General features: G+C 41.7%; 2 protein-coding genes and 2 pseudogenes across 3 annotated transcripts; 3 read left to right on the top strand and 1 right to left on the bottom strand.

Annotated features, from left to right (window-relative positions):
- Positions 1-56,479: 56,479 nt before the first annotated feature.
- On the bottom strand, positions 56,480-85,890 carry YIPF6 (Yip1 domain family member 6). 2 transcript variants are annotated; one of them, XM_002720069.5, is made up of 8 exons: positions 85,780-85,890; positions 84,762-84,861; positions 73,334-73,462; positions 71,102-71,180; positions 66,919-66,961; positions 64,501-64,626; positions 62,771-62,928; positions 56,480-60,878 (listed from the first exon to the last, which is right to left on the bottom strand). In XM_002720069.5, exons 1-8 carry the CDS (start codon positions 85,872-85,874, stop codon positions 60,763-60,765), a joined length of 846 nt encoding a protein of 281 aa, XP_002720115.3. In that variant the 5' UTR covers positions 85,875-85,890; the 3' UTR covers positions 56,480-60,762. The 2 variants fall into 2 exon arrangements, with proteins under 2 accessions (XP_002720115.3, XP_069923247.1); XM_070067146.1 differs by lacking the exon at positions 85,780-85,890 and adding an exon at positions 84,997-85,621.
- Positions 85,891-118,322: 32,432 nt separating this feature from the next.
- Positions 118,323-119,342, top strand: LOC100342330 (sperm-associated antigen 7 pseudogene; annotated as a pseudogene).
- Positions 119,343-126,668: 7,326 nt separating this feature from the next.
- On the top strand, positions 126,669-128,418 carry LOC100337762 (AP-3 complex subunit sigma-1-like; annotated as a pseudogene).
- A 20,765-nt stretch (positions 128,419-149,183) lies between these two features.
- On the top strand, positions 149,184-513,040 carry OPHN1 (oligophrenin 1). Its single transcript, XM_051827157.2, has 25 exons — positions 149,184-149,979; positions 150,126-150,283; positions 268,176-268,271; positions 297,724-297,785; positions 306,936-307,007; positions 341,694-341,795; positions 348,194-348,304; positions 351,270-351,374; positions 352,948-353,077; positions 357,308-357,408; positions 362,462-362,553; positions 367,175-367,253; positions 369,952-369,985; positions 370,521-370,583; positions 371,540-371,614; positions 435,588-435,672; positions 442,304-442,362; positions 443,622-443,727; positions 459,683-459,842; positions 487,002-487,149; positions 494,669-494,992; positions 502,754-502,919; positions 504,022-504,072; positions 507,456-507,497; positions 509,100-513,040. Exons 2-24 carry the CDS (start codon positions 150,130-150,132, stop codon positions 507,487-507,489), a joined length of 2,409 nt encoding a protein of 802 aa, XP_051683117.2. The 5' UTR covers positions 149,184-149,979; positions 150,126-150,129; the 3' UTR covers positions 507,490-507,497; positions 509,100-513,040.
- Positions 513,041-576,716: the final 63,676 nt, after the last annotated feature.

Below are 576,716 nucleotides of genomic sequence, written 5' to 3'. Positions count from 1 at the left end.
ACAAAAATCTCTAAAAAAGACACGAGCTGCCCCTCGGAGAAACAGAGACTCTGCCAACTCAGGAATGCGGGGGTCTCTGCCCATTGTCACAGTGGCTCCTGCCAATACGTAGGTCAGCTCCCAGCTTGCATGGCTCCCACCCTAGCCATCGTGGTATGCTGAGAGTTGGAGGCACGCTGGAGGACATAAAATCCTCTAGGATCAAGCTGGGCCCAGCAGCCCAGACCCCAGACCCACCCCACTCCACCTCTTCAGGAGGCCTTGGGCTCCATTCCTAAGTGTGAGGACAGCTCAGGACCACAGCTGACTTGGTGGGGCCTCCTCAGTAGAGCCCTCTTGGCGACAGGTCAGTCCCACTGAGCCTCGCCGGAAGTGAGCCAAATCCCGTGAAGAGGTGATTCTCGGCCGGAGAGTTTGTTCATTATCAGTCCAGCCCCTGAGTGATTTTCTTGAATGAAGTGGGCACTCCGAATGCCCTGGCAGCAAGGCTGCTGTCGTGGCTCCAACAGGTCAACTCGAACCTGGCAGGGCTAGGAGAACAGGGAGGGAGTGCTCTCCAGTGAGGGAGGAGAGAGAAAGAATCAAACTGGCTTGAAGTCTGGACCAAGGACACAGTGAAGACTCTAGGCTTCCTCCTAGCGTCTCTGGACGTGCTGCAGGCATGGCTCATGGTCTAACTAATGCTGGGGATCCCTTTGCCAGGCTTGATGGGTGCTCAGCTTATGGGTGATCGTGAGCACAGTTTGCTCAAGCAAACCTTGGTACCCCAAGGGATGGCAGGACCTGGGCAGCCACTGGGGAACACTGGGGAACTCTGTTACTGGACAGAGGCCGGTGACTAGAGGGACAGGGACAGGCTACAGCACAAGACCTGATGCTGAGGCCAACAGGTAGGCCTTCAGGGCGGGGGGGGAGGAGGAGGGGGAGGAGGAGGAGAGGGAAGGAGGAGGAGGGCAGGGGAAAGGGGGAGGAGGAGGAGGAGGGCAGGGGAAGGGGAGGGGAGGCGGAGAAGGTAAAAATATAATGATGAGTTCTAACAAAAATCGCCACAATCATTGCTCTATGTCAGACACTGCTTTAAACACTTCTCATGGGTCACTTCCTTTAGTCTTCTCAGCAAACCTGGAGAGTATGCAGATACGGGGAAACTGGGCAGATTCAGAGATGTTTACCTGAGGTGGTAAGTGGGAGAGCCAGCTTTCTAACCCTGGTAACCCGCGTGCTCAGCTGTCTTCTGCAAGGAGAAGTAAAAGGACAGTCCCCGAGTTCGTTTAACCCATCAGCAGTCCATAGGAGCATCTTTAAAGTGAGGATGGGTTGCTCGCCAACAACACTCTCACTGGATTCTCCAGACCACTGGGTGGCCTTGGCTGACCAGGCCTAGGGGTTCCACTGGTGGCTAAAGCCCGAGCTTTCATCTGCAGAAGACACAGCCTTCTTGAGACTGCTGTAATCCCAATCAACTTGCTGGTCCCAGGCCCTGATCACCAAGCCCAATGCCCCTTGTCTTCATCTGTTTCCTGTTATTATCGCATAATACCTGCGGCTAATTAACAATGAAAATGCATGTAGGCTGGTATTGTGGTAGAGTTAAGCCTCTTGCCTGCGACGACAGCATCCCATATGGGCACCAGTTCAAGTCCCTGCTACTCCACTTCTTTTTTATTTTCTCTTTTTTTTCTGGAAATTTCTTTTTATTGCATACATTTGAGGTATACTACATGCTACGTTGATATACATAGTGAAGTGACTATTATAGTTAAGCAAATCAATCTACTCATCACCTTTCATAAGAACCTCTTGATCCAGCTCCCTGCTAATGCTCCTGGGAAAGCAGCAGAGGACGGCCCAACTGCTTGAGCCCCTACCACCCATGTGGGAGACTCGGATGCTGGCTACTGGCTTCAGACTGGCCCAGCTCTGGGCATTGTGGTCATTTGGGGAGTGAACCAGCAGATGGAAAGTCTCTGCCTCTCTCTGTCTCTCCCTCTCTCTGCTTTCAAATAAAATAAATAAATCTTTAAGTATAAATCAAATGGAACAAATACCTCTTTAAATATAAACAAAAGAAGAAAATTTGTGTATTTCTTACAGTCCAGAAAGAGAGAGAGAGAGAGGGAGAGAGGTCTTCCATCCACTGATTTACTCCCCAAATGACCACAAGCACACACAAGAGGCACAGCCAAACTGGCTTTTATAACAGATCCACTCTCAAAATAACAAGAGAACCCACTAACCCATTCATTAATCCATGAATGGATTCACTCATTCATGAGGGCAAAGCCCTCATGACCTAATCACCTGTTAAAGGTCCCACTTGCTCCCACTTCTTAGCTGCTCACCATGGGGTTTCAATTCCACCACCAGTTTCCAGGCAGGGGAGGACATTCAAACCGTAGCATCCCTCTTCTAATGACCTGGCTCCCAAATCAACAGTGAGTGGTTTCCAGGTAAGCCTTGACTTCATGGGAGCAGACAGAGTACTGGCCTGGGAGTTGGCAGAAAGAGGGACACAGGGTCCATTCTTATCTGAAGACAGGTGATGAGCCATGGCATAGGGGACCAAGAGCTTCTTCGTGCGTCTTTCCCAGTGGGTGCTTTTAATTTGTTCATTAAACAAATATTTATTGTAGGATGCTAGTGACTGTTCTCATCAGTGATGAGGAAGACAAGCACAGGCCCCACCCTCTCAAAACTCACATTCTAGTGGGGAAGAAAAAACAGTAATGAGAAGGGCCAATATAATATATATATATATATATATATATATATATATATATATATAGGGGCCAGCGCTGTGGCGTAGTAGGTAAAGCTGTCACCTGCAGTGCCAGCATCCCATATGGACACCAGTTCGAGTCCCGGCTGCTCTACTTCTGATCCAGCTCTCTCTTACGGCCTGGGAAAGCAGTAGAAGATGGCCTAAGCCCTTGGGCCCCTGCACTCACGTGGAAGACTGGGAGGAAGCTCCTGGCTCCTGGTTTCGGATCGGCACAGCTCCGGCCATTGTGGCCAATTGAGGAGTGAACCAGCAGAAGGAAGACCTCTCTCTCTCTCTCTCTCTCTCTCTCTCTCTGCCGCTCCTTCTCTCTGTGTAACTCTGCCTTTCAAATAAATAAATAAATCTTTAAATATATATATATATATATATCTCACAGGGAAGCTGATGAAGAACAATGGGCTGGGCAGGGGCACTATTTGAGCTTGGGTACTCAGGAAGCAGAGCTCTGGGACCTAGGCAGGATGGCCCCCAGCTCACAAGGCTGTGGTTGAAGGCATGGAGGACATGGCGAGTGACTGTGAACACTGTAAAACTGCCCAGACTGGAGGACTGAGTCCCGTGCTTATCCTTAGCCCCCGGAGGCTCCACTCTCTGCCTTTTATTTTGTGTCTCAACAGAGACCCCTTTCTCCCCGCTGCCACCTCACAGATCTTTTCCTGTCCCTGCCAGTCTTGTGACGGTTCCTTCCCAGATGCCTCAGAAGTTCTCTTTTATACAAAGGACACTTCCCCAGGAAGAAGGTGGGGCGGATGCCTGGGGCTTGGGGTGTGCTGCCCATGGGCAGGGGAAGTGGCACTTCCGGAGCCCTGTTGCTTCCACCCAGGAAGCCTGGAGAGCTGGGGGTGGGGGAGATAAGCCCAGAAAGCAGTGACGGGTAGGGGGAAAGGGAGGAGCCTCTGTAGATATCCAGTGCTAGTCCTGGGAGGGGAAGCGGAGGGCAACTGGGAAGCAGCCACCAGGTGCTAGTGTGTCCTCTTACTAGTACTGCTGGGAAGATAAGGGGCAAGTTCACTGGCAAGAACCCAGCCCAGCATCTCCTAAACCAAGGGCAAGCAGCAGCATCACCCAGGGAACGGCCCGCAAAGACACAATGCAGGTCCTACTACCTTCTGGGGGATTCTCTGTCTGCAGGTTTGGGAGGAGAGGGAAACCCTTGGGGCTAGTGTGCTTTGAAAGACACCCCTCATGGGAGGTTGGTAAGTTGTTCTGCTTGTGAACCGCTGACACACAGGCAAGTGGAGACCAGAGAGTAAAACGTGTCTATCCCAAGTCCAAGGCAGATCCAAGCACCAGGACTGGCGCAGAGCCCAGGTCTCCCCATACCAGTGTGGGCTTCCTGCCACTGTCGCAGTCCGTCTCCACACCTTGCAGCCCACACTTTAGCACAGGTTCACCAAAAACGCTGCATTCTGGCACATCCCAGCAAGCCCAGGGCTCAGTGCTTGTGGTGGGATGGTTCCTACAGTAGGCCAAGGGAGTCCTCTGGCTAGCTGTTAGTAACACAAGCCTCAAGTTGTCATCTGTCTTCTTTTGCTGACATCTGCTGGCAAGGCCAAAAAATTGGCACACAGGCTGGTTTTCCAAGTTCCCGGAACTCACTGGGGGTGAGCTGCATTGGGCCCCATTCAGAAAGTCCTGCAGTGAGTGAACTTGTTGAATGAGCAGCCAATGCGAGTTTGCCTGAGATGAGCAAAACACAGTCCTGCCCTCAAGAAACTTGCAATCTAGTCTCCGAGACAGAACATTCGTATTGGAAAGGAAGGAGCCCCAGGCTGAGAGGCAACTGGTGGGCTTTCTAGTCCTAGCTCAGCCTCTTAGAGCCGGGGGATCCTGGGCAAGACTCCACATCACTCCATGCCTCAGTTTCCCCTTCTGAAAAATCGCGGTGAAAGTCTTGGCCCTGCCTACACCTAGGGTTATTTCTGAAAATACATGTTAGGAAGGATGTGAAAGTACCCAGCACCCTCTAGAGAGTCGCGCAGATGCAAGTGGGTATTTATCACAGTCTGAACTGATAAGCCGAATGTGGGAGAGGCTAAGACACGAAGAATATTGTGCTTTTCAACTTACTTCCACCTAGGTTAAACATTGAAATTAAATGCAAACTCACACATGTTTTAAAAATAAAAATCAGGCACCTACGTACACTTAAGTGCATCTTCACTGCTCTTCTAGACATGGGGATTAAACAAGATAATGCATAGGAAATGGTTTTGTGCAAAATTGCAAACCACTATGGAAATGTGTTATTACCATCAAATGTAGACTCTGTTACATGGAACCCAACAGGGCCTAGGAGTCTAGAGGGTCAAACCATTTGGCATCAAAGGTGAGCTTATCTTGCCACAGCGTTGGTCTGGAATGGGTTCCTTGGGTGCACCTGTGGTTCACAGAGGATGCCAAGTTGTACTAGGTTCAGCCACTAGTGAGGAGAGAGACTCCCTGCATCCCCCAAAGAGACTTTCAGGAGCAGACGGACTTGGTCTTGCAGCATAAAGAAAATAAGCCATTCAGTCCTCTTCCCCACCCGCTCCTCAGTATTTGGAGTATGGTGAGGACAGAACCTTAGAGACACGGATGGCTCCCTAGCCAAGCCATGGCTTCCTACGTCTGTATGCAGATTTGACTCCAGTGGGAAAAGGACGGAGGAGAAGTGGTAGGAGACAGGACTCAGCATGGATCATCACATTCAATGTTTTACTCAGCAGCTTTCCTCCACTTTAGATAACAGCACACACACACCCTACTTTCTGAGAAATGCCCTTTGCTCCATTTTTTTTTTAAAATGAGTCTGTCATATTCTTAGACCCAGTACTAACTCCCCCCCCCCCTTCCTGGAATATACTGTCTGTTTACCCTGACATCCGTCTAGGACTGGATGGCTGACCTAAGTCTGGATCATTGCGTCTTTACACTTTGCTCTTTCTAACTGGAGCTTGGGGGAAGGATGAGGCACACAGACCATGTCCTCATGGGAAGAGGAGCAGTGTGCAGAAGGAGCTAGTGAAGCTGGCGTGCAGAGTCGCTCCTGAGGCCCACTTGTAGCTGTGCCTCTCCTGGAGTTCTTTGCCTGTCCAACCCTGCAGGAACTTTCGTTGCCCAAGCCAGTTTTGTTTTTGTCCATTTCTACCAAAAAAGAGTCCCGAAAACTTTCTATCCTTGACTTTCCCCCCTCAAATACTTTGTGATCAGAACTGTCGAAGTGCCCTGGGAGAGAACCCATTGCATCTCATATCTTACTCATTTTCTTGTTTGACATCTCTGTTGAATTTGACTGTGGATTACTTTGTCTTCCTGGAAATACTTCTCTCACTTTAAAGATTTATTTATTTGAAAGATAGAGTTACAGAGAGAGGTAGAGACAGAGAGAGAGGTCTTCCATCCTCTGGTTCACTCCCCAGATGGCCGCAACGGCCAGAGCTGTGCTGATTCGAAACCAGGAGCTTCTTCCCGGTCTCCCACGCGGGTGCAGGGGCCCAAGGACTTGGGCCATCTTCTACTGCTTTCCCAGGCCATAGCAGAAAACTGGCTCAGAAGAGGAGCAGCTGGGACTAGAACCGGCGCCCATATTGGATGCCAGAGCCACAGGCCAGGGCTTTAACCCGCTGTGCCACAGCGCTGGCCCCTCTTCTCTCACTTTAACAACTCCTCACTCTCCTTATCCTCCTCTTCTGACTCTGGTTCATCCTTCCTCCAGCTCCTTCAAGGAGATCTCTTTCTCTACCTAGTCCTTAACTACTGCTTTTCTCTAAAGTCCTAGCCTAGGCTGATCCACTCTGCCTTTGATGACCTCCCGCATTTCCAAAACTTCAGCCCAGACCTCTCCTTGAGCCCTAGACCCATACATCCAGTTGTCTACCCATCATCTCTGCATGAATGTCTCAAAGGTGACACATCCAACATTGAACTCACCAATTTGCCCTTGCCTGTATTCTTCATCTTCATCAATAGCACCCCCCATGCACTCAGTAACTTCAGCCAGAAACCTAGGAATCCTCCCTTATTCCAATATCCAAACCCCCAAGTTCCAACAGATCCACCTGCTGAATATGTCTCTTGGTGTATTTTTTTTTAAATTTACTCAGTGTTAATGTAAGGGAAATATTTGTAGCAAATTGCAAATTAGAAATGTTCAAAAAGAGTGCCCCTTTCTTACTGACAGAGTTGAAAAAAATGGTTTGTAATTACCTATTTGAGTTATTGCTATGTCTGACCTAGGAAACATATGACACACATTTAATTCCTGAGTCTTCTCAGACTCTCCATCCCTACTATTGTTGCCCTGAGCTGGACCTCAGCTTCTACCTGGGGACGTTCAAGCCATCCTGAAGAACGTTACATTGCATCAGGTTCTTGCAATGGAGATGGAGAATGTGAAAACCTAGGGCTCTCACTCTCTTCTTCTGCTTTGGCCACAGAAGGATTGATTGATTGACATGCTGGGATCCATGTAAAACTGTAGTAGAAAAAAAATGGTTTCTACTGCCAAGAGAAAGGGAGACAGAAGGAGAAAGATGAGGAGGGGGAAGAGGAGGAATAAGAAGGAAGGAAAGAGAGAAGAAGGGATGGAAAGAAGGAAGGGAGAATGGGAAGGAGGGAGGGCAAGAAGTAGACAGGCAAAGAAGGAAAAGAAAGAGCACTGAAAAACATTGAATTAAATATTGCAACATCCTCCTAACTGTTCTTCCCATTCCCAGTCTCCACCCCTCTAAGCTGCTTTCCAATGTTGCTTATGAATTTCAGGTTATGCAATTGTGGGTTTAAATACTTTTTAAAAACATGACGACTACATGATTGGCTTGTGCAGTAAAGAATCCAAGCCATCAGGAATCCTATAGACCAAAGTTTTTTGGCCTCAATGTTATTGACATTTTGGACAAGATAATTCTTTGTTGTGAGAGCTGTTCCGCATCTTGTAAGGATGTGAAACAACATTCATGACCTCTACCCACTAGGGGCCGTAGCATTCTCCAAGTTGTGACAACAAAAAAACATTTGAAGACATTGGCAAATGTCCTCTGGAGGACAAAAAAAAATTTCTCCTTATTGAGAGCCACTGCTGAAGTGTAAAAAAAAAAAATTCATCCCTCTGAGCTCTGCCAGTCCCACTCTCCTCCTCAGAGATATCATTAGTTATCAATGGACAGCTGTTATTCCAGACCTGTGCTATGTATTTTTCATACGTGTGTGTGTGTGTGTATGTGTGCATAGCAGTGTGATCTTTCCAAAATGTGGATCTGATTGCATTATTCCTCTGATGCAGTTTCTCTCCAATAGCCTGCAGGAGAAAATGCAAAATTCTTACCCTGGCAATGCAAAGGCCTTCAGGACCTTTTCTTTTTTGTTTGTTTGTTTACAGAGTTTTGTTTGTTTCTGATTTTCATGTTATGAATGAATTTTCTTACAAATCCACATAATGGCAGCTGACAGAAATTTAATTAATGTGCCATGTCAAACAGCAGAACCTACTCGTATGGCTAAACAGGCCTGCATTTTTTTTAGAAGAATATACATGGAACTAAAAGACTCTTTTGGGGCTGGTGCTGTGGCACAATATGTTAATCCTCTGCCTGCAGTGCCGTTATCCCATATGGGCGCCAGTTCTAATCCAGCCTGCTCCTCTTCCAATCCAGCTTCCTGCTGTGGCCTGGGAAAGCCGTAGAAGATGACCCAAGTCCTTGGGCCCCTGTACCCACATGGGAGACCAGGAAGACGCACCTGGCGCCTGACTTCGGATCGGCTCAGCTCCAGCCGTTGAAGCCATTTGGGGAGTGAACCAACGGATGGAAGACCTTTCTCTCCCTCTCACTGTCTGTAACTCTACCTCTCAAATAAATAAAATCTTTAAAAATTTTAAAAAAATAAAAGGCTCTTTCATGTCTCATCAACCTAAAGGCCTTTAAAACACTCCCTAAAAGCAGCATGCTTTCTTTCAAGTCAAATCCAGTAAGCTGGATGACAGAGTTAGCTTTTATCCACAAAGCCGGGAAAATGTGAGGGGCAGAGTGCTTTGCAGAAACGTGAATTTCTACAAAACGCAAATAGTAGTGGTGTCCACTGGCAACACTGGACTAACGACTAAGTCATTGACTAGAATAATTTTCAGACAAAAGATACCCCGAATGGCTGCATCAGTTCTTCACTGCTGGAAAACACGAGCATTTTCCACATCAGTACTTTTCCCTCTTTTCTTTCTTAGGCGATCAATTGCCATGAGGACAGATGCTGTGTACTGACATTTGTTGAATTCCAAATACCCCTGAATTAGCTCATAATGAGAAGGTTTTCATGCGACAATGGTGGCCAGGGCTCACGGTCACCGCCATCCAGGGCGTTGAGCATTTTGGCTCAGATTTTTGATTTGAGTGCCCTTCCCGTTATTTTCCCGCAGAATGTCCTTTAACGCAGCCTTCCGCTCAGTGACAGTCACCATTTTTGCAGGCCATAACTGCTTCAGGCCTTTTTCCCGCCACCCTTTCCTTGTGGCAGAGCCTCCCGCTATAAAGGCTAAAAATGTCATAAAGCCAGCTCCCCAGGCTCCTCTGCCTTTAGGGCACAAGCAAGGGGACTCAAAGGGACGTCTGATGGAGAGCTGTGGGAAAAGATGATTTTGCCACCTACTCAAAGGCCTCACATGGAATGAAGTGGGCCTGTTGCTCTGTCCTGTGTGTATCGTGCCTGCGGATGGCACTCACAATCAAGAAGAGGGGGCTTGTTGACAGACCAAGTATAAAAGAGCATAGGGACAAAAAGTCTCCGGGTTCTTGAAGATGTCATTGTGCCACTGACACTGCCTGGAAACCACCTTCCTTTGGACTTGTTGCCCTGTAAGATAGCACACAGGCTCCTGATCCTTCTCGATGGACATCTACTTATTCGCAATGGAAAGCATCCAAACTAATCCACACTGTATTACACTGTCTATTGTTGCCTAGCACACTAGTCTGTGTCTTTCTGTGTGCTGCTGCCTGTGCTGGGAATGCAATTCTGCACTTTATCCACATGACACGTCCCATCTTAGGTATCACTTTCTCCCCAAGAAGCCTTTCTAATCATCCTCCTATGCCCACAAATAGTGACTATCCCTGCTGCATGAATGAATTAATCTTGTTCATAGTTTACAATAACTGAATTGCAAAGTGATGTTATCTGTCTCTTTCATTAGACTGTGAGCCCCTTGATAAATGAGACTTATGTCATTTGTTCTTTTTTTTTTTTTGTAAAGATTTATTTATCTATTCGAAAGGCAAAGTTAAGAGAGGCAGAGAGAGAGAGAGAGAGGTCTTCTTTCAGCTGGCTCACTCCCTAGTTGGCTGCAATGGTTGGAGCTGCACAGATCCAAAGCCAGGAGCCAGGAGCTTCTTCTGGGTCTCCCACACAGGTGCAGGGACCCAAGCACTTGGGCTATCTTCTGCTTTCCCAGACCAGAGCAGAGAGCTGGATTGGAAGAAGAGCAGCCGGGACTTGACAGGAGCTTCCTCCAGGTCTCCCAAGGACCCCTGCACCCACATGGGAGACCCGGAAGAAGTTCCTGGCTCCTGGCTTCACATTGGCACAGCTCCAGCTGTTGCAGCCATTTGGGGAGTGAACGAACCAGAAGACCTTTCTCTCTGTCTCTCCCTCTCACTGTCTGTAACTCTACCTCTCAAATAAATAAATAAAATCTAAAAAAAAAACCTTTGTGAAAAAGGAAATTAAAAGCAAAAGTTTATTTTGGTGCCAAAAAATGGAAATTCATGCACAGAGGGTCTTCAAAATGCTCATACAAGACATGTATTATGAATGAATCATGCATGGATTTCAATTTTTTTGGCACCAAAATAAACTTTTTCTGTAATTTCATTTTCCAGGAACTTTTTGAAGTCTTCTCGCATTTCCCAACTGCTGTGGCTCAAGCTGTGACCCATCAGAATGAGCTCCATCTCAGTGTGTGCCTGCTTGATATTTGTAGGGTATCTGTCGGCTACTTGTAGAGCAGTGAACAGCTCCCTAAGCCTTTTCACTCTCACTTGATCTTTACAGCATCCCACAAGGCATGCTTTGATTCCATGTAAAGTAAGGGTCAGAGAGGTGATGTGACTTGCTTAAAATCACAGCGGCTGGGAGGCAGAGGAGCTAGAATTTGAACTCATCTATCTGCCTCTATTCTACAGTTCCTCCACTATCCCATAATGGCTCCTCCCTTCCTTGCAGGGACATTCCCACATCTGTTCTTCTAGGATATTCCCTGAGCTTCATGATGCCAAATGTGGGGAGCAGGAGGAGACAGGGGGCCAGGAATGTCTCCTCATCTCAACCCCCAACTGGAAGAACTGGAAGTGACCTTCAAGGAAAGGTAGCCCAATGATTCCATTTTGGTTTTGTTGTTGTTGTTGTTATTTTTTTAAGATTTATTTATTTACTTGAAAGTCAAAGTTACACAGAGAGAGAGAGAGACAGACAGAGAGAGAGAGAGAGAGAGAGAGAAAGAGAGAGAGGTCTTCCTTCTGCTGGTTCTCTCCCCAGTTGGCTGCAATGGCCAGAGCTGCGCTGAGGAGCCAGGAGCCAGGAGCTTCCTTCAGGTCTCCCAAGCAGGTGCAGAGATGCATCTTCCACTGCTATCCCAGGCCATAGCAGAGAGCTGGATCGGAAGTGGAGCAGCCGGGACTCGAACCGGAGCCCATGTGCAGGCGGTGGCTTTACCCACTACGCCACAGCACCGGCCCCAATGATTCCATTTTGTAACTAGGAAACTATTCTTTGGAGGAAACAGACAGGCTAAGCATTGCCTGCAGAACCAGAAAGAACTTTAATGATAGTTTGATTTAATACCCCCCATCACTCCCATTTGATAGATAAGATAGGGGTGGCCCAGCAGCGCCTGACCTGGCTGACTGAACAGGTTAATGGCTCAGATCCACACCTCTTTGTGGATTTACGACACGGCTTGTGGCATCATTTTATCCCATTCTGATCTCCCAGATATCACTTTTTCAAAACAAACAGAAGACCCTCTATGCACTATAAGAAGCACCTTTCAAATTATTCTTTGTCATGGTTCATTGTTAATTGGCACAGGGTTTGCGGCGAAGTTGTGGAAGCAAGAGAGAAACAGTTCACAGAGCCTCCCACTTTTGAACCCTTTGGAATTTTGCATCGATGTGAGCCCGTCTCGTTTTTATTCCTCATCTGGAATTTTTCAAAAGGGCATTTCACATGGCGGTAAATTATTCTACACTACGGGCCATCTTGAGTAGCCATCAGACCATTCCATTTTGCTTACTCGTGGAGGAATGCTGACTTTTGGACCGCTTGCAGCTTTCTGCCGTGATTTGTTTCCCATGCCACCTTTTCTATCCTGCTCTCATCCGGACTGCGAGAGGCACAGCGAGGGCTGATCAAAGGAGCAAGACAGGAATGGAGGAGGGGGAGGACAGACCCTCAGCCGCAGACCCAAGCCCTCCCTCCAGTCTGTCTCAGGACATGATTGAATCTAATACAGAGGTAGCAGCAGGGGTTCACGGGCGGCTCCAGCAACCACACAGTGCCCATCTTCCTCTGACCCAGAACCTAGGCTGGCTGCCTTGGGAGTCCTCTACCCACGCTCCCACTGCCATGTAGGCCTTGGAGCTTCAGTTTCCTCATATATAAAATGAGGGTAAAAATACCCATGCAGCTGGCGTGTTGAGACATGGCAATAGTTCATAAAAAACTTAGATTAAAAGGGACGTTTGTTTCAATGCAAAAAAAAAAAAAAAACAATTTGAAATCCACGCAGTTTTCTTTTTAAGATTTATTTATTTATTTGAAGGCAGAGTTTCAGAGAAGCAGAGGCAGGGAAAGAGAGAGAGGTCTTCTATCTGCTGCTTTGCTCCCTGAATGGCCACAATGGCTGGAGCTGCGCTGATCTGAAGTCAGGAGCCAGGAGCTTCTTCCGGGTCTCCCACGTGGGTGCAGGGCCCCAAGGACTTGGACCATCTTCTACTGCTCTCCCAGGCCACAGCAGAGAGCTGGATCAGAAGTGAGGCAGCCGGGACTCCAACAGGTGCCCATACGGGATGCTGGCACTGCAGATTGCAGCTTTACCTGCTATGCCATAGCGCCAGCCTCTCACACATTTTTAAGAATGCACATTTTCCATCAGCTTTTTCAAGATTTCTCATATTCGTGGATCTCAATGGTTGTTTTGTTTTTGCACCAAACTTCCAAGCTTACATTTTTAAAAAGGAATTTATTTATTTGTTTGAAAGGCAGAGACACAAAGAGAGAGAGAGAGAGAGAGGGAGGAAGGGACGGAGGGAGAGAGGAGGAGAGGAAGGGGAAGAGCAGGAGAAATATCTTCCATCTGCTGGTTTGCTCCCCAAATGGCTACAACAGCTGGAGCTGGGCCAGGCTGAAGCCACAAGCCCACATCTCCATCAGGGTATCACACATGGGTGACAGGGGCCCAAGGAATTGGGCTGTTATCACTGCCTTCCCAGGCACATTAGCAGGGAGCTGAGTTGGAATTATAACAGCCAGGATTCGAACCTGCACTCTGATATGGAACACCTGTGTCGCAAGCAGCATTTTGAAACTTGCTGTGTCACAATGGCAACACGCCTCCTTTAAAAATTTTGCCTTTTAATTTCAGTTTCTGTGACATTTTTGCAGTACCTTCGTAGATGAGAAGTATTGCATGTTCAAAAGAGCATGAAGTCCCACTTCTGTGACATGTGCTCCATCTCCTGGTGTACATGTGTGCCTGCTGGCAGGGAGGGAAGGAGGAAACTGGGGCACGGCCCAGTGAATCTTGTCGCCTGTTCCTGGCTGAACATACAAAATGGAACAATCCCCTGAAGCTCCAACTTAGTGGGCACACTGTTGTCTCAAAGGGCCCACTCCCAGTCCTCCAAATCAGCTCTCCAGGGAGTGCATTGTATTTGCAGTGATGAAAGAGGGGAGGGAGAGTTTGGTCAAGAATCCTGGGACCCTCCGGAAGAAAGAAAACAGTCGCAGAGAAGTGGTCAGGGCCTGCGTTTTTCAGTCCTCTCTGCGGGTTTCTTATTCTAGGACTTGCCTACCACTGCTGCCATTTCGCCAAGGAAGGCAGAATGGAAAGAACAGCCCGGCTTGGTTTTCTCAGCACAGATTTGTCGTGGGACTTGGAATGACAAGGGGCTCCAAGACCCTCTGGTCAGACTCTGATTCCGGTAGGAACACTACAGTCCAGAGAGGACAAGACTCTCCCCCAGGTCACACAGCTCCTCGGGTAGGAGTCAGAGTAGCCTGCGCCAGCCTCTGCCCCAGGAGCCACTTTGGGGAAGGGGGCATCAGTCCTGCCCACCCTGGGAGCCTTGCTGGCCCCTGTCCCTGTCCCGCAGGAACTGCCATGCCGGCCCGCCGGCCTGGGAATGGGCATTCTCAGTCTGGGGTTGCCATCCCTCCCCACCCCCAGCCTGGGAGCCCCAGGAAGACTGGGGCCGCAGCTGCTGGGCCAGTGTGCCCCAGCCTCCACCCCTACGCCTTGCCAGGGCCTGGCACGGACAAGGGCTGCGTGCCCAGGTTCTCTGTGTGCAGGGAAGCCCCAGGCCTGGCCGAGGGTGGTGTCAGACTGGTACCTGGGGCAAATGTGCGATGTGCACGTGTGTGGAGGGTACGGGAGGGAGACTGCATGGGGGAGGACCCGCTGGGAGGAGCAGGGGTCGCAGGGCCGAGCAGTGGAGCCCAGATCCCTGTGCAGAGGGGCCCCGGACCCAGCACAATCCGCATTCCCCTGGGGTGGCCTCGTGAGTCCTCTGAGGGCTGCCGTCCAGGGCCAGCGGAGGGAGGGTGTCGGCCAGGAATGAGGCCGGGCGGCCTGACTGGAGAAGGCCAAGCCTGGACGCCCATAGTCAAAGGGCAGGGCTGCACCTGCCGGACAGAGGGCCCCGGACAACTCCTCCCCTCCCCCAGCAGCGCCCCGCTGAGGGCGCCAGGTCTGCTTGGGCCCAGGTGACCAGCTGGTGGCAGAAGGCACAGCCTGCGTGTGTGCAGGAAGACAGAGCTGTCCTCTGCCCTCCTCCAGCTCCTCCTGGGCTCCAGGGCTTTGTCCCGGGAGCCACAGTCCCGCAGGGACCCCGGAAGGACCTCAGGCGAGGGGGCAGGCTGCTGAGGTCCTTACAGGGGCTGGGGGGCCGCGGCACCACTGGGGACAGAGACCAGGACTCAGCCTCTGGGCCGACTCGGCCTCAGCCCCTTCTTCCTGCCTGCCTCTCCCTGCAGCCGCTCACCCTTCCTTTCCCGCCTGGTCCTCTGCTCTTTCCGCGCCGGCCCCAAGAGGACCCTTCCGCCACCTCCAGCCCAGTCCTCTGCACCTGCCCCAGGGATAGGGGGCGTCGGGAGCCCCAGCCCCAGGGGCAGACACGGAGACGCCCTCAGAGGCAGAGAATGTTCTGGAAAGAAGGGACCCGGGGACCCAGGGCCAGCCCTTGCTGTCCCAGATAGGAAAGTGGCCCTGCCAGGGAGGGGCGGTGGAAGGCTGAGGCGTGACCAGGCAGCGGGGAGGGCAGGGGGCTGCAGGGAGGGTCCGGCCTCCGCTGCTTCAGGAGTTGGGGGTGAGGGGTGCAGGGCAAGGCTGGGGGCGGCGTTAGCCGCGGGCTTGCCCTTGCTCATCTGCCCTCCACACACTGTGACCTTCCTGTAAAGGACAGGACAGGGCGGGGCGGCGCGGTGCACATCCTGCTCTGGGGCCCCGTGCAGGGGGACCCCATGGATTGGCCTGGGGGTGCTGGTGTGGGCCTCTGGCCCTTTGAGTGCCTGCAGAGAGCCAGGCCAGGGGCCCCTCCTGAGTGTGGCACGGGGCCCCACGCAGCGTCGTGGCCGTGGGCTCTGCTGCACGCCTGCCGGGGGGTAGGGGGGCTGCTCTCTGCTCAGGCTCACCCCTGCCTACAGTTTGTTGGGGTTTGGAGGGGCCGGCTGTAGGCTCTTGGGTGTGGGAGCGAACCGGGCCTGGGGTGTCTGCCTTCAGCAGCCCAGACCCAGAGCCTGCAGGAGCCAGGAGCTGCCCAGTGCCGGCAGAGGGCTGGAGGGCAGCCCTGGGAGGTGAGGATAACCCTGACAGGCCCTGGCCTGGACCCAGCTGGGCCAGTGCTCCAGCTTCCCCCATTCAGGCGTTCTCTGGGCGGGGATGGGCTGCCCGGGGAGCTGTTGGCCTGGGCTGGGGGCAATGTGTGTGTCCTGCCCGGATAGAGCCCTGTCCCCCACCCCCACTTGCCAATGCACAATGAGGTGCCTCTGTTCCCTCTCCTGTGCTGGCCCTCCCTTTGCAGCCCCCTCTCTACAGCTCCACAGCTCCCCCTGCTGGGCCTGCAGCCTCCTAGTGCAAATCCCATTGCTATGGCCAAGGCAACTTGGGAATCTGTTTTTTGTTTTTGTTTGTTTTTAATGAACTGTGGTGTGGTTAACAGCTCGCTTTCCTGAGGTTGGGCAGGGGACCCCAAGACACCAGAGAGCAAGCCTTTGCCCTCCTTCTCTATGCATATATGTGTGCTTGTTTATTTTCTGGAAGACAATAATGGGCAGTCCTTTGTGAACGCTCCTGCTTCCCAAGGCCTGTCTCTAAGAAATGCAAATAACACCTCTTGGATCCTCCCCCAGTCTGGTCACCTGAGAGGCCTTGGGCCTGGGGGAGCCTCCGCCCTAGGAAGCGTTGACCTTCGACCTAGCTACTGATTCCTGAGCCTGTTTCCCTCCCTGCCAATGGAGGCGCTGCTGCTCAGTGATTGTCAGCATCCAGAAGCCACACGCGTGCTCTTTTACTCACAGCCATATGAGCAAAAGCTGTGTTGAGGAAATATTTTCAACATACAGAAAGAGACTAATATAATACCCAGGTACCCCACACACATCAAAAAATGATTTACTGTATTGACTTAAGCTACCTTTGCATCCTTTCTTTTTTCTCTCCTCCTGCCCCAAGGTGATGGCAAACTTGAAGTTGGTGTACTACATATCACTTTCTTGAATGATTGACTATAAATATACTACATAATACCTGTATCCCTCAAGAAAATGTAGTGTTTTTATTGTATTTTAGATGTTGGCATAAATGTTACCAGACTGTATATATAATTCTTTTTTAAAAAATTATTTATTTGAAAGGCAGAGTTAGAGAGAGAGGTCTTCCATCTGCTGGTTCACTACCCAAATGGCTGCAACGGCCAGAGCTGGGCCAGGCCAAAGCCAGGAGCCAGGAGCTTCTTCTGAGTCTCCCACATGGGTGCAGGGGCCCAAGGACTTGGGCCATCTTCTACTGCTTTCCCAGGCCATAGCAGAGAGCTGGATCAGAAGTGGAAAAGCTGAGATTCGAACCAGCACCCGTATAGGATGCTGGCATCACATGCTGCATGTACAATGCGAGACCCTATACATATACTTCTACAGTTTTCTTTTTCACATTATGATTATTGAAAATAAAATTAGATTAGATTCAAATATTGTACTTTATTGTGTATACAAAAGGACAGTTCACAAGCGAACCAGGTGACTTTGAACCCAAATTGGCAAGAAGCCCTGCTCATAGCAGTTCCAGCACAATATATAAAGCATAAAGGAAGAAGTATTTTTACCTTTTTCCCAATTGACTGTTCTACATTAACATTCTTTTTGGGTAAATAGAGTTTTTTTTAAACTAATTTGTCTGTGGCTTATTGGTTTAATTTCACTGAATCATGCTTACAAGGATATTAAACTTTTCATTTTGATTATAATTAGAGCTAACATTTGGGGGAAATTAGGATGGCAAGTTTTGGTTACATGGCTATGAGAGCTTGGCATTGGGTCTGTCTAAACGGTGGCCTCCATTTTTATTTGTCTTTAACATGTTTTCTTCATTTATCCCTTTTCATGTACACAATTTTGAAATCAAATAGTTCAAAGAGGCTTCTAATGAAAAAAAAGTGTTCTGGCCTGCCTCTCCCAACCCCTAGTCTGGCTTCCCAATTGTATACACTTTGCATTTCTTTCAGCTGTTTCTTCTACCCATTGCTGTTTATATTATTATCCATTTTAAATGGCGTCGGTTTACTCCTGCTGCGAGTGGTGATGATTGCATTTGCCTCCTCCTTGCCCCCACCTCTAATTTCCCCTCAGCCTTTGAGGCCCTGCCTAGCCTCAGGTGCTGTGACTGTTGGCAGCTAGCACAGCTGCCTTTCTTTAGGGAAGCACCCTTGGGTGAATGGGAGCAGCTGAGAGGTGTACGCTGAAACTTCTGCTTTTTCACTCTCCTTCACCTGCCCTCTCCCCTTTCCTCCATTCCTCTTCTCCCAGAAAATCTCATGCATGCAAATCCTTGTCAGAGACTCTGCTTCTAGCATTACCTACCAAGGGCAGAGCAGTGAGAGTGGCCTGCCCCAGGCGCAAGCAAAAGAGTGTCATTGTAAAAAATGTAAAAAATAATATATGGGGGAAAATTCAATGTGTTGTTTACTGCTACTACATGCCAACAGGATTTTAATTTTTTAAAATTTATTCGAAAGGCAGACAGAAAGAGGTCTTTCATCCGCTAGTTCATGCCCAAATTGCCTCAGCAGCAGAGACTGGGCTAGGCTGAAGCCAAGAGCCCAGAACTCCATCAGGGTTTCCCTTATGGGTGGCTGAGATCCAGGCACTTGAGCCATCACCTGCTGCCTCCAAGGATTCATATTAGCAGTGGAGCTGGGACTCAAACTCAGGCACTCCAAATGCCCACCCTGCTATTCATATTTCATTATGAGCCACTAGAAAGTCATTAAAAAAAACCAAAACCAATGGGGATGGGGAACTACTAAAAATTCAATAAAAACAGAAACCAAAAAAAAAAAAACCTACCTATATTTCAAATGAATAATCCAAGTTCGTTGAAGAAGGAAATAAAGAACTAGCCCAAGTAAATTTTTTTTGACAGGCAGAGTTAGACAGTGAGAGAGAGAGACAGAGAGAAAGGTCTTCCTTCCGTTGGTTCACTTCCCACATGGCCGCTATGGCCGGAGATGCGCCGATCCGAAGCCAGGAGCCAGGTGCTTCCTCCTGGTCTCCCATGAGGGTGCAGGGCCCAAGGACTTGGGCCATCCTCCACTGCACTCCCGGGCCACAGCAGAGAGCTGGACTGCAAGAGGAGCAACCGGGACAGAACCGGTGCCCCAACCGGGACTAGAACCCCGAGTGCCAGTGCCACAGGCAGAGGATTAGCCTAGTGAGCCGTGGCGCCGGCCCCAAGTAAATTTTTTTAAGAATTACTTTTATTTATTTGAAAGGTAGAGTGAGAGAAGGTGAAAGAAAGATGGAAAAAGAAAGAGGTCTTCTATCCACTGGTTCACTCTCCAAATGGCCACAATGGCTGGGGTTGGGCCAGGCCAAAGCCAGAGCCTGCAACTCCATTCAGGGTTCCCATATAGGTAGCAGGGGTCCAAGCACTTGGGCCATGTTCATCTGCTTCCATTGGTGGATCAGAAGCAGAGCAGCCAGTTCTCGAGCCACAGCAATTGGTGCCACAAGCCCCAACGTCACTCAGGATAACAAGTAGGGCAAGGGGTAGACACCCCTGTCCCCCTCAGCACCAAGAACAAGGCCCTGGCTATCACATTCCCCAGGGAGACTGACACTGAATTCTGTGGACCAAAGATGCACACCCAAGTAAACCCTTATTCATCTCAAAGCCACACTTCTATCCCTAAGAACTGCAGTGGACTACAACACTGTGTCATAGACACAGCTGACATTGATTAAGACAAAAGAAAATCACTACACTCCTGGGCTCACCTAGAACCAAAGCCAAGTCAACAAGCCAAGAGACCCCCTGAATTCCAGCTAAATCATAAACTCTTTTACAATAAAACCTACCCCGTAATAAGAAGGGGCGAGTACACCAGACAGGCAGGCAGATGTCAACTTAGAGGCACAGGCGATATGAAGAAGCAAGGTAGCATGACACCTCCAAAAGAACAGAATACTTCTCCAAAGTTAGATCATGAACTGAAGGAAATCTATGAAATGACGGATATAGAATTCAAAACTCATTAAGATGCAAGAGAATACAGATAGATTAAAGAAATGAGGAAATCAATGAGTGACATGAATGAAAATATGACTAAGAAGATAGCACTCATTAAGAAGAACCAAATATAAATTTTGGAGATGAAATCTTCAATCAGTGAAATAAAAAATATGATTGAGAGCTTTAACAGCAGAATAGACAAAGTGGAAGAAATAATTTCTGACCTTGAAGACAAGAATTTTGAAATAGCCCAGACCAAAAAAAAAAAAAAGAATTAAAAAAAAGAAGAAAGTCTACACAATATATGGGATACCATTAATCAACCACATCAAAACCACACCAAAAAGATCATACATACAATCAAGTGGGATTTATCCCAGAGTTGCCAGGGTGGTTCAACATTTGCAAATCAATAAACGTCATAAATCACATCAGTAGAATGAAGAACAAAAACCATGTGGTCATCTCAATAGACACAGAGCAAGCATTTGATAAGATTCAACACTCTTTCATGATAATCCTCCACAAATTAGGAATAGAAGGAACATTCCTCAAAATTATAAAGGCTGTATATCACAAACCAACAGCCAGCGTCATACTGAATGGGGAAAAACTGAAAGCATCTGTCCTCAGACCTGGAACAAGACAAGGATGCCTGCTTTCACCACTCTTATCCAATATAGTGCCGGAAGTTTTAGCAAGAGCAATTAGGGAGGCAGAAGAAATAAAGGACATCAAAATTGGAAAAGAGGAAGTCAGATTATCCACATTTGCAGCTGACATGATGTTGTACATGGAAAAACCTAAACACTGTACCAAAAAGCTATTAGAATTGATAAACCAATTCAGTAAAGTTGCAGGTTACAAAATAAACATATAAAAAAGCAGCTGCTCTGTATGCTAATGATAAAGTCACAGAAAGAGAAATCAAGGAAGAAATCCCATTCACAACAGCCACAAAAAAATAAAATATTTAGGAATAGATCTAACCAAAGAAGTGAAAGATCTCTACAATGAAAATTATCACTGATGAAAGAAATCAAGGACACAAAAATGGAGATATTCCTTGCTCATTGGTCAGAAGAATCAATATCATTAAAATGCCAGTACTACCTAAAGCAATCTACAGATTCAATGTAATCCCCATCAAAATTCCAATGACATTCTTCACAGAATTAGAAAAAGCAATCCTAAAATTCATGGGGAATCACAAAAGACCCAGAATAGCTAAATCAACCCTGAACAAGAAAAATCAAGCTGGAGGCATCACAATACCTGACTTCAAAGAACAATACAAAACTATAGTAATGAAAATAGCACTGTACTGACATAAAAATTGATAAATCAATGGAACAGAATAGAGAGGCCAGAAATTAATCCCTATTCATACAGCCAACTGGTTTTTGACAAAAGTGCTCAGACTGTACAGTGGAGTAAGGATAATCTCTTCAACAAATGATGCTGGCAAAACTGGATGTTGGACACACACACACACACACACGTAGAAGAATGAAACTAGACCCATACCTCTCACCATATACAAAAATCAACTCAAGATGGATCAAAGATCTAACTAAATTTAACACCTGAAATTACGAAGTTCCTACAAGAATATTTAGGGAAAACAACCCAAGACATTGGTGTAGGGATGACTTCTTGGACAAGATCCCCAAAGCACAGGCAACAAAAGCAAAATTAAACGAATGGGACTATATCAAACTCAGAAGATTTTGCACAGCAAACCAAACGATCAACAGAGTGAAGAATGCGAAAAATATTTGCAAACCACCTATCTGACAAAGGATTAATATCCAAATACATCAGCAATTTAAAAAACTCAACAACAAAAGAACAACCAGTCCAGTTGAGAAATGGGCAAAGGACATTAGTAGTTCTCAAAAGAAGAAATACAAATGGCCAAGAAATATATGAAAAAATGCTCAACATCACTAGCCATCAGGGAAATGCAAATCAAAACCACAATAAGGAGCTGGCGCTGTGGAATAGCAGGTAAAGCCTCCACCTGCAGTGCCAGCATCCCATATGGGCACCGGTTCAGGTCCCGGCTGCTCCACTTCTGATCCAGCTCTCTGCTATGGCCAGGAAAAGCAGTAGAAGATGGCCCAAGTCCTTGAGCCCTTGCATCCACGTGGGAGACCCGGAAGAAGCTCCTGGCTCCTGGCTTCGGATTGGCCCGGCTCCGGCCGTTGTGGCCATTTGGGGAGTGAACCAGTGAATGGAAGACCTCTCTCTCTCTCTCTCTCTACCTCTCTCTCTCTCTCTCTCTGCCTCTCTGTAACTCTGCCTTTCAAATGAATAAATAAATATTTACAAAAAAAAACCCACAATGAAATATCACCTCACCCCTATCAGAATGCCTAAATCCAAAACACAGGGAGTAGCAAATGCTAGAGAGGATGTGGTCAAAGGGGAACACTTGTACACTGTTGGTGGGAATGTAAATTAGTGCAGCCACTGTGGAAACCAGTGGCTTTTTTTTTTCTTAAAAAAAAAAATTCCTTTGGGTACATTCCAAGGAGTGGGATGGCTGGGTTGAATGGTAGGGTTATATTCAGGTTTCTGAGGAATCTCCAGACTGACTTCCATAGTGGCTTTACCAGTTTGCATTCCCACCAACAGTGGGTTAGTGTCCCTTTTTCCCCACATCCTCGCCAGCATCTATTGTTGGTTGATTTCTGTATGTAAGCCATCAGATGAATGGATAAAGAAAATGTGGCATATATACACAATGGAGTATCATTCAATTATTAAAAAAGAATGAAATGTTACCACTTGCAGAAAAATGGATGTAACTGGAGGACATGATGTTGCATAAAATAAGCCAGATCCAGAAAGACAAATACCACAAGGTCTTCCTTATATGTGGGAGCTAAAATTTAAAAAACAAAAAAGGAAAACAAATGTATGTATGTATCAATATTGCTTCAAATATAGTTTTGTGAAACTTGGTTTCATACCTTTGTGAAACCGATGGTTAAGAATATTACACTAGAGGCCAGCACTGTGGGATAGTAGGTTAAGCCTCTGCCTGGGGCGCAGTTCAAATCCCCGTGGCTCCACTTCTGACCCATCTCTCTGCTATGGCCTGGGAAAGCAGTAGAAGATGGCCCAAGTCCTTGGGCCCCTGCATCCACGTGGGAGACCCGGAAGAAGCTCCTGGCTCCTGGCTTCGGATCGGCTCAGCTCCAGCCATTGTGACTTTTGGGGAGTGGACCTCTCTCTCTCTCTCTCTGTAACTCTACCTTTCAAATAAATAAATAAATCTTAAAAAAAAAAAAAACCCACTCCTTAAAAAAATGTCTAAACAGCATTTTCTGTACCTGCCACAGGCAGTCGGCATTACATACTGCTTTTCCCACCAATCTGATAAAAGTAACAATTTATTTCATCATTACTGGGGTTTATATTTATCTAACGTATTTGGGTACATCTTCATATGTTTGTTGGAAACTAGACCTGCTCTTCCACAAAATGCCCATTTATATGACTTGGCCATTTTTTATTAGGAAGTTTGTCTTCAGCTTGCATTCATGAGAGTTCTTGGTATTTTTTATTATAAATCTGATATCTATCACTTACATTAAAATTATGTTTTCCAAATCTAATAATAATAGTAATAAAATGGCTGTTACTTTTAATAATACTTTTAATAAAATGACTGTTACTGTTACAGTAATAAAATGGCTGGTACTTTCCAAAAATTTCAGGGTTATGTTCAGGAAAAAAAGACTGGGGAACAATCCAGATGTAAGAGGATTGGAATGTATCCTGGAACAGAAAAATAGTCTTTAAAATTTTTCTATAAATATATTACTGAAACGTTAAGAGGCTTTATAGATTATAGTATCATAGTGATGTTACTTTCATTAATTGGATAATTACATTGTGGTTATGCAAGAGAAAGTCTTAATTCTTTTTTTTTTTTTTGACAGGCAGAGTGGACAGTAAGAGAGAGAGAGACAGAGAGAAAGGTCTTCCTTTTGCCGTTGGTTCACCCTCCAATGGCCGCTACGGCCGGCGCACCGCACTGATCCGAAGGCAGGAGCCAGGTGCTTCTCCTGGTCTCCCATGGGGTGCAGGGCCCGAGCACTTAGGCCATCCTCCACTGCACTCCCAGGCCACAGCAGAGAGCTGGCCTGGAAGAGGGGCAACCGGGACAGAATCTGGCGCCCCGACCGGGACTAGAACCCGGTGTGCCGGCGCCGCAGGCGGAGGATTAGCCTAGTGAGCCGCGGCGCCGGCCGAAAGTCTTAATTCTTAGAAAATTGGCACCAAGTTGTTTAGGAGTAAAGGGACATCATGCCTGCAATGTTCTCTCAAATCTTTTTCGATTAATTTGAAAGGAGGGCCTGTTATATATTAATGTTAGCCGTCTCAAAACACACTGGACACCGGAGTAAGGGAAAGGGTTTATTGGGGAACACCCTACAGACCGGAGTGAAAGGGCGGCGAAGGAAAAAGAAAGAGAGTATAAGAGAGAAACAGAGAGGAGAGGAGCTAGTGAGGAGAGAAGAGAGCAGGAGAGGTGAGCTGAGAGAAGAACCGAACAGGCCCTTTTAAAACTTTGCTGGGGGTGGGCAGGGAAGCAGGAGCAGCAAATCCCATTAGGATGGGGGTGGAGCCTGGCTCAGGTAGCTGGGCCATGCGGCCACCTGGCTACAACTGCACCAGTTTCCTAACAGAGTCAGAGAGAGAGAGGGAATCTTCCATTCACTGGTTCACACCATTCCCCAGATGGTTGCAATGGCCGGGGCTGGGCCAGGCTGAAAACAGGAGCCAGGAACTTCACCTGGGTCTCCTGTGTGATTGGCAGAGGCCCAGCACTTGGGCCACCTTCCACTGCTTCCCCAGGAAAATTAACAGGAAGCTGGATCAGAAGCAGAGCAGCCAGAACTAGAACCAGTACTCATATGGGATGCCAGTATTGCAACAACACTGGCCCTGTCTCACATGGTTTTAAAATAATAATAATAATATTTCATGTATAATGATATAGATAGGTAACATTACAGATGATAGGCAGGCAGGATGTGACAAAGAAAATATGATAAAATGTTAACACTTTGGGGAATCTGGATGAATGGTATACAGGAATTATTTTTAAATTTTTGCAACCTTAAAACTCCAATATTTTTAAACAGTACCTAGACACATGTGTATGACAGGAATCCCAATACATATTCAACACTTTATTTTTTTTTATTTATTGAAGAGGTGGGGAGGCAGAAAGAGAACTCCCATCTTTTTTTCACCCCCAAATGCTGAAGCTGGGCCAAGCTGGATCCAGGATCTCAGAACTCAGTCAAGGTCTCCCACATGGGTGGCAAGGACCCATGTACTTGGACCATTCATCACTGCCTCCCAGGGTCTACATTAGCAGGAAGCTGGAGTCAGGGCTGGGGCCAGGTATCAAACTGAGACCCTCCAACGTGGGATGCAAGTGCCTTAACCACTAGGCTGAATGCTTAACCCCGAAGTAATTTTTACTTTTTATTATTATTTTTTTAAGGTTCATTGACTTGAAAGGCAGTGAGCGGGGGGGGGGGGGGTAGGGAGAGAGAGAGAGAGAGAGATCTTCCATCAGCTGGTTCACTCCCCAAGTGGCCCACACCCCTGCCAGAGGCTTTGTAGCAGCAGTATGGCAGAAAGGAAAGAGCTCTGGCTCTGAAATTAGATGCGATGACACATTCAAAATGTCCCTCTGGGGACCAACCCTGTGGCATAGCGGGTAAAGCCACCACCTGCAGTGCCAGCATCCCATATGGGAGCTGGTTCAAGTCCCGGCTGCTCCTCTTCCGATCCAGCTCTCTGCTATGGCCTGGGAAAGCAGTAGAAGATGGCCCAAGTCCTTGGGCCCCTGAACCAGCATGGGAGACCCGGAAGAAGCTCCTGGCTCCTGGCTTCGTCCTGGCCCAGCCAGGCCATTTGGGGAGTGAGCTTGCAGATGGAAGATCTCTACCCTCTGCCCCGGTAACTTTGTTTTTCAAATAAGAAAAATAAATCAAAAGAGTTTTTTAAAATGTGCCTCTGCTACTTATGACATGAATGGCATTGGGCAAGTTACTTCACTTTCCTGGGCTTTTGTGTCTTCAACTACATAGTGAAAATATTATTTATTGAGCATCTACTAAGTAATTAGAATTGTAAACAATAGGGACACCCTCACAGAGCTGACAGTCTAATAGGAAAGCAAATAGTGCTCAAAATACTCACAGCATATGTTAAGTGCTAAGGGAATGCAGAGAGGGAGGACATAACCTAGTTTAGAGGAAAGGATGTAGTAAGCCATCTGGAGTTTATCAGGGAAAAATGGGAGTAAGAAGAGGACATTCCCATTGGGAGGAATTCAGTGTACAAAAGCACAAAAGTAAGAAAGAATATAACACTTTGAAGAAGTTGAAAGAATTTCAGGAGCCAGCATTGTGGCACAGTGGGTTAAGCCGCTACCTGTGCTGCTGGTATCTCATATCAGAGTGCCAGTTCGAATCCCAGCTGCTCCTGTTCCGATCCAGCTCCCTGCTAATGTGCCTGGGAAAGCAGTGGAGGATGGCCCAAGTGCTTGGCCCCTGCACCTGCATGGGAGACCAGGATGGAGTTCCTGGATCCCGCCTTTGACATGGCCCAGCCTCAGCCATTGCAACCATTTGGAGAGTAAACCAGCAGAATGAAAGATCTCGATCTCTCTCTCTCTCTCTCTCTCTGTGTGTGTGTGTGTGTGTGTCTGTCTCTCTCACACGTGTGCACACTCTTGCCCTCACTCTCTATCACTCTGCCTTGAAAATAAATAATAAAAATATTTTTAAAAAAGAAAAGAAAAAAATTTCAGCATTCCTTGAGAAGAGTGCAAAGGGAGGAGAGCACAATAGGGGAGATAGGGGATTATATATGAGTATTTCTGTGGGCGTTGAGGTAAAGTAAATGATTTTCAACCTTTTCCTTAGCACAATGGTAAGAGTTGCAAGCAGGGCCACTGAAATTAAGTAGCATTGAAAATAGCGGAGTTGGGGCGTGGGCCCCTGCACCCATATGGGAGACCTGGAAGAAGCTCCTGGCTTCAACCTGGCCTTGCCCCAGCAGTTGCAGCCATTTGGGAAGTGAACCAGTGGGTGGAAGGCCTCTCTCTCTCTCTCTCCCTCTCTCTTTGTAACTCTGCCTTTCAAATAAATAAACTAAATCTTTAATAATAAATAACAATAAAGTAATGTCCAGGAAGGGGAAACGTTGATTGTCCTGATTTGATCAGCACACATTGTACACATGTATTGAAATGTTACACTGTAACCCATAAGTATGTACAATTATTGCTAATAAAATATTAAAAATAAATAACAAAAAAGAAACTAAAACGGCACACTGGATTGGTTATTATCAAAAAGACAAAAAAACCATACATGTTGGCGAGGACATGCACACTGTTGGTTGGAATGTAAATTAGGGCACCCACTGTGGAAAAGAATGAAGGTTCCTCAAAAAATTAAAACTAGAACTCCCATATGATCCAGCAATCCCACTCCTGGGTATATACCCAAGGGAAGCGAAGTCAGCGTGTTGAAGAGACATCCGCACTCCTTTGTTTATTGCCGCATCATTCACAATAGCTGAGAAAGGTAAGCAGCCTAAGGGTTCACCCACTGATGAATGGGGACAGGAAATGTGCATGCACACTGGAATACCCCTCGGACATAAAATGGTTGGGATATTACATCATTCACAACAACCTGGGTGAACTAGAAGGCCTGATGTTAAGTGAAAGAAGCCAAGAACCAAGAGAGAAGTATCCCATGATTTCCTTCACAGACGGAGTCTGAAAAACCAGGTGAACTCAGAAAACGAAAGGATACTGGTGGGACCAGCACTGTGGCGTAGTGGGTAAAGCTGCCGCCTGCAGCGCCAGCATCCCACATGGGCGCCGGTTTGAGTCCTGGCTGCTCCACTTCCTATCCAGCTCTCTGCTATGGCCTGGAAAGCAGTGGAGGATGGCTTGGGTCCTTGGGCCCCTGCACCCATGTGGGAGATCCAGAAGAAACTCCTGGCTCATGGCTTCAGATTGCTGCAGCTCCAGCCATTGCAGCCAATTGGGGAGTGAAGCAGCAGACTCTCTCTCTCTGTGTCCTTCTCTCGCTCTCTCTCTTTCTCCATCTCTGTGTGTCTCTCTTTCCGCCTTTCAAAGAAGGGAAAAATAAATAAAAATGTAAAAATATTTCTCTTTCTTTCTCCAGAAACCTTTAATGTAAGGAAGACAAACTTCATGCATTTCATAAATACAACTGTAGGAAGATGGCTCAGATGCAATTTCTTGGAAATTGGTAGGTGATCTAAAAGCTCCATTAGATTCTAGCTTGATTTTGTTGTTGTTGGAAATACCTCATTGGGAATGTTGGTCTCTTCAGCTAGAGGCACAGGGGGCCTACTGTCTTGTTTTCTGATTCTATCCATTTGGGACAATGTCTAAACCCACTCATTTATCTTAGGATGGTTATATCCTAATGGCATCACCACTCTTCCAATTCTTAGATGGAATAAAACAAACTTCCCCACATTTACTCTTTGGTCACCCTTTCCCTATTGGGAAAAGCAGGACAAATTCTAAATTTTCCCTTTAATTTCTAGGTTTCAAAAGGATAAGTTGGTTTCATTGCTATGATTTTTTTAAGATTTATTTATTTATTTGAAAGGCAGAGCTAGAGAGAGGCAGACACACACACACAGAGAGAGAGAGAGAGAGAGAAAGGTCTTCCATCTGCTGGTTCACTCCCCAGATGGCTGCAACGGCCGGAGCTGAGCCAGTCTGAAGCCAGGAACCGGGAGCCTCCTCCGGGTCTCCCACGTGGATGCAGGGGCCCAAGGACTTGGGTCATCTTCTACTGCTTTCCCAGGCCATAGCAGAGAGCTGGATCAGAAGTGGAGCAGCCGGGACTCGAACCAGCCCGCATGTGGGATGCCGGCACTGCATCTATGCCACAGCGCCAGCCCCCATTGGTATGTTCCAACTGTGACTCTTTTCATTATGTGGCCTCGTGTATTTAAGCATATTTGTATGTCCCTTACTCGTGCTGCTTCTGCCGCACCTGTGTGTGCTTTCCTTCTCTCTTCCAGGTGTGATGTCAGTGGCTTCCCGCGTTCTGATTGGTCTGGCCTATTCCCTGTGCCGTCAGCGGGCCCAGGTGATCTATTCCTCTCCTCTCACCCTGTCTCTCCCTTTGTCCCTCACCCCTGCCTTGGCTCTCCCCTGTGAACATAACTCACAAGCCAGCAGCGCTTCAAAAGCAAGACGGTGTATGCTGAGGAGCTGCTTTTTGGTTTTTTTTTTCAATGAGAAGGGACAAAAACTCACATGAGTCACTGTCATCAACTTCTTTCTCTCCCTGTTGTTTATTGCCAAGGGAAGTGAGACTACCAAGCTTCTGTCGGGTTTTACTGGAAGCCTCAGGCAGCCATGGAAAAAGACTGAAATGGAGAGATTGAAAGGGTGCCTAAAGCTCAAGAAGAGATGGGAGATAATTTACCAAGCTATTGTTTTACAATCCTGTGTGTGCATTAGCTCATTTACTCCTCAAACTCGCAGAAGTAGAGATCAGCATTCAGGTCTCGCAAAGCGGCAAACTCAAATTTGCAATTTCCTGTAGCTATGTAAAAGCAAATAGCAAAATCAGAGAGCAGTCACCACTGAAGCAAAGACGACCAAGAGGGAGAAGAAGAGAATCATCAGATTGGATTCCATGCTCCCGACAGTAGAGTTTGGGGGCCACCGAGTGCCAGCATGCATCATGAAGTAGAGCTCTGGCTGGGACCCTCACAGCCTGTGGCTTCGAAGTCCTAATCTAGCAATCGGAGCCGACTCTCGACTCTCCTGCCTGCTCCCATCCAACCATATTCTGGTAGCTGTAAGTGAACACCCCCAAGTGTCTGTGATCTGTTTTGCTCCTCTTCTGCAGCCCAAAATAGAATGGCTTCATACATACATCAGGACTCTCTTTCCAGGGCTGGCGCTGTGGCACAGCGGGTAAAGCCACCGCCTGTGGTGCTGGCATCCCATATAGGCACCAGTTTGAATCCCGGTTGCTCCACTTTCCACCCAGCTCCTTGCTTGTGGCCTGGGAAAGCAGCGGAAGATGGCTCACTTGGGTCCCTGCCACCCACACGGGAGACCCGGATGAAGCTCCTGGCTTCATCCTGGTGTTACCGGAGAACAGCAGGGTTCTTGTCTTCGTGCAAGAAAGAATTCAAGCGTGAGACAGAGTAGTAGGAGGTAAAATAGCAAGGTTTATTAGGGAAGGGACATCCGCCAAGAACAGATGGGCACCTCTCCAGACAGGACCTGAGAGAGAGTGCCTTCACTCAGACGGGGGTGGGGGGGTGGGGGGATGGGAAGGAGCAAGGTTACATGTTTGAGTGAAGAGATTACACCTGGCCAGGCAGGCGGGCGGCTCAGCAGAGACAGAGGGCTGAATGCACCGTCTGGTTGAGGCCGAGGGTTTTTAAGGAGCTGAGTCTTGCTTCCCCACCTTGGTTCCTCTTGGAACAAAGAGTTTTTTGGATGTAAATAGAAAAACTTCTATCTGAGTTTTCCCCTGAAGGTACCAGACAGGAGGAAGGCTAGCTGGTGCCGGTCCTGAGTTTAGAGGAAGGGTGAGCAAGACCCCCTGGAGAATGGGGATCTTCAGCAGGGTATTTGAAATGCAGATACTAGGCTGCATCTGGGAGACTGTGGAAGATTTGTCAGGCAGAAGGGGTGGGGACCCCCCACCTGGCAGGTTATCAGGTAGAAGGGGGCAGGGCAGGATGCGAATACAGTCCACCCCTGAAACACCATCACCATCGGGATGACTTTGAGATGCAGGTGTATATGCTGGACATAGTCTTCTCTTTAGGCCTGTTATACACACATAAGCTCATATCTAACTTCCTACCTAACACTGGGACACTCCTGGCTATAGTGGTCATATGGGGAGTGAACCAGAGTGGTGTTCACTTATAACTGCCAGAACAGGGTTGAATGGAAGCTCGCTCTCTCTCTGTCTCTCCCTCTCTCCCTGTAACTGTGACTTTCAAATAAATAAAAATTTTTAAAAAGACTCTCTTCCCTACATACTACAGATTTTTAAAAAAGATTTATTTATTTATTTGAAAGTCAGAGTTACAGAGAGAGGGAGAGGGAGAGAGGGAGAGAGAGAGAGAGAGATGTCTTCCATCTGCTGGTTCACTCCCCAATTGGCTGCAAAGGTCAGAGCTTCGCCGATCCGAAGCCAGGAGCCAGGAGCTTCTTCCGGGTCTCCCACGTGGGGTGCAGGGGCCCAAGGACTTGGGCCATCTTCTGCTTTCCCAGGCCACAGCAGAGCTGGATGGGAAGCTCAAATCCCTTCCGGAATGAGATGGAGTCTAGAGAAAAGCGGAGGCCCCCTTGTATCCTCTCAATTGCTCCACCCTCAGGCTTTTGCTGGGCAGGCTGGGGCTGGAGCTGGGGCTGGAGCTGCTTTGGTCCCCTGGAAATTTGCAAAGCAAATTAAGAGGAGGGTCTCGGGCTGTTATGAGCACCCCTCTGGCCCATACACCTCCTGCTGGCGTCTACCATATGGGACTGACAGTCCAGAGTCCCCTATAACCATATACTTCGGTTTTCAGTTCCTAAGGGAGTGTGTAGATGGATGTTTGAAGGCAGAAACCGCTGGGTTTATAAAGCCATTCAGCAAATACCGAGCACCATCTGTGTGCCAAGCACTATTCCAGGTGTTAGGGAGAGAGTGATTCAGCAAGACGGATGGCGTCTCTGCCTCAGGAGCTGATATGGTATTGAGAAAGCAAGGACAATTCACAAATAGACAAATATAAAAAGTTACATATGTTGAGTCTTTCAATAAAAATAAAACATGGCAAGGGTATCGAGGTGGTATTTGATCAGAGACCTAATTTAAGTGAAGCCATGTGGACGTCTTGGAAAGGATTGTTCCAGTCAGAGGAGACAGCAAGTGCAAAGGCCCTGGGGCAGGAATAAGCTTGGTGTCTCCAAGGAAAGCCAGGGGAAAAGATAATCGAAGGTGGGCGAGCAGACAAAGGGCTAAAGAGGTAGGCAGAGTCCTCATCACATAGAGCCTCGTGTGTCATGGGAGAACTTGGCTTTTATTTTAAGTGCAGTTTGAAGAAGCCACCATACCAAGGGTTTTAACTAGAAGAGTGGCATTAGTAAGCCTCGTACTATTTAACAAGATAATTCTGGCTGCTGCATGCAAAATTATCACAAGGGCCAAGAGTGAAATCAGAAATCCCAATGAAGAAGCAACTGCAGTCATCTCGCTGAGAGATGAAGGTAGCATTTGACAGGGGGAGAGCAGTGGAGACCGTGACAAGTGGTCGGATTCTGGATACGCTGTGAAGCAGGTTTGGAGTTGTGAAGGAGAAAGACAATTCAAGGATTGTCTGATATGACAAACTGTACTAATAGTGGCACCATTGATCACTGGGGTAGGCATGGGGGTAGTTTTAAGGAAGGTGAAATAGGGGCTACTTTTAACATAGTTTGAGGTGCCTACAAGGTATCCAGAGAGAAATATCCAAGTATACATTTAGATATGCAAGTCTAGGGGCCGGCGCTGTGGCGCAGTGGCGCAGTGGGTTAAAGCCCTGGGCTGAAGCGCCGGCATCCCATATGGGCGCCAGTTCGAGTCTCGGCTGCTCCTCTTCCGATCCAGCTCTCTGCTATGGCCCGGGGAGAGCAGTAGAAGATGGCCCAAGTGCTTGGGCCCCTGCACCCACCTGGGAGACCAGGAAGAAGCTCCTGGCTCCTGGCTTTGGATCAGCGCAGCTCCGGCCGTTGTGGCCAACTGGGGAGTGAACCAGCGAATGGAAGACCTCTCTCTCTGCCTCTCCTTCTCACTGTCTGTAACTCTACCTCTCAAATAAAATAAAATAAAATCTTTTAAAAAAAGATATGCAAGTCTGGAGCTGAGTGGGGGGAAATCAAGAGTGCAAATATGAATTTGGAGTCATCAGGATCAGATGTTGTTTAGAGCGGAGGAGACTACACAGGGAGAAAATAAATCCAGAGAGCAGAGGTCTCAGGACTAAGCTGGGGTCACCTAGAACGTTTTGAGATCACGAAGAGAAGTTGGAGCAATAAAAGGAGATGGAGAACAGATGGGAAGTAGGGAGGGAGGGGAGCCAAGCCAAGCCAAAACAACAAAAACAAAAAGCAAGCAAAACGTTTCAATGGGGACAGGGTAAAATGAAGTGTGTCAATGTTCATTAATCTGTCGGCTTTAGCAAGATGGTGGTCTTGAACATCTTAACAAAATCATGGGGGCTGGTGCGGTGGTGTATTGGGTACAGCCGCCGCCTGCAGTGCCAGCATCCCTTATGGGTGCCGGTTTAGTCCCGGCTGCTCCACTTCTGATCCCGCTCTCTGCTATGGCCTGGGAAAGCAGTAGAAGATGGCCCAGGTCCTTGGGCCCCTGCGCTTGTGTGGGAGACCTGGAGGAAGCTCCTGGCTCCTGACTTCAGATCAGCCCAGCTGCAGCCATTATGGTCAACTGAGGAGTAAACCAGCAGATGGAAGACCTTTCTCTCGCTCTCTGCCTCTCCTTTTCTCTGTGTGTAACTCTGCCTTTCAAATAAATATATAAATCTTAAAAAAAAAAAAAACTTGAGAAGAAAGGGTTGAGGGAAAAATGAGACACAAGAAAGTAGATCCCCCTGGGGTTGGCGCTGTGACATAGCAGGTAAGGCTGCCGCCCATGGTGCCTGTATCCCATACAGGTGCTAGTTCGAGTCCCGGCTGCTCCACTTCCCACCCAGCTCTCTGCTGTGGCCTGGAAAAGCAGTAGAAGATGGTCCAGGTCCCTGGGCCCCTGCACCCACATGAGAGACCTGGTTCAGAAGCTCCTGGCTCCTGGCTTCAAACCAGTGCAGCTCTGGCTGTTGTGGCCATCTGGGGAGTGAACTAGTGGATGGAAGACCGACTCTCTCTCTCTCTCTCTCTATCCCCCTCTCTGAAACTCAGCCTTCTGAATAAATAAACCTAAAAAAAGTAAATCCCCTTTTCATTTGTAAAAATTTTTATTAATATGTGATTCTTGTACATTTTTATGGGATACGGTGTGATATTTCAACACATATACACATAGTAAATTGATTAAACCAGGCAACTAGCTTTTCCATTTCCTACTTTTTCTTTAGTACAAAGCCTACCTGCTCCTCTTTTGCAGTTCTTTTTGCAGTAGATCATAGATTGCTGTGAACTATAGTCACCCAACTGTGCTGTGGAATACTAGAACTTGTTACTTCTTCTTCTTCTTCTTCTTCTTTTTTTTTTTTTGTATTTGTTTATTTGAATGACAGAGTTACAAAGAGGTAGAGACAGAGAGAGAGAGGTCTTCCATCTGCTGGTTCACTCCCCAAATGGCCGCAACAGCCCGAGCTGTGCCCATCTGAAGCCAGGAGCCAGGAGCCTCTTCCGGGTCTCCCACGCAAGTGCAGGGGCCCAAGGACTTGGGCCATCTTCTACTGCTTTCCCAGGCCACAGCAGAGAGCGGGATCAGAAGCAGAGCAGCTGGGACCCGAATCAGCATCCATATGGGATGCCGACACTGCAGGCGGTGGCTTTACCCACTACACTACAGCGCCAGCCCCAGAACTTGTTACTTCTATCTGCCTGTGTTTGGGTACCTGTTACCCAACCTCCCCCCATCCTCCCTCCCCTACACTCCCCAGGCTATAACAATCACTGTTCTTAAGTTCAGACTGACTAGTTTTTAAAACTCCCGTATAGGATGGAGACTTGTGATATTTCTAAGTCTGGTTTATTTCACTTAACACAAAGATCTCCAGCGCCAACCATTTGCTGCAAATTTCAGGACTTCTTTCTTTTGTCTGATTGAATAGCGCTTTGGTGGGTATGTATGCTACATTGTCACTATCCATTCATCCACTTATGAACAGCCAGGTTGATTCAGTATTTTGGCTACTATGAATAGTGCCGCAATAAACATGAGAGTGAAGATACCACTATCATATTATGCATTCATTTCCTGGGGATATATGCCAGACGTGGGGTAGTTGGATCACATGGCAGATCTATTTTTAGCTGTTTTGAGGAACCTCCGTACTGTTCACAATATGGCTGTACTAATTTATGTTCCCACCAACATTGTATTAAGGTTCTCTTTTCTTCATGTCATCTCCAGCATTTGCCTTCTTGATAATAGTCATTCTAACTAGAGTGAGATGATGCCTTATTATGGTGTTATTTACACTTCCCTGATGGCTAGTGATGTTGAGCATTTTTTTATGTATTTGGCCATTGTAGTTCTTCTCTAGAGAGACATCTATTCAGGTCCTTTATCTGTTTCTTTACAGAATTGTTTGAGGGTGGTTTTTTTGTTTGTTTGTTTGTTTGTTTTTTGGTTGTTGTTGAGTTATCTCAGTTCTTTATACATTCTGAATATTACGCTTTGTCAGATAAAATGGTTTGCAAACATTTTCTCACATTATGCCCATTGCCTCTTCACTCTGTTGATTTTTTCCTTTGCCCTAAAGAAGCTTCTTAGAAGAGAGAGGGAGAGAGGGAGAAAGTTTTCCATCAACGGCCGGAGCTGCGCTGATCCAAAGCCAGGAGCCAAGGAGCTTCTTCCGGGTCTCCCACAGGGGTACAGGGGCCCAAACACCTGGACCATCCTCCTCTGCTTTCCCAGGCCAGGGAGCTGTATTGGAAGTAGAGCAGTCAGGACTCGAACCAGCGGCCATGTGGGATGCCGACACTGCAGGCAGTGGCTTTACCCGCTAAGCCACAGCATTGGTTCTTAGTTTTGCTTTTATTGCTTGTGCTTTTGAGGTCTTACCCAAATTCACTGCCTATAATGATATCTTTAAGTGTTTCTCCTATGCTATCTTCTAGTAGTTTCGGGTCTTACATCTGCATGTTTGGTTCATTTTGACTTTATTTTTGTCAACTATTTTGACTATGTATTTATTTATAGGGTGAGAGGTGGTAGGGGGAGGGAGAGGAGAGGGGTCTAGTTTCAGTCTTCTGCATATGTATATCCAGTTTTCCTGGCACTATTTATTGAAAAGCTTGCCCTTTCTCCAGGAAGAGGCAGTTCTTCGCAGGGCTTCATCATACAGGGCAACAGAGAAACAGGAAGGAGCTGGCGGTGGACATGGACATAGAGAAGTATATTGGTAGGTTGATGATGGGAGTGATCCAGCAGACAGCAAAATACTCAAGATTGCAAGATGTTTGCTTTAGTTGTGTGTGTCTGTATGTATGTGTATGTGTGTGTGTGTGTGTGTGTTAAGAGTTTCCAAGCCTTTCCACCATAAGTGTGGAAACCTCACTGAACTGGTGACTACTGAATGTGTGCGGGGACTACTCAGTCCACCCCATGACTCAGCCCTATCTGAGTCACATCCACAGCTAATAAACAGTGCACAAGGCTAGAAGGGCTGGGCTTGCCTAACGTCTGATTTTAGACACACATGCCACCAGCACGTACATAGGACAGGCTTTGTCTTAGGTACACTCCTACCCCTGCTGGCAAATTTTTCAGTGTACGGCAAAAAAGGAAATTGTCTGTTTTCAGGCTCATGATTCCTCTGCTCTCTATCCTGATTCACTCCCCATGGCTACTGAGGGTGAGAGGGCTGAGACACGGTGTGCTAGAGCCAGACTGCGCCATGTCACAAGAACCGATGGCGAAATTTTCGGAAATTTTGTTCACCAGTGATTAATCGTAGCCACTATTAAAAAATTGCACTACACAAATTTACTATTCAATAGATTGTCTTAAAACATAGATGATAAATACTCAAAACTAATCCCTTCCTAGTTATCTTACCACTATTTTTGGGTAGTAATGTCCAACTCTGCATTCAGGGACAATGCTGATTTTGATAGCTTGAAATCAGCCATAATGACAGTATGGAAAATCAGCAAATACTACAGATCAAGGATTTTGCCCTCGGCACCTGTGAGCTAGAGGAAAGTCATCTTCTGCCCCATCGCCCATGCCCATGGAGGAAAGCAAAGGATAGCCCCTCAGACACTTGTTGTAGGAAAAACTGGGGGAAAGAGAGGCACAAAGGAGTCACTGGGTCATAAAAAATTCTGAAATCTTCCTGGGGAAGTATTGAAAAGTTCCTTCATTGTGACTCAATGGCTACTGCAGCCTGGGAATAATTTGCCCTGGCTCCAGGCTCTGTGGCCCGGCTCTCAATTCCACCCTCCGGCTCATCTTCCCTTTTCTATGAGGACTACAGTCTACATTTGCAGCTGAACCCTTTTCTGGGCTTTCTTCCTTTCAGCAGTTTTGAGTGTCCAAAGGTCTCTTTTGTCATGTTTATATCATCTGTGTCCCTTTCAGTCTGAGCTGAGCTCAAGGTGTTCCTGCAAATATAATTCCCTTTCAAAGTTTTGGAGGCTTCTGTGAATCTTATTAAGGCTTAACTCCACTACACCAAAGTCTCATCCCCCAAAATATCTTTGAGATAAGCCCTTCCTAACAGCAGGATCTGCTGAGGCTACTGAGGGGCAGAGCTCTTAGGCTTCTCCACAGCCCTAGTGCTTCACTGAACAGCTCTCTAAGGCGTGATCTTGGATCCTTCTGAGGTCTTAACAAAGGATTTTATGGTCGAACCTTCAGATTTATTTTTAAGCCATGTTTTCCTAAGTACTCTGGGTTTGATCTTTGTTCCAAAGCCATTTCTCAATTTCAGCGTTGTTTACCTCTTGGAAGATCTAGAAATCTTCAAAGCCAGCAAACCCAGACTCCTTTGGGTTTCACAGTCCTTTCTTTATCTTATCTCTGCTCTTTCACATTTGACTATAAACAGCAAGAACAAAATAGGCAGCCCCTTTAACACTTTAGATGGATGCTATGTAAGCTCTGTCAGACAGCTCATTGGATTTTTTTTTTGTTTTTAATGTTTATCTATCTTCATCTACTTGAAAGGCAGAGAGAGAAGGAGAGAGAGAGAGCGAGAGCGAATCTTCCATCCACTGTTCATTCCCCAAATGCCCACAACAACCTAGGCTGGGCCCCGCCAAAGCCAAAGCCAGGAACCAGAAATCCCATCCGGGACTCCCACATGGGTGGCAATGGCCTAAGCACTTGAGCCATCACTTGCTGCCTCCCAGGATGCAATAGCAGGAAGCTGGATCGGAGGCGGATTAGCTAGGACTTGAACTGGCACTCCAATATGGGATGCAGGTGTCTCAGATAGCAACTTCACCCACTGTGCTGCAATGCCTGCCTCTGGGCATCATTCCAACTTACCAAATAAGTTCAGGTGATAGCGCTGCTAAACTTTCTGCTGCTGCATCCGGATCTCCCTTTCCTTCATTTTCCAGTAGCACGTTCCTCACTTCTACCGGAACCCTCACTTCTGTTCTCAAAACTTGGACTTGTACTAACAATCTGTTCAAGAAATTTCAGCCTTTCATGAACACTCACTTCTCAGTCCTCCCGACTTTTGCAAAACTGCCTTATTCCCAAGCCAGTCCCTCAGTTCTAGACATTTCTTATGCTAGCACCTCGCTTTCAGCTATACCAAAAATCCGTATTTGTTGTCTATGACTGCCTAAGAAATCACTGCCAAGCTCAGTGTCTTTACACAAGAAACATTGGTTATCTCATGGTTTCCGTCAGCTAGGACTCTGCAAGTAGCTTATTTGGAAATTTCGGCCCAAGGTCTATCACGTGGTTGCATTTAGGAAATAAGCGAGTCTGCTCTCCTGGGAAGCCTTGGATGACGACGCACGATCTGCTTCCAGGATGGCTTACTCACATGGCTGTGGGCAGGAGGCCTCAGCTCCTTGTGACATGGGCCTCTCCTTAGGCCACTTGCACATCCTCATGACCTCTCAAGGAACTTCCTGCTCCATTTCAGCAGTTTCCCTTACGGAGGCTCTCGAAATCGCCCAACCCAGCACATCCAGATTCCTTTTGGTTTAGCAGTCCTGTCTTTAGCTTACCTCTGTTCCTTCGCAGAGTGCTTGGTCCATGAGAGCAAGCTCAGAAGCAGCCACGCTACCTGTCCTGAGCTAACGTCTGAAATTGCACAGTCACTTCCGCTTTACACTATGCATTCAAAGCAAACCCTAAAGGAGGTTTTCTCCCAGCATGTCACTGATTGAGGCAGGCAGGCAGACTTCTCTAATCTAAGCAGGAAAAAAAAGGAAGGCTCGGTGTAGTCACGTGGCTTCATTGATGCCCCCATAATACTATAATACTTCTCATGGATCAGCTGGGCTTCCTTTCTTTTTTTTAATTAAATATTTATTTATTTATTTGAAAGTCAGAGTTACACGGAAAGGAGAATTACAGAGAGAGAGAGAGAGAGAGAGAGAGAGAGAGAGTCTTCCATCCGCTGGTTCACTCCCTAGTTGGCCACAACAGTGGGAGCTGTGCCAATCTGAAGCCAGGAGCCAGGAGCTTCTTCCAGGTCTCCCATGCTGGTGCAGAGGCCCAAGGATTTGGGCCATCCTCTACTGCTTTCCCAGGCCATAGCAGAGAGCTGGAGCGGAAGCAGAGCAGCTGGGACTCGAACCAGTGCCCATATGAGATGCCAGCACCGCAGGCGGCAGCTTTACCCGCTACACCACAGTGCTGTCCCCAAGGATGAATTTCCATCTTGAAGATCCAAAAGAAATTTGAGGAAAGACATACAATCTGTGCTCAGCCTGAATAGTAGCAGTATTATCAGTGTATCCTAAGGAAATATGGTTTCAAAAGAGCAAACTGTACCATTTGTTGAGTGTCTGTTATTTCCTAGATGCTTAACACACAAACGTTTATTTTATCTTCACAGCAGTGCTGTGGGATAAATATATTGAGCCCATTTTATAGATGAGGAAACAGTTTACATTAGAGGAATCAGACAGGTGAAGTGACTTGGCACAGAATGGCACAAATATAGTCATCTGTGTTCCCAAAGCCTGGGTCCATGCCAGTGATCTAATGAGCGTCATGTATCCCTTGGACTTAACGAGGCAGTGGGAGGTGCTCAATCCCACCTGAGACCAAGGCGCTCCTCTTTTATCCAGCTGACATAGTGGACTTCCATACAATATTTCATTTAAATCAAGGATATTCTGGCTTTAAAACAGAAAACTCCAAAGCTATTGTCAAGTTAAGTACAACATAAAGCTTTCTTTTAGTTTTCAGACTTCTGAAAACCATGCATCTATAGATCATCTATTGTCTTCACTTTTTTTAGAAAAATATTTATTTATTTGAAAGGCAAAGTTACAGAGACAGAGGGAAAGACAGAGAGAGAGGTCTTAACATGTTCTGGCTCACTCCCCAAATTGCCGCAATGGCAGGAGCTGAGCTGATCCAAAGCCAGGAGCCAGGAGTCAAGAGCCAGGAGCTTCTTCCGGGTCTCCTACATGGGTGCAGGGGCCCAAGCACTTGGGCCATCATCTTCCACTGTTTTCCCAGGCCACAGCATGGAGTTGGATTGCAAGTGGCACAGCTGGGACTCAAACTGGTGCTTTGCCTGCTAAGCCACAGAGCTGGCCCTTATGGTCTTGATTTCTAACATCATCTCTGGGGCAGCTGTTTGGTGCAATGGTTAAAATGCCACTTGGGATGCCCACATCCTACATTGGAGTGCCTGGGTTTGAGCCCTGGCTCTGCTTCTGATTCCAGTTTCCTGCTAATGTACACCCCGAGAGGCAGCAGATGACGACGACTCAAGTACCAGGACCCAAGTGGGAAACCCAGCTTGAGATCCAGCCAGGCACAGTCCTGAGCCTCTGCTCCCACATGGGAGACCTGGATGGAGCTCCTGGCTCTTGGCTTCGGCCAGACTCAGTCCTGGCTGCTGTGGCCATTTGGGGAGTGAACCAGGAGATGGAAGATTCTCTCTCTCTCTCTCTCTCTCTCTGTGTGTGTGTGTGTGTGTGTATGTGTGTGTGTGTGTCTTTCTCTCTAACTCTTTTCAAATAAATAAAATAAATCTTTAAAAAAGATTCCCGTTCTGGATGAGCACATTTTACACTGACTCTCCTGCTGAGTGTGCTATAAAGCCTGGTTGAATTGAGGACTCTGAGAAGTAAACAGTAGTCAGAGGACTGGGAAAGAAGATTGAAGTTCCAAATATGATTAGCACTCCAAACGAATTTATTGTTTGCTTTCCTCCAACATCTCCCAGTCTGGATTCAGTAAGATCCCATACCCAAATGTGGACACTAGCTCAGAGTTCCAGGAGAAAGCCTCTAGCTCTGGTATAAGGAGATGGAAATAGACCTCCTAATGCCCAGAGATAATGCAAAAAGCCTTCTTTTTTGTCCTTTGTTTCTTTTTCTCCATTCCCTTGTGCTCCAGCCCCCATACAATCCCATGCAATAGTGACAGTGATGCTAATTTCAGCCCGTAGAATGCAAAATGCCGAAGGAGGGGAACAGTCCTCTCCAGTGGGGAAGCAGATTTCCTGAAATCCCACCTTTCTGGCTCTAGGATCAAAAACAAGAGCCCCAGAAAAAGAGAGAGAGAGGCTGGAAGATCATGGAGAGGGAGCAATTCAGAAAGATGATCGTTAAATCTGCTTATAGACTCCTGGGCAGACACCTCAAATTGCACGTACTTGGGTTGGATCCCAAAGAACATTCACAGATTTTGAGAACAGAAGCTAGGAGCAAACCGCTCAAGTCCCAGATTGGCCACTGGGTGGCGGGCACAGGCAAATCAGAATAGCACCGCCAAGGCTTTGAAAACTGAATGGTCACTGAGACCGCGACCCATAATGGCTGGCCTGAATTCAACTAGTCAATTGTCTGCTAAAACAAAAGCTATGACCATTCTCCTAAGGGTTGAAATGGGACCCAGAGTTTTAAAGATCCAGAGTACATCCCCCAAATTACTTGGTATATGAAGAACCAGTAAAAACTCAACATATGAGTACATAGACATGAACACTGAGATGATAAAGGAATATCTGACGCAGAATTTAAATGAACTACTATAAAACTCCTTTATATTAAGCAAATTCTAATACATGGGAAATAATAGAAAGATAAAATTCCATTAAAGAAATAAAGAAAAGTAAAATGGGGGCCAGAGCTGTGGCATAGCAGGTTAAGCTGCCGCCTGCAGTGCTGGCATCCCATATGGGCACTGGTTGGAGTCCTGGCTGCTCCACTTCTGATCCAGCTCTCTGCTAATGGCCTGAAGAAAGCAACGGAAGACAGCCCAAGTGCTTGGGCTCTTGCGCCCACATGGAAGAGCCTAGAAAAAGCTCCTGGCTCCTGAGGGCTTCAGTCTGACCCAGCCTTGGCTGTTACAGCCATCTGAAGAGTGAACCAGCAGAGGGAAGACTCTCTCTCTTTCTCTCTCTCTCTGTAACCCTGCCTTTCAAATAAACAAATGAATCTTTTTTTTTTTTTTACAAAAGGCAAATGGAAATTATTAGAACTGAAAAATAAAATAACCTAAATTTAAAAGTTACTGGATGGACTCAGCAGTAGAATGAATATGATGGAGGAAAGAGCTAGTGAACGTGAAGATAGTGTAAATCAATATAAATTATCCAACAGGACCAGCCAGGAAGACACAGGTAGGTAATCATCTCATAGAAAGAGTTTAAGGGGAGGGATACCCAGAGCACTTAGAAATCAATTTAAGGCTATAATTTTTGAAATCAAAATTAAAGCAACAATTTAATAATGAACAACATACCAAAATTTTTTAATAATGCAGGATTAACTACAGCGGTATGCTGACTCATTTTGGAGTCTGAGATAAAATGTAAAACAAGCAGTGCTTATACAATTTAAAACCACATAGAGGCAAAACTAACAAGGCTCCAGGAAACTGTGGGACAATACCAGAAGTTCTAACATTGATGTCATCAGAATCTCAGAAGGAAAGAGGAGTGAAATATAGAAAACAATTTAGAAAAATAATAGTTGAAAAGTTCCCAAATTTGGTGAAATACTTAAACCTACAACTTCAAGAAGTTCATCAGACTCCGAACAGGAAAGCCACAAAGAAATCCTTGCTCAGGCATATAATCATCAAACTGTTGAACATGAATAACAAAGAAAAAAAAATCTTTACAGCAACCAGAGAAAACCAACGTGCTACTTGCATGGGTGTGATGATTACAGATGACTGAATTCTTATCAGAAACCAGAGAGGCAGGAAGGCAGTAAAATAATATTTTTTGTTTGACAGGCAGAGTTAGACAGTGAGAGAGAGAGACAGAGGAAGGTCTTCCTTCCATTGGTTCATCCCCCAAATGGCCGCTATGGCTGGCGAGCAGCCGGCGAGCTGCCACTGATCCGAAGCCATGAGCCAGGTGCTTCCTCCTGGTCTCCCATGGGGTGCAGGGCCCAAGCACTTGGGCCATCCTCCACTGCACTCCTTGGCCACAGCAGAGAGCTGGACTGGAAGAGGGGCAACCGGGACAGAACCTGGCGCCCCAACCGGGACTAGAACCCAGGGTGCCGGCGCCGCACGTGGAGGATTAGCCTATTGAGCCGCGGCGCCGGCCAGTAAAATAATATTTTCAGAGTGTTGAAAGAAAATAACTGTCATCCCAGAATTCTATGTCTAGTGGAAATATCCTTCAGGAATAAAAGTGATTTAAAAGGAAACTCAGAATTCACTGCCAAGTGAAGTGGTCTAAAACAATTAAGAAAGAAAGCTCTTCACACAAAAGTGAAATTATACTAGACCACCAAAAACGAAGTTAGGGCAACAGAAGAGGCATTTGACTGTTAAAAAAGAAAATCCAAGAAGATAGATTTGTGGATGTTTTCTATTTCTTAACTACAAAAAATGTTAAATGCTTGAAAACATAAATATGTTGACCTTGATTGGATATTACACAATACGCATATGCAAGAAAACATCACATAGTACCCCATAAAAGTTGGGTACATATATTTCAATCACTAGAGTAATCACTGAAAAATGACAGGGCTGGTGTTGTGGGGTAGCAGGTTAAGCCACCTGTGTCGCTGGAATCCCATATGGATGCCAGTTTGAGACCTGGCTGCTCCACTTCTGATCCAACTCCTTGCTAATGTACCTGGGAAAGCATCAGAAGATGGCTCAATTACTTGGGCCCCTGCACCCATGTGGGAGATGCAGAAGAAGCTCCAGACCACTAGCTTCGGCCCTGGCCATTGCGGCCATTTGGGGAGTGAACCAGCAAATAGAAGATTCTCTCTCTCTCTCTCTCTCTCTCTCTCTCTTTTCTCCCTCTGTAACTCTCTGCCTTTCAAATAAAAAAATAAATCTTTTTAAAGAGCGAAAAAAAAGCTTGATATTTCACATGCTTCATTAATTCCAAGTGGTCAACATCATGGCTTCTTTTTTTTTTTTTTTTAAGAAATTTATTTGAAAGGTAGAGTTACAGAGAGAGAGAGAGAAAGAGAGAGCGAGAAAGAGAGAGAGAGTTCTTCTGTCCCCTGGTTTACTTCCCAAATGGCCACAATAGCTGAGGCTGGGCCAGGCCAAAGCCAGAAACCAGGAGCTTCATCTGGATCCTCAATGTGGGTGCAGGGGCCCAAGCACTTGGGTCATCATCTGCTGCTTTCCCAGGTGCATTAGCAGGGAGCTGGATTGGAAGTGGAGCAGCCAGGACTTGAACTGGCACTGATATAGGATGCTGGCCTTGCAGGCAGCAGCTTAACCCACCACACCATAATGCCAGCTGCATAAGTCAGGGTTTCTTGATCCAAGAAATCTTGCCCCTGGGTAAGAATCATTGATCTAAATATAAAACGTATGCAACATTTAGCAGAAAATGTAAAGAACATATCCATAACCTGGAATTATGCAAATAGTTCTCAGACGTGACATTGAAAGTATGATCGCTAAAAAATTGATAATTTAGATCTCATCAAAATTAAAATCCCTTGCCCTGTGAAAGATACTATTAAAAGGATAGAAAGACAGACTACAGATTGGGAGATAAGATTTGAAAATAACAAAACATACAACCAACTTTTGTGAAGAATATATAAAGAACTTTCAAAACTGAACAGAGAAAATACAAACAATTTGATCAGGCCAAAGACATTTGACAGAAGATACATGGAAGGCAAACAAATACGTGAAAAGATGTAATAATGAAAAAAGCATTAGCCTTTAGGGAAATGCAAATCGAAGTAATTATGAGATACCACTATACATTTAATAGAATGGTTGCCTGTGTTTTTAGATTTATTTTAATTTACTTGAAAGGCAGAGTGACAGAGAGGGAAAGAGATCTTCTATCCACTGGTACACTCCCCAAATGGCCACAACTGTCAGGGCTGGGCCAGGCTGAAGCTACAAGGCTGTAACTCCTTCCTGGTCTCCCACGTGAAGGGTGGCAGGGACCCAAGCACTCGGGCCATCTTCTGCTGCCTTCCCAGGTGCTGTTGGCAGGGAGCTATATGGGAAATGGAGCAGCTAAGGCTCGAACCAGAGCTCTTTTGTGGGATGCTGGCATATCAGGTGATGGTTTAGCCTGCTGTACCACAATGCTGGCCCCGAAATGAATATTTAAAAGTACTGACAATATACAACAACTAGAATTTTCCTACGTTGCTGGTTCAAATACAAAATTTTATAGCCATTTTGGAAAAACAGTTTGGTACCTTCTTATACAGTAAACTACATCTACAATACGACTCAGCAATCCCACTCCCACCCTAAAGAAAACATGTTCAAATGAAAACTCACACAATAACATTCACAGCAGTTCTATTTGTGACAGAATAAAACTGGAAAGAGCACAAAATGTCCTTCAACTGGGGAATGCATCAACTGTGTCACATCCATAAAATGAGATGGCACTCAGCAATAAAAGGTCACTCACTACACTCACACAGCACTATGGGTCAATCTCAAAGCCAGTCTCCAAAGGTTACATACAACACGATTCCATTTATATACCATTCCCTAAAGAACAAACCGTCATGGTGGTGGACAGATCAGTGACTGCCAGTGTTTGCGGCATAGACAAAGAGTGTGACTATGAACGGATAGCACTACAGAGGTTTCTTACTTGATGGAAACGATCCATCTTCTGATGACAGAAATTTATTCTTGTTAAATCTCAGCACTGTAATGCTCCTCCCCTTCCCTGCCAAAGTCGATTTTGCCATATGGGAGTTTAGAAAATAAAAGTGCTAACTATCAAATCAAGTATCTGCTCCCATTGTCAAATATGCTGGAGCAAACCCAAAATATTCTGAATTTCTATAGCACCGTATTACAAAGTGCTTTCACATACATATGTCACTTAATCCTCACAAAGAACTGAGAAGTAGGGATACTATGCCCATTTCTCACATGGGGAATAAAGAGACTTAGTGGGGCAGACTCCCCCATAACTGTGTGTGTAAATATATAGGCAGTGGCCAAAGCCAGGTAAAATCTCTGGTCAAAAACACTGCCCACTTTTGAAGCTGTTTCTTCCAAATCACAGACCTTTATCCTTCTAGATCTGTAATCGAAGGTAAAGTCACTTCCCATTTCTGGGCCTTTCTCTGTAAAATGATAACAACAATGCCCACTGGACAAAGATGTAGTGATGTGTCTTATGTTTTTCTTTTGTAAAGATTGATTTGTTTATTTGAGTGGCAGAGTTACAGAGAGAGGGAAAGACACAGAGAGAGATCTTCCATCTACTGGTTCACTCCCCAAATGGCCACAATGGTCACAGCTCCGAAACCAGGAGGCAGGAGCTTCTTCCAGGTCTCCCACGCGGATGCAGAGGACCAGACTCAGGCCCTGTTCCACTGTTTTCCCAGGCTATAGCAGAGAGCTGGATCGGAAGTGGAGCAGCCAGGATTTGAACGGGCACCCATATGAGATGCCGGTACTGGAGGTTTAATCTGCTATGCCACAGCGCTGGCCCCATGTGTATTATGTTTTTCATGCTTCACATCTCTTTCTTTTGGGACCTGCCCTCCTCCACTGTGTGATTTTCATCAGTTAACCTTATCAGCAGAGGCCCACCTCCACCACCACAGACTGGGGCATTTGACCCCGAACAATCAAATATAGTTGCTCCTTTTCACTGGACATAGTTAGTGATCCAAGGGAGTACAAATCTCCCAGGAAGGGTCACCAGAGACCTTTGGGGAAGATTGTTGATGCGAGAGAAAAGGTCCTTGTGCTTGAGAGAGCTTAATCTGAGCTCTAAGGATTATGTACATTGTCAGTAGCTGGGAGCCATATTGCTATCATATGAAGACAATCTGAGGACCTTAAAGGCATGCAAAGTGAAAGAAACCACACACAAAATACCACAGGAAGTTCTACAACAGGAAGAACTAATCTAAAGTGATAGAGGCATGGGTGTTTGCACAGTGGTTAAGACACTGCTTGACACTTGCACCCCATATCCAAGTGTCCGGTTTCCAGTCCTGTGTCTGCTTCCAATTCTAGCATCCTAATGTGCACCTTAGAGGGCAACAGTGATGCCTTAAGTGGTTGGGTCCCTGCCACCCACATGGGAAACCCAAATTGAGTTCCCAACTTTGGCCAAATGAATGAGCAGACGGACTCTCTCTCTCTCTCTCTCTCTCTCTCTCTCCTTCCCTTCCTCCCTCTTCTGCTTTTCAAGTAAATGAAAATACATTTTAAAAAGATTTATTTATTTGACAGGGAGAGTTACAGAGAGAGAGGGAGAGATCACTTCCCATATGGCTGCAATAGCCAGGACTGGGCCAGGCTGAAGCCAGGAACCAAGAGCTCTTCCGGGCCTCCCACGTGGGTGGCAGGAGCCCAAGTATGTGGACCATCTTTTGCTGCTTTTCCCAGGCCATTAGCAGAGAACTGAATCAGAAGTGGGGCAGCAGGGGCAGAAACCAGCACACATATGGGATGCCAGCATCACAGGTAGTAGCTTAACCTGTTCCACCATAAGCCCAGTCCCACAAATACATTTCTAAATGGGCAATAGACCAATCTAAATAGATATTTCTCAAAAGAGGACATGCAAATAAATGGCCAACAGGCACATGAGAAATGACCAGCATCGCTGATCATCAGGAATAATGCAAGTCAAGACCATAATGAGATATCACCTTACTCCAGTTGAATGGCTATTATCAAAATGACAAAAGATAACAAATCTTGGTGAGAATATGGAGAAAAGGGAATCCTGGCACACTGATGGTGAGAATGTAAGTTAGTACAGCTATTATGGAAACAGTATGGAGGATCCTCAAAAAAAGTAAAATAGAACTGCCGGGTCTGGCACTGTGGCACAGCAGGTTAAAGCCCCAGCCTGCAGTGCCAGCATCCCATGTGGGCACCAGTTCGAGTCCTGGCTGTTCCACTTGCCATCCAGCCCCCTGCTGGCTTGCCTGGGAAAGTAGCAAAGGATGGCCCAAGTCCTTGGGCCTTTGCATCTATGTGGGAGACCTGGAAGAAGCTCCTGGCTCCTGCCTTCAGATTGGCTCAGTTCCAGCCATTGCAGCCATTTGGGGAGTGAATCAGCAGATGGAAGACCTCTCTCTCTTCGTCTCTAACTCTCTCTGTAACTCTGTATTTTGAATAAATAAAATATTTAAAAAAATAAATAAAATAGAACTACCATATGATCCAGCAATACCACTACTGGGTATATATCCAAAGATATGAAATCAATATGTTGAGGAGACATCTGTACTCCCATGTTTATAGCACTATTCACAATAGTCAAGAAGTGGAATTAACTTACGTATGCATCAACAGATGAACTGGATAAAGCAAATGTGGTACTGATACACAATGGAATGCTATTCAGTCATAATAAAAGATGAAATCCTGTTATTTGCAATATGGATAGATTGGGAGGAAATTATGTAAAAATAAAATAAAGCACGCACATAAAGACAAATACCATATGATTTCACTCATATGTGGAATTTTAAAAAAAATCATCTCACAGAAGTTGACAGTAGAAGAGTAATTGCCAGAGGCTGGGGAGATTAGGAGAGTTGGGGTGTGGGGAGACGTTGGTTAATGGGTATTAAGTTACAGTTACATAGGAGAGATAAGCTTTATTGCACAGTAGGGTGACTATAGATAACATGCTGTATATCTTTCTTTTTTTTAAAGATTTATTTATTTCTTTGAAAGTCAGAGAGAGAGAGAGAGAGAGAGAGAGAGAGAGAGAAAGGTCTTCCATCTGCTGGTTCACCCCCCAAGATGGCTGCAAGGACCGGAGCTGCGCTGATCCAAAGTCAGGAGCCAGAAGCTTCTTCTGGGTCTCCCACGCAGGTGCAGGGGCCCAAGGACTTGGGCCATCTTCTACTGCTTTCCCAGGCCATAGCAGAGAGCTGGACTGGAAGTGGACTAGAATTAGGGCTCATACAGGATGCCAGTGCTGCAGGTAGTGGCTTTATCCGCTATGCCACAGCGCCAGCCCCTGTGTATTCTTAAAAACAAACAAACAATGCTGGCGCCGCGGCTCACTAGGTTAATCCTCCGCCTTGCGGCGCCGGCACACCGGGTTCTAGTCCCGGTTGGGGCGCCGGATTCTGTCCCGGTTGCCCCTCTTCCAGGCCAGCTCTCTGCTGTGGCCAGGGAGTGCAGTGGAGGATGGCCCAGGTGCTTGGGCCCTGCACCCCATGGGAGACCAGGAAAAGCACCTGGCTCCTGGCTCCTGCCATCGGATCAGGGTGAACCAACGGCAAAGGAAGACCTTTCTCTCTGTCTCCTCTCTCTCACTGTCCACTCTGCCTGTAAAAAAAAAAAAAAAAAAAAAAAAAAAAAAAAAAAAAAAAAAACTTTTAAAATGATTTTGAATGTTTTCACCACAAAGCAATGGTAAACATTTGAAGGAATGTATACCCTGATTTGAGCATTGCACAACGTATACATGGAGGGCAACATCACATGCTACAGTTTTTAGGTGTCAATTAAAACAAAAGAAGCTTTAGCTTTGTTGAGGACAAAGAAGATGGTAAGGCAGCGGAGATGTGAGGAGAGACAGGGTCAAATCTACACCTAACGTAGGTCAGCCTAACAACAGTGTGGCAAATGCATTTGAGCAGAGTTAACATTGAAGCAGGAGACTACTTAGGTGGTTGCTGCTACCGTTCAAACACGAGAAGACGAGGACCTGAGCCAAACTGTGTGGCGGTGGCAGAGAAGAAGAGAAGGAGCCACGACATGTGTGGTGAGTGAAGGGATGCAAGGAAGTGAAGGGGAAGTTAAGGAACTGTCTTAGACTTCTAAGGCTAGTTAGGCATCGGGGATTCTCTAAAATAGGGAACATAGGAGGAGCAGGCTTTGGGGGACCTGACTAGTTCAGTTGAAACCTGAAGACTTTAAAAAGCATATGGGACCTTCACATGACTGCCTAACAGTTGTAGTCATCCCTCAGTTTACATGAGGGCTTGGTTCCAATATACCATGGAGACATCAAAAATCCATGCACGCTAAAGTCCCTTATATAAAATGGCATAGCATTTGCTTATAATCCAAACACAACCTCCCATGTATTTGAATTAATCTCTAAGTTACTTCTATTGCCTAATTCAATCAAAAGTTATATAAATAGTTGTTATACTATATTGCCTAGAGAATAATGACAAGCAAAAAGTGCATATATTCAGTACAGATGCAATTGTTTAGAGATTTATTTATTTGAAAGTCTGAATTACAGAGAGAGAGAGGAAGATACAGAAAGGTCTTCCATAAGTTGGTTCACTCTCCAGATGGCCTCAATAGGAGGGCTGGGTCAGGCTGAAGACAGGAGCTAGGAGCTGCATTTAGGTCTCCCACATGGGTGCCAGGGCCCAAATACTTGGGCCATCATCTGCTTTTCCAAGGCCATTAGCTGAGAGCTAGATCAGAAGTGGCGCAAGCAGGACTTTAACTGGTGCCCATATGCAGTGCCAGCATCGTAGGCAATGACTACCCACTACACCACAATGCCAGCCCCACGGATGCAATTTTTAAAAAATATTTCTGGGGCCCGTGCTGTGGCATAGTAGGTTAAGCCTCCACCTGCAGCATAGTATCTCATATTGGAGTGCTGGTTCAAGTCCTGACTACTCCACTTCTGATCCAGCTCCCTGATAATGCATCTGGGAAAGCAGTAGAAGATGGCCCAAGTGATTGGGCCCCTGCACCCACGTGGGGAACCTGGAAGAAACTCTTGGCTCCTGGCTTTGCATTGGCCCCGCTCTGGCAGTTGTGGCCATTTGGGGAGTGAACCAGTGGATGGAAGATCTCTCTCTCTCTCTCTCTCTCTAATAAATAAATAAATCTTTAAAAAATATTTGATTAGAGGTTGTTTGAATCCATCGTTGTGGAACCCATGGATATGGAGGGCCAACTGTATTCTCTATCATTCTACAAATCTTATGTCAGGGTTCTGGACTGGAGATTTCAGTCCTCAGAATTCCTCAAGCTTATTTTTCTTTTTCTTTTTTATTTTTTTTACACTCAGAGTGGACAGTGAGAGAGACAGAGAGAAAGGTCTTCCTTTGCCGTTGGTTCACCCTCCAATGGCCGCCGTGGCCAGCGCGCTGTGGCCGGCGCACCACACTGATCCGATGGCAGGAGCCAGGTGCTTATCCTGGTCTCCCATGGGGTGCAGGGCCCAAGGACTTGGGCCATCCTCCACTGCACTCCCTGGCCACAGCAGAGAGCTGGACTGGAAGAGGGACAACCGGGACAGAATCCGGTGCCCCGACCGGGACTAGAATCCGGTGTGCCAGCACCGCAGGTGGAGGATTAGCCTAGTGAGCTGCGGCGCCGGCCACCTCAAGCTTATTTATTGGCTCGTCCATCTAGGAACGGAGCTTGCTGCCTCCAAGCACAGCTGTATTCATTGCTCAGCCCTCATAAGTTTGTGTCAGCTTCTCTCTCTGTGACAGACTCATTTTCTTCTGCTGTCTTCTTCCAGGTGATAGAAAAGTCGGCCACTAACCACCCCAACTCTGCCTCTTTACAATCCATAATCCAGAAGGAAAATAGCCTTGCCTATTGGCTCTAGCAGAAAAGATCTAGAGAGGCCTTTGACTGGCCCAACTTGACTCAAGTATTCATCATGGATTATATCAGCTGAGTTCCTGATCTCCATTTTCAATCCCTCTTCCACAAATGACTACCCAACCACTCAACACACAATCATCACTGGCTGTTAGCTTCTCATTATCTGCTTGACTCGATTCCCCCTTCACTTTCAGCATACCACATGGCTGTTACTATGAAAGCTGTATCCTACCATAAGCCAGTACTGATGGCAGAGGCCAGTGTCTTTACCATTTTCGAATCCTCAATATCTAGTGTATGTGAATGTTGACCATGTGAACATTCCACCGTCCACTGTATCTAGCCTTTTATTTCTCCCTTCTATCTCTGCTACCTTCTACTTCTATCCTACCTCTGACTGGGATATGGCCCTTGAACGCAGGCAAGGCTGTGCTCCTCAGTCATAGGTGAATGGCACTACAAGGGTGGAAAATTAAACCTATTATGGTGGGCCTAGTGGGACGGCCTTCGGTCATTAGAGAAATGCCCTTGGAAATTCTTTAAAGATGACTGCTTATAAATATCTGAGAGTTTGGCCCAGCCTCTCTCTCCCTTCCTGGCTCACCATGCCATTGTTCCTCCACACACACTCCACTATTGCCATCCCCTAGCTTCACCTGATGGTTGGACTGTGAACCTTCAAAACCATGGGCCAAAATAAGCTATCCTTAAATAACTTGACTTAGGTATTTCATTGTAGTAACGAACAGCTGACTAATAGGTTTCTCTCTAAAGAGGTTTCTCTCTAAAGTTAAATCTACCAACTACATTCTGAATTCTAGCTCTTTTCAGTTCCTTTAGGGCAGGGTTGGGGAACATCTGGCCCATGGGCTATATAGGCCCAGGAAATCATTTGGTCTAGCCCTGCCAAGGCAACCACAGGTGGGAATCAAAATTCAATACATCTATAGCAGGCTCATTTTTAAATTGATCATTTTATACCAGCCCACAAATGATGTTATAAATACCCAAATGGCCCTTGGCAGAAAAAAAGTTCCCTACCCCGGTTTTTAGGGTGCTTGTCCTTCAATAAACCTTTTCTTTGGAGCATATCACTCTATTTTTGCTGTTATATATGCATGAGAGCACTGAACATTTTTTTCTTTGCATTGTTATGATCCTTTTAGCTACTATGCACTCAAGTAGTATAGCAGTATAGTAGTATACTAGTATAGTATAGAAAGAATGAACATAGCTGGCACTATGGCTCAGATTAAGCCATCACTTGTGATACTGGCCTCTCACATTGGAGTGCAGGTTCTAGTCCCAACCCAGCTGCTTCGTTTCTGGTCCAGTTTCATGCTAATATGCCTGGGAAAGCAGCACAAGATGGCCCAAGAACTTGGGTCTCTGCCATCCATGTAGGGAGACCTGGATAGAGTTCCAGGCTCCTGGATTCGGCCTGGCCCAGCCCTGGCCATTGTGGCAGTTTGGAGTGAACCACGGGATTGATGATCTCTTTATCCTCCCTCCCTCCTCCTTTCACTCTGTTTTTCAAATAAATGAAATGAATCTTTAAAAAAAGAGAAGTGAGGGCCAGGGTTGTGGCATAGTGGTTAAAGCTGCCGCCTGTGATACCTGCATTCCATTTGTGTGCTGGTTTGTGTCCCAGCTGCTTCTCTTCTAATCCATTTCCCTGATAATGGCCTGGGAAAGCAGCAGAGGACAGCCCAGGTGTTTGGGCCCCTGCCATCCATGTAGGAGACCCAGATGAAGCTCCTGGCTCCTGGCTTTGGCCTGGCCCAACCCTGGCCATTGTGGCCGTCTGGGGAGTGAACCAGTGGATGGAATCTCGTGTGTGTATGTGTCTCTCCTTCTCTCTGTAACTCTTTTATATAAATAAATAAATCTTTAACAAAGAGAGCAGTAGATCAGAAATAAAAACAAGGTTTAAATCTGCTTCCTTTCAACATTGGGTAAGTGACTTTCCCTCTCTGAGCCTGTTTTCATTGATAATATGAACAAAGTGAATCAATTATTTCTAAAATTTCTCTATTTTAAAAAAGATTTATTTATTTGAAATTCAGAGTTTTGAGAGAGAGAGAGAGAGAGAAAGACTGACTTCCATCTGCTGGTTCACTCCCCAAATGGCCTCAATAGCTGGGGCTGAGCCAGGCCAAAGTCAGGAACCTGCAAGTCCATTTGAGTCTTCCACAGGCATAGCAGGGCCCCAAGTACTTGGGTCATCCTTGCTGCTTTCCCAGGTGCATTAGCAGGGGATTGGATTAGAAGTGGAGCAGCCAGGAATTGAACCAGTGCTCATATGAGATGTGTTATAGGTGGTGGCTTAACCCACAACCCACTGTGCCACATGCCAGCTCAATAAAATTCCTTTTATTTTTTCCACTTTATTCAAAAGGCAGACAGACACACACACCCACGTGAGAGAGAGGGAGGATCTTCCATCTATTTGTTCACATTCCAAATGTCTAAACAGCTAGGGCTGGACCAGGCTGAAGCCTGGAGCCTGTAACTCCATTCAGATCTACCATGTGGATGGCAAGGACCCTAGTACTTGAGCCATCATCTGCTGCTTCCCAGGGTGTGCATTAGCAGGACCCTGGATTAGAAGTGTAGGGCATGATCCAAGCACTCCAATATGGGATACTGGTGTCCCAAGAAGCATTTTAACTACTAAGCCAAATGCCCACCCCTAAAATCCTTTTAATCTCTTAGATTCTGTGCCTGATAGGAGACTACAAATAAGCAAGCAATATGCACTGTCTCAATCTCCTACCTATCAATACTTTTGGAATCTTGTTTTCACATAAATTAGAGAAAAAGGGCCTCGGTATCCAGTTATCTATTCCTGTAACAATGCTGCCTATGAAAGCACTCAAAATTCAATAGCTTAAAGCTAAACATTGATTTAGTTCTTGAGTCTGTGGTTTAGAAACGTAGGCCGGGTACAGCTGAAGAGTTGTTTTGGACAAGGCAGGCTCATTCCTGTGTCTGGCAGGCATTTGGCTGTGAGCTGATCTAGGATGGCTGTAACTGAGGCAGCTGAACTCTTCCATACGTCTGACAGGCTAACCTGGGCGTGAGAGCATCTCAGAGGTGGCAGGAAAACCAGACAACAGATGAAAACACACACTGCCTCAAGTCTGAGGGTCAGAACTGTCAGTGTCATTACTTCTGCCACATTTCATTAGGCAGACAGCCACAAGGGCAGCTCAGGTGCAAGGGGCTGGGGAGGAGTTTCTGCTGTTTACTGAGAGAAACTGCAAAGTCACGTGGCAAAGGGCATGGATTGAGAGGTACAGTATTGGGACATTAGTACATGTAATAACCTCAGTTCTCTTATTTTTTACCATGCTCTGATACTCAACTTACAAGTAGCTATTACTGCTCACTTTTAACGAATTCAACACATTTCCCGAACATCTACTTTGTGCAGGGCTCAGGATTTTCTGAAACGGTAACACAGCCTAGCATAAAGTACAAAAAAAGCTTTGGCCTTAAGACCAATCTACATTCACATTCCACTTCCACCACTTACAGTGGGCAAGGGACCCAATCCCAACTTCCTCTTCTGAAATATGAAGGTAGTGATCTCATTGGGTTAGTGTTAGATGAAGACAGCACACAAAAATTCATGGCAGGTACGTTTTAGCTTCATTACTTCTTTCTACTCCAGTTTTCTGGTTCCTTTTCCATAATCCTGCCCTCTAGCAACTATGGATGTCATCAAGATCATGTGGAACACCACATTCTCTCAATATTCTTTGTGCTTGTAAGCTCATATGTACAATTTCTAGCTATGAGCTATTTTTAAGATTTACTTTTTTGAAGGGCAGAGAAACAGGGAAAGGGCGGGGGGAGGGAGAGATCGGCTAGTTCACTCTCCAAATGGCCATGACAGCCAGGGCAAGGTAAGACCAAAGTCAGGAGCCAGGAACTCCATCCAGGTCTCCCACATGGGTGGCAGAGACCCAAGTACTTTGGCCATATTCCATTGCTTTCCTAAGCGTAGTAGCCAGGACTTGAACCAGCACTCTGATATAGGATGCTGGCATTCCAAGCAGCAGCTTAACCCACTGCATCACAATGCCAGCCCGTCTAGCTTTCACCTCCCTCTAGACTCCTATTTCCAGTAGTCTTCTATAGTATATCACCACTTTGATATCTTAAGTCTGCATTTCCACAACCCTTCTCAGAACTACTCCATTTTCTCCAGGCGGGCAAACTGTAAGCACATATACTGGCACTCCTTTCTTCCCTCTACCCTCCTCCAATCTAATCTTATGTCCTCATCTATCCCTTCAAAGTCACTTGCATCAAGATATTTCTCTGACAGCACCCTATTTTCCACTCTAGTAGGACCTAACTTCTCAATTCCCTGGCTTTTAATACCTACCTAATAATTTGGTCTCATCTTAGCTAACTAACTTTAGCTCAGTTTCATTCACTTCACTACTTGAGTTCTCATTAGAAACGGATCACATTAACAGGAAGGATAACTTTCCAGTTGCATTTTTGAGATGGTTTTGTAATCCAGCCCATAGTCATTTCTCTGAATCTATTTCCTTGGCTATAAAATAAGCCCATTAACTTCATCTACTTTGCAAAGGGAAAAGCACCCGGCATAGTGTTTACCCAATAAATATGAGTCCCCTTTCTCACTTACTCCCTGTGCAGTCCTTCCCCAGTCAATACTGTCTCATGACAATATATTGTCTTGGAACTCAGTATGCAATGAATGTCTCTGCCTTCAAGCGCAAGGACAGGCACACCAAATTCTCCGTCTATGGTGTTTTTTTATTTGCACATTTAATGTTCACAAATCATTTTACAGATTTCTTTTCACAGGTTTATTATTTATAATAAAGATCAGCATAAAACAGAGTATTGGAGAGGACCAATAAATTACTCTCAGTGATAACACAGAATACAAAGGCTCTGAAAGAACAGAGTGAACAAGAGCAGTTTGTGGCCACTTCCTACCAGGCGGGAACACTGACTTCATTAAGGCCAAGCCTTTACTCCGTTATTTCTTTCTCACACCAAGTGTACCCCAAATAGGAAGGCAATCTGTTCTCGCGTGACTGCTCTCTGAGGTCTTCGGAATATAACTGGTACAAGCGACCAGATGCATCCCTTGACTATAAACACCTGAATCGACAAGTTCAATTTTGATGTATTAACCATCCCTCTGGGAGAACTGAAAAGAAAGAGGCAGAAGTTGTTTGATTCTTAAGACTTTGAGAAAAGAGGGTATGGTGGGTGGTGGTGGTGGTGGAGGGAGAAGCGGAAGGGAAAGAAAAGGGACTCAAGGAGGGATGAGGGCAGCAAACCCAACCCTTTCCATCGTACAACTGCTCTTGTGTTCTTCTCTGATGCTGCTGATCTAGTGTCCCACCACTCAGAAACAAAGGACACTGAGTTATCGACCTCCAGTCCCTGTGGGAGGGGTGGACTCATTTCATGTACATAATAACAATTCAAAAATATGTCCTACCATGCTCTCATCTAATGTTATTCTTATCACAGAATCAGAATAGCTTTTTTTTTTTTTTTTTTTTGCAGAGGATCAGAGGAGTAGCACAAAGTACTGAAGAACAGTGCTTTTTGCCAAATCATTGGGTACAAAAAACAGACGGGTTGTTTGCAGGGGCTGAGGTGGAGGAGGAATGAGAGGAACTGCTTGCTAATGGATACCAGGGCTCTTTGTGGAGTGATGAAAATGTTCTCAAATTAGATAGTGGTGATGGCTGCACAATTTTGTGAGTATACTAAAAGCCACTGAACTGTACACTTTAAAAGGGTGAATTTCATGGTAAAGTGTATCTCAATAAAGCTGTTATAAAAATTCTTAAAAAAATAGAATAGTGCCTGGCACAAAGTGCCCAATAAATGTTAGCTATTATTAGTAGTAATATTATTGTCAACATTTGACCATCCTAAGGCCAAATTAAATCCCTAGAAATTCTCTATTTGTAATAAAATCTCACAGAATCTAGAAAAGTGTTTCTAATTTACATACATAGATTAACATTCATACATTTATTTCTACCCAAATGTTTCCGAAATTAACAGTCTAATTAAGATTCACAACTTTTGTGTTTTACACTGGACTAAAATAGCTGCATGCAATGGATGTTTTGTCAAACCAGGATAAGCTCTAGGTAAGCTGCAATGACTGATGTTACCCAAGAGTTTGAACTGACAAGAGATTTTCATTTTCAGCTCCAGAAATAAAGCAGCAGTCCAAATAGAGTAAGCAGTTAGATTATATAAAGTACATTATTAAATCTCTAAATACAGGCTTGTTAGCCTTCTAATCACATTTTTTGGGGATACTGGTTATAAAAACATGAATATTCAACAGTAAAATGCTTACCAGTCTCATGCCCTATGACTCCACCTTGCCCAAGAACAGAAAAACCCCACCATGAGAAGATCCAATTCAACTCAAGTAATAACCTCTTCAGAGGTCAAAGACTTAATGACTAATGGTTGACTTTTTAAGACTGTACTGCACATTCAAATATGTTGGCATCAATAAAGTATTTCTAATCTAAACAGCAATTGAATCCAGGCTTCACTCTTCCTATTGCTAAAGAATATCACAATGGCATCTTGGTTTTAGAAGTAGGAGCGGCAACTGATCCCCTATGACAGCAGCGATGCACCACATTCTGCAGGGATGCTCACCTGTTTAAAACTTCATCTGAAGCGTGACACTTCCCAATTCCGGCAACAGGGCTTCCTCTGTTGCAGTCCCCTGCCCTTCCAAGTCCTCACTTCTATAATCGGCCATGTGCCTTTGCAGCAAATCAGGAAAAGCTGCACTGAGGGTTACAACTTCCAGACATTCAGGTCTTAACAGCAGTCTATCACAGCAAGTAATGTACTTTTTTTGCATACACTAAGAAAATATACTAATTTCCAGAAAGAGTTAATTAAACCTGCATTTTATTCACCTTCACTAAAATAAAATAAAACCATTTCCTATGTCACCGTCACCCAAAGGTAACAGATTAATACACAGGACAGCTGCCTTAATACCCAATATGCATAACTCATGCCCCATGTGCACACAAACAATTCCCCCAAAGTTGTAGCCTTAGGAATTTCTGATCAAATGTTTCACCTGAGTAAAATTCAATAAAGACTTAATTCCCTTTGAGAAGCACGGTTACTTCTTTAATTTTTAATTATAAACACTGGGACAGATTACATAACAACTTTGGGAGAGAAACATTTTGAGTGCGAAGTTCAAAAATTGCTGACAATGAAAACGGATGACAATTGAGGCTCGATTGCAAAATCAAGATGAGCTTCTAAATATTTTCTTTGCCAATTCAAGACTGAAACATCGAGTTTGTCCTCACAATTGGCTCATTTTATAATTTAAAAGGTAAATTGTAATAAATACAAATATATAACCAATAACTCAGGATAAGGCAGGGATAGAGGGGACCAACTTTGCAGTGCTTTGTAACTGAGTACCATTTCAAGAACCCATTTGGCTTGGTGTTGTGCATGTGGGTAATCTGGCGATGGAGAAACAGGTATTAGAATCATGTGTCCATGTGTAGGTAGTCCTTAAATACAAAATAAATATTTAAATTCTATAATAAAGAAAAAAATGTAGACTAAGAAACTCCTAGCTTTATAAGTAACTGTACATTTACAATGAATGTTTTCTGTCTGACTCCTAATCTTTGTCTACTAGAGTTCTTCAATGTGCAATTTATAGACGGCAACAGCTCGTATTACCTTAAAGGAGCCTTGCTTAGCTCAGAATCAGCTTGCCCCAGACACACTGCTCCCTGAACAGCCTTCACACTTGTGTGCATAAATCGCTGAGAGTACAAGTAGGTGCATATGTGCAAAAAAGGTACTTGTCTAAAGGGGAGGGGTCATTAGCTTTACAAATAAAGTCAAAAACTAAGAAAATAAATTGCTATTTCCCAACCTGAAAAACACATATAATGAGAAAACTGTGAAGCCTACTAGGAAAAGGCAGTAGCTGTAAACCCAACATATCCTGCACCACGCTTTCAACATCCAGCTGTTCTGTTCATCAGCCACTGGAATTCTGAATCCCTCTGTGTTCACATGGTTCAGTGCAGCCTTCTGATTAATCTTTACTTTCCAGTTAGAGGCCAAACTATACAAAATAATGAAGAATTTCTTATAGCTATGATGCATCCGAACTGCCTCAGTCCACTCTCAAGAGAAGTTGCCCACATGATAATATGCATCAGAGATCTCTACTTGAGTATGCTCAAGCAATGGGCCACTGAGAACTTTGGTCCAGGGAAAATGCTATGTTGACTGCTGACACCTCACAATGCACATTGTGAGTGAGGAAGCAAGACTAAACACTAGAGTGCCTACCGAGGTGCTGTTAAGCATGGCAGAAATGTGACTATACAAAAAGACCAGAGAGGCTGATGCTTGATATTTGTTGTTCTTTTTTAAAGCAACAAGTGTAAGACTTCTTCTAATCAAGATCTGAATCTTGGTTAACGCACATTTTCTCTTTTCACATCTATAACCCTGCCCATCTGAACCTCTGTCATTGCCTTTTTAAGCTTCAGAGAGAAAAATAAAAGAAAATGGATATAGGTCATCCATTCTTATTTATGAAAAGAGAGGCATATTCTAATAGTCATAAGGCAATATGTTTAAGAGCTGCACCTGAACTGGTATTCTCAAAACTGAAAATAGTTACCAACTCCATTCAACTCGTAGGATGTGTCCATGTGCTTCCTGAGTCATTGGTTGTCACCCAAATGGACCACAATGACTCCATCATGTCCTATGGAGGCATTATACTATGTGTAGTATGCACATATATTTCAAAGAAATAGTACTAAGAGGGAAAGGACAGCCTTTCAAACATCAGTTCCTTATATAAGTGGTGACAGTGCTACATGGCTCCCTTTTAATCTCCTCTCCTACCCAGTTACCCAATACCTCCAAAATTAGAGAAAAGAGGGCCAGAGGCAAAGTTCCATGGTGAACTGCATCTTTCAGATGCGTTTTCAGTTCACTTATTTACTGAGTTACTATGGAGTGAAGGTGAGAATCATCCAACTGATGACGAAATAGAAGAGGAAAACAGGATAAACAGCAAGGGCTCTCCGGTTGGGTGGCTGGCTGTCAGCAAGAAATGCAGTAGAAGCTAAACAAAAGACAAAACAAAAAAGAATATTTAATAGAATAACATTGTCACAATTACTAACATTTACTAAACTTTGAGTGTGCTTGGCAAAATCTGGAACATAGAACTATGCTAAAAGTTCAGCTATCTGAAGGGACTACCAAAGTTTCTGGAAAACGAAAAGAAAAATTTATTTTTGGTGCAAAGATCTTGAAATCTATGCACAGTTTTTTTTTCTATGAACTTTTCTGAAGCTCCCTCATTTTTGCGATCCTCAGAGAAACAGTTATTCTGTAGCATACTTTTCCAGACAGATGAGGGCTTCTTGTTTCAAGTACTAAAACTTGAAAAGTTTTTGATCATTTTGGATGGAAAGCTCTCTAAGTGGAGTTTCCTACCCTTTTCCAAAAAGTTGTTGGACTATGCTGAATGGGCTTAAAAAGATGTGTAAGGTTTTTGCTCCTATGGTCAATGGCTTTATGCTGCTCTGCTTTTTGAGTTAATTGCTCTTCTTATGCTATCAGCTCATTCAAATGCCATTTATCTTGTCCACCCAAGAAAAAAATCTACTCATCTTTCTACTCAAGTTTCACTCTTCTAGGGAATCTTTCCCTGAACAATAACCTGATATCCTGCCACCCCATGTAGAACTTGTCCACTTCCTTCTCCTGTGTTCCCATGATACCTTGCACAGACCTCCAGCCCCCACCCCGGAACACTATTAAAGTATTTTCATTTTCTGGTTGCTCCACTAAATTGCAAACTCTGAAGACAGAGACCCTGCACAGCACAGTGCCTGACACAGTTTGTGATTAATAAATATTTGCTAAGCTAAAGCCTCTCTCTCTACTTTCTGATCTGCTGTGGGATTGGACAGCAGATAACTAAGCTAGTTAGAACTGCACGTATGGTAGTTATCAGGCTCTGAGGGAATCAGGGACTCTCCCATGAGTTAAAGCACGTAGGCTTACTACACAGTCTTTGGAACATCAATGTTATCTCTCTCAGAACCTTTTTTGGATTACTTCTTAGCTTTAAAATAAACCATGTGCCAGAGCAGTAAGGTGCTACTGCACTTAAAACTATTAGGTAGTCGATCTATATTGTTCAATCAGAAGCTAGTGAACACTGCTAATTTAGGTGGAATGTTAAGAGAATATTAGGAATGTAAAAATAATGAGCATATTGCATTCACTGCCACTGTCATAGGCCCTTCTTAAATCTTTAGCAAAATTTTCCACAGAAGCAGGAAAGTACTGTATAATGATAGTTAAAAACAACACTGAAATGTGATATAGTATAGTATAGTATAGTTCTTACAGGTATATGATCTGCCTGGGTTTGACTCTTCTACTCACTAATTATGTGTCCTGGGGCAAGGTGCTTAACCTCTCTATGACTGTTCCTCACCTATAAAATGGGACTAACATTAGTATTTATTAGGATTGCAGTGAGGGTTAAATGTGACAACAGATGTAACACACCAATGCCTATTCTGTAATAACACACAACAGTGTTTAGCCTATAGTAAGCAATCCATAATTTTTTATGTGGCCAGAATTTTTATTATAATTAATTTGTCAGGAAAAGGTCCAAGTTATTTCACAACTCACTTATGCTTCTTATATACCAAGACTGAACTGAGTCAAGGGAAATCAATTTTTTCCAACATCCATTAGTTAAGAGAAAAAAAAAAAAAGATGTGACTCTCTACCTGTTTTAAGTCCAGAAACCCAACTCAGGTAAGATGAACCCCATCAGTGCCTACTTAGAGTTGGGGGCTCTGTGGATGACACTGGTAGGAATTACATCACTCACACCTGACTTTGGAGTCACACTAATTCTCATCTGGTCTTCATCTTTAACTCCTGTTTTTGTCTGTTCACCTACTGTAGCGCTAAGTACATACTTACCAATTACAGACCAGGCAAACATCACGATGACCACAAAAAGACGAACCATGAAGTTTATGGGGCCCTGTTCAGCCAAAAGTACCAATCGGCAAATCAGCATTGCTACTGTCAATGGAAGTATGCAGTAGCCCAACACACAGAGACTTTGGAAAAAAGATCTAAAAACAACAAAATTCCAGCAGATCAGTATCTTCACACAGCTTATTACAGACATTTCTATATACCACCGATTGCCTCTCCCTCCTGATAATATATCTTAATTTTAATTTCATGACACTCTTCTGTATTAATCAGATGCTTTACTTTTCTCTTCCCATATTCTGCCTCCCCCCTCTTCAGCGCCTAAAGAATCAACCATCTAATACCAGATGATCTACTCTAATTCCCAGAAACCTCCTTCTCTTATTGAACCTCTAAGATGGTAGTTCTTAATCCTTTCTAGTTTATACATCTATTTGAGAATTTGTTTAAAGCCATGGACCATCTATCCCGAGAAATACAAATAATTTTCTAGCAAAAAAATTCTGTCTCTGACTTGAGAGACTGGAGATAACATCTGAAGCTTATCAAAGGAACCTAGGTAATTTAAGATAATTTAAATCAACTAGGTTATCTCTGTTTACTGGTTTTATTTTTGTTTTTTTAAAAGATTTATTTATTCATTTGAAAAGCAAAGTAACAGAGAGAGAAGGAAAGACAGAGATCTTCCAGACACTGGATTTACTTTCCAAATAGCCACAGGGCTGGGGCTAGGCTGGGCCAAAGCCAGAAGCCCAGAATCCCATCTGAGTCTCCCACATAGGTGGCAGCGACCCAAGCACTTGGGCTATCTATTTTCTGTTGCTTTTCCAGGTGCATTAGCAGGGAGCTGGACCAGAAAAAGAGCAGCCAGAACTTGATCCAACATTCCAATATGGGATGTTGGCATTCTAAATGGCAGCTTAACCCACTGTGCCACAATGCTAGCCACTTGTTCACTGGTTTTAAGAGAATTTTTCTGGGGCAGGCACTGTGGCACAGCAGATAAAGCCACTGCCTGCAATGCTGGCATCCCATATGGGTGCCAGTTCAAGTCCTGGCTGATCTACCTCCGATCCAGCTCCTCCTTGCTAATGCACCCAGGAAAGCAGTGGAAGATGGCCCAAGCACCCACATGGGAGACCCGGAAGAAGCTCCTGGATCCTGGCTTTGGATCGACCCAGCTCCAGCTGTTGTGGCCATTTAGGGAGTCAACCAGGGGATGGAAGACCCTCTCTCTGTAACTCTGCCTTTCAAATAAATAAATCTTTGGGGGGTAGGGACTTTTCTTTGGCTCATATTTTTTAAAAATACTGAAAATCTAGGATATAGGGGCTGACACTGTGGTGTAGTAGGTTAATCCTCTGCCTGTGGCGCCAGCCATGCCATATGGGTGCCAGTTCTAGTCCCGGCTGCTCCTCTTCCAATCCAGCTCTCTGCTGTGGCCTGGGAAAGCAGTACAAGATGGCCCAAGTCCTCGGGCTGCTGCACCCACATGGGAGACCAGGAAGAAGCACCTGGCTCCTGGCTTTGGATCAGCACAGCTCCGGTCATTTGGGGAGTGAACCAATGGAAGGAGGACCTTTCTGTCTGTCTCTCCCTCTCACTGTCTGTAATTCTACTTCTCAAATAAATAAATAAAATCTTAATAAAAATCTAGAATATAACTATCTGGAAAAGGGAAAAAAAGAATACCTTTTAATGATACTTACATGTTTCCTCCAAGGAGTTTTGAGTTGAGTGTGATGGTTACTGCACCAAACCAGACGATGACAAAAACTTCGGCAAACTGAGGTCCTCCATCTTTTTCATTATCAGCAGAACCTCTCTGCAGCATTCTGAGACAAGGAAACAACAGGAGAACTGCCTCATCTTTTACTTGGAGCAACAAAGTTAAAACACAGATTCTCAAATGTCCAATCAGATTATTGTGCTATGTCCCGCCTGAAGATCTGTAAGTGCTAAAAGGAAAATGCCAGAAGTATTTGACAAAGGTCTCTTTACATTTCAAATGCCTCAGGACTACAAGGGGTGCCCCATCTAACCTTGTCGGAATACGTAACTGGATTACTGAAGACCTTTGTCGTTTAAACAGAGGTTATAAACTGAAGGGCCAAATGAGGCTCACAGACATGAGGTGCTTTGGGTGCACACCAATACTTTCAAATGGTTTCAAACTTAAATTGACATTATTTTAAAACCAGGTGGTTTCATATAAGAAAACATATTTTCTGGATTTTCCCTGAAGCCTTTTTTTTTTTTGACAGGCAGAGTTAGACAGCGAGAAAGAGAGAGAGAGAGACAGAGAGAAAGGTCTTCCTTCCATTGGTTCACCCCCCAAATGGCCACTACGGCCGGCGCTGGTGCCGATCCGAAGCCAGGAGCCAGGTGCTTCTCCTGGTCTCCCATGTGGGTGCAGGGCCCAAGGACCTGGGCCATCCTCCACTGCACTCCTGGGCCACAGCAGAGAGCTGGACTGGAAGAGGAACAACTGGGACAGAATCCGGCGCCCCAACCGGGGCTAGAACTGGGGTGCCAGCGCTGCAGGCAGAGGATTAGCCTAGTGAGCCGCAGCGCTGGCCAACCCTGAAGCCTTTCTAACACTGGACCTACATTCTAACACAGCAACAGTCAGGGGCAGCTGGCATAGCAGCAAGGGGCATGTAATCACCCAGCCACTACTGAAGGCATTTAAGTAACTTCTCTAGCCTGGATTTGTAATTATTGGGTTTTCAGTTCAGATACTTTAAAATGGAAACAGTCTATAAATCAATTTAGTTGTTGACTTGTTAAAATTAAAAACATATAAAATATTAATAAAGGACTTTGCTTTGAAATTAAATAGTGAACAATCTCAAACATCCTAACAATTTTGCAGGCATAAACTATTTTGATTTTAGACTTAGAATACTTGGACTTGGTATCACTATCAGAGTTTCTGATAGAAACTCTTCCCTCAAGGGATTTGACTGCTTCCCTTGACATGTTTATTGAAGGCATAAGAACTAACCCTGTATATTACCTAAATCGGCATATGCCTAATTTAAATTAAAAAGATAGTGGAGAAGTTAATAAGAAAATTGTTGAATTTAGAACTACAAAGAGTTAGGCCTGAAAAGGAGTCTCAAACATCTCCTTCTACAGATCCGAAAGAGCCCTCGAATGGTGAGTAGGAAGAGATGTGTCCTAGTCAGGGAAGTAGAGAAAAGGCAGTCAGAACACCCAAGAGTGACCTAGGTCTAGTACTCATGATATGATCTTGGTAAGTCTTCAATCTCTTTCATCTCGAGCCTGCTTGTCAAAAAAGCAAAATAATATTGAATTCTTGTTATGAGGATACAATAAAGAAAGATATTTAAAGGTTTTCTGTGAATAGGGAAAAAATTATTATACAAACTTTGGTTGTTAGTAGCCCAAAGTCACACAGCTAGCTGGTAGCAGAGTCAGGATGAGAAGCCAGAACTTTTTCTACCTTATAAAATGGTTAAATTCCCCTCTCCAATGGAACCTTCTCCCCCTTCTGTCCTGCCCCTTTACATATGGAGGAACTTCAAAAAGTTTATGGAAAATGAAATCAATGGTAAGTTTATTTTGGTACAAAAAATTTTTGGAAATCCACACATAGAAGATCTTTAAAATGTTTTGCACCAAAATGAACTTATCTTTTTATTTCATTTTCTATGAACTTTCTATTTCAGAAAGTAGAAAAATGTACTTCCCATTCTTAATGGGAAAGTATAACACTTTGAACTCTACCATTTCTAATTTATTCTCATTCACATTTTTACTAGAATTGAGTAGGAATTGTGTTTGCGAACAAATGTTATTCAAACCTACACATATTTAATTCTCTAAGTTTAATGATGAGAATAAATAAATGTTCAATAAATATGGCTAAACTAAGAAGTCCTCTGTAAAAAAAAAGTGGACATAATTTTCACATCTTTAATTCTACCACTTTTTATTTGATCCAGAAAGCTATTTGACTTTTTAGGCTTTAATACATAGGAGTACAGTATGTCACAGAGGTCCTAAATGAAATATTCAGCCAAAATTCTCCTCCATTTTCAAACTCCACACAGAAGTCTAGTCTAGCTCAATTGACAAATAAAGGAAACACAAGTACTTACAACGCAAGTGCCACACAAAGGATCAAAGGGCCCCACAAGTCCCCTACAAAGCAAAAAAAAAAATCGCAAATAGGTAATATTTTCTATCTTTATTCTAATTATCTACTTCTTTCACTCTTAGATTTAAGATATCAAGATTATTTTTGTCTGCTCAAGCCTTACCACTGCTCCAATTCCTTACTGACACCCTTGCTTCCCAATTCTGAATGTACTTCTTCACATATCTTTTAAGCTTTGTTCACCTCATATTCCACGAGTCACTCTTCTTCCTATCAACTAAGGCACATTCTAGCATGCTATAATTAAAGACCAATGGTGGGGCTGGTGCTGTGGTGTAGCAGGTAAAGCTGCTGCCTATAGTGCCAGCATCCCCTATGGATGCTGGTTCGAGTCCCAGCTGCTCCACTTCCAATCCACTCTCTACTATGGCCTGGGAAAGCAGCAGCAGTTGGCCCAAGTGCTTGGGCCCTTGCACCCGTGTGGGAGACCCAGAAGAAGCTCCTGGCTCCCGGCTTCAGATAGGCCTAACTCTGGCAGTTGCAGCCAATTGGGGAGTGAACCAACAGATGGAAGACCTCTCTCTCTCTCTCTGCCTCTCCTTCTCTCTCTCTGCCTCTCCTTCTCTCTCTGTAACTCTGACTTTCAAATAAATAAATAAATCTTTTTATAAAAAAAGCCAATAGATAAGCAGTCAAAAGACCTAGATGTCCCACCCTGCACACGCAGAAGGACTATAGCCAAGTTATGTCACCAATCTGAAACCATATTAGGTGAGAGAATAATCAGGTTCATTTCACAAATGTGAAAAATGAAGCCAAGAAAGAAGTGACTTGCTCTAGTTTATAGGTGGAGGTGGGAAGGACCAGAACTCAGGTCTTCTGATTCTTTATCCAAAGTTCTTGCCACTCTACCATACCACTTCTCTTTCTTAATTCTAATGTAAAACTGATACGGAATTGCTATCCTTCTAGGTGAGAAAAAAAACAAAACAGCCCAATATTGTAATTTCATAAGGTTCAACATTAACAACATGTTAGAGCTTTCTGAAAACTAAAAAAAAAAAAAAAAAAAAAAAAAAAGGCTCTGTAGGGGGCAGGTTTTGGCCTAGTGGCTAAGACCATGGTTGGGAAATCCACATCCTATATTGAAGTGTTTGGTTCGAGTCCCAGTTCTGCTCCCAATACCAGCATCCTATTATAGACCCTATGAGGTGGTAGGGGAGGGCTCAAGTCGTTGGGCCCCTGCCACCCATGTGGTAGATCTGGACTGAGCTCCTGGCTCCTGGCTTCAGCCCCCTGCCATTGCAGACATTTGGGGAGTGATCCAGAAAACAAGAATGCTCTCTCTGCCTCTCAAATAAGTAAATAAAACTTAAGACTCTGTCAACCTCAGATCTAACAAAAGGCGGTCCTAATCAATAGCTGCTGACAGATTAGTATGCCAACAGTTTGGTTTCACAGCTTAGAGCATAATGTCCTTCTTCAACTAACCCAAAAATATTCATGGCAACTTTAACTTCATATGTATAGAATTTTACCTACAAAAGATATGCATATATACATATAGTGGGGTTTTACCAATTATATAAGTAATTTTTACACAAAGTTTTGTGGTTTGGAAAAGCTGTAAAAAATCATAATCTCCAATAAAATTATTGATGATCTTTTTATCAATTGGAAACCTGCATTCAAGTATAATCACATTAGTATGCTATTTTAATGCACTAAAGATAAAAATATTCATAACAGTATTCTTAGCTATTTTCTTGTTGTTGTAAAACATATAACAGAAAATTTACCACTTTATTTCTTTTTTAAAATGTTATGTATAGATTTTCATTTTATCTGAAAGGCAGAGAGAGAGAGAGAGAGATCGTCCACCTGCTGGTTTACTTGCTCAGTGCCTGCAACAACTGAGGCTGGGCCAAGACAAAGCCAGGAGCCCAGAACTCAGCGTGGGCTTCCCATTGAGGTGGAAGGGACCCAAGTTTGAACCATCATTTGCTGCTCCCAAAGTGTACGTTAGCAGGAAGCATAAAACCTTGGCCCTGTGATATGGGCATCCAACTGGTGTCAACTGCTATACCAAACGCCTACCTTCATTTTATTGTATTTACTATTTACATTTATTGTATTTACTATTTATTGTAAATACTATTGTATTTAGTGCATTGTGCACTAACACTGTTGTACACCTATCACTGCCATCCATCTCCAGAACTTTTTCATCTTCCCAAACTGAAACTCCATACTAATTAAACAAAAAGTTCCAATCTCATCCCTATAAGCTCCTACCACCAACCATTCTACTTTCTGCCTCTATGAATCTGACTACTCCAGCACCTAATGTAAGTGGAATCACGTATATATGTTCTTTCATGCTTGGCTATTTCACTTAGGGTAATGTTTTCAAGCTTCATCCATGTTGAAGTGTGTGTCAGAATTTCATTGTTTCTTAAGGCTGAGTTCTTATGTATAAGGCATATAATGCTATTTTATTTATCCATCCATCAATGAACATTTGGGTTGTTTCTACATTTCAGATATTGTGTATAATGCTACAATATACATGGATATACAAATATCTATTTGAATCCAGGTTTTCAGTTCTTCTGGATATATTCCTAGAAGGAGAATTACCAGATCATATGGTAATTCTATTTTTAATTTTTTGAAAAACCACCATAGAGCTCTCCACAGTGACTGTCCTATTTTATATTCTTACTGGCAATACACAGGTTTCTAAATTTCTCCACATCCTTGCCAACACTTACTATGTTCTGGGTTTTTTTTATAGTAACCCTCCTAATGGGTGTGTTTCTTATATTTGTTTATTCTTAAGGTATGGATTTTTTCCATGCCATTTTGCCATGGGCTATGCTAACAAGGTATGGTAGAAATGCCAACTTCTGACCACAATTTCTTCATTCTTTGTGCCAGCCTATCTTTATTTCCCTACAAGGTTTGGGACAGACCTTAACAGATGCACAGGTAATATGCATAATTAATAAGTAAACTAACACATTGGTTCTGCATTGTGGCTGGAGTGACCTTGCTTTGAACTGAGACATAACACCAGTTGAAAGGGTATCTTCATATCTGGGACAGCGGTGGTAAAGTAGAAAGGACACTGAACTTAAAATTGGGTTCAAATTCTGCCTGTCTGGTTTTGACAAGACAGTTAACTTCTTTGAGACTCATTTTTGTTCTCATCTGTTAAATAGGAATAGCTCCTACTTCACAAAGTTGTTGGGAAGATTAAATAAGATAATGTGACTGGGGAGGAGTCGCTAGAATAGCTACCATTTGTGGAGTGCCTACTAAATGTTGGAGCTGTACTAGGTGATTTACATGCATTATCACCTGTAGTCTTACCAGCAAGGTACAGATGAAGCTTGAGCCCCAGAAAAGTTAACTGTCTTATCCAAGATTACACATTTAGTGACGGAACCACTATTCAAACCCAGATTTGTCCACATTTTTCTGCTGTACCAGCAGTAGCAAATCAGTTTCAAATCATGTGTCAGCTCCAACCCACAATGCACTGTTGAGAAGGAATCTTGTGCTGCATCCCGTCTCCACACAGTTATAGCACATTGGCCACATTTCTGACATCCCTAATTTTTCTGATAAAGACAAAGAAGAAAACCAAGTCTGCTTGAAAAGAAAAATATGACACCTAACAATTTTAAGAGAAAAGCCTAAGTCAGGGTATAATTCATTGCACTGCTTTGACAGAACTCTAAGAAAACAGTCATCAGACTAAAGGATAGTTTTGAACATAGAAATAAGAGTAATATCAATATGTTAATTATTCGTATTTGTTGTTATTCTAGTTTAATATGCAAACATTTGTCCTTCTCTTAGAGATTGTTAATTTTTTGACTGCACAAAGCCCCTATATGTTAGCAGCTTCCAAAAATACTTTTTGAAATGTCTACTGTAGCATTTTCCAGCTGAGAGTATACAGTATATATTTATTGATGAGGAAAATGCAACCACTAAAATGCTCCAACTTCTGAAATTCCATTGTAAATTTTAAATTTCTTCCAAACATTTCATTTACATATTTTTCATCATGTGAAATGATGCCAGTTTGATTACCACAGGGCCTTTGTCTTATGAGTGCTTAGAATCCAAGTACACTGAGATGAAATAAATTTTCAAAAACCACACATACTTACAGTCTCTCAATAGGGTACTGCTTTTCCTGGGATATAAAACATGCATAAACTTTTTCCCAACTGATTTTAGATCACGCATCTGAAAGACACAAGCAACTTGTTATATTATAATGACCAAAATTGCCAAGGAACCCCCTCACTTAATTTGCTGGAACTTCTTTTATTTCAGTCTCCTGGGAGCTCTTCACTGAATTTTAGAACTAATTCCAGTTCAATTCCTTCACTGTACAAAGGAAACCAGAGAAGCAGGCAGGATATGCTTTTTCTACTGACCCCTTAAGCCAATATTTAACTTTTCCATATCCATTAGTTCTGTTTTGATTTTGAGAACTCTATGAAGAATATAGCCTTCCCCATATACTACTTAAAGAAACTAAAATAATAGGACTATGAAAAGCTGGTGGGCAAAACACGGTATGTGGCATTTGGTTTATATATGATGAGGTCCCAAGGGCCAATCAGCCTGCTCCTTAGATACCACGTTTTTGGCATTACATAAGAGAAATTAATTTCCATCATCCCCAATGTAACTGGTAAATGAATCCCAGAAGCCAGATACAAAAACTAAAGACATACAGTGAAGGATTCAGTAATACAAATATAATCTCTTAGAATACATTGGAGGCGGCTGGCACTGTAGCACAGTAGGTTAAAGCCCCAGCTTGCAGCACTGGCGTCCATATGGGATGCCAATTGAGTCCCGGCTGCTCCTCTTTTGATCCAGGTCTCTGCTATGGCCTGGGAAAGCAGCTGAAGATGGCCCAAGTCCTTGGGCCCCTGCACCCCTGTGGGAGATCCGGAAGAAGCTCCTGGCTCCAGATCAGCTCAGCTCTGGCCGTTGTGGTCATTTGGGAAGTGAACCAGTAGATGGAAGACCTTTCTCTCTGGCTCTACCTCTGTCTGTAACTGCCTTTCAAAGAAAAAAAATAAATCTTTAAAAAAAGAAATTTTTAAAGATTTATTTGTTTTATTTCTTTAAAGATTTATTTTATTTATTTATTTGAAAGGCAGAGTTACAGAGAAGCAGTGGTAGAGGCAGAGAGAGAAACCTTTCATCCCCTGGTTCACTTCCCAGTTGACCACAACGGCCGGAGCTGTACCAATCCGAAGCCAGGAGCCAGGAGCCAGGAGCCAGGAGCCAGGAGCCAGGAGCCAGGAGCCAGGAGCTTCCTCTGTGTCTCTTACATGGGTGCAGGAGCCCAAGGACTTGGGCTATCTTCTATTGCTTTCCTGGGCCATAGAAGAGAGCTAGATTGGAAGTGGAGTAGCCGGGACTTGAACCGGTGCCCACATGGGATGCCAGTGCTTCAGGCCAGGGCTTTAACCCGTTGCACCACAGTGCCGGCCCCTAAATAAAATAATTCTTAAAAAAATACAATGGAGACAATTCTGTCCTAGTTTTTTTTTTTTTTTTCACTTTTGCACTTCTCCATTTCATTAAAAACTTTGTAAACATAATGTTTAATGGTTGTTTAGCATTCTATCACATGGATGTGACATAGTTTAGTTAACCAATATCCCATCTGTTGTTCACTGAAGTTGATTTGAAGAGTGCTATAATGAATAACTCCATATATTAGTATTTTTCTGTGTCGAAACTTTTTTATTTTCATTTTTTCCTTATACTATATTCAGTAAAGTAGAACTGTTAATTTGAGAATCCCTGATATTTTAAAATTCTTAATATTTATTATAACCAAACTACTCTTGAAAAAAGGCGGTGTCAAATTATTGTTTAGCCGGCGCCGTGGCTCAATAGGCTAATCCTCCACCTTGCGGCGCCGGCACACCGGGTTCTAGTCCCGGTTGGGGCGCCGGATTCTGTCCCGGTTGCCCCTCTTCCAGGCCAGCTCTCTGCTATGGCCAGGGAGTGCAGTGGAGGATGGCCCAGGTGCTTGGGCCCTGCACCCCATGGGAGACCAGGAAAAGCACCTGGCTCCTGGCTCCTGCCAGGATCAGCGCGGTGCGCCGGCTGCAGCGGCGGCCATTGGAGGGTGAACCAGCGGCAAAGGAAGACCTTTCTCTCTCTGTCTCTCTCTCTCACTGTCCACTCTGCCTGTCAAAAAAAAAAAAAAAAAAAAAAAAAAAAAAATTATTGTTTAATGGAGAATCTTAAACTTCAATAAAATATTGAACATTTGCGAACCAAATGAAAATATTCAAGAATGATATTAGTTATTTAGTTCCATGATACTGAACAGTTCTTCTCTCAACTCAACTAGTCTAACTTACGATGGTGTTCCGAACAGATTCATTCAATGTAGAGTTGTCAAATTCCCGAATGCGAGATCTCACAGGAATGGTGATTTCACCTTCTATAGGGATGTCACGTGAGATGGCTATCTCAGAAAGGCCTGCAAACTGAGAAGAGTTAGAGAAAAAAACTTTTAAACCTATAATAAACTGCAACATTCTTTAAAGAGATCATCAATTCCTACAGCACAGGGACCAAATCTTTTCATGGGGTTTTACACAATAGTTATAGTAGGTGATAAGTCAACAGACTTTAAGCAATGTACTTAACTATAATTTTCAAATGATTATTTCTTTTAAAGGAGAAAAATCTATTTTTTCAATACATATTCTCATATATATTAATATGAAAAATACATAAATACCATACACTTTTCTTCCCTCAAATTTCTGGTTTCTTTCAAGCACAAAATCTCTATATGACACAAGCTAGCATGAGTGAGATCATTGCAGAAGTATTAAAAGTGATCTTTCAGCAAAGACATCATAGGAGGCCACATTTCTGTGGTACTTCAGCTCCTTAGTAGGCTCTAGTGGCCTCTGCTGGCTAAAAAAAAAGAGCATTAAGTGATACAAAAAGGGACTGGGAAGAACAGGGAAAAAAAAATCACAGCAAAAGAACCTTGATCTACATCTTTTAAACAGGTTTCTCAGCAATCACCAACCAGAAAACTTTCAAAGTGGAAAAAGAATCTGAACTTTCAAGCTGTTATGTTTATCTTTCAAATTTGATGACCACAACTGAAATTTAGAATCCACAGATTTCTAAGAAAACAAAAGCAATCCGTTTTGCAGATTTTTTTGTCTAATAGGTATAATTCTTAGTGAGCCACAGTTCTAAGTAAATGAAACATACTGAAATTTTAAGGAAAAATATTGAAATTTCTGGAAGAAATAATGGAATTTTAGGAAGTACACTGATATTTTAGGGAAAATTAGGCTGTTCAAAGATCTTATGAAAAATTAACTTTTCAACCACACTGCCATTTTTAAAATATAATAAATAAGCTGTATGATTTTTTTAAAAGATTCCAATAGAGGAAAATAAGGGAAAGGGAGAAAAGCTAGACCTCTTTTGTGACTCATATATATATATATATATATATATGACTTGAAATCACATAAATAGTTTATATTATTATGAAACAAAATTAAAATTTAGAAGCAGCAATCCTTGAATTAAACACGTACTACACTGAGGGCAACTATTTTAACTGGTCATATAACCCTGTAATTTCTCTTGGGCAGGATGCAGAAAGCTGGAAAGAACAATCCCCCTCACCAGAACAATGAGAAAAAGCTAGGTAAACTATAAAATCACAATTTTCATTGAACCTATCACAGAGTGGAAGTTCTATGGTGACTGGACAGCCTGAATGCAATCTAAGGAAAGATAGGTGCTTCTGAAAGAGACCCAATACCAACACTAGCTCAACTGTAGCAAAGTATAAGGAGGAGATGAAACTGAACACACCACAGATGAGTAGGAAGAATTAAATTGGGGCCAGTCCTGTGGCGTAGCAGGTAAAGCCGCCGCCTCTAGTGCTGGCATCCCATCCGGGTGCCAGTTCAAGTCCTGGCTGCTCCACTTCCGATCCAGCTCTCTGCTATGGCCTGGAAAAGCAGTGGAAGATGGACCAGGTCCTTGGGCCCCTGCACCCACGTGGGAGACCCAGAAGAAGCTCCTGGCTTCAGATTGGCACAGCTCTGGCCACTGCGGCCATTTGGGGAGTGAACCAGCGGATAGAAGACCTCTCTCTCTGCCTTTCCTTCTCTAACTCTGACTTTCAAATAAATCTTTAAAAAAAATAAAGAAAAGAAAGGAAAGGAAAGAAAAGAGAAAAGAAAAGAAAAAAGGTTTTGGGAAGCTTAGGAGGCCAGAGCAAGTGCTTTAAAAAAATGAATTCAGCTAAGATCTTAAATGAAATGCTAAAAGCCAAATACAGAAAATCATGGGAGGGCGGAAGCCCTGGAAGCAACAGAACTGGAGGAGTTCACATCCACTTGCACACTCTTCTCCACAAACTTCCACTGGGTGCTCACCAAAAAAGACTGGAGGGAAGGGCCAGTGCTGTGGTGTAGTGGGTAAAGCTGCTGCCTGCAGTGCCGGCATCCCATAAGGGCACTGGTTCATGTCCCGGCTGTTCCTCTTCCAATCCAGCTTTCTGCTATGGCCTGAGAAGGCAGTGGAAGATGGCCCAATTCCTTGGGCCCCTGCACTCATGTGGGAGACCCAGAAGAAGAACCTGGCTTCAGATAGGCACAGCTCCGGCCGTTGCGGCCATTTGGGGAGTGAACCAGCAGATGGAAGGACCCCCCCCCCATCTCTGTCTCTCCTTCTCTCTCTGTGTAACTCTTTCAAACAAATAAATAAATCTTAAAAAAAAAAAAAAAGACTGGAGGGAAGCCAGTGTTGCAGGCATAGGGGAAGGGAGCAGCTGCCACTCTGCAAAAAATCAAAAAATCAGAGCCCCACCCAGACATTTTCCTCTACAGACAAGGCGCCTTAAAGCTTCTTGGGGGAAGGACAACAAATTCTGTCTCCAGATGGGGAAACAGAAAAGAAAAATCTTTCTACTCCTGGAAGAAGAACTAACAAAGTCCCACCCAGGAGACCCAGAACGCACAGCCTGCCTAAGGTAGAGGCTGGATCATGACAACAAAGAAACTCCTCTCCCTAATCTCTACCACCAGGCTAGCAAGTATGGGCTAAGAAGCAACAACAGCCTGTTGCTAGAGCTTAGAAGAGGGACCTGTTATGAGATACAGGGGCAAAGACAGCTGAATGTAGAACCAGAACAAGGGAAAACAACCTAGCAAAAGATATGTACACTTTCAGTAGTCTACTGCTCTATGCATGAAGTCTAGGGTTCAATAACAAATTACACTCCCCTCACACACATACACACAATCCATGTGACGAGACAAAGTGTCATTAAAACCAGGCATTCCAGTTAGAATGATCAGGGAAAAAATGTAAGATGACTATGGTTAACGTGTTACAAAAGTTCTAGTACATATACATGAATGAAAGTGAATTTCTGCACAGGGATGAAAATTTCAAGTCACATAGCAATGCTAGAAATACAGGAACCCAGTAACATGAAGAATGCCTTTGACAGCCCTATCAATAAACTCAACACAGCCAAAGAAAAAAAAAATCAGTGCTAGGTCAGTAAAAATTACCCAAACTGACACAAAGAGAGAGGAATAAGAAAAGGAAAACAGAAGACAGCATCCAAGAGCTGTGATGAATGCTCGATTTATGTAAATAAGTGGAATCCCAGAAAGAGGAAGATAATGGCTCTGAAAAAAATATTAGTGAAGATCATCACTGAAAAATTTCCAAAAATAATAAAGGGCACCAAATAACAGATCTAAGCCCAGGGAACCCCAACCAAGTGCAATACCAAAAGACAAAACAAAACAAAACAAAACAATCTACAAACCTCGGCACATTCAAACTGCTGAAAACCAACAGAGAAAATCTTGAAAGTAGTCAAAGACCTTGCATGCACAGAAACTAAGAAATGTAAGTTATCTCACCAGAAACTATACAAGCCAGAAGAAAATGGAGGGACAGATATTTTTTTTAGAATGCAAAAGAAAAAAAAATAAAACAAAATTACCAACCCAGAATTCTAAACCTAGCAAAAAAGAGCTATTATAAATTAAGGCAAAATAAAGAGTTTTCAGATAAGCAAAAGCTCAGACACGCACCTCCAGGGAAGAAGGAATCTGACACTAGCAGGAAACTTGGATTCACATAAAGAAATGAAGATCTCTAAAAGTAGTTAAGATACAGTTATATATGGTATTTTTCTTATTTTTAATTATTCTGAAAGATAACTGCTTAAAGCAGGGGTCACCCTTTCTGTAAAGGGCCAAAGAGTAAACACAAAGGAACTTCTACAAGTTCATGAAAGATGGAATTAAAAAATAATTCTGGTACACAAAAATTTTTTAATCCATGCAGTTCTTAAAGAAGATTTATATATTTAAAAGGGACATTGAGGGAGGGAGGGAGGAGGAGGGAGGCAGAGGGAAAGAGAGGAAGGGGGGAGAGGGAGGGAGAGGAAAAGAGAGGGGGAGAGAGGGGGAGAGAGGGGGAGAGAGAGAGAGAGGGAGAGGGGGAGAGGGGGAGGGAGGGAGGGAGGGAGAGAGCGCGCGAGCGAGCAAGGGAGCATGAGAATCTTCCTTCCTCTGGTTCACTCCCCAAATGGCTGCAACAACCAGGGCTGGGCCAGGCCAAAGCCAGGGGCCTGGAACTCCATCTGGGTCTCCCACATGAGTGGTAGGGACCCAAGTACTTGGGCTATCTTCGGCTGCTTTCCCAGGTGCATTAGTGGAAGTGCAGCATCTGGCATCACAGCTGGTGGCTTAACACAGTGCACCACCACGCCAGCCCTCATGCAATTTTTTTAAATATGCATTTTCCATGAACTTTCGGAAGTCCTTGTGCATTACTCACTTTGAAAACAATATGGTTTCTGTTGCAGCTATTTAACTCTGCCATCCTAGAATGGATGCAGTCCAAAACGATACACAAGTAAGTGTAACTGTGCTCCCATAAAGTTTTATTTACCTAAACTGGCAGTGAGCCAGTTTCTAAATTATAAAAATATATTTAGCAGGTGCCAGCGCTGTGGTGTAGTGGGCTAAGCCTCTGCCTGTGGCACCAGAATCCCATATGGGTGCTAGTTCGTGTCCTGGCTGCTCCTCTTCTGATCCCGCTCTCTGCTATGAGCTGGGAAAGCAGTAGAAGATGGCCCAAGTCCTTGGGACCCTGCACCCATGTGGGAGACCCAGAGGAGTCTCCTAGCTCCTAATCAGCCTGACTCCAGCCATTTAGGGAGTGAACCAGTGGATAGAAGACCTCTCTCTGTCTCTCCCTCTTTCTGTCTATAAATCTACCCCTCAAATAAATATTTAAATATATATATATAGCAAATAATTGATATTTGAACACTGACAAAATAGGTGATAATAAGGAACTGTTAATGTTTTTAGTTGTGCTAATTGTTATCCTCGTTACATTCTCTTTAAAAACAGAATCTCCATCTTTTACAGATACATACTAAATATTTACTAATTTAATGATGCCTGGTATTTCCTCCAAAATAATACAGAAAGGAAGTGAGGAGAGTTACAGAAGAAACATGATTGGTTATAAACTGATAAACACTGCAGGCGGGTACATGGGGATCTATTTTACCATTCTACCTTTGCGTGTTTGGAAATGGTTCTTAATGTAAAGTTAGAAAACATTTAAATTGAGGGGCTTTTGGTCTATTCTTGCACCCTCCCTTCAAATTAAATCTGAATGTAATCAAGCCACTAAGAGCTTAGGCTGTGCAGGAAATATGTGGATATAGGAACATTTTACAAAATATTACAAGGATACAATCAGCCAAAGACATGGCATATGACCAACCTTAAGCAAATAAATTACATTAAAAAAGAAAAACAATAACATACCAAAAGGGTCTTAACAAAATCCGATTTGTTGACCTTATTTGGATCCTTATTTGAACAAAATACAAAACACAGCTTCTTTAGAAAACTGGGAGATGAGCAGACAGGGATTAGATGATATTAAGTAATTATTAGTTTTGTTATGTAGGGTAACAAAACAAAGAAAAAGTCCTTACCTGTTAGAGAAACATACTGAAGTATTTACAGGTGAAGTGATAGGTCTGGGATTTGCTTTAAATTACTCAGAAAAGATCATGAAAGACAAAGAAAGGCTGAAGAACCATTATAGATTGGAGGCAACTAAGGAAAAATAACAACTAAATTCAATGTGGGATCCTGGATAAGATCCTGGAACAAAAAAGGACATTAGTGGAAAACCTGGCAAAATTCAAATAACGTCTACTATTATTTAACACTGTTGTGCCAACATGAACTTCCTTGTTTGATAATATGATTACACTATGTACATTGTTAACATCAAAGGAATCTGGGTGAGGGATATTTAGGAACTCTACTATTTTTGCAACTTTTCTTTAATTCTAAAATTCATTCAAAACAAGGTTAAAAAAATACCCCACCAAAAATATGGTGAGGATAGCAGAATGTTGATAGACACCTGAGGTTCGTTATACCTGTCGTCATTTCTGTATGTGAAAATTTCAATAATAAAATGTAAAAGATATCACCTCTTTGTTTCTGCCATTCTCTCAAACTACTCTTTCTCCTCTCCTCTTTCCTGTTCAAACTTCTCTGTACTCTCCCACTCAATCCTGTGGAGTCTGGCATTGGCCTTGTCACACACAAGCTACTCTTGAGTTATTTCACATAATCAAATGCAAAAATCCTTTCTCAGTTTTCATCCCCTTTAAGTACTCCGCAGCATTTCATATATAAACCACTCCTTTTTAAAGACGTACTCATTCTCTTTTTACTGTTATGACACTGTGTTGTCAAGCTCCAGGATTACTGTTTTGAGTTTCTTTGTTGCCTGCTGCTACAAGGGGAGGCAGGGCACTGTGTTCTTAGAGGGAAACGCTGCTGTAAGAATTAACTAACACATTTGCAGGCCCGGATAGCTCAGTCGGTAGAATTAACTAACACCTGCATAGTGATCAGTACATAGTCAGTGCTCGTCGTATAAGGAGAATACTCGTTAAGAGTTCAGGCTACTGGAGCCAGATAGCCTGGGTTCAAATTCTAGTTGCACCACTTATTTATGTAACTTCTTCATCTGCAAAATTGAGGTAAGGAGATCATCATCACAGGGTTGTCGTAAGGAAGAAATCTATTAATATTTGTAAGGAACTTAGTACCAGGTACACAGTGGGGACTAGATAATTGTAAGCTCAAGTTCAGGATTCCCTGTTCATTACTGTTGTACAACAAGAATTTGGTCTTTAAAAAAATACTTTATTTATTTGAAAGGGATAATGACAGAGAACGCCCATCCATTGGTTTACTCTCCAAATGGCCGTATCAGACAGGGCTGGACCAGGTCAAAGTCAGGAGCCTGGAACTCCATCTGGGTCTCCAATGTGGGTGGCAGGGCCCCAAGCACTTGGGCCATCTTCTGCTGCTCTCCCAGGCACATTAACAGGATGCTGGATAGGAAGCTTGAACTGGCACTCTGATATGAGATGCCCAGGTCACAGGCAGCAGTGTCACAGGCAGCAGCTTAACCTGCTGCACTACAATGCAGGCCCCTGGCTAGTCTTTGCTTATTGTTGCCTGGTGGGGGCCTCTAAACTCTTAAAAATTTCATGAGTGACAAAGTAAGTTTTGTTATTCATGGTGGGCTGACAGTTTATGCTAACAGGTGAGTCAAGGCAGACCTCTAGTTTATGCTGAGATGACTCAGGCTGTGGGTTGAAAAGCCAAACACAATTAGGAAGTTGAGGCACTGAGGCCAGCATTGTGGAGCAGCAGGTTTAAGCTGCCAATAGCGAAGACGGCATCCATTATCACAGTGCTGGTTCCAGTGCCAGCTACTCGACTTCTAATCCAGAGTCCTGTTAATGTGCCTGAGAAGGTAAGGAAGATAGCCCCAGTACTTGGATGCCACCCAGGTGGGAAACCAGGATGGAGTTCCAGGCTCCTGGCTTCCTTCTGCTTGGCAGGGACCTGGCTGAACCAATAGATGGAAGAGTGCACATGCTTTCTCTCTCTCTGTCACTTTGCCTTTCAAATAAAAATAAATCTTAAAGAACAAAAAGAAAGTTGGGAGCTTCAGGTCATAAGATATAAGCCCAAATTTGGGGGACAAAGGGGAGTACAGATTGAGTTTATCATGCGGTTAATGATCCAATCAAACATGTCTACATAATGAATCCCCAATAAAAAATCCAGACACATGGGTGAACTTCACTGGTTAGCAATACTCTGCACACTGTCACAGTGACATACCAGGAAGGTAACACATCCTGAATCCACAAGGAGAAAACAAGCTATCTCTGTTTTGGGACCTTCCCAGACCTTGCCCCCTGCCATCCCTCCCTTCTTCTCGTTTGGATTTGCATCCTTTTGCTATGACAAAACTGTTAAGCACAGTGCTATCCTGACTTTTGCCAGTCATCCTAGGGAACTGTGGAACCAGAGGGGATCTTGAGAACCCCTGGATTTGTAGCCAGTTGGTCAGAAGTGAGAGCTGCTCTGGGAACCCCCAAAGTTGCAGCTGATGTCTGGAGAGCAGGCTTGCAGAGGCCTGGGCCCTTAACTTGTGAGGATTGGCCTAACTCCAGGGAGAGCTATCAGAAATCATTGAGGTGCCATGTGATCCCCACCCCAGACCCTGTCTCAACCCTTCCTCAGTATCTCCTCTGAAGACAATCAGCAGCATTGTTCTACCTGCTGAACCTCGATCTAGGGCAGACCCACTCATATAACAGACAAGACTTCCAGCCCCTGGCTAATGAAGCCTGCTCTCTGACTAGCTCTCAATGGGAAAGGAAGCTAAGTTGGACTCCATGCTCCTACTTCTCATGTGCAGGTAGGCTCTTGCACATATACACGCATGTATATGTAACAGCTCTGCTCCTTCCTACCCTCTAAATATAGACATAACCCAAGATTCCATCTTTCAATTCTGTGCAAGTAATTCCTACATTACTATCTCTAGTTCTGACCTCTTTGAACCCCTGAAGTCCAGGTTTTAAGGTCTGCCTGTTGGGTATCTATTGATTGACCTAGAAATATCTCAATCTAAACACGTCTAAAACTGAGTTAATCAATGTTTAAAGCTCTCATCCGGCTAACTAACCCTCCTTGGATATATCTGTTGTTATTCGGGGAACAACTACTGCCTCAGTTGTTTACAGCTTTGCTTTCCAGATTGTGATGCTGGGAGCAGGATCCCCAGGGAGCTTGCTAGAAATGCAGAATCTCAGGATCCAATCCTAGACCTATTAAATCAAAACCTGCAACTTAACAAGATAGCCCAGATGATTGCTATGCATGCAAAAAATGCTTAGAAAACGCTCATCTAAGATAAGTCAACCCTCATGGATTCTTCCTTCACTCTCATGTCTTTGACCATTGCTTTAGTCCAGATCCCCATCAGTTCTTACAGGAACTACAACAACTTCAACGGTCTTCCAGATTCCAAACATTCGCCACTGTGACTCACCTAATAGGCTGTCATCCTTCCTTCCTCAAACATTTCCACTGGTTCCTCACAGCCTGTTAAACCTCCCAACTTAGTAGTCAATAGAATTACTATCATATAGAATGGTTATCATTATCGTATTCAATAAAAATTATTATTGTATGATCATAATGTGCCAGATACTCTATTAAGCACCTTAACCCATTTACTTCACCAAACAACTGCATGAACCAAGCACTGCTGTATTTCCATTTTACAGGTGGGAAAACTAAGGCTTGGAGGGATTTGGTAATTTCCCCCACTATTCCAATTTCTCCGATATCCCACTAGTTAAATCAAAAGTGCTTAGACTCAAACCTAGGCAACTGGACTCTGGAACATACATTGCTAACCACTCTTCCATATTGACTCCTCATGCTTATCTCCTAAGAATTCCCCATGCTTCAGCCAAAGTGATCCATATATTGTTATAATTTTAGCCTATGTTGTTCTACAAACATATCAGCGCATTCCAACTCCTGTGCCTTTGTCTAAAAGAGGCTGTGTAGCATAAACAGAAATGATGTGTGCTTCAGTCAGAACTAGGTTCAAATTTCAGGCCAGGCCTCTGACTAGACATAGACCTTAGGGAAATTATCAAATCCCTCAGCATCTCCTTTGCTCATCTGAAAGGAAAATGCAGTTAGCCACCCAACTGAAATGGTTGTGATGTGGAAAATATGAGTACCTGACACACTGCGGGTACTCAAATATTAGCAGTTCTGGGATTTCCAATCCCACTCCTCCTCTGAGGTCTCCTCACATACAACGTCCACTGTGTAACTTGCTTGGCAACCCCAACTGGATGCAATAGCATCTTCTTTTAAATTTCCTGAATATTTTTGTGTCACCTTCTCTTTTATAGACTGCCCTATTTTAGCACTGTATAATTACTTATCCCTTCCATCAAACCAGCCTGTAAGCACCACAGGCATGGACCCTTTGTATTTCCTGTAGCAACTGGCACAGTGCATTACACATTGTGAGAGTTAATAAACATCTGTTGAGTAGAGGTGGACTGGATACTGAGTAATGAGGGACCAGAACCACTAAAGTTAATTAGAGGAAGAGAAGAGGGGCGGGGCAGTTTAGATAGAAGATAGGAACTAAAAATAGCTAAGCATCTGTAATTATGTCATGGTAGGCACAAGTGTATATTAGCTCATTCAATCCTTTCGCTAATCCTGTGATGAGCTTCTATCATTATTTTCCAACTGAGGAAAGCAGGAGTCAAGGTGATTTTATTCAAGATCACAACTGAGTTCAACTCACTCTCATTCAATATCCCCAGTGCTGGAATATAATGGATGTTCAATATTTGTTGAATGAATGAAAAAAAAGAACAAATAGAGCTACTTAGCAGCAGGGGTAGGACGAGAATCAACTGGATTTCCAGTTTCATTCTCTGCTATGTAAAGTTGCTGATTTAAAACAGGAAAGGGGAGTACCCTTTATTGAGCAACTACTATATACCTAAACACTTTGGAAGGAGGGACATGGGGTAGAATGTTGAGTTAATTGTACTCCTCATTTCATGGCATTGATTGTATTCGACATTTTATGGAAATTATGTCATTTGATCTTCCTAAAATCTCTTTGAGACAGGTATTTTTTAATCTCCATTTTAACGGATGAAGAAACACCCTCCATGAAATGACTTGCCCCAATTCACACAAGTGGCAGAGTGGGTGGATTCCCACCCAGGGAAGTTTAAATCCGCAGCCTGTGTCCACGTTTTGGGCTTGGACTTGGAACAGACGTTCTATCCCCTGCAGCGTCGGGACCAAGAAAGAAAGCGCTGTGAGAAAGATGACACGGAGCTCCAATACAAAGGATGGGGGTTGCACCTAGCCTGCTGAGCTCACTGAGCAAGTCAAGACTCAAGTTAGACGCAATAAAGCTCTGACGTCCCGGGTGAAGCAAGTTCTCACTGCTCCTGGGAAGCTGCTACTCCAACCAGGGCGAGTGACAGAGGGGGCGGTGGAAGGTAAGAAACCCCCTGAAGCTCGGCAGCTCACACAACGTAGGGGATGCGAACGAGTCCTGAGAGTATGGAAAAAGCAAAGATGGGAGTTTTACAAAAAGACGTGGAAGGGACGAGGAGGGCAGGCAGGACAGGGGTTAGCCCAAAGAACAGGTGCGGTGTTGGGACTGGTTCTGGCATCGGGCACAGGAGGGGCCTGCCGGGCGTAAGGGGCTCCGGTTCTCTCAGGCCACAAGCCCGTCCCCCGACTTTCTCAGGGGGCACTCTGCCTCCCCCTCGGTCCCTTTTGTCGCAGATCCCAAGCTCACCAGGGGCTTGGGCGATGTCCCCGGGTCTCCTGGAGACTGCGCCGCTTCCGCCATCTTGGACCTCCTTCTCCGGGGTCGTTCCCACAGATCTTTGCGGAACCTGCGACGTGGAGGGCGCGGCCGGTCAGTGCGTCACAGCGCTGCGGCCACGTCACTGAAAGGCGCCTGGCAAACAGCTGGCTGCCCCGGCCCTGCGCTGTCCCTGGTGGTCGGGATGGGGCGGAGAAAAGCTCACCTTCGCTAGGGTTTCTCCGGGGCCCTGGGGCCGGCTGTGCGCGCCTGCTGTTTAAAACACTCAACTCGGATTCTCAGTTCACTCCGTCGGTCTCCAGACCGCGGCGTCCTTTTCTAACCTCACAGATCCCACGCACGCATTTCCCGCTCTCCACAGTTGGCTCAGAGACCCCCGCACCCCCGCCTGGCACAGCAGTTACTAGAAAAATCCCGTCGCCCCCTTCCCCTGACAGCCAAGCAAATGGCAGTCTCCCCGCTCGGGAACCGAGAGCCCACCCAGGCCGGGCCCGCTGCTCCCTCCGCGCCTGCCCCTACTGCTGCCCTAAGCTTCTCTCCCCCTTACCCAGCCGCTTCCCGGCTCTGACTTTTAAGAAGCCTCCGCACTGTCTCCACACCGACCCCCCCAGGAAGACTTTGCTCCCGCATCCCCTTTCTGGGTGAGGGGCGCTTCTTTACTGGCCAACCTTGTTCACCCTACTCCAACTTCTAAAGTTGCTACCCGACTTGGGGCAAATACTGAAAATATGATCGAAAAGTGAATAGCTGTTGTAAATAGTGAAAGAGAGGGAGAAATAAAAGAGAGAGGGGGGAGTGGGGTGTGGGGAGTGGGAGGGAGGGGAGAGAGAATGAAAGGGGAGGGGAGGGAGAGAGAGTATGAATGGGGAGGGGAGGGGAGGGGAGGGGAGGGGGGGAGGGAGAGAGAGAGAGAGAGAGAGAGAGAGAGAGAGAATATGAATATATTAATGAAAGGGGAGGAGAGGAGAGGAGAGAGTCTCTGCCCTACCTCATCTTCGGCTTTCTCGGTGTTTCTGGCTCCCGTTTGCCCCGGCCCCAGGCTAAGTGAGGTCTGGTAATAACAGCCATTGTTGACGCAACCATTATGCGGGATACCTGCTTACCCTTTGGGATGTGCAACTATACCAGTTTCCCTCATTTAACAGGGTAGAGGATGGGTGTGAAATAAAATGCTTTATATATTTGGATGGTCAATCCAGGAAAGCACCCCAAGTAGGAAACTTAAAATTGGAAGAATATAGTATGTTGAGGGTCACATTTCCCAAACGAATGGAACTTTCTTTTTTTTTTTGGTGACTGTCGTTCTGTTTATAAACACGACTGCTTAATAATTCTCCTTCAGACCAAGCGTATTTCCAGAACTTGTGCAAATACTGATGGAAGTAGAGCTAAAATGTAGGCCAGTAGATACGAAATATTTTAAAATTATTATTAAAGGAGGTTATCATATACAAGCGTCCCAACCCCAGCCTGCTGGGCCTCCCCCCCATCCCTCCCCCCGTTTCCGACAGTTTTATCGGATCAGAAGGTCCCTTCTCACTTCTCCGAGGCTATTGTTAACCTCTTCTATTTCCTTGCCAACATCCAAAATTAGTTCTCTCTCCCTAACCACAGCTCCAACCTCATCGCTTGGGTTCTTTGTCATTCATTTCAAGACAGCCTTAATGCTTGCTGGTTTAAAAGGAATACAGGCGAGGTCCAGCATTATGTTGCAGCCATCTGCATCTCATACGAGCACCATTTCAAGTCGGGGTGTTCCCTTTCCCATTCAGCTTCCAGAAAAATGCCCCTGGGAAGGCACCAGAAGATGGCCCAAGTCACCTGCCACCCATATGGGAGACCAGGATGGAGTTCCTGTCTTCAGCCTGGCCCAACCCTGGCTGTTGCCAACATTTGGGCAGTGAACCAGTTGATGGAACTCTCTTTCTCTCTCTCTCTCTCTGCCTTTTAAATAAATAAATCCTTTTTTAAAAAAATAAATTACATTTCCACTGAGTAAATTGACAACGGGTATGTGGACTTTAGAATTTAAAAAAAAAGAAAAGAGGAAGATAGACCATAAAATCGTTGTTGACACAGTGTTCAGGCTACTTTGGCATTATTTCAGGCTATCAATGCCCATCTTCCTCCATTATTAGGGTCCTGGTTGGAGGTGAGATAGTATTCTTTTTTTAACAATTAGCATAATTGGTTATATAATTTTATTTATTTGAAAGATAGAGTTATAGAGTGAGGTATAGACAGAGAGAGAGGTCTTCCATCCACTGGTTCACTCCCCAGATGGCCACAACAGCAGGAGCTGTGCCGATCTGAAGCCAGGAGCCAGGAGCTTCTTCTGGGTCTCCCACGTGGGTGCAGGGGCCCAAGGACGTGGGTCATCTTCTACTGCTTTCCCAGGCCATAGCAGAGAGCTGGATCAGAAGTGGAGCAGCTGGGACTTGAACCGGTGCCCATATGGGATGCCAGCACTTCAGGCCAGGGCTTTAACCCACTGCACCACAGCGCTGGCCCCAAGATAGTATTCTCTGAAGAAAGAAATCCAGAAAGGAAGATTGTCAAGGAATTGGACGTCATAAGGGCAAGCTCCTAAAATAGGAATTATTTCATGTTTTTTACTTGCAAATGTATCTCACAAAATAGCCAGGACAACTCAGTAATATTTAATAGACAAACACTTGTTATCCTCCAAGACTATGAACATCGACAGCACAGAACTTGGGTGCCTTGCCTAAAGTTGCTTAGGAACTTCATCAGTGGTGCAAGTGTGATCGATATTTAAGCCAATAGCTATGGAGAACTTCGTGGGCTTATTTCAGGACAATATAATGTGTAAGTCTATCAAAATAACTGGAAAATATCAAAGCAATAATTTCCTAGAAAAAATGACCAAACTGGACTCAAAAAAGGAAGCAGGACATTTCCTTAGAATACATTTGGAATAAAAAAATGTTAAATATAAAAGGTAGGATGCAGAACAGTTTGTACCATATGCGACCATCTGGGTGAAAAAGTAATGGGCCTGAATATATATACATGTATTTGACTATGCCTGCACTCTGTCCAGAAGACTACACAGAAGAAGGGGTTCAACTAGTGTTAATTGGTGAGCATATCCAATGGTATCATTGGCCTTAGAGAGAATGCCCAAGGTTGACCCTCACCACAAGAAGAAGGCCATTGATACCATCGGATATGCTCACCAATTAACACTGGTTGAACCCCCTCTCTCCAATACACAAGCAACCCTTCAGCCCTTTTATAAACTCCACAGATTTCCCACTTTCAATATTTGCTTTTCTTAGCACTGGCCTTTCCCAAACTGCTGTACAGCACTTCTCTGTACAAATACTCCACCCTTCCTGGTGCAAACACAATTTCTCTTCTGTTCACCTCAAAGAATAAGTGACAAACCCCTCCCTAACCTCTCTGTTTGCCTCCACCCCTTTCCCTTCTCCATTCCTGTCCTGTCCTAGCCCTTCCCTTACCCCGTTCTCTAGTCTTTTTCCCACTTCCCTGAGGTTTTTAGAACATTTATGTTCACACCAATTTCCATACTCAGTTATCTTCCTAACCCCTCTACCATGCCCCTCATCCCTGGGCTTTCTTCACTGCTTAGACTCAAAATTGCCTTGGCCGGTGCCGCGGCTCACTAGGCTAATCCTCCGCCTAGCGGCGCCGGCACACCGGGTTCTAGTCCCAGTCGGGGCGCCGGATTCTGTCCCGGTTGCCCCTCTTCCAGGCCAGCCCTCTGCTGTGGCCAGGGAGTGCAGTGGAGGATGGCCCAAGTGCTTGGGCTCTGCACCCCATGGGAGACCAGGAAAAAGCACCTGGCTCCTGGCTCCTGCCATCGGATCAGCGCGGTGCGCCGGCTGCAGCGCGCTGGCCGCGGCGGCCATTTGGGGGGTGAACCAACGGAAATGGAAGACCTTTCTGTCTCTCTCTCTCACTGTCCACTCTGCCTGTCAAAAAAAAAAATTGCCTTGTCGTTGCACTGGGGAAGGTCCGTTTATAAAGCAAGTAAATGTCATATGTATTCAGGTTACTTGGGTGCCCCTTCTGGCTACACGTACCTGTTCCCTAGTTGGCAAACAAGGTATGAAATGATAGGTATGAAATGAAGTGGTGTGTTCTTTTTCTATGAATAGGCAAGGCACAAAAACGTCAAAGAACTTCTAAAGGTAAAAGGATGTGAAGGGCATGAATAATCTAACAGAATAGGAATTACTGGGCTTTTTTTTTTTTTCAATTACAAGTATATCCAGCAACATTCGTAATTGTGTATACCTACACTATTCTCTTTCAGGTCATGGACATTTAAGTAGAGCAGTTGACATTTTTTTCTTAAATTTATTTATTTATTTGAAAGTCAGAGTTACTCAGACAGAGGAGAGGCTGCGGGGTGGGGGGAGAGGTCTTCCATCCACTGGTTCACTCTCCAGCTGGCCACATTGGCTGGAGCTGCGCAGATCCGAAGCCAGGAGCTTCTTCCAGGTCTCCCACATGGGTGCAGGTGCCCAAGGACCTAGGCCATCTTCCACTGCTTTTCCAGGCCACAGCACAGAGCTGGATTGGCAGTGGAGCACCCAGGACTCAAACCAGTGCCCATATGGGATGCGAGCACTTCAGGCCAGGGCATTAACCCACTGTGCCACAGCACCAGCCCCGACACTTTTTTTTTTTTTTAATACAGAAATTACATTCACAAACTTAACATGTGCCTAATTCTAATTTTTACTAAGAGGATTCATTTTCTAATTTTTTTCATATGTATGCATTTACTCATATGGTTATTAAATGTCACTAATACTTAACCTGAGATTTTACTATGATAATATTCAAAAGGATAGAAAGGTTGAAAAAATAGTAAAGACCTATATATACAATACCTAAATTTCACAATTCACATTTGGTTATTTCTGCTTTTTTAAAATAGATTTATTTATTTATTTATTTGAAAGTGAGAATTACAGAGACAGAGGAAAAGACACAGAGAGAGATTTCCCACCCACTGATTAACTCCCCAGATGGCCACAACGGCCAGAGCTGGGCCACGCTGAAGCCAGGAGCTGGGAGCTTCTTCCAAGTCTCCCACATGGGTGCAGGGGCCCAGCACTCGGGTCATCTTCTGCTGCTTTCCCAGGCCAATAGCAGGGAGCTGGATCAGAATTGGAGCAGCAGGGACGCGAACTGGAGCCCATATGGGATGCCAGCACTGCAGTCGGAGGCTTGACCTGTTATGTCACAATGCTGGTCCTTGTTTCTGTTTTATCAGGTCTTTATCCATCTATCCATCCATTAATCCATCAATCCACTCTCTAGCCTGTTTCTTATACCTTTTTTAAGAAATTATTTTAATTCTGTTTGAAAAGCAGAGCAACAGAGAGAGGACAGAGAGACATCTTCCATCCTCTGGCCCACCCCTCAAAGTCCGCAAAAACCAGGGTGGGGCAGGTCAAAGTCAAGAGCCCAGAATCCCACCTGGTTCTCCCATATTGAAGACAAGGACCCAGCCATTCGAGCCATCATCCACTGCCTCCCAGGGTGTACACCAGCAGAAAGCCACATTGGGGCTGTGGCAAGTTAAGCCACCTGCAGCGCCGGCATCCCATATGGGCACAGGTTTGAGTCCTGGCTGCTCCACTTCTGATCTAGCTCCCTGCTAATGTACCTGGGAAAGCAGCAGAGGATGGTCCAAGTGCCTGGGCCCTCGCACCCATGTGGGAGACCCAGAAGATGCTCCTGGCTCCTGGCTTCGGATGGGCTCAGCTCCTGCCACTGCGGCCACTTGGGGAGTGAACCAGTGGATGGAAGACCTCTCTCTCTCTCTCTCTCCATCTCTCTGTAACCTTGTCTTTCAAATAAATAAAATGTTAAAAGAAAAAGAAAGCCACATTAGAAGCAGAGCAGCCAGGACTTGAACCAGGCATTATAATATGAGACGAGGGCATCCAAAGCAGCATCTTATCCGCTGTGCCAAACGCTTGTCTGTTTTTATACCTTTCAAAGTAAGTTGCAGACATTAGTACACTTCAGTCTCCATTGTTATTGTCTTGAATTGTTAAGCTAGATCTTAGTATATGAAGTATAATGACATCTATGATATAGCAAAAGAAAAAAAGCAGCTTATAAGAACACTATGCAAATATAAGGATTAATGAACACATAAGAATTTTTTATTTAATAAATGTAAATTTACAAAGTGCAACTTTTGCATTGTTGTGGCTTCCCCCCCAACCTCCCTCCCACCCGCAGCCATCCCATCTCCCACTCCCTCTCCCATCCCACTGTTCATCACGTTTCATTTTCAATTATCTTTATATACAGAAGATCAACTTAGTATATACTAAGCAAAGATTTCAACAGACTGCACCCACACAACCACATAAGATATAGAGTACTGTTCAACTAGTAGTTTTATCGTTAACTCTCATAGTAAAACACATTAAGGACAGAGATCCTGCATGGGGAGCATGTGCACAATGACTCCCATTGTTGGTTTAACAATTGGCACTCTCATTTATGATGTTAGTAATCACCCAAGGCTCTTGCCATGAGCTGTCGAGGCTATGGAAGCCCCTTGAGTTCACCAGCTCTGAACTTGTTTAGTCAAGGCCATATCACAGTGGAGGTTCCTTCCTCCCTTCAGAGAAAGGTGCCTCCTTCTTTGATGGCCTGTTCTTTCTGCTGGGATCTTGTTCACCGAGATCTTTCATTCAGGTTGTTTTTGCCACAGTGTCTTGGCTTTCCATGCCTGTGAGACTCTCATGGGCCTTTTAGCCAGATCCAAATGCCCCAAGGGTTGAATCTGAGGCCGGAGTGCTGTTTAGGGCATTTGCTATTCTATGAGTCTGCTGAACACATAAGAATTTAATTTCTTAACCAATATCTCACTTTCCCCTTATAATAACAGAACTCCACTTTTGTTTAGTATGGCAGCATGGCCAGGTTCAGTCAATGAATCACCATTGATTTAGGTCGATCGTGGCAATCCTGTTCTGCAGTCTCCCAGTTTCCTTTGCCAACAGGGCTGACTCTGTGATGCAGTTGTGGCTAATGAGAACAAAACAGAATGCATGTAGGAGGCTTCTGGAAAAGCTTTTACTTTATAGAGACTGGCTTAGCTTGCATGGCTTCCTCCTTCTCGCAGCCTTCATATCTTGAGTACAGACGTGATGTCTAGTGGGGCAGTAATGCATCAGTCATCTTGCAACCAAGAGAACACTGGTATGAGGACAAAAGCTCATGTGCTAAGGATGGTCTTTTGATGTTCTATGTAATTTTTTTTAAAAAATCATCTCATATGATTATCAAAATGATATTAATATATTCATTTAAAATGGGACATAGTATGAATAGTAACAATTCAAAGCATGTTTTGGAGGCGTACATGAGAAAATATATGAGAAAGTAGTGGAGTGTTAAAAATAAAGTTAAATAGATCTTATTGCAGTGGCCTATTCCCAGATCTCTTCCTGAAAGCAGGACCTGAGGCAGACTTGCATGTATGTGTTAATGTTGGAATGTGAACTTGTGCATGGGGGACTTGGAAGAGTAAAGCAACAAAGGAAGCAAAACCGATAGAACATGTTTTTCATCTGAGCAACAACTGTGGGTCAATCCCACTGAAGAGCCATGCAGAATGCAATTCACAATTGTTCGCTGGAGGAACAGCAGGGAAGATCACTCCTGGTCAGCTCCTATAGTCCAGTGATCAGGGGTTGCTCCTTGGAGTTTTAACTCTCTTAAACCTCCAGGCTTGTGCACACTGTAGAATGGCAGGACCGGTTCACAGGCAAGAGGAAGCCCTACCACAGAAAGGGAAATACAGCACAGACTAGGCAAGTACTGTCAGGTTCAACCTGCCTAAGCAAAGGTGGGCTGGGAAGGACGTGAGGCATGGTGTGAGAGGTGTTTGATGCCTCATCTAAATGCTAGGTGATAGTTATCTGAAACAATAGTCTTGACAGTAGGAGGGTCAAAGAAGTGCTATTGATTTCATTTGTTCATTAATTTTTATATCTGTGTTTACAAGGAGAGAAGCAGTTTAGTGTAGTGAATAAGCACATGAACTCCGGAGTCAGCATGTCTTGGTTGGAAACTCAACTCCATCATTAGTAAATCATGTGAATTTCATCAAGTTATGAAACTTCTCTGCCTCAGTTTCATCATCTGAGCAATGGAGCTAATAACAGCATCTACCTTATAGAGTCATGAGGAATACACAAGTTTAATTTAGCTGTGAATATATGCAATAGAAGGACATGTTTGCTATAAAATTCAGAATACATAAGAATATAAAATACAAAGTCAAGTACTGATCTCTGTCAGAATGTCTTCATGTTCAAGTAAGAGAAAACTCACACTGCCAGTTATGAGTTGGAAAGCTCAAGGCCCATAAATGGGATATTGAGATGGGAAGCCTTTGGGGCTCAGGCAGTTGGAGAGTGAGATAAAGCTGAAGTTAGGAGCCTGGAATTCAATGAATCCAGTCTCTCACGAGGGCGGCAGGGACCAGGTAACTTAACTGCTGTCTCCACTGGAATCAGAAGTGAAGATGTGTCTTGAATTCAAGTACTTGGATGTGCATGTCCCATGTAGCGTCTTAACCACTGCACCCAATTCTTGTCCTGTATGTGGTAGTTTTTAAAGCTTCAAATTTCAACTGTTCATTGCTGATATATTCCAATATTGTTGATTTTTATATGTTGATCTTTTAACCTGAAATCTTGCTAAATTAATTTCTTGGTTTTAGGAGCTAATTTGTAGATTCTTTGAGGTTTTCTGTATGAATAATTATGTTTTCTGTGAATAGGGACAATTTTATTTTCTCCTTTCCAAACTAATGCCTCATATTTCTTTGTCTTTTTGGATATAATAGAATTTCCAGTATGACTTCTCATAGGAGTGGTAAGAGGACACCCTTGCCTTATTCTTAATCAAAGTAAGCATGATATTGTAGGGTGTTTTTTTTATTAGTTTAAGGATATTCTTGCCTATTTTTAGTTGCTGAGAGTCATTTTCAGGAATGGATTTGAATTGTGTCTAATATTTTTTCTGCATCAACTGACATTATCATGTGGTTTTTCTTAGTCTGTTAAAATAGATTCTTTTCTCTTTTTTAAAAGTTCAACATTTATTTATTTACTTAAAGACTTACTTTTCATTTATTTGAAAGGCCAAGTGGCAGGGAGAGATAGACAAAGAAGGAAATCTTCCATATTCTGCTTCACACCACAAATGGCCACAACAGCAGCTGGGGCTGGGCCCGGCCTAAGCCAGGAGCCTGGAAGTCCATCCAGGTATCCCATGTGGGTAGCAGGAGCCCAAGTATTTGGGCCATCTTCTGCTGCTTTCCCAAGTGCATAAGCAGGAAGCTAGACTGGAAGCAGAGCAGCTGGAACTTGGGAACTGGTGCTCCAGGATATAGGATGCCAGAATCACAGATGGAGGCTTAACCCACTGGGCCACAATACTGCCCCATCTTAAGTTATTTTCAAATGTTGAACCAGCCTTGCTATTCTAGAATAAACCCCCACTTGGTCATGATATATTATCATTTTTGTATATTACTAGATGCTATTTGCTGATTTTTTATGTATTCATTTATTTTATTTATTTGAAAGAGAGACGGACAGAAATCTCCCACACTCTCACTCCCTAAATGTCTGCAACAGCCTCGGGTTGGGGCCAAATCCAGGAGCTAGGAACTCAATCTGGGTTTCCCATGTGGGTGGCACAAATCCAGCTAGTTGAGCCACCACCAATTAGGAAGGGAAACTTGGAACTCAAATCCAGGCACTCCAATTTGGGATGAGGTGTACCAAGTGACATCCTAACAACTATGCGAAATGTTCCCCTTGCTAACATTTTGCTGAGGAGTTGTATGTGTATATTCAGAAACGATCTTGATCTGTTGTTCTCTTGTAATGTCTTTGCTTGATTTTGGTGTTAGAATGGTGACCTCTTGGGGCTGGTGCTATGGCACAGTGGGTTAAAACCCTGGCCTGCAGCACTGGCATCCTATATGGGCACCAGTTCAAGTCCTGGCTGCTCCACTTCCAATCCAGCTCCCTGCTAATGTGCCTGGGGAAGCAGTTGAGGATGGCCCAAGTCCCTGGGCCCCTGCACCTGCATGGGAGACCCAGAAGAAGCTCCTGGCTCCTGGCTTCAGATCGGCTCAGCTCCGGCCGTTGCAGCCATTTGGGGAGTGAACCAGTGCATGGAAGAACTCTCTCTGTGTGTCTCTGTTGCTACCTCTCTCTAACTCTTTCAAATAAATAAAATAAATATTTAAAAAAAAAGAATGCTGACCTCATCAAATGAAATAGGAAGTGCATAGTTCCCTTCTATTTTCTGGAAGGAAGCGTATAGAATTAATAATATTTCTTCTTAAATATTTGGTAGAATTCACCAATGAAACTATCTGGGCCTTTTTGGTAGAGGGAATTGATTTTTATTTTTAGAAGGTTTTACTTTAACTGAAAATTCAATTTCTTTAATACACAGAGGACCATTTGGGTTATCTATTTTTTTTCCTTGAGTGCTATTTGGTAGTTGGTGTTTTCTAAGAAATTGGTCCATTTCCTCTCATTTGTTTAATTATATGTGAAGAATTGTTTGTGGGGCAAGCATTGTGACACAGTAAAAGCTAAGCGGCTGACTGCAATGCTGATGCCAACATCCCCTATAGCGCTGGTTCAAGTCCGGCTGCTCTACTTCTGATCCAGCTCCCTGCTAATGTGCCTGGGAAAGCAGTGGAAGGTGGTCCAAGTGCTTGGGCCCCTGCCACCAATTTGGAGACCCCGATGAAACTCTTGGCTCCTGGCTTTGACTTGAACCAGCTCTGGCTGTTGTGGCCATCTGGAGAGTGAGCCAGTAGATGGAAGATCTCTCTCTCTCTGTCCCTCTCTCTGTGTAAAACTAATAAACAAATAAACCTTTACAGAAATAATGTCTTTTTTGCCATTGCTGGGTTCTATAAATATCATTTAGTCAAGTTGGTTGATAGTGTAGTCCACATCATCTATATTCTTAAAGATTTTCTGCTTACTTGTTCTACCAAGTACTAAGAGAGAAATCTTGAAGTTTTATCTATGGATACTTGTGGATTTATCTATTGCTCCTTTCAGATCTATTTGATTTTGACTCATGTTTTGAAGGTGCATAAACATTTAGATTGTTATGTTTTCTTGGAGAACTTACTCTTTTATCATTATGTAATGTCTCTCTCTCTCTCTTTTTTTTTTTTTTTTTTTTGACAGGCAGAGTGGACAGTGAGAGAGAGAGACAGAGAGAAAGATCTTCCTTTGCCCTTGGTTCACCCTCCAATGGCCGCCGCGGCCGGCGCACTGCAGCCAGCGCACCGCACTGATCCGATGGCAGGAGCCAGGTGCTTCACCTGGTCTCCCATGGGGTTCAGGGCCCAAGCACTTGGGCCATCCTCCACTGCACTCCCTGGCCACAGCAGAGAGCTGGCCTGGGAGAGGGGCAACCAGGACAGAATCCGGTGCCCCGACCGGGACTAGAACCCGGTGTGCCGGCGCCGCAAGGCGGAGGATTAGCCTAGTGAGCCGCGGCGCCGGCCATATGTAATGTCTCTTATCCTAATAATACCCCTTTCTCTAAAGTCCACTATTTCCAAAATTACTGTAACTACTCCATCGATTGGGTGTTGTGGCACAGCAGGTTAAGCCGCGGTTTGGGACGTTATTATCCCATGTTAGAGTGCCTGGGATAGAGTCCCATCTCTGTTTCTGAGACAACTTCTTGCTAATGCACACTCTGGGAAGCAGCAGTGGTGGCTCAAGTACTTGGGCTCCTACCATCCATGTGGGAGACCCAGATGGAGATCCTGGCTCCTGGCTTCAGCCTGGCCCAGCCCAAGTTGTTCTGGCCATTTGGGGATTGAACCAGCAGATGCAAGATGTCTCTCATTCTCTCTCTCTCTCTCTCTCTCTCTCTCAAATAAATCAACATTAAAAAATATAGCTACTCCACTTTAGTTAGTGTTTTTGTAATATATCTTTTGCTATCATTTTATTTTTCATATTTACATTTTCACTTTACATTTAAAGTGAGTTTCCTATAGACAGCATGTACTTGGATCTTACTTTAAAAATCCAATCGTTGGCAGGAGGTATGACACAGTGAGTTGAGTCACCATTTGGAAGCCAGTATCACATATCAAAAGTGCCTGATTTGAGTCCCAGTGGGTCTCCTTCCAATCCAGCTTCCTGATAGTGCCCATGGGAGGCAGTAGATGATGGCCAATGTACCTGGGTACCTGCCATCCACATGGTGGACCTGGATGGCTTTCCTGGCTCCTGGCTCCAGCTTGGCCCAGCCCCAGCTGTTGTATTTAGGGAGTGAACCAGCAAATGAAAGATTTCTCTCTCTCTCTCTCTCTCTCTCTCTCCCCTTCTCTCCATCACTCTTCCTTTCAAATAAATAAATAAAATCTTTAAATCCAATCAGACAATCCTTGTATTTTAATGTACATAATTTAGACCATTCACATTTGTTAATTTTTATTATTTTTTTAAAAAAATTTATTACAGAGTCAATGAGAGCGAGAGTGAGCGCAAGAGAGAGACCTCTATTCACTGGTTCAATTTCCAAATGCCTCCACTGGCTGGAACTTCCCAAAGTTCAAGCTAGGAGCTAGGAACTTAATTCAGGTCTCCCTCATGGGTAGCAGAAATCCAATTACTTGAGCTACCTTCCAGGGTCTGCATTATTATGAAGCTGGATTCAGAAGCCAGAGGCTGGTATTGAACCCAGGCACCCTGATATGGCATATGGGTTACTTTTATTTGACAAGTCATTTTATTTTATTTGACAAGTAATTATATATATTTATGGGGTACAATGTTATGTTTCATTACATATATATATATATATTGAGAGAGAGAGAGAGAGAATTGATCAAATCAAATTAATTTTTTTAAAGATTTATTTGTTTTACTTGAAAGTCAGAATTACATCGCGAAGGAGAGGCGGGGGGGGGGGGTGTCTTCCATCCGCTTTTTCACTCCCCAATTGGCTGCAACGGCCGGAGCTGTGCTGATCCGAAGCCAGGAGCCAGGAGCTTCTTCCGGGTCTCCCACGCGGGTGCAGGGGCCCAAGGACTTGGGCCATCTTCTACTGCTTCTCAGGCCATAGCAGAGAGCTGGATTGGAAGTGAAGCAGCCGGGACTAGAATCAGCGCCCATATGCGATGCTGGCACTGCAAGTGGTGGCCTTACCCGCTATGTCCCAGCTGGCCCCTCAAATCAGGTTAATTAACATATCCATCACCACCACAAATATTTATCATTTTATTGTGGTAAAAGCATTTAAAACTCTCTCTTCTAGCTCTTTTGAGATATGTAACATTATTAACTGTCGTCACTATATTGTGCAGATTCCCAGAAGTTATTCTTGTCTAACTGAAACTTTGCCTTTGAACAATGTCTCCCTTTTCCCCATCTACCTGTTGACTTCTGCTAATTACCATTATTCTACACTCTACTTTTATGAATTTTACTTTTTTTAGATTCCACATTTAAGTGAGAACATGCAGTTTTTGTCTTTCTATGCCTAGTTTATTCCATTTAGCATAATCCCACTTATTAAACAAACTAATTATTATCAAAAAATGAAAGATAGCAAGTGTAGGCTGTGGAGGAATGAGAACCCTTGTACACTATTGTTAATCTTGTCAATTAGTACAATCACTTTATGTATTTATTTTCTCTGTGTCCTGTTTTATTGTTTTTTGCAGCAAAATGCACAACATAGAACACATTGCAAATATTCGACTGTACAAAAGAGGTGCTTGTATTAAAATACAAATTGGAGACATGATTTTTTTTAAATAAATAATCTTAAATACAAGTTGGATCCTACAAGCATCTGAGCTCTCTACAGACTTGATCTGGCCAGGACAAACTTTTCATTGAATTTCTCAAAGGATGGGGATGGCGCTGTGGTGCAGCAGGTTAACGCATTGGCCTGAAGCACTGGCATCCCTTATGGGCGCCGGTTCTAGTCCCAGCTGCTCCACTTCCAATCCAGCTCTCTGCTATGGCCTGGGAAAGCAGTGGAAGATGGCCCAAGTCCTTGGGCCCCTGCAACCACATGGGAGACCCAGAAGAAGCTCCTGGCTCCTGGCTTCAGATCCACGAAGCTCCGGTTAAGTGGCAGCTTAACCCGTTGCACAATGCCTGCCCCTCTTTTCTCTTTTTTTGACTTCTATTCTTTTTAACTATTTTTGTACTGTATTTCATATCATTTGTTGGTTTATTTGCTCTAACACTTTGTTCTGTTAGTTTAGTGGTTGCTTTAGGATTTATATTAAACACATTTGATTTATCACAGTCTACCTTCAAGTGATTTTTACTATGTAATTTATAATAGAAGACATGCTCCCATTTCTCTCTTATGAATTTTGTGCCCTTATTGTCATTGACTATCACATATATTATAAGTGCTGGTTATAGTATCATTTTTCTTGAAACAGCTGATTATCTTGTAATGAGTTGTAAATAGTGAGAAAGAAAAGTCTTTTTAAAAAGAGTTATTTATTTTGGGGGGAGAGATACAGAGAGAGGGAGAGAGAGAGAGATCTTCCATCTGCTCGTTTACTCCCCAAATGCCTGCAATGACCAGAGCTAGGCTGAAGCCAGAAGCCTAGAACTCCATCTGTGTCTCCTATGTGGGTTGTAGGGGCCCAAGCATTTGGACCATCTTCTGCTAATTTCCCAGGAGCATTAGAAAGGAGCTACATGAGAAATGGAGCAAGCGGGACTCGAACCGGTGTCCATATGGGATGCCACAGCTGCAGGTGGCGGCTTTACCTGCTACGCCACACACAGACTCCCTAAGAGGAAAGTCTTTATATTCACGCATGGAAACATCTTTTCTGGTGCTGTTCACTCCTTTGTATAGACTCAGATTTCCAGCCAGTATCATTTGTCTGCCACATGAAGGAATTCCTTTAAATATTGTTTTGTAATGTGCTCTACTAGTGATAAACTCTTTTAGTTTATTTCTGAAAATATACTGATCAGAACTTAAGAGATTTTGTAATGTTTTGTTGAAATATAATTCGCATATGATTACCGATTTGAAGAGTACAATTTAATGCTGCTTGGTATATTCGTAGAGACATGCATCTGTTGCCACAGTAAAAATTTATAACATTTTCATCATTCCTAACAGAAACACTGCATCTCATAGCTCCTCATTGCCCAACCTAAGGTAACCACTAATCTGCTTTCTGTCTCTACAGATTTGCCTATTCTGGATACCCCATATACATGGAAATCATGGAACATGTGGGTTTCTTCCACTTAGCATAACGTTTTCACATTTCATCCATGTTGTAGTAAGGATGTAATATTTCATTCCTCTTCATAGAGGAATAATATTCCACTATGCAGACATGCTCCATTTTGCTTATCCATTCACCAGTTCATGGACATGGGAGTTGTTTCCGTTTTTGGCTATTATGAATAATGCTGCTATGACCTCTTGCATACGAGTCTGTACGTGGACATAATTTTTTAAAAATCTCTCGAGTATATACCTGGCAGTGGTATCATTGCATAACATAATGTCTCAAGATTTAACCTTTTAAGGAACCACCAGACCTTTTTCCAAAATGACTGCACCATTTACATTTTTGTATGCAGTATTTTTTTAAAGATTTATATATTTATTATTTGAAGGGCAGAGTTACAGAGAGGCAGAGGCAGAATGAGAGAGAGAGAGAGAGAGAGAGCGCGAGCACTCTTCTCTTCCATCCTCTGGCTCACTCCCCAGATGGCCACAACGGCTGACGCTGTGCTGATCCAAAGCCAGGAGCCCCCTCTGGGTCTCCCATGCGGGTGCAGGGACCCAAGGACTTGGGCCATCTTCCACTGCTTTCCCAAGCCACAGCAGAGAGCTGGATCAGAAGTGGAGCAGGGGCTGGCGCTGTGGTGCAGTGGGTTAACACCCTGGCCTGAAGTGTTGGCATCCTATATGGACGTTGGTTCGAGACCCAGCTGCTCCACTTCTGATCCAGCTCTCTGTTATGGTCTGGGAAAGCAGTGGAAGATGGCCCAAGTCCTTGGGCCCCTGCACCCTCGTGGGAGACCCGGAAGAAGCTCTTGGCTCCTGGCTTCTGATCAACGCAGCTCTGGCCAGTGCGGCCAACTGGGGAGTGAACCATCGGATGGAAGACCTCTCTCTCTCTCTCTCTCTCTCTTTCTCTCGCTCTCTCACTCTCTCTGTGTCTCCTCTCTCTGTGTAACTCTGACTTGCAAATAAATAAATAACTCTTTAAAAAAAAAAGTGGAGCACCCGGGACTTGAACCGGTGCCCATATGGGATGCCAGCATTGCAGGCGGCAGCCTTATCCGCTATGCCACAGCACAAGCCCCTGTATGAAGTATTAATAGATTATTAATTATAGCTATCCTAGTAAATGTGTAGTGATATCTTGTGGATTTGATCTGCATTAAGGAAACAATAATACTATTTATTAATATTAAAATATGTTGTGAAGATAGAAAAAGTGTTCAAATTCATGTACAGATCAGTGTAGATCTGTAGGTCAAATTCAATGCAATCCCTAACAAAACCACAGGCAGCTTATTTTGCAGAAATTATTTGCTGATACTAAAATCCATATGAAAATTCAGGGGGCCCAGAATAGCCAAACAACCATGCAAAAGAAGAACAAAGTTGGAGAACTCACACTTCCTTATTTTAAAACTTACTGCAAAAGTAACAGCATCAAGACTGTGTTGTATTGGCATAAGAACAGAGGTATAAAGGAATGGAATAGAATTGAGAAATCAGAAATGAATGTTAAGTTTTATCTTCAATTAATTCATTTCAACAAGAACTACAAAGTACTTCATGGGATGACAAACTTTTTTCAACAATTTGTGCTGCCTAACTGCATATCCAGCTGCAAAATTTGAATTTGGATCTGTATCTCATACCATACCCAGAAATTAACTCAAAAAAATAATAGATCTCAAAAGTGCTGAAGTTAAAACTTTCTCAAAGGAAAACATAGAAGCAAATCTTCATGCCTTTTGAGTTAGTTATGGTACAAAAAGTACAAGCAACAGGAGATAAATGGTAAATTGAGCTTCATCAAAATTTGAAATTTTCATGCATCAAAGAATACCATCAAGAAAGTGAAAAGAGGGGTAGGCATTTGGCACAATGATTGAGACGCCTTTTGGAATGCACACATCCCACATCAGAGTGCCTGGTTTTGCATCCTGGTCCACTCCTGAGAGCCCAGCTTTCTGCTAATGCACACCATGGGAGGCAGCACGTGATGCCTCAAGTACATGGGTCCCTGACAACCAAGGTAGGAGACCTGGCTCGAGCCAGGCTTCTGTCTGGCCTAGCCCTGGCTGTTGCAGGCATTTGTGGGGTGAAGCAGCAGATAGAAGATCTCTGTCTGTCTGTCTGAATCTCTGTCTCCCAGCCTTTCAAATAAAATGAAAATAGACAAATTTTTTTAAAAAGGAAGTGAAATGACAGCCCACACAAAGGGAGAAAATATTAGCAAAACTTACATTTGGTAAGGTGGCATATATTCATAATATAGAAATAACTCGGGGCTGGTGCTGTGGCTCACTTGGTTAATCCTCCGCCTGAGGCACCGGCATCTCATATGGGCACCGGGTTCTAGTCCCTGTTGCCCCTTTTCCAGGCCAGCTCTCTGCTGTGGCCCTGGAGTGCAGTGGAGGATGGCCCAGGTGCTTGGGCCCCTGTACCCACGTGAGAGACCAGGAAGAATCACCTGGCTCCTGGCTTCGGATCAGCGCAGCGCCGGCTGTAGCGGCCATTTATGGGGTGAACCAACGGAAGGAAGACCTTTCTTTCTTTCTCTCTCATATCTCTACCTGTCAAATAAATAAATAAATAAATAAATATATAAATAACTCAAAGCTGCAACAATAAACAAATAGCTCAATTAAAGAATGGGTAAAGATTTTAAATTGACATTTATCTGAATAAGATCCATAAATGGCCAATAACGAAATGAAAAAAATACTCAACACCATTTAACTGTGATATTTAATCCTTTATTTATTTTTTGATATCTAATCTTAAATGGGATTGTTTCTTCTTTTCACTTTTGGGTTATACATAACATATGTATGGAAATGCATCTCATTTTTTTGTATATTGATTTTGTATTATACAATGTTACTAAACTCTTTTTTTTTTTTAGCTCTAACAGGTTTTTTTGTGTGTGTGTGGATTCCTTAAGATTTTTTTTTATATATACAAGATCTTGTCTTTTGGAAATAGTAACAGTTTGACTTCTTCCATTTATTTCTGAATGCCTTTTTAGGTCTTTTTCAAGCCTGGTTGTCCTTAGTAGGATGATATTAAATATTGACTATTGAATGGAAGGCCTATTCTTGTCCTGATTCTGATTATGAAGAAAAACATTTAGTTTTTTACTTTTAAATACTAGTTAGGGGATTTTCATATATGCTGTTTACTAGATTGAGTTCTTTTTTTCTGAGTTTGTGTTTATTTATATGGCACAATGACAGAGAGAGAGAGAGAGAGAGAGAGAGAGAGAGTCTTCCATCCGCTGGTTCACTTCCCAAATGCCCACAACAACCAGGGCTGGACCAGGCTGAATCCAGGAGCCAGGAACTCCATTCAGGTCTCCCGCGTGGGTGACAACAACCTCAGTACTTGGGCCATCATACACCGTCTTCCAAACTTTAGTAGGAAGCTACATTGAGAGAACAGATTAGCCAAGACTCAAATCAAGCACTTTGGTAAGGGCTGTGGGCATCTCAAGCTGTAGCTTAATCCTCTGGGCCACCACACATGTCAGATTAAATTCTGCCTCTATTGAGATGATTGCGCTTTTTTGGTCCTTTATCAATTTTATGTATTCTGTTGGTTCTTGGGTACTAAGACAATCTTGCATTCCTTGAAGGAATCACACTTGATGATGGTATATAATACCATTTTTATGTTGCTGAATTTGTTTTGCTAGTATTTTGCTGAAGATCGTTGCACCTATGTTCATCAACGATATTGATCTATAATTGTCTTTTATTTTTTTTCCTGGTTTTGGTGTCAGGGCAATACTGTTTTCATAGAATGAATTGTAAAGTGATTCTTCCTATTCTGACTTTTGAAAGTAGGTGTGAAGAAATGGTATTATTTCTTCTTCAAAAATTGGGGCCAGCATTGTGGTAGAGCAGGTAAAGCTGCTGCCTGCAACACATGTATCTCAAACAGGCACTGGTTCGAGTCCCAGCTGCTCTGATTCCTATCCAGCTCCCTGCTAATGTGCCTGGGAGAGCAGCAGAAGATGGCCCAAGTCCTTGGGCCCCTGCACCCACATGGGAGACCCGGAAGAAGCTCCTGGCTCCTGGCTTCAGCCTGGCCCAGCCCTGGAAGTTGCAGCCATTTGAGGAGTGAACGGAAGATTTTCTCTCTGTCTCCCTCCCTCCCTCTCTCTTTATCTCTCCCTCTCTCTCTCTCTCTCTCTCTCTCTCTCTCTCATCTCTGTAACTCTGTCTTACAAATACATAAATAAATATTTTTTAAAAAGGTACAGAGAGTTCCCTCATACCCTACATGCAATTTCCCTATTAGTTATTTTTCAAGATTTGTTTATTTGAAACTCAGAGTTACAGAAAGAGAGGGAGAGACAGAGAGATCTTACATCTGTTGCTTCACTCCCTAGATGGCCACAATGGCCAGGGCTGGGCCAGGCCAAAACCAGGAGCCTGGAGCTTCATCCAGGTCTCCTACATGGTTGGCAGGGGTTAAACACTTTGGGTGTCCTCCACTTTTTTCCCAGGCACATTAGCAGGGAGCTGGATTGGAAGTGGAGCAGCAGGGACTTGAATTGGTTCCCATAGGTAATGCTGGTATTGCAGGCAGTGGCTTTACCTGCTATGCCACAATGCTGGCTCCCTCTGCTCTTTTTTTTTTTTTAAGATTTATTTCAGTTATTTGAAAAGCAGAGTGAAAGAGAGAGTGAGAAGAAGGAATAAGGTGGCAGGGTTGGGAGGGAGAGTACTTCCATCAGCTGGTTCACTCCCCAGATAGTCACAACAACCAGGAGTTGGCCAGACTGAAGTCAGGAGCTAGGAACCCCATCAGGGGCTCGCATGTGAGTGACAGAAACCCAAGTACCTGGGCCATTATCTGCTGCTTCTCAGGTCCATTAGCAGGAAGCTGGATCAGAAGTGCAGAGTATCCAGTTGAACCTGCACTCTGATATAGGATATGAGTGTCCCAAGAAGCCACAATGCCCACCCTTTCCCTATTATTAATATCTTATGTTAGCATGATACATTATTTTTATAATAAATAAAACAATATTGCTTTATTGATGTTAACTAAAGTCCATACTTCATCCAGATTTCCTCCATTTATACATAATGTCCTTTTTTATGTTCCAAATCCCATTCAGAATACCCCATTACATTTAGTCATCACAGCTGTAGGTTTCTCCTGGTGATGAAAGATGATGTCATGTCTTTTTATCTATATGTATTTCAGTATTCATCTCGAAAATCCAAAAACTCTGTAGATAAAGAAAAAAATTCTATCTTTGGCCTTCATAGTTCCTTGTTGGGATAGACCCTTGTGACAAAGATGATTTAACTTGAGAAAAACAGAGATTTGTTAACCTGTACACCTCATGTACACATGGGAGATCCCCAGAGAAATGTGGTAAATCACAGAGTGGTAGTTTTGAGTTCTGGCTCAAAAACCATCTTCCATTGAAACAAAGAAAGAAGGGAATGGGCCAGCTCCGCGGCTCACTAGGCTAATCCTCTGCTTTGCGGCGCCGGCACACCAGGTTCTAGTCCCGGTCGGGGCGCCGGATTCTGTCCCGGTTGCCCCTCTTCCAGGCCAGCTGTCTGCTGTGGCCTGGGAGTGCAGTGGAGGATGACCCAGGTGCTTGGGCACTGCACCCCATGGGAGACCAGGAAAAGCACCTGGCTCCTGCCATCAGGTCAGTGCGGTGTGCAGCGGCCATTGGAGGGTGAACCAACGGCAAAAGGAAGACCTTTCTCTCTCTCTCTCTCTCTCTCTCTCTCACTGTCCACTCTGCCTGTCAAAAAATAAAAAATAAATAAATAAAAAAAGAGCAGAAAGAAGGGAAGCCAGCTAATGGGGATATTCTAAGGAAAAGAAGAGTAAACACAGGTAAGGCTTTTAGGCAGTTAAGTCAGTAGTTTCTCCATTGATAAGAATCTCTACTGATTTTGTCACCTTTCTCTTCCTAGTACACAGATGAAGTTTCCCCTACAAATGGATATTTCCTTTACAGATTTAAATTTTCCATAGATTCTTGTCAGTTTCAAAAATATGAATGGAACGAGAGGTCATTATGACAAGCACAGAAAGACAGCGCCACATGATCTCACTCACACATGGAATCTAAAAACGCTAATCTCAAACAGGTTAAGAGTGTAATGGGGGCAGGTACTGTGGTCTAACAGGTAAAGCCGCTGCCTGCAATGTCGGCATCCCATATGGGTGCTGGTTCGAGTCCCGGCTGCTCCACTTCCAATCCAGCTCTCTGCTATGGCCTGGGAAAGCAGTAGAAGATGGCCCAAGTCCTTGGGCCCCTGCACCCGCGTGGGAGACCTAGAAGAAGCTCCTGGCTCCTGGCTTCGGATCAACGAAGCTCTGGCCGCTGCGGCCAATTAAGGAGTGAGCCAGAGGGTGGAAGACCTCTCTCTCTTTCTCTTTGCCTCTCCTCTCTCTCTGTGTAACTCTAACTTTCAAATAAATAAAGAAATAAATCTTTAAAGAGTATAATGGTTGTCACCAGAGGCTGTAAAAGGGAGATGCAAGGAAGGCATGGGGAAATGTTGGTTAAGGGATATAGGTAACAGTAAGAAGTTTTCGTGTTCTATTTCAGCTTAGGGTGACTATAGATAATGTTATGTACATTTCCTAAAAAAAAAATAAATATTAGGAGCTATTTGGTATGGTAGTTAAGACACCACTTAGGTTGCCCACCTCCCTATACCCATATCCATTATCAACCTATGCTCCATAACAAGGTGCCTGAATTTGAGTTCCTGTTTTGCTTCTGATTCCAGCTTTCTGCTGATGAGCATCCTGGAAGGTCGTAGGTAATGGTTCAAGTACTTGGATCCTTGTCCCCCACAAGGAAGACCCAGATTGAATTTTGGGCTCCTGGCTTCAGCCTAGCCCAGCCCTGGCTGCTGGGAAGTAAACCAGTAGATGGAAGATCTCTGTCTCCATCTCTCTAGCCTTTCAAACAAATAAAAGGTAACTAGTTAATTTTTTTAAAGAATTATTTATTTGGAAGAGTTACACAGAGAGAGAAGGAGAGGCAGAGAGAGAGAGAGGTCTTCCATCCACTGGTTCACTCCCCAGTTGGCCTCAGTAGCCGGAGCTGCGCCAATCCGAAGCCAGGAGCCAGGAGCCTCTTCCAGGTGTCCTACGCAGGTGCAGGGGTCCAAGGACTTGGCCCATCTTCTACTGCTTTTCCAGGCCTTAGTAGAGAGCTGGATCAGAAGAGGAGCAACCAAGACTCGAACCGGTGCCCATATGAGATGCCAGTGCTGCAGGCTGGGGCTTTAGCCTGCTGCACCACAGCGTCAGCCCCAGTAAATTTTTTTAAAAATTAGAAAAAGAGGCCGGCGCGCCACGGCTTACTAGGCTAATCCTCCACCTGCGGCGCCAGCACCCCGGGTTCTAGTCCTGGTTGGGACACCGCTTCTGTCCCGGTTGCTTCTCTTCCAGGCAAGCTCTCTGCTGTGGCCCGGGAAGGCAGTGGAGGATGGCCCAAGTCCTTGGGCCCCTGCACCTGCATGGGAGACCTGGAAGAAACTCCTGGCTTCGGATCGGTCCAGCTCTGGCTGTTGTGACCATTTGGGGAGTGAACCAGATCTCTCTCTCTGCCTCTGTCTCTGTCTAACTCTGTCTTTCAAATAAATAAATGAATCTTTAAAAAAAGGAGAAAGAGTTTTAAATATTTTCAACATAAAGAAATGTTAAATATTAGAGGCAGAGGAAAAGGAAAAGAATATAGCAGCCTCAGAAGCACACCTTGGAAGCAGACCAGCATTGCACACAACAAAGTCCTTCCCATACTTCCCCGCCCATCAACTTCATAGGTGGTCCCAGCATTTCTCACCAAGAAAAACATCCCCAGGAGAATTTTCTGTCTGGAGCGAAGCAAGCTACCCAGTCTGATAACATTGGGTAACAAGACCCTGGGAGCAATTTTACCAATTTCACACCCAAGAAGCTCTTTGGAAGAGAGAGGGGGACGTGAATGAGGGCTGGGCACAGTCTCAGATTTGTCTACAGAGGTGCCCATCTACTCTGACAGATGTACTATTTTATTAAACTTGGTTCCTTTGCTTACCACTACTCTCTCCCTCTCACGTCTGAAATTCTTTTTCTTTCAGGAAGACAAGGATCACTGTTCTAGCCTTCTCTGCTAACATCTTTTTGGTGAGCCAGCCAAGACAGAACAGGAGCAGTGGGGCATTCTGAGCATCCTCACCCTGAGGAATGCCCCATGTCTAGCCTACTTCTGTTCTTTCTCCTGCCTCTCTGTTTTGTTTCAATGGCAAAGTATCCTTTGCGGCACCGATCTAGGAATAAATGTTGCTTGCGCCCTCGCTGCTAGAAGACTCTCTTGTTAGGACAAGCTGGTGTAGAGCAGGGCAGGTTGCAGTAGGTGCTCTGCCAGCCGAAGGAAATGCCAACCTTACAGGCATGCGGTAAAACAACATACTTGCCTCCATGGCCAGTCTTATCAGGAATATTTCGTGGAGACTGAAGAGACCTGTTCCTCTTTTTGTTCTTCCATGTATTTAAATACCCTTAGTAATGGGATCCTACGTTGATGTCATGCGCTAACCCTTTTAATCAAGGCTTTTCTTTGTTTATGTAAATAGCCTTGGAAACAAGGATTTTATGCGTATCAGGGAAAGTTCCTTGTGTTCTCTGTTGTCTTTATTGTTTTGATTGCTTGGGGGAAGTTAAGACTTCTGCCCATTTTAAATGACTGATCACCTTGCAACTGATTAAATTTGTCCCACATCTCGGGTTAAAATTTGGGATTAAATGGATTATTACTTTTACAATGATCTAAGATTCTATTTTGACCAAATGTTGTGAACTGATTTTTTTTTTGATTCAAAGTTCTAAACTTTGAAATACACTGAAGAACATTAAGTATGCTTAAACCCATGAATTAATAATTATATTAAAACAAAACCTTAGGGGCCGCCGCTGTGGTGTATCAGGTGAAGCCGCTGCCTGCCGTGCCAGCATCCCATATGGGCACTGGTTCGAGTCCTGGCAGCTCCACTTCCAATCCAGTTCTTTGCTATGGCATGGGAAAGCAGTAGAAGATGACGCAAGTCCTTGGGGCTCCTGCACCCACTTGGGAGACCTAGAAGAAGTTCCTGGCTCCTGGCTTCAGATTGGCCCAGCTCTGGCTGTTGCGGCCATTTAGGGGGTGAACCAGTGGATGGAAGACCTCTCTCCCTCGCTCTGCCTCTGCCTCTCTGTAACTCTGCCTTTCAAATAAATAAATAAATAAATATTTTAAAAAATAGAGTGGCCTATCTTGGTCTCCTACAGTTAGTTATATTTGAAGGTGACATGTTCGGGTCTCTTACAACTCCTTGTACAAAAGTATAGGAATAAGTTCTTCAAGGTAGGTGTGTGGCACAGTGGTTAAGTCACAGCTTGGGGTGCCTGCATCCCATATCTGGGTGCCTGGTTTGAGTCTCAGCTACTCTGCTTCTGATGCAGTTTCCTGCTAATGAGCACCCTGGGAAGAAACACTCTGCCACACACCTGGTAGACCTGGACTGAATTCTGGGGATTTTGGTTTCAGCCTGGCCCAGCCTGGACTGTTTTGGAAATTTGGGGAGTGAATTAGTGGATAGAAGATTTCTCTCTATCTTTCAAATTAAAATTGAAATCAATCAATCAAACGTAAGCAAATAATATCTTCAATATGCTGAAAGTTAAATTCTTAATATCATCAAATATGCTTTCAGTGCTTACATTTCTCCAGTTGCCCTGAGTTTGTTTTTACAGTTTGTTCAAATCAAGATTTAAAAATGCTCATAAAATATGATTGATTGATTTCTATTAAGTACCTTTTAATCACTAAATTCTTCATCTCTTTTTTCTCCTGCTCTCCATTTTTGTTATTGAAAAAACTGTCATCCAGAGTTTCCCAGCTTGGATTTTGGTAAGAGTGCTTCCATGGTGTTATTTATTTATTTATTTATTTTTAAAGATTTTATTTATTTGAGAGGTAGAGTTACAGACAGTGAGAAGGAGAGACAGAGAGAAAGGTCTTCCTTCTGTTGGTTCACTCCCCAAATAGCCCCAACAGCCACAGCTGCGCTGATCCGAAGCCAGGAGCCAGGAGCTTCTTCCGGGTCTCCCATACGGGTTCAGGGGCCCAAGCACCTGGGCCATCTTCCACTGCTTTCCCAGGCCATAGCAGAGAGCTGGACTAGAACCGGCGCCCATATGGGATGCCGGCGCCGCAGGCAGAGGAATGGTTATTCTACAGCGCCAACCCCTCTATGGTGTTATTTAGCATATTCTTTTTGTCCCTCCACTTTCTTTTTTTTTTTTTTTTTTTTTTTTTTTGACAGGCAGAGTGGACAGTGAGAGAGAGAGACAGAGAGAGAAAGGTCTTCCTTTGCCGCTGGTTCACCCTCCAATGGCCGCCGCTGCAGCCGGCGCACCGCGCTGATCCTGGCAGGAGCCAGGAGCCAGGTGCTTTTCCTGGTCTCCCATGGGGTGCAGGGCCCAAGCACCTGGGCCATCCTCCACTGCACTCCCTGGCCATAGCAGAGAGCTGGCCTGGAAGAGGGGCAACCGGGACAGAATCCGGCGCCCCAACCGGGACTAGAACCCGGTGTGCCGGCGCCGCAAGGTGGAGGATTAGCCTATTGAGCCACGGCGCCGGCTTGTCCCTCCACTTTCTGAAAACTGGAAGCTAATAATAATGTCTTAAGTAGATGTAGATCTGAACACTTCCTTAGTGGTCATGCTATTTCCATCAGGAGACCCATCACATCCTGTTGTTTCTCTTTCTGTGTCATTACTTGTCCGTGATGATCATTGCCTAGAGCCATTATTTTATCAGAGAACTGCAAAATTGTGATGTTAAATTCTATCATTCTTCTGAAAAGCCCATGAGAGTATTTCAGGCATGGAAAGCCAAGACACTCTGGCAAAAAAACAAACAAACAAACAAAAAAACACAACTAAATGAAAGATCTCTGTGAGTGAGATCCCAGTGGAAAGAACAGGTCTTCAAAGAAGGAGGTACCTTTCTCTGAAGGGAGGAGAGAACCTCCACTTTGACTATGACCTTGTCTAAACAAGATAAGAGTCGGAGAACTCAAGGGGCTTCCATAGCCTTGGAAACTCATGACTGGTGCATAGGGAGATTACTGATGCCATAAACAGGAGTGTCAATTTGTAAAGTCAACAACAGGAGTCACTGTGCACTTACTCCTCATGTAGGATCTCTGTCCTTAATGTGCTGTACATTGAGGCTTAATGCTATAACGAGTACTCAAACAGTATATTTCACTTTGTGTTTCCATGGGGGTGCAAACTGTTGAAATCTTTACTTAATGTATACTAATCTGATCTTCTGTTAAAAAAAAAAAGAAGAAATTAGCAATTCCCAACTTGACTCTCACTGGGATTAAACATGACAATAGGTCTGATCTGATTTCATCATCATTTAAAAAAAATCATCTATTATTTTTCACTTTATGTTTCTGTGTGGGAACAAACTGTTGAAATCCTTACTTAAGGTATACTAAGCTGATCTTCTGTATACTAAGATAATCGAAAATGAATCTTGATGTGAATGGAAGGGGAGAGGGAGTGGGAAAGGGGAGGGTGGTGGGTGGGAGGGACGGTATGGGGGGGAAAGCCATTGTAACCCATGAGACGTACTTTGGAAATTTATATTCATTAAATAAAAGATAAAAAAAAATAAAAAAAAATAAAAAAAAAATAGATGAAGCTATTCCAGTAGGAAGGAAAAAAGACAGCCTTCACCACCGTTGTATTTATACACTGGAAAGTTGACAAATGAGAAAGTGCATAAGTAAAAGGCATAAGATGTTACATAGAGAGGAAAGCTAAGGACAACAGGCGCCAAGGGACTGTAGCAGAGTCTTGCTTTTTACGTAGGATGTTATAGAAACCCTTACTGAAAAGAAGCCCTAACTGTGACCTGAGGGAAATGGACAGCTAAGATGATCTTCGGAGAAATACATCTCGGGCAGAAGGAAAAATAGATCAAACAGCCTGAGGTAGAGAGTTACGCTTGGTGAGATTAAAAGGCATTAAAGTGGGGACTGGCATTTCTAAAGGCTACTTGGGACACTGACATCTCATATGAGCACTAGTTCAAGTCCTAGCTGCTCTGCTTCTGACCCAGCTCCTTGCTAATGCTCTCTGGAAGGTAGCAGAAGATGGCCCAACTAGTTGGGCCCCTGCCATCAACTGAGGTGACTTGGATGGCACTCCTAGTTCCTGGAATTGACTTGGCCCAGACCTGGGTATTGAGGACAACTGGGGAGTGACCCAGCAGATGGAATGTGGCATTGTCTGATTAGGATTGATGGAGATAACTTTTACTGGGTTTCAAGAATGGAAGGGAGAACTCAAGAGCAGTGCAGGAGAACAATTAAAATGGTTTTGTAAAATGCAACACAGGGGCTGATTACAGCTGGAAAAGGTGGTAGCATTGGTGATGGAGTAACATGAACTGCACAGAGGTATACAATGGGGATGGACTGGAAGGACTTGCTTTAGGATTAGAATAAGTCTTAATTCCAGTAACTTAGTCTAGTCCGAGTTGCTCCCAGTTGCTCCCCACATTTTAAATTTCTTAGCTGAAATATTTTTCTAAAGAGAAACCTTCCACTCATCAATATTTGACAACCATGTGTTCATATAGTGAAGGCAGAATAGGTGTTTGATTCTTTGCCTTAAATTAACTGCTTTCAAAACAGTGAGGTTGTTCCCTGATAGCCTCTGAAGATGACCTGTAAGGTTTTGTTTTTTAAAGATTTATTTATTTTATTGGAAAAGTCACAGTTACACAGAGAGAGAAGGAGAAGTAAAGAGGGAAAGAGAGAGAGAGAGAGAGAGAGAGAGAGAGAGGTCTTCCATCCTCTGGTTCACTCCCCAGATGGCTGCAATGGCCAGAACTGTGCCAATCCAAAGCCAGGAGACTGGCGGTTCTTTCAGGTCTCCCATGCGGGTGCAGGGGCCCAAGGACTTGAGCCATCTTCTACTGCTTTCCCAGGCCACAGCAGAGAGCTGGATCAGAATCGGAGCAGCCGGGTCTCGAACCAGCACCCATATGGGATGCTGGCACTGGAGGAGATGGCTTCACCCGCTATGCCACAGCGGTGGCCCCTAAGGTTTTGTTTTAAGATAATTATTAATTTGTGGGTTTAAGCATACTTAATGTTCTTCAGTGTGCTTCAGTTATTGCTTTTATTGATGCTTAGATTGTCCCATTTTTAAGAGTGGAAGCTTCTTCAAGTTGGCCTGTAATCAGTTGGCATGACCTCAGAAATCTTTGAGACCTGCCTTGCTTTCTAGTCTGATAAAATGTTCCTGGGTCATTTTGTACATTTCATACTCTAGACATAAAATCACTATGGCTGCTGTTGAGTCATGTTGGGTCGTAGTTTCCAGGACTTTTCAGTAGTCAGATTTCAGAAATCTATGTGTAGATATACAAAGATAGATGCACAGTTGGCCTTCTGTGTCTGCATGCATTCACAGATTCAACCAACTGCAGACAGAATACACTGGGAACAAAACTAGATATTTACTGAACACATATAGATTTTTTTAAAAGCTCATCATTCTTCTCTAAACAATACAAGAGAACAACTATTTATGCAGCATTCACTTCACATTAAACATTATAATTAATCTAAGGATGATCTAAAGTATATAGGAGGTATGCATATGTTATATGCAAATACTATACAATTTTATATAAGGGATTTTTTTTTGACTGGCAGAGTTAGACAGTGAGAGAGAGACACACACAGAGAGAAAGGTCTTCCTTCCGTTGGTTCACTCCCCAAATGGCCGCTACAGCCGGCGCACTTCGCTGATCCGAAGCCAGGAGCCAGGTGCTTCTTCCTGGTCTCCCATGCAGGTGCAGGGCCCAAGCACTTGGGCCATCCTCCACTGCCTTCCCGGGCCACAGCAGAGAGCTGGACTGGAAGAGGAGCAACTGGGACAGAATCCGGCGCTCCAACCAGGACTAGAACCTGGAGTGCTGGCACCTCAGGTGGAGGATTAGCCAAGTGAGCCGCAGTGCTGGCCAGTATATATAAGGGTTTCAAGCATCCTGGATTTTGGTATCTGCAGTGATCCTGGAACCAAACCCCTGTGGTTATTGAGGGGCGACTATAGCTGTAGGTATATATACACAGAGATAAACATAAAGGTAGACATAGACATGGCTATAGATATACAAAGGTACTTCAAAAAGGTCATGTAAAAATAAAATTAAATAAGCTCCTTGTGTTATAGAGCAGTAGGGTGACTATACTTCACAACAACCTATCATGTTTTTTAGGAGTAAATAGAAAAAAAGAAGCTGCAAGTCTCCAATCGTTTTTTTTTTCTTTTTTTTAAGATTATTTATTTATTTGAGAGGTAGAGTTATAGACAGTGAGAGGGAGAGACAGAAAGAAAGGTCTTCCTTCCATTGGGTCACTCCCCAAATGGCTGCAATGGCCAGAGCCATGCCAATCCAAAGTCAGGAGCCAGGAGCTTCTTCCGGGTCTCCCACATGGGTGCAGGGGCCCAAGCACCTGGGCCATCTTCCACTGCTTTCCCAGGCCATAACAGAGAGCTGGATTGGAAGAGCAGCAGCCGGGACTCGAACTGGCGCCCATATGGGATGTCAGCACCACAGGCAGAGGATTAACATAATGCACATGGCGCCAGCCCCGTCTCCAATCTTTTTTTTTTTTTTTTGACAGGCAGAGTGGACAGTGAGAGAGAGAGACAGAGAGAAAGGTCTTTCTTTGCCGTTGGTTCACCCTCCAATGGCCGCCATGGCTGGCGCACTGCGGCCAGCGCATCACGCTGATCCGAAGGCAGGAGCCAGGTGCTTCTCCTGGTCTCCCGTGGGGTGCAGGGCCCAAGCACTTGAGCCATCCTCCACTGCACTCCCTGGCCACAGCAGAGAGCTGGCCTGGAAGAGGGGCAACCGGGACAGAATCCGGCGCCCCGAACGGGACTAGAACCCGGTGTGCCCGCGCCACAGGCGGAGGATTAGCCTAGTGAGCCGCGGTACCGGCCTCCAATCTTAAAGTAGTATCAAGGAACGGGAAATATAGATTGCCCTGATTTGCTCCGTACACATCATATATATGTGTTGAAATGTTGCACTCTCCATAAGTATGTACAATCATTAATTTAAAAAAAATTTTTCAAAATATAACACATATTTTTCATGAACTATTTAAAGATCCCTTATATACACAGATACCTATTTTTAAGAGAAAATACAGTATAAATTAATGCTTATATTTTCAGGTCAAGTAAGTTTTTATTGAATTGTTTGATTTTTTTTTGTGTGTGTTAACAGATAGATTTATTAGTATGTCACTGTAGACATTACATAAATACAGCTTACATACAAGAATATCAAACATTATTCCTGTAAGAAGTTCAAGAATACATTATGGGATATTTTGAGAAATATGAATATTTTGGCTTCCATGATTAGGTCCAGTGAAAGAAAGTGGATTCAAAGAACAGTGTTTATCTCCTGCTATGATTAACAATGAAATCAAGTAGAAAAATAAGAGTATTTTTAAAAAACCTCCTCAAGTGCTTTTTGAAGGACTAGTTCTCTTCATTACCATACATACTCATACAAATTGCTCAGTGAGCAAAAGGGAAGTAGTTCTTCAGAAACTCAGGATCTGCTGATTGAATGAACTGGATTAATGGATATGGATCTACTACATCAATTTGTGTTTTTTTAAAAAATGAATTATTTTTTAAGTAAGAGCAATAGTTAACACACTGAGTCTTATTTTGTCCAGCTCATAAGCCTACAGAACAGTGATTGTCACAAATACTACCCATCATAGCCAGTAATCCAGTTAATGTGCATTCAACCCAGTAAGAAAAGTTCGACCATGTTGCAGAGCTGATTCTAACATAATAATTCTCTAGGCATTTGTCGCTTGTGATACAGTAAAGAAAAGGAAGTTGCGACTTCTAGGTTGAATTATTTGATTTTATAGTTGTATCTCTTTTCTCTTCCACTGTAATCTTCTGAGTTCCCAACATCAGTAAAATAATTCTGTATTTCTTATCCTATTATCACACTATTAGTTTTGATATCATTACTAACAATATAATTACAGACAGCAGTTTAAGATTTGGTTATGGCCATTGTTTTGTTTTAAGGATGATACCTCTAGGAAGGTACAGTTACATTATTGTATTTCAACTTGAAATAATGTGTCTTTGAAGGTTATATTACCAATTTGATGCACAGGTTTATTTGCAATTTACTTTGTGATTTTTAAATTGTTTACAAATAAATGTTTACATGATTCTAAAGTAAAATCTACAAAATGATATATATTTGGAGAAGCGCAACTGCTATTCCTGTCCCCTGCATCCTATTCTGTTTCTTTTCTTTCTTGTATGCTGACTATATCTATTTTGTTTATATTTATATGTACATCTCTAGAGAGTATGTTCCACACCCTAAGGCTGAGGGATGCAGGTTCTTGTCTTGACAGAAGAAAAAATTCAAGGGTGAGATACATATAAAGTTTAGAAAAAAGTACACATTCAAGAGGGAGTGTGGGCATGCTGTAGGTGAGCTGTAACCCATCAGGTTTAGAAGCATCCCTTTATAGGATCTGGAGGCATAGCGGGTGGTGCTTGGGCAGTTTTCCAGGAAAGGATGGAGATTTCCAGGAATTTCACAACTGCCCATTTTCTGGCCCTTTAAGCAGTCTCAGACGTGTCCTCATGTCAGGTGCATGATGGGAGTCAGAGAATCAACCATGGTAATTTTATTATAATGATATTACAATAGGCTATAGGTTATCACAGTGATGTGATCAGCAGCCTTTTTGGATATTTTCTGCCAATGCCAGTTCCAGGCAATGAAGTTGAAAGCCATAGGAGGAGTGGTAAAATATTTACTCCAACTTTTTCTTTTTTTAAAAAACAGCTTTATTTGCTTATTTATTTTAAGGACATATTGACACACAGAGAAGGCAAGGCAGAGAGAGAAAAAGACATCTTCCAGCCTCTGGTACACTCCCCATCTGCCCACAACTGATAGATTGGACCCTGCTGGAGCCAGGATCCAGGAACTCCATTCAGGTTTTCCATGTGGATGGCAGCAACCAAGTACTTGAGCCATCTTCTGTTGGTTTCCCAGGCATATTAGCAAGGAACTGGTTCAAAACCAGAGTAGCTAGGACTTGAACCAGCACATCAATATAGGATGCTGGTGTCATAGGCCTTGATTTAACTTGCTGTGCCATAGCACCAGTCCCCAGCTTTTTGTGATCTCTGATTGACTCCTTAATTTCTGATTGACTCCTTATCTATACTTTCCTATCACCAATAAATTATAGCATACTGAGGCCAATGCTGTGGCTTTAGTGGGTTAAGCCTCCTCCTGCAGCACAGTCATCCCATATGGGTGCTGGTTCGAGTCCTGGCTGTTCTTCTTCCGATCCAGCTCTCTGGTATGGCCTGGGAAAACAGTGGAACATGGCCCAAGTGCTTGGGCCCCTGCACCCACATGGGAGACCCGGAAGAAGCTCCTGGCTCCTGGCTTCGGATCGGCACAGCGCAGGCCATTGCAGCTAATTGGGGAGTGAACCAGCAGATGGAAGACCTCTCTTTCTGTCTCTCCCTCTCACTGTCTATAACTCTACTTCTAATGTAAATAAATAAATAAATCTTTTTTTAAGATTTTTTATTTATTTGACAGAATTACAGACAGTGAAAGAGAGAGAGCCAGAGAGAAAGGTCTTCCTTCCGTTGGTTCACTCCCCAAATGACCTCAACGGATGGAGCTGCGCCAATTCGAAGCCAGGAGCCAGGTGCTTTTTCCTGGTCTCCCACGTGGGTGCAGGGGCCCAAGCACCTGGGCCATCTTCTACTGCTTTCCCAGGCCACAGCAGAGAGCTGGATTAGAAGAGGAGCAACCGGGACTAGAACTGGTGCCCATATTGGATGCCGGCACCGCAGGCAGAGGATTAACCTAGTGCGCCACCGCGTTGGCCCCCAATAAATAAATCTTTAAAAAATTGTAGCATACTATGCACACTTTTTCACATCTTCCTTTTTCTAATTAAAAACGTATCCTACCAAGATGGCAGACCTACTAGGCTCCATCCTGAGGTCCATGAAGAAGCCACTCAGCCTTGAGGAACAGGAAACCCGGTGCAAGGCCAGGGCCTGACACCTCGCAGAGGACATCAGACTTCTTTGAAGCCTGACACCCTCCCCACCCATGCTTCCAGCCCTGGCCTCACGCTGCCGTTTCCCAGCCCCAGAGCAGGCTGCCCACCTAAAGAAACTACAGAGCAAGAGAAACAACAGAAGCAGGAGTTTCATAAAAGGATGGAGAAAGAGCTGTCAGATTTCATCCAAGACAGTGGGCAAAGCAAGAAAAAGTCTCAGACAATGAACAAGATAGAGAGGAGCATACCACAAGATGTGGTGGAAGTGGCTGGCCTGACGTCCTTCTCCTGCAGGGAAGATGATGACAGTTGCGATGCCATGATCTTCGAAAAGGAGTCCGCACCCTCAGATGAAGAGCTGGACTCCGACCGCTGCACGGAGGATTGGGATCTCCAGAAAGTGGAGGATAAACAGAAGCGGAAGGAGCTGGCCCAGTGGGAGGAGGAGGAAGCGGTGGTTCAGTGGGGACCTGTGGTGGTGAACCCTGGCAGTGGCTACAAAGACAAGTACAGCCACCTCATTGGCAAGGGAGCAGCCAAGGACGCGGCCCACATGCTACAGGCCGACAAGAGGGACACACACTGCATTGATGAGATCCCAAGCCAAGAAGCCCCTGGAGCAGAATGAGGAAGAGTTGCTACCTACCTCCTAGGCACCCCCCCAGCTCCCTTAGACCCCTGGGGCAGGATGGGGGACAGAGAGGGATAAGGCTGCTGCAGTTAGAATCCATCCTGGAGCCCTCACCTCTGCACCACTGGCATGGGGGGAGCAGGTGTTTAATTTGTTGCAGTTGAAGCTTGCATATGTCTGTGATGTGGGGTGTGTGTGTGTGTGTGTGAGAGAGAGAGAGAGAGAGAGAGAGAATACACATCTGGGATTTTAATCTGTATTATTTTCTTTCCTTTGGGGCTGAGGTTACTTTACATTCAATAAATGCTGTTGGGAGGGGAGTGTGTGGGAGGGCAGGTGTGGTGGGAAGAATTACTATGTCCTAATGTTGTATTTATGAGATATGTACAAATAAAAAATAAAGTGAAAAAGTAAATAAACACTGTTTGACACCCCCCCCCAAAATATATCCTAAATAATTTTACAGTGGCAAATGAGGATATTCCTCAGTTCATTCAATGGATATATTCATTGGATATAACATAGTTAAACTCAACCTATGCCATATTTTTGGATGTTCATGTTTTTACACTCTATGCCTTATACATATCTTTTCATACTTCTTTAGTGTTTATTTGTGATATGTTCTTGGAACTAGGATTATGGAACAAAATACTAAATATGAAGGTACAAAAAGTTCATGGAAAATAGAATTGAAAGAAATTGTTTGGGTGCAGAAATTTTTTGTATTTTTATTTATTTATTTATTATTTATTTTATTTTTTGACAGGCAGAGTGGACAGTGAGAGAGAGAGAGAGAGACAGAGCGAAAGGTCTTCCTTTGCTGTTGGTTCACCCTCCAATGGCTGCCGCGGCCGGCGTACAGCGCTGATCCGATGGCAGGAGCCAGGTACTTATCCTGGTCTCCCATGGGGTGCAGGGCCCAAGTACTCGGGCCATCCTCCACTGCACTCCCGGGCCACAGCAGAGAGCTGGCCTGGAAGAGGGGCAACCAGGACAAAATCCGGCGCCCCAGCCGGGACTAGAACCCGGTGTGCTGGCGCCACAAGGCAGAGAATTAGCCTATTGAGCCACGGCGCTGGCTCGCAAAAATTTTTTTATAACCCAGTCATACAATGAATCTTTAAAACATTCTTGAGAAATATGTATTGTGAAAAACTTATATGTTCTGCTTTCCCAGGCACATTAGCAGGGAGTTGATTGGAAGTGGAGCAACTGGGACTCGTACCTGTGCTCTTATTGGATGGCCACACTGCAGGTGATGGCTGAACTTGTTACGCAATGGTGCCAGCCCCCCACAAACTTTTTAAATACTTTGTTTATTTTAATCTACTGAGAGAGAGAGAGAGAGACAGACAGACAGAAACTCTCATCCACTGATTCACTCCCCAAATGCCCACAACAGCCAAGATGGGTCCAGGCCAAATCCATGAGCCTAGATCTCCATCCAGGTGGATGGCAGAGCCCAACCACTTGAGCCATCATCTGCTGCCTCCCAGGGTGCATCCAACAGAATCTGGATAGGAAGTTGAATAAGCAGGTCTCAAACTGGCACTCTTATATGATGTAGGTGTCCCAAATGTTGTGGGAAGCGACTGATGGAGGCCGGTGTTACAGGTGATGAAGGAATTCAGCAGTAGTCCGAGAGAGTGTGAGCAGAGTTAAATTTACTAAATGTACCTCAAGGGAGCAACAGGTAGTCAAGAATAGCTTGTGGCTAGCTGGCTGCTGCTGTGTGATGCAAGGGAGTAGCACGGCCAGGCGGACACCTTGAGGTTGGCATCTGCTGTCATAGGCTGCAAGGGAGCAGCCCCGGGTGAGCAGGACAGCTGGCAGGTGACAACCGCAGCAGCGTGGATTATAATCTGGGGGATACAGACCTGAGGCAGACTGCTGCTGGCTCGGAGATTTTCCATTACTGGTGTTTTCCTTATTACTGGGGATTTTCACTAGTGGCTTCCTTATTGCCAGGGGCCATGGGACCTCCACAACCAAGCAGCAGCTTAAACCACTGTTTCACCACTCCTACCCCATTTGAGGTACTCTTGTACACACGTAGTTTTGTTTCAACTTATCAAATTTCTCCCCAACACGGTTGTAGCATCTTATATTGTGACCAGCAATATTTGAGAGTACCTGTTTTCCTACTGCTTCACCAAGTCAGATAGCTAGGAAATTATATTCCAGTGTGGCTTTGATGTGTATTTCTTTTATTCTTGTATTTTGAGTGAGGTAGGGCATCTTTTCATATAGTTAAGGATAATTCACATTTCTTTTTATTTCAATGCTCCTGATTTTGCCTGTTCATTTTCTGTAATGTTGATCTTTCCCTTGTGTGTTTTAGAAGGTCTTTTTTCTTAACATTAATTTTACGGAAGCAGTTTCAAATATACAGTGAAGTTAAAAGTTTACAGTGAGCTTACTTACTCATGTAGATCCTACTATTTACATTTACTGGGGCCGATGCTTCAAAATAAAGGACAAATGAAAAAAAAAAAAGACAAACTGGAGAAACAATTTAAAAACTTAGCTATCTGAGGTCCACACTGTGACTTAGTAGGCTAAGCCTCTGCCTGCAGTGCCGGCATGCCATATGAGCGCAGGTTTGAGCCCTGGCTGCTCCTCTTCCTATCCAGCTCACCGCTTATGGCCTGGGAAAGCAATGGAGGATGGCCTAAGTGTCATCTTCTTATCAATACACTTCCCCTGATAGTTAAGTTTTTTTTTTTTAAGATTTATTTATTTATTTGAAAGGCAGAGTTACACAGAGAAAGGAGAGGCAGAGAGAGAGAGAGAGAGAGAGAGAGAGAGAGGTCTTCCATCCTCTGGCTCACTCCCCAGATGGCCGCAACGGCTGGAGCTGGGCCAGGCCAAAGCCAGGAGCCAGGAGCTTATTCCAGGTCTCCCACGCAGGTGCAGGGGCCCAAGGACTTGGGCCATCTTCCACTGCTTTCCCAGGGCTTAGCAGAGAGCTGGATCGGAAGAGGAGCAGCCGGGACTAGAACCGGCGCCCATATGGGATGCAGGCACTGCAGGCCAGGTCATTTACCCGCTGTGCCACAGCGCCGGCCCCTGTTTTTTGTTTTTAATATTTCTTTATTTATTTGAAAAAGGCACAGTTAGAGGTAGAAAGCGGGAGAGACAGAGAAAGGTCTTCCATCCACTGGTGCACTCCCCAAAAGGCCTCAAAAGCCGGAGCTGGGCTGATCCTAAGCCAGGAGCTAGGAGATTCTTCCCCTGGTCTCCCATGGGCCATTTTCCACTGCTTTCCCAGGCCATAGCAGAGAGCTGGACTAGAACCGGCGCCCATATGGGATGCTGGCATTGCAGGCAGAGGCTTTACCCACTATGCCACAGCGTGGACCCCAGATAATTAAGTTTTTTAACTGTTTCTCCAGTTTGTATTTTTTTTTCATTTGTCCTTTGTTTTGCTTTTTTCTTTCGCCAAACATAATTCTTGTTTCTGCTAGTTAAAATGATCAGTCTTTCCCCTAATTGCTACTGGATTTTGAGGGTACAGTTTGAAAAGTTTTTCCCATTCCCAGGTTATGGAAGAATTTATCTGGTTGTTTCTGTTAGTGGCTATGTAACCTTTTAGTTGCCAGTTTTCTGATAAAAATTCCAAGTCTGGTTTCTATTTCTTTGGAAATTGAGAGCATAGTTGTTTTATGGCCTGTGTTTAATAGTTACAATATCCAGAGGATTTTTTGTGCGGCTCTATCTATGTTGGCTATTGTTGCTGCATGTATGTCTAACATTTTTGTTGTGTGCATGATTATCCGTGATTATGTGGTATATTTGTGGAAATACTTGTAAGTTGAGGTTACGAAAACACAGCATTCTTCCAGAGAGGTATTTTATTTGCTTCTGTCTGGTGCCTGGGGGCACCACCAGTCTGGGATTGCTTCGATTGAATTTCAAGAGTTGGTGATGCTAGGCCAATCAGATGGCATAAAGCAGGCTGTAGACCCAATGGAGGAGTGGGTTTATTTCTCCTTTATGTTTTCCTTGTTAAAATCATGAATCCAGAGGCCGTTAGAGTAAGGCAGCTCCAGGGCCCTTGGGCTCCTATACAAGCAAATGGAAACCCACTCAGGGCACAAAAGTTATCTTCTAGGAGAATGAAAGTTTAATCAATAATCACCAAGCATTTTCTAACTAGGGACTTTTCCCTCGAATGATCCAAATAAGGCTACTGCTTCATGTTAACCAGTCAAGTATTTTCTTTGCCTTCCGTCATTCACCTTAAGAAAGAAACCGTGTTGCTACTTAGGAGGAGCCCTTGAACCACCTCCCTTATTCCTAGTGCATTGCTCAAATAAACTCTCATATTTTAAAGTGCTGAAGTTTATCTTTAAAAAAAGATTTATTTTAATTTTATTTGAAGGGCACAGTGATAGGGGAGGGAGAGACAGAGAGACCTTCCATCCCTGGTTCACTCCCCAGATGGCTGCAATGGCCAGGCCAAAAGCCAGGAGCCTGGGACTCTGTTCAGGTCTCTCATGTGGGTGCAGGGATCCAAGTACTTGGGCCATCCTCCACTGCTTTTCCAGGTGCATAAGCAGGGTGGTGGATCAGAAGTGAGCCAATATGGGATGCTGGTATCTCAAGCGGCAGTTTAACCCTTTGTGCCACAAAGTGTCTCTCTCTCTCTCTCAAGATTTATTTATGGGAAAGGCAGAGTGTTTTTATAGAGAGGCAGAGGCAGAAAGAGAGAGAGAGGTCTTCCATCCATTGGTTCACTCCCCAGATAGCTGTAACGGCCAGAGCTGCGTTGATCCTAAGCCAGGAGCTAGGAGCTTCTTCTGGGTCTCTCACATGGATGCAGGGGTCCAAGGACTTGAGTCATCTTCCACTGCTTTCCCAGGCCATAGCAGAGAGCTGGGTAGGAAGTGGAGCAGCTGGGACTCAAATCAGCACCCATATGGGATGCTGGCACTGCAGGCGGCGGCTTTACCCGCTATGCCACAGCTACTGCCCCAAAGTTTCTCTCTCAACACCCCTGCGGATGAAGTGCTTTGAAGATTAGGAAAGGCTTGTTAGATCTTAGGGGACCCTGGGCTTTGACTTTTGTCTCTTAACTAAACAAGGGTGCTGAGGTTGGCATTTGTTTACATGGAATTAGCCAATGCCCTCAAGGTAAAAGCCCCTTTTCTTTTCTCTTAGATTTTTTTTTTTTTGACAGGCAGAGTGGACAGTGAGAGAGAGAGACAGAGAAAAGGTCTTCCTTTGCCATTGGTTCACCCTCCAATGGCCGCCGCGGCCGGAGCACCGTGCTGATCAGATGGCAGGAGCCAGGTACTTATCCTGGTCTCCCATGCAGGTGCAGGGCCCAAGCACTTGGGCCATCCTCCACTGTACTCCCTGGCCACAGCAGAGAGCTGGCCTGGAAGAGGGGCAACCGGGACAGAATCCAGCGCCCCGACTGGGACTAGAACCCGGTGTGCTGGCGCCGGAAGGCAGAGGATTAGCCTAGTGAGCCACGGCGTTGGCCTTCTCTTAACCTGGTAATTTCTCACCATCTTGTAAGCTCTTTTTCTTTTTTTCTTTTTTTTGACAGGCAGAGTGGACAGTGAGAGAGAGAGAGAGAGAGAGAAAGGTTTTCCATTGGTTCACCCCCAAATGGCCGCTTTGGCCAGCGCGCTGCGCAGATCCGAAGCCAGGAGCCAGCTGCTTCCTCTTGGTCTCCCACGCGGGTGCAGGACCCAAGCACTTGGGCCATCCTCCACTGCACTCCCGGGCCACAGCAGAGAGCTGGCCTGGAAGAGGAGCAACCGGGACAGAATCCGGCGCCCCAACCGGGACTAGAACCCGGTGTGCCGGCGCCTCAGGTGGAGGATTAGCCTAGTGAGCCTCAGCGCCGGCCAAGCTCTTTCTATCTTTAAGAAAATGGATTTTTTTCTCTTACTTTGTTCAGCATTTTTAGCTGTCCTTAGGAAAAGTGTTGGTTTGAATTATTTAGTTTCTCTTAATCGGAGAAGAAATTTTCTCATCGTTAATTCAATTTGTAATTTTCTGATTATTAATAAATTCAAGCATCTCTTCAAATGTTCTTCATCTTCTTTGGATTTACTCTTCTATATACTGCCTGATTATATGTTTTACCCATTTTTAATCAAGATTCCAATTTTTTTCTTATTGATTTGCAACTTCTGGCATATTCTAGAATTACTTCCTTGTTGCTTTTAAACACTGGAAATATCCTCTACTGATTTTTCATAAGCCTATTAACTTTATACATGATTTTGAAATCCTTAACTCTTATGTACTTAAACATATTAGTTGTTTTTGTCATGATGTGGACTAAAAAAAGTCCTTTACCATTTGTGTATCACAAAGTATTCTCATATTTTCTTCTTAAAAACAGATTACTCTTCACATTTATGAATCTAATACATCTGAATTGCATAATTGTATGTGATGTTTGATAATAAAAGCAGCTTTGCTTTCATTTTTAAAAATATTTGTTTACGTGAAAGGCAGAGTGACAGAGCAAGGGAGAGAGAGGAAGAAGGAGAGGGAGAAAGAGAGAGAAAGATCTTCTATCTGCTGAGATGGGGATGCAGGGGGAAGAGAGGGAGGGAGGGGGAGAGAGAGAGAGAGAGAGAGAGAGAGAGAGAGAGAGAATATCTTCCAATGTAGACATTTGGTTCACTCCCCAAATGTCTACAACTGGCATGGCTGGGCCAGGCAGAAGCTAGGAGTCTGGACCTCCATCTGAGTCTCCCGCAGAGGTGGCAGGTGCTCAAATACTTGGAGGATCAGCCACTGCCTTTCAAGGTACATTAGCAAGAAACTGGGGCGGAAGTGACTTAATCCACTGTGCTGCAACACCAGCCCCACTTCTATTGTTATAATGAGCCAGTTTTCCCCAAACTTTCTACTGAAGAATTAATTTTTCCCATTGATTAGTGATGTCACCTTTACAATACGTTGAACTCAAATGTACATGATTTTGTCTCTAAACTATCCAGTAGCATTAGTCTATTTGTATTTCTGGATTTTTTGGTTTGTTTTGTTTGAATGCCAGTACTGCATGCTTAGTTAACTCTCTTTAGTGTATCTGAGCATCTGGTGGGGCAAGCTTCTGTTTATTCTGTTTTGAGGTAAACTTAGCTACTAGTTTACCCTTATTCCTCTATATAAAGTTTACAAATGTATCAGGTTCTTTAAAAGATTGGAATTGTTATTCAGATTATATTGACTTCCTAAATTAATGTGGGGAGAATTGGCATCTTCGTAATTTTAGGTCATCCACTCTAAGTACATTGAATGCTTCTCAATTTATACAGAACATATCCTGTGACAATTATTAATGTTTAAATATCTTTATAGCGGTTGTATTGTTCTTGGAAAAGTTCTTAAACACTTCAGGTTTTGACACTTTGGTAGATGGTATCTTCTTATATTTTATTCAAATTCTTTATTTGTGGACTTGAGGTATACACAGTGGAATTATTCATAATTGGTTCATGAGAGTGTTCATAAATGGTCCATGCATGACATTGTTCTTTTTTTCTTTATATTGGTCAATCAATTATGCTTTAAGAAACTAATAGCCCACTTAGGCCCCACCCCATGGCTCGGGAGCACTCAATCGAATGTGGCAGGGGATGGGTGGCGAGGGGTTGCCAGTGAAATCCCAAAGTGAAGCTTGCATGGCCACCCCGGTCCTGGCCCCCAGCGCCCGCCCTGTGAACCTAGCCTGGCCCAGCCATGAGCAAGGTGATCCTCATCTTTAACAATCACTGGAAGCTGAGACTCTCCAAGTTCTGCAGCCCCACAGTGATGATAGAGAATAGCAAATCCTCGGGGAGACTTTGCATTTGGTATCTAAGGGAGATGAAAATACGAAGGAGAATTATTAATTGCACCATCTGACAACAAAATGATTTCTTTTTAACTTTTATTTAATGAATATAAATTTCCAAAGTACAGCTTAGGATTACAATGGCTTTTTCTCCCCCTATAACTTCCCTCTCACCCGCAACCCTCCCATCTCCAGCTCCCTCTCCCCTTTCATTCACATCAAGATTCATTTTCTTTTCTTCTTCTTTTTTTTTTTTTTTTTGGACAGGCAGAGTGGACAGTGAGAGAGAGACAGAGAGAAAGGTCTTCCTTTGCCGTTGGTTCACCCTCCAATGGCCGCCGCGGCCAGTGTGCTGCGACCAGCGCACCGCGCTGATCCGAAGGCAGGAACCAGGTGCTTCTCCTGGTCTCCCATGGGGTGCAGGGCCCAAGCACTTGGGCCATCCTCCACTGCACTCCCAGGCCACAGCAGAGAGCTGGCCTGGAAGAGGGACAACCGGGACAGAATCCGGCGCCCCAACCGGGACTAGAACCTGGTGTGCCAGTACCACAAGGCGGAAGATTAGCCTATTGAGCCGCAGCACCTGCCAAAGATTCATTTTCAATTCTCTTTATATACAGAAGATCAATTTAGTAGATATTAAGTAAAGATTTCAACAGTTTGCACCCATATAGAAACACAAAGTGAAAATACTGTTTGAGTACTAGTACTAGTTATAGCATTAAATCACAATGTACAGCACATTAAGGACAGAGATCCTACATGGGGAGTAAGTGCACAGTGACTCCTGTTGTTGACTTAACAAATTGACACTCTTGTTTATGGCGTCAGTAATCACCCTAGGCTGTTGTCATGAGTTGCCAAGGCTATGGAAGCCTTTTGAGTTCACCGACTCTGATCTTATTTAGACAAGGTCATAGTCAAAGTGGAAGTCTCTCCTCCCTTCAGAGAAAGGTATCTCCTTCTTTGATGACCTGTTCTTTTCACTGGGATCTCACTCATGGAGATCTTTCATTTAGGTCATTTTATTTTATTTTTTTTTTGCCAGAGTGTCTTGGATTTCCATGCCTGAAATACTCTCATGGGCTTTTCAGCCAGATCCGAATGCCTTAAGGGCTGATTCTGAGGCCAGAGTGCTGTTTAGGACATCTGCCATTCTATGAGTCTGCTGTGTATCCCACTTCCCATGTTGGATCGTTCTCTCCCTTAACAAAATGATTTCTAGACATTACACAACGTTCTAGTGTGTCTTCTCTGTGGAGTATTCAGAAAGTGAACTTAGCATTTTAGATCTAATTCAAGTAGTCGTGGAAACATCAGACAAGTGTTTTGAAAATGTCCATAAACTGGATTTAATTTATTCATAGACAAGGTTCACAATATTCTTGCAGAATTGGTGATGGGAGAAATAGTGTTAAGAGACCAACATGAATGCGATTGTTACACAAATTGATGCACAAAATAAGCTGGAGAAATCAGGCTTAGAGGGAGCCCTAGCCTGTGTTGTATCAACTGTAAAGAATGTGAATCTTCCTGAAATCCCAAGAAATATTAACCATGGTGACATTAGTGTGAAAGTGCTAAATCTGCCCTCTTTTAAATAAAAAAAATTAAAAGACCACTCCCAGGTAAAATCCAGGGGGAAAAGTCATGTAAGTCTACCACGTAGTTGTTTACCAAAGATACAGGAGGAGAGGCTTAAGTTTGGATCTGACTCAAGGTACTTTATAGAGGTGTAAGATCAGTGTGGAAGTTCAGTGTTGCTTTTCTTGCTCAGTGATTTGTAAAGAAACTGAGTAGTTTCAGTGTGATTTTCTCTGTTTTCTGACCTACATTCCTGTGCCCACCTAAGTCATGCCTCTGCATTGGCTACCACAGTATGTCATAAAGTGCTTAAGGTATCTCTTTCTCTTTTTTTGTAAGATTTTATTTATTTATTTGAGTGGTCCATCTTCACTCCTCAAATGGCCACAATGGCTGGAGCTGTGCTGATCTGAAGCCAGGAGCCGGGTGCTTCCTCCTGGTCTCCCATGCCGGTGCAGGGACCCAAGCACTTGGGCCATCCTCCACTGCCTTCCCAGGCCACAGCAGAGAGCTGGACTGGAAGAGGAGCAGCCAGGGCACCAACCAGCTCCCCTATGGGATGCTGGTGCCGCAGGCAGAGGCTTAGCCCACTATGCCACAGCAGCAGCCCTGAAGTATTTCTTTAATGGTGTACCACTTGGGTATTGGTGTTTTGTGTGGGTCACAAGTGCAAAATTCCTCAGATATTTCTGCTTTCTGCAATCATTGTTATGTATGTATTGCATGAGAACATTATGACCTTTTTCTTTTAGAATAAACTCCAAAGTAATTAGACTTCAAACACCTCAAAAAAACTTTTTCAAATATTTTTTAAAGAAAATAGTAACAGGACCGATGCTGTGGCGTAGCGGGTAAAGCTGCCGCCTGCAGTGCTGGCATCCTATGTGAGTGCCGGTTCTAGTCCCGGCTGCTCCACTTCCGATCCAGCTCTCTGCTATGGCCTGGGAACTAAGTGGAAAGTGGCCCAAGTGTTTGGGCCCCCGCACCTACGTGGAAGACCTGGAAGAAACTCCAGGCTCCGGGTTTCGGATTGGCAAACTTTGGCTGTTGCGGCCATTTGGGGAGTGACCAATGGATGGAAAACCTCTCTCTCTCTCTTTCTGCAACTCTGCCTTTCATATAAATAAATAAATCTTAAAAAAAAAAGAAAAGAAAACATAACACCTGACGCAGGAAGGAACCTATTTTTTTTAACTTTTATTTAATAAATATAAATTTCCAAAGTATAGCTTATGGATTACAATGGCTTTTCACCCCCCATAACTTCCCTCTCACCTGCAACCCTCCCATCTCCCGCTCCCTCTCCCATTCCATTCACATCAAGATTCATTTTCAATTATCTTTATATACAGATCAATTTAGTAGATATTAAGTAAAGATTTCAACAGTTTGCACCCACATAGAAACACAAAGTGTAAAATACTGTTTGAGTACTAGTTATAGTGTTAATTCACATTGTACAACACATTAAGGACAAAGATCCTACATGAGGAGTAAGTGCACAGTGACTCCTGTTGTTGACTTAACAAATTGACACTCTTGTTTATGGCGTCAGTAATCACCTTAGGCCCTTGTCATGAGTTGCCAAGGCTATGGAAGCCTTTTGAGTTCACCGACTTCAGTCTTATTTAGATAAGGATATAGTCAAAGTAGAAGTTCTCTCCTCCCTTCAGAGAAAGGTACCTCAGGAAGGAACCTATTAAGGCTGATATCACGAGTTGGGAGGGAATTTACCAGAGCAAACAAAATGAGCTGAGCTAGATTTATTGAACACACTGGAAGGAAGCAGTAGGGAAGCAGGACAGGTAGGGGCTGACAGCTGCTACAACACAGACTGTAACCTGAGGGGTATACTTAGAGTGGTATCCCTTCTTAGGATGAGTGTTACCCGTATGCTTGCAAAGGAGCAGCAGGCAGGACAGCCATTGCAATGTGGACTACAATCCAAGGAGCAAACTTGTAACTGCAAACTTTCCTCAGTTGCAGCGAGTTTTCTATGGTCCAACAGGTTTTCCCAGGTACCTGATTTGCATCTCTAGGCGGAGCTGAGGAGCTTATATTGCCTTTAGGTAAGGGACTCCACCAAATGGGCCCTTGGACAGGAAACAAAACACAGGAAAGAAAAAACACGTGATGTAACTCTCCAGGAGAACTGAGGGAGGGGAGTTGGAAGACTAGGGAAATACATACAACACAATCTTCAGATGTTGTTGCGTCTGCTCAATGGATCTGATTGAGTACTGTGCACACTTCTCTGCAAAGCAGTCTAATGTCAGTTCCCTGATTGGTTTGCATACCATGCCTCATTAGCATATACTTTCAGTTCCCTGATTGGTTATTATCCCTGCCTTCTGATTGGTTGTTAGCCTAGTCTCCTGAGTGGTTGATATCTTTGCCTCCTGACTTGTTATCCTTGCTTTCTGATTTGCTATTTGTTATTCTGCTCCTCCCCTGATTAGTTAAATCTATACTCACTTCTCAGAAAGGGACCAATCAGGGAGAGCCACTTTGTGTATAAAACAGCCAGCACTTGCAAGGTTCTCTGGCAACTCCTCCCTTGAAGTCCCCCACCTGACCACCACTGCAGGAGGTTTATTTTGCTCACTGTCCCTGTCCAAATGGAAATTCTTCAATGCAAGACAGGAACTGCAACATCCATATTCCCTTTGAGTTCATGCCCTCCCCTCAAACTAGAACTATAACATTAATAGCCATTTACATCTAATTTACATATACCTAAGGGCTCCTTTCCTAACACCCCTGTCTCCTCCCTAGAGGCTGCCTGATTTTGTTTGTTGTTCTCGTTTGTTAACAAACTAAGAGAAATATTTTATAAATTCATTTTTATTTCTTTTGTTTTTTATGTGAGGGTGGAAATATAGAGAGCATGTGCTCCCATCCACTGGTTAGCTCCCCACATGACTACAATGAACCTGAGCTGAGGCTGAAGCCGGGAGCCAGGAATTCAATCCAAGTCTCTCACATGGGTGGCAGGAACCCAACTACTTGAGCCTCCACCACTGCCTCACATGGTCCAGTCCCCATTAGCAGGAAGCTGGGTCAGGAGAGAACTTGGTGTAAAACCCGGGCACTAAGATATGGAACACAAACATCTTACCTGGCATCCTAACTTCTAGGCCAAAGGTCCAATCCTGTAACTCTCTCTCTTTTTTTTTAAAGGAACCTTTATTTCATACATATTTATACCGAAATAAAATCTTCTTAGGTTTTATTCAATTTTTAAAATGATTACCATACTCTGTCATGTTTATATGGATTACTTTTATTAAAAAATGAGAGAGAGAGAGAGAGAGAGAGAGAGAGAGTCCCATCTGCTGATTTACTCTTCATGTGCCCTCAAAAGCCAGGGCTGGGCCAGGCTGAAGTCAGGAGTCAGAAACTCAATCCAGGTCTCCCACATGGATGGCAAAATACAAGTACTTGAGACATCACCTGATGCTTCCCCAAGTACATTATCAAGTTGCTGGAATCAGGAAGGAAGCTGGAACTTAAACCCAGGCACTCCTGTATAGGATGTGGGCTCCCCAGGCAGCAGTGTATATACTGTGGCGGATGCCTGCCCCTAGAGCTTACTTTTCTGATTCAAGGGTATATTATTAACATTCATCCTCATGGCTGTGTAGAACTATAATACGTTATTTTTGGGGGTATGATATTTGCGTAAGTAAACTGTAACTTATTAATTCTCCTGTCAATCATTCAGTCTGCAGGGTTCTTTGTTATTATAAATAGTGCTGCTATGAACAATCTTGCATAAATATATGGTAAGATTTTTATTAATATCTAATTAGAAATGGTATGCAAAATTCAGCTTTACACGCAAGGCCAAACTAATTTTTTTTTGACAGGCAGAGTGGACAGTGAGAGAGAGAGAGACAGAGAGAAAGGTCTTTGTTTTCTGTTGGTTCACCCCTTAATGGCCGTTACGCCCGTGCACTGCGATGATCCGAAGCCAGGATCCAGGTGCTTCCTCCTGGTCTCCCGTGCGGGTGCAGGGCCCAAGGACCTGGGCCATCCTCCACTGCACTCCCGGGCCCCAGCAGAGAGCTGGACTGGACTAGAGCTGGACTAGTGAGCCGCGGCACCGGCCGAGATATATTTCATACAGTATATAATTCCTCATTTAAAATATCTAACATGTTTTTAAAGATATGTTCATTTATTTGAAAGAGCAGCAGAGAGAGGGGGAGAGACAGAGAGAGAGGGAGAAAAAACAGAGACAGAGAGACAGAGAGAGAGAATTTCTATCCTCTGGTTCACTCCCCAAATGCCCACAAGAGGCAGAGTTAGGCCAGTCGGAAGCCAGGGGTCAGGAACTCCATCCAGATTTTCCGCAAGAGTGCACAGGGCCAAAGCACTTGAGCCATTATCTGCTATCTTCCCAGGCGTATTAGCATGGAGCTGGATGGGAAGTGAGACAACCAGTACTGGAACCAGCGCTGTGATATGGGATGCGGGCATACTAAGTGGTGGCTTAACCTACTGAACCACAACACCAGAAAGTTTTAGAATATTATAAAGGGGGGGGGGCGGCGCTGTGGTGTAGCGGGTAAAGCCGCCACCTGCAGTGCCAGCAACCCATATGGGCGCTGGTTCGAGTCCTGCTGCTCCACTTCCAAACCAGCACCCTGCTCATGAGCCTGAGAAAGCAGCAGAGGTGGCCCAAATACTTGGGCCCCTGCACCCACATGGGAGACCTGGAAGAAGTTCCTTTGATCCGGCCCAGGTCTGGCCATTGTGGCCATCTGTGGGATGAAACAGCAGATCAAAGATCTCTCTCTCTCTCTCTCTCTCTCTGTCTCTCCCCCCGCCCCCGGAATTGCCTTTCAAAGAAATAAATCTTGTTTTTTAAAAAATATAATTTTATTTTGATGCCAAAATGTAAAACTCTTGTATAATTTTTTCATAACACACATTTGCCACAAACTTTTTGAAGACCCCTCATACAATAATAACTCAATAAAAGGAAAATCATTCAGGAATATATATTCTTTAAATCAAAAATCTATACAAGTATGGGTTTCCTTAAAAATAAAAGGATGCTTCAATATCATGAAGCTAATCTATAAAATTTAACACATTGATAACCTAAATGAGGAAAATCATATTATGCTATCAATACATTTGATACATTTCTGTAGTAATATGTGATCTAAATAATAGCAAGATGGACCTTTGGCCTAGGAGTTAAGATACCCACACCCCAACATCAGAGTACCTGGGTTCCATTCCTGGTTCTGGCTCCTGACTCTAGCTTCCTACTAGTGCAGATCCTGGGAGGCAGCCATGATGGCTCAAGTCACTGGGCTCTTGCCACCCATGCGGGAGACCTGAATTGAGTTCTTAGCTCCCAGCTTTGGCCCCTTGGGTGTTGTGGGTATTTGGGGAGTGAACAAAGGGATGGGAGCTCTGTCTATTTAACTCTGTCTCTCAAATAAATAAATAAAAATTAAAAATAAATGAGCCTTGGGGCTAGCGCTGTGGCGCAGCAGGTTAAAGCCCTGGCCTGCAGTGTCTGCATCCCATATAGCCGCTGGCTCTAGTCCTGGCTGCTCCTCTTGCCATCCAGCTCTCTGCTATGGCCTGGGATAGTAGTAAAAGATGGCCCAGGTCCTTGGGCCCCTGCACCCATGTGGGAGTCCCGGAAGAAGCTCCTGACTTTGGATTGGCACAGCTCCAGCCATTGAGGCCATCTGGGAGTGAACCAGCGGATGGAAGACCTCTCTCTCTGTCTCTACCTCTCTCTCTCTAACTCTGTCTTTCAAATAAATAAATAAAATAAATCTTTTAAAAAAATAAATGAGCCATGGGGCCAACACTGTGGTGGGAACGCCCTGGCCTGAAGCACTGGCATCCCATATGGGTGCCGGTTCAAGACCCAGCTGCTCCACTTCTGATCCAGCTCTCTGTTATGGCCTGGGAAAGCAGTGGAAGATGGCCCAAATCCTTGGGTCCCTGCACCTGCGTGGGAGACCAGGAAGAAGCTCCTGGCTTCGGATTGGGATTGGCGTAGCTCCAACCATTGCAGCCAACTGGGGAGTGAACCAGCAGATGGAAGACCTTTCTCTCTCTCTCTCTCTCTCTCTCTCTCTCTCTCTCTCTCCTCTCTGTGTGTAACTCTGACTTTCAAGTAAATAAATAAATTTTAAAAAATAAAAAAATAAATGAGCCTTAGCAAATAAAGAATGAAAGAGTAAAACACAAAGCCAAAATTTGTTTTTCAAACAAAGTGACAAGGTATACAATTTTCTAACAAAATGAAAAAGAAGACATGAAGAAATAATAAGATGGCTGAGAAAGGGGATTAATAAAAGATTAGCTTGAAAATTCATGTGAAATGGAACATTTTTAAGCATTGTCCTAAAGTAACTTTATCTGCCCTAGAACAATTTTTTTTTAAATTGAAACACAGAGTTAAAATCTTCACACAAAGAAGTACAAAACTCAGATCTTTTAACAGGAAAGGACTTCCAAACTTTAGAGGAAAATATCATTCCACTTTTACACCAAAATCTTCTAGATTCTCCTTTTATGAAGCTAAAATAACTTTGATTATCAGAATTAAAATGGAGCAGTGACTAGGGTGAGGGTTGTGGTGTATCTGCTTAAGCTGCCACTTGAGACATCCACATCCTATACCAGCATGCCTTTTCCAATCCAGGTTCCTGGAAAATAAGATGAAAACTGTCATTTATTGCCGATGATTTGATTGTATGGAAAACCCCCAAAGACTGTGCAGGATAATTTCAAGAAATACAAGGAGAATTTTGCAAGGAGTCTGATTTTAAGCTCAAATCAAATGACAAATTTTCACCACCCAATAAACAATAAATAAAATCCACTGTTTTTTTAAAAATATTTATTTATTTTCTTTGAAAGAGCAACAGGGTGAGCAGGGAGAGTGAGAGAGAGAGAGAGAGAGAGAGAGAGAAATCTTTCATCCATTGATTAACTTCTCTTCTCAAATGCCCACAACAGTCAGGACTAGGCCAGGCCAAAGCCAGGAACCCAGAACTCCATCCTTGTCTACCATGTGTGTAGAAGGGACCCAAGAACTTCAACCATCATCCGCTGTCTCCTAGGTGCACTGTCAGGAAGCTGAATCGGAAGCACTGAGCGGTTGGAACTCAAACAAGGCACTCTGATACAGAATGTGAGCGTCCCAAGCAGAGGCTTCACCCACTGCACCACGACACCCACCCAGAAACCCTTAATTGTAAAAGGTTCATTTTGCAACAGGAAAAAAAGAGATAAGGTTCAGGATGTGAATTTTTGCTGAAGAACACTGACAGATAGCTAGGTAAGTGGAGAAATACTTCCTGTTCCATGATAAGAAGACAATGTCACAAAAGTCTCAGTTCTCTCCAAATTAATCAGAGAATTGAGATGGCAAAACATTAACAATCAAATAATTTTTGTGGATCGTGGCAATTTGATGCTTCAATTATATGAAAAAAGAAAAAAAAAGGAATGCAGAGCCAAGATACTTCTGATATAAAGACTTTAAATAAAAATATAGCAAGCATAACAGTATATTAAGCAAGGACAAAGATAGACAAGTTGATCAATGGAACAAATCATAAGGCCCAGAAGCAGGTCCAATTTTATATAGTAAATAGATAATTGACACATGTTATACAGATCGTTGAGGGAATGTCCAACAAACAGGGCTAAAATAAAACAACTGTAGATGGCATAAGAATTAAAACACCAAAAGCAGAACTCTAAATCTTTAGAGGTAATTACAGTATCTTTCTGCCTCTAGGGTAGGGAAGGATTTTTTTTAAACAAGATCCCAAAAGGATAATGACTAAGAAAAAGTAAATATGGGGAGGAGATTTTGATGCACCAGGTTAAGCTGTTGCTTGAGACACCTAGAGGAGACCCCAGATGATGATTCAAGTTCTTGGAGCCCTGCCACCCACATGGGAAACTCAGATTGAGTTCCTGGCTCCTGGGATTGGCTTCACCCAGCCCTGGGTGTTGCGGACATATGGGAAGTGAGCCAGCGGATGGACGATTCTCTCTCTCTCTCTCTCTCTTTCTCTTTCTCTAACTCTGCCTTTCAAATAAATAAATAAATCTTTTTTAAAAAAGCTTGTTGGGGATCGGGTGTCGTGGCACAGTAAGTTAAGCTGCTGCTTGTGATGCCGGCATCCCATGTCAGAATGCAGGTTTGAGTTCCAGATGCCCTGCTTCTGATGCGGTTTCCTGCTAATGTGCCCAGGAAAGCAACGGAAGGTGGCCCAAGTAATTGGGCCCCTGCCACACACTTGGGAGACTCAGATGGAGTTCCTGGTTCCTGGCTTCAACCTGGCCCAGATCTGGCTGTTGCAGCCATTTGAGAATTGAACCAGTGTGGGGAGCAACTCGGACTAGACTGTTACTGGAATTGAGACTTATTCTATGCATCTGCTCTCCCACAATATGGCGCTGAGAAGGGAGTAACAACTTCTACGCAGCTGCCTCTCGCCAACTTGAGTGATGACCTGCAGGAGCTGATCCTGCTCCTGATTGGAGGAGAGCAGCGTGCTCAGCGTGTGGGTAGCAGAGTTGGGATTGGCGGAAGAGGACTATAAAGGAGGAGAGAGACAACAGCCACCAGGAACATCTATCTGAAGGAACACCTGAGCAGCCCCCGAGAGAGCCGGCCGGCGGTGTGCCGCTCCTCCGCGGAAGTGGGGAAAGTGGCAGGGGGAACCGCCCTTCCACGGAGGTGGAAGGACGGTAGCCAACCCGAGAAGAACCAGCAGCAAACCCGGGGAGGGCCGAGCAGACAAAAGAACAGCGCAGGGTCCTGTGTCGTTCCTCCACGAAGAGGGGGAGCGACATAATGGTGCCGTGACTCGGATATGAAGCCTAGGCAGGGTTTAGTGTCGTTCCTCTGCGAAGAGGGGGAGCGACAAACCAGTGGATGGAAGATCTCTCTCCCTTTTTCAAATAAATAAATAAAAATGAAAGCTTTTTGTACGAAAGGCTTCTTAACTTTTTATTTCAGAATAATCAAACCTAGCTTCTCATATTATTAACATGATAGTATGTTCATCACAATCTATAAATCACACCCAACTTCCCATATTTTAATGACGCTTTTGGAAAATGCATGTTAGGAAAAACCTATGCATAGATTTGAAAATATGTTTGCACCAAAATAAACTTTTAATTCCATTTTCCACAAATTTGGAAAGACTCTCATATGTATATACTCTTGTGTGTATGTGTATGTAAATCATATATGGTCTTTTATATGTACTTTTACATATGTATACTTTTGTAAAAAAAAGTTATTAGTGTCAAGAATAAGTGATGAATCCAAAGAACAGTCATTTCATTGAAGAAACATGAGTCTAATAAGCATATAAATTAATGCTCAACCAAACCAGTAATCAGGAAAACACAAAACAATTCCATAGTGATACACCATTTTACACATATTCAATTTCCAAAAGTTGGGAACTATGACAATACCAAATTTGGGAAAGGTGTGAACCCGTGTGACCCCTTATACATGGCTGCTGAGAGTGTAAATTGATGTCTCAAGTCTGCAAAAATAGGGGCCGGCACTGTGGTGTAGTGGTTAAAGCCTCCGTTTGCAGTGTTGGCATTCCGTATGGGTGCCAGTTCGAGTCCAGGTTGCTCCACTTCTGATCCAGCTCTCTGCTATGGCCTGGGAAAGCAGCGGAAGATGGCCAAAGTGTTTGTGCCCTGTGCCCACGTGGGAGACCTGGAAGAAGCTCCTGGCTCCTGGCTTCAGATCAATACAACTCCGGCCGTTGCGGCCAACTGGGGAGTGAACCAGCGGATGGAAGACCTCTCTCTCTGTGTGCCTCTCCATCTCTTTCCATGTAACTCTGAGTTTCAAATAAATAAATAAAAAAAAAAAATAGTTTGGGCCGGCGCCGCGGCTCAATAGGCTAATCCTCCGCCTGCGGCGCCAGCACACCAGGTTCTAGTCCCGGTCAGGGCGCTGGAGTCTGTCCCGGTTGCTCCTCTTCCAGTCCAGCTCTCTGCTGTGGCCCGGGAAGGCAGTGGAGGATGGCCCAAGTGCTTGGGCCCTGCACCCGCATGGGAGACCAGGAGGAAGCACCTGGCTTTGGATCAGCGCAGAGCGCCAGCCGCAGAGGCCATTTGGGGGGTGAACCAACGGAAAAGGAAGACCTTTCTCTGTCTCTCTCTCTCACTGTCCACTCTGCCTGTCAAAAAAAAAAATATATATCTCAATAAAGTTGTTTCACACACACACACACAATCCTAGTTGCAGCAAAGTATTGGTTAGACATGAGAATAAAAGTTTTCAGTTCTCCTGAAATGGTTATCAGTATGTGAAGAGCTGAAGGATGCATTCTTTCATATTTGTTTAACAGCTTCAATGTACTGTTTATTGAGAAAAACAGGATGAAAACAAAATATTTGTGTTTTCAATATTCTATTGATTTATTTCTGTTTTTTCAAATATAGTTTAACAATGCAGTTTTATAAAAGCTCTTTTCAACAATAAAAACTAAATGGGAATTTTGTTAACCATGCAATGTAAAAGTTTTAATTTGGTTCCTCATTAAATAGTCTAATGCCACTTCATACATTTTTTGGTCTGCCAAACTTTCTCCCAGATATTTTGGCTTGGTGGCTTTTAAAATATGTATCATTGCACGGTATCAAGAAATGCAAAGTTGGTTATGTCAACTGGTAATGGATCGAGAAGAAAATTGGAAACTTATTCAAACAAATGAACCACAGAACAACATTCTTTCAGTTCCGTAGATAATTAGGTCAAACTACGCCCACAATCTATGAGAGCTCCTGTTTTTCCTTGTCAAAACTTTTTGCAACCTTTTAATGATTTTCTACCCTGATGAAAATGGTATCTCAGCACAGAGACAAGCTAGAACAATAGTTGAGAGGTCCTCCAGTCCCAGGCCGCTAAGTTTGCTGTGTGACTGTGGACAAGTTACTTTACCTTTCTAAATCTCAGTTTCTTTTTATGGGGAATGGGAGTGACATAATAGTACCTATTTCAATGGGTCTTTGTGTTGCAAAGATTCAGTGTGTGCCTTGGACATAGTAAATGTAGGTGTTTGTGGGTCTGTTTTGTTTTTAACCTTTCAGTACTCGAGATTGTTAACTTCAAAATCAAAACTGTTATTTAAGAAAAATAGGTAGGGGGCCTGCACCTTGGTGCACTGGGTTAAGCCGCCATCTGTAGTGCCAGCATTCTATGTGAGACCCAGCTGCTCCACTTCTGATCCAGCTCTCTGCTATGGCCTGGGAAAGCAGCAGAAGACGGCCCAAGTCTTTGGGCCCCTGCACCCACCTGGGAGACCCAGATGAAATTTCTGGATTTGGCCTGACTCAGCCCTGGCCTTTGTGGCCATTTGCGGGGTGAACCAGCGAATGGAAGATTCTCTCTCTCTCTCTGTCTCTTTCTCTGTCTCTCTTGCTCCCTCTCTCTCTGTAATTCAGACTTTCAAATAAGTAAATATTTTTTAAAAAAGAAAAAAATAAGTAGATTACTTTATCATGCTTTTTGAAGGTTGAAATGTGAATTCCCCCAGCACTCATTCTTAACAGGTTCTGATATCAGTTTCCTTCTTGTGGTGATGTTGATTTAACAGGGTGAGGGAGAAAGCAGGATCGCCGTACAGTGGGTCCTTGCCGAGAGCTTTCACATCTGATGCCCTTTTCAGACTGTCATCTCTGTGTCCATGGCCTTGTGTGGTGCATCCATTTTTAAAGTTACTAGTCTGAAAATTATAGAAAATTCGTGAAAATATGTTTATATTGCAGCAGAATCCTTTGTGAAAGTGCTGATTTTCAGAACACTTCTTCCATTTTCTGGAATGTAGTGTAGAATTAGAAATAAAGCCAATTAAGATCTTTAAACTAAAAAATGCTTCATTGTGTGTCTTGAAATTTTACTCTAAATATAAATGCACTTCCACTGGCTGTCAGCGACATGTTCTTCTGAGCATTTGGCTCTTTGCTTCTTGTTGTTGAAAAGGAAAGAGAATTGGAAATTAGAAAGAATTGCACGCTTTAGGCTTGGTGTGGTTTTACTTTAAGAGAAAAGAACTTTGCTAGTCTCGGGTTGTCAGAAAAGGCTTCTTCATATCTTCCTAACCCCAGGGCCAGAAACCTGTTGAAAAAAAAAAATCCCTGTTACTTTGTTTTTCTCAAATTCTCATTGTAGTAATTCTGTTAAAAAGTGTGTAATATGCTATGCGATGTGGGCGAAAGTGATCACATTATAAAATGTGATGCAAATACCACAGCTATTTAATCACATTGATTTAATTATTAGCTTCGAGTCTGATGTAAAATGAGCTAGTAGGGAAGCCAGAAAGCATAACTGTTGCCAACATGAGGAATGGAAACTTTCACTCATGTTATTAATCAAAACTATTTTTGTATGAGGATTGTCATGTCTTGACCAGTTTTTAGTAGATAAAACCCTGCATGAATGCTGGAGCCCCTCCCCCAAAGAAACACCTGTGCTATCTGTTAAAATTTTGATTGCCCAAAGCCTTTCCTAGGCCTCCATCCCCATTTTATGATTTTTTTTTGTTATTTTCAGGATTTAGTCCAAAATATCTGGCCTCATCACATAACTCAATCCATCTCGCACCTCTGACAGCATCTCTGGGAGAAGGGGCCAGGGAAATCCACATTTTCTTTTTTCTTCTTCTTCTTTTTTTTAAGGCATTGTGGGAGCCAGGAGGGTATAAGCCAGGGGGAACCGCAGACCAAGGAGAGCCAAAGGAGGTGGCAGCATTCCCAGGGTGTCCCCCACCTATCTTTTCTTTAACTTTTATTTGTCAGAGTTAGACAGTGAGAGAGAGACATAGAGAAAGGTCTTCCTTTTGCCATTGGTTCACCTCCAAAATGGCCACTGTGGCCGGTGCTGCGCCGAAGCCAGAAGCCAGGTACTTTTTCCTGGTCTCCCATGTAGGTGCAGGGCCCAAGCACTTGGGCCATCCTCCACTGCCTTCCCGGGCCACAGCAGAGAGCTGGACTGGAAGAGGAGCAGCAGGGACTAGAACCAGCGCCCATATGGGATGCCGGTGCCACAGGCGGAGGATTAACCAAGTGAGCCACAGCGCCAGCCCCCCACATTTTCTTTTTTTAAAATATTTATTTTATTTATTTGAAAGGCAAAGTTACAGAGAGAGAGGGAGAGACCCATAGAGACAGGGATCTTCCATCTGCTGATTCACTCCCAAGATGGCCACAGGCTGAAGCCAGGAGCCAGGAGCTTTTTCCAGGTCTGCCATATGGGTACAGAGGCCCAAGGACTTGGGCCATCTTCTACTGCTTTTCCAGGAACAAGAGCAGAAGGCTGGGAAATCCACATTGTCAACAAGCATCCTAGGTGGTTCTTTGGTAAAGAGTGCTCCAGAGTCATGACTAAAACATTATAATTTAGGCTCCATTATGGAGCAGGAGCTTCTAGGAACTGTTGGAAAGTTTCTAGCCCCTTGGAGATCCTGCTACCTTCCAGCATGCTGTAAAATGGAATGGCAGCTCAGCAGGCTGTGCTGAGATGCTGGGTATTGATATCCACTGACAGTTAAAAAGCAATACAGCTATGCCATCATTACCCTTAGAAAGCTTCTTAGACTGAGGCAGGGACCTGGCCCAGTGGGATAAGCTGCTGCCTGGGACACCTGCATTCCATATCAGAATCCCTGTGATGGAGTCCCGCCTCTGTTTCTGATTCAGCTTCCTGCTAATGTGCATCCTGGGAGGCAGCGGAGGATGATTCCAAGTACTTGAATCCCTGCTATCCATGTGGGAGACCCGGATGGATTTCCTGGGTCCTAGCTCTGGCCTGGCCCAGTCTGGGCTGTTGCAGGCATTTGGGGAGTGAACTGGCTGATGGACGTTCACGCTCTCTCTCTTCTCTCCCTCTTCTCTCTCTCTCTTTCAAGTATATAAGTACATCTTTAAAAAAAAGATTAAGGAAAGTTTCTTAGACTGGAGACAGACCCTGTTTGGATTTTTTTTTTTTTGAACTGTGCCTTGCTGAGAACCAAAGCAGACACAGAAAATGGTCATAGAGGAAAAAATCTGCAGGTTTTTACCTATAGATAGATAGCTTTGGTATGGCCCTGCTGATGTAACAGTATAATGAAAATGGCGAATCCTTCGAATAAAGAATTTGGGCAGGGCAGGCGCTGTGGCTGGCATGCCATATGGGTGCCAGTTCAAGGCCCAGCTGTTCCACTTCCAATCCAGCTCCCTGCTAAAGTGCCTGGGAAAGCAGAAGATGACCCCAGTGCTTGGGCCCCTACACCCAAATGGGAGATGCGGAAAAGCTCCTGGCTTTGGCTTGGCCCAGCCCTGGCCATTGTGGCCATCTGGGGAATGAACCAAAGAATGAAAGACTCTTTCTCTGTAACTCTGCTTTTCAAATAAATAAGTAAATCTTTAAAAAAAACTCTTAGAAGTCCCACCTCTAAAGCATAATATTTAAAATAAAAAGAATTTTGGTGACTATTTCAGCAAATAGATTAAAATATATTTTAAAGCCATAAATCGGTGGCATTTTTCATCAAGAAACACTATAAAGGGAGACTTGCAGGGGGAGGGTAAGTGGAAAGTCGGATATACAGAGAATTATGGAAGAGGATTTTTCCTTCCTTTCAACCATTTGCCACTTCTAGCTGCTAAAAGTTTCAAAATCTTGGCTTTGCTTAAGGAAAGAAGCGAGGCCAAGTCCAGTCCAAGCTGAGAATGAGCCAGAGTCAAGTCTGGGGCTGGGAATGGTGCCAACCGTAGTAAAAGATTTAGGCCAGGCCAGAAGTAGGGGCAAGGCCTGTCTTGTGGTGGGGCTGGGAGGCAGTTATGCACTTTGTTTTATGTTCCGTGTGGTAGAAGCCTGGAAATTCTGGAGGGTTGAGTACATGTAGCCTGGGAGCCAGTTCTGTCAGCTCTTCAGAGAAGTTCATGATAAAGCCTTTGTTAAGACCCAGCCCGAGATAATTTTGTATCATTTGCTGCAGTTACCAACAAATGACCCTGAACTATTTTTTTCCCATTTTACAGTTCCAAGTACATCTAGTCACATAGGTAGGAGGGCATGGAGATTAGATATTGATGTGAGAGACTGGATGGTATTGTAATGCAGTGGCAAAAATGGCTTCCAATTCAGACCTGAATTTAAATCTCTAGTACTTAATTTGTCTCCGGGTGACCTTGGCCAAATAGCCTGACTTTTCTGAGTTTCAGTTGTCTCATCTGTAAAATGAAGGAGAAAATAGAAATTTCCTCATTGAGTTGTTAGGCAAAAGCAAATGAAATCATTTCCGTGAACGGCCTTGGGATGTGAAAAGTCACTAACACATGCTGCTCTCTCTCTCCATTCTCACCTCTATTTTCTCTCCAGTCTGTCCTTTTATTACTGGTACCAAGCCCGTTAACTTCTATATCTTCTCTACCTTTCTTTGAAGAAAGGGCTGAAGCATTTCAGGACAAACACATTTAGGAGCCTTCGTAGATAACACAGGGGTTATAAAACACCATAGTATAAAAAAACACATTTACAGGTCTGCATCCCTCACCTGAAAATCCAAAGTCCCCAAACTCCAAAATCTGAAATGCTTCTGGTCTCAAGCATTTCAAACAAGAGATACTAAATCCGTAACAAATTGTGGAAGCCTAAAACATGTCATGTCAAAAATTACCTTTTCTTTCCAGCCTCCCAGACTAGTATTACACAGGCTGCTTACATTTTCTCCATATATGGAGAAGAACAAGTGATAAATAAGCACTGTTAGGGAATATTGGACCAAAACTACTCATGGTCTCAGATGGAAGAGATGATGCAGAACCTGGCGTGGGAAGTTAATGTTGGAATAGTTATTTAACTCTCTTAGGCAGGTACATGGCCTTTTGTCAAAATCTATAACACCTGCTTACTTTCTCTATTTCTTTCAAGTTGTAAAAGTGATTTCAAATTTACAGGAGGCTAATTCTGACATTATTGACCCCGTCCATTGTTCTGATTCCAGCATGCAGGATAGACTGGCAGACACAGCAAGCTAATAGTGTCAAGATCTGAGCCAGATGACTCGATCAAACTGGATGACCGGAACTGATCAGAATCACAACTCACAGCTGTTCTGGGGTTCCACCTTACAGAAGTCTGCTAAAGTGATTGACTCTAGGATTTCAGGTTTTGGTTTTGAAACCTCAAATGGTGGTATTGACCACATGTTGTGCTTCAGACCCTATGAACGTTCTGAAAGTTGAGAGAGCATAATACCAAGACCACAAACCAGACTAGAGTTTCTATTTGATTCAAAATGTAAATTCCTTTTGAGCAAAAGCATGCTTTTAAATTTCCTATGAAGATGATGAACAGGGATCAACTTGTGCTGTGATATAAATGGAAATGTTTTTCTAGGAATATCACTGTGGACAATCTGACTCCTTTCTGCATGTGGTACTATCCATCAGAACAAGAACAATAAAGAAGAACTGTTGTCAACCAACACTTCTGGAGGGATTAGTGTATGTCAGCATATCTTTTTTTTTTTTGACAGGCAGAGTTAGACAGTGAGAGAGAGAGAGACAGAGAGAAAGGTCTTCCTTCCATTGGTTCACTCCCCAAATGGCTGCTACCGCCAGCGCGCTGCGCAGATCTGAAGCCAGGAGCCAGGTGCTTCCTCCTGGTCTCCCACGCTGGTGCAGGGCCCAAGCACCTGGGCCATCCTCCACTGCACTCCCAGGCCCCAGCAGAGAGCTGGCCTGGAAGAGGAGCAACTGGGACAGAATCTGGCGCCCCAACCGGGACTAGAACCTGGTGTGAGGGTGCCGCAGGCGGAGGATTAGCCTAGTGAGCCTCAGCGCCGGCCAAGCTCTTTCTATCTTTAAGAAAATGGATTTTTTTTCTCTTACTTTGTTCAGCATTTTTAGCTGTCCTTAGGAAAAGTGTTGGTTTGAATTATTTAGTTTCTCTTAATCGGAGAAGAAATTTTCTCATTGTTAATTCAATTTGTAATTTTCTGATTATTAATAAATTCAAGCATCTCTTCAAATGTTCTTCATCTTCTTTGGATTTACTCTTCTATATACTGCCTGATTATATGTTTTACCCATTTTTAATCAAGATTCCAATTTTTTTCTTATTGATTTGCAACTTCTGGCATATTCTAGAATTACTTCCTTGTTGCTTTTAAACACTGGAAATATCCTCTACTGATTTTTCATAGGCCTATTAACTTTATACATGATTTTGAAATCCTTAACTCTTATGTACTTAAACATATTAGTTTAATAATTATTAGGACTAAAAAAAGTCCTTTACCATTTGTGTATCACAAAGTATTCTCATATTTTCTTCTTAAAAATAGATTACTCTTCACATTTATGAATCTAATACATCTGAATTGCATAATTGTATGTGATGTTTGATAATAAAAGCAGCTTTGCTTTCATTTTTAAAAATATTTGTTTACGTGAAAGGCAGAGTGACAGAGCAAGGGAGAGAGAGGAAGAAGGAGAGGGAGAAAGAGAGAGAGAAAGATCTTCTATCTGCTGAGACGGGGATGCGGGGGAAGAGAGGGAGGGAGGGAGAGAGAGAGAGAGAGAGAGAGAGAGAGAGAGAATATCTTCCAATGTAGACATTTGGTTCACTCCCCAAATGTCTGCAACTGGCATGGCTGGGCTAGAACCTGGTGTGCCGGTGCCGCAGGCGGAGGATTAGCCAAGTGAGCCACAGCGCCGGCCGGTTTGTCAGCATATCTACATATGTTACCTACAATTAATACTTAGACAGATTTGTGAAGCTATTATTCCAAGTGAGAAGAGTTTAGATGACTTGCTCAAGGTCACAGAACTTCTAAGGTGTGGAGTTAGACTAGACTTCACTTCTGTATTATGTGTATTGCTCCAAGCTCACCGTTCTCTCCATAGTGTCACAGCTGAAATAGAGTGATGGCTTAGGACTGCAGGGGTGACTGTGGGGGTGGTGTTACCTTGATGTACAATAAAAACATGGGAAATGGAATTTTACTACCTCAAAATTTTACTATGAAAAATTTCAAACAGCAAAATGAAAAGAATTTACTTCACAAATCTCTTCATCTAATTATCCTTCTTACCCATATATCAATCCATCTTACTTTCTATGCATTTCAGAGTATAGTGCAGGCATTAGTTCTCTTTCTTTAAATACTTCCTCATGCATATTATTAATAGAGTTCCATTTGTGTTCACAGTTTTCCTCTTAAGAGGTGCAATTTACATAGAGTGAAGTGAAACATCTTGTATTTTGACAAATGCTTACATCCCTGTGATACAAGCATGTACTATGGTGTAGAACCTTACCATTACCCCAGATTGTTCAAATGGGATTCCTGTTGCTTGTAAAACGGTGGTAAACCCTGCATATGTGTGCACGTGCACGCGTGTCTATTGTAGTATCACAGATTCCTATTGCGTCTGACTAGCGGGGTTTGTTTAACCCTTACTGGCTGCATGAAAGTGGCAGTTATTGGGGCTCTCTGAGCTTGTTCTTTCTCACACATAAAGTCAGGGTAATGATATTACAGCAGCTGACTTCACACTGCAGCATGCCCAGCCCTGCAGCTATGTTTTAGTCTAGGCACTCGTAAAATAAAAAATATCATATGGAGTCAGGGCTGTGGCGTAGCGGACAAAGCTGCTTGCCTGTGGTGCCAGCATCCCATACGGGCGCTGGTTCAAGCACCGGCTGCTCCACTTCTGATCCAGCTCTCTGCTATGGCCTGGGAAAGCAGTAGAAGATGGCCCACGTCTGGGGAGTGAACCAGCAGATGGAAGACCTCTCTCTCTGCCTCTCCCTCTCTGTAACTCTGCCTTTCAAATAAATAAATCTTTTAAAAAAAGAAAACATGTGTATGGACTCTATAAGTCAAAGCAGGTAACTTTTTTTTCCAAAAATGCTTATTGAATGAGTGAGTGAATGCTGAGGAACCTTGCTATAGTAAGAAGATATATACCCATTTGTTGGACATCTTCTCTTAGTACAGGTATTCCTCAACTCATGGTGTGTTTAAAACCCAATTTGGACGTTATGTCATAAGTTAACTTTAAAGATAAAAAGAGTAGGAAACACAATTCTCTTTTGGGATGTGGTTACTGATTAATTTTGGGAGGGTGTTCACTCATTTGACTGTAAAAGTCTGTGATATAGTGTGATAGATAAGTGCTCTAGAACTAGCCAGGCCAGGCTCAAGTTCAAGGGATGTCACTTAATTAGCTGTGCGCCCTTGAGCAAATCATTTAACTTCTCTTTGACTCAGCTTCCCCATCTTTAAGTGGGTATAATAACATGGATCTTATAGGGTCCTCTTGAAGAGTAATGAGGTGGGTGGTATAGGTGGAGAATAATGCTCACTCTCCCCCACCCTCACCCCCCACAAAAAAATAAAATCCTTAAAATGCCTAATCCCTGGAACGTGTGAATATGCTATCTTATATGGCAAAATGGATTTGCAGGCATGATTAAGGATCACGAGATGGGAGGATTATCCTGTGGACCCAATAATTATAAAGGGCCTTATAAGTGAAAGGAGAAGGCAGGAGAATCAAAGGTGGAGTGAGTGATGCATTGTGAGACAGACTTGGCTGGCCCCTGCTAGCCTGGAAGATGCAAGAAGGGGACCACGAACCAAAGGATGTGAGCAGATTCTAGAAGCTGGAAAAAGAAAATGGGTTCTTCCTTGTGTATCCAGAAAGGAACACAGCTCTTCTGATGTCTTGAGTTTGGCCAGTGAAATCCCTATCTGATTTCTGACTTTCAGAACTGGAAGATGACTTTCTGTTGTTTTAAGCCACCACCCTTGTGGTAATTTGCTACAGAACACTAATGCAGGTGCCTTAGCCACTATCACTCTATTTGCAGCCCCTTCAGTTCTGGCTTTCCTTGGCTTTCTTCACTGGGCAATTGAATGTACACTGAATCTCCTACACTGGACATTGGACAAGAGGCCTCTTAGACAAACTGCAAGCCAAGTGATCACATCTTCTTTTTATTAAGATTTTATTTATTTGAGAGGTAGAGTTACACACACACACACACACACACAGAGAGAGAGAGAGAGAGAGAGAGAGAGAGGGAGAGAAAGAGAGGTAGAGACAGAGAGAGAGAGAGAGAGAGAGAGAGAGAGGTCTTTCTTCCACTGGTTCACTCCCCAGATGGCCGCAATGGCTGGAGCCAAACCGATCCAAAACCAGGAGCCAGAAGCTTCTTCTGGGTCTCCCATGCGGGTGCAGGGGCCCAAGGACTTGGGCCATCTTCTACTGCTTTCCCGGGCCACAGCAGAGAGCTGGACTGGAAGAGGAGCAGCTGGGAGTAGAACCGGCGCCCATATGGGATGCTGGCGCCACAGGTGGAGATTAACCTAGTGAGCCACGGCGCTGGCCCCTCACATGTTCTTTTTACATTTTCCACTTATATATGGAAACCCCTGCAATGATTTGGGTCACAAAAACCATGATCTGAGACCCTACTCAGGTCGAAGACCCCAGGGGCTGAAAGAGCTTGAACCAGGAGCCAGGAGAAAGGAAAGAGGAAAAGACATGGGTAGGTCGGCTGGAAAGAGAGGAAGGAAAAAGAATACACTGTCCAGCCACATAATGGGAAGTGAAAGACAGCCTCCCACTCTGGATCCCTCCTGGGTTCTTGCTCCAGTTTCCGAAGCTTTCCAAGCCGACGCCAGCCAGGGGCACCTGCCCCTCGGAGCTGGGCCCTGTGAGCCAGCCAGCAGCGACCCAGCAGCAAGCGAGCGAGCGTGCAGCAGGCTGGGAATGCCGTCCTGGGAGAGCGGCCGCCCGGGCGGGGTGGTAGGCAGACCGCAGGGAGGAGTCATGGGGCGTTCGAACGGAAAGACTACATCTCCCAGGCCGCCACGCTTTCCAGCTGGAGTCCTAGGGCGCTGACTGCTCCCCAGTTTCCGTAGGGAAGCGCCGGGCTACCGCAGCTATTGTGCGTCGCGCTGTCGCCCTCCTCTTCCCGCTCCGGTGTCTAAGGGGTTGGGGGAGAAGACTACGTTTTCTAGCCGCCCCAGCTTAACCCTTCCGGCGCCTAACCAGACAGCAGGCCGGTTCCTTGGGACTAGGAAGACCTCCCCGCAGTCGGCGGGCTTTGGTAACGCAACCCTAGGGTCCAAGGCAGACAACTGCAAAAGCAGCCCCAGGGTTCGGGCTCGGGAATCGGGCTTCGCTCCGGGCGCGGAGGACGCGCTGGCTTTAAGAAGGGGGAGGGGACAGTGCAATCCCGGTTGCCCGCGGAGTTCGGCAAAGGAAATCTCCTGCTAGCCTGAGAGCCGAGAGCGAGGAAGAGAGGCGGCTCCCTATCCCAGCGCTCACCCCCGCCTACACCCTGGGCGGGCCCAAGTGTCACGTTTGCAACAGCCCAGGAAGGATCCGGGCCGTCTCTGGAGGGAGCGGGGCTGCGGTTTTTTGCTGCCCAGCCGGGAGGCGATGCCTAGGGGGCATGCTGCTAGCTAGGCGTCATTCCGCCGGGATCTCACTGCGTTAGTTAGCTCTCGCCATCACCTGAAGCAGCCGCCCGGCCGCCCGTTCTTCCTCCGCACCCGGCAGCGCTCCCCAGGAGACCCACTGGAACAGGTACCTGTCCTCCAAAGGGAGGGAGGCTGGGAGTTTCCTTTAAGCGGGTCCCGCGTTCAGCCCACCCATCTACTCCCTCTCCTGTGTCACTGATGCTCCGGGTCTTTGTGTCTTTTCCTCTCTCTCCCCTCACCCCGGGCCATCAGAACTATGGGGCATCCTCCGCTGGAGTTCAGCGACTGCTACCTGGACAGCCCCGATTTCCGGGAAAGGCTCAAGTGTTATGAGCAAGAGCTGGAGAGGACCAATAAATTCATCAAAGACGTGATCAAAGACGGCAACGCGCTTATCTGCGCTATGAGAAGTAAGTGGAGGGCTTCCGTGCCGCTGTTTCCTTGAGCCAGTGGCTCTGGCCTTTCAACCTTTGCACACCACAGGGGCAAGTGGAGGGTTCGGGGTGACTCTTAGCCCAGGTCTCTGAGGCAGATGGCTTTCTGACTCTTGAGGAGCTGCGGGTTGGGAGGGGACAGTGGGGGCGGGGGGTGTCAGTAGAAATGGAAACTGCTGGATGCGACTAGAACTTTGGGCCTTTGCTCGTAGTGGCCCTGACCTTAGGAGACATGGTCTGTAGCCATGCCAAGGACCCTCTTGCTCTGCGGTTACTCTTACTGGGCAGATGGTTGCTCATTCTGAAAGGCAGTCTTGTACTGTTGGCCATGTGCAGCACCCTTCTTTGGGGGGCAAGGTGGCATCCGCGCTCGCCAAGGAGCTGCTCCAGCACTTCCTAAAGAATTGGGAATTTAGGCCAGCAGCTTGAATAATGATTCTGTCCTAGCCGCTGGTTGCTACAGATAATTGTGCAGGCAGGAAAAGAATCCCCCGTGGTAAGTTATTTTCTAAAGAAAGCACCTTTGCGCCAGTGATTTTTTTTCTTTTTCTTTTTTACTTTAATATACTGAGCTGTGGCTTAGGTCAAGGTCAGTCTAAGTTTAGGATTATTGAATGGCTTCACGTGCCAGTGAATTCTGCTTAAGCGTGGAACAAAGACCTGCTTACTCCCTGGCAGAAGGAGCCCCACTCTGAGGGAGTCCAGTATACATCCAGGGCTGGGGCTTGCTGTGCTGAAGGAGTCTTCCCCAGGTGGGCTTTTCCAGTGGTTGCAGCTGACTCAGCTGTGGGACCCTCCCTAGCCCTCCCCTCCCCACCCCTTCACCATGTCTGGAGGTTTTATTTCTGCTGCTTGGCAAGAGGCTTGGAGTAAAAGAAAGAATAATAAACATCGCCAATAACAGTGAAAGCAAGCCAACCCTTGTGTGCCAAAGTATATAACCCGAAGAATGGAGGGTGATGATTGGGTGGAGTGATCATTAATTTTTTTCTCTTCTTGGCTGAAAGATGATTGTGAAAAATCAAGTCAGAGTCACTGGCTAATATGTCATGTCTTCTTACAAGTCTATTTTGGGTGGATTTATCTCCTGCATACTGTTTTTGGGTGCAGCGTGGGGGCCTTCGTAAGGCCGATGCAGCCAACCCAGAGCAGGGAGGAAAGCCTTCTAGCTGTAGTGTGGCGGGAACTGCTGCCGGCTGGGTTTGTGTGTAGCTCTTCTGATTTGCCCCTTAGAGTCTGTGCATCCCCGGCACATGTTGTCTGTCCACTTTTGGTCAGTGTCCATGCTTTTGCAGGTCATTTCATTGCGTTTGAGCACTTAATGGTTTGTCCTGCTGTGGCCTCTCCAAGAAAACTCCTGGTAGCCCCTTAAATATGGGGCATTTGGAATGCTCTTCTTTATAGAGACTTACGGGCCACGCTTTGGAGTGTTCTCCACCTAATAGCATACCTTGAGAGGTTAAGGATGTGCATCTTATGGCACAAAGATCAGCAGAAAGCTGAGGGTTCACTGAGAAGGAAAGGGGGAATGTCCCTGCTCGCTGTTGTTGTTTACTTATTGCATCAAGCTGCTCAGTGCAGTATCCACCGTCAAATGAAGTGTAGCATAAGGCCTGGGAAGGGAGTGGCTTTGTCAAGTGGATGATTAGCTGAAAGTGTTTGTGCTAAAAATATGATCAGCTCCAGCCTATCAGAGATATTCCAATTTGTAAGAAGACAAGCAGTTCAGTAAAACATTTGGAGAAAGGGTCAGCATTTTTGTAAGCCAGGGGTTTTTATTCTTTTCTGACATTAAAAATAGTAAGAATCAGCAATTAAACAGGCCTACATTTTGCCACTTGGGCCAAGAGATGTTCTAGGCCCAGGGAGGGGGGGGCGGTTTCCTTGACATGTGTCGTGGTTTTCTGAGTATACAGAGGGAGCCTGAAATAGGACAGGTAGGAAATAAAAGTCAGCAGCTAACCCACACTGCATTTCTTTCCTCTTAAATTGCATGCATTCTAAAACCCCAAGTAGCTAGGGGCGAAGGCGGGATGTTTCCCACTGTCTTGACCACAGTAATGTTTATACTCCCACTCTACTTCCTCATACTGTGCCAGCTGGGCCACTTGCTGAGAATCTGGAGGATGGAAGCCAGACAAAGGTGTGCTCTTGCTTTGTGCACAGGAAAAAGGAGAAAAAAAAAAGAGCCCTGGAATCAGAGTTAGAAGCCCTGTGTTGCAGGGCTTAGCTTTCCCATCTTGGAATCTGGCACAGATTGGTTTATCTGTAACTTGGGGGTAATTGTACCCACCTGGCAGGGTTCTTGGAGGCCCAAAGGAATGAATGGATTATGAAAGTGCTTTGTAAGTGGAAATGGCTAACCAATGTGAGTTGTTGATAATACTCATACACCTTCATATATTACTGATATATCTGTGAAGGTGTGATTTCTAGAAGGTTTTAAGGGAAATACATGAATAGAAGAGAGTTGGAAGCAGAGACTTTTTTTTTCGGCTGCGATCTTATAGGAAACTGTCGTTTCCTACATTGGCATGTCTCAGGAATGAGTTTGTTTTAAAGATTTATTTGAAAGGCAGAGGCACAGAGAGACAGAGAGTGGTCCTCCATCTGCTGGTTCACACCCCAGATGTCCGCAATGGCCGGAGCTGCGCTGATCCGAAGCCAGGCGCCAGGACCTTCTTCCTGGTCTCCCACGTGGGTGCAGGGGCCCAAGGACTTGGGCCATCATCCACTGCTTTCCCAGGCCACAGCAGAGAGCTGGATCGGAAGTGGAACAGCCGGGCACTGGAGGCAGCGGCTTTACCTGCTACACCACAGCGCAGGCCCAGGAATGAGTTTTGTATGCATGTGTGTGAAGCTATGGCATTTGGAACCTGGTAGTGAAAGGCAGCAAGAATGCTGCACACCTTTTTATTTAACTAATTCACATGACTGGCAAATGAGTTAGGTAGTATTTCTAGGAACCATTGAGATTTGGTGCACCAGAGTTGCAAAAAACAGCAGCAGTAGCAGCTTTTCTTAAAGTCATGAACCTCAGTGGAACTTGAATTTACATTGTAGCTTGCTTGTGTCTGAACTTTTTAAAAAAATAATTAATTTAAAAATTATTTATTCGAAAGGCAGGGTGACAGAAAGAGCGGGAATCAGAGAGGGAGAGAGGGAGAGGGGGAGGGGGAAGGGGAGGGAGAGAGGGAGAGAGGGAGAGGGAGATATCTTCTATTGCTTGGTTCACTCCCCAAATGGCCCTGGCAGACTTGAACTGGCGCTCTAATATGGGATGCCTGAGGATGCCAACATTACAAGTGGTAGCTTAACTCATTGCAACACAATGCCAGCCCCTGATTCTTTTCTAAAAGAAGTCATTGACCATTCCAGTCCTTTTAAAATGTTATTATTTCTTTATTTGAGAGAGAGAGAAAGAGAGAGAGAGAGAGAGAGAGAGCGCCAAACAGCAAGAGAAAGCTCCTATCTGCTTTTTTATTCCCCGAATGCCTGTAATGGCCTAGGTTAAAATGGGGAGCTAGGAACTCAGTCCAGGTCTCCTGCGTTGGTGGCAGGCACCCAATTAATTGAGCCTTCACTGACAGCTGTTTCCCAGGGAGTATGTTAGCAAGAAGCTGGAATCAGGAGCCAGAGTGGGGAAATGAACCCAGGTGCTCCAATTTGGGATGTGGAAGTCGTAACCACTAGGCCAAATGCCTGCTGTCTTGTGTCTTATTTTGTATAGAGCTCTAGATAAGGTTTTCATCACAGCTGTGTGTTCTGATTAACTTATGAAAAATTTAGCTCCTGCTTGAATGCTTACACTTACTTAGCTCTGTGTTCATAGGTCATTGATGTTATGAATGCTATCCCACATGTCTACCTTAGGGAAGTTGTTTCTCTCCTCTCATTTAAACATAACCTATTTATAAGTTTTGGAGTGCAAGATGACTTAAACTAATGCAAAATAAAAATGCCACCACTCTGAGATGTGGCTAAATCTCCTGCTTTTCTATTTGTCCTTTGGCTATTTTTTTAAAAAAATGTTATGTTGGCAGCTTTAGTCCCTGATATTGTTTGAATATTTGCTGAACACCAAGGCTAGGCATTATTCACAACAAGTGACGTGGCCCCTGCTTTTATCCCCAGGCAACATGAGACTCCTAATAAGCGATATATATAGTTCAGTGAACACATACCATTCATTCAAAAAATACTTGTGCGCATACTATGTGCAAGCCATTGTTCTTATGGCTGACAGACAGAACATGACACGATTACTGCCCTCAAGAAGTTCTTCAGCTAGTAGGAGAGACAAAACCTGGGTAGAAATTACCGTCTTGGAAGGTAGTAGCTAAGGATCAGAGCCAAAAGAGTGGGACAGGTAGGTGCGATGATATGTGATGTTAGAGGGAGAGCTCATTTCTTTGTGAGAGAAGCAAAGGAGGAAGCAACACTGGAGTTGGGCAGCATGAATAAGAGTCCTTGGCTAGTTGTTCCCATATACCAGGCATTACATCTTGTAACACTTTCGTAAGATAAGAATTATTATTCCCGTCTTGTAGATGAGAAAACTAAAGTTCAGAGGAGTTAAGGAACTTCTTCAACTAATCAAGGCAACAGTGTAAATTCAAACTTAGACTTGACCTTGAAGGCTGTGCTTATTTTACGGGATGATCCTGTATTGGCAACAAGGCCCTTATGTAGTAGGAATGACACATGTCATGGGCAAGCAAGTAATTCAAGTCACTGGGGATAGACGCTGTAGGAAGGGAGATTTGGGGAAAGAAGGTGGAGTGAAAGGTAGAGGCCTGACTGCAAGACCTGTTAAGCATTTCCAGACTTTCCTCTATAGGTAGGTACGGCTGAAAAAGATTTCTGGCAGGAGAATGGCATGATTTGAGCTGTATTTTAGGAGTGTTCTTCTGGGAATGATGTGTATGGTATTAGCAGTCCACACAGAGATTTGTGACTTTTTAGCACTTAATTGGCAGCTCTACATCTTGTTTGCTATAGGTCAGAGGTCAGCAAACCTTTCCTATAAAGGGCCATATAGTAAGTGTTTGGGCTTTAGGGGGCCATGCAGTCTCGGTGGCAACTACTCAGCTCTGTCATTGTAACAAAGAGTGACTATGTTTTAGTAAAACTTTATATATTGACATTGAAATATGGATTTCACGTGTTTTTCATATGTCATGAAATATTCTTCTTTGTATTTTTTAGCCATGCAAAAATATTTTTTAGAAAAAATCTCAGCTTGGCTGGGGAAGGGAGCATCAAAAATAAGCAGATTGAAGACCTCTGGGATAGCGAGTTAACCTAAAAGGCCAGAAATATTTGCACTGGTAGAACATAATGTCAAGCCGGCGCCGTGGCTCAATAGGCTAATCCTCCACCTTGCGGCGCCGGCACACCGGGTTCTAGTCCCGGTTGGGGCGCCGGATTCTGTCCCGGTTGCCCCTCTTCCAGGCCAGCTCTCTGCTATGGCCAGGGAGTGCAGTGGAGGATGGCCCAGGTGCTTGGGCCCTGCACCCCATGGGAGACCAGGAAAAAGCACCTGGCTCCTGGCTCCTGCCAGGATCAGCGCGGTGCGCCGGCTGCAGCGGCGGCCATTGGAGGGTGAACCAGCGGCAAAGGAAGACCTTTCTCTCTCTGACTCTCTCTCTCACTGTCCACTCTGCCTGTCAAAAAAAAAAAAAAAAAAAAAAAAAAAAAAAAAGAACATAATGTCATATCTCACATTTTATGTCAACCCGTTTTATTTTGGTGTGCTATTAGTTATGTCTGCTCTGGGCTCAGAGATCCTAGGCTCAAATGCGGGCAGAGGCAAAGGAGAAAACAGAAAAGCATGAAGTTGCAGAAATACGTTAATAGGGCTGGAGTTCTTAGAGTAAAATATAAGAAAAGTGGAGCCTTACTCAATTTAAAAGAGCTTTACATTGTAATTTAAAAAAAAATTGCTATCTGAGGTTGGTGTTGTGGCATAACAGGTGAAGTTGCAGCCTGCCATGCTGGCATCCCACATGGGCGCCGGTTCATGTCACGCTGCTCTACTTCCAATCTAGCTCCCTGCTAATGTACCTGGGAAAGCAGCAGAAGATGGCCCAAGTGCTTAGGTCCCTGACCCATGTGGGAGACCTGGAAGAAACTCCTGGCTCCTGGTTTCGGCGTGGCTCAGCCCCAGCCATTGTAGCAATCTGGGGAATGAACCAGCAGATAGAAGACCTCTCTCTCTCTGTCTCTCCCTCTGTGTAGCTCAGACTTTCAAAATAAGTAAATAAATCATGGGCTACATTCAATCAGTTTGAAATCCCTGAGCTAGATACTTCAGCTTTACTCATCTGTGAGACTTAGAGTCTAATGAGTTAGGACAATGAAGGACAGAAGTCTTCAGATAGTGGTTTCTCTGGGGCAGCATCACTGGATTCTGCAAATGAGCAGAGGCCAAATGATGGTATAATGGGGAAAACCCTGGACATAGCATCTAAATGCCAGGATATGGTGCTGGTTCTGCTACGCATGGGATCTGTGACTCTGGTAAGTTGCTTCAGTAGAGGCCCAGGGTCTGTGGCTTTACAAAGATGGGACTGAGGTAGGATAAGCTTGCATTTTGCTCTAACGTGCCATAAATTCTGATTTTTTTGCATTACATTTTGTAGTCTAACAATTTTGGAAAAGAAATGACTAGCAATTATATGATCTTATTTTTATGCTTGCATAAATTTTCACATTATGTCAGTGAATGTGACAGCATTTAATTAAACAAAAAATCAAACAAAATAAAATTTTAAAATAGCCTTTCAAAACCAAGGATAACATGCTTTATATGTATGATTGTATATTAAAAAAAGATGTCAGAAAAAATAAGACTTTTAAGCCCACACATTTATATGCACAACTGCACACATGTAGGCTGTCTTGGAATAAAAACTTACATTTTAAAAGAATCCAAAAGATGAATTTTTTTAAAAAAAAGTACAGTTGATAAAGTAGAATGTAATAATTCACATAGCTTTAATAACCTAGTCTCAAATTTTAAAATAAATCACTTTCTTACTTTCTGCACTTTTAAAGGCAAGAGTTTTAGATGTTTATAATAAGGTTACCTTTTTGGGTGCCTTTTCAGTTTTCACTTTGGCAACTGGGACACCTATCTGGTTGAGTGATTACTTTGCTGGAAGGATGAGTTGGTTCCAACTCTGTCACTAGCTCGCTGTATGACCTTGAATAAGGTTTTACTTTTGTGAGCCTTGGTTTTTCCATTTATGAAATTAGGAGTTTGGTCAGTGATATTTGGAGTTCCTTCTGGTTTGATCCTTCTGTTTTCTGGTGACTACCAACTTACTCAAATAGTTAAACAACCTAGATTGATTCTATCATAAACTTGAGAGCCAATTCATTTACATTTTACGAGAATAAACAAAGGGAAAATGTAGCTTATGTGTCCAGTGGGTGTAGATGACTTGAATTATGCTGGCTTTTTCTCTTGCTGAATGCTTCTTGGGAGGTATAAACCTGATGCCCTTTAGTTCTGTCCCATATAACTTTTGTAGTGAGGAAGATCAAAACTATTTTTTAAGATTTATTTATTTGAAAGGCAGAGTTGTAGAGAAAGAGAGAGAGAGGAGAGAGAGAAGAGAGGAGAGAGAGAGAGAGAGGTAGGTGTGTCTTCCATCTGCTGGTTCACTCCCCAGTTGGCTGCAATGGCTGGTGCTGGGCCAGTTGGAAGCCAGGAGCCTGGAGCTTCTTCTGGGTCTCCAACGCGGGTGCAGGGGCCCAAGGACTTGGGCCATCTTCTACTGCTTCCCCAGGCCATAGCAGAGAGCTGGATCGGAAGTGGAGCAGCCAGGACTCAAATGGGTGCCCATATGGGATGCCGGCACTGTGAGCTGCAGCTTTACCCGCCACACCACAGTGCCAGGGCCCGAGATCAAAACTTTTAATACCATTGGGGTGGGCGTAGTACCATGATGTACAGAGAAGAGTTGTTGATATAATACACATTCTCACTTAATAGATATCCTGTCATTATACCAATGATATCTAATCAGTGCTTTGAGCACATGGAATTAATTATCTTAGATTTCAGCTTAATTCAGATCAATGCAATAGGTATGTCATTTGGTATTGCTGTTAGAAGTGAAGTCGTGTCAGAAGGACTTTGATAGAGATATATTGCCATATTCATTAGAGGTCCTCAGAAGACTAGATTCCAAAGTAGTTAAACTGTGGGTGCTGTGGGAACTGGGGTGGAAAAGTGAACCAGACCAGTCTTTAATTGTGACACTTTGTAAGAAGCTGTTTTGCTAGGAATGGGGATGGTGCTGGACCGGGGTAGGGAATATTTTAGCTTGACATGCCATTAACAACAACAACAAAAGTCTTCTCAATCAGGTTTAAGAGTGACGAAGGAGGGCCGGCACCGCGGCTCACTAAGCTAATCCTCTGCCTGTGGCGCCGGCAACCCGGGTTCTAGTCCCGGTTGCTCCTCTTCCAGGCCAGCTCTCTGCTGTGGCCCGGGAGGGCAGTGGAGGATGGCTCAAGTGCTTGGGTCCCTGTACCCACATGGGAGACCAGGAGGAAGTACCCGGCTCCTGGCTTTGGATTGGCGCAGCGCCGGCCGTGGCAGCCATTAGGAGAGTGAATCAATGGAAGGAAGACCTTTCTCTCTGTCTCTCTCTCACTGTCTATAACTCTCTGTCTCTCTCTCTCACTGTCTAACTCTGCCTGGCAAAAAATAATTTAAAAAAAAGGAGTGATGAAGGAAAAGTACTTTTCAGCTTCATTTTTATAGCCTTATTTTTTAAAAGCACAGCCAAAACCTTTTGTTTAATCTGGCGTCTGTTTCTTTAATCAGCTACTACAGAGATTTCCTGAAAGCTCATGAGGATCTGGAAAGATATACACTTTTCCAGGGGAGTACCCTGGAAATCTTGAATGGATTTTTTTTTTCTAGTGTGGTGGAGGGCCCTCGTGATGCTTTACCAGGCTTGCATCAAGTGATAAACCTTGGGCAATATAAAGGCAGTTCAACTTAATTCTATAAGATTTACTTAGCACCTACTCTGTGTCAGACACTGTCCTGGAAATTGGAGATGCAGTGATGAATAAGGCTGTTATAGGCTCTGCCTTCTTGGAATATAACATCAACTATCTACTTAAATAATTTCATTACAATTTTGAGAAGAGCCATAAAGAGGAAATTTAAGGTACAATGTAGGGTACCTGTTAGGAAATAGAGATTTGTGGGGGTAGGGAGGAGCTGGACAACTGTCTTTTGGAAGGCAGAATAAATTAAGGAGGAGTAGTTCCAAAGTTAAACAGACCTCTTTTACCACCTTGTTAGTTAATGATATTGGTGAGGAATAAGATTTTTCGTGTGAATGGGTCGTTTCTTGGAAACAGATAGGATGCAGTATATCTCATGGGATCTTCAGGAAAATCTAAAATACCTCTTGGTTTCTGTTTTTTTTTTTTTAATTATTTATTTGAAAGAGTAACAGAGAGAAGGAGACACACAGATGGGGTAGGAGGGGAGAGAGAGAGAGAGAGAGAGAGAGAGAGAATTTTCCATCCTCTTTCTTCCCAAATGTCTACTTCCCAACTGTCTCCAACTGCTGGACCAAGCCAAAGCCAGGAGCCTAGAACTCAACCTGGGTCTCCAAGTATGTGGAGTCTCATCCTCTGCCTCCCAGGCATGTTACCAAGAATCTGGATCAGAAGCACAAAGTAGTACCTGGGTATAAGTATATTAAAATTTTTTGACAAATAATATTTAATCATAATTGCAGTTTACCACCATAGAGGCAACAACTGCCAATGTTTTGTCTATCCTTTAAAAAGTCTTCTCCCAATATGTTTTTCAACTTCTATTTTCTTAGGAGTCGCTTCCATCATAGGCAAATTCTCAGCCATTTCGGGGCAAGATTTCTTTAAGTTTGTACCTGGCGATTTGGAATGTGGGGTGAAAACTCTGAAAATTTCCTCCTCCATACAAGCAAAAGGACACTTGCAAAAATGGTCAAAGTCAGATTTTTCAGAACTTTAACTTAACATATGATTCCAGTCATCTGAGGAATGTTAATTGATGAAAAGCTGTTGAATCTCTGTAGCAGCAGAGTTTGGCATATTCTTAGCGTATTCTGCTTCCCATTACCTTCTTTCCAGCTTTGGGGTAGCCTTGAAAACCAGCAACTTATAACCACAATAGCTGTGAAAACCAGCAGCCTTGCAGCACCTGGGGGTTGGGGAAGATTGGGTCTGTGACTCCTCAAAAAGTTCCATAGGCAGAACCGTGTCACTATTTAACCTGTCCCACAGCTACCGGGAAAAGCCCCATTCACAGGGCTTCTCATTAGTTTACCTAATGCAGAGCTTCTCAGTGTGAAAAGCCCTAACTCTAGTGTCTTTTCAAAAAATGAGGATTTATTTACTTGAGAGTGAAAGATAGAGATAAAGATAGATAAGGATCTCCCCTCTGCTGGTCCACTATCCAAATGCCTGCAGTGTCTGAAAGTGGGTCAGGTTGAGTTCAGGAACCGGGAAGTCAGTCCAGGTTTGTGACAGGAACTGGATCACTTGAGCCACCACCACTGCCTCCCAGGGTGTATATTACCGGAAGATGGAGTCAGAAGCTGCAACTGGATCTCAAACCTAAGCTTAATCTGCATCTTAATCTGCCAGACGGCTACCCCTGAGGGTGTTTTAACATCACTGTTGCCTGATGCTTCTATACCAGTCAAGGTAAACTAAAACCTGGCCAAAACATGAAAGGTAGCACTGGGGAATGAGATACTCATGGGGGCTTTAAAAAGCTCTCACACATTCCTGGGAATTAAAAGAAGGCCACACACATGCTCAGGACTGTGCCTATACCCCTGTAAAGACCTCAGCTGAAAAGACCCGGAGCTGTAGTTCAACTTAAGGCAGAGTTGTAAACTTCCTGATTTAGTGTTGAAAGTATGCTGCAACAGGCACATACAGTCCCTCAGCAAAAAGTGGAAAATGTTTCCAGCCTCTTTTAAAAAAAAAAAAATTTAATTATTTATTTGAAAGTTACAGAGAGAGAGAGAGACAGGGAGACAGGTCTTCCATCCACTGGTTCACTCCCCAGATGGCCACAAGGGCCAGAGCTGCACTGATCTGAAGCCAGGAGCCAGGAGCTTCTTCTATATCTTTCACAAGGGAGCAGGGGCCCAAGCACTTGGGCCATCTTCTACTGCTTTCCCAGGCCATAGCAGAGAGCTAGATCAGAAGTGGAGAAGCCGAGACTTGAACTGGTACCCATATGGGATCCTGGAACTTCAGGCGGTGGCTCAACCCATGCTGCCTTTTTAGGTGATCTTTGAATGATCATTAGTTGACCACTAAGTTAACCAAGCAGAGACTTCAGCAGCTGTACACTATGAGGAATACACATCTTGCAGAATTAGTCCAAGAAAGTTACTAAGGTACTAAACAAAGAGCAACAGCAACAAAAGCAGTACAACATAGGGATGGTGGTAGCAGGATTTGATATCCAGAACTATTGTCTAGAATGTCCAGTTTTCAATAAAATATGAGGCAAGTAAAGATTTAGGAAAGCATGGTCTGCACACAGCAAAAAAATAGTCAGTAGAAATTGTCCCTGTTGGAGTCTAAATGTTGGAATTTGGGTAAAATTTTTGTTAGTTATTTATTTTAAAAATTTACTTGACAGAGAGAAAGAGAGAGGAGGGAGGGAGGGAGGGAGGGAGGGAAGGAGAGAAAGAGAAGAGAGAGAGGAGAGAGGAGAGATCTCTTCCATCCTCTGGTCAACTCACCAAATGACTACCATAGCCAGGACTAGGCCAAGCTGAAACCAGGAGCTAGGAACTGAATTTAGGTCCCCCCATGTGGGTGACAGGGACACAAGTACTTGAGCCAACATCTGCTGTCTCCCAGACATTAACAGCTCATTAACAGGAAGCTGGGATTGGAAGCAGAGCTAGGACTCGAACTCAAGCAGTCTGGTTTGGGATATGGGCTTTGCCAGGGGCATCATATCTGCTGTGCTACATGCCTGCTCCAGGGAAGTTTTTGAATCTGTCTCAAGATGTAAAGGAAAGTATGGGAAAATACCTCACCAGATAGATAGTATGAATAAGGAGTTAGAAATTGTAAAAGAGAATCAAACGGAAATCTTGGGGTTGAAAAATAAAATAACAAATGAAAAATTCGCCTCAATAGATTTACAGTAGATTTGTAACAGTAGATTTGCAAGATTTGCAGTAGGACTATTCACAGAACTTGAAGGTAGATAAATTGAGATTATATAGTCTCAGGAAAAGATAAATGAAGAAAAATGAACAGAGCCCCAGAGTTAGTGGGATATCAAGTATAACAGCATATGTGTAATGGGATTTACTGAAGAAGAAAGAGAGAAAGGGGCAGAAAGAATACTTGAATAAATAATGACCAAAATTTACAAATTTATGAACAATGTTAATCTTCAAATCTGATAACTCAAAAATGTACAGTAAGAGATACAACAAGGGAATTACAATGGTATATTGGAGAATATTTAAAACAAAAGGAGGCACAATGGAAAAAATAGAGGGAAAACAATATAAGACATATAGAAAATAAATGGCAGGCATAAATCTAATCTTCTAAGTAATTACATTAGGGGCTGGTGCTGTGGCGTAGCAGGTTAAGCTGCTGCCTGCAGTGCTGGCATCCCATATGGGCGCCAGTTCGAGACCCTGCTGCTCCACTTCCAATCCAGCTCTCTGCTATGGCCTGGGAAAGTTGAAGATGGCCCAAGTCCTTGGGCCCCTTCACCCGCATGGGAGACCCAGAAGAGGCTCCTGGCTCCTGGCTTTGGATTGGCACACCTTTGGCCATTGCGGCCAATTGGGGAGTGAACCAGCGGATGGAAGACCTCTCTCTCTCTCTCTCTTTCTGCATCTCTTTCTCTCTCTGTGTAACTCTGACTTTCAAATAAATAAATCTTTAAAAAATAAGTAATTATATTAAATGTTAATAGATTGCACATTGCCGTAGAAAGGCATAAATTAGAAAAATGAATAAAGATATTTTAAAAATGGATAAATTAGTCAAAGTCTATGCTATCTTTAAGAGATATACTTTGGATTCAAAGATACAAACAACTTGAAAGTAAAAGAATGATAAAACATACCAAGCAAACAGTAACCAAAGAGAATTGGAATGATCATAGAAATATTTGACAAAAAGTACTTTAAGACAAAAATTTATGAAATATAAGAAAAAACATTTTATAATGGTAAAATAGTCGATCTCAGGAAGATATAAATGTCTGTACACCTAGAAACAGTACTATAAAAATAGTTGAAGCAAAATAGTCAGGATTCAGGGGAGGAGAGCAAACCAGACAATAGTAGATGAAGACATCAGTATCCCACTTTGATAATGAGTAGAACAACTAGACAGAGATCAACAAGGAAACAGAACTTGAAAACCACCATAAACCAGCTAAATTAATGGGTATCTGTAGGACACTCCATTGATTAATAGCAGAATATATATTCTTCTTAAATGCACAGGGAACATTTTTCTTCATATTTTTCTTTTTCTCAGACTGGATGATCTCAGTTCACTCATTTTATTCAGGCATGTTTTGCTAGGCCACAAAACATGCAGGAATAAATTTGTTTAAGGCAAGTTCTTTAACTACAACGGAATGAAATTGCAAACCAGTAACAAAGATATTCAGGAAATTTGCAGACACATGGAAATTAAATATCACACTTCTAAATAATCAATGGGTCAAAGAAGAAGAAATCACAAGAGAAATTAGAAAATAATTTGAACTGAATAAAATGGAGCAACATCCCAACACTCATGGGGTGCAACAAAAACAACACTTAGTGGGAAATTTATAGCTGTAAACATCTACATTACAATGGAAGAAAGATTGCAATTCAATACATAATCTAAACTTCCACATTAGGAAAACAGAACTTTACTAAAGCAAGTAGAAGCAAAGAAATGTTAATGTATACTAAGCTGATCTTCTGTATATTAAGATAATCGAAAATGAATCTTGATGTGAATGGAAGGGGAGAGGGAGTGGGAAAGGGGAGGGTAGTGGGTGGGAGGGACGGTATGTGGGGGAAGCCATTGTAATCCATAAATCGTACTTTGGAAATTTATATTCATTAAATAAAAGTTAAAAACAAAAACAAAAAAAAAGAAGCAAAGAAATGGAAAATATAGGACTAGAATTAAGTGAAATAAAGGTTAGGAAAATAGAGAGGGAGGGAGGGAGAGAGGTCTTCCATCCAGTGGTTCACTCTCCAATTGGCCGCAATGGCTGTAGCTGTGCCAATCCGAAGCCAGGAGCCAGGAGCTAGGAGCCAGGAACTTCTTCTGGGACTCCCACATAGGTGTAGGGGCCCAAGCACTTGGGCCATCTTCTACTGCTTTCCCAGGCCATAGCAGAGAGCTGGATTGGAAGTGGAGCAGCAGGGACTCAAATCGGCACATGTTTAGGATGGCAGCACTGCAGGCAGTGGCTTTACCAGCTATGCCACAGTGCTGGCCCCACCAGTGTTTTATAACACACCCAATTACAGTAATGAAGATTGGCATAAAGATAGGTGTGGAGATCAGTAGAATAAAATTTAGAATCTAGAAGTGAATTCTCACTTTATGATGTATTGGTTTTTAGCAAGGCTGCCAAAATAATTCAATGGCGGAAAGAATAGACTTTTCAACAAAAGGTGCTGGGTCAGCTAGATAGCCACATGAAACAGAGGCATGGTTTCTTTCTTTCTTTTTTTTTTTGAAAAGATTTATTTATTTATTTGAGAAGTACAGTTACAGAGGGAGAGAGAGATAGGTCTTGTCTTCCATCTGCTGGTTCACTCCCCAAATGACTGCAACAGCTGAAGCTGAGCCTATCTGAAGCCAGGAGCTCCCTCCAGGTCACCCACGTGGGTGCAGTGGCTTAAGCACTTGGCCATCTTCCACTGGTATCCAGGTTGTAAGCAGAGAGCTGGATCAAAGAGGAGCAGCAGGGACATGAACCGGTGCCCACATGGGATGCCATCACCGCAGGCTGGCCCCCAAGGCAGTGATTTCTTACACATGGTACTAAATGCACAAGTGAAAAAAGATAAAATAGATAAATTGAAATTCATCAAAATTGAAGCCTTTTGTGATGGAAAAAACTACTATCTAGAAAGTGAAAAAAAAGACAGGGCCCGACTACCTTGTCTGGAACCCTCTAGTACCTTTCCACAGAATGGGAAACATTTAAAAAATCTATTTCCTATGAGACATATTCAATAAATAAATAAAATATATAATAATGCTTATAATTAGATGAAAAAATAATCCAATTATTTGATTTTGAATAGCCATTTTTCTAAAGAAGATATACAAATGACCAGTAAGGACATGTAAAGCTTTTGACATCATTAGTCTTCTGGGAATTGCAAATCAAAACCACTGTAAGATACTACACCTTACCCACTAGAATGGATATAAAAGAAGACAAACAGTAACAATTGTTGGTGATAATGAGAGGAATTTGGAACCCTCATATATTACCAGTAGAAGTATAATATGGTATAGACACTTTGGAGAGAAGGTTGCCAGTTCTTCAAAATGGCTAAATATAGTTACCTCATGACTTAGTTATATACCAGACAGAGATAAAATATATGAACACAAAAACTTCTATGTGGATGTTCATAGCAGAATTATTTATAATGGCCCCAAAATGGAAATACACTACAAGTCCATCAACTGAAAAATGGATGAAGTATGGTATATCCATTTAATGGAATAGTATGTTCTCATCAAAAGTAATGGGGGTATTGATACATGGTACAACATGGATGAACTTTGAAAGCCTTATGCTAAGTGAAAAAAGGTCAATAATAAAGAACTAGATAGGGGTAAGCGAAGCCTCTGCCTTTGTTGCCGGCATCCCACATGGGCACCAGTTCATGTCCTGGCTGCTCCTCTTCCAATCCAGCTCTCTGCTATGGCCTGGGATGGCACTGGAAGATGACTCAAGTGATTGGGCCTCTGTCTCCACATGGGAGACCTGGAAGAAGCTCCGGACTTCTCATTTTGGATTAGGTCAGCTCTGGCTGTTGTGGCCATTTGGGGAGTGAACCAGCAGATGGAAGACCTGTTTCTCTGTCCCTCCCTCTCTGCAACTCTACCTCTCAAATAAATAAATACAAATCTTTAAAAATGAAAAAGAACTACATATTGTTCATGATTCCTTTCATATGAGATGTCCAGAGAGGCGGAAGTTAGTGGAGATTTAGCCTGTGTTGTGACTGCTAATTGGTAATGGGCTTATTTTTGGGGTCATGATTGTGATGATGGTTGCATAATTCTGTGAGAATACTAAAACTCATTGACTTGTACATTTTCACTAAGACTGGATGTTACATAAATGAGTTATATCTCACAGGCGTTTAGAAAAAAAAAACGACAGCATTGTACTTGGAGGAACAAAAGTGCTTGATTTATATATCTGCATCTTCCTTGGCCCTTCCTTTTTAGATAATCAGACCTGGAAGTTTGTTTTGAAAGTTTTACATATACTTCATTGGGTTTATATCAAGGAGAAAGGATACCGAGCTAGAGAATTAGTCCTGCAGGCACCTAGAGCTAGAGTCTGGATTGGCACTGGAATCAGATTTCCTGTTTTCCCATTCCAAAGCTCTTTCTGCACTATACTCTGAAGCAGTTCCCTTACATTCACACTGTGGGTGTTCTTCCTTGGGGTTGGCGGTGGTTTTATTTGAAATGGCCCAGCTGACAGTGAAATAACCATTAGTGGAAGGTCTCCTTGAATTCTTTGCCCCATCATGACTGGGATCAAGCGGTTTCCCTGGTCAGCATTTTATCCTATTTTAATTAGGGTCAGTTGTATCTTCTTTCTTTTGTCCTAGAGGCATGGCAATACATCTTGGTGGTGTGACACCTGTCTTCTTTGTTTCCTGCCCCAAGAGCCTGCACCAGCTGGTTGGGCAGTTCAGAGGCCTCCCCTCTTTGCTCATCTGTCCACCTCTTAGGGCAAACAGCTGCTTTTCATGTAGTGAGTAGTATATATTGGGAAATGTGTGGCATTACTAAAGGGTGACAAAGTCCTGCCCTCAAATTATTTTTGTCGTAAGGCAGCATGGAATTTCTCACAAGTGGCAAGCTGTAGGCCCAGCACTGGAGTACCATATTAGGAACTTCAAGGCGATTCTTTGCAAAAGGTTTTCATTAAGGACTTCCCAGAAGCAGGAGGGCCACGCTTCGGCTTCCAACTCTCTTTCCAGAGCCAGGCTGTCGTGGAAAAGCCTTTCCCTGTGATTGGAAAAATATGTATTATGCATGTGGCAGTTGACAGCTGGAGGCTAATCCTGAATTCATCCATCCTGAATTCATTAGGCTTGTGGTGTGTGTGTGTGTGTGTGTGTAGCAGGGCAGGGAGGGGAGGAGTGGGTAACAAGCCATGGAGGTGTTTTATAGCTGCCCCTTACAAATTTGTTTAGAACAGGAAAAAGAAAAATCCCTAGAGAGTTATAAAGACAATGTCCCTGCCACTGTCACCTGCAGGCTGCGTTTCTCCTGTTCTGAAATGTGGGAAATACTGATGTCTCTCTCCCTGTTTGGCTGATCTGGAGAGAAGTGTTTTCAAGCATCCTCGCCCAGTGTTTCAGGGATTATGGGGATGACTGTTCTGTAATGGTACTGAATGAGGAAGCAAGGGGTGCCAGTGTGCTAATTGGCTAACGGCTCAGCCTGGATTGTGTGACCACACTAGCAGATTAAAAGGGGAGGGAAATCTGGGGCTTTTTGATATTTCTGTTTGCCTTTCCTTTGTGAAGAACAGATGCTGTTTAACCATTTCCTTTTCTTTTTGAGTACCATTCAATATCTTACCGGAAATGGAGTCAGCGGGTCCAAAGGGCAGTTATGAGAACATTTCACTGAGAGGAGAAAACTGAGGCTTCTAAGGGAACATTCCTTGCTCCAAATGACAGAGCAAGTTCATCACACAATCAATACTCAGCCCACCAGGGATGGGGAACATCCAGCTAATAGTTTGGTCTGTCCCAGCCACGGCAACCACAGGCAGGGCTTGAAATTCAATAAATGTACAGCAGGCTAATTTTTAAGTTGAGAAATTTTATGGCCCATGACTGATGTTAGAAATATCCAGATGTCCCTTGGCAAAAAAAAAAAAAAAAAAAAAGGCTCCCCACCCCTGCATTGGTCCCATTCCCGGACCCTGTGTGATGTTACTGTGTTTCAGGAAAATATTCTTTGCTGCTCTTCACCAAATTCTCTTTCCTGATCCTATATTTTTTTGTGGGGAGATACTGCTTTTAGCTTGAAAAAGAATAGTTGTTATCTCTCTAATACCTCTTGTCTAAAATGTACCTCCAGAGTTGGCCTGAATGTAGCCAAGCATTGAACCGACCTGCACAAATAGAGTGGGGGAAAGTTCAGGGACCCTGACATTACTGCTGTAGCTTTTTTGTAATTAGCCATTGGCTAGTAGGAGCTGATGAAGTAGAAGATCAAGAGACAGACCTGGGGCTGGTGCTGTGGCATAGCGGGTAAAGCTGCTGCCTGCAGTACCAGTATCCCACATGGGCGCCGGTTTGAGACCTGGCTGCTCCACTTCCGATCCAGCTCTCTGCTGTGGCCTGGGAAAGCAGTAGAAGATGGCCCAATTCCTTGGGCCCCTGCACCCGCGTGGGAGACCCAGAAGAAGCTCCTGGCTCCTGGCTTCGGATTGGCCCAGCTCTGCCTGTTGTAGCCATCTTGGGAGTGAACCAGTGGATGGAAGATTCTCTCTCTCTCTCTCTCTCTCTCTCTCTCTCTCTCTCTCTCTCTGTTGTGTGTGTGTGTAATTCTGCCTTTCAGATAAATAAATCTCTAGGGCCCGGTGCTGTGGCATAGTGGGTTAATACCCTGGCCTGAAGCACCGGCATCCCATATAGGCACCAGTTCGAGATCTGGCTGCTCCATTTCCAATCCAGCTCTCTGCTATGGCCTGGGAAAGCAGTAGAAGATGGCCCAAGTCCTTGGGCCCCTGCATCCACGTGGGAGACCCGGAAGAGGCTCCTGGCTCCTGGCTTCGGATTGGCGCAGCCCCAGCCGTTGCGGCCAATTGGGGAGTGAACCAGCGGATGGAGGATCTCTCTCTCTGCCTCTCCTTTCTGTGTAACTCTGACTTTTAAATAAATAAATAAATAAATATTTTTAAAAATATAAATAAATAAATCTCTAAAAAAGAAGAGAGACAGACCTTCTAGAATATGAGGGATATTCAAAGTGTTCATGGAAAATACATACTGTGGCCGGCGCTGCGGCTCACTTGGCTAATCCTCTGCCTGCGGCGCTGGCACCCCGGGTTCTAGTCCGGGTTGGGGTGCCGGATTCCGTCCCGGTTGCTCCTCTTCCAGTCCAGCTCTCTGCTGTGGCCTGGGAAGGCAGTGGAGGATGGCCCAAGTGCTTGGGCCCTGCACCCCATGGGAGACCAGGAGGAAGCACCTGGCTCCTGGCTTCGGATCGGCGTAGTGCGCCAGCTGTGGCAGCCATTTGGGGGTGAACCAATGGAAGGAAGACCTTTCTCTCTGTCTCTCTCTCTCTCTCATTGTCTAACTCTGCCTGTCAAAAAAAAAGAAAAGAAAAGAAAATACGTACTGTGAAAAGAATTATTGAATGTATTTCAAACATTTTTGCAGCAAAATAAGCTTATCTTTCCATGCTAATTTTCACAAACATTTGGTAGTACTCTCATGGAACCTCCCCTTCCTCCCCCCTAAGTCAGATTTGTGGCATTTAGAGAATCCATGTATGATTGAGGAAGAAGCCACTCTAACACAAATCGAGTTGAGTTTCAGGTATGGGAATGTTTGCACTGGGCACCAAGGCTGGAATGTGTGAATGTGATCTCACTCAGGCTGACTAATGTCCTGGAAGTGGGTTATTGATGTAGCTAGGAGCATAAGCTACCGTTTGCAAAGCACTTTATAGCATACAAGACACGTTAACATGCATTTTATAGCTTATTCTGGGAAGGAAAGGGTTATTATCTTCCATTGACGGATGAGGAAACCAAGGCTTAGGGGATTAAAGTACTTCCTCAAGTGATAGAAGTACGACTTAGATTTTTTTGTGTGTTTTCCCCACTGTTGCCCATTGATTTTACCTCCTTTAGTGGTAAAAGAGAATATAAATGCTGCTCCTCAGAGCAGGTGGTTTAGAACGTGGAGGTATGAGGGCCTTCTGTGGAGAAACAGGAGTGGCCACCAGTACAAGTGTCCGTAGGAAGTGGCTGTTAGGAAAGATTTGAAATCTGGAGATCTGCCGTGGAGAAGTGGGTAGCTGCTGGGATTGAGAGGTGTGGAGCTTGTGGTAGAGTTCCTGACATCAGCAGCCAACTATCTTTGATTCTGTGGAAGCTGTGTGTGCGGAGACAGTCCAGACTAAGGTAGAGGTCTTTAAAGGAGAATTCTCTGAAGCCAAGACAGGTGGTTACAAATAATCAGGAAAGCTTTATGTTGGTAATGAGGGCAGGATGTGGTCCTGGGTGTTTTTTGTTGCATCTTCAGGGTAGACAATAATGCTAAAATTTGTAAGCTAGTTATTAAGAAAGAAAAATAGGGTAATATTTTTATGGACCACGTACTTTTCTATTCTAGAGGTTTCATAGATGGAGCAGACATCATTTAGTCTAAATTATTTGGGAACATTGAATTTAGGAGCTAATACACATTTTTCTTAAAACCAGTTTAATCGTTAAGTGGAGTTGGATGTTTATATCAATGCCGCAGATAATAATGCTTCACCAAAACAATGACATTATAACATCCTTATTAGTATTTCTTAGTTCCCCAAACGATTTCACCCCAGCTTGATCTGGCAACTGTCTACGACAATTATTGTTAGGGTATTTCTTTTTTCTTTAAGATTTATTTACTTATATGAAAGGCAGAGTTACAGAGACCCAGGCAGAGAGAGTTAGAAAGGGGGGGGGGGGGCGGGAGGTCTTCCTTCCCAAATGGCTGTGACGGCCAGAACTGGGCTGATCTGAAGCCAGGGGCCAGGAGCTTCTTCTGGGTCTCCCACGTGGGTGCAGGGGCCCAAGGATTTGGGCCATCTTCTACTGCTTTCCCAGGCCATAGCAGAGAGCTGGATCAGAAGCGGAGCAGCCAGGCCTCAAACTGGCACCCATATGGGATGCCGGCACCGCAGGTGGAGGCTTTACCCACTTCGCCACAGTGCCAGCGCCTGTTAGTGTATTTCTTATGCATGTAAAATAACCCAGAGCAGAAAATAGTTCCCTCAGTTTACAGATAAGGAAATTGAAATTTGGAGAAATTGAGTCCTTTGTTCAAAGTTACTCAGCTAGTGTGTAGCAAGTTGCGATCCCGTGCATTTTTTTACTCTACAAGGAGTCTCTAAAAAGTTCATGGCAAATGTATGTTATGAAAAAAACTATCCATACATTTTGAAAAGTCAAAGCTTATCTTTTAATTCCATTTTCCACAAATTTTTGAAGTAACTTCCTATTATGGTTTGTTGTAGAAGGGTCAGCGCTTGCGCCTTGCACAGTAGATTTGGAAGACTGTGCCACTGGGCTGTCTTGTATGGTCCTTTGCCCTTGCAGTTATCTATTTTTCCCTGAGGTCTTCCCTGGTTCTGGGCTGGCTTTGTACTCAGCCCACTCTTGTCCCTTGATCCTGTCCTCCTGACATCATCTCATGCAGCTTACTGTCTGTGAGCTACTATCATGCACCCTTCTCAGGATGCCTATTGTCTATTACTAGCTCCTTTAATTCCCAAGATCTGAGGAAGCCCTCTCAGAGATCCTGATATCTGTGTCTTTTTTTTTTTTAAGATTTATTTGAAAGGCAGAGTTACAGAGAGGCAGAGGCAGATGTGGAGATAGATAGATAGATAGATAGAGGTCTTCCATCCACTGGGTCACTCCCCAAATGGCTGCAGTGGCTGGAGCTGTGCTGATCTGAAGCCAGGAGCTTCTTCTGGGTCTCCCACGCAGGTGCAGGGACCCAAGCACTTGGGCCATCTTCTACTGCTTTCCCAGGCCATAGCAGAGAGCTAGATAGGAAGTGGAGCAGCGGGGACTTGAACTGGCACCCGTATGGGATGCCAGCCGATGCCAGCACTGCAGGTGGCAGCTTTACCTGCTACGTCACAGCACTGGCCCGATTTACTATGCCTTGTATTTACAATTACCATTCTAGCCCACTGTCCTTATGCTGGTGGTTTACCTTCCATACTTACAGTTGTGATTTGATGTTTTTTATATCATCTTATGCCATGTGGTAGGCGGCCACCATTCAGGGGCTCATAAATAGAAGGTATGTCCTGGTGATATTGAAGACAAATCCTTTTGTGTCCCTCTTACCCATGTATGCCTTTAATCAGCTGCTGCTTCCCTGGCAATATGGAGAAAATTGGCATGGTTTTTGAGCAGAGCCCATTATAGAGATTCGCATTGCAAGCAGGCATTTTTGCACGGGCCCATGTCTGGCATTATTACCACAGCTATTGCTGCTGTGTTTTCAGGTCTAACAAGTCCAGCGAGATTTGGCTGACTGAAACATTGAATTGGCCACTGGGTAAAGAAACACTTGCTTGGCAGGTCTTCTTTACAGGGAGAATCCTTTTTTGGGGGCGAGGGGGGTGCAGGGGAATGAGAAGTTAAAGAGTTAGTAGCCCTTTAGGACTGGCTTTCCCAAGACGTAGCCCTTTGGTAGGTTCCAGCTACTCTGAAAGCCGCTTGCCAATTGTGGCTTTCATGTTTCTAATGGGATACTGTGTGAGTTGCTGAACCAGGCAGGAGTTAATCACATGATGTTTAATAACAAACATGTGTCATCCTGTTGGCATACCAGAGAAGGTAACTCTGATCTCTTCATTGAGCCAGCAAAGAGTTTTTATTTTCTAATGGTCGCACATTAAGTAAGTACCTTCTGTTGGTGTGGGTAAGGGGAAACTTCCCAATTTTTCACTTTTGCTTTTTGCTTCTTCCCAAAAATCCTGGGCTGGGGGCAGTTGTTTGGTACAGCAGTTAAGACAATGCTTGGGATACCCACATCCCATAGCAGAGTGTTGGGGTTCGAGTCCCACCTCTAATTCTGAGTCCAGCTTCCCATTAATGTACACCCCGGGAGGCAGCAGGTGATGGCTCAAATACTTGGATCTGTGCTATCCACATGGGAGATCCAAATTGAATTCCTAGCTCCTGGCTTTGACATGTGTCAGCCTTGTCTGTTGTGGGCATTTGGGGGAGTGAATCAGTGGATGGAAGATCTCTGTCTGTCTACCTTTCAAGTTAAGAAAACGTGCTGGAGAGAAGCAGGAGGGGATAGGGATAAGGAATAGTAACTTAATTTCTCAAAGAGTTGCCTTTGTTTCATTTTCACTAAATCAGGGGTCAGCATGCTATGACTCATGGCTAAATCCTGTCTACCATCTATGTTTTTTGTAAATAATGACTGCTTTTATAAATATGAGTGTGCTTCAGAAATTTTGTAGATAATGGAATTAAAAGATTATTTTAGTGCAAAAGCATTTTGAAATCTATGAATAGTTTTCTTCATAGTTCGTATTTTTCATGAACTTTTTGAAGATTCTGTCATATGCATGGGTTTCAACTTTTTTTTTTTTTTTTTGGCAGGCAGAGTGGACAGTGAGAGAGAGAAACAGAGAGAAAGGTCTTCCTTTGCCGTTGGTTCACCCTCCAATGGCCGCTGCGGCCGGCGTGCTGCGGCTGGCACACTGTGCTGATCCGAAGGCAGGAGCCAGGTGCTTATCCTCGTCTCCCATGGGGTGCAGGGCCCAAGCACTTGGGCCATCCTCCACTGCACTCCCTGGCAACAGCAGAGAGCTGGCCTGGAAGAGGGGCAACCAGGACAGAATCCGGCGCCCCGACCGGGACTAGAACCCAGTGTGCCGGAGCCGCAAGGCAGAGGATTAGCCTAGTGAGCCACGGCGCCGGCCTCAACTTTTTTAAAAAAGATTTATTTGGGGCCGGCGCTATGGCTCACTTGGTTAATCCTCCTCCTGCCGCGCCGGCATCCCACATGGGCACCGGATTCTGTCCCGGTTGCCCCTCTTCCAGTCCAGCTCTCTGCTGTGGCCCGGGAGGGCAGTGGAGGATGGCCCAAGTGCTTGGGCCCTGCACCCGCATGGGAGACCAGGAGGAAGCACCTGGCTCCTGGTTTCGGATCAGTGCAGTGTGCCGGCCGTGGCGGCCATTTGGGGGTGAACCAACAGAAGGAAGACCTTTCTCTCTGTCTCTCTCCCACTAACTCTGCCTGTCAAATTAAAAAAAAACTTTAAAAAAAAAAGATTTATTTATTTATTTTGAAAGAGTTACAGAGAGAGAGAGAGAGGGATAAACAGAGATAAAGAAGGATCTTCCACACGCTGCTTCACGCCCTTTGCAAATGACTGCAGTGGCTGGTACTGGTGGCCCAGGCCAAAGCCAGGAACTAGGAGTTTCATTTGGGCCTCCCATGTGGGTGCAGGGGCCCAGACACTTGGGCCATCTTCTGCTGCACTTCCCAGGCCATTGTCAGGGAGCTGGATCAGAAGTGGAGCAGCTGGGACTCGAACTGGTACTCATATGGGATGTTGGCACTCTAGGCAATGGCTTTGCCCGGCCCCTGATTTCAACATTTTTTTACACCAAAATAAACTTACCTTTGAACTAGATCTCCACAAATTTTGAAATACCTTTGTACATTTTATTGGCAGATAGCCACATGCATTTTTTATATATTTCCTCTGGCAGCTTTTGCAATGCAGTGGAGGAGTTGAGTCCTTGCAACAGAAACAATAATATGCAAAGGCTAAAATAGGCTGTGAAGCATTATTTGGCTGTTATTGGATGGGGTAGGGCATTGAACCCTTAACGTGTTCTTGGGACCTTCAACTTTGTGTCCAGCTTCAGCTGGGTTTGTGTAGAGAGGTCTAGAAGGAAGTGGTTTTGGAAATGGCCTACTTCCTCATACATAATGAAGCCTTGGAATCCAGCTGCTGCTGCTAGGTATTTTCCTGTTTGAAGGGGGAAAAGAGTCTGTCATCAGTGATCTATCCCTAGCCCAGGGCGTGATACAATCTCAGTTCTGACTCAAACTATGATCCAGGAGTTTTGCTCTCTCTAGTTCCCAGTCAGAAGCACATTGGTTCTCTAGCACACGAACGGTTCCTCCTTGTTCGTTATCTGTCTTTTGTGTTTGGTTCTGAACCTCTCGTTCTTTAAGGTCTTTGACAAAGACCTTGAATCATTTGTACGGTGGTACTTCAGAAAGTTCATGGAAAATGTAATTAAAAAATTTGATTTTGGTGCTGAAACATTTGGAAACCCATGCATAGTTTTTTGATTTAATAATATACATTTTCATGAACTTTTTGAAGACCCCTCCCATATACATAGATTTCAAATGTTTTGCACCAAAATAAACATACTTTAATTACATTTTCCATGAAATTGTTGAAGTATCCTTGAATGTGGATCTTGATCTTGAACTCTGAACTGGTGTACTAAGCTGTAAAGTATATTGTACAATTAAGTAATATATAAGCAAGTCTATAGCTCTGCTGGCAGAGAAACCTGTGGTTTCTGATATGTTATTTGTCATAAGATAGCAAGGGCCTTTTTCTCTCTTTAACAAATTTGGGAACCTCTGGTTCTTTAAAGGGGCCAGACAGCAGTTCCCTTTATAGTTAACAATGATGTAATATACCGAGTAGTGAAGGCGACAGAACAGGAACCACAGAAATCACCACAGGGCATAGTGCCCAGTCAGGCTTTCTTCAGCTGGCCAGATTAATATTTCAATGAGGTCTAAATCAAAGAAATGTTATGAACAGGAACACCTCTTAGCATTGCTGGTGCTTATTTATGCATCGTCATTGATTGGTATGGTTTTGTTAATTCAGTATGATTATTTTGGTATGAGTTAATAGGGATTTTAAAAAATGTCGCAGTTCCAAGATGCAATCTCATGTTTTTTATGGTACCTTTTCTAAAGTGGAGTGATTGGTCTCTGAAACCTAGCTTTGGAGTGTAACATAGGGTCTCCTATGTAAGTAGGACAAAGAGAATCTGAATTATAGTGTTAGAAGGGGTTCCTTGGAAGTCATTGAACCAACCCTTTTGTTTTCCTGCTACCTAAAGTATTTGAAGACAGATGAGAACTAAATAATGGAATTAGGTTGTTAGCCATATCATTTTTTTTCATTGTTAACTTCTGTCCTGTTTGCAGTACTATAAATTGTTTGTTAGGGTTAAATAAAGACTTTTGAACCCCAAGGCTTCAGTAAATAATTTTCCTATTATTAAAAGATTTTGTTTATTAATTTGAGAGGCAGAGTTACAGAGAGAGAGAGAGAGGGTGAGACAGAGAGAAAGGTCTTCTATCCACTGGTTCACTCCCCAAATGGCCGCAACACCTGAAGTTAGGCCAATCTGAAGTCAAGAGCCAGGAGCTTCCATGCAGGTGCAGGGGCCCAAGCACTCAGGCCATCCTCCACTACCCTCCCAGGCCACAGCAGAGAGCTGGACTGGAAGAGGAGTGACCAGGCTAGAATCCGGCGCCCATATGATGCTGGTGCTGCAGGCGGAGGATTAGCCAAGTGAGCCACGACGCCGGCCCCAAGTAATATGCTCTTAATGTATGTTGTGCTTTAACTGGTTAAGTATATTTAAAAAACATTTACGGTAATGCTGACACCATAAAGAACCTTAAATTATAGTCATTGGTAACTTAGTTTGTGTTTGGATGTGGGCCATTCCTTGAGAATTCGATAATACATTTTCCAAAAGAAGAACAAAAGAATGTTAAGTGCATATTTCTTCCTGTCATACATCCCTGCAGATACTCCAATGACAGTAAAGTATGGCCCAATCAGAAAATCTCCAGGGATAGCATACAAAGGAGGGATCGGTGTGCTTAGTCCTGTTCTTTTCTGTAATGATCATTTGTAGGGCCTTTGAGTATGATGTCATACTTTAGGTCTGGTCAAAGAGCCTGACAGTGCTTGGTCCTCAGAATTCTCTAAGTATTTTATTTTATTTTTTAAAAAGATTTATTTATTTATTTTAAAGTCAGAGTTACACAGAGAGAGGAGAGGCAGAGCGAGAGAGCAAGAGAGCGAGAGCGCGAGAGAAAGGTCTTGCATCCGATGGTTCACTCCCCAAGTGGCCGCAATGGCCGGAGCTGCACCAATCCGAAGCCAGGATCCAGGAGCTTCTTCCGGGTCTCCCACATGGGTGCAGGGGCCCAAGGACTTGGGCCATCTTCTACTGCTTTCCCAGGTCATAGCAGAGAGCTGGATCAGAAGAGGAGCAGCTGGGACTAGAACCAGCACCCGTATGGAATGCTGGCGCTTCAGGCCAGGGTGTCAAGGCACTGTGCCGCAGTGCTGGCCCCTAAGTATTTTATTTGACTACTTACAGCAGATAAATTAATACGCAGAAGAGTTCAGTGGTGAATGCAAGGGTTAACAGTGCTAGCGGCATCATCAATAATGGGATCCAATCTCCCTCTTTGGTTCTTCACACAGATCCTTCTCCTTCTCCATGATCTTCCCTCTTGCTCCAAGAGTATTATGCAGTTTACTGTAAAGAGATTTCCTCCTTCTTACCAACTAATGATTTGCCTCTAACTAAATTAGGAGAGTGAGTTAAAAATGCAACGAGAGTGCCTGGTGGCAATTCAAAGCAGGATGTTTGATCTAGAATTTTTTAGTTGTGGAAATTGCAGCAGATAGGGAGAATGCTTTTTATTCCTCTTTTACCAGAGCTGGTACTGTACAAAGAGACTGGCTGGAGGTGTGAGAAGGTGTAGGTGGTCATGGCATGGCTTTTGTAAGCAGATGGTGTTGACTTGGAAGAAAAGCACAGTAATGTGTGGGTGTGGGTTTAGGGGGTGTGTCTCTTTCCAAAACTTTTGGAAACTTCTGGAACTTTTACTTTCCCTTGCTATTTGACATTGATTAACTTGAAATTGGTTTTCCTGATGGGCAAAGCCGCAGGGCTAACATATGGTAGTGCAGATGTGTGTAGAACTCTTCTCACAGGATAGACACCTCTGTCTCTAGAAAGTGCTCTCTAGATAGTTGGCCTCTTCTTGAACTCCTCACTGTGTCTCAGTTGTGGTAGAAGTAGTTTAGAAACTCCAGGAAAAACACATAAGGAGGGTCTGTTACATACAAGCAGGCACCCATATGGGGTGCTGGCATCGCAAGCAGTGACTTTACCCACTAAACCACAACACTGACTCCTGTGGTATCTTGTTATAGCAGTGCAAACTAAGACATACTCAGATGTGTAAGTGCTGTGTCATATAGTCATTCTCTTTGTAATATTTTTGAGGAACCTGATAAATGATATTGCATTTTTTCAGAACCCATAATACTTGTGTGAAATGACTCAAAAGCATACTTTGATTCAGGCTCTTCATCTGTTCAGCCATGGATTCATTTTGGGCAGTAGCATCAAAAGATGATTTATAGGACTTTTCTCTCCTCACATAGTGATTGGATACTAAAGAAGTCTTAATTTTTCTATGTCTTGATCTCATATTCATTTTTCTAAATCCCTCTTAAACTAATTTGTAATTTCAATCCATATAACATGCAGTAAAGAAGTTCTCTAAGTCTACTTAGTAAAAATATGACATTCTCTAATTTATCCTAAAAATGATTATTTAAAACTGCAAGAGAGGAGGTATAATGTGGTACAATGGGTTAAGCCATTGCTTGCAAAGCCCACATCCAATATTGGGGTACCAGTTTCAATCCTGGCTACTCCACTTCTGATCCAGCTTCCTGCTAATGCGTCCTGAGAGGCAGCAGGTGGTGGCTCAAGTTCTTGGGCCCCTGCCACTTACATAGGAGACCTGGTTGGAATTTCTGCCTTCTGGCTTTGGCCTGGCCCAGCCCTGGTTGTTACGGGCATCTGGGGAGTGAACCAGCAGATGGAATTCTCTCTGTCTTTCTCTTCTTCCCACCCTTCCTCCCATTCAACCAGATGAAAACACATTAAACAAACATTAAAAAAGAGAAGCTCTTGCCACTTTTATTTTAAAAAAAATACAAAATGATAACTCTTCAAGTTCTGGTCTTTTTAGACTTCTACAGAAATATGTCTTCACATTTCTTTACCTTGTGTGATTTTTAAAGATTTTTATTTTCAGTTCATAGCCCTCAATCCTCTTTTCCAACAAAGGAATTGTACTTTTTCTTTTCTTTTCTTTTCTTTTTTTTGACAGGCAGAGTGGACAGTGAGAGAGAGAGACAGAGAGAAAGGTCTTCCTTTGCCATTGGTTCACCCTCCAATGGCCGCTGCGGCTGGCGCGCTGTGGCCAGCACACTGCGCTGATCCGAAGGCAGGAGCCAGGTGCTTCTCCTGGTCTCCCATGAGGTGCAGGGCCCAAGTACTTGGGCCATCCTCCACTGCACTCCCTGGCCACAGCAGAGAGCTGGCCTGGAAGAGGGGCAACCAGGACAGAATCTGGCGCCCCGACCGGGACTAGAACCCAGTGTGCCGGCGCCGCAAGGCAGAGGATTAGCCTATTGAGCCGTGGCGCCGGCCCAGGAATTGTACTTTTTCTAATAGCATCTCATTTTAAAACATGGCTGTGGCTCGGTCAGCTTTCTATCTTCTTTCTGGATCATCTCCAGCTGTCTTATGACATTCTGAACATTGTCCTCAGCATTCGAGGGCATTATTGCAGCCTATAAAAGAAATTTTGGTCTGCAGGTTTTATAATTCCCTGCCTAGAGATGATCACCATTTTGTTGAGCCTGAATTTTTTTTGGAAACAGTCCACACCTCTTCCTTTCCAGGATTGTAGCCAATAAAATGTTCTTCAGAGATATACTCCAGTGTATTCATGAGACTCACTGGCTCAGCAGAAAAGCACTGGCTAAGGACTCAGAGCACTAGGATTCTAGTCCCAGGCCTTTGTAACCATATGATCTTAGGTACAGTTCATCTTTTGCAGCCTCAGTTTCCCTATACGTGAAATGGGATAGAAAACAGCTGCTCTGTTCACTCCATATGGTTATTCTGAGAATCAAGTGACATCATGGAAGTTGAAATTCTTTCTTAAGTGATGTATGCCTGTAGGAAATATTGATTAACTGAGACTTAAAGGCTGTAGGGTGTATCAAATGATTCTGCCTTCCCTCGGGGCCGGTGCTGTGGCGCAGTGGGTTGACGCCTTGGCCTGAAGCACCGGCATTCCATATGGGTGCCGGTTCTAGTCCCAGCTGCTCCTCTTCTGATCCAGCTCTCTGCTGTGGCCTGGGAAAGCTGTAGAAGATGGCCCAAGTCTTTGGGCCCCTGCACCCGCGTGGGAGACCCGAAAGAAGCTCCTGGCTTCGGATTGGCACAGCTCCGGCCATTGTGGCCAGTTGGAGAGTGAACCAGTGGATGGAAGACCTCTTTCTCTCTCTCTGCCTCTGCTCTCTCTGTGTAACTCTGACTTTAAAATAAATAAATAAATATTTAAAAAAATACAAAAAATTATGCCTTCCAGACTTAATTTCTTGTTATTTATAAGCCCATGGACCAGTTGCTAATTAGAATAACTAATTTGACTTGCAGAATTATTAGAATCATGGAGCTACTATCACTGCCTCATTACATTAACACCACTATGGCTGTGAAGGTCAGTTTCCTAATAATCTCAACATTCAGAATCAAATTGGAAGTCTAGAGGTTGGCTCCTGAAATGGTCCTCAAAAGGCCAGATTGCTTTTCACCTGAGAGAGGATGTTGTAGTGAGTCTATTGGATCTTCATTTAAACTCTGGTGTGGTTGGACCCTTAGAAATATAGAAGCAAGGGCAAGTGTTGTGGTGTAGTTTATTAAGTGTCACTTGTGACACCCACATCCCACGCCAGAATGTTGGTTTCAGTCCTGGCTACTCTTCTTTCAATAGAGCTCCCTGCTAATGCTCCTGGGAAGCAACAGATGATGGCTCAAGTACTTGTGTTCCTGTCACCCACGTGGGAAACTTGGATGGAGTTCTTGACTCCTGGTTTCCGCCTTGCCCAGCCCTGGCTGTTGCAGTCATTTGGGGAGTGTATCAATGGATGGAAGATTAATTTCTCTCTCTCTCTCTCTCTGCCTTTCAAATAGATACAATAAATGTGTTTTTTTTTAAAAATTTATAAACACGAACCAGGGGTGTTGAGTTGAAGGGGAGAAGTCTAGAAACAGAATTTTTATATAAAAAATAAATGACAAAATCGAGGGAGACCTGAAAATTTCTGAAAAAGCAGACATAAGGTCTATACAGCATTGTGCTTGGGGCTCATTTTACGTAGGGGTCAGTTGTCCTACATACCTGAGTCTTCTGGGAGTATATGAGGCCTCAGACTGATGGCTGGTTTCACAGTGATGAAAATGAGTCATCCAAAACTATCAAAGAAAGCAGACAATTATTAAATGCAGCTTTCTATTAAAAAGAATACATTATAAAATTTCTGTGTTTAAAAAGATAATCTTATCTGAATTGAATATTAACATTCTTTGTTAGCTCATTATCAGATGATGCTGCATAAGTAGGACATTTACTGTACTGTATTAATATTTTATTGACAGTTATATTACAAAAATATTTCATGGTTGATGCTGTGGCTCACATGGCTAATCCTCTGCCTGTGGCGCCGGCACCCCAGGTTCTAGTCCCGTTGGGGCGCTGGATTCTGTCCCAGTTGCTCCTATTCCAGTCCAGCTCTCTGCTGTGGCCAGGGAGTACAGTGGAGGATGGCCCAAGTGCTTGGGCCCTGCACCCCCATGGGAGACCAGGAGGAAGCGCCTAGCTCCTGGCTTCGGATCGGTGCAGCGCACCGGCCATGGTGGCCATTTGGAGGGTGAACCAATGGAAAAGGAAGGCCTTTCTCTCTGTCTCTCTCTCTTTCACTGTCTAACTCTGCCTATCAAATAAATAAATAAATGAAAACCAAAAAAAACCCCAAATATTTCATTATTTTTCTCCAGTTGGATAGTTTTGTATTATTATACCTGATGGATAGGTAGAGGACATTGACAAGGTACTGTTCTGCCAAATTTGTGGCATCAGTTAGAGCAGAACCCACGATCCTTAGCTCTTCTGCTATGTTATCACTGTAAATTGTACAGGGGTTTCCAATAGTTGTTGGCTCATTTTACCTTCCCAATGATCCATTGAGGTACATATTGTTGCTTTGTTTAACAGATGGGAGTGTTGAGGCTTAAGATGGGATCAATGGTCAGTGTATTCATGTAAGTAGTAAAGTACTGAATTTAAAGTCTATTGCCTTGGAGTAGTGGATTTGAAATCTACTGCCTTAAAGTAGTGGATTTTGGTCTACTACCTTGAAAAGTTGTGTTTTTTTTTTCTTCCACATGGGTGTTATTGTTATGTGTTATGTTTTGGAACAATTTGGAAAGGGCATATAGACATCATTATCACCATTTTACAAATTGAACAGAAAGAGGTCAAGTGACTTGTCCAGGACACAACTAATGGCTAAACCCCAGATCCATTGATTTCTGGCCATTTACTATTTATTTGAAATGAAGAATGATACACACACACACACACACAGAGCGAGAGAAAGAGGTCTTCCATCTGCTGGTTCACTCCCCAGATGGCTGCAATGCCTGGAGCTGGTCCGATCCGAAGCCAGGAGCCAGGAGTGTCTTCCGGGTCTCCCATGCAGGTGCAGGGGTCCAAGGACTTGGGCCATCCTCTACTGCTTTCCCAGGCCTTAGCAGAGAGCTGGATCAGAAGTGAAGCAGCGTCCATATGGGATGCTGGCACTGCCGGTGGTGGCTTTACCGACTACGCCACAGTGGCAATCCCTTATATTATGTTTTCTAAACCGTTTGGGAATAAGTTGCATATATCATAAACTTTTCCCTTAAGTCCTTCAATGTGTTTCCCAAAAACAAGTGTATTTACTGTGTAACAACAGTGGAACACTCAGGAAATGTAACACAGATACAATACTATTATCTAATCTGAAGTCCTCTTTGGATTTCACTAATTGTCCCAATAATGTTGTTTGTAGCTATTTTGTTTCCTGGCCCAGGAAACAATCCAAGATTATAATTGCATTTGGTTATCATTGGACCATTGCTGTTTCTTTTTTATTTATTTATTTACTTTTTGACAGGCAGAGTGGACAGTGAGAGAGAGAGAGAGAAAGGTCTTCCTTTACTGTTGGTTTACCCTCCAATGGCCGCTGCGGCCGGCGCACCGCGGCCGGCGCACCGTGCTGATCTGAAGCCAGGAGCCAGGTGCTTATCCTCGTCTCCCATGGGGTGCAGGGCCCAAGCACTTGGGCCATCCTCCACTGCACTCCCGGGCCACAGCAGAGAGCTGGCCTGGAAGAGGAGCAACTGGGACAGAATCCGGCGCCCCGACCAGGACTAGAACCCGGTGTGCTGGTGCCACAGGCGGAGGATTAACCTAGTGAGCCGCGGCGCCGGCCTGGACCATTGCTGTTTCTATAATATCTCATTGCTTCCCTTAGCCCACCATATCCTACAGGTTTAGGAAAATCCTCTTGGATCAAAGATGTACATAGAATGAATTAAAGGTTATAAAATGTGTGGACGTGCTTTCCTTGAATCCTCTGTGATAACTCATCTACTAGCCAGACCTGGTGAAGAGAGAGAACTTATTCGGTAGCAGCTTCTACTTCCAACAAGGTGAGGATTTGGGGCTCTCCCAGCTCTTCTGACATCAAGGAAATACCAGGTGTGCTCAGGTCTGATGTCAGCTGTAATGCTGGAGTGTGGCTGTGCCTAGATAAAGAAGAAAGAAAATTGTCTCAAAGACTGTAATGAGTGGAATGGGGGGATAGATGATGGATAAACAAGTGCGGTATATTTATGTCAGAGTTGATTATTTCAAAGTAAATACTGTATATCACTTTTATGATTAGGTTGGCATCTTATATCATTTTTTTGAGAAAAAATTTATTTATTTGAAAGAATTACACATAGAGAGAGATCTTCCATCTACTGGCTCATTTCCCAAATGATTACAACAGCGGGGGCTTGGCTAGGCCAAAGACAGGAGCTTCTTCTGGGTCTCCTATGTGGGTGCAGGGGCCCAAGCACTTGGGCCATCTTCTGCTACTTTCGCAGGGACATTAACAGGCCCTCTCATACCATGTTTTAAAAGTTGTAGTAATATGGGTGGATGTGTTGGCACAGTAGCTAAACCACTGCTTGGGATACTGTCATCCTATATCAGGGTGTGGATTTGAGAGCTGGTACCTTTGCTTCCAAACCAGCTTCCTGCTAATGTACCCTGGAATGAAGATGATGATAACTGGAGTTCTTGGGCCCCTGCTACCCATGTGGGAGACCCAGGTGGAGTTCTAGGTTTCGATTGTCCCAACCCTAGCTGTTGTGGCCATTTGGGGAGTGAACCAGCAGATGGAAGATTCTCATTTCTCTCTCTCTCTCTCTCTCTCTCTCTCTCATGTAGATAAATGATTAAATAAAAAATTAAAAAGCATGGTAAAGCACTTAATATGGATTTCACCATTTTAACCATGTTTAAAAGTGTACTTCAGTTGTGTTCAGTATGTTCATGTTGTTGTGCAACAGATCTCCAGAACTCTTTGATCTTGCAACATTGGAACTCTCTATCTAGTAAACACTGATTCTGCCTCCCATTTCCTCCACCCTTGGCAAGCACCAGTTTGTGTTTCTATGATTTTGACTATTTTAGTTACCTTATGGGAGTGGAATTATACAATATTTGTCCCTTTTGTGACTGGCTTATTTTGCTTAGCATAACATCCTCAAGGTTCATTAATGTTGTAGCATGTGTCAACGTTATTCCTTTCTAAGGTTACATAATATTCCATTATATGTGTATATTTTTCTTTATTCATTCCTCTGTCCGTGGATGTTTGTGTTGTTTCCACCTCTTGGCTATTGTGAATAATTCTGAAGCAAACATGAGTGTGCAAATGCTTTTTTGAGATTCTACTTTGTTTTTTTTTTAAAGATTTATTTATTTATTTGCCAATCAGAGTTACACAGAGAGAGAAGGGGAGAGAGAACCATCCACTAGTTCTCTCCCCAATTGGCTGCAATGGCTGGAGCTGCACTAATCCGAAGCCAGGAGCCAGGAGTTTCTTCCGGGTCTCCCACACGGGTGCAGAGGCCCAAGCACTTGGGCCATCTTCTACTGCTTTCTCAGGCCGTAGCAGAGAGCTAGATGGGAATTGGAGCAGCTGGGACTCGAACCAGCACCCATATGAGATGCCAGCACTGCAGGTGGCGGCTTTACCTGCTACACCACAGTGCTGGTCCCTGAAATTCTGTTTTAAATTCCTTTGGATGTGTACCAACAATGGGATTGCTGGATCATAGAGTAATTCTACTTTTAATTTTTTGTGAACTGCCATACTGTTTTCCATATTGGCTGCAACATTTTGGAATCTCATATTAGTTCTTTGAAATGGGTAGGGTTATTACTATAAAGTCTGTTGTAGAGATAAGTAAGCTAAATGAATTGCATACACACAGTTACCCAGTGTTAACACAGACTTGAATCTGCACCTTCTGTCCTTGTCTTCAGTAACTCATTTATCCTGTGTTTTGCTCCTGCTTGAGACATCCCTCCAGAACTCCTCAGATTTGCTTGTGGCACTTCTCTTTTAGCATTTTCCTTGAGGCTAGTTAGAATAGCTGTCTCCTTGGCTCAGCAAATGCCCAGGATAAGCGCTTGCAATACCTGCGTTTCCTATCAGAGTGCCTGAGTTTGAGTCCTGCCTGTGCTCCAGGTTCTAGCTTCCTGCTAACACACCCTGGAGGCAGCAGGTGATGATTCCAGTATGTGGATCCCTGCCACCCATGTGAGAGAACCAGATGGAGTTCCTGGCTCCTGGCTTTGTTGGCCTGGCCAAAGCGGAGTGAACCAGAGGATGAGAGAAATCTCTCTGTCTCCCTTGGCCTTTGAGATAAACAAAGAAACAAACTGTACCAGTTAAGCAGAGAATCTCATGCAGTTTATGACTTCGTTTTTTAAAAAAGATTTATTTTATTTATTTAAAAGGCATAGTTACAGAGAGGCAGAGGCAGAGGCAGAAGAGAGAGAGAGAGAGAGAGAGAGAGAGAGAGAGAGAGAGAGAAAGAGAGAGAGAGAATGAATGAATATCTTCCATCTGCTGGTTCACTTCCCATATGGCCGCAATAGCCTGAGCTGAGCCTATCTGAAGCCAGGAGCCAGGAGCTTCTTCAGGGTCTCCCATGGAGGTGCCAGGGCCCAAGGACTTGGGCCATCTTCCACTGCTTTCCCAGGCCACAGCAGAGAGCTGGATCGAAAGTGGAGCAGCTGGGACTTGAACCGGCGCCCATATGGGATGCCAGCACTGCAGGCGGTGGCTTTACTCACTACATCACAGCACCACCCCCAGTATCTGACTTCTTAAGAGTTCAGAATGCTGCCTCAGTTGAGACTCATCATTACTCCTTTCGCTTGTTTTCTGTTGTTTTGTTTAGAGAAAAGGATTTCACAGAAGGCATGTATGAGGAAGCAGCCAATTGGCACACAATCCTATGAGTCTCTACAGTAGTAAATCTGTGATGGGGAAGTTGACTTTTTAATGTTGAAAGGCACAGATGCCCTTTGATATATTTGCTGAGCACATCCCCTTAGATTTTTGCAGTTTGAAAGCAGAAATCATTTCAATGTTTGCAATGAAAGCACGCCTGCACATGTGTAAAAAATTACTGATGTGTAGGGCAGAGTACCAATTTAAAAAGACATATGATTTTTATATTTCAGTTGTAATCAACACTAACTCTTGTCTCTAGGAATGCTTCTTGCTAGGAGTTGTGTCTCCTTGACTTTTTTTTTTTTTTTGGATTTGGCTTTTCAATTATTTGGAACCTTTTGTCTTTCCCTAAAGATATTTTTAGTGTTCTATTTTGCTGAATCTAAAGGCCTTTGATGGTGGTTCTGTATTTGGGCTCTGAGGCTAGTGGTATGAAAGCTTCCAAGATAAACTCCCGAAACCGTAGATTTCTGAATAAAGAGGATCCGGTTGTAGTCTGTGGACTTGAAACATTTGGCAGCTGTGCTCCTCTTCCTATTGAGTGCACAGGGACATTTGGCAGGCAGTACTGCATCTTAATTCTCTGTCTTCGGCTTGGTTTTCTTCATTGTCTTCCCACCTCACCCACTTGTGATTTAGCACTGGCTTGTTCAAATTCCAGTCTTCTAGGACACTGTCACTCTTTCCAGGCATGCTCTCAAAACATCGAGTCTTTACTTCAGCTGCTCCTGTACAATGATAACTGTATTAGGAGTTCTGTGACACACCCCACTCCCCGCTTTGATATTTTAATGTATATGTGCTTGCATTTGTTTTTCTCAGAGTCAGTAGTGTCCAACAGAGGCTCAAAATTCAAAGAGTCCCGGTCATTTGTGGAACCTATCTTGGCCTTCTTCATTATGAAAATGGGTATGAGCATTTGAAACCATACCTGAGCTGAATGTCTTACAAAGGCCTATTTCTTTGACTTCTAGTTCTTGATTTTACATGATCTGCAATACCTAGCAAGCTATAAGAGAACAGATCATGAGGCCTATCAACACAAGATTGCAACAGGATTTATTTACACCTAGGGTTTGATGATTAGGTTCATATTGACATTTGGTCATATTTCCCTTGTCTGACTTTTTGAGTCAAAACCTAACTAAGTGTTTTCCCTGAATACTACTCACTTCCTTATTTTAGTTCGTCATACCCCTACTCTACCAGTCAGCCAGACTTGAAACCTCAAAGACATCATGCCTGTCCTTCCAGCCTCCCTTCTCCCCTCCTTTTCTCCCATAACCCTCATACCTAATGTATCAGTGGCTTAATAACAAAAGTTTATTTCTTGACCATGATGTATATCCATAGGAGTTTGGCTGCAAAGATTCCTGGGGATTCAACAGTGATGATGGAAGCTTCATTTTCACACATGGTTTAAAGATCACTGGGACAGGGGAAAAAGAGCACGTGGACTTGTTTTATGGTTCTTACAGAGTCTACTGGGAGTAACATGCTTTATTTCTGCTCGTATTACATTGGCCAAAGAAAGGCCCATGACTTTGGCTACCTCTGGAAGAGACAAGGAAGTACAGTCCTACCAGCTACCTTGAAAGAGGAATCAGCAGTGTTTAGTGAACAAACACCAATATCTACCATACATGCTAAAGACTTTCTGAAGAGAATACACAAAAAATTGAATCTTGGATGTTGGGAAAGGGGGAGGGAGAGGGATAAAGAGGTGCTCAGCACAGTCAGAATTAAAATTATGAAGAGGTGCTTATTGGGCACCTTTTATACGCTGTGTACTGGGATAATGTGGTAAATAAGGTCGCCATGGTCTCTGCCTTTGGGGAACTTACATTTTAGAGGCAGCCAGAAAACCATAAGCCGACAAAATGATGGCAAGTTGTGATAAAAATTTTCAGGAAAATAAGCAAAGGCCTAGAGGGTAGCACAGGGGGACTTTGGTGGAGTGGTTAGGGAAGGTCTCTTAGAAGAGGGGACATTTCTGGCGCCGTGGTGCAGTTAATCCTCAGCCTGGGGCGCTGACACCCCATATGGGTGCCGGCTCTAGTCTCGGTTGCTCCTCTTCCAATCCAGCTCTCTGCTGTGGCCTGAGAAGGCAGTGGAGGATGGCCCAAGTGCTTGGGCCCTGCACTCAGGTGGGAGACTGGGAGGAAGCACCTGGCTCCTGGCTTCCAAAGGGTGCAGCTCTGGCCATCGCGGCCATTTGGAGAGTCAACCAAAATATGGAATACCTTTCTCTCTGTCTCTCCCTCTCACTGTCTATAACTCAAACAAATAAATAAAATCTTTTTTTTTAAAAAAAAGAAGAGGGGGACATATAAGAACTGTCTGCTAAGAAGGTACCAGCCACACACCAATATGAGCAAGGGATTGGGAGGACATTCCAGGCAGAGGAACACTGCGTCAAACATCTCTCAGGTTGCAAAAAGCTTGACTTTTTCTCCTTTAAGGAAATAAAAGAAGATCAGTATGGTTGGAAGGTATTGAACAGTTGCCCAATCACACAGAGGCTGGAGGCCATGGTAGGGAGATACAGTATCAATCTATTAGAGGTTGTAAAATGGAAACATTTAAATGATGTGATTTATATTTTGAGAGCTTTCTCTGGCTGCACAGTGAAGAATGAATTATAGATGGGCAGGAATGGGTAAGGGGAGACCAGTTGGGTTGTAGCATATGTGAGAGATGATGATGATGGTCTGGATGAGGGTTGAAATGGAGACAGTTTTATTAAAGAAATATATATATATGTATATATATATAGGGGGTCAATGTTGTGGTGCAGCAGGTTAAGCCACCTCTTGCAATGTCGGCATCCCATATTAGAGGACCTATTCAAACCCCAGCTGCTTCATTTCTGATCCAACTCCCTGTTAATTTGTCTGGGAAAGCAGCATAAGGTGGCTCAAGTACTTGAGCTCCTGCCACTCATTTGGGAGACCAGAATAGAGTTCCAGGTTCCTGGCTTCAGCCTGGTCCAGAATCATCTGTTGTGGCCATCTGGGGAGTGAACCAGCAGATGGAAGGACTCTTTTTCTCTCTGATTTCTCTCTGTCTGCCATGCTGCCTTGCAAATAAAGTAAAATAAATATTTTTTTTTAAAAAATGAGGTATTTAGGAGTTTGCATTGGTGGGGCTAAGTGATGGATTACTTATGGAGGGCAAAGGAAATGGCAAGATCAAGGATGACGTCTTGGTTTCTAGATGGATGGCAGGGCCATTTTCTGTGAGATGGGAAGTCCTAGAGAGGACCAGTTTGTGGAAGAGATTTGGGTGTTAGATTTTATTTATATTGTGAGTCTTCCTGACTCACAGGAAGGCTAGGGCCTTAGCTCTCTGCTACTATGTAAATGTGATTCTCATTCAGGGAAGGCAGGCTAAGGCAAGTAATTTCTTTTTGAGCCTAATTGTCCTGTGTTCCTATGTGGTTTCCTTTTCACCATCAAATGCATCATCACCACAGCAGTGGAACACATAGAAAGGGATTGGAGAATATTTTGTGGGTTTGAAAATTTCAAGGGAAATATGTTGGCTTGAAATCTTTGGAAACTATTCCACGGCGTTATTATAGTTGCAGCTGAGATCAATTAATGGAGCAGAAGATGTAAAACGAAAGCATGCAAGCATTGGAGCCCTGTGGAAGAGGCTGATATTGGGCCTTTCTCTCGCTGAACAGAGCATAGGTTGAGGAAAGTACACACACATGCAGTCGTGAACAAGTATAAAAATGTCTCCCCAGAATACTAGCAAATAAAGAGCTAGTAAATAGAGGTGGAGGGAAAGGCAGGAGACAATGTTGATATTAAAGACAGCTTCAGAGTTTGTTCCTTTTGGACTTTGGTTGTCTGTTAGGTAGCTGAATCCATTTCCACAGATGCTGTGGTCTGGAAGCTCTCATCTCCCCCAAGCTTTTTGTTAGTCTTGGAGGATGGAAGGAGCCTGATCTGAGAAGAAGAAAGAGTAGCAAAAAATAGCAGTGTTAGATCTGCCGGTGATAAAAGGAAGATGGTGGCAATAAAGAAAAAAAGCCTAAGGAATTAAGAGAGGCTTAACTGGTTAACCTAACAGACAACAAAAGTCCAAAAGAAACAAACTCTCAGGATGTGATACTGCCATGGTGTACTGCACATGAGAAATGTAATTGAGTTCACTGGTAAGAGACTGGGGCACTGGGGAGGGCTATTCTGTAAACTCGGGGAATCTTTGGGCAAGCTCCTGTAGTGTCTGGTTTATAGCCACTTAGAAGCAGAACAACACTAATTAAACCTAATGGAAAAGGTTGTTAGCAGCTGGTAATTTGATCTAAATAGAAGGTATATCATGAACTGACAGAAGATGAAGGGAATTGGGGTGAACTGGGCTGGAGGGTGTCCCTACACAGCCCTTGCTAAGCAGTCTTGGTGTTGTTCCCAAGTCAAGAGCTGCTTACAATGAGGAGAAGATTAACCACAGGTCCCAGTTATTTGCAGTTTCCTTGAGGCCCTCCGTCCAGAGAGAGTCACATACCTCTGGGGGCATGCTCCCCTGAAATAGGGGAAGAATGATGGAGAACCTTCTGGTTACTTACTGCTTGTCAAGGGCTCATCCTGTGACAGCAGAGAAGTTATTAGTACTCAGAGTCAGGGCCTCCCTGGACATCCCTCACACAGGTCCCCTTGCCCTGCACACAGGGAGCGGGCATGTGGATGAACCTGCCATCCGCCGATTTGATGCTCACTAGCGGCCACACTGGGGAATCTTGCCTCGCTCTGACTCAAGGAGGAATGGCTGAGGGTCCCACCAGCACCTCACCTGCAGTATTCTATTGATTTGATTCCTAGATATACCTTCAAACAAGGATCTTGGTTTCCTCAGACTTCCTGAAATCAGTTGCCTTTACAGAGATTAGTAACAATCAGAATATGTAATGGAAGGAACGACCCCATTTTAATAGCTGTAGAAAAGAGAAAATACTTAAGAGTATACTTTCACCTGCAAAACTTAGTGCATTTTTATTTATTTAATATAACTTTAATTTATATTGTATGTGTTATACAAGGGTTTATACATTTTTGATTAACATGTAATAATTGTATGTATTTGTACTGATCAAATAATGGTAATTAGCATTTGTTCTCCTTATTTTTCTGTTTGGTACCTTCAAATTCTTCTTTTCTAGCTCTTCATAAAATATATAAGGGGCTGTTATGACCATAGTCCTTGCACTGTGCTGTGGAACAATAGAATACATTCCTTCTAGCCAACTGTTTTGATACCCATTATCCAAATTCCTCTCTTCCACCTACCCCCACCCCTCCTAGCCTATAGTAATCACCATTTTACATTCACATCAAAATTTTTAGCTTCCATATATGAAAGAGAAATGTGTGGTATTGTCTTTTTGTGTCTGGCTTATTTCACTTAATATCCCCCAGTTCTACCAATTTGATTACAGATGACAGACTTCATTCTTTATGGCTGAATAATATTCCAGTATGTAGATACACCAGATTTTCTTCATCCGTTCATCCACTGATGGACGTCTGTAGTGATTCCATGTCTTGGCACTCGTGAATAGTGCAGCAATAAACACGAGAGTGTGAGTGCTGGTGTCTCTTTGATGTACTGATTTCATTTCCTTCAGATATATGCCTACAAATGGGATATTTGGATCATATGGAGGATCTATTTTTAGTTTTTTTGAGGAACGTCTACTGTTATCCATAATGGCTGTATTCATTTGCATTACCACCAACAGTATATAAGAGTTCTCTTTTTTAAAAAAATATTTATTTATTTGAAAGGCAGAAATAGAGAAAAAAAGGTGAAAGAGAGCAAGAGCGAGAGAGAGAGAGAGAGAGAGAAATCTTCCATCTGCTTGTTCACTCCCCAAATAGCTGCAATGTCCAGGGCTGGGCCAGGCCAAAGCCAGAAGCCAGGAGCCTCTTCTGAGTCTGCCATGTGGGTGCAGGGGCCTAAGCACTTGGGCCTCCTCCACTGTTTTCCCAGGTGCATCAGCAGGGAGCTGGATTCAAAGTAGAGTAGCTGAGACTTGACCCAGCACCCATATGGGATGCTGGCACTATGGGCAGAAGCTTAACCTTCTACGCCACAGCGCTGGCCCCCAAAGTTCCCTTTTATCCACTTCTTCATTGACATTTTATTAGTATTTTTATAATAACAGCCATTATAAATGCAGTGAGAGAATATCTCATTTTGATTTTGGTCTGTATTTCTCTGATGGATAGTGATATTGATAAATTTTATGTATTTTTTGTTATTTGTATTTTTTCTTTTGATAAATGTCTATTTAGATTATTTTTCATGTTTTGTCATTAAGGTTTTCTAGTTCATTATATATTCTAGGTATCAGTGCTTAGCCAGATGGACAGTTGCCATATATTTTTCTCATTCTATAGCTTTTCTTTGCATGTTGTTGATCATTTTCTTTGGTTGTACAGAAGCTTCTTAATTTGATATAATCCCATTTGTCTGTTTTTGTTTTTGTTGCATATGCTTCTGGAATCTTAGCTCACAAATATCAGTGCCTAAAGGACTTGAACAGGCATTTTTCAAGAGAGGAAATTTAAATGGCCAGCAAACCCATGAAAAAATGCTCAGGATCACTAGCCATGAGGGAAATGCAAATCAAAACCACAGTGAGGTTTCACCTCACCCCAGTTAGAATGACTTTCATACAGAAATCAACAAACAACAAATGCTGGTGAGGATGCGGGAAAAACGGTACCCTAATCCACTGTTGATGGGAATCTAAACTAGTACAGCCATTGTGAAAGACAGTATGGAGAAATTTCAGAAAGCTGAAAATAGATATACCATATGACCTAGAAATCGCACTCCTGGGAATTTACCCAAACAAAATGAAATCAGCGTATGAAAGTGTTGTCTATACTCACATGTTTATTGCAGCTTAATTCACAATAGCTACCATACAGAATCAACCCAGATGTCCATCAACTTGATGAGCAAGTTCTTTGCTGATTTTGTATTCTTCCACTTTACTGACTTTGGGTATCAGTTGTAATAGTCTTTTGGTGTGGTCTTTGGGTTTATTTATGTACAGCATCATATCATCTGCAACCAGTGATAATTTGACTTTCTCCTTCTTGTTTGTATGCCTTTTATTTCTTTCTCTTGCCTTATTGCTTTAAGTAAAACTTATAGTACTATGTTGAATAAGAATAGTGACATTGGACATACTTGCCTTATTCCCAATCGTAGAAGAAGCACTTTCAACTTTTGTCCATTCACTCTAATGTTGGCTCTGGGTTTGTCATATATTGTCTTTAACTATATTGAGGTCCAGTCCTTCTATACTTAATTTGTTCATTGTTTTTTTTTTTTGATCATGAAGGGATGCTTAATATTATTGAATGCTTCTTCCCCCACATTGCTTGAGATGCTAATATGATTTTTGACCTTCATTCTGTTGATTTACATTTCATCGATTTTGCAAATGTTGAACCATCCTTACATACTGAGATAAATTCCACTTGATCATGTTGAAGGCTCTTTTTGATGTGTTGTTGGGTTCAATTTCATGTTATTTTGTTGAGAATGTTTGCATCAGTGTTTAACATGAGGATTGGTCTATAGTTTTGTTTTGTTTTGTTTTTGTTGTTGTTGTGTCCTTGTCTGCTTTTGGTATTAGGATCATGATGGCCTTGTAGAATTACTTTCTTTTTTTTTTAAGATTTATTTATTCATTTGAATGTCAGAGTTACACTGACAGAGAAGGAGAGGCACACACACACACACACACACACAGAGAGAGAGAGAGAGAGAGAGAGAGAGAGAGAGGTCTTCCATCCGTTGGTTCACTCCCCAACTGGCCACAACGGCTGGAGCTGTGCCAATCTGAAGCCAGGAGCCAGGAGTTTCTTCCAGGTCTCCCATACAGGTGCAGGGGCCCAAGGACTTGGGCCATCTTCTACTGCTTTCCCAGGCCATAGCACAGAGCTGGATCAGAAGTGGAACAGCCAGGGCTTGAACTGGCACCCATATGGGACGCTGGCACCACAGGTGATGGCTTTACCCGCTACGCCACAGAGCCGGCCCCTGTAGAATTACTTCGGAAGAATTCCCTATCTTTCAGTTTTGGAATAGTTTGTTATTTTATTATTATTATTATTATGTTTAAATATTTATTTATTTGAAAGGCAGAGTTACAGAGAGGGAGGGAGGAAGGGAGGGAGAGAAAGAGAGAAAGAGAAAAGCAAGAGAGAGAGAGAGAGAGAGAGAGATAAAGTCTTCCATCCATTGGTTCACTCCCCAAATGGGTGCAATGGCCAGAACTGTGCCAATCTGAAGCCAGGAGCCAGGAACTTCTTCCAGATCTCCCATGCAAGTGCAGGTTCCCAAGGATTTGGGCCATCTTCTACTGCTTTCCCAGGCCACAGCAGAGAGCAGGATCAGAACTGGAGCAGCCAAGATTCAAACTGGCATCCATATATGATGCTGGCACTGCAGGCGGAGGCTTAGCTTACTATGCCACAGCACCAGCCCCTGGAATAGTTTGAGAATGGGTATTAGTTCTTCTTTAAAAGTTTGGTAGAATTCAGTAGTGAAGCCATCCATCTCTTGGCTTTTCTTTGGTGGGAGACTTTTTATTACTGATTCAATCTCATTCCTTATATTGGTCTGTTCACGTTTTATATGTCTTCATGGTTCAATTTTGTAGGTTATATGTGTCCAGAAAATTATCTGCTTTTTCTAGGTGTTTCAATTTGTTGGCATATAGTTTTTCATAGTTCTGAATGATCCTTTGTCTTCCTATGCTATCAGTTTTGTGATGTTTCATTTTTTATCTCCGATTTTATTTATTTGGGTATTCTTTTTGTTAGTGTAGCTAAAGTTTTGTCAACTTTATCTTTTCAAGAAAACAACTCTTCATTTTGTTGGTGTGGAGTATTGTTTCTTTTTAGTCTCTTTCTTTCTTTCTTTTTAAAGATGCCAATGCAGCAGCTTTGCCACTCGGCTCTCCAACATTTTCTTTTTTTATTTTTTAAGATTTATTTTATTTATTTGAAAGACATAGTTACAGAAAGAGGTAGAGACAGAGAGAGTCTTCCATCTGCTGGTTCACTCCCCAGATGGCTGCAACGGCTGGAGCTGTGCCAATCCGAAGCCAGGAGCCAGGAGCTTCTTCCAGGTCTCCCACGTGGGTGCAGGGGCCCAGGGACTTGGGCCATCTTCTATTGCTTTCCCAGGCCATAGCAGAGAGCGGGATGGAAAGAGGAGTAGCCAGGACTCGAACCGGCACCCATATGGGATGCTGGCGCTTTAGGCCGGGGCTTTAACCCACTGTGCCACTGTGCTACAGCGCTGGGCCCCTAGTCTCTTTATTTTTGCTTTAATCTTATCTTTGTTTCTTTCCTTCTCTTAATTTCGGGTTTGGTTTGTTGCTTTTCTAGGTCTTTCAGATGCATCATTAGGTTGCTTGTTTGAACCCTTTTTTTAAAATTTGGGTACTTATTACTATAAAATTCCTCTTTGTACTGTTTTTGCTGTATTCCATGGGTTTGGGTATGATGTTTCCATTTTCACTTATTTAAAAATATTTTGTTTTATTTCTCGAATGAGCCACTGTCCATTTAATAAGAGATTGTTCAGTTTCCATGCATTTGTATAATATCTGAAACTTCTTTGTTGTTGATTTCCAGTTAAATTCCCCTGTGGTCACAGAAAATTCATGATATGGTTTTGCAATTATGAATTTTTGAAACTTGTTTTGCTCAGGGCTAGACCTAATCCCTGGTCTGTTCTTTTTTATTTATTTATTTATTTATTTTTTGACAGGCAGAGTGGACAGTGAGAGAGAGAGACAGAGAGAAAGGTCTTCCTTTTGCCGTTGGTTCACCCTCCAATGGCCGCCGCGGCCGGCACGCTGCGGCCGGCACGCCGCGCTGATCCGATGGCAGGAGCCAGGAGCCAGGTGCTTTTCCTGGTCTCCCATGGGATGCAGGGCCCAAGCACCTGGGCCATCCTCCACTGCACTCCCGGGCCACAGCAGAGAGCTGGCCTGGAAGAGGGGCAACCGGGACAGAATCCGGCGCCCCAACCGGGACTAGAACCCGGTGTGCCGGTGCCGCTAGGCGGAGGATTAGCCTATTGAGCCACGGCGCCGGCCATCCCCTGGTCTGTTCTAAAGAATGTCCGTGTCCTGATAAAAAGAATGTGTGCTCTGCAGATGTTGCATGGAATGTTCTGTAAATGTGTGTTAGGTATATTTGGTCTGCAGTATAGTTTAATTCTGATATTTCTCTGTTGATTTTTTGGTCTGGATGATCAGTCCACTGATGAAAATGAAATATTGACATTAACCACTATTATTGTATTGGAGCTCATATTTCCCTTAGATCTAATAATCTTTGACTTACGCAGTTTGGTGCTCAAGTGTTAGGTGCTTATATGTTGATCGTTTTTATTTACTCATGTCGATTTGGTCCCTTGCTCATTTTTGTCTTACTGTCTATTTTGTTTGATACATCTTGCTTTTTTTTAAGATTTATTTTATTTATTTGAAAGATAGAGTTACAGAGAGAGGTAGAGAAAGAGAGAGGTCTTCCATCCGCTGGCTAACTCCCCAGATGGCCACAATGGCTGGATCTGTGCCTATCCAAAGCCAGGAGCCAGGACCTTCCTCCGGGTCTCCCATGTGGGTGCAGGGGGCCAAGGACTTGAGCCATTTCCACTGCTTTCCCAGGCCATAGCAGAGAGCTGGATCAGAAGAGGAGCAGCCGGGACTAGAACTGGTGCCCATATAGGATGCCGGTGTTTGAGGCTAGGCCTTTAACTCACTGCACTACAGCACCGACCCCGATATGTCTTGCTTTTAGTTTTCATTTGTATGGAACATATTTTCCTATCCTTTCCCTTTCAGTCTATGTAATGTCTTTACTACTTTACTAATGAAGTGAATGTCTAGTAGGAGCATATTGTTGGGTCTTTTTTTTAATCCATTCAGCCGATTTAGTCCATTTACATTAAAGGTTGTTACTGATAAATAAGACTTACCATGGTCACTTGGTTAAATTTCTTATATTTTGAATATCTTTTTTTTTCTATTCTTATTTCTTGCTCCTCTTTGTGTTTTAGTGGTTTACTGTATACATAGATGAACTTTTTTTTAAAGATTTATTTATTTATTTGAAAGTCAGAGTTACACAGAGAAAGAGATGCAGAGAGAGAGAGAGAGAGAAAGAGAGAGAGAGACAGAGGTTTTGCATTTGCCGGTTCACTCCCCAAATGGCTGCAATGGCTAGAGCTGCATCGATCCAAAACCAGGAGTCAGGAACTTCCTCCAGGTCTCCCAGATGGGTGCAGGGGCCCAAGGACTTGGGCCATCTTATGCTTTCCCAGGCCATAGCAGAGAGCTGGATTGAAAGTGGAACAGCCGGGACTCGAACTGGCACCCATATAGGATGCCTGCACTGCAGGTGGTGGCCTTACCCACTATGCCACAGTGCCATCCCCCATTTTTTAAAATTTTAAAAAATATTTATTTTTATTTATTTGAAAGGTGGAAAGAGAGAGAGAGAGAGAGAGAGACCTTCCATCCACTGGTTCACTCCCCAGATGGTCGCCATGGCTGGGGCTGGGCCAGGCTGAAGCCAGGAGCCTGGAACTCCATCTGGATCTCCCACATGGGTGGCAGGGGCCCAAACACTTGGCATCTCTTACGCTGCTTTCCTAGGCATATTAGCAGGGGGTTGCAGATCCAACACTCTTATTTGTTTATTTAAAAGGCAGAGTTACAGAAAGAGAGGGAGAGAGATATAGTGGGGAAACAGAGAGGGAGAGACAGATGGGGAGACACAGAGAGAGAGAGAGATCTTGCATCTGCTGGTTTGCTCCCAGAATGGCTGCAATAGGCAGGGCTGGGCCGGGCTGAGAACAGGAGCCAGAAGCTTCTTCCATGTTTCCCACACAGGATGCAAGGGGCCACGGAGTTGGGCCATTCTCCTTTGATTTCAAGGGTGCATTATCAGGGAGCTGGATTGGAAGTAGAGCAGCTAGGACTTGAACCGGCATACATATGGGATGCTGGCGCTGCAGGCGGCAGCTTAACCTGCTGCATCTCAGTGCTGGCCTGATCCAACACTCTTAACCACTACATTCTATAGCCTACTTAAAGTTGGAACATATCACATATGCTGATTTTGATATTAACATCTCCCCATGTCGCTACAATTTGTTTTATTTTTGAATTAATATAAATATTTTTCACATATTTCATAGATACAATTCTAAGATAATTCCCTCTCTCTCTCCCTCCCTCCTCCTTCCTTTTTTTCTTTTTAATTTTTGGGATAAATTTTTTTAAAAGATTTATTTATTTTACTTGAAAGTCACAGTTACACAGAGGGAAAATGGGGGAGAGAGAGAGAGAGAGAGAGAGAGAGAGAGAGAGTGTCTTCCATCCGCTGGTTCACTCCTCAATTGGCTGCAACTGCTGGAGGTGAGCTGATCTGAAGCCAGGAGCCAGGAGCTTCTTTTGCGTCTCCCACGTGGGTGCAAGGGTCCAAGGACTTGGGCCATCTTCTACTGCTTTCCCAGGCCACAGCAGAGAGCTGGATCCCATATGGAGCAGCCGAGTCTCGAACCGGTTCCCATATGGGATGCTGGCACTATAGGCAATGGCTTTACCTGCTACACCACAGCGCTGGCCCCTGGGTTAAAATATTTTTAATTTACTTTATGATTATAGGCCAGTTTTTGTTATCATTTAAATATGTAGCTTAATTTTTCATTTTCTCTATCTACCAGAATTTATAGGACCAAAGTCATATTACTGTATATATTTTTTTTATTATTTTCATCATAAACTTCAGTAACTGTTTCCATTTTTTAGTTTAGAAAATTTGAGTCTTTATTTCTGGGCTTTTTATTTCATTCCATTGTTCTGTACATCTGTTCTTATACCATTACTATACCGTTTTGCTTACTATTACTTTTTAGTAGGTTTTGAAAACAGGAAGTATGAGTCTTCCAAATTCCTTCTTCTTTTTCATGATTGTGTTGGCTATTTAAGGGTCCCTTGGAATTCCATAAACGTTGGATCCTTTAATTTATTGGTGTCTTCTTTCCTTCAGCAGTGCAGTGTTTTGTAGTTTTCATTGTACAAGTCTTTCACCTCCTTAATTACATTTTCTCCTGAGTATTTCAATTTTTTTGATGCTCTTGTAAGTGGAAATGTTGTCTTAATTTTTCTTGGGGGGGGGGGAATTGTTCATTACTGGTATATACAAATGCAATTGATTTTTGCATATAGATTTTGTACCCCTCAACTTTGCTGAATTTATTTATTTGCCCTAAAATTTTCTTTTATGGAATCTTTAGGATTTTCTGTATAAAAGATTATATCATCTGTGAATAGATTATTTTGCTTCTCTTTTTATTGGATCCTGTTTGTTTCTTTTCATTCACTAATTATCATGGCCAGAACCCCCAATATTGTGTTGATTAGAAGTGTTAATACTGAGCATCCTTGTCTTGTTTCTGATTTCAGGGATAAAGCTTTCAGTCTTTCACCATTGAGTATGATGTTATCTGTATATTTTTCATTTATGGCTTTTATCATGTTGAAAATTTCCTTATATTATAAAAGGATGTTGAGTTGTGTCAAGCGTTTTTTCTGCATTGATTGAGATGATCATGTGTTTCATTTTCTTATTCTATTAATGTGTTTTTTTTCCTAATTAATTTTGTATCTTGAACCATCCTCACATTTAAACACCTTAAAACCTATTTGGTCATGGTATACAATTCCTTTAGTAGGCTATTGGATTCAGTTTTGTAGTATTTTCTTGAGGATTTTTGTATCAATATTCATAAAAGATCTTGACTTATAGTTTTGTTTTCTTGTAGTGTCCTTCATTGGCTTTGGAATCATGGTAATCCTGGCCTCAGAGAAGGAGTTAGAAGTGTTATATACTCTTCTACTTTTTGGAAGAGTTTGAAAATAATTGGTCACTAAGTGTTTTCCAAGCTCCCCAGGTGATTCTAGTATGTAGCCAGAGTGGAAACAGGGCTTGGCAAAATGTGATCCCTCTACCAGCTGCATTGCCATCATGGGAACTTATTAGAAATGTAGAACCTCAGGTCTTACTCACACCTAAACTGCTTTTTAACAAGAGCCCTAGGTGATTTCCATGCATATTAAAGTTTGGTATGCTTTGGAATATATTAATATTCTGATATGTGTTGAAATTCCAACATAAGACCCACCAGAGGTAATTGTTGCCCAGGCCAAGCTAAGATACACTTAATCAGGATATGGAGGAGAGGAGCCTGGTAATCTCTCAAAGACTGAGGAAATTCCTAGTATCAGTGAAATTTTGGGAAAACTGCCTAGGTTACAAAGCTAGCAGTAAAGTAATTCTCAAACTTGAGCGCTTTGGAGCATTGGACTTAGCTGCAGGTGAGGTAGTTGGGGGAATGATATTTGTTGATTCAGGAAAGTGGGGTGGGAAACCAGTGTTTTCAGCTTATACTGTACAGGTTGAACTTTTATTTCCTATGAGCATGTGTGGCTTTCATAGTAAAAACATGATTTTTTAAAAAATTTCCATCCTGAGAGATTTAGATTCAGTAATCATGGGGTGAGGCTAGGAATCCATGGTGTTTGAAAAATATCCCAGGTGAATTGATAGCAGCTTTCTAATTGCTCTGCATCCCTCCATTTTCTTCTCTATTCTAGTGCACTTTTGCTCCTGTTGCCTGGGTTATCTTCCTAAAAACAGCTATGATCAGACACTCATTAAATATTTGTACTTTCTCTCCTTGCTTGAATATGCAGTTGACTCCCACCTGTCTATCAGAATTAATGCCAGACATCCTTTTACAATTAAAAAATGCAGAAGGAAAGAGAGTGCTCCTATCCACTGGTTCACAATCCAGATGTCCATGATGACTGCATCTGGACTGAGGCCAAATCTGGGAGCCAGGAATTCAATCCAGCTCTTCTACATGGGTGGTTGGGAACCCAATCACTTGAGCCATCACTGCTGCCCCCAGGGTCTGAATTAGGAGGAACCTGGAATCAGGAGCTGGAGCCAGAATTCAAACCTAGGTCCTCTGATGTGGAACGCAGGCATTCCAATCGACATCTTATTTTTTTTTAATCTTTTTTTTTTTGACAGGCAGAGTGGACAGTGAGAGAGACAGAAAGAAAGGTCTTCCTTTTCCGTTGGTTCACCGCCCCCCCCAATGGCCGCTGTGGCCGGCGCACCACGCTGATCCGAAGCCAGGAGCCAGGTGTTTCCTCCTGGTCTCCTATGCAGGTGCAGGGCCCAAGCACTTGGGCCATCCTCCACTGCACTCCCAGGCCACAGCAGAGAGCTGGCCTGGAAGAGGAGCAACCGGGACAGAATCTGGCGCCCCAACTGGGACTAGAACCCGGTGTGCCGGCACCACAGGCGGAGGATTAGCCTAGTGAGCCAGCGGCCTTGATTTATGTATTTTTAAAAACATACTTATGGCTTCTTTGAGTTGAATGGATTATATGACTAATAGCCCAAGCATGGAAATCAATTAGGGGCAATTAGAAAAGTGTATTAATCTGAGAAAAAGATAATGGTGGCTTGAACTAAATTGGGGGTGGTGAGAAACGTGTAGAGATTTAGAACATACTTGGAAAGCGTAGCCATCATTATTGCCAATGGATGAGAAAGAGAGAAGAGAGGTGAGTTTTGTTTGGACATAACTTTGAGATGCCTATTTGCAATGAGTAAAATACAGGTCACTTCTGGTGGGCTGGGTTCATTCTCCTTTGTTGATTTTTCTGTTATACTTGAGAGTGGAGGTGAGAGACGGAAGCATTCTGACAGTTAAAAATCAGTTCCCTGTGGCTTTATTATTGCTAGTGCTTAACTAGGTTTTTCTTTTGCTCCACCCTTTGCAAATGTTAGATGGAGAAAAGATGTTGTTTGCCTCTCCCCTTCCTTATTGAATTTACAAAATAAACTGCTCTACACAACTGGCCCTTAACAAAAGCTATGAAGGTTAATAACAGTCGTGCATAGATTGGCAAATGGTGCATTCATCAGGGACCAATACAAATATCAGTTCACCCAGTATGTATGAGAAATTGCTGGTAGGAAAAGATTCTTAGAAGTAAGACAGTGCTAAACAGTAAGGATGATTGTTCCGTGTTGGGTTTGGCCTTATTTTGAAACATTAGACCCTAGAGTTTGGATGCCAGCCCAGTGAGGCCACTGGCAAAAACTACTAGTGCAGATTCAGGATTTTTAAATTTCTGGAACTCGAGGCTATATTCTAGGAGACTGCTGCCAAGGTTGGGCTGGCCACAGAGATCTCCCTTTTCTGCCATCGAAAACAACTGCTTTTTTGAAATGAATCCTTAAAAGGAAATGCTTTATTCGTTGTCATCTCTTACTTGTTTCAGGAAGGGGTTAAATTTGGTTTTGATTATCAAAGGCTTTGGATAGAGATATCACTATTTGTGTCCCGAAATATTGCAGAAAGCTATTTTTTTTTCCTCAGGGCCATCTTCTCAAAACAGGGTGCTGAGGCTTTGATGTTCTCTCTTTGGCTGCTGGTATTATATCAGTAAGTTAATTGCTGGTTCACAGCAGTTGGTGGTTAAAGTCCTTGGACATTGAATTTTTATTCTAACTGATGGACCTTCAGAGTTGACAAGTAGCAGAAACAAAGAATTCATTATTTTAAGTTTATAAGAGAAAGTGGGTAATGTGGATTTGTGGGGAGAATTTCAGAGCAGGAAGTAAAAATAGTAAATTCTACTAATAAGCAAAGCCTCTCCAACTCCACCCTCTTGACTCTTGGGATGAAGTGAATAAACAACCACCCATGTCCTTTTATTGGTCTAAAATACATGGACCCAGCCAAGTGAACATCTTGCAGTTCTGTGAACACTTTCTCAATCTTTTTCTTTTCTTTCTTTCTTTTCCTCCCAGAAATCTTTTATTTAAGGTATACAAACTTCATGCATTTCATAGATGCAAATTTAGGAACACAGTGCTTCTTCCCACGCTACCCGCCCTCCCACCTGCCCTCCCACCCTTCTTCCACTTGCCCCTTAGTCAGACTTACTTGGATTTCAAGAGTGAACAACAGTGCTTAATGGAATTTACCGTTTGTGATTTTTTTTTAAACAAATGGTTGTTAAGGAACATCTGGTTGCAATTAGCAAAGTTCTCTCTCTCTCTCTCTCTCTCTCTCTCTCTCTCTCTGTGTGAGAGAGAGAGATCTTAAGTTGTGAAGTTCATTGCTGATTCAGATCTTATTCTTATCACGCTTAGTTCTAGAAGAGGTTCTATTAATGAGACATTTTAGAAAATGAAATGCAGAGTGATTCTTTTTTTCTTTTCTCTTCATGTACCACTACTCAATAAGACAACCACTGAGTAGCAGTATCCTTACACTGGCTTGCAGCAGAGTTTAGGAACTGACAAAATCTTAGTTATTTTGTTCTTTTTTTTTCTGGTGTTGAACAGGATAGTTCATTGTGTTTGTTCTGGGCATTGCTAGATTTCTAGTATTCCTAGATGTCCCTATCCATTCTGTAATAAATACCAGTATTGCTTGTTCAGTCTTGGTGCTAAGCAAAATAACCTCCACAGGTTGCCAAATGCCACCTGGGAGTAGTTGTGCCCTGAGGTTAAAAACTGATGATGTGACTTCAACTCTTCACATTTCAGAGGGCAAAACTGAGGACCAGAAGGACCTGTTCAAGTTTGTATAACTTTTGACAAACCAAAATGGAAACCCAGCTCTCCTGTCTTAGACTAGTAATGTATTTTGAGGGAGCCCATTTAAATATTTTCATACTGTCTTTTTGTGCCCTTGGAGGCTTTTGATCAGTGAGATGGTCTTCCTAGGCATATGTATTATCACAAGGTAGTAGAATATGGACTTTAATTACAGAATAATGTACTCCAACTTGTTTTCACTCAAGAAATGTTTCATATGTCTGCTATGTGACAGTCTGGGAAAATGGCATTTTTCATAAATGTTTTATTTTTGAAAAAATAAGAGTGAGAGAGAATGGTGATAAGGGGAACATTACTCAAGGATCTAGAGCAGGGTTGGAGTATGTCATGCTCATGGACTGTATAAGGCCCACAAAATTATTTGGCCCAGCCCAGCCCAGCCCAGCCAAGGCAACTGCAAGTGTGACTCATTTTAAGTTGAGAATTTTGTATGGCCAGCGATTGATGTTATAAATATCCACATGGCCCTGGGCAAAATATTTTTTTAAAAAAATATTTATTTACTTGAAAGAATTACACACACACACACATACACACACAGTGAGAGAGAGAGAGAGAGGTCTTCCATCTGCTGGTTCACTCCCCAGTTGGCTGCAATGGCCAGGGCTGGGCCAGACCAAAGCAAGGGACCAGGAACTTCATCCGTGTCTCCCATGTAGGTGCTTGGGGCATCTTCTGCTGCTTTCCCAGGCACATTAGCAGGGAGCTCGATTAGAGCAGCTGGGACGCAAACCAGTGCTCATATGGGATGCCACCATCACAGGCAGTGGCTTAACCTGATTTTGAAATGCAATAAAATGCCTGCAGTCTATTTTCCTTTCACCTGTCCATAACTCTTTCCCATTATTCACTAGGAAAAAAGTATAGTCACCAGATTCTTTATTTTCTTCCAGTCATCCATCTCCTATAAGGGAAATATAATTTTTTTCTCCATTTTCAGTTATTTCATCCAATTCAGAGTATGGACTGATCAGGTGCCTGGCAAAAAATTACCCCTTGGGGGAAATGATGCTGAACTCACTCCCAGGTTAAGCGGTTTCTAGATCTCGACTTTGTCACCATTAACACTGAAACAAAAAGGTAAACACAGAACATTCTTCTCTGCCGTGGGGATTCTCTCTGAGATTACTCAGTGAGAAAAAGAATGAAAAGATCCTCTCCGAGGATCCCTGGGGGCTTGGCCTCTTCTGGATGCTCTGTTGTTTTCCATTTATTTTCCCTTGTTTTCCATGTTGAGCTTTCCTTTGGAGGATTTCCCCCCAGCACTGACAGTTTCGCTCCTTTTTGATCATGCCAGAATGCCTTCTGAGTAAACTTGGGCAGTCTGCATTTGGTCTGAGATGAGAGGTGGTCTGTTCTTCACTCCTTTCATCTCTGATCCCATGCAGTAGCATTTCTCATGTAAGCCCGGTGCTTAGAGTCAAGGATGTTCACGCCTCTTCCAGGGCGGGCCAACTACACGAAGATCTTGCCTGTCACCAAAAATGAAAAGTGAATCTCAGGGGTTTTGGGCAAATACTGTTGATAACTTCCCTTTGGAAAAAGGCTCTTTTCTGTTCTACCCTCTGGTCCAGCTCATGTATAGATCTAAGACCTATCTTTGGGGGTTATTTTTGAAAATAATACAGCTTTATTGGGCTTTGTCACATATCATAAAAACCACCCATGTACACTAGTCAGTGTTTTTAGTATATTCACAAAGAGGTGCAGACATTACCACAATCAATTTCAGAATATTTTTATCATCCCCAAAATAAACCCTGTAGCCATTATGAAGGTTTCCTCTTAAATTCAGGTCAGTTTCAATAGTAACAGCTAATGTTTGATGATAGCTTATTCTGTGTGTTAGATTGAGTGCTTCTGTGTATTATCTCATGTAATGCCTGTGACAACCCTTTGAGTTAGGGACTAATATTATCCCCATTTTACAGATGAGGAAACTGAGGCCTAGAGAAAATTTACAACTTGTTAATAATCAGATACTGGTGTATTCTGAATTCTATGCAAGGCCATTTGACTCCATAGTTCTTAACAAATCTTAACAATGTTACATGTTGGTCATGGTAAGACCTAGTACAGTTTCCCCTTGTTTTCATTTATGTGAACTATGATATGAAATTTTCTATTCTAGACATGTCAGTGAATCAGTATTTATTAATCACTTGCTCTATACCCAATACAGTGACAGAAGCCATGTGGGATGGGGGAACATGGGGGAGGCCAACGTATTCTCCAAAAGTTTGCAGTCAAGTTTGCGGCTGATTGAGCACGCTGGGCCATGTTTAGGGGATGCCCTCCATGTACCACCAGTAGTTCATACCATTAATCTCGGTGGAAGAGAGATTAATGTAGGTGTGCTGATTAGGGGAGGCTCCTTGAAAGAAGTGAGCTGTAGCTGAAGCTAGTTCAACCTAGGTGGGAATAAGATCAAGTACATAGGATGGGAACGACACAAAGTATGTTGGGGAGGACCTTGACACAGATTGGAGATGGCAGGGAAACCCTTTGTACAAGTCAGACTGTGGAGGGCCTTGCATGTCATGTAAAAAGTTAGTTCATGCATTTAAAGGCTATTTAGTAAGCATTCACTAGGTGCCAAAAGCTTTTATAGACACAGGGGTAGAACAAAAGACGAAATTGCTATCCTCAAATAACTTGAATTCTATTTGGAAAAATCGGTAAAACAAGAAAACCCATGTTCAGGAGGTGGAGGCTCTTGAATTAGGGCTTGAGCAGTGTCCTTTAGATAACCACCATAGAGAAACTTTTCATGTTACGTTCTGGTGTAGTGCTTATCCTTGATGAAGTGCTTGAGGAGTGACAAGTGAGTTGTGGGAGGCCCCGAGGCTGGTAGGAAGGTCAAGGGCGACTGAGATCTGGGGTTAGCCTCTCTGAGTCTCAAAGCCATGGTGTAGTGGGAAAAGCCCTAAATTTGGATCCATAGGATTTAGACCTTAGGTCACTTCACTCCTCTCAGCTTTGTTTCTTTTTCTGGATTGTGGAGTTAGTAGTACCTGACCGGAGTTTTTAATCAGTTACTTAAGATGTTGTGAATGAAAACTTTGTTAGCTGACTGCTGCACAAATGTGAAAAAAGTTTCTCTTTCAGAGAATGCTTGTGAAAGCTGCATTTCTGTTCTTCTGAGTCCTTCTAGGATTTTGACAGTAGCACTTTAATTTTTCATGTCGAGTAAGTCATCAGTTAGAATCTTAAATCACAAAGTATGGTTGGAGCAAGGCACCCTAATAAGAGGTCCTGTGCTAGACGCTGCAGTGTAGTAGTGACCGTGGCTGCCTTTAGCCCAAGGCGTTTTCTTTCTGCCTTGTTGCACGTGGCTAGCGCTGAGGAAGGGAAACATGACTGGAATAGGGACTGAACACAGTGCGGGCCACGCTCCTTCTGCAGGAGCACCTTGTACCCTTTATAACAACGTCTTCTTACCACCCTGATCTACATGTGCTCCCCTCATCTTTCTGTCTGTGTCTCTCTCTCCACGTGTCTGTCTCTTATTCATTCCTTTGCACATATAGTACCTTCTTCCTGAAGTGCTCTTCCTTGTCCTATTTTCCTGGCATTTAACTCTGGATCTTCAACTTCTCCCCTCTTCCAGAAAGCCTTCAGTGATATCTTTCCCCTGGTCAGGTCGTCGCACTGAGTTGCAATGGTTCCATTTAAGTCTCAGTCACCAGAATGAGCTCTTGGAGGACAGGAATTGTGCTTTGTCTACCTCTGGATCTTTGTTCTCAAGCATATCTTAGGAAATGTTTGCTGACTTGAAGGAATCCTAATGGTAGACAACTACACAGGTAACTAAGTCTTATTTAGGAAATCTTTTCAGACTACTGTATCTATACATCTTTAATGAACTTAAAAATAAGCCAGGGGTCGATGCTGTGGCATAGCGGGTAAAGCCCCCGCCTGCAGAGCCGGCATCCCATATGGGCGCCAGTTTGAGTCCCTGCTGCTCCACTTCTGATCCAGCTCTCTGCTATGGCCTGGGAAAACAGTGGAAGATGGCCCAAGTCCTTGGGCCCCTGCACCTGCATGGGAGACCCAGAGGAGGCTCTTGGCTTCCGATCGGCGCAGTTCCGGCCGTTGCAGCCAACTGGGGAATGAGCTGGCGGATGGAAGACCTCTCTCTCTCTCTCTCTGCCTCTCCTTCTCTTTCTGTGTAACTCTGACTTTCAATTAAATAAATCTTTAAAAAAAAACAGTGGCCCAACGACTGAAGAATATAATAGAGGCTGTAATATCTAGTAATAAGGCTATATAGCTCAGTGAAGAGAACACAATTCTGCATCCAGACTATAAAAGTCCCTTCACTTCATAACTATGGTATGTAGAAAGAAGTCAGTTAATTTCTATGTGTCTTAAGTTTTCTCATCTGTAAAATAAAGATCATAGCAGGCTCTACTTCGTAGCTTCATAGGGTTGTTTTGCGAATTACACTGTAAGGCCTTAGAAATCAGTTAAGCTCTCGTGACCTCACTTTTCTCCAAAGTTAAGATAATAATAGGATCAATTTGGGTGCTTACAAAGTTGTGGAAAAGGGAAATTTCAAGGTAGGGCTTTTGGTGCAAAAGCTTTTGAAATCCATGACTTTTTTTTCAGCATATGTATTTTCCATTAACTTTTCAAAGTATTCTTACACTTCTTAAGGGTGAAGTGAGGATTGCAGACTCTGTAAATGTCCAGCACACAGCAACTGATAGTAGCCATTATTATTGTTTATTTTATAGCATTTCAAGTGTCGAGGTTTGACTTTATGATTCAGAAAAGTTGATCACATATAATATATTGTCCCCTGGAGACACATATATCAGATACTGGGGGCATGGGCTGGTGCTGAGGTTGTGGCAGATGAATTCTATTGAGATGATAGCCACAACCAGGGATTGTCAGGAAGTCTTGGTTGTGAGGGGAACTGGGGCTAGGGCCAGTTCAATACATGGCAAGAGTGTGTAACCAGAAACACAAAATGAAAAATGAAGTTGGATATTATGGGTCAGATGGGTTCTCTGTACCCTGACTTTTGAGTAGAATGGGGTGTTGAAGTCCTCTGTACCAAGTACTGACGCCTTGGCCTTATTAAAAGCTGTTGGCCTTGGTTTTTCACTTCAGGATGGCCTTCAATTAGCGGCGCAGGGAGTCTCCTGCCCTCTGTTCTCCGGGTAAAATCCAGTGTAAGCCCATGTTTTGCTGTGAGCACTGCTTCTTTGCTGCCACGAGCATGGTGATGTGCCAGGGCCCTTTGGGAAGGCTTTCTAAAACATCCCGCTCGGCAGAGCTGAAAAGGCTAAAGAACCTTCTCCGGAAGCTGATTGTGCCTGTGGTAGGTCTTGGTCTGGGAGCTCTTTCAACAGCTGAAAAATCACAACTACTTTGTCAGTCTTCACCGGGCTCCCTGGGAACCCCATGTCATTTCCTCAAGAAGGAGCTCGTAACTGCAAATGGCTTTTATTGTACTTCCTTTTTCTTCCGTGTTCTGAGAGCTTAGGTAAATAGATGTTTGGGAAAGAGCATGTGTAAGATACACTGAAAGGAAAGGTCAAAGGTCATAACCAGTTTGCCCAGCAATCCTTTTCAGTCTGGTCAAGTGTAATGTTTTACCTGCTTGCAATAGTATCACTTGAAACTGACACTGCACTTGAAATTGTTTCTGAGCTTTTAGGTTTGACAAAATAAGTATGTTTGATTGCATAGTACTAAAGATCAACCTCATGTGGTGTTTATATGTGAGTCTCAATAATGACACCTGACTTCAGCCCTGACCTGGCCTGTTTCCTATTTAATTTGATTCTTAGGACAGTGATGAGTGAGTTGAGTGGGAATTTGTAGTCATGTTTCAGATATGGAAACCTTTATAGAGGGGAAGGAATGCCATACATAGTGATCAAAACTCTGAGGCTGGGCCGGCGCCGCGGCTCACTAGGCTAATCATCCGCCTGCGGCGCCGGCACACCGGGTTCTAGTCCCGGTCGGGGCGCTGGATTCTGTCCCGGTTGCCCCTCTTCCAGGCCAGCTCTCTGCTGTGGCCAGGGAGTGCAGTGGAGGATGGCCCCAGTGCTTGGGTCCTGCACCTGCCTGGGAGACCAGGAGAAGCACCTGGCTCCTGGCTTCGGATCAGTGCGGTGCGCCGGCCACAAACGCGCCGGCCGCGGCGGCCATTGGAGGGTGAACCAACGGCAAAGGAAGACCTTTCTCTCTGTCTCTCTCTCTCACTATCCACTCTGCCTGTCAAAAAAAAAAAAAAAACCAAAAAAAAAAAAACAAAACACACACACACACACAAAAACCAAAAAAACAAAACAAAACAAAAAAACAACTCTGAGGCAGATTGAGTGCTATGTTTTTGAAATTTTCTGTTTTGGTAAAAGACACACACATACACACAAGTATGTATACACACACATGAAACTAATATAAAGTTTGTGGTTTTGACCATTTATAAGTAAACAATTCAGTGACATTAATAATACTGTGCCACCGTAAGTACTGTTACTAAAACTTTTTCATTACCCCAAAGCAAAACTCTGTAACCATTAAATGATAGCTCTCCTCTCCTCTCAGATCACAGTGGCCTCTAATCTACTTAGTGTCTATATGACTTTGCCTATTATATAGCTAGTTTGTGTAAGCAGAATTCTGTAATTTTCCTTTTGTATCTGGTTTATTTCACTTAGCATAATGTTTTCAAGGTTTAGCCATGCTGTAGTATCTATCAATATCTTTATTGCCAAATGATAAATATTCCATTGCATGTGTGAGACTAATTCAAAAAGTTCTTGGAGAGTGGAGTTAAAAGATAATTTAACTTCTGGCGCATCAGTTAAAACACCTCGTGGAATGCTTACATCCCATATTGGAGTGCCTGGGTTCAATTCTTGGCTCTGCTCCCTGATCCAGGTTCTTGCTAATATGTACCATAGTAGGTAGCAGGTGATGGCTCAAATACTTGGGTCCCTGTCATCCATGTAGGAGACCTGGATTAAGTTCCTGGTTCCTGCTTCCTGGGAGGTACGAGGCATTTGGGGAATGAACTAGTGGATGGGAATTCTCTTGTCTGTTAGTATGTCTCTGTCTCTCTGCCTTTCAAATAAATATATGAATAAGCAAGAACAAAAATTCTACAAAAAAGATTTAATTTTTTGATGTAACCAATTTTGAAATCCTTATATAGTTTTTTTCATAATCTACTTTTCCCATGAACTTTATTGAAGACCTCTCATATGTATCACATATTCATTCATATGTTGATTGGCATTTGGGTTATTTGCACATAATGCTGTTATGAATAGTGATGCCACAAACACACATACACAAATATTTGTTTGAGTCTCTGTTTTCAATTCTTTTGGGTATATACTTAGGAGAGGAATTGCTGAGACATATGGTAATTCTATAGTTAGCTTTTTGAGCACCTGTCGAAACTGTTTCCACCGATGGTATATGAGGGTCCCAACTTTCCCATAGCCTTACCAACATTTGTGTGTGTGTGTATTTTAATTACAACCATCCTAGTCTTTGTGAAGTATTGTCTCATTGTAGTTTTGATTTTCATTTTTCTAAAGTCTAATTGATGAGCATCTTTTCATACACATATTGGCCATTTGTGTATCTTTTTTAGAGACATGTCTACTTAACTTTTAGCCCAGTTTTAAGTTGGGTTTGTCTTTTTCATTGTTGGCTCTAACTTCCACATACATTGGGTTACTTTGAAATGTTCTAGTTTTCACAGGCGCCCCCTTCCCCTCCCCCAATTTGGTTTTGCTTTCATGTCTTAAGCATGTATTGTGTGCTTCAAGTGTAATCTTTTGTCCCAGGTGTCTGACATTGCTAGTTTAGCTCTCAGTGTTTCAGTAATTTTCCAGTCTGGGTTCTGTGTGAGGCAGAGCAAAAACAAGCACCTGGCTTCAGTTCTTCAGGTAGCCCTCCACATACCTTGGAACAGAACTAAGCAACAATGTATGCGTAAGGTGTGCTCTGCCCCATCTGCAGACATGCTCAGGGGCCCACACTGGGAACATGGGCTGCCATCATTTTAAGACAGAAACTCCACTGTGTGCCAGTGAGGAAGGATGGGTCAAAAGCAAGGGAAATCGCTACTGAATTATTGCTGTCATTTTGAGGTTACCTTTTTTCTTGATTTAACATTAGCTTGGTTGTTGTAAACTTCTGTTTTCTAAATTTCTGATAAGGTTGGGTCTGATGAACTTGGTTATAAAGTTTCTGCTTGTTTTTGATACTTCTAAGTAGGAGATGGTGAGAACTTGGAGCTGCCTACTTCATTTTGCTGAGATCATTCTGATTATGTTTTTAAATTCAGACTGCTGAAATTTGAATCCTGGCTCCAACACTAACTTTGTAACCTTGGACTAGTTACTTAACCTTTCTGTTTTCTTCAGTACAGAATTGAGTATATTAACAGTACATGCTTTAGAGGATGGCTTAAGAGTTAAATAACATAACCCATGTAAAGCTCTTAGAATATTGTGTGCTATATGTTAAGTGCTAATAAAGACCCTCCTGACAAAGTAAAGCGCAGGACTGGATGGCTTCACTGGTGAATTCTACCAGACTTTTAAAGAACAGCTAATTCCAATTCTTCTCAAATTATTCAAAACAATTGAAAGGGAGGGAAACCTCCCAAACTCATTTTATGAGGCCAGCATTACATTAATTCTAAAACCAGAAAAAGATACAACAAAGAAGGAGGACTATAGACCAATACCCATGATGAACATAGATACAGAAGTCCTCAGCAAAATACTAGCTAATTGAATCCAACAACACATCAGAAAGATCATTCACCCAGACCAAGTGAGATTTATCCTAGGTATGCAAGGATGGTTCAACGTATGCCAGTCAATAAATGTGCTACATCACATGAACAGACTGGAGAACAAAAGCCATATGATTATCTCAATAGATGCATAGAAAGCATTTGATAAAATACAACATCCTTTCAAGATGAAAACCTTAAGCAAATTGGTTATAGAAGAACATTCCTCCACACAGCCAGCATCATATTGAATGGGGGAAAAGTTGGAAGCATTTCCACTAAGATTTGGGACTAGGAAAGGATGCCCACTTTTACTAATGCTATTCAATATAGTTCTGGAAGTTTTATCCAGAGCCATTAGGCAAGAAAAGGAAATCAAAGGGATACAAATTGGAAAGGAGAAAGTCAAATTATCCCTGTTTGCAGATGACATGACTCTATATGTATAGGGGAACCAAAAGACTCCACTAAGAGACTATTGGAACCCATAAGAAAGTTTGGTTAAGTTGCAGGAGATAAAATCAACGCACAAAAATCAGTAGGCTTTGTATACACAGAGAGTGCCATGGTTGGAAAAGAAATTGTAAGATCAGTATAATTCACAATAGCTCCAAAAAGAAATAAATACCTTGGAATCAATTTAACCAAGGGTGTGAAATATCTTTACAATGAACATTACAAAACATGAAAGGAAGAAGTAGAAGAAGACACACAAACAATGGAAAAATATTCCATGTTGAGGGATTGTAAGAATCAGTATCATCAAAATCTCCATACTACCAAAAGTAGTTTATAGATGCAATGTGATCCCAATAAAAATGCCAATGATGTTCTCTCAGATCTGGAAAAATGATGCTAAAATTTATATAGAAACACAAGGGACCAACCCAGAATAGCTAACATAATCTTAAAGAATTAAAACAAAGCCAGAGGCATCACAATACCTGATTTTAAGACATATTACAGGGCATTGATAATCAAAACAGTCTGATACTAGCACAGAAATAGGCATGTAGACCAGTGGAACAGAATAGAAACCCCAGAATTCAATCCACTCATCTACAACCTGTCGCTCCCCGTCTTCGTGGAGGAACGACACAGGACCCTGTGCTGTTCTTTCGTCTGCTCGGCCCTCCCTGGGTTTGCTGCTGGTTCTTCCCGGGTTGGCTACCGACCCTTCCACCTCCGTGGAAGGGCGGTTCCCCCTAGCCACTTTCCCCACTTCCGCGGGGGAGCGGCATACCGCCGGCCGGCTCTCTCGGGGGCTGCACAGGTGTTCCTTCAGATAGATGTTCCTGGTGCATGTTGTCTCTCTCCTCCTTTATAGTCCTCTTCCACCAATCCCAACTCTGCTACCCACACGCCGAGTACGCTGCTCTCCTCCAATCAGGAGCAGGTCCTGCTGTTTATTGGTTGAACTGGAGGCAGCTGCATAGAAGCTATTTCCTCCTCTCCCAGCGCCATATTGTGGGAGAGCAGATGCATAGAATAAGTCTTAATTCCAGTAACTCAGTCCAGTCCGGGTTGCTCCCCACACAACCAGCTAATCTTTGACAAAGGAGATAAAACCAATCCCTGGAGAAACAACAGTCTCTTTAACAAATGGTGTTGGGAAAATTGGATCTCTGTGTGTAGAAATACAAAACATGACCCATACCTTACACCTTATACAAAAATCAACTCAAAATGGAACAAGGATCTAAATCTACTACCTGATACCATCAAATTACTTGAAGAAAACATTGGGGAGAATCTGCCAGGCATTGGCATAGGCAAAGGCATTTTGGAAAAGACTTCAGGAGCCCAGGCAATCAAAGCCAAAATTGACAAATGGGACTATATCAATCTAAGGAGCTTATGCACTGCAAAGGAAACACTCAACAAAGTGAAGAGGCAACTGACAGAATGGGAGAAAATATTTGCAAACTATGAAACTAATAAAGTATTGATATCAGGAATCTATAAAGAGCTCAAGAAACTCAACAACAACAAAACAAACAATCCAGTTTGGAAATGGACAAAGGACTTACTTGAACAGGCATTTTTCAAAAGAAGACATTCAAATGGCCAACAGACACATGAAAAATGCTCAGGATCACTAGCCAGCAGATAAGTGCAAATCAAAACCAGAATGAGATTTCACCTCACCCCAGTTAGAATGGCTATTATACAGAAATCAACAAATAATAAATGCTGACGAGGATGTGGGGAAAAAGGTACCCTAATCCACTGTTGGTGGAAATGTAAACTGGTACAGCCACTGTGGAAGACAGTATGGAGATACCTCAGTAATCTGAAAATAGATCTAACATATGACTTAGAAATCCCACTTCTGGGAATTTATCCAAAGGAAATAAAATCAGCATATGAAAGAGTTATCTGTACCACATGTTTATTGCAGCTCAATTCAAAGGAGCTGAGATATGGAATCTACCCAGGTGTACATCAGTTGATGACTGGATAAAGCAAATGTGGTATATATACACTATGGAATACTACTCAGCCATAAAAAAGAATGAAATCCTGTCTTTCACTACAAAATGGATGCAACTGGAAGCCACTATAGTTAATGAGATAAGCCAGTCCCCATAAGACAAACATCATATGTTTTCCCTGATCTGTAGAAACTAATAGAATATTAAAAAATGTAATGTGTATGAGTGAAATTAAAATTTTGAGGTTTGATTATTATTTACAACCTTTGTCTTGGCTGTTAAGAAACAGTGTTTTTTCTTACTATCTGTAAGAAAATTTTGTAAAAATTTCTTACTGTTTGAACAAAATTTTATTTAAGTTATACAAGTTCCATGTATTATATATATATATGTATTTAGGAACATAGTGATATTTTCCTCCCTCCTGTCCACATGCTGAACCTTTTCCCTCTCCCATTCCCACACTTAATTTTTATAGAGATCTACTTTCAGTTTACTTAATGATTGTAAGATTAACCCTACACTAAGTAAAAGAGTTCAACAGATAGTATGAAGAAAAAAAAAAAAACACTGTTCCTCAACAAAAGAGACAAAGGCTGTAAACAATCATTTAATCTCAGAATGTCCATTTCACTCCAATACATGACATTTTGAGTGCTCTATTAGTTACCACGATCAGGGAAAATATATGGTATCTGTCTTTTTGGGACATTGAGGGTTAAGCTTATGATTATAAAATACACTGAAAATATGCCATTGTAAAAATTAAAAGAAGGAATAAGAAAGGAAGGAGGAAGAAGAGTGGGAGTGTGGGAAGGAGGTTAGGGTAGGAAGTTATCACTATGCCCCTACATTCGTATATATGAAATACTTGAAATTTGTTAGCTTATATAAGTAAAATTGATATAAAAAACAAATCTCAAAGATGGGAATAATTGCTACTCCATAGATCTGTTCAGAGTATAAAATGTCATCACTACAAAATGTAGTGATTGGCTCATAGATGATATCCCCTAAATACTAGTTCTTTTTCTTTTTCTTGGAAAGAAGTCAGTTCACGGATTTTCTCCGTTCTCAGCTCAAGCCTTGTTTATAATTATGAGTGTGTAGAATGAGATCAGCATTATTCTTTTTGGTGAATTTGTTTGTGGCGGAGGGAAAGGTAGCAGCTGGAAGCTGTAATTCTCTAGGGAGACATTCCTAATGCTGAGTGAGGAGGAGAGCACAGCTGTGTATGGAAAATTTACAAAATGATAATTGCCTCAGTGCAGTTGGTACATTCTGAGATGTTTGCTTCCTGTTGATGTTTTCTTCAGTGACTGCCTTATATTAAACATGCCCCTGCCCACTTGCTGCACTGCTGTTGTCCCAGTTTTTCCAACATGCTAGAGAGTGCTTACTGCTCCACCCTTGCTTATGCTGGTTTTCACTGCCTGAAATGTTTTTTTTGCCTTTTCTGTTTCTGGAAAACTATATATCCTGTAATCCTCTGCTCAGATATCAACTTTTTTGTAAGGCCTCATTTGGATAACTCTTTGATGAATAACATTACTCCTATATCTGAAACAACAAATTACCGTTATTTATTACTGAGGTATAATTCACAATTATTATGATTGCCAAGTTATTTATTTATTAAAATGTATTTCTTGTGTATTAGAGTATATGAAGGGACTTCAAAAATTCATGGAAAAATTCAAGTTAGTTTTTGTGTAAAACATATGAAATCCAAGTATAGCTTTTTCATATGATGGGTTTCCATGATTTTTTGAACACCCTGCAATTGATCAGTTGAGGTCAGTGGCAGTGTTTTTTTCTTTGTATTGCCGGAGCCCAGCATGTAAATTGTATATATTATCTCACTAATCCTCACATTCACCCAGTGAAACCGATTTCTCTGTCATTCATCTTTCACAAATGAGGAAAGTGTGGACCAGAGAAGTTAGCTAAATCACTCAAGATTACAGGGCTGAGTGATTGAAGACCACTTAGAGGGAATTTGTAGAGGGAATGGGTTCTGACTGCAAAGCTCTTGTTCTTAGCTTTAGCATAGTACAGTCCGATAGAAATTTCTACAATTATGAAAATGTCCTCTGTTTTCTTTGCAATACAGTAGCCATTAGTCACATAAGGCTATTGAGCACTATTGGCTAGCTAGACTGAGGAATTCACTTCAATTTAATTTTAATGAATTGAAATGTAGTCATATGTAGAAAGCTGGACTCTGATTCTTTAATGTCTATCTAGTGTTTTCTCTTACCTTTGAACCAGTGATTCTCTGAAATGTTTTTATTTGCCTAACTAATCTTGTAAAAGAAAAATTCTGAGCAAATTAAAATTATCAGAGTTCACTTGTGCGTAGAACTATACAGGCCTCATTCAGAACCAGGAGAGATTTCACCCAGCTTTACCTAGTAAGGTGGAGAGGCAGTAATTTATAGACAGAAAAAGGAAGTGATGTTACACAAACAGCTTGATGAGTTACAGGGATAATGAGGCATTTGCCTTATAAGGAGATGGTCTGATCAGTTGCAAGCCTGTGCTTGGATGAAGCTTGGCTGTTGTGATTGGCTGAAATTCAGCTACTTGTTACAAGAACACATTGTTATGTTAGGATGCAGTTTATATGTGTCTATTTACTATTTATTCTGTAAAAATTACTGCCTATTTCTTTTTGTTCATTGGCCTTTGTTTTAAAGATTTATTTATTTTATTTGAAAGAGAGAGAGAGAGAGAAAAGGGAAGAGAAGAAAGAGACTATATGAATCTTTCATCCACTATCCACTGCTTTATTCCCCAAGTGGTTGCAACAGCCAGGACTGCTTCACTTCCCAAATAGCTGCAACAGCTGGGGTGGGGCCATTCCCAAACCAAGAGCCAGGAAGTCTGTCTGCATCTCCCTTGTGGATGGCAGGGGCCCAAGTACTTGGGCCATCATCTGCTGTTTTCCCGGGCTCATTTTCAGGGAGCTGAATCAGAAGTGGAGCAGCTGAGACTTGAACTGACACTATGATATGGATGCTGGTGTTTCAGGCAGTGGCCACACTGCTGTGCCACAATACTGGCCCTGAGCATTTTTTCTTATGATTACTTGCCCTCTGTATATTTTCTCTGATGAAATGTCTGTTCATAACTTTTGTCAAATTAAAAAAAAATATTTATTTGAGGGGCTGGTGCTGTGGTATAGCAGGTAAACCCACCACCTGCAGCACTGGTATTCCATGTGGGCACTGGTTCCAGTCCCAGTTGTTCCACTTCTGATCCAGCTCCCTGCTAATGTGCCTGGGAAAGAAGTAGAAGACGGCCCAACTCCTTGGGCCCCTGCACCCACGTGGGAGACTCAGAGGAGGCTCCTGGCTCCTGGCTTTGGTCTGGCCCAGCCCTGGCCATTGCGGCCATTTGGTGAGTAAACCAGAGAATGAAATATCTCTGTCTCTATCTCTCCCTCTGTGTCTCTGTCTCTGTGTTTTTCTCTCCCTCTCCCTACCTCTCCCACTCTGTAACTCCGTCTTTCAAATATATAAATCAATCTTAATTTATTTATTTAAAAATTAGTGTTACACACAGAGAGAAGGAGAGGGAGAGAGAGAGAGAGAGAGAGATCGATCTTCCATCGACTGGTTCATTCCCCAACTGGCCTCAACTGCTGGAGCTATGCCAATCCGAAGCCAGGAGTCAGGAGCTTCTTCCGGGTCTCCCATGTGGGTGCAGGGGCCCAAGGACTTGGGCCATCTTCTACTGCTTTTCCAGGCCATAGCAGAGAGCTGGATGGGAAGTGGAGCTTCCAGGACTCAAACTGGTGCTCATTATGGGGTGCCGGCACTGTAGGTGATGGCTTTTACCTGCTACACCACAGCGCCGGCCCCAGTAAATCTTTTAAAATTATTTATTTGAAAGGGAGAGGGAGCTTCCATTTACTAGTTCACTTTCTAAATGCCAGCCACAGAGGACTCTGCAACTTGCAGTGCCCACGTTCCTTATGGGTGCTGGTGGTCTCGGCTGCTCTACTTCCCATACAGCTTCTGCTAATCCATCTGGGAAAGCAGTGAAGGTTGGCCCAAGTGTTTAGGCCCCTGCACCCACATAGGAGACCTGGATAAAGCTGGTTTAACCTGCTATACCACAGTGCTGGATCTGTGTCTTGTTTTGTTTTTTTTTTTTTTTTTTTTTAAACTTAATAATCTGTCTCTGGTGTGTTTAGACCATTCATGTCCACTTTGATTACTAACTTAAGATTGACTACTATATCTGTATCTGTTTCTACTTTCTATTCTTTTTTATATTTTATTTTTTTCTTTTCTTGTTTCCAAGTCTTTTTCTACCATCTCTGTTTCTTCTTAGTTTTAATTTTTGTTACTTGATAAATAATAATTATTTGATGTTTTGTTATTTGTATACATGGTAGAATGATTAAATCAAGAAAAATACTGTATTCATTTTTTCATATACATATAATTTTTGGGATGAGAACATTTAAAATTTTCCCTTTTTAAAAAGATTTATTTATGTGAAAGGCAAATTTACAGAGAGAGAGAGAGAGAGAGAAGTAGAGACAGAGAGAGAAATACCTTCCATACTGTGGTTGACTCCCCAAATGGCTGCAACAGCCAGGATTGTGTCAGGCTGAAGCCAGGAGCCAGGAGCTTTACCTGGGTCTCCCATGTGGGTACAGAGGCCAAAGCACTTTGAACATCCCCTGATGAACTAGCAGGGAGCTGGATCGGAAGTGGAGTAGCCGCACTAGAACCGGCACCCACATAAGATACTAGAACTGTAGGCCGTGGCTTTATCTTGCTGAGCCACAGCACTAGTCCCTAAAATTTTCAGGTATATAATATATTGTTGTAAACTATAACGACTCTATTATAGTCTTGAATTTATTTCTTCTAACTGAAATTTTGTATACCTTGATCAGATTTTCCCTAATCCTGCCCCCTATTCTACTCTTTACTTCTTTGAGTTCAACTTTTTTAGATGCCACATATAGGTGAGATCATACATTAGTTTCCTGTATCTAGCTTATTTCATTAGTATGATATCCTACAGGTTCATCCATGTTGTTCCTTAATGTAGGATTTCCACAACACAAGGCACAATCAGTAGAATAAAGAGACAACCTATAGAATGAGATAAAATATTTGCCAACTCTACTCTGTATATAAGGGGTTAGTTTGCACAATATATAAACAAATGCAAAATGTGAATAATTTGATTAAAAATAGGGAAGGAACTGAAAGGCATTTTTCTAAAGAATACATAATAATGGCCAACAGGCATATTGAAAACTGCTCAGCACTGGGGAAATGCAAAGTAAAAATCATGAGATGTTACCTCACACGTATTAGGATGGCTGTTATCGAAAAGGCAAAAGTTTACAAGTGTTGGCCAAGGTGTGGAGAAAAGGGAAGACCTGTATGTTGTTGGCGGGTATGTAAGTCAATGTAGTCATTATGGAAAACAGTATAGAGGTACCTCAGAAAATTAAAAATAGACCTACCATGTCATTCACCAATTCCACTTCTGAGTATATATCCAAAGGAGATGAAATTAGTTGTTGAAGCGTGATCTACATCCTTACGTTGATTTCAGCGTTATACACAATAACCAAGATTTGCAATCAACCTAAGCATCTATCATCAGATCAGTGGGTAAAGAAAGCGTGGCGCGCGCGCACACACACACACACACACACAATGGAATATTGTTCAGTTTGCTCTTGTTTTAATTGAGCATTAATATGATTCCATTTGATCTCTTCTCTAGCATATAAATTATGCTTCTTTTAAAACTTTAGTGGTTGCCCTAAAGTTTACAATATGTATTCATAAATAATCCCAACATCACTTTCAAATAACACTGTAATTCGTTGGTAATACACAGACCTTACAGCAGAGTATTCCCAATTCCTTACTATAAACCCTTAAAACTTTGTTGTTATTCATTTTACTTATCCATATAGCATAATCACTGAATATATTGTTATTATTTTGAGAAAAATCTTATTTGTTATATCAATCAAGAATAAGAAAAATATTTTCTTTTACTATCATTTTTTGCTCTGGTGTTCTTCTTTCTTTGTGTAAATTTGAGTTGCTGACCTGTATCATTTTCCTTCTCACTGAAGAACTTCTTTTAACATTTCTTGTAAGGCATGTCTACTAGCAATGACATGCCTCAATTTTTGTTGGAGAAATTATTTAGTTATTCACTTTTGAATGATAATTATGTATAATACATAATTCTAGATTGGTGTTTTTTTTTCCTCCCTCAATGCTGTAAATATTTCATTTCACTGTGTTCTTGTTTGCATGGTTTCTGAGGAGCAGTTGAATATAATTCTTATCTTTCGTCTTCCATAGGCAAGGTGTTTTTTAAAGATATATTTTATTTATTTGAAAGGCCAAATTACAGAGAGAGGGAGGGAGAGAATGAGGGAAGGAGGGGGGAGGGAAGCAGAGAGAGATAGAGAGAGAGAGAAAGAGAGAGAGAATAAATCTTATCTGTTGCTCCATTCTCCAGATGCCTGCTATGGCTGGGGTTGGGCCAAATCAAAGCCAGGATCCAGGAACTCCATTCAGGTCTCCCATGTGGGTGCAGGGGCCCAAGCATTTGGGCCATCTTCTACTGCATTCCCAGGTGCATTAGCAGGGAGCTGGATCTGATTTGGAGAAGCCGGGACTCAAACTAGCCTTCCCATGTCAGCCTTGTAGGTGGCAGCATAACCCGCTGTGGCACAACACCCTCCCCTTGGTGGTGTTTTTTCCTCTGGCTTCTTTGAATCCTTTTTTTAATGTATGACTTTCTGAAGTTTGAATATATGTACTTAGATGTAATTGTGTGTGTGTGTGTGAGTGTGTGTGCATTTATCTTGCATGGTATTATCTGAGCTTCCTGTATCAGTGTTTGGTATCTGACAGTAATTTGGGGGCAATTATCAGTCATTATTTCTTAAGATATTTGTGTGTGTCTCTTTCTTAGAGGGGAGGGAGCTGAAGAGCAGAGGAGTTAAGGCTACACATCTTTCACCGTTTAGAGCAGGAGTTTAAATTTGGACAGTCTGGCTCTTTAGACTCTTTTAGTTGATTCTTAGCCAGTGAGGAGGCCTTACTGTTTCATGAGGAATGGGGTGGATATGCTGTATCCTGGGCTTGTCTAAAAGTTTTAGAAGATTTACTTATTTATTTGATGGCTGCAATGGCTGGGGCTGGACCAGGCTGAAGCTAGGAGCTAGGAGTTCCTACTGGATCTCCCATATGGGTGCAGGGGTCTAAGTACTTGAGCCATCTTCTGCTGCTTTCCCAGGTGCATTAGTAGGGAGCTGGATCAGAAGTGCTGCAGCCTGTACTTGAAGTGGTATCCATGTCGGATGCTGGCACAGAAGGTAGAGGCTTAACCTTCTACCTCACAGTGCTGGGCCCCACTTGTCTAGAAATTGTTCTGGGAGGCTCATGCACTAGAGAAATTTCCTTTCCAGTATCTCTAATATTTTCCTTTCATGATTTCTTGTGCTTCTTCACAAAATTAGAAAGCCACTCATTTCCTCTTCTAGCCTACCTGCTTCTTAAAAGCAACAGGACCTCTGTGTGAGATCCTTGGAGACTTGCAGTGGTTTTAAAGAATCTCCAAACCTCTGTGTACTTCAGACTTTCTCTGTAGGATAATACTGTGAGTGTTGTTTTTTGTAATATATATGAAAAAATAAACTGACAGTGCACTTGCATTTTCTTGCGTAGTAGGTGTTAAAAGGTCAACTGCAATCATGAGAGGTTTCAGAAGTCTGGGAGGATCAAAATAATTTGTCACACTTAAAGGAGGGGATAACCATTGTTGAAGAGAGAGAGGGTGGCTATGGATGGAGTTTTTAACAAAGCAGATACAGTTAGAAAAAAAAAACCCTTAGGGGCCAGCATTGTGGCCTTGCATGTAAAGCTGCTGCCTATGACACCCGCATCCCATATGTGTGCCAGTTCAAGTCCCGGCTGCTCTACTTTCAATTCAATCCAGCTACCAGCTAACTTACCTATAATGCTGCAGAAGACGGCCCAAGTCCTTGGACCTCTACACTCACGTGAGAGACCCAGAAGAAGCTCCTAGCTTCGGATCTGTCCAGCTCCTGCTGTTGTAGCCATTTGGGGTGTGAACCCCCAGATGGAAGATCAATCAATCTCTCTCTCTCTCTCTCTCTGCCTTTCAGGTAAATAAATCTTATAAAAAGAAAGCAAAACCTTAGTATACAAAGGGAAACTCTGACCATGTTGCATTTTCCAGTTGAGAAAGTTTCTAAATTGTAAACCAGGGTTGCCATTGTAAGAGACTAGAAAAAAAAAGACAGATCTGTATGGGTAAGTCAGAGCACTTAGCACTAGGGGTTTGTAACCTTGCTATTCTTGAATTTTAATTACATTTCACTAATTAATAATTATATGATTTGGGAAAAGTTACTCAATCTCCCAGCCTCAGCTTCCTTATCTGGAAAAATATAATTCTTAACCTATATAATAAACCACAGAATAGGTAAGGAAGCAAACAAGGTGGCTAAGAACTCAGGTTTTGATGTCATGAGTTCATAAATAAGATTATGGACATAAAAGTGTTTAATACAAAATTAGATAATAATGTGAGCCGGTGCCATGGCTCACTAGGCTAATCCTCCACCTGCGGCGCCGGCACCCCGGGCACCCCGGGTTCTAGTCCCGGTTGGGGCACCGGATTCTGTCCCGGTTGCTCCTCTTCCAGTCCAGCTCTCTGCTGTGGCCCGGGAGTGCAGTGAGGGATGGCCCAAGTGCTTGGGCCCTGCACCCGCCTGGGAGACCAAGAGGAAGCACCTGGCTTCTAGCTTCCCATCGGCACAGAGTGCCAGCCGCAACGCGCTGGACGTAGCGACCACTTGGGGGATGAACCAATGGAAAAATGAAGACCTTTCTCTCTGTCTCTGTCTCTCTCTCTCACTGTCTAACTCTGCCTGTCAATAAAAAATTAAAAAAAGATAATAATGTGAGAATCCTATTAGGGCAGTACTAACAGAGCTTAGTATTAGTACTATAATTAACAGTGACTTGGGAGTTACCATTTTGTGTTTGATCTATCTTTTTTCCTCTTTTTTAATTAATTTATTTTTTAAGGAATAGAAATTTCATATGTACAACTTTAGGAATATAGTTATTCTTCCCACCATAACCACCCTCCCACCCCTTCTCCTCCTCCATCTCTCCTTCCCAGTCTCATTCTCCATCAAGATTCATTTTCAGTTAACTTTGTATACAGAAGACCAACTCTATACTAAGTAAAGATTTCAATAATTACACACACACACACACACTCACACACTGAGAACTAGTTTTACAGTTAACTCTCATAATACAATTCCTTGAGGACAGAGCTCCTATATGGGGAGTAAGTGGACAGTGACTCCTGTTGTTAATTTAACAATTAACACTCTTCTTTATGACATAAGTGATCACCCAAGGTGCTTGACATGAGCTGCCTAGGCTATGGAAGCCTTTTGAGTTCACAAATTCTGTTAGTATTTGGACAAGGCCATAAGCAAAATGGAAGTTCTCTCCTTCCTTTAGAGAAAAGTACATCCTTTTTGAATGGCTGCTGCTTTCCATTGAAATCTCACTCACAGAGATCCTTCATGTAAAATATTTTTTTTGCCACAGTGTCTTGGCTTTCCATACCTGAAATGCTCTCATGGGCTTTTCAGCCAAACCAGGAAGCCTTAAGGGCTGATTCTGAGGTCAGAGCATTATTTAAAGTGATTGTCATTCTTTGAGTCTGCTATGTGGACTGCTTCCTAATGTTGGAACATTCTCTCCTTTTTAATTCTATCTACTATAATTACTCCACACTTGATCCTATTTATATGGTCATTTTATCACTTAATCCTATCTGTATGTTCACTTTAACACTTAATATTATCACTTTAACAGCCTTGGGTTTCATTATATAAATTAGAAAGAATTCCATGGCCCTTAAGAGGTTACTTATTTCAATAATGTACATGTAGTCAGGCAAAGTTCAGAATTCACTATTTCTCATTATTATAAGTCCTTTTTTTAAAGCTGTCTATGTAAAGAAGCACAGGATTCTCATGGCAGACAGTCCTTGTGCACAATGACTTCTAAGAAAAATGGACTGTTTCTTAATGTAATTAATGAATGGTTTTGTTGTTTGGGTCCCTTCATGCATTCATAGACTACATGTGTTACATATAATAAATGTATGTATACATATGATACATAGAATACCAACTCTTTTGACCTTCAGCTATATCAATTTCCATTTTAAAAAGTCAAACAAAATCAACAGGCATCTTAACCAATAAAGAAAAACAAAATAGACTTTGCTCTGAAGTGAAGAAATGCTGTAGAGGAGCTAGAAGTAACTGTGAATCTGTGTGTGTATGTGTGTGTGTGTATTTCACATAAATTTCAAACAATTTGCTCATTTTAGTTATACAATTCAGTGGCTTTTACTATATTCAGAGTTGTACAGTCATCACCACAATGAATTTTTAAAAGAAGCCCTGTACTGATTAGTAGTTATTTCCTGTTTGTCCATCCCTGCTAGCACCAGGCAACCACTGTTCGTTCTATGCCTATGGATTTGCCTCTTCTGGATATTTCATATACACATATTATACAATGCATGGTGTTTTGTGACTGGCTTCTTTGACTTAGCATGGCATTGTCTAGGTTCACCCACATTGTGTAGACTATTCTTAAAAAGTTCTGCATTTGGAGAAGAGAACTCATTGTCTTAGGCAGGGTTCTCTAGGGAAACAGGACTAGGAGGGTGTGTATGCGTATAGGAAGAGGTTTATTTTAGGGAATTGGCTGACACAATTGTGGAGACTCTACAAGTCTTAATTCTGGTGTGGGAGGCTGGCAGTCTGGGGGCATGGGAAGGAGTGGCAGTTGCAGTACAAAAGCAGCTTGCTGGAGAACCAGGAAGAGCCAGTGTTGCAGGTGAAATCCCAAGAGCCAATGGCAGTGTGCTAGCGATTTGCCTTTGGCTTAGGGTAAGTTTGCTTTCTGTTCTGGATGAGGCCCACCCATGTTATAGAGGCAATCTGCTTTACTCAGGGTCCACCAAGGTAAATGTAAATCTTATCCAAGACCCTCTCATGGAAACAGAACAATTAATGTCTTACCAAATATCTGGGCACTGTGGATTAGCCAAGGTGACATAAAATTAACTGTTCACTTGGCTATTTTTGTTTGGCAAATAGGCAAACCAAACTAACATCAAGAGTTGTCTTCCTTTGAAACATATATAGTTTTAAATTAGCACTAGCAATTGTGGTAGTTTGGATTGCTTTGTGTCATCAACTTCACTGAAGTGACCCAGAAAGCAGGCTATTGATCTTGCACAGTGGCCTCCAACCTGAGAAAGGACTTGTGGTACATATTCTTTAAAAAGGAGACAATTTCATCTTTCTTTCTTCCTGCCCTGGATAGCCTACATCCAAATATGAGCTGAATATGGGGAGATCAAGCCACATTTATCAGCAAGAAACTCCAGTGCTCAAATGTCAGGCCCACATTCAGGTTGTATTGGTCCATATTCCACAGCAGACATGAATCTTCCATGTTTGGCAGATGTGATGTTGTAAGTACTTATGTATTTTCTCTCTTCATCTGCTCTATGCTATTTCTTTTACTGGTTTCTTCTTGAAATGAATCTGTTTTCTTACAGATTGCAGATGCGATGACCAGGCTTAGGACACAGCCAGAAAGATTAACTAAAATTTGACTTCCAAGAAGAAGAGTGTCTAGTCACAGTCACATAGCATGTAAAACTCTTCAGGGTCTACAAGTAAGGGGCCTCTCTAGAGCTTGAATAAATCCAGGATGGCTAATGTGGGAGCTCTTTTACAAGTTTGTGTAAAAATGGAATTAAAAGATAAATTTATTTTGGGGTACAAAGTTTTGAAATACATATATAATTTTTTCATAGTACCCATTTTCCATGAAATTTTGCATCCTTTGTATGTAAGGGATGCAAATTGTTGCCCCCAAAATAAACTTATTTTTTAATTCCATTGTTATATGAACTTTTGGAAGTCTTCTAATAAGTAGAAACTCTAGCCTGCTCAGATTCTCCAGCCTAATGCTACTGACACAGAGTTCTCCTCTGGACATAATGGGTATGTACACGGAGATAAGATCCGACTATGCATGCCAACCCTAGAATATGTGCTTAGGCAGTCTGTGCTTGGTTGGAGGTATGAAATATTAGGGATAAGAACAGCAGTAAGCTCACAGAGGCAATAAAAGGTATGGTCAGATTTTGAACTACAAGCCCGGTGTCCAGAGAGATCTTGACTGACTAAGTACATTGTAGTGCTGTTTCAGCCAAAACCAGCATCCTGAATTTGTTTAAATAATTGTGAATTCAAAGTGTGTGTCTGTGACTCAGAAACCCCCTTCTTTGTGATAATGTACTCTGCAACTTTTTGGATTGCAATGTTTGTTCTGCTGCATCTTCATCGCTATGCTCTGAGCTGTTACATCTGTTATATAGAAAGATATAACTGCCTATGTTGCTTTAGTGCTAACTTTTTATAAGCTTATATTTTGGGAAGAAAAAAGAATTGCTATATGCCATGGGGTGTTGCTCCACTGAAATCAAGTTAAGATCATTATGGCTGTCACAATGAAGTCATACAGTGAAAATTATTCAAGTAGAATGCAATCTTACAAATGATTTAGTATGAAAAGGAATTATGAAAGTATCATAATTTACTGTTCTGTAAAAGAGTGAAGTTTGTTAAGTAGGAGACAAATACAACATAAATTTACTTTTTACACTTTAAATAAGTGAATTTAATGCTATGTGAAGTGTATCCTAATAAAGGAATTTTAAAAGCCTACACTTAATTCCCTGTTATTCTGATTTTTCTTTATATACCTTTCCAAAGCAGAAACCTTTCTTTTTTTTATTTATTTGAGAGGTAGAGTTACAGACAGTGAGAGGGAGAGACAGAGAGAAAGGTCTTCCTTCCATTGGTTCACCCCCCCAAATGGCTGCTATGGCTGGAGCTGCGCCGATCCTAAGCTAGGAGCCAGGTGCTTCTTCCTGGTCTCCCATGCGGGTGCAGGGCCCAAGCACTTGGGCCATCCTCCACTGCCTTCCCGGGCCACAGCAGAGCTGGACTGGAAGAGGAGCAACTGGGACTAGAACTGGCCACCCGTATGGGATGCTGGCGCCACAGGCGGAAGATTAACCAAGTGAGCCACAGCGCCCGGCCCAGAAACCTTTCTTTTCTATGAACATCCTGCTCTCATCCCAAAGCATTGAGAAGCTCCCCCAGCCCTTTTGGTGCTGCTCTTTTCTATAACTAGTTTTCGCACATGCTTTCTGTAAGCTTGCTTTAAATCCCTGTCTACTGCTAACATTAGGAGGACTTTATGAAAGGCTTTATGCTCTAGTTTCAACAATGTCTACTTCTGAAACCTCAATTGCTTTCGTTTCCAGGTCTGTTAATTATTTTAATAGGTGAAGGGAGAAGTATCTAGGGCCTGTCATCATCTTTCCACCAATAAATATGTTATAACTGCAGTCCCGGTGATATCATTTCTTTTCCTGGAGGTTAAAACTGACAAGCAGCACAGGCATAGCAAGATAGCAGGCTGTGGGACCAGAGTACTGCCAGGATGATAATCTAGTTCCATCATATAGGGATGTGTTTTGGGGGCAGCTTGCTTTTTCCTTTGGTTAATTAATATGCAATAAAGCCCTCTAAACTAGCTACTAAATCTTCTTAACAGGGAACTAGCTACTAAATCTTCTTAACAGGGAAAATGTTTTAGGCATGAGATTAATACTCTTTGGGAAATCTGTCTAAGTTTAAGCCTCTTAGGAGGGTTTTTCTCTCTAGGTAGTCAATTGGATTTAACAGGCATCTTGTTAATGGCTACCAAAAGTTACTGTGCTAGATCCGGGGCATAGATGAAGATGCCACAGTGCAGCCTACAGGTAGCATGCAGCCTAAGGGGAGAGACAGGCCTATTCACAAGTAGTCAAGCTATCATTGTGTTTAGTGAATCAAATTTGGAATATGAAGGAGCTGCAAAAAGTTTGTGAAAAATGGTAATAAAGGATAATGCACATTTTCTGTGAACATTTTAAAGCCCCCCCTTATATGCTCTATTAAGAGCAGTGTATGGTAATAATGAGATGGAATGCTTTAAACATATTTTTTTGAGAAGCAGAAACACACAGACACACGCACCAGACACACGCACACATAGAGGGAAGAAAGGAGCGAGAAGGGGGGGAGAGAAGAGAGAGAGAATTTCTTTGATTCTCTGGTTTACTCCCAAAATGGCCACAAGAGCTTGATCTAGGCCAGGAGCCTGAAACTCCATCCAGGTCTCCCATGTGGGTGCAGGGGCCCAAGCACTTGGGCCGTCTTCCACTGCTTTCCTAAGCACATTAGCAGGGAGCTGGATCAGAAGTGGCGCAGCTGGGACTTAAACTGGTGCTCTGATGTGGGGGGCTAGTGTTGCAGGTGGTGGCTTCACCCGCTGGTGCTACAGTGCTGGCCCCGAGATGGAATAGTTTAAATTGGGGATGTTCCTTATTTTCTGGGACATAAAGATAAATTGAAACTTTGTAATTTTCTTTCAAGAGCACCCCTGAGCTTACAGTCAGTTGTAAGAGGAAACAGTTCTGCTGACTTTCTTGATTCTTTCTTCTGTCTCCTCTGACATTTTCATATGGGTGAAAGCTGGTTGAGGGAACACCAAAATAAACTCTGAAAACTAGTCACTGAAAGACAATATGTGTCCTAAGGGATTTGAACACGTGACAGAAGCAGTCCTAAGCCTTGCCTCACACTTGGCATGTTAGTCTCTTCCTACCATGCAAATATGAGTTGCGTGTTTATCCGTTCATAGATTTTATAGGTTGGAATTAAAACTTCTTTACGTGGTATTCAAGGCTCTTCAGTTTGTCTTCTATTTATATTTCTCCAGTGTTATCTACTGCTCCTCCCCACACCCCCTACTTGCCAACTGAGGCTCTCAGAGTATTTCTAATCTTTCCCCCTATTTTTGTCTATCTATTAGTTATGAAGTTCATGGAAAATGCATGTTATGAAAAAACTGTGCATGACTTCCAGAAATTTTTGTATAAGAAACTTCTTTTAATTCTATTTTTCTGTGAACTTTTTGAAGTCCCCTTGTTATTTCCTCTGCCTAGGACTTCCTCCTCCATTCTGACATCAGTGAGCATTGCCTTATCCTTAAAGTCAAAGCCAAATACCTATCACTCTTTTGTGAAGCTTTTCCAATGCCGTAACAGTTGTTGTCTTGTTTGTCTTTGTAGCCCTAATGCTGATCACAATGTCTGATGCAGAATTCAAAGGCATTTAAAAATTAGTGGAATATGGAATTAAGAGATAAATTTATTTTGGTGCCACATAGCCTTTTTGTAATAGTCGTCTTCTATTAAACTTTTTGAAGACCCTCATAGATGCTGAGTAAATATTTTGGATGAAGTTTATTCTTTTTCCCACTATAATAGTATTATATGCTTCCTAAGCCAATGTGGAAAATACATGAGTATAAATAAGAAACTAATGACCACAGTCATTTACAAGTCAATTACAGTCTAAGTAAAAAACACATTTTTGGAATGTTTTCTTCCAATTTTTTCCCTTATTTTTTGAAAGAATGATGGGGAGGGGGGAGAGAGAGAGAGAGAGAGAGAGAGAGAGAGAGAGAATCTTTCATCAGTAGTTTGTTCCCAAAATGGCTGCAATGGCCTGAGGGTAAGCCAGGCCAAAGTCAGGAGATCAGAACTCTATTCAGGTGTCTGACATGGGTGATAGGGTCCCAAGTACTTGGGTTACCACCACTGCTTTCCCAGATGCATCAGCAGGGGGCTGAATTGGAAGTAGAAAACCAGGATTTGGACGGGCATTCTGAGAGGAGATGCGAGTGTTTCAAGCAGTAGCTTAACTCTTTGCGTCACAATGCCAGTCCTATTCCAGTGTTTTTTCTAAGCATATGATATATTTTGTAGATAGTTGAGATTTTTTTGGTAAAGGCTTAATGAATTGCTTCAAATATTATCATTTTTTCCATCTCATGTTTTATAATTCCCCTAATGGGCTTTTTGCTTTGGCCATGTTCATAAAGTGGCTGTCATCTTTACCCTCCCTTTCCTCCACTTTCACCATGCTTCTAAGCAGAGCTAGGATTAGAATTCATGGCTTTAGACTCCTAGACTTTGAATTTAAACCATGTGGGCCAGCTGATTTCTCTAATGAGAATTCCCAATTTTCTTATATTGAAATAAACCTTTGAATGTAGTGATGTTGAAATTTTGATTGATACCACTGTTAAGTCAGGGTTCTCAGAATCATAAAATTTTAGAATTTGGAGAGACATTTGAAGTCCTCTAGTGCAAATTCCATTTTAGTGATGGAAGAAATGGGTCCCAGAGACAGCCACGGGTCACAGAGAGAGTATGAGAAGGATTTCCTGCCTCCTGCCATTTATCCTATAAAAGAGACTGGGAGAATATGTTAGGGAAGAGCAAGAAGGTTAGGTGAAGGAGTAGGGCTTATAGTATACAACAACGATCATATTTGTAAATGTGAAGCGGTCTACAAGAATCCATCTGCTTCTTACACCCCAAGCCTGCATTGTGTATATGTGTGAGATGTCACAAGGCAGCTAAACAAACTAGGTTGTTTTTCCAGAGCAGTCCTCTGGAGAGAAATTGGGATTGCGTTGCCAACTTTTTATGATGAACACAATTTGGAGTATAATGGTTTGGGGGCTTTAGATTCCTATAGTGAAAGCAGTAGCATCCCTATCACAGCACTTAGGGGAAAGCAGCCCAGTTTGTTGGAAAGAGATCTGGATTGCTATTAAGTTTTGGTTGTGCCAGACTTAATCTATGGACTTTTCTATTTCTTTTTTTTAAAGATTTATTTATTTGAAGAGCAGAGTGACAAAGTAGGGGGTGGGGAGAGCCAAGGAGAGATCTTCAATCTACTGGTTCCTTCCCCAAATGCCCACAACAGCTGAGGCCAGGAACCAAGATCTCCATCTGGGTCACCCACCTGGGTGGCAGGGACCCAACTGCTTGGGCTAACATCTGCCATCTCTCTGGCACATTAGCAGGAAGCTGGATTGGAAGTGGAGGCAGTGCTCCATCCCAGACACTTTGAGCCATGGCTTAACCCCACTGCAGCACAGTGCCCACACACTGCAGCGTTTTAATAAAGTCCTTTCCCTTCTGTTGGCTTCAGTTAGTCTCCCCTTATGTAAACATCAGAGGTTACGTTGGTTCCTCTGACAGGTCTTCCTGCGATGCTATTCTCCTTTCTAAGGGCAGTTTTAGCAGTGTGTGGAAGTAGCCACTCCCGCCACTTGCTGCCTTGCAGAAGCATCCCCTGTTCTCTCGTGTTGTCTAATTAGATTGCTTCATGCTGCAGACTGATGGACATGCTGTGCTCAGCAGTGACGCAGATGCCCTTGTTTTCTCTGGTTTCACAGTTGTTTTACTCGCTCATTTCTTGTTGGATTCTATTATTCTTTGATACAGCCCCCGATTCATAGAGGGTGTCTTCTGCATCATCTCTCTCCTTAGCTCATCAATTCAGCAGTTCTGCGAATTGTGCTTTTCATTCAGTGCTCAAGGATTCCAGTCCTATATTTTCTCACTGGAATGTTTCCAAATATAACAGTATGTGTATGTCAAGGCCATGCAGTTCTTGTCTTTGCTGATGGTAGTCTTTGTGCTTTCTTTTAAAGAGAACAATTATTTACTTATTGTTCAAATATTACTATAACAAATTTCAAAATATTTTACACAGAATAAGCCAGTTCAAAATTTTTTTTCTGGGGCTGGCACTGTGGTGTACTGAGTTAAACCGCTGCCTTCAGTGCCAGCATCCATGGCGCCGGTTCGAGACCCGGCTGCTCCACTTCTGATCCAGTTCTCTGCTATGGCTTGGGAAAGCAGTAGAAGATGGCCCAAGTCCTTGGGCCCCTGCACCCATGTAGGAGACCTGGAAGAAGCTCCTGGCTCCTGGCTTTGGATTGGCACAGTTCCAGCCATTGCAGCCAACTGGGGAGTGAATCAGTGGATGGAAGACCTCTTAATTTTGTCAGTTTGCTTTATGTTTCTGGGGCTCTGATGCACGTATGTTTGTGACTGTTAGATGTCCCTCATGAATTGACTCGTTTATTATTATAAAATATCACTTTTGATTTTCATTAGAATTTTTTGTTTTAAAATTTATTTTGTCTGATGCTAATATGAGTGTACCCATTTTAAACTTTCTTACAAGATTTTATGATTTTAATTTTGACTTTTTTGTTTCTTTGAAGATAACATGTTTCTTAGAGACAGCATGGAGTTTGGTATTCGCTGGCTTTTGATGGGTCGTTTAATCCATTCATTTTTAATCTTATTATTGATATAGTTGGACTTAGATTTCTCATTTGACTTTTTTATATCTCTCATGTCTTTTTTTATTGTACATTTCTCCTTTACCACTTTTCTTTGCATTAAATAACTTGGGTATACTCATTTCATCTGTACATTTACAAATTCAACAATGCATTGTTATAATAATTATCTTAGAAGACACCATAACTTTTCAAGCAGTTGGGAAAAGAAAGGAGACCAAGTGTGCATTTATAGAGTTTCTTGTATTGACCTCTTTGGGTGTCATTTATGGTTCTTTCCATTTATTTTTGTGGATTTGAGTTGCCATTTTGTGTCATTTCCTTCCTCCATTATAGTTTTGCTTTCTCCCATCTCCTTTGTGATTTTATTGCCAAATACATGTTTCCTTTACTATCAGCCTCCAAATACAACTATATACCTATTGTTTAATACAGTTGTTTTTTGTGTCATTTAAGAGAAGCAAGGAGGAGATATGTGCATTGGTATTGTATAAAAGACATGACAGCCTTTCATTTAATTTGAATTACTTCTGAGCCCCCTTTTCCTCTTTTGAAAAGAGAGGAAGAAGAACATTTCTTTATCTTAACTTACGTGGTTCTTACGAGACTTGAAAGTTGCTGTCAAAATCCCTCTATAAACTGTGAGGCATATATGGCCACATAGTGTTATTTTAAGCAAGTAGACAAGTCATTGAACTTGTGTTCTGGGTCAGGAACTTTATGTTTTAGACTGTTTTATTTCATCCTAAACCATTTTACAACTAGTAATAGATTATTTGTAAATCCAATTTAATTTTCCAATTATATTAGTGTCCAGACATTGAACTCCAATTACATTAAAATTCAACCACATTGACCTAACTATATCAAAATCCACATATCTCCAACATTAACTATGTAAAAACATGAGCATATCAAAATCCAGCAGGCGAGCCAGGAGAGGAAGGGTGCGTAGTCAAATACTAAGAGTGTTTCATTGCATTCCCTCACCTTATCAACAAAAGCACAGAATGAAGTCTGGTCATATCAGTAGCTAGAGCATGGTAGCACTTAGCTCTGACATTAAACTAGCTACTTCTGTGACATAGGGGAAGTCATACTTCCTTCCTGGACTTTAATCTTTCCACATTAAACACTTTTGCACATTTTGCAGTTTTACAAAAATAAAAAAAGTCTTCAAAAGAGCCTTCCCAGAGGAAAGGAGGGTGGGATGGAGAGAGGGAGAGAGGGAGGAAGGGAATATCATTATGTTCTTAGAATTGTATTTATAAACCACATTGCATTTGTTAAAAACAATTTAAAAATTAGAATAAAATAAAGTAAAAAATAGCCTTCCCATTTTAGTATGTTATTTTAAGGTATACCAATAAATATTAAATTCAGCGATCATTTAAAATTATAGAAACTGCTCCCCTAGTAAACATTAAGAATTATAAGAGCAACTGTCTTAGGCTGGCGCCACGGCTCACTAGGCTAATCCTCTGCCTGTGGCGCTGGCACCCTGGGTTCTAGTCCCGGTTGGGGTGCTGGGTACTAGTCCTGGTTGTTCCTCTTCCAGTCCAGCTCTCTGCTGTGGCCTGGGAAGGCAGTGGAGGATGGCCCAAGTGCTTGGGCCCTGCACCTGCATGGGAGACCAGGAGGAAGTACCTGGCTCTTGGCTTTGGATTGGTGCCGCGCGCTGGCCATGGTGGCCATTTGGGGGGTGAACCAATGGAAGGAAGACCTTTCTCTCTGTTTCTCTCTCTCTCTCTCTCTCTCTCTCTCTCTCTCTAACTCTGTCAGAAAATAAATAAATAAAAATTTTAAAAAAGAGCAACTGTCTTTCTGGATTGGATTAAGTATATCAATTTCAGATTAGGACTATGTTCATTTGTACTGGAATGGGGTAGAAAGTTAATTTTGGGGCTGCCATCATGGCATGGTGGGTAAAGCTAATGCCTGTGACACTGGCATCCCTTATGGGTGCCAGTGTGTATCCCGGATGTTCCACTTCTGATCCAGCTCCCTCTTTTGGCCTGAGAAAGCAGTGGAAGATGGCCTAAGTGTTTGGGAACCTGCACCCATGTGGGAGACCTGGATGGAGTTTCAGGGTCAAGGCTTCCACCTGGCCCAGCCCTGGCCATTGTGGCCATCTGACAAAGTGAACCAGTATATGAAGGATTGATTTCTCTCTCTCTCTCTCTCTCTCTCTCTCTCTCTAACTCTCTCAAATTAATGAATAGATTCTTTTTTTGAAGTTCATTTCGAATTATAAATAACTTCCCTGTCAATATTGATCCTGAGGAGTATGATTAGGGGATTTCATAGCCCAGGGGGGTGTTCCATTGTGAAATTAATAACACTTTTTTCTGATAGAGGCACTCACTGAGATTTTCAACACTTTGATGTATTTTATCATAGCTGTTTCATATGTGAAGGGGTATGTGTGTGTATGTGCATGTCTGTACACATGTGTGTATGCTTTAAAATATGAATCATATTGGATGCATATTACTGTATTATATCACACTTTCTTGTATTTCTTGGCTACCATTCCTGTATTGTGATTTGACATGAGACTAGGTGAACTTGAAGTTTCAGTGTTTTGGGATTCTCCTCTGTAAGTTTGGATGGATCTATAGGCTAATCAGTAATGGCGTAGTCAGTCTTTGAAGAATATTGTTTTCGTTGGCTAGAGAAACAAGTTTGCTTGCTCTCAAGGGAGTTTTGCTATTGTCCCTGCATCCAGGCAGCAGAATCTGCTCTCCTGAAGATCTGTGTATAGGCAGGCACAGCAGCAGCCTACATTCTTATGGGTTGAAGGTTTTCAGCTCTCTTTTTTTTTTTTTTAATTTATTTCCGCAAATGGCCACTTAGAGGTAAGAGAAGTGGTGGAGAGGTAGAAAGACTTCTGCCTCTGTCCTTTTTGGCCCAATAGTTTCCAATTTTGTTCTCTCAACGGCTGAGTTTTGCAGAGGTTCTGCCAAGAAGAACTGGAGTTTTCCCTTGGGAATCAGAGAAGGGCCCAGTACTCAGAAAATGTGAAAAGACAAGCTTTTCAGATGTTAATAAGTCTAAGCAGGACCCAGGAAGCTTTGTAGCTTGGAGGGCAGATTAAATACCCAGGCAGTATAACTTTTCCCTGGGCTGTAGCCAGGTTCTTACTATTTGTGATAACTTGAAGAAAGGATCACAAAGGTGGAATTCTCCCAGAGGTCATCGCTGTGAACTTGGAATTCAGTACAAGCTCCAAAAGTCAAAGCAAACAAGAAGCATTGGCAACACCAGGCGCCTATTTTGGTGCCAGGTTTTCACTTTTTTTTTTTTTTTTTTGGTTTCTTTCTGTGTCCCTTACTCTAGCTGCCAGTGAGTGCTTAACTGTCAATTGCAGCCACAAATATCATATAGGAAATTTGAAAAAAGAAGTTTTCTGCTTTGGAAAGACCACAGGAAAAATCTAATTATTTACTTTCATTATTCACATTATTGTTGGTGCAAATTTAAAAGTATAGAGAATCATATAAAAATGTCAATGCACCCACCTTCCCAGGATGGACATTTTGTCAGTTTGCTTCAGATTACTCTTCTTTGAATAAAGCATTGCAGAGACGTGAAGCCTGCTCTTACTCTCCCGCCCACCCCCACGTTCTGGTCTCTTGACCCGAGGCAATCACGGTTCTTAATGTGATATGTATCCTTCTTGGCCATGTTCTCTGTTTTCTATTATATCTACCAGCTAACATAACTAGACTAGATATATTTTATATATTCAGTAGGAAACATCACCATGGAAGATATATACCAAGTGTATACGTATATGAGGAATCTTGCAAAAGTTCATAGAAAATGTCTATTAGGGAAAAACTACATATAGATTTCAAAGTGTTTTTGTACCAAAATAAACCTATCATTTAATACTACTTTTCTATAAAGTGTGTATTTAAAATTCATTCACAAGTTGGGCTGGTGTTGTAGCACAGCAGTTTAAGCAGCCACTTGTAACACTGCCATCCCATATCAGAGTGCCAGTTCGAGGCTTGGCTACTTTCCTTCTGATCCAGCTCTCTGCTAAGGTGGCTGGGAAGGCAGCAGATAATGGCTCAAGTTCTTGGGTCCCTGAACCCACGTGGGAGACTATGATGGTGTTCTTGGCTCCTGGCTTTGGCCTGGCACAACTCTGCGTGTCGTGGACATTTGGGGGGTGAACCAGTGGGTAGAAGATTCTCTCTCTCTCTCTCCCTCTCCCCCCTCTCTCTGCCCCTCCCTCCCTCTCTCCCTCCCTCTCTCTCCCTCTCCCCCCTCTCTCTCCCCCTCCCTCCCTCTCTCTCCCCTCCCTCTCTCCCGTCCCTCTCTCCCTCTCTCTCCCTCCCTCCTTCCCTCTCTCCCTCTCTCTCTCCCTCCCTCTCCGTCCTTCTCCCTCTCTCTCCCTCTTTCTTTGTGTCTACATTTCAAATAGATAAATACATCTTTAAAAAACGTATTCACAAGTGGAGTCATACCATATGTTCCTTTGACCTAGCTTCTTTTTTCACTCAGCATTATTCTTTTTAGACAGTGGTGTATATTCTGTATTCACTCTTAAGGCTTAATGGTACACTTCTGTTGTGAATATTGGTATTGTTGGGGAAACTTAAAAATTAAATCTCTTGCTAACCCAGAAAATCCCTTTCACAAATGTAGAAAAGAAAAAAACCATTTTGTACTGAATAAGCAGTAAACCAGCCTGGGACAGAAAGATATCTCACCATCCTTTTACATAGAAAGCAGATACAATTCATTACACACAGAAGGACTTAAAAAATTTATGGAAAATATAAATAGAAGATAAGTTGATTTTGGTGCAAAATGAAATCCATGCATAGTTTTCTATAATATGTATTCTCCATGAACTTTTTAAAGACCCCACATACATGTTCTAAAGAGAAAATATGTACTTAAATTGGAGGACTTAACAGACTTGCTATACATAGTTCATCCACACTTCACCTGGTAGGGGCCGGCATTGTTTTGCAGCAGGTTAAGCCACTCCTTGTGATGTGCATACATATCAGAGCACCAGCTGGAGTGCTAGCTGCTCTGTTTCTGATCTAGATCTCTGCTAAAGGCCTGGGAAAACAGTGGGTGATGGCCCACTCCTCTTTCCCCTCCCTTCCCCTCCCCTCCCCTCCCCTCCCCTCCCCTCCTCTTCTCTCCCCCTCTCCTCTGCCTTTCAAATAAATTAATAAACCTTTAAAAATACATCCGGTAACTGAGGTTGCCCTGTATATGTTGTTTTTATTTCAAGGAAAAAATAACACTATCTCTATGATAAGCAGACAATTGAAGCAAGCATCTAGGCCAAACCCTCAAGGTATCAGTAGATAGGAGCACTCTACTTTGACATTAGTGTTTCAAAGTGATGCTTTCCAAGTCCTTAAGTAAAATGTTCCTACGTTGTCTTATGGACAAGAGGCTTATTTGGCCTTTTAAAGAAAGATTTATTTATTTGAAAGTGACAGAGAGAGAGAGAGGGAGAGACAGAGAAAGAGATCCTCTATCATCTGGTTCACTCCCCAAATGCCCACAACAGTTGGAGTTGGGCCAGGCTGGAGCCAGGAACTCCATCTGGGTGTCCTGTGTGGGTGGCAGGGGCCCAAGTACGTGGACCATCATTTGCTGCCTTCTAAGCACATTAGCAGGGAGCTGGACTATAAGTAGAGCAACCAGGACTCTAACCAGTACTCAGATATGGAATGCAAGCATCACAAGCGGTGTGTTAACCCACTGTAACTCAGCTTTTAAGATTTGCCTATTCATGGAAAGCCAAGACACTCTGGCAAAAAAAAAAAAAAAAAAAAAGGACCTAATGAAAGATATCTGCGAGTGAGATCCCAGTAGAAAGAACAGGTCATCAAAGAAGGAGGTACCTTTCTCTGAAGGGAGGAGAGAACTTCCACTTTGACTATGAACTTATCTAAATAAGACTGAAGTCGGCGAACTCAAAAGGCTTCCATAGCCTTGGCAACTCATGCCAAGAGCCTAGGGAGATTACTGACACCATAAACAAGAGTGTCAATTTGTTAAGTCAACAACAGGAGTCACTGTGCACTTACTCCTCATGTAGGATCTCTGTCCTTAATGTGTTGTTCATTGTGAATTAATGCTGTAACTAGTACTCAAACAGTATTTTACACTTTATGTTCTGTGTGGGTGCAAACTGTTGAAATCTTTACTTAATATATGCTAAACTGATCTATATATAAAGAAAATTGAAAATGAGTCTTGATGTGAATGGAATGGGAGAGGGAGTGGGAGATGGGAGGGTTGCGGGTGGGAGGGAAGTTATGGGGGGGGGGTAAAAAGCCATTGTAATCCATAAGCTGTACTTTGGAAATTTATATTTACTAAATAAAATTTATCAAAGAGGCACAGCTTTATAATTTTTCTCAAATAAATGCTAAGAAAAGGGAGAAGGGAAAAGCTGGTTCCCTGTTGACCACCAAGAACATTCAGCCCTAGTGTATACTATATATTGATTTCCTTATTAGGCTGTTTCTGATTTGTGTTATTACCAATAATATGCCAGTTAACATGTTCATAATATATGCTTTCCTGGGAAGTGTGCAATAATGTCTCAGTTAATGAGCATTGTTCACATTACTAGATATTTCCAAATTGTACCTGTGAGTATTATTTATACTTCCCACAACAAATATAACGTTACCAACATCACCTATTCATCAACATCAATTACTAACACTCAAAATTTTCATACTTTAAAAACTGGTAATCTGATGGTATGAAATATCATCTTATTACTGCTGAATTTTGGTTTTCCTATTAATTGAGCATATTGCAGTATGTTTATTAGCCATTTTTATTTCCTTCTTTGTGAATTGCCTATTTTCATATTATTTACTCATTTTTTCTTTTGAATTTTTAGTCTTTATTATTGATTTATAAGAGTTATTTATTCCAGAATTTAATTCTTTATTTTTAAATATGTTACAAATAATTTCCCAATAATCTCCATTGCCAAAGACAATTACTTTGTAAATTTTAGCCCCTTTTCATTTTATTTATGATGTCTTTTGTCATATAGGAGTTATATTTTTAATTTGAAAGTCAAAGTTACAGAGAAGGAAGGAGGGAGGGAGAGAGGGAAGGAGGGAGAGAGAGAGAGTGAGAATGAGAGAGAGAGAGAGAGAATCTTCCATCTGCTGATTCACTTCCCAAATTTCTATAATGACCAGGGCTGGGTCAAACCAGAGCCAGGAGCCAGGAGCTTCTTCTGGGTCTGCTGTGTGACACACAGCCCAAAGCACTTGGGCCATCTTCTGCTGTTTTCACAGCTATATTATCAGGAAGCTGGATTGGAAGTAGAACAGCCAGACTCGAACCAGCACCCATATGGAATGCAGGCACAGTGCTGCTGTGGTGGTCTTTTCACTTTGTTGAGTGTTTCCTTTGCGGTGCAGAGTCTTTTAGCTTGATGTAATTCCATTTGTCTATTTTTGCTTTTATTGACTGTGCTTCTGGGGTCTTTTCCAAGAAGTCTTTGACTGTGCCAATGTCTTACAGAGTTTCGCTCCAGTAATTTGATGGTATCAGGTCATAGATTTAGGTCCTTGATCCATTTTGAGTTGATTTTTGCATGTGGAGTACATGCGGAGATCCAGTTTTCCCATCACCATTTGTTGAAGAGACTGTCCTTTCTATGGGGATTGATTTTACCTCCTTTGTCAAACATTTGCTGGTTGTAGATGGATAGATTAATTTCTGGGCTTTCTATTCTGTTCCATTGGCCTACATGTCTATTTTTGTGCCAGTATCAGGCTGTTTTGATTATAACTGCCCTGTAGTATGTCTTAAAATCAGGTATTGTGATGCCTCCAGCTTTGTTTTTGTTGTTTAGGATTGTTTTAGCTATTTGGGGTCTGTTGTGCTCCCATATGAATTTTGGCATCGTTTTTTCTAGATCTGAGAATATTGTTGACATTTTTATTGGGATTGCATTGAATCTTTAAATTGCTTTGCATGCTATGGACATTTTGGTGGTATTAGTTCTTCCAATCCATGAACATGGAAAAATTTTCCCTTTTTATGTCTTCTTCTATTTCTTTCTTTAATGTCTTGCCATTTTTGTTGTGAAGACCTTTTACATCCTTGGTTAAATTGATTCCAAGGTGTGTGAGTTTTTTGTAGCTATTTTGAATGGTACTGTTCTTATAAGCTTTGTCTTAACCCTGACATTGTATACAAATGCTTTTAATTTTTTTTAAGTTGAATTGGATTTTTAACTTTTTAAAAAAGATTTATTTATTTATTTGAAAGAGTTGCACAGAGAGAGAAGGAGGGGCAGAGAGAGAGAGAGAGAGAGAGAGAGAGAGAGAGAGGTCTTCCATCCACTGGTTCACTCCCCACTGGGCTACAATGACCAGAGCTACACTGATCTGAAGCCAGGAACCAAGAGCTTCTTATGGGTCTCCCACGAAGGTGCAGGTGCCCAAAGACTTGGGCTATTTTCTACTGTTTTCCCAGGCTACAGCAGAGAGCAAGATCGGAAGTGGAGCAGTGAGGACTCAAACCAGCGCCCATATGGGATGCTGGTACTGCAAGTGGCAGCTTTATCCACTATGCCATAGCGCCAGCCCCAATGCTATTAATTTTTGTGCATTGATTTTATATCCTACAACTTTACCAAACTCTTTTATGTGTTCTAATGGGCTCTTAGTGGAGTATTTTGCTTGCCCTATGTATAGAATTATGTCATCTGCAAACAGAGGTAATTTGACTCCCTCCTTTTCAATTTGTATCCCTTTGGTTTATTTTTTCTTGCCTAATAGCTCTGGCTAAAACTTCCTTCCACAGCTGTATTAAATACCAATGGTGAAAGTGAGCATCCTTGTCTGATTCCATATCTTAGTGAAAATGCTTCCAGCTTTTTCCCATCCAGTATGATGTTAGCTGTGGGTTCGTCATACTTTGCCTTGATTGTGTTGAGGAATGTTCCCCACAATAGCCTGTGCTCGACCAGGAACCTCTTCCAGGTCTTCCACATGGGTAGCAGGGATGTTAGTATATAAGCCATCCTCTCCTGCCTTCAGGATGCATTAGTTGGAAGTTGGATCAGAAGACCGAGGTGGGGCTGGATCCCAGCCATTCTTTTTTTTTTTTTTTGGAATGTTTTTTCTTTTTTCTTTTTTTTTTAACTTTTATTTAATGAATATAAATTTCCAAAGTACAGCTGATAGATTACAATGGCTTACCCCCCATAACGTCCCTCCCACCCGCAACCCTCCCCTTTCCCACTCTATCTCCCCTTCCATTCACATCAAGATTCATTTTCGATTCTCTTTATATACAGAAGATCAGTTTAGCATACATTAAGTAAAGATTTCAACAGTTTGCTCCCACACAGAAACATAAAGTGAAAAATACTGTTTGAGTACTAGTTATAGCATTAAATCTCAATGTACAGCACACTAAGGACAAAGATCCTACATGAGGAGTAAGTGCACAGTGACTGCTGTTGTTGACTTAACAAATTGACACTTTTGTTTATGGCATCAGTAATCACCCTAGGCTCTTGTCATGAGCTGCCAAGGCTATGGAAGCCCCCTGAGTTCACTGACTCTGATCATATTTAGACAAGGCCATGGTCAAAGTGGAAGTTCTCTCCTCCCTTCAGAGAAAGGTACCTCCTTCTTTGATGACCCATTCTTTCCACTGGGATCTCACTTGCGGAGATCTTTCATTTAGGTGTTTTTTTTTTTTTTTTCCCCAGAGTGTCTTGGCTTTCCATGCCTGAAATACTCTCATGGTCTTTTCAGCCGTGGATCCCAGCCATTCTAATATGGGATGCAGGCGTCCCAGGTGGTGACTTAGCATGCTACACCACAGTGTCCACCCCTAAAATTTTATTGTTTAGGTGTTAGTCTGTGATTGATTATGAGTTAATTTTTATATAAGATATGAGGTTTAGGTTTAATTTTGTTTCTCATGTCCAGTGGCTGTAGTACCATTCATCAAAAATTGATTATTTCTCAATTGAACTACTTTTTTCCCTTTGAATAAAAAATTAGTTTGCTAAGAGTTTTTGTAGAGACTCCATCCTGTCCTCACGGAGGTGAAGCATAACTTATGTTACTTCTCCATAAACACGGGGTGCATACAGTCATTTTCTTTCAAAGACACAGTTTGAAAAGAAGAAAAAGAGTAATTTGATGTAACAAATTTTGTTTGTTTATTTTTATTTATTTTAAACACAGAGGCATACAGAGACAGATAACTCCCATCTGCTGGTTAACTCCCCAACTACCTGCAATAGCCATCATGGTTGGGCCAGGTTGAAGCCAGAATTCAGGAACTCAATCCAGGTCTCCCATGTGAGTGGCAGGGGCCCAAGTATTAAAGCTGTCATCTGCTGCCTCCCTGGTGTGTATTAGCAGGAAGCTGGAGTTAGAAGCAGAGCCAGGAGTTGAATCCAGGCACTCTAATGTGGGATGTGGGCATCCCAAGTGGCATCTTAACCACTACACCAAAGGCCCAGCTAGAAAGATTTAATTTAGAGTGAAGAAACCTGATGAGCACTGCCTCACCAGGTGATCAAGGCCAACATGAACAGTAAGAAGTTATCTCAGTAGTAGGTACTTTGATGTGATGAGAATGTCACTTTGCCACTGTGATATTCTATCTCAAAACACATAACCTAGTCTAATCATGGAAAAAATCACACAAGCAATAATTGCAAAAACATTCGACAAAATACATGACTAGTGTTCCCTGAAATTGTCAAGGTCATCAAAACCAAGAAAAGTATGGGAACACAGCTAAGAGGCATCTAAAGAGATATAACTACTTAATGTAACGTGATATCCTAGATAGGATCTTGGGAAAGAAAAAAAGGACACTAGGTAAAACCTAGGAAATCTGAATAGAGAGTGGACTTTAGTAATAATACTGTATCAATATTGGTTCATTAATTAATAAAAGCTGTGTCCTAGTAATATATACTGTTAATAATAGAAGAATTGGTATGGGGTATAGGGTATATGGGGATACTTTGTAATTTTCCTAAAAAATCTAAAATTATTACAGGAAGTTTAATTTAAAAAAATTAATTGGGCATGTTTGTCTGACTCTGTTTCTGGATTCTATGTTATGTGCAATTGATCTGTGTGTCTGTTGGTCTAACAATACCACACATTCTCGATTACTGTTGCCATGTAGTAAGTCTGAAATCAGACTGATTCCTTGCACTTCATTCCTTGCACTTCATTCCTTTTCACAGCTGAGGTATTTTAATTCCTTTGTCTTTCCATGTAAATTTTAGAGTCATTTTGTCTCTCTCGTCATTAGAAATTTTGCTAGGGTTTATAGGAATTGCCTCAAATCTATATATCAGTCTAGGAAGGATTGACATCTTTACTGTATTAAGGCTTCTAATCTGTGAATATCATGGCAGTGTTCTCCATTTACTTAGACTCTCTAATTTCTTTCATAAGCATTTTATTGTTTTCAGTATTCCAATCTTGTATATGTTTTTTAAAAGATTTTTTATTTATTTATTTGAGACAGAGAGAAACGTCTTCTATCCACTGGTTTACTCCCCAAATGACCACAATGGCTGGGGATGGGCTGATCTGAAACCAGGAGCCAGGAGCTTCTTCCGGGTCTCCCATGCAGGTTCAGAGGCCCGAGGACTTGGGCCATCTTCTATTGCTTTCCCAGGCCATAGCAGAGAGCTGAATCGGAAGTGGAGCAGCTGGGACACGAACCGGTGCCCATATGGGATGCTGGCACCGCAGGCACCACAGTGTGGGCCCTTCAATTTTATATAAGTTTTGTTAGATTTACACCTAAATGGTCTTTTTTTTAAACCATTGTTAATGGTGTTGAGTTTTTAATTTCAATTTCCACATGGTCACTGCTAGTATATGGAAACACAATTGACTTTTACATGTTGATGTTGTATCAGGAGACCTTGCTGAATTCACTTATTGGTTCTAGGAATTTTATTGTGGCTTAATTGGTGTTTGTTTAACATAGACCATTAGTTACCTGCAAAGAGGGACAGTTTTGATATGTTGAAATTTCTAATACATTTAGTTCAGTATACTTTTACTTTCCCTTGGACATTTCTCTTTGGCTCATGGATTACAAACAGTTATTAACCAGAATGTTGGCCGGCGCCGCGGCTCACTAGGCTAATCCTCCGCCTTGCGGCGTTGGCACACCGGGTTCTAGTCCCGGTCGGGGTGCTGGATTCTGTCCCGGTTGCCCCCCTTCCAGGCCAGCTCTCTGCTGTGGCCCGGGAGGGCAGTGGAGGATGGCCCAGGTGCTTGGGCCCTGCACCCCATGGGAGACCAGGAGAAGCACCTGGCTCCTGCCATCAGATCAGCACGGTGCACCGGCCACAGCGCGCTGGCCGCAGCGGCCATTGGAGGGTGAACCAACGGCAAAAAGGAAGACCTTTCTCTCTGTCTCTCTCTCTCACTGTCCACTCTGCCTGTCAAAAAATAAAAAAATAAAAAAAGAAGCTAAAATAACCAGAATGCATAAATAATTGAAACAACTCAATAGGAAAAAAATCCAATTAAAAAGTAGACCATAGATCCCAACAGAAATTTTAAAAGGAGTACGTACAAATGGCCAACAGGTTTGTGGAAAAAGTTCAACAAAACTAATCCTTAGGGAATTGTAAATCAAAACCACCATGAGATAATCATCCTACTCCAGTGAGATTCGCTATTGCCCAAAAAACTACCTGTAGCAGAGTGATAATTTGTTTATTGCTGCACTCTTCACAAGTCAAGATATGAAATCAACCAAGGTGTCTATAATCATATGAATGGATACAGAAAATGTGATATGCACACACATACACAGGCACATAAAAATAAAAGCATGCACTGGAATATTACTCAGCCATAAAAAGAATGAAACCTTGTCATATGCAACAACGTGCATGGAAATGGAGATCACTATGCTAAGTGAAATAAGCCAAGCACAGAGAGACAAATATTGAATGATCTCATTCACATTTGCAGTCTTTAATAAAGGCAATCTTTTTTCTTTTAATTTTTTTGTGATCACATACTTTCAATTAAAGGAAGGAGGAGAAGGGAGGGAGGACCGTATCATTGTACTCTTGGAATTTTATCTATGAAATTCATGAAATCTGTTGTATATATATTAATACAATATAATTTTAAAAAGGCAATCTTATAGAAATTAAAATATGATGGCTACCAGAGGCTGGGGAAAGAATGGAGGATTGGAAAAGATGGAATGATGGGTACTAGGTTATAACTACAAGGAAGGCACTTAATCGAATGTATGAATGGTGTGGAATCTTAGCGTGCTTCCTGGTCCCAGATGTGACAGGTGCATCCTGGGAACATGGATGTATCTAGCCAGCAGTTAAAGAGATTAGGAGTACATGAATTCCAGCTCACCTAAATTTAATTACCTAGTTACACCATACCACCTGGGCTCCACAAAGTCCTGGGAGTTCCCTCTATGCCCACCCAAGGCTGGCAGTGACACATGCCAAAATGAGACCAACCCACAAGGGCCCAGTGTCCACTTGATGCTGGATAAATAAAGGCTTTAGTCTGTGAGCACCAGCTCCGTGGTAGAGACCTGTGGGCTTTAATCGAGTGTGAGGTGTCAGCATGCTCAGGCCCAGCTTTGAGCTCCTAGGCATGCTCCTGAGCTCCCTTTTCTGGCCTCTCTGCACAGCTGGAGTTTTGCTTTCTGCTGACATTTGTAGGAGGGGTTGCAGAGGCCTCCTACCTGCAGAAGCTCCAAATCTTCACTCCGTGGTTAAGGGGGCAGGGGCTGGGGCCTCAGCCTGACTCAAGTTTTTCTACAGAGGACCTGGCACCAGGATTCGGCTCTCTCCCCCTCTCCCAAGCAGGAGGCGACTCTATGCTGTGTTCCTTGGAGCTGGGGGAGGGGTGACGGAGGCAACTCTTTCCTTCTTGCTTTTTTCAGTGCGAATTTTTTCTTATAACAAAATGAGGTACTGTGGTCTAACCTGGCTTCTGTAACTCCTGTGAAGGTGCCTTAGTGTGTGGATAACTGTCCACCTTGGTGTCTCTGTGGAGAGGTGGTCGCTGGAGTCCCTTACTCAGTGCCATCTTTATTGTGCCTCTGGTTTTTTTTTTTTTTTGATATGTATATTTCTAGTTGTTTTTCTAAACTCTGTGCTGTACTCTGGGTAATTTCCTTATATCTGTTTTCCAATTTGCTGTGTCTTAGTTGATAGCTTTGTTCTATAAGCATTTTAAAGTAAGTCCTACATTTTTGCTCCACTTTTCATAGTCTTCTTGTGTTTATTTCATATGTAGTGCCCATGGTTTTTAACTGTATGCAGTGAGAATAATAGGAAAAATATGTATACTTTTATCTTTCTAGAAGCAGAATTGCTTCCTTCCTTTTTATTTATTTTTATCTGCTTGAAAGTTGGAGTGACAAACACACACACGCACACACACACACACACACACACAGAATCTTCTGTGTACTAGTACATTCCCTAAATGGCCAAAACAGCCAAGGCTGGGCCAAACTGAATCTAGGAGCCAGGAACTCCATTCAGGTCTTCCATGTGAATATTGGGAACCCGAGTACTTGGACCATCCATTTGCTTCCTCCTGGATCAGAAAACTGGATCAGAAGCTGAGTAGCTAGGACTCCAAGCAGCACTCCGATATGGGATGTGAGCATCCCAAATAGTGGCTTGATCCACTGTGTCACAAGGCTCTCTCTTAGCTCATATTTTCACATAGACTTTCTTGAATGTCCGGAGATGAAACAAGCAAATGGAAAAACTCCAAAGAAACAAAAATGAGAATGCTGTCACCTCTCTCAGTGTTTGCAGATTGTCTCTGTGCTAGGACACTCATCCATCACTTAGCTAGTATTTTTTAATTGTATTTATTTATTTAACTTATTCGAAAGGGAGGGAAAAAGAGTGAGTGTGGGGCTGGGGGAGGGTGTGGGGGAGATAGAGAGAATCTTCTGTCCACTAATTTCCTGGTTCACAGCCTGAACCAGACTGAAACCCGGAGCCAGGCACTCATTCTAGGTTTCCACATTGGTGGCAGGGATACAAGTATTTGAGCCATCACTTTCTGCCCTTCAGGGTACATGTTAGGCAGAAGCTAGAATCAGAAGCAGAGCTGGGACTCAATCCCAGACACTTTGATATGGAATGCAGGTATCCTACGTGGTGTCTTAAGCCCTGTGCCAAGTATTGATCCTACTTCCTTAGGCTTGCTGTGAGCCTGAGATGAAAGTTTAAGGTCTTGTCAGGTCGTTTTTGACTGTGTACCTTTATACCTGGTCATGCATATGACTTGTTAAATCTACCCACCCCCACCACCAATATATGAGTACTCTTTTTAAAATAAGAAGCTTATTTTTATTTACTTGAAGGGTAGAGAGACAGAGATGGTTCATCCTCTGGTTTACTCCCCAAATGCCCACAACAACTGGGGCTGGGCCAGGCAGAAGCCAAGAGTCAGAAACTCCATACAGGTCTCCCAGGTGTGTGGCAGGGAACCAAGTGCTTGAGCCATCTTCTACTGCCTCCCAGAGACCACACGAGCAGGAAGCTTGAATCAGAACTAAAACTGGCACTCCAATCCAGGTACTCCAGTATAGAATCGGGGCATCCTAAGTAGTGTCTTAATACTTAAGTGATACACCTGTCTCCATGGCTGCTCCTAAATGTCATTTCCCAAAGAGTCTCACCTTAGCTTCTCCTCTGGGCCTTAGATGGACTATGGCATGTCTTTCCCTGTAATCTCCTGTCCCAGGCATCTATTGGTGTTATGGCTGGATTATGACCCTACAAAAGTCATACATGGAAGTCCCAATCCCCAGTACTTCAAAATGTGCCTGCATCTAGAGAGAGCATCTTTAAAGAAGTAATTATGGTAAGATAAGGTCATATGAATAGGTCCTAATCCACCGCGACTGATATCCTTCCTTATAAGAAGAAATTAGGGGTCATGTACTTTTCACAGTGACTATTTTCCTAATCTCTATCCACATGCCTAGGTTCCTGCTATCATTCCCCTGGGAAGGCAGACGTGATGACTCAAGTACTTAAGCGTGTGCCACCCATATGGGAGACCTAGATTGAGTTTCAGGCTCCTGGATTTTGCTTGGTGTAGATACAGCTAATGCAGGCATGTTAGGGAGTGAACAAGCAGCTGGAAAATCTGTCTCGCTCTGTCTTTCTGCTTTTCACATAAATAAAAAGAAATAAAATGACAAAAAAATATGAATAGGAGATTAGTACATAGGCACCTACACAATGAACGTAATATGAAGATACTGAGGGCAAGAGACCTTGTGGGGAGCAATCCGGACTGGACTGAGTTACTGGAATTAGGACTTATTCTATGCATCTGCTCTCCCACAATATGGCGCTGGGAGAGAAGTAAACAGCTTCCGCACAGCTGCCTCCAGTTCAACTAATAAACTGTAGGACTTGCTCCTGATTGGAGGAGAGCGGCGTACTCGGCGTGTGGGCAGCCGAGTTGGGATTGGCGGAGGAGGACTATAAAGGAGGAGAGAGACGGCATGCACCGGGAACATCTATGGGGAACATCTAAGGGGAACACCTGTGCAGCCCCCGAGAAGAGCCGGCCGGCGGTGTGCCGCTCCCCTGCGGAAGTGGGGAATGTGGCCAGGGGGAACTGCCCTTCCACGGAGGTGGAAGGGATAGTAGCCAACCCGGGAAGAACCAGCAGCAAACCCGGGGAGGGCCGAGCAGACGAAAGAACAGCGCAGGGTCCTGTGTCGTTCCTCCACGAAGAGGGGGAGCGACAAGACCTTAGGGGAAGAACCTTGTTTTCAGATTCCTAGCCTCTAGAATTGTGAGAAAATAAATTTCTGTTGTTTATGCAACTTAGTCTGTGCTACTTTATTATGGCAGCCATTTAGCAAGTTTGTAGTCTCCTTGTATCTTTTGTGAGCAGTGTCTGCTGCATTTCCTGCCTACTCTCAGTTATGTGAAACCAAGGAGACTGCTGGGATCAATGCTTTAGGCATTATCCAGACAGATTGGAACAGGCATACATAACAATTTGCAAATAAGGTCTGCTGTGGTTCCTCTGGTTCATGGGTAGGGGCACCACTCTGCCAGTTTAAAGGGGAATTTTTTCTTGATTGGATGTTTGCTCGTTTGCAGGAAACATTTGATTATTTTCCTTAAATCCTACAAAACTGATTCAGACAGATTTTGGTTGTTTTATCGATGTTTCTGTAGGGAATGAGAGCCTGGAGCTTCATAACCTGCCATCTATCCCAATGCCTTTCCTTCCCTTTTGGTATTTCTATCTTTGTCTACTTCTCTACTTCTCTACTCCTATCTTTGTTGTCGCTCCCCGTCTTCGTGGAGGAACGACACAGGACCCTGCGCTGTTCTTTCGTCTACTCGGCCCTCCCCGGGTTTGCTGCTGGTTCTTCCTGGGTTGGCTACCGTCCCTTCCACCTCCGTGGAAGGGCGGTTCCCCCTGCCACTTTCCCCACTTCCGCAGGGGTGCGGCACACCGCCGGCCGGCTCTCTCGGGGGCTGCACAGGTGTTCCTCTTAGATGTTCCTCCGTGCATGTTGTCTCTCTTCTCCTTTATAGTCCTCTTCCACCAATCCCAACTCTGCTACCCACACGCCGAGTACGCTGCTCTCCTCCAATCAGGAGCAGGTCCTACAGTTTATTGGTTGAACTGGAGGCAGCTGTGTAGAAGCTGTTTCCTCCTCTCCCAGCGCCATGTTGTGGGAGAGCAGATGCATAGAATAAGTCTTAATTCCAGTAACTTAGTCTAGTCCGAGTTGCTCCCAGTTGCTCCCCACACGTTGTCTCTTTATGGTTCTTTTATATTTTCTTGCTACTTTTCTCTCTAGGCTGTGCTCTGGATGATTTCCTCAAGTTTGCTTTGTAATTCACTACCAGGACATTTATCATGATTTTCTCAGCCTATTGAAACTCACACACCAGTGTTTGGGTACTGTTAGTTGTTGCTGATGAGAATGTGGCTCTCATTTTCATTGCTGTTCTTTTTCTGATGATCTGTTATTGGCATGCAGATTCTATTTCTATCTTCATCTCTATTTCAAATATAACTATTTAAAACTACTTTTTGGATTGCACTGTAATCTTAGTTCTTACAGAAGAGAATACACTGACTTGCCTTGCCTGCTGCCTGGCTCTCTCATGTTGGTTTCCTAGTATGGTCTGTAGTTTGTGACTGTGTGCTGAGTTGGAGAGCTGTCCTTATGGAACAGTTTTGCTTTTTCATTCTTGGACCTTACTGGTGCTGGCTCAGGATTAATTTTAAAGTTAATTTCTTAAAACTTACATGGGCAGCATTAAGTTTAAACTCCAATGAGCAGAAGCTTGGTTTTGGGTTATTTAATTTTAGCACAGAGTAAGACTATCTGTGTTGTTCCCTGCAGCATATTGGGCCAGTGGGCTTCAGGCAGGGACCCTATTCCAAGTTCCCAGCTCCCAAATAACGTCCCCTGTCTGCTGACAGACTCTCAACTCTCATAGGCTGTCAGTTCTTGGTATTTGTGGTAGTTATGTTCTTTTTTTAAAGATTTATTTATTTATTTGAAAGTCAAAGTTACACACAGAGAGAAGGAGAGGCAGAGAGGGAGAGAGGGAGCAAGGGAGAGAGGGAGAGGGAGAGATCTTTCATCCTCTGGTTCATTCCCCAATTGGCCGGAGCTGCACCAATCCGAAGCCAGGAGCCAGGAGCTTCATCTGGGTCTCCCACGTGGGTGCAGGGGCCCAAGGACTTGGGCCATCTTCCAGTGCTTTTCCAGGCCACAGTAGAGCTGGATTGGAAGTGGAGCATCCAGGACTCGAACCAGTGCCCATATGGGATGCTGGCACTGCAGGCGGCGGCTTAACCTGCTATGCCACAGCTCAGGCCCCTGTAGTTATGTTCTATAATGTAAATAAAAACATTCGATTAGTGACTATAGAACCATTACTCCTAGAGGAGATACAGAGTTCGTTTTCTGTGATGTTTCATATTTTCATCTACCAATCAATACATGACCTTTTCTAGTGTATGTTTTTGTTTAAAGACACTTTATTTTTATATCCATATCTATATAAAATCAAACACCCCCCCCATGCACATATACACATACAGAGGCAATAGCACTGTAACTAGGACCTGAAGAAAACTTATCTAACATGCTCATTTCCTCTTTTAGGACACCTCAGCCCTATTGTCATAGGAACACAACCCTCTGAGTTAGATGATGGCATCCTATTTTACCAGTGTAGGAACTGGAGACTAATCACAGTAGCTGGTAGAACATTTTTAAAAATTGCGGCCCATAAAGGTAAGGTACCTTGTCCAAATGTACAAAGCTGATTTGTTCCAGAGCCAAGACTGGTGATATTTCATTGCCAGTCTTGGTGATATTTCCACTGCCTCATTCTGCCTTGGAAAAGTACAAAGCCCTACCAGATGGTAATATGAGTGTTCTTTTAAACTAATAAATATGTGAGTATAAAGGGATGTATGTGCTAGGAGAACAGTGTTTTTTCTTTCCTAACTGAAAACAGCCCAAACCCTCAAGGCTAACAATCCCTTGGACATTCCATTGTGTAATCTCCTTTAGAAGTAGAATAGCATCTATCAAATTGTGAGCCATATTAAAATGTAGATACTTGAGTTTCATCACAATTAAAAGCTGTGTGCAAATGGAGTCACTATACATGATGTAGGTAAATTTTATATATATATATATACACACACATTCACACACACACACATGCTCATATTGGCATTTAGCCATCTATATATATTTTTCTGTTCTTTGTTTTCTCTGTAATTGGATGCTAATTAGGACTTGGGTTTCCTTATTTATTTTTCTTTGTAAAAATTTTTATTGTTTTTCATTTTATTTGAAAGACAGATGGAGGTAATTTGACAGAGAAAGAAAGATCTTCCACCCATTGGTTCACTCCCCAAATGCCCACAACAACCAGGACTGGGCCAGGCTGAATGCACAAGCTCAGAACTCAGTCTGGGTCTCCCTCTTGGGTCCCAGAGAATCAAGTACTTGAACCATCTACTGCTGCCTTTCAGAGTGCACCTTAGCAGGAAGCTGGATTGGAAGTAGAGGAGCTGGGACTTGAACCTGGCACTCTGATATGGGATGTTGGTGTCCCAAGTAGTGACTTACCACTGTGCACATTGCCTGCCCCCATTATTTCTTTTACTTGGCACTCTCTTCTTTTACCCCCGGATTAAATATGTGCTTTTGGCCAGAACAATTTTCCCCCTTTAGGGAGAAATAGATTCCTGGCAGAAGTAACCTGGAGTTTCCTATATCTACTCTCTATAAATTCATAATGGTCTGCAGCTGTAACACTGAAACTTTGAACTTTGCTGAATTTTTGCAGCATTTATCCAATATTATTGGAGCCACTGAGAAGGGAGAAAATTTCTTATGTTTTAAAATGTATTTAGGGGAACAGTTAGATTTAATTTTTCTGATAGCTTGAATTTATTAAACAATTGAGACATTAAGAAATTTAAAAAGAGTTTTTGAAGTCATGTGTTTATTCAACTAGCAAATATTGAGGGCCTACGTTAAATCACACATTATACTAAGCTCTGAGATTAAGAATAAGAAAAGATTCTCTTTGATTTGGAGCAGCTCTCATTTTTTACTCCTCTCTCAACCTTTTGATCACCTTCTTTGTATCTCCTAACTTTGCTTTCCAGTTAGTTACTGGTTTCTGCCAAATATTTTTTATGAAATTTCTTATAACCTAATTCCTGAATCTTTTTTTTTTTTTTTTTTTTTTTTTTTTTTTTTTTTTTTTTTTTTTTTTTTTTTGACAGGCAGAGTGGACAGTGAGAGAGAGAGACAGAGAGAGAAAGGTCTTCCTTTGCCGCTGGTTCACCCTCCAATGGCCGCCGCTGCAGCCGGCGCACCGCGCTGATCCTGGCAGGAGCCAGGAGCCAGGTGCTTTTCCTGGTCTCCCATGGGGTGCAGGGCCCAAGCACCTGGGCCATCCTCCACTGCACTCCCTGGCCATAGCAGAGAGCTGGCCTGGAAGAGGGGCAACCGGGACAGAATCCGGCGCCCCAACCGGGACTAGAACCCGGTGTGCCGGCGCCGCAAGGTGGAGGATTAGCCTATTGAGCCACGGCGCCGGCTCTAATTCCTGAATCTTGTTTTCTAATATTTCCAAGTAGTCAGCTCCAGTATCGAAGATCTCATTTTCTAAGTTCAGTTTCCCCTAACAGCAGAGCTTGACACAGAGGTCTGTGAGTGGGCAGTTTATGTGGGAGCAGGAATGAGGGACAAAGGAGTGGAATGGGAAAGGAGAGAAAGCCAACGTTAGGAGATATTATCTAGTTGGGTGATTCTGGAGCAGTAGGTATGATCATGGTAGAACCTCTGAGGAGCTTTATCAAATATGATTGAAAATTATCCATCTTGGAACTGAAAGATGGAAGCATTTATCCATCAGTTGCATTGTGGCCTCAGGGTGTCACATGCTGTTACCTCCATATATACATATGTGTCATGTCAAGGGGATTCCCACACACAGCATTAGCACAGCCATGAGGCATGAAGTGAGAAGTATATGATGCAGATTCAGGTTAGATTTGGTGTGTTAGGCTGGCTGGAGTCTTTTCAGAACTTGTCACTATAATATTTTTATTTTTTTATTTATTTTTTTATTTTTTTATTTTTTTGACAGGCAGAGTGGACAGTGAGAGAGAGAGAGACAGAGAGAAAGGTCTTCCTTTGCCGTTGGTTCACCCTCTAATGGCCGCCACGGCTGGCGCGCTGCGGCCGGCAAACCGCGCTGATCCGATGGCAGGAGCCAGGAGCCAGGTGCTTTTCCTGGTCTCCCATGGGGTGCAGGGCCCAAGCACCTGGGCCATCCTCCACTGCACTCCCTGGCCACAGCAGAGGGCTGGCCTGGAAGAGGGGCAACCGGGATAGAATCCGGCGCCCCGACCGGGACTAGAACCCCGTGTGCCGGCGCCGCTAGGCGGAGGATTAGCCTAGTGAGCCGCGGCGCCGGCCAGAACTTGTCACTATAATAAAAGGAAGAAGAGAGGCCAAGAGGTTAGCAAGGTTGTAAAAGAGAAGTCTAATACATTCAGTCTTTTTTTCCCAATATAGTCAGTTCAAATTTCAAGGCAACTATAAGTTTGTGTCCCGGCAAATTGTTCTGTCTCTTAGAACCAGAAACAAGGATTATGAATGTTTCAAATTTACATTTAGCCTCTTAGGACTGAATTTATTGCTTGTCTTGGCAATAAAACCACTCCTTCTTGGTTTTCCTCTTACCTCCTGTCTCAGGCTCCTTCGTAAGCTTCTCTTCTCAATAATCCTGGAGTATTGTTCCTGAGTTGTGCCCATGTTTGCTCATTGTAAGTTTCTGGATGAGCAGATCCTTTCCCAGAGTCAGCTGACATCTTTACAGTAAATGACTCCAGAGCCTCTGATTCCTCCAATCCAGGTTCTTTCCTGAGCTCTAGACCCTGAAATTGAATATTACACTGGATAACATCTGAATACCCTACTGGACCTCAAATTTAACTGTTCCTAAAACCTGTTCCTCCCCTCATAGTTTCTGTCTGGGTTACTAGCTAGATCATCTATATACTTGCAAAAAGTTATCTTTAATATGTTTCCCCTTCTCCTCATTCTATACTTTGCTTTTGCCTAAACACTTTGCCTTTCATTGCAATAGCAAAGGTATAGATGTGTTTGACTATATTACCGTAATGTTATTGCTGTTGTCTACTGAGAGTTGCCAGAGTGATTGTATACTATATATATCATATTTTCTCAGTCTTTTTAAAAAGATTTATTTATTTATTTGAGAGGTAGAGTTACAGACAGAGGGAAAGACAAAAATCTTACATCCACTGGTTCACTCCCCAAATGGCCGCAATGGCCAGAGCTGAGCTGATCCAAAGCCAGGAACCAGGAGCTTCTTCTGGGTCTCCCATGTGGATGCAGGGGCCCAAGCACTTGGACCATCTTCCACTGCTTTCCCAGGCCATTAGCAGGGAGCTGGATTGGAAGTAGAGCAGCTGGGACTTGAACAGTGCCCATATGGGATGCCAGTGCCACAGGCAGAGGCTTAACCTGCTACACAACAGCACTGGCCCCTCTCAGTCTTCTGATCGAAAGCTTTTTTGGGCTTATTATCTATATAATGATTACTGAATTCCTTAGTGTATTGTTTTTTTTTTAATTTATTTGACAGAGTTATAAACAGTGAGAGAGACAGAGAGAAAGGTCTTCCTTCCATTGGTTCACTCCCCAAATGGCTGCCACAGCTGCCGCTGCACTGATCTGAAGCCAGGAGCCAGGTGCCTCCTCTTGGTATCCCATGTAGGTGCAGGAGGCCAAGCACCTGGGCCATCCTCCACTGCCCTTCCTGGCCACAGCAGAGAGCTGGACCAGAAGAGGAGCAGCTGGGACTAGAACCCGGCGCCCATATGGGATGCCGGTGCCGCAGGTGGAGGATTAACCAAGTGAGCCATGGTGCCGGCCCCTGAATTCCTTAGTGTTTTTATGCAAGGTCTGTTAAAGCCTGGCTCCAATTTACTTTTCTAGCCTCATTCTTGATCTATTATACTTACCTTTAGCAGCATTGATCCTAAGTACACAGTACCTGTGTGTGTTTGCAAGTGCTATTTTGTGTACTTTACTTCCTTTCCAAATTTAGGAGCTCTTAATCCTTCAGAGTTCACCTTATGTGCCACTACTCTCTGAGGATCTCCCTGAAATCCCTCGTCTGCTGCCTGAGTGAATCATTTATTTTACTATTGCTCTTCTGTCACTTGGCCCTTCCCTGTTTCATATATCATACTACCTTGCAAGGATTGCAGTGTCTCTTTGTCCAAACTGTGAGACCTCTGAGAGCATGACTTTTATCTTATCTCTTCTGCTGCTTCTGCCCAGCACTCAACACAGCACCTGACACAGAATGTGCCTGTAGTGAATCTTTTCATTCATTCCATTTTTTAAAAGATTTATTTATTTATTGGAAAGTAAAGAGTTACACAGAGAGAGGAGAGGAAGAGAGAGAGAGAGGTCTTTCATCCACTGGTTCACTCCCCAGTTGGCTGCAACGGCTGGAGTTGTGCTGATCTGAAGCCAGGAGCCAGGAGCTTCTTGGTCTCCCACGTGGGTGCAGGGGCCCAAGGACTTGGGCCATCTTCTACTGCTTTCCCAGGCCATAGCAGAGAGCTGGATCGGAAGTGGAGCAGCCAGGATACTAACTGGCACTCATATGGGATACCTGCTCCACAGGCAGAGGCTTAGCCTACTATGCCACAGCGTCAGCCCCTGCTCCTTCCTTTTAAAACTGCATATCTGTAATGGGACAAAACTTTCTTTATATCCTTTAACAAAAAGAACAAATAACAGTAGATTAAATGAAGAAGCAGATATGACAATCCAATTAGAAACCACATATTAATGATATTTGCAAAAATGTAAAATAATGACAATTCTCAATGATTTTCAGAAAATATAATTTTAATAAAATATATTATTTATATTAACATATATATAATTTATATATTACTTTCATTTAAAATATACATAGTAGGTATGGTACCATGGTATACATAGTGGGTAAAGCTACCTCCTGAAACGCTGACATCCCATATGGGTACTGGTTCCTGTCCTGGCTGCTCCACTTCCAATTAATTCAATAATTAGCTTCCTGCTGATGCACCTGGGAAGGCAACGGAAGATGGCCCAAGTGCTTGGGCCCCTGGACCCATGTGGGAGACCCGGAAGAAGCTCCTGGTTCCTGGCTTCAGATCAGCCCAGCTCTGGCTGTTGCGGCCATTTGTGAAGTGAACCACTGGATGGAAGACATCTCTCTCTCTCTCTCTCCTTTTCTCTCTCTCCTTTTCTCTCTGTGTAACTCTTTCAAATAAATAAATATTTTTAAAGAGATGATTACAGAAATAGCTTTAGTCACTTAAATGAAATCCTCCTAAATAGCACTTAGTAATACACATTAGAAGGCTTGAATCTCCTAGAAATAGCTTCTGGTCATCTTATCCTAGACAGTGTGCATCTCGGATTGCAGAGCGATTAACAGTCTCGTCCAGGTGGAGCAGTTTGGTTTCTGACAGTCTAGGAAGGAGCAAAACTTCCCTTCTGAGCTCTGGATTTGACAGTAGAAATGTTGGAACCTGCTAAATATGCAGTTCTTATTTATGAAAGGGAGGAAGGAGAACTCGACATTTTGCGTGTTATATAATTCTTATAACAATACTCTGGGGTAAGTATTATCACTAGACTGTTTTTCATAGGAGGACACTAACAGCCAGTTCAAGGATGAGGATGATGCCAGTTTTCATTTATAGGAAGCTTATGAGTCAACTTGGACAAATACGATATTCTAAAGACATTTTAAAGTTTTTAAATTTTAAAATTATTTTAAAGCTGTAGGAGATTTCAAAAATAGTATAGAGAGCCTGTGTGCTTTTCCCTCACTTCCTGCCATATAATACTTACTCAAGAACACTTCAAGCACCTCAGAAACACCCATACCTATTAGCATTCCACTTTCTCTCAGTCCCAGAAACTACTAATTTGTCCTTATATATTCATTTATTCTAGATATTTCACTTAAATGAATCATACAATATGTGTCTGGCTTCTTTCATTTAGGATAATATTTTCTTCTTTATATTTTTAATTGACAAAATTGTATCCATTTATCCTATACAACATGTTATTTGGAACTGTGCATGGATTCAGATTTCATCCATGACATAGCATGTGTCAATACTTATAATCAGCTAGATAATATTTCATTCCATGGACAGGCCATGTCTTATTCATCCTGCATCAGTTGATGGACATTTGAGTTGTACTCACGTTTTGGCTGAAATAAATGCTGTTGTTAAGAACACTTTTGTTCATGTTTTTGCATGGACTTATGTTTTTAGTTTTCTTGGGTTTATATCTAGAAGTTTAATTGGTGAGTCACATGGAAACTCTATGCTTAGCTTTTTGAGGAACTTACAAACTAGTTTCCACAGGTGCTGGCCATTTCACATTCCTGCCCATAGTGTAGCCAGGACATCATGGCAAAGACTTGTGATTGCTCACTTTTGATAGGTACAGTCCTAGTGAGTATGAGGTAGTATCTCGGTGTGGATTTGATTTAATTTCCTTTAAGGACTAATTATATTAAACATGATTTCATTGCTTTATTGGCCATTTGTGTAGATTTATTTTATTTATTTGAAAGGTAGGGAGAGAGCAAGAGCGAGAGCATGCACGAGAGGGAGAGGGAGAGGGGGAGGGGGAGGGGAGGGAGAGGAGGGAGAGGGAGAGGGAGAGGGAGAGGGAGAGGGAGAGGGAGAGGGAGAGGGAGAGGGAGAGGGAGAGGGAGAGGGAGAGGTCTTCTAACCTGTGGCTTAGTCCTCTAATGGCCGCAGCTGCTGGGACTGGGCCAGGTGGGAGCCAACAGCCAGGAACCTCATTCTGGTCTCCCACATGGGTGCAGGGTCCCAAACACTTGGGCCATCCTCCACTGCTTTCCCAGGTTCATCATCAGGGAGCTGGATTAGAAGTGTAGCAGCTGGGATTTGAACCAGTGCTCACACGGGGTGCAGTCTGTACAGGCAGCAGCTTAACCTGCTGCAGTACAACACTGACTCCTTGTGTATCTTCTTTCAATAAATGTCTATTTAGATGTGTTCAACTCAAATGTTCATTGACTTGAACATTTGACTGGCCAAGCCATATAGTGATACTGGTTTTTTTTTATAAGAAAATTTTATTTTCTAGAACTATTTTAGGCTCACAGAAAAAGTGTGTGGAAGGTACAGAGAATTTCCCACATATCCTCCACCTCCAACACGTGCACAGCCTCTCCCACTCTCGTGTCCTGTACCAGAGTGGTACACTTGTGATAACCGATGAACCTATACTGACACATCATTATCACCTAAAGTCCATAGTTTACATTAGGTTTGCTCATTATGCTGCATATTCTATGAATTTGACCAGTTGCATAATGGCATGTATTCACCATTGCAATATCGTACAAGACACTATTCCCTGCCCTATACTGCTCATGCTCCCTCTGTTCTGTTCTTCCTTCACTCTCCATTAGCCGTAGAAAATGATTATCTTTTTTCTGGCTCCATAGTTTTACCTTTTCCAGAATGTCATATAGTTGGAATCAAGTAATGTGTACCTTTTCCAGGTTGACTTCTTCTACTTAGTAATATGCATTTATATTTCCTCCATGTCTTTTTATGACTTAATAGCTCATTTTTTAAAACTAATTATTTATTTATTTTTAAAGATTTATATTATTTTGAAAGCCAGAGTTGCAGAGAGAGAGGGAGAGACAGAGATAGCAAGATCTTCCATCCACTGGTTCACTTGCCAGATGGCTGCAATGGCCAGTGCTGGGTCAGACTGAAGCCAGGAACCAGGAACTTCTTGTGGGTCTCCCATGTGGATAGCAGGGGCCCAAGTACTTGGGCCATCTTCTGCTACTTTTCCTGGGCCATTAGAAGGGAGTTGGGTTAGAAGCAGAGCAGTCTGAACATGCATGAACTGGTGCTCATGTTGCAAGTGGAGGCATTACTGGCTATGCCACAGTGGCAGTCCCTAGATTTGTTTATTTATTTGAATGGCAGGATGTCAGAGAGAGGAAAGTCACAGAGATAGAGACAGAGGGGGGAGAGAGAGAGAGAGAGAGCAAGAGTGAGTACCCAACAGCCATGAACCAAAGCCAGGAGCCAGGAATTCCATCCCAGTCTCCCATAAGGGTGGCAGAAGCATATGGGCCATCCTCTAATGCCTTCCCAGGTGCGTTAACAGGAAGTTGGATTGGAAGCAAAGCAGCCGGGACTTGAACCAACACTATGATATGGAATGGTGGCCTTGTAAGCTGCGACTTAACTGGCTGTGTCACAACACCAGCCCAGCTCCTTTTTTTTTTTTTTTTAGATTTATTTATTTATTTGAAAGTCAGAGTTATGCAGAGAGAGGAGAGGCAGAGAGAAAGAGAGGTCTTCCATCGCTGGCTCACTCCCCAATTGGCCGCAAAGGCCAGAGCTGCACCCATCCAAAGTGAGGAGCCAGGAGCTTCTTGTGGGTTTCCCACATGGGTGCAGGGTCCCAAGGACTTGGGCCATCTTCTACTGCTTTCCCAGGCCACAGCAGAGAGCTGGATCAGAAGTGGAGCAGCTGGGGCTAGAACCGGCGCCCATATGGGATGCTGGCACTTGCAGGCAGCGGCTTTACCCGCTACACCACAGCACTGGCCCCGCTCCTTTCTTTTTAGCACTGGATAATATTCCATTGTCTGCTGTACCTACCACACTTACGAATTCACTCCTCCATTGAAGGGACATCTTGGTTGCTTCCACGTTTTGGCAATTACAAAGCTGACATAAACATCTGTGTACAGATTTTGTATGGAGGTTAAGTTTTTGATTTATCTGGGTAAATACCAAGGAATTTATGTATTGTATGAGTATGTTTAAAAGAAACTGCCAGGATGTCTTCTAAAGTGACTGCAGCATTTTGCATTCCCACCAGCAATGAAAAGTTCCTCATCAGCATATGATGTTGAGTTTCTTTTCATATGCTCAGTTATCACCTGTAGATCTCCTCTGGGGAATGTATACTCAGGTTTTTTTTGGTTTGTTTGTTTGTTTTTCCTGAGCTGTTTGTTCTCTTCTTGTTAAATAATGAATTCTTTGTCTATTTTGGATAACAAATGGTTCTTTTGCAAATACTTTCTCTCAGACTGTGGCTTATTCTTTAATTGTCTTTATATTGTCTTTGGCACATCAGAAGTTTTTAAAAGAAATTACTAAAGTCCAGTTTGTCAGTTATTTCTTTCAAGGATCATACCTTTGTTATTGTATGTAAAAAATCTTTACCAAACCCAATGCCATCTACATTTTCTTCTATGTTCTCTATTATGAGTTTTTTGGGTTTGCATGTAAATTTCTCCTTTGTCATCTCCTTTGTGATCAGAGAACACATATTGTGTGATTTCAACTGTTAAATTTACTGAGGCTTCTTTTTGTGCCTAACATATGGTGTATTCTAGAGAATGTCCTTGTGAACTTGAGAATTATTTATTTTCCCGGTAGAAATATGTAAGACTGTTCTATAGGTATATGTTAGGTCTAGTTGGTTTGTAATGGTGTTAAGTCTCCCATTTGTTTTTGGATTTTATTTCTGCTATTGTTTCCATTAATTGAAAGTACAATATTGAAATCTCTATTTTCTGTTGACTTTTTATGACTTAATTTCTGTGAAGTTTTTCTTCATTTATTTTTTTGTTTCTGTTGTTTGGTGATTGTATATTTATAATTGTTATGCATTTCTGATGATTTGATTCTTTCATTATTATAAAGTTGCGTTTTCCCCCTATGGTCACAAATATTGTTTTAACATATATTTTTAACAGCTATTGCTTTTTGGATTACTGATTGCGTAGTTTATTTCTGTTGATTAAATGTTTCCTTTGTCTTACTCATAACTGGTTTAAAATAATATAATGTTGACAACTCTGGAGATTAGATCCTTCCCTTTTCCTTGGAATTTGTTGTGGTTGGTTTTGTTGTTCACATACTCACTTTTTGGATTAATTCTTTAAGTCTATATTCTTAGTTATCTGAAGCCACTTAAGTCTCTGGTTGGTTAGCTAATGATTAGATGGTAACTTCATTAAACAGTTTCAACCAAAAAGGCTTCTAGTCTTTGCTGAAGTGCTTTGTGTATGAGTTGAGATATGCCTCTCAATGCTCACCCAGGCAGTTTACAGTTTTACCTTACCTTTGTCTTCCTGCTTGTGCAGAACCTCAAAGATACCCAGAGATGAGAGATTAGGAACTTTTCAAGTCCATCATGGCCATCCACACAGCCCAGACATGCATGCATCTCTTTGTATGTACATGTTTTCCTAGATTACCAATAATATATTGTAGCCTTTGAATGCACATAGCGATGTGGGTGAATTTTGCAAACACTGTGTAGACTTAAATAAGCAGACCAATATATTCTGTACGGTTTCATTTTTATGAAGCTCTAGAAGAATAGTGATGAAAAGCACATTGGTATGCACACATCAGTTAATCCTGTTCACATTTTGCCTCATTCCCAGAAAGCTTCAAAGTGCCCTAAAAGCATTATCTAGCTGCATTTTGACATGAGTAAGGAAGAAAGAAAGAAGAAAACATAGAAGATGTATGCATAAATTAGAAGGTGATGGAGAGAGAACTCTCCAATATAGCCTGAAAAATTATGACATGGTGACATGATGAATGACAATAGGGAGGATAGAAGGATGAGTTTACATGGTTTGAAGTGATATGGTAAATTTTAGGATGATAAGGAGATCAGTGTTCCACACACAAATATTACTAGGTTATATGCTGGTTCTTTGGAATCCGGAAGTCACCTGTCTCACTTATTTTTCTAAAGCATATGAGGCTTTCTTGACACTTCTCTTTATTATATAGAGACCAAATATGAGGGTACTTCAAAAAGTCCATGGAAAAGTAGAATTAAAAGATGTTTACTTTGTTGCAAAATTCTGGAAATCCATAGTTTTTTGTATTTCCATGAACTTTATTTATTTACTTTTAAAGATTTGTTGATTTATTTGAAAGTCAGAGCAACTGAGAGAGAAAGGGAAAGGGAAAGAGAGAGAGAGAGAGCGAGCAAGCGAGCGCAAGCTTCCATCTACTGGTTCATCCCCCAAATGCCTGCAACAGCCGGGTCTGGGCCAGGCTGAAACCAGGAACTAGCAACGCCATCTGGGTCTCCCATGTGGGTGGCAGGGACACAAGTATTTGGGCCATCTGCTTCTGCTTTCCCAGGCACATTAGCAGGGAGCAGGATAGGAAGCAGAGCGGCTGGGACTCGAACCTGTGCTTTGATATGGGGTGCCAGGTCTCAAGCGGCAGCCTAATTTGCTACACCACAACACTGTGCCCTATATGAAGCTTTTGAAGACTCCATTTATGTTGTGCATGGATTTCAAAATTATTGTGCCAAAATCTTTCCATTCTTTCTGTGAACATTTTGAAGTTCCTTTGTATGTGGGATCCTCTTTCCTTGAGGACTTAATTTATGCTTGTTCATATTTTTGAATAGGATTTATATACATTGTTTCATTTCTGTTGTTTCATCATGTGCCTATAGAAATATCTACCTTTGTATAGTTGGGAAGAGTAAATGAAAATGTTTGTGGAAAGTCCTTCAAAAACTTTGAAGCCATGTGCATTACAAGGTAGTATTTAGAAGGCCAGAAGTCTGGAAAAGAGATTGGTGCAGATAATGAAAAAGGGGAATGAATGCAACTCCTTCCACACCTTTACTCACAAAGTACTATAAGAGTTGAAATGATCAAATGACTCTGGAAGAAGAATGATTAATAACTCTACCTTGCTTGGCTAAAGTAAATTTTTGGATATCCTGGTATGTGTAGAAGAACAATGTCATGAATACTTTTATTTAATTTCCCTGAGTGAAAAAGAAATCAGATGAGGAATTCTGGGCCTGCCCATTTTTGCTGTTGACTGAGGAGGCCGGGGACATTGATCATTTTCCAGACATGGAACCAGTTTTGTGTTCCCCTTGCTGATGAAATATAGAAGGCTTTGGGAGATACGCATGCCCCTCTCACATTTATGAGGCCCGGGTTTGAAATGGAAAATGTGATTCTAGAGTGGAGAAATTGTGAGAAGCCATGAGTGTGGTCTGAAGTCCCCAGACCTTTGTTGTTGTTGTTTTCAGTGACGTGTTAAAGAGCCAAGAGTCCAAATTCTGAAAATAAGTCCTTTTGGAAATGGGACAGAGACAAAATAGTAATAAAATTTTTGCATGGGTTCCTGTTCCATCCAAATGCCTGAAACTGTTTGTGTCACCATTTACCTTAACCTGAGAGCAAATGCTCAGACTCAAAAGCTTATATACCTTATAGATGTAAAAGGAGAAGGAAGATGAGGAGAATGAAACTAGGGAGTGCAAAAAGAAATAGGAAACAGAAAATAAAAGTAACCAAGAAGCCTGAGCGTTTCTAGAAGATGGTCTAATGGATTATCCTAGTTGGTGAGAGCAGTGTTCCTCAAAATTTATTTTGTAAAATTTTATGTATTTTATTTATTTGAAAGGCAGAGAGAGAGAGAGAGAGAGAGAGAGAGAGAGAGAGAGAAGAGGAGAGGAGAGGAGAGGAGAGGAGAGGAGAGGAGAGGAGAGGAGAGGAGAGGAGAGGAGAGGAGAGGAGAGGAGAGGAGAGGAGAGGAGAGGAGAGGAGAGGAGAGGAGAGGAGAGGAGAGGAGAGGAGAGGAGAGGAGAGGAGAGGAGAGGAGAGGAGAGGAGAGGAGAGGAGAGGAGAGGAGAGGAGAGGAGAGGAGAGGAGAGGAGAGGAGAGGAGAGGAGAGGAGAGGAGAGGAGAGGAGAGGAGAGGAGAGGAGAGGAGAGGAGAGGAGAGGAGAGGAGAGGAGAGGAGAGGAGAGGAGAGGAGAGGAGAGGAGAGGAGAGGAGAGGAGAGGAGAGGAGAGGAGAGGAGAGGAGAGGAGAGGAGAGGAGAGGAGAGGAGAGGAGTCTTAGATTTCCCTTCTGTTGGTACACTGCCTCCCCCACCTTCCAAATGCCTGCAATGGCCAGGACCAGACCAAAGTCAGGAATCTAGAACTTAACTGAGTCTTTCACGAGGGTGTGGTGGCAGGGACCCACCCCCTTGAGCTGTCCCGGGAAGTGCATTGGCAGGAAGCTGGGGCAGAGAGAGGAACCAGGACTTGAGCCCAAATACTACAATATGGGATGTGGGCCTATGAAGTGGAGAGTTAAACCTGCTGTGCCAAATGCCTATGGCACCCTTCCCCCAACTTTAAAGGGCATGTGAATCCCCTAGAGATTTTTATCAAAATTTTATTTCCTAGGTTTAGGGTGAAGCCAGGCTATGGTGCATTTCCTTCAGGCTCTCAGATGGTGATGATGTTGCTGGCCTGAGAACTACATTGGAGTAGCAAGGTCAAGAGTGTGTGGCTGGACGTCTCGCTGAAAGTCAGTCTTAACAATTTCAATAAAGATAGGTTTTCATAAATATAACTAATACTTCTTTTTATACTGTTATTAAATTTCTATATACTACCATTTGAAATCATTAACCAAAAAGAAAGGCATTTGTCTGGCCATGTCACCATGATTTTTTTTTTTTTCACTCATTGCTTGTTTGGTTAGGTCCCTTGGCAAATACTTTGTGAACAAGTTAAATCTGTTCCTCTGCTAGACAGTATCCTAGCCCAGGCTGCCATCTGGTGAATGTGCAGAACATCCAGGTGGTAGGCGTGTAGTCATGGAAAGGGCCCTGGGGAGGCAGAGAGACCACCTGTCTTCTAGTTCTAGCTGTCCCAGCTACTCCAGGATCTTGAGCTGTACAGCTATACAATGGAGCTGTTTTTCGCTTTGTAGAATGATTATAGATGTTTGTTTCATCAGAGATCACAACGCATCTAGACCTTTGCTGATAAAGGGCACTCAGTAAATACTTAAGGAGACCCTCTTAAAAGTATCACTAAATAGTTTCATATCTTCCAGGCTTTGGCCAGAATAAGTTGAAAAGGAAGGGGGGTTGAGGATGGAAAACATCCTTTGTAAAAAGGACTTCACTAATCTGTCCCCTCTCCTTTACCTCTTGTGGCTTTAGTTGCTCAAACTTTGTTCTACTGAAGGTCTAATGGGTTAGCTGTTTAGCTGCATTAAATGCAGGTTGCTTCCCTCAGGGAGCAGGATCCCTTGTTTTATGAGAAAATCGGTCAAAGGACGTTAATGTTGACCATTTCTCCTGTTTGCCCTCCTTTGCAGATTACTCCTCTGCTGTTCAGAAATTTTCCCAGACACTGCAATCATTTCAGTTTGATTTCATCGGAGACACTCTGACTGATGATGAGATTAACATTGGTAAGTCTTCAGCTCCATGTGACCATGTGCCTCTCCAGGGAGGTCTGAGACCGTGCAGCCTCCTTGGTCTGAGGGCACAGAGCACCTGGACATCTTCATTGCCTGTGGCCCAGTGCCAAGCCCCTGGGAAGCTGCTAAGGAAGGATGGATAAGGAAACATTGCCTGCCAGTCCCATTTCTCCCTCCTGCAACAGCAATCCAAAGATATCTGTTAAACCTCCACTGGGGCCTGTGACTCAGTCTGCATGGGAACTTTGCCTTAAAGTATTTAATACATGAAAATAGCTATTTTCATAGAGGATTAACTAGGCCGATTTTTTTCTGCTTATTTTCCAAAGTGATTCCAAATCAGATTCCTTTAAGGGACATATCCTCCTAGAATGTTTACAATTATGTATGTATAACTTTTCAGGCAGCAAGAGTTTTGGCATCTCTTTTGGTAACTGAGTTTAACAAATTGCTGTATTAGCTGTGTGATCTTGGCCTAGCTGTTTCCCCTCCTAGACTCTCAGTCTTGTTTTTCTTGTAGAATGGAGTTACTATATCTCTCTCAAAGATGTTAAAGAGGAGATTGAATGGTGGAAGCTAAAAGAACTTTGTGGTTATATTAGTTGTTATAAAATTAAACCAAGGGTCAACTAACTATGGCCCTTGAGCCAAATCCAACTCTTAAGCTGTTTTTGCAAGTGAAATTTTATTGGAATACAGGCACACCCATTCTTAATATTATCCATGGGTGTTTTTGCAATACAACAGCAGCATTGGGTAGTAGTGACAGAGACTGGGTGACCTGTAAAAGTCTAATATATTTACCTTCTTGCCACTTAACAAAAACTTTATTGACCCTTGATTTAAAGGATTAGTGGAAAGCATTTGCTAGATGAGGAAAATGAGCCACAGAACTGTTATGAATGATGTAATATTACTGGAAAAACAACTCGATGTTAAATTTATAATCTCCAGAATGAAAACCTAAAAATATGTTGATGTTAAAGAATGCCTGTTGTAATAAATTTGAATGATATATACAAGTATAAAATTGCTTATAATGATAAGATATTCCTGTATAGAAGCAATGTATTGGCCATACTGCTATATGATCTCTTAAGTCTTTTCTTGTAAATGTATCTTTTCTTTGTATGCAATTTAGTTGATACTTAATACATTATTTTTATCTTTTCAGCCTAGCATTTTTGTCATAAGAATTTTCCTATGTCATTTAAAATTTTGTGTGCGTCTCATGTGGGGCAAGGACATTATTCTGTTCATTGCTGTTTGCCCAGCACAAAGGGATACCTGCCATAATGTAGATGCTCAATACATGTTTTCTGAATGAATGGATAGTAGATTTTTTTGAGTTTCACTGTTATAGGAAATAGAATATTTTAACAAATCATTGGACATTTAGCATGTTTCCAATTTTTAATATTTTACGTAGTACTGAAATTACTATTTTTATATATGTGATTCAGATTGGTAAGTGACTTGGTTAAATGACTCTGCATAGCTAGTGAGGTAAATATTTTCTAGTTCATTCTGTGTCTGCAAATCTGTCTTGACCCAAGGGTATGACTCATTTAAAAGTTAATATCATGGGTTGTGGAGTTAGACAGCCCAAATTGAACATAAATAACTTATTAGCTGTGTAACCTTGGCGAGCAACTTTACCTCTCTGAATGGTAATTTTTGGCATGTGTAAAATGGTGATGAAGTCATCCAGGCCACGTGTACGTAGTGGTTAAACAAATGTTATCTAGTTCAACATTACTGTCACTGTAAGATTTAATTTCTTTGTATTTCTATCTTAAAATAACTGTTACTTGACTCTTATTTGGTGACTTTGGAGATTGGGGGATACATGGTACATGGAATGCCTCCTTTTTTTTTTTTTTGCTAGAAAGGTCTGACTCTGAACAGGTGCCCATTGGCCCCAAAGACAGCCAACAAAGCTGAGAGACTTTCTCCTGTCATGCTTTATGTTGAACTTTGTGTTTCAACTCCCTCAGCTCTGTGAAGTTCAACAGAAATGTGAACAAGTGCAATGCAGGAAAAACGATGTGTGAGCTTGTACATAGTAACTTATAAAGAAGCATACAAATGACTCGCTGTTGCTGCCAGGTGCCTTGGGTGTCTGTGGCCTTCACGAGGGCTTCTGGTTGTGATGTCTTTGCTTCTTAGTGTATGATTTACAATAACTCTTTAACTCTGTTACCATTTGCCTGCCAACCTCTGAGACTCCTAGTTATCATCTGACTATTGCTCTTAGGGGCACTGACTAAATGAACTCTTATTAAAGGGGACTGGCTGAAGAGAGACTTTGAGATTTCATTGGCCTGCATGGTCATTGTCCTGGTTGAATCTGTCATTTTGAAAGCTGGGACTTGTGGTAGTGAGAAGAAGAGCCAGTGCTCCCAACAGCTGAGGCTGAAGTTCTTTGGAGGCTTTGTGAAGAAATCCATTGTGGGGGCTCTTCTGGGAGTCTATTGTTGGGAAAGAACAGTTGCTTTGGAAGCTAAGATAGCAGAGTATGTGGTGCCTGCCAATTGCCAACTCTATTGGCCCCACTCAGTACATTGTCTCTTTCATTAGAAAAACTGGTGAAAGTACAGTTTAGGATGAAATTTTTGATTGTGCTTTCAGATTTCCCATTACGTGTGCAGGGGGCCTTTCCCCAGCAAGTTTTTCATGAGGACTCCAAGAGGTGACCCAATAGCATTAACCCTGTTGTTGGTACCAGTTATTTAGCAGAGTTGACAGTGATTCCCAGAGTGCATGAGGAAAGCTTGAGACTTCTCTGAAGAATACCTTTCCTGGATGATCATTTCAGGGTGGATGCTGAACACCATGTACATTGGGGACAAGTAAGAGGGGATAAATCACTGCTTTGACCATGAAATTTGTCACTGCTATATATCAAGACAGCTGTGCTTTCAATTGAAATTCACTAGCCTTTTCTGTATGTTTAAGGCTCAGTAACCAAAGAGAATCCCAGTTGTTTTAGGGAGTCATGTGTCTACTTCAGATTTGAGTTTCATCTTTTATCTATGGGATCTTGGCAATGTTCCTTGAGCTTGCTGAGCCTCTGTTTTCCTTATCTGTAAAATGGAGAGTATGATCTATAGGAAAAGGTTGTGAAGAGTAGATAAGACAACATATATGTCAGAAACTATATGTAAACAATTTAGCTTAAGGTCTGGCCTATAGTTGGTGCTCAGTAATTCGCAGTTGTTATTGATTGTACTAGGAAGGTGGTAGAAGCTCATTTGTGGAAGCAATTGTTGACTTGAAACCACAATTTTCTAATTAACTACAAAAGGAAAATGGAGAATCATAAAATGTTAGTGTTGGCAGGTACGTTAGAGAATGTCTATTTCAGTTTTTTCTAATACAATTTTATACCAGAATCACCTTGGGATCTTGTTGATTCAGAGTTTCAGAACCTATCTTACACCAAAAGAACCAGGTCTAAGAACCTGAATCTCCAAGAAAGTGTAGGTCCCCAGCCTTTTTAAGAATATTTTTATGTATTTATTGAGAGGTAGAGTTACAGAAAGTAGGAGGGCAGAGAGAAAGTTCTTCCATCCGCTGGTTCACTCCCCAAATGGCCGCAACAGCCGGAGCTGAGCCAATCTGAAGCCAGTAGCCGGGAGCTTCTTCCATGTCTCCCACGTGGGTCCAGGGGCCCAAGCACCTGGGCCATCTTCCACTGCTTTCCCAGGCCACAATAGAGAGCTGGATCAGAAGAGGAGCATCTGGGAATTGAACAGGCACCCATGTGGGATGCTGGCACCACAGGTGGAAGCTTAGCTCATTACACCACAGCACCCAAGGTCCCCAATTTTTACATGGTCATCAATGAGCATATTGGATCCCTAGGATATATTTTATGCTTTTTCAAACTGTACTGCTTGCATCCTTAATGTCTTCCATCCACCAAAGCTCAAATGAAGCAGCTGTTTGTATTGAGTATCCATGTAAGAATTTGCTTGAAGATTGGAATTTGCAAATTTAAAAAGAGAAACTGATAATTTTAGAGTGCTTACTAAATAATAACTGTTCTGAGCACTTTACATACATGAGAGAGAGATGAGAGAATACACACACACCCCGGTGTCAGGGTCTCAAGCCCAATGCTAGCCCCTGACCAGCAGGGGCAGCGCAAGCACTCCACCAAGGGGAGAGGTAAGGTCGCTGGGTCATGAACACACCACAAGCACCAGTGAGTTCTTTCAAAGCAGGAACTACTTTATTGAGGAAGCCTACAGGCTTATAAAGCTTAGGAAGGAAGGACATGCGCAGTAGGAGAGCCAATCAGTAAAAAGGTCATGCAGGCACAGGTGGACCACGCACAGGGCACCTTAAGTATAGGGATCATGCACTGTCCTCGTGTCCAAACTAAAGGGGACCTATCCCTGCCTAGGCAGCCACAGGCATGCCCCTGGAACATCCACCAGGCACCGTATTGTAATGGAGATTTTAGGCAATGCCCAACATTTCCCCCTTTTTGTTTTATATTAAAGAGAGAAAGAGGAACTGAGCAGAGAGTGTGCCTGTCTTAGGTTGTCCCCTCTGACTGGAATTAGCCCTTTAAGGAGCATGTCTGTCTTAGGTTGTCCCCCTCTGGGGACTTTGACTACTACTCCAGCTGTTAGGGGCTGCCCCAGGGGATCTTACCCATCATTGGCTACCACCTCAGCAACTCAGGGTATGATGTATTACACCTCTACATCTTGGCAGTGGCTGTGGGTGGATGTATAGGGTTCCCAATCTGGCGCTTAAAGAGCGGCATAACCAGGTTCCTGAAGAGTGGCATATTGTTGTCGGACCACCATTAACTGGACCTCAGCGATGCGTTCTTAGACAAATTTGCAAGGACAATGGAGACCAAGGGGCCCACAAGGGGGAGGAGATAAAGAAGCTATCCCTCAAGGCCCGACCACAGGTAACTAGAGCTTCAAGGTCTTCTTGGAGGGGTCTTGATCTTGTCCTGGAGGATGCCGGAGTGATTAGCATAAAAGCAGCACTCCTGCTGTACCTGGTAGCTTTGGGATCCACATGGAAGGAAGGCCTATACTTCCGGGAATGGAGAAGTCCCTACCTGTACTAGCGGGGAAGAAAAGTCCTTGTCAAGGTCCCTGCGGGTGCCTAAAGGTCAACCAATGAGGATCAGACCCACCTCACCCTGTAACCCCCATGCCCTGAATCTATAAAAGGAGCTCTCCCAATCTCTGATGCGCGACTCCCCCCCCCCACCCCGCTCTGTTGGGACCGGGGAACCTCGCCCGGGAGCGGAACCCCAATACAAGCCTGTGAATTAATTGATTCGTCTGCCTGGGAAGATGTGTTACGCGCCGGACACCTTGCAGTACCATGTTGATCCAGTCACAATGAGGCAGAGAGTCCAATATGGTCTTTTTATCCCTGTAAGAGAAAAGAAAAATCACTCCTCAGGAGGGGGTCCTCCTGGGTGACCTTCTTTGGCAGAGGGGGGGTATTTAAGGTTTCTCACAGGTACCCATAGGGGATTGGAATTCCCCTGAGGGTAGACACATCCAAATCCTCTACCAGCGCCTATCAGTGGGTCTGGTCCTCGCCAGCATCCCGTTAGTGGGTCCTTCCATTTTACCCTAACCAAAAGGTAGGGTGCTTGGAGGGACCAATGTTTGTGAAAGGCTGACAAGGGCTCATGTTTTGGAAAATTTAAAATGAGCATGGCCATTTGTAGCTGGTCTTGTGGGGGTTTGATTCCCCCTTTTTGTTTTATAAGTTGGTCTTTTAAAATTTTATTTTGTTTTCTGATGATTGTATGTCCTTGTAGGTTGTGAGGAATTTTAGTAGAGTGTTGAATCATTTTATATCTTGGCAGCACTTTTTTTTTGACAGGCAGAATGGACAGTGAGAGAGAGAGACAGAGAGAAAGATCTTCCTTTGCCGTTGGTTCACCCTCCAATGGCCGCTGCGGCCGGCGCACCACGCTGATCCGATGGCAGGAGCCAGGTGCTTCTCCTGGTCTCCCATGGGGTGCAGGGCCCAAGGACTTGGGCCATCCTCCACTGCACTCCCTGGCCACAGCAGAGAGCTGGCCTGGAAGAGGGGTAACCGGGACAGAATCCGGTGCCCTGACCAGGACTAGAACCCGGTGTGCCGGCGCCGCAAGGCAGAGGCTTAGCCTAGTGAGCTGCGGCACTGGCCGGCAGCACTTTTAATTTAAACATCCTGATTGGTTATTATTTCTGTAAGATGAGATATATATATCTTCTGACATCTCCAGGGGCTCTCTGGAGATACCAAAAGTTTAGAGAATTTAGAACTTTGATTTTTAGAAAGTATGTTAAAGGTGCCGAGAGAACTTAAGAGTATTTGGTTAAAATAGAATTTTTTAACATCCTGAAATGAAAGCCATTTATTTAGTCAGGGCAATTTGACACTTTTAGACCAGATTTAATTATAATGATATTTAACATAGCTTTTTAAGACTTAATGTTTTTTATTAATTTAAACTTACCATAGACAGTAAAGTACACAATAGATTACCATGGCAGAACATGAATTTTATGTCTTTTTATTGTCGAATAAACCAAAAATAAAAAAACCTTGAACATGAGTTAGCACACGAAATTATCACATAACTCAGAACTATTTAATAGAGTCAAAAAAGAGCTTACAGGACCTAACTCTAGAAATGGCAGAGTAACCAATGTTTAACCTGAGCATTTTAACCGATGCTGTGGGCTAGATCTGATTAGATTTAAGGTAATCACTTAAACATTAAAAACAGGCAAATAACGTAAACTTTGCATTGTAGTTTTTTAAATCAAGACTCACTCAGTACTAGTAATAGAAAAACACGAAACCTTCAAGACACGTGCAAACTCTCATCAAATTAGTTAGCTACAGCAGCACAGAAAAGAGCTGATCATCAGTATATGAGCCCATTGCTGAGGTTTCCATTAACTGCAAAGGGAAAGACCCATCAGGTTGGAAAGGGTTAATGGATTAAGATTTTTGCTCCCTTAGGTAAGGCCAGCAGTAGCCAAAGGCATGCCCCCCCTCCTAGTGAGGAGAGGTATTGAATTGGAAATGGGGAGAAAAAAAGCAGCCCTAGGGAGTGCTCTCCCTAGAGATATCTGGCCCACAGGCCGCATTGACTGGAAGAGAATGCAGAGAAAGGCCGTGGTCCCCCATTTACAGGGAAGACTGCGCATGCCAGGGCCTAGCTAGACTGGCCATAGGGTTGGGTAGGTGCGCTGTTTTACAAGATGGCGGCGGGCGATCCAAGGGAGGGGAATATCCATAAAGGGGTGGCCACGTGGGCACCATTAGGTCGGGTGTCCCCTCTGTAATTGGAGGCATGGTGGGTTGAGTTAGCGCTGGGCCTTTAGGGGTTATTGCCACGCCTGAGGGCTCTACCTGAGTTTCAGCTGCCTCTGGGGATTTATGAGTCTCCTGACTGTTCCTCATTAAAGGCCACCCAGCCCATCTGTTTTCTATCAATGGGCTTAGGTGTGTAAGGTTTGTGTGGCTTTAAGCCTTGAGTCTTTAGTATGTATCTCAGCGCCTTAGGCACTGGGTCCTCAAACTCAGCATGAGATTGCCCCATCCTTTCGGGGATACCTTACATCGAGAGAGCCTCGATTAGCCATGTCTGCCAGTACTTTTACTTAGGCTGGAGTCAGTCCTTCTTTAGGGCTTGTTCGAGCTCATCGTGCCCCACATTGGTTGCCACTTGTTGGGGTTTCAAGCCCAATGCTAGCCCCTGACCAGCAGGGGCAGTGCAAGCACTCCCCAACAAGGCGAACGGGAGAGGTCAGGTCGCCCAGTGATGAACACACCACAAGCACCCGTGAGTTCTGTCGAAGCAGGAACTGCTTTATTGAGGAAGCCTACAGGCGTACAAAGCTTAGGAAGGACATGCGCAGTAGGGGAGCCAATCAGTGAAAAGGTCATGCAGGCACGGGTGGACCACGCACAGGGGCACCTTAAGTGTCCACGTGTCCGGAACTAAAGCGGACCTATCCCTGCCAGTGGTCTGATTGCTGCAGCCACAGAAATGCCCCTCAAACATCCACCAGGCGCCATATTGTAATGGAGATTTTAGGCAATGCCCAATACCCTGGTAGTTCATACCCTCTCCCAAATTCAATTAATGAAGAAAATGGGGCCCAGAAGTGAGGAAGTGGTTATTGGAGTTCTCACACAGCTATGTAGTACCAGATTTACAATGTGAACCTGTGTCCTAAAGACTAATTGATTCATGCAATAATTTTTATTGAGCACCTGCAATAAATCCTGTCACTGAGTTTCTGTTCAGGTAGCTATGGGCAAATGACTTCCATTTTCATCTGTTTTCCATTAGTATACTTCAATACCTGGAGATAAAATTGATTTCTTTTTTGATAGGTAGAGTTATGACAGTGAGAGAGAGAGAGAAAGGTCTTCCTTAAACTGGTTCACCACTCAAATGGCCGCTACGGCTGGAGCTGCACCCATCCGAAGCCAGGAGCCAGGTACTTCTTCCTGATCTCCCATGCAGGGGCAGGGCCCAAGCACTCAGGCCATCCTCCACTGCCCTCCCGGGCCACAGCAGAGAGCTGGACTGGTAGAGGAGCAGCCGGGACTCGAACCCGGCGCCCACATGGGATGCCGGCGCCCCAGGTGGAGGATTAACCAAGTGAGCCAGAGTGCTGGCCCCAGATGTAATTGATTAAAGGAAGAGGTTTATCTAGCTCACAGTCTTGGAGTCTGATAGTTTAAACAGCATGGTTTTGGCTCTGGTAAAGACCTCATGCTGGATGGCATCATGATACTGGGAGCAAGAAGGAGAAATTGAATGGTGAGGCAGGATGCCAGAGACTAGGGTCCCATACGAACTTTGTTAATTCCTCACAAGGGCATGCCCCTCAGTTACCTAACCAACTCCCACTAGGCCCCACCTCTTCAAGGTTCTACCACTCATAACATTGCCACACTGGGGACCAGGCCCCCAAGATAGGAACCTTAGTGAACAAACCACATTCAAACCACAGCAACTTTGTATTTATCATAGTACTAGGAGCTACAAAGAAGACCGTTTCCCAGTAGGCTTAAGAGAATCTGCTTGCTGTCTTTTGAGGATCCCTGATATAAGCTTGTTCATTAGTAAATCGGAAGAGAGTGTATGTCTACGAAGTGCCATAGACCAAGGATTTTGAGATAGAGAACACATCTCCCTGACCTCAGAGTTCTCGGAGTCTATTGAAGGAGGCAGACGAGTAAACAGAATTGTAACACAGTTTGCTAAGTACTGTGGTACAGGCAAGGGCGTGGTAGCCCCTAATCCAGATTGGAGTGTGTGTGTGTGTGTGTGTGTGTGTCTTACAGGGATCGAGGGTGTTGGGGAGAAGGGATGTGGGTCAGTTCCAGGGTGAGGGTGACACAAACCAGGCAGCTGGGGCTCAGATTTAAGTATGTATTTAATCTCAGGTTTGTGCAAGTGCAGGTTGGCATTTGAGAGTGATTATGCCTCCTTCAATCTGTAGCCTGGGTGCCTCTGTTGCCTTAGACCCTGTCCTGGTCCTGATCTGAGCTGAGTTTCTGAATAATGGATGCAATTCAGGAATATACAGCTAGATAAATATACAAAGGCATATGTGAGGGAAGTAAGATTATCTTCCTTGAACCTGGAAGTAACAATGTGACTGGAAAGGATGGAGAGGATTCAGACATAGGGCCCAAAGGCATTGAAGGGCCAAATTAGAGTCTCAGCAGGTGATGAAAATAAGGAAAGTAGGCTATATAGAGAATTGATGTGCTGTTTCAATGACTTAGTAATGAGGCTGAGTTTTGTAGCAAAGATGAAAAGGCGTAGTCATCCTCAAATGGACTCTAGTAATTGGTACCCTCTGAAAATGTAGAAACAATTTTGATGGAGTATCTGATATTATACCAGAAAGAAATATCCAGATATTTTATGTATAGTATGACTTTTAAAGTGTTAGCAATTAAGGCAAATTTAAAACAGTGTGCAGACCAAACACACACACACACACACACACTAAAAAACAATGTGTTGACCAAATATAGCCAGTGAGCTTATGATCTCTGGTATGCGTAGTTAAGGATCTGAAATACCTCATGGAAGTTTGGGTTACAGCCTGAAACTTATGGAGAGCAATACACAGATGGGGACAGATTAGCAAGGAGAACCCAGACACATTCTCAATGTGGAATTCCTCTCAGAATGACCCAGAGGATGGGCAGTCTCTCTTTGTCTCTCTACCTTTAAAATAAAGAAATTCAGACAAAAGAAAAAAAAACCCAAGATCTTCCATCTTGTTTTCTGGGAACTTGGGGCCAGGTAACATTCAGCATTGTTATTCTCTCCAACACCCCTCCTCGACTCTTGTTCAACATAGTATTCAACACTGAACAATTCCCTGCAGATCCTAAACCTCTTCAGGTGAAGCAGGGTCTTAAAAAAATAGCTCCCTGGGGACTTTTTTGATATTGCTCTTTGTTGACCAACCTTTTTCATTTAATAAAGTTTTATTTTTCCAAATGCACTGTTTGATCGACCTGTTCATGCACCTTTACCAGGAGCTTAGGCATCTCCATTCTTGGTATTTCTGATGTAAATTATTGAGCTCTGTGCTTTGAAACCACTGTGATGTATCCTCCTTTCAGGAGCTCCTTGGCTAAGGAACTGTGAATCTTCAATCTCTCAGAGACCACAATTGGGTTATATACTTATGGTTGGAAACTTCTTAACAGAGTTTGCCATAATTAGCTTTGTCAAATTTAACTAGGATAGGAAAGTGTTCCAAACTATGCCTTTAGACTACTTCTTCTTTTTAACCTTACTTTCAGATTTGTTTACAGCATTTTTTTTCTGGCCCATGTTCCATTGTCTATTTCCTCCTTGTCATCCTCGGTCAGCAAAGTTCACAGAGTAGCAGTGGCCAACACCCTAGCCTTGCAAGATGTTGAACAAAGTAGAGGTGAACTATCTCCTGAAACATGGTGGTTCAGCTCTGTTGTTTTAGGGTCCTGGAGTATCCTTTAAAGAGGGATGGCTAAAATGAAAAGGAGAAGTATTAATATCAAAGTTTGTATTAAAGAGCCAGAAGATAAATTCTGAAGGTCCAGTGATTTTCGTGAGATCAGTGGGGGAAAATCTTTGGATTATGCATCATCACCCATGAAGTGTTTTGAGACTCTTAAACTGAGAGATGCCAGTATTATTGGTGACATTTTCCATACTCTTCGAGCTCAATACGTGATCTGCTGTGGTGGCAAGCCCTTGGAGGTTTATTATCAAATTAATGACCTAAGTTCACAGAGCTTTTTCAGATCTTGAGGCAGTGTGCCAATTCAAGGCACTCTGGAGTCCTTGCAGAGATTGGGGCAGTCATGTCTTAAGTCTCCGTGACTCCAGATCAGGAAGGAAGGGGAAACGTTGAACTGTTAGTTTGAAGGAATAGTGCCAGGAAATGGGAACAATTGAAAATTTAGTAGGTATATATAATTTGGGCAAAGTAAAGGGATCTAGTCAAGTTTATAGATAGGTACCCAGCTGATTTTTTTGACAGGTAATGGTAGGAAGTCAATTAAATCCCAACTAGGCAAGACAAAATTTGCATGTTCCTCAGATACCCACAATTAGTAAGAGATGAAGAATAGCTCAGTGAAATACAAAACTTCTCTCCTTTGGGTAAGTTAATCTCAAAGAAAACATTCTCATTTCGTTTGGACTGGTTACTTGTGCAGTTGCAGCAAGAGTGGTAGATTACTTACATCTAAGTCTTCCTAGGTATGATTTGCTGGAGATTTTTATGAGGAATCCCAGGTGGAACTTTCACACTCTCTTGAGGCTAGAGAGTCAAGCCAAGAACCCCCCCATGGGTTTTTTCCTGCAGTACCTGTAAACATTGGTAAATTTCACTCTTCTTGAGGTCCCTAAAATTTCCTGAGATTTCTGGATCTTCCAGGAAGATATACTTTTTCTACTCACTTGACGACTAGGAAACCTGAAAGTCGGCTACCAGGCCAGTTTTTCTAAGAGGGCTTTATATGAATTGGGCCATGAAGTCCACCTTAACTCCTTGAAACTGTTTGGCCACATCTGATTTGATGAACATCATTTTCTGATATATCATCCTAGGCAAGGCCTTGGTTCTGGGTAACAAAGAGAATATATTTAGCCTATGCAAATAATTATGTTGTCAAGAGAATAAGAGTATTTAGTAAGAGTTTGTAAACCACAGAGGGGATTTGAAAGAGACAGGATATTTTTGAATGTTGAATTTTAGTTTAGAAAAGCATAATCTATTAAAGAGTTATGAGTTATAGATAGCTTATAGAAAAGAGAAATGACTTTATTAGAATATATCCAAAAATAAAACATCAATATATCAATAATATTCCAAATAAAACCAAGAATCATTCTTCATTAGTTCATTCAGTGTTAAATGATTCATTCTTGTTCTGCTTGTTCATGAGTTAGTAGTTTTATGAACACAACTGACTCTCTAGTATAGTTCTTGATATCTTTACTCAGTTCAATGATGTTGTCTCAAAGTTCTTTACATGATGCTATCAGAAGGGTCTGGCAAGGGCTGGCATTGTGGTGTAGCAGTTAAGACCTCCATGACCTGTGACACCAGCATCCCATATGGGCACTGGTTCAGGTCCCAGCTGCTCAACTTCCAATCTAGCTCCCTACTAATATGCCTGGGAAATCAGGGGAAGATGGCTCAAGTGCTTAGGTCCCTGTACTCACATTGGAGACTTGGGAGAAGCTCCCAGTTCCTGGGTTCAGACTGATCATTGCAGCCAATTGGAGGGTGAACAAGCAGATGGAAGATTTCTGTCATCCCATATGGGTGCCAGTTTGATTCCCAGCTGCTCCACTTCTGATCCAGCTCCCTGCTCCCTTCATTCCCAAATGAAGCCATTGATTTGAAAATGCTAATTTCAAATTAAAAAAGTAAAAGTTACATCAAGTTAACATTGAAAAAATAGCTGAAATTAAAACTGATAACACTATGCCACCATTGCCTGTTATCAAGTGAAGTAGCCCCAGGACTCTGATAACTAGAAACATATAATGAACAGTGAGGGCATTGATGATTCTCGAAGAAGTCCCCGTACAGCATACAGTTTCTGAAATATGTTTCTTAATAACATTTTATCCATTTAATCTAGGGAATGCTAAACATCTCTTCTGATTTGACAATGATTTCTACGCAACTCAGGTTATAAAACCACAAGCACCAAATCTATGCACTGGACAATTAAGGAAGTGACTTGTATTTAGGTTATTGCCATGGAGAGAATTTTCCCTAATGAGGAGTATTTCAAAGAAAAGGAAGGAAACTTGTGATGTTATAGAGGAAGATGAAAGAATCATGTGCAAATCTTTTTAAAAATACTTGTTTTTTATTTATTTGAAAAGCAGGGAGGGTGGAGAGAAGGGGAGGGAGGAGAGAGAAAGAAGAAGTGAGGGAGGGAAGGATGGATGGAGGGAGGGGAGGTGAAACACACACACAAAGAGAGAGAGACAGAGAGAGAGAGAGAAATCTTCTACTGCTATTCATTCCCTATATGCCCATAACAGTCAGGGCTGGGCCATGTAGAAACTAAGAGATAGGAACTCAGTTTGGGTCTTCCATGTAGGTGGTAGGTTCCAAAGTACTTGAGCCATTACTTGTTGCCTCCCAGGATACACCTTAGCAGGAAGTTTGAAATCAGGTGCAGATCTAGGACTGAAAACCAGGTGCTCGGATTTGGGATGCAGGTGTCCCAAGTGGTATCTTAACCAGTGTGCAAAGTGCCTATCTCCCTGTTATACCCCAAACATCTGCAAGTCTTAAGGGAGTCATGAGTAAGGATAGAGGTGTGTATTTATTTAAAGATTTTATTTATTTCTTTGAAAGGCGGGGTTACAGAAAGAGGGAAAGACAGAGAGAGAGAGAGAGAGAGGTCTTCCATCCATTGGTTCACTCCCCAAATAGCCACCACTGTTGGAGCTAGGCCAATCTGAAGCCAGGAGCCAGGAGCTTCTTCCAGGTCTCTCACACAGGTGTAGGGGCCCAAGGACTTGCTCCATCTTCCACTGCTTTCCCAGGCCATTAGGAGGGAGCTAGATCATAAGTGTAGCAGCCGGGACTTGAACCGGCACCCATATGGGATGGCAGCATTGCAGACTGAGGCCCATCCCACTGTGCCACAGCACCAGCCCCTAGAGAGGTGTATTTTATATGAGGGTAAAATGGTTCTTTGTAGTTTAGCCATTTTTCTCAGAATACAGGATGAGGGGTTTCATAACAGTCATTAGAGCCCAGGGCTCAGTTCAACACTCTCAGTGGTCAGGATTCATAACTCTGAGAGCTTTTAAGGAAAATGCCAGCTCCTGGGCCCTGAGATCCCATGGGGAAATCTGACTGAGGAAGATGATATTCATGCTAAGTGAGATGACTGCTAGGCGTGAATCTCACCCTCTATTTCTTGGGTTTTTCATACTCTTCTGCCATGCTTCCCATCTAACTGATATGGAGATGACTAGTTAGGTGCTGCCAGGGACAGCCAAGTGGTACAAAATAACCCCAAGACATTCCTGAGTTCTGATGGTGGGATCTGGCATTCTCCATCCTAAAGATCTCCCTGGTGCTAGGAACCTTTCACTCTGAACTTGCTTCTGTGTCTTGTCCCTGCCTCCACCTTATATCCATGGTAACAACTCTTTGAACTAACATGTTGGCTCCCTTTTCCTCATGGGGTGGTGGTAGAAGTTAGGCTCATGGTATGGATTTGGCTGGACCTGTATTTCATCTCTGGCCTGTCCATTTATTAGCTATAGGATCTTAGGAAATTTTCTTTTGAAAAAAATTAAAAGTGGGTTTGAATGTTACCTTTACCTTATAAGGTAAATGTGTTTTATTGCTTTTTAAAATTTTAAATATTTTTAATTGGTACACAGTAATAGTATATTCTTTATGGGATACAGTGTGCCATTTCTGTATATGTATATAGTGTTCAATAATCAGATTAGGCTAATTGGCTAATCTGTTTCTTCAGACATGTATTAAGGGACTTCAAAGAGTTCATAAATAAATGGAATTAAAAGATAATTTTATTTTGGTGCAAAACCGTTTTGAAATTCATGCATAGGGGCCAGCATTGTGGCATAGCAGCTGCCAGCTGCCATGCCAGCATCCCATATCAGAATGCTACTCTGAGTTCTGGCTACTCTGCTTCCAATCTAACTCTTTGCTCATGCCACTGGGAAGGTGGTAGAAGGTGGCCCAATTATTTGGGCCTCTGCCAGCCATGTGCGAGACCCAGATGGAATTCCTGGCTCCTAGCTTTGGCCTGGCCCAGCCCTAGCCGTTGTGGCCATTTTGGGAGTGAACCAGCAGATGGAAGATCTCTCACTGTCTGTGTCTACCTTTATGTTGCTCTACCTTTCAAGTAAGTAAGTAACCAAGTGACTCTTAAAAAAAAAAGAAATCCATGCATAGTTTCTTCATAGTGTGTATTTTCTATGAACTTTTTGAAGACCTCTCATGCATGTATTTCAAAAATTTCTGCAACAAAATAAACTCATCTTGTAATTACATTTTTCTGCAAGCTCTTTGGAGTGCCTTTGTATATCCAGTACCAAGGTTGCTGGACCATATGATAACACTCTTTTTTAAGGAAATCTCCATGTTGTGTAAAGTTACTCTATTACAAAAATATGTAAAAAGTGAGAAAAGAATATTTTTTTTGACAGGCAGAGTGGCTAGTGAGAGAGAGAGAGACAGAGAGAAAGGTCTTCCTTTGCCGTTGGTTCACCCTCCAATGGCTGCCGTGACTGGCGCACCGCGCTGATCCGATGGCAGGAGCCAGGTGCTTCTCCTGGTCTCCCACGGGGTGCAGGGCCCAAGCACCTGGGCCATCCTCCACTGCCCTCCCTGGCCACAGCAGAGAGCTGGCCTGGAAGAGGGGCAACCGGGACAGAATCCGGCGCCCCGACCAGGACTAGAACCCGGTGTGCCGGGGCCACAAGGCGGAGGATTAGCCTACTGAGCCGCGGCGCCAGCCAAAAAGAATATTAATAGCTGTATTTGCTGAGTACCTACTATGTGAAAATTATTTTGCATATATTATGTAATTCTAACAGCAGTTTGAAGGAGATAGACTGAAGATAAGGCAAGTTAAGAGATCTGTACAGGCGCATATAGTTGATAAATAGGTTCAGTTGGATTTTAGTTCTATAAAGTTTATATACTCTATACTTTCCACAAAGTATCACAATTATTTTGATTTATTTCTTTCCTACCTTTTTTGTTTTCTAATCATAATTTTTAGGCATAGTTGTAATCATATATACAATTTTCCCATATAGATTTTTGTATTCTGCTTCTTTATTTATTTATTTTTTATTTTTTGACAGGCAGAGTTAGACAGTGAGAGAGACAGAGAGAAAGGTCTTCCTTCTGTTGGTTCACCCCCCAAATGGCCGCTATGGCCAGCGCGCTGTGGCCGGCGTGCTGCAGCGATCCGAAGCCAGGAGCCAGGCGCTTCCTCCTGGTATCCCATGCGGGTGCAGGGCCCAAGCACTTGGGCCATCCTCCACTGCCTTCCTGGGCCACAGCAGAAAGCTGGACTGGAAGAGGAGCAACCGGGACAGAATCTGGTGTCCCAACTTGGGCTAGAACCTGGGGTGCCGGCGCCGCAGGCCGAGGATTGGCCTGGTGAGCCGTGGCGCTGGCCTGTATTCTGCTTTTATAATATAATGTGATGTAATAGGCATTTTTCCATTTTCATAATATTTTGTATAATGCTGTTTTATAATAGCTATAAGAATTGTCCGTTAAGTGGATGTACTTAATCATTCCTTGCTCATTGGACATTTTCGTTTCAATTATTTATTATCATTAATACCATTGAATGCCTACCTTTGGACATAAAGATTTATCCCCTGTATTAAGAATTATTTTTATATGATCAGAGTCGGTGAACTCAAAAGGCTTCCATAGCCTTGGCAACTCTTGACAAGAGCCTAGGGTGATTACTGATGCCATAAACAAGAGTGCCAATTTGTTAAGTCAACAACAGGAGTCACTGTGCACTTACTCCTCATGTAGGATCTCTGTCTTTAATGTGCTGTACATTGTGATTTAATGCTATAACTAGTACTCAAATAGTATTTTTCACTTTGTGTTTCTATGTGGGTGCAAACTGTTGAAATCTTTACTTAATGTATGCTAAACTGATCTTCTGTATATAAAGAGAATTGAAAATGAATCTTGATGTGAATGGAATGGGAGAGGGAGCGGGAAAGGGGAGGGTTGCAGGTGGGAGGGAAGTTATGGGGGGGACCATTGTAATCCATAAGCTGTACTTTGGAAATTTATATTCATTAAATAAAAGTTAAAAAAAGAATTATTTTTAGGCATGTATTCCCAAAAGTGAACTCATTAGGTAAGAGAGTATAAACAATTTTAAGCCCTCTGATCTATATTGCTAACTTTCAATGGAAATTAACAATGCTTTTGAAAGATAATGTAAAACGGTGTTAGGAAATTTAGTTGATCTGGCTGAACCTCAGTTTTCCCATCATTAAAGTTATAATGGTGGATGATATAAGACCTGAGAACTATCTAGCTTACTGCTTCTTTTCATTTTTATTAACTTTTTGCTATTTTCCTTTGAAATTTTCTAGGTATAGTTAACTCGCACTAGTATTTTTTTTAAGAAGTAATATTTTGGGGCTGGTGCTGTGGCACTGCAGGTAAAGCTTTCAAATGAGAGGCAGAGTTTCAGAGAGGCAGAGAGAGAGAGAGAGAGCGAGCGAGCTTCCATCTGCTGGTTCACTCCCCAGATGGCCACAATGGCTGGAGCTGTGCTGATCTGAAGCCAGGAGCCAGGAGCTTCTTCCAGGTTTCCCCGCAGGTGCAGGGGCCCAAGGACTTGGTCCATCTTCCACTGCTTTCTCAGGGCACAGCGGAGAGCTGGAGCAGAAGTAAAGCAGCCAGGACATAAACCAGTGGCCATATGGGATGCCGGCATCACAGGTGGCAGTTTAACTTGCTATGCCACAAAGCCAGTCCCTGGTGTTTTCTTTTAATGTTAAGACACTGCTAGACTTCATTGGACAATTTTTCCATTAGTTCTCTTTTTTTTATTTTAAAGGCTTACTTTTATTTATATGAAGGCCAGAGTTACAGAGAGAAAGAGAGAGAGAAAGAGACAGAGCAATCTTCCATCCACTGTTCATTCCCCCAATGGCTATAATGACCAGGGCCAGGCCACACCAAAGCCAGGAGCCAGGAGATCCTTCAGGGTCTCCCATGCTGTGCAATGGCCCAAGGACTTGGGCCATCTTCTGTTGCTTTCCCAGGCACATTAGCAGGGAGCTGGATCGTAAGTAGAGCTGCCAAGACTCGAACCAGTGCCCATATGGGATGCTAGCCTTGCAGGTGGCAGTTTTACCAGCTATGCAACAACACTACCCTCCCCCATTAGTTTTGTTTTTATTTTTTTAATATTTATTTATTTATTTGAAAGAATTACACAGAGAGGAGGAGAGGCAGGGGGAGAGAGAGGTCTTCCATCCGATGGTTCACTCCTAAGTTGGCCGCAACGGCTGGAGCTCTGCCAATCCGAAGCCAGGAGTCAGGAGCTTTCTCCGGGTCTCCCACGCAGGTGCAGGGGCCCAAGGAGTTGGACCATCTTCTACTGCTTTTCCAGGCCCTAGCAGAGGGCTGGATGGGAAGTGGGGCAGCCGGGATGTGAACTGGTGCCAATATGGGATGCTGGCACTGCAGACGTTGGCTTTACCCACTATGCTACAATGCCAGCCCCGATCAGTTTTCTAAGATATGCTTTGTGGTGGTGGTGGTAGAGAGGGGATGTTGATGACAGTGTTGGTTTTGGTGGTCATTGTACAGGCCTATGTTTATCATTTGCTTAGCCAAATGTATTAGTCACTCTTCCTTTTGTCTGAGGAGAGGGCAATAGCTGAACTCTGTTCTCTTTCTTTCAGTAGCTATTCTCTCTCAGAGTACTCTAATGGATACTCCTTACTAAAGCTGTGTTAACTGTGGAGTGTCACTCATGTGGTTAGGCCTCAGAAGGTGCTGTATCATCCATGACCTTTGGTAAAAAATATATAAGCAGAAGGCCTTATATGACTTCATGACTCTAAGTCATGAATAGCTATTATCCAACCCTGCCTTTGTCCTTGAAACATGTCTCAAGTCACTGTAGACATGAGCAAAGAAGAATGAATATGAAAACTTTGGGAGTATAAAGCACCAATTGGGTAGCAATTGGATGGAGAGAGAAAGAATGTGACATAGGTGACATGTTATCTTAAAGCTATAGAAACAGTATTGAGATGGTGTTCCCTTGTGACTATGCAGTATCTGTGTGACCTTATCCAGGTCAGTTCCAAACTCTGGCCTTCAGTTTCCTAATGATGAAAATAAAGTAGTGAGACTAAGGTAGAGGAGCTATAAAAGTCTGAGCTTTTATGTAGTAAGGGAGCAAAATGAAGAAGCTCTCTCTATTTTTAAAGATTTTATTTATTTATTTTAGAGTTAGAGTCACAGACAGTGAGAGGGAGAGGCAGTGAGAAAAGTCCTCCCATTGATTCACTCCCCAAATGGCTGCAACAGCTGGAGCTGCGCCGATCCGAAGCAAGGAGCTTTTTCCTGGTCTCCCATGTGGGTGCAGGGGCCCAAGCACTTGGACCATCTTGTACTGCTTCCCCAGGCCACAGCAGAGAGCTGGACCAGAGAGGAGCAGCTGGGACTAGAACCGGTGCCCATATGGGATGCCAGTGCCACAGGGGAGGATTAACCTACTGGCCACGGTGCCAGCCCAGAAGAAGCTCTCTTGATTTTGCTAAATATTTCTGGCCTGATTTATGCCTCAAAGGGTTTTTGAATTCTTCTGATTGATAAATAAGATGTATTTTAGGGGGCTCTTTAGAGGCTCAATACTGAATAATGAGGTTTATATTGATTCAATCACTTAATTTTAAATTGATTTAACAATTACTGAAGTTCTTGATAATAAAAAGTGAGGATCAAAAGGCTTTGCTCAGGTTACTTCAGTGGGAATAGTGGAGAAATGACCTCCAAAAAGCTGGCTTTCCATAAAAGCAGAAAAAACACTAGGAAAACTCCAAAACTGAACTTTTTATGAACTCTGGAAATTAAGAAAAAGATTGCAATAATATGAAGCATGCTTAGTATAGAAAAATGGCTGAGTGAGAAAATGTTTTAACTTGCTCTGTTCTCACTCCCATTTCTTCAGCTATACAGTAAGTTTGAAAACTAATAGCTGCACAACCATGAACGTGTGAAAACCAACAATATATCAACTACTGGAGAAGGCAGAATGAGTATGCAATTCCCCCGAAAGATGGGAAATAAAACTCACAGGGCTTGTTCTTATTTGAACAGATTCCGGGATTTGTATCTGTCCAAAGACAGACCTGAGACAGCTTTCATATTTTACTTGTGGCTGACCTTCAGGCTTTGTGCCAAACAGGAAGTGAAGAGTAAGGCAATGTTTTAAACTGCCTGGATAAGTGTTGACGACGTAACGCAAAATACAAGCACACACAAAACCCTTCAACAAAGGCTCAATAGTTTGAATTTGTTGGTTCAAACTATTTTAACAAATCTCTGTCCAATTATTTTCTTACCTTAAGCTAACTTACCAGAGATTTAAGTGGCAGCATATGACATACATTACAGATTTTACAGAATTACTCCATAAAGTCACTAAACAAACAGTAATGATAGGAAAACAATTCCTGGGAAAGGAGGAGGATTTTTTAGTTTCAAAATCAGCACATTATGTTTTTAAAATGTTTTTCTTTCAGCAAAAAAATTGAAATATACCAAAAAATAATAAAAAGTATTCCCTGAATAAGGGCAAAAAAGCAATTATAAGCTGTCCCTGAGGAATCCCAGGTGTTACATTTCCTAGATAAAGACGTTCAAATCACTATTCTCAATATACTCAAATAAACAAAAGAAACCATGTCTACATAGCTAACATAAAGAATGAGAACAATATCTCAGAAAAAATATGAATTAAGAAATGGAAATAATTTTTTTAAAAAACGAGCCAACTAAAAATTCTGCATGATAAGTGAAATGAAAAAGTCACTATAGGGTCTCAACATCACATGTGTACAGAAGAAAAGATAATGAAATTTAAAGATAAGTGAATTGATATTCAATCTGAGAAAAAGAAAGAAAATAATTAATAAAATTAAAACCTCAGAGATCATTGGGATACTATCAAGTGTAACAGTACATACATAATGTGACTCTCAAAAGAGTAAGAAAGGGTACTTGAAGACATAATGACCAATCACTTGCTAAATTTGGTAATAAACATGAATTTCCACATCTAAAAAAATCAATAAACTTGAAGAAATACCTAAGTACATCACAAACTGTTGAAAGACAATGACGGGCCGGCACTGTGGTGCAGCGTGTTAAAGCCCCGGCCTAAAACGCCAGCATCCCATATGGGCGCCGGTTCTAGTCCCGGCTGCTCCACTTCCAATCCAGCTCTCTGCTATGGCCTGGGAAAGCAGTAAAAGATGGCCCAAGTCTTTGGAGCCCTGCACCCGTGCAGGAGACCCGGAGGAAGCTCCTGGCTCCTGGCTCCTGGCTCCTGGCTTCAGATCGGTGCAGCTCCGGCCATTGCAGCCAATTGGGGAGTGAACCAGCGGATGGAAGACCTCTCTCTCTCTCTCTCTCTCTGCCTCTGCTCTCTCTGTGTAACTCTTTCAAATAAATAAATAAATCTTTTTTAAAAAAAGACAATGATGAAGCCATTCAAAAAAAAAGATTTATTTGAATGGTAGAGTTAAAGAGAGCAAGTGAACTTCCATCTGCTCGTTTACCCCCGCCCCCAAATGGCCACAATGGCCAGGGCTGTGCCAGGACACTGCCAGGAGCCAGGCACTTCTTCTGGGTCTCCCACATGGGAGCAGGGAACCAGGGAACTTGGGCCATCTTCTGCTGCTCTCCCAGGCACGTTCACAGAGGGCTGGATCAGAAGTGGAAGAGCTAGGACTCATACTGGGCATCCGTATGGATGTCATTGGAAAATGAAGAACAAACTGAACCCAATGTGAACAGAAGGAAGAAATAACAAAGATGAGAGAAGAAATTAATGAAACAGAGAATAGAAAAAATTTGTAATAATAAGGTAATCAATGAAAGCAAACATTTGTTGTTCAAAAAGTTAAAACAAATAGAAAAATCATTAGCTAGACTCACCATGAGAATACTCAAATGACTAAAATCAAGAGTGAAATTGAAGATGTTACTATTAATCTTTCAGAAACAAAACTGATCAGAACGAAATACTACATAAGTTGGCACTTTAAAAAGTTGATAGAAGGGGCCAGTGCTGTGGTATAGTGGGCTAAGCCTCCATCTGTGGATGTGGGCATCCCATATGTGCACCGGTTCAAGTCCCAGCTGCTCCACTTCTGATCCAGCTCTCTGCTATGGCCTGGGAAAGCAGTAGAAGATGGCCCAAGTCCTTGGGCCCCTGCATCCGTGTGGGAGGTCTGGAGGAGGCTCCTGGCTCCTGGTTTTGGATTGGCCCAGCTGCAGTCATTGTGGCCATTTGGGGAGTGAATCAACGGGTAGAAGACCCTACTCTCTATCTCTCCTGCTCTCTGTCTGTTCCTCTGCCTTTCAAGTAAATAAACAAATCCTTAAAAAAATTAATGGAAAACTGAGTTATCAGATAAGTTTACTTTGGTGCAAAATACTTCAAGTCTTTCATACAGGAAGTCAAAAAGTTTATAAAGCATACATATTATAAAAAGTAAAGCAAACATTTTTTTAAAAAATATTGCATCCAAACATATCTTTTAATTGTTTTTCATGAACTTTTGAAGTACTGTCATAGAATTCTATGCCAACAAATTTTATAAACTGGATAAAATGGACAAATGCCCAGAAAGATACAAACTATTTACTAAAACTGACTCAAGAAGAAATAAAAAATGTAAATGTACCATTAACAAGTAAATATATTGAATTTATAATGTTAAAAAATTCCAGGAGAAATTTCCAGGCTTGATTGATTTCTGTGGTGAATTATACCACAAATTCAAGAATTAATGCTATTTATTCACAAATCCTTCCAAAACATCGAAGAGGAGTGAATGTATCTCGACTCATTCTGAGGCCATCATTACCCTAATAACACAACGAAAGACACTCCATGCTCTTGGGTCAGAAAACGTACTGTTGTCAAGTTGGCAGCAGTCCTTAGGTTGGCCTAAAAATTTAACACAGTAGCTGTCAACACTTCAACTGCATCCTCCCACCCCCCAAATTGTGAAAGTGATACAAAAATCCATATGGAAATTAAAGCAAAAAAGAACAGTTTCATTCTTTAGGTTTTAGCAACAAAGTAGATGTAACTGGAGACCATTATGCTTAGTGAAATAAGCCAGTCCCCAAAAGACAAATATCACATGTTTTCTCCATGGTTATGGTAACTAATATACAAAGTAGAAAAAATAGCAATGTATATTTGTAAAATTGACATTTTAAGATTTGATTACTATTTATAGCTCTTGTCTATGCTCTTGAGGAACAGTAGTTTTTCTACTTACTGCTTGTTGAATTCTTTATTTAGTGGAGGGTTAAGCTTAATATTTTTAGGAAAATTGAAAGTATGTCATTGTCTAAATTAAAAGAAAAATAAAAAAGATGGAAGATAGAGTGGGAAATATCATTATGCTCTTAAAACTGAAATACATAAAAATTTTTCCCTTTTTTCAATAAGAAGAACAGTTTTCTATTAAAAAATCATTGTAACAGAACTGTTAATCATAGCTGTGTGGTACTGGCATAAGTGAGATACAGGGATCAATGGACATAGAATTAAGAGCCTATAAATAATCATTTAATTTATGGTTAACTGATATTTGACAATGGTACTAAGACAGTTCAATGGGAGAAAAAAAATATCAACAAATGGTCCTGTGACAACTTGATAGAAATGTGAAAGAATGGGTTTGAACCTCTACATTATACCTTTTAAAAAATATTTTATTTATTTATTTGAGAGACAGAGTTACAGACAGTGAGAAGGAAAGGAGACAGAGAAAGGTCTTCCTTCTGATGGTTATCACTCTCCAAATGGCTGCAATGGCCAGAGCTGCGCCACTCCGAAGCCAGGAGCCAGGAGCCTCTTCCGGGTCTACCATGTGGGTGCAGGGGCCCAAGGGCTTGGGCCATCTTCCACTGCTTTCCCAGGCCATGGCAGAGAGCTGGATTGGAAGAGGTGCAGCTGGGACTAGAACCAGTGCCCATATGGGATGCCAGCACTGCAGGTGAAGGATTAACCTACTGTGCCACAGCACTGGCCCCTACATTATATCTTATAGAAAAATTAACTTCAAATGGATCAAGAAGCTAAAAGATAAAAACATAAATTTCTTAGCATGAAATGGATGGTATGAATTTTCATGATGTTAACTTAGCTGTGGTTTCTTAACATACAACACCTAAAGCACAAGTGACAAAAGAGAAAGGTATAAATTTCAAATCTTTATTCTTTAAATTTTCATTTAAATAAATTTTAAATTTATTCAATTCTTTTCTTTTGAAGACTATAATGCATATCATAATATAACCTACAGAATGGAAGAAAAAAGTTGCAAATTAACAATCCGATATGCAACTTTTGTTCAAAATATGCAAAGCACTGTCACAAGTGAACAGTAAAAGGAACAGTAAAGGTTTTAGTTGTCCCAGGTAAACAGACAAGATAGTTGAGTAGACTTTTGTTCAGTGAAGATCTAGAAATGGCCAACTGGCATATGAAAAAAGCAAAAGATGCTCACCATCAATAGTCATTAAGTAATATAAAACAAAACCACAGTGAGGTACCACTTCAATCCCACTAGGATTTTGAGTGTTGAAAAGATGAGTAATAACAACTATTAATAAGGATGAGGAGAAATTGGAATCCTCATACATTTCTTTTAATAACATAAAATGGTGTGGGTGATTTGGAAATAAATTTGGCCTTTCCTTCAAAGAATTAACCATAGAGTTACTACATGATCCAGCAGTTTCATGCCCAGCGTATATATCCCAGGAACTAAAAACATGTGTCCACACAAAAACTTGTACTCAAATATTTATGGTTGAATTATTCATAATAGGCAACAAATAGAAACAATGCTAATGTCCATCAGTTGATTTCCAGTCAACAAGTGTGATAGCTATACAGTGGTGTTTTTCTTGGCAATACAATGGAATGAAGAGTTAATACTGAGTGCAACATCGATGGACCTTGAAAGCATTATGCTGTATCAAAGAAGCCAGACATAAAGGTCACATATTTTGTTTCCATTAACATTTATATGAAATGTCCAGAGTAGGCAAATCTGTAGATACATGAAGTGCATTAGTGGTTTATCTGGATGTGGGAGACAGTGGAAATGGGGATTGATGCTAATGGGCTTGGGGTTTCTTGTGGTTTGATGAAATTGTTTTGGAACTAGATAATGGTGATAAGTGCAAAACTTTTGAGTACACTGAAATCCACTGAGTTGTATACTTTAAAGTGGTATATTTTATATCTCCATTTAAAAATTTATGTGACCTTTTAGACAAAGGTTACTTTGAGACATCCATAATGTTGTCAAATTTGTGTAATTTCTTTCCTCATGGATGATGATGGCATACTCATTTTAAAAGTCTAGATTTCCCCTATCTGCTATCCACATTGACTTCTTCAGATAGTATATGATGATCTTTTGAGGGAGTATTTAGTAAGCTGATCATTGGTTACCTCTATCTAGAGAGCTATTGGCAGTGTATAGTGGCAAGACCTTAGCTCTGGCAACCAGACAGGTCTGTATTTGAAGCCCAACTCTGCCATTTGCTTCTTAAACCAATCGCTTAGCCTCTCAGAGCTTTGGTTTTCTCCCCCTTCAATTTTTTTTCTCATTTACTTGTTCAGAGTAGGGTATTTACCTTCTCTGTGATATGGTTGTACTTTGAATGAATTGGCAATGTTTGCAAAAGTTACCTCCCTGGGTGTATGTAATAACTTAATCCTCAGAAGAAAGAAATGTCATTGTCTTGTGTCCTGTTTTGACCCTGAAATGAACTTCCTCGAGACTGCATGCTGGACTGTTCAGTTTTCTCCAGAAGGGATCGATATTTGCTTAAGAATATTAGACACATTTGTTTTGCCAGGCTTTCAATGTATTTTAGTTGACATTAGAGTCAAAGGCTTAATGCTCCACTAAACGAAAGACTTCAACAGATAACATGTAAATTCTTTCCTCAGGTACCTTAGGAGAAACAAAACTAGAATGTTGGGAGTTGGATTTAGGGTTAATGTTAAAGAAAGTGTTTTTAATTGATAACATCCTGAAAGCAGGGAATAGTTTGCCTCTGGAGAGAGTACATACTGAGAGAGAGGTCTTCCATCCACTGGTTCACTCCCCAAGTGGCAACAACAGCCAGGGCTGGGCCAGACCGAAGCCAGGAGCCTGGAGCTTCTTCCAAGTCTCCAGTGTGAGTGCAGAGGCCCAGCACTTGGGCCATCCTCTGCTGCTTTCCCAGGCATACTATCAGGGAGCTGTTATCAGAAGTGCAGCAGCTAGGACTCAAACTGGTGCCCATATGGGATGCTAGTGCTGCAGGTGGCAGCTTAACCCACCATGCCACAGCACCGGTGCCAAGGCTTTCAGTTTTAGCACTGGAATCGTCCTGGGTACACCAAGACAAGTTGATTACCAACTTGGGTGACTGCTACTGGGGGATGTTCCCCAGGGCTTGAAGGATACACGAAGGGGTGAATGAGATGATATGATTCACCTCAGTTCCTGTAGAACAAGGTGTGTACCTGTTGTTTCTGTTTGGGGACCTAATGTCCAAATTCTAATAAAGTTGGGCCAGGAATATGATGGGAAGTGGAGCAGCTGGGACTGAACTAGTGCCCATATGGGATGCTGGTCTAGAGGTGGTGGTTTAACCCGCTGAGCCACAGTGGCAGCCTCTAGAGGTTTGGAACTTTTAGCCCCACCCTCCAACTACCAGGGAGGACAGAGGGACTGAAAATCTACTCAGTCATCAGTGTTCAATAATGTAATTGATCATACTTACACAGTGTAGCCCCTGTTAGAAACACTAAGCAGTAGTCTTCAGAGAGCTTCCAGGGTGGTGAACGCATGGAGGTATTCGCAGATTGCCAACCCAAGGAGGGCATGGAAGCTATGCACTGCTTCCTATGTACTTGTCCTATGTATCATTTCCACATGGCTATTCTTGAGTTTTATCCTTCATAATAAACTGGTAATAGCAAGTAAAGTGTTTTCCTGAGTTCTGTGAGCCATTCCAGAAAACTACCAAACTTGAGGATTGGGTCATGGAAGTGCCCAGATTATAGGCTGTTGGTCATAATTATGTTACAACCTAAGATTCCTGACTGGAGTTTTAACTGAAAGGGCAGTGCTATAGTACCTATTCGGGTTGTCACTGTGTAGTTAGTGTCATGTGTCATTATTTTATTTTTAAAATTCATGTAAATAGAACAGATTTCAAGTATTTCACATGTACAATTTTAAAATATAATGATACTTCCCACCCTCCCTCTCTCCCTCCTCCTTCCTTTTTTTTCTTTTAATTTTTACTATAACATACTTTCAATTTACTTTGTAATCATAGGCTTAATCCTCCACTAAATAAATAATTAAACAAGCAGAAAGTAGAAAGACCACTGTTCTGCAAGAATATAGACAAGGGCTACAAACAGTAATCAAATGTCAAGATGTCAATTTCACTCATACATTTTATACTCTGTATATTAGTTACCACAAATTAGAGAAAACATATGATGTTTGTCTTTTTATGTCAGTCTTATTTCACTAAGCACAATGGTCTCCATTTGTATCCATTCTTGTTTGTTTTCGCAAAAGATGATATTTCATTTTTTTTGTGGCTGAATAGTTTTTCATCGTGTGTGTGTATATATATATATATATCACATTTTGTGTATATATATATCACATTTTGTGTGTATATATATCACATGTTGTATATCTATACACATTTTGTGTATATATATCACATTTTGTGTATATATATCACATATATATTATATATATACACACACACACCACATTTTCTTAATGAACGTCTGGGTTGATTGATTACTTAGCTGTTATGAACTGAGCTATAAACATGGAGGTGCAGATAACTCTTTCATATGCTGATTTCATTTCCTTTGGATAAGTTCTCAGGAGTGGGATGGTTGGGTCATATGGTAGATCAATTTTCATATTTCTGAGGAATCTCCATACTCCTTTATAATGGTTTTACTAGTTTACATCCCATCAACAGTGTATTAGGGTATCTTTTCCCCCACATCCTCAGCAAAATTTGTTATTTGTTATTTTGGATGATAGGCATTCTAACTGGTGTGGGGTAGGAAGACCTCATCGTTTCCCTGAAGGCTAATGATTCTGAACCTTTTTTTCCACGTATCGATTTCCCATTTGTATTTCATCCTTAGAAAAATGCTTGTTCATGTCCTTTGCCCATTTCTTAACAGGATTGTTTGTTTTTGAGCTCCTTAGAAATCCCAGAGTTTTATGTGTATATAGAAAGGCAGTTGAATATTTTCCTTTTACAGGTTAATGTGCGTTTAAGTGGTCTGGGGAGGAGTGTGGTGCTGGTATTTTTTTAAAGCTCCCCAAATGGTTCTAATGTGTAGCTAGAATTGAGAATCACTGTCTTATGCTCAACAAGGAATGAAACTAGGATTTCTGAATGATTACCATTTGTATTAGGTACATGTATTACCTTACTTAGCCATTACAGGAACCTGTGAAACAGTAATTGTTTTTAAAAAGTTAAGGAAAGTGGGTCTCAAGTGACTGAGAAACTCGCCTGAGGTCAAATGTGATTTTTTTTCCTAAAAAGAAAATGATATAGCATTTTACAAAACCTGCTGACAGCCCACTGTTTCATTCTCTCTCCATAGCCACTCTGAAATAGCAATTATTAATATTCTCATTTTATGATGAAGGGAATTAAGTCACAGATCAGCTAACTTGAGAGAACTATTTGTCTAGGCTGGTGAACTTTACATAGCAAATCCATTGCCCCGCCTTAATCTTTTTGCTTATCTATAAAATGAGAGAAGTCTTGGTTACTCCTAAGGGTGTCTGTGAAGATTAATTAAAATGTTAGCTATGGAAGAGCTCTTGAGTAGGGTATTGACATAGAGGAAAGAAAAGAAACACTCAGACACTGAATGCATTTTCCTGTGGGCTTAGATTTATTGCCTTCCTCTGGTGACCATGTGGACATGGTACTAGTCCTTACTTATATTGCACTGATCTTTGTCCACTTAGCAATCAAGCACAATGACTAATTTGTTTTATTTTTTGTTCTCTTTCCAGCTGAATCTTTCAAGGAATTTGCTGAATTACTCAATGAAGTAGAAAATGAGAGGATGATGATGGTAGGTCACTAACATTTGGGCCTTGAAGCCAAGACAATGACAATAATAGGGATTTTTCCTTATCTTTTTTGACTGGATTGATACTCTGCTGTTTTAGCTTCTTTCTCATGGCTTCCTCATGCTATAAAAATAGGTAAGGGCTGGTGTTCTGGTGCAGCAGGTTAAGCTACTGCTTGTGATGTTGGCATCCCATATCAAAGCACCAGTTTGAATCCCAACTGCTCTACTTTCTATCCAGTTCCCTGCTGATGTGCCTGAGAAAGCAGTGGAAAATGGCTTATGTGCTTGGACTCTTGCCACCCACATGGGGAACCTGGATGAAATTCCAGGCTTCTGGCTTCAACTTGGCCATTGTAGCCATTTGGGGATGAACCAGTAGATGGAAGATATTCATATTCATTCTCTCTCTCTCTCTCTCTCTCTCTCTCTCCCACCATTCTAAGTCTCCCATTTAAATAAATAAATATATCTTTAAAATTAGTTATGTAATAGGTTTGCTTATTCTGTATCAATCTCTCACCCTGAGAGTTTGGCATTAGGTTAAGAGAAATTAGTATGAAATATCAGCTCTGTTGATTTAAGTGAGAAAAGACTTCAGAGAATATTAAACTGGGCAATTGAACATGGTGGCAAAGTTGTGGTCTTTAGTGTGCTTAAACCAAATTATTTTCATAAATCTGTTTCTCTGCTATCAGAAATAATGATATGAGCTTTATTTATGTTTGACAAGTGATGGTTTAATTGAAATTTAAATGAAAAAAAGTTCTTCTTACTTTTGAAGTCTACTTTTTATGAACTCTAATATTATATTTAAATTGTTTATATATTTTAAGAATCTTATTTACTTATTTTACTAGTTTAAAGGGAGAGAAAGAGAGAGAGAGAATGAATGTCAATATGAATATGAGAACATGGACACTCCCATCTGCTGGTTTACTTTTTAAATGTCTACAACAGCTGGGGCTGGGGTCAGGCTGAAGCTAGGAGCTGAAAAATCAATCCAGGTATTCCATGTGTGTAGCAGGGACCCAAGTATGTGAGACATCACCTGCTCTCACCCAGGGTGCCCAATAACAAGAAGCTGGAATTGGAATGGAGCTGGGACTTTAACCTAGGTACTCCAGTGTGGGATGTGTCTTAAGTATTGGGCCAAACACCTGCCCCAACAGACTTTAATTTGAAAGCAATTTCAGTTTTAAAGAAAAATTGAGTGGAAGGTGCAGAGAGGGCTCATATTCACCCCATTTCTCACACGGCTTTATCTTTTTACATTTTCCACTATGGTCATCTTGTGTTAATGTGGTATGAACAGACTTGAAGAAATTCATGGAAAATGGAATTATAAGATTTTATTTTGGTACAAAACAATTTTGAAATCCATAGGGGATTCTCCACATCCCCCACATTGTGGCAGGGACCCAAGCACTCCATAGTCATCTTATATTTTCCTGGGCATATTAGCAAGGAACTAGATTTTTTTCATACTATGAATCTGCATTTGCTTTTTGAGGATCTCTTATATGCATGGATTTGAGATTTTTTTGTAAAAAACATATTTTTAATGTTTCCCACAAACTTTTTAAAGTACCCTCATATTTGTTACAATATTATGAGCCATTGATTTTTTTTTTTGCTGTGTTTTGTTTGAGTCTTCTAGAATATCATATATGTAGTACAAATCATATGGTAAGGAGCCATCTCAGGCTTCTTTGACTTAGCAATATGTGTTTCAGCTTCCTGTATGTATTTTTATGACCTGATAATGCATTTGTTCTCATCATTAAGTAAATGTTCCATGATTGGATGTATCATGGTTTATCCATTCATCCACTGAAGGGTATCTTGGTGACTTTCAAGTTTTAGAAGTTATGAATTAAGCATTCTTATGTAGGTTTTTATGTGAACCTATGTTTTCAACTTATTTGGGTAAAAATAAAGGCATGCAATTGCTGGGTCATATTGTAAGCATGTGTTTAGTTTGGACCATTTCACAATTCCACCAGCAGTGAATGGGAATTTTAGTAATTTCATATCCTTGTCAGCACTTGATGTTGTCAGTATTCTGGATTTTGACCATTCTGATATATATTTGTAGTGGTATCTCATTATTGTTTTAATTTTCATTTTCCTGATAATATGTGATGTGGAACATCTTTTCATATGTAAAATTGCCATCTCTATATTCTCTGATGATGTGTCTGCAAATATTTTGCCTATTTTTAAATTGGCTGTTTTCTTATTGTTGATTTTTCAGAGTTCTTTGTATATTTATCTGCCAATTCTTTATTAGATATGTGTTTTTTTTTTTTTTTTTGACAGGCAGAGTGGACAGTGAGAGAGAGAGACAGAGAGAAAGGTCTTCCTTTTTGCCGTTAGTTCACCCTCCAATGGCCGACGCGGCCGACGCACCGCACTGATCTGATGGCAGGAGCCAGGTGCTTCTCCTGGTCTCCCATGGGGTGCAGGGCCCAAGCACTTGCGCCATCCTCCACTGCACTCCCTGGCCACAGCAGAGAGCTGGCCTGGAAGAGGGGCAACCGGGATAGAATCCGGCGCCCCAACCGGGACTAGAACCTGGTGTGCTGGCGCCGCAGGCGGAGGATTAGCTTAGTGAGCCGTGGCGCCGGCCATAGATATGTGTTTTTCAAATATTTTCTCCCAATCCTTGATTTGTCATTTCATTTTCTTAACAGTTGCATATGCAGAGAACAAGTTTTTAACTTTGAAGATGTCTATAGACATTTTTTTTTGTGGATTATGCTTTGATGTTTAATCTAAAAAGTCATTGCCAAACTCAAGAACACATAGAGTTTCTCCTGTGTTATCTTCTAGGATTTTTATGGTTTTGTGTTTTACATTTAGATCTATGATCTATTTTGAGATAATTTTTGTGAAGAGTATAAAGTCTGCGTTTAGATTAGTTTATTTTTAATGTGAATTTTCAGTTGTTCTCATACCATTTGTCTTTCTCCATTGAATTATGTTTTCTCTTTTATCAAAAACCAGTTGACTATATTCGTGTGCATCTATATCTGAGTGCTCTATTTGTGTCCTTTTGATACATTTTATCTTCTCTTTCACCAATACCACACTGTCTTGATTACTGTAGGTTGGCAGTAAGTCTTGAAATCAGTTGTAAACTTTATACACTCAGTTTGTCAGTATTCACAAAGTAACTTGCTAGGGTTTTGATTAGGATTATACTAATTGTAGATTAAGTTGGGGGAAAACTGACATCTTTTTAAAAAAGATGTATTTATTTGATAGGTAGAGTTATAGACAGACACAGGGAGAGATTGAGAAAGAGGTATCTTCCATTCACTGGTTCACTCCCCAGATGGCTGGAGCTGGGCCCATCTGAAGCAAAGATCCAGGAACTTCTTTCAAGTCTCCCACATGGGTGCAGGGGCCCAATCACTTGAGCCATCTTCTATTGCTTTCACAGGCCATAAGCAGAGAGCTAGATTGGAAGAGGAGAAGCTGGGATATGAACCGGCATCCATATGGGATGCCAGTGCCACAGGTGGAGACTTAGCCTACTATGCCACAGTGCTAGCCCTGAGAACTGACATCTTAAAAATGCCAGTTCTTCCTATACATGAACATGGTTCATCTCTGTTAATTTAGCTCTTTTTTTATTTCTTTCATCAGAGTTTTATAGTTTCCTCATGTAGACATTTAACACATTTTGTTGGATTTGTACCTAAGTATTTCATTTTTGTGAAGTTTATTTTAGCAATTTGAAACAATCTTTGTGTGTAGTCCCTAGACCAATAGTATTAGTATAATCTGGAAAATTGTTAGGCATTCAGATCCCACCTCAGACCTGTTAGAGTAACTTAAATTTGGAACTATCCAGGGTGAACGTCATTTATTTTTATTAGGGGCCTAGGGGTAAGGTGAGACTATAGAGCTGAGCAAAATGGTCTACCTTCCTGTCATAGTATGACTTTCTATTGACATCTCAGTATTCCAATAGCAGGACTTCTTTTATCTGCAATCCTGCTTCCTTTTCAATAGTATGACAATGGATTTTCAGAACATTGCTTGTGTTTTATTTAGGCTCTTAGAGAAGTAGGATTGGAGGCAGGCTGAAATAGAGGGATTAGAGAGTTAGGTTCTGATTCTGGCTCTGCCACCAACTTATTTATTGAATTCAGACTAATCATTGTATTTTTTTGTGGGGCTCTTATGTGTAAAGCAAGGAAAATAATCTCCAACTCTTGTGGTAATGATAAGTACTCCAAATGATATAACGAATGTGGAAGCGCTTAATAAAAAGATAAAAAAAAAGATTATGTAAGTGTTGTTTTTAGTTATCTTTTGTTATTCACAAGATTCTGCTTGTGGAAATGTGACTTGGGGATTTTCTTAGATTTGCTTCTAAAGATCCTCAGGAGAAACCAATAGTAGTGGGAGCTTGTAGATGGGTCAAGGGCTAATCTACAGAGTACTAAATGTTCTCCTCTGCCTAAAGTGTTTGTGGAATGCTGCCCATGTCATTTTCAAAGGCATTCACCCTCATTTCATTCAGATACCACTAGAAAAAGCTCAGCCATACTTCTATTCAGCCCTATTTTTTCTTGATCACTTTTTTTTGCCCAGTGACAAAGCTCTAAAATATTGAAGTGTAGGATTCATTTTTTGCGATGTTGTTTTTCTCACCCTTCTTGGTGGCTCTTTGCCCCATGACTAATTCATTTTTTTTTCTGTCCAATTATGTCATGTCCTTTTGTCCCCAGAACTCTTAAATCATGTATTGAGTGTTTGCTCTCATTTCCCTCTTAATTCCAGGAATGCTATGAAGGTTAGGCTTAATGAGAGCCTTTCACACCATGCCAGGAATTCATTGCTTGATTGAACCTCTCTTATTTACTGGGGCAATGCGAAAGCACTCCTCTGCCTGAATCTGGATAATTTTGGGGGTGTTACAGTTTCTCATCCTTTCTAAAAGAGCAGTCCAAAGTAAGTTTTAGGAAGTTCACAGAATGTGGCAATTGGCAGTGTCCAGTTGTCTCCATAAGTGAATATAAATTGTGGCAGTTAACTGTGGAGGGACGAAATGAAGATGAGCATTCCAGGTGTCGTGTTCTTAAAAGTACTCTGGGGAAAGTTGTAGTATCTCAAAGAAGTGCCTTTAAAATGCTGGATTTCAGTCTTCCTGTATGATTAGGAAACTTGCCTAGATGCCTTTCTACTGCTGAAGGAGGCCCTGTAGGCAATACACAAGGTCTGTCTGTGAGGACTGCCAAAACTGACCTAAAGAGACATGGAATATTTCAGCCAGTGTATGCTCAATGCAGTCTTTTGATAATTTGTTAACTATCAAAAGATTCCTGAGTAAGTCTACAGTACCAGACTGAATACAATCTCTATTCTGCTAAATATTTTAATAACTATTAATTTGGGTTTTGTTCAATAGGTACATGATTTGATAAGTCCACTAGTGTGTTTAGTATGTTGCTTTTTCTGGTAAGGATTCTACCCTGAGATAAGAGGTAGGAGTTTTTATCCAGAGAGCTCATAAAATGGATGCAGTGATCAGAAAGGAGATTGAATGCCAAGGTTGTTTTTTTTTTTTTTTTTGAGTAGTTGCTTGACTTTTAAGGAGTTTAAGGACAAATTAGAATGAGACAGAAAACAGTCAAGTTTCAATGTTGTGTCTTTACCTACACTGTTAATGCTATGTTATCACTGAAAGTAGTATGTAAAATAGCTAGAGTGTCAAAGCGAGGAACATTTTCAGAGTAAATATTTGTAGCATAAACGACTAGAAGCTGTCTTGCCAATATGACTAAGGAAAAACTATGAACTCCAATTTCTATAAATAATGTCCTACTTTCTTAGACTGAGCTAGAGCCAAACATGTAAAAGAAATTGGCCTTATGCATCATGTATGAGAAGTTGCTGGTATTCCTGCTTATGAAGGACCAGCCCCTTCTGAACATGAAAACTTAGCAACTGTTTTAGTTTGGGGATGCCTGAATATGCAAGGGTCCCGTTGTGTAACCATATGGAGTCTTGGCTCGGTATGTGCCATTCTCTTTAGAAGTGCATGTTCACATCTTATTGAAAGACAGACTTCCTCACTGTTTCAGAGACGGTCACTTTTCATTTGTTACCTTTGTGAAATTAGAAATAGTTTTTCTCTTCATGAATTGCTGTATAACAACTTATTCTAAAACTTGGTAGATTAAACTAACTAATTATATCTCATTAGTTTGTGGGTCAGAAAGCTACTCAAGGGTCAACTGGATGATACTTCTTCTCCCCGTCTTGGTGGTATTCAGCTGGTAGATGGCTTTATATTGAAGGTGCAAAATGGATTTCCTCACTTTTCTGGCTGGGTTAAGCTTGTATGAGACAATGAGCAGAATTACTTCATTTGGCATCTTTGTTTTCTAACTTATAACATGTCATCTCAGGGCTTTCAGAGGGAATGTCCCAGGAGAACAAGGTGGAAGCTTCTGGCCTTGTATTATTTAGCCTCAGAAGTCTTATAGTATCACTTCTACTATAGTCTATTGGTTTAAAACAGTAATAAGCTTAGTCATATTCAAGGTGGAGGGGTCATAGACCTTACCTCTCAATGTAAATTAGGTCAGAGACTTTCCAGCCGTGTTTGAAGACTTCCACAATATTAAAGAAGAAAAATGACTCCCTGTATTGGGTCTGTGACGCCAGTGATTTGTTCCTAATGTAAGTACACGAAGCTGATTGAACAGAATCAGTCATTCCAGGCAGTGTAGAATGTGCTGGAGAAGAGATATGGTTTGATACGTTTATCAGAAGAGTTCTTATTTTCAAGCAAGGAGAGTCACTGATGTCTTTATTTTTGAGACCAGAGCTGTAGTGGAGTTTTGCTTGGATGAGAGATCAAAGTGAGCCTTTATAAAAATCAAGACCTCTTTAGAAAAGTCTACACTGGGGGATATTGCATGTATGAATACCTGGACTTTTCTTTCTTTGGCTAATGAACACACTCAGGGATAAAGGGGATATTAAGCATCATACATGGAGGTAGGTTATAGTGTGATCCAAACTAATTGGGATCTGGAAAAAAGATTTCATAGATCTGTTAGATAAGGAGATGTTTTGAAAATCAGATAGGATCTGGAAGACTTGGTGGGCAAGGTAGCTGTTTTTTTTTTTTTTCAAGAACATGTAAGGGTAGGGAAATATTACATGGTTTTATAAGTGTAGACTTACAGCAAACACAGATTTGGAAAATCAGCCATAGAAACACTGGTGATGACGTGGCATATATATCATGGCTCTTCCCCCAGGGCAAAGCACTTTTCTTCTTGCCTAGTTTTATATTTTCTGCTGAGTATTGGCTGTTCTGAATGGTAGCATTAGGAGCTGTAGTAGATGAGGATGTCAGGGTTACTAGATCTTATGAAGATGAGCAGTGCTTTATTAGGAGTTTGCTCATTTAGTTTAACCTTGAATCATAGACATAAAATAGGAGACCCAAAGTACCTGTAAGATACAGATGAGATAGGTACTAATGTCCCAACTTTCCATGCTTTTTGGTGGTAGGTTAAGAATTGCTACTTTGTCTGGAGAATTAGGAACTGGTCAAAACTGACTTTCTAATACTCCATCTTCTATTTTTGTCAGAAAGGTGTAACCTGTTTTACTGACACTTTGTTTTATCTGACAAGGAAATCAGTCCCCTATTTCTCTGCCTTGTAATTTCATGCAATAGGTCCTAAAAGCAAGCTCTTCAGATGCCTTCTCTGATGTCTTGCATTATACTGAAATATATGTGTGTGTGTGTGTGTGTATACTTGCCAACAAAGCAAGGGGTCCACTTTGGATCTGGTGTTTTTATGTCTCCAGAACCTATCAATGTCACTCTTTACAGAACCTGGACAAGAAAATTCCATCAGCTTCTGAGCTTCCATAGTTAGTGAACTCCTGATCCAGTACTCTTTGTGATACTATGGTATATTCCATGTGCTGAAAGAAATGTTTTGGCTTTAGGATACACTTGAGCAGAACTAGAAATTGCTTACACTAGGATTTTCCCTATTATTATGACTGCTAATTCCCATGAAATGGTTTGCACTTGGGGCAGTTAGCCTTTTCATGTACTCACCATTCCCTTTCTGTCCTCTTTTCCACATGTACTTCAGGTCCCCTGTGTCTGCCACTGTACATGAATCTAGATATTTATTTATTTATTTATTTTTAAAGTTTTATGTATTTGAAAGAGTTACACACAGAGAGAAGGAGAGGCAGAGAGAGAGAGAGAGAGAGAGAGAGAGAGTCTTCCATCTACTGGTTCACTCGCCAGATGGCCACAACGGCCAGAGCTGTGCTGACTCGAAGCCAGGAGCCAGGAGCCTCTTCCAGGTCTCCCACATGGGTGCAGGGACCCAAGGACTTGGGCCATCTTCCACTGCTTTCCCAGGCCATAGCAGAGAGCTGGATCGGAAGTGGAGCAGCCGGACTAGAACCGTTGCGCATATGGGATGCCGGCACTGCTACGCCACAGCGCCGGCCCCTAAATATTTATTGATTAACATCTCAGGTCACGGCCGGCGCCACGGCTCACTAGGCTAATCCTCCGCCTTGTGGCGCCGGCACACCAGGTTCTAGTCCCAGTCGGGGTGCCAGATTCTGTCCCGGTTGCCCCTCTTCCAGGCCAGCTCTCTGCTGTGGCCAGGGAGTGCAGTGGAGGATGGCCCAAGTGCTTGGGCCCTGCACCCCATGGGAGACCAGGATAAGTACCTGGCTCCTGCCTTCGGATCAGTGCGGTGCACCGGCCGCAGTGTGCCGGCCACGGCAGCCATTGGAGGGTGAACCAACGGCAAAGGAAGACCTTTCTCTCTGTCTCTCTCACTGTCCACTCTGCCTGTCAAACAAAACAAAACAAAAACAAAAACAAAAAAAAAAACATCTCAGGTCACACTGCCATCAAAGTTAGGGATATGTCCCTGAAGTTCATTCTCTCATTTCCTCCCAATGCATTTGATTTTCAGAGATAATATGGGGAAAAAAATAGTAACCAAACTAACAACCCGGGAAACTGGTTAGCATTTTGAAGTATGGTATGAGAAAATGTTCTAGTAACCAGAACTTTTGTATTGAATTTTGTTAACCTAAAATTTGTTGTGTGTTTGTGTTTTTCTTTTTCTCTAGGTGCAAAATGCTAGTGATTTGCTGATTAAACCCCTGGAAAATTTCCGAAAGGAGCAAATAGGCTTCACAAAGGTACATTTTCTCTGTATGTAATGTGTAAATGACTTATTGTTGGCACTATCACTCTTCATTCTAAAATGTATGATGCTTTTATATGTCAATTTGAAAGTTAACTGGGTCATATGATCCCTAGATAATTGGTTAAACGTTATTTCTCAGTGTACCTGTGAGATGGTTTTCAGGAGAGGTTAGCCTTTGTATTGGCGGAATGAGTTAAGACCTGTCTGGGTGGGCCTCCTTCAGCATATTAGTGGCCTCAGTAGAACCAAAAGACGGAGAAAGGTTGAGTAACTCTGCCTAAGTGACCTAGAATATCAATCCTTGCTTGCCTTTAGTATTTCTAATTTTTAGGCCTTTGTACCTGGGTTGGATTTCAGGCTCTCCAGACTTCAGAACATATTACTAGCTTTCCAGGAGAACCAGCTTGCAGAGGGCAGATCACAGGATTTCTAGGCCTGTAGAACCACTTAAGCGAATACCTTATAATAAATCTCTTTATATATGTATATTCCCAAAATATTTAAATCCATGTCTAATTTATTTCATACTACACATTTCTCATAAAGTTTATGAAGATGCTTCATATGCATGGGCGACAATTTTTGCACTAAAATGAAATTACCTTTCTTTAAAAAAAAAAGATTTATTTATTTGTTTGAAAGTCAGAGTTACAGAGAGGGAGAAAAAGAGATCTTCCATTCACTGATTCACTCCTCAAATGGCTGTAATGGCCAGGGCTGGGCCACACTGATGTCAGGAGCCAGGAGCTTCATCTGGGTCTCCCAAGTGGATGGCAGGGACCCAACTACTTGGGCCATCTTCTGCTGCTTTCCCAGGTGCCTGAGCAGAGAGCTGGATCAGAAGTGGAGCAACAGGGACTGAAGCTAGTGCTCATATGGGATGCCAGTATCCCAGGGAGTGGCTTAACCTGCTGTGCGATCACACTGGCCCCAATATCAATCCCTCTTGAGGCATTGTCTCATGACCTTATTATCTCACACTGAACTGTACCACCTCTTACAGCTTCAACACCAACACTCTTTGGACCAAGCTTTCAGCACATGGTCCTTTGAGGCACACACACACAACCATATCCAAACCATAGCAGAGAGAAATGAGGAACAAATTATTGAATGTGAGAGAAAAGATAATCCTTGTCATAAAGTAGCCAAGATTTAATTGCATTCATATTCTAGAGTTTTATAGAAGATAGAATTTACATGGAATGAAAACTGCAAGAGAGACATGAATTAAAGAAGGAATTCTTAAGCAAAAAATATACCATAACTTAATTCTCAGCTTATCCACAGAATGAGAAGTCAGGTTCTGAAGAGAGCACTAAGTGTCCATTCGATAAGGTTAGTATGGATGTGAACCAAGAAACTAATCTGTCATCTCTGCAAATTCTAGCATAGGGATGGGACTATGTCAGTAGGAATACCCAAGTGGGAACACTGGCCTCTGAGACTAAAGGAAACCTCAAAGATGACTCATTGTTCCTCGGGTTTCTAATGCTCATCACAGACCCCGGGGGCAGAGATAATTCCTCCTTATCAAAGGGAGGGGCTGCCTTACTAGTATTGAGGGCTCAGATGCCCCTCCCGATAGCACTTCAAGGGATGAGTCACTGTAGAGAATAGTGTGTGCAGTCCCTCTGGCTCCACGCAGACAGTAGCAACAGGGTGGCATACTACCCAGCCAAAGGGGTAGAACCAACCTGCCAAGCTGTAGGAGTGTGGTTCCCACTCTAGAGGGCCTGAAACTTGGGGCATCAAGCCAAAGAGGATTGCTCTCAAGCCTTAAGATCTCGTGGAGTTGACTTGCTAAGTTTTGGATTTACTTGGGGTCTGTCATCCCTTCCTATTTTCCTGTTTCTCCCTTTTGGAGTGAGAACATGTGTTCTGTGCCTACTCTACCACTTTTTATTGGAAGTACATCATGTGTTTGGTTTCACGACTTCATAGCAGAGAGGAATTTTGGAATGTACCTTTAGTCTCACTTTGATTTAGATGATCTTTAGATAAGACTCTATACTTCTGACTTTAGAATTGATGCTGGGATAAGTTTAAGACTTTTGAGATTCTTGGAATGGGGTGAATGTATTTTGCGTGTGAGAAGGACATGAATTTTGGAGGGCTGGGGTAGAGTAGATGTGTATGTCACCCAAAATTCATCTGTTGAAATTCTAATTCACAATGTTATTAGGAAGGAGGTGGGGCCTTTGGGAGGTAACTAGATCATGATTGTGGAGCCTTTGTGAATTACAAAATAAGTTTTTATTATATATTTCCCCTGACCCAGCTCTAGCTGAGGATTTTATATATGTTGTCATCCTTAATTCTCATAGCAAACTTGTGAGGTAGCATTTTTTAAAAATTTTATTTATTTTTATTTTCTTTTATCCCAGAAACCTTTTTAAAGGTAGGATTTTTAATTTCCATTATTCCAAGGAAGAAACTGACTCACTGGGGTTAATTATGTATCAGTATTTCTTCCTACTTCTTTGCCAGAGGGGCCAACTTATATACCTACAAAAAAGACAAACTCAATGTGAACATTATAGCTCCAGTAAACACTCCAGAATTACCCCAGTAGTATAAGTTAGGGTAAAGAAAGATCACTGAACTAGGACCAGAAAATAGCTTCTCTAGTCTCTTCCTGTATGCCTCTCAGTTCCGAATTCATCCCTCAGTAACTGCTACCACCAGGTCAAACTCGCAACCGTTCCTGCTACATGGTGGGTTAAGTTAGATCTTCCCTAGTGAGATCTTAACCCCAACCAAATATGTCTTCCTTGAATACTTTGCCTCAGTGTACTGTATAGAATTTCCTTATATCATATTGTGATTTATTAATTCTTTATAGTGTTTTCTCTCTCCTGATTGCACCTAGCCTGATACACCCAACACTGCTATTAGTTGATTTGTGATGTCAGTTGTAGTGGTAGGGGTTATTCTAAGCCTCTGCATATACAGATGCATGTTGTCATTTGAACTTCATAAGAACCATGTGCAGATTATTGTCCCCATTAAAGTATGGGGGCACTACAGGTTTAGTGAGACATAGCGTCTAAGGTCACTTAAGGGAGTAGCAGAGCTTGAATTTGAATTCAGTTTTCTTGGTTGTAAGTCTAGGACTCATTTTATTTTATAAGAGATACCAATTCTCTCTGAGCCTTAGTATTCTCAAGAAGAATAGAAAATTGCTAATCTAATCTTCTGCTAGTTTGAGATTCTAAGGTTAATTAACTAAATGTATATCTAGTGAATACCAGAAATTGCCTACTCAGACTACTGTGTACTAAATATGCTTTGGATTTTTATGGGATAATGTAAAATATCACATTAACATGATATATATTGATTATATGTTGAAATGATAGTATTTTGGGTACACTGCATTAAGTAAATTACTGAAATTAATTTCACTATTTTTAAATGTGAGTACTAAGTTTTTAATTGGTTAATTGGCTTGCATCATATGTATTTCTGTTAGTTGACACTGAACTAGGCACAGTAATTACCTTTGGAAGAGCACTCCTGCCATGTCATGGGATTTGAGGCTCCAGAAACAATAGAAGGAAGTACTTTAGAAATTAAAATATACATGGTTATCAAATTAATTAAATTAGTTAACATACAAAGTTATTAGAATAGTACCTAGCAATTAATAAATGCTAAATAAGTTTTCTGTCATTATGATCATCATTACTGTTATTGTCAACAAAATAGTTTAAAATGTTCTCCTTCAAACTGTCCAGTTGATGATGGACTTACTTTGATTAAAAACTCAAAAGGATTGAATGAGATAGGAGGAGGGAGGGAGGGCTATTGAATATTTCTCAGGTGACTACTGATATTATATGAAGAAGATTCCGTGTTACTGGGTCTGCATCTCTAGTTTTGTAGGATGTGGGAGATGTCTCCTTGTCATAGAAATGAAGGAAGGGAGGGAAGGAAGAGAAATGGAGGAGCAAAATAATGCAGAGAATCCTGGAAACTAATAGGGAACACATTCTGAAGAAGTTGGTACTGATGCTCCTGCCATTTGAAATAATAAATGTCTCATGTGAAATTTGTGGAAAGATGATGGAGGACAGATGGCAGAGAATGACCTGGGATACCCAAATGATATTCAATAGTGTGTGGAAACATTTGAACCATAAGCCATGGATGGTTTCCTGGCTAAAGGCGAGTCACCCTGTAGAGATCACTTGCAGGTCAACCAAATATGTTGTCAGTTCAACCTGGTTGACTAGGTCCCAGTGGGTGGGCTTTCTCAATGTCCAGAGTCTTCAAAGACTGTTTTAAAACTGAGTCATTTCACAAAGACAACAATTCCCACAAGATTAGCCATTCTCTGATGCTTTGTGCACCAGTTTCTGTTATACAATAACTTTTAAATGGCTGTCAGATGGTTGGCTTCCCAAGCATGCAGTCATGGTATGAGATAACCTCACATGTATCATCTTCATCAAAGGTTTTTATTCAGGGGCAAATTGTTTGAGTGGAACCCCTAACTCTGTGCTAAGCCAGAGCTTTTTAGGCAAAATTTTAAAACAGAACTGTATTGGATAAAATATTTGTAGTATGACTTTTATGCTAAAATTTGAGAGTTTTTTCCTCTTTATTTAAAAATATTTATTTATTTAATTTATTTATTTGAAAATCAGGGTGACAGAGAAAAGGAGAGCCAGAGAGACCTTCTACCCACTGGTTCATGCCCCAAATTGCTGCAATGCAGGGCCAGGCCAAAGCCAGAAGCCTGGAACCCCATCCAGGTCTCCCACGTGGGTGACCTTCTGCTGCTGCTTTCCCAGGCGCTTTAGCAGGGAGCTAGGTTGGAAGTGGAGCAGCCAGGACTGGAACCAGTGTTCAAATGGGATGTTGGCATCGTAAGTGACAGCTTAACCCACTGCATCATAACGCCAGCCAATGATTTTTTTCTAATTAAGAAGGATGTGTCCTTCAATCTCTGTATGGTGGTTTGGATGTTTATGCAATGAGATGGGCATTTGTTTTTTCTGATAATTTCACATTTCTTAGTTTTTCAAAGAAATAGTGTATAGTTTTTTGAAAAAAAATTAGAAACACATTTATTAGAGTTAAAAGTGAGATGAGAAACTTTCATTATATTTTCCCTTGTTTTTACTTGACATAATACTTGTTTATATTAATGGGATATAATATAAAAATGGAAATTATGGGGCCTGACATTGTGGAGTAGCGGGTAAAGCCACTGCCTGCATTGCCTACATTCCATATGGGTGTCTGCTTGAGGCCTGGCTGCTCTACTTCTAATCCACTCCCTGCCAATGGCCTGGAAAAAGCAGCAGAAAAGATGGTCCTAGTGCTTGGTCCCCTGCTGCCCACGTGGGAGACTTGGAGGAAGCTCCTGGCCCCTGGCTTCAAACTAGCCCAGCCTTGGCCATTGTGGCCACCTGAGGAGTGATCAGTGGATGGAAGCCCTCTCTTTCTTTCCCTCCCCGTCTCTCCCTCTCTCTGTGTAACTATGACTTACAAATAAATAAAGAATTTTTTTTAAATTTTTTGACAGGCAGAGTGGACAGTGAGAGAGAGAGACAGAGACAAAGGTCTTCCTTTGCCATTGGTTCACCCTCCAATGGCCGCTGCGGCCGGCGCACCGCGCTGATCCAATGGCAGGAGCCAGGAGCCAGGTGCTTTTCCTGGTCTCCCATGGGGTGCAGGGCCCAAGCACCTGGGCCATCCTCCACTGCACTCCCTGGCCACAGCAGAGAGCTGGCCTGGAAGAGGGGCAACCGGGACAGAATCCGGCGCCCCGACCGGGACTAGAACCTGGTGTGCCGGCGCCGCTAGGCGGAGGATTAGCCTAGTGAGCCGCGGCGCCAGCCAAGAATTTTTATTTAAAAATGGAAATTATATGATATATACATATATACATATAATTAAAACTGAAATAGTACTTCAGAATCTGTAAAGAAAATCAACAGTTTTCCATTCTTTCCTCATTACCTAGAGGCACCTGCTTTTTACCATTTATTATTTTTTATTTTAAAATTTGTTTAACTATACAAGTTTCATGTATTTTATATATACAGATTTAGGAACATAGTGATACTTCCCACCCTACCCTCCCTCCTGCCCATGCTCCAACCCTTCTTCCTCCTCTCTCTCACATTCCCAGTCTTAATTTTTTTTTTTTTTGGACAGGCAGAGTTAGACAGTGAGAGACAGAGACACACACAGAGAGAAAGGTCTTCCTTCCGTTGGTTCACCCCCAAAATGGCCGCCACAGCCGGTGCCGCGCTGATCCGAAGCCAGGAGCCAGGTGCTTCCTCCTGGTCTCCCATGCGGCTGCAGGGCCCAAACACTTGGGCCATCCTCCACTGCCCTCCTGGGCCATAGCAGAGAGCTGGACTGGAAGAAGAGCAACCAGGACAGAATCCGGCGCCCCAACTGGGACTAGAACCCAGGGTGCTGGCGCCGCAGGCGGAGGATTAACCAAGTGAGCCGGCGGTGGCAGCCTCCCAGGCTTAACAGAGACCTACTTTCAGTTTACATAATGATCGTAAAGTTAACCCTACACTAAGTAAAGGAGTTCAATAAATAATATGAAGAAAATAAAACAGTATTCCTCAATAGTAGAGACAAGGGCTATAAACATTCATCATATTTTATTCATCTATTAGTTACTTTCATGTCCTTAAAATATAATTATATCACTATTTTCTGAGTTAGCATTAAACATTATTTACTACTTCATGCTATGAATATAGGAGATTATTGCTCACATTTCACCCTTTCCCTTATCTTCTAGTTTGTGATATAAATCATAACACTTCTATTAGTTACCACTGTTACTTTAAATAATACACTTAAACTTTATTTCTTACGCCATTGACTTTTTAAAAATTTATTTGACATGTAGAGTTATAGACAGTGAGAGAGAGACACACAGAGAAAGGTCTTCCTTCTGTTGGTTCACTCCCCAAATGGCCGCTACAGCTGGTGCTGCGCTGACCCAAAGCCAGGAGCCAGGTGCTTCTTCCTGGTCTCTCATGCGGGTGCAGGGGCCCAAGCACTTGGGCCATGCTCCACTGCACTCCTGGGCCACAGCAGAGAGCTGGACTGGAAGAGGAGCAACCGGGACTAGAACCCAGAGCCCATAGGAGATGCCAGTGCTGTAGGCGGAGGATTAACCAAGTGAGCCACGGCACCAGCACCATTGACTTTTGAGGATTTATTTGTAAGATAAATACGTTGTCATCTCTATCTTCCTCACCCCTCTTTAGCCCTTAACTCCTGTCAGCCAAGCCTTCACTTTTTATTGTTAGGGTTGGTAACATTACTGTTCTAAGTCTGGAGCCTTAACATTACTATTTTGGGGCCTTAATATTACTATTCTAAGTCTGGAGCCTTAGTTATACCTATAGACTTCCTTTTCAGTGGCAAAAGCCAGTGACAAATCAAGAATTTGAACACAAGTTTCTTGCCTGGGATTCCATGAACTTTGACCTACATTATGTTGGATTCATCAAGTGTTAATTTCTGGTGGCTAGCATAGAGCAAGGATGAACCCTTTATCTCTTTCTCCCAAATTTTTATGTAGTAGGTTTACAGTTCTTTGTCTACCTACTTAAAATTCCTGTTTGGTTAGCTCTTTCAATGCCTTCCATCTCTCAAATACACCAACACATGCAAAGTTTGTGAGACCTTCCCCATGTGTACACTTTATCTGTCACTTGATTTACAGAACTCTTCCTACCACTATTCCCCTTCCCACCACCATGCCACTGCCCCGTACCCCCCTGACCCAAGATCAAGGGAGGACAAACAAGGCTTAGTCCAGTTCTGTTCATAATGACTCTTTCATCCTGCAGTGTAGAATGCTGGACTGTCCACTGGAGATGGCAGAATAAAGACTCAGTCATTCCCTCTAGACACATGACAGGGAGAGTATTTGTACCCTTTGATTCATATTTTTTGGGTCTTGTCAGAGTTGCCCACAGTATGATATTTTCAGTTCTTTTTCAAGGATGTCCTTGCCAGAGAGGAACAGCCACTGAATTGAGCCTTTGTGTGGTTTCTCGTGGGATCAGGGCCAAATTGTCTAACTAAGACATCTGAGTGTGCATTTAACTCACTGCTTGGAGAGCTAGAGCTGGTGTGGAAGCTATAGTATAGCGTGTTCTCACCCAACAAATGGCAGGCAAGAGGACACTGATAGCAGGGTATTACTTGTCAGTCTTATTTTAGTTACTTTGCAATGAACAGAGATCCAAGAGCAAATTTTAAGAGAAGAACCTGTCCTGGAGGTAGATGAGACTGTAAAAATATAAAAGGTGGAAGATGGCACAAACCTGACTGTGAAGGTAGAAGAAATCAAAGGTGTTCATTCTTGACTTGCATTCCAAATGCCAGTGCATACCCTCGGAGAGAGGGAAAGGAAGCAGCAGAAAATCCCCTATCAATGGCTTCAAAGAATTTAAATTTCAGATTTCTCCATATGTTTCTGTCCCAATAGTCACCAGAATGCATTAACGGGAGGAGTCAAGTAGTCAAAGGACCTGAGAGCTATGCTGTGTGGCAGTAATTCATAACTTAGTTCCAGTCAATAGCAAATATTTGACATGCCATATAATAATAATTACCATACCCTAGGTACTTGCTGTGCATTATCTCAGTTAAGTATTATTTATCCACATCTCACAGATGAGGAAATCAAGACCCATAATGACCAAATAACTCACCCAAGAACACATACTTATTAACAGAAGCAGGTTTCAACCAGAGTTTTGTTATTCTAGAGACTGCTATTTCTACTACACTGCACTCTGAATCTGGCTTTGTGGAACTACTGTGGAAGCATTAAAAATATGATTAACAGGGCCTATCAGCTATTGAATTGGTACATACATTATAGTGCATTTTCATTACTGTACAGCGATCAGAACAAATGAACTAGAGCTGTGTACACCATCACACAGATGACTCTAACAAATACGCATGGTGGATTAAAAATTTTAAAGTGACACGAAACATATCAGCCCATTTCTATAAAGTTCAAAAACAGGCAAAACTAAGTGGTAATGTAAGAAACCAAGATAATGGTTACAGAGTGGGGATTTTTAGTGAAAATGTGGGGCACATGAGAATCTTCAGGGGTGCTGGTAATATTTTATTTTTAGTTCTGGGTGTTGATTATATGGGTATGTTCAGTTTATGACAATTTGTTGACCTTTGTGCAGAGTTTTTTTTTTTTTTACAGGCAGAGTGGACAGTGAGAGAGAGAGAGACAGAGAGAAAGGTCTTCCTTTGCTGTTGGTTCACCCTCCAATGGCTGCCGTGGCCGGCGCACCGCGCTGATCCGATGGCAGGAGCCAGGTACTTATCCTGGTCTCCCATGGGGTGCAGGGCCCAAGCACTTGGGCCATCCTCCACTGCACTCCCTGGCCACAGCAGAGAGCAGGCCTGGAAGAGGAGCAACCGGGACAGAATCCAGCGCCCTGACTGGGACTAGAACCCCGTGTGCCGGCGCTGCAAGGCGGAGGATTAGCCTAGTAAGCCGCAGAGCTGGCCTGTGTATTTTTGAAAATATGTATTATAATTGCAAAAAATTGAAAAGAACATTTAAGAACATTAATATCTACCTGGGGCTGGCATTGTGACGTAGCGGGTAAAGCCGCCACCTGCAACACTGTCATCCTATATGGATGCCAGCTTGTGTCCTAGTTGCTCCACTTCCAATCTACCTTCCTACTAATAGCCTGGGAAAAGCAGCAGAAGATGGGCCAAGTGTTTGGGCTCCTGCCACCTATGTAGCAGACCCAGATGATGCTCCTGGCTTCTAGCTTTGGCCTGGCCCAGTGCTGGCCGTGGGAGCCATCTGAGGAGTGAACCAGTGGATGGAAGATCTCTTTGTCTCTGTCTCTCTGTCTATGTCTCTCTCTCTCTCTTTATGTAACTCTTTCAAATAAACAAATCTTTAAACAAAAACACATTAATATCTTCTTATAGCTTGCCATCCATCCACCAAAAATCTGGTATGTATGTGGAACTTAAAAAGTTCATGTAAAACGAAATTAAAAGGTAAGTTTATTTTAGTGCAAATTTTTTAATATGTGTTTTCTTGAACTTTTTGAAGACCTCTTGTATGTATGGATCTCAATTTTTTATATCAAAATATACTCATCTTTTAATCACATTGTCTATGAAATTTTTGAGGTTCACACACACACACACACATATATATATATATATATATATATGTATATAGAAGGAGCAATGGCTGAGGGAAATTTTGTGGGCTTATCCTCCTGACTATATTCATATATAGAACTTCTTCCTCCTCTTATGACTTTCTTCCTCTTTCATTTCATATGTGAGTTTCTTTAAGCAACATATCATATTTAACATAGCATAGTGGTTAAAACTGTGGATTCTGGAGCAAGACTACCAGGATTTGTATCTCAGCTCTTGAACTGTACTAGCTATTCAGCAGAGCTTAAGCCAGTCATTTCTCTGGGTCTTAGTTTCCTTATCTATAATATGAAAAAAATCATAGTACCTACTTTATAGAGTTGTATTTAAAAAGTGTTATTATATGTAAGATACTGTATATAATACATAGTAAGCATCATTGTGGGTGTTTGCTATTATTGCTTTTTCATATTTATAACAAGAGAGTAACTACATGTATTCTTTTGTATCTTGATTTTTTCACTTAATGTAGTTTCAACATTCACCTGTATTCATATATTTAACTCAATATTTTTTACTGTTGTATAGTATTCCATTGTGAGACTGTAGCATAATTTCACTAACTTGTTGACTAATGACAGTTGCTTCCATTTTTTATGTTCATGTGAATAACATTCCAATGAAAGTATTTTTAGATGTCTTCTTGTGGACATTTGAAAAATTTTCCTGGATATATCCCCAGAAATAAAATTTGTATGTTATAGGATCTAGGTATCTTTACAAGATATATTTCCAAATTGATGTCCAAAATTGTTATTCCAATTAATGTCATCACCTGTCACCAGCAGTATGAAGTAGTTTTCCTTGCTCCACAATCAAGGAAAATATAATCAGATTCTGAAAGATGCAAGAGAATTTAATTAAGCACATAATTTTTGTGCCTCTACTCTGTATACTGAAGAAATCAGGGACCCATAGTAGACAAATCTATTCTCTAGCAAACATCAAGCAACTGTACTTAATACCAAAACGAGATCACATATGTAAAGTATCTGGTATACAATAGGCTCCTTGGCTCAAGCAATCTCAGAATGTACCCACACCGACTGGTGTGGTAGTATTGTGGATACGATCCTTTTACAATGCAATCTATCCTTGAAAAATAGGAGGTGACCCCATTTAGCCCAAAGAGAGAATGTCATCCTTGATTATCCATGATATAGAATGGACTGTGACTTATCAGATGGTCACATCTGTTTTCCAGCTCCTTTGCCTTCCTTCACTAGGACAGGGAAATGCAAGAGGGAGTTGAATCATAGACTATAGATACCATGAGTTTATTCTCCCTTTCTACAATCAAAATGAACCTGCTGTTTCTCCCTACCCCAGCATCCTTTCTACTTGAATAGTTTGAGGGCATTTTTGTAATACGGCAGTGACCTTGCTCAAGTGAGCTGGCCTAAGTGAACTTGTAAGTCTGTTCCTAATATCAGCTGGCTTAAATATCACCTCTGGAGTGGATAGGACAGATGAGAAACCAGTAGCACATAACCTCTTGAATTGGATGGTAATTTGGAGATTCCCTCCATTTTGAGGAAGTGCCAAGGCTTCTGATTTTGAGTTGTCCACTAGAGTAGCATCTAACCACATGTGCGTACTGCACACTTGAAAAATTTCTAGTGTGACTGAGAAACTGAATTCTACATTTTATTTACTTTTAATTAATTTAAGCTAAATTACTCACTTGCAGTTAGTGGCTATTGTGAAGGTCTAATAAATATTCTAGAATATTTTGAGGGTAGAGGAAAGTACAGTAGCTAACTTGTTCAGTACTTACCGTACATCGGGGCCTATAGTGGCATTTCATTCTCACAATACCCTGTGAAGACATATTATTCCCAAACTTACAGAGAAGGAAACAAGGTTTAGAGAGGATAAGAATGTGCCCAAGATCATATAGGGTAATGTTCACAGCCATGATTTAAACCCAGATCTATTTGGTCTCTCCAAGCCTAGAGCCTATTTCTCTCTATCCTTCTATAGTTTTCTTACTGCTACTTGGCTCCAGTTTTAAACCAGAAAAGCTTAAAATTGAATGCCTTCTAACACAGGTAATTCCAAATTCCTAACTGCCAATTTTCACTAACAAGTGGGTATGTGGAAGCTCCAATATATAAAGATTCCATGGATTTTGATGATTCTCTCCAGTAGGGTGTTCAGGAAGAATATTAAGTGGCTGGAAACAAAATGAGTAAATGAATCAGTTATTTTTTTAAAGATTATTTTTTGAAAGTCAGCGGTGCAACCGGGACTCTAACTGACGCCCACATAGGATGCCAGCACTGAAGGCGGCAGCTTTACCTGCTACGCCACAGCGACAGCCCCAGTTCTTTTTTGTTGTTGTTGTTAATTACAGCCAAATATAACTGTTCTCCAAATAAACAGAACCAACAGGATGTGTATACAGATGTTCTCCAACTTGGGAAGGTTCATCTTAGAATTATTTTGACTTTAAAATGGTGTAAAAGCCGTAATCATTCAGTAGGAACTCGACTTAAAGTTTTGAATTTTAGTGTTTTCCTGGCCGAGCATTATGTGATATTGTCCTCTCTTGGGATGCTGGGCAGGGTCTGCAAACTGCAGTTCCCAGTCAGCCATGTGATCAGGAGGGTCCACATTGCAGACTCTACAATGTACTGAGTTGCTAAGCTGTGATGGTCAATAGGTTAGGTATACTAAATGCATTTTTGACTTACGATATTTTTAACTTATGATGGGATGGGCTTGTCAGGATATAATCCCATCATAAATCAAGGAGTAGGTATCTACATAGAGAATGTTTATTTTAAGGAATTGGCTCATGTGATTGTGGGGACTGACAAGTCCCAAATGCGCATGGCAGGCTGGCAGACTGGAGACCTAGGGAAGAAGAATCTCAAGCCCAGAGGCATTCCCTCTTCCTCAGATGACCTCAGAATTTAAAAGTTTCCTAATTGCTTTGAGTGATTGGGTGAAGCCTCCACAGATTCTAAAGGGTATTTGTTTTACTCAGAGTCTACTGATTCACATCAACAGCTAGTCTAGTGTTTGCCTGAATATTTGAGTACCATGGCCTAGCCAAGTTTATACAGAAAATCAATCATCAAACACCATGAGGGCATTTGAGAGTTCTGGAGGAAGGCCAGTTCCAAGTTCCAGGAACTGGCCTCTAGGTCTTCTCTCTGCACTTCTCTTAGATTTTTCCTCACAATCATAAGGTGAATGTCACAGATCAACATATCACATCTCTACATATTAGCAATCCAAGCAGGAAAGGAGGGAAAGGGCTCTTTTCACATACCCCCCTTTTTTATCTTTTATCCAGAGACAGAAGTGTCTTCCCCAAGCTGTCATCAGTCTTTCCCTTATACCTCCTGGGCAACAGCTGAGTGCAGGCCAGCTCTTAGGTCATTTGTTGGCAAAGAAGGATGGGACTGCAAAGATCCTCTCTTGGCCAGGGAGAGGGATTTGCTTTGCTTGACAACATTGCTTGCCTGATTGATATATGAAGAAACAGGAAGAAGAAGAAGGATGACCGCTAATTTGGCAATGTACAGTGACTGTCAAATGGTCCTTTAAGACTAAAGATATTGGGGGCTGGTGTTGTAGCACAGTGGGTTAAGCTACCGCCTATGATGGTGACATCCCATATGAGAGCTTGTTTGAGTCCCAGCTGCTCCACTTCTGATCCAGTTCTCTGGTCTTGCACCTGGGAAAGCAGCAGAAGATGGCCCAAGTACTTGCCACCCTTGTGGGAGACTCAGACAGAGTCCCATGCTTCTGGCTTTGGCCTGGCCCAGTCCTGACCATAGTGGCCAATCAATCAGTGAGAGAACAAATGCTCTCTCCATCTCTCCATCTGTCTCTGTAATTCTGCCTTTCAAAAGCAGAGTTATGTATAGATATGGAGAGACAGAGAGAGAAAGATTTTTCTATCTGCTGATCCACCCTCCCCCCAGATGTCTGCAGAAGTCAGGGCTGGGCCAGGCAGAAGCCAGGAGCCAGGAGCTTTATCTGGTCTCTCACTTGTATGACAAGGGCCCAAACACTTGGTCCATCTTATACTTTTCCCAGCCCATCAGCAGAGAACTGGATTGGAATTAGAGCACCTGGGACATGAACTGGCGCCCATATGGGATGCCAGTGTCACAGGTGGTGGCTTAACCTGCTATGGCACAATGGTGATCTCTATCACACTTTCTTTCAAAGTTATTCTATAATTGTGATATTCCACACAGAACATGGTGAATTCTGTTTATACTCAAGTTATATATAATCTTATGAGCAGACTTGAATCTTCAAGTAGACCTGAAGTCCTATAGACCCTTATTTAACCCTTTCCTGCTTCAGCCATTTCCCTTTAGAAAAACAGATTTACCTTTCACATCATAGTTTCTTTATCTGAAAAAAAATGGGATGATTGAGCTACATAGTTTATTTTACTTCTAGTGTTCTGTGAATAGCACACATCAAAACCAGAACCTAGATAGATTTCTTGACTGCCATTCAGAAAGTCAAGGGGTATAACTAACTTATTGCTAGTCCAATGTATATCTATTAGAACTTTGTATTTAATTGCCTGCATTGTAATCAAAATAGATATTTAAGAATTGTGTATTCTGGGACCAGTGCTGTGGCATAGAAGTTTAAACCTCTGCCTGCAATGCCGGCATTCTCTATGGGCATCAGTTCGAGTCCTGGTTGCTCCACTGCCCATCCAGCTTCCTGTTAATGAGCCTGGGAATGCAATGGAAGATGGCCCAAATACCTGACCCCCTGCATCCACATGAGAGACCCAGAAAAAGCTCCTGGCTTCTGTCTGGCCCAGCCCTCACCACTGCAACTATTTGGTAAATGAACATGTGGGTGAAAGATCAGAATCTCTCTCTTTCTCTCTCTGTATTTCTGCCTTTCCAATAAATAAATAAACCTTTTATAATAAAAAAAGAATCATATGTTCTAACTGGGCTTTACATTTTATTTATTTATTTATTTTTTGACAGGCAGAGTGGACAGTGAGAGAGACAGAGAGAAAGGTCTTCCTTTACCGTTGGTTCACCCTCCAATGGCCACCGCGGCCGGCGCACTGCACTGATCCGATGGCAGGAGCCAGATGCTTCTCCTGGTCTCCCATGGGGCGCAGGGCCCAAAGACTTGGGCCATCCTCCACTGCACTCCCGGGCCACAGCAGAGAGCTGGCCTGGAAGGGGGGCAACCGGGACAGGATCCGGCGCCCTGACTGGGACTAGAACCCGGTGTGCTGGCGCCACAAGGCAGAGGATTAGCCTATTGAGCCACGGCGCTGGCCTCTAACTGGGCTTTACATTTTAAGTCCTGGAGGAAGTCTAAAAAGCAGATTTCCTTTGAAATCTGGAATAGAATAGAAAATGGAATTAAAAGATGAGTTTATTTGGTGAGAAATATTTTTGAAAACTTTTTGAAATTCATGCATAGTTTTTCATTGACTTGTTGAAGACCCCATGTATGCATGAATTTCAAAAAACAAAAAAAAAAAACATTTTACAGGCTAGCATTGTGGCGTGACAAGTGAAACCATTGCCTGTGATACTGGTGTCCCATTTGGACACTGGTTCCAGTCTTGGCTGCACCTCTTCCAATCCAGCTTCCTGCTAATGTGCCTGGGAAAGCAGCAGAAGATGGCCCAAATCCTTGGGTCCCTGTGCCCATGTGGGAGACCTGGAAGGAGCTCTTGGCTCCTAGCTTTGGCCTGGCCCAGCCCTAGCTGTTGTGGCCCTCTGGGGAGTGAACAGAAGATTCTCTCTCTCTCTCTCTCTCTCTCTGTCTCTGTCTCTCTCTTCTCTCTATAACTCTGACTTTCAAAAAGATAAATAAGTCTTTAAAAATATCTTGTGCCAAAATTAACTTATGCTTCAATTCTGTTTCCCATGAACTTTTTGAAGTGCCCTTCTCTTCTATTCTGGGAAAGAGAATTACAGAGAGGGAAGGAGGGAGGGAGAGAAGGAGCAAGAGAGACAGAGACTGATTTTCCATCTGTTGCTTCATGCCCCAAATGGCTTCAATGGCCAGGGCTAGATCAGGCCAAAGCCAGAAGCCTGGGACTCAACTGGGTCTCTCACGCAGGTGCAGGAACCCAAACACTTGGGCCATCTTCTGCTTTCCCAAGCACATTAGCATGGAGCTGGATTGGAAGGGGAGCAGCTGGGGCTTGAACTAGCACTCACATAGGATGCTGGCAATTGAGGCTCTCACATTGGATGATAGTTGGAAGTTCTTGGTAGGTGAAATTGCATGCAGATATGTATGAAAAATTAATTTGGCCTCCAAATTGTAGTCCCTTAAGACATTTTTCACAGCCACAAAATACTGGGCTCCCCAGAAAACCTTGCTTATTGGTAGGCTATTGAAAGGAGACTAACATGGCAAAGTAACCTAAAACTCAATGGCATGCGTAAAAAGCTTTTATTTGTAGCTCACACATCTATGGGTTGGCTAGGTTAGCTCTGTTTACCTCAATTATATTTGATGGGACTTGACTCAGGCCAGAAGTCCCATTTATGTCTGCTCCATCTGTCTCTGGCTTTCAGGGATTTGAGGGCTACAGCTCCGAGGAATATTCTCATGATGGCAGAAGTACATGGTGGGTGAGGAGATATTTGAGGTCTTTTAAAACTAAGCTCAAAGCTGGCACACTATCACGTCTTCACAAATTCAATTCTTCAAACAAGTCATGTGGCTGATTCCAGCATTAGTGAGGAAGTGAAATAAATCTTGCCCCTAATGGAACTAGAAGGAGTGCAGTGTCACATGGCAAAGTGCATGCATGCAGGAAGTTGGAGAGACTTGGAAGCAATAATTCCATCCAATAGGCCCTGGCTGCAAGTTAGTGGTGATGAGAGTTGGGAGGTGAATGCTATAACAAAAAAATATTTTGACGGAGACTGAGAGGTGTAGTGGAAAGAGTGTTGGGGTCAGGAGATCTTGGTTTGAGTCTTCATTCCACTTATTGTTATGACTTTGAGCAAATCATTTTCTCTTGCAGCATTTTAATACTAAAGGTCTAAGAAGTCTCTTCATCTAGTGCTTTCATCTTCTATATAGCCATGCTGGAGCAAGAGAGATGAAGTGGTTCGTCTGTGTTCAAATCGCTAGGTGGAAGCAGAGTCCAAACCAGAACCTACGGTTCTCTTTCTATTATGTCTTCAATACACAAGATGAGGGAGTATCTTAGGGTGGGATGGTGAGCAGTTTCAGTCCTCCTCCTTTCCTCGTGAAACTTAAACTGTTTTACTGCAATTCCATGTCCCGAATTGCCATGATCATCTGTTTTCCATTTCTTCCAAAGACTGAAAAAAGGGAAACAGGCCAAACTCATAACAGGAAAGGTTGAAGGTCAGGCTGAGGAAGCACTTCCTGCACATACAGTATTTAACTGTTTGGTGGTGGTAGGGAACGCGATAGCATCGCTATCTGCAGAGATCTTTGTGTGAGTCTTTTGTTGCTGTGCGATGTGCTGAAAACAGCACAGTGAGCTGGAGTTGACTTGTCAGCTCTTCTGACTTTATGGTATTAGAACCACATGTGTATATCTGTCACACATCCATCTAGTGCTCATTTTGTGTCAGATATTCCTTTAAGTCCTCTGTAGATATCAATTCAGTTAATCTTCAGTACTCTAGAAGGTAGAGTCTTATTTATTCCTCTCATAGATTAAACAAAAGACACAAGCACAAAACAAGAACAGCAACAGTGAAAACCTAAGACGCAGGGAGACTAAAAAGCTTCCCTGAAGCCATGCACCAGAAAGGAGCAGAACTGATGCTTGAACCAGGGTAGTGAGGTGCCAGAGTTTATGCCCTTATCCATTATTGTGCCATGTGGTCACATGGGCAATATCGTAGCACCTAGGTATCAGAACTCAATAGACTAACTCTGCTACGTAGTGCTTCTGTGACATGGAATGAATTGCCTCACCTCTCTGAGCTTCATTTATCTTTTTTTAAAGACTTGTTTATTTATTTGAATGGCAGAGTTACAGAGAGGCAGAGAGGCAGAGAGAGAGAGAGAGAGAGAGAGAGAGAGAGAAAGAAAGAAATTCTCCATCTGCTGGTTCACTCCCCAAATGGCTGCAAGGGCCAGGGCTGGGCCAGGCCAAAGCCAGGAGCCAGGAGTTTCTTTCAGGTCTCCCATATGGATTCAGGGGCCCAGGGACTTAGGCCATTCTTACGCTGCTTTCTTGGGCCATAGCAGAGAGCTGGATCAGAAGTGGAGCAGTCAGGATTCGAACTATTGCCCATATGGTTTGCCAGCGCTGTAGGCTGTGGCTTAACCTGCTGCACCACAGCATCAGCCCCTTGAGCCTCCTTTTCAACTGTAAAATGTGAATAATTATTATAAGTACCTCACAGGCTGACTGTGAAGATTAAATAAGATATGCATAAAACATAACTCGGCACTGAAACTTCGGTCCTGTTTTTGGTGACTACTTGTATAATTTTTGTAAATGTCTTTTTAAATATCTCCTTTAACCTGTAGGTTGTAAGTTCAACCTTCGTTTTGTTTATCTGTAGGACTTATTTTTTTAGCAGTCTACAAGACCATTTTGTGTCATCATTTCTGTCTGACACAGGAAAAGAGCAATGAGGCAATTTCCCTCAGGGGAGAAATTGCGAGCCAGTGACCCCATGTCTGTTGACTGTCTGTGAGGCTGCTGAACTGTACTATCTGCTTTCTTCTACGTTTGTCCTTATCTTAAAATAGCACTGAGTCTGAATTTTATAGGTAATGTTGAGTTTGAATCTTACATTATGGCTTTGAGTTTTCTGATTTACTATGTCATTTTTTTCTCTTGATCTCCCGTAAGAAGTTAGTGAATCTTTCCAGAGTGCCCTTGTGAAGAAGGACCATAGCATGTTGCTATATGAGGGTACTTCAACAAGTGCATAGATAGTGAAGTTAAAAGATTAGCTTATTTTGTTGTCACAATGTATTGAAATCCATGCATATGAGGAATCTTCAAAAAGTTCATGGAAATGTGTATTATGTAAAACCAAAAACATTTTGCATCAAAATACACTTTCAGTTTCGTTGTCCATGAACTTCTTGAAAGACCCTTGGCTACCAAAATACCATATCCTGCTAAGAGAAGCATCACTTTCCTATACACAAAGAGTGATACACCACTGTTCACACAGAGTTCCCAGCCCTGCCTCTGCTGCATGCTGGGATCCCCAGGGACTGGTGCAAGTGGGTGGAGGAGGTTATATAAGCTCACATCCCCTTCCAAGTGGGAGGAGGAGAGGGACAACAGCTGTCAGCTCCACAGTTGGTCTTGCCAGCCCAAATGATCCCAGCCAGAGAAGAAGCCTCCTCCGTACATGGAAGATTTGGTGTCTTAAATCTTTAGCAATTGATGTTAACTTCGTCCAGCTAGAACAGAAGTTTGTTGACTCTGGCTGCATGGACATGGTGTTCTTTAGGCATTTTGTGTGGTCCTCAAGCAGTCTCTATCCAGATGGTCATCTATTGGAGGCTCTCATGGTGGAATGCTATAAAGGTCATTACACTCTGACTTTTGATTGGACAGTTATTCTTGCCTTCACTTCAATATATTAAGCTAAAAGAAAAAAAAATCCACCAAAGATGGATATCAGCAATAGCCATCTCCATAGACAATTTATTCTTTAAAAAAAAAAGATTTATATATTTGTTTGAAAGGCAGAGTTACAGAGAGGGAGAGATCTTCCATCTGATGGTTCACTCCTCAGATGACTGCAATGGCTGGGACTAAGCCTGGAGCCTGGAACTCCATCCCAGCCCCCTTGTAGGTGGTAGGGTCCCGAGTACTTGCTGCCTTCCCCTGAGCATTAGCAGAGAGTTGGATGGGAAGTGGAGCAGCTGGAACTCAAATTGGCTCTCATATGGGATGTCGGTGTTGCAGGCACAAGAGGCAATTTGTTCCTGATTGACTGCAAGTCTGTCTGTGAAGGACATTGCTAGCCCATTAGTTAATCCAGCATTTCTTTTTTATAACTGAAAGAAATATTGAATTTGGAGGTACATCTCTTATCTTTACTGGACTAAAAGGTTCTTGAAGGCTAGTTCCAATGGTTCCAATGGCCTTTCCTTCTTTGGATTCTCCTCAGAGTTAAGCCCATGGCTGGCACAAGGCTAGTTACTTAGCATAATCTCTTCAAGGTTCATCCCTATTATAGCATGTTTCAGAATTTCTTTCTTTTTCGGCCAAATAATATTCCATTTTATGTCTATACCATATTTTGTTTGTTCATTCATCCCTTGATGGACATTTGGGTTGTTTCTACTTTTGGCTGTTGTAGATAATGTAGTGAACTCTAGGGACCAAATATCTGTTTGAGTCCCCATTATTGGTTCTTTTGGGTATATAGCTAGGAGAGGAATTGCTGGGTCATACGCTGCTCCTATTTTTCAATTTTTGGGTAAATGTCAAAATGTTTACCAAAACAGCTGTGTCATTTTACATTTCCATTAGCAGGGCATAAATGTTCCAGTGTTTTCACCTTCTCTACAATACTTGTTATGTTTCATATTTTAAAAATTATAGGCCGGCGCCGTGGCTCAATAGGCTAATCCTCCGCCTTGCGGCGCTGGCACACCGGGATCTAGTCCCGGTCGGGGCGCCAGATTCTGTCCCTGTTGCCCCTCTTCCAGGCCAGCTCTCTGCTGTGGCCAGGGAGTGCAGGGGAGGGTGGCCCAAGTCCTTGGGCCCTGCACCCCATGGGAGACCAGGAGAAGCACCTGGCTCCTGGCTTCAGATCAGCGCTATGCGCCAGCAGCAGCGCTCGCCGGCCGCAGCGGCCATTGGAGGGTGAACCAACAGCAAAAAGGAAGACCTTTCTCTCTGTCTCTCTCTCTCACTGTCCACTCTGCCTGTCAAAAATAATAAAAAAAATTATAGCCATCCTAGTACATGTGAAGTAGTATCTCATTGTGATTTTGATTTGCATTTCCAATGACTAGTGGTGGCGGAGCATCTTTTCATGTGTTTATTGGCCATATTTGAAAATGTGCAGAAATATCTATTCAAGTTTTATTCATCTTTTTTTCTTGTTTCTAGTATTCTGAAGACTTGACCCTTATTAGATATATGTGTATAATTATACATAAATGTGATCATATGCCATGCTGTGTTGTAATTTTTGTATTTCCTAGTCTCTAGGTCAATAGATATAAATTTTTGTTACTATTTGTAGTAACTTATGATGTGTCATCTGATAAATAATTTGCAATATAAGCTATTTTCAGTTATTTTTTAGTTTTTCTATTGATGTTATTGCTATAACAAACATCCTTATGAAACATTACATGAGTAATGAACTAGATAAAACAGCCATTGTATTGGAACTTTTTAATATGCATGTTTTAGAAACTGATAATAATACTAGAGAAAATAGGTGGCAATATCAATGTCTTAACAATATAATAAGGTTGACAAAACGAGATTGGCAACTTAGAATTTTGTCAAACTTTGTTTTATATCTTTGTCAAGCAAATTGTTAAGAATGATAATATAGGGCTGGCATTGTGGTACAGAGCTTTAAACTGCTGCCTGTGACACTGGTAACCATACTGGTGATAGTTCGAGTCTCAGCAGTTCCATTTCTGATCCAGCGCCCTGCCAATGTGCCTGGGAGAGCAGTGGAGGATAGCTCAAGTGCTTGGACCCCTGCCACCCACGTGGGAGACCTGGATGGAGTTCTGGGCCCCTGGCTTTGACCAGACCCAGCTCCTGCTCCTGTGGCCATTTGGGGAGTGAACCAGTAGATGGAAGATTCATTCTCTCTTTCTTACTCTCTCTCTCTCTCCCCCCTCCCTCTTTCCCTCTCTCCCTCTCCCTCTTATCTATAATTCTGTCTTTAAAAGAAATATTTTTTAAAAAAGAATTATATACTACAGTAGTTTTAATGATCTGTGATTATTTTGAAATTTACTGTGTATGAGTGAAATTAACATCTTTTCATTTGAGTTTTGTTTATAACCCTTGGCTATATTCCTCCTGAATTTTTACTTCATGAACTCTTTATTTAATGTAGCATTAAACCTTTGACTATAATGTAAATTAAAATATTTTAGCTCAAAAGTAAAATATATATATAAGCTTGAGCTGTTGGATACACACATAATATACAAAGCTCTGTATCAAAACAATTAGAGTGCATGGGAACATTTACAAAAACAGAATAAGCATTAGGCTAGACAGGAAAGACTTGTAAATTCCAAAGGTTCAATATCATAAAGACTGTATTCTCCAACCATAATACAATAAAATTAAAAATTAATACTAAATACTGAAACATTCTCTGTTTGGAGACTAGGATTATGCTCAATATTATTTGGGTTATAAAAAGAAATCTGGGGCTGGCATTGTGTGCAGTGGATTAAACTGCTAGTTGTAATGCTGACATTCTGTATGGGAGGGCTTGTTTGAATCCCCACTTGTACAACTTTCAATTCAACTTCCTGCTAATGTGCCTGCGAATGCAGCAAATTGTGGCCCAAGTATTTGGGCCCCTGCCACCTCATGGGAGACCCGGATGGAGTTCCTGCCTCCTGGCTTCTGCTTGGCCCAGAAGTAGCTATTGTGGCCATCTGAGGGGAGTAAACCAGCAGGTGGAAGATTCATTCATTCATTCATTCTCTCTCTCTCTCTCTCTTTCTCTCTCTCTCTCTCCCCCATCTCTCTCTCTCTCTCTGATTTTCAAATAAATACTCTTTTTAAAAAAGAAGTCCATTTTAGAATGAGATAGTGCTGAAATCACTATCTGTCAATATTTGTGGGACAAACTTCTGTAGCATAGTAGAGGGGAACATTGTTGCTTTACATGTATTGATCAACAAATAAGAAAGATTTAAAACAAGTGTAGTGAGCATTTCATTCAAGAAATTGAAAACAACAACAGAACCTACCCAAAGTAACAAGATAGGCAAACATATTAGAGCTAAAGACAGAAATCTAAGGAATTAAATGTGGACTGTAACAACAATCAAAAACAGTAGATTATTAGCAAAACCAAAAATTAATGAAATGACTGAAAGGATTAACAGGATGTATCACTGGCAGGACTGATCAGTGAAATAGAAGATACAAACAAACACAATACAGAATATATAATAAGTGATATGTTGTAGATATGACATTGTTTAAAAAGAGAAAAATATAAACAACTGTATGCTAATATATTTGACAAAAGGGGTAAATTCCTAGAAAAAGATGACTCCCAAATTTAGTGCAAGAAAAAATTGAGACTTTGAGTAGAATGATATGTATTTTTAAAAATTGAAATAGAAGTCATAGACTTCTCTCCCACATTCATCCACATAAAGTGGTTCCAGATGGCTTACTGGTGAGTTATACCAAAATTTTAAGAGAACAGTTAATTTTTACCAGTGCATAAACTGTTCCAGGAAAAGGAAAAGAACCAAAGCTGTCCAGGACATTTTATAATGCTATTGTAATATTAGTTACAAAATGAGATAAGGAAAATATAAGAATAAAAAATAAATGGCCCATTCTACTTATGAACATAGATGTAAAAGTCCTAAATAAAAACAGACCAACCGAATCCAATCATAATTAAAAAGCATGATCAATTAGAGTTCTTGGTATCAACCCTGGAAATCAGTCAAATTAATTCACTATATTATTAGTGTAGAGGAAAAAACAATGTGCTTATCCAAGTCTAGAATTCATTATCATGATAATGAGTATATGACAAAATCCTATAGCAAATGTAATATTCAATGGAAAACTTTTTTTAAAGATTTATTTATTTTATTTGAAAGGCAGAGTTGGAGAGAGACAGAGACCTTCTATCCACTGGTTCACCCCCGAAATAACTGCAACACACTGGGCCAGACCGAAGCCAGGAGCCAGGAGCTTCTTCCAGGTCTCCCACGTGGGTGCAGGGGACCAAACACTTGGGCCATTTTCAACTGCTTTCCCAAGTACATTATCAAGGAGCTGGATCAGGAGTAGAGCAGTCAGAACTTGAACTGGTGACCATATGGGATGCTTAACCCACTACCCCACAGCACCAGCCCCCTTAATGGAAAATGTTAAATACATTCCTCTTAAAGTGGGAATGAGACAAGGATTCCCATTCATCTTTAACCCTATAGTGGAGGGCTTGACCCAAGCTATAAGAATGAGAAATGAAGTGTGAAAAGATGTAAAGATAGAAAATTTACATTACTTGCAGATGATACGATTATCTAACTAGAAAAATCAGTAACATTTGTATATTTTATTAAGCTTAATAAATTCAACTAGGTTGGCAAATTATATGAATCATCTACAAAAATCAATAATATTTCAACACTTGTAATATCTAACCAGTAAATTTGATAAATAATACCATTTACATTAACAATAAATGCTGTGAAGTCCACAGAAGTTAATTTTTTTTTAAGATTTATTTATTTATCTGAAAGGCAGAGTTACAGAGGGGCAGAGCAGAGGCAGAGAGAGACGTCTCCCATCTGCTGGTTCACTCCCCAAATGGCGAAAATGGCCAGAGCTGGGCTGATCTAAAGCCAGGAGTCAGGAGCTTCTTCCAGGTCTCCCATGTGGCCGCAAGGACCCAAAGACTTGGGCCATCTTCTACTGCTTTCCCAGGCCCTATTTTTAACAGAATATTTAAAATCTTTGTGGGAAAAAAATTAATATCCAGCAAAGGACATAGAAGAAATCTAAAATTAAATCTTAATACATTTGAGACACTTCATGCTGTCTAAAATGTTGCTTTGATATTATTATTTTGATATTATACAGATGTTAGTTCTTCTCAAATTAATCCATAAATTAAACTGGGTTTTATCCTAATATTCATTTGAAAATATTTTTTAAAGATGTATTTGTTTGAGAGGCAAAGTTACAGAGACTGTGTGTATGGGGAGAAAGGGGGAGGGAAACAGAGAGAGAGAGAGAGAGATGTCTTCCCTCTGCTGGGTCACTCTCCAAATGGCTGCAACAGCTGGAGCTGGGCCAGGCCAAAGCCAGGAACCAGGAGCTTCTTCAAGGTCTCCAACATTGAGTGCAGGGGCCCAAGCACTTGGGCCATCTTCTGTTGCTTTCCGAGGCCATAGCAGAGAGCTGAATTGGAACTGGAGCAGCTGGGACTCAAACCTGTGTTCAAAAGGGATGCTGATGTTGCAGGCAGTGACTTAACCCACTGTACCACAATGCTGGCCCCTGAAAAATCTTAAAGTTCATAAACAGTTAAGTCAACCTGAAAAAGGGAGACTAAAGAAGGGAGAGTTTCCCTACTAGGCATCATGGCATACTACAAAGTTGTTAGAGTGAAAGCAGTCTGGTATTGGCCCCTAAACAGAAGACTAGTGGAACAGAATTCAGAGCTCACAGCAAACCCGTAGACTCAATTATTATAAAATAAAAATAACATTGCAAATTGCTGAGGATTGGAAAAACTGATAGATGGCTTTGGGAAAACTGGATCACTATATGGATCCATATGAAGGATGTCATTGTGAGGGAACTCAAAAGTCCATGGAAAAAATTGGGTAATAAAAAATTTTCATTTTTCCACAAACTTTTTGAAGTACCCTTGTATGAAACTCTATTCCTGTATAACACTATGAACGGAGGAGGACTGCATAAGAATTAAAGGCCTGGAAGTGAGGAGTAAAACTCAAAGGTTGCTTTTGGTCTTGTCCTGTCCTACCCCTTTGATAATCTAAGTGGAAGTTCAAGATCTCCAGGTTTCCAGGGAAATCCTTAGGAATAGTGACTTCCTAGGACTTATATTTTCATTTTGTTTTGAGGGATTTGGACATGTCTTGCTTTTGTACCATTTAGTAATGAGTTTTGAGATATTAAAATATATTTTACCTAGCATTTTACATTTTTAGCCCAGAGTCAGTGTATCTTATTAAGCATGTTTCCAGAAATGGAAACAACCCTCCCCCCCTTATTGCTTCATTTTCAAACTAAAGTGGAGGGGATGCTTCCTGGCCAGACAAGAGTATTTATTGTGATTCTGTTTTCTTGAACGTTCATGCCTTGTGTGATTTAAGAACTGCTGCTTGGGATCATTTGATAATTTATTATCATTTTGTCATTGGGGGGATATGGAGTATTAACCATCCTTAAGACTTATTGACTTATTTTGTACAATATTCAGTAGTCAAAGGAGGGTCCACAGAATCAGGGAAATCTTTGAACATGAAAGACAGAGTTGGAAATAAACAGATCAAAGGCAAGTGGAAGGAAATGGAGAGGAACACTTAAAATATGTAACTTTCATATTTTCAGATAAGTGGAAGAGACTACATCTGAAATTATAGAATGCTGTGAAAAGAATAGAGGTGAATTCTTGGAAATAAAAAAATAATAAAAATGAAAAGCTCAGTAGAAGGTTTAGAACATAAGCTTAAATCTTTTACAAAGCAGGTCAACAAAGGAAAAGAAGTGCAAGGTTGAAGAGAAAGTGTAAAAAGTCCATCTAGTTGGTCCAAATAAAAAAGTTGGAAAGATAAAATACTGAGGAAAATTTATACATGAAATGATTGAAAAGATTTTTCCAGAAATATAAGGTCTGAACTTGGAAACTGAAAGTACCCAGTGCCTTTCATGATGGATGGTGATAGGCTTTTACCTAGAGATGCCATCACGGTGTGTTGGAACCTCTGAAACTAAGCCAGGATCCTATTAACCTAGCATTCTACATCTAGCCAAACTATTACATATGAAGCATTTTAAATATGCAAGGCCTCACAAACTCATACACACACACACACACACACACACACCTTTTTACAAAGCTTCAGGTGACTAGGCTTCATCCTAACAAGGGAGCCAAGAATGCAAAAGGAAAACCGGGACTACTGAAAAAAAGTACCAACATAGAACAGAGGGAAGGGGAAATTCCTAGAATGATGGCAAAGAACGATTCCCAAAATTACAAGTGAGCACTTTAGGCGTAGAAATCTACAACTGCAGATTATTAACTGTCGGAAGTGTCCAGTTGATACTACCTGAAAATGAAGTGTTAAATATGGACATATTGAGATGAGATTTGGAGAACTAGAGAAGTTAGAGTTTGAATCAGTACTGTGCATAGTGAAAAGTAAGCAACCAACCAAAATGCTGTAGTTTATATATTGTTTGATTGCCCCCCACCAAGACTTCATATATTGAACTTCTTAAATTTTGGATTCTCATGAGGTACATTTTATGGGGTATAGTATAATAACAACAGATATACACAGCATAAACCAATCCTATCAGACAATTAGCCCTCTCATTTCCTTTATCACAGTCTATAGTTATCCTACTGTTCTGTGGAACACCAGCACCTATTAACATCATCAACTGCATTTTAGTGTCCATTATCAGATTTCCTTCTATGCCCCCAATTTTCCCATCATCCAGTAATCACTGTTTTAGAATGATACCCATACTCCCTTGCATTGAAATGTATCCCCTTCCATGTGAGATATTAAGAGGATGGAAACTTAATCCGCCTATGTTATGTAGAAGCGGGATTGGGAAGTGATTAGGATTAGATAAATTAGGAAGAAGCCCCTAGGATTAAATACTTGTGGCTTTTTAAGAAGAGGGCAAGAGGCCAGACAGAATTTCTTAGTATAATATACTATATTTCAATAAACCTTTTTTTAAAGAGGCCAGATACACAGACATACATGCATGTTCCTTGTCTGTTGCCACGTGAGGCTCTGTGATGCCTTACTGACTCTGCCTATGTGTTTTGTTATAGTAATGAAAAATGGACTAATACACAAAGCAAAACAAAAAGGCAATTATTAACTTTAGAAAATATAAAAATGGGGGCTGGTGCTACAGCATCATAGGTTAAGCTGCCGTCTGCAATACCAGTACCTCACATGGGCTGCTCCACTTCTGATCCAGCTATCTTCTGTAGCATGGGAAAGCAGTAGAAGATGACCCAAGTCCTTGGGCCCCTGCACTCACGTGGGAGACCCCGAAGAGGCTCCTGGCTCCTGACTTTGGATTGGCTCCAGCCATTGTGGCTATATGTGGGGTGAGCCGTCAGTTGGAAACCTCTCTTTCTCTCTCTGCCTCTCTGTAGGTTTGCCTTTCAAATAAATAAGTAAATCTTTAAAAAAAGTTAGTCTGAGATTTTAGGGATATGGAAGTAATAATAGAAATGGCTTATAGAGATGAAAGTGATCACTTCTAGAAAGCGGAACTAGTAGAAAAGGAATTGGCTATTGCTGCTTGTCTTAACCAAGTATGTGAAACCACATGCTTATTTTTTTTTCACTCCCCAAATGGCTGCAACAGCCAGGGTTGGTCTGGGTTGAAACCAGGAATGTGGAACTCCACCTCCAGGGTAGTAGAAACCCAAGTTCTTAAACCACCATCCTCTGCCTTCTTAAGTGCATTAGCAGGATCAGAAGCAGAGTAGCCAGGACTAGAACTGGCCACATGCAGGGGCCTAATGAGCTGAGCCATAATGCCTGTCTCTACATTGTTATCTCATTGTGGAAAAAAATTGTACTGGAGTGTCCTAAACTTGAAATGCTTCTTAAGTAACCATTTAAGCACATCACTGAGGTATGACAATTAGACTTCCAGGTTCTTAATACTGGGCCAGGCTGAAAGCCAGGAGCTTCTTGCAGGTCTCCCACATGGATGCAGGGGCACAAGCACTTGGACCATCTTCTGCTGCTTTCCCAGGATCATTAGCAGGGAGCTGGATCATGAACCAGGGCCCATATGAGATGGACAGCATCATGGGAGGTGGCTTTACCTGCTATGCCACAACTCCGGCCCATTTTTTAAAAAATATTTATTTTGCAGGCGCCGTGGCTCAATAGGCTAATCCACCTTGCGGCGCCGGCACACCGGGTTCTAGTCCCGGTCGGGGCGCCGGATTCTGTCCTGGTTGCCCCTCTTCCAGGCCAGCTCTCTGCTATGGCCAGGGAGTGCAGTGGAGGATGGCCCAGGTGCTTGGGCCCTGCACCCCATGGGAGACCAGGAAAAGCACCTGGATCCTGGCTCCTGCCATCGGATCAGCGTGGTGCGCCGGCTGCAGCGGCGGCCATTGGAGGGTGAACCAACGGCAAAGAAGACCTTTCTCTCTCTGTCTCTCTCTCTCACTGTCCACTCTGCCTGTCAAAAAAAAAATTTATTTTATTTATTTGAAAGATAGAGTGATAGAGAGAGAAAGGGAGAAAATGACCTTCTGTTTGCTAATTCACTCCTCAAATGGTTACAACAGCCAGAGCTGGGCCAGGCTGAAGCCAGGAGCCTGGAACGCCATCTGGGTCTCCCACATGGGTCCAGGCACCCAAGGACTCAGGTCATCTGCTGCTGCTTTCCCAGGTGCATTAGCACAGAGCTGGATTGGAAGTGGAGCACCTGGGGCTCCAACTGGTGTTGTGATATGGGATGTCAGCCACAATGCTGGCCCTCTAAAGTTTTCCTTTTTAACCATTTTTGAACATTCTAGAATGAAAAGCCTAATACCAGACAGTTTCACTGGTGAATTCTACCAAATGTTTAATGAATTAACTAATTATTCACAGTGCTTCCAAGAATCAGAAGAGGAGAGACCTCTGAACTATGAAGCAAATATTACCCTGAAAGTAAAACCAAAGACAAAATAAGATTTCAAAACTATATAGATGAATATCCCTTATGAATACAGATGAAAAAATCCTCAATAAAATACTAGCAAACCAAATCTAATGATATATAAAGAAGAATTAGATTCCACAACCATCTGAGATTGGTAGTTTTAACATCTTAAAAATCATCAATGCAATATACCATATTAATAGATTAAAAAAGTAAAAACACATGAGCATCTCAGTAGATACATATAAAGAGCATTTGAAAAAATCCCACACCCTTCGATTCTAAAAATATTGAACAAACTAGGAATAAAAGGAAACTTTGTCAACCTGATTAATGGCAGCTATGAAAAACCCACAGCTAACATTGTACTTAATATGTGAAAGACTAAAACACTTCACTCTAAGGTCATGAACAGGACAAGGATATTCCCAGTGTTCACTGTATTCAGTATCATGCCAAAGATGTTAGACTACATGGTGAGCAAAGGTTGTAAAGGCAGAAATAAAACTATGTTTTCAGCTGTCTGTCTTTATCTAAATAGAGAAAATGTACATATGTGCACGTGCACATACAGAGAACTAATAAAGTTCAACAGGGTTGCAGGGTACACGATCAATATACAAAAATAAATTGTATTTCTGTTGTTTCTTAGGCACAAATGTAATAAAGGGAATGCAAAACATGTACATTGAAAAGTATGAAACATCACTTAAAGAAATTACAAAGATGCCAAAATCTTCCAATGGAGTAAATGGTGCTGGGACTACCAGACATCTGCTTGAAAAGTCACATCATGTTCAAAAATTAACTCACTATAAATTTGTAAGCTAAAACTGTAAAATATAAAACTCTCAGAAGAAAATAGGGGTATAAATCATCATGACAGACAAGTGTTTTATTTTATTTATTTGAAAGATTTATTTATTTGAAAGAATTTACAGAGAGAAAGAGAGAGAGAAAGAGAGAGAGAGAATGAATGGGTCTTCTATCCACTTGTTCATTTCCCAAATGGCCATGATGGTCAAGGCTAGGTCAGGCTGAAGCCAGCCTGGAACTCCATCCAGATCTCCCGCATGGGTGCAGGGGCCCAAGTACTTGAGCCGTCTTCTGCTGCTTTTCCAGGTGCATTAGCAGGGAGCTGGATCAGACTCAGAGCATTTGGGGCATAGATGTGACATATGGGATGCTGGCATCACAGGCAGAGGCTTAACTTGCTGTGCCACAATGGTGGCCCCAGTAGTTTTTTTCAGATATGGTGCCAAAGAATAGAGCAATCAGAGAATAAGCAGGCTGTTGCATGTCTTTCACCTAGCAGTTAAGATTCTGGTTAAGACTTACCTTGCAGGGGCCAGCGCTATGGCGCAGCGGGTTAAAGCCCTGGCCTGAAGCGCCAGCATCCCATATGGGTGCCTGTTCTAGTCCCGGCTGCTCCTCTTCCCATCCAGCTCTCTGTTGTGGCCTGGGAAAGCAGTAGAAGATGGCCCAAGTCCTTGGACCCCTGCACCCACATGGGAGACCTGGAAGAAGCTCCTGGCTCCTTTGGATTGACGCAGCTCCGCCTGTTGCGGCCATCTGGGGAGTGAACCGTCGGATGGAAGACCTCTCTCTCTGCCTCTACCTCTCTGTGTAACTCTGTCTTTCAAATAAATAACATAAATCTTTAAAAAAAAAAGACTTACCTTAGAGTGCCTGGATTTGATACTTGGCTTCAACTCCTGACTCCAGCTCCTATTGATATAGACCCTGGGAGTGATGGCTCAAGTAACTGGGTTCCTGCCACCCATGTGGGAGACCTGGGTTGAGTTCCCGGCTGTCGCTCCCCATCTTCGCGGAGGAACGACACAGGACCCTGCGCTGTTCTTTTGTCTGCTCGGCCCTTCCCGGGTTTGCTGCTGGTTCTTCCCGGGTTGGCTGCCGTCCCTCCACCTCCGTGGAGGGGCGGGCCCCCCTGCCACTTTCCCCACTTCCGCGGGGGAGCGGCACACGGCCGGCCGGCTCTCTCGGGGGCTGCTCAGATGTTCCACAGGTGTTCCTTCAGATGTTCCTGGTGCATGTTGTCTCTCTCCTCCTTTATAGTCCTCTTCCACCAATCCCAACTCTGCTACCCACACGCCGAGTACGCTGCTCTCCTCCAATCAGGAGCAGGATCAGCTCCTGCAGGTTACTGGTCAAACTGGAGGCAGCTGTGTAGAAGCTGTTTACTCCTCTCCCAGTGCCATATTGTGGGAGAGCAGATGCATAGAATAAGTCTTAATTTCAGTAACTTAGTCTAGTCCTAGTTGCTCCCCACACCGGCTCCTGGCTTCAGGTTAGTCCATCGCAGCCTCTGCCATTGCAATTGTCATTTAGAGAATGAACCAAAAGGTGAGATCTCTCTCTCTCTCGCTTGCTCTTGCTCTCTCTCTCACTCTCTCTTTCTTTCACATCCATAAATGAAAAAAACTTTTAAATAGGCCAATTGGACTTCAAAAAATAAGAAAATTTTATGCTTCCATGAGAAATTTCGAGAAAGTACCAAGACAATTCAAATAAAGGGAGAGAATGCTTGCAAATACAGTATTCATAATATCTAGTGAATTATATTTATAATGAATATATCAATAAATATATTTAAATATATAATGAATTATATATATTATAACTTAATAATAAAAACTTAAACCCATTTTCAAAATAGGCAAAAAGAATCCAATAAACATTTCTCCAAATTTCATATATATGTGTGTGTGTGTGTGTGTGTGTGTGTGTGTGGATACCAAGAGATATTTCAATGTCTTTAGTCATTAAGAAAATACAAATCAAACTCAGTGTGATACCACTTCACTTCTACTAAATTGGTTATAATAAAAATAACAGATAATAATAAGTATTGGTCAGAGGTAGAGAAATTAGAGCTCACATTTATTCCTGTTGGGAATGTACACTCATTTTGGAAAGTACTTTGGCAGTTGCGCCAGAGGCTTTAACAGAGTACATATGGCCCAGCAATTCTACTCCTAGATATATGCCTGATAGTACTGACAACATGACCACAGAATAAAAATGTTTCTGTACATTAGTGTCTATTGCAACATTATTCGTAGTAGTCAAAAAAAGGGAAATAACCAAAATATCTATTATCTGATGAATTCATAAAGAAAGGTAGCATATCAATACAACCAAATCTTACTCAGTCATAACAAGGGAATAGCATACTCATTCCCACAGTATGGACAAACCTTGAAAACTTCAAGCCAAATCTTGTCAGGGATGAGATGAGAAGCTAGTCGTAAAAGGCCATATTGCATGATTCCAGTTATCTGAAAACTCTAGGATAGAAACATTCATTCCTCTAGAAAATAGATTCTGGCTTCCTGAAGGCAAGTAGGCAGGGGCATGGAGAGTGACATCTCATATGTATGGGGATTCTTTTTGGGGGTGATGGAAATATTTTGGAATTAGATAGCTGTGATAATTGTACAACTTTGTGAATGTACTAAAACCCACTAAGCTGTACACTTTAAAGTTGGCAAATTTTATATGTGAATTAAATCTCAGTTTTTATTTTAAAAATGGAGCACAGGAGAAATTGGCTTTATCTGTTTCTGGAGAATGCACGTGGGTTTTCTGGCTCCCATGCGTTCCTCAAATAATTGCCACTTGAAATAGATTTAGCAGCTGGAGGAACAGTTTGTCCTACCTATTTTGTTCTATGAAAATCTTTATCTCTTATGTTTTGGATCTTTGGGCTAGAATAATAATCCTTCATGAACTTTATTCAGAAGCCTCCCCAATTATTTATTTATAAGTCCACTGAATGTTATTCCTCCCACGGTCATTTGGGCTATATTTGGTCATGTGGAGAGTAAGATAGACCTGTATATTATGTGCCCTTGAACAAAAATTAGCTCACCTCATTTGAACCTTAATCTGCTTTTGCAGTTTCTGCATCTCAGATTGGTGAAGACTAAAATGAGATAATAGGTTTTAAGTAGCTGTCACAGTGCCTGGCCTGGCTCAGGCCTATGTTAATATTAGATTCCTTCTTCTTTCCCTCCATTATAAAGTTTACTCTGGTAAGAAAGCACCTTCATTAGAGGTGAGAGTTTGTGTTTCCTTATGAGACAACACAAGCCGTTTTCATGGATTCCCCAGCATGGTGTTGAGAGAATTGCAGAATGTCAGCATTAGTTTGTGACAGATGTGCATTGTTAGTGCTACCTTGGAGGCTATGTGACTTCCAGTTGTGCTGAGCAGCAGAGAACTTAATTAAGGCCGAGCCCAGCCTCCCTCACAAAGCTTTTCAATTCTTGATTTTCAGCTAACCTTCCATATTTTTAGCTCATCCTTAGTATCAGCTTTTGATATACAGTAGTGAAATGCTTAACAAAAAACCCAGAATAATGAATTCAGAGGCAGGCCCAGGTTCCTATTGTCTTGGTGATGTTTTATTTATCATTAGACTGTGTAAATGCATTGTGGATTACCCTTCTCAAGATATACATTTAGTTTACCCTTGTGTTCCTTCTTCTTCCTTTTAAAAAGAATTTGAATGAGTGGTTAATGCATGTGAAAGATACTGCACAGAAGAAGAGGTCGCTACCACACAGGCTCTTTTTAATTATGCTTCTCTGAGCAGGCAGAGACCTTCCCAGAGTCTCCAGCTGTATCAACAGGAACTACCCTTTCTGTAGACAGAATGATTTGGGGTTGTATTTTAGGAAGCTGAAACTGCTGAGACAAATGCAAGGGTAAATTCTGTGTTGGCTTTTTTTTTCCTTCTCAGGAGCTATTGAGTTTGACCACAGGAAACCTGACACTGTCTCCTTCATTGCCATTTCTAAGCAGACGGAAATAAACGTACAGACATATAATCTGTGCCCTTTCTCCCACATCTAGGAGCGGAAAAAGAAATTTGAAAAGGATGGGGAAAGGTTTTATTCTTTGCTGGACCGGCACTTACACTTGTCATCCAAAAAGAAAGAATCTCAGTTACAAGAGGTATGTTCACTAACTACGCTTGCCCTCCATTGCCAACTGTGCCTTGGAAACAGAGGCACATGTCTGTTGCAAGGCTTCCCCAATACCCTGTGTCAGCAGGAAACCAGGTGTGGTAGTTGTACTCACAGTTAAAACTTGGGATTCATAAGCCCTGAATTCTTGAGGCAGCTCCTCGACACTGTGACCAACGACAGTGTCGCCTTGGATATCTTGCTTCTTTCTTGCTCTCAGTTCCCCATGTGCAAACAGAGGAGTGCTACTCACTGGTCTCAAGTCCTTTCAGTTCCACGTCTCTGACTGTAGATTCCACACTAGCATATGGTTATGTTGTTGTGGCATTTGGCAGATCACTAACGTATCTTCTACTTTGCCCCTTAGATAGTCCATTACCATTTTTTGGGTCCTGTTCTGGGACTACTACTTACACGGGACTTACTGTGGCTCTGATTCAAATAAGCCACCATTTGTTGAGAGCCTGTACTCTACTGGGCACTATGTTGGGAGCAGCAGGACTGCAGAGTCAATAAGATATCCTTCCTGCCCTTGTGTGCTGGTCTTGCTGGGGTGGGCAAGTGGAGAATAGAAGATTTACATTTGGATATGGCGAATTTTCTTTGTGGAAAAATGTTGCCCTTCCAACTTGAAGTGGTCATTTAAAAATAGCTAAAGTTTTGGGTTTTTTAAAAGATTTGTTTATTTATCTTGAAAATCAGAATTACAGAGAGAGAGAGAGAGAGAGAGAGAGAGATCTATCCTCCATATGCTGGTTCACCCCCCTAGATGGCTGCAGTAGCTAATGCTGGGCCAAGCCAAAGCCAGGAGTTTCATCTGGGTCTCCCACATGGTTGGCAGGGGCCCATACACTTGGGACATCTTCTGTTTTGCTCAGGTAGGTTAGCAGGGAGCTGGATCAGAAGTGGAGCAGCTGGAACATGAACTGTTTCCTGTACGGGATGCCAGCATTGCAGGTGGCTTTACCTGTTACACCACAGCATTGGCCCCAAAGTAGCTGAAGTTTTTGACAGGAAGAAATGGAACTTTCAAATGGAAGCCAATGGCCCATTGGTAAAATGTGGAGGCTGTTTAGGAAATGGTTTGGCTAGAATTTGCATTACTACCAGAGGATAGTAAGAGACAAAATAAGATCAGGCGAGTTGAGGCCACATTGTGGTGTACTAGGCTCAGGAGCGAGTTTGTGTTTAATTCTGTGGGCACTGGGTGAATCATTGAAGGCTTTTGGTCATGTAAGCAACATGTGTAGAATTATGTTTTTACGAATCCTAAGCTGGCAGAGGTTGTAGGATGGGTTAGATCAGGAAAACACTAGTAGCAGGAAAATCAGTTTTAGAAATGAATGCAATGATCTGGAGAAGAGGGTCTTCGACAGAAGTGTGGTAATGGGGAAGGGAAGGAAGCAATTCACTGATGAAGAACTTTTTTTTTTAATGGAACAAAAATCTAGTAAAATGTGGGGACATTGAATATTCAAGTATGACAAGAGATCTGCTGGAATAAGATCGTAAACATGAACTATAAAGGTACTTAGAAATAATCTTGTCCAGGATCACACAGACTGTGGCGGAGCTGGAACTCACCTCCTGATTGCTAGTTTAGTGGGTTTCTATCACATTGTCATAGGAGCTTGATGGTGAAAGGTTAAGGGTTGTAGTGGTGGATGGAGTCAGGTATTGAAAAGCAGAAGGATTACTTCTCATCTATAAACTGAAATCAAGTCTGCGGTCTTCTACCATTTTTCTTTGCACCCTTTTGTTGTATACCTTTCCTATCTCTTTTGTGCAGAACAGGGTTAATTATAGCACACCGGAGACTACTGTGCTTAGAAGAGCCTGTTTATAAGATTAGCTTGTGGCTGGTACCTGGGAATCTGACTGGTAAACAGTTGCTTACATTAATATAAAGGTTTCCTTAAATGTTAAGAGTGGCTTATTGTATGTAAAATACCTGCACAAACAATGTGGCTTATGTTGAATACCTTCTTTTCTTAGGAGAGTCTAGAATTTTGGGGTGTGCTCAAGCAGAGGGTGTCATGTGACTAGCCCCTAGAAAAACCTAGGATGTTCCATCTCTGATGAGCTTCCATGGTAGCATTTTACCTGTGTTGTTAGAACTTGTTAAATGAATAATTGTGTCCTGTGTAATACCACTTAAAAATCTCTTGGCACATTACACCTCATTTCTTCTGGACTTGGTCCCGTGTAACTTTTTGCTTCTCTGGTTTTTCTTTGTGTACTTTCATCGAAATAAATCTTAGCTCTGAGTATGATTTTATGCTGAGTCCTGTGAGTCCTCCTAGAAATTACCAAACTAGGGGGAGTGTTCTAAGAGTTTGGTAATATATATAGCTATCCCTGGGGCTTTCTTGATTTTCAAGAATGCAGTCTTTATATTTGTTCAACCAAAAATTACCTGGGGGACATGAAGAAAAATTTAATTTTTTTTAAATTAAGAGATTTTATTTTTAGATCACTTTTTATTTTATAGAAAAACTGAATGGAAGGTGCAGAAAGTTTCCATATATTCCTAATCCTTCCCCCAACAGTCTCCCCTATTATTAATGTCTTGCATTACTGTGGAACATTTGCTATAACTGATGAACCAGTGTATTGTATGCTCTATGGATTTTGATGAATGTGTTTTATATATGTCTACCTTTACAGTGTCATACAGGGTAATTTCACTGCCATCAAAATGCTTCAACTCTGCCCATTCATCCCGCCTTCCTCACTACAAACTGCTACCAACTAGTGATCTTTTTATGGACTCCATATTTCTGTCTTTTCTAGAATGTCATATAGTTGGAATCATAGTATGCAGACTTTTCAGATTGGATTCTTTCACTTAGAAATACATATTGAAATTTCCTCTCTGTCTTTCCATGTCTTGATGTCTCACTACTTTTTAATGTTAAATAACATTCCATTGTCTGGATATACCACTGCCATTTTTAGCCATTTGCCTATTGAAGGGCATCTTGAATTTTTCTTGAACTTGGCACTTATTAATAAAGCTGTAAAAAAGTTTCTGTGCAGGTTTTGTGGTTTTTTTGAAGTTTTTTTTTTTTTTTGGAAAATACCAAAGATACTATGGTAAGAAGATGTTTAATTTTGTAAGAAATTGCCATGAATTGTCTTCCTACTGTTGAATTGTGTGCTGGCATTCTCTTGTGTCTCATTATGTTTTCTTAAAATTATTTTGAATTCTTTGTCAAGAAATTCATCAATTTCCATTTCTTTGTGGTCTGTTACTAGAGTTTTTATGTAACTTTGGCGGTGTCATGTTACTTTGGTTTTTCTCCTGCTTTTCCTGTCCCTTCCTTGATATTTGTACATCTGGTGGATCAGTTGCTTCTACCAACTTTACAAGATGGCTTTCGTAGGAAGAGACTTTGTGCTAGCAGTATGTCCCTGGGTGTTGGTTGGAAATAATGTGTTGGCTTTGGTTACAGATGTACATTTTAGTGTAGTGTTCATGTAGCTTTCTCAGTTTCTCTTGTGACTTGTAGGGGCCAAAAGTGCATGGGAAAGGCTACTCTGCTACTTCCAGGGTAACAGGAGGGTAGACAGGGCTGCCTGACTGTTTTATAGGAGTGTCTTCAGGCTGATTCTTTCAGGTCATTGTCCATATTCTTCTTGGGACTAAGAGAGGTGGGAACATCCTCCAGACTGGGTCAACAGAACTTCTGAGTGCAGTTGCCTGGCTGCTTCAGAGCACCCTGTATTGATAGGGTCTCAAGATGGCTGCATTCAGCAAGAGTTTGTGTGGGGAAGGTGCAGTGTGGGCTGAGCTCTTTTCTCTGGGGCAGTGCAGCAGTGTGGTAACCTGGAAGCTTCCCAAGCCAGGCTCAGGGACCATGAGAGCCATGAAATTCTCCAGCAGCAAATGCCTCAGGTGTCTGTGGCAGGAGTAGGGACTTCCAGAGATCTCCTGCTTACCCTTTTCCTGCAACAAAGCCCATGTTGGTTCAAGTTTGATCTTGAGGGACAGAGCAGAAGGTCTGTGCTCAGTTTGCATTCTTTGTAAGTCCATAGTGTAGCTCCTTGCTCTGCAACATTTAGCCCTTCGCCTGCTTTCCTCTGCTCGGTGCTGCCCAAGGTTGGAACAGAGGTGGAGGAAGCCGTCCCTTGGCTTCTTGGCCGACAGTACCAGATGCTCAGTCTGTGGGTACCAGCCTGGGGCCAGGGGCTGTGGGGTTTTTGCTGGCACTGGGGTTCACTGTGGCCTGGTACTAATGCCTATGCTTAATTCCCTCTCCTTCCCCCAAGTGGCATCTCTCTCTGTGCTGTGCTGCTTGGAGTTGGGAGAGGGCTGACATGGGTGACTCTTCCTGCTTTCTTCAATGTGTCTTTTCTCATTGTCATACTACAGCCAGGCACTATGGTCTCTCACCTGACTTCCCTATATCTTGGAAGGGTAGATGGGTGCTTGAATAGCTGCTCACATTCGTGTCTCCAAGGAGAGATGGCCTTCATTTTTTTTTTTCTTAGTCTTTTTCTGCCTTTTCTTTCTTTATTTGAAAATGATATATGATTTCATTTTTTGTTCTAGCATGTCAATGATATTTCTTTCTTTTTAAAATTTAAATGGTTTCCCTAGTGCTTAAAATATGCATTAACAGTTAATCCATGTCTACTCTGAAATAAGACTACACTGCTTTATGGGTGGTATAACAACCTTATAATTTAGTTTTTCCTTCAGTCTTTTGTAATACTGCTGTCATTCTTTTCACTTATTTGTAAGTGATAATCATCAATTAAGAATAAGAAATATATAAAACATTACCTTCATTCATTCCTCATCTACTGTTGTTCTTTTTCTTGTATAGGTCTACATTTCTGATGTGCCTCATTTTCCTCTGTCTGGAGAACTTCTTTTAATATTTCTAGCAAGACAAGTCTAATGATGACAGATTCATTCAATTTTTGTTTATTTGGCAAAGTATTTATTTTCCCATCACTTTTGAAAGATATCTTAACTGTATACAGAATTCCAATTTGGTGTTTATTTCACCTTTCAACATGTTAAATATTTTACTTCATTCTCTTCTTTTGCATGGTTTCTTAAGGGAAGTCGGATGTATTGCATATCCTTGCTCATCTAGATGTAAGCTTTTTTCTGTAGCTTCTTTCAAAATTTTATCTTTGTCTTTTTTTTCTAACAATTTGAATATGATATGCCTACACATAGATTTTTTTTTATATTTTTCCTTGGTGGTGTAACCTGAGTTTCCTATATCTGAAGTTTGCTGCCTTTCATTTTGATAAATTCTGAGTCATGATTATTTCAAAGATTTAATTTCTCTATTTCATGTTGCAGTATTCTGAGCATACATATGTTATAACTTTTGTAATTTCCAGTAGTTCAGTAATTGAATTGAATATTTAAGTAGAAAAATTAGATATTCTACTCCATGTTATTCATTGTTTATTTTTCTTGTTACATTTAAGTTTTGGAATTTTCTGTTGATATTACTTCAAACTTACTAATTGTTTCCTCACTCATGTCCAATCTATCAGTGAGGCCTTTACAGGCATTGATTTCTATTATGTGTTCTTGATTTTAAGGATTTCCTGTGGATTCTTTCTTCCAGTTCATCCGTGTGCTAATAATAGCATCTATTCTTGCTTGTATTCTTCTTTGCCCGTTAAAGCTTTTATCATATTGATCATAGTTATTTTAAATTCATAGTTCAATAATTCCACAATATTTTCCATATCTGAGTTTCTGAGTTTGGTTCTGATGCTTGCTCTTTCTCTCCAGCTTTTTTTTTTTTTTTTTGTAGTTGAGCATGTCTTTCCATTTCTTGTTGAAAGTCAGAAGTGATGTTGAGATAAAAGGAACTGAGATAAATAGATCTGAGGTTTTATGTTTATCTGGCTGGGAATTAAGCCTGCTAAGTTTGCTGTACCTATAGTTGTCTGAGGCTAAAATTTCCTCTGCTATTCTTGTTTCTGCCTTTGGATGTCCTTAGAGTGTTCTTAAATAAGGTTGTAATCTCCCCAGTACTGGTCATAGTACCATAACTCTTGGGCTTCTGCTCTGGTAAGTCTTGTTCTCTGCATTCACCTCTCTATCCAGTTTTTGGAGGAGTTTTCCTTCTGACTTTAATTCTCTATTGGAGCTTAAAAAAAGTTATTGGCTTTCCTCTTACTTAACTTTTTTCTTGGTGTGGGAAAGGATATGATGACTTCTAGGCCTGATGCACATCATGCCAGAAACTTGAAGGCTTGGGTCAGTCACTTTTACCTCTTGGCTTCATATTCCCTATCAGTTGCATGAAGAATAGGATCACTAGTTGGCATTACATTCTCCTCTAGCTCTATATGTGCTGAAATTCAGGAATGACTGTGCCAATTTGTAATATTTGTTCCTGTCGGCAGGCAGACCTCCAGGTGGACAAGGAGAGACACAACTTCTTTGAGTCCTCCCTCGATTATGTTTATCAAATCCAAGAAGTTCAGGAGTCCAAGAAGTTCAATATCGTGGAGCCAGTAAGTTCTGTGTATTGATGAGTGGTCTAAAAGTATTTATGAAATGCCAGGTAAATATGGGAGAACTATGACCGTGAAACTGGAATCTCAAAGAATGAAAGGGAGTCAATGCTTAATAATGAATGTGTAGATCATTGTCACATTGGCTTATGTTTTTTTTCCTCTTCACCCTGTCTTCAATCCCTAATTTTCTCTCTCTATTACTGGGGTTTTTCTCTTTCCTTTCTTCTCTTTCCTTTCTTCCTTCTCTCAATTTCTGTAACACACTTCCTATTTTCTTCGCTTCCCTTCTTTCCTTTCATGCTTTTAGAAAGTTTCTTTACACATCATAAGCCAGGTACTGTGTTGGATACTCATATCCCTTGCACTCAATGACTTCCCAGTGTAGAGTTTTTGTTTCTACATTATGTAATTTTTTCTACTTCAGTCTCTAACATATTGCCAAAAGCAACATGCCAAATTCAATTTCAGAAGTATGCTTGATTTTATTTATTTTCAAATATTTTATCTATTTATCTGAGAGGTAAAGTTACAGACAGAAAGAGAAAGAGACAGAGAGAGAGAAAGGTCTTCCACCTGATGGTTCACTCCCCAAATGGCCACAGTAGCTAGAGCTGGGCCAATCTGAAGCCAGGAGCCAGGAGCTTCTTCTGGGTTTCCCATGTGGGTGCAGGGGTCCAAGGACTTGGGCCATTTTTCACTGCTTTCCCAGGCCATAAGCAGAGAGCTGGATCAGAAGAGGAGCAGCCAGGGCCTGAATTGGCATCCATATGGGATGCCGGCACTGCAGATGAAGGCTTAGCCTACTACAGCACATCGTTGGCTCCATTTTATTTTTAAAGATTTGCTGATTTATATATTTGAAAGTGTTACAGAAAGAGGGAGGAGAGACAGAGAGAGAGAGAGAGAGAGAGAGAGAGAGAGAAAGAGAAAGAGAAAGAGAAAGAGAAAGAGAAAAAGAAAGAAAGAAAGAAAGAAAGAAAGAAAGAAAGAAAGAAAGAAAGAAAGAAAGATCTTCCATCTGCTTGTTCACTCTCCAGATGGCCACAACAGCCAGAGCTAAGCCAGACTGGAGCCAGGAACTTCATCTCAGTCTCCCACATGAATGATGGGAGCCCAAATACTTGGACCATCCTCCATTGCTTTTCCTAGTCCATTAGCAGAGAGCTGCATGGGAAGTGGAGCAGCTGGGACGTGAATTAGCACCTTTATGGGATTGTGGTAATACAGGTGGCTACTTAACCTGCCATACCACAACACCAGCCCAAAGGGTGCTTAATTTTAATTTCATTTATTTGAAAGAGTGAGAGCAAGATATAGAGGCAGAGAGATAGAGGGAGGAAAGATGGGAGAGAGGATAAGGGGAAAGGGGTAGCAAGGGGAAGAGGGAGACCAATAGGTGGGTAGGGAAGGACAGAAGGATAGAGAGACACGAAAGGAAGGAGGGAGGGAGAAAAAAAGAAAGGGAGAGAGGGAGAGGGAGGGGGAGGGGGAGATCTTTCATCCACTGGTTCACTCCCCAATTGACCGCAATGGCTGGAGCTGCACTTATCTGAAGCCAGGAGCCAGGAGCTTCTTCCGGGTCTCCCACACGGGTACAGGGGCCCAAGGACTTGGACCATCTTCCACTACTTTCCCAGGCCACAGCAGAGAGCTGGATCAGAAGTGGAGCAGCCAGGACTTGAACTGGTGCCCACATGGATGCCGACACTGCAGGCAGCAGCTTTACCTGCTACGCCACAGCACTGGCCCCAATGAGTGTTTTAAGCAGGGTATGATGGGCTCAGTTTTGTTATGTGGAGAATGGCTAGGAAGGGGCCACCAGTGGAAGTGAAGAAACCAGTTAGGAGACTGCTAAATGTAGGTAGAAGGAGGTGTGGATTTGAGTTAGGGTGGTAGAAATGAGACTATTCAAGAATGGCTGGATTAAAGATATATTTTGGGGGCAGACCTAGCAGGAATCACTGATGGATTCAACTAGAATGTGAGTGAAGGAGAAATTGGGGATGATTCTTTAGTTTCTGGCTTGAATGTCTGAATGAGTGATTGTATCATTTCCTGATAGAGTATAAACGATGTTTGAATGTCATATAATTTGGTCTATAGATAGTTATAAATATTGTCTTCACTGTATTATATCCTGTACATAGTAGTAAACTCCTCTTTGCTCACTTTATGATCCTTGCCATGAATCCTATGTTATGTGATATTAGTATCACTACATTCAAGAAAAAAAAGTATGTGTATTTATATTATATAATATCTACATATGAAATGAGTATGGCAAAATGTTAAAAATCATGAAATATAAAAATAAATTGCTTTAAAAACACTGAAACCAAAATCTACACTGAAAGTTGAAAAATAATATTAATAGTTTATAACATTGTTTCCAATTATTCCTAAATATGTAACTCATTATGAGTAAAGTTCAGGTTAGTTTATATACAAGAGGCACCTTTTCCTCCTTTGCTTTTCTCCAAAAGATGCCCATTATAACATTCCTCCAAATGCCATATTTTTCCCTTTCACATCTAAAACTTTTCCATGTAATGTAAAGTTATTCTCCAAAGTAGCTTTTGCACCCTCAGTCACTGTGTATAAAATGCCTCTTGTTTTAAATATTTACTCTAGCTTTAAATATTTGACATTGCACTGACAGTACTGAAAGGTATAAAATTGATTGCACATCATTGTTTTAATTAATCATACCTTTAATTGTAACTTTTCCATTTTATTAAAAGTGTTTGTTTCTTCAGTGAAAAATACATCTTATTTTCCAAGTTCAGGGTACACTTTCCTCTAATGCAAGAATAGTTCTGTGTAGAGCCCTTTGTATTTCCATGACTGCTTTTAACACGATACCGAGTAAACACTGTGGACCTTCTTTTCTGAGTTCACTGTTCTTTTGTTTGTTTAATGAAAAGGTGCTGAAGATAAAGGTATTTTTACGTGTCATCCCTAGGTTTTGGCCTTTCTTCATAGCCTCTTCATTTCCAACAGCTTGACTGTGGAGCTCACACAGGATTTCCTCCCATACAAACAGCAGCTCCAGCTCAGTTTGCAGAATGTGAGTTTGCATGTGGTTTTCTTCACCTGTCTTTTCATTCTGCTTCAATTTCTGTCCCAGTGACCTTGGCTTTGGAGATCTAGGTTATTGCAGGCCAGTTTTTCAGAGCATGGTGATGTGGGTTGCAAATGTTTTAAGGTACTGGACTGTCTTTGTTTTTCCAGTTTCAATTTTCCCTGCCGTTGAGGCTGACTGTTGTTCAGACCCACCCTTCCACCCACTGGCACCTCCATCTAGCCAACATTTATTAAAATTTGCTAATTTACTATGTCTTTCCGAGATCAGAATACAGTCCTAAGCTACTTTCCTGGTTGGTCAAGACACTTTTGCTATGGGTTTTATTAGTACAAACATGCATTCCTTCCTTTTTCTCACTACTTATTAGAGTTAAATAAATTATATTTTAAAAGTTTTATTTATTTCCCATGGTAGTTCTCTTAGATGATCGTAGACACAGCTTTTCCATATGATGGGACATATATGAGTATGCTGTCAGATATATTATTTGATTCATTCACTTATTTAACCCTACTTAACAAATGTTTCTGGATACAGGGAGCATTTGCCCTCTGCCAGGCATTGTAAAGGGCATTGATATGCCATAATGAACATAATGAGGCATGTGAGTTTTTCTGTCTTGGAGGAATATATAGTTGCTAAAGGAGAGAGACATAGACACAGTAAATTGTAACTCTTCCTTATGATCCATACTACAGTAGTTTCAAGATCAAAGTTCTGGAAGAACAAAGAATGTAAAAGGTAGCTGTCTGGTGGAATCAGGGAAGGCATCACTGAGGTGGTAAATTTGGACTAGGTGTTATGATGCTTGAAATTCATGGATGTGTTTTTAGATAAGAAATACTGATAAGTTGTGGTATAAATAAATCTGACATATGTGTGTGTGTGTGTGTGTGTATATATATATATATATGTATATATACAGAGAGAGAGAGAAAGAAAAAGAATATCCTCCATCTGCTGATTCACTCCCCCCAAATAGCTATAATGGCTGGGGCTGGGCCAGACTGAAGCCAGGAGCCCTGGAACTCCATCTGGGTCTCCCATGTGAATTCAGGTGTCCGAGCACTTGGGCCGTGTTCTGTTGCTTTCCCAGGTACATTAACAGCATGCTGGATTGGAAGTGGAACAGCCAGGACTCAAATTGGCACTCCCATATGGGATGCCAGTATTGCAAGCAGTAGCTTAACCCACTGTGCCACAAAGCCAGCCCCACTCTCTCATATATTTCATTCCCTGTTACAGTCTCCCTGTTGTAAAGCATGGGTCAATCCGATGCTCAGAATTCTGAGTTTTTATTGTGGCCTTACATAATTCCCATGAGGAAAAAAAATCCCCTGTTGTGGTTTCATGAATATATCATCTTTTATATTTCTCTCTCTTCTAGTCTGTATTGTCATTAAACTCTTTAAAGTTGTTGTCTAGTCACTATGCATGCACCGTTTGTTTTTGGTTATGTTGTAGCACATGCTGTCTATAGTCTCTGACCAATAAAGACTTATTCATGATAATAGTGGTGATGATGATGATGATGATGATGATGATGTCTTGACAGACAAGAAATCATTTCTCCAGCACCCGGGAAGAGATGGAAGAACTTAAGAAGAGGATGAAAGAAGCTCCCCAGACATGCAAGCTTCCAGGACAACCAACCATCGAAGGCTATCTGTATACGCAAGAGAAATGTGTGTGGGAACACAGGAGTACCACTGGGTTATACTAGGCTGCCACCTATTGCACTTAATATTCCCAAACTCTGGGCATGCATATCATTCACAGACCCATCTAATACCTACAACTCTTGGAATGCAGACTGGGATTAGTGAAAAGAAACAGCAAAGGGTATTTGAAGGGAAGATATGAGTTTTTCTTATAAATGCTGTGGGATGGTAAAATCTAACTGTTTCTCTGAGATTCAAAATGGAAATTTTTAGTTTTCAATCCTCATGACTCTGAGAGGTGGAGGAAAGGAGATGGAGAAATAATATGAGAGGACTTCAAATGTTCATGGAAAATATAATTAAATAGTAAAAATAAAAGATAGAAACTATTTTTCAACATAAGATGCCGGCATTTTTAGTCCATCCCCAAAGAACTGAGGGTCCTAGAAATTTAACTATGTTAATGAAATCTTTTTAGCTTTAATGGCTGATGAAAAATGGGTGCCCCTTAAAGATTTTTTTAATATCAAAGAGCAAAAATAATTTGGAAGAAGCCCAAGCAAGACTGATGTAAATGTCTAATGATTTCTCATTGAAACTTGTAAAATTGCCCTTGTTTGATGAGAGTAATGAGTTGGAACATTGTTGTGATGGAGAAATGCTCTCTGCTAAAGCTTTGCTGGGCATTTTTCTGCTAGAACTTTGGCTCCCTTTCTCAAAACACTCTCATAGTAAACAGATGTTACCATTCTTTAGTCCTCCAGAAAGTCAACTAGTTAAATGCCTTGAGTATCCCCGAATACTGTTGCGATGATTTTGCTTTACTGTACCACTTCTGCTCTTGGAAGCCATTGCTTCGATGGTGCTTTTTTTTTCCATCAGGATCATTCTGATAAAGGCATGAGTTTTCTTTTTTCTTTATTTTATTAAAAATATTTTTGTTAAGATGTAACACTTGCACAACCTTCATGGGGACAGTGTAATATTTCAACATATACAGTAGGAACTGATCAGGCAATCAGCATCCCAAGTTCTGCACTCTTCCTACCAGCTCTTCTCCTCCACTTCTTTACATAGTATAGAGTGTATCATTGTGATTTATAGCACCCCTATGTGTTGTGTAACACTAAAACCCATTATCTCTATTGAATTAGGTCTTGATACCTTTTATCCAACCTCTCTCCATCCCCCTTTCCTCACCCTTCCTGGTATCTGGTAATCACTATTCTAAGTTCAGATTTTTTTTTTATCAATTGCGCATATGAGGTGACCATCAATATTTGCCTTTCTGTGTTTGGCTTGTTTCACTTAACATAATCTGTAGTTGTCTCCATTTTGCAGCAAACGACAGCATTCCATTCTTTTTGTAATAATAGTATTCCATTATCTTTATCCATTCATGGACACCTAGGTTGATTCTATATCTTAGCTATTGTGAAAAAGTGCTGCAAATGGGAGTTCGTTTGCTGGTATCTCTTTCATATGCCAATTTCAATTCCTTCAGATATATTCTCAAAAGTGGGATAGCTGGGTCATGTGGTAGATCCGTTTTTAGATTGTTTTTTTTTTCTTGAGGAACTTCTGTACTTTTCTCCATAATGGCTATCCTAATTTACATTCATGCAAATAGTGTATAAGGAAAGGATTGCCTTTGTTCCACATCCTCACCAGCATTACTCGTTTTTTGTCTTTTCTATAGTAGCCATTCTAACTGCACTGAAATGATACCTCATTTTGGTTTTGGTTTGCATTACTCTATTAGTGACACTGGACATTCTTTCCTATATGACTTGGCTATTTGCATTTCTTCTTTAGAGAAATGTCTATTCAGATATTTTGATTATTATAGTTCATCAAAGAAGTGCTTCGGAATCTTGAACCTACTTGCTTCAAAATCCCATTGAAGGACGGTGCCACGGCTCACTAGGCTAATCCTCCGCCTTGCGGTGCCGGCACACTGGGTTCTAGTCCCAGTCGGGGCGCCGGATTCTGTCCCGGTTGCCCCTCTTCCAGGCCAGCTCTCTGCTGTGGCCAGGGAGTGCAGTGGAGGATGGCCCAAGTGCTTGGGCCCTGCACCCCATGGGAGACCAGGATAAGTACCTGGCTCCTGCCATCGAATCAGCGCGGTGCGCCAGCTGCAGCGCACTGGCCGTGGCTGCCATTGGAGGGTGAACCAACGGCAAAGGAAGACCTTTCTTTCTGTTTCTCTCTCTCTCACTGTCCACTCTGCCTGTCAAATAAATAAATAAATAAATAAAATTTTAAAGAAATCCCATTGAGAGCTCTGCACTTGTTTATAGCTGATGTGGGCCCCCATCAAGCAGAAAGTTTGCACCACTTTAGTTTTTTGGTCAGAATAGTGTAAGCTGAGATGCCTATGGGATTGGCTGTTGTCTCTGCAATTCATCATAATTATTCAATTAAGGCATGGTCAAGGTTAAATTTCTTTTTTCCTGGTAAATTGACGTGAACAGTTTGCTGCTATGGGCTTCATCTTCAACATTGTCTCTTCCTTTTGAAGATGATGATGCATTTGTTAACTGATGGTTCCTTTGAGGCATTGTCTCCATAAACTTTTTGTAAAGCATTAGTAACTTAACCATTCTTCCACCCAAGGTTCATCATAAATTTAATATTTCTTCTGGCTTCCATTTGAACAGAATTCATTCTGCTTTGATCAGAGCTCTTTTCTTTTTTGAGAGAATTTTTTAAAAGAATTATTTTATTTGAAAGGCAGAGTTACAGAGAGAGAAGGCGAGACAGAGAAAGGGTGAGATCTTCTGTCTGCTGTTCTACTCCCCAAATGTCTGGGGTTAGGCTGGGCCGAAGCTAGGAGATTGTTCTGGGTCTCCCACGTGGGTGCAGGGATCCAAATACTTGGGCCGTCTTCTTCTGCTTTCATACGCACAGTGGCAGTGAGTTGGATCAGAAGTGGAGCAGCCAAGACTTGAACCATCACCCATATGGGTGCCCCATTACAGGCAATGGCTTAACTCGTTAAGCCACAATTCCAGGCTCTTTTCAAACTGATGTTTTACTCCTCTTAGTACCTCAAACTAGATCCTGTTTATGCATGTTACCACAAGTTAGTACGAGTTTATTTTGGTGCAGAATTTTTTTTAATCCACATATAATTTTTTCTTAATGCCTATTTTCCATGAAGCTTTTGAAGAACCTTCATATTTAGTATACCTACCATGTGCCACATATAGTGCTAAATGCTTTAAAAACAGTCATATTTAATCTTTGATCTTATCTTATACCCATTTTACACATGAGGCCACTGAGGCTCAGAGGTCACCATCTGAAAGTCTCCTGAGTAAAAAATGGTAGCCCTAAGGTTAAGTTCAGGACTGTGAGATGCTAAAACCAGAGCTCCTACCAGTATACTCTACACTGGCTACTATTTGAGAATCACATGGATGCTCTTCAGGCATTTAATGACCAGCATGATTTCAGTGGACAAGACAGCATTGTTCATTGCTAAACAAGTAAAATAGGTTAATGAGTCTACTCATTAAATGTCACAGAAGATTCAGGCTGTTCTTTTATGTACTAAATAACATTATGCAAACCTGTGCATGCTATTTGACTTTCCTTTTGAACTATTATTATTATTATTATTAAGGCCTGTGACTTCAGTCTCAGAGTTATTCTACCCAGGGAGTAGGCAGAGGTTATGGGTAGCAAAATCCAATGCAATTCAGAAACAACGGCACTTCAGCAGCAATATCATCTTGATTTCCTGTTCATAGAACAATTAACTTTTCATGGTTTTCAAAGATGTATTCTCTCACTTGTCAGGTTAAATATCAGCATTATTGATATTTTGAGCTGGATAATTTTTTTGAGGGGTGCTCCTAAATTTTTGTTTTATTTGAAATATCTTATAAAATATTTTAAAATAAGAGAGCCAAGGGGTCCTTAACTACTTCAGTGCTAAAAGGAATGGAAAGGAAGAGACGGAGACATCAGTAGGAGAGATAGAACATCTGACATCTCCAGGTTTTGGGATATATAGTGGTACCACTCATATGGAAGGTGGCAAAGGAATTATGTTTGGAGCAACCGAGGAGCAGATGTGGAAAGCAGTTGGTAAAAGTTAAGCTCTCCATATTTGTAGTACACAGGACAGTGGAAGGCTGGAGCTCAGGGACAGGGTGGGGCTGCATCTAGAATCTGATGAGCATGCTGTAGACAGCATCCTTCGTCGGAGGGATGATTCCAGCAGCTCACTTTTGCCTGTCTTTGTAGGGGCGTTGGGAATATCCTGGGTGAAATACTATTGCCGGTATGAGAAGGAGACTAAAACACTCACCATGACACCAATGGAACAGAAGCCGGGTGCTAAGCAGGTCAGTTCTTGTTTGTGTTACATTTTGGGGGGTTATACCTATGACTGTATCTCAGAGAAAAATGCCAGTTAACTATTAATCAAGTCTGTCACTGTCTTCTGATGCCATGACTTTATATGGTCTACTTTTGCATTGGACCAGATACCTCTATGTTGAGTGAAAATTCTCTTAGTTAATTATGTTAGGTGCTCTGAAAGTACCTCTGATTTTTCAGACATTTATTATTATAAGTGTCTGTCACATTATGCAAAGAAAATTTGCAGAAATATGGGTGAATTGCTTTTAAGAAGTCTGTACTATGGAACTCTGCAGTAGCAGGTGTTTAAAATGTGTATGAATCAATTTCCAGAATTCCATCATTTTAGGTTTATTTATTTATTTGAAAGTCAGAGTTTACAGAGAGAGGAAGAGAGAGAGGAAGAGAGAGAGAGAGAGAGAGCGCACCTCCATCTGCTGGTTCACTCCCAAAGTGGCCACAGTGATCAGGGCTGAGCCAGGCCAAAGCCAGGAGCCAAGAGCTTCATCCAGGTCTGCCACCTGGGTGGACAGGGGCCCGAGCACTTGGGCCGTCTTCCACTGCTTTCCTGGTGCATTAGCAGAGAGCTAGATCAGAAGTGGAGGAGCCAAGACACAAACCAGCACCCATATAGGATGCTGGCGTCATAGGTGGCAGGTTTTCCAGCTATGCCACAGTACCAGTCCCATAGAATTACATTTTTAAAAGAATTCAGCTATTGCCTAAAGTTGGAATAGCACATTCTGTGTAATGTTCAAATTCTTTATCCAGTTAATATCTTTTCTTCTGCCCTTCAAATCCTTGCCTACTTCCCAAGATGACAAGATACGTTTAACACACTGAAAATAATTCACTCACTTGGAAGAACTTGATCTTTTACACACACACACACACACACACACATGCAGAGATTTTTTTAAGATAAAAGCTGTTTAGTCCATTATTTGTATTCTAAAAGTAGTTCATTATGTCTCTTAGCCCTTTAACTGGCTCTCATTGTCTTAGTGCATGAAGTTTAAGTATTTGTGCTCTTTGCAAATTGTTGGAAGCACTTCAAGGTTCATTTGTTAGCCACTACATGTGGTACATGAAAATCCAATTTAGGTAGGCCAAGATTTGGAGAAAAATCGGGCCAATTTTTCTCCATTGCTAGTACTTTCCATGGAAAACCTCTCCTGTATGACTTGTTCCTATGAAATTAGAGAGAGCCAAGAATTAGTCTCAGTCTATTGAAAACTGCTTTTAAAAAAATCTTTAAGCACAAAATCACCACTGCACTTTGAATGTGAGTTGGAGATGGGATGGGACTCTGCTGAAACATCTCAGAGTTTCCAGCATTCTTATCCTTGCTGTTGTCCTGGCTATTTACTTACTCACAACCCTAAAACCCTCCTTAGTTGCTGGCCTCCCAATTACCAAAGCGCTTTACAGTTCTGGGTCCCATACATTCATCTTGTGCTACAGCATGCAGTTTGTCCCAAGGCTGTGGAAACTTAGCTGATGTGTTTGACCAGCACGTGTTGATAAGCAAACGAGCCTGCAGTCTCTTCCTTTTGTTTCAATAGCCACGTTACCTTCCAAATGCTGGATGCTAAAGCTCCTCTTGTAGACAGTAGCACCATTTAGACCCCCCGTCTCCTTCTCAGGAGTATTTATTGCAAAGCCCAAGACAGACTCAGCAGACACCGCTTTCAGATCCTCCTAGCAGCTGAGAGCAAGCCCTCGTTCCAGTTTTTCTTTTCTTCTTCCTTTTTCATTGAACGGCTGCTTGCAAAACTGCCCTGGTGTCAGTCTAAGCAGTTTTAATGTAAGATTCTCTTTGGACTAGAAAGAGGAACTTGTTTCCTGAATTAGAAGATGGGAGGATGTGGAAGCCGTTACTTTGATTTCCCCGAATTGGAGTTGGAAATGATTTCTTCTTGTCAGTACTCTGACTCAATTCCTGATACTGGTTTGTGTTTTAGAAATGTAAATAATGCAAATGAATGATGTTGTAATAATAGTAATAATAATAAGTGATACGGTAATAATAAGAGTCACCATTCCTTGAATACCTGCTGTGTGCCATGCACTAACATAAGACATGTTCCATCACGTGCCCACATTGAGCCTCCAGGCAGCTCCACGCAGTGAGTATTATGAGCTGAATTTGAAGATGGAAGCATTGGCCCTCTTTCTGATTACTATGCATACTAGTGTTCCCTCTTAATTGAGCTTATCAGTTCTTTTTTGTTTAGCACTGCTCACTTTCCTGATCACCTTTCCCAACACTATTTTATTAGATCTTCACCTTTTCCATGTTAGGAAGTTGTGGTGAGAAGATAGCATGTTGCATTTTGAGTCTATGAATTGGGTTTAAAATCCTAGGTTTCTGGTCTGGTAGCTTTTACACTTTAAGGAAATTGCTTAATGTTTCTCAGTCTCAGTTTCCTCATCAGCAAAATGACAAGGATTATGGTTCAATTCATGAACATTTATTGAGCAGTAATCATTTGCTAGGCATTAGAGGGGATAAGGGTGAATAAGATATTATCCATGCCCTTGAGGAGTTCTCAAATAGGGAAATCAGACCTAAAAGCAAAAAAAACAACAAAAAAAATTAAATAATTTGCAAAGCATAGAGTGGGCAATGTATGGGGTTGGGCACGGATTTTGGAGCATATGAAAGCTGGACTGCAGTTTTTTCCCCATATTTGAAAAAATAACTTTATAGAGAAGGGAGAGAAGGGAGAGAAACAAACATTAGACAGAGACAGACAGACACAGAGAGAGCGCCCATCTGCTGATTCACTCCAGAGATATTTGAAATGACCAGGGTTGGTTTGAGCTATAGCTAGGATTTGGGAATGCAATTCAGGTCTCTCACTCACATGGGAAGCATTTACTTGAGTGAGAAACCAGTTACTTGAGCCATGGTGTGCATTGATGGGAGGCTTGAGTCAGGAAGCAGAACTGGGAATTGAACCCAGGAACTCTGAAGTGGGACATGTGCATCTTACCCAATAACTTAATGTAGGGGAAACACCTGCACCTGAGCTGCCATTTGTAGGACAAGTTAGCGTTTAGCCAGACAGAGGACATAGACAAAGTCATCCTGGTGTTGTGGATGAAGGGAGGAATATATACAGAGGCATTGGATCATGAAGGCGTATGATATGTGTGTGAAAGGCTTATTTTTTTTTTTGAGAGAGAGTGCCCATCTGCTAGCTCATTATCCAAATGCCCATGATTGCCAGGGCTGGGCCAGACTGAGGCATGGAGCCGGGAACTCAACCCAGGTCTTCTACATGGGTGGCAGGGGCCCAGTTACTTGAACCATCACCACTACCTCCTAGGGTACACATTAGCAGGAAACTGAAATCAGAAGCAGAGCCAAAAATCAAACCCAGGGACTCTTATATGGGATGTAGGCATCCCAATCAGTGGCTTAATCAATGGGAGAAATACATACCCCTGAATTGAGTATCTTTGGACCTATTGGGCATAAAATATGTGGGTGAGCTGCATGGAGATAAAAATAGTAGGCAGGGCTTATACCTCTGAGCTGCAGTGCCTTGGAAACGTGGAATTGAGCATTGAAAGAGCAACAGTGATTGTATGACTCTGCATATTACTCTCACCTTGAAAGATTGCTATGTGACATCCCAAGTGTTGGGGGTAGGGCAGACATAGTCCAGTGTTACTTTTTAAGTTTGAATTTTAGAATGTAGGAGCAGCAAAAGTATTGGCCTTCCAGGGGTTGAATGTGCCAATGAATGAGAAGAAGTCTTGGGAGATTAGCTGTGCTGGGCTGGATGGCATTGTTTCTGTGAACAGACCTGGCACTTGGGTAATGTTTCTGAATTTGAGATAGTGGGTGGGTAAGCGTTATTCCCAGTTAATAGATTGTGAAGTTAAGACTCACAGAGGGAGAATGATATGCCCAGGGACATGTAGCTAATAAATGGTTTGACAAGATCTCAGGTCTTGTTGTTGTTTTGTTTTTGATGAAGATTTATTTTTATTTATTTGAAATTCAGAGTTATGGAGAGAGAGAGAGAGAGAGAGAGAGAGAGAGAGAGAGAGAGAGAGAGAAAGTGCTTCTATCTGCTGGTTCACTCCTCAAATGACCACAACAGCAGCTGAGTCTGCGCAAAGCCAGAGCCCGGAGTCAGGAACTCAATCTGGGTCTCCCATGTGGGTAATAGGGACCCAAGTACTTGGGCCATCTCTGGTGCTTTCCCAGGCGCATTAGCAGGGAGCTAGATAAAAAGTGGAGCAACCAGGACTTGAACCTGTGCCCACATGGGATGCTGGTGCTGCAGTGGGTGGCTTAACCCATTACGCCACAGCACTGGCCCCAGATCCCAGGTCTTAAGCTTCCTAGTTTATTACCATTTCCAACTACCAACTTGGGTGACTTTGAATAAGCTGCTTTACCTCTCTGAGCTTCACTTCCCCCTAAGGTTTGTTGTGAAGAAAGTTGGTTTGAAAACACTGAACGTAAATTGTGACACATCGTATAGGATAAGCGAATGTTACTTTCTCTTCCTGACACCTTCAAGTGTCTGGATGTGAGAAACAGAAATGTTTGTCTCTCCTCTTCCATCTGCCACTTGAAAGGAATCTTCTTTGCTCAACTTCTCCCTAACTTTTGGAGACTTTGAAAAAGCCACTTAACCCCTTGCAACCTCCCTACTTAAAGACCTCATGAAACTTTTATTATGTACACTTAATGCCATCTGGGCAGTCCGTTCCCCCTACACTTTCCTTAGATGATGTGCGGTAAGCTTCCTGTTAAATCTTCCATGCTTGGAAAGAGTGCTTGACCACGCTGAGCATTTTCTCCCCGTCTCAGCCATTGATTCTTGGAGCAGGGAGAAGCCATCTGCCATCTTGCTGCAAGTACCATTTGAGAGGACAACGTTCTCAGTGAGTCTACACATTGCTCCTGCTGCCTTGACAGACGCCTTCCACATGACACTGTGGACGCTGCAGGAGGCAGGAGAAGCTTCTGTGCATTTTTTCCCAAAATTGTTTATCATTTTCTCCTATCAGGGGCCCTTGGACTTAACCTTGAAGTATTGTGTGAGAAGGAAGACAGAGTCTATCGACAAGAGGTTCTGTTTTGATATAGAAACAAACGAAAGGTAAGCTGGGCTGGTGTAGGTTGGCGATGTACCCACATGCCAGATGCTGAGCCTGGATAGATCTTGTAATTTCCACTGTCATTCCCTGTCAATGAAAATGAGCAAGGCTGTTCAAGACAGCCTTGGCTCAGCTCTTCTGGCAGCCTTCCACAGGGATCCCTGTTAAACCTGGCTTGGAGTTGATTTGTTTTTCTATGCAAGCTTCTTCACTTAGATTTGTCTCACCTGCTCTGGCCAGAAAAATGTCTGTTAGGATTTAATTTGTTATTAGATATGCAAAAGGTCAGCATTTGGTAATGTGGCAAGATATGAGGGGATACCAAAGCTCATGTTTTTATGATGAATATATTAATATAGCTTTAAAAATAAGTGCATTGGAACACATTTAAAATTATATTTATTTGAGAGTACCGAGATAGAAACGGAAAGAGACAGAGAAAGCTCCCATCTGTTGGTTCACAAATGCCTGCAAACCAAATGTTTGGACCCAAGGCTGGAGCCAGAAATTGGAAATGGAATCCAGATGTCTCATGTGGGTGGCAGAAACCCAGTTAGTTGAGCCATCACTGCTGCCTCCCAGGGTCTACGTTGGTGGGAGGTTTGAATTAGGAGCCGGAGATGGCAGTGGAACCCAGGTACTCCTATGTGGGCTGTGGGAGTTTTAACCACTAGGCTAAACACCTGTTCCTGGAACACATTTTGGAGGTTTGTGGTGCTATTAGGGAACCTTTTTCCTCCCACTTAGTATAAAAAGGATGCAGACTTTTCCCTACTTTGCAGATACTAATGTGAGATGAAAATGGTTTTGATCATGAACTTTCAGGTATTCGAGCCATGCTTGCAAATTTTGAACTTGGTTGCATTTGTTTCTCTCCAATGCCCTCTGCCTGCACTCCCTTCCGTGGCTAATCTGAGTGGTTTTATCAGAGGAGGATCTAACCTTTAACCTTGAAAATGAAAGTATTTGGAATGATTTTGTAGAAAGGCATGCTTTTTTGTTGGGATGTTGATCTGAATTTCAGTGAATAAGTGCATTTCTAGATTTCAATCTGTTACTTGTGTATATTAAGTACTGAGTAATACAATTTAGCAAAATGATCAGATTCCTAGAAAGGAACTTGAAGGGTGAATTACAATATCATCTGAACAAAACTATCAGTGACTCGGATCATCTAGATCAGCCTGAGAAAAGAGGGCATTTTTAAATGCGGGAATAAGAAATCTCATGTATGCTTACTCATTTAAAAATCAGCATGCTATTATTGGACTCACAGAATTTTGACTTGTGACTCTATGTAATTTCTTGGTTAAAAAATGGATAACCCCAGTCAAGATGGCTGTGATAGTCAATATTGTTGCTGGTAACCATGAGACTGTCACTCGGTGTTGCTGACAGTGTCAGACCCAATTGGAAGAGGGGGGAAATGACTCTTGGTTATGGTTTCCCTTTCGTGAATCTGTAGTGTCTCTGATTCTTCCACATCAAGGCGATTAAAGGAGATTAAAATTTCCATGTTATGGTTCCATTCTGATTTCCCTTCTTAGTTTATTTTTCATGCTACTTGCAAATCATATCCCACAGCTGAAAGCAGTTAGGGACTGGGACAAACTTCTATTTCTTGCAACCTGGTGCTAAGCACGGCCCGTGATAAGAACTCAGTTTGGTGCTTATTTTTAAATGTGTTTTTCCTCTACCCTGAATGGTGAACAATTCTGATATTAGAATCCAGGAATTAAAGCTTTGGCATATCTATGATTGCAGTTACCACATTCTGTGCATTTTCAAAAGCATTTCCTCATGTAGACTGCTACATCCCTGTATGAGACCCAAATCCATGGAACTGACTTACCCATCTGAAGTCACATAGTGAGTGATGAGGCTGAGCTCCAACCCTGGCCTTTAGGATTCCAAAGCCCATGCCCTTTTATTTTTGTTTCATTGCTATTCTAAGCAGAATAAAGGAGCTATGAACTAGAGCACTATGTATAATAATGACCAAGTGCTGATGCACCTCTCAGCACAGGGAACTTTGCGGGAGATGTGCCATCTGCTGTCCTTGCTGCTCAGACCAATACAAGGAACAGAAGCAGGCTTCTGAGTAGACATCACGCACCTATACTTGTCTTCCTCGGAGCACAGAGCAAAGGGCTCTTTGTGTTCCTTTTCCTAGGCCAGGAAGAGAAGATTGCATTTTCATTCATGTTACTACTGGTATTTGAAACCATTGAGTCATAAACACATCAGAATTTGATGAATCTTAATAACAACAGTCTTCACATGAGGGAGGGACTTAATGTCCCTTTCACAAAGGAAGACAAGGAGGCAGAGAAAAGTTAAGCAACTTGAGTTTTCATAGCAAGTAAATGGTAATACCAAGCATTGTGATGTCCAAGCCTACACTGGTAACCCTATTGACATGCTATATGAGGATATTTTTTTTAAAAATCATTGAAAAATAGAATGGAAAGATAAACTTATTTTGATACAACGTTTTGAAGTCCTTGTAGTTTTTCCTAGTATGCATTTTCTACGAACTTTTTGGAGATGCCTACTTATAGGCCTTTATAATTCCATGTGGGTGACTGAGCCTCAGGGGAGGACAAGGGACTTGTCTAAGATCATGAAGGTAATTAGCAGAGGATCCTGGACTAGAAGTTAGTTCATTTTTACACTTTGTTGTTCAGTTCTTAGCAATATTGTTCTTTGCATTTGACTTTCTCAAGAATTGCTAAAACCTTTTTGAATAGTCACTTATTTCTTTGTTTTCTAGCATCTCTGTAAGATCAAGAGAGAACATTCAGCAGTTTTTCTGCTTCCCAGTTAGGGAAGTAAAACTCCAGGAGGGTTTTAACAGCTATCTGGTTTGCAGTGTTTGCTTTTCTGCCAGTTGTCTCTTGGTTTTACAACAATTACTAGACTTTCTAGCTCCAGAAGATATATCCAAAATGATAGCCACATCTTAAACTGGGAAAGGGAAAATGCCCAAAGCTTAATCCTTGTTTTCAGTTGACCAAGCTTCCAGGTAATATGGGGGGGATTTTTCGCTTAAGGCAGACTTTGATGAGGTAAGAGTTGGAAGGGCAGGTAGAACAGGAATCCCATGATAGCAGCACTAGAAAGGATCTCCTGGCTTGTGTGTTTCAATGCTCTTAATGGAAACAGAACCAGAAGTCTAAAGAGGCCCACTGAGACATACGGGGACTCTAAATGCTCTCATCATTGCTTTCACAATTTTGTGACCGAGAGAGAGAGCGAGAGCTCATCTTAACGATAAGTTTAAAGCAGGAAATTCACCCAGGAGAATGGATAAGAAATAAGCGAGAGGAATAAGGTACTCCTAAGAGCACAGCTAGCTAGCTAGAGAATGGAAGGAGATTTCACATCTGCAATAGTAGAGACAACCCCAAATACCTGCTGGGTTGTAAAGATCTAGAGATCACAAAGAATATCCCAACTTGGGATGTCTCTGGATATAGGTTGTGTCTTAGTCTCATTTGTGCTGCTAGAACAAAATATTTGAGACTGAGTAATATATAAAAAATAGAAAGATATTTTTCACAGCTTTAGAGGCGATAAGTCCAAGATCAAGGTTCGTGGAGGAAGGGATGGGAGGGAATGAACCCCACTCCCTCAAGGCCTTTTGTAGGGTCCTAAGCCCATCCATGGCGGGGGCTCTACCCTTGTGATTTAATCATCCCATAAGGAGCTCCACCTGGCAATACTCTGACTATGGCAATTAAGATTCAAGGCAGGAATTTATGGGAGATATTCAGACCATGGCAAGCAGCTTGCAAGTCAATAGGATCAAATCGGATTTAAGGCCATCTGCCATGTGGAAGAGGCCTACCAGGGCAGTGGGTTAAGAACGTGGCACTGTTCATTGAAATCCTGTCTCTACCATGTACCTGCTCTGTGACCTTGGGTAACCCCTCTGTTCTTCTGTTTTTCCTTCTGTGAAATAGGGATGATTACAGTAGTAACTGCTTTATAGGCTTGTTGGGGGCGGGAGGGGGGATTAAGTGAGTGAATAGATGGAAAGTACTTAGGACAGAACCTGGCACCTAGCGAACATTCAATCTGTGTTAGCTGTGTTTATTATTCCTAAAATTGCTTGTCAGCCAACAGGCCTCCTCCCTGTGGCTGAGCCAGTCTGCATGTCGTTGAATTCTTTCCAACTGGAAATGCTTCTTGGCCATACTCAGTGGTAGAGGGAGCAAAACCGTTTTCCTGACAGATGACTGTGCCTGTGATGTACATGCTCACCCCTAGAGCCCAGAACAAGTGGCTGCTTTCCAAGAGAGGGAGGCAGGAAGACCCCCAGTTTGCCTCCAGCACAGTGGGGCCAGTTTAAATAGGACATACCTTGGCATTCACCATCCTGCTTTCTTGCTTGCCCTTGGCATGAGACCACTAAGATACCACATCTTTTAGGATTCCCAGAGTTCCTGTTCTCTAAATTTCCCATTAGTATTCTGAGTAAAGATGACTTTGAGAAATTACAGTTCTATAAACCTGTGACTGCTTGGTATGGTACCACCCATGGCACAGAGGGATCTTAGATCAAGAGTCTATTTTCTTGGGTGAAATTTCAACTTTTGACTTGTCATTTTTTTCCCTCAGGCCGGGAACCATCACTCTACAGGCCCTTTCAGAAGCTAACAGAAGGCTATGGATGGAAGCCATGGATGGAAAAGAACCTGTAAGTTACCTTGGGCACTGGGGGGGGGAAGCACAGCAGCACACGGCTGGTGTATGAGTGCCCTCTAGTGGTTTAAGTGGGTTTAGGACAAATAAATGGTAATAAATTCTTCATACTCAAGGTTTCAGAGCTGGAAGGAGTTGTTGATTCTACATCTCTTGTTTAACAACTGAGACAACTTGAATTCCAGAGAAGGTAAAGGACTTGTCTAGGTTCACCCTCAGAGAAGGCATCAAACTCGGGCTTGCATTACATGTTTCTCAGCTCCCTGTTCCGTTGTTATAGTAAGTAGCTATGCCAACGAGTTCTTCTTAAGAAAGAAAATTAAGCTCTTTTTCATACTAATTAATTCATAATTAAATATGTATTCCAAAAAAGGATGGAAGATAATTTCCATGACAGTGAATAAGCAATTGTTAAACTTTCATTCAAAATGATTTTTCTGCCCCTGTCATATTCCCAAATGAGCTTACTTTCTTTAAGGATACAGCTGGTAGAAGAATTGGCATTGACATCCTGTAGCCAAAAATACTTCATTTAGAGTGAGGGAAGAAAATGATCCCCTTTAAAAGGGTTAGTGTTTATAATAGAGAGACCCATATGGGCTGTCAGAAATCATTGAAGAGCATTCTCTCTCTTCCTTATCTTCTTACTTGGGTTTCTTCTAATATCACATGTAATAATATCAGCTTCCTGGAGTCGGAATCCCAAAAACCTGGATTTGGGTCTTGGTTCTGCCATTGAATAGTTACAGCCTTGAGCAAGTAATTTCACCTGTCAGAGACTCACTTTTCTTCTCCATGGTAAAATGGCCTTAGTAATTTCTGCTCTACCTGTCTCAAAGCATTGCTTTAGAAAATAAAGTAAAAGCCATTTTGTAAGTCATAATGTGCTGTATTAGTTTTAGAGGCTCCTATCTGCTCTGAAAGATGTGTGCGAAACTACTGAGATAGAGCAGTGTTTGGATACAGTCTTATCTCTTGCTTTATTCAAGTCATAAACTGGCTAAGGTGCGAAATGCATTCCAAGATTTCCTTTTTGTGTATTTCGAGAGCACTGGATACTAAAGAAGAGTAACCAGATCCCAGATTGCATTCATAGCAGCCAGGAAGGTAGCAGAAGAGAAATGATGTTAGGAAAACTGGCATTCAGAAAGTAGCCTAGGACCCATCTTCCTTTCCCCTCACCACCTCCCTGGTGTTTAACTCCTGGGTGCCTGGGTTGTTTGTCTTGGAGGATGCTAGGGGACTCAACATAGAATCTCTCCCTCAATTCCCTCTCCTGAGTTTGTTCTCCCTTTAGATATTTAAAGCTCAAAGGACGCAGGTGGCCTTTTGAGGAAAATGTTGATAAAACATGGGCCCGCTGAATGTCGGTCTTCCCCAACTTGATTATGGCAGACTCTTCCCAAATTTCTTGTTTGTCAAAGTGACAGCCAAGGGTGGCCAGCCCAGAAATCTTTCTCACTGAAATATCCATGGCATGCATGCATAAACACAGCGTGTTCTTTGAGAAGCAGAGGTCCTTAAAGTAAGCTCTAACAGCTGCTGTATGCAGGGCTTATTTTGTACAGCTTCACATTGCTCATGTTGCTGATGTTTTACTGAACACCCCAGTCCACTAATCTTACACATTGCCTGCCTGCCTTTGTTTAAGATCTCAAAGAAGGTCAGGCCTTGAAGGGGTATCTTCAACTCTGATCACGAGACTCACAAAAATTTGGAAATCTAGTGAATGCAAAGGGCGTGCCCAGGATTTCCTTCCACAAGGTGGAGTCACATGCAGGACTTGCCTTTAAGAGTTAAAGACTCCTTTCTGATCTCAAATACATGAGAGGTGTATTTATCACGATGCATAAGACTTCAAAATGATGCCAAAAAAAAAATCCTGGTAAACACATGGGTCTCTTTCAGATGAACACTTGCCTTTCTACAGAGAAGCATCCATGAACTAGTCTTTGGGGTTGGGAAAGATTTTTTTAAAGATCTATTTATTTATTTGAAAGAGTTACACAGAGAGAGCAGAGGCAGAGAGAGAGAGAGAGAGAGAGAGAGAGAGAGGCACTCCATCTGCTGGTTCACTCCCCAACTGGCCACAACAGCTGGAGCTGCACCAATCGGAAGGCAGGAGCCAGGAGCTTCCTCCAGGTCTCCCACCTGGGTGCAGGAGCTCAAGGACCTGGGCCATCTTTTACTGCTTTCCCAGGCCTTAGCAGTGAGCTGGATAGGAAGTAGAGCAGCTGGGACTAGAACTGACGCCCACATGGGATGCCGGTGCTTCATGCCAGGGCGTTAACCTGCTGCGCTAGAGTGCCAGCCCCAGGAAAGATTTAAGTTTTACCATCAATGCTCTTTACCCAGTGTCCATGAGAAAACCACTTCCTTTCTCTCTTATTCTTTTGTCCTATCATAAAAATGCTCCAAATTTTACAGAAGTTGTTGTTCAAGATGGATTGGCTAGAATGCCCACAACAGTGAACTGTAGGCAATCCAGTGCAATTTTCAGAGATCATTAAGCTGTTTTCTAGGGACCTGGGCAGAGATTATTCTATTTACCCTGCGTTTCCTTCTTGCTGAAGCCCTGGAGTCTCTAGTGATTTTGACAATCTTTCTGGGAAAAGAGATTTAATATTATTTCCACTACTTACCTATAGTGATTCACAATAGCCATGACTCTTTCTGTTTTTCTTCTTTTATAGATTTACCACAGCCCCATAACGAAACAGGAAGAAAGTGAGTCATTCAAATTTCTGGTCTACTGACATGATAAGCTTCTAGCTCTACTAATCAAAGCAGATGTTATCATTATGATATGTACTATTGATGCAAGTCTGTATGTGGATGCCTCTGTGTGAATTGAAATTTAGCCCCCCCCACCTTTTTTAAAAAGTGTCTGTTGAGTGAAGTAAGAAAGCTCATCTTATCTTATGCTGGGGATTGAAGCGGTAATGTACAGGAAATATATACATCTTGTTTTGGATTTGCGATAGAAAGTGTATGAATTTCCACCCTAACCTTCCACATTTGTTATTGCTCATGCCTGCAGCAGGCATAATGCAGAGGGCTTAAAAAAAGCCTTTTGTATTTTAAGAGTTAAAACCATAAAATGTAACCCTAATAAAAAGGAGCTTTCCATTTAAGGGCAATTGGAGATGAGCAACAAAAACTTTGTTTCTCTCATTAGAGTCCCTGAGCATCAAGACTAAATGTTTGATGAGAGATGCTTGCTGAAGTAGAATCTAATTCTGATTTCCTTTCCTTGAAACAGTGGAGCTGAATGAAGTGGGGTTCAAGTTTGTTAGGAAGTGCATCAATATCATTGAGACCAAAGGTAGGCTCCATAGCTTTGATCTTGATCTTAATTTGCTGTAATAAAAGCATAACTTTGGTGGTGTTAATTTTGGTCACTATGATTTTATTCAGGAGCAGTTTCTCTAAAGCAGCAGTGACATCAGCTATTGGTCAGGACTCATCTTAGAGATGAAGGCCATTTATACACCTTGAGCACTGGACATAATGCAAAAAAATTTCACCAGATTCCAAACAAGTAATATCCAAGCATATCTGGATAATTTGCAGTTTGCTGCTTTTAAAGACAGAGAGCTTTGAATGACTTGTAAACCATGTCAACTATTCTGACAGAGTACCTGGGATCTCTCCAAGCTGTGTTATGATGGTTTCATCCTGTACGCATGAGTTGAATTTCTGTGACAACAGATATTGGTTTCAAAATCCATGGGAGCAAAGTTAAACATAGGCAAATGTGAGGTCACCATTCTTCCTGGTTGACAATACTCCCTACTTGTCCCTTTGAGGATATTTAGGATGTAGGTGAGTGTAGTGTATGAGCCAAGCCTCTTTTTGCTTTGGAATGTGGCTTCAGTCTTTCTCGGGGCTACTCCTGTATGCTGTTCAGAAGCTACTTGACAGTTGATATTTCCTTCTGGTTCAATTAAACCCTAGCTCCTTTCCAACATGGCAGCACTGTTCTCAGCTATCTGCTGCCACCCACCTAAGCATATGCTTCTGTTTACTGTAGAGTGACATTCTCTTCTGTTAAATGAATGAGGGCTTGGTACAATCCAAATAAAGGATGGGTAACATGAAGAGCTGCTTGAACACTGTTCCCATGTCACCTGGGAGGGCTGGAGAACTTGCATAGAGCAGGGAGAACCTTTCGTGTCTGAACTGACCGCAGTGTACCAGGACCTCCTTTCTCTAGTCGGGAGGGAGACGGAAGCTGCAGCCTTATGAACTGAATGAAGTGACGTGATTTTCTTTCCCTAGGGATCAAGACAGAGGGGCTCTACCGCACTGTGGGCAGCAACATTCAGGTTCAGAAGCTGCTGAATGCCTTTTTCGGTAACACTTTTGCTTTCATAATTCTTGTTGAGAGTGGTTTGCGTGTTCGAAAGGGATGTGACTGGAAGAGAAAGAACACATCAGTAGCGGAGGTTGTAGAATATTAAAAGCTTGGTTTCCAATGTAAAATGTACACATATTTGCCCACCCTGAGTCAAAGACAATCTTGTCTTGAAGACATGGCTGTCCTGTCTCCTTCTTCCCACGCCTCGAATCTTTTCAATCTGACTTCTCTCCTGATCTCTCTCCTCGAGTTGCTGTGGCCGTGCTGAGCAGCTATCTTCCTGTCACATCAAATGAACACTTTGCAGTCTTCATTTTGCTTGATCTTCTGTTGACTACTTTCTCTTTACTTGATTTCCATGCTACAGCACTCTCCTGATTCTTCTAACATCTTATGCTGTTCTTGTCCATGACTTACTGAACGTGTTTCTTCTTCCTGTTTTTAAAATCTTCTGAGTAGTTTCCAGAGTTCTATTTGTCCCCCTTCACTTCTTCCTCTATTTGTTTCTCTATTGATTAATGTTTCTCTTGAATGTGGCTTGCATCTTCATTTTTTATGACTAATAATCTTATAGGAAGATGGATATTATAACTCATCAAATGTCTTAATTTTGCTGGCGTTAAAAAGAGCATTGGATTCTGTTTCATAGACAGCTATTTAGGGATTTGTTTAATCAGTTTGAGGCTCCTTTTCAAATTTTGTTAGGCTAGATATAAAGAATGCTTGTCTTTTTTTTTTTTTTGGTCTCTTTATTCTTATTGTTCGGAACACAAACATCTCTGAGCTCTGTGTGAGTTCTGGGACTTGTTCAAGTTCCCTGGCATTTTTTGCTTTCCCTGTGGAGTTTTACCCTGGGCTTATTAATTGACTCGTGCCTCAGTATTCAATGATAGACATGGGGACCCATAGGTGGGTTTTATAATTCCTTCTCTACATAGCAACCTCATCTCTTGTACTCTTCCCTGTAAATCCTGTAGGTTCCGGCTTTCCTGCAGTTTGATATTTGTCTCTTCAGTTGAACAAAACTCCCATTCTCCATTTGAGTTCCCACACTCCCCGTGCTACCAAGCAGAAAGTGCTTTCAGGTAGCCAGCTGTGGCAGTCACGGGGATTATCATGTTCATTTTCTTTTCTTAGTGTCATAGTCATGTCCTAACCATGTTTCAATTGAGTACAAATTGTCATTTTGTATGTATTGTTCATTTTTCTAATGTTATAGCAGGAGGCTAAGCCTGGTACCAGTTGTTCCACTGTGAATGGCATTGGAAGTCCCTGCATGTAGTTTTTGCTACCACCAATAGACTGACAGTTCTGCAAAATCCCTATTCCAGATATTATCTGATGAGTTCTCATCACATAATTCCCAGTTTCCACTGCACCTGTGCTTCTCAGCCATGTTTAGATCATGGCACACAATGGTCTTGTCTACTTAACATACTGGGATAAATGGACATGGCTGAGCCAATAAGCCTAAGGGCCGAGGGAATCATTAATGGAATCTCTGCACAAGCTCTCTCTACATAGATGTTCTACAGGTACATATATTTGACATGTCCAATACCAAACTCATTACTTTTGTCTCCCTATAAACGTGGTGATGTATCTGGTAAGCTGAGCTTTCAGTGTGTCAGAGAATAAACTGAGTGTGGGAAGCTTCAATGTGGATAAAACATATGTTTTGATCTTTTCTCTGATACATAGCTTAATCCCTACAACTCTGCAGGCCTGACAACCAAACTTTGTTAGCATTTGAAGATGCTATAGCATCCAGCAAATATCTGTTTTCATGGTTTTATGTTCTTCACTGTTAAAATTTAAAGTGGTTTTATTCCTAGCCAAATTATAACTGATCTCATTAGCTAAAGGATACTTTTCCACACATAAAACAGCTCACAGCATGGGCCAGGATATTTTAGTCTCTGAAAAATTATTTCCTGGAGAGCAATGAAACTAGATGTATTGGAAGGGACCTTTGAGGAAGTTGAGCCTGTTTGGGAAGTCATTTGCAGAAAAATATTTTGTTCCCACAATACCCTCACTATGCCAGAGACCTAATGATGCAAATAGAAGACGTCATAGCAAATGAAGCAACAGCTCATTGCAGTGGTTTGCATTATTTTTGTTTTCTGCTTGGGTATTTCACTTTCTCATCTTCATGCTACTAGAAGAAAATACAATTTACTTTTCAGAAACCAAGTGGAATATCTACTATAATCACACATAGTTAATCGACTATGTGCACATAGGGATGACAGGAGTCATTTTTCCATTTCCATACTTAATATGAATGACTCCACATCTGAAGACAGCTTTAGCATTATGCTCAGATATATATAGGCAAAGAGATAATAAGCATATGAAATATGAATATTTTCAAGGTATATGAGATCTTCGTATATGAGAAATGCGGAGTCTCCTAGCAAACAAAACAAAAACATATCATTATTTCTGTGGCTGCAGAAGTTAAACTTTCTATTAAGCTTTAAAGTGACTCTACAGGTTGATAATCTTTATTATGCTATAGTATAGTAGGGTCTTTAATTTTTAATCTTTATCAAAGTACTTTCACTTCTAAAGCCAGATCCTTGTATGCATGTTTACATATGTATGTATATATATATGTATTTCATAAATAAATTTCATAGAGTTTTAATTCTTACTACCCTAGATACACTGATTATTTTTAGATGATGCTTGTTTTTTTTAATGTTTTTTATTTACTTATTTGACAGGCAGAGTTAGACAGTGAGAGAGAGAGAGACAAAGAGAAAGGTCTTCCTTCCATTGGTTCACTCCCCAAATGGCTGCCACGGCCGGCACTGTACTGATCCGAAGCCAGGAGCCAGGTGCTTCCTCCTGGTCTCCCATGGGGGTGCAGGAGCCCAAACACCTGGGCCATCCTCCACTGCCCTCTCGGGCCACAGCAGAGAGCTGGACTGGAAGAGAAGCAACCGGGACTAGAACCTGGTGCCCATATGGGATGCTGGCGCCACAGGTGGAGGATTAACCAAGTGAGCCACGGCGCCGGCCCCAACTTGTTTTAAACTGGTACTATTAGGGGTTGAAGTAATTATCAATAGATATTAATGTCACCTTTTAAAACTATGACTTATTTTCCTTTATTTTGAAGCTGACTTCAAAACGTTTACAAATCAACTTTGTGTTGTGAAAATTTGTTCTTTTTCTATTGTTTTCCCATGATTTGAACAATTGATATATAAAAATAAAAATCATCTTTTACTCTCAATTCACTTATTACTATTTTCTAACTTTTTTGTCAACATGTAAAAGATAGAATGGGGATTTTATTTTTCTCAAAGGTATTTTAACTTACAAGAAATAAATTCAGTTGTTGACATATCAGTCAGGGCAACCCCGTTTTCCCACCTGCTCCCTACTGCAGGAATTCTGACCTGGGGTTGGTCATCTGTCTCACCATAAATAAGAATCCTGGGGATGGTTTTATTAGTTCTGTATTGCAGCAACAAAGTGCCAGCAACTTAGACATTTAAAACAACACCAATTTATTCTGTTACAGTCCCAGAAGTCAGAAGTCTAAAGCCGATCTTAGGAAGATGGCAGCAGGGCTACAGATCGCTTCTGGAGAGAAGAATCCTTTCTCTTGCCTTTTGTAGCTTGTAGAGGATGCCTGCTTTGTTTGGCTCAAGGTGTCTTTCCGACAACTTCAGGCTGAGTGCTTCTCCTGCTACCATCTCTTAGTTTCTCCCTCTTCCACCTTCCTCTCCCACTTTCAAGGACTCTTGTGATTATGTTGAGTCCACCAAAATAATCAGAATAATCTTCCTGTCTCAAGCTCAGCTGATTCACAAACTTAACTCCATCTGCAGCCTTACTTCTCCTTTGCCATGTGATGTTTATTCACATGTTCTAGGGATTAGGATGTGGACATCTTTGGAGAACCAGACATCTGCCTAGCACACATGTTATTCCATTCAGAGTTTAGGGATTCTGTCTCACTGATAATATTTTTTAAAGATTTATTTATTTATTTGAAAGTCAGAGTTACACACAGAGAGAAGGGAGTGGCAGATAGAGACAGAAATCTTCCATCTGCTGATTCACTCCCCAGATGACTGCAACGGTCAAAGCTGCACCAAAGCCAGGAGCCAGGAGCTTCTTCCAGGTCTCCCACGTGGGTGCAGGGGCCCAAGGTCTTGGGCCATCCTCTACTGCTTTCCCAGCCTACAGCAGAGAGCTGGATTGGAAGTGGAGCAGCCAGGACCCAAACCAGTGCCCATATGGAATGCAGACATTGCAGGCAGAGGCTTTACCTGCTAAGCCACAGTGCTGGCCTCTCACTGATACTCTTAAGTGGCTCCTGAGGTCATTCTTGGTCTGCCCTTTTGAGATGTATCATTAGATCTTTAGCTTTGGATATCTTAATGACTTGTTGACCCACCTTTGTTTATCCTGCATGGCTCATTCTTGTCCTGTTTTCACTGATTTCCTCAAGAGGAGTAGAAATAACTCCTTCCATTGGTGGATGGCATTTTCTTTTTTACCATCTGTTATGGGCTGAATGTTTGTATCTTCGTCAAATACATACTTTGAAAATCAGCCCCAGTGTAATGATAGTGGTAGGAGATGGGGCCTTTAGGCTGTAACTAACATGAGATGAGTACCTTCATGAATGGCATTATAAGTAGGGGCCAGAGAGCACGTTTTCTTTCTTTCTACCACGTGAAGGTATGATGGTATCTATAGTATGGAAAAGGCCCACACCCAACCATGCTGCCACCCCGATCTCAGACTGCCTGCCTCTAAAATGCTAAGAAATGGATTTTTGTTGCTAAAAAGTCAATAGTGATTAGTTATAATAGCTCTAACTTACTAAAAGCAGCTTATTGTCAGTCCAAGTATCATCTAGGGGTAGGGAATGTTTCTTCTGCCAAGAGCCATTTGGATATTTGGCACATCATCTAGAGGCCATAAAAAATGATCAGCTGAAAAAAATTAGCCTGCTATAGATGTACTGAATTTTGAGTCCCATCTGTGGTTGCCTTGGCAGGGCCAGACCGAGTGATTTCAGGGGCCCAATACGGCCCGTGGGCCAGATGTTCTCCACCCTTGGTACACAGTTCTCTGGAGAAACTTGCTCTCTGCTCATCCTAGTGACTTTATTTCTATGGCATTCCTTGCAACCATTAGCCTGCTTACTTCTACTGTAATGTTATTAAACCTACTCTGTCCTAGAACTAGTTGTTTATGTAATCAAGTTATCTACCTGAAATGAATTTTGGACCCAGAGCAACCAGTTTGTGTTCTTGATTTCTGTTGGCAGATGTTGGGCCACCAGAACCCCATTTTGAGCCACTTCAAGGTAGATGAACTATTCTTGAGCTTCTTTTATGCCCTGTAGTGGTCAGTCTTTCATTCATCCAACAAAATGTTACTGAATGCCTCCTCCATGCCAGGCAATGTATCAGGTAGTAGGGATGAAGTAGACAACAACTTTTGCCTTCATAGAACTTGGAGTCTAACAGCAGCTGTTGTTCATGGATAACAGTCATGTAGTTTCTTTTCAGAGTACAATCTGGAGTATCCCAGGCCTAGATTCCTCTTGTTATCTACTAATGGTATCAGAACTCTAAACAGTATAAGCAACTGGAAAAGAAAAACCATCCTCTGCCCCTTGGACAAAATAGCCTTTTTCTTAAACCAATATCGTTTGCAGTATGAATAATGAAGCATATAAGAAGAATATGTATGAACTTTGGTATAATGTAAAAGGCTTCCTTTTCCTGATATGTGATGTGTACCTTATTTCCTTTCCCTTGAACCTCATTGGTTTATTGTCTTCTGCCTTGGCTGATGTACCTCTTTCACCTTTTCCTTAGATCTTACTGCCCTCCACGTCTCATTCACCGTGTTTCACAAAGTTTATTTCATTCAGAAACTTTATTGAATAACTATTATGTACTAGACACTGGCGTTTGTTACTACTATTTACTTCCCTTTATCTTGATTTGTTCTTTTCTCCCATCCTTCTTATATCTCCCTTTCTCCTCTTCTGACATTCTTATACTATGACTGTGAGTTAACTTCTATAAAACTTTTCCCATCAGCACATATTGGAGCCCTTCCAGATATAAGTGGTCAATCAAGGTGGTCAGAAATGAAAGACTGATCTTCCCTAGGTCCATCCTAGCTGTTAGCAGTAAAAATTGCGTTTACAGAATTCACAGAAACTCAGTATATGCTCTAGCTTTGCTCTGCCCATGTTTCTCTACTAAATGCCTGAATCTCTAGGAATCTGGTATTCAACACAGTGGCTGAACCATATGAAACAGTTCTAGAGTGAATGAATGGTTTGATTAACTAATCATATCCCCAAAGTCTCAAAACTTATGACAGTGCTGACCGCAGTACAATTCAGCTATAGTTCCATATTCATCTATTTCACATGTATCTCCAGTAATGATACAAGTAGTTTATTGCCTATTACCTTTAACAAAGTCTTATTAGACTTTTTCAACTACAGATAAAGCAAATATTAGAAATCACTAAATTTTACAGACTAAGAATTCTCAGTGAGCCACTCTCTACTGGGAGTACCCATTCAAAATTGATTTCAGAAGATGATCAGTCCATACCTGCACTCGCAGCTTTACCTTTCATGGTAGGTGTTTCTACAGAATGCTATAGAGTACCATGAGGGGGACAAATAAATGGTGACAGAAAGTGTGAACCCTACTAACTCTATATGTTAAACACATTTTTGTTGTTAATTCATCCATCACCAGTCACATTGTACTGAGATTATTTTTATGTGTCTCTCTCCCAGGAGAAACAGGAACCACCCCTTCATAGCTACACTTGATACTGTTGCACAATGTTGCAGCCATATGTAGTTTGAAAAACCATAGCTATTGTGTCACCAACATTAGTGCCACCATATTATCTGAACTGGCATGTAACCAATACTTGGGAATCACAGATAATAACCAGCAAATCAGTAATTTTTTTTTTGACAGGCAGAGTGGACAGTGAGAGAGAGAGACAGAGAGAAAGGTCTTCCTTTGCCGTTGGTTCACCCTCCAATGGCCGCCGCGGCCGGCGCGCTGTGGCCGGCGCACCGCGCTGATCCGATGGCAGGAGCCAGGAGCCAGGTGCTTTTCCTGGTCTCCCATGGGGTGCAGGGCCCAAGCACCTGGGCCATCCTCCACTGCACTCCCTGGCCACAGCAGAGAGCTGGCCTGGAAGAGGGGCAACCGGGACAGAATCCGGCGCCCTGACCGGGACTAGAACCCGGTGTGCCGGCGCCGCTAGGCGGAGGATTAGCCTAGTGAGCCGCGGCGCCGGCTCAAATCAGTAATATTTTCACCCAGAAAGCCAGAATTTTTAAAGATGCCTAAATCCCAATCAGAGGTGAAGTTTCATTTAATCCACGTAGAGGAGTGTGGACAGGGGGAACGTGCCACTCCTTTTCTCTGTTGGCATGCATCCATCTTCTATCTTTCTTCCGACTGCCTTGTCTTTCTCTCAGTGAGAATCCTTCATTTGCTAGATGGGCAGGTTTAGCTTTCCTTTAAGCTAGTCTTACCTGGTTAATTTAGTGTTGATTCTTCCTACCTCATTCATCTTTCTGGTTCGTTCCCTTTTGGAATATGCTGTGGCCTCCCTCTATTGGTTAAATTGCTGTCTTAGAAAAAGGGGGGAGGAGAAATCCTGTAGTCAAGCCATATTTTTCTGATGCCTCCAGATTCATCCATCTTGTGGATTCCTGTTCATCAGTCAAATTTCTGTTTAAGTATTGTAGGAGAAGAAATGTACTATTTTCTTCAACTCTCATAAGGTTCTCAATTGGAATAGACATCTGTAACAAAAGACAGATTTGTGGGGCATTGTGGCATAACTGGTTAAGTTGCTACCTTGGATGTCAGCATCCTGTATCAGAGTGCAGATTTGAGTGCCAGCTGCTCCACTTCCAATTCAGCTGCCTGCTAATCTGCCTGGGAAGACAGCAGAAGATGCCCCCAAGTACTCAGGCCTCTGCCACCCTGCCAGATGGAATTCCTGCCTCCTGGCTTAAGCCTGGCCCAGCCCTAGCTGTTACAGGCATTTGGGGAAATGAGCAAGTAATTGGAAAATCTCTCTCCCTTTCTCTGTCTCTTTCTGTTTCTCTGCTTTTCCAATAAAATAAAACAGAAGTTTATGAACATGTATTTCAGGGAACGAGTAGTTTTCAAAGGGCTAGCTTTAAATTCCAGCTTACATAGCATCTTCTACAAAGAGTGGCAGTTTTTTAAAGATTTAATTTTATTTATTTGAAAGGCAGAGTTGAGAGAGAGAGAGAGAGAGTGAGAGAGTGAGAGAGAGAATGAATCTTCTCTCCACTGTATCACTCCCTAGATGGCTGCAATGGCCAGGGCTGTGCCAGGCCGAAGCCAGGAGCCCAGATCTTCTTCCAGGTCTCCTGTGTGGGTAGAGGAACCGAAGCACTTGGGCCATCTTCTGCTGCTTTCCCAGGCACATTAACAGGCAGCTGGATTGGAAATGGAGCATCCAGTTCTCATACCAGTGCCCATATGGGATTCTGATGTCACAGGTGGCAGCTTAACCCACTTATGCCACAAGGCTGGCCCCAAAAGTGGCAAATTTTTAGAGACACAACAAGACAAAGGAAATGGACTTTGAAGCTCTGGGGATGACAGCTTGTGGGAAGGCAACTAAATTTTGGCAGATAAAAGGCTACTTAGGCCATCTCTAGACTGATAAGGGTCTAAAGTTTCCTTCAGTGTTTAACCATTGTTCTCCCTGGTAGAGAGTGGGAGTTCTTTACAAAGAACTCATGTCTTTGTAAATGTATGCCTTGCATTTCAGCAAACAGAAGAGGGCAGAGAGCTTTCCAGCATCTGCTGCTTAATTGCCTTCAGCGCAGCTGCTCTTTATATTGTGAGGTGGCACATTCTGGTCTCTCATTATATTGTATCCTCTGAACCTAAACCTCATCTTACCCCAAAGAGTTCATCGCCTTCCTTTATCAGCTAGTTCTGTACTTTGCATTATTTCTTTTTTAAAATTTATTTATTTATTTGAAAGAATTACACAGAGAGGAGAGAGAAAGAGAGAGAGAGGTCTTCCATCTGTTGGTTCATTCCCCAAATGACCACAACAGCCGAGCTGTGCAGATCTGAAGCCAGGAGCCAGGAGCTTCTTCTGGGTCTCCCACGTGAGTGCAGGGGCCCACAGACTTGGGCCATCTTCCACTGCTTTCCCAGGCCACAGCAGAGAGCTGGATCAGAAGTGGAGCAGCCAGGACTTGAACCAGTGAACTAGAGCCCATATGGGATGCCAGCACTGCAGGCTGGGACTTTAACCCACAGCGGCACAGCGCAAGCCCGTGCGTTATTTCTGTTATTGTGAATGTCTGACCTTGGTGTAATTATTTCTGGGACTGTCTGTGCTGCTTCGCCACAAGCATTTTGAGTAGATAGACTGTTTCTGAATATTGGTTGGGAGTCAGGCATATGCTCTCACCAGAATACCCAGAATCTTAATGTAATGGAATGTGACTTTGGGCTTTATGCCCTCCATTTCCCTCTGGAATTCTAGGGAACACCTGAAATTTGGGACAGAAATGATTACCACCAAATTGCCTGATTAATATTTTAAAATGATATAAAAACAGAAGAGACCACAAAGCTTTTAGAGCAAGGCCTCTGTTTTCAGCATCACCTTCAGTCCATCCGAGGAGGCCACTGCATCAGTCTGTTACACAGTCCCCACTGGTTCCTTACATCTCTGGTTATCTGTCGTACATCAACTACTCACACTTCTTAGATTTCTGAAAAGACCAAAAGAAGATATTTTGGCTTCTGTTCTCTGTTCCTTTTTGTTCTTCTCTCACTCCCTCTCCACTTCCTACTTTCCCTTTCTCCCTTCTTCCTTCCTTCCTTCGCCTTCTGTCCTAAGAGGCTTCTATTCCCCAGATGTTTCATTGTGCAAGGACCCTCCATGCCCCTGGGAGTCCTCAGGACAGGATCTATTCAACATATATATCTATATATGTGTGTGTGTGTGTGTATATATATATATATAAATTACTGCAAACACTCCGTGTAGAGGAGACAGTATCATTGTAGGAAAAAAAATTTGCATGGAGCTTCTAAGTCAGTCCTAACATTTTATTGCACTGTCATTATTTGCTTACCCCTAGTCTGTTCTTCAGTCTGATGCCCAAGGTGCACCTGCTACCCTTTGTCTGTGTGTGGTGGTCTGGGAGATCTGCCCGCTCTTGATCTCAGTTGTTCATTTTGATAGTTGCCTTGCCTCCTGTAGAGATAATTTGCCTCCTTTAAAGGCTCTAGCCTTCCAGCCTCTGGCTAGGGCTCTAGACATGGGATCAGTTGAACTCCATGGACTTGTACTCAGAATTGAGATGTAAATAGAAGGTGGCCCTAAGATAAGGGTTTCCAAATTTAACAAGTAAAAATATAGGATGACCAATTAAATTTTGATGCCATATAGACAGATTTAGTAAAGACTAAAACAAAAATCCCGCCACTTTTTATTTGAAATTTCCAGTTTAATTGGACATTCTATATTCTGTCTGGCAATCTTCATCTGTCCCAAGTCTTTCAGGATATTGTCAGTCCTGCTATGCTAGGCATTGGATCAGAAGTGGAACAGCCAGGACTCCAAGTGCCATTTCAGCTTAACCAGCTGCACCACCATGCCAACCCCCACAGAGTGGTTTGTTTATTTGTTTGTTTGTTTTGACAGGTAGAGTGGACAGTGAGAGAGAGAGAGAAAGGTCTTCCTTTTCCTTTGGTTCACCCCCCAATGGCCGCTGCAGCCAGTGTGCTGCGGCAGGCGCACCACGCTGATCTGAAGCCAGGAGCCAGGTGCTTCCTCCTGGTCTCCCATGCGGGTGCAGGGCCCAAGCACTTGGGCCATCCTCCACTGCCTTCCCGGGCCACAGCAGAGAGCTGGACAGGAAGAGGAGCAACTGGGACAGAATCCGGTGCCCCAACCAGGACTAGAACCCGGTGTGCTGGCGCCGCAGGCAGAGGATTAGCCTATTGAGCCATGGTGCCGGCCGTCCCACAGAGTGGTTTTAACCTCGGAGTGTTATTGATCAGGTTTGCCTCTTGGCACCTGTTGATTCCAAGAAGCCATCAAAATAGTCTGCTCATCAAACAAGTTCAGGCTGGTGACTTAGAGCACTAAGGAAGGCCACTACCATGACAACGCTGTCCTAACCTCTCAGGAAAGGAAAAGCAAAAGTGGGTGGGGTGAATATTTGTAATGATTTTCTAAGGTGGTTGAAGGCAGGTCTTCCATTTGGCAGGCCTGCATGATTGAGATTGGACAGAGTTCATGTGATAAAATTATTTTAATCAGAATTCTTTCAAGGTTTGTGATGTGATTTTTTTCTAAGGATTTCTAAGTGAAACTTTGAAATGTAGACAATCGTTTGATAAAATCCATTTGTTCTGAGAAGTGACTGTTTACTCAGATGAGGGCTGATCTAGAGTTGTTTCCAGAAATGGACTTCCAGGAAGCTTCTGCAATAGAGCCATTTGCAATTTCCTCTTACTGGCAGCAGCTTCCTGTAATTCAAGTTTACTGAAGTAATGTTAATATCCACAGTAAATTGTGTGTCTGCCTTTGGCTTGACTTTTACTTACCCTCGGGTAATGATTCTGCAGTCTGAGGTGAGTTCCCCAAAATTTCTGTGCTCCTGGCACTTTTAGTTTCAATCTTGGTCATTTTCCATGGTGCCCCTAATCCAAAAGAAGTACCTCATACTTGCTAATTAAGTTATCAAGTGCAACCGACTTAATAAATATGCATGTACATGCAACTTAATACAATAACTTACTTGGGAACAGGCATTTGGTGCCATGGTTAAGATGTTGCTTGGCATATCCTCATTCCATGTTGGTATTAAATATTTTTTTATTTTTTTTTAACTTTTATTTAATGAATATAAATTTCCAAAGTACAGAATATGGATTACAATGGCTTCCCCCCATAACTTCCCTCCCACCCGCAACCCTCCCCTTTCCCGCTCCCTCTCCCCTTCCATTCACATCAAGATTCATTTTCGATTCTCTTTATATACAGAAGTCAGTTTAGCATACATTAAGTAAAGATTTCAACAGTTTGATCCCACACAGAAACATAAAGTGAAAAATACTTTTTGAGTACTAGTTATAGCATTAAATCTCAATGTACAGCACACTAAGGACAGAGATCCTACATGAGGAGTAAGTGCACAGTGACTCCTGTTGTTGACTTAACAAATTGACACTCTTGTTTATGGCCTCAGTAATCACCCTAGGCTCTTGTATTGAGCTGCCAAGGCTATGGAAGCCCCCTGAGTTCACTGAGTTCACTGACTCTGATAATTTTTAGACAAGGCCATGGTCAAAGTAGAAGTTCTCTCCTCCCTTCAGAGAAAGGTACCTCCTTCTTTGATGACCTGTTCTTTCCACTTGGATCTCACTCGTGGAGATCTTTCATTTAGGTTTTTTTTTTTTCCCCCCAGAGTGTCTTGGCTTTCCATGCCTGAAATACTCTCATGGGCTTTTCAGCCATATCCGCATGCCTTAAGGGCCGATTCTGAGGCCAGAGTGCTGTTTAAAGTTTCATTTATTTCATATATACAGATTCAGGAACCTAGTGATACTTCCCACCCAAGCTATGATGTTACTATTGGTGGGGGCTGACTGTATTTTCTTATTGAAGTCATACTAGCTACACAGTCGAATTTTTTGTGATAGTCCTCTCATTTGCTTTGTTCTTGAATTTGCCTCACATTTATAAAAGTTACTTTTGGGCTGATCTCAGCCATTTTTGTGGTTTCCTTTTAGGACAAAGTAGAACAGGTTGTATCTTGTGCTTTTTTTTCCCTGGATTTTTAAATTGAGTGGCAATGTATATGCAGAGAAATACACAAACTTAGTGTACATTTTTAACAGAGAAAAATTTAAAGTTGTCTGTTCATCCTCAAAAGGGAACAGATATCAATGCATTTTCACAAAGTGAACAAATCAATGTCACCAGTATTGAGATTAAGAAGTGGTCTCCTTCTGACCCTTCCAGTCACAACCCCACAAAAGGTTAACACATTGTTATGACTTGTAGAGATTCATTTTCCTGTTATTTGATTTTTACATAAATAGAATCACACATTCTTTGGTGTCTGGCTTCTTTCACTCAACATTGATTTTGTAAAACTCATGCATGTCATTGTGTGTGGTTGGAGTACGCTCATTGACAATGCTGTATGATGTTCCAGTGATATTCCAGTGTATCCTTTCTGTGTTGATGGACATTTAGGGGGTTATTATTTTTTTTCTAGTTTGTTCTTGAGAGCTCTCTCTGAAAAATGATATGTTCCAAGGGATTTTGTTGTGGATGTGTATATATACATATGTGTATATTTTATATTGTGTATTTATTATATATACACACATGTTTGTATATACAGCAAAAAGTACATATTTACAATTGTATACATATATACACGAAATAATAATATAGTATTTAACTTTAAAAAAGAAGAAGATCCTGCCACTGCTACACAGTTGGACATGGAGAACCTTATGTTAAGTGAAATAATCCAGACAAAGAAAAATACTGCATGATCTCATTTATATGTGTAATCCAAAAAAATGATGTTTTTTATTAAATCAGTATAATGGAAGATCCCGGGTACACAATTGTAAATCAGCAACATATTCCTAACCATGATTTTGTAAGAATAAAATTGTGTTTTTTTTTTTTTTCCTTTAGTTTGAAATCAGGACCTTTAGGTATCAAAATGCAACTTACAACTTAATTTTTATTCTTGTCATGAGGTATGTGTCTCTCAGATTCATTTACTGGTCATGAGAAATATCTGTAGTTCACTAAAGTGAACTTGGGCAAATTCCTCTTTTTCAAAGATTTAGATTGAGGTACATACCTTTCAAGCAATGCATGATGTATTGTCTTTTTTAATCAAATGGTTTTAACTCAAAAAATAAAATATTCTTTGACTTTAAACATATATTTCATTATTTAATAACCACATACATTGTTTCTTCAAGTGAAATTCCTGGTAAATACACCCAATTATATGATCAACTCCTTTGTAATCTGAAATAATAGTCTATGACTCAGATGAGCCCATTCTTCACTTAATTAAGTAACTTAATTATCTGATTCAGAATATAAAACGTATTCCTAAAACCATTTCCCCATTTGAAATATTGAAAACAACTATTTCCCTATAATGACAGTTACATTTACACTTTTGGAAAGAACAATTTTAAATTATATATCTATATTTTTAAGGTTCTTGGCAATTGAATTGGAATAATTTCCAGAGAGAGACAGTTCTGTATCCTGCTCAGTCTCAATTCTAAAGTCATGCATTTTCCTTATGTTTCAGTAGTGTGACCTACCCAAAGGCTTAAGTCGTTTGTCCTTGAAGATAGCATATGGACTGCTCAATCAGACTCTTTTTTAAAATACCCTCTTCATTTCATTTTGTATGCTTACTGTATCAATGATTTATAACGTTTGTGTAAAGGATCTTGAATAACGAAACAAGGAATAGTGAATAATACAATGAATATGCATTAACTCAGCTTACAAAGTAGAACTGGAGACAGGTGATGGGTGCCCTGGTTGTGACGCTACTGGAGATGCCTGTCTCCCGTACTGAAGTGCCTGGGTTTCAGTCCTGGCTTTGCTGTTGATTCCAGCTTCCTGCTTATGTGCATTCTAGCAAGCAGCAGGTGGTGGCTCAACTGGTTGGGTCCCTACCAACCATATGGGAAATAGATTATCCGTGTTGCTGTGCAAGGCTCTGTCTAGTTTGTTTTTGTTGCTCTACAGGATTCCATTAAGTGAAGGTTTCACGATTAGTTTATCCATTCTCTTGTTAGGAGACATTCATTATTGCTTTCAGGTTTGAAACTTCTTGAATTTCACCCATAATTCTTATATAAGATTTCGTGCATATTTCCACAAGTATCTCTAGGTAGGTAAATACAAAAGTGAAATTGCAGAAATCTAGAGACTGCATGCATCCAATTTTTCTAGACAGTACTAATTTCTCCCAAGTAATTGACTGGAAGTATACTGTCTGCAGCAGTATAAAGAATTTTCCTATATCTTTATCAACACTTCTTTTTTTGCTAATTTTTAATTTTTGCCCATCTGATAGATATAACATGGTATATAATTCAGGTTCTAATTTGCAAGGTTATCTAATTGATGTTTTAATTAAGATTCTAATTACTAATGAAGTAATTAGGTGGAATATTTTTGATTTATTTAAAGATTTATTCCTTTATTTGAAAAGCAGAGTGACAGAGCCGGGGGGGGGGGGGGGTGGTGGGGAGACCGGGGTGGTGGGTGGGGAGAGAAAGAGATCTTCATCTGCTGGTTTACTCCCCAAATGGCTGCAACAGCCAGGATTGGGCCAGGTTGAAGCCAGGAGCCTGAAACTCCATCTGGGTCTCCTATGTGGGTGGCAGGGGCCCAAGTATTTGGACCATTATCCTGTGCTTTCCCAAGTGCATTTACAGGGAGCTGGATGGGAAGTGTAGTAGTCAGGACTCAGAAAGCTGCAGTTTGATGTGGGATAACACTGTCACAAGCAGTGGCTTAACCCAAGGTGCTGCAATGCTGGCCCCAAAGTAGAATATATTAAAATGAATTTATTGGGGGCTGGTGCTATAGCGCAAGCAGTAAGTTAATCCTTAGCCTGCAGCACCAGCATCCCATATGGATGCCAGTTCTAGTCCTGGCTGTTCCTCTTCCAATCCAGCTCTCTGCTATGGTCTGGGAAAGCAGTGGAAGATGGCCCAAGTCCTTGGGCTCCTGCACCTTCATGTGAGACTGGGAGGAAGTACCTGGCTCCTGGCTTCGATCTGCACAGCTCCAGCCATTGCGGCCACCTGGGGAGTGAGCCAACAGAAGGAAGACCTTTCTCTCTGTCTCTCCTTTTCACTGTCTGTAATTCTACCTCTCAAATAAATAAATAAAATCTTTAAAAAAATGAATTTATTGTTCCTTTTTTCCTCTAATTTTGAACTGGCTGGGCATGTTGTTGCCGGGCTGCGGGAAGTATTCTTTCATTTTTTTTCATTTTTTAAAATAATTTGTGAAGGACTTGTATTAATTTTTCTTGAATTGTTTTGTAGAATTAAGCAAATCGATAATTTAAAAATATTTTTATTTTTAACTGACATATAAAATTTGTACATATTCATGGGGTACCATGTTGTCTCAATACATGTTTACACTGTGTAATATTCAAGTCAGTGTAAACATATCTTTCCTTAAACATTTAGCATTTTGTCATAGTGAAAACACTCAAAATCTTTTCGTCTAGTTTTATTTCTTTTAGAATGTACACCATTCATTATCATTAACTGGAATCACTCTACTGTTTAACAAAACACAGTAATTTATTCAATCAGTTCCTGTCCCTCTCTTCCTGCTATTTTTCTGTAGCCTTTTGTAACTACCTTTCTACCTTCAAATTCTAACGATCAACTGTTTGAGATTGCTCATAGAAGCCAGATTATTTGGCACTTGTTCTGTGCCTGACTTATTTCATTTGACATTTTGACCTTCAGTTTAATACTTGTTACAAATGACAAGATTGTATTTTTTTTTTGACAGGCAGAGAGGACAGTGAGAGAGAAGACAGAGAGAAAGGTCTTCCTTTGCCGTTGGTTCACCCTCCAATGGCCGCCGAGGCCGGCGCGCTGCAGCCGGTGCACCGCGCTGATTCGATGGCAGGAGCCAGGTGCTTCTCCTAGTCTCCCATGGGGTGCAGGACCCAAGCACCTGGGCCATCCTCCACTGCACTCCCTGGCCACAGCAGAGAGCTGGCCTGGAAGAGGGGCAACCGGGACAGAATCCGGCGCCCCGACCGGGACTAGAACCCGGTGTGCCGGCGCCGCTAGGCGGAGGATTAGCCTACTGAGCCGCGGCGCCGGCCACAAGATTGTATTTTTTACGTAGCAGAATAGTTTGCCATTAGGTGATTGTGCTTTTTAAAAGATAATTTTCTCCAGTGATGGTTGTTTTTTCTGGGAAGAAGGTTTCTGGAGCTCCTCATGCTATCATTTCAGAAGTATCTCTGTTAAGGTAGACAGTCACTTGCCAGTGTCATACCTGTAATGACCTGATGACATTTGCTAAACAACAGTAAGATGCCCCCCCAAGTCTTTGTTTTCTCACACAATTGCTCAAGTTTTAGTTTTTCTCATTCATATGCAACTGCCCCCAGGCTCAGTGGCTGTCCTACTGTGTTTAGAAAATGTGCCTGGCTCACTTGGCTAATCCTCCACCTGTGGTGCCAGCACACCGGGCTCTAGTCCTGGTTGGGGCACCGGGATTCTGTCCTGGTTGCTCCTCTTCCAGTCCAGCTCTCTGCTGTGGCCCGGGAAGGCAGTGGAGGATGGCCCAGGCCCTTGGGCCCTGCACCCGCATAAGAGACCAGGAGAAGCACTTGGCTTCTGGTTTTGGATCGGTGCAGCGCGCCGGCCGTAGCTGCCATTTGGGCAGTGAACCAACGGAAAAGGAAGACCTTTTTCTCTGTCTCTCTCTCGCTGTCTAACTCTGCCTGTAGAAAAGAAAAGAAAAGAAAATGTGCCCAATCTATACCTGCTTCAGGCCTTTGTACTAGCAGTTGCCTTTATCTCAAATACTCTACATTTTCTTCAGATCTTTAGGGTAAACATCACTTTATCACAAACACCTTTCAGACCAGTATATCGAAAATAGCTCCTCCCCATGTTGCAATTCTTTGCATTTTTACATTCTATCCCCACTGAAAATGTCCCATGGAATATAGTTCACTTATTTCTTTTTCTTTTTTTATAGTTATTCCCAAAATGTATTTATTGAGCTACTACTATGTACTTCATTTCTTTTGACGTACTGTGAAGACTAATGAAGTATATTAAATAAATTCCTCATATTCATGAATTGAATTATCTCACCAGGGTTCTAATTGTATGTTTATTGGTTTATTTTTTTGTCCTCCTGCACTAGAAAGTAAACTATATAATAGTTCGCTTTTAAAAAACAACTTTCCAGATAGGTTAGCAACACATTTACCACATGCAAAAGCTAAAATTTAAAATTTAAATTAAAAGTTACACAGTAAGAAGTTTCCCTCCCACTTGTTTTTTAGATTTATATTTATTTATTTGAAACTCAGAGTTACAGAGAGAGAGGAAGAGACAGAGAGAGGTCTTCCATCCATTGATTCACTCCCCAAATAGACACATCTGCTGGGACTGGGCTGATCCAAAACCAGGAGCCAGTAGCTTTTTCCAGGTCTCCCACGTGAGTGGCAGGAGCCCAGGCACTTGGGTCATCTTCTGCTGCTTTTCCCAGGCCATTATCAGGGAGCTGGTTTGGAAGTGGAGCAGCCGGGACATGAACCAGTGCCCATACGGGATGCCAGCATTGCAAGTGGCGGCTCTACCTACTACACCATAGCACCAGCCCTTTCCTTCCCCTTTTTTCTGTTCATCTATCCAGTATTCCATCTCTGCTCTAGGTAACCACTATTCTTAGTTTTCTGTGAGTTCTTACAGTTTCTTTATAGACACATAAGCTAATATAACATGAATTCTGAATTGTTTCTTTTATACACAAGCATGCAATATAAGTATTTCCCTGTTTTAATCTACCATTTATCTTTTGTCATGTAAAAGACTATTCCTTGTAGCTGAATTTAGCTTTTATGCTATCTAGATTCTGAGTCAGTTGCTCTTTTTTATTTTAATTTGAATTAGTTTTTAACAGATTCAGTATGAATTGTAGATATAAGAACATAGTGATATTCCTATTCACTTATTTCTTTATCCTCTTTTCAGTCATTAGCACTTAAGCTCCACAGGGCTAGAGAATTTTATCTGTCTTGAGTATTATGGCATGCTTAGTACCTAACAGTGCTTGCAAATTATAGACTTTTAACAAATATGCTTGGAATAGATTATGCTATGACAATTTTATCCAACACTGGGGCAATACTGTACAATAGTATTTTCTGTGATGAGGGAAATGTCTTATCTCTCCATTGTTCAGTATGGTAGCTGCTGGCTACATGTGGCCATTAAGGCCCGGAAAGGTAGCTAGTATAACTGGGGAACTACATATTTGAATTTAGCTCATTTAAATTTTGATTAAAACGATCCAAATGTGGAAATGGCTTCTTTATAGCACTGCTCCAGAGAGTCATCTGCCTTGCCATGTGGTCTTGTCAAAGCCTATTTTAAAATATTTTATTAATATTCATAAATTCCAGTCTTCCTGGCATTCTCATCATTTTTCTACATGCTGTATATGCTCTAAAGTTTCCTGGGTCTTTTTAGAAACCCACTTTAGTTATAATTGCTATCAAGGCGGGGATTCAGGGAATTACCTACAAATGAGATCACATTCTCGATTCTGCTTGAATTTGTAAACAAACATCTAGTTGTATCTGCATTGTTTTTACATATGAAATCCTTGTTTAAAATTTACACTTTCATATATCCATATTTCTGTAATTCTGCAATAAAATGGGATGAAGTATTGACATATGCAGCAATATAGATGAGCTTTGAAAGCATTATAGTAATTGAAAGAAAATACTAATGAAAGACCAGATTTTCTAAGAGCACATTTATACAAAATTTCCATATTAGGCCAATCTGTGGAGGAAGAAAGTCAATTAGTGATTCCCTAAGGGTGATGTAGGATAGAGAAAATGGAAAGTGACTGTCAAAGGGTACGGGGTTTCTTTTCAGAATGAGGAACATGGTTTCTGATTAACTATGCTTTATATTAATTAATAACACATTATGGTCATGCATTTTTATCAGTATACTAAAGGGCTCCGAATTGTACAGTTATGCGTGTATACACACATGTGTCTATGCATGTACATCTTTCTTGCCTTCCTCCCACAGATGGAAATCTGCATTTTAAACAAGCAACTCAAGTGATTCTCAAGCAGGTAGCTAAGATTATTCTCAGAGAAATAATGCCTCAGACAATGATGTCCTATTCCTTATTTTACATTCTTTAAGAAATTCATGATAGAGTGAGGGCATGCATAGCCTTACCTTGATTCTATACCAATATCCTGGCTTCCTTTAATGTCATGGTCATATTTTAAACTAACATTTTCCTTTTTTTTTTTTTTTTATTTTTTGACATGTAGAGTGGACAGTGAGAGAGAGACAGAGAGAGAGGTCTTCCTTTTGCCGTTGATTCACCCTCCAATGGCCGCCACGGCTGGTGTGCTGTGGCCGGCACACCGCGCTTATCCGAAGCCAGGAGCCAGGTGCTTATCCTGGTCTCCCATGGGGTGCAGGGCCCAAACACCCGGGCCATCCTCCACTGCACTCCTGGGCCATGGCAGAGAGCTGGCCTGGAAGAGGGGCAACCAGGACAGAATCCGGCGCCCCAACCGGGACTAGAACCCGGTGTGCCGGTGCCGCAAGGCGGAGGATTAACCTAGTGAGCTGCTGCGCCAGCCAACCCAGACAAGTTTTTAAAATTTCTTCTAGCCCTTCTTTTTAAATATTTTTTAAATTAATTTTATTTGAAAGAGAGATGCGTACAGAAACAGACATATCTTTTTTTAAAGATTTATTTATTTGAAAGTCAGAGTTACACCGAGAGAGAGAGAGAGAGAGAGAGAGAGAGAGAGAGAGAGGTCTTCCATTCGATGGTTCACTCCCCAGATGGCCACAATGGCCAGAGCTGCGCCAATCCAAAGCCAGGAGCCAGGAGCTTCTTCTGGGTCTCCCACGTGGGTTCAGAGGCCCAAGGACTTGGGCCATCTTCTACTGGTATCCCGGGCCATAGCAGAGAGCTGGACAGGAAGTGGAGCAGCTGCCTCTCAAACTGGCACCCATATGGGATGCTGGCGCTTCATGCCAGGGCATTAACCTACTGCGCCACAGTGCTGGCCCCCCAAAATTAATTTTATTTGAAAGAGAGATGTGTACAGAAACAGTGAGACAGAGAGATATCTTATATCCACTGGCTAGTCCATTTCTCAAATTCCTGCAATAGCTAGGGAAGCCAGGAGCCAGAAACTCAATCCGAGTCTCCTACATGGGTGGCAGGGACACAAATACTTGGGCCATATCCTGATGTCTTTTCATGTTGTGCATTAACAGGAAGCTGGATGGGAATTAGAGCCAGAGTTTGAATCAGGTATTCTAATATGGGGTGTGGATATCCTAAGCAGTGTCTTAACCACTGTAGCAGACATGTGCTCCCTTCCATTTCTTCTTTAACTAGTTCATTATATTTGCTTTTCCTAAGAAGGATAGAATTTTGCTGCCTTACTTGACAATCTCTTCTTGTTTTGCTTTACTTGATCTTGCTTTTTTTCCTTTTTTTTCCACTTATTTCTCTTTCTCTCTCTCTCTCTCTCTCTCTCTCTCTCTCTCTCTCTCTCTCTCTTTTTTACAGGCAGAGTAGACAGTGAGAGAGAGAGAGAGAGAAAGGTCTTCCTTTGCCATTGGTTCACACTCCAATGGCTGCCGCGGCTGGCACACCGCGTTGATTCGAAGGCAGGAGCCAGGTGCTTATCCTGGTCTCCCATGTGGGTGCAGGGCCTAAGGACTTGGGCCATCCTCCACTGCACTCCCTCGCCACAGCAGAGAGCTGGCCTGGAAGAGGGGCAACCGGGACAGAATCTGGCGCCCCGACTGGGACTAGAGCTTGGTGTGTCGGCGCCGCTAGGCGGAGGATTAGCCTATTGAGCCGCGGTGCCGGCCTGATCTTGCTATTTTAATAAAAACTATACTTTTTCATCTTCTGGCTATGCTTTTGCTTGGTACGCCTCTCCCTCATCTTCTCCACACTCCTTAACTTGGCTAGCATGTGATTCATTATGTTCTGTAGACAAAAACTGTACTGTGCGTATCTGTATACTACTGTTGCTGCAAAGTTTAACTCAACTTTTATTCTTTGTGGCAATTCATAGAACTAGGGTTAGCAATCTCAAAATTGCTATAACTTCTGACCATTTTCAGCAATCTGTAAAGTTACAAGACTTAATTTTTACAAATAAAGTTTTTTATTATTAAAATGCTTTGATTAGCATGCAGTCTTTATTGGATACAATGTGATTTTTTTAAAGATTTTATTTATTTATTTGAGAGGTAGACTTATAGACAGTGAGAGGGAGAGACAGAGAGAAAGGTCTTCCATCTGCTGATTCACTCCCCAGATGTCCACAATGACTGGAGCTGCACTGATCCGAAGCCAGGAGCCAGGAGCTTCTTCTGGGTCTCCCATGTGGGTGCAGGGGCTCAAGCACTTGGACCATCTTCTGCTTTCCCAGGTCACAGCAGAGAGCTGGATTGGAAGAGAAGCAGCCAGGACTAAAACTGGTGCCCATATGGGATGCCGGCACTGCAAGTGGAGGATTAACCTACTGTACCACAGAGCTGGCCCCTAATGTGATTTTTAACACATATATACAGCATCAGCCAGTCAATCGAGGCCCTCAGTCTTTCCACGTCCGTATCTTTTCCATGTATTTAGAGTCTACCACCTCCCGTGTTGTAGTTCTTCATAGAGTAGATAACACATTACTGTTAGCTGTGGTCAACCCACTCTGCTGAGGAACACCAGAGTCCATTACTTCCGTCAGTACCCATTATCCAACTTCCCTCCTGCCTCTTCCTCCATGCTTCCTAGCCTGTAATAATCACTATTCTGAATTCAGATCAACTATGTTTTATCTCCCACATATGGGGGAGAACATATGGTATTTGTCTTTGGCTTATTGCACTTAAGATAATAATTTCCAGTTCTATTCATTTTAGCAAATGATGGGATTTCATTCTTTTTAATGGCTAAATAGTATTCGTGTGTGTGTGTGTGTGTGTGTGTGTGGACTACCTTTTCTTTATCCATAATCTGTTGATGAACACTAGGTTGATTGCAGTTCTTGGCTATTGTGAATAGTGCTTCAGTGAACACAGGTATGCAGGTATCTCTTTCAAATACTGATTTCAGTTCCTTCATATATATATGATCTCCAGAAGTGGGGCAGCTGGGTCCATTTGTAAATCTATTTTTTTTAACTTTTATTTAATGAATATAAATTTCCAAAGTACGACTTATGGATTACAATGGCTTCCCCCCCATACGGTCCCTCCCACCCACAACCCTCCCCTTTCCTACTCCCTCTCCCCATGTAAATCTATTTTTAATTCCCGGAAGAACTTCCATACTGCTGTCTACAGTGGCTGTGGTACATTGCATACCCACCGTTGTATAAGAATCTCCTTTTCTCTACATCATTGCTGACAGTCATTATTTGTTTTCTTTTTTGTCGTTTTGATAATAGCTGTGCTAACTGGAGTAGAATAATAGCTCATTGTGGTTTTGAATTACATTTCTCTGGTGACTAGTGATGTTGAGCATTTCTGCATATATCTCTTGACCATCCCTATTTCCTTTTTTGAGAAATTTTTGTTTTGATGCTTTACTTATTTCTTAACCAGATTGATTCTTTGTTGTTGAGATTTTTTTCACTCCTTATATAGTCTGATATTAATTGTAGCAGTGAACAGTTTGCAAATATTTTCTCCCATTCTGCAAGTTGTCTCTTCATTCTATTGCTTGTTTCATCCACAGTGCAGAAGCTTCTTGGTTTGATATAATCTCATTAATGTATTTTTGCTTGTTTTTGCCTATGCTTTTGTTATCTAAAACGTTGTTGCCTATACTGATATCTTGAAGTGTTTCCCTTATATTTTCTCCTAGTAGTTTAATAGTTTCAGGTTTTACATTTAGATAATTGATCCCCATTTTGAGTTTATCTTCCTATGGCCTGAGGTGGGAAGGGTGGTCTGGTTGAGGAGGCTGTCCTTTCTCCAGGTTATGTTTTTTTGGTGTCTTTGTTAAAGATTACTTGATTATAGATGTGTGGCTTAATTTCTGAAGTCATCATTCTATTCCATTCTGTTGGTTTAAGTGTCTGTTTTTATGCCAGTACCAGGTCATTTTGTTTATAATAGCTCTGTAGTAAGTCTTAAAATTGAGTATGGTGGTGCCTCCAGCTTTATTCTTTTTGTTTAGGATCGTTTTGACTATTCAAGGTCTTTTGTACTTCCATATGAATTTTTAAGATTCTTTTACATTCTGTGAAGAATGTCATTGGTATTTTGATGTGGATTGTGTTGAACCTCTAACTCACTTTGGTAATATTGACATTTAATGATATTGATTCTTCTAAACCATGAGCATGGAAGGTCTTCCCATTTTTTGGATCTTGTTTAATTTCTTTCATGTCTATTTCGTGATTTTTCATTGTACAGGTCTTTCTCATCCTTGGTTAAATTTATTCCAATGTATTTTTGTAGCTATTGCAAATGGAATTGCTCTTATAAATTCTATCTCAGCAAGTTTGTTATTGGTGAATAAAAATGCTATTGATTTTGCATGTTGATCTTGTGCTTATGTTGCAGGTCTTTACGTTCGAAACATAGCAGAATATATAAGAACCATGCCTTCAATATTAGAATGGTGGTAGACCAGTTACAGGTTGCACAGTCTAAAAAGCTAGGCTTTGTGTTTATGATGCCATCATTTGCATTCTATGTAAAATGTTAAATGTGTGAAATTTATTCTGACAGTAGAGAAAGAATTGATAGGATTTAACTGTAATACTTTACTAATCTATTTACTCATTGGTTTCAACAAATTATGTATTGTCTTTTAATTGATATGTTTATTTGGATTCTGCTGTTTTGTTTTTGATATCAAACCCATGTATCAGTAGATGAGAGGGGGCTGTACAGCTCAGGCTTTAAATGCAGAATGCCTGTCTTTATATCTTGTCCAGTCCCTTTTCTAGGCATACTGCAAATTTAATTTGTCTAAAGTATCTGAGCCTCTGTTTTTCCATAGGTAAAAGATGAGAAATGATAGCACCCACCACATAGAGTTATACTGAGGAATAAATAAGTTACTGCATAAAAAAACCAATTAACACAATGCCTGGCATATGAAAAACACTCACTAAATGTTAACTTCTACTAGTATCATTATTAGTATTATTATAGTTGTTGTTCTCTTTCTTTACAGTGGTACCTAAGGTTCTCTTTTTATAAGAGATGTTTGGTAACTCCTCCTTTAATATTAGCAAGTGAAAATTAAAGATGTATAACCTATATTACATAAATTTGAAAAAAAATATGGTATTGCTCTTTAATGGTAATATAAACAAAATCATCCAGGGCTACGATGTGGGGGCACTGTATCAAGGTCACTGCTAACCTAATGTTCATAGACTGAAAAAACTCATGAGACTCATCCAGTATTTGTATTCATGGTGAAGAGTTATTGTAGAGTCACCATGAGAACATGCAGCCAAATCAAAACGGAAAAGAAGCAGAATCTGGAGGCATTCTTGTTCTTTCTCCTGTACACGATGGGTCACACAGAGCACATTCTTTCCCTACTGACAAAAATGTGACAACACATATGAAATGTGCTGTCTAGGGAAGCCCTTCAGTCACTCAGTGCCCAGAGTTTTTGCTGGGGGCTGGTCACATAGGCATCCTCTGCCTATTAGTTACCAAAATTGTAGATTTCCAGAAAAAACCTGAAGGCATTTAGCTTACATTCCATTGTTTGCAAAGTATAGGGATACTGAGCCTTACTTTTCGGTCAGCTGTTTCCTGGAATCTTTCAGGGAGCCAAGTTTCTCAGATGCTGGCCAATGGTTGATCTGACACAGACCTCTCTAAGGATGAGAGTCTCAGGGGCCTGCTGCATTAACCATTTCATGCACAACCACATTGCACAAACCCAGAATGCTTCCTTTACGCAAATAAAGTGTGAATGAAACTCCTTAGAGTTGGGCAATATGTCAGTTCCAAAGGAATTAGAATTTCAATATATAAATGCTTGCTGTGTCTAAACTAGAAGATACAAGGAGAGAATCAGATGCTTGTGTCAACACCCAATACCCCTGTGTTTGATACAAATGTGGAATGATACAGGTGTGTTATATAGACAAGTCAAATACCACAAATCTTGTTGCCCTGGTGTTGTGATTTTCCAAAATGTCAAATCTTTATGAAGTAGTACAGAATATAGTGTAATCTTCTCTCAGTTCACACAGTAGTCATTACCCTGGAGAACGTGGTACATATTAAAGCCATATTTTGGAAGATTTGAGAGAGTATCTGGTGGTCCAACTGATCTTTATATAGAATTTCCATCAATTCTCCAATTTTTAGCTCTACCAAATACCCCCACCTATACGAGTAATCCTAATTGATGTGTCTTAATGTTTGGTGCCACAAATCAGCTTCTGTATTATTGATATCCTTCTTACAGACAAGTTGATTTGAGCTTTTTCTGCTGAGGTTAGTCATCAATCATACGTCCATTTCCTTTCTAATTTCTGTCATTTTCTTGACAGCTATTGTCTGAAGTTACATCCTCACACATTCTCTGACTTTCTAATGTGTATATTCTGTAATTCCTACACTGTCATTTTAAAGAAGTTTCAGGAAGAAGTAAAGATAGCTACTTATTTGTATGCCTTCAGGTTTAACTAGAAGTGAATATGAGCATATTCATATACTGACTAGAGGGAATTAGTGGAGTGGAAATAGGTGAAGATTTTAGAAGAAAGAATTGATAAAGACTTGATAAATCCAGAGGGTCTGGGATATGGAGCACACACATAAAAAGATGAGTCTTTGGTAGAAGATAGATGTTGTGGGGCTGGCACTGTGGTGCAGCAGGTTAAAGTCCTGGCCTGCAGTGCTGGCATCCAATATGGGTGCAGGTTTGAGTCCCAGCTGCTCCACTTCTGATCTAGCTCCCTGCTAATGTGCCTGGGAAAGCAGCAGAAGGTGACTCAAGTCCTTGGACCCCTGCACCCACATGGGAGACCAAGAGGAAGCTCTAGGCTCCTGGCTTCAGATCAGCTCAGCTCCTGCCATTGCAGCCATTTGGAGAGTGAACCAGTGGATGGAAAACTCTCTCTCTCTCTCTTTCTCTCTCTGCCCCTGCCACTCTATAACTCTTTCAAATAAATAAAATAAATCTTAAAAAAAGATGCATGTTGTAACAGGAGGGTAGAAGAGAAGTGTGTGATAGACACATGTATCTTTGTTAATTTGGACATTTTTGTACTTTAGCTTTTGTCTTCTCTGTGAAGTGTAAGGTAAGGTGACCTGGTAACAAAGAGGGAAGGAGGTCAGCACGGCGCCGCCGCAGCTCACTAGGCTAATCCTCTGCCTGTGGCGCAGGCACCCCGGGTTCTAGTCCCGGTTGGGGCGCCAGATTCTGTCCCGGTTGCCCCTCTTCCAGGCCAGCTCTCTGCTGTGGCCCGGGAGGGCAGTGGAGGATGGCCCAAGTGCTTGGGTCCCTGAACCCGCATGGGAGACCAGGAGGAAGCACCTGGCTCCTGGCTTCAAATCGGCGCAGCGCCAGCCGCATGCACTGGCTGTAGCGGCCACTTGGGGGGGTGAACCAACGGCAAAAAGGAAGACCTTTCTCTCTCTCTCTCTCACTGTCTAACTCTGCCTGTCCAAAAAAAAAAAAGAGGGAAGGAGTTGGGGATTTCTAGTTTCACAGAGTGGAGAAATAAGTTGGCAAGAGAACATAGACTGGCTAAGTGGTGTTGAGAACTTGGGGAAGATTAGTTATTGTTTTAATTAATTAATTTGTTAGAAAGACTAGAAAGACCGAGAAGAGGGGAGAGAGAGTGCCTCCATCTACTGGTTTACTTCCTAATTGCCTACAATGGCTAAGGGGCCACTGCCAGAGCCAGGGACTCAGTCTAGGTTTCCCTGTATGTGGAAGGGACCCAAGAACTTGAGCAATCACCACTGCCTCTTAGGGTCTGCATTAGCAGAAGCAGTTGCCAGGAGCTGGAATCAAGAGTCAAGTCAAACCCAAATACTTTGATGTGGGATGTGAATGTCCTAACTAGTGTCTTAATTGCTAGATCAAATACCTGCCCCACGTGAGCTTGTATATATGGTGACACCACTCTGATCTGTTGTATGACTTCTTCCAGTGGCTCCCAGATGCTACTATAGGGCTTGGTGATGCTAGGTTCACCTTACCCAAGAAGCCCTTACTATTAAGCTTTCTCCTTAGGGTGTCTTAAAACTGTTAATATAATCATGACAGATATAAATGATGGTTTAATTGAGGATGAATTTTAATATAAATTTCACAGTCTCAATTGATTCATACCTGCTAAGAGCATAGAAAGGCATGTTCTCTAGCTAGCTTTCCTCTTGAGCAAGTATTAAACTATTGCTTACTGCTTGTTTTTGTATATAAAAAAGTTTTATTGGAACAAAGCCATATTCACTCTTTTGCTAATTGTCTGTGGCTGCTTTTGTCCTACATTGGCAGAGTTAAATAGTTGTCAGATCAACTAGATAGCTGGCAAAATTTAAACTATTATGCATTCCTTACTTAGATATAATTCATGTGCTTTCCATTCCTCTGTCAAATAATACACACACACACACACACACACACGTGTGTGTGTGTATAGATTGAGTGTCCCTTATCTAAAATGCTTTGGGTCAGACATGCTTCAGATTTCAGAATATGTGCATAGACTTCACTGGTGAGCATCTCTAATCCCAAAATCTGAAATGCTCTGGGATCTGAAGCTACAATCATCCCTTAGTGTCTATGAGGGGTTAACTTCAGAACCTCCAATGGGTCCTAAAATCCATGAATACTCAAAGACCCTCCATAGTATTTGCATATAAACTATACTCATCCTCCCTATGCATGTCCTCCTATATACTTTAAATCATCTTTAGGTTACTTATAATATCTAAAACAATATGCATGCTGCATAAATAGCTGTTATGCTATATTGTTTAAGGAGGAAAAACATCTTTATATGTTAAGTACAGGTTTTCTTTTACCTTTAATTTTTGGAGTAGTTTTAAATTTACAAAGCACCCATATGTGATGCCAGCGCTTCAGGCCAGGGCGTTAACTCACTGTGTCACAGTGCCACCCCCAGTCCTTGTTTTCAATTCTTTGGGTATATGACTAGGAGTTGAATTACAGATTAACATGGTATTTCTATACCTAACTTATGGAGGTACCACCAAACTAGTTTTCATAGCAGCAGAAGCTTTTTCCATTTCCAGCAGCAATGTACAAGGGTCCTGATTCCTCCACATCCTCAATAACACTTGTAGTTTTCTTTTCTTTTGATTATAGTCATCTTTGTGTGTGTGAAATGGCACTTCTGCTGTGCTTTTGATTTTCATTTCACTAAGGATCAATGATATTGATCATATTTTCATGTGCTTGTTGTCCCTTGGTATATCTTCTTTGCTTTGTGCATTCTAATACACATTTTTGTTTTTCTATCAAAACTGAAATGGACAGGATACACATAAACAATGATGGCTATAAGAAAAATCATACTGGTGGAAAATTCTGTAGTCATGTTAGCAGCTTCATATCTACCATAAACGATATATATGGAGGTTAATTTAATGCTCGTCAGCTAAATCTGTATAACTTCTCAAAAATTGGTTTGCACTGTATTCATTAGAGCTTGGCACTCCAAGATGTAATAATAGTTATTTTGACTGTGCAGTGGACGTGGAAAGGACGACATATGTGGTGGTTTTACATTTATCTGAGCCCATTGTATAAATTGTATGGGCTTAAAGCTGAAGAACTGTCATTTATTGGAGCAAGTCTGGCAGAGGATTATGCATACAGATCTCAGCAATGGTTTTGTTGCTCTTCATAATGATGCTCCTAAATTTGGGAATTCTGACAATGTGTCTGCAGAGCCACATTGTGATTTTTATATAGGGCACTTTTGCTTTTATGGACTATTAAAATATCCTTCCCCCAAATATTAAAATACCTCCCCCCAAATTAAAATTTTCTCCATTAAAATATTAAAAATTCTATTTATGACTACATTGATCTAAAGATTATAAGGCTGTGTCATAACTCATATTTTCTTTTTTTTTCAAACTTTTATTTAGTAAATATAAATTTCCAAAGTACAGCTTATGGATTACAATGGCTCCCCCTCCATAACTTCCCTTCCACCCACAACCCTCCCCTTTCCCGCTCCCTCTCCCCTTCCATTCACATCAAGATTCGTTTTCAATTATGTTTATATACAGAAGATCAATTTAGTATATATTAAGTAAATATTTCAACAGTTTGTACCCGCACAGAACATAAAGTGTAAAATACTGTTTCCGTACTAGTTATAGCATTAATTCACATTGAACAACACATTAAGGACAGAGATCCTACATGAGGAGTAAGTGCACAGTGACTCCTGTTGTTGACTTAACAAATTGACACTCTTGTTTATGGCGTCAGTAATCACCCTAGGCTCTTGTCATGAGTTGCCAAGGCTATGGAAGCCTTTTGAGTTCGCAGACATTGATCTTATTTAGACAAGGCCGTGGTCAAAGTGGAAGTTCTCTCCTCCCTTCAGAGAAAGGTACCTCCTTCTTTGATGGCCCGTTCTTTCCACTGGGATCTCACTCGCAGAGATCTTTCACTTAGGTGTTTTTTTTTTCCCCCAGGGTGTCTTGGCTTTCCCTGCCTAAAATACTCTCATGGGCTATTCAGCCAGATCCGCATGCCTTAAGGGCTGATTCTGAGGCCAGAGTGCTGTTTAGGACATCTGCCATTCTATGAGTCTGCTGTATATCCCGCTTCCCATGTTGGATCGTTCTCTCCCTTTTTAATTCTATCGGTTAGTATTAGCAGACACTAGTCTTGTTTATGTGCTCCCTTTGACTCTTAGACCTATCATTATGATCAATTGTGAACTGAAATTGATCACTTTGACTAGTGAGATGGCATTGGTACATGCCACCTTGAGGGATTGAATTGGAATCCCCTGGCACATTTCTAACTCTACCATTTGGGGCAAGTCAGCTTGAACATGTCCCAAATTGTACATCTCCTCCCTCGCTTATTCCCACTCTTATATTTAACAGAGATCACTTTTCAGTTAAATTTAAACACCTAAGAATAATAACTCATATTTTCTTCTGATTAAAAAAGAAGTATAAACACTGCATCAACCTCTTAAAGTATAGGCTCTGGGCATGTATGTATTGTTTGTAGTGGATGTCAGCCATGGATGTCTGGACATATCTTTCGTGATATTGTGTAGCCTTTTGTAACTTTTTTTATTAGAGAGAGAGAGAGAGAGTGTGAGAGATAGAGACACGCAGGCAGGGAGGGAGAGAGAACTCTTAGCCACTGGCTCACTCTCCAAATACCTGTAATGGCAAGGATGCTGTATGTAAGAGCCATAGACTCAATCCAGGTCTCCCAGGAACCCAATATGTGAGCTATCACCATTGCCTCCTAGGGTCTATATTAGCAGAAGCTAGAGTCAGGAACCAGAGACAAGCACCAAAGATGCCTACATCTTATATAGGATTCTTATGTAGGATTTCTTTTTATTTGAAAAGCAGAGATTACAAAGAGAAGTAGAGCCAGAGGGACAGAGAGGTCTTCCATACGCAGGTTCACTCCCCAGATGACTACAATGGCCAGAGCTAAGCTGAAGTAGCCAGGAGCCAGGAGCTTCTTCGGGTCTCCCACATGGGTGCAGGGGCCCAACGACTTAGGCCATCTTCCACTGCTTTCCCAGGCCACAGCAGAGAGCTAGATCAGAAGTTGAGCAGCTGGGACTTGAACCAGTGCCCATACGGGATGCTGGCACTACAGGCTGGGGCTTTAACCTGCTGCACCACAGCACCGGCCCCTATATAGGATCTTCTGTATATGGCATCTGATATAGGATATGGGTATCTTAACTGCTCAATTGAATGTCTACCCCCCTTTTAATTTTTATTATTGACATATGTATCATTAACAGTTACAGTGGCTGCTTCCTAGTATTAATATGCACTTTAAAACTATTTTGAGGCCGGCGCCGCGGCTCACTAGGCTAATCCTCCACCTGCGGCGCTGGCACACTGGGTTCTAGTCCCGGTCGGGGCGCCGGATTCTGTCCCAGTTGCCCCTCTTCCAGGCCAGCTCTCTGCTGTGGCTAGGGAGTGCAGTGGAGGATGGCCCAAGTCCTTGGGCCCTGCACCCCATGGGAGACCAGGAGAAGCACCTGGCTCCTGCCGTCGGATCAGCGCGGTGCACCGGCCGCAGTGGCTGGCCGCGGAGGCCATTGGAGGGTGAACCGACGGCAAAAGGAAGACCTTTCTCTCTGTCTCTTTCTCTCACTGTTCACTCTGCCTGTCAAAAAAAAAAAACTATTTTGAAATATCCACTTTACCTAATACAGATGATAATAAATGTGCCCTTTCCCTCAGTTTTATCATATACTCAAGATTTTCATTTTCTTCTTTGAGCTCTGCTTGTTACCACTTGAGCTCTCAGCTGCTTGATAACCTCTTTTTAGGCCGTGCTATTGGCTAGGCATAGCTGATTCTGGCTAAGTGGGTTTTATAAGGTTGAGTTTAATGTCCATTCCATCTCCACTTCCAGCACTAAGGAGACATAAGAGAGGTGGGCTAGAAAAGAAAAAAACATAAGGTATCCTTACTTCTTGTATGGGTGATGGACCTTGCAGCTTAAAGTAATTCGCTCCCTAAAGTTTCATAAAGAGAATTTTGTACAGTGTTGGTATAAATAGCTTTGTACAGTGTTGATACTAGCAAGGAGAACAGACTAGCTTTGGGATGGTGTAAAAGTTGATTGCTACCTTTTTTAATGGAATAGCATCTCTTTGATTTCCCTGAGTGTTCCTTCTTGTCCCATGTCTACTTTTCCCAATCTCATTGCTCGTTCTCATCTTCCTTCCATCACTAGCATTTTAGATTAATGATACCTTTTCTCTTTTTCCATAGGCCAGTTTCATATTGTCTTAGTGATCTCATTTAAAATCAATATCTATCCATTATCTATCTACATTATCTCTCTCTCTCTCTCTCTCTCTCTTAACTGTATACATAGCACTAAAGCCTGCCTTCCTTTCCTTGTACTGAAGATAATAGATCTCTCAAGAAAACTTTTTCAGAGATGATATTAAAATCAAACATAGGAGCTAACATAGAAAGCTAATTCTCTAGAGATCTTTGGTTATAGGAAAGCAGGCCACAGGATGAGTTTAAATATTAATTTAATTTTACTTTTTAAAAAGGATTTATTTATTTGAGGGGCAGAGTTACACACAGAGATGTCGCTCCCCTTCTTCATGGAGGAACGACACAGGACCCTGCGCTGTTCTTTCGTCTGCTCGGCCCTCCCCGGGTTTGCTGCTGGTTCTTCCCGGGTTGGCTACCGACCCTTCCACCTCCGTGGAAGGGCGGTTCCCCCTGCCACATTCCCCACTTCCGCGGGGGAGCGGCACACCGCCGGCCAGCTCTCTCAGGGGCTGCTCAGGTGTTCCCCTTAGATGTTCCTCTTAGATGTTCCTGGTGCATGTTGTCTCTCTCCTCCTTTATAGTCCTCTTCCACCAATCCCAACTCGGCTACCCACACGCCGAGTACGCTGCTCTCCTGCAATCAGGAGCAGGTCCTACAGTTTATTGGTTGAACTGGAGGCAGCTGTGTAGAAGCTGTTTTCTCCTCTCCCAGTGCCATATTGTGGGAGAGCAGATGCATAGAATAAGTCTTAATTCCAGTAACTTAGTCTAGTCCGAGTTGCTCCCAGTTACTCCCCACAAGAGAGAGGGAGAAAGAGGTCTTCCATCCGCTGGTTCACTCCCCAGATGGCTGCAATGGCCAGAGCTGAGCCAATCCAAAGCCAGGGGCCAGGAAATTCTTCTAGGTCTCCCATGTGGGTACAGAGGCCATCTTCCACTGCTTTCCCAAGCCATTAGCAGGGAGCTGGATGGGAAGTGGAGCAGCCAGGACTCGAACTGGTTCCCATATGGGATGCCAGCACTGCAGGCAGAAGCTTAACCTACTATGCCACAGTGCCAGCCCCTAAATGTTAATTTTAAACATGAAGCTTGGAGTAGTCATTTAATCTACTGGTTAAGATGTCAATTAGGATGCACACATCCCACATTGGAGTTCTTGGGTTCAACTCCTGACTCTGTCTCCCAGCGCCATCTCCTAGCTCCAGCTTCCTGCTATCCTATAATTTGGGAAGCAATAGCGATGGCTCAGGTGATTGAGTTCCTGCCACCCACCTGAGCCATCACTATTTTGAGAGACTTTGAATTCTCAGCACCTAGCTTTGACCTCCCCACACCAGTCCCTCTCCCCCTTACCTGTTATGGACATTTAAAAAGGAGTGAGCCAGCAGATGTGAAGTTACTATCTGTCTGTATTTCTCTGCCACTTAAGTAAATAATTTAAAATTAAAAAAAAAAATCCAGGAAGCTTAATAAAATTGGTGTCATAAAGATTCTTTTAAGAAATTGACTGCCAGTCCACTGATTGAAACTTAGACTTTTTTTCATCACCTTAACTCCTTCTGTATTTTTATAATAGAGACATTAGCAACAATACTATTATTATCATTAGTAGCAAATTCTCATATATTTGTTTAATGCATGCCAGATTCTAACCTTTTTGCATGTATTAACTCATTTGATTCTCATAACTCTAATAAATTAAGTAGTGTTTCTAACCTCATTTTATTGATGTCAAATAACTTACCAAGGTCATGAAGCACGTAATCTTCGTGAACGGCTTTCTATTTCAACAACTTTAAAGCATCTCAGTTTTCTTCTAGGAAATCTATTCATACTATTAGCACAAGAAAAAAATCACAAATAATAATTCAGTAAGGACATAAAAATCAAGAACTGTTTTCTTCTGATCAAGTGTGATCAGGGAAAATACACTTGGAGTTGCTTTTTGTATAACTCTCTCCTAATCACGCTGAATTCAAAACACCGTATCGCGTTTACTTCACCAAGGCTGTCCCTGGGGTTGATATGGTATTGTTTGGAACTTTCTAATTCCTGCCAAGTTGGGCAAATCCTTGAGCAATATCTTTTCTAAATATCATTGTTAATTAGAGCGGATCCTGGCAGAGAGGTCATTTACCAAGAAATGCTTCTCTACAACATCCTTGAAGCAGTTGTAACCTGCTTCTCCTTAGTGGGGTAGGCCGGGGTTTGAAGGCGTCTTGCACGTCTAACATGTTACTCCTAATCTTTTTAAATATAATTTGTACAAATATGAGGCCTTATGGAGATCATAGGTTAATTACTAATGAACATGGAATTTGTTACAGTTAGCTATGCATAGTTTGTGTGTACATGTGTGCCTGTGTGTACAAGTGTGCCTTTTTGTACACACACAGTACACAAGTGTGTACTGTGCACAGGTGGTTTGTGGTTACCTGATAATGTATTTTATTCCTTTCAGGTGGACCTAGGGAACTTTTAAAGATTGGAGCTAGGGTAAGATTTATTAGTCCATATTCAGGAATATGGCCCAGATTATGCTTGATAAATTGAGAGTGGGATTTAACTCCTAACCCTTTGGCCAGGCTACATAAGACAAAGTACAGTCAAGATCTGAGGCAGTGGTGGTGTATTGTTTAGTTTTTTTTTCACTCTGTTCTCTGATAGAGGTTCAGTTTTTGGAGCCCAGTAATTGCACTAATCAACTAATATTTGTATCATTAATACAACAAAAGGAAACCAATGGTAGATAACAAGTGCCTCTTCAGAATAAGTAGGTGCATAACTCAGTCAGTTAAGACTGGGTGAGCAGGCCGGCGCCGAGGCTCACTAGGCTAATCCTCCGCCTAGCGGCGCCGGCACACCGGGTTCTAGTCCCGGTCGGGGCGCCGGATTCTGTCCCGGTTGCCCCTCTTCCAGGCCAGCCCTCTGCTGTGGCCAGGGAGTGCAGTGGAGGATGGCCCAGGTGCTTGGGCCCTGCACCCCATGGGAGACCAGGAAAAGCACCTGGCTCCTGGCTCCTGCCATCGGATCAGCGCGGTGCGCCGGCCGCAGCGCGCTGGCCGCGGCGGCCATTGGAGGGTGAACCAACGGCAAAAGGAAGACCTTTCTCTCTGTCTCTCTCTCTCACTGTCCACTCTGCCTGTCAAAAAAAAAAAAAAAAAAAAAAAAAAAAGACTGGGTGAGCACAATGATGATGTGTAGAGCACACACTCTGCCTGAAGAGGGCAGTCACTCCTCAGTGACTCCCCACAGACTAAATCGCTGTACTAGAGTGTGAGCCCGGTGCTGCAAGAACTGCTGATTTTTTTTAAGATACTTTAGGAACCCACATATTTGTGTGAAGTCCAATTTTTAAATGTTAGAAGTGAATTGTGACTTTAAAATATTGTATAATGTAGAGATTTGAGAATGTGCACAGCACTAGGGTTTTAAGTAATGAAAAAGTGGAAAACATATAAATTTCTATCAGTATGTTAAAAATATATTCAGTAAACTACCACATAGCAATTAAGATGAATGGAGACAGATGTTTGGCTGAGCAGTTAAGCTACCAGTCAGGATACCTGCATCCCATATTGAAATGCCTGGGTTCGAGTCCCAGTTCCACTCCCACTCCCAGCCTCTTGCATTTGCATACCTTGGGAATTAGCAGGTGATGGCTGAAATGGTTGAGCTCCTGTCAGATACTTGAGAGACCTGAATGGAGTTCCCAGCTCCTAGTTTTGGGCTGGCTCAGCCCCAGCTGTTACAGGCATTTGGAGGGTGAAACAGAGATGGGAGATCTCTGTCTCTCTTTCTGCCTTTCTTATAAAAATTAACTAATTGATTTTAAATGTAAAGGAACTATTATTGGAGTTGACAAATATTTTCTATAAAGGGCCAGATATTAACTAAATTTGGGCTTCGAGGTCAGATGGTCTGTGTTTCACCCCCTCAATTCTGTTGTTAGATTGTGAAAGCAGCCATGCACAATGTGTAAACTGAGAGTGTCTGTTCTAATAAAATTTTACTGACAGAAATAAGTACAGGCTTGTTTGGGTCCAGGGGTGGTTATTGGTGAGCCTCTGAACTAAAGTAAGATCTATCAAAACATGTATAAATATCAGAAATATAATTTGACTAAACAAAGTAAGTTGTAAAAAGATTTATATATTTTATTACCATTTGTAGAAATTTAAAGATCTGGAAAACAATGTAATTCTTATATGTGTGTGTACAGGCTTGCATGAGAATGATAAATATTGAGTTCACGGTCATGGTTATCTCTGGAAAAGGAGGGATGTGTACTCAGAGTGTCAATTTAATTATAGTGTTTAATTTCTTTATAAGAATGATCTGATAGAAATATAGCCATAATGTTGATATGATTAGTACATGGGCATTGACTATTTTATAAAAAGATTTATTCATTTTCAAAGTCAAACTTACAGAGAGGGGCCAGACAGAGAAAGAGAAATCTTCCATCTGCTGGTTTACAACCTAGATGGCCATAAAGGTCAGGGCTGGCCCAGGCCAGAGCCAGGAGCCCAGGAACTCCATCCACCCTCCCACATGGGTGCAGGGGCCCAAATGCTTGGTTCATCTTCTGCTGCTTTCCCAGGCCATTAGCAGGGAGCTGGATCTGAAGCACCTGGGACACGAACAGGCGCCCATATGAGGATTGCTGGCATTGCTGGCCACAGGTGTTGGCTATTTTTTTTTTTTTGGCTTTCCCTATATTTATGCTTGAAATGTTTTACAAATTAAAAAAAAAAAGTAGTACTGTGCAAACGAATCAAGACCTGTCTGCAGGCTGAATTTGACACAGGTGCCATCTACTCTTCAAGCATTCCAAGAATATCAACATGGTAGAAACTGAGGGCTCTTTTATGTCAACTGGCTGGAGTCTCTCTGTATATATCTGGAGACTTTTAATACGATAGCAATTTATAATAGGTGATTGGGATGTTCTCCAAGATATAAGCTGGTTTCTATCAATTTATAATATTTTTCTCTCTTTATAGAATCATTGCCTAACTTCTTGACACTGTACACACATTACACTTATTTTTTATGGCCTTCTTATCTAGTATACTTCATATTAGCTGTCTATCCCCTTTGTGATTTCATGGACCCTTATGTAGGCTCAGCTTGTTCTGATTAGTTTTTATTGCTTCATAATCCTATTGACCACTTGCAATCATCATGGAAGTCTTTGCTGAATGTTCCCCTGGCCATCCAACACTATCACAGAAAACCTGGAAGGCGTTGTGACTTTCTAATAATATGATGTTCCACGGTCATTGTTTCTCTTATGCCAAGATCGAGGCTGGCATGCATTTTGGTTGACCTTAATCATCATGAAATGATCCATATATGGAGCTCCATGAGGACTGAGATTTTCTTTTATTTACTGCTGCTTCCTTAGCACCTTACAACAGTGCTTGGCACAGAAGAGCTGCCCAAAAACTATGAGTTTGAATAAATGAATGGAGGTTTTCCTTTCAGCTGACATGGTTTTATGTGGTTTCAAGTGGGATGTGGGAGGGAAACTAAAAATTCCAAGCCTGTGAGGAATTAACTCATTGTTTCACCCAAAGTTCTTTTTACTTCAAAATAATTTGATTTCTAAGTTCCCAATGTTTCTTTTTTGATGCTTTTTATTTTAAAGGCCTACTCGTGGCTCCTTTTGTTTCTTTCTTTTTTTAAAATATTTATTTATTTGAGAGGCAGAGTTACAGACAGATAGGCCACAGAGACAGAAAGAAAGATCTTCCCTCCTCTGATTCACTCTCTAAATGGCCCCAATAGTTGGAGCTGAGCTGATCCAAAGCCAGGAGTCAGGAGCTTTCTCCAGGTCTCCCATGTCGGTGCAGGGGCCCAAGCACTTGGGCCATCTTCCATGGGTTTCCCTGGCTATCAGCAGGGAGCAGGATTAGAAATGGAACAGCTGGGAGTTGAAGCAGGGCACATATGGGATGCCAGCACCGCAAGGTGGAAGCTTAGCCTACTATGCCACAGTGCTGGCCCCATAGCTCCCTTTTTTTTCTTTTAAAGATCTATCTATTTATTTGAAAGGCAGAATTACAGAGAGGCAGAGGATGAGAGAAGTCTTCCATCTGCTGATTTGCTCCCCAAGTGACCACAATGGCTGGAGCTGTGCTGATCCAAAGCCAGGAGCCAGGAGCTTCCTCCAAGTCTCCCACATGGGTATAGGGGTCCAAGGACCTGGGCCATCTTTTACTGCTTTCCCAGACCGTAGCAGAGAGCTGGATGGAGAGAGGAGCAGCCGGGACTAGAACCAGCAGCCATATGGGATGCCAGCACTGCAGGTCAGGGCCATCTTGTATTGTTTTCTCAAACCATAGAAGAGAGCTGGATTGGAAGTGGAACAGCCAGGTCTCAAACCAGTGCCCATATGGGATGCTGGCACTGCAGGAGGCAGCTTTACCTGCTATGTAACAGTGCCAGCCCCGGCTTCTTTTGTTAACTGCAACTTGTTTGTATGATGCTATGCAAACTTTCTTTATACTTAATTATTCTATCTGTGCTGTTGTCATTTCAGTGTTATTTTTAGAATATAAGTCCCTGTCATTGCTACCCTTTATGTTACAACATACCTAGTCAGTTGGATTACTTAAAGCCTAAAAATAAAATTGCATCTCTTTCTGAACAAAAATGTGTTATTCATATGTATTGGGGATCTCCAAGACATTGTGCAGGTAATTTGCCATAAGAGATTCATAGGAGTCAGTATATAGTTGTACACATGCCTGTGATTTACTATAATGAAGAGATACAAAACAAAATTAACAAAGAAAAAAAAGGTACGTGGGAGTAAAGTGTAGAGGAAACCAGGCACAAACTGCCAGGAGTCCTTTCCCAATGGAGTCATGCAAGAAAGACATACTTAATTCCTCTAGTAGTGATTGTGATAGTACTTGTAAAGTGTGGTCTCCCAAGGGAGGTTATTAGTGACTGAATGCCCAAGATTTTTATTGGCTGGTCATGAAGGCAATCCATGCCCAGCATGTACCAAAATTCCAAACCTGCAGAAAGCAAGCAGGTCGTCTTTAGCATCAACCGTATTATCCAGACAGTCTTGGCTGTGAGTCACTTTATCAGGTCTAGAAATGTTGGGGACCTGCCCAACATCCAAATTCTTAAGACTCCAGCCAAGTGCTCAACTTCTAAGCAGCCTTTCTAAGGATAGTGGCCTTAGGTCTGCTATGTTAATTTCTTTGTGCACACCATATGAATCACCATAAGTGATTAGCCTCATGGAGTAAGGCTGTGTTAGTATATGGCCTATCCCAGTACTATTGGGATTTTCAGTGAAAGATAGAAGATGGAATCTTGTACCATCCTAATATTTTTATAAGTACCAGGGTACTTCAAAAAGTTCAGGAAATGGGGAAAAAAAAGATAAATTTACATTGGTGCAAAGAAATGAATAAGGCATAGCCATAATTCAAGCGCTGACTGTAGCTTATCCTAGTAAAACTTTCATACACCTATTGCTTCAGATATCCTCAATATTATTACAGATAATCCCTAATCACCTTTAACATTCCAGGGATTAATTAGAGCAAAAGCAGAAAATTAAGAAGTGTATAAAGTAGCCATTTTTATTTGAAGCATCCCATTGAGATTGGTTACCAGATCCAAACTTTTCACATATTTCACTGCTCCATAACTGTTTTCCAGTTTTATATTCTTCACCACAAATTAGCAGAGAATGAATAATTTATTTCAATTTTTCATTTCATAAACTTCTACAATAGTGATGCTATTTGCCTATAAAATATCTATCCTTCTCCAAATTAAAGCCACCAGGGAAAATAGTTTCATTCCTTCTAACTACTAATTGCATACTTTTCCCTTTCCCACTGTATTTGTAATACTGTATTTTCATATCTGTCTCCTACACTACACTGTATATACTTTAATACTGAAAAATATTTTATCACTTATGTTTGTATAATACCTATGAGAGCATGCACTTATCAGAATTTTCTGTGTATTAGTGACCTGGAATATTGCTGTTTGTATTCCATATCCTGTGTCAGTAATGTCAAGTGAATAAATGCCCAATCACCATTTGAGAAATTATGTAAGAGGGGCCAGCACTGTGGTGTAGCCAGTAAAGTCGCCGCCTGCAGTGCCAGCATCCCATGTGGGCACCAGTTAGAATTATGGCTGCTCCACTTCTGATCCAGTTCTCTGCTATGGCCTGGGAAAGCAGTAGAAGATGCCCAAGTCCTTGGGCCCCTGCACCCGTGTGGGAGACCTTGAGGAAGCTCCTGGCTCCTGACTTAGGATGGGGCAGCTCCGGCCGTTGCAGCCAATTTGGGAGTGAGCCAGTTGATGGAAGACCTCTCTCTCTCTCTCTCTCTCTCTCTCTCTCTGCCTCTGCCTCTCCTTCTTTCTGTGTGTAACTCTGACTTTCAAATAAATAAATTAATTAATTAAAAAAAAAGAAATTATATAAGAGAATTAGGAGTAGGGGATGATGGTGGGACACAAAGGCCAGGGGCCCCACTCATGGGTATCATTTCCAGGGCCGTCCAGACTCCTGGGCAACACTCTATCACCTTGGCCCAACTCTGATTCCTTTGCTCTCAGCAACCCCATCCTTTCTGCTTTTAAATTGTCACCATCTTAATCTTGTTTCCATCTTGGGCTTTTCTTTTGCTGATCAGAATGTACTTTTGGTTTCCTTTAGGATATCTATTGTCTATAATTTTTATCCTCTGACCCCTTGTCTCTTTTTCAAAACTGAATTCACGGTTTATTAAAATCAAGCAATCCTTACAAGCCTGAAATTGTATTCAATGACATCATGTAACTCTATTGTTCTTTATCAAACTTCAGGTAATATCTGATAAAAAAGCACTTGAACGATATTCTAAATGTCTAGTGATTTATGAAACTTCTTAAAACAACTCAAAATGGGATTTATTACATCTTACAGCCAATGTACTGTAGATCTAGTTGGAAAGAGCCTGTCCAAGTAAACATAAGCATTGTATTTCATTGACTCTAAGACTCATAACTTTTTACATTTTAATATCTCTTAAATTGAAATTCATCTCATAATTTATGACCTGTCACAGTAAAATTGGTGATTTTTTTCCTTAATAAAACAAAAGTAATGGTAAAACTCACCATTAAAAATATCTTAGATTTGAATTAGTCATGGTTTTCTAAAGTTTGCAAGTCAGACTGGTCACCTTCGTATACAGAAATCTTCTGTGTCTGCAGTTTCTCTTTTCTTCCCTGATCTTCTAAAGTTGCTGCATTCTTGCATGTTAAATCAGTGTGACAAAAATCCTTCTTGCTGGCCTGTGAGTGACTCCTGCTGTACCGGCCTCTCTCGATTCTTTCAGTTAAATGTTTTTTTGGATAGCTACCATGTGCCAACCATGATGGTAAGTGCTAGAGATAGAAAGATAAAGAGAATTGGACATAGTCTTTGCTGTTTTGATTACAGACTGTTTAAAGTTCATGTTATCTGAGCCAGCATTGTGGCTCAGTCGGTTAAGCTGCTGCCTGAGACATTTGTCAACCCATTTTGGAGCACTGGTTCGAGTCCTGGCTGCTCCACTTCCCATCCAGATCCCTGCTAATATGCCTGGAAAGGCAGCAATGGATGGTCCAAGTTCTGGGGCCCCTGCCACCCAATAGGAGAGTCAGATGGAAGTCCTGGCTTCTAGCTTTGGCCTGGCCAAACCCTGGCTGTTTCAGCCATTTGGAGAGTGAACCAGCAGATTCAAATAAGTAAAAATAAATCTTAAGAAAATTAAAAGTTAGTGTTATATCTTAGTAATATAAATTGGTCCAATCATAGACTAGATCCTTCAGTTGTTCCTGTTGATGTCTAGATTCCTTGAAGTTTCCATTTTCTCCAAGGAAGAAGGCATTGTTCTTGGTGATCATTTAAGGCTCTTTCCAATGAGTCTATAAGGGTGTGGAATAGTTTGGGTTGGCTGCTTGACGATTGTGGGGAGCAACTCGGACTAGACTGTTACTGGAATTAAGACTTATTCTATGCATCTGCTCTCCCACAATATGGCGCTGAGAAGGGAGTAACAACTTCTACGCAGCTGCCTCTCGCCAACTTGAGTGATGACCTGCAGGAGCTGATCCTGCTCCTGATTGGAGGAGAGCAGCGTACTCGGCGTGTGGGTAGCAGAGTTGGGATTGGTGGAAGAGGACTATAAAGGGGGAGAGAGACAACATGCACCAGGAACACCTGAGGAACATCTGAGCAGCCCCCGAGAGAGCCGGCCAGCGGTGTGCCGCTCCCCCGCGGAAGTGGGGAAAGTGGCAGGGGGAACCGCCCTTCCACGGAGGTGGAAGGGTCGGTAGCCAACCCGGGAAGAACCAGCAGCAAACCCGGGGAGGGCCGAGCAGACGAAAGAGCAGCGCAGGGTCCTGTGTCGTTCCTCCACGAAGAGGGGGAGCGACATAATGGTGCCATGACTCGGATATGAAGCCTAGGCAGGGTTTAGTGTCGTTCCTCCACGAAGAGGGGTAGCGACATAATGGTGCCGTGACTCGGATAGGAAACCTAGGCAGGGTTTAGTGTCGTTCCTCCGCGAAGAGGGGGAGCGACAGACGATGTATCATTTGCCACTTTGAGATTTTTCTCTTTAGTGTGTGGATCTAATACATTGCATCTGTTTTTGTCAAACATCCAAAAGAACAATAGCAAGTTCAAATGGAGTTAGTTGCTTTGGGGTTTACTCAGGATTTTCTTTTTATTCATAGTGAGTGATACAGCTCCAGGGAAGATCTCACTGAAAATATGTCAGCTGGCACTTGCTCAAGCCTACAGGATAACTGTTATTTCATCCCGATAGTTCAGTTATTCTCAAAAAGTTGATGTCTAGGTAGAGATTGTTTGTGCAGTATCTGCTTTCTCAGTGTTCTCTTGAATCTATAATCAGCTCACCTAAGGTCAGCCAAGTAACCAACATGCATTCTCCTAGTAGGGTCTTGTCCATACTAAGGTTTATTTCTGGCTAGTAGTTTGATTTAATTTAGTATAGATTACACTAGGGTACTTCCAAGAGTTCATAAAAAATGGAATTAAAATATGTGGGGCAGGCATTCGGTACAGCAGTTAAGATGCCAATTGAAATGCTTGCATCCCATATTGTAGTGCCTGGGATCAAGTCATTACTGTGCTTCTGATCTGGCTTGCTGCCAGTGTACACCCTGGGAGGCAGCAGGCACTGGCTCAAAATACCTGGGTCCTAGCCACCCATGTGGAAGGCCCAGACTGAGTAACAGTCTCCTGGCTTCTGCCTATCCCAGCCCTTCCATCAGTGGATGGATGAACTCTATGTCTTTCTGCATTTCAAATCTAGCTATCTATCTATTTTAAAAATAAAGAAGTTTATTTTTGGTATAAAAAAATCTATGCACAGATTTTTCATAACACATTTTCCATGAACTTTTTGAAGACTCCTATTTAATGGATTTCAAAAATGTTTGCACTGTAATAAGCTTCTCTTAAAATTTTTTTTCCTTCTTGTTAGCAAACTCATACATCACAATGGCTCTTTGTTCCCCCCCACCCCCCATTTCCTGAAATTTGCAGATACGTCGGCCTACAAATATACATCACATACACTTTTAAAGTCAGAGCTAAACAATAATCCTTCTATAACCTCACTCCAATTGAGTAATATGTAATATGAAAATCATGTGTCTTTTGCTGTTTGCCACTTCATACGCCATAGTACACACCTATGGGAGGTGCTCCAAGAAAGAGGAAGTGAAACAAGTAACAACATTGCTAGGAACCATGTTGGCATGCTCAGAAATCTCGTGGTTTTGTTTTGTTTTGTTTTTGACAGGCAGAGTTAGTGAGAGAGAGAGAGAAAGGTCTTCCTTTTCCATTGGTTCACCCCCCAGATGGCTGCCACGGCCTGCGCACTGTGCCAATCAGGAGCCAGGTGCTTCCTCCTGGTCTCCCATGGGGTGCAGGGCCCAAGCACTTGGGCCATCCTCCACTGCACTCCCTGGCCACAGCAGAGAGCTGGACTGGAAGAGGGGCAACCGGGACAGAATCCGGTGCCCCAACCGGGACTAGAACCCCGGGTGCCAGCGCCACAGGCAGAGGATTAGCCTAGTGAGCCACGGCGCCAGTCAGAAATCTTGTGTTTTAAACTGCAAGTGTTCTTGGGATTGTGCCAAGGATCCTTGTTGTTTTAAACAATATGAGATAGACATACCTTCAGAATGAGGACCTCTTGGTAAGGCTCTTAAAAATCTGGACATCATTGTTGTCAGCTTAATATTTTTTTTCTTTTTACCTTCTCCTTAGATCTGACATGGAAGGCATTCATGGAAAAGTATGCCTTCCTAGACTGCATTCAATAGGGGTAGGGCTTGTCAGAGGGAAGAAGTGATTAGTCATTAATAAAATATTAATCATATTGTGTCTAATTTAATAAAAGGCCATTTTAATGTCCATAAATGTAGCACCAAAGAATTAAAGCAGACAGATTTCTGATTTTAAACTTCTCTACTAACAACTCACTCACTCATATGCACACATATGCATACCCACATGCCCAGCTACCCACATAATGAATGCAGTAATCGTTTTAGGAAAAGTTAGCTCTAATCTTAGTCAACCTTAGTAGCAGGTTTAACTCATGAGGACTGTTTATATAAAATGTGCCAACGATGATCCAGTTTCATAGAACTTTTAGTTAGAACCCAAGGAACTTTCTCAGGTCTCTCTGATGATTTAATTATTCTCCCTTTGGCTTATTTATTTTATCCATCAGTGACAGATTGGACCAGAATATGCTTTATTTTGAGTTCAGGGGTCATTTTTTTTTTAGGTTGCCAGACGGGCAGCTAAATTTTTCATCATTAATAAACACAGAATTATATTTGCTAATCTATATATTTCAATGTTATGAATGAAACTGATATTTTCTTTGTGACTTAATATGTGGTCAGTTTTTGTAAGCTCTGTGTGCAGTTGAGAAATGCAGTATTTATTATCCAACTATGAAACTTGATAATATATCTATAAAATCAAGCTTATTCATTATGTAATTTAGATCTTCTACTTTCTTGTTTGTTTAGCTTTATTCTTATTTGTCATGTAATGAAAGGGATGTGTTAAAATATCTTATTGTTAGTGTGTTTCAGTGGTGTCTCCTTGTATCTACTGTATTTCTGCTTTATAAACATAGTTCTGTTATTTGATGTACAGACATTGATAGTTGTTGTGTCTTCCTTTTGATGATGGCTTTGATCATTAAAAAAGTGTCCTTTGTCTCATTTAATGCTTTTTTTACTTTGAGTCTACTTTGATATTGATTCAATTTGCCTAAAATTTTCTTTTTTGTGTCACTTTCCTTTAACCACCTAATCTTCAGAAGGTGTTTTTGGCTTATTCTCTCCTAGAACTGATAACTTTCAAAGACCACCTTTTGAAGACTACTTAGAATGCTTTACCCAAGTTCTTTGATCTACCTTGACAGTTTCTCAGTATTTTCATATACTGTGTGAACTTTCTCTTTCTGGTGGTGATTTTAGATTAATTTTAATTTTGGGCTTTGAGCCTCTTTCTTTTTTTGACAGGCAGAGTGGACAGTGAGAGAGAGAGACAGAGAGAAAGGTCTTCCTTTGCCGTTGGTTCACCCTACAGTGGCTGCCACAGCCGGCGCACCGCGCTGATCCGAAGCCAGGAGCCAGGTGCTTCTCCTGGTCTCCCATGGGGTGCAGGGCCCAAGCACCTGGGCCATCCTCCACTGCACTCCCTGGCCACAGCAGAGAGCTGGACAGGAAGAGGGGCAACCGGGACAGAATCCGGCGCCCCGACCGGGACTAGAACCCGGTGTGCCGGTGCTGCAAGGCGGAGGATTAGCCTAGTGAGCCGCGGCGCCGGCCGAGCCTCTTTATTTTCTTATTAATGCACTTGTTCCACTGTTTTCCTTGTACTTTGCAAAATATGAGTAATAGCTTGCTGGGGGTTGGTGTTTATTTTCCCTCTTACCAGTAATTTGATATTTGGGTGTTCTCTTTTTGTTATGTGGAGAGCATGCACTTATGGCCTTCATGTTTTCCTGATGATTCTATATTCTTTCATGGTGATCATGTTTGGAGACTTAGATTTACATGGCCATCATTTTGCATATAATTAAAATGCTTTGCAAATATTTTAATGGCTACATTATATTATGATAGAAAAAGGAACCATAATTTATCAAATAATTTTCCGCTTAATGAACATTTCCGTTATTTTCCTTTTTTGTGATGACATATTTGTGCATAAGTTAATTCAAGTATATGTGAGGGGGCTTCAAAAATTTCGTGGAGAATGTATATTATGAAAAAACTCTGTGTGGATTGCAAAATGTGTTTGCACCAAAATACACTTATCTTTTAGTTCCATTTCCCTTGAACTTTTTGAAGTCCCCAAGTACTTTGGGTAGATTTTTCCAAAGAAGAATTACTGCCTCAAGGTTGTAAACATTATTAATAATCTTGATGTAATTTGAACCCAGGGAGAATCAGTGGGCCACACATGGCTTTATTTTAAGCTTCTGACTAAGGTGTTCTCTACCATTTTTTTCAGATAGCACACTTCTTTCCTACATATAGATCAGGAACCTGGTCTGTTATAGCTGGAAGGTAGTAGTATGGCTGTTTCTGGTGTTTACAACCATCATACAAAACTATTTAGATATCTCCCACTGCCTTTGATGAAAACATTCATTATTCCATGGATGGATGTTTTATCCACTTGGAATATACATGTGTTTTATTTAGTAATAACAAAAGGACAAGTGATCTTTCCTTCAGCTATCCTTTAGTCTGGCTTATCTGGGTTTTATAATTGAAGAAGCAGGGTGAGCAAGAACCTAAAATACATCTGTCAAGGCCTTAACTGGATTAAACTAATCAATCCTCACATTAGTCAGTACCGTCCTCATGAATTTTATCGGAGCCTGATGGTCTCATTTCTGCCCAGACTTTCTGTTAGTCTCTTATTTTTTTTTCCCTCCTACTTGATCACTTTTATTAACTACAAATAATCAAAGCTGGTCTTACTATTCATACCTAGAATTTTCAGTCATCTATATACATGTGTACATGTATGTGTATGTATGTTTATAATGTTAGTCGCCTAATATTTTCTGAATGAATTGGGACATTCTGGTGTGATTCATAAGTTTTACTTGAATCACTGCAACTTTCTAGTTATTTGTTTTGTTTGTTTGTTTTGGGGGGTCTCTTAATATAATGAAAATAGCTCTCAGTCGAGGTGGTGGTAACAACTTTGACCAAGATATTCTCCATTATTATTTTTACTTCCAATCTTATTATCCATCACATTATAAGACAGATGGCTTAGCAGTCTGCAGACAGTGCCTCCTAAAACCAACCTCACCCTTTGTGATCTTAGATTTTAAATTACAAACTCCAAGGCCTCATCGTGGACTCTATTAATCTCGTTTTGGGATCCAGAGAGATATATTTTATAAAGCTCCCCAAATGACTCTAATGTATTTTGGTACCTGACTGTAGGCTTATTTTTGAGATGTAAAGTTTTAGTGCGGGCTCTACATCAAATCATGGCTTCAGTGCAGCTCTCAAGTGGGCGTCTCTGTGTTAGTTTTAGAGCTTATCATTCTGGCATGCTCCAGTCATATTTCTGGAGTTTTTTTTTTTCTTTTTTTTTTTTTTTTGCCCATATCCTTAATTTTCTAAGCTGTACTTACTGAACAATTCTGTTTCATCCCACTAGTTTGAAATGCTGCTTTTATTGTATATTAAGTTGTTAGATTTACGCAATGGACTTTTCCTAAACTTTCTATTTTACTTTCCACTGGTAACTATTCTTGTAGCCTAGTTAATTGTTTTCATATCAAGTAGCACAAATTCGCCACAATTATTATTTTGAATCATGTTTGTTTTGCTAATTTATTGTTTTATGTCAGTTTTAGAATTATTTTGTAATGTTTCATAAAACATAACCTTGGAATTGTATTAAATCTATGAGTTATTTGGAATCAAGTTGACAACTTTGCAACATTTAATATTTTTCTCCAGTATCAAAATTATTTTTTTTCATTTATACAAGTCTTCTTTTTATGTTTTATACTCTTCTTTAGCTAAGTCCTGAATGATTATGGATATTCATTTCCATGAATATTCCTATGGTACACACAGTACCATTGTTTCCTATTACAATTTTGTATTGTGTACTGCTGGTATATAGGATGTTTGAGATTTTGTGTCTTTGTTAATAGTCTTTGTTGTCATTTTTAGCTTTTTTCAATTGTTTCTCTTATTTTATTAGGTAGACAATTGTGTGATAGATAAATAATAATTATTTCATTTTCTTTATAATAACTTTAACTTTTCCGTTTCTACTCCTTTTTAATGAAATTAGACAACCCAGTGGCTCACCACCCAGCTGTTCATTAAAGTCACCTGGAGAGGTTTTTTTTTTTTTCCAAATATTTATTTGAAAGGGAAAGTTACATAGAGGCAGAGAGAGAGAGGGAAGGAGGGAGGGAGGGAGGGAGAGAGAGAGGTCTTCCATCCACTGGTTCACTCCCCAGATGGCTGCAACCACTGGAGCTGAGCTGATACGAAGCCAGGAGCTAGGAGTTTCCTGGGTTTCCCACACTAGTGCAGGGACCCAAGGACTTGGGCCATCTTGTATTGCTTTCCCAGGCCATAGCAGAGAGCTGGATGGGAAGTGGAGCAGCCGGGATTTGAACCGGTGCCCATATGGGATGCTGGCACTGCAGGTGGCAGCTTTACCTGCTACGCCACAGCGCTGGCCCCTACCTGTAAAGTTTTGAAAAAGACTATCAAGCCTCATCTCCAATGATTCTGATTTAACAAATATAAATGGAGTCTACGTATTGTCGTTTAAAAAAAGCATCCCAGATGTTTCTGGAGGCTAGATTTGAGAATTATGGTTTTAGACACTCTGACTCAATGAAGAGTAATGATATAAATAATAACAAATAGTAATGCCTGATAGCAGGCATATTTTATGGCTTCCAACCTAAGATTTTAGTGTTTCACTGTTGATTGTGATTATCAGCTGATCATTTGAGACAGACATAGTGGTGTATTAGAGGCAACTCAGACTAGCTTACAGGACCTGATGATGTATATTTTTTCTCAATTCAAGTCCATTGGCATCATGTTGACCAGTTGGAAACAGCCAAAGTGGGATTATTCATAACACAGAAATGACAAATCCTACAAATCAAGGTTGCCCTCTTCCTCGTGCTGACCTAGTCATTAATCACTTACCAGCATATCACTATATATTATTATTAAGTTAGGGAAGTGTTCTTTTATTTCTAAACTAGGAATAATGTTCATACTTCGTTATGATTTGTATTTCATTACAGCCACTTTTCAGTCATATTGACAATTACAGCAAAGTTCTAAGTCTTTTATTTCTCAGAGTGCTTTTTCAGAGGGCTGGCTGTATTCTGATTCATCACTGGGTTTCCCTTCTATGGAACTACGCTGACATTTTCTAGACTTAATAACTTTTCATTTGTTCTTTCTATTGAATTATAGTCGAACAGGAAATAAACTTTTTGTTTGTAAGATATTTGTGTGTGCTCTTAGAAAAAATTTTCAGGTCCAAATGTATTGGGAAAAAGGTAAATATTATTGTAATAATCACTGCTGTGGTGAACTGTGGTTTCAGAGGGAGAGTATGGGTGGAAAAGAATGCTTCCCAGATACTAACCTAGAAGAGTAAACAGACTGCATATTTTTCAGGTAATACTCCACAGAGACTGTCTTGTCACAAAGATATGTAGGAGAATTAGGCAAGGGGCCAGCATTGTGGCACAGTGGTTTAAACTACCACTTGTGATGCCAGCATCCCACTTGTGAATGCTGGTTTGACCTGGCTGCTGTGCCTCCAATCCAGCTTCCTGCTAATGTTCCTGGGAAGATCAAGTGCTTGGGTCCCTGCTACCCACATTGGAGACTTGGGTGGAGCTCCTGGCTTCTGGCTTTGGCCTGGCTCAGACCTGGCTGTTGTGACCATTTAGGGCGTGAACCAGCAGATCTCTCTGTCTCTTTCTCTGTCTCTTTCTCTCTCTCTCTTTCTCCTCCTTTCAAATGAATGAATGAATAATTGAATTCTTATGAAAGAATTAGGCAACATAAAGTTGCAATTGTCATTCTTTGAGAAGTAATTAGGTTGCAGAAATCATTATCTTGTCAGTTAAATGTAGACTCAGATGTTTTACAATCAGCTGGACTAAAATCAGTGTGGACAACCCCTTAAGAAAATTAAAGATCCTGAATGGAATGCGTGGCTGGATTGCTGATGACTCTGCTTCCACTGAGAATGGAATAGACCTTGAGCAGGAGCAAGATTTTACTCAGTGAAGGCTGTAATATGCTTCAGAATAAAACAATTATCAATTTACATAAGATTTTTTTTATAATTCCAGTAGTTGAAATGTCGGTTCTTAGAACCAGGAATTCCTTGCCTTTCCTTATTCCAAAAGGATGGACTCCACCTATGGTGTGCTGAGTACTCTGCTGGGAGAAAGTATCAGGTGTACAGAGAAGCTGTGAGACACTCTGTGTAGTGAGTAGCAAGCAAGTATGCACAGTAGTGGCACCAAGTAGGGTGCCTGGTAATCTAGACATTGTTAGGGAAATATAGATTGCGTTCAAGGAAAGTAAAAGTGGAGCATCTTGTGAAATACATTCCATGGAATAGATATTGCGTTTTATAGCAATTACATTGCTCCTGGTTTTTAGATCCAAGTCTATTGGCTTCTCTAATAATATAATAATGAATGCACTGGGGCCAGCGCTGTGGCACAGTGGATTAACACCCTGGCCTGAAGTGCCGGCATCCCATATGGGCACCGATTCTAGTCCCAGCAGCTCCTCTTCTGATCCAGCTCTCTGCTATGGCCTGGGAAAGCAGCAGAAGATGGCCCAAGTCCTTGGGTCCCCGTACCCACCTGGGAGACCCAGAAGAATCTCGTCGCTCCTGGCTTTGGATCAGCTCAGCTTTGGCCATTGCAGCCATTTGGGGAGTAAACTAGCAGATAGAAGACCTTTCTCTTTCTCTCTACCTCTCTCTGTAATTCTATCTTTTAAATAAAAAGAAATCTAAAATAATGAATGTACACTTACAAATATTGTATCCCTAATATTAATTTTTTTTGTTTCTTATGCTTTTGTGGGGGAAATTACCATACCCATTTGGTTAAAAAGTACTTTAGTCTTCCAATCTCAAACCAATTAATCTAGGCCATAAGGTATGAAATTCCTTGCTTGTATCTGTAGCCATTGTTTATTCTTCTCTGTAGTCTTGGAATCATAAACATCCTTCCTCCTGATCTGGACTAATTTATTTATTTTTTGTTTTTTGAAAGATTTATTTATTTGAAAGAGTTACATACAGAGAGAAGGAGAGACAGAGAAAGAGAAGTCTCCCGTGTGCTGGTTCACTCCCCAGTTGGCCGCAATGGCCAGAGCAAGTGCTACACCATCTGAAGACAGGAGCCAGGAGCTTCTTCCGGGTCTCCCACGCGGGTGCATGGGCCCAAGCACTTGGGCCATCTTCCACTGCTTTCCCAGGCCATAGCAGAGAGCTGGATAGGAAGTGGAGCAGCCGGGACTCAAACCGGCACCCATATGGAATGGTGGCATTGCATGCAGCAGCTTTACCCACTACACCATAGCACTGGCCCCAGGACTAATTCATTTAGATGTGCTGTTGATGCTATCCTTCCTTTTTCTTCAGGGATATTGCAGTATAAACTATCTTCTTAATCTGTATTTTAACTGTCTCATCCTTAGTGACTCTCCTCACGGCTTATGACATTCCTCACGTCTGAGTGTAAAAAAAAAAATCCACTTTGACCTTACATGCCCCTTTAACTATTCTGCTCTATCCTGTTCCAGACAATCCTCTACAAAGTGTAGTCTTCACCCATAGCTTTCCAAAGTGTGACCTGGGAACCAGATGCATCAGCCTAACCAATGAGCTTGGTGGAATTGTATAATTTCTAGCCCCACTTCATATATACTGAATCAGAATTTACATTGTAGCAAGATCCTCAAGTGACTCCTATGCCCATTAAAGTGTCAGAACAGCTCTTCTACACTGATCCTTTTCCTCAGATTTTCACTCCTCAGTCTACTTCAGCTTCGCTTTTCCCCTTGCTTTGATAAGCATTTCTCAGTATTTCTGTTACTTGAACTCTGCTCTTTCTGACACTGAACATGACCTTGCCATTCTTGCCTCCATAGATTTCTCTAATACATTATCTTCTTTCTCTTCTGCTCTCCTTCCCAGCCTCCTTCTCAGATTTCCTTTCCCTACTTATTCCTTAGATGTTCCTAGAATTTGCCTACAGACTTCTCTTCATATTCTTCCTATGAGTATGCGTATGCTGATGGCCCCCTCATTTCTATCTCCAGCCCAGTCTTCTTGATTCCCTTCCATCTCTATCCAGAGACCTTACACATCTCTCAAAATCCACATGTCTAAAACTGAAGCCGTTTATCTTCTTTCCACTCAGTCCATAATACCAAAACAAAGCTTAACATCCAACAAAAACGAAAATGTTCCTCTTCTGGTTTCCCTATCTTGATTGACCACTGTCAATTTAGATTTTTACACAGAAATATGGAAGTTATCTTTGTTTTTTTTCTTACCTATGAACCTGATGTTTAATCAGCCAAGTCTGATCAATTTTGTCTCCTAGCTGTTTTTTTTTAAATATTTATATTATTTATTTGAAAGAGTTAGAGAGGTAGAGACAGAGAGAGAGGTCTTCCATCTGCTGCTTCACTCCGCAGATGGCCACAACCTGAAGCCAGGAGCTTCTTCCAGGTCTCCCATGTGGGTGAAGGGACCCAAGGACTCAGCCATCTTCTACTGCTTTCCCAGGCCATAGCAAAGAGCTGGATCAGAAGTGAAACAGCTGGGACTAGAACCAGTGCCTATATGGAATGCCAGTGCTTCAGGCCAAGGCTTTAATCCTCTGCGCCACAGCACTGATCCCTCCAAGCTGTTTTAAAAAGCTACTCCATGCTCTGTTCTCAACTCCTGCATTAGACTTTCATTATCTCTCATTCAGAGTATTGCTGTGATCTCCTAACTTTTCCCCCTACCTTCAAGTCTAGTTTACCCAAACTTCAGTCATTCTTAAACCATATTTATAATTTTCACACTGTGCCTGTATACCACTTATATTGTTATTTATTGAAGTTTCAAAACAGATTCATTGGTTATTTTGCCTCACCCGAGAATGTTCCTAAAACAATTTCAAATGCTAATTATGGCTTTATGAATGCAATTTTAAAGTACTGGTTATTTTTCCTGAGTTTACAGAGCACATTATATTATTCCTGTAATCACACAGTACATAAATGAATATGTACTATAAGCCCAGCTTTCTTAATAAGCAATTAGAATTCTTTTTAAAAATGCTGTTAATACATGTTTGTGGGCTACAGTGTGACATTTCGATGCATGTATAGAATGTGTACTGAGCAAAGCAGGGCAATCCATATTTACCCTTCCTTGATATTACTTTATGATTGCAGGCTTGGGGCTTGTTTTTCTATTTGTTCCTCTAGTTTCCCCCTGCCCACTCCCATGCTGTGTAACTCCAGGAACTTACTTCTCCAATCAAAGTCTGATTTGGTTCCCATGATCCAAACTCCCTCTATCCTCTCACACTTCCCAGGCTCCAGTAATCACAGTTTTGTTTCCAGATTGAGGGATTTTTTTTTAGCTGCCACATATGAGGAAGAACAAAAAACATAATCATTGAAATAAAAGTCATCCATATGCTGTAGGTTGGAAAACACTGGTATATAAGAGCTCTTGCTATTTGTTACTCAGTCCCTTCCACTCATCCCTGAAAACACTGATGGCTTGCATTTCACTTATCCATAATCTACCATCACTGAAGACACTGTTTCTGTTACTATTTTGTAGCCTAGACAGTTAGAGCAACTGAAAATAAGAGAAATAAAGGGTATTATTTTGCTATCATTTATTTTCTTATTTTCTTTTATGCAGATCCAAGTTATTAGCCTATATCATTTTCCTTCTCTCTGCATAACTTTTAAAAGTATTTTTTTTTATTTGAAAGAGTTATGGAAAGAGAGAGAGAGAGAGAAAGATATTCCATCCACTGATTCACTCCCCAAATGGCCACAATGACCAGGGCTGGGCCAGGCTTAAGCCAGGAGCCAGGAGCTTCTTTCTTGTCTCCCACGTAGGTACAGGGGCCCAAACACTTGGGCCACCTTCTGCTGATTTCCCAGGCATATTAGCAGGGAGTTAGATTAGAATTGGAGCAGCCAGGACATGAACCAGCACCCACATGGGATGCTGGCATTGCAGGAGATGGCTTTACCTGCTATGCCACAATTCCAGCGAAAAACTTCTAACATTTCTTGCCAGACAGGTCTTCTAGTGACAAATCCCTCAATTTTTGTTTATCTTAGAAAGTGTTTCTCCTTCACTTTTAAATGATAATTTTAATGGGTACAGAATTCCAAGTTAGCCTTATTTTCTTTTTCTTCTATTTATTTTTTAAATATTTATGTATGTATGTATGTATGTATGAGTGTATTTGAAAGGCAACATGGAGCTGAGGGGAATGAGAGAGAGTGGGAGAGAGGGAGAGAGGGAGAGAGGGAGAGCGGGTGAGAGGGAGAGACAGAGACTTTGTCTATCCAATCACCGGTTCACTCATCAAGTGGTCGCAACAGCTAAGTCTGGGCCAGGCCAAAGCCAGCAGCTCAGAACTCCCGCTATATCTCCCACACAGGTGGCAGGGGTTCATAGTACTTGGATTATCACCTGCAACTTTCCCAGGCATGTTATCAGGGAACTGGATTGGAGGCAGAACAGCCAGGACTTGAACTGGCACTTTGATACGGGATACTGGTGATAGCTAAATCTGGTGCATCACAACACTGGCACCTTTGTAAATTTTAGAAAAATAATAATTACATATGTATATTAATGTTTGATTTGTGTATAGATTATATAGAGATTCAGGCAAAATCATTAATATAACTATCACTTTTGCAACTTCATTTTTTGTGGTGAGAATATTAAAAATTATGCTTTTAGAAACCATGAAATATATAATACATTACTATTGTCTGTATTCACTATCTAGTATAATACATTACCACAGCATGTTGCTGTAATAACAACTTCCCAGCCTCTGGTAACCACTGTTATATTCTGTATTTGTGAGTTCATCTTTTTAAGATTTCATATATAAGTGAGACCATAAAGTATTTGTCTTTCTGTGCCACACTTACTTCACTAAACAGATTCCTCTAGGATCATCCATATTGTTGTAAAGGACTGAATTTCATTTTTTTTTTTAGATTTATTTTTATCAGCTGCACTGATCTGAAGCCAGGAGCTTTCTCCGGGTCTCCCACGTGGGTGCAGGGGCCCAAGGACCTGGGCCATCTTCCACTGCTATCCCAGGCCATAGCAGAGAGCTGGATAGGAAGAGGAGTAATCAGGACTAGAACAGGCACCCATATGGGATGCCGGCGCTTCAGGCCAGGGCTTTAACCTGCTGCGCCACAGTGCCAGCCCCTGAATTTCGTTCATGAAGGCTGTATGCTATGTGTGTATGTATGTGTGTGTGAGTGTGAGACATGTTCCTTATCTATTCATCTGATGATGGACACATAGATTGATCTTGGCTATTGTGAATAATGCTGCGATGATCATGGAGTACCAAAGTCTCTTAGACATACTGATTTCAATTGCTTTAGATTTATAGCTAGAAGAAGGTTTATGACCTCATACCATAATTCTATTTTTAGTTTTTTAAAGAGATTTATTTTATTTGAAGGCAGTGTTATAGAAAGAGGTCATACATACAGACCGAGATACACACACACACACACACAGAGAGAGAGAGAGAGAGAGAGAGCACGAGAGAGATTACTCCCCAAATGGCTGCAATGGCCAGATCCAGGCCAGCTGATGCCAGCAGCCAGGAGCTCCATCTGGGACTTCCTCATAGGTGACAAGGGTTGAAGTACTTGGGACATCTTCTGTCACTTTCCCAGGTGCATTGGCAGTGAGCTGTATTGGAAGTAGAGCAGCCAGGTCTTGGTCCAGTGCCCATATGGGATGCCAGCATCACAGGCAGTGGTGTATCCTGCTATGCCACAATGCTGGCCCCTATTTTTAGTTTTTCAAGGGGCATCATACTATTTTCTAAAATAGTTGTACTAAATTTACATTCCTACCAACACACGCAAGAGTTCCCTTCTCTTCACAACTTTTTCAACACTTATTGTCATTCATCTTTTTGATAATAGCTATTCTAACATGTGGAATAATATCTCATTTTGGTCTCAATTTGTATTTCCCTCATGATTAGAGATGTTGAGCATTTTTTCTTATACATGTTCACCATCAATTTTCTTTTAAGATTTATTTATTTATTAGATAGTCAGAGTTACACAGAGAGAGAAGGTGAGTCAGAGAGAGAGAGAGGTCTTCCATCTGCTGCTTCACTCCCCAATTGGCTGCAATGGCTGGAGCTGCGCTGATCCGAAGCCAGGAGCCAGGAGCTTCTTCCAGGTCTTCCACGTGGGTGCAGGGGCCCCAGGACCTAGGCCATCCTTTACTGCTCTCCCTGCTCATAGCAGAGAGCTAGATAGAAGTGGAGCAGCTGGGACTCGAACCGGTGCCCATATAGGATGCCAGCACTACAGGCGGCAGCTTTACCCACTACGCCACAGCGCTGGCCCCTTACCATCAGTTTTTTAAATACTAATATGTAAATCTCCATTTTATCTGTAAATTCTAATCACAAATAGAACATAAAATTCAAATAAAGGCAGCATTTACAATACCGACTTCAAATATTCAGGAAAAAATTTAATAAAAATATTCAATAACTATACAAATTTAGGGAATTATTGAGACAAAGATCATCTAAGTAAATAGAGAAGCATATTGAGTTTGTGCTTTGGAAATTTTTATTTTTTAATAGTAAATATAACGTTAAAATTTAATGCATCATATAGAAATTCAGCATGCATTCTTCCTTTTAAGTTCAAAGTACAATGCCTTATGAATATTTGTATTATACTTTTGTGATGGAAGATGACAGCAAGAATAAGGTATGAGATTTAGATTTTATTGAATATATTTTTAATATTCCAGATTTTTGTGGCCTATTACCTTTTACTAATATTTACTCATTAAATGACATTAAACTCTCATGATATATTACCTCCATTTCACAGATGAGGAGATTAGGCTGAAGTTAAGTTATTTGTCCAAGTTTATATAGCTAGTAAAGGGCAGAGCTGTTGGCCACTCAAGGAAACTTTTTTTTTTTTTTTTGAAAAATACCTGTTCAGATTTTTACCCAGTTTTAAATTGAGTTGTTTCCTTGCTATTGAGTTGTTTGAATTCCTTATATATTTTGAATATTAGCCCTTGTCAGATGTACTCTTTGCAGATACTATCTCCTAATCCATGAGTTGTCTGATCACTACATTGTTTCCATTGAAGCACAGAAGCTTTTCACTTCAATGCACTCTCATATATCTCTTTTTGCCTTTGTTCCTGGTACTTTTGGAGTCCTATTCAAGAAATCATTGCCCAGACTGATGGCATGCAGGATTTCTTCTGTTTTCTTCTAGAAGTTTCGTAGTTCTGGATCTTTAATCCATTTTGTGTTGATTTTTGTGGGTATGAAATAAGGATCTAATTTTCTTCTTCTTTGCGTGGATGGGCTATATTCCCAACACGATTTATTGGAGAGAAAGTGTTTTCTCATTTGTGTGTTATGGGAACCTATGTTGAAAATCAATTGATAATAAATAATTGGTTTTATTTCTGAGCTTTCTTTCCTGTCCTACTGGTCAATATGCCTGTTTTTTTATGCTGTTTAATTACAATAGCTTTGTAATATATTTTTTAAAGATTTTTTTGTTTTTATTTATTTGAAAGATAGAGTTACAGAGAGAGGCAGAGAGAAAGAGACAAAGCTCTTCCATCCGCTGGTTCACTCCCCAGATGGCCACAAAGGCCAGAGCTGCACCGATCCAAAGCCAGGAGCCAGGAGCTTCCTCCGTGTCTCCCATGTGGGTGCAGGGGCCCAAGGACTTGGGCCATCCTCTACTGCTTTTTCAGGCCATAGCAGAGAGCTGGATGGGAAGAGGAGCAGCCAGGACTAGAACCGGCATTCATATGGGATGCTGGCGCTTCAGGCCAGGGCGTTAACCCACTGTGCCACAGCGTAGGCCCCTGTAATGTATTTTGAAACCAGAGAGTGTGATACCTTTCAACTTCATGTTTTATTTCTTTTTGTTCAAGATTGCCTTGGTTATTTGAGGTCTTTTGTGGTTCCATAAGAATTTTAGGGTTGTTTTTACATTTATGTGATAAATCCCATTGGAATTTTGATAGAATTTGCACTGAATCTCTAGCTTGTTTTCAGTAGTGTGGATATTTTAACAATATTAGCCCATGAAAATTCAATATCTTTCCATTTACTTGTGTCATCTTCAATTTATCTAATCAAAGTGTTTTATAGTTTTCATTGTACAGACCTTTCACTTCCTGGATGAAATTTACTCCTAAGTATTTTATTTTTTATACTGTTGTAAATGAAATTGTTCTCTTAATTTTTTGTCAGATATTTTGTTGTTACTGTATAAAAACATTGTTGGGTTTTTGTTGTTGTTGATTTTGTACCCTACAACTGTACTGAGTTCATTTATCAATTCTGACAGTTTGCTGGTGGGCTCTTTAGAGTTTTCTATATCTCAAATCATATCATCAGCAAACAGCAAGGTTAACCTCTTCATTTCTATGTGGATGCCTTTTATTTATTTTCCTTGCCTATTGCTCTGGCTTGAATTCTAGTACAACATTGAATAGAAGCAGTAAAAATTGGTGTTCTTGTCTTGTTCTTGATCTTAGAGGAAAACTTTTCAGCATGTCATCATTGAATATGATGTTAGCTGTGCATTTGTCATATTTGACCTCTATTGTGTTAAGGTATATTCCTTCTATTTGTAATTTGTTGAGAATTTTTTATCATGATAGCATATTGAATTTTAATTTTTTTAAATTGCAGAAAAAATATTGGAGGGAGGGAGGGAGAGAGAAAGAGAGGGAGAGAAGGGGAGGAAGGGAGAGAGAGAGAGAGAGAGAGAGAGAGAGTCAGTCTTCCATCTGCTGTGTGCACTCCCCAAATGGATGCAACTGCTGGAGCTGGGCCAATCCAAAGCCAGGAGCCAGGAGCTTCTTCTGGGTCTCCCATGCAGATACAGGGGCCCAAGGACTGGGGCCATCTTCTACTACTTTGCCAGGCCATCAGCAGGAAGCTGGATTAGAAGTAGAGCAGCCGGGACTTGACCTGGTGCCCATATAGGATGCTGGCACTGCAGGTGGCAGCTTAACCTGCTACGCCACAGCCCTGGCCCCAAAATTTACCTTTTAATTTTTGCTTTGATAAGTGACTGTTAAGGAGCATGTTGTTTAGATTCTGCATATTTGTGAGTTTTCCAAGATTATTCTTATTATTGCTTTCTAGTTTCATGCTATTGTGTGCAGAAAAGATACTTGATTTGAATATTAAATTTTTAAACTTGTTTTGTGTCTTAACATGTGATTTATTGTAGAGAATGTTCCAAATGCACTTGAGAAGAATGTGTATTCTATTATTGAATAAAATGTTTTATAAATATCTTTTATGTCTATTTATTCTAAAGTATAGTTGAAGTCTAATGTTTCCTTATTGTTTTTTTTTAAATATTTGTGAGGCAGAGGGACAGATTTTCAGAGATAGCTCCCCTGCACTGGTTCATTCTCCAAGTGCCTGCAACAGCTGAGGCCAACGCTGAGAGCTGGAAGCTCAATCATGCTTTCCATGTGGATGGCAGGAACTCAATTACTTGAGCCAATGCTATTCATAGTGTGTGTTAGTAGGACCCTGGACTCAGAAGCCAGAATTGGATATGAAACCCAGGTATTCATAGTCTGAGCATGTTAAGTAATAGGCTAAACACTTGCCCCTTCTTATTTGTTTTCTAACTAGATGATCTGTCCAGTGTTAAAAATGGGGTATTGGAGTATCCTACTGTTGCTGCATTGGAGTCCATCACTTTACATCTGCTAATGTTTGCATTATAGTTTTAATTGTTCTAATGTTGGGGAGTTATGTATATATTTATAATTGCTATAAGTTCTTGTTGAATTGGTACCCCTTATTATTCTATAATGATTATGTGGTCTCTTTTAAAGTTTTTGTCTTAAATTCTCATTTTGTCTTATATAAACAAAACTACCCCCAATATTTTTTTCCAATTGCTTGCAATTTCTTTTTCCATCCCTTCCTTTTCAATCTATTTGTGTCATGAGAGGTGAAGAGAATTTCTTATAGGCAACATATTCTTGAGTCTTTTTAAAAATCCATCTAGCCACTTGATGACTTTTGAGTAAATAATTTAATCCATTTATTTTCAAAGTACTGATGCTTCTTGACTTACAATGGGCCTACACCCATCTTACATTGAAAATATCGTAAGTGAAAAGTGCATTTAATATTCCTTACAAAACTACAGCTTAGCAGTGTAGTGTGCTTTCTAGTTGTGGCTGTTTATACTCATGATTGGGTGGCTGATTGGGAGCAGCCACTCACTGCTGCTGCCACCAAGTATGAGAGAGTATCATCCTGCATGTTGCTAGCCAAGGAAATGATCAATATTGAAAATTTTGAATATCTACGAATGTATATCGCATTTCATACCATTGTAAACTTAAAAAGTTGTTAAGCCATTTTAAATTGGGGACTATCTGTAATTATTGGTAAGTAAGGACTTACTATCGCTATTTTTGTTCATTGTTTTCCGTTCACCTATAGATTCTGTCTTCCTCTCTTCCTCTCTTGCCATCTTCCTTTGTGGTTTGATGATTTTCTTTTTTTTTCCTTTTTTTAAAATTTTTTTATTTGACAGGTAGAGTTATAGACAGTGAGAGGGAGAGACAGAGAGAAAGGTCTTCCTTCCGTTGGTTCACTCCACAAATGGCCACTACGGCCAGCGCTGTGCCGATCCAAAGCCAGGAACCAGGTCCTTCTTCCTGGTCTCCCATGCGGGGGCAGGGGCCCAAGGAGTTGGGCCATCCTCCACTGCCCTCCTGGGCCACAGCAGAGAGCTAGACTGGAAGAGGAGCAGCTGGGACTAGAACCTGGCGTCCATATGGGCTGCTGGTGCCACAGGCAGAGGATTAGCCAAGTGCTGGATAGATTTTTTTTGCTGTATGCCCTGCTTCTTTTTCCTCTTTGCTTCTTGAATCTGTGGTTTGATTTTTTATGATTAATTTTCAGAAATGCTGTCATTATTACTACAAATATTTCCTCTTTTCCTGGTTATTTTTCTTCTCCTAATAATCCCATCACATATATGTCCCACAGTTCTCAGATATTCTGTTCTTTTTCTTTCTTCTTTTTTTTTTCTTTGCATTTCTGTTTTGGAACTTTTATTGAGAGATCTTCAGACGCATTGATTGCTTCCTCAGCTATGCGCAGTCTACTGATGAGTTCATCAAACACATTCTTCACTTCTCTTACAGTGTTTTAGTTTCTAGAGTTTGTTTTTGATTCTTAGAGTTTTCATCTCTCCTTATATTTTCTATCTCCTATTTTATGTTGTCATTTTATTTATTATATCCCTTAGCATATGAATCATAGTTGTTTTAAATTGCTAGATTGATAGTTCCAACATCTCTGTCATATCTGACTCTCATTCTGATATTTGCTGTGCCTCTGCAAACTGTTTTCTGTCTTCCAGTATACCTTTTAATTATTTGTTGCAAGCCAGACATGATAAAATGGATAAAAGGGGCTGAAGTACACAGCTCTTTAGTGTGACATGTTATGTTTTATCTGCTTCTGTTTACCATTTGTTGTAACTGTAGGTGATAAAAGTTAAACTTCTTCCTAGTTTCCTTGTTTTTATCTCTTTTGAGACTTCTTAAATATTTATCATCTGAGAAGCATAGTTCTTTTAGTCATATTTCCTTGTTATTATAAGGAAGCTCTTCTGATGTAGAGATAAGATGGTGGGAGGGGTGTGTCAGTCCTCCTGTGATTATGAGCTTGTCTTTTAGTGAGATGTGCTGTTGCCCTGTGATCTCTCAGTTTTGTTTTGATTTTCCCCACCTAGCTGGGTCTAGAGTTGACTATTTCCCTTCACCTAGGTAATTTAGTTTCTGATAAGACTGTAGTAAGTTGGGGGTTGGGAAAAATAGTTTCTCTTTAGGGTAGGCCTTACTAAAGAGAAGAGAAAGCTCAAGGATGTGCTTTAAAATGGCTGCTTGCTTGCTTTCTGTCCCTCCTTGAAGCATGGAAGCATGAAGGGATTTCTCAGATTTTTATTGTGAGAATCTAAAAGAGCTCTTGAAGCTAAAATTTACAATAGTGTGGGAATCCCCCAAGGCTATACCATTCCCCTGGAATTTTTAACCCTCAAATTTATATGTATTGAGCCACTAACAGTTTGTCAATTATGAATTAGGTTTTCCTCTTGGGGCAACTGGTTCCCAAGGGGTTTTCTGCTCCCTTGCTTCTGCTCCAGTGTGTTTTGATTCTCTGTATCTTCTGTTTCTCAGCTTTGGGGGCAGTAGTTTGGTGTATGACCTCAGTTTGCTGATGGATCAAGGGAGAGTTGACTTTCAGTTTATTCAGCTTTTTTCTTCTGTGAATGGGACAGATGACCTCACATGCCAGACCAGAATGCAAGGGAAACACCAGAAAACTCAATTTTGTAATGTTCTGGTTTCTTGAAAACTGGAAAGAGTAACCAGCTTTTAAAAAGTCCCAAGTTTTCAATTCTGCAAATATTTTGTTGAAATAATGTTTATTGCGGAGTTATCAAAAGTGATATATCCATTACTCAAGGTAAATCTTATCAGCGTCTTACACATACACAATGAGACACAATGGGATCATGTACTTTTCCTTTGAAAGGTCGTAAATATTAACTTTTCTTTCTTATTTACTTTTCTCAATAGATCCCAAATGCCCAGGAGATGTCGATTTTCATAATAGTGACTGGGACATTAAGACAATCACCAGCTCCTTGAAATTCTACCTCAGGTATGCCTGCTTTAATTTGGGACTTTGATTTTCATGCTTGATTAAATGATTCTGAGTGCTGATTGGAATTAATATGGTCATAGTTTCAGGAGGTTAAGTATGATTGGTAAAGAAAAAGAATGAAGAGAATTTCTGTTGAAGAAGAATTCATTGTCAGACTTTTAATGAATCTGAGAATTTAAGCAAAAGGAGCATGTAAATTATTATTGAAAAAATCTTTTAAGCTATTTTAAAAATCATGCATTTGAAATATTTGAAGGTTTGCACTTTAAAGATAGATTGTCATAATGGGTTCACTAAGTAAAATCATGACTTTTTACAATTCAGCATTGTTAACATGTTTTAGTGGATTACAAAAATTTGGAGACATCAAATTGCATTTGGAAAAAAATATCATGTGTTGGAGTGTGTATGTGTTTGTGATATCATGCCTTAATCTATATAATGGAAATAAAGACAAGAAAACACAACCATAAAAAATTTTGGAGGTAAATGAAGTGGCAGCAGTATGAAAAAAGTTAACATACCAGAAAATTTGGGGATGCACAATGATGATGAATGTATTGTTCAGTTTGTTGGTAAAATTTTATATTATGAAAAAAATGTTTGAGGCATATATTACATATATACACACATAATGTGCATATTTTATACCCATTCATTTCTTAGCATTTTCTGTGTCCCATAGTAGGTACCATATTTTGTATAAAAATGTCTTATTTTCAACTGATGTGCTCTTTAGGCATTAAGATACTTAAACTCAATATTACTAATCTAAAAATAGATTGAGTCTCAGATATTACTGTTAAACAGCTTTCTGCTATAGTATTATCTTAGTTTTATGTAAACACGAATGTTCTTTTTACTGGTAGTATTCATGATGCGTTTGCTAAAGAACAAAGGAACAATTATTAGAGGGTTTATTCTTTGCCAGGCCCTGTGCTAGTTGCTCACATAGACAGTACTATTGTCTCTTCTCTCCTAATAACTGTACTGTAGGTGCCATTATACAGATGAGGAAACTGAGATGCACCTCTTGCCCCACTAAGTAATATCCGTAGTCACAGCTAGTATTATTTGAACCTAACTGTCTCTGACATCTTCTTCCCCTACATCCAAGGACTGTGGACTTTGCTTGGGCAATTTAGTGAAGACAGGGAACAATTTAGAAGACTCAGGGTAATGAGAATTGTGGGAGCAAGTGATTCTATGTCTCTGGTCTCCTTCAGAGGAGTAAAAAAATTCAAATATGTATATAAGTTAAGGCCTTTCTCACATTACTTCATTCGTACCTCATCTTGTAATAAACAAGGCAGACCTTTTGTGAAAGGAAGATTGTGCCCAAAACTGTGAGTGGGCAACATCCCCAATAAGGGATGCTTTTCCCTGAGATACTCATACATGGAGCTTGGCTGTAAACTGACAGTCAACACTTTAGATTTCTCTGGGATGTCAGTGTTTTCAGAGTGGGTGTCCATTTGTGTTTTAAGTACCTAAATCACTCCTTGTCTTCAACATTTCCAGAAAGTACTCAAAAAATCATCTCCTCTGTCTCCTGCCTCTTTAACCTTTCTCAGTAAGCTGAATCTTGGGGTAAGCCTTTAACCTAAGTGGTTAAGATGGCAGTTAAGATGCCTGAATTCCACACTGGTATATCTGGTATATCTGGTATATCTAGGTTTGATTCCTGAATCAAACTCCTACTCTAGCTTACTCTAGCTTCCTGCTAATGTAGACTAATGCTGATATGGGAGGTAACAATAATTGCTCAAGTAGTCAGGTTCCTGCCAGCCACTTGGGAGACCTGGATTCAGTTCCCAGCTCCCAAACTTTGGCATGGCCCAGTTTTGGTTGTTACGGGAATTTGGAATGAACCACTGGCTAGAGATCCATCTCTATCTCTCTCTCTCTCTCTCTCTCTCTCTCTCTGCCTCTGAAATAAGAAAATAAATAAATATTCAAATAAAAACTGGTTCTTTTCTCTCTGTATATAAATATCCCCCAGAATTGCATACCTCTAAATCACTAAATCATTCAATAAAAATTTCCTGAGTACCAACCTCCTTTATGCCAAACTGGATGCTAAGCAGTAGGCATGTAGTTGTAAGGAGATATGGTCTCTGACTTTAAAGAAATTATGGTCTAATAGGGACTGGGGTGGGGCTATGAACAGAAAGAGGACAATAACCTTACAGATGTAACAAAATGTAATAAATGATCCTAAGGAAAGGTATAACGTGGTATGAGTACATTTAATAGGAAGACCTAACCTGGTGGAATATTGAATAAAGAGAATGAGGGGGAGCTCTGTAGAAGCCACATCATGCTGAACCTAATTGACTTATTAAAAATGAGGGTCTGAATTTGTCTTTTTTTTTTTTTGACAGGCAGAGTGGACAGTGAGAGAGAGAGACAGAGAGAAAGGTCTTCCTTTTTCCATTGGTTCACCCCGCAATGGCTGCTGCGGCCAGCGCACCATGCTGATCCGAAGCCAGGAACCAGGTGCTTCTCCTGGTCTCCCACACGGGTGCAGGGCCCAAGGACTTGAGTCATCCTCCACTGCACTGCCAGGACACAGCAGAGAGCCGGACTGGAAGAGGAGCAACCGGGACAGAATCCGGCGCCCCGACCGGGACTAGAACCCGGTGTGCCGGCGCCACAAGGCGGAGGATTAGCCTAGTGAGCCGCGGTGCTGGCCTGAATTTGTCTTAAAAAGAGTGAAAATATATTGAAGGATTTTAAGCAGCATATTACATGATATGATTTGTGTTTTTCGGCCAGCGCCGTGGCTCACTAGGCTAATCCTCCGCCTGTGGCGCTGGCACACCGGGTTCTAGTCCCGGTTGGGGCGCTGGATTCTGTCCCGGTTGCTCCTCTTCCAGTCCAGCTCTCTGCTGTGTCCCGGAAGTGCAGTGGAGGATGGCTCAGGTGCTTGGGCCCTGCACCCGTGTGGGAGACCAGGAGAAGCACCTGGCTCCTGGCTTCAGATCGGCGCTGTGCACAGGCTGCAGCGCACCGTTCCTAGCGGCCATTAGGGGAGTGAACCAACGGAAAGGAAGACCTTTCTTTCTGTCTCTCTCTCACACTGTGCACCTCTGCCTGTCAAAAAAAAAAAAATGATTTGTGTTTTTCATTAAAATGGTATAGAGATTAGATTAGAGGAACACAAAACAGAGGTAAAAGGCAATGAGCGGCTGTTGGTTTTGTGCAGGCAAGAGATGATGTTCGTGCTTAGACTCATGGTTAACAATGGAGATTGGTAGAAATAAACATATTGAGGACGTATAGGAAGTGATATTGATGAATTGGGTTTGAGAAAGAGGGAGAGAAATGAAGGGTTGACATTCTTGTTTGTGGCTCATATAACCAAATGACGGTCATGAATTTATAGATTTGAGAAACATGAGAAGACTACATTTGAGGGAGACAGTAAGTTGAGTTTTGAATAAGTCAACTTTGGCTGCCTTTTTAAAAAATATTTATTTTATTTATTTGAAAGACAGTTACAGAGAGAGGTAGAGCCAGAGAGGGGAGGAGGGTTTCCATCTGCTGGTTCACTCCCCAAATGACCACAATGGCCAGAGCTGAGATGATCCAAAGCCAGGAGTCAGGATCTTTTTCTGGATCTCCCACATGGGTACAGGGGCCCAGGCACTTGGGCCATCTTCTACTGCTTTCCCAGGCCATAGCAGAGAGTTGGATCAGAATTGGAGCAGCCAGGACTCGAACCAGTGCCCATATGGGATACCGATGCTGCAGGCCAGGGCTTTAACCCAATGCACCACAGTGCCGGCCCCTTGGCTGCCTTTGAAGAAATTAGGACACTATGATAAGCAGGTAATTTGATATATAGGTCTGAAACTCAGTGATGAGTTCTGGGCTTGAGATAAAATCTTGGGGGTTATTGACCATATAGGTGATTTGAGCCCAGAGCTCAGGTAAGATTGTCTAGTGAGATACTTCACTCCTTCTCAAGTACGCATTTGTAACAAGACATATACTCCCTGCCTGTACTTGTTAATTGCTCCCCCAAGCCTTTGCTGTTTACTCTTATCTCATTGTAAACTGACTCTCACTCCTTTTGTTCCCTTGAACTGCTCTTACCAAGGTCACCACTGACTCCCTCAATGTTGCACACAAAGAGAAATTGTCAGTCTTTACCTTGCTTGACCTTTTTTGCAGCATTTGAAACTGTTACCAAGCCATCCAGGAAACTTTGTCCTCTTGGGTTTTGCTTATCACTTGTTTTGGTTTTTCTCTTACCTCTTTAGCCACTTTCTGCAGTGCCCTTTATGGGCTGTCTGCTTGGCATTTGCTAGAGCATCATTCTCTTGTCACCAAACTACAGGGAAGGAAAACTCATGTATTTACACGGGCCAAGAAATGCAAATAAATGGAGGAGACTATTTTCATATTAAACACATCACATATTGGACCTGTAGTTACACGGCAGACCTTTGTTTATATATAAACAGTAGAATTCGTTATTTCCACGGATAACCACGTTGGACCAGTGGAGCTAGATCTACCCATTTCTCAGCAGAGGTGAGACCTATCCATTTTTGTAGGGAATATCTGATTTTTCATATCTTGGTCACTGGTTCAATTCCATTTCATTTTTAAATGCTGTGCTGGACAAACAAGAAATGCCATAAGGTCTCATGAAGCCATTTGCCTGCCAGTTTGGCCCATTTCTGCCAAAGCAGTGTCACCTCTTCTCATGGTTTTTACCACCCTTCTAATTTCATAATTCACATATCTGATTTTCAGAACTAGAAGGGCCCTGCACCTACTTTTGTTTCCCTTGTAGATTTATTTATTTACTTGAAAGGCAGATTTACAGAAACCAATACAGAAAGAAAGAGGTCATCCATCTGTTGGTGCACTCCCCAGGTAGCTGTAATGGCTGGGGCTAGACCAGGCCAACGCCTGGAGCCTTCATCTCCATACAGTTCTGCCACATGAGTGCAGAGGCTCCAGTACTCAGGCCATCTTCCACTGCTTTCCCAGGCACATTAGCAGAGAGCTAGTTTGGAAGTGGAACAGCCAGGACTTGAATTGGTACTCGTATGGGATGCCAGCATTGCAGGCTACAGCTTAATCCACTGCACCACGGTGCCGGCCCCATCCATTTCTTCATAGTCGTCTCTCCTTCTGAACCCTGAGACCCTCTGATTGAGCATCTCTACTTCCCTCCTAGTCATTTCACCTAAGCCAGTTCACTTTGTCCCTTCCTGTCATACCCATTCAGTGAGGCAATTCTCTTTAGCATCTTTTTTTTTTAATTTTTTAATTTTTTTATTTTTTGACAGGCGGAGTGGACAGTGAGAGAGGCAGAGAGAAAGGTCTTCCTTTGCCGTTGGTTCACCCTCCAATGGCCGCCGTGGCCAGCGCACTGCGGCCAGCGCACCGTGCTGATCCGATGGCAGGAGCCAGGTACTTATCCCTGGTCTCCCATGGGGTGCAGGGCCCAAGCACTTGGGCCATCCTCCACTGCACTCCCTGGCCACAGCAGAGAGCTGGCCTGGAAGAGGGGCAACCGGGACAGAATCCGGCGCCCTGACCGGGACTAGAACCCGGTGTGCTGGTACCGCAAGGCGGAGGATTAGCCTAGTGAGCTGCGGCGCCGGCCCTTTAGCATCTTTAAAAGCATTCTATTCACCTTTTCTTTCTATCTCTGTGTCCGCTATCTGTTTAGGTCTTTATTTCATCTCTTGTCTGGATTACAACAGCAGTAACCGAGGCAGACAGTATAGCATAGTGACCATATAGCGTGGACTCTGGATATAGACTACCTGACCCTGCCACTTATTAGCTGTTTAATCTTGGATGAGTTTTTAGATTCTACTGTGCCTCAGTTTCCTCATCTTTAAAGTAGAGATAACAATTTCCATGAAGTTTATATGAGGTTATGCATGTGAATCACTTAGAACAATACAGTGTGCTATGATTATCATTAGTAGTAGTACTAGTAGTAGTAGTAGTAGTAGTAGTAGTAGTAGATTACTTCCATCCTCTGAGCCACCTGCCATATACTTTTATGTTATTATCACACTTGTCCCACTGCATTGTAGGTTTTATATATGGGATCTGCTTTGACTAGACTTAATAATGGAAGTGTGGGCTATGTCATACTCATCTGTGGATTCTCAATACCTGACAATGTCGGGCACAAGTAGGTGTCCAGTCAATGTTTCTTGACTAAATGTATTTGATCCTCATTTTTCTCTTCCGTTAAATGGGAATTTGAATAATGGCTCTACCTCACCAAATACGAGGACAGAAGCAAAAGCACTTTGGAAATTCTAAGAACTATCAAATTGTAAGGGATCCATGGTAGTGTTCAGAGCGGAATCAATTTAGAATTTTGCAGAACTGGTTTGTGCCTCCTTTCACTTCTGGAAGCTAATTGGAGACCTTGCTAGAAGCGTCAGCCCATACCTTCGCAGATGTTATGTTGAATTACTAGCAACTTGGATTCTCCTGACAAAACATCAAGTGATGAGAAAAATGTATGTAGTCACAGTAAGCTGTGGGGCTCAGAAGCTTCAGCCTCACTGCCCACAGATCTGAGGATCCAAGGCCTGGCTACTCCTTCCCAAAAGGAACTTACAGTCTTCATTAATTTCAGGAATCTTTCTGAACCTGTCATGACCTATAGGCTTCACAAAGAGCTGGTCTCTGCTGCCAGTAAGTATCGATGTTACTAGTTAATTGTGTTGTTCTGGTTTCTTAGTAAGGTTTATAGCAATAAGCCTAGCATGCTGCCGGAGGGAAAGTGATTGAGGGCAAAAACCCCAAAACGCATACACAGATTTTGCCCACTTCCAAAGGAGCATATGCTTGCTTTCTGTCTTAACTCAAGAGTTGTATGATTTTTTGCAAGTCATGTTAGTTGAGTGGGTTGGAGCAAATTGGCCAAGTTGAGAGATGTGACAGGTATAAAGACTGTATTACCTCTCCCATCAGAACAAGAGCAATGGCTCCTATTACCCCAGGGACAGAGCAAAATGATCACATTATAGTCACTATTTCAGCTTCCTTCAGTGCTTTGCCTTTTCAATTGCATTTCCATTGTGTTGTAAATCAATGCTCCTAATCCATTAGTTTGCACTAACAGTTGAAAAATCACATTTTCCACCTGAGAAAACTGAGGGTGAGGATGGAAGGCTACATGGAAAATAGGGTGTATTGAATCACCCCAAAAGCTGGCAACTGAGGAAGCATTAGAAGTTTTGACTGAGGCCACTGTCTGAGTGTCCGTCCCTACCCCTACATGACCCACATCCTGCCTTATGCCCCTGTGGTGTGCAGGAAAATATTCGGGGGACTTGACCTCATCCTGGGTCTTTACTTCTGGGCTCTCTCAATGGTTTTTCACAGGAAACCGGAAGTAGGAGTGTATACTGCTCTGTGCGAGGAAGGTGGGTGGGAAAAAGTTTCCAGCTGGAAGTTTACATGTGGGACTTTAGGACAAAACTGTCCCTGGAATTTTTACTTCCTTGGAGATAGCTTGTTGTCATTTTTTTCTCATCTTTTTCTTGCCATCTCTTGCCTTTCATCCTGTTATGCCTATTCATGGTACTTCATCAAGGTCATGGGAAAATGGAGTTAAATATAAGCTTATTTTGGCACAAAAAATTTGAAATCCATGAATAGTATTTTTATAATACACATTTTACATTAGCTTTTTGAGGACCCCTTGCATTTCTTTGTTCTGTTTTTCCTCTTTGCCTTTTGTTCAATCTTTGTTTCTTGTTCTCTCTGACATTGTGTTTCTGCCTATTTATCTCCCTATCTCTTTCCATTTTTTTGACACTCTCTGTGTCGATTTTTATTTCATCTCAATGTGTGTGTGTGTGTGTGTGTGTGTGTGCATATCCATATGAGAGTTTGTTCAATCCAGTTGCCCAGAGAACCAAACCATCCTTCTTGCTGTTCTCTCTCAGAGTCTGATAACCTGGACTACCGGCTGGGAGCCATCCATTCCCTGGTATATAAGCTACCAGAAAAGAACCGAGAGATGCTAGAACTTCTGATAAGACACTTGGTCAAGTAAGTAACTGATGGGTGTTCAGAAAGAGTTCCTAATGGAGGACTGGCCTGCTAGTAGTACTGTGGAGAGAGTATCTCCCAGCTTCTTAAGTTCCAGCCCCCACCTGCATCCATAATATGCTGCATACGGTGTGAGGAGGATGAATGTGCTTTGATTCCTGTGTATCAAAGAGTCATACGTTAGATTGTCTTGGTTGAAACGTTTACCCTTCATGGCTAGAGTGGGCTGAAAGCAGCCTTTGCTGTCAGATAAACCTGGTTTTAAATCCTAGCTCCACAACTTACCTAACTGTATAATCTGAGGCAAACCTCTTTGAGTCTCTGTTTGGTCATCTGTACAACACAAATCCTTGTATTAATGAAGAACTGTCATGTGGCTTGGAATTAATGCAGGTAAAATGCATTGCACATAGGTGGCCCTCAAGAAATGGGAGTTGGTAAGATTCTGATCAACTTGCTGCCCTGGTGTGGCAGACAGAAACAGCAGTATTCCAAAGAGCAGGAAGCAAACGCTATCTCCAGCAGTAGGCAAACCTGTTTTCTAGTTCCAGTTCTGCTACTGGCACACTTGGTGATTATGGGTAGATTGCTTTCCAGGCCTCTCGTGATAGATTAAATGGAAAGGAAATGTGAAAGTAAGTTGAGAAAAATTGTAATGCATTTTAAGTATATCTATTTATATGTAAAATATATATAATATATGTACATTCCTCACAAATAAATGTGTCAGCACTCAAAAAGTATAGTTAAGATCCATTTTAACCCCATTTGGAGAGGATCTTAAATGCTTAACATTAATGCCGTTAGAGAAGGTAAGGCTCCAGGCTAATGGTCCTCTTGGCCTCCCTCTGTGACAAATCCAGAGACTCTTGCCTTTGTGAAGCTCGGGTTTTTCTGTGATCTGAGGTATCCCAAGATCTGATACACCTCTGACTTTAACACTTCCATAGCAAGTCAGCATTATAGATACAGATATGTTAGTGATCCAAATTCACAACAAAAGGGACTTTTATATTTATTGCTACTGTTTGCAATTTGGGCTAATAGAGAACATTACAAGGCATTTTCTCTCAAGAAAGTACTTTGTGATGATCTCAGTGAAAGTACAAAATTCATCAAAGCAGCCGTTTATATGTTGATTTGAAGTTACCCTAGGAGAAAGAGACTTTGGGGTCAAGTTCCAGGTCTGAAACAAATTTTCTGTGTGACCTGAAGAAAGCCCCTCTCTTGCTCTGGGCCTCAGTTTGTCATTTGTAACGTGAGGGGAGTGGACCTAGTGTTCAAAGGGCTGTTTCAGCTCTGACTTTCTAGGAGTCTCAATAGACCATAGGAGCCAAAGATTTAATTGAGTTTGTGCCTATAAGCAGAGAATGACAGTGTTCCTGTCTTCATCTAATCAGGGTGCCTGCCTCATCTAATCATTAAGCACTTGGCTTACTTCAAGAATCTTGGTCTTCAAAATGCTTAAAACAAAAGGAGATACAAACAGATGGATCACAGAAATAGAAAGGCAAATACACTTAAACATATGACAGAATGCTCAAGCACACTCAGCATAAGAAAACTGTAAAACCTACACTGAGTTACCATTTATTTATTTATTTTTAAAAATTATTTATTTGAAAGAGTTACAGAGAGAGAGAGAGAGACAAACAGACAGACACAGAGAGAGAGAGAATCTACTGGTTCACTCCCCAGATAGCTACACAGTAAGGGCTGGACCAGGCTGAAGGCTGCAGCCAGAAGCTTCTTCCAGGTCTCCCACATGAGTGGTAAGGACCTAAGCACTTGGTTCATCTTCTGCTGCTTTTTATAGGCCCTCAGCAGGGAGCTGGATCAGAAGTGGAGCAGCCAGGACACACACCAGTGCCCACATGGGATGCGGGCGTCATTGGCAGTGGCTTTACCCACTATGCCGCAATGCTGGCCCCAAGAACTACCACTTATTAACAGATCCTAATGCTTGGCCACATTCTCCACTGAGAGGATCTGGAGAAGTAGGCTCTCTAATATATTGCTGGTGTGCAGGCAGTGTAGCCCCAGAGGTGAGAAACCTAGAATATCTAACAAACCTGCATATTCAGTTACTCTTTGACTCAGTAAACCCACCTTTTAGGTCTCTACTCTAAACATGCCTCCAAAAATACAAAACAACATACTCTTATGTATAAGGTTTGCCATTGCAGTATGATTTTTAATAATAAAACATTGGAAGCAACACAGATATTCAATAATAGGGAACTAGTTGAGTAAATAAGAGCGTATTCAATAGTGTGGCATTACAAAAAAAAAAAAAGAATGAAGGCAATCACTGTTAACATTGTAGTGATTTACAGGGTGCCTGTAAAATAAACAAGCAACAACAAAAATTCAAGATGTAAAATAGAGGGTACAGTAAGGCTGTTCTTTTTAAGAAAAAAGAGAAACGCGAATATGTAAGAATATATACATGTATTTTCTTATTTTGTCAAATATGGAGCATAATAAGATAATTAAAAAAAAAACTAATGATTCCAAAAGTTAAATGTAGAGTTATCACATGACCTAGCAGTTTCACTGGTAGGTATACAGGTACACCTAAGATAAATGAAAATATGTCCACAAAAATACTTGTAAACAAATGTTCATAGCAACTTTATTCATAGTTATCTAAAAAATGAAATAACTCAAATGTCTATCAACTAATGAATGGCTAAACAAAATGTGGTATATTCATAAAATTGAATATTATTTAGCCATAAACAAAGTACTAATACATGCTACAACATGGATGGACTTTGAAAACATTATACTATGTGAAATAATCCATTTATTAAAAATACCACAAATTATATGATTCCACATGTATGACATGCCCAGAATAGGTAATTTATTGAAGCAGAAAGTAGATTAGTGACTGCTGAATGCTGGAAAGTGGGGGTGTGAGAAAGACTAGGGAGTGACTGATAATGAGATTTCTTTATGGAGTGATGAAAATTTTTGAAATTAGATAGTGGTGACAGTTACATAACTCTGTTAATATACTAAAAACCACTGAATTGTACCCTATAAAGGGGAGAATTTTATGTTATATGAAATATATCTCAAATAGTTGTAAAAGTAACCTAATGAAAATGGTTATGAATGAGATAAAGATAAGAGCCGGGTTCCTCTGAGTCTGTCTCCTTATACGGTTTTGGCTTTCAAGCAATTTTAATTTTTTTACATACCCAAAAATAAAATTAAACCCAAAGGAAAATATTATAAACACTAAAATTGAACCTTTAAAGCAAGTAAATCTAATATCTATCAATTTTATAACACAGTCACATGGAGAATGCAGTTATTTCAACTAACTTGTCAACACAGCCTCCGACTCATCATTAATGGATTATACTCCAAAAACAAGAAGGGCTGCAAAAAGTTTTCAGCATCAGGCAGTAGGTCTATTATTAGTGACAATATAATTATAATTCAGAACACACACACATTTCACAAGAAAGCAAAAATGTAAATATATTAATGATATCAAGAATCAAGATTTATGGTATAAAACAAACAGATACAGATACAAGATTGAAGATGTAAGAGGTGGGCCTTTGGTGCAGTAGTTAAATCGCCAGTTGGGGTACCCACATCCCATATCAGGGTAACTAGTTTGAGTCCCAGCTGCTCCTCTTTTGACCCAGCTTCTTGTTAATGTGCACCAGGGGAAGCAGCAGGCGATGCCTCAAGTCCTTGGGTCTCAGCCACCCATACAGGAGACCTGGGAGTTCTGGGCTACTGGTTTTGGCTTGGCTTAACCCTGGATGTTGAAGTCATTTGGGGAGTGAACCTTCAGTTAGAAGACCTCTGTCCATCTCTCTCTCTCTCTCTCTCTGTCCCTCTCTGTCTCTCTCTCTCTCTCTCTCTCTCTCTCTCTGTGTGTGTGTGTGTGTCAAATAAAATGGAAACAAAAAATAAGAGCTAAATATAGAAAAAATATGATGTTAGATTGAGAATGTCAATATGAACTTATGATTTAAAAACAATAACAGAAACAACAAAAAACTGTTTACTAAACCAGTCTTGAAGTTATTCCACCCAAAAAGGAATGAGAACACCTAGTGTTCAGTTCTTTGTTACAAATTACATTACCTTTTCAGCAGCACCAGGGATGCTTAGAGAAATGAATAATTCCAGATGTGGGGCAAGGAAAGTATCAAGGATAAACTGTACCATGTAGAGGAGGGAGAAATCTCTTTTACCCACTGCTTAGCTCTTATGTGGGCTTCTTGGTTGGATCTAGGAGCTCAATAAATATGAGCGGAAAAAGCATAAAAGTTTCATTGAATTTACACATACATGGGGATCTTTTTACAAGAGAGAGAAGTCTGAAGACATGACTGAAGCACGGTGCTTTTCGTACTTTTCAGATAAAGGATGATAAATTTGTGAAGGAAGAGGACAAAGGAACATCTGGACTAGGGTAATATATCTTAGGGATGTTATGAAGAGATATATGGAAGAGGATGTAGAAGCTACTGGAAGATAAGGGCTACTTCAAAGTTTGTTTATTCAGGTTCATTGCAGCCTCAATTACCAGTCTGTGTTGATCAAGGCTATTTTCCAGCCTTGGTATGTGAAGGACGTCCCTCCCCAAAGACTCTTTATGGCTTGCTGCATGTAGAAGAAGATAGGCCAAATGGCTCTTTCTGAAGTTACAGTTCCTCAAGTGATTTCAGCTTGAAATAATCAATTTACCCATTCAGCACATTTTTCAATGACATGTCCTTAACTCCTTCAACCACATGGCAAGGAAAAACTGAAACAGTAACAGGGTCAGGTTGAAAGGACGCAGAAGCCTGTTTGAAAGGGCTTGATACTGATGACATTTAGGGCAACCACGACATCAAACACGATATATAATGTACATCAAACACGATATATAATGTGTTTGTAACACACTGAATAAACAGAAAGTCATGGGAGTAGGTGGAGCAAAGAAATCTCTTTATTGCAGAAGAATGCCAGGTAATAAATGCAGGAGGAGTGATAGAATAAAAAAAAAATCACTGGTTTGTAAACTCAGTATCATTTTAGGCAGGGATAAAAACATTGGATAAAAGAGTGTCAAGGAACAGAATACTCACAATTTTATAATTGCTGTGTATTCCTTGCAGTTTGCTTATTAATTCTAAGTAGAAGAAAAGTATATCTTTACAATGAAGATATCTGGTATATGCCATTTTAAGGAATCCATAGCATTGCTAATAATGTTACAAACTAACCTTAAGAACCTCATAATTTGGTACATTAAGAAGTACAAATATAGACTATGAAATATTTTCCCCAAAAATGTTCATCTTCAATCAAATTATCCATCTTAAGCTTAATGGTATGGAAAATATAGACTATTTGATAGCCTGTAAGATAAGTGGCTTGGGCTTCTCAAGAAAGCCAATGTCCTGGGGAAATAGCTAGGGACACTGTTCTTCATTGAGAGACTAAAGAAGTATAAACAAATATAGCTCAGGAACTTTGATTGGATCTAGATTTGGAATTTTTCTGTGGGCTTCTTAGAAAATTTAAATATGGACTAGATATTTGATGGTGTGGAATTATAAATTTTCTTAGGCATGAAAATATGTTTGTTTTTTGGAGATGAACCCTAAATCCTTTAGGATTGAAACAACTTAGTCTCAAATAATTCAGAAAAATATATACACAGAGAAAGGAGGCAAATGTGGCAAACTATTAACTCTTGAATTTCGGTATAGACAGTATAAGTGTTCATAGTACTACTGTTTCCAATTTTTCCAGTTTAATGATGGCCACAACTTATAGGGAAGTACAAGTAAAAAATAAGCTTACTTCTAATCGGGAAATTTATACAGGAGAAGAAGAAAATTCATGTGGTTTAAAAATGCACATAATTACCCTGCCTGCCAACTGCTGCTTTCATAATCTATAAGATGATTGTATCTATGCTTTGTAATGTGTTCCCACTGCCAGTCTGTTTTGTAGGCTAATAGTGGCAGAAACACATTGACCTCAGCCAATTTGAGGTATGTAATTATCCTGTTATTTTTGGTTGGTGCCTCTGCTTAGTCAGAAGTGTGAAAATGCAAGGTCTACTTCCCTGATAATTGTGTTACTAGTGGAATATCGTAATAGAAGCAAGTCTTAAGACAAATTCTGCCATTAATACAGGTATTTATCAGCAAGCAGACACAAAAAGAGTCATACAATATGTTCTATAAACTCAATGAAGTCCTATCTCTCTCTCCTTTCACATGTTCTATCTTTCATGAAAAGTTCTTTTAAGGCAAATGATATCACACTCGTGACAAAATTGGAGTCAGGCAATAAAATCCTATGATCTAGTGTACAGTTGCATTTGCTTTGCAGTCTCAGACCTGGGCTATAATCACACAATTAATATAATGCATATTCTTGTTTCTCCGATTTTTCCCATGTATGTGTGTATATATGTGTATATATTTTTTTCATTTTTTTTTTACCAAAATGAGTTCTTCAATCTACTTTTTTCAGTTGAATGATATCTACCTTTCTAGACTACATTAACATTCCCAGTTAACCCCCAATGTGACCTTCAAACTAGTATCCAATATAGGAAAACACATTATATTTAATTCTTATGTCCTTTTTTTGTCTCTTTAAATTAAGATAGTCACTTTTTTATGGTACTGGCTTATTGGTGAAACACAACTAGTTCTCTTACAGAATGTTACTTACTGCTTTTGTCTGCTTTCTTCATTGTATTTTTCAGCATGTTGCTCTATTTCCTGAACTTCTTGTAATGTAGAAGCTATATCCAAAGGCTAGATGGATTCAAATGAATTAATTTTCACCTAGAATAACTCATAGGTGATATTGTCTACCTTATGTTGTTTCACACCTGAAGCATAATATTCATTGATTCACCGTATTCATTGATCCACCATACTGATGTTAAAATTGACCTTTGCTATGTTCTTCTACCCTGTTCATACAAGGTTGAGGGAATCTATACAATACTTAAAGTCAATCCATGTATCTTGAACATATCTAGGCTAAGTGATATCTATCATCTGTTATGCTAATTAACAAAGCCTTTGATGTTGACTAGATATGAAGATGGTAGGAGCTTCTAGTAGCCCCCTCTGAATTCTAATTAGTCTTTTAAAAATACTAGTTAGCCACCCCTTCAGAATGTAAGCATGTGGTCATGATAAGAATACTACAATCAAAGCTGTCATGTCCTAGAGTACACATGACAACATATATCTTCTTGTGTATGTATGTGTATGTTTATGCATAAATATACATTTTCATTTTTTACCAAAAAGAGATTATGGTGTTCTGGTGAATGTCATCATTTATAAGGGGCACTTTTCTTTTTCAAATTGTAATCTGGATTCTGGATAAATCTTAGAATCAATGGTTTCTCAAAAATCACTGTTCTCATGTAATTATCACATCCTCTGCATGCATGAACTTGATAATAGCTGCTCATATGGTGGTTATTCCAGTTAAGTTATGTTCAATGTGTTTATTTTCTATTCCAAATATCTTCTAAAACATTGCATTATGATTTGACAATGAAATTATTTTTCTTTCTTAGTGGTACCTAAAATAATACAGTCATTGCAGTTGATGGCGTTGATGAAATTCAGAACATTGCATGGAGTGTGTTAAAGTATTTAAAGTAAATTACAGAAAACACTGGTGGCAGAAGCCAAAGCTGTCTGCCCTTTCAAAGGGACACTGTGCTCAGGAAGAGGCTCTTCACTAGTGACACTGACTCTCTCTTCCTTTCATTGTCTTTTCCTTTTTAAAAAGATTTACTTTTTATTTATTCATTTGAAATGCGGAGTAAGAGAGATTGGGAGAGAGAGAGAGATTGGGGGAGAGAGAGAAAGAGAGGGGCAGAGAGAATGAGAGAATGAGAACCTTCCATTTCGATTCAGTCCTGAGATAGCTGCTATGACTGGGGCTGGGCCAGACCAAAGCCAGGAGCCAGGAACTCCATCTGGGTCTCCCACATGGGTAGCAGGAGCCCGAGGACTTGTGCCATCTTCCTTTACCTTTCCAAGGTCATTATCAGGGATTAGAAGCAGAGCAGCCAGAACTCAAACTGGTACTTCAATATGGGATGCCAATATTGTGAGCAATAGCTTCGAACCTGTTGCACCAAAATGCCAATATATTTATTGTCTTCCTTTTGATGAACTTTTTATTATGTAAGATTTCAAGTGCATATCTTCAAAAATACAGGAAACAGTATAAGGAACTTTTGTGTGCCCATCATCCAACTTCAACAAGTAAGAGCATGTGACTAATCTTGTTTCATCTATATTCCCATTAATTTCTCCAAGACTTATTATTTTACCCACAAATATTTCAATATATATATTGAAAAGATGAGAATTCTTTGTAAACATAAATAAAATAAAATCACATCTAAAAGGAAATTATAATTATTTATTATGTAATACTCTGTTCAAATTTCTAGTGATCTAAATATATTACAATTTTCCTCTGAATTTGGGTCCAGAATTCATCTACTCATAGAAATCTATTGTAATTTTTTAAAAAAGATTTATTTATTTGAAAGTCAGAGTTACAAAGAGAGAGGGAGAGACAAAGAGAGTAAGGTCTTCCATTCACTGGTTTATTCCCAAGATAGTCTCAATGGCCAGGACTGGGCCAGGCTGAAACCAGGAAACAGGAGCTTTATTCAGGTCTCCCACATAGGTGGCAGAGACCCAAACACTTTGACTGTTTTGTGCTGCTTTCCCTGGCCATTATTAGGGAGCTGGATCAGAAGTAGAGCAGCCAGGACACAAACTGGCATCCATATGGGATACTGGTGTCATAGGGGTAGCTTAACTCCTTGTGCCAAAACACCAGCCTTTGAATATTTTTTAAGCCTCTTTTAATCTCTAGCAGAGGTCAGCAAATATTTCCATAAAGTATCAATATTATATATTTTATGCTTTGTGGACTCCATGGCCTCTATCACATCTACTCAATCTTATGCTAGCACAAAAGCGACCATAAAATGTGTAAATGAATGACAAATGTGTGTCTCAGTAAAGATTTATTTACAAAAAAACACAGCTCTTTGGCTGTATTTGGTCCAAGTGCCATAGTTTGGTGACTGCTGATGCTTAGCAATGCTTCTTAAACTTTGGCATATGTCAGAATCACATGCAGATCCAATACACCTGAGAGACCTAGGCTTGGAAAAGTATAGTATATGGCCTCTGTATTTCTACTGTGTTCCCAATATATGTATTTCCCCTTCACCTATTTCTTTTTTTCTTAGAGTTTTTCATGAAAGAAAACAAGTCATCTGTCATTTCAAGTTTACCACAGACGGCTCTCTCTAGTGGTTTGCTCTGGTTCCAGTTCTTTTGAGGGTTTGTGTGTGTGCATGTGTATGTATGTATAGAGTGGGGAGGGCATGCATCATCACTTACTGATGATTTTGCATTCTTTTGATGAAAGACAAGTAATGGATCATTGTCTTTCTTTTCCTGTTATTTGTAAGAGCAGAACTTCAATTCATTAAATTACCTAATAACCTTCACATTTTACAGATGAGGGAACAGATACCTAGGGATGGAGAAGGGTAGGCCCAAAATCTACACTGGAAATTAATAATGGAACCAGGAATATCATTGGAGGTGGTTTCCTTATTCAGTATTCAGAGTGCATAGAATTCTTAGGATCACTGGACCCTAAAGCTGTGAGGAGATCTTACAGTTCATTTAAAACAGCAGGCCATCATTCTACTAGGTGTCCTTCTCAACCAGAGGTCTCAGAGTGCCACCCTGTGGATCAGACCCAGACCACAATTATGTTTTACATGTTCTGCACTATTTAGCCAAAAAAAAAAAAAAAAATGATTTGGCTCCAGATTTTTAAAACTCCAAATGGTTCACTTCCAAGGCTAGGTTTCAGGAAATGAGATGATCTGGCTCTGCTAGACCTGCCTGCCCATGCAACAGTAATCAGCTGGAGTTGAGTAGTGGTTGCTCCTTCAGAGCAGATATAATGGAAGGTTTAGATCAGAGATGATCTAGGAGTTCCCCTTTCTTGAGAAACTAGAACTCTCGTGATGGATTTCCAAGGGTTTGGGAAAATCGTAATCTGGAAAATGTCTTCTTTTCTAAATAGGGTGAACACTTCTAACTAGGTCCATTTCCCTCATCTGTTTTACCTGCCTTGCCCTTCTTAGCGTTTTAATTTATGACCTGTAGTCTAATTATGTTCTCCTGCACTGGAGAACCTCCCTGATATACCTACTCCTTTGTTTTAAATTTTGATGTTGAAGAAGTAAGTAGCCATTTCCTCTAGTACTGTGTGATTCACTGTTCATCATACCCTTGTTTTTGGTTTTATCCATCTTGTTAACCCACAGTTTGGGGTGTGATTTAATCTTATTGGCTTTTAAAAAGTGTAATTGAATTGCCAGATACAGAGAAATATAACCCAAAGGAGAGAGGTCACCTTCTAAGTCTCCTTAGAAGGCCAAGAAGGTAGAGTATCCTAAATGGAACACCAGGAAACTTCTTGAGAGAACTAGAAAGGTGGCTTTAGCTTGAAAGGGCACCTGTAGGGACCAGCATTGTGGCTTAGCTGGTGAAACTGCCGCCTGCAGTGCCGGCATCCAATACCCATTCCTGTCCCCCACTGCTCCACTTCTGATTAGCTCTCTGCTATGGCCTGGGAAAGCAGGGGAAGATGGCCCAAGGCCATGGACCCCTGCACCCACGTGGGAGACCTGGATGAAGCTCCTGGCTCCTGACTTCAGCCTGGGTCAGCCCTGGCCATTGCAGCCATCTGAGGGGGTGAACTAGCAAGCGGACAATCTCTCGGTCTCTCCTTTTTCTCTCTCTGTCACTCTGACTTTCAAATAGATAATTTTTTTAAGAAAATGGCACCTATAGGAGTTTTGAACTAGATAAGCTGGCAGTAAGGTAAAATGAGACGACTTAAGACTTGGAGATCAGCAAATTCATGTTTGAATCCCTGCCTTGCCATGTGTTCACAAATTCTGTGACCTTGCTAAGTGCTTTACCCTTGGTGAACCTAGGCTTCAAAGCTAAAATACTCTGCCTTTTGGAGTTGAGATGGTTCAGTGAGCTTCTGGAACACAGAGCAAACATCAGCTCCCTTCGAAGTTCACAAAAGGAGATAAGCGAGTGTCCCAGCTTTGACGTTAGTGGTTTAGCCTTCCTGGATCACTTGGTGGCAGCATGGAGATACTTTTCTATTTTAATATCCAGAAAAAAAAAGTCTCACTAAAGAATAAAGGTTAATTGCAGAGGTATTTAAATTGTTGAAAGGGATTCATCACCAGTCTAGCAATATCAAAGGCCCTGAATGGTTGCTGCTCATTACCATCTGAATGGCACCCAGCCTTTGTCAAGAGCTTAACAGATTTCATTAAGATTTGTCTGAGGATTCTGCCCCCTCAATTACCCACTTAGTGTCAAGAACCTGCCTATTGATGGGTCAGTCTTTTAAAGGCCTTTGCCTGGGCTGGTTTGGAAAATTAGTGTTTTGGGTTGGCAGCTGGGCTGCCCTATCTTCTCGTCTCCCTACCCCCACAGCCAAAATGACTACAGCGCTGCATGCCTTTCACTTGGCTGCCTCCAGTACTATTTAAAAGAGCACTGGGAGAGCTCAGTTCCTTTAAAAATACTTAGTTAGTACCTGCTGTGTGCTGGGAACACACTTGGAAGTCCTTTGCTGCCCTATAGGAGAGGCACGTAAATAAACAGAAAATTGCACCATCCTTTGCTTGCCAATGATGTCAGTCAGTAAAGGAGATGGCACCTAATGTGAATCTTAAAAGATAGATAGGTATTCTTTAGATGTAGGGGAAATAGTACTTCTACATAGAGGGATTCACTTGAGCAAAGACATGGATGGAAGTATGAAACCTCATGGCATAGCCAGAAAACTCTAAGTATTTTATTATTACAAAAGTGTTGAAGGCTGGCAGTGATATCAGAACTTTGCCCCTTAAAATATGTATCCCCAAAAGTCCCATCTGGGGTGCCACATGTTATCAGAATTTGGGGTGCCATACAATATCATCATATCTTATTAATAAGTTCCCAATATTAATAAGCCTGTGTGGGTTCTTGCCTAATATTCAGAGAATTCTGAATACTGGCATAAATGAACGAGGCAGCATGGTACATTTTAAGCTTTTATTCAGTGCGAAAGATGCATAGGAGAGTGAGAGCTTTATCTATAGGAGAGAGGTAGATCTGGGTTTATATACCAGGAACCAGCCACGTGGAAGAGCAGCTAAGCTAGGAAGCATAGGGTGGGTTGGCCCGAGTGTGGAAGATGCATAGAAGAGTGAGGGCTTTATCTATAGGAGAGAGGTAAATCTGGGTTCATACCGAGTACGAGGAACCAGCCGTGTGGAAAAGCATCCAGGCCAGGAGGGGTGGGGGACCCAAGACCACTCGCCCTGAAGGTTCAGGGCTACCAGCCCCATACTGGTAAGAGGCCAGGGAAAGGAAAGAGGGCTGAACACACCCTGTCCCAGGCTTTTAATCCGCTTTCAAAGGGGAGTGGTTAATTAACCTGATTGGCTGCTGGGCACTCAGGTGTGGCCAGGTAGGGGCTTGAGGTCAGAGGCGTGGTGAAGGCGTGGTCTTCCAGCTCACAAACCTAATCAATTTTAACCTGTATGCCTGTCTACTTCAGGAGTGCCTAGAATGGAGACTCCCAGAGAGGTAATAATAGCAGCAGCTACTTTCCAGGGTGCCAGGTACCATGCCAAAGCAGTTTACCTCTATTTATTCAACACATCTCTGAAGTGGGTACCATTTTGGCAAGTAGAATAAGTGAAACCCAGAGAGGACACAATGAACACTCCCTGTTGTACAGTTGGTGTGAGTGGCAGTGCTAGAAATCAAATCCATGTCAGTGTTAGAGCCTAGCTGTGTATAGGGACTAGAAATAGGGTCAAGTGAAGAACAGCTTTAACTGCCACATTAAAAAGAATTGTGCCTGTCTTATCATTCTTAGGAAGCTGCTGCGGGGAATTTCAGCAAGGAGAGTGACTGGGAATCGGGAAATTTGGGATTAGAGGACCTTTGGGGAGCAATCCGGACTGGACTGAGTTACTGGAATTAAGACTTATTCTATGCATCTGCTCTCCCACAATATGGCGCTGGGAGAGAAGTAAACAGCTTCTACCCAGCTGCCTCTCACCAACTTGACAAGCTGCAGGAGCCGCTCCTGATTGGAGGAGAGCGGCGTGCTCGGCGTGTGGGCAGCCGAGTTGGGATTGGCGGAGGAGGACTATAAAGGAAGAGAGAGACGGCATGCACCAGGAACATCTAAGGGGAACATCTAGCTGAAGGAACACCCGTGCAGCCCCCCAGAGAGCCGGCCGGCGGTGTGCCGCTCCCCTGCGGAAGTGGGGAATGTGGCCAGGGGGAACTGCCCTTCCACGGAGGTGGAAGGGATAGTAGCCAACCCGGGAAGAACCAGCAGCAAACCCGGGGAGGGCCGAGCAGACGAAAGAACAGCGCAGGGTCCTGTGTTGCTCCTCCACGAAGACGGGGAGCGACATAATGGGGCCGTGACTCGGATTAGGAAACCTAGGACGGATAGGAAACTTAGGAGGGAAGAAACGGGAAGAAGCAGGAAAATACCGGAGAGAGAGACTAGCGAAGAGCCTAGGGGAAAGCCAGACGAGAAAGGTGCCGGAAGAAGCTATTGAAAGCCTAGGCATAGACTTGGATACGGACTGTGGGAAAGAAGTTAGAATTGAAAGCGAAAGTGAAAGCTTTCATAGACTCGGATGCGGACTATGGCGGGGAAGCTAGGAGATTGAAAGCGAAAGTGAAACCTGGAGGAGGCTTGGACTCAGATACGGACTGTGGGGAGTAGCCAGGAGAAATGAGAGGAATATTGTTGGAAGAAAACTTAAGGAAACATACCGGGTAGAGAAAAATGTTAGGGAGGATGAAGCCGCGAGTGCAGGCCGAGGCGGAAACGGAAGCCACTTTGGGGTTCTCAAGTTAGCCCGGGAATAGGGGGCAAAAAGTTGAAACCAGAAGCTGAAACGTAAGCCAGATTGGGATCCATCTGATTAGCCCGGGGAGCAAAGGACGGGAAGCCAAACCGTGGGGCGGAGACGTAAGCTGGGTTGAATTCGCCAGGCTAGCCCGGGGAACTTAGATTGAATGCTAGTGGCGGACACGTAAGCTACGCTGTGTGACTCGCGGAAGCCGCCGCGTGCAGAGAGAGCACGGGGCGTGAATAGATAGGGAATGGGGCTGGCGCGAGGCCGTGGTTCAGACGCGAAAGGGTTAAGTGCGAGACTGCGGAGTGTGCACGCAAAGCGGGCTGAAGCGGCTCAGCCGGAAAGCCGCCGAGAAATAGCCTCGGGGCGGAGCCTGCCGGCAGGGCGAGGCGCCGGGAAGCTGCGGGGATAAGAGAAACAGAAGTTTTAGAAGTAAAGTGAGAGAAATAGGAATGCTGGAAGATAGAAGTGGAATGGGAGAAATAGGAATGCCCGGAGATAGAGAAATAGAGAAATAGAAAGGCCTCCCCTCAACATGACAATAAGAAAGCTTGGATTCGGTCTGCCTGATTAAGTGAGGCGATGAGCACCTGCGGCGGCTAGCAGCTTATGCGCCGCAGGTCACCGAAGATAGGCACGAATTAACATCAGTAAGGCTTCCCCACAATACGGCAATGAGAAGGCTTGGATTCGGTTTGCCTGATTGTTAGGGCTTGTAAGCCCCTGCAGGCTCGACCAGAGCATGCGCTGCAGGGCACCGAACACAGGCACGCATCAGCGCCTAAAAACCTCCTCACAACATGGCGAAGAGAGGACCCGGATTCGGTTTGCCTGATTGATAGGACTTGTAAGAGCCTGTGGCAACTCTAGCAAGCAGAGCAGAGTGTGTGCCGCGGGACACCGAAGACAGGCGCGTATCAACGCCAAAAAATAAAAAGAAAGGGGGATCTGTGGGGAGCAATCCAGACTGGACTGAGTTACTGGAATTAAGACTTATTCTATGCATCTGCTCTCCCACAATATGGCGCTGGGAGAGAAGTAAACAGCTTCTACCCAGCTGCCTCTCACCAACTTGACAAGCTGCAGGAGCCGCTCCTGATTGGAGGAGAGCGGCGTGCTCGGCGTGTGGGCAGCCGAGTTGGGATTGGCGGAGGAGGACTCTAAAGGAAGAGAGAGACGGCATGCACCAGGAACATCTAAGGGGAACATCTAGCTGAAGGAACACCCGTGCAGCCCCCCAGAGAGCCGGCCGGCGGTGTGCCGCTCCCCTGCGGAAGTGGGGAATGTGGCCAGGGGGAACTGCCCTTCCACGGAGGTGGAAGGGATAGTAGCCAACCCGGGAAGAACCAGCAGCAAACCCGGGGAGGGCCGAGCAGACGAAAGAACAGCGCAGGGTCCTGTGTCGTTCCTCCACGAAGAGGGGGAGCGACAGGACCAGTTGTATAGTTAGTGGCTGGTGACTCCAGGCAAATCCCAGTCCTACTTTGGGACTTTTTTTTCCATCTCTAAAGTGAATAAAATGATAAGAATCCCTTTCAGCTCTTGAAGTTTTCACTTCTGTTAACTAGGGGTGGTGGAAGGAATTAGATTCCTGACTAAAGATGGGTAGACACTCTTTATGTGCTTTGCTGTTCTTTGTACATGCTCCTGTGTTCCTCTTGCCTTGAATACCCTCTGGCTTCCTTCCTGCCTCTCCAAATGCTTTGGCTGTAGTCTCTCATGTCTCTCATGTCCCACCTCCTTCAGTGCTGCTGGTTAAGTTAGCTGTATCTCACTTTGGCTCCTAATTATATACCATGGTGTTCATTGTGAGTTGTTTCCTTTTTAGTCCTTTTCTTATACATACTTCGGGCCTCTCCTTTGGTCCAAGGGGGTACATCTTATTTGGAGTACATCTTAATAACCATTTTCTTTCTCTTCTGGCAGTGTGTGTGAGCACAGCAAAGAGAATCTTATGACCCCCTCCAACATGGGAGTGATCTTTGGGCCCACCCTGATGAGAGCTCAGGAGGACACTGTGGCTGCCATGATGAACATCAAGTTCCAGAATATTGTTGTAGAAATTCTAATCGAGCACTTTGGAAAGGTATGTGTTTCCTATCCTCACTACCACCCCAGCAAACATGTTACCGAACCCTAGCCACTTTTACGTTTGTGTTTTCCCTTTGTCTCAACCTGACAATGAAAGGAAATCCTGTTCTGACAGAATGACATTTAATGGTAATTCTGGTCCTGGGAAGCTTACTCATTCAGAAAATATTGCTTGAATATGTTACTGTTTCATTTGTACACACCATGCTTGAGGCTACAGGTATTGAAAAAGTCACTTCTGGGGCCAGCACTGTGGTGTAGCGGGTATGGCCATTGCCTGCGCTGCCTGCATCCCGTATGGGCGCCACATCAGGTCCCAGCTACTGCACTCTGATATGGCCTGGGAAAGCAGTAGAAGATGGCCCAAGTCTTTGGGCCCCTGTATCCATGTGGGAGACCTGGAGGAAGCTCCTGGCTCCTGCCTTTGGATTGCCCTGTCTGTGGCCATTGTGGCCATTTGAAGAATGAATCAGTGGATGGAAAACTTCTTTTTCTATCTTTGCCTCTCCCTCTCTCTGCCTTTCAAATAAATAAATCTTAAAAAAAAGAAATAAAAAGAAAAAAATCACTTCTCTGAGCCTTTAAGGAGTTAGTATTATAGTATGGAGACAAATATATAAACAGAGGAAAATGTTAGGCATAAAAGTAGTATGTGTACAATGTAACTATAAGGAAGAAAAGATGTGTCTTCTCACCTATTGTGGGGGCTCATGGCTCAGACCTCTAAGAGGCAGAGTAACAAGAGCAAAAGAACACAGATTTATTTAATAAGTTTTACATGACACAGGAGCCCTTAGAAATGCGGAACCAGAGAAACAAGTAAGCTTATGTATTTTTAATACCAAGTTTAACGAAAAAGTAGATGATTGTAAAGAAATAAGATTAGAGGACAAAGGGGCATAATCAGGTAGCTGACTGGGGAGAGCTTAGGAAATGCTGTTTGTTCAGATTCTTCTTGATGTTTCTGCATCTTGCACAGTAAGTTTCTTCCTTTCCTCATGGCTATCTTTGGAATGAGGAAATTATAAGAGCAAAATCCCTGAGTGCTTTAGGGTAAAGATGAAGTAGATTCAATGATGTAATGGCGAGGGAAAGCAATGTAGATCTATAGTGGGGCTTTAATGTCCATTGGAAGGATTTTTGGCTTTGCGCTAAGATGGAGGGGTATGATATGATTTTTTTTTTGACAGGATTATTCTGGCTTCTGTGTGAAGAATAACTGTAGAGGGGAAAGGTTGAAGCAAGGTGACCAGGCAGCTATCTTAACATAATCAAGACATGGGCTTACATTGGCTGTAGGCAGTAACAGTAGAGATGGTCAGTAGTGGGTACATTTAGAATGTTTTGAAGGTAGATTCCCTATGCTTTGCTGGCAAATCTTATGTGGGAGGAGAAGGGAAATCATGGATAACTCTAAAGTTTTTTTCTTTTATCAGAGCAATTAGAAGGATAAAGTAGTCCTTTATTGAGATGGATAAGGCTGGGGGAGGAACAGTTTGAAAGACAGTATCAGGGTTCAGTTTGGGACATGTTAAGTTAGATGAGCCTATGGAACATGTGAGGTCAGAGAAGAGAACAGGACTAGAGAAATAGAGTTGGCCTTCAATAGCATAGATGTGGTGGTTAAATCTATGTGACTGAATATTTTTGCTTAGGGAATACTTGTAGCAAAAGAGTAAATGTTACAACAAGCATTGAATTCTCAGTGCTGTCAGTGTGAGAAGGACCAATAGAAGAAATAAACAGATTGAGAAAGAATGATCAGTGACAGGCAGCTAGATAGGGAAGTCATAGATTCTTGGGAAAGACACAGTTTTAGAAAGGAAGGAGTAGACAGTAGTTTTGATGTTCCAAAATACCTCATATAGGGAAATATGGAAAATATATAGTGTTTTAAATGTATTTAATTTTTAAAATTAAAAGCAGTACATGCACATGGTAGAAGTTTCAAAAGTTTAGAATAAAGTATAGTCTTCCATTTAACTGTGCCCAACCCTTAGTTCTAATCTTCACTTCAATAGCTTTTTGTTTATCATATCAGAGGAGAAAGCAGTCATATATCCATATAGTTATTGTTACATTTACTAGATTTTATTAATACATACTTTTATTAAATTTTATATGTAAAGAAGAGAAGTGGAAACTTGATATTTAATAAAAGCAACATCTCAGATAATTGGGGAACAAAAACAGACTTTTTTTAAAAAAAAAGATTTTATTTATTTATTTAAGAGGCAGAGTTACAGACAGAGAGAAGGAGACAGAGACATCTTCCATCTGCTGGTTCACTCCTCAAATGGCTACAAAGGCCAGAGCTGGGCTGATCCAAAGCCAGGAGTCAGGAGCATCTTCCAGATCTCCCACGTGAGTGCAGGGGCCCAAGCACTTGGACCATCCTTTGCTGCTTGCCCAGGCCATTAGCAAGGAGCTGGATTGGAAGTAGAGCAGCTGGGACATGAACTGGAGCCCACATGGGATGCTGGTGCTACAGGCAGAGGCTTAACCTACTACACCACAGCGCTAGCTCCAAAAGTAGAGTTTTATAGGATTCTGGGACAATTGATTAGCTATTTGGACAAAGATAAAATTAAGTCACTACTTAATGGATATGGAGTTTCCTTTTTCAGTGATAAAAAAGTTCTAGAATGAGATGGTATTGATGGTTAAACAAAACTGTGAATATGCTAAATGCATCTAAATTTTACACTTTAAAATGGATAACATGGTAAATTTTATGTCTATTTTACATTACAAAGTGCATTTTGATATTGTTTACAATTGCAAAATACTTGAAGCAACCTAAATGCCCATGCATAGGAGAATGGTTTAACCAATCATGATACATTCACACAATGGTATATGATGCTGCTTTTAAAAAAATGAGGAAAACATACTTGCTTCCAGAAAGCTAGAATAGAGATACTTTTCCTTATTATTCCATAGAAGGCAGCTGAAAACCCTTGACAGTATATATAAAAGAAATACACAAGGCTCTGAAATATAGAAACAAGGCAGCGGATTAACTAGGGATCTTGGGACCTGAGGAACCACGGCTGTGAGTCATCTGAGTTTCATTTTCGGTTTTGTAGACATCAACATATATCAGACTGGGTTTTTTTTTTTTTTTTTTTTTTTTTTTTTGACAGGCAGAGTGGACAGTGAGAGAGAGAGACAGAGAGAAAGGTCTTCCTTTGCCGTTGGTTCACCCTCCAATGGCCGCAGCCAGCGCACTGCGCTGATCCAATGGCAGGAGCCAGGTGCTTCTCCTGGTCTCCCATGGGGTGCAGGGCCCAAGCACTTGGGCCATCCTCCACTGCACTCCCTGGCCACAGCAGAGAGCTGGCCTGGAAGAGGGGCAACCGGGACAGAATCCGGCGCCCCGACCGGGAGTAGAACCCGGTGTGCCGGTGCCGCAAGGCGGAGGATTAGCCTAGTGAGCCACGGCACCAGCCCTCAGACTGGTTTTGTAGACATCAACACCACAGTGATTGCAGATAAAACAATATATGTCCCTATAAGTGGCTGCTCTTTATACAGAACCTGGAAAGGGAAAATGGAACACAGAAAACTTAGATAGCCTTTCTATTCCAGCCAGACTCCACCGGAAAATAGTGTGGCCCACCCCATGCCTGTGTTAGCCAAAGCCAAGGAAAGAGCCCAGACTTTTACCTTTAATAGTGTATATTGAGGTGCCAGAACCTTCTGCTGAGGTGTTTTAAGAGAAGGCAAAGTGGGAAGCTGAACTTTTGTCCCAACCTGGCCATAGTGACACACTATTTCCTAATCCCCGTAGTATCTGTGAAGATCAAATGCGGTGCCTGGGCTCAGATGCCCATTTAGCACTGGAGCAGTGCCAGACCAGGCCTGAACTTCCACCACCACTACAGTGTCAAGTGAAGGCCATGTGGGGAACAGTTCTGAGATACTTTTCCCCCTCCAGACAGAGTGGTGCCAGCAGGGACCTATCAGTGAACCTGAACTTGCACTCCTGCCTAGCCTTTCTCGCTCCATGTTCATGTCAGTGGTGGCCACGTGAGAAATGTAGACTTGTACTCCATCCTGGCAGGAATGAGGCAGTGCTCCTTCCCTGTGGAAGTAATGTCAGAGGAGACCTACCATAACAACATCTAATTGAGAGCTGGGCCCTCACAAAACCCCAAATGTATAGCCCTTGGTGGCAAATCATACCAAGAGCCAGAAAAAATTCAACATAAAGATGAAAAGGCCTTCAACACACATCAATACTAAGATAACACAGATGTTAATTATCTGACAAGAATTTTAAACCAGCCATCATAAAAATGCTTTAATGAGCAATTAGGAATATATTTGAGACAAATGACAAAATAGAGAATCTTAGCAAAGTAATAGAAGATATAAAAAGCCAAATGGAGGGGCCAGCGTTGCAACACAGCAGGTAAAGCCTACAGTGCCGGCATCCCATATGGGTACTAGTTAGAGTCCCGGATGCTCCACTTCCTATCCAGCTCCCTGCTAATGGCCTGAGAAAGCAGTGGAAGATGGTCTAAGTGCTTGGGCCCTTTCTACCCATTTGGGAGACCCAGAAAAAGCTCCTGGCTTTGGCCTGACTCAGCTTTGGCCATTACGGCCATCTGGGGAGTGAACCAGCAGATGGAAGACCTCTCTCTTTCTCTGTCTTTCCCTCTCTCTTTAACTCTGATTTTCAAATAAATTAATTAATTAAAAAACAGGTGGAAATGATAGAACTGGAAGACGATGTTAAGTTTAAGTCAATGTATGGGCTCAGCAACAAAATGGAGATAACAGAGGAAAGAATAACTGAACTTAAAGTTGGAATAGAAATTATGCAATTCAAAGAGCAGAAAGTTAAGAGAATTTGTTGCTAGCCGAATTCCCCTAATAGAATGGCTTAAGGAAGTTTTCTAAACGATCGGGATACAATAAGAGAAGGAATTTTGGAATATCAAGAAGGAATAAGGAACTGCAAAAAGGACAAAATTATAGATAAATTGAATGGACTTTCCTTGTCCTATTTGAGTTTTCTAAGTTATGGTGGATGACCAAGGCAGAAATTATATGATGTGGTTCTCCATGTACGTAAAGAATATATTTTTAGACAAATGCATTATAAAAGAAGAGAGGGTAAAGAATATCAAAGATCTAAGATTTGTTCATTTTGCCCAAATAAGTAAAATGTCGACAATAGTAGTCTGTGATAAGATATATATTTATAATGTACTGCCAAAAGCAATTACTGAAAAATCCATACAAAGAGATTTATTCAAAAATAGTATAGATATATCAAAATGGGATTCTAAAAAATGTTCATGAAGACAAAATAATCCTAAAATTTGTGTACCAAACCACAAAACTTCAAAAATAAGTCAAGTAAAATATGTAGAGTTGTATGGAGAAATAGAAACGTCCATAGTAATACTTGGAGATTTCAATACTCCTCTCTCAACGAGTGAGAAAAAGGAAGTTGGTAGAAAAATCAGTGATGACTTAGAAGAATTACAGAGCATTGTCAACCAACAGAATCTAAAAGACATGTGTAGAACACTCCATCCAACAACACCAGATTATATGTTTTCAATTGCCAGTGGAACATATACCATTTCCTGTACCATAAACCAAACCTTAAAATATTTAAAATAATTGAACTCATACAGGGAATTTGTTGTGATCATAGTGGAATCAAACTAGGAATCACTAGCAGAAGGGGAATATGAAAATCTTCAAATACTTGAATACTAAAATACACTTCTGAATAAGCATGGGGAAAATGGAAATTTCAAGAAAAATAAAATATTATGTTGAGCTAAATGACAATGACTATAAGATTTCAAACTTTATGGATATAGCTAAAGCATTGCTGAGAATGAAGTTTATAGGATTGAATGTTTACATTAGAAAACAGGAACTCTGAAGTCCGTATTCTAAAATCACTCTTCAAGAGCTTAGAAAAAGAAAAACAAAATAAATCCAAAGCATGCAGAAAGGGGGAAATGAATCATAAGGATAAATAATAAAAATAAAATCTGAAATTCTTCAAATTGAAACTAGAAAAACAATAGAAAAATTTTAAGTGCTGGTTCCAAAGAACCAATATCCAACGGTCAATAAAATGGATAAAGCTGTAGAAACACTGAAAATGAAAAAACAGAGAAGCCACAAATTACCAGTATAAGGAGTGAAATGCAAGTTGTCATAACCAACTCTGTGGACATTAAAAGGATAATAAGAGAATAATATGAACAACTTCATGCAAATAAGTTTGACAACTTAGATGAAATGGACCAATCTCTTAAAAAGTGTAAACTGGGATGGGCATTTGGTTTAGTGGTTAAGATGCCACTTAAGATACTCACATTCCATATTGGAGTATCTGGGTTTGCTTCCTTAGCTCCACTCCTGATTCCAGCTTCCCAACAATGCAGAGCCTGGGAGGCAGCAGGTCATGGCTCAAGTAGCTGGGTCCCTGCCACCCATGTAAGAGACCTGGATTAAGATTCTGGCTCATAGCCCCCCAGCCTAGGTTGTTGCGTGCATTTGGGGGGCTAACTGGCAGATGGAACCTCTTTGTGTCTTTCTGTTGGTCTTTGTTTTTCTGTCTCTTAAATGAAAAAGGAATAAAAGTGCAAACTACCAAAACTTACCCAATATGAAATCAATCACATGAGTAGCCCTGTAACTATTAAGGATTTATAATTCATAATTAATTAGCATCTGGAATAGAAATCCTCAGGCCTAGATGGTTTTACTGGGGAATCCTACCAAATGTTTAAAGAAAAGGTAACACTGATTTTATACAATCTTTTGCTGAAAATAGAATATTAGGAAACACTTCTTGACTCATTGTTTATAAACAGCATATATCTGATATAAAAAACAGGAAAAGACCACAAAAAACAAAACTACAAATCCATATCCCTCAATCATATAGATGCAAAAATCCTTAACAAAATATTAGCAGATAGAATTCAATAATATTAAAAAAATACACCATGACCACATGGGATTTATTCTAGTAATGCAAGTTGGTTAAATGTTTGAAAAGTAACCAATGTAATCTGCTATGTTTACTGACTGAAAAAGCAAAATCACATGAAAATATCAATTTATGCAGAACCACATTTGCAAAAAAACCAACAACCAACATTCATGATTTTTTAAAAAAATTCTCAGCAAACTAGGAATAGAAAGAATGACTTTAATTATTTTTTAAATCCACAAATACTCCTATAGCTCATATCTTACCCAATAGTGAAATACTGAATGTTTCCCTTTAAGACTGAGAACAAGGATACTTGTTTTCAACAATGTTATTAAAAATTATATTGTAATAGAATTTCTACATAGTACAATTAAACAACAAAAGAAAATAAAACATGTACAGAGTGGAAAGAAAGAAATATAACTTTCCCTACTTGCAGGTGACATGGTCGCTACCTGGAAAATCCCAGTGTATATATAAAAAAATCACAAAACTCTTAGAAAAAATAAGTAAGATTACAGCACACAAGATCAACATGTAAAAATCAATTGTATTTCTGTATACTTGCAGTGAACATGTAGAAACAAATTTAAAAATACAGTGGCATTTTACAGTCATTCAAAACAAATGAAATGCTCAGGGGTAAATCTTACAAAATATTTGTAGGACTTACATGCTGAAAACTACAGAATGATGATGAAAGAAATCAATGATAATATAGGTAAATTGAAGGACATACTATTCTCATAGAATGGAGTATTCAACATAGTAATGATGTCAAATTAATAAATTTAAGAAAATTGGCATCAACATCTCGGCAAGATTTTTTTAGATAGAAGCAAAATTATACTAAAATATATGGAAATACAAAGCAAGTACAAGATCTAACACAGTTTTGAGAAATAATAATACAGGAGGTAAATATTAATGTTCATGCTTGCTATATCACTTCATTAATCCAGATAATATGCAGTTGGCAGAAGAATAGACATATAGAACAATGGATCTGAATAGAGAATCCACAAATAGCTCCACAAGGTATGGGCAAATTATTTTTCAAAAAGATGCAAATGCATATTTAACAAATGGTGATGAGACAATTGCATATCTGTAGGGAAAAATGAACTTCAACCTAGACCTCACAGATTATATAAAAATTCAGTCAAAATTAATTATACCCCTAAATGTAAGACATGAAACTATTAAATGTTTAGAAAATAACAAAGGGGAAAATCTTCAGGACGTAGGGCTTAGTGAAGAGTTCTTATACATGATACCAATGTATTAAAGGGAAAAATCAATAAATTGGACTTCATTAAATATTAAAATTTTGTTCTGTGAATGACGCTATTAATTGCAAGCCATATATTTGACAAAAGAATTTCTATCTAGAATAAAGAACTCTCAACCCCATAGAGAAGAAAAAATTCAAACAATAGAATTAAAAAGTGATGAAAAGACACAAACAGGATAAATATGGATGACAAATAAGTACCTGAAGAGGTATTCAAGATCACTAATAATTAGGAAAATAAAAATTATGACCATGAAGGGATGTCACTATACACCCATTAGAACAGTTAAGATCAGAAATATTTACAATACCAAATGCTGACCTGGGTACACAGAAACTGGATCTCTTATACACTTCTCTTGGGAATATGGGGAAGTTTCCTTACTCTAAACATATACTTAAAAGTTTCTCTTGGTATTAATATAAAGGGAACAGATTTCATGTAGTTTATAAATACAATACTAAGAATATAGCAATACTTCCCTCCACCCTCCCTCCTTCCTTTCTTTTTAAAAGTTTCTGAAGAAACTAAATATATACCTCCTAAAGGGCCTATCACTTATACTTGTGGGGCTTTATCTCAGAGAAATGAAAACTTATGTCCACACAAAACTTCTACAGGACTATTAATTAATCAGTAAAGCTCTTATTATGTGCCAAACAGTGGTTGAAGCATTTTATACATATTAGTACATTTCCATGTCATTTCACATAAGAAAACAAGGCACAGAGAAATTCAGTACCTTGTCCAGGGGCACAGAATATAAATACTGGAGCTTGAATTTGAAGGCAGGCAGTTCAAATGTGCACTATACCATGTCAAAATCTTTGTTGTGTTCCTGTAAACAGGTACATGAAGTAAGTGGAGGTGATAGCCATTAGGGATAAGTTGATAAGAAGGCCAAGGAGTTCTGAGGCAAGAGTTGCTGAAGGGTTATTCACATAGTGAAACTTTGTATTAGGAAATATTCTTGTAATCCTAACATTTAATGATCCAATCATGGGTTTTGAGTGCTTGGCTAAGTAATTTGGTCTTTATCCTGAAGGCAGTATTCATCATGGAAGCTCTTGAGTATATCATGTTTCATTGCATTTTAAATACTGTCATGCATTTGTAAGTGGATAACAGTGGCATCAGCATGGTTAGTCTCTCATCACTAGACTAACAAAATCAGAGTGATTTTTTATTTTAAATTTTTATTTTTTTATTTATTTGAGAAGGAGTGAGATAGAGAGTGAGAAGGAGATGGGGTGAAGGGTGGGCGCTCCCCTATTTACTCCCCAAATGCCCACAACCACCTGGACTGCAGCAGGCTGAAGCCTCGTTCTGAGAATTCACTCCAGGTCTCCCATTTGTGTGGCAGGAATCTAATTATTTGAATCATTAACACTGTCTCCCAGCGCTTGTGTCAGCCAGAAAATGGAGTTAAGAACTGGAGCCAGAACTGGGCATTTGCCACAGGTGTCTTAATTGTTAGGTTAAAGCCCACCTGGACTGTCTGTTTTTTGTTTTTTGTTTTTTTTTTTAATTTATACAATTTTTAAGGCAAAATGCAAATTTCAGTTTTACCAGAAAATCTATCTTTTCACAAACGACCTCAATCCCAGTCCATTTCATAAAAGTGTGATTTTGCTAAGATGCTAAAAGTTTATTATTTGGCATAATTTGAAGAGCAGTTGAAGTACCAGTTATCTGTTATCCCCAAGATCCAATAGGATATCATTTCTGTTAAGCAGTGGTCAGCTGTTAAGTGAAATTGCCACATGCTTGTAACCTGTAAATATGTATTAAGTGATTGAATTTCTGACCTTTATGTGATACCATAATGTATTCTGACCATGTGTTCCAAACAAAAACATGGTAACCAAGGATCCCTTCTAATTTGGGAATTTATTTCATATGAAGCATCTTATGTAGTGATATAAAATGAAGTCTTGGTTTATTATACATTTATCAAATTGCTGTTTTGAAAAACAGACCGAAAGGATGTGTGGATGAGATTGTTCCAGAAATTCTGGACCTTATGTAGCTGCAACCTCATAGGGTGTTGGTGAGGATTAAAAGAGATAATATATGTGAGAGCTGATGCTGCTGTACTAGTATCAGGGATTAAATGTTCTAGCCAAGTCGTTCAGCTAATGGAATATGATTTTTTCAGTTGACATATATTATAATTTCAGTAATGTGTTTCTTTTTCCACTTCCACTTGCTCTTTAATAGCAAAGGGCTTAAAGACATGGGTTTTTAGTTTCTCTGTCATTCCCTTCCTCAAGCTTCTCTTTTAAGAGTATTCAGTAAATATTCTGTAAATCAAATAAAAGTAGTATTCTGTAAGTAAAATGTGAACATGTTAGTAGAATTGATACTTAAAGGAATATCCATCTTCTCTAAGTGACTTCTTTTTTCTAAAGTGGAAAAGTAGATATGGAACTGGGCAAGAAGATCTGTCTCTATAGTACTGTACACTGGTAACAGCATTGTCAGTTATTCTGAAGTTCTTGCTCTTCCTGGCTCGCTGAGCAGTCTGTATCAGGGTGCCCGAACCTGATGCTGTGAGCTTGAAACACAGAGGTAATTTGTACTTGCAGGGGAAGGTTGACTTTTGTTTCCTGAACATTCTGTTTTGGGGAGCTGCCCGAAATTACAGGAGCAGCTCTGAAGGCAGTTCTTAGTGATTTCGTTTTGAGAACGGAGAGTTATTTCACTTACGGGGACAGAATACAAGATGGATTCATTTACATATTAGAACTGCAAAGAAACTTTAAAATCTTCTGATCCAGACCCTGAATTTTACATAAAACTTCTTTTCCCGTGGTACAGCAGTGGTAACAAACTTATATTTCTCCAAATCCATTCTCAGTTATGTACTCTTTGAAACCTCAGCTCACACCCCGCAGTGCATCCCAGCTGGTTTATAAAAGAACTGGAAACTCTTCCCAGTTGTTTCACTTGGGCTTTGCAAACTTGTTTTACCTGCTGCACAACCTGGTATTGGCTCTTTTCCTCCCTTTCTGCTCTATTCATTGGCGCTAGGTCTGCCTCCTTAGCCTCCTTAGACTAAGATTTGTATTCAGTGGGCATGGAATCAGGCCAGGCAGCTAGTGTGAGCCAATGTGCATTTAGCACATTTGGTCCTTTTTCTAATTTCGTGAATGATGGTTATTATGTCCATTTCTTTGATGTGGAAATGGAGGCACTGAACATGGCGAGTGGTAAAGCTGAGACTTAAATCTAAGTCCATCAAGTTAGGGCTATACCTCATTGAGTGGGGGACCTGTTTTATGTGAGGTGTTACAGGTAGCAATGAGTTGTGCTTATCTTTGCATCATTACTGTTGACTTAACTGTTTGAGTCTTCCTTGAGTTCTGTCTTTATCGCCTATCTCCCTTTTACTGAGTGAGAGCTGTTTTTGTTTTAATCACATGGGATCTTGCTTAATTGCTTTAAGTATAGTTTTCTGGGAGAATAATTATTTTCAAGAGAATTAGAAAATCTATTATCAGTGTGTGTCAACATGGATTTTGCCTTTATCTCCAAAGATGTGTGGTTAGATGCCATGACTGAGGGAAAACTGAATGCCACAGTCTTTACTGCAAGACATAGATGGTTGAGGGCAATTCTTCCTGTAAACTGGCCAGAGATTGCAGGGCTGTTCTCAATGTGGAGTTTGTGGAAACTCAAATGCTGCCTATGTTCCCAAATGCCCAAATGGGACCTAATCCAGAGAAATAAAAACCAGTGTTGTAGCAATGTAATGGATTTCAGGAGGCAAACAAGAGCCCCCTTTAAGAAAGGACTCTGATTTATGTATTTATTTTTCAGACAGCCAGTCTAGCAACCCAGGAAAAACAGACCCTTCCAATTCTGGTTTATTCCTCCTTTTTTTCTGAAATGTGGCCTCTGGGAATTTTTGTCTGCCACCAGAGGGCAGCAACAGAACAGATGAATGTGTCCCTCCATCTCTGCTTTTTGAGACAATGGGTTGGTAGGTGGGTACACACATAGGAGGGTACTGTAAAAAGTTCATAGCAAAATGGAATTTGATGCAAGAGTTTCTCTTGGTGCCAGGTTTTTCTTAATATGTGGAAAGTGTAGTATAAAAAAACAATGCATGACTTAAACATTTTTTGCGCTAATATAAACTCATACTTTTAATTCCATTTTCCGTGAACTTTTAGAAGTACCTTTATATGTCTGTGTACAAAATTAGGTAAGTACATATGTAAATATCTTAAAATATTACTTAATTATATACTTATACTTTATAGATTTTACTATACAGATTTATGTATTTACCTTTTAAAGTATATAGCTGATCTGTGTCTACATATGAATATTCATTTATATATGTGTATATAAGGAGACCATGAAAAATTCTAATTAAGCCAAGTCTGTTTCATTGTCTTTAATTTCAGAAATTAAAGGTTAAATGAAAGGAGGTTTAAAATAGCATTTTTATTAATCTGTACATATGAGGACATTTTTAGAGTCTAATACATAGTTAGCTGGGGATTTGGCAAACATTTGCAAATGAGTCTTCAGAAAAAACTGTTTAAGTCTGAATATTAAGATCAAAGGGTAACCTGAAGAAAAATATCTTTGAGCAAAGAATTAAATTGAGAAATTTCAGATGTGTTCATTAGTCATAGTTAATCTTTGAACAAAAACACCAAATTTTCAACCCTGGCTAAGTAAAAATGATGTTCACACATCCTCCTAAAGTCCAGTTCTCTTAATGTTTCAAAGTAAGGTTAGGATGTGTTTGAGGTAAATAAGGGTCCAAGCCTATGAGATAGGGTGATAACTGTAGGAGACAGCTTTAAGATGGGGGTTTACCCCCAGTGTTCAGAGAGCTGAAATAGTTCCCATGAGTCACCTTCTGAATTATGTTCACCATAAGAATTATGCTCAGGATTCAGCAGTGGATGAGAATAACCTTTCCTTCCCTTCCTCTCTCCAGTTGACACTGTAAGAACAATAGGAAAAGTAATAGCATTTATTGAGAGCTTGCTGTGTGTCCAGCACTGTGTAACCATTTCCTATTCAGTTATTAGAACTGATTATTATCACTGAATCCTCACAACAACTTTATGGGGTAATCTCCCCAGTCTTACTTACAGATAAGCTGAGGCCTACATGAGTTAAGTTTGTCACACCATCATAAATTAAACATATGTCTTTATTCTCTTTTTCTAGGATTTTTGTTTCTGTGGGAAATGAAGGAGAGAGAGAGAGAGAAAGGAGGAGGACAGAATATAAAATCAGCCACTTTTCAGAATTTAAAAACATCTCATGATTATTGTCTTATCGTTAGCTTTTGCCTTTGCTGTTCTTATGTCAGTGGACTGAAGTCTCAGATTTGAACGCTAGAATCTGGATTAATACAGTAACATTGAGATCAGACGAGTGTGTTAGAGAGCCAGATGGGTTTACTTTTGCAACTGTACTTGAAAGCAGTCTGGTGATGGTGCCAATAGAAATTTCTGAGACCAGGAATCAGTGGAGGAGCTTTGGGAGAGAGAGTGGGCTTTTTCTTTGCTTTGAGGTTTGGAGACTGATAACTAGGTTGGTGCTGCTTTTGGATTAAGACTGCTTACGTGTAACCCTGGAAATGTCCAGGCCATCTCTGTAGGCTCCCCAAATATCCTTAGAGGTAAAATATAATGGAAAGAATGTAAAAAAATAGCTTTGGAACCAGACAGTACTCAATGGACCTCATTGTACTGAGGTTGAATCCCAATTCTATCTTTTGCAAGCTGGGTGGTCTCAAACAAGCCAGTTGACCCTCCATCCCCCACCCCAGCCTTGTTTCCTTTGTTTTAAAAATGAGACTGATAATTAGACCTACCTCACTGGGTTATTGGGAGGATTCATGAGACAAATGTGTTAAGTATTTTTTTTAGATGGTATATTGCCCACCAAACTTAAGTACCTCCCTATGCCTTACACCACCTGTCACCCCTTTTTGAATGGATGGGAGGTAAACTTTACTTTACTGATGATATTCTCCCATAATCCTTCTGTCTTAATACCTATTGAATCTTTGTGGTCAGAAGAGGATTTTTTTAGAGGTCCCTAGACCATTGTTTATTTATGGTTGTTAGGTGACAGAGAGAAACTCTTTACTTCTAGCCTAAAAACATCCTAAATTAGTCTCAAAGGAAAACACCACTTGAAATCTGCCATCACATTCTTAGTAAAAAACATATAATCCATAACCAGTACAGAGAGATATCCCTAATAAGTTCTGATTTCATTTTCACTCCTCTCTCCCCGATAGTCTCTCCACAAGAAAACTGACCAGGGCAGTAGATCATAGAGTATGCATTATAGACCTATTGAATGCACTCAGTGGGAGTATATAACTATTCCATACAGGATGTACTATGTTTCAAGAAGAATGGGTACCAGATTTGGCATTAGAATTCATGTATTCTAGTCTCAGTTCTATCATATACTAGCTTTGAGGCCTTGGGCAACTCACTTTGAACATCAGTATTTCCATAAGTATAATGTATGGGTAGAACTTGATAGAATTCTAGAATGTTATATCTAAAAAGACCTTAAAGACTATGTGTTGCTGATGCCAAAAATAGCCTTAGTGACAGCCCTCTTTTAAAAAATTTGGCTCTCGGTAACAACAGACGTGACATTTTCAAAACTCTGTACATACTCTAAGCAAACTTGGTGACACACTTGATGTTTAAACTGATCTGTGCCAAATGCTAAGAGCTCATTATTTTTGACCCATCGCCACCTTTGTTTCTAATGTAGTTCAGAGTATGGTTTTTGCTAATATAACCAGATCCCAGAAAGCCTAACAGCCTTAGCCAGAGAATAAATGGATACTTGATGGAAAGCTGGGATTCTTCAGTGCCAAGTATTGGGGCTTTGATTTATAGACAGGCAAGATGTTTTTTGGACAGTCTGATATTTGCAACTCTGAAATGGCATCTGGGGAGAATCTGGATAGTTGCTCAGTTCTGCCAAGATTTCCAAGAGTTAGAATGAGTTTGGATCTGTTGGCCTTTGGCTATTGGAAGTGACCATATTACATTAAGTTTCTTCTCTTTTGACACCTAAAGACATGACAGAGAAGAAAAGACATAGTATGTGACCAAACTCATGCAAGCATTCATTAACCCTCTTCTCAATGGCGGTGATCCCTCTCTTGTCTAGGTTTCAAAGCCCCACAAGTGTTATCCAGATTTAGGTGCCTTCAGAAGAGGAATTTCCAGGAGTTGGGCTCCTGACTATAGATCTGGTCAATAATCAAGGCCCATCAGAATGAAAAAGTACTCACACTGCTTGGCTATTCAGTTCTCTTAGACCAGGTCTCCAGAATTAAGCACAGCTAGCATTTACTCAGAGCCAACCAAATGCGCAGACAACAGCACTGATTTGGCCCCCACCCACCCCAGACTCCTCTCTGGCCACCTTCTGGAATTTTTTTCTCAAGTTACTACCAAAGACTGTGAAGCCCTAAGTGTTCTTCACCAGTCTACAGAAAGTCTACAGAAATCAGTCTGTCCTCTTTTTGGAGTTTTGGAGGGTGGGAAAATAAGTTCTGCCAGACACTGGTGCTACCCAAGGAATGTCTTTTAAACTTAAAATATTTTCTTCAGCACTGGCATTGTAGTGCAATGGATTAAGCTGCTGCCTGCAATCCTAGCATCCCATATGAGCACTGGTCCAAGTCCCGGCTGTTCCACTTCCTATCCAGCTCCCTGCTGATGTGCCTGGGAAGGCAGTTGAAGATGGCCCAAGTACTTGAGACCCTGCCACCCATGTGGAAAATCCAGATTGAGTTCCAGGCTTCTGGCTTCAGCCTGATCCAGCCCTAGCCATTGTGGCCATTTGGGGAGTAAATCAACAGATGGAAGTTCACTCTTACTCTCTCTCTCTAATTCTGCCTTTCAAATAAATAAATCTTTTTAAAAAAAGGTTTCTGTCATTGTTAAATACTAGAAAGAGTGTTAGCCTTTAAGTCAAATACATCTCAAGTCCTATCTTAGCGCCAGCACTTATTGTTAGGTAACCTTGGACAATGTACACTCTTTATCCCCAGCCAAGCATTTGGCCTAAAATCACCTTTCTAGTTTTCTCCCTAGTCAGTTGATCAACTCTGTCAATGAGTTAAGAATTCCTACTTAATTTTTCAGCTGTAGAAGAACCACTCCAGGAGTCCAGAGGAGGAAAATTAAGAGTATGTCCCCTGCCAAGTTCTAGTGATAATTTCTTCAACTTTTATGTTTCTAGTTTTTCTCTTCTCTTTTGACCCTGTGTCAAAGGTGGATAGAGGAATTGATTCTCTAATGTATTAGTTGATCAACCATGTTCTCTAAGCCCAAATTCTCTTTATAGAGAAAGGAATTTTTGTTCAGAGAAAGAAATTTGTGAAGTCAATAAATGAGTTAAGATATGTTAGAACTATAAATAACACATAACAAAGCCTGTGTAGCAATAGACTATGGAAATCAACTCTGACCTGTGGCTTGAACTTGGAAAAAGTTTGTTCCTCCAAAGTAATATTTTAGCTAGTATCCTAGGTCAGCAGCTAGTACCATCATTACGCCTTCTCTTGCTATTGCTGCTACCTCCCCTTTACAATGATTGCATGAGATGCAGGAGAGCTTATTTTATAACCTGTGTAAGCTGGTATTCAGCCGTGTAGAAAGGCCCCATATGCGGTGACTTTCCCATTTCTTTAGAAATTGTTTTTGCTATTTTCAAAGGGTACATGGTTATTCCTCTCTCAGAATCTTCTTTGAGTAAATCTTCCATGGATACTCAAGAAGTTAATAGGGAATTTAGTAGAGACAACTGAACTTCTTTTCTTGGGGCCTCTCCTAACTCCCTTTTGGCCTCTAAAAGATTTTTTGCATTAAAATTGGACTACCAAGACATATTGTGCTTCTCATCTCTTCCTTTCCTTACTCTTTTTTTTTTTTTTGACAGGCAGAGTAGACAGTGAGAGAGAGAAAGAGAGAAAGGTCTTCCTTCTGTTGGTTCACCCCCCCCCCCAAATGGCTGCTATGGCCGACGCTGTGCCGATCCAAAGCCAGGAGCAGGCGCTTCCTCCTGGTCTCCCATGCAGGTGCAAGGCCCAAGCATTTGGGCCATCCTCCACCGCTTTCCCGGGCCACAGAAGAGAGTTGAATTGGAAGAGGAGCAACTGGGACAGAATCCGGTGCCCCAACCTGGACTAGAATCTGGGGTGCCGGCGCCGCAGGCAGAGGATTAGCCAAGTGAGCTGCGGCGCCGGCCTCCCTTCCTTACTCTTAAGAAAAGTTATAGAATTGTCCCCAAATTTTTCTTTGCAATCTCACTAGTGATAGCTCTACATTACAGTTCCATTTTTAAGGCACTGATAATATCCATTAAATATCCATTAATTCAATAAATACCAAATTCTTAATGCATTCCAGGCCCAGTTGTAGGCATTGGGAGATATACCTTAAAATAAAATAAAGACCCTCCTTTCATGGATCTTGTATTCTACTGGGGAGAAAAAGGCACTAAAAAACTCAAGATATTTATCAGGTGGTAAATGCTTTAAAGAAAAATAAAACAGGGTTAAGGGGTTTGGTGTTTTACACAAGGCAGTCAGAGAAGGCCTCTGTTATTGTGACATTTCGACAGTGAACCAAATAGAGTAGGAGTCCAAGTCATGGTGACTACCTTGGGAAAGAGCAATTTTGTGAATGGTGAAAACCAAGTGTAAAGGTCCATAAGTAGAAGTATGTTTGGCATGTTGAACAGCAAAGCGATCAGAGTGGATGCATTTGAGTGATCAAGGAAGATTATTTGCTCCATTTGTCTTTCCAAGGGGAATAGCAGTAACACATAGGCTTAAAGTTCATCATTAAAAAAGAGATGTGAAGTGAGGCTTTTGGAAGGCCTGCAGAATAGCAAGAGAGGTAAGTGAATTCTTCCTACCACAGTTATTGCCAATATTTCCGCATTAAAGCATGGCCCCAAGGTTTACATCTGTAGGCCAGCTCTGGGAATGATGTTGCAACCATGATGACTGTAGGGTTATGGAGGCCACATTTTGATTTTAGAGAGGATGCACAATAGGAATTATCCCCTCTGCTTTTCTGGACTTCTCTCACTGAAAGATAATGTGTTATTAAGCCCACCAAGCACCTTCTCTGAGCCCTATCTACTGGTACATTGGCAGGACTGGTCTCAAAAGGCTCCTGACCAATAACTCAGTCTACGTGGGGGTGATAGGACCTGCAGACAGCACCCTGTCCAGCTGGAATTGGCAGCTCTCATTATAAACCCTGGAAGTCACAAAGCCCATATCCTTATTAAGGACTTTAGATCCTTGTAGAAGAGCAGGCTGTCAGGAAGGGGCTTTATCAATGACAAGTGGATACTTTGTGTAACCAGGAAGGAAGTAAGATCATCTAATGTGACAGAGATGTTGAACAGCCATTAAGTCCACATCCCCTGAGTTTTATAACTTATAATGACTTCACCCACTTTTACTAAAATCTCAAATATTTCTCTGTTCCTTCCCCCTCTCCTTCTGAATATGTATATTTCCTTCTAACTCTGTCTCATTCCAAGGAAATGTAGGTTTAAGCCCCTTTTAGGGTAGGTAATAATTGTAATCATTACCATTTATTGAGTGCTTAGTATATACCAGGCCAAGTTCTTTGTATATATTATGGCATTCAGTTATCGCAACAACTCTATAAGGTAGATCGTATTATTATTTTCATTTTGCAGCTGAAGTTTGCAAAATGCAAATTTACCCTCAAGTTTGAGACTCATAGAGTTTGAGTACACTGCCCAAGATTGCACTGCTAATAAGTGACAAGGTCACAGTGCACTGACTCTGATTCCAAGCTGACTCTTTAACCTCTGTGTTATACTCTTTCTTCCCACTTCCCGTAAGAGTGAATAGTAAAGAAAATATGGCACACATACACACACACACACACACACACACACAATGATATATTATTCAGTCATAAAAACAAATGAAATCTTGTCACTGCAGCAACACTGGAGATCATTATGCTGAGTGAAATGGGCCAGACACAGAAAGACAAGTACAGCATGTTCTCATTCATATGAGAAAGCTGAAAAAAAGTTAATTTTATAGAAGTAGAGAACAGAATAATGGTCAGTAGAGGCCAGGAAGAACAGCAAGGACAGTGGGAGGTTGGATATGGATAGCAAAATATGGTTACATAGGAGAAATAAGTTTTACTATAGTGCATTAGAAGTTCACAACAATTTAGTTCTATTTTTTTAATTTTCATTTCATTTGAAAAACAAACACAAATTCACACACACATACACAGAATCTTCCATCTACTGGTTCACTCTCCATGGTGCCTGCAACAACAGGATGGGGCCAGGCCAAAGCCATGAACCTAGAACTCAATCCCATGTTTCCCATGTAGGTGGCAAAGACCCAAGTACTTGGGCCATAACCTGCTACCTCCCATGGTGCACATTAGCAGGAAGCTGGGGTAGTAAGTGGAGCCTAGGCTTGAACCTAGACATTCTGATATGGCATGTGGGTATCCTAAGGAGCATCTTAACTGCTGCACCAAATGCCAGCCCCTATTATATATTTTATAAAGAACTAAAAGAGATGGGGTCTTCCTCTCTTGGAGCACCCCTCCTGGCTGCTGCAGCAAGTTTCTGACTTAAATAAATCTTGCCTCTCCTCTCTCTCTCTCTCTCTCTCTCTCTCTCTCTATATATATATATATATATATATATATATATCTGTCACACACACACAGAACTAAAAGAGAGGTGTTTCATACTTCCCAACACAAAGAAATAATGACTGTTTAGAGTTAAATGTTAATTATCTCAAATGTGATCATTACTTATTACATACATCTATAGAATTATCACATTCTATCCCATAAATATGTACAATTATTATGTGTCAATTTTAAAAAGCTCTTTTATTTAATAGCCTTTAAAGGGCCTGGCAGCCAAGATTCATCCATTCATTCTAAAAACTGTCATTGAGCTGTTGCCTGTTATTGGATGTCCTACTAGGGCTTAACTTCTAGACATGAATAAGGCAGAAATCTCTGTTGTCAGGAAAGTCATGGGGCTCAGTAATTAGGACCAATTAACACTTAGAATGCAGTGTGATAACTACTGTGATAAAGACGAACATTGAATGTTTTGGAAGCACAGGGAAAATGAATCAGAGAAGGCTTCATACAGTGGCTAATGTATCAGGTCAGAGAAACATCGAGAAGCAGATTAATTAGGGTATAGGCTGGCTTCCTGTAACAGAGATCCTCCTGCACCACAGGACTGTAGAATGAGGCTTAGGTAAGATGGAAGTTCATGTATCTCTCATGTAAAGTCTAGAGGTGAATGATTCAAGATTGATGGGCCAACTCTACCATTTTCACCATTGGACTTTAATCTCTGGATCCGAGATTGCTGTTTATTTGTCTCCATTTACTACCTAGAGAGAAAGAGAAATGAGAGACTGAAATGTAGACAGGTTCTTTTAAAAAACATGATCCAGAAGTTTGTATACATCAACTCCACTTGTATTTTATTGTCTAAAACTTAGTTACATGGCTTATGTAGCTACAAGGGAGGCTGGCAAATGGAGGCATGGGATCCTGGCTAAAACTCAGGGACTTCTATTAATAAAAGTAAGAAGAAGAGGATGGATGCTGGGAGGCAATTAATAGCCTCTGCCATAAAGGGGGAAGGTGTTTTAGACATGGCCATCTCTACATACACACAGCAATGAGAAATCAAAGAACTAAAGTACCACAAGAAACCAAAGAACTCAATAGTTCAGAGACTAACAATAATTCAGTAATAGCAGTAGCGTGGGGTGTGAATGAAAGGAATATGGTGAATATAGGGTAACAGGGTCTGGAGATTGGTCAGATTATGTGTGTGCTGACCAAGGAATTTAGACTTTGTCCCGAGGATAGTGATGAGTCACTGAAATATTTTAAGCAGGGGATTAGCACTCTTAGATTTAAGTTTAGAAGGATTACACTTTCTGCACCAGGCTAGAAAGATTATAGAGTGATGAGAGACAGGATGGGAGATGATTGTGGTAATTGGAGACATGATGAGGCTCTAAACTGAGGTAGTGGCAATGAGCAGAGGGAGTAGATTGGAGACATATTAAGGAAGCATAAATGCTAGAACTTAGTGACTTAATGAATGTGGCATGTGAGAGAAAAATGCTAGTACAATAATTTTCAGATTTCTGTCTTGGACATTAGTATTGTTTCATGTAATAAATAATACTAGGAGAAGAATTAAATCTGTTTAATTCTGCAGATATTGGGTTTGAGATACCTCTGGGATATGCAGATAGCAATACTGAGCAGGCAATTAGATTTATTGGCATAGAAACCGTGGGGATATCTGATAGTGCAAGGTAGATTAGTGAGATCATTAGGTAACTGGGACCACACTCCTGGGGAAGATCAAAATTTGGAGGGAGCCAATGAAAGAGGCCAGGAGGTGTCATAGAATTAGGAATAGGATCATTCGAGAAAGTAAAGAGAGAAGCACTTTTAGACAGAGAGTGGCTCACTGGGTCAAATGCTGGAGAGTCATGATAGGGATTGAAAAAGTGTTCCTTGGATTTAACAATTAGGAGGTAAATGATAATTCTTGTGGAAACAGAAGACCTAATTGAGGAGCAAATGGAAGATGAAGAACTGGAAGCCAAACTGGCCAGGAAGTGAAGAAGAAAGGATGTATTGTTGAGAGTGGTGGGGTGTGGTTTTAACTGGAGAGGCTTAAGTTAGTTTAAATGCCTTTAAAAAACATTAGAGTAACAAAGGAGGTGAATGATGGAGGAAGGTCCCTGAAGAGCCAGAAGGAGATGAGATAGGATCCAGAGATCCAGAGCACAGGTAGAGGTGCTTTCCTTAGGTAGAGAGTGAGGAGGAGAAAGGGTAAGTTTATCTATGTAGATGCCAATGTGTTTGTTAGTATTGAAATGTGGAATTTTACTTCTGTTGACCTCCCCTTTCTGTGAATTATGAAGTGAGACTGAGAGAAGGGTGTCTGGGAAGGAAGGTCCTATGATGAATGCCTCAGCAAGGAAGGGTGCCATCTAGCTGGGCAAGGGGAAATAATGGAGATGATGCGTTTGCCTCCATTAATACTCACCTTGGTGCAATCAGAAGAGATTGTTGGATGGATGGATGAATGGATGGATGGATAGCAGTAAATATGCTAAATATGCATTCTGTTTTCCTTCACTCAATTTTTCTAAATTATTTTCAGAAATTGAGTTTGGGATGAAAATTTTCTTGGAGCCAGTATTCATTTAGTAATCATATTCCCATTTGCTTTTCCCATTTATTTTGCTCGAGCAGGATTTCTCAACCTAGACACCATTTTGATATTTAGTGCCAAAAATCTTTGTTGTGAAGACTGCCCTGTGTTCTGTAGGATGTTAAACAGCATCCTTGGCCTCTCCCACTAGATGCTAAACTCCCTCTCACAGATGTGAGAATAGAACATTTCCACAGACTTCATGAAATGTGCCCTGGGGGATTAAATTGCCGCTAGTCGAGAAGCTCTATTCCAGACCAAATGGAAAGGCTTTGCAGAGAGGGAAGGTGGATTCATGCTAGAAAGGCACTTGAACATTTTTCAGTGCATTGTGAAAATTATGCTTGAAGGTTTAATTTAAATATACCTGTTTGACAGATTACAAAATTGAGGCCCAGAGAGATTAAATGACTTACCTAAGGTGACACAGGTCATAAGTGACAGAGCTGAGATTTGAACTCAGATGTGTTAGATATCTAAAATTTAGAGACTTTTTAGAGCTTTCTTCAACAACATTTACTACTTACCTTGTAATTTTCCAGGGACATCTTTTGCCTTGGAATTAGGATGTTTATGTCAGGGCTGCTATTATTTTGCATGATAGCTTCTGTATTTGTATTTTGGTTAAGAAAACCTGTTTGGGACAGTTTTAAATTTTATATTAGAAATATAATATGGAAAATTGGTCATCCATTTGTAAAATTATCTTTCTTTCACACCACACCTAGAAATATATTCCAAGCAGAATATATATTGAAACATGAAAAGAATAACTTGGTAGTTACAGAAAATATTGGAAAGCATTTTGTCATCTTAATATAGAGATTCTTGCTCAGCAAATATTTGTGAGGGAACAGGCACTCCTAAGTCTGCAGGAGAATATGTTGTTATTTTTTTTTCTTAAACAGCTTTATAGAGGTAGACATATTTACAGTGTTTGCTTTTAATAATTTTTGTATATGCATACATCATCACTACAATCAAGAAAATAAACAAATTTCATCACCCTCAAAAGTCTTCTTGTCCCTTTGAAGTCCTTCCCCTCTCACCACCCCACATCCCTGCCAGCTTCAGGCATCCACTGATCAATTTGCTGTCAGTATGGGTTAATTCCATTTTTCAAAGTTTTATATAAAAAATGCAGTCATATAGGACATATGTGTGTGCTTGTATGTATGTCTGTGTGTATATCTTCATGTGTGTGTGTCTTGTTTTTTTCATTCAATGCAATTTTCAGATTAATTGAACTTGTTGCATTAATCAATGGTTTATTCCTTTTTATTGCTGAGTAGCATTCCATCATATATACACCACAATTTGATTACCTATTTGCAAATTGATGGGCACTTTTGTTGTTTCCAGGTGAAACTATTACAAATAAAGAAACTATGAAAATTTTTGTAAAAGTCTATGTGACTGTTTTCTTATACTTTGAGTAAATATGCAGGAGTGCAGTGAATAATCCATATGATAATTACATGTTAAACTTTCTAAAAATTGCTCAACTATTTTCCTAAGAAACTGTATCATTTAACTTTCTTGGAGAGACTAAAATTTATATTAATTCTTTATATGTGTAACAGAATTCTCTAGTTAAACCATCTGGGTCTGGTGATTTCTCCTTTGAGAGTTTTAAAACTGAGTTCAAAATTATTAATGATTATATAACAATTTAGATTATTTCATTTGGTCATTTAAAAAAAATATTCTAACATTGTACCACTTTACATTGTCACCAACCATGAAAATCTTAATTCCTCCATATCTTTCACAACATGTGTTGTGGGTTAATCTTTTATTAATATACCTGTTTTCAAGAAAAAAATAGTATATATCTGCATGTCAACATATGACATAATTGTGGCAAAATGTTAGAAATTGTTAAATTTTCATTAAGCATGAAAGTTCTTAAATTTTAAAACTATAAAAATAAATTTGTAACATGAGATTCACAACAAGAAAAACAATTGTAACCATTCTAATTAAGTATGCAGTGGCATCTCATTGTGGTTGTAATTGGCATTTCTCTAATGACCTAATGATGTTGAACTCTTTTTATGTTTGCCATTTTGTATATTTTCTTTAGTAAAGTGTTCAAGTATTTTGTCCATTTTCAACTGATTTATTTGTTTTATTACTAAGTTTTGTGGGTTCTTTGTATGTCCTGGATACAAGTCTTTTATCATATATATGATTTGCAAATGTTTTAACTGAGCCTGTAGCTTCACCCACTCTCTTAACAATGTGTTTTAGAAAAGCACAAGTCTTTTAATTGATGAAATCTGATTTATCAGTTCTTTTCTTTTGTAAACACTACATCTAGGAAATCTTTCCCTAACCTAAAATCACAAAAATTTTTCTCTTCAGTGTTATCTCCCTAAATGGCCACAATGGCTAGAGCTGGGCTGATCTGAAGTCAGGAGCCAGGAGCTTCTTCTGAGTCTCCCATATGGGTGCAGGGGCCCAAGCATTTGGGCCATCTTCTGCTGCTTTCCCAGGCACTTTAGCAGGGAACTGGATTGGAAGTGGAACAGCCAGGACTCGAACTGGCATCCATATGGGATGCCAGTGCCAAAGGCAATAGTTTTACCTACTATTCCACAGCACCAGCCCAACATTTCTTTTCACACTAATGATTAGAGTTGATTTTGTTATTTTCACTGCCTGAACAGTGGCCCCTTTCCTCTTGCACCACATATGAGTGTTATCTGAAAGTGTATGTACTCAGGCTAAAATTGGTTTCTCCAGAGAGGAAGATTCTAACATACACATCAGACACTATACAGGTTGAGTAGCCCTTATCTGAAATGCTTGGGATAAGAAGTATGTCAGAATTCAGATGTTTTAGATTTCTGGGAATATATATACATACAAATACACCCATACACATACACATGTATATACTCTCACACACACACACACAAAATGAGATATCTTGGGGGTGGGATCCAATTCTAAACATGATAGTCATTAAATTTCATATACATCTTATATACACATGGCCTAGAGGTAATCCCATAATTTTATACATGAAGCAACATTTCTTTATACTTGTGGTGTCATTTTGGTACTGAAAATATTTCTGATTTTGGAGAATTTGGAGGACTTGGGATTTTGAACTTTTGGATTAGAGATGCTCATCCTGTATAAAAACTCAAATCACAGCTCCTCCTGTACTCCTGCAGCACTCTTTGTAACATCCAAGGCAGTTTGGTTTCATTTTTAATTCTATTTTTTATTTTATTTAATTGAACAGCTAATACACCATGGTATGAAATTTTAAAAGAATGAAATCACATATAAGAGAAAACCATGTCCTTCTTCCCTCTTTTCTCCAACTAAATATTAATCATGCCTTGAGACAAAAAATAACCATATTCTTTGGTATCCTTTCGGAAGTATAGAGCACATGTGTATATGTGTATGTAGATGTGTTCAGTTTTTCTCCACATCCCACTCCAACCCACAAAATGAACTTGGACAACCCATTACACTTGATTTTTTTTTAATTTAATTTTTTTTGCAGGCAGAGTGGACAGTGAGAGAGACAGGGAGAAAGGTCATCCTTTTCCGTTGGTTCACCCCTCAATGGCCGCTTTGGCCGGCGCACCGCGCTGATCCGAAGCCAGGAGCCAGGTGCTTCTCCTGGTCTCCCATGCTGGTGCAGGACCCAAGCACTTGGGCCATCCTCCACTGCACTCCCAGGCCACAGCAGAGAGCTGTCCTGGAAGAGGGGCAACCGGGACAGAATCCGGCGCCCTGACCGGGACTAGAACCCGGTGTGCCGACGCCACAGGCGGAGGATTAGCCTAGTGAGCCGTGGCGCCGGCCATTACACTTGGTTTTTACCACACCCTGGGAAGTAGGTGGTGCTATCCTCTTGTTACAGACAGTAAGGGAAGCGGTTTGCTTAAGGCTTCCCAGGCAGTAAATAGAAAATTCAGGATAGATGTTGTGGTCTTTTTTTTAAAGTTGTATTTTATTTATTTACTTGAAAAGCAGAGAAAAAGAGAGAGAGAGAGAGAGAGAGCAAGCAAGCAATCTTCGATCTGCTGGTTACTCCCCAAATGGCCACAGCAGCCAGGTCTGGGACAGGCTGAAACCAGGAGCCTGAACTCCATCTGGGTCTCCCACTTGGGTGGCAGTGGCCCAGATACTTGAGCCATCTTTCATTGCCTTCCCACATGCATTAATAGGAATGTGGATTGGAAGCAAAATAACCAGGACCAGAACCTACACTCTGATATGGGATATTGGTGTTGAAAGGGCACCTTAACCTCCTACACCTCAGTGCCGGCTCCTAATGTTGCAGTCTTGTGTCTGACTTCTCTCCTCCATGTTGAGAAGTTCCAGGTATTGTGCTTTAAGCATGGAAGGATCTCTAAGCCCTTTGCTGGTGGCTAGTATGATTAAGTAAATCTCTTCAGTTTCTTTAGCCATATTGGTGGTTGTATGGCAGTCTCTATATGTGATGCTGGTTGGCACCAACTGGTAGGTAGCACTGGAGAGACAAAAAACTTGATCTAATTGTTTCCTGGATATCTTCCTTACCCTTCCACAGATCTACTTAGGCCCACCCGAGGAAAGTGCTGCGCCCCCAGTGCCTCCACCTCGGGTGACAGCAAGAAGGCACAAACCAATCACAATTTCAAAGCGCTTGCTGCGAGAAAGGACCGTGTTCTATACTTCTTCCCTGGATGAAAGTGAAGGTTAGTACCTTTAAGTGATCAGACACAAAGGGGATATCGAAGTGCAGAGGTGCAGGGGTGGCTATTTTTCTCCATACAAAGGTAGACCTTTCCTGGTTTTTGAGTTTAAAAGCGCCAGGGGAAGTAAGCTTTATAGTTTGTGCCCAGAGAGGGAATTAATCATTTGGCATTGAATAGTATGGGAATGAGCTTGTAAAGGAAGCTCTATGATCTCTTATAAGGCCAGTGGAGGATCCAAGATGTTCTTAGATCCGTATTTTCAATACTTTGAAGTGGGTGAGCTAGGTGCTTTCTGAATGTTTGAGATTTGAAATTCAAATGGGGCTAACAAGGATTGATTGAATAGCTTCTGTGGTCCAGGTGCTGTGCTGAATACCAGGTGAAGGGAAGACTGCTTCCCTGGCCTCAGGGAGCTTACAGGGTAAAGGAAAGCAGAAATGTGCATGAATAGATGTCATCCAGTGGAATACTTGTTGGTACAGAGACTGCGCCCATTCTAAATGAGCCTCTGCCCCTACTACTCCACTACTCATCAGACTCAGCTTGTAAGCACCTTTGATTCAGCTGACTAAATCCCCTTTCTGGAAATACTCTGTTCACTTGGCTCTCAGGACACCTCGTTCCATCTCAGTCCCCTCTGCAGGTTTTCCTTCTCTCCCCCACTTATGTTTTATTATTTTTTAAAGATTTATTTACTTGTTTGAGGGGTAGTGTTACAGAGAGAGAGACAGAGAGACAGAGAGACAGAAGGAGAGGTCTTCCATCTGCTGGTTCACTCCCCAAGTGGTCATAATGACCACAGCTGGGCCGATCAGAAGCCCGGAGCCAGGAGGTTCTTCCCACTTGCTGAAGTTAAGAACTTTGCAATCATCCTTGATTATTCTTTTCCCCTTTTCTGTCACATCTGATCCATCAGCAATTCCTGTCATCTCTACACGTACATTGTGTGCTAAATCCCTCTGCTTCCTACTGCTACCACCCTGTTTGAGCCATCATCATCTCTTCCCTGGTATCCTTGCTTGCCTTCTTACCTGCCTGAATCCATTTTCTATAGAAACCAGCAGAATATACGTCCTTTAAAAATGTAAATCAGATCACATCATTCCCACTGCTGCACGTTTTTAGTGTCCTCTCTTGACATTTAGAATAAAACTTACGGCATAGTTGTTAAAATGCCATGTGGAATCGCAGTGTCTAGATTTGAGTCCTGGCTGTGCTCCCTCGGAGACAAGAGGTGATGGCTCAAGTCATTGCATTGCTGCCACCCACATGGGAGACCCAGATTGAGTTCCCTACTCCCAGCTTCAGTCAGCCCCAGCCCCAACTGTTGCAGGTATTTGGAGAATGAACCAGTGAATTAACAATAGCCTTTGCATTTGCTTTTCTCTTGGCTCTAAATACTCTTCCTTCAGGACTTGACAAGGCTTACTCCTTCATTCACGTGTCTGTGAAGTGTCATCTCCTCATAGATAACTTCTCTGAGCACTCTAGTTAGTTCTTTCTTTTCCTTCAGTCACTCCCTAGCCCTTTACACGGCTTTATTTTAGTCATATCACATGCTATTATTTGTTCACGTGCTTACTATCTGCCTTTCCCTTTAGAAACTGAGATTTTATTACTAGCCCCTAGAACAATTATTGGTATATATTGAATGAGTTGGTAAGAATTTATAGAATGAAGAAATGCATGTATTTAGGAATAAAGAGGTTTAAGGGATCACCTCTTTCATAAAAAATGTGAACTGGCTTTCAAGAGAAAGTGTAAAGGAATATTGAGTGCCTGCTCTCCTGTTCCATGATCTCATTTTTACAGAAGAAGCTTTTTGTTGTTGTTTGTTTGTTTACAGTCTCTCAAAATATCAGCTCTATGCCAGCAGAAACTTTTGTCCATATTGTATCCATAGCAACAGCACAGCACCTGGCACATAGTAGGCCCTCAGTATTTAAGTGCAATACATGAGCGAACTGGGTGTTAATAGACCTAAGGCTTCTGATGAAATTAACATCTCGGCTGCTAGCATGCTGAGTAACTTGAGCTAGTCACTTCACCTCTTTGGGTATCAATCTTCCCCTCTGTGTGATGAGGGCTTTGTGCCAAAAAACTCTCCAGTGACATCACTTAGTCTAGACATTTGTATTTTATTTTTAACTTCTTTTAAAACTGCTATATAATTCACATGCTATAAATTCACTCTTTTAAAAGCATACAGTTCAGGAGTTTTAGTGTATATTGTGCAACTGTCTTATTTCAGAACATTTCCATCACCCTAAGAAGTTCCACACCTTCCACTTCCCTCCTTTCCCCAACTCCTGGCAATTAATCTACTTTGTGTCTCTACGAATTTCCCCATTCTGGATGTTTCATATGAATACGATTATATAATAATATATTGTCATTTGTGGCTGGCCTCTTTCACTTAACATTCTGTGTTCAAGATTCATCCATGTTGCAGTGTGTATCAGGACTTCATTCTTTTTATTGCCAAATAGTATTCCATTGTATGACTGTAACACTTTTTGTTTATTCATCAGCTGATGAAAACTGGAGTTATATTCAGTTTTTGGTTCTTAAGAATAATGCTGTTATGCACATTCATGCACAGGTTTTTTTGTGAATATCTCTTTTTTATTATCTAGGACTGGCATTGCTGGGTCATATGTTCACTCTATATTTAAACATTTGAAGGATGACCAGGCTGATTTGCTGCACCGTTTTGATTTCCCACCAACAATGGATGAGGATTCTAGTTTCTCCACATTCTATCCAATACTTGCTATAGTCTTTTTGATTTTCATCATCCTAAGTGGGTGGGAATCCATGGTCTCATATAATCTTCAACATTCAGTGTGAAGTTGATATTTTGAGCTGCATTAAAAAAAAGCTTTGTTCATTTATTTGAAATTCAAAGTTACAGAGAGCAGGGGGAGAGAGAGAGAGGGAGAGAGAGATGTTCCATCTTCTGGTTCACTCCCCAGATGGCTGCAACAGCCAGGGCTGGGCCAGGCTGAAATCAGGAACATAATTTATCCAGGTCTGCCACATGGGTGGCAGGGGCCCAAATACTTGGGCCATCCTCCACTGCTTTTCCCATTACCAGGGAGCTGGATGGAAAGGGGGGAAGTCAGGACTCAAACTAGTGCCCATAGTGGCTTTACCCACAATCCCACAATGCATTTTATAGTGAAGAGTGAGTAATTTACTCAATTAACACAGCTACTAAATGACAGAATAGAAACTTGTATCCATCTATCTTATCCCAAAGTTCATTTGTCTGTTATAATATCGTGCTTCCTAAAACCTGTCTGAGTGCTGTTCTGGGAAGGAAGTAATCCTTCTTACCACTGTTCTTCACTGGCAGCATTTCATTATGTTACCTCCAAACTTTGTAGGTATATAGTACGTCAGTAGCTTCTTCCACCATAATCATGGGACTACTTCACCTCTCCATATCTAAGCCCTGTAGATTCCATCTGTAATAGCTCTAGCATCTGTCTCTTTTTGCTGATGCTGTTCCAGTTTGGATCCTTCTCACCAGCACTCCCCTAGGTTCTCCCCACCTGCCATCTCTGTGGTACAATCTACTTTTCATGAACAACTCAAAGGGATTGCTAAAAGCACATATTCAGTAATTCCTCCAAAAAAGTCATTATCCTCTTGTGGTCCAAAGATAAAGTTCATTTTCCTGAGCATGGCTTTCATGCCCTTCGAGGTACAGCCCCAGCCTATCTTAACAACTTCATCTCCAGCTACTTGTCCCTTTCATCTTAAATTGGCTCCTGTGCTCAAACCAAAGTTTTCATTTTATTTTATTAAACAAACTATGACCTTTCACTTTTCCAAGTTGCTCTTTGTTTGAAATGTTCTTCCTACTTTTCTTTATCTATTGTAATCCTTCAAGACCCAGCTCAAGTTACCTCTTTCAAAGACCTTCTCCCACTCCAAAGGAAATGAAATCAGCATTTGAAAGAGATGCCTGCATGCCTATATTTATTGAAGCACTGTTCTAATTAGCAAAGACATGGAATCGATCTAGAAGTCTATCAACTGATGCCTGGATAAAGAAAATGTGATATAGATATAGATATAGATATAGATGATGAAATATTACTCACCCATTAAAAAGACTGAAATCCTAACGTTTGCAATTAGAGATAGATCAGTATGTTAAATGAAATATGCCAGACCCCAAAACACAATATCACATGTTTACTCTTATTTGCATTAGTTAGTATATATAGAGAGTATAAAAATTGTGTAGATTTCATATCATTTGGTATATAGTTACAAATATTGCTTCACTGAATCATGATATGTAAATGTCAAAATGTTCTTCTTTCCAACATAATTGTCATGAGTCCCTCACTGTGATATTAATACCTCTCTTCAAAAAAAAATACTATACGTGTCTATATTTGAAATAATGTGACAAAATGCTTGAAAGTTATAAAATAATAATTTAAAAAATTTTAAAAAAGGGTGACCTTCTCTAACCATTCCACACAGAATTAGTACTATATTACTCCTAACATTTGTTGGCATGATTGTACCTAGATTATAATCACAGATCTTTTTCTCCTGCTGGAATAGTGTGTAATCTCTCAACACTTCCTCTTCCCACTTTCCCATATATAGAAGAGAGACCTTCAGTTTAAGGCTTAGCTATCTGCCTGTTTGTGGGACTTCCCTGACTGCTCCAAATTCACTCCCAGTTCCCTGCCGTTTTTGAGGCCAAGTTGGTTGTTTTCCTATGTAAATTGATGGTGAGTTTGAGAAAAAGTTGCTGACAGGAACTTTTGGCCTGTGGAATCAGACTTCAAGATTTGAAACCTGGCCCTGTCATTTACTAGTTTTGTGACATTGATTCCCTCTGTGCCTTAGTTTCCTTGTCTATAAAATGGAGCTTTGTAAGAGTTTGTTGCTTTATACAGTTGTTTTAAAGGTTATGTAAGCTAATCTGGCACAGAGTAAGTGCTCAAATAATGGTATATGTTGTCATTATTATTATTATCATCATCATCTTTGCCACTATTGTTTTTATTCAGCGGTCGTGAGAACTTAGAAATGCTTTCCCTGGCAGAAGGGCCTAGTGTCAAAGTCACCACTGCTTCTGTCGATTCATTGCCTCTATTCTGGGCCAAGAGAAGATCCTTTCCCACGTGAGAAGGCAGTGGCCTCTCTGAGACCGCATATACAGGCCATCTGATTAACACTGGACATTTTATTGAGATGGGGATGATACTGTTATGGCCGATAGGGAACAGGCAACTCCCGTTGTCTCCTCTGCAGGAGAGCAAGGTTGGAATTTCCAAGGGTATTTCTGACAGAAAAAGAAAATATTCAGATAGGGACATGGAACTGAGGTATCTGTCCTGAAGCATGTGGAGAAAGGAATCCAAGCCATCATATACTTTCACTGTTTTGCAAGAGTAGTGGCTGTTGAAAGACAACCTCTGCCACAGGCATATCCTGGGAGCCAACTGATCAAGTTACATGGCACTCTTAGGCTTATGTCCCTGACATTACTTGTGAACGTTTCGCAAGCTGTTGCTTGACTGCTGCAGTCTAAATGCAGTTGTGTTAGGGTTAATAAAAGAAGGACTCTGCATCTACTCTGGACCAGAGTAGAGAAACTATACAGGCACTTCCTTGGACCCAGCCTCGTTAGCAGTGGCAGCAGCAGTTCTGGACACATTTTCAAGAAGAAAACTCTCTGGGGGAAGCCTTCATAGTAAGGCATTTCATATGGAAATTCTTGCCTCATCGCCCAATGGGAGCATAATAATACAAATTATAACTACTAATTATTTACTAATTATTGAGTGTCTGTTATGTACCAAGTACTGAAATCAATTTACCATCTCCTATAACCCATACTACAATATCATAAGACAGATACTTTATTATTCTAATCCTCATTTTACTAATGAGAAAATGGAGATATAGAAAAAATATGGAACTTGTCCATGGACCCATAGTTGGTAAGTAGCAGAACTGAGATTCAGACCTGGCCACCTGGTTCCAGAGCATGCATTGTTTTTAACACCTTATTATGAAGTATTTCAAATATAAACAGAGGTTGAACAAAAAGTCTAATTAACCTCCCATTTCAACATTTGCCAGCACCTGTCCAGTCTTGTTTCATCAATACCTCTACCCACTCACCCAATCCAGACATCATGTCATTTCATTTATAAATGTTTTAGTATGTATCCCTAACAGATACTCTTTTCAAAGAAAAACCACAATATTATCATCATACCTAAAGAGTAAAAACAAAAAACGCGGGGCTGGCATTGTGGCGTAGTGGGTTAAGCTGCCCCCTGCAATGCCAGCATCCAGTGTGGATGCCAGTTCAAGTTTCGACTGCTCCATTTCCAATCCAGTTCCCTGCTAATGCTCCTGGGAAAACAGAAGAAGATGACCCAAGTGCTTGTGGCCCTGCATGCATGTGGAAGACCCAGAAGAAGCTTCTGGCTCTTGGCTTCAGCCTGGAACAGCCATGGCTGTTGAGGCCATTTGGGGAGTGAACCAGTAGAAACCAGTAGATGGAAGATCTCTGTCTCTCTCCTTGTCTCTGCCTCTCTCTCTCTACCCCACCACCACTCGGTAACTCTGCCTTTCAAATAAATAAATAAATAAAAATTTAAAAAATGGTTCCTTAACATGAACTATCTAGTTGGTTTCCAAATTCTTCTATTAACACACTGAAACATCAGGATCCAAATAAGATCCATGTATTACAGTTGTTTGCTATATCTCTCAGATCTTATTTTGCCAACCAGAACCTGTATTCTTAACTGCTACTCTAGGTCTAAGTTTTTCATTACTAAGGAAAGTGACAATTTCCTTACAGGAGGCTTTCTCAATCTGGGGTTCATTGACAGTTTCAGGGAGCTCTGTGAATCACTTAGTATTCAAAACTTTGATTACATTTGTATAGGTTAATTTTGCCAAGGAGGGATTCCCTGGTTCTCATGAGGGTCTCAAAAGCTTTAAGTAAGATGCAGAACCACTGTTAAATGCATACTAGTATCAGGGAAAAGCAGACCACAGAAGCTAGAGCAAAAACATAGCTACTTGGGGGACTCTTTCTGGGACTGGTGAAAGAAATTAAATTCTGTTATATTTATTAAGCTGACATTTCAAGGACCTTATCAAATTACTTTCGTGAGAGTTAGTCAAGAATTAACTGTCTTTATTTTAAAAGCGTAGAATGTATAATTTATTCGTGATTTTAAATCTCTTCTGAATTATGTATCCCTTTGAATATTGTGGTTTACTGATTGTGGTGATGGAAATTGTATTCAGATCTTGAATTAAAGTCTCTTCCTGGATGTCACCTGTGGTTCCACATGAATTGAGGAGGGTGGTGACTGGCTTTGTGAGATATAGTTGATTTGTGCCACAGTGACAGCTCCTTTGAAAATATCTACAAATTATCACAAGTATGTATGCATATATCCAAATGAAAGAGGTTGTAAATGGTATCATTAATCTTCTGTGTACCAACTTTTACCAGATGAAATCCAACATCAAACACCCAATGGTATGATCACCAGCAGCATAGAGCCCCCCAAGCTGCCACAGCACCTCAAACTACCTACTCAGAAGAGTGGGGAAGTGGATCCTGGCAGGAAGTCCCCAAACAAGCCTGTTTCTGATGGCAAGTTGGAGCCCTGCACCGACGTGGACGTAGGGAGATTGGTGTCTAGGTTACAGGATGGAGGGAGCAAGGCCATCCCGAAGGCCACCAACGGGCCAGTGCCAGCCTCTGGGCCCACCAAGACACCCTCTTTCCACATAAAGAGACCAGCTCCCAAACCCGTGGCACACCACAAGGAGGGTAAGTGAATGGGAACCCCATGGGAACTGGAACTGACCCACTGCTTTTCACTCTGAGATTGGAGATATGTTCAAGTGGAAATCAGTTCCAGTTTACAACGACTAGTATTGGAGTGGAGAGTAACCATTCATAGTAGTCACTAGAATGTAAGCTGGAAGAGGGCAGGATGTTATCTGCCTGTTTTGTTTAACTACAACAATTCCTGGCTTATGTGTAGTAGGCCCTTGTTATGTGGTATGAGTGAGTAGTAATGATATGATTATGATTATGATTATTAATGCTGTATTAATGCTGCTGTTGCCATTTTTTGAGTATCTGTTATGTGCCTTTCTGTGGTAGGTTCTGATATACTACTTTTTATCCTCATGACCCCACTGTGAAGAATGTATTATTCTTGCTTTTTTTTTCCCCATTAGGAAACCAAGGATCCTAAAGATAAGTAACTTGCCAATGATTCACAACTAGTCATTGGCAGAGCCAGGATCTAAATCTTAACTTGTCTGGCAGGCACCAAAGTCTGTTCTTTCCACTAAGGCAGAACTATCATGTTACCTTTCTATAAGAAGATTTGAATCTGTTCTCCTTCTCACTTTCCAGTTTAGGAGAATTAGGGATAAAGGGGCACAACATCTGCAAACCTCTGGGCTTCAGAAATTCTTGCAAATTCAGGATGTGGCTGACTTGCAAGTTTAATTGGCTACTGCACATGGTGATCCATATTAAAAAATTCAATTTTAATCCAGAGGGGAGTTTCTGGGGCAATAATACTGTGAAGAGAGCATGGTATCATAGAGAGAATATGGATTTTGGTATCACAAAGACTTGAATCCAGATCCTGGCTCTTTGACTTTGTAGATAGATGACTTTCTAGAAATGTGCTTTATGAGTTTATATCCTGTCCTGTTCTAAAAAGGATTTAAGACATTTCACAATATGGCAAAATATAAAAACCTAAAAATAGTAAGAATAATTTATTTGGCAGGTATTTATTGAGTACTGAGTGTGTATCTGGCCCCTTTCTAGATGCTGAGAACATAGGAATAAATAAGATATACAAGGGCCCTGTCTTCTTGAGGCTTAGCTCAGACCTTGGCAAACTATGGCTTGAAGGCCAGATCAGATCCATTACCTCTTTTTCTATGGCTTGCAAGCTAGGAATGTATTTACATTTTAACTATTTGGGAAAAAAAGTAAAAATATTATTTCATGACACGTGAAATTATATGAAATTCAAATTTGTCTTCATCAATATATGCATGCTCCCTCATTTACATAGTGTCTGTGGCTGCTTTCTAGCTGCAACAGAATTGTGTAGTAGTTGCAACAGAGATCTAATGGCCTGCAGAGTCCGAAATACAAGTGGGTCTTTCAAAAGCCTAGGGAGAATGCATATTATGAAAAACCTAGGCGTGGATTTCAAAATTTTTTTGTACCAAAATAAACTCACCACATATAACAACCTTAGTAGGAGCCTATGGTGTCTCAGAGAACAATTTAGTATAAGCTATTCTCTGAGGAATCCACTCACCAATGGACACGATGAATTCTGGGCTTGACCCACTGATGCATCTGTGTAATCACAGTTCAGTTATTTAACCACTTTTCTTAGTGGTTTCTGTATCTGCAAAATGGGAGAAACAGTTCCTCCACAGAATTATTGGTGGGATTAAAAAGAATAACAAATAAAATATCTGGCTCATCATCAGCATTCAAAATATGATTATTAGTTCCCTCCTGTCCTCCCTTCTCCCCACCTCCCTAAATTTTGTCTTTTCTGGGAAGTAGCCAAGAAAGGCCAGGCTAATTTGTAGACATCTGCTTTGGTTTATAAGTCATATATTGACCTTCATTATCAATCTGCTGGAAAGTTGGGCAACTCAACTTACACTCATCACAGTAAAATTTCTCTTGCCTGTAGCCAGGCCTTGAGATCAGCCAGATCCTATCAGCTCAGCACACACGCAGTAACTTAGCCCTCCCTATCAGCTCTGCCTTCACCATCTTCTGCTGCAAAGTGAAATCCCAGCAGTATTTTCCTCTCCCCCTTTCTCCATGGTCCTGCCCCTGGCTGCTGGTGCCAGCTGCTCTGATCTGATGGTGTCAATTAATGTAAGTACTCATCTGACTCGTTCAGTATCAGCCAGACTATCTAAAGCGGTGCCGTAGCATTGCCTGGCTTTGCTTTCTGCTCTACATCAGCTAGCAACAGGCTGGCATGATGCAGCTTTTCTCAAAGCCCTGTGCCACTAGTCTTGGCCTACAGAAAGCAGAACTGAGTCTGTTTTGGCCATGGCGGAGAATTAGCCAAACCTCTGGTGCAGTTGCCTCTTTGAACCTTACTCTTCTGCCTCTGCCTCACCTCTCTCCCTCCTTCCCCATTTTGGCTGCTTCTCCATGGTAGATTCCTGAGCATCAGGATGGTTATCAATTAAGCAAAAGCTGCAAACAGTTCTGATCCTGACACAGAGCTGATAGTTAATTAGCTCCTTGTGCTGGCCAGCAGACTCAGTGGCGGTACCAGAGGGAGGGAACTATGTTACCCCAGCTGACCCACTATGCACCTTGTACTTGTTACTCCCTTTTAGCTCTGTTGTTGAGGGCTTCACTTGCCCTCCTGAGGGTCAGTGTACAAGCTTCATTGATTTAGTGACCCAAGTGTGCACTCCGGCTTCATCCTTTCCAGTGACGGAGCATTTGAGCAGACTAGGTATTCTCCACATTTTTTCTCAGTAATTACAAGTAGCGGTAGCACGGTACCTGTTAAATCACTTCCATGACTGTCGACTTTACAATAAAATAAATATCATTTGCTGGTAGAATTGTTTCAAGCCACACCCCACACCTTTTTTTTTTTTTTTTTTGGTCCAGACATAGAGCTGGGTCTCTTGCATCTAAGCATTGTGATAGGCCTGTGAGGAAGATCTTATTCTCTCCATTTCACAGATGGAAACACTGAGACTTACAGACATTAATCAACTTGCCCAGTCACACAGGCTGTAAGTCATAGAAATGGGCTTGAATCTAAGCTTCTTGGGTCCAAGTTGAGGACATTTCTCCTTTCTACCAAATTCTTCCTTCTTCAGCTGTGTTAGCCACCTTCTCCTTTCTGTTTTTCTAAGAAGCACTCACTTTTGGGAGAGCAAAATTATGGATGCCCACGTTTCTGCATTCATTTGCTGTCACTGTCCCTTATGAGTCCTGGCTTTGTAAAGGGCAAATGTGTAGCTTCCATAGAGATCTTAGGACCTTCCTTTTAGGAAGGAAGAGGGGGGAGGGCTATATCCCATCTACTTGCATGTGTTTCTTCACATATTCGGGTATGTTGCTATGCAACTGGAGAGAGAAAGATGAAAGGCTTATGGTCCCTGCCTTCCAAAGGTTCATGGTAAGACTAACATGCAAAACAGTCAGGCCCAGCCTAGTGTGTTCCATGTTCTTAAGGGGGTGAGAATAAATTCCAGTAGGGGCATGGAACAAGGAGTTCTTCATTGTGCCTGAAGTATTGAGATAAAAGGGGAGAGCATGCTGTGGTCAGGATCCTATGACATATGGGTTTAGGAGCCTTTCTTAGAAGCTCCTTTCCACTCACTTGGCTGGGGGCGGGGCAGAGACTGCATCTGGTGGTGTGCTCCTGGGCTTGGAGACATCCTACATGCAAGGCCTTGCTCAGTCACAGGGCCATCAATTCTCCACTGTGGTGACTAATGCTATGAGTGGCATTTGCTCTAAAAGTATTAGGAACAGACTTGCTCTTGCAGTAATGGGCGTTGCTGGTCTTTATCCAGATTTTCCTGTTTGGACTCATACTTTAATCATCTACTCTTTGGTCTTTATTCTCTGCCTTTCCTGGAACCTAACTCCGAATTGTTCCACAACCATAATTAATGGCTAAGGGAAAAGGAAGACTTTTAAGGTGAGCATGGAAGAGTGTCATAAAGAGAATTCTAGAAGACTAAAGGAATCTCTAAAAGGAAACAGCTTCCCTCTATGTTGTGCCCTCTTGTTGGTATGGTTAAATTTGAGGAAAGGAGAAAGAAAGTTGCTGAAGTTTGGAGACAGATGACCATCAGACACCAAGAAATCTGTAAACGCTAAGATTCTTTGTTTATAGCCATTTGACAGAGAGTAAAAACAGAGGGAACAGGTCGTGCTAGAGAGGGAGATCAAATTTATAGTAAGAGCCAGGTTGTGGACCAAGGTTAAAATGAAATTAGAAGGAAGTAGTTTGGTAGAGGATTATATTCTCAAGAGGCTGTTGAAAGTCCAGGCTCTGGAGTCTCCCAGATGTGAGTTTGAATCCTGGGTATGCCTCTCCCTTAGCTGTGAGACTTTGGGAAAGTCACAGAATCTCGGAGCCTTCATTTTCTTGTTTGCAGAATGTGGATAATTGTGCACATAGGATTGCTCTTATAATTGAAAAGAAGCAGCTATGTGTCTGACACATCATGAGCACGTGGGAATAGAATAAAGGGCATCTAGAATAGAGATGATTAATTATAAGACATGTGAATAAAACAATAAATATTGCCATTTGGACTGTAGGATATGTGAAGAATAATGGTGGAAAGGTAGATCAGAGAGGACAGTTGAAGCCAAATAGAAGAGGATAGTGCATGCCAGGGTAAATATTTTGGGTGTATTCTGCTGGCAACAGGGAACCATAAAATTGGCATCTTTCACACACACACACACACACACACACACAGAACTGGTTTCTAATATACTCCAAAAGAAGCATATGAAAGTCAGCAGGGAGAGACAGCAGAGATGGATAGATTTATGTCATAGGCTCATTCAGCCTCATTCATCTAGAAAACAGTTCGATCTTTATGTTGTACTGATAGCTAAGTGATCTGCTGAAGATCATACAAGTTAGTTTTAGCATTAAGAATGAAATGCGGTTACATGTAACTGTTTCTTTCCTGTCTCGCCAGTTTGCCATTGTGACTTAACTGTAACTGAGACAAGTCAGAGGCAAGAGGCAAGAGGCAACAGTATTGGGGTATTTCAGCCAAGGAAATCCTTTGCACCTACTTCAAAGCTTGACTTACAATGAGTCATCAAGTTGAAGCTTCCATTAAAGGGCTTAGGAAGATGCAAGGTTTATGATGTTTGTTTTCCAAGGCCATAGGTTGATGTTCCTTTGGCTATGGCTGTACCTTGGGAATACATGGCTCATATTTCAAGGATGTCACCTGGTTTGCTCATTAAGGGGGGAAGTAGCCCTAGGATGGACACAGCATCAGGTAGAAGTGTTTTATTATGGTTCTGACAGTATAGCATGTCCTTCCTGTCGGATTGCTCTACTCTCTCCAGCAATAATCAGTAGAAATGGGGCAACACTGTTAGTTCTGGTCACCTCTGAGCTACAGTGAGGAAGCATTGTTATGTGACCTAGTGGTTCTCAACCTTGGATGCACACAGCATCACCTGGGGAGCACTGAAGAATACCCATGCCCAGGTTCCGGTCAGTTCAGCTAGGATCTCTGAGGATACGTCCTCCATATTACATAATTCTGAAGCGCCTCACTGTTCCTGATGTGTAGCTAGGGTTGAAAACCACTGATAGTTGGGACAATATGGATTTCAGAAATCAGATGAACCTGAATTGATTGCGGATGAATTCTGAGGTTCCTTGTTATCATGGAGTCTTTGTTTCTTCAATGATAATAACTTCTACAGGATTATGGCCAATGTTAGATAAGAAACTGTGCATAAAGCACTGAGTACAGCATCACAGCATCTGGAATAAAATACATTCAATAAAAAGGTAGATTAAGGGGCTGGCGCTGTGGCATAGCGGGTAAAGCCACCACCTGCAGTGCCAGCATCCCATGTGGGTGCCAGTTCGAATCCTGGCTGCTCCAGTTCCTATCCAGCTCTCTGCTGTGGCCTGGGAAAGCAGTAGAAGATGGCCCAAGTCCTGGGGCCGCTGCACCCACGTGAGAGACCCGGAAGAAACTCCTGGCTCCTGGCTTCGGACCGGCGCAGCTCCAGCTGTTGCGGCCAATTGGAGAGTGAACCAATGGTTGGAAGACCTCTCTCTCCCTCTCTCTCTCTCTCTCTCTCTCTCTCTCTCCCCCTCTCCTCTCTATGTGCATCTCTGACTTTCAAGTAAATAAGTACATTTTTTTAAAAAAGGTAGCTTAGAATTTTTGTCAGTACTATTTTATTACCATTACTAGGATTGTTATCATTTATAGTTTTGTTTTACTATTAATAACAAGCAGCAGACATAGAAAATCTGTGGATGTGGAGTGGGAGATACAGGCCTCATTCCTCACTCTACCATTTATCTAACCACATGGCTGTAGATAAATCAATTTATTTTTCTGAACCTCAGTGTTCTTCTCTGTAAAATGGGGATAACACTTGTCTATTCTTCCCTTCCAAGCTTATTGTGATGATAGCTATCATCTGGGATAGTGCTTTAAACAGTCTAAAGTTTGTTAGAAAGGTTGGATTATTAATATCTTTTTGGTTAATTTTTCGTGCAATTCTGTGCACACAGCCTGGTGCAAAAGGGCATAGCATATCCATTAATATAAGATACAGTCTAGCCAGGGAAACAGAATCAGATGAGAGCACATTAATTATGTTTTGCTCATTCTTTAAGTAGAACACCAGTCACACTGTATTGTCATTTTTCTTCTCCTATTTATCTATTTGCCTAGATTTGCCACATGGATGAATTTTTTAAGATCACACTGTACTATGCAAGCACCTGTGAACATTTACATGGATAGAGGCTGATACGTACTTACCCTGCTATATGCCAGTCACAGTCCGTAGGCCATCTCAGTTAGTCCTTATAATCACCTTATGAGGAAGTATTGTTTGACCTGTTTCTCTGGAATTACTGGATCAACAAGTGGGAACACTCATATGTATGATTTCTATTTTACCCACATTGTTCCAGAATGCTTGATGGCTATCTGGATAGAATTGGCCCTGGTTGTGGTGCTGCCAGCAGCGTGTGAGGACAGGACACCTTTTTCACCATATTCCTGCAGAACTGTTTTGTAGACAATTGTTTATGTTTATTTTATACGGACCTAGAAACTAGAGGTGTGCAGGTTGGAAGGAGAGTTGAGAGGCTGCTACGATGGTCAAACCCTAAGTGGTGAAAAGATCCTGGATTCCAGTGATGACGAATTTATCAAATTCAAATTCATCACCCAGCGTTTGCTAAACACCTACTACAAGGGTGCTTCAAAAAATTTGTGGAAAATGGAATTAAAAGATGTTTATTTGGGTGCAAAAAAACTTTTGGAATGCATGTGTAGTTTTCTTCATAATCTGCATTGTCCATGGAATTTTGGAAGACTTCTCCGTGCATGGTTATCAATTTTTTCTACCAAAATAAATGGAATCTTTGAATTTCATTCACCACAAACTTTTTGAAGTACCCTCATATGTGTCTGGCACTGTACTAAACAGATTAGTACCTGATTTAATCCTCTCAGTATCTCTGGTAGAGAATGAATTAGTGGTCTTGATGATATGGCTGAGGAGGCTGAGACTTGGGAAATTTATATGGCAGGCCCAAGGCATGTGAAGTTGCACAGCCTGGGTTCAAACCAACTTTCTGAGTGGACCAGCTGCCAGAAGAATTACCGAGAAAAGTTGTTAATGATAAAGAAGAACTGAGAGCAAGGAAGGTAGCCAATACTAAGGTACAGTGCTAGGTAGCTCCAGTATTGAGTGCCTGCTCCCCAGTAGTATGCTGTTTGGCTAACCATCCGACATGCTGTTTTCCAGGGGATGCTGACAGTTTCAGTAAAGTGCGGCCTCCAGGAGAAAAGCCCACCATCATTCGTCCCCCAGTGAGGCCCCCAGATCCTCCCTGCCGGGCAACTACTCCCCAGAAGCCAGAAACAAAGCCAGATGTGGTGGCTGGCAATGCAGGGGAAATCCCATCATCTGTGTAAGTAGTATTATTCCCAAGTGTCCACCTAATAGCTATCTTGGGCCACCAGGGATGCTTTGGGGATCAACATATGTGGCTGTGCAGTATATCGTGTATAGCCCTGGGCTATCATTGAGTTCACAGTCTAGGGGAATGTCATAGGGCCAGCCTTGTTTGGGATGTTACCCTCAACACTGAAGGTCAAGAGATTTCCCTAAAGCTGAAGACTTTGAACTTCATTGCCTGCTAGGTGAGCCATTTTTCTTACCTGCCCTGAACTCTGTAGGCTGATAAAATTACCTTCTGTTTTTAGCTCCCTTGGCTTGGGAATATTTTATTTTTCTTATTTCTTGTTGCTGCTACTGATTTTAGAAGCAATTTAATGAACAGAGTTGTTCATTGTGCTTGTGCTTGAGGCATTTTTTTGGGTAAGTAAAAGGTAGGACTTTTAAAAATCTTTCAAAATTACTCAGATTTTCTACAGAGACTATTTTGTGGTAGGAGCCAATCTGACATCCAGCAGGCCTTCTTGAGGCTGGGCTATAAGCCAAGGACCTAGGAAACGAATGGCTACCTTGGGACCACCACAGCTCTCAGGGATCAGCCTGGCTTGGGCACAACTAGGCCAAGAGGTCTCTTGTCAGCCAGTGATTGACAGCTCTCGGTATATTGCCTCCCTCCTGCTATTCCTTCCTCTTTGGTCTAATGTTTTCCATAACTGTAGAATCAGGGAAAGAAGAAGAACAATGCTTGCACAGCTTTGACTAATTAGCTAAGTGTGTTTACCAAATGCCAAAAATTATACTTTGAGACCAAGAACTGGTTTCACTTATCCCTCCGCCCCCTCCCACCAAGGAAAGCCTGAATGAATAACATACTTAGGCCATTCTGAACCAGCAGGGAGCAAGGGTGTTACCTCTGACCTTTGGGGTGCCTATAGGCTCTGAGCCATTTCAAAATCTGGTGTTTGTGTTTCTCCTGAGTCCCGTGTCCTTTGCTGGCAAAGACAGGGCCTAATGATGGTGGCCCATCTGGTTCAGAGTCCTCTGCCTTTTCTGTTGGCCTTTAGTTCTCACATGTAGTCCAAAGCAACTCACAGGTGATTGGCTTCTCTTTATAGGGTGGCTTCCAGGACCAGGTTCTTTGAAACGGCTTCCCGGAAAACAGGAAGGTAAGAGACTCAGGTGACAGAAAAGCCAATTCACTTATTATCAATGCATCATGAGCATCATTCTCTTATTCTTTTTCTGTTTCTCTGTAGCTGTGTCCCTGTCTCTCTGCCATTTTTTTCCCTACATCACCTTGTCTAGTTCTTTGTCTCACCTGTGTCTCTCTGACTCCTCACACTTTCTTTCTTTGTCATTCTCAGTTACTTCCTGTCTCTCTATTGGTTTCTTTGTATGTGTCTCTGTTTTTCTCTGTGTCTCTCTTTCTGTCTATGTCTTCCTGTCTCTCCTTTTGTTCATTTATCACTCTGCCCCTCTTTCTCTGTCTCTCACAAACATGCACATACACACTCAAAACCATGTGTATACATGCACACACACACACACACACACTTGCACACACCCCCTAAGCTGTATTGCAAAAACTGTACACCCAATGTAGCTCTTGTTTTTGTTGTTAGTTTATTTATATATACCCCATTCTAAAATGGCAGCAGATAGGGATATGTACAATATGACACTCTGATATAAACAGCCTTAGAATAAGCATGGCTCTGATTTCACAGGTAAACATTTGACTTAGCAGTGGTTCTAAAACTGGTGGTACACCTAAATCACTTAGAAAATTTGGAGAAAAAAAAAAACACCTTCCTGACTTCTACTCTAGACCCACAAAAAACAGAAGCTCTAGGAAAATGGCCTGGGAACCTTGGTTTTTGTTTAATTTGCTTTGTCAACTTGAGAAAAAAAAACAACAAACAAACAAAAAAGAGTATGTTGGGGAGGAGGAGGAGAGCAAGAAAGCACACACAAGTGTAATATTTTTCATAAAGACCCACCCATGAGGACTAATTCCTGGTGGGCCTGCCTGCTTCCCTAGGGTAAGTCATTTGAAAATTAAATGCCAAGGAAATGTAATACAGTTAACTAGAATGAATGAAATGAACCAGACATGTCTAAAGGGAAGATTTTTAGAGGTGGTGATATCTGAACTGAGGCTTGAAAGAGGAGTGGACCAACACAGAAAAATGTGAGAGAATTGATCCTTGAACAGAGAACCAAGGCACAGAGAAGGGAATATGAAGAAGGCATGAACAAAGTCTGATAGAATCTTTAAGGCAGGCAGACTCCCAGTAGAGAAGTAGTAGCTGAAGTGATTGATGAGCACATGGAACAGACTAGTAACCACTACCAAGGAACTAGGTCTTGTCAGCCATTGCTCAGGAAATCTTTTGTCCACACCAGAGCTTAAGGGGTCTATAGCCAACAAAGGCACTTCAGTCAAGTACCGCCTACTTATTCTACGTCTGGGCTTCTAGAACCTGGATTTAACCCTGTTCTTTATCCTCTGCTTCCATCTCAGCAGGAGTGTAGATAAGACCAATATGATTACACCTGCCCTCCAGTACATTGTGAACAGCCATCCTAGGTACCTACAGGTTCATCCCACTCAGCATCTACATGAGGAAAACATCCCTTACATCTGGGCCTCTACTTGTAACTACTGTTTGCATAAGTGCATCCCCATGGTGGCTGCTGATCAAAATCAATAAACTAATCACATGGCCAGTCCCATGTGTGATCATTGTTGCCAAGCTGTTCTCTCATCTCTAAGGAAAAGGATCATGTTTAACCTTGTCCTGCAACTCTTTGCTTCCCTTGTGTATACATGACATTCGTTTCCCTTCCATAATAGTGTTTAAAAAATAACTCTAAGAAAAGGAATAGTGGTTTGTTAAGAAGAGAAGGGAAGGGAGGGCACTTCAAGGAGGCAGGGAAGCTTAGGCAAGATGGGTTCAGAAGTAGTTAGTGTTCCATTTTGGCTAGAATGTGAGAGTGAGGTGGAGGGGGGCTTAGCTTAAAGTAAAGCCAGTAAAATGGCCAGCAAGACAGCCTTGTATGACTTCTCTTTGGTCTTTATTCCATAGACTCTTGGTGATGGGGGTGGGGATCATGGAGGATTTTTAAGCATCATAATGCACATTCTGAGCTGGGTTATAAAAAGATTGCTCCTTTGACAGCAGGGAGAAAAGATGGCAGAATAAAGACTGGCGGCAAGGAGGCCCGTTAGGAGACTTATCATCATAGCAAAAGTCCATGAAGCCCTGGTGTATGGTGTTGCCAGTGGGAACATAATCGGCTCACAAAAAGCTTGCTGACTTTTCAAATATGGGATGTTGGAGAAGGACTGAGAGAGAAGAGTCTGACTTGAGCAATGAAAGTAGATGCTACAGTAATCAACCAGGGAATATGCTCTTTGAGAAAGTTACTATGCTTGATTTTTGGACAGTGATTTTGAAGACAATATAGGACATCCAGTTAGAGATACCCAGTGTATAACTGCAACTTAGGCTACTGTCTGGGACTTGAATTAGTAGTGGAATAGTTGAATGCAGCCACTGTATAACTCCGTGTAGGGGGTATTATTCACATATACTACAATATGAATACTAGCTCTTTGTGTGGAGGTCCGCAGTATTTGGTGATAGAGAAAAGATCATTCAGGGAGCAGGAATAGACTGAAGACGAGAGAAAAACAGAAGGCTGAGGGCATAGCCCTGGGGACCAGATGTTGTATGGGGTGTGCTGGCCACACTGTAGGGGGATTTTTTTTAAATTAATCATTTGAGAGGTAGAGTTGCAATCAGAGAGAAAGGTCTTCCATCCTCAGGTTCACTCACTAGATAGCTGAAGTGGCCAGAGCTGAGCCAATCCGAAATCAGAAGCCAGGAGCCTCTTCTGGGTCTCCCACGTGGGTATAGGAGCCCAAGCACTTGAACCATCTTCTACTGCTTTCCAGGCCATAGCAGAGCGCTGGGTTGGAAGAGGAGCAGTTGGGACATGAACTGGCACCCAAATGGGATGCCTGAACTGCAGGCGGAGGCTTGGCCCAGTAAGCCATGGTGCCGGCCCTGGAGGGGTCTTTATTCTCTGATTGTCTCTTCTCCCTGTCTCTCCTCATATAAGATTAATGTAGGACTTATGTAAGCACATTTAGAAGTTGAGCAAAGCTAACCTAAGGCAAAGGAAAATTCATTTTTCATATATTACTTACCCTGTCTCCTTACCCTGTTACTAGAGAAAAATCACAGAATGAAGTCTGTAGTCTTGGGCCAATTTCCCTGGGCTGTCCTAGCCTCCTATAGTCTGGTACTCAAAGGATTGTTCTGGCATCTGAAAGATGTCTTTGTGTCTGGGAGACTGAGCGCTCCAAACTTGCCAGATAAGTAGCCCGACCTTTAAGCATGTTTTGAAATATCTGGACAGGGTCATTTTGCCATTTTTCAGGTGGTCTGTTGGGCACTGGCCTGGAAGGGTCCCCTATTCCTTTGCTTTGCCTCTGCAGTCCTGATTTCTAGAGTTTTAATGACATTTTCTTCTTTTACAGTTCGCAAGGCAGAGTTCCTGGAGATGAGAGTTGAGGCCACAGGTATGTCATCTCTACCCTAATTACAAAACCTTGTTCTATATAAGCCTTCTTTATGAGATCTGAGTTGTTGAGGGCTAGAAACCCAGCTAGGTCCAGAGGAAGGGAACTTACCTCCATGCTTCAGTTCATTTCCATTGTAATACATGACCTTTAAAAGTAGTGCCTTTTGATTCTGAGGTTTTGTGTGATTTTAAATCAGTTTTCTCTTTTCTTTTCTAAACAAACTATAGAGTAGTTTTACAGATTCCTTAAATTGAATTCATTAAGAATCATAAGCTATGACATTTGGGGCAAGTACATTTCCTTCTTTGAGATTCAATTCTCAGTCTTAGAAGGTTGGAACCTTCTAACTCTGAATCATTTGGTTCTTTTTTAATTTATTTATTTATTGAATCTATTTATTTATTTATCTACTTATTTATTTAAAGAATCACAGATATGGAGAGAGGGAAAGACAGAGAGAGAGAGAGAGAGAGAGAGAGAGATCTTCTATCTGCTGGTTTACTCCCCAGATGGCCACGAGGGTCAGAGCTCGGCCAGGCCAAAGCCAGGAGCCAGGAGCTTCTTTCAGACCTCCCTCATGGGTGGCAGGGGTGCAAGCCCTGGGCCATCTTCCACTGCATTTCCAGGCCATTAGTAAGGAGCTGCATCAGAAGTGGAACAACCGGGACATGAACTGGCATCCATATGGGATGCTCATGTCACAGGTGGCAGCTTTACCTACTACACCGCAACACAGGTCCCTTATTTGGTTCTATAAAGAAATCATAACCTCCTTTTTGGTATAAAAGGGGAATCTGTAGAGGGATTTCATTTCTTTAGATCAAATTGCTATTTCAGTATTACCCACCTGAACCTTCATCTTTAGTCGCTTCCATTAGTCTAATGCAAAGCCCTTTCACATCCATTATCTCAGTTGATCTATATAACATGCCAAAAGTATGGAGGATAATACAAGTATGTGTTCTACTTCAGTAAACGAAGGAGCTGAGGTTCTGATGGGGGAGAAGTGACATGTTTAAGGCCACGGGAGACTCAGAAGTCAGGGAGATTCCTTTCTCTACATAGAAGTTCTGATTGAATTGATTGTCAGGTTTCTGGTATGACCCAAAGCAGTGTAGACTTCAAGTATCTGGAGCTCAGCCCTCCATGTGCTCCCTAGCTTTCTATTCTTCTCCTGTCATTGGCAATCCACAGAGATCCACGTGTAGATAAAATTCTCTTGATCAACCCCCAAGGAGGTGCAATCCCAGTAAAAGGAAGTTTGGGGTTATTGGAGAACCACAGAGACAATGGGCATGCTGCCCAGGGGTTAAGGTCAGAGTTCTACTATCAGGCTTCTGTTATCTCACATAGACATTTTGGGAGTTGGAGTTGAGGATGAAGGCACAAAATCTTCGGCCCTGGTTATAACACCATCTCGGGCATCTTCTGTGGTATCTGATTTGTATGGGCCTTTTCCCAGCCAACCTCTGTTGCACAGAAGATTGGCCACAAGTTGTAGGCTTAGCTACCTCATATACCAAGACAGGCCCGCTACCCAGTGGCTGTTCAGTCTTGGCTAGTCCTAGCTAATTCTCTCCTTTCTTCTTTCTCTTTCAGGTTGTAAAGAGCCATGGCCTCAGGGGACCTTTCCAGGCTCTGAAAGGGTCGTCTTCAAACCCTGGTGTGCTGAGTCATTTTGTGCTGAAGAGCAGCTCCTTCCTGGCCCTGCACTGTCAGGCTCTGGGAAGCCACGAATAAGGGGCACATGTCCTAGACACGTGTTTATTTCTCCTCTATGTTCTGTCTTCATCCCCTCGGAAGGTCTATCTTGAGCTCCTGCAACACTGTGAATGGCTGCACTCCCTCAAGCCAGACTCTGCTGAAACCCAGATGGCCACTGACCTGAGTCGAAGAGAGGAGCCCAGTTTTAAATTCCTGTCTGAACTTCCTGCTTCTTTAAAAGGCCATCAAATGCTGGGCTAAAGACCAGTCTCAGGGGTCTTATTGTGAACTAAAGGCCACTTAAGCTATGGCCATTGCTTATCTTGGTTGGAGGGGAGTCGGAATGTTTGCCGAATATTGGAGAATCTTAACATGTCCCTTACTAAGGATATGGACAGTGGTGCCAATTTGGCACTCTGGTACTGCAATATGTCGTGAAGAGCCTCTGTGCTCCTGTGGGGCCAGACAGCATGGGTGATGCCTCTGCAACTCCCCATGTGGACTTAGGAAGGTGGCCTTCCTGCTCTTGTATACAGCCGCTTAGGACAAATCTGCAAAGCATGATTTGCATGTCACAGCATAGGTCCATCTGGATTAGTGTTTCTCCTGTTCTCACCTGACAGGTTCCTTTCCAAGCAATCAAGAAAAAAGAATCACAAAAACTGGAAACATTTCTTTAAAAAATGAAGACACTGTTTGTCCTGTAAGAATTCCATTCTTGGGCCAAAGTGCTAGGGAAAATTGCTAAGATGGCTTGAGGCCAAGAAGCTGTCACTGCTGCTTCATTTTTGCCTTCTGCAGATAAGCTCTTTCATCTCCCAAAAGGAGCCCTTCTTCACCCAGTGTCCATGGATTCAGGGTTTCAATAATGCCCCTATGTTGGTATGCAGAATTCCCTGACAATACGCCTTTTCTAGGGAGATGGTCAATAATGTTCTAGTGAGTTTCAAATGGGCTCGTGACCCAATAAGGCTTAAGAACCGTAGCCCTTGAAATAAAAGACTCTTTTTACAACCCATGAAGTATTGGATTGGAAGGACCTTACAAAATAATTTAGTTTATCCACTTTACAGTCAGAGAAACTGAACGACCACACCAAGACAAGGTCCCTAGTCCTTGGACTCCTATACCAGGTTCTTTCCATTCCACCAAACTAATCTAGCAAGGGGCTGTATGGTCAGGAGCCTTAGTGGCCATCATTCCTGGGAGTTTGGCTTTTACCTTCTTTCTTGAGTGCCACATAAGTGGAAAATTTAGGCATAAGCCCCTAATCCCCTTCATTTACCACCTCACTCATTGGAAAGAAAAATAAAACAGCATTGGTGTGGTGGGGAAGAAATCTGAGGAGTAGACATTTCTAATTGCTGCTTGGAAAAAGGAAACTGCCAGAAGCAGTGTCAGTCCATGTGTTCCCACACAGATGACTGGGAGTCATAGCCTGTCTTTAGGGTCTGCATAATGAAAATATTGAACAGTATGAGAGAACAGTCTTTCCTACTTGCATGCTTATAGTAACATCCTAATAGGGCATTGATTGTAGTACTGAGAAATAGAAATATGGAGAGAACGAGAAAGAATGATGAGATCACACACATATGCCCAAACCAAGTCTGAGATACCTTAGTAACTGAAAGGCAATAGTTGCTTCCAAGATGGAACTCCAAACATTGTTTATTGATGAGTTAGGAACCTATCAGCCAAATATATTGAGAGCCTTTGTGTAAACAATTGAATGGAACCTTTATGCGATTCTAAATCGAGACATGCCCAGGTGGCCACATTGAATTCTCTCCATTTTATCCGGTCTCAAAGGCTGAGTTGCTAAGAAACCAGGAGCAAGAGAGCCAAGTGGCCATCATTCCACCTGCTGCTATCCCCAAAGGGAGTCTGTGAGTTCTTGTTGAGTTCTGGTCTCAGAGCTGTGGCCTTCTTGCTCTGTCCTGTTGGATGTATAACTAAAGCAGGTAGGTATGCAGAATTTCACCATTGAGCAGTGGCCAGTGGGGCTCGGTACCTCTGAAGATGTTAGAGGCATGGTTTCCCTGTAGGTTCCTTGAGAGAACATACCATAATCACCACTACAAAAATCCGAAGTTTATTTCAAGCCAGAGAAAGCCACTGCAATCCGAGTGGAGGAGTTGTCCTAGAAATATAACCATGAGATTGATGAGTGTTGCTTGGGACATGGGTTAAGAACCTAGCCTGGGGAGTGGGGACCAGCACCCTGGAGGGGGCCCCCCAGAGCTCTGTCTGTGTTGGGTTATACAAGAAGAACGCAAGAGTAAAACATTGACATTCTGCTTTAATGAACAAAATCCTCTGGAGAGGCATGGTGTTGTGGAATGAGACAGACTGGCTGGCCTAGGCTTAGTGGATACATAGTCATTCAGAAAAGGCTATGGAAGATGGTGATAACTGGAGAATGGCAACTCTAGGAAATTATTGGCATGTCTTGGCCAGCAGGTGAGAGAAACTAGCAACTGGTGAACTGTAATTCCTGATTTGTCAATGCTAGCAAAAGAATGCACATTTATTAAGCACCTACTAAGAACTAGGTGCTTCCTATGCATCATTTCATATTTGCCTCACAACAGCAATCACACAAGTAATTTTGCAAATAAATTATGGCCTAGAGGGCTAAAGTAGCTATCTCAAGGGCACATAGAAAGTAAATTCCAGAACTTTGATTTGAATATGACTGTGTTTCCCATGCTGTTCTCTTTTTGCCACACTGAGGCAGGTGTTTGAACACAATCCACATTACAGGGTGCTGGTATGGATGTTGCCTCTGGCCTACCTAACAAAACATTAAAAATCAGGCATTTGAAGAAGTGAGGGGAAGCAAGTCTAGTTTACAAGAGAATGAAAATTAGGCTGAAAGATATTTCGAAATAGGGTTTTCTCATCACCTTCAGCTATACATTTGGTAATGTCTCTAAAAGGATCAAATGATTTTACCTTGTAAAGGATTTGTGTTTCAGTGGGTGATTGTTAGGTCAATGACTTAGCCGTTTTACAAAGGGAAAAATAGCCTTAGTGTATAACTCTATTTCACCAAGGCTGTCGCGTGGACAGTTTCCCCGCAAGAGACTAACGACATCCACACATGCAGTTTGAGAGGCAGGAAAGGTCTCAGTGCCTCTGCGGCAACTTATGCCTTGAGGTCAATTTGCTACAATTTTTTTCTGTGGTGATAGCAAAAGTCAAAACATGGGTTAGAAAAAGAAATATTTAAATTTTTTTGAAGTTTTGTTTTTAAAAGAGGTGTGTGTGGGTGGGTGTGTGGGTGTGTGTGGGTGTGTGTGTGTGTTTGGGTATACAAGCACAGATGGGCAAAACTAAGCAATCCAATTTTAGTAATACAATAGTGTCCTATAGAGTATTTGTAAAATAATTGGCTATTGCAGAAAAGTATTATTCCCCTTTCAAGAGGTTCCTTGATTCTGTAAACTCTAGAACAAGTAAAGCAGTAGAAGCAAAAGTAGTTCTGTGACTAGAAAAACAATTCATTTTGAGAAAATGTTGATCAATTATACTGCTTTTAAAGTAGCTGCACACAAGTGGCCTTGACACATTGCAAGCCCAGAAAAAACTTCAGAAACAATAAAAAAAGTTGCAGTTGCAGAGAGAGGCAAGATACCTTGCAGAGCTGTTTCCAATGAAGAAAAGCCTTTATTTTTAGTGGGGGATATGAAGCTCTTGATGCCACGAACCATAATAGAGGGCTAGAAAAGACTGCTTCTTTGATACACACATATGCGATGTCAGAAAAAAGAATAAGATCCTAGAGCCCATTTATGTGACTTTTAATAAAATATGCAGATTGTCTAGTATAATGGCCTCTGTTTGCAGTTTTGTCATGGAAACAATCTTTGAGGGTTTGATGTTGCAGCCACTGCCTATCACTCATGTTGCCTTTCTTCTACATATCTAAAGAAACCTAGGTACTGAATTCTTTTGTACCCAGTACTCCTGCACTATAGTCCACTCTGCACGTGGCATCATCATTCCCTCAGGCCTCACAACATCCCTGTATGACAGGTGACAGCCTTTCTTACATATAAAGGCACTTGAGCCTCAATGAGACAAGAAATGATTTGCCCAACACACTAGGTGTTAAAAACCAGGCCTGAAAGCTCAAGGAGCCTTTCTGTTTCTAATCCACAAACAGGAAATAAAAGGAGTCCCAAAGGTAAGTGGAAAAGATGCTTAGAAGTTGGGCTGCTGAAAACATCTGGAAGTCTTGCTATTCAAAATGTGGCCCACCATCAGCCTCAGGGTCAGCAGTACCTGGGAGCTTGTTAGAGGCATAGATTCTCCAGACCCACTCCAGACATCTGGTATCAGAATCTATATTGTAACAAGATCTCCAAGAGGTTCCTATGCACACTGAAGTTTTCGAAGCACTGATACATAGCATTTGAGCTGCAAATAAGGTTGAAGAGGTAGCCCTTTTGGTGAGACAAGGATCAAAATATGGTGGCTAAGGACAATCTTGTATGTTGGGAGCGGTTAAAAAGATTGAATCCGTAGGTGCCTGCGTCTTACATTGCTTTGCCTATGGCCTTGTGCTTTGATGAGCTGTAAGGGAAGTTAATGTACCTCAGAAATAGTGAAACCAGCCTAGGGAATAAAGAGTAATGGAAGTTACTGGGCTTTCAAATTTGAGCAGCACAGGCAGTGGGGAAGGCAACACAGGGCAAGGAAAAGAGTTCCTTTCAAGGGCCCTAGTGGGTGGTGGGATGGGAGGGGCTGTCCAGACTCAGCTCTGTCACTGCCTCTCAATACTGAGCAAATTCCTCTCCCTCTTCAGACCACAAATCGTTTGTTTTTAAATCAGGAGTCCCACAGGGCCTTTTCAGCTTTGACATTTTCTTGTTCTTGGGTGTGGGTTTTACCACAGCCTGCATTGTAAAGAAAATGTGGGCAACACTGCTGGCCTCCTTCTGGCCGGAGCTCAGCATCCTCAGTTCACATAAGAAGGAGATTTCACTTGTGGCAAAATAACATTAATGGGAACTGCAAGGAACTGGAAGAGGCATGGCTGTACTTAACCAGCTTGAAATTGGCCAGTTTTTTAATTATATTGAATTATTTGAAGCAGCTGCTTCAAATGACATACTTGAGAAGTCAATTCGTATCTCCTGAATAGGTTTACTTTGACCTAATAAAATAAACTCCTCTGACTTGAGCCTTTGGGGAATCGTTTATTCGTGGTAGGAGAGGCTTCTATAAAAGGGAAAAGTGCTTTCCACTGCCATCGGCCACTTTTCTCCCCAGGTGATTCTGATGCTATTGAAGACCACTGGCTAGAAACTGACCTCTTCCCAATGGAGAAACAGAGTCGAAGAGGGTATGGGGCTTGCCTAAAGCTCACATCAGAGCCAAAGGAAGAAAATGTGCCGAGTACTAGCACAGGAATCTCTCTCTTTCTTGTTTTTAATTATTTGAAAGGCCAGAAGAGGTCTTTCATCTGCTGGTTCACTCCCCCCAAATGGCCCCAATAGCCGGGACTGGGATAAGCTGAAGCCAGGAGCCAAGAATTTCTATCTGTGTATCCCACATGGATGGCAGGATCCCAAGCACCCTGCCATCATCCATTGCCACCCAGGTGTGTTAGCAGGAAGCTGGAATCAAAAGCTGGGAGTGTCCCAACTGGCATCTTCATCACTGTGCCAATCTTGCCCCTACTTTTTTTTTTAACCTTTGTATTTCTTTTTTTCTTTTGACAGGCAGAGTTAAACAGTGAGAGAGAGAGAGAGAGAGAGAGAGAGAGAGAGAGAGAGAGAGAAAGGTCTTCCTTTTTCCGTTGGTTCACCCCCCAATGACCGCTGTGGCTGGCGCTGCACCGATCCGAAGCCAGGAGCCAGGTGCTTCTCCTGGTCTCCCATGCGGGTGCAGGGCCCAAGCACTGCCTTCCCGGGCCACAGCAGAGAGCTGGACTGGAAGAGGAGCAACTGGGACAGAATCCGGCGCCCCGACCGGGACTAGAACCTGGTGTGCCGGCGCTGCAGGTGGAGGATTAGCCTATTGAGCTGCGGTGCCGGCCTAACCTTTGTATTTCTAACACATCCAACATTATCAAAACTTTGATGCTTTTACATTTTTCATTTCCTTATTTGAAAAGCAAGAGCCAGGGCTGGGGCTATGCTGACACCAAGAACCTGGAACTCCATACAGGTCTCCCATGTGGGTGGTGGAGGTGCAACCACTTGAGCCATCACCTGTTACCTCGCAGGGTACACATTAGCAGAAAATTGCAATTGAAAGAGGAGCCGGAACTTGAACCCAGGCACTCTGATATGGGATATTGGTGTGCCAAGTGGTGTCCTCACCGCTACACCAAACACCTACCCCATCCTCCTTTTGTTGATCAATTTACCAAAGTCAAAATACCTGTTTCCAGGGGAGGGCACACATTGGGGAAGCCTGATAGGCTTTCCATTTGGGTACTTTGTTTCCATATGTGCTCACCTGCTTCACTGGAGCCTCAGGCATATCATCTAGTCCAAGCAGGGATGATTATCCTCATGCTTGAGGCACAGAGAAGTGATGTAACTCAGCCAGTGCCACTCAGGTAGGAAGCCCACTGAGCTCCAGGTTGTCTGATGTCTCCTGTACCGCACTGCATCTCTAGGGGAAGAGGAGCAGCCCTGAAAATCCTGAAATGTTACAAGCTCCAAGCTCTTAATTGCTTCAAGTGCTTCAAAGCCAGTTGATATTTTTCCCAGTTGGAGCATGCATCAGTTTTATGATTTGAAAATTTGCAGGGGCCACCACTGTGGCATAGTGGGTAAAACCGCCGTCTACAGTGCCGGCATCCCATATGGGCGCCTGTTCAAGTCCCCGCTGTTCCACTTCCGATCCAGCTCTCTGCTATGGCCTGAGAAAGCAGTAGAAGATGGCCCAAGTCCCACGTGGGAGACCCGCAAGAGGCTCCTGGCTCTGGGCTCCGGATTGGCACAGCTCCAGCCATTGCAGCCATTTGGGGAGTAAACCAGCGGATAGGAGACCTCTCTCTCTCTCCTCTTTGTGTGTGTGTGTGTGTGTGTGTGTGTGTAACTTTCACTTTCAAATAAATAAGTAAACCTTTAAAAAAAAGAAAAGAAAAATTACAGAGAATTCTCAGGTCCCTTACATCATTTTATCTTTATAATAGCCCCATGTGGTAGGTAGATCAAGAAATTGTGTTCCCATTTGACAAGTGTGCAAGTTGAGGCCCAGAGGCATTGTATTAGTGTTCTCTATTGCTGCTGTAACAAATTATCACAGATTTAGCAGCTTAATACAATGTCTATGTATAATCTGACAGCTTCTGTTGGTCAGAAGTTTGGGCTAGCATGGCTGCTTAGGGTTTTACCGGGTATTCGCTGGGCCTATGGTTTTCTTCTGAGTCTTGGGTTTCTTTTGGCAGAATTCAGTTCCTTGTTGTGGGACTAAGTCCCCCATTTTAGACCTGTGTCCCACTTCCTTCTTCAAGCCAACAGCATCACGTCAAATTGTTTTGCTTTGCCTTCTGCAGCTCTCTGATTTCCTCTTCTGCCTCTGCTATTAAGGGCTTACTGCTTCACTGGGCCCACACAAATAAGCTATGGGAGTCTCCCTATCTTCAAGAAAACAGTAACCTTAACATGTTTGACATCCGTTTTGCTATGTAATCCCAGTCCTGGGTATTAGCACATGGCATCTCTTTGGGGACCATAAGAGCTGCTTACAACAGGCATGAAGTAACTGCTTACAGAAGCCCTGCCTTTCAATATGAAGTCACATGGTTGTCAACACCTTACTCCTAAAGAATCACCGACTGCTCACATGCCGCCTAGGTGGGCAGTTCAAAGCCACAGGACTGTCAACCTCTCTCATCTCTCAGATACACACACAAGACAATCGGGAAGCATATGGAAGGGAGGGCTCTTTGGCAGCTGATGGTACTCCTAAATGGTGCCTTGATGCTAATTGACAGTCCCTTAACTAGTTGCATTCTATTCATGTCTTGGGGGAGAGAGGCAGAAGCAGTTTCCTTGAAGGTCCAACATGAGAAGTCTTCCCACTGCTGTATCATTTGGCCGTAAGAGTTAACCACTTACATGATGTTCACTGCATGACAGTGCATTTCTAATTGCTTTTCATGGGCTTATTTAATTTGTCTTAATTACATTCCTATGAGGTAAGTACTGGCGTTAGCCATATATTATAGGTGAAAAAGAAAACTGATGCACAAAATATGACATCGTTTGCCCAATTCTACATCAGGAAATTGTAAATTCAGGATTGAAATTCAGACTAGTGCCTTACCTAATCCCCTGGGAAAATCCTAATCGACTAATTTAGGAAAATTCTCCTAGAGGAGAGATTGAAGCCAAATTGATTTCAAAGTTCTTCATACCTTTGAGCCTCTTAAGTTTTCCCTTGAGATTCTAGCATTGTGTCAGCACAGATCAGCCCAGCTGAGCTTCCTGAAGGACTCTGTTATGTAGAGACTTGATGTGTGTTATGAGGCCAGTGGAGTGCAAAGTGAAAGTTCCAGACTGTTCCTCAGAGGCTGGAAGAGAAAGACCATCAGTCTGGCTGGATAGGGTCAAAACGGAGCAGTTACTCGCCTTTCTTCCTACATTTTGCTCTCCTTCTGTTATTCCAATTGTGCTATGGTGTTCCCTCTAAGATAGTCATCAAGGGTGTGGAGAGGGACTGGAGGGGAGAGAGGATAAAAGCCCTATTCTGCTGCTGACTGATTTCCCACTAAATTGGAAATTAACCTTGGACTCTTAGCTGTCTAGGATATATTTATATCCATCAAGAAATCACACCATTTTCTCTGAAGTGAAGAAGATATTTCAAAAACCTTCAGAAATGGGTCTAAAGAGCCTTCCAGTGAATGTAAAGAGCTCTTGGAAATAAGCATAGGCAGCGTGTAAGTAGCTGCTCCCACTGTGACAAAGGGAGGAAGGGGATTCAGCCTTCATCACAAGTGGACAAGGTATGAGAATCAGATCTAGAGACTATTCATTTTAGAATGCAGAGTCTTGGGAGTTCAAAACAGGTCCCACAGTGGGACCAAAGGAAGGAAATACATATTATTTAGCATCTACCATTAAGTTGGAGAGATCTGATGCCTTGAGCCTTCCCACCGGATCTGCCATAAGTGTTAGGATGGTAATTGGGTGGAAATAAGTGTTACCACTTGCCATAAATATCACATAGATTTTATATACATTATCTCAGTTGAGCTTCCCAACCAACTCACTTTAGTCCCATTTTACAGGTGAAGAGCCTGAAATTCAGAAAGATTGGCACTTGCTCAAGGTCACATAGTAATTGGTGAAAGCCAGGATAGGAATGGAGGCCATGGCACTTCTGAGGCTATATGCACATGGCATATTTTCATTAGCCGAAAGTCCTCTCATACCTAAATACCACCACCCCGAACCCAGAGTTTAACTGGCATTTGAGAAAGAAACTTTTCACTGTAGATGCTGTGCTGCTGCAGGCAGCACAAGGCAGGTAAAGAAGAAGGTGGCCAGGGCCTGAATAAAGTTGGAGATGGGGGAGATACAGGATCACCTGTATCTGGACTAATATGAGCTTTGTGTGATCTGGCGAAGGCACTCTGCTTAAAGACATGTTGTAGGCCGGCGCCACAGCTCAGTAGGCTAATCCTCCGCCTTGCGGTGCCGGCACACGGGGTTCTAGTCCCGGTGGGGGCGCCGGATTCTGTCCCGGTTGCCCCTCCTCCAGGCCAGCTCTCTGCTGTGGCCAGGGAGTGCAGTGGAGGATGGCCCAAGTGCTTGGGCCCTGCACCCCATGGGAGACCAGGATAAGTACCTGGCTCCTGCCTTCGGATCAGCGCGGTGCGCCGGCTGCAGCACACTGGCCGCAGCAGCCATTGGAGGGTGAACCAACGGCAAAAGGAAGACCTTTCTCTCTGTCTCTCTCTCTCACTGTCCACTCTGCCTGTCAAAAAAAAAAAAAAAAAAGGCATGTTGTAGCCATCGGTCAGAGGATTGTAATAGGTATAGGAATCTCTGATAGAAATCTGAGGCACCTTACATGTGGCCATCACAACTGAATTCACTGGCCTTGGGAAGTGCTCAGAAGAGCAAAGGGGGTGAAACAATCATGAGAATGAGTCATTAATGACTGTTCCTCAGATCCATCTACAGCCTAGAAGGCCAATCTCCAGATCAAAGCTTATCTGACTATGGGGGAAAGAGTTATGTAGGCTTAACGAGTGGAAAGGAGAGGCGTTGAATTTCTAATTTAATTTAGAAATATATTAACATATTTTTATTCACTCCTTATTTATCTATTTATTCATTTCATTTGAAAGGTAAGGGAGCTCAATCCTTAAGTGTCCACGATGATAAGGACTGGGTCAGGCCAAAGCCAGGAGCTAGGAACTTGATCTGTGTCTCTCAACATGGGTAATAATGATCCAACTATTTAAGCCATCACTTGCTGCCTTCCAGGGTGTGCATTAGCAGGAAGCTGGAATTGGAAACGGAGCTGGGACTTGAACCCAGGCACTTTGATACTGGATGTTTTGCTGTTTTGCTGTGCCAAACACTCACCCATAACTTATACTTTAAAATTTCTGAAGACTTTAGTATGCTGATTGATAGCTGAGAGAAAGAATCAGGCGGTGGAGGAGTGAAAGATCCTTTGCTAGGCACTTTTACATTGAATTTCACATTTAATCCTCACAAAAGCTCTGGAAGAGATAGTGTTATCCCAATTTTATATATGAGGGAACTGAGGCTTTGCAAGGCTAAACATCTTATTGCAGATCACACAGAGGTTAATCATGCTAAGATTTGATCTCAACTGTGTCCAACAACAACAGTAGTGCTTCTTAAATCTGTATTAATGTTTTCTGGAGAAACAGAAGTGAATATGGCAAAATGCTAAAAATTATTAAGTCTGGGGCCAGTGTTGTGGCATAGTAGGTTAAGCTGCCACATACAGTTTCGGCATCCCTTATGTGTGCTGGTTTGACTCCCTATTGCTCCACTTCCGATCCAGCTCCCTTTTAATGTGCCTAGGAAAGCATCAGAGTATGGCCTAAGTGCTTGGGCCCCTGAACCTGCATGGGAGACCTGGAAGAAGGTCCTGGCTCCTGGTTTTGGTCTTGCCAAGCCCCAGTCGTGGCCATCTGGGGAGTGAACCAGCCAATGGAAGATCTCTCTCCTCTCTGTCTATAACTTTGCCTTTCAAGTAAATAAAATAGACCTTTAAAAATTATTAAATCTAAAAAATATATAAAACTTTACAAATAACCAAAATATATACATATTTATAGTTGCACAATCTAACATTAACAAACTGGAGAAAAGCTGATGGTCTAATTCAGACCAAGACTGAAGGCTTGAGATCCAGGAGTGCTGAGGGCAGGGAAAGATCCATGTCCCTTGTCAGGCAATCAGGCAGAAAGGGAAAGGAATGAATTTTTCTTTCCTCTACCTTTTTGTTCTATTCAGACCATCAAAGAATTGCATGATACCCATCCGCATTGAGGACAATCTACTTTACTAAGTCCATTGATTCAAATGCCAATCTCATTCAGAAACACCCTCACAGACACACTCAGAAACAATGTTTAATTCGGGCATCCCACAGTGCTATCAATTTGATGTAAAATTAACCATCATATCTTTATAACATAGCACAACCACTGAGTGCTTGATGTCCATCCAACCGATCAGTTAGAAGCATTAGGCTTATGCCAAAGTCTTGGAGAAGAAAGAAACTGCAAAAATCATGCTCAAGGCTCCATGCTCCCTGACTGGGCCAGGGGTAACAGCTAGATCATGGTAATGGAGGCCACCCATTGTGTAGTCAAGATATCTCAGATCATCCTCAGTTTCTCCTCCAATTATACAAATGTCTTCAGTAGGAAGTGGAGGCCATGTTTTCCTCGCTCACCACTGTAGACTTCCAGAAAACATAAAGGCATCTATACACAACATACACATTTGTACATGCTATATAGCTTCCTTGGTGCTGGGTCAGGAAGATGTGATCATGGGCCCCTTATTTGTCCTTGTTAATTTCTGAAATACAGATACAGCTTTTGTTTTGCATCAGACAGGATTAGAACCCTCTGGCCCAGCTGGTATAGCTTATGATGAAGATGACTGTCCTCTAGGTGATTATCTCCATTCTTGCTATCACATTAGCAGCAATGTCAAGATCTGACAGTGGAAGCAAGGTCAGAGAGTGCTCACCAGGCAACAAACATCCAATTGCAGTGAGGGAGCAAGAGAGGGTGGTCATGGGGATCTGACACAAGACACCGACATCATGTACTTTCTGTCTTCTCGAGATTTGCAGGGTGTTCTGTGTCACATGGTCAGACAATATCCTGAGCTTTTCTCAAGCTCCTGGTGAAAAGCTGATTTCCTTTTAGAAGACCCTTCCCCCTGAGCTACTTTATTTCTTTTTTCTCTCCAAATACGAGCACGGAAGAATTAAATTTGGAGGGGATAGAAAGGGTCCTCCATCAATTCTGTGTGTCAATCATGGTGTTCAGTGCTTTACAAATAAGAATCCAGTCCCCATGGCAAAACTCCGAGGCAGATGTTATTCTTGCCTCTTTAAGATAAAGAAATTGAGGCTCAGGGAGTTAAGCAACTTGCCCAAAGTCAGATAGCTAAGAAGCAGTGAAGTTACAATTCAAACCCCATCTCCCATTTCTGAGCTTTAACTGCTCTGTGATACTGACCACACAGTATGAGAGGAAAGAATATGAGCTTTGATAGGCAGGCAGAGCCTCGACTTCAGTGCCTGTTATGAGACTTGCCAGTTATTTACATCCAGGCAATCGACTTTCCCTCTCTAAACCTTAGTTTCTTCACTGACACGTGAGGGTGCTGGCATACCTCTCGGGATTGTAGTGAAGAATCAGTACAAAGTACAGAGCCTTGAGATGGGTATTTGATGCTGCTTAGGATACCTGTATCTTATATCAGAGTGCTTGGATTTGAGTCTTGGCTCTACTTTAGATTCCAGCTTTCTGCTAATGCACATCCTGGGAGGCATCAGATGATGGCTCAAGTAGCTGGGTCCCTGACACCCACATGGGAGACCTGGATGGAGTTCCCAGCTCCTTGCTTTGGCCTGGTCCATCTTTGGCTCCCTGTGGGCATTTGGCAAGTGAACCAGTAGTGGACAGAATCTCTTTCTCTAGCTCTGTCTGTTCTCTGTTTATAAAATAAAAATATTACATGCATACTTTTTACAAAAAGAAAATGCCAACCCTAGGGCAGGTGTTCAAAATTGGTTCCTCCTTTTATTTTCTTAAGGCTTGTTATCAAACTGTGATTTGGTATTTAGACTCACTGGCCAGGTCAATTTAGCTTGTGCCAGTGCTCAGCAGGCATAGGGGCCACTACAGTTGCCATCCACTCATATCAAAGAGCCAAATTTCCAATAGAAGAGCTTATGGATTTGGAATTTCTGAACATGGAATTCTACCAGAATTAATCAGCTGTGTGGTTCTGTCTCCACTCAGTCATTGGGAAGACGTAGCCAGCAGGACAGACATTGGCATCTCTACATGTGCTGCTGAATGGGCCCTCTGGTCCCAAGTCAGCAACCACTGCCTTTTATTAGTGGATGGGCCAGTGGGCTCATCTGGAGATGCCTGCTTACTTCATAGTCTCATGGAATCCTGGGGTTGAATGATTACCTAAAAGTCTTGTAGACTGATTTGCCACCTACTTGGGTGCTATGAGACCTCAAACTCTAGACTGAGACAGACATAAGTTCAAACTTTTCTAGTGATAAATCAGCAAATCACTTTCTCTGAGCCTAAGTTCCTTCACTTGTAAAACTGAGGTGAACAAGTGCTCATCTTTAAGGACTGTTGTTATGATTCAGTGAAATAATGATGGCACAATATCTGGCACATAGAAAATGTTCAATGACTGGTAGCAATTAATTCAGGCCTCATCTATGCCTCAGATCAGTTGATCTTCAGGAGTTCTCCTCTTCAAAAAAAAAGTTTGTAAAAGCTCTTTTTGTCCTACTTATATAAGATCTTTCTTGTAAAGGATCATGCTAGACTCTTTCTTATGTAGCCCCTATTTCAAATCCTCTCTCTCCTTCCTCACTTCACCAATAGCTGCCCACCATACATTCTCGAAAACTGGACCATGGATATTCTCATTTGTAGTTCTAAGGGTCCTGACATGAAATAAAATTGACGAATTTCAAAAGCTTGGGTAGGATTAAGGGTACCAAGAGACAGTGAAGCACTCAGGGTCTAGGAAAAGCAGGAAGCCGTTACAGCCTTGATCTTCAGTGGTAAAGACATAGAATAGTGTTTCCACATGCCTGTGACAGATGGCACTGTGAAGAAGTTCCTAGGAGGGCTTATAATCAAGAAAGATTCCAGTCAGTGCCAGAAATGAGACCCAAATGCAGGGAAGGAATGGGGAAGAAGTACCAGAACCTTGCTTTCCTCTCACTCTTGATCTGCCAATGCTCCGCCTCTCCTCAATTATCCAAGCTAGCCAGAAACCAGCAGACAAGGGCTTCCAATTGATATAGGCCATAAAGTCAGACACAGATCAGGGAAGAGACTAGCCAGCATACTCATCTTTGCTACCTCCACTCCTTTTGCATTTCATTCTCAAAGTATGTAATTACCTGTGAATAAATGAGCACCTATTCATCTTAAGACCTTGTCCAGATCACTCCCCTAGGAAAGCCTTCTCCTTTTTATTATGGTCACTCCTTCTCCAGTCATACTTATTCCAGCATTGATAATACTGTGTTACAACTATGTGTATTTCTGTTTGTATTTTTTAATCTCTAGTGCTTTTTAAAATTTATTTATATAAAAATTTTGATTAATCCATAATACTTGTAATTTTGGGAAGATTATGGTACAATATTGCAGAACATATACACAGCACAAGCCAATCATACCACTCAACGGTTCTGCCTTTCTGAAGAGTCTATGAATTTCTCAGGTATGTGGGCTTAATTTTATTCAACTCTGTGTTTCAAGCCCTTAGCATGGGATCTGGCTCAGGTGTTCCCCAATAATGTGGATTAAACTGAACCAATCTTCCTCATCATAAAAGCCTTACCATGAGACAGTGTTTTAAAAACTTCCAGGCACCAAGTTAATTTCTATCAGCATCCTCTAGATCCCTGCCCCTGAGAACAGCCTTTCCTAACCAGCCAGATGCTGCAGAACAAGCAGCATCCCTTAGGGCTAGCTTCATTTGGAAGCCTGGCAGAGATTATCACTTGGCATTTACCAAAAGCTTTTAAAACTAATTTTCTCCGAGAAGAAAACTCATAAAATCCAGCATTTGACAAATCATAAAAAAGGCAAAATGCTCTCAAACAGGCAGTTACATATCCCACCAATCCTTGCATGCTGCTTTAGGCCTTGTCTAGAGTCCCTTTCCCAGCTGAGGGAGCCAACTATGGTCAGTAGGGGCGGCAGGCAATTGTGACAGAAAAATATCTGCTCAAGTAGGCTTCTCCAGATATGAGCAGTACTTCTTAGGTGGCCTCCAGAGTGGCTGAAGGCCCTTCTAGCACTGTATTTAAGGATAATGAGTGGCTGGAGTGGAGTAGAATTAACCATTTGAAGAAGCAAGAAAAGACAAGGCTATTTCCCATAAATTGTCTTCCATATGCTATCAACATGTTTAAGCACTGATTGGTTGTTCTCATACTGGGGCAAAGTCAAGGATTACATCCTTCAAGTATGTTCCAACAGGTTCCTTCCTTAAAGAATACTACAACATAAAGTTTTTTTTTTTTTTTGCAGCTCATCTTAATTATTTCTCTCTTCTTTCAGTGTCTCCAACATTTTGAGGCCCTGCAACAGCTTCCATAGAGATAGGACGTGTGAAAAGAATGCTGGGAAGTTAGGTACTAGCTTTGCTGCTCACTTGCTATGGGATTTAATTCAGTGCAATTCTTTCTCTGAATCTGTTTATTCATTTGCGAAAATAAGGATGATGGCAACTCTGAAATCAAGCTCATAAAAGGCATTGGCAAAAAGTAGAAGAAGGGACTTTTACATCTGCCAGGCAAGAAGGCAATCTCCCGAGAGAGTGTGATGTTCGAGTTGGGCTAGATATGCTAGGCATCGAGGTGAGGACAGTCACGCAGGTGGGAGGACCAGCGAGTTACCTGATGATGAAGCAGCTGACATGGAGGGTGCAAAGGAGAGATTGACGGGAGATAAGACTTGAAAGGAAGCTTTAGGCCTGTCTCTGAAGAATCGTGTATGGTTATAGGCCATACTTTTGCTTTCAAATAAATAAATTAAAATTAAGAAATAGTGCTCCATGAAGAAAAAGCAGCACGTTCAATCCACAATTCACAAGTGTTTTATGCTGAGACTAGTATTATACTTCATTTGTGCAGCAAAGATGTTTTATGAGTACTTAACCTTTTGTTACGCCTATTAGGTGTTGTACTAAAGGGTTGACATTTAGGCAGCGGCGTTATGGTATAGCGGGTAAGGCCACTGCCTGGAGTGCCAGCATCCCATATGGGCACTGATTTGAGTCCTGGCTGCTCCACTTCCTATCCAGCTCCCTGATAATGCACCTGGGAAAGCAGCAGAAGATGTACCCAAGTGCTTGCCTCCTTACACCCACATGGTAGACCCAGAAGAAACTGTGGGCCCAGCCCTGGTCAATGAGGCCATTTGGGGCATGAACAAGCGGGTGGAAGATCTGTCTCGGTCTCTGTCTCTCTCTCTGTGTGTAACCCTGATTTTAAATAAATGAATCTTTTAAAAAAGGAATGAGATTTAATAGCATTAACAAATTTATTGCTTAATGGAAGACGTTATTAAGTGAAACTGACAATTTTTTCCTGAGGGTTAGTGGTGTTGAAGAATCCAGTGACAACTTGTAGGAATTAGCTTCATTGCCTTGATTCATGCTGAAGTGCAGCAGTAATATTCATTGTTGCTTTTGTACCATCAATAAAAAGTCAACACTGTGCCAAAAGTAAATGATATGTGAGTATTATTATGAAAATAATTTGACCTCATGGCACCCTGATCGGGCTCAGAGACTTCTAGGAGACAATGGATCTCTGAGAACTGCTGGTATAAAGCTAGTTTGAAGGGATGAAGATTGGAAACAGCAAGACCAGTTAGGATACAGTTTCAGATAATACAGGTAAGAAATGATGAGGAAATGAACTAAAGCAATCCCAGTGTGGATAGGCTAGTATGTATTGATGAAAAATGAAAGAATAGAATATTCAGCTCATGGAATTTTAATGCTTCTGTTCTATTTCCAGTGACTCCTTCTAAACAACTTTCGGCAAATCTGTAAAGACACACAAGTCTCTTCCGTCTCATGAAAAAAAAAAAAAGTCTCCCTCCACCAATGTTTCCATCTAGTTTTCCTGTATCTCTATTCTACCTCCCCTTCCTTCCATATTATTCTCCCTTTGTACGTAGTTAAGCCTTTGGCGAGAGTTGATTTCACTCCGTATCTCAAGTTCCTCATCTTCCTCTTATACCGCAACCCATTACAATCTGGGTTCCATTCTCTCCTCTTGAAAAAAAAAATTGCTCTTGCCAAGGTCACCAAGCACCTCAGTGATATTAAATATAAAAATACCTTCCGTGCTGATTCTCGTGCTTCGTTTGACTCCAGTGACCTCCTTCTTCCTGGAAATTCCTTCCTTGAAAATATCTTAGTTTTCTTTCCACTCTTCTTCATAGTCTCCTTTGTTAGTTCCTTCTCTTTTTTCTAATTTCTGAAGTATTAGACTTTCCTCACAGCTAAGTCCTTTCTACCCTTCTATAAACAACTTCCCAGGAAATGCATGCACACTCATTTCTTTACAAAGTATCTCTTTTTTTGTCTAAAACTCTTAAATCTCTTTCTCCACCTCATACTAGTGGTCTTCAAGAACCTCAAGGAAAATATGTGTTAGGGAACAGCTATGCATGATTTCAAAAACGTTTTACTACCAAAGAACCTTTGAATTCCATTTTCCATGGAACTTTAAAATAAGATTTACTTATTTATTTGAAAAGCAGTGAGGGAGAGGGAAAGGGAGGTGGGGAGGGGGAGGGGGATAAAATCTTCCATCCACTGGCTCATTTCCCAAGTGACTGCAATGGCTGGGGCTTGGCCAAGCTGAAGTAAGGAGCCAGGAGCTTCATCTGGATCTCCCACATGGGTTGCAGGGGCCCAAGCACTTGGGCCACCTCCCACTGCTTTCTTGGGTACATTAGCACGGTGTCGTATCAGAAGGGGAGCACCCAGGACACGAACACATGCCCATAAGGCATGTTGGCACTCAGGCGTCACCTTGACATACTCTGCCACAACACTGGCCCCTCCATGAGCTTTTTGAAATCCTCTTATACTTATCTTCTGAATTCCAAGATTACTAATGCAATATCTCCATCTCGCTGTCTCTCTGGCATATCCAAGATTTGAAACTGAGCTCTTAATTTATTCCTCTCTTCTTCAGTCAAAATATATTCTTCCTTTATATTTCTTACCCCAGTAAGTAGTTGGATAGTTCCGTCCACCAAATAGCTCATGCCAAGAGCCTGGCACATCATTGAATTGCACCCCCCCTCTGTCATTCAACACTCCTGTGAATCAGTAGGCCCTGTCAATCAATTCCCTATGCAAAATATATCCAAAATGTAGCCCACATCTGTACACTGTGTGTCTCACCATGGCCATTGCTTAAATCTAAGCCACCACCATCTCATGCTTAGACTATGTAACTCCTAATTGCTCTCCTCCTTTCCTTTTATCTCATCCTATAATAAATTCACCACTTGGAAATCAGAGTGTTCTTCCAAAAAGGTAAATCAGATGCTGCTGCAGCCATGCTTAAATCTTTTTAAATGGTTTTATTTTTCTGATTGTATATTTAATATTTATCTGTGAGGAGAGCACCACCTACCAATGGAGATGACCCTCAGGGAAGATTCTTTAGGCTCTCCTTCAAGTCATTCCGCTTGTTACAAAAGCGCCATGACCCATACTTCCTATTTCTCTAGAGAATCATGTGTAGCTCAGTCTATCTTTCCTTTCCCACCTCTACCAAGCAATTTTCCATTGGAAGAGAACACTCACAATTACTTTGGGTTTCTGAAATGCCAGCACCCCTGTCTTGGTTACCAGAGGGTGAGGGTGAGAATCTTAGATTTTGAAAAGTCAAAAACCAGGGCCGGCGCCGCGGCTCACTAGGCTAATCCTCCACCTTGCGGCACCGGCACACCGGGTTCTAGTCCCGGTCAGGGCGCCGGATTCTGTCCCGGTTACCCCTCTTCCAGGCCAGCTCTCTGCTGTGGCCAGGGAGTGCAGTGGAGGATGGCCCAAGTGCTTGGGCCCTGCACCCCATGGGAGACCAGGATAAGTACCTGGCTCCTGCCTTCGGATCAGCGTGGTGTGCCGGCTGCAGCACACCGGCCGCGGCAGCCATTGGAGGGTGAACCAACGGCAAAGGAAGATCTTTCTCTCTGTCTCTCTCTCCCACTCTCTGACTGTCCACTCTGCCTGTCAAAAAAAAAAAAAAAGTCAAAAACCAGAACATATGACTTTCTGCATCTCAGATCTATGGAGACCTCTCTCGCGCTGCGTCTGCCTCTGTTTCTGACTCTCTGTAACTCTACCTTTCAAATAAGTCAATAGATTTTTTTAAAAAAAATCCTAATAGGAATTTGCTAGGACATGAGAATTGAAGAGATCCTAAGAGTGTTTTCAATTTTAGCTTTAGAATTCTAGAAATTCTTTCTATTTTTTGTGAAGGCTATGGATGAAAAATTCAGTGAATTTTCTGGGTAAAAGGCAAAAAGTTATATAGTCCCTCAATAACAGTACTAGCAAAATGAATATCTCTCTCATTAGAAAGAAAAATGGGAATTCCCTATGTGGGTAAAAGGAAGTCAGTTTTGTCTGTGTGGCTCGAAGAGTAGTAGCTGTCCAGTAAGGAGAAGGATGAATCCACCCTGAGAATAAACAAACTAAATAGGTGACCACAACATGGTCATAACATACTGTGAGAGGCTTCTTTCTAAAGTCCATTTGGTGGTGTTTAAGGAGAGAAATTCCACTTTGACCATGGCCTTGTCTAAATATGATCAGAGTCGGTGAACTCAAAAGGCTTCCATAGCCTTGGCAGCTCATGACAAGAGCCTAGGGTGATTACTGATGCCATAAACAAGAGTGTTAATTTGTTAAGTCAACAACAGGAGTCACTGTGCACTTACTCCTCATGTAGGATCTTTGTCCTTAGGGTGCTGTACATTGAGATTTAATGCTATAACTAGTACTCAAACAGTATTTTTCACTTTATGTTTCTGTATGGGAGCAAACTGTTGAAATCTTTACTTAATATATGCTAAACTGATCTTTTGTATATAAAGAGAATCGAAAATGAATCATAATGTGAATGGAAGGGGAGAGGGAGTGGGAAAGGGGAGGGTTGCGGGTGGGAGGGACATTATGGGGGGGGAAGCCATTGTAATCCATATTCTGTACTTTGGAAATGTATATTCATTAAATAAAAGTTAAAAAAAAAGAAAAAAAAAGAAATTTGACAAGTTGATTCTGACCATGTCCCATCTCTCCAATTTTGCAAGGATTGTGTTGTTGATAGGTAGTAGATATTTGGGAACAACCTCAGAAGCACCTCTGAAATTGCCCTACCAATGATGATTAAATATTGTTGTCACATTTCTTCTTTATTATTGATATTGCCGTGAAGCATTTTTGCTAATATTCCATTTTAAACTATTTGGTGCTATCAGTTGGCCATCCTGAGGGTGCCAGATATGTGTATGCAATGAGCAACCTCATTTTTCTCTTTTGTTTTTTCTCAAGAGAGACTTGTCTCTGACAGTTGATAACAGTCACTTTGAATTTTCCATGGTCTCTTTTCAGTGTGAATACAGGTGCAATTATCTTGGGGTAAGCTGCTTGTTTAGCATAGTGTTTAGGTAATGCATTGCTATGCGATTCTAGACCTTTGTACTTTCAGTAATCTTTATTTACATCGCTGGTATAATTGTTACCTTAGGTAACAGCAAAGAGTGAAAAAGTCCTTCAATTTGCAGTCCTTTATCTATTTTTTTCCTTTCTGTTAAGATTAAAGACCTTGATTTTCCTCACTTTTCAAAGCATTCCAAATTTTCAATTTGGTGGACATCCCATAAATTTACTATCTATATAAATACATATTTTTAATTTAAAAATTTTTATAACTAATTTTTTTTACATCCCATAAAGGTCTTAAATGCATCTTTAATTAGCAAGTACTAATTGTATGTATTTATAGATCTACAGTGTGATATTTCAAAACATTTATGCACTGGGTACAGACTAAATCATACTAACTAGCATTTTGATCTCATTATTATTTCTTTAGATTTATTTAATTTTTAAAAAAGATTTATTTATTTGAAAGAGTTACATAGAGAGAGAGAGATGGAGAGAGAGAAAAATCTGTTTTACTCCCCAAATGGCTGCTACAGACAGGACTGGGCCAGAACTGGACTGAAGCCAAGAGCCAGGAACTCCACCCAGGTCTCCCATGTGAGTAGCAGGGATCCAAGTGCTTGGCTCATCATCTACTGCTTTCCCCGATGCATTAGGAAGCAGCTGGGACTTGATTGAGCTGGGACTTGAACTGGTGCTTATATGGGATGCCAGCTCTGCAGGCGATGCCTTAACCTACTGCAACCACAATGCTGGCCCCTATTTCCTTAGGTTTCAAGTCTTCAAGCTCTTGTACTCTAGTTTCCATAAAACATTTGGTGTTTATTGTGAACTATAGTTACCCCACTGTGTTGTGGAACACTAGAACCTGTTCCTTCTAATTGTGTTTTGGTACCCATTACCCAATTTACCTCTGCTGCTTCCCCCATTTTTCCCCAATTCTAGTAATCACTACTCTACATTCAGTTCAACTTTTTTTTTTCTTTTTGCTGTCACATATTAGAGAGAAAATGTGGTATTTGCCTTTCAGTACCTGGCTTATTTCATTCAACAAAACCTCCTATGGATCCATCCATTTTACTGCAAATGACAGGATTGCATTCTTCTTTATGATTGGGTAGCACTCCATTGTGTATACATACCCCACTCTCTTTATCTTTTTAAAAAATATTTATTTATTTGAAAGGCAGAAATAGAGAAGGAGAGCGAGAGATGGGGGGACGGGGGGGGGGAGAAAGAGAAAGAGATAAAGAGAGAAAACGAGAGAGAATCTTCCATCCACTGGTTCACTCCCCAGATGGCTGCAATGGTCAAAGTTGGGCCAGACAGCCGGCATACACCATTTTCTTTTTCTTTTTCTTTTTTCCAGGCAGAGTTAGACAGTGAGAGAGAGAGAGACAGAGAGAAAGGTCTTTCTTCCGTTGGTTCACCCCCAAAATGGCGCTACGGCTGGTGTGTGTGCGCTGCGCTGAACCGAATCGAGGAGCCAGGTGCTTCCTCCTGGTCTCCCATGTGGGTGATGGGCCCAAGCACCTGGGCCATCCTCCACAGCACTCTCGGGCCACAGCAGAGAGCTGGAATGGAAGAGGAGCAACCGGGACAGAATCCGGTGCCCCAACCGGGACTAGAACCCGGTGTGCCAGCGCCATAGGTGGAGGATTAGCCTAGTGAGCTGCAGCGCTGGGCCGGCATACACCATTTTCTTTACCCATTACATCCGTTAATAGACAAGTAGGCTGATTCCATATCTCGGCTGTATTTTTCTCTTATGCTAATTTCATTTCCTTTGGATATACACCCAAAAGTTAGATAGCTGATTTATATACTAAGGAAGATCTATTTTTAGTTTTTTTGAAGAAACTCCATATCGTCCTCCATAATGAATATATTAATTTACATTCCCAACAATAGCATGTAAGAGTTCCTCTTTTTCCACATGCTTGCCAGTATGTATTTTTTGGCTTTTTAATATTATTCATTCTAACTGAGGTGAGATGACATGAATATCCCATTGTGAATTTGATGGGATTATATCAAATTAAGAAGCTACTACGCATCAATGGAAATATTCAACAAAGAAAAGAGACAACCCACAGAACTGGAAAATATTTGTCAACTATTTATCTGACAAAAGATTGATATTAAGAATATTTGAAGGGTCTTCAAAAAGTTCATGGAAGATGCACATTGTGAAAAATGATGTATGAATTTCAAACTTTTGCACCAACATAAACTTATCTTTCAATTTCATTTTCCATGGGCTTTTTGACACACATTCCCTTATAAGAAAGGCAACAATGAAACAACAGAACTGGGAGCCGGTGCTGTAAAGCCACTGCCTGTAGTGCCAGCATCCCATATGGATGGCAGTTCGAGACCTGGTGCTCCACTCTATCCAGCTCTTTGCTATGGCCTGGGAAAGCAGTCGAAGATGGCCCAAGTCCTTGGGCCCCTGCACCCAAGTGGGAGACCCAGAAGAAGCTCCTGGCTCCTGGCTTCGGATTGGCACAGCTCTGGCCGCCATTGCAGCCATTTGGGGAGTGAACCAGTGGATGGAAGAACTCTCTCTCTCTCTGCCTCTCCTTCTCTCTGTGTGGAATTTTGATTTTCAAATAAATAAATAAATCTTTTTTTTTAAAAAAGAAACAACAGAACTTAAGTAATTCAATAAATAATGAGTGAGTGATCTGAATGGACAGCCTTCAAAAGAAGAAATACAAATTGACAACAAATATGTCAAAAATATTCAGTATCAGTAGCCATTGGGGAAATACAAGCACAAATATTTTTTTGCCAGTTGACAAGTCAGAATAAGAGAAATTATTTAAGTTATCTAAGATAATTTAATTTATGTGAATGTGCTATATTTTAAGAGTGAATTTGGAACTGTGATAACAGTTTAATAAATGAACAAATCCAAGTACATCAGGGCTTTTTAAGGGAGTATCTAATAACATGATTTGAGGCTATGCTAAAAATGTTGAGAGTTGACAGAATAATTTGGTGACAAAAAAGAACCTCTACCAACTTGGACATGAGATGCCTTAGACATTTTATAGGAAAACCCTAAATCATAATATTCTTCCAGTTGTGTATTATTTATTTAACAAATGATAATAAAGAGCCTATTAATAAACCTTTATTTAAAGGCATCTAGTCATATACAGACACAAAAAGCAATAAGTAGGTAACAATGTAAGGCTTTAACTATAGGTTTAAAATATAACTAAATTGTCAGATTCAAAAATACATAAATATTAAATTTCACACTTGTGTGAGCTATAATAATTTTTTAGACTTTAAATAAACAGAAAATCACATAATGCAGTTTACAAACCTATAGCTCTCAGTGTTATATTCAGGGCAGCCAAATACCCACATTAATCACTATCATTAATTAAATGGGCACATTTGTACTTTTTCTTCTAGACACAAAGGAAATCCAGAGGACAGAAAGTTAAAAACTATCCAGATAATTTATCTCATACTTAGAAACTTGAGAGGTCCAAACAGATATACAGGCGATATTATCCAAAGGTATTTGCATAATTTTTAATCTATTGACATTTTAAGAAATAAGACAAATAAAAATTGCTTGGTAACCAATGTTTATATATATATGTATATGCATATATTCTTTTTACAAACTTTACAGGGATTCTGAGATTGTTAATTAAAAATGTTAAATAATAATCTATACATAAGTTAATTTATACATTGAATCCTTATGAATTGCAACATGGTGAGAATTTTATAAATTAAACCTGTAAAAGGCATCAATTATACTTATTTATAGTTAAATGCAATTGATAATTTTTTTATTTTAAGGAAGGTATAGAAATAGTGAAAACCTGTTGAACTCATAAAAGTAATTGAAGGCTATTTGGGAAGTTGCAGTCATGGGAAATTTAACCTTGGTACTAAAAAAAACTAAAATACTATGGTAGCTTTAATTTTTGCTAGCTTTAATTTTTGCTAACCTAATTATTGATGAACTCAAGAGGAAATTTTCTTTTTTCTCTTTTTAATTGTTTTCTTTTTCTTTCTTTAAAGATTTTATTTATTTATTTGGGAGGTAGGGTTACAAACAGAGAGAAGGAAAGACAGAGAGGAAGCTCTCCAATCTACTGGTTTGCTCCCCAAATGCCCGCAATGGCCGGAGCTGTGCCGATCCGAAGCCAGGAGCCAGGAGCTTCTTCCAGGTCTCCCACGTGGGCACAGGGACCCAAGGACTTGGGCCATCTTCTATTGCATTCCCAGGCCATAGGAGAAAGCTGGATCGGAAGAGGAGCAGCCGGGGCTCGAACCGGCATCCGTATGTGATGTCAGTACTGCAGGCAGCGGTTTTACCCGCTACGCCACAACACTGGCCCCCTGGCCACTTTCTTTTATCTTGAGATTGAAGCCTTGTTATTTCATAGTTATAGTTATAAAGGCTAATGTCCACAAAAAAATGTAGTTTAATAAGTTTCTTTCTGTCAGAATTTTGGCTATTTATCTAAGCTAAATATTTCTAGACTATGTACATAACAAGAGAATGATTTTTAAATCAGTTAATCTTTATTTAAATCTTACAAGAGAGGGGAAAGTGCAAGAATAGTACAGAAAAGTGAAAGGGAGCCAGTTCTTTACAACTAGATAATTATATTTCTTCTGTAAAGAGAGAAGAAAGCTTAGATGAAGAAAAGATTATTTTGACTTATGCGTGTAAAAGAAGGTATCATAAAAATTCTGACATAATTTGAGGCCTTTTCAATTTCAGCAAGCTATATAATTTAAAAGGCCACATTTATTAAACCCCAACATTTGCAAAAGAAAGGATATTTTCCACATTAAACAAAATAATCTCTCTTTAGACAACCCGTTTTCTATGAGGTGCTCTTTTATTTCTTTCCTGTGTGTAAATTAGCTTTTATATGCATAGTCAAATGTTAGAGTTCACGTGTTGGGGTGAATTTCCAGTTAATTTTTTATTTACAAACCATATCTGCAATTTCAGGCTTTATGTAATAAATGAAAAGATGTAAAGAACTTTGAGCATGTCAACACCAGAAAGCTGATCCCATGTACTGTATCCAAATGTGGTAAGGAGGCAATTTCCGAGATTTTCTATTAACTTCAGCTAAAGAATATTTTAGAAAAGCAGTTTTTGAGTCTGAATTGCATTGAGAAGCCTTCTCATGTCAATTAACCAAAACAGACTACTGGACAATTAGACTTCTGTTTTCTGTTCATTTTAAGACATCTTTCAAAAAGCAGTTGGCTCATATCAAGTTCTCCCAATGTGACACTTTCATTCCAAATTTTCCTCGTGGAAATTGTGCCAGATTGAAAGGTATGCACAGAAGTTAACACTATAATGAGAATACAATGAGGGAAGCTTGGATTTGGCTTGAAAGATGTGCGGTTTTTGCTTGAAAAGGCCCCATGAGATCTGAACCATGTTTGTAATAAGGGTGATTGTATGACTTCTATCTACAGAGCTTGGTTAAAGACCAGTAGTCACAGAACAGAGGCTGAAAAAACCCTGTTAATTCTGGGCAGATGAAAGTAAAATATCAAAAGTTCATAAGGACACAAACACAAGACTGAAGGAGCCCTCATAAGCTTTTGAAATAGTGATCTGGGGAATGTTTGTTCAATGATCCGGGAATAAATTTTCAGAAATTCTTAACCCCCAAGGCTAGCTTAAGGACAAATGTATTCTGAGCTAATGTACATCCCTTCCCTACAGACTTTTCCTCCTGTAGATAAGCAACATTCAAGATATTAGACAAACATACACGGAAGCAGATGGACAAACAGGTGTTAGATTCTAGAAAAAATTCACCAAAGAATAATGGAAATCTGATCAGATAACCAAAATCTAAAAGTGGGACATATTCATAGGAAAGCAAAATAAATCCAATACTGGAAAGCTTCAGTGAAATAGTTAGAACCCAATGCAGTGTGAATTTATTGTTTAGCCAAGGACGTGTGGCATTGTAGGCAGATAGGGGCACAAAGAATTTCAGATATGTGCACTATTATTCACTAAGGATTCCAGTCTAAGATAGTGAGAGTCTCAACTGAATCTTACTGGGACTTCCAATTCTGTCAATACCTTTCATAGATGCCATCATGTGACAGATTGGGTTTAATGCTCATGACATCAAGAAAGAAAGAACATGGCCTGCGCCGTGGCTCACTTGGCTAATCCTCTGCCTTGCGGCACCGGTACCCAGGGGTTCTAGTCCTGGTTGGGGCACCGGATTCTGTCCTGGTTGCTCCTCTTCCAGACTGCCTCTCTGCTGTGGCCCAGGAAGGCAGTGGAGGATGGCCCAAGTGCTTGGGCCCTGCACCTACATGGGAGACCAGGAGGAAGCACCTGGCTCCTGGCTTCGGATCAGCGTAGCACGCCGGCCATAGCAGCCATTTGGGGGATGAACCAACGGAAAAGGAAGACTTTTCTCTCTCTCTCTCTCTCTCTCTCTCTCTCTCTCTGTCTCTGTCTAACTCTGCCTGTCAAAAAATTTTTTTTTAAAAAAAAAGAAAGAAAGAACACAAACTGTGAAGATACCATGGGCATCTCAAGAAGAGGCCTTAGAAAGAGCTTATTAGAAGATTCATGTTTTGTGAGTGATTTGGGGAGGGGAAAAGAAATACATTGTTTTAAGTTGAATGCTGGTAATAAGTGGGGCAGTTTTATGATTAGCTATCTTATTGGTGGTACAGTCACTTTGATTTTGTTGGTATTAGATGAAATTATGAAGACACCTTCTTTTGTTTCATTTTGTCATGGTCTTAGAGTAGGCTGATTTTTGTGATTGCTAAGTCCCATAGGAGAACAAAATGGCCTGGCTGTGAGTGAGGTCTAATTGTGAATGTCAGATCAGTTCTGGATATTAGGGTCAGTTTTTTCTTTTTTCTTGATCAGTGACAAATATTAGTCACTGTGCTGGCAATAGAGGTAAACAAAACAAAACCCTCATCTTCACGGTGCCCAAATTGTAATGGAGGAGCTGGAGAGAAGACTAAAGCTAGATAAGGAGAAAGAAGCATATTCAGTACGGGGATACCATGTTAAATAGGGTAGACAGGGAAGGTCTCTATAACAAGCTGACATCTGAGTGGAGATGTGAAGAAAGTGAAAGAACAAGGCATGGATGATGAAGATAATCTGAAAGAATCTGGAGTGATCCAGGCAAAGGCCTTGGGGTGGAGGGTAGTCCTTGGTAGGGAATTGCAAGCAGGACATCATGGTTGGAACAGAATGAGGGAGGGATGAAATAGTAAGCAATGCAGTTAGAGTTTCTGTGAACATTATTGCTTTTTCAAGTTTTTTCCTCAGTGAGTTAGGAAACCACTAGGGTTTCTGAGCAGAGGAAAGACATGAGTTGTGCACTCAGAGGAATGGAAGGCACTTGATTTTGTTTATAGACCAAGGGGAAGTAAATAATGGAAATAATTGCAGGAGATACAAGACGAGAGAAAGGGAGAGTAAGAATAAGAAAGAGAATTATCATAGTTGCCCTTTAACCCATTGAGGAAGTTCCTTTGTACTCTTAGTTTAGTGAGTGTTTTTATCATGAAAGGATGATGGGTTTTGTCCAATGCTTTTCCTGCATTCATTGAGATGATCATGTGTTTTTAAAAATTCTATGAATACAGTAGATTATATTAACTGGTTTTCAGATATCAAACTAACCTTGCATTTCTGGGACAAAGCCGACTTGGTCATGTTGTATAGTTGATTTCCTTTTTTTCCTTTTGTTTTGTTGCTGGGTTTGATTTGTTAGGATTTAATAGGTTTTTTTGTTTGTTTGCATTTCTCTCCATATGAACTACTGGTCTATTGTTATAAGTTCTTTGGTTTTGGTGACAGGGTAATACTGACTTCATAGAATGAGTTGTGAAGTATTTTCTCCTCATCCGTATTTTGATGAAATTAGTATTTATTACTTTTTAAGTAATTAGTAGAATTAAGAAATAAAGTTATGTGTTAGGGGTTTTTAGAGTTCTTTTAAACTAATAATTTAGGCTATTCACTTGTTGGAGATCTATTCAGAATTTTATTTCTTCTTGAATCAGTGTTTCTAGTTTGAGTCTTCCCAGGAGCTTATCTATTTCATATAAATTATTTAAAATTTTGCATATATATATTTTCTCATCATATTCATTTATAATTCCTTTCATTTCTGTAAGGTCAGTTAGTAATGTACCCCCTTTCATTCCTGGCTTCAGTAATTGAATGTTCTTTTTATCTTGCTCAATCCACCTAAAGGTTTCCCAATTTTATTGGCATTTTAAAAGAATCAGATTTTGATTTCTTCAATTTTCTCTCTTTTCTGAATTAAGAGACAATTGTATAAAACTAAGTATATAATGTATTATTGGACCTACAATATATAGAAATATTTTTACCTACTGAAACACAAAGGAGGTCGGTGGGCAAAAAATGTGTTCTGGGCTAAGTAAATGTATCCAGAGGGCGAGTCAAATACAAAAGAAAAAATGAGATGCCAAAAACTACAAACAAGGTGGTTAATATAACAGAAATTGGAAAATACGGATTTTCTTGTCAGTTTATTTAAGGAACATAAAATTATATAACATAAAAATTAATGTACTGCTGAGGATGTAGCACATCTATGTGATACACACACACACACACACACATATATATATGTATATGTGTATATATATATATATATATATATACACTTACAATACAATGCCTACAATAACCAGGACTGGGTCAGGCATAAACCTGGAGCCTAAAATTTAATGTGTATCTCCCACGTGGGTGGCAGAGTGGCAGAGATCCAAGTACTTGGGCCTTTACCTGACATCTCTCAAGAAGTGCATTAGCAGGAACCTGGATCACAAGTGGAGCCAGGACCTGATCGAGGCACTCTAATATAGGATGCAGACAGTCTAAGCAACCTTTTAACCACTGTGCTGAATTCTTGCTTGTCCTTCTAGTATTTTATTCTTCCTGTTTTCTATTCTGCTATATCTGGCTTAAACTTGGCTTGCCATGGCCCTTTATGTTTCTTCCAATGTTTCTACATAGAGGCCTTTCATTCTTAGTTCCTGCCAATCATTTCTTTGTCTTCTTGGGTCTTCTCAATTCAATTCCCTCAAGAGAATTTGATATTCTTAGATCATCTTCTGATGCCAAATTCCATTCTTAATGCCTTTTCACTGGCTAACCTATGTATGGATTGTCTTCCCTTGACTAAGTATTCAATTTGTGGCTCAGGTGTGGAGGAGGTACATTATGTAGTTCAAATAATGGTTGCCAAAGAATGCCCATAATTAGGGCTTTGGGCAGGCATTTCCAATTAGAATAGGCTCCATGTTTTAGATACATCCTAATTGACAAGTACAGATCAGCGTAGCATACCAGTTCATTAAAGCTCCTAATTAACATCCAGAGGGAGAGGAACACAGTAAATTTTAAAATCTCCAAGATTTTACAAAAGGCATCTGTCCTGTCAACAACAGGACCTGATAGGTATATGATATTGATAGGTATATGTAGGCTATGATGGATGTGGGAGAAAGACTGAGACTGGGGTAACTTCTGTTGCTCTGAATTGACATAGCACCGGTCTATATAAAATACTGAAGATCAGTGAACAGGTTTCAGAGGGGTGGGAGATAGAGGTGAGTCTAATTCATTCATTCAATAACAGGTGCTAGGAAACATCAGGAAATAAAGCAGACCAAAATTCCAGTATAATGGAGCCCTTTCTAGTAAAATAATAGAATGGTAACAATTATTGAACATGTACTATGTGCTGGACACCATTCTTGGCATTTAAAAATGTTAATTTATTTCTCACATACAGTAACTATCAGTATTATCATCATAATCATTATCTCTGTTTTTTTTTTTTTAAAAGATTTATTTTATTTATTTGAAAGGCAGAGTTTTTTTTTTAACTTTTATTTAATGAATATAAATTTCCAATGTACAGCTTATGGAGTACAATGGCTTCCCCCCCATAACTTCCCTCCCACCTGCAACCCTCCCCTTTCCCACTCCCTCTCCCCTTCCATTGATATCAAGATTCATTTTCAATTCTCTTTATATACAGAAGATTAGTTTAGCATATATTAAGTAAAGATTTCAACAGTTTGCACCCACATAGAAACACAAAGTGAAAAATACTGTTTGAGTACTAGTTATAGCATTAAATCACACTGTACAGCACATTAAGGACTGTGGGGAGCAACCCGGACTAGATTAAGTTACTGGAATTAAGACTTATTCTATGCATCTGCTCTCCCACAATATGGCGCTGGGAGAGGAGGAAACAGCTTCTACCCAGCTGCCTCTCACCAACTTGACAAGCTGCAGGACCTGCTCCTGATTGGAGGAGAGCAGTGTACTCGGCGTGTGGGTAGCAGAGTTGGGATTGGAGGAAGAGGACTATAAAGGAGGAGAGAGACAACATGCACCGGGAACATCTATCTGAAGGAACACCTGTGCAGCCCCCAGAGAGCCGGCCGGCGGTGTGCCACTCCCCCGCGGAAGTGGGGAAAGTGGCAGGGGGAACCGCCCTTCCACGGAGGTGGAAGGGATGGTAGCCAACCCGGGAAGAACCAGCAGCAAACCCGGGGAGGGCCGAGCAGACAAAAGAACAGCATAGGGTCCTGTGTCGTTCCTCCATGAAGAGGGGGAGCGACATAATGGAGCCGTGACTCGGATAGTGTCATTCCTCCACGAAGAGGGGGAGCAACATAATGGTGCCGTGACTCGGATAGGAAACTTAGGAGGGAAGAAGCGGGAAGAAGTGGGAAAATACTGGAGAGAGAGACTAGCAAAGAGCCTAGGGAAAAGCCGGACGGAAAAGGTGCCGGAAGAAGCTATTGAAAGCCTAGGCATAGACTCGGATACCGACTGTGGGAAAGAAGATAGGATTTAAAGTGAAAGCAAGAAGAAACTTAGACTCAGATACGGACTGCAGGTTGAAAGCGAAAGTGAAACCTAGAAGGAACACCACGGACTGTGGGGAGAGGCCAGGAGAAATGAGAGGGGAATATTGTTGGAAGAAAAGTTAGGAAACATACCGGGTAGAGAAAAATGTTAGGGAAATTGAAGCCGCCGCGGGGCGAGGCGCTGGGAAGCCGCTGGGATAAGAGAAACAGAAGTTTAGAAGTAAAATGAGAGAAATAGGAATGCTGGCAGAAAGAAGAAATAGGAGAAATAGGAATGCCCGGAGATAAAGAAATAGAGAAAAATAAGGCCTCCCCACAACATGGCAATGAGAGAGCTTGGATTTGGTCTGCCTGATTAGTAAGACGATAAGCACCTGTGGGCGGCTGCAGGTCACCGAAGACAGGCACGTTATCAACACCAATAAGTCTCCCCACAATACGGCAATGAGAAGGCTTGGATTCGGTTTGCCTGATAGGGCTTGTAAGCACCTGCAGGCAGTTCTAGCAGAGCAGAGCATGCGCTGCAGGGCACCGAACACAGGCACGCATCAGCGCCTAAAAACCTCCTCACAACATGGCGAAGAGAGGACCCAGATTCGGTTTGCCTGATTGGTAGGGCTTGTAAGCACCTGTGGGCAACTCTAGCAAGCAGAGCAGAGTGTGTGCCGGGGGGCACCGAAGACAGGCGCGTATCAACGCCAAAAAATAAAAAGAAAGGGGGATCTGTGGGGAGCAACTCGGACTAGACTAAGTTACTGTAATTAAGACTTATTCTATGCATCTGCTCTCCCACAATATGGTGCTGAGAAGGGAGAAACAGCTTCTACACAGCTGCCTCCAGTTCAACCAATAAACTGTAGGACCTGCTCCTGACTGGAGGAGAGCAGTGTACTCGGTGTGTGGGTAGCAGAGTTGGGATTGGTGGAAGAGGACTATAAAGGAGGAGAGAGACAACATGCACCGGGAACATCTATCTGAAGGAACACCTGTGCAGCCCCCGAGAGAGCCGGCCGGCGGTGTGCCGCTCCCCTGCGGAAGTGGGGAAAGTGGCAGGGGGAACCGCCCTTCCACGGAGGTGGAAGGGACGGTAGCCAACCCGGGAAGAACCAGCAGCAAACCCAGGGAGGGCCGAGCAGACAAAAGAACAGTGCAGAGTCCTGTGTCGTTCCTCCACGAAGACGGGGAGCGACAAAGGACAGAGATCCTACGTGAGGAGTAAGTGCACAGTGACTCCTGTTGTTGACTTAACAAATTGACACTCTTGTTTATGGCATCAGTAATCACCTTAGGCTCTTTTCATGAGTTGCCAAGAAGCCTTTTGAGTTCACCGACTCTGATCATATTTAGACAAGCTTGTAGTCAAAGTGGAAGTTCTCTCCTCCCTTCAGAGAAAGGTACCTCCTTCTTTGATGACCTGTTCTTTCCACTGGGATCTCACTCACAGAGATCTTTCATTTAGGTCATTTTTTTGCCAGAGTGTTTTGGCTTTCCATGCCTGAAATACTCTCATGGGCTTTTCAGCCAGCTCCGCATGCCTTAAGGGCTGATTCTGAGGCCAGAGTGCTGTTTAGGACATCTGCCATTCTATGGTTCTGCTGTGTATCTCGCTTCTCATGTTGTAACGTTCTCTCTGAAAGGCAGAATTAATGAGAGAAAGATCTTCCATTTGCTGGTTCACTCTCCAAATGGCTGCAATGGCCTAGGCTAGGTCAGGCTGAAGTCATGAATCAGAAGCTTCTTTTGGGTCTCCCACATGGGTGCAGGGGCCCAAGCACTTGGGCCATCTCCCACTGCCTTCCCAGGCCACAGCAGAGAGCTGGACTGGAAGTGGAGCAGCCAGTACTTGAATTGATGCCCATATGGGATGCTGGTGTTACAAGTGGTGGCTTAATGTGTTCCACCATAGTGCTGGCCCCACATGTTTGTTTTTGAGTTAAAAAAAAGAAAAAAAAAACAGGAAGCAGTGGGGTTGGGAATCCATATTGACTGAAGAATCTCTGCCTCAACCACAAAACTTGACTAACTGAATTATGAGGCATGACAACCTGTGCCTCAAAGTTTCTCAAATTTTCTTTTTGCTGGAGATGTAAACTAATATGTATTCATTTATTTACCAAATATTGTGTAAGCACCATTTTATTTGGCCCTGGAAATAACTCCAAGAATACTCTACTATAATTTGGGTTTTATAAACTCAGAAATGGGGGTTTAGAGAAATGAAGCATCTGGTGCAAGGTCACACACCTAGTAAGTGAACGAGTTTAGATTCGAGCAGGAATCCCATTATTCAAAAGCTAGTCTTTTCACTGAGAAGAGAAATTTTGCGAGGGAAATCAGAAATTAAAGCTATATCTGGATTGAATTGTAATAGGTGGAGTGTCTCAGAAATTGGCTGAGCTATCAGCATAAATGGGAAAGGGACATAATCTTACTCTCTCACTTCCCCAACAGAATAGAACGTGTTGTGGGGTAGTTATACCATATGAATATACACACAAATAGGGAGCTCAGTTTTGCTTTCCATAGCTCATTCTGTAGTACTTCTAGCCAACTCTGCATTCCACACCTTCCTCTATATTCCTGAGGGAAAGTTCACTAATCAACCCTATCACTCCATCTTCCAAAATTTTAGTTCATGGCAACTTCTATCTTCATGAAACAGAAGGAGAAGGGACAAAGGAGAACTGGTATTAATTGAGAAATACTATCAGCCAGGTCATTTGAATCTGATACTAGGAGAAACTAAACTTCAAAGAGATTAAATAGTTACCCTATCTCATGGCCTATAGATAGTAAGGGACATACTCAGCATTTTCATCCAGGATGCTTTTATTCTAAAGTCTCTATTATTTTCCCAGTGTATCACAGGGCCTCTCCCATGCTGGAGTTCCAGCATGTAGACCTACAAATACATACATGCCAGAGGAATGTTCATCAGATAGACTGTAGAAATGATCAGCATGGAGCACTTCCTCATATTGTGTGAGAAGTGGGAGCATCCTCAGCTAGTCTTACTGGGAGAGTGAGGGGCCAGCCCTCTGGTTCCTGCATGTAACTGAATGTTCTCCTCTTCAGAACGCAGCATTCACAAACCTGATTAAGAAGGGAGAAGGTTGGAGGGATGCGGTAGGCCAGAATCTGTTTAAGAGCAGACTCCTGGGCCAGAACAAGAGTTCTGCACTCAATTGCAAGTATAAAATACAGTGTTTCTGTCAAGGCAATAATTAGCACAAGGGGAAGGAAGACTAATACCCATCAACAGTACCTGTTCAATTTTGTTTTCACATTTTATAGATGAGTGAATTGAGGCTCAGAGAGGCTAAGTCACTTGTCCACAGTACACAGCTTGTTAGTGGCAATGCCCTGACTTGAAGTCTTCTGTCTGACCATAAGATTATAAGAGTATAGCCACTGCTATCTTATGACAGGGAAATCGAGATAGTCATGATTCAGGAATCCAACCAGTTATACAAATTGTTTATTACTTTATAGGTGGTAAAGCCCCAAGTGTAACTTATCTAAAGTTACATCTCATAACCTCATCCATCCGAAAAGTTAAAGCGAGTTAGTGTAGCAGAAATTGTGGCTTCTTTTTTTCCTCCAAAGAAACCATTTAATATTTAATGAGTACAAATTTCATAAGTACAACTTTAGGAATATAGTGATTCTTCCCATCATAATTATTATGGCTCCTTAGATTGTGGAAATGTATTAGCAATGATGGAGAAGGCTGGAGAAAGTGCTGGAGCTGTCAGAATATTGAACTAATTCAGAAGCAGTGGATGTGAGGCAGTAGTGGGCATTTGGTAATTCCTTACAACTAAATTGCTTGCTTTATATCTTTGTAAGGGTATGCAGTGAGACCCCCTAACTTAAAGAGGCCTAAGGCAGCAAAAGCACCCCCTTCTACTTCTACAGCTTACTTACTCCAATCCTCTGAAGCATCAGGATTGGGGTGTAAGTCAGCTTTTCATTACTACAACTAAAATACTTGAGAGGAGCTTCTTAGGGAGGAAGGTTTATTTCAGTGTACAATTTTAGAGGTTCACAGCCCAAGACTGGGCATCCCCATTAACCTTATGTCTGATGAGCATGGTGGATGGTGGAATGCATGTGGAGGAATGGTCATACAGCAAGACAGGAAGCAGAGTGAGACAGGAATCCTGAACTTACCTTATGTAACAAACCTTCTCATGAGAACTACTTTCCATCGGTATATATCCAGTGATCTAAGGACCTTGCAGGAGGCCCAACTCCAAGAAACCATCATCTGATCAAGTCTGCACCCTTAATTCATTAACTGTTAATAATAATCCAATAACCATTAATATAATATTCCAGGGATCATGCCCCCAGTAAATGAAACATCCAAACATCCAAGCTATTATCCAAACCATAACAGAGTGTTCTTTCATTAGCCTAGTGAAAATTTTGTAATTTTTGTTAAGTTGAGATTTCCATGGCAACTCTTCTATATATATCTATTGAATTGGAGACTAGTGCTAATCTCTGATTCTCTTGGAATTACTGAAGTTCTTCCACAATGTGGCCCACTGTTCCATACTATGTTTATAAGGGTAGATATGGAGTGAAGAGCAAGGCTGTGGTGAAACAGGCACAGGAAGAAAAGACAGAAGATGGACTGACTCTATGCAGTAAATTGTATTAGGCGAATCTAGGATTCCACAGATTTAGGATATCTGTTGACTTTACACAACCATAAATAATGTTTGCAAATATTTACTCTAACTTTGTTGACTGCTTTGCTGTACAAAAGCTTTTTTTTTTTTGACAGGCAGAGTTAGAGAGAGAGAGAGAGATCTTCCATCCCTTCCACGGGTTCATTCTCCAAATAGTCACAATGGCCAGGCTTAGATCAGGCTGAAGCTGAAATCCAGGAACTTTCTTTGTGCTGAGGCCTGGATGTACTCTCCCCTCTCCCTCATCTGACTGGGAGATATCTCTCTCCATGCTGTGCTGCATAGAGTTGGGAGAGGGCTCACATGGGCAACTCTTCCTGCCATCTTCAATGTGTCTTTTCTCATAATTCTCCAGCCAGACACTATGCTCTCTCACCTGAATTCCCTAGATTTTGTGAAGGTAAACTGGTGCTTGAATAGCTGCTCAAATAGTTGTCTCCTAGGAGAGATCAGCAATGGAGGATCTTACTCAGCCTTCATAATGCTCCACCTCCTCTACCCTGGGTTAATTCTGTAGTGGGAAGGTACTTATGCAAATAATAAAATCAAGTGAAATAATAGACTGATTGGGTTGATCATAACATGGTTGTTCCACAAGGCCTTTCCTAGTAGGTGATATTCAAGCTGAGACCTTTATAAACGATGAGAAGAAACTAGACATGAGACATTTGGATCAAAGAGCATCCTTGGCAGATGTAACTGCTTAGGGAAAGCCCTAATATGAGAATTAACTTGTTGTATTCGAAGAACAAGAAAGAGAGGTAGCAGGAAGGGTGGGGCAGATTATTTAAGATCTTACAAGTAATCTTCTGTGAATGGAAATTTTAGGTCATCGGCAGCATGAAACAGCAGATGAATAGCATGATCTGGTTTGCATTTTTAAAAGGCTATTCTGGCTGTCCTGTGCAGAATAAGCTGTAGGAAGGCAGAGTGAAACAAGGCCAGTAAGAAAGATACTGCAATGGTGTAGATAACAGATATTAAGGTGGCTCAGCCAAAGGTGGTAACTGAGAATGTGATGTGAAGTCCATAGATTCAGAATATGTTTCAGTGGTCCAGTTGACAACACTTACACATAGATATGGAACATAATACAAAGAGGAATCAAAGGGGCCGGCATTGTGGTGCAGCAAGTTACGCTGCCTCCTGCCATGCCAGCATCCCATAAGGGTACCAGTTCAAGTCCTGGCTGTTCCACTTCCAATTAAGCTCCCTGCTAATGCACCTGGAAAAGTAGCAGAGACTGGCTCAAATCCTTGCACTTCTGCCATCCATGTGGGGGATGTGTATGGAGTTCCAGGTTCCTGAATTTGGCCTGTTCCAGTACGGGCTGTTTTAGCCATTTGGAGAGTGAACCACTGGATGGAAGATCTCTCTCTCTTTCTTTCTCTCTCTTGATCTCTGTCTCTCCCTCTCTCTGTAACTTTGCTTTACAAATAAAATAAATATTCTATAAAGAGAGGAATCAAGGGTGTCTGCAAAATTTTGAGAGTAAGCAACTAGGTGATATCACAAAGTGTCTCATGTTTTATGTTGAATTTCGACTCCTTTTAAAGACAGTAAAGAGTTTTTAAGAAGTTTAAGAATTTAAGTGACATAGTCAAATTTGTAAATTTGTAAATTATTGCACCTAAATGGAGAATTGATTAGAATAGCGAGAAACAGGAAACCAGGACCTCTTGTCTGATACTTGCAATAAACAATTGGAATCCTCTGTGCTGTAAATTATGAGAGTATGCTTATAAGTCAGTGGCTGTGGAAACAGGGAAAAGTGGAGATCTAGGCAAGTGGAAAACTTATGACTTGAGTTTGTTAGCAAAGGGAGAAATGAGTTAGTGTCTCCACTGCTTGCTGGTTCTATGAATCTGTGTAGTGAAGGGAAAAATGTAATTTTAATTAAATTTCTTCACTTCTCTAAGCCTTAATTTTCTTTTTAATCATAAAATAAGGATATGAAATTGCAATATGTTTTTGTAATAACTGAGTCACACTAGGAATTTTATGTAATGTCGCTTTTTCCCCCTACCCATGAGCCTCACATATATCAGGCACACATAAATGTATATCCAATGTGAGGTAGGATATTACAGAGAACTTAGAATGAACTCTGTATATATAGGACATGTGCCACAAGGTCTGAGGCTTTGGATGATTTGTTATTGACCACAGAATGGTCCTCAAATATCTCTGTCACCAATCTTTTCAACATCATTGCCTACCTGGACTACTCCAACTGATATTCCCACCTATGAAATGTAGCCTTTGGAGAAGCCAACCACATATGTGCCTTTTTTTCTGAAAGAGTTACAGAGAGCTTTCCTTCTTAAGGAAAACATGTTAGGATTGGATTGGTCCTCAAAAATTCTTTAGGTAAGTAGTCAAAATGTTTTTGTTGTTGCTGTTGTTAGGCCCTTGATTCCCAAGTGGTTTTATTTGGAGCATCCTTCTACAACAGATAAAAGCAGAGCTGTTGTTGTTGAAGTGAAGTGTGCTGGCTTCAGAGCTCTGTAGATCACAGTTGCAAAATCATTTAGAACTTTGTGCCAAATTCTCCCTCTCTTATCTGTAATACAAGGAAAGTAAGATCCAGAGAGGTTAAGTGACTTAGCTAAAGCCATAGATCTAGGAAACGACTTCGTCAAATCTGTTCATTTGCTCTTTTACCAGCTGACCGTTCCTCTTTAATATAAAGCTTAGTTTGGCTCTTACTTAGTTGAACCAGCTGCCTCCTTGAGTCCCAGAGAACAGGGATCTGCAACTGTGAACTTTATTTCTAAGGCTTGGGAAAGTTATGGCATCTGTGGTGCTGAGTGGGAAGGGAGAGATAAGATCTTATTATGTCTTCTAATCCTTGGGGATGATCCCAGGAAGTCAGAAATCTCTATTTAAGATAGGGCTATATTAGCATGCCCTTGTCGTGATGAGAATAAATGAAATTATGAGGGAGGAGAGACAGATGAGGAGGAGGAGAGGTGGCGTCAAACAATAAAGAAGAAGGAAGGGAAAATAGGAGAGAAGTGGAGAAGAGGTGTGAGGTCCCAGAGAGAAACACAGGCCAAAGAAACAGTATGAAGCAAAGGCAGATCTCATTTGCAAATCTCATTGTTGAACTCTAACCTTGGCGAGCTGCGCTTCACTTCACAAAGCCAAGAGGCTTTAACATTTTCCTTAGATTAGGCAAGCCTACGTGACCTCCTTTCTCATTTCCTTCGGCTAGTTTCCATTTGGCTTTCTAAAAGGGCAGGCAAAGTAATTGGTTCCCAAACTAGATAAGCATATGTTTTCTTAAAGAGGAAGCTGTAAAGCTGGAAGAGCCAGGCCTGAAATGCTCTTCAAGCAATGATTTGCAATTGCTGATCTACAAATTCTTCTCAGATCATGGCTGCAGGTTTAACTTCCCTGCATTTTTGGATACATAGGAGGCAATGGAAATTTCCCTAGTTGAATAGGGAAACTGAGGGCTTGAATGATATAACATAATATAATGACTGGGTTCATTAGAAAAGGGCAAGTTTGGTACCCTTGCATCTCTCTCTCTTTCTCTCTCTCTCTCTCTCTCTCACCATCTCTTTGCTCTTCCACCATGATATGAGTCAGCAAGATGACCTTCAGTAGTTGCTGGTGCCTCAACCTTGCATTTCCCAGCCTTCAAAATAAGCCAACCAATTTCTGTTCATTGTGCATTGCCCAGTCTGTGGTGTTTTGTTATAGCAGCACAAAATGGATGAGAACTACTTGTTTCCAGAACATTTCCAGCATTGTACAGTACAGGGGAGAAGAGGTAGTAACCCTAACAGGTAGACAGAGTACTGTGTGGTATTTGGGAATAGCACATATAAGGAATAATATATATATATATATATATATATATAGCACATATAAGGAACAATAGTGTATTATTTACAGCATAAAGAACTGGGAGAGGAACTGGTAGGCTCAAAACACAAAGAAAACGTAAGGAAACAGGCTAGTTGCCTGGTTTCAACTGTGTATATATATTGAAATATCAGACTGTACCCCATAAAGTATACAAAAATTACACGTTAATCAAAACACTTTTAAATGACTCTTAAAGGAATCCATCTCTGGGGGTTTTAATACAAAAAGTCTGTGTTAGGGCTTAGAAATTTGCATTATAAAGGAAATTTGGGTGAAATATGATTATAAGGAAGCGTTTCAGTATGAAAATAAAACACTTGGTTCTTGGTTGTGTTTTCATTGCTAACTCACTGCATATATGTGAGTAAATAACTTTTCAGAGCTAAAGACTGCTTTACCTGTGGAGTAGAACTAATTAGACCCGCCTTTGATATTACCTCACAGAGGTATTAGGAGGAGAGCATGAGCTTGTGTAAGTAAAAGCCACTTTTCTGGAATTTCTAGAATGAAACGATGGTGGTTACAGTAGAGAAAGGTGACTCAATGGTCCTGTAATGTAATCATTATAGACTCAGTGGATGTGGGCTTGATTGCCACAGGTGAGGGCTCAGGTTGCACACAGGTTCTGCCTGGCAAGGGTGGGATAAACAACAGTGTGAAACATCCCTGGAGGAGGGGCGTAACTAGACACAACAGAGATCAGTTAACATAGAGCCTTAGATTAAATAGTGAGATCCCAGTGGAAAGAATGGGCCATCAAAGAAGGACGTACCTTTCTCTGAAGGGAGGAGAGAACTTCCACTTTGACCATGGCCTTGTCTAAAAATGATCAGAGTCAGTGAACTCAGGGGGCTTCCATAGCCTTGGCAACTCATGACAAGAGCCTAGGGTGATTACTGATGCCATAAACAAGAGTGTCAATTTGTTAAGTCAACAACAGGAGTCACTGTGCACTTACTCCTCATGTAGGATCTTTGTCCTTAGTGTGCTGTACATTGAGATCTACTGCTATAACTAGTACTCAAACAGTATTTTTCACTTTATGTTTCTGTGTGGGAGCAAACTGTTGAAATCTTTACTTAATGTATGCTAAACTGATCTTCTGTATATAAAGAGAATCGAAAATGAATCTTGATGTGAATGGAAGGGGAGAGGGAGTGGATAAGGGGAGGGTTGCGGGTTGGAGGGATGTTATGGGGGGGAAGCCATTGTAATCAATATTCTGTACTTTGGAAATTTATATTCATTAAATAAAAGTTTAAAAAAAAATAAGTGGCTGCATTAAAAAGTGCTAAAACCCAGGCAGAAAGGAAGACTAATTACACACACTAATCCAATACTGAACTGAAATCTTCCTCCCTAGTTCCAAGATTGATTGAGAAAGCAGAAGGTATCCATGACTTCAATTGAAAGAGGCTGGGAAGGCAAAAGATAATATCTAATGTGATTTAAAAAATTGATTATTTATTTATTTATTAATCAAGTGAATCTGCTGATTCATTCCCCAAATGACCACAACAGCTGTGGCTGAGTCAGGACAAAGCCAAGAGCCAGGAACTCCATCTGGGTTTTTTACCTGGGTGGTAGGAACCCAAATAATTGGGTCATCTGCTGCTGCTTTCCTAGACACGGTAGCAAGCAGCTGGATTGGAAGCAGAGTTGCTGGGACTAGAAACAGCATTCCAAAATGGGATGCGGGCATTTAAGTGGTGGTTTTTATTGCACTGCACCACAGTGCCTGCCCCACATCTATTGGGAGTTGATGAACAATTTTCCTTCAAAGCATTTGCTCTCTTTGCCCTAAATATTCACACAGGGACTTTTGAGCTTGGGTTGTTTTCACTACTGGGAAGAGAATAAACTTAAATGAATTTTTAGTCTGTTCAGCGTAATAATGCTCATTGAAAATAAAAAAAATAGCAGGACTAGTGCTGTGACGTAGCAGGCAAGATAGCTTCTTGTGGCACTGGCAATCCTATATGGGTACTGGTTCGAGCCCTGGCTGCTTCCCTTCATACCCGGCTTCCTGCTAATCACCTGGGGAAACAGTTGAGGATGGCCCAATACTTGTGTCCCTGTACCCATGTGGGAGACCTGGAAGAAGCTCCTGCCTCCTGGCTTCAGCCTGGCCCAACCTGGTCATTGCAGCCTTTTGGGGAGTGAAGGAGCAGATGAAAGATCTCTCTGTCTCTCTCTCTCTCTCTCTCTCTCTCTCTCTCTCTCTCTCTCTATGTGTGTGTGTGTGTGTGTGTGTGTCTTTCTCTCTGTAACTCTGACTTTCAAACAAATAAGAAAGGCAGAGTTACACAGAGAGAGAAGGAGAGGCAGAGAGAGAGGGAGAGGGAGAGAGAGGGAGAGGGAGAGGGAGAGGGAGAGAGAGAGAGAGAGAGAGAGACTGACTTACATCTGATGCTTCACTCCCCAATTGGCTGCAATGGCTGGAGCTGCATTGATCCGAAGCCAGGAGCCAGGAGCTTCCTCCGGGTCTCTCATGTGGGTGCAGGGCCCAAGGACCTGGACCATCCTCTAGTGCTTTCCCAGGCCATAGCAGAGAGCTGGATCAGAAGTGGAGCAGCCGGGTCTTGAACCGGTGCCCATATGGGATGCTGGCACCTCAGGCCAGGGCATTAACCCGCTGTGCTACAGTGCCAGCCCCATAAATAACATTTTAATAAAGAAAATTACTAAATGGAACCTGGTTTATAAATTAGTCTCTTGTGGCTCAGTAAGAAGGAATCTATTCTTTAGAGCAATTCACCCATAGGGCTGCTGATGTACTGGCATTTGTGAATTTACAAAGCCTAAAAGCAAGCTCTCATGTTGGAATGGCTTGTCTAAAATTCATGTAACTGAGGGATAGTTCAGCCATGGCTTGACCACCTTGTTATACTTAGAGACAGGCACTATCCCAGAAGCATCCGAGAAGATACCTGAGAAATTGTTTCAAGATAGAAGCATCACAAAAATTCATTTTGAAACTCATCTTAGTAGCAATGGTATATATTCCTCTTTGTGAGTGTTGCTTGCAAATCTCTATGTAGTGGCATGAAAACCACTGGTTTTAATGGAGGAGTTTCCCATTTAATAACTATGTGACCTTAGGTATAGCTTGCTTTATTAAAAATATTGAAGGAATAAGTTTTTAAGAATTGAACCCTACTGTAGTAACAACAATAAATTCTGGGCAAAATACAGTAAAATAAAAAATCAATACTTTTAAGAGGAATATAAGAGAATCCAGAGTCTATACAATATAACAGTTACCATGTCCAAGAAGCAATCCAATTGTTAGTTTACATACAAAGAGTCAGGCAGCCACTCTCAAGAATAAAGATGGCAATTCCAAGATGATTCAGATGTTGGAATTAGTGGACAAGGACTTTAGAGCAGTTGTTAAAACTGTGCTTGGAGAGTTAAAAAATGTGCTCATAATGAATGAAGAAGTAGGCAATTTTAACAGAAAACATAAAATGTCAAAAATTATCAGTGATAAATTCAATGAGAGAAGACTATTTTTGAAAAATCACCATGGAGATGCTGTGGCCTGAATGTGTCCTCCAAATTTCAGGAGTTGGAAATTAAATCCCCAATACAAGATCGCTGGGAGATGGGGCCTGTGTCATGAAGACTCCACCTTCAAGAATGGGTTAAAGGCACTATAGAAAGGACTTGCTAGGGCCGGCACTGTGGCACAGTAGGTTAATCCTCTGCCTGCAGTGTGGGCATCCCATATGGGCGCCAGTTCCAGTCCAGGCTGTTCCTCTTCTGATCCAGCTCTCTGATTTGGCCTGAGAAAGCAATAGAAGATGACCCAAGTCCTTGGGCCCCTGCATCCGCATGGGAGACCTGGAAGAAGCTCCTGGCTCTTGGCTTCGGGTCAGTGCAGCACCGGCCATTGAGGCCAACTGGGGAGTGAACCAGCAGATGGAAGACCTCTCTCTCTCTCTTTTTCTCTCTCTCTCTCTATATATATATATGTGTGTGTGTGTGTGTGTATACATATATATATATATTTGACTCTACCTCTCAAATAAATAAATAACATCTTTTAAAAAAGAGAAAGGACTTGCTGAAATGACTTTACCTCCTTATTGTCCTTTGCCAGGTCAGGGCACAACAAGAAGACCCTGAATGCCATTGCCTTGATCTTGGACTTCCCAACCTCCAGAGCTGTGAGAATTGAATTTCTGTTCCTTATAAGTTACCAAGTCTCAGGTCTACAATCATAGTAGCACAAAACAGATCAAATCAGAAATTGGTACCACAGAAGCAATACATTGCTATAGGAAATACCTGACAACGTGAAAGCAGCTTTAGAATTAGGTGATTGGTAGAGACCAGAAAAGTCTTGAAACATGTTGGAAAAATCTTGTAAGGTCAAGAGTCAGTTATTCATGGCAATTCTGGTGAGGGCTCAGAGGAAGAAAAGAGCTGTAAGGAAAGCCTCAATCATCTCAGGGAATACCTTACATGTTTACAACAGTGGAGATCAGTGGAGATTATTCTGATAATGTCTCAAATGGAAAGAGGAACATATTTTGGAAAATGGAGAAAAGGCCAGTCTTGTTACAAAGTGGCAAAAAGTTTGGCTAAATTATGCTGTGTCCTTGGGTCTTATGGAAAGCAGAATTCAAGTGATGAACTTAGGATATTATTATTATTATTATTTATTTGAAAGGTAGAATTAAACAGTGAGAGAGAGAGAGAGAGACAGAGAGAAAGGTCTTCCTTCTGTTGGTTCACTCCCCTAATGGCCGCTACGGCCGGCGCTGCGCCGATCCAAAGCCAGGAGCTGGGTGCTTCCTCTTGGTCTCCCAAGCAGGTGCAGGGACCCAAGCACTTGGGCCATCCTCTGCTGCCCTCCCGGGCCACAGCAGAGAGCTGGACTGGAAGAGGAGCAACCAAGACTAGTATCTGGTGCCCCAACCGGGACTAGAACCTGGGGTTTCAGCGCCGCAGGCAGAGGATTAGCCAACTGAGCCATGGCGCCAGCCAACTTAAGATGTTTAACAGAAGTCTGAGCAGCAATGTATTCAGTGCGCTGCATAGCTTCTCTTCACTGCTTATAAAATGTAAGAAGAAAAATAATTTAAAGACAGAATAAGGAACCAGGATGTAAAGATTTGGAAAACCTTCAGCATGGTCATGTAAATAATTAAAACTATTTTCACACACACACACACACACACACACACAGAGAAAGAGAGAGAGAGAGAGAGAGAGAGAGAGAGAGAGAGAGAGATTTATTATCTGCTAGTTCACTCCCCAAATGGTTGCAATGGCTGGGGCTGTGTCAAGCTGAAACCAGGAGCCCTGAACTCTATTCAGGTCTCCCGTGTGGGTAGCAGGAGCCAAAGTATTTGGGTCACTGACTTCAACAGGTGCATTAGCAGGGAGCTAGATGGGACGTAGAGCAGGGACTTCAACCAGTGATCATGGGATGCCAGTGTTGCAGATAGTGGCTTAACCTGCTGTTCCACAATGCTTAGCCCCTTGAAAAGTACAAGGAGAGAAAACCAAAGGTGTGGTCAAGCAACCCCTTTGATAGGATTAGTAAGGCAGAATGGAGCCTGATGCTATTCATCAAGATAATGGGGCAATGACCCAGAAAGCATTTTAGGGATCTATGAAGCCACCGCTCCCATCACAGGCCCAGTGTTCTAGGGCCTTGAGGGCACAGTGATTTAAAGGGAGGGACCCAGGGTGCCTGTGAGAACTTGGGGCTTGTTGCTCAGGGAAGCCTTTAGATTTTTCTGCCCCTTATCATCACAGTGCTCGTTGATTGCCCCAGCTGTGGCTCAATACAGCTTGGATTGATTCCACGGAGTGCAAGCAGTGAGCCTTGGCACCTCCATGTGATGTTGAGGGAGCCCAGGACTAGAAGTAGGCCAGACTGGCTCCGTCCTGCAGCTCCTTCCCAGCACATACACACCAAACAAATGAGAATGGAAGCCCCTTGTAACCAATATTTATCAGTGATGACAAAATCTAGGTCTCAAAAAAAAAAAAAAAAAACACCCAAGCAGATATAGGACCTGAGCCAATCAAGGAGACAGGATTAGATTGATTAGATTCATGAGCTGGAGACCATGCCCCCCACCTCTACCTCATCTCACCTGTATCCACTCACTTGCCAGACTATGCAACCATGCCCCTTTTGGAAGTGGATAAGAAGTTGGAAAGCGGGCCGGGCCCGCCCCTCTGCTCTGCCTTGCTCGTGGGGTCATTTTGCCGCTTCTCGTGCCCGCTTTCTCCTGCTAGCTCTCCTCCCGTCTGCATGTCTTCTCTCACTTGCGGTCTCTGAGCTGTTCACCAGAAAAGGCTGGTATGGGACTTCCTGTGTACTCTTTCTGACCCCCTTTTCCTTAATAAAGCACTTATGTTCCTGTGTATTTCTCTCACTCTCTAACTAAATCTTAAGCCTTACCATGTTGTCTGTCTCATTTATGCTTGAGCTTAGAATGCTTCTCTAAACTTAAGAACCCAAAATACTAATTTTAAGCCTGGCTAGCCCATAGCAAAGCCAGGAAGTGCTCAATTAAGACTTCCTCCAGCATTCACAGTAACTAATGTATAACCACCACCTTTATTTCTTGGAGATAATGTGATAAAGCCATACAAATACCCCTAGACTGTGAGACCTCAGTGGCTTGGTCTCTCTCTACCTGTCCCACTGAACCTACTTCTCTTCTTACTTAAGTCTTCACTTCTGCTCTCACTATTGTGTCCAGTATTGTAAATTGTCATTGAAAGCAGGATATGAACTCAGCCTCATCTCACTAGTTTTTTTTTTTTTTTTTTTTTTGGCCAGGCAGAGTTAGACAGTGAGAGACAGAGAGAAAGAAAGGTCTTCTTCCGTTGGTTCACTCCCCAAATGGCCGCTGTGCCGATCTGAAGCCAGGACCCAGGTACTTCCTCCTGGTCTCCCATGCGGGCGCAGGGACCAAAGCACTTGGGTCATCCTCATCCTCCGCTGCCCTCCTGGGCCACAGCAGAGAGCTGGACTGGAAGAGGAGCAACCGGGACTAGTACCCATTGCCCTAACTGGGGCTTGAACCAGGGGTACCGGCGCCGCAGGAGGAGGATTAGCCTGGTAAGCCACGGCGCTGGCCCATCTCACTAGTTTTCCTATAACAATGCTAATTCTACAGGCACAAAAAGTGCTTAATTTAGAGTCATGGCTGATTCCATCTAGGTTACAAAGGATGTCTCAGTGAGCCTTAGGGCCAGGAAAGAGACCTGCTGCAGGAATGGAGCTGCCACAGAGATGTACCACTAGGCAAATACACCCAATGGAACTGTTGGGTAAAGGCTACTGCCAAGAATCCTCACTAGAGAATGCTTAGAAAAGCACTCTCAAAAACTGTAGTGTCATCAGTGTGCAGTGTCGGCCTGGGAAAGCTGCACAAATGCAACCTCAATTGATAACTGCTCAGCAAAGCCTTGGAGGTGGGACGTACCAAGGCATTGGGGGTCTAACCCCCTACCCTGTGTGTCTGGAACACAATCAAAGATTATTCCCAAGTCTAAAGATTTAATACTGTTTTCCCTATTGAGTGTTGGACTTATTTGGAGCCTGTTACTTTTTTCTTCTTTCCTTTGCTTTCTTTTTGGAATAGTCATATCTATTGTATGCTTGTCAGGCAATTGTATTTTAGAAGTACTTAACTTGTTTGGTTTTACATGCTCACAGCTGGAGGGAAATTTGCCTTGGGATAAATTATGCTTTGCATCTCGCCTATATCTGATTTTGATGAGTCTTTGAACTTAGACTTGAGTGTTGATGCTTGGATAGGTTAACCTTTGGGGGACTTTTGAGATGGAGGGACGTGATTGTATTAATATGTGACAAAATGTATTCCAGAATAAGAAATATTGTTAGAAACAAGACTGATACTTCAAAAATAAAAGTCAATTTATTCAGAAAATTATAACAACCATAAATATGGATGTGATTTTAAAAAAGAACTTCCAAATACATGAAGCAAAAATTGACAGGACACTAGGGATAAATAAACAGTTGCACCATAAAAACAAGAGGTTTCAACAGACCCCCTCAGAAATGTCAGAGAAAGGCTGGAAGAACTCAGTAAAGATATAGAGAATCTAAACACTATCAATCACTTTGACTTACTGATATTTATATAATAGTATACCTAATAGCTGCCAAATGCATGCTCTTTTCAATTGTTTATTATACATTGTTCAAGTTAAAATATATACTGGTCCAGAAAACCTGATAACATAAAAGGGATTAAAATCATTAGGAGAATGTTCTCTGTCCACAACAGTGTTAAAGTAGAAATAAATAGGAGGATGGCATTGTGGTGTAGCAAGTTAAGCCATGGCCTGCGGCACCAGCATCCCATATGGGATCCAATTCCTGTCCCAGCTGCTCCACTTCGGATTTGAGTCCCTGCTAATGTTCTGGGAAAGCAGCATAAGATGGAACAAGTGCCTGGGCTCCTGCCAACCACATAGGAAACCTGGGAGAAACTCCTGGTTCCTGGCTTCGGCATGGCCCAGCCCTGGCCCTGGCCATTTGTGGAAGTGAACCAGAAGATGGAAGATCTCTTTCCTTCTCTCTCTCTAACTCTGCCTTTCAAATAAATAAATACATCTTTTTTTTATAAAGTAGAAATAAATATCTAGAAAAACAACACATATTTAGAAATTAATCAACATGCTTCTAAATATTCCATGTGTCAAATAAAAATACCAAAGGACATTAGAAAATAATTTAAATGGAATGATGAAAACACAAAATACCAAAATGTGTGGTATGTAGTTATAGCAGTGTTTATGTGAAAATTATAACTATATATGCTTATATCATTAGAAAGAAAGGGATGCCTTAAAGTTCCAATTTGAAGATCTAGGAAAATAAGAACAAAGCAAACCCAAGCTAAAAAGAAAAGAAATAATAAATAAAATAGCAGAAATTAATGAAACACAGAAAAAGCTAGAAAAAAAATCAAGAAGATGTGAATTAGTTCTTTGGCAAAATTTGACAAGTTGATAAACTCTTACTTAGACCAATTGAGAAAAGAAACAAGTCATAAAGGATTATTGATACATTTCTTATATTGAAATATAATATGCACATTCCAACAAATTTAGATGAAATGGACAAATTAGTTTAAAAATTCAACTTATCATTGTCACATTAAACACAAAACCTGAATAGTTTTATACCTTTTAAATAAGTCAAATTAATTATTTAAAATGTTGGTAAAAAATTTCAGATTCATCCATGTTTTCACTTGTGAATTCTATAAAATATTTAAGGAAGAAATAATACCAAGCTTACACTGAAGCATTCAAAGAATAAAAAGAGAGGATATGTGGCCAGAGCTGTGGCAAAACAGGTAAAGCTGCCGCCTGTGGTGTCAGAATCCCATGTGGTTTCCCGTTCAAGTCCCGGCTGCTCCACTTCTGATCCAGCTCTCTGCTTATGGCCTGGGAAAGCAGAAGATGGCCCAAATCCTTGGGCTCCTGCACCTGCTTGGGAGACCCTGAAGAAGCTCTTGGCTCCTGATTTCGTGTCAGCGCAGCTCTGGCCGTTGCAGCCATCTGGGGAGTGAATCAGCAGATGGAAGACCTCTCTCTGTCCTCTCTCTGCCTCTATGTAATTATGCCTTTCAAATAAATAAATAAAACTTTAAAAACAAAGAGAGGGTATTTCCCAACCCATTTTATGAGGACAATATAGCCCTAATACCAAAATTTGACAAAGACATAACATAAAAGCAAGAAAAACAGGGAGAAGGAATAGAAAAAGAAGACAGAAGGAAGGAAGAAAGGGAAAAAAGAAGATAGAAAGGCATGGAAGGAATGAAAGAAAATTAGGATCAATATAATTTATTGACACAAATGTAAAAATCCTTAACAATGTGTTAACACATCAAATCAGACAATACACATAATGTTCAAACAGGATGAGGTGGTGCTTATCCCAAGAATACAAGGTAGATTTTACATTTTAAAATTAATCACTGTAATTCATCATGTTAACAGAATAATGAAAAATGATAAAAATTATTTAAATAGGTGAAGAGAAAGCATTTGATACAATTCAGGACCCATTAGTGATTAAAATCTTTTAGGAAAACATGAAATAGACCGTAATGTCCTCAACCTGAGGAAGGGCACCTGTGAAAAAGCTCAGTCCAGTATTACCCATAATATGAAATATTATAGTCTTACCTCCTAAATCAGAAAAAGCCAAGAAAACTAATTTTTACCATTTTTATTGAACACTGTACTGGAAATTCTTGTCATCATAATAGCCAAGTGAAAACAAAAGGCATAAATCATAAAGAAGCAGTAAAACCATATTTATTTGAAGATGACATGAGTGTTTATATAGAAATCCTAAAGAACTACAGATATTAATAATGTACTATACATTACAAGAAAGCTAGAAGAATTCTGAATGCTATAAAAATGATAAATACTTGAGGAGACAATATACTCACCATTATTTGAGCATTGTACAACGTATACATGTATTGTAACATCACATGGTACAGCCTAAAAATGTTTGATTTTTTTATGTGTCCATAAAAAATCCTAAGGAAATACAAAAATAAATAAACTCCCCCCACTCCAACAAAAAACCTATAAGATTTATCAAGGTCTTGATATAAAAGTTTAATATATAAAAATCTACTGCATTTTGTATGATTGATTTTTAACATTTGAAAAATGAATTCTTTTCTAAAAAACTGCAAATTTGGGCCGACGTTGTGGTATACAGGGTATCCCACATGGTCACGAGTTTGTGTCTCAACTACTCCACTTCTGATCCAGCTCCCTGCTAATGTGCCTGGGAAGCAGTGGAAAATGGCCCAAGTGCTTGGGCCCCTACAGCCACGTTGGAGACCAGGATGAAGCTTCTGGTTTCTGCTTCAGCTTGGCTCAAACACAGCCAGTGTGGCTATCTGGGGAGTGAACCAGTGGATGGAAGATCTCTCTCTCTCTTTCTGTCTCTGTCTCTCTCTGTAACTCTTTCAAATTAATAAATAAAATTTTTGAAAAAGAGATACAAATTGAAATTCTATCAAGAAATAAAAGTATAGTGGCCAGCGTTGTGGCACAGCCAGTTAAGCTCCTGCCTGTGATGCCAGCATCCCATTTCAGATTGCCAATTCCAGTGTTGGCTGCTCTGCATCTTAGGGAAGTAGCAGAAGATGACCCAAGTGCTTGTGTCCCTGCCACCCATGTGGGAGATCCAGAGGGAGTTCCAGGCTCCTGACTTTAGCCCAGCCCAACCCCACCTGTAACCATTGTTGCAAATCTATAATAATTAAGGCTATGTGATAATGGTGAAAAGAGAACTGTATGTCAAAGGAAAAGAGCAGAGAGCCTGGAAAGACACACAAAGACAGTCAATTTTTAAATTTTTTTTTTTTTTTGATACAGCTTCCAAAACCACACAACCAAGAAAGTAAATTCTTTCAAGCAAAAGAATCTGTAGTTCTGGAACAAATGGCTAACTGTGTGGAAAATGGAACTTCAACACTAACCCATACATAAACAATAAATGTATAAATATTTTGAAAAAAGGACAAAATCTCTGGGGTAGGCAAAAATGTCTTAGATGCAAAAATAGAAGTATGATATATAGAACAAAAAGTTTATAAATTCAACTTCATCAAAGTTAAAAATTTGTTTGAAAGACAATATTAAGAAAATAAAAAGATAAGCCAAAGACATGGAAACTAATTGAAATTACATATGAGGGATTTCAATTGTTCATGAAAAAGATGGAATTAAAATTAGAAAATAAAGGGACATGTCTTGTGGTGAAGCCACTTATGCTGTCCGTGGGGATGCCCGGATCCCCTGTTGGCTTGCCTGGTTAGAACCAAGGTTACTCTGCTTCCTATCCAGCTTCCTCTTAATGTGCATCCTGGGAGGCAGCAGGTGATAGCTCAAAGATTTGAGTCCTTGCCTTCCACCCAGGGGGAGCTTTGGCTCTTCACTCCAGCCTGACTTCACCCTGGTAGTTGTGGGCATTTGGGGAGTAAACCATTAGTTGGAAGCACATCTCTCTCTCTCTCTCTTCTCTCTCTGTCTCTCCACTTTTCAAATAAATAAGTAAAAATAAACACTTAAAAATAAAATAATATAATTTAAAAAGCTATTTCTCAACATTAACTCCAAAAAGTTCAACTATTTAATCCAGCCCTAATGAACTGAGGGTCCTGAGAATTTAGTCATATCAATCTCTTACCTTATTAGCTGAAGAACTGATACCCTTTAAAGATTTTTTTTAAGATGAGGGAACAACAAGAACTCCCAAGAACTGTAAGGTTAGTGACTAATGATGTCCCACTGAAGTACTCACAAAACTGTCCTTGCTTGATGAGAAAACGAGCAGGAACACTGTTGCTGTGAAGAAGGACTCTGGTGAAGAATTCTCCCTCATGCTTCTGCTACACTTTGAACTAACTTTCACAAACTGTCATAATAAGCAAATGTTCTTGTTCTTTGGCCTTCCAGAAAGTCAACAAACAAAATGCTTGAGCATCTCAGAAACTGTTTTCATGACCTTTCTCTTGACTGGTTCACTTTTGCTTTGACGGTTCCACTTCCATCTCTTGATACCTACCTATTGATTTGATTGTGCTTTGTCTTCAGGATCTTACAGGTAAGGCTGTGTTTCATCTTCTGTTATAATTCCCTGAAGAGCTGCTTCAGGATCTTGATCTCACTTGTCTAACATTTTCATTAAAAGCTCGGCTCTTGTCACAGGCGATCCACGTGTAGTGGTTTTGGTGCCTATTGAGCAGAAAATTTATTCCACTTTAATTTTTCAGTAAAAATCGCATAAACAGAATCAATTCAGATGTCTATAGTGTTGGCTATCGACTCTGCTGTTAATTGCCAGTCCTCTGACAATTTTTTCTTGAAAATTGACCTGGATGTAGGACATCTTCTCATTCCCTTTGAAAACAAGTTGTCCAATTGTAAAATTCTCATTTCTTTCAGAGCAACACCTCCTTAAACTTCTTGCAAGGCATCATTGATTTCACACTTTTCTGCTCAAGCTTAACCATTAATTCAATATTTATTCTCACTTCAATTTTAACAGAATTCATGTGACTCCAATGAGGATTCTTTTCGAGCTGATGCTTTATCCCTAGTGCCTCAAGCTGGATCCTGTTCAGACACGTGACTAGTATGAATTTATTGAAAAATCCAGTACGATGGACAAAATATTTGCATAGACACATGAAAAAATAGAGAGATGAAAGGCCAACAAGCATATGAAAAGATCCTCATTATCACTACCCATCATGGAAATGCACATTAATACAGCAATTAGATGCTACTTACCCATTAGAATGACTAAAATTTAAAAGACTGAGTATATCAACTGTTAGTGATGATGTGAAAGATCTGAAACCCTTATGTACTGCAGGTGGGAATGTAAGTTAATATAACCTCTTTGGGGAACTAGGAAGTTTTTGAATTTTTTACTTTAAAATAATTTTATATTCACATAGAAGTTGCAAGAAAGAGACAGAGGGAGAGAAACAGAAAGAGAAAAGGGAAGAGAGAGTATTTAGAATTGTATCTATGAACTATATTAAATCTGTTGTCTATATTAAAAATAAACACATTGATTAAAACTGGAAAAAATAGTACTGAGAATCTTCATGGACCCTTACCTGAATTTCCCCAAAAATAGCTTCTTATATAACTATAATATAATCATTAAGACCAAAAATTGACATTGGCATGATATTATTAATTTTATGGATCTTATCTGAATTTCACTGGTTTTTTCCTACATTTTCTTATGTGTGTGTGTGTGTGTGTGTGTGTACAATACAATGTAAAAAATTTTCATGGCATGTATAGCTTAACATAATAACCACCATAATGAGATCATATAATTTTTGTATCACCACCAAAATCCCTCCTCATGCTATCTGTTTATAATTGTCTCTTTCCTACAACTTCAACCATAGGAACAACTTACCTATTCCTTATTATTGTAAGTTTTCCATTTACATATTGTTAAATAAATGGAATGACACAGAATGTAACCTTTCGGTACTAGCTTCTTTTGCTCAGCTGAATTACTTGCAGCCCATCCAAGTTGCATGTACATTGTATTAGTTCTCATAGAAGCAGATGTCAAGACAGGATTAGGGTCTGGCGCTGTGGCACAGCGGGTTAACGCCCTGACCTGAAGCGCCAGTGCCCCTGAAACACTGGCATCCCATATGGGCGCTGGTTCGAGACCTGGCTGCTGCACCTCCGATCCGGCTCTCTGCTATGGCCTGGGAAAGGCAGTGGAGGATGGACCAAGTTGTATGTTCATTTTGCTGCTTAGTATTACTCCACTGAATGGATGTACCACGGTTTATTTGTGAATGTTGATATCATTATCCATCTAGGCCTTTTCTTGGATTTACAGACATATATATGTATACACCTATACAGCAGACATGGAGATGTGTCATTAAGATGTTCCTTTAAGAGAACTTGTTTTGGGAGTCATAAGTGACTGATAGCTTCAACTATAGCACCTCTGGGTCAAATGTCTCATGGAAACTCAATCCATAATATCTTCAGGCTATTCTTAGCCAAAGCCTGAGCATAATGGAGTACTAGGCACTGGCCAGTTCTGCTTTACATGCGACCTCCCAAACGGACAACTTTTGCTAAGAAACTCCTCATTGATCTGGCCAAGATATTTTCAAATTTTCATTCTTTCTCTCCTTTTATATGTGTCATACTTGCATAAAAATTGAAGGCTCTCCCTGGTTACTCCTGCTTTTCTCCCTTTGTTTTTTATAGGTTTTTCCATCAATAAATTTCTTACATATCTAATCCTGTCTTGACATCTGCTTCTATGAGAACTGATACAATGTACAAATATATTGTTTCATTGTGTGGGTTTTTGTTAAAAGATAAGTGGTGTAATAATGTATGTATAGTTCTATAACTTGTTTTCATGATCAAAAATGTAATTTTGAATTTTTTCAAAGTTGTGTTTCGTTTTAAATTCTTGCATGCTCAAAGAAGGAGGTACCTTTCTCTGAAGGGAGGAGAGAACTTCCACTTTGACTATGACCTTGTCTAAATATGATCAGAGTCGGTGAACTCAAAAGGCTTCCATAGCCTTGGCGACTCATGACAAGAGCCTAGGGTGATTACTGATGCCATAAACAAGAGTGTCAATTTGTTAAGTCAACAACAGGAGTCACTGTGCACTTACTCCCCATGTAGGATCTCTGTCCTTAATGTGCTGTACAGTGTGATTTAATGCTATAACTAGTACTCAAACAGTATTTTTCACTTTATGTTTCTATGTGGGAGCAAACTGTTGAAATCTTTACTTAATGTATGCTAAACTGATCTTCTGTATATAAAGAGAATTGAAAATGAATCTATGTGAATGGAAGGGGGGAGGGAGAGGGAAAGGGAAGGGTTGCGGGTGGGAGGGAAGTTATGGGGGGGGGAGCCATTGTGATCCATAAGCTGTACTTTGGAAATTTATATTCATTAAATAGAAGTTAAAAAAAATTCTTGCATGCTATTCTATAGTATAGAAATGCTATACTATATATACTTCTGTATACATATGCAAATGTTTCTCAGTCATTTAGAAGTAGAATTACTTCATTAAAGGGGCCGGCATTGTGGAGCAGCAGGTTAAAGTCCTGGCCTGCATTGCTGGCATTCCGTATGGGAGCTGGTTCTAATACTGGCTGCTCCTCTTCGGATCCAGCTCTCTGCTATGGCCTGGGAAAGCAATGGAAGATGGCCCACGTCCTTGGGCCCCTGCACCCACGTGGGAGACCTGGAAGAAACTCCTGGCTCCTGGCTTCGGATCGGCACAGCCATTTGGGGAGTGAACCAGCAGATGGAAGACCTCTCTCTCTGTCTCTACCTATCTCTGAAAACTGTTTTTTTTTTTTTGACAGGCAGAGTGGACAGTGAGAGAGAGAGACAGAGAGAAAGGTCTTCCTTTGCCGTTGGTTCACCCTCCAATGGCCGCCTCGGCTGGTGCGCTGATCCAATGGCAGGAGCCAGGTGCTTCTCCTGGTCTCCCATGGGGTGCAGGGCCCAAGTACTTGGGCCATCCTCCACTGCACTCCCTGGCCACAGCAGAGAGCTGGCCTGGAAGAGGGGCAACCGGGACAGAATCTGGCGCCCCGACCGGGAGTAGAACCCGGTGTGCCGGCGCCGCAAGGCGGAGGATTAGCCTCGTGAGCCGCGGTGCCGGCTTCTACCTATCTCTGTAACTCTCTTTCAAATAAATAAAATAAATCTTTTTTAAAAAAGAAAGTATGTCATTGTGTTTTGCTGCAAACGACAGGACTACATCCTTTTTTATGGCTGAATACTCTTCCACTCTCTTTTTTTGAATGGCGCGCTCAAGAATTTTTAATGTAGGAGTTTTTTTTTTTTTTTTTTTTGTTAAAAACTCCTTGATTCCTTGGAACACCTTTTGCAGCTCCCCTGTCCAGCACAGTGTCTGTTTCAGAGGCCTTTAAGCAAACACAAGGCTTAGAATCCAAATCCTGAAATCCATAACAACTTTTGTAGCTACCCTTTTCAGTACAAAGTCTGTATCAGGGCGTCTTTAAAGCTATATACAAAAGTTTGGAATCCAGATCTTGGAATCCAAATTCCATAGAATCCTGTCATCAGCAATTCCTAATACTGAAGCTTTTATTTAGAAGCTCCTTAGTGCTCTGGAACAACTTTTGTAGCTACCCTTTTCAGTATGGAGTCTGCATCAGAGTGTCTTTAAAGCTAAACACAATGGGGCCAGCGCCCTGGTTCACTTGGTTAATTCTCCGTCTGCAGCGCTGGCATTCCATATGGGCGCCGGGTTCTAGACCTGGCTGCTCCTCTTCCAGTCCAGCTCTCTGCTGTGGCCCAGCAAGGCAGTGGAGGATGGCCCAAGTGCTTGGGTCCTGCACCCGCATGGGAGACCAGGAGGAGGCACCTGGTTCCTGGCTTCGGATCCGCGCAGGGCCGGCCGTGGCGGTCATTTGGGGAATGAACCGGCAGAGGGAGGACCTTTCTCTCTGTCTCTCTCTCACTGTCTATAACTCTACCTGTCAAATTAAAAAAAAAGCTATACATAAAAGCCTGGAATCCAAATCTTGGAATCCAAAGTCCATAGAATTTTGCCATTCTCAGAAATCCCCTCAGCTGCCTTTTAATAACTAATCCTATGTTAAAACATACAAGCTAGGAATTTTACAGAGAGACATGTATCCAAGATTTTACATTTGAGGCACTTAATAAACTTTAAAGAAATACCTAGGAATGCAGGCAATGGAGTTTGACACTTAGAAATAACTAGAACTTATGATGCATAATATCACACAACAGAACAAAGTAAATCTTTGGGATTAAGTTTTACCATTAATGTTAACACTGCAGCTCTTTTGCGAACAGAGGTCCTACATGGGAAGTTAGTACACAGTGACTCCTATAGTTAAATTAACAATTAACAATCTTTTGTGTGATGTCAGTTATCACCCGAGGCACGTGACATGAGCTGTCTAGGCCATGGAAGCCTTGAGTTCCACAAAATCCATCAGTATTTAGACAAGGCCATATGAAAAGTGGAAGTTCTCTCCTCCCTCTGGAGAAAAGTACATCCTTCTTTGATGGCCACTCTTCTCAGCTGGGGTCTCACCCAGGGCAGCTCTCCACATAGGGACACTTTTCGCACAAGTGTCCTGGCTTTCCACACTCTTGTGGGCTTTTGAGTCAGACCAGAATGCCTTTAGGGCTGATTTTGAGGTCACTGAGTGTTACCTAAGGAGATTGCCTCTCTATGAGTCTGCTGTACAGACTCCTTCCCATGTTGGAGCATTTACTCCTCTTTAACTTTATTATTATTAGTAGTAAAGACTTAATCCTATTGACATAATCACTTTAACACTTAATCCCACCAATATGATCACTTTAAAACTTAAGATGTTACCATTGCCATCTAACCCAAGGGGATTTGCGATCCCATAGCAAGTTTTAAACTGTACACTTAGAACTAAGTCCAGAGGAGTGCATGCAGAGCTATACAGCTTTACAGTCTCTCCGTAGGACCTGAGAAAATAAAAACAGACACAGCTCTTCACGAGCTTAATTATCCTTAAGTATTTCACATGGATACATTGTATTAGCTATACTTCCTTAATCCCATCTGGTTTAAGGGTCTCCCAATTATCAAGTGTAGATCTTTCAGGGAGTCTCCAAAGGAGCAGATGTAGAACTACCCATAGTTAAATCACCTTGTAACCTGGGGAGACAGGAGGTAAATAAGGTTTAAGCCTCGGCCCAGTTATATCTGTGATCATCTACCTTAACCAATAATCTGACATCTCAGTGCTACTATGCCTATTATAGAGCTTAATGCATATATATCATATCAAGGAAATATAAACCACCCAGTCTGAGAAATGCCATTTCAGACTGTTAGAATCCCACTCCAGAGGCAAAACAACAAACTGGGATGAGGGGTATCCGCTCTGAAGACATACGGAAGTCTACCAACAACAGATGCTGGCGAGGATGTGGGGAGAAAAGGGACACTAACCCACTGTTGGTGGGAATGCAAACTGGAAAAGCCACTATGGAAGTCAGTCTGGAGATTCCTCAGAAACCTGAATATAACTCTACCATACAACCCAGCCATCCCACTCTTTGAAGTTTACCCAAAGGAAATTAAATTGGCAAATAAAAGAGCCGTCTGCACCTCAATTTTTATTGCAGCTCAATTCACAATAGCTAAGACATGGAATTAACCTGAATGCCCATCAACAGTAGACTGGATAAAGAAATTATGGGACATGTACTCTATAGAATACTATACAGCATTAAAAAAGAAATCCAGTCATTTGCAACAAAATGGAGGAATCTGGAAAACGTCGTGCTGAGTGAATTAAGCCAGTCCCAAAGGGACAAATATCATGTGTTCTCCCTGATCTGTGACAACTAACTGAGCACCTAAAAGGAAACCTGTTGAAGTGAAATGGATACTATGAGAAACAATGACTTGATCAGCCCTTGTCCTGACTGTCGAGGAACAACTTACTATTTTATTCCTTTTAGTATTTTTTTGTTCTACTTAATACCATTGGTTGAACTTTTCAATGAACACACAATTATTCTTAGGTATTTACATTTAACTGAAAAGTGATCCCTGTTAAATATGAGAGTGGGAATAAGAGAGGGAGGAGATGTACAATTTGGCACATGCTCAGTCGGACTTACCACTAATGGTGGAGTTAGAAACGTGCCAGGGGATTCCAATTCAATCCCATCAAGGTGGCATGTACCAATGGCATCTCACTAGTCAAAGTGATCAGTTTTAGTTTATAATTGATCATAATGATAGGATTAAGAGTCAAAGGGATCACATAAACAAGACTAGTGGCTTCCATATGGGCGCCGGTTCTAGTCCCAGCTGCTCCTCTTCCAGTCCAGCTCTCTGCTGTGGCCTGGGAAGGCAGTGGAGGATGGCCCAAGTGCTTGGGACCCTGCATCTGCATGGGAGACATGGAAGAAGCACCTGGCTCCTGGCTTCGGATCGGCGTAGCTCTGGCCATAGCTGCCATTTGGGGGAGTGAACCAACAGAAGGAAGACCTTTCTTTCTGTCTCTCTCTCTCACTGTCTATAACTCTACTTGTCAAAAAATAAATAAATAGGTCTGATCTGATTTCATCATCATTTAAAAAAATCATCTATTATTTTTCACTTTATGTTTCTGTGTGGGAGCAAACTGTTGAAATCCTTACTTAATGTATACTAAGCTGATATTCTGTATATTAAGATAATCGAAAATGAATCTTGATGTGAATGGAAGGGGAGAGGGAGTGGGAAAGGGGAGGGTTGTGGGTGAGAGGGACGGTATGGGGGGAAGCCATTGTAATCCATAAGTCGTACTTTGGAAATTTATATTCATTAAATAAAAGTTAAAAAATAAATAAATAAATAAATAAACCTTATAATTAAAAAAAGAATTGTGTCTATGGAATACATGAAATTTATTCTCTATTAATGCAAATTAAAAATAATAGTGTATGAGTGAGTTTATTTCCACAACTTTGTCAATATTGGTATTATTGGAGGCATGCATTGTGGCATAGCAGATTAAGCCTCCAATTACAATGCCCACATCTAGCTTCCTCGTAATGCACACCCTGGGCAACAGTAGGCGATTACTGCTGTTTGGGTCCCTGCCACCCACATGGGGGACCATGATTGAGTTGCTGATTCTTGGCTTCAGTCTGGCCCATCCCTGTTTGATGTGGGCATTTGGGGAATGAACCAGCAGATCTCTCTCTCTCTCTCTCTCTCTTTATATGCTTTTCAAATTTATAAAAAATAAAATGAATCAATTAAAAATTGTTATTTTCAGAATTTAAAATTTTTGCCATTTTGTTGTGTAAAAATGTCTCATTTAAAATTTTACTTATTTTGGGGCCGGCGTTGTCGTACAGCAGGTTAAAGCCCTGGCCTGAAGCGCTGGCATCCCATATGGGCACCCGTTTGAATCCAGCCTGGTCCTCTTCCGATTCAGCTCTCTGCAATGGCCTGGGAAAGCAGTAGAGGATGGCCAAGTCCTTGGGCCCCTGCACCCACGTGGGAGACCTGGAGGAAGCTGCTGGCTCCTGGCTTTGGATCGGCGCAGCTCTGGCCATTGCAGCCATCTGGGGTGTGAACCAGCAGATGGGAGACCTCTCTCTCTGTCTCTACCTCTCTCTGTAACTGTCTTTCAAATAAATAAAATAAAATCTCTAAAATAAAATGAAATAAAATTTTAGTTATTTGTTTATCTAAAGGCAAAGAAGCAAAGAGGCAGAGTAAGATCTTCCATCCACTGTCTCACCCTCCAAATACCTGCAACAGTCAGGGCTGGGCCAGGCAGGCAGAAGTCAGGAGCTTGGAACTCAAGTCATTTTTCTCATGTGGATGACAAGGACTCTATCTCTTGATCCATAACTACCGTCTCTGAGGGTGTGCATTATAAGGAAGCTGGAATGGGCAGCAGAGTTAGAACTTGAACCCAAGCACTCCCATATGGGATGCAGGCGTATCAAGTGGTGTCTTAACCACTGGGGCCAACACCTGCCCCCAAATGTCTCATTTTTATTAAATTAGAAGTTCTCTGATTATAAGTGACATTTGAGCATCATTTTATGTTTATTGGCCATTTGGATTCTCTATTCTCTGAATTGCTTATCTTATTTGTCCTTTTTCCAGTTGGATTGTTTCTCTTTTTCTTTTTGGTTTTGGTTTCCTAGTCCAGTTATAAATTATTTAAAAACATTGCTTCTGAGCCTATTAGTTATTTTATCTTACTTATGTTGTTTTTTGTTGTAAAAATTAACTTTTTGATGTCAAATTCTTAAATATTTTCCTTTATGCTTTTACTTTTATGTTGTGTATAAGAGCTTTCATAATCTGAATTATAACTATTTGCTTATAAAAATCATTAGTAATTAGGTGTTACATTAAATTCTTTAATTAATATAGAAGTCACATTTGTAAATATTGTCAGATAGGGAATCTAACTGTATCTTTATTCAAGAAGATAACCAATTGTTTCCAATCTAGGTATTAAATCCAACCATCCTTTCTGCATAATATGAAATATTACTTTGGTCATATATCAGTTCATATCTGTAACTATATTCATATCTGTGTACATATATTGCCATATCTATATCTATAGTCTGTTCCTGGCTTCCATTTTATCCATTGCTTTTTCTATTCTTGTGCCAATCATACAATTTCGATAATTATAGCTTCACAGCATGTTTTGGTATCTGCTAGGGCAAATCTTCCTTTGTTATTTTCATTTCCAAAAATATCTTGGCTATATTTGTGCATTTTCTCTTCCAAGTAAATTAAAAAATGAGCTTGTTAATTTCTATTTAAGTCAAACATTTTAGATTTTATTGAGGCTCCTTTGATTTTATAGAGCAATTTGGAAAGAACGGTCATCTCTTTAATACTGAGTCATTCTGTCAATGTCAATGGCATATCTCTCCATTTAGATTTTTAAAAATATCCTTAAGTAATGTTTTATAGGGTTTTGTTCCATATTAGTCTTACACAGATATTATTAGGCTTTTTCCTTGATATTTTGTAGTTTTGGTTGATATTATTATCCTTCTTTTTTGTAATATTTTCTAATTAATATCTGCTGATGCATGTTGATTTTGTGTCTGAACTGTCTTATTACACCCTGGCTAACCAGGTATATACTGTTCAGTTTCTTAAGCCCCTACATACTTAGCCAACTCCCTGGATCTAGAGAAGTTTTATTAGTCAGCTGGTGGCCAAAACCTTGGCTCAGCTCCTTTTAGCCCTCTTCTGTACTAGGATGAATCCAGTTCTTTCCTGTGGAAAGAAAACTGAACTTAAGTTGACTCTGACAATGATCACTGGCTGATGGAGTACTCCTTTCCCCATTCATGTGATGGTTTTCTCTGGGGGGCTCATTTAGATCCCGATGCCTATTGGGCTTGTACTGAAGCTTGCTCATTGCCTTGGCTCTGTTCTGTTGTTGTTTCCTTGGGAGGAATGAGATGTCCATTGCTGCTATGGTTTTATATATTTTTGTTTCATGCCTATCTGGAATATTCTCAGCTAATTCCCAGAATGCTATATTTCTGAAGTTTTTGACATAATGTAGATGCTCTGGAAATATTTGTTCCCCTGTCTCATGTGATTGTATTGAAGAACAAAGTAAACCATAACCCAAAATATACTCAAATACCCCAAGGGAGAAGACTGTTTCCTTTCCTATAGAAACTCCACATTATAGAAAGAATAACAGGGGGCATTCTCTAAGCCCTAAGAGGAATCTCAGACTCCCCCAACCCTTCCCTATTTCAGCAAAGAGACAGTAGCAAAATGGAGTCATCTAGGACACAAAAAGAGGGTAACTGGAGTCAGGAAATCAAGGGCATGTGAACTGACCAGAGATCTTTCCTTAGACTTAATTTTTCAGGGGCACCATTGGCTAAGCAGTAAGATTCAGAGCGCCACAAACTCTGAAGACCTCCTGTGAGAGAAGCCACTGTGCAGCTCTCTTCTCCTGGTCGCTGGTACATGAAACCCCAACCTTATCCAGCCTGATGCTGGGGTAGAAAGCAACAGAGGACATTGGATATAGATCCCTGCCATGGAATAAAAAGTGTGTGTTGGTGAGGAGTGTCTATCTGTCCTCTGAGCACTAAATTCTTTGAGGACTTAGCATGATGGTCTGCAGCTGCTCAAGAAATCAGTGTTTTAGGGTCCCTGCCAACATCTTTTCCCATCAGAGACAAAACTGGAGTCAGGGCCAATAGCTCTTCTAATTGTTGGCAGATGTGAGCAGACATTCACTTTATTTTTAGTGACTAACTCAAAGTTCTGAAATGTGAAATGGTTTCACTGCCATTTGCAAAGGGTCATAGATATTGAGAGCCCAGCTCTTCAGATCCCAGCCCACTTGTTAATAGGTTCTCTGATCCCCACATCCTCTCTCACCATGATTTCCCTCTGCCTATTGACAGACCTCCAAGATGTTGCCTCGATCTCTAGACAAATGTTATTCTTGGTCTCGTCATCACTGTATTCTATATGTCCAGTAGCTCTTCCTTGTCTAACTGCTAGTCCTTGGAATCAACTGATCATTTGAATAACCACCTATTGCTGTTCTCTATGTCCTTTGGCTATCACGTACTCTTGGAAGGATTAGACTTTCTATTAGTACCTGTCACAGGGAGCAAGAAAACATAAAGAATGCACTTTGACTTAGATCAACCTTAGTTCAATTCTTTATTGTGTTATATAGAAATACATATTTTGTACTTTTTGGAAAGTTAACTTTATGGGAAAATTTGAAAAGTGCATGAAGAATATAGCAAACAGCTCTCATCAATCATGTGGGATTGGCAATAGTTCATTATATTTCCTTCAAGTCTTTCAGTGAAAATGTACTTAAAGTACATTATCAGAGTTAAAGTTCTCTTTCTCTGTGCCTCATTCCTATTCACAATTTTCCTCCCCACAATCAGCTCTGACAATAAATTTGTATGTATGCTTTCCTATTTTGTTTTTACTTTTAGGTATAGTAACAGCTATGACCTCTGAAAATATAGAGTAATATCTTGTGTGCAATTTAAACATATACACAGATGATTTCATTTACTATTGTATTATTGAGATCTGTTAATTTTTATAATTTCTATGTTAACTAGTTATATGTGTTTTGAACATACAATGAATTTATTTTTCTACCAGTTACATACCATAGTCTATCATATCCATATACAACATCTATAAACTTTTGTTTATAAATTTTCTCTATTACAATTTATTACTGCAATAAACATGTTTTTATTTGTGTCCTTTTGTACAAAATTCTTGTGGAGAAATAATGAATTGAAACTGCTAAATCCTAGGGAATGTAGACTTAATTTTTTTTGAAAAAATTATTTTATTTATTTGAAAGGCAGAGTTACAGAGAGAGAGAGAGAGAGAGATAGAGATAGAGCTTCATCTGGGTCCCACATGTGATTGTAGGGGCCCAAGCACTTGGGACATCTTCCACTACTTTCCCAGTCACGTTTACAAGGAAATGAATTGGAGCGGCTGGAACTCGACCTGGAGCCCATATGGGATACCAGTATTGAAGGTGGTGGTTTATCCTGTTATATCACAATACTGGCCTCAGATTGAATTTTTTTAGTTACAATTAAGTTGATTTCTAAACTGGTTACAGAAATCCACATCTCCACTAGAACTGTCTGAAGGTTTCCATTTGCCCACATTCTCGCCGACACTTAAAATGATAATCTTTGTAGTAATTGCCTATCTAACGGGTGAGAAATGGAAACTTATTGTATTAATTTGTATCTTTTTAACCACAAATGAGGTTAAGTATTTTCCTATTTATTTGTTAAACACAGTTTTCTCTTTTGTGCATTACAGATTCATTTCCTTTGCCAATGCTTTTTTCTACTTGGGTTCTTTTTGTTTTTCTTACTGATTTATAAACGCTTTTTGCTGTTTAGATTTATTATGCTTTTTGAACAGTCAAACAATAAACAGAGTAAAAGAAATCAAGTAGCATAAAATTATAGTTAAAAGTAATTCTGCTTTTTTCCTCTGTCCTTAGCCATCTAGTTTCCCTTTCATGAAGCAAGGACTATTAACAGATTCTATGTATCCATTCAGAGATATTCTCCATATTCACCTACATACTCAAATGTAATTTTCCTCAAAATATTAACTTAGTTTATGTATCATTTTGCATCTTATGTTTTATAATTATATACAGCTCCCTTAGCAGTACATATATACTTCCTTTGTCCTTTATTTTCATCCATTGCATAGTATTTTACTGTATAATGTAAAAGCTATTTAACAACTCTCCTACTGATAGATAAAGGTCTAACCATTCAGGATGTTTATGTGATAATTCATAATGTATTTCAATATATGAAACAAAAATTCTGTAACAGTAAACTTCCAGAAATGAAACTGTAGTGTAAAATTTTTATATAAATCAGCTTTTGAAAGGTCAAGTGGGTAAATGTAATTAAGGATACAAGATTTTTGAACTACATAATTATTAAATATAATTTAATAACTGAATATTGAAATTTTACCCTTTAAGCAGGGGCTAAATATGATTTCCAGCACCCTCTGAAAATTATAAAAAATTGCACAAATATCAAGTTTAAAAATTTGCAGAAAAAGTAGACCTAAAAATAGCTTATGACAATAAAAAGTTAGATTTAGTTGAAATATAAAATAACTTTGAAATATTTAATTTCACACTTATGAATATCATACATCCCTCTCCCTTTGTTAAAGTCATCTTATATGTCTATCAGTAGCATTTTATTGTTTCCTCCTTAAGGGTCATGCATATTCTTGTTATGTTTATTTCTAATTATTTTATTATGTTACTGTGATCATAAATGATGTTATTCTTACATGCTTAATTGGTAATTAATGATTTGTAAGAAAGCAATTAAAGCTTATATGTTGTGGATTTCTTTTCTTGACCTAATAATTAGTTGTTCACTTTAGAACATGCCTTTCTTCTTTATTTCTATATTTATTGTTGTGTTTCTTTGTGTTATTTCATCACTTAGAACCTGTAGAATAATTTTGGGTAGAAGTGATGATAGAGGGCATCTTGCTACTCTTCTTGGCATTAGTGGATATGTTCCCAATATTTCACCACTCAGATTTGTCTGTGTTGCAGATGTGTTTAGATAGTCTATCCTGGCTTTAATAAAAATATTTTTATTATTTTAACATTATTTTTCATATGCTCTGAAAGTTTTGTGAAGAATGTTTTTAAATAAAAGGTTGTTCCTTTATAATGCTAGCTTGTCAATTTTTTTTAGGCCATGAAATAATGGATGTGAGATTCTTACCAATCACTTCTTCCACATCTGTTGAGAAAACCATATGATATTTTGTTCTTTGATTTGTTAAAAATAGGCTTTTTCATGTGCCTTTCTTGCATTGTTGAGATAAACCCACTTGGTTTTTGTTGTATTATTCTTTAGCTATGCTATTCTATTTACGTTGTTAATATATTATTTAGACTCTTTGAATTTATATTCATAAACTTCAGATAACATATTGATTAGGAATATGAATTTTGGAGTCAAACTACCGGAGTGTTGATTATGACTCAGTCATTTGTTAGCAGTGTAATCTTGGACAGATTATTTAATAGTTCCTTTTCATTATTTGTAAAATAGAGGTAAAATAGTGCTTATTCCATATGGCTAATATGAGGATTCAATATAACAATATATTGTACTAGTTTTCTATTGCTACATAACAAATTCAGTGAGCATACATCTACATTGGTTTAAAAGCTACTGCAAGTGCCAATTTCTGTTTCTGATAGCTGTTTCTGAACAAATCATGAAATCTAATGGCAACAAACTCACTCTTTTTTTTTTTAATCATGTCTTGTAATCTTGCGGGCTCATCTGAGTATCTCTCTTTCTAACACTTTCTATGGGCTGAATGTCAG

This window comes from Oryctolagus cuniculus, chromosome X (genome assembly GCF_964237555.1).
Source record: "Oryctolagus cuniculus chromosome X, mOryCun1.1, whole genome shotgun sequence".
NCBI classification, from domain to species: domain Eukaryota; kingdom Metazoa; phylum Chordata; class Mammalia; order Lagomorpha; family Leporidae; genus Oryctolagus; species Oryctolagus cuniculus.
Note: the sequence above shows the minus strand (reverse complement) of the source record. Positions and strands in the feature narration are given on the sequence as shown.

Coding starts and splice junctions, on each gene's coding strand:
- YIPF6 (XM_002720069.5), bottom strand. CDS start 85,874: ATGGTTGCGTCAACAATGGCTGTTATTACCAGACCTCACTTAGCCTGG. Junction 64,627..66,918: donor CTTTGTGTGGCACTTGCGTT/GTAAGTACTTGT, acceptor TCCTTGTCTCAG/AATGCTGCAGAGAGGTTCTG. Junction 62,929..64,500: donor AAACTCCTTGGAGGAAACAT/GTAAGTATCATT, acceptor TGTTGTTTTTAG/ATCTTTTTTCCAAAGTCTCT.
- OPHN1 (XM_051827157.2), top strand. CDS start 150,130: ATGGGGCATCCTCCGCTGGAGTTCAGCGACTGCTACCTGGACAGCCCC. Junction 370,584..371,539: donor CAATATCATTGAGACCAAAG/GTAGGCTCCATA, acceptor TTCTTTCCCTAG/GGATCAAGACAGAGGGGCTC. Junction 502,920..504,021: donor GGGGAAATCCCATCATCTGT/GTAAGTAGTATT, acceptor TTCTCTTTATAG/GGTGGCTTCCAGGACCAGGT.